The sequence below is a fragment of the Neoarius graeffei genome, chromosome 1, assembly GCF_027579695.1.
Source record: "Neoarius graeffei isolate fNeoGra1 chromosome 1, fNeoGra1.pri, whole genome shotgun sequence".
NCBI classification, from domain to species: Eukaryota; Metazoa; Chordata; class Actinopteri; order Siluriformes; family Ariidae; genus Neoarius; species Neoarius graeffei.
In genome coordinates this window covers 48,341,289-48,878,176 of record NC_083569.1, presented here as the reverse complement: position 1 = coordinate 48,878,176, position 536,888 = coordinate 48,341,289, and the positions used below count along the sequence as shown (strand labels likewise).

At 41.6% G+C, this 536,888-nt stretch overlaps 9 protein-coding genes across 17 annotated transcripts; 5 read left to right on the top strand and 4 right to left on the bottom strand.

The window, feature by feature from the left end:
- The first annotated feature begins 58,236 nt into the window (after nt 1-58,236).
- Nucleotides 58,237-63,691, top strand: si:ch211-166e11.5 (sterile alpha motif domain-containing protein 3). The gene is made up of 5 exons (XM_060923284.1): nt 58,237-58,283; nt 61,168-62,225; nt 62,352-62,507; nt 62,642-62,734; nt 62,884-63,691. The coding sequence occupies exons 2-5, from the start codon at nt 61,176-61,178 to the stop codon at nt 63,160-63,162; spliced, it is 1,578 nt and encodes a 525-aa protein (XP_060779267.1). The 5' UTR covers nt 58,237-58,283; nt 61,168-61,175; the 3' UTR covers nt 63,163-63,691.
- Nucleotides 63,692-126,308: 62,617 nt separating this feature from the next.
- Nucleotides 126,309-136,682, top strand: LOC132893894 (delta-type opioid receptor-like). Its single transcript, XM_060933062.1, has 2 exons — nt 126,309-126,666; nt 136,150-136,682. Exons 1-2 carry the CDS (start codon nt 126,324-126,326, stop codon nt 136,680-136,682), a joined length of 876 nt encoding a protein of 291 aa, XP_060789045.1. The 5' UTR covers nt 126,309-126,323.
- Nucleotides 136,683-166,805: 30,123 nt separating this feature from the next.
- Nucleotides 166,806-179,709, top strand: chmp5b (charged multivesicular body protein 5b). Its single transcript, XM_060932993.1, has 8 exons — nt 166,806-166,966; nt 172,633-172,737; nt 174,828-174,874; nt 174,947-175,040; nt 176,890-176,961; nt 177,132-177,240; nt 179,057-179,172; nt 179,279-179,709. Exons 1-8 carry the CDS (start codon nt 166,898-166,900, stop codon nt 179,327-179,329), a joined length of 663 nt encoding a protein of 220 aa, XP_060788976.1. The 5' UTR covers nt 166,806-166,897; the 3' UTR covers nt 179,330-179,709.
- fastkd3 (FAST kinase domains 3) lies at nt 179,195-193,508 on the bottom strand. 2 transcript variants are annotated; one of them, XM_060932980.1, is made up of 7 exons: nt 193,448-193,508; nt 184,301-185,772; nt 182,160-182,242; nt 181,888-182,062; nt 180,820-180,889; nt 180,634-180,748; nt 179,195-180,306 (listed from the first exon to the last, which is right to left on the bottom strand). In XM_060932980.1, exons 2-7 carry the CDS (start codon nt 185,745-185,747, stop codon nt 180,208-180,210), a joined length of 1,989 nt encoding a protein of 662 aa, XP_060788963.1. In that variant the 5' UTR covers nt 185,748-185,772; nt 193,448-193,508; the 3' UTR covers nt 179,195-180,207. The 2 variants fall into 2 exon arrangements, with proteins under 2 accessions (XP_060788963.1, XP_060788956.1); XM_060932973.1 differs by having other exon boundaries at nt 192,939-193,497.
- A 5,208-nt stretch (nt 193,509-198,716) lies between these two features.
- Nucleotides 198,717-208,276, bottom strand: myl12.1 (myosin, light chain 12, genome duplicate 1). The gene is made up of 4 exons (XM_060933040.1): nt 208,175-208,276; nt 200,932-201,139; nt 199,867-200,028; nt 198,717-199,535 (listed from the first exon to the last, which is right to left on the bottom strand). The coding sequence occupies exons 2-4, from the start codon at nt 201,116-201,118 to the stop codon at nt 199,363-199,365; spliced, it is 522 nt and encodes a 173-aa protein (XP_060789023.1). The 5' UTR covers nt 201,119-201,139; nt 208,175-208,276; the 3' UTR covers nt 198,717-199,362.
- Nucleotides 208,277-218,814: 10,538 nt separating this feature from the next.
- On the top strand, nt 218,815-274,156 carry myom1b (myomesin 1b). Of its 2 annotated transcripts, XM_060933020.1 has the most exons (37): nt 218,815-218,903; nt 219,488-219,697; nt 228,312-228,446; nt 228,828-229,002; nt 230,816-230,973; nt 234,196-234,288; nt 235,426-235,514; nt 235,751-235,795; nt 237,806-237,964; nt 239,740-239,901; nt 242,186-242,327; nt 244,395-244,591; nt 244,946-244,999; nt 245,243-245,367; nt 245,507-245,690; nt 247,762-247,936; nt 248,070-248,191; nt 253,328-253,524; nt 253,625-253,751; nt 253,863-254,047; nt 257,125-257,239; nt 257,522-257,678; nt 260,262-260,368; nt 262,665-262,709; nt 262,984-263,120; nt 263,321-263,465; nt 263,573-263,632; nt 267,153-267,220; nt 267,342-267,455; nt 268,178-268,265; nt 268,365-268,403; nt 268,736-268,841; nt 268,994-269,157; nt 269,265-269,301; nt 269,414-269,436; nt 269,557-269,612; nt 272,969-274,156. In XM_060933020.1, exons 2-37 carry the CDS (start codon nt 219,558-219,560, stop codon nt 273,227-273,229), a joined length of 4,386 nt encoding a protein of 1,461 aa, XP_060789003.1. In that variant the 5' UTR covers nt 218,815-218,903; nt 219,488-219,557; the 3' UTR covers nt 273,230-274,156. The 2 variants fall into 2 exon arrangements, with proteins under 2 accessions (XP_060789003.1, XP_060789011.1); XM_060933028.1 differs by lacking the exon at nt 228,312-228,446.
- Nucleotides 274,157-289,851: 15,695 nt separating this feature from the next.
- Nucleotides 289,852-353,912, top strand: LOC132893783 (phosphatidate phosphatase LPIN2-like). 5 transcript variants are annotated; one of them, XM_060932933.1, is made up of 20 exons: nt 289,852-289,990; nt 297,351-297,531; nt 308,879-308,974; nt 310,262-310,455; nt 310,630-310,737; nt 320,180-320,306; nt 320,915-321,455; nt 323,927-324,026; nt 324,177-324,349; nt 331,628-331,721; nt 332,977-333,046; nt 333,152-333,235; nt 338,486-338,550; nt 338,633-338,774; nt 338,865-339,013; nt 346,136-346,222; nt 346,346-346,498; nt 346,582-346,696; nt 347,549-347,652; nt 352,254-353,912. In XM_060932933.1, the coding sequence occupies exons 2-20, from the start codon at nt 297,352-297,354 to the stop codon at nt 352,402-352,404; spliced, it is 2,733 nt and encodes a 910-aa protein (XP_060788916.1). In that variant the 5' UTR covers nt 289,852-289,990; nt 297,351; the 3' UTR covers nt 352,405-353,912. The 5 variants fall into 5 exon arrangements, with proteins under 5 accessions (XP_060788916.1, XP_060788922.1, XP_060788904.1 ...); XM_060932939.1 differs by having other exon boundaries at nt 289,852-290,028; XM_060932921.1 differs by lacking the exon at nt 289,852-289,990 and having other exon boundaries at nt 296,193-297,531.
- A 103-nt stretch (nt 353,913-354,015) lies between these two features.
- On the bottom strand, nt 354,016-391,056 carry emilin2b (elastin microfibril interfacer 2b). 2 transcript variants are annotated; one of them, XM_060932957.1, is made up of 8 exons: nt 390,810-391,056; nt 389,944-390,066; nt 382,309-382,499; nt 380,546-382,060; nt 362,525-362,692; nt 362,352-362,399; nt 355,554-355,685; nt 354,016-355,468 (listed from the first exon to the last, which is right to left on the bottom strand). In XM_060932957.1, the coding sequence occupies exons 1-8, from the start codon at nt 390,950-390,952 to the stop codon at nt 355,152-355,154; spliced, it is 2,637 nt and encodes an 878-aa protein (XP_060788940.1). In that variant the 5' UTR covers nt 390,953-391,056; the 3' UTR covers nt 354,016-355,151. The 2 variants fall into 2 exon arrangements, with proteins under 2 accessions (XP_060788940.1, XP_060788944.1); XM_060932961.1 differs by lacking the exon at nt 362,352-362,399.
- A 2,492-nt stretch (nt 391,057-393,548) lies between these two features.
- On the bottom strand, nt 393,549-520,872 carry smchd1 (structural maintenance of chromosomes flexible hinge domain containing 1). Of its 2 annotated transcripts, none has more exons than XM_060932905.1 (49): nt 520,527-520,872; nt 483,227-483,302; nt 482,732-482,890; nt 482,502-482,584; nt 480,637-480,770; nt 474,072-474,189; nt 470,573-470,692; nt 470,265-470,431; nt 470,075-470,165; nt 469,294-469,510; nt 467,014-467,125; nt 465,222-465,405; nt 461,880-461,951; nt 461,609-461,734; nt 447,225-447,332; nt 445,027-445,133; nt 444,213-444,295; nt 443,437-443,547; nt 443,244-443,321; nt 439,395-439,520; nt 439,005-439,149; nt 438,708-438,807; nt 438,485-438,557; nt 437,532-437,668; nt 435,173-435,307; nt 433,566-433,802; nt 433,336-433,481; nt 433,109-433,194; nt 427,854-427,972; nt 427,163-427,324; nt 423,894-424,022; nt 423,075-423,154; nt 422,774-422,934; nt 422,564-422,679; nt 420,846-420,907; nt 420,524-420,611; nt 418,130-418,261; nt 415,488-415,637; nt 413,159-413,291; nt 409,499-409,618; nt 409,305-409,390; nt 408,639-408,761; nt 408,306-408,487; nt 404,603-404,712; nt 403,398-403,468; nt 399,564-399,738; nt 396,299-396,457; nt 394,977-395,087; nt 393,549-394,440 (listed from the first exon to the last, which is right to left on the bottom strand). In XM_060932905.1, the coding sequence occupies exons 1-49, from the start codon at nt 520,680-520,682 to the stop codon at nt 394,433-394,435; spliced, it is 5,964 nt and encodes a 1,987-aa protein (XP_060788888.1). In that variant the 5' UTR covers nt 520,683-520,872; the 3' UTR covers nt 393,549-394,432. The 2 variants fall into 2 exon arrangements, with proteins under 2 accessions (XP_060788888.1, XP_060788894.1); XM_060932911.1 differs by having other exon boundaries at nt 474,072-474,186.
- Nucleotides 520,873-536,888: the final 16,016 nt, after the last annotated feature.

Below are 536,888 nucleotides of genomic sequence, written 5' to 3'. Positions count from 1 at the left end.
TGCGACCCTGTAGAACAGGATAAAGTGGCTAGAGATAATGGATGGATGCGCAGAATCATTGTTTGCTGGTGGCACCCGCAATAAACTGTCACATCCATCCATTATCCGTAGCCGCTTATCCTGTCCTACAGGGTTGCGGGCAAGCTGGAGCCTATCCCAGCTGACTATGGGTGAGAGGCGGGGTACACCCTGGAGAAGTCACCAGATTATCACAGGGCTGACACATACAGACAAACAACACAGTTAACCTAACCTACATGTCTTTGGACTGTGGGGGAAACCGGAGCACCCAGAGGAAACCCACACAGACATGAGGAGAACATGCAAACTCCACACAGAAAGGCTCTTGCCAACTGCTGGGCTCAAACCCAGGACCTTCTTGCTGTGAGGTGACAGTGCTAACCTAACCACTATGCCACCCACCTGAATAAGACTAAATTATGCAAAATTCTGTATTATTATACATACAGGACACTTTTTCCATGGAATAAAAGCATGTGTTCTATTGCCTTCTAGTGGGTTTGGTTTGATAGCATGCAATATTGTGAGCATATCTCTTATCCTACGTCACTCTACCCAATGGAGATGAGCATTGAATGTGGTTTACGATATTGCATGGTTGTCACGACAACATGATGTCACACGTCAAAGCTGATGCGAATATTCAGTGAGAAAGTTTTCTGCTGTACATGCGCAGAATCATTGTTTGTTGGTGGCACCCGCAGCAGAGGCGTAGCTAGGATTTTTCAAGGGGGGGGGGTCACACACTGACTGGCAGCCTGAGTAGCCTGAGTACATCATCCATCCATCCATTATCTGTAGCCACTTATCCTGTTCTACAGGGTCGCATGCAAGCTGAAGCCTATCCCAGCTGACTATGGGCGCAAGGCGGGGTACACCCTGGACAAGTCACCAGGTCATTGCAGGGCTGACACATAGGTGGGGTTTACATTAGACCGTATCAGCGGATCATCAGATTAACGTTTTTAAAACGATTAGCGTGCACACAGCAACACCAATACACGATTCGCGTGCACACAGCAACACCAATACACGGATACGCTCGGCTCCGCAGGCATCCTGCGCTCCAAATCACTCCGCCCTGAACAGCGAGTGCCCTCTAGAGGGTGCACACTCCGGCCCTGCGCAGCTCACAGAGCGCGCGAGTGGAGTGCACGAGCAGTGATTTGGGACTGAGCCGCTGTGTGTGTGATCCCAGTGCATATCACTTACCACTTGCAAGTGGAAGGATGGCAAGCCTAAAGACAATCATAATTACACAATGGGCAGTATTTGCATCAGTATTTGCAGTATTTTCATACTTTTATACTCTTTAATGAAAGGTGATACAAGGCGGAAGTCCGCGCCGTTTTTCAGCAGTCGTGTCACATGACCAACGCCAGCGAATCAGGAAGGTGGATGTCACAGTGACGTTGTCCAATGACGACGCCAGCTAGAGCTCAGCACAGCGTATCCGCGTATCTGCGTATTCTCAATGTTTACACAGCACATGACCAGACACGATCTAGATTGAATACGTGGACCCTGGTGGATTCCCGTTTCCCGGCGTTTCCAGGCGTTTTAATGTAAATGGACAGTGCATCCGCGAACAAAACGAGACAGATACGGTCTAATGTAAACTTGGCCATAGACACAGACAACCATTCACACTCACATTCACACCTACAGTCAATTTAGAGCCACCAGTTAACCTAACCTGCATGTCTTTGGACTGTGGGGGAAACCGGAGCACCCAGAGGAAACCCACACAGACACGGGAAGAACATGCAAACTCCACACAGAAAGGCCCCCATCGGCCGCTGGGCTCGAACCCAGGACCTGGATAAGACTAAATTATGCAAAATTCTGTATTATTATACATACAGGACACTTTTTTCATGGAATAAAAACATTTATTTTTTTCGCGGTCCGGTTTCCATCAAATCATGTGCTCTGATTGGCTACGATACGGACCCCGGTTATGGACCTTTAGCAACTCACTTGTTCACAACAACAACAAGCATAGTAGCAATTTTTTTGTCAATATTTATTTTCCCATTTCTCAGTATAATAGCATTAATTTTACAGCATGGATAGCGATAATGACAGTGTTCACAGCGAAAGCGAGTTTTACTACCCTGATGAAGACGAAATAAAAGAAAACGTTTCAGGAGAAAGCCGAAAACCTGTAACTGTTGCTAACGCTGAGCAAATCCAGCAGTTTATTGAGGAACAAAGGGCAGAAAATACAACAAAAAAGACGACCTACGACCTCAATGTCTTTGGGAAGTTCTGTTGAAACCTAAATGAAGGTAAAAAGGTGGAAGACATACCTGGCTAAGAACTAAACATGTTGCTGTGCAACTTTTTCATGTCTACAACAAAGGAAAATGGCGATGTGTACGAGCCGTCCTTGCTCACGTCTTTCCAGAGAAGTATCCAGCACTATCTGAATAATTTTCTGTTAGAATTTGGTAAAGAAAAAAATAAATATATTATTTACCAGCTTAACGTCGGTCTGTATCGTGAAATACTGTGACCTCGGCCTTTTGCTGTGTTGTGTGTAGTTGTCAAAGGTGATTTTAAAATAACTAAGTAAATCATACAAGGAAATGAATACTTAAGTCTGAGTGAAAAATGCTGTCGTGAGTGTGCATGTAAAAAGAGTCTTGGGACAGAAATCTTAATTTTTTGGGTGTTAGCCTGTGCTACTGATGAACGCTACAGCGGATGGGTGAATTCATTGCCGCGGTGATGAACACTACAACAGCTGTAGCTGACTTCACTGCCGCGCTAACAGCGCCAACTTGCGGATAAGCTAGCGTTGGCCTTCAAGAATGTTGATATGCTGATATGAAGAGAGTGCGTATGTATAATAATAATATTGGCAGGCTTTTTTTCATGGTATCAGATATATTCCATTCAGCTAACGTGATACTGAACTCGTCTTCGACTCATTCAATATCATGCTAGCTGAATGGAATTTATATGATATACCACTCAAAGCCAGCTAATATTATTTAATTATTATACATACAGGAAACTTTTTCAATGGAATAAAAATATGTATTCTATTCCCTTCTAGCGGATTTCATTCATTTGGTTTGATAGCATGCAATATTGTTAGCATATCGCTTATCCTACATGTATTACGTCACTCTACCCAATGGAGAATGAGCGTTGAATATAGTTTACGATATTGCATGGTTATCAAGACAGCATGACGTTACATGTAGGAACTGATGCGAGTGTCCAATGAGAAAGTTTTCTGCTGCACACGCACAGAAGCATTTCTTTGTTTGCCGGGAAAGAGAAAGACGTGTTGGACACCTGAAAGGCTACCAAACCTTCATTAGATATTCTTCATGCATATTTACAAGCAGTGGCAGACCGTTATTATTCAAGCTGGTACTTCAGCTCAGCCAAAACTTAACCAGACACAGCAAAACAGCAACAGGGCAAAGGATTTTGCAAGGGATTAGCAGCAGGCTGCCAGGTTGCTCCGTTGTGTGTAGTTGCCAATGTTGATTTTAAAAGTAACTAAGTAAATTACATTGGGAAATGAATACTTAAGTATGAGTGAAAAATACTGTGGTGAGTGTGCGTGGAAGAAGAGTCTGGAGACAGAAATCTTAGTTTCTCAGTTGTTAGCCTGTGCTACTTGCTCTTGATAGCACTGGCTTGACTGCTTTATTAGCATTCGCTAACACTACTGATGAATGCTACACTGGCTGGAAGGTGACTTCACTGCTGTGCAGACAGTGTTGACTTGCAAATAAGCTAGCTTTGGCCTTTGAGAATGCTGATATGGAGAAAGTATGTATGTATGTACGTATGTATGTATGTATGTATGTATGTATAATAATAATAATAATAATAATGGCTTTTTTGTGGTATATCAGATATATTCAGTTCAGCTAGCATGATATTAAACTCGTCTTCAACTCATTCAGTATCATGCTAGCTGAATGGAATATATCTAATATACCACTCAACGCCAGCCAATATTATTTAAATCTTGTTGAAGGGAGTTAATAAACAGACAAGGTCCAATATAATTATGTCCATGTAATGTTCAGTTGAAAAGACTTAATAGCCTAAACTTTTAATACACTGTCACTGAATAACAAGAGAAATCCTGACTGAATGATGAAGGCTGAAAGGATTAAAGGGGAACTGAAGTCATTTTTAAACTTGCTTTATTTCTTAATTAACGTGTTATTCAATTACATTTTCCGTTTTATTAACCTTATATCGTGACTCGTATTGGCATATTATATTACACTTATCGGCCTTTTCAGTTTTTAACCATGTTGAATGTAGTTTGTATGCTCCATGGCAGGCGTCGCTTATCCACACAATCTTCACAAGACTTGTGCGAGACTTCAAATGTGAAGTGTCAGCGCCGCCATTTTGAAAACTGTTTACACAGCGGCCAGATCACCATATCATTCCAATTTAGATTAATTTTGAGATTTGCCAGCTTCATCACTGATGGAGATTATTCCATACGACTTCGAACCAACATGGAGTAGAGAAGAGTTGGAAAGACGACAGGATAAGGACTAGTCCGTCACGCTGGTATTTACGTCATTACTGTCGCACAATTAAAACGTGCCGATCAGGCGGCTGGTGGGTTTTCAAAATAATAAATACATGCATGTATTTTTGTGATAAATACATATTATACCGAGCACATTTCCCACATAATCCTCACTAAGGTTTCGGACAGCACTACAAAATGGCGTCCCTACTATATAGTGCCCTATATAGTGAGTAGGGAGTGATTTCGGACACAGGGAAAACTAACGGCTTGATTACGTCAGCATTCGAAAGAGGGCGTGTGCATCTTTTGACAATGTTGGCAGATGTTGGTCACTTTGATTTCTGCTGTACGTTTTACTTCCGTCCTATGAAGTCTTGCACAGGTCTCAGCGAATCTCGTTTACGGCCATTGCTTTGACATATGGACTGATATATTACAGAGCATATTTCAAACACTCATAACTTGCTATAGCGGTGACAAAATAGCTATCAGAAATGCATCCTTGCATTTTATAAAATGAGATATTTTGATAATAAAATTTTGCCTTCAGTTCCCCTTTAAGGACAGTGCTGGGCCAGATCAACACCAGAGGGCACTAGTACTATTTCTACAAAGACAAGAACACAATTACAGAGTAAATCTGAACCTGTGAAATGAAAAACAATCTCTCTCTCTCTCTCTCTCTCTCTCTCTCTCTCTCTCTCCTTTTTTATAGTACAAACTTTGTTATAAAGTTTTATCTAGTCAGTATTAAAACTTTTTTTGGGCGGCACAGTGGTGTAGTGGTTAGCATTGTTGCCTCACAGCAAGAAAGTTCCAGGTTTGAGGCCAGTGGCTGATGGGGGCCTTTCTGTGTGGAGTTTGCATGTTCTCCCTGTGTCTGTGTGGGTTTCCCCTGGTTAGGTTAACATGGCCTTGAGGTGCCTTTGAGTGAGGCACCTACTGCCCAACTGCTCCCTGGGTGCTGTTAGCATGGCTGCCCACTGCTCTGGGTGTATGTGTTCATTACTTCAGTTGGGTTAAATGCAAAGAGGAATTTCAAAAGTGTATGTGTGATGAATAAAGTTGTTGTTGTAGATTCCATACATTAGTTTTCCAGCACAACACTCAATGTTACAGAAAGCAGCGTATTATGTAAGAGACACCTCATCTCATTATCTCTAGCCGCTTTATCCTGTTCTACAGGGTCGCAGGCAAGCTGGAGCCTATCCCAGCTGACTATGGGCGAAAGGCGGGGTACACCCTGGACAAGTCGCCAGGTCATCACAGGGCTGACACATAGACATAGACAACCATTCACACTCACATTCACACCTACGGTCAATTTAGAGTCACCAGTTAACCTAACCTGCATGTCTTTGGACTGTGGGGGAAACCGGAGCACCCGGAGGAAACCTACGTGGACACGGGGAGAACATACAAACTCCACACAGAAAGGCCCTCGTCAGCCACGGGACTCGAACCCGGACCTTCTTGCTGTGAGGCGACAGCGCTAACCACTACAGCACCGTGCCACCCCCGTAAGAGACACCTTTCAGACAAAATACATAATGAAGGCTACTGGGTTTTGCTTCAAAAATAAGAAGCAAGTGTGACAGTCAAAGTATCCAGAAGAACTGTGTCTGGATCTGTAAGATGCTCAGTAAAACGTACAGCTCATTTCCTTATAAAACTGCACATATTGTGCCTGAGGCTACTAGTTGTTTTAAGCAAAGGGTCGTCACACCAAACACTGACTACTTCATTTACGGGGAAGCTGTGGCCTAATGGTTAGAGAACCAGCTTTGGGACCAAAAAATCACTGGTTTGATTTCCTGGACCAGCAGAAATGGCTGAAGTGCCTTTGAGCAAGGCATCTAATCCCCAATTGGGTTACAGTGTACCATGTTTTACAGATGGGATAAGGTTCTTATGCTGGAATGCAGTGTTTTCCTTTCTCCAAATATAACGCTTCTCATTTAAACCAAAAAGTTCTATTTTGGTCTCATCCATCCACAAAACATTTTTCCAATAGCCTTCTGGCTTATCCATGTGATCTTTAGCAAACTGCAGACGAGCAGCAATGTTCTTTTTGGAAAGCAGTGGCTTTCTCTTTGCAACCCTGCCATGCACACCATTGTTGTTCAGTGTTCTCCTGATGGTGGACTCATGAACATTAACATTAGCCAATGTGAGAGAGGCCTTCCGTTGGTTAGAAGTTACCCTGGGGTCCTTTGTGACCTCACCGACTATTACACGCCTTGCTCTTTGAGTGATCTTTGTTGGTTGACCACTCCTGGGGAGGGTAACAATGGTCTTGAATTTCCTCCATTTGTACACAATCTGTCTGACTGTGGATTGGTGGAGTCCAAACTCTTTTAAGATGGTTTTGTAACCTTTTCCAGCCTGATAAGCATCAACAATGCTTTTTCTGAAGTCCTCAGAAATCTCCTTTGTTTGTGCCATGATGCACTTCCACAAACATGTGTTGTGAAGATCAGACTTTGATAGATCCCTGTTCTTTAAATAAAACAGGGTGCCCACTCACACCTGATTGTCATCCCATTGATTGAAAACACCTGACTCGAATTTCACCTTTAAATTAACTGCTAATCCTAGAGGTTCACATACTTTTGCCATTCACAGATATGTAATCTCATCTCATCTCATTATCTCTAGCCACTTTATCCTTCTACAGGGTCGCAGGCAAGCTGGAGCCTATCCCAGCTGACTATGGGCGAAAGGCGGGGTACACCCTGGACAAGTCGCCAGGTCATCACAGGGCTGACACATAGACAACCATTCACACTCACATTCACACCTACGGTCAATTTAGAGTCACCAGTTAACCTAACCTGCATGTCTTTGGACTGTGGGGGAAACCGGAGCACCTGGAGGAAACCCACGCGGACACGGGGAGAACATGCAAACTCCGCACAGAAAGGCCCTCGCCGGCCCCGGGGCTCGAACCCAGGACCTTCTTGCTGTGAGGCGACAGCGCTAACCACTACACCACCGTGCCGCCCCAGATATGTAAGATTGGATAATTTTCCTCAATAAATAAATGACCAAGTATAATATTTTTGTCTCTTTTGTTTAACTGGATTCTCTTTAACTACTTTTAAGACTTGTGTGAAAATCTGATGATGTTTTAGGTCATGCAGAAATACAGAAAATTCTAAAGGGTTCACAAACTTTCAAGCACCACTGTAGAAGAATACAAGACACCAACTCTGAGATTATTAAAACTAGTTCTCGATTGGAACCAACTTATTCCAAGATGCCTTGTCAAGTCAAATTATCTGTCCATGCAGCAAGATAATTTCACTGCTATTAAGTAATTTTCTCCTCAAATTCACTTTTCAGGTTTTTGCAGTGTGTTTTTTCATCTTAATTATTGTTTGTGTCACAATCAAACAACAATTTGTACCTTGAAAGTGGTAGGCATGTTGTGTAAATCAAATGGTGCTAACCCCCCAAAAATTCATTTTAATTCCAGCTTGTAATGCGACAAAACAGGACAAACACCAAGGGGGATGAATACTTTTGCAAGACACTGTATGTATGTATGTATGTATGTATGTATGTATGTATGTAAGGCTTTTGGCATCCTTCATATAAACACTATCATCAGATCCATGGAGGTTAAATTTTGATTAATCTGAAAATAAGACAATTATCCACAAGCTGCTGTCTGTCTGTGTATGTTCATTTGCAGATTTCTTATTCTTGAATGGTTTCCACTGTTTGACCTTCCATCTGTAACCGTGCTTGTTGATCCTGTTTTGAATAGTTTGTGCTGTACTTGTATCAGGAAATTCTTACTGTAGTCTGAAGCAATGATTGCTGCTCTTTCTCAAGTGTTCGTCTTCATTTTAATCACAATTATCCTGCCCAGTCTGTTGTTGCACTGTCTGTCTGGGTCTGCCGATACACTGTCTGTTTTCATTCATAAGTCATTCATTTTTTAAATTTTTAATTCAAAGTTTTCCTGTTCTGGCAAATAGAGTGGTCTATTTTGAACAAAAAGATTATGACTGAGCTTTTTTCAACAATTACTTCCCTCTTCTTAGCCATTTTTTTCTATTGCTTTTACTCAGCTGGAAATGTATAATCTATATGTAACCAATTACATTTCATTTCATACAGGTGCCTGAGTAGCAGAGTAACCACATGGTTTAGTTCATTACATTAACTATGAATTAACTGTAACAACCAGAATAATCTGAAGCATCCAATCTGTTTTTTTAGTGATTAATATCACTGAGCACTGATTCTTAAGAAGAAATATCTAAAGCAATCTATTTTGGTTAAAAAAAAGTACTGCTTTGCAAGCTAGTTTTTAATGCGTGTTCAGAAGCAGACTGACTACTTGATCATTAGGGTCATTAGAGAACACCAGATGGCACACTTGAAAATTGTGGAGGTGCTCATGACTTGCAGCCGGATGACACAGAATTGCTATGTATTTGTATCCAAATAACTCAGAAGGGAACAATAGAGACTTTGTACCTCTCAGGGAGCCCTGCTTGCACTTTCTTTGAAGAGCAAAGCAGATACCTTTCTTGAGTTGTCCTCAGGATAGATTTGACAAAGCCACTGGAGAAGTGCATGAAAGAGCAACAGTAAAGTAATCCTAGCTTCCAATGGTAGTTTTCTGGCTTTTTTGCACTCTTAATCACATATTTAACATTGAAATAAATGTGAATCTCATTTCATCTCATTATCTCTAGCCGCTTTATCCTGTTCTACAGGGTCGCAGGCAAGCTGGAGCCTATCCCAGCTGACTATGGGCGAAAGGCGGGGTACACCCTGGACAAGTCGCCAGGTCATCACAGGGCTGACACATAGATACAGACAACTATTCACACTCACATTCACACCTATGGTCAATTTAGAGTCACCAGTTAACCTAACCTGCATCTCTTTGGACTGTGGGGGAAACCGGAGCACCCGGAGGAAACCCACGCGGACACGGGGAGAACATGCAAACTCCACACAGAAAGGCCCTTGTTGGCCACAGGGCTTGAACCTGGACCTTCTTGCTGTGAGGCGACAGCGCTAACCACTACACCACCGTGCCACCCTAAATGTGAATCTATGAATCTAAAAAAAATACAAAAACAAAACATTTCACAATTATTGGCATTCCCATTTATTATCATTTAACTAATACTTTTTAAAGTTCATTTGAGTGTTTAGGAACTACAAAGCAGTCATTCATGACTTCCTGTTTCACTAGGGTATAAATCCATCCATCCATCCATCCATTATCTCTAACCACTTATCTTGTGCAGGGTTGCGGGCAAGCTGGAGCCTATCCCAGCTGACTATGGGTGAGAGGTGGGGTACACCCTGGACAAGTCGCCAGATCATCGCAGGGCTGACACATAGAGACACACAACCATTCACACTCACATTCACACCTACGGTCAATTTAGAGTCACCAGTTAACCTAACCTGCATGTCTTTGGACTGTGGGGGAAACCGGAGCACCCGGAGGAAACCCACACAGACACGGGGAGAACATGCAAACTCCACACAGAAAGGCCCTCGTCGGCCACTGGGCTCAAACTCAGAACCTTCTTGCTATGAGGTGACAGTGCTAACCATTACACCACTGTGCCGCCCAGGTATAAATACACAGAGGTCAAATTTCCTTTGTCATTCCTCAACATTAGCTTAATAAGATTAAACAAAGTGATATAAAGTCTGTTGCCTTTCAGGCAACGGCTATAAATATTCTTTAGCTGTGGGCTTGTAAATAATCATATCCACTGTGAGGGTAATAATTAAGATGTTTAAAACAACCAGAGCATTGATGAACTAGTCTGGAGCAGAATGCATGTGTATTTTGCCCCCAAGATGGGTTGAGGCAAATTTTTCCATGATTGGAGATTTGCAGAAGATGGTAACATTTTGGGGTCACCAAGTCTCCAAATATATGACTTGATGCCACTTCCATGGCAGCAAAACTTTACTTTTCTGTATCTACAAATGTAAGCACATAGAGTTTAATAAATGGTACCAGAACTTGAATGTGAGTTCTATGGTTAGAGAAGACAAAAATATCAGATTTTGGCAACAAACACTCAACTACTATGTATGGTGGAGAATCAGAATGACATGGGCCTGTATTTCCCCCAAATGCCATAAGAACCTTGTCTGGATACATGGTATTGCAGACTCCATGAAGTAGCAGGAGATTTTAAATGAATACCTGGCTGCCTTTGCCAATAGGTTAAAATTAGGTCATGGTTTAATATTTTAGCAGAACATAAACCCAAAGCATACTTACTTACTTTTACTTTACTTTTTCTGTCCACTTCTACTCTGAGGTGTCACAGGGAGATGTAATCTTCTTTCTGCAGCAAGGCAGGAGGCTTGGAGGGCTGATATGCCATGGTCTTGTAGTGTCTCTTTTACCCCATTGAGCCATCTCCTTCTCTGTCTTCTCCAGAGTATCTGGAATTGTAGGCACGGGTAGCTGGCTGATTGGTTGGCATCCTGATGAGATGGCTGAACCACTGGATCCTTTTCTTTTCAATATGGTGCAGGATGTATGTAGTCTCAACAATGCTTCTGATCACCTAATTTCTGACTTTGTCTCGTCTTGTCACATTTGCCGCTTTCCTCAGACACTTCATTTTGCATGTTGTTAGTTTTCTTTCCAGTGATTTTGTTAATGTCTGGCACTGGCATGTGAGTGTCTGGATGAAGATTGTATTTATCAGTTGCCATTTTGTGATCATAGGGATATTAGGGTGTTGCAGGAGAGGAGTGAGTTAGTGACTGACAGCATTTGCCTTTTGGCACCGTGTTTCTATTTCCCTATCCAAGCTCCCATTTTCAGTAAAGAGACTGCCTAGGTATTTAAATTCAGTTGCTTTTTTCAGTTGTACCCCATTGATCTTTATTTCCAGCTTTCCTGGTGTTCTGCTAACTGACATGGTTTCAGTCTTGTCTGTACTAATTTTCATGTCGTAGCTCTCGCAGCACATGTTTAGTCGGCCCGTCTGATCTTGAAGTTGTGGTTCTTCACTATCTAGCATGACCTGATCATCTGTGAATAACAGCTCATTTAGCTTGTTTATGTCACCGCTCAAAGCATACAGTACATCCGAATCCACATGTGAATGGTTTAAAGTCTATCATATGCTCATCTCAGTCCTATGACCTAAACTCCATTGAAAACCTGTGGCTTGAACTGGAGACTTCTGTAATTAGGAGTATCAGGTTGTAACAGTTTCTGATGTGGGTGTAGCACAGAAGCACGGCAGGCGAAAGTTGATGTTTAGATAAACCACTTTATTTAGCTTTTCAGCTTGCTTACTCACTCACACATGCATTGTGGTCGGGGAGAGAGACCCTTTGCTTTGCTCTCTCTCTCTCTCTCTCTCCTTTTATGCTCCCACCCTGTAACACACACACACACACACACATACACACACACACACACACATTAATTGACAGCAGGTGACTTAGCCACTTACCTTCCCCGACCCTGCCCTCCATTCACAGACTGCTGCTTGGCCACGCCCCCGCTGCCACACAGGTATTCTTCAGTTTCATCAAGCATTATAGGAGAACACTCAGTGCTGTTATATTGGCAAAGGGATGTTGCACAACATTCAGTGTTAAATTGTGGGGTATCAGTATTTGTGGAAAAAAATCTGTCTTTTATAACCCCTTCGGACACAAGGAAAAATGCTATGGAACTTCATGTGTACAACTGTACACATTATGTCCGAAAGGGATAATGTCAATGTGGGATGAACCTAATTAACCACAAAGGCATTCTTTCATAACTCCATTTATACCCATCGTTACCAAGAGTGCCAATGATTCTGGAGTGGAATATACATTAGCTTTGTATTCTCATTTGTTGGCCGTCACTCATAGTAGATTCCTTTTCCATGGGTCAGAGCCCTGAATATGATTCATCTCTCTTGCTACATGGTTTCAACTGATGCAGTGAATGACCTGCTCAGCTTATATCCATCTCCTGCTCTTTGGGGTAAACCCAAGTGTCATACAATAAATGCACCGTTAGTTTCAAAGGTTAGTCGGGCATTTAAAGTCTTAGTATCCCATTATAAGCAGAGAAACAAGAAAAAGCAGAGTCATTAGCATTTCGATAGAACAATGAACAACAACACAGAATGACTGAACAGATGCAATCTTTATCATGAAATGTTTTTCTTGTAGAACTACACAAAGGCATCCTTGATGTTTGATTGTTGCACTCAATGTAGTAAACCGCATTAGATTTATGGATGTCTGCCTTTAATGGGTCCTCAGTTGGTAAGTGTAACGTGGCAGTATGCTGAAGACTCTGAAAGCTCATTAATAGCTACTTTACCTAATCAGCTATATAGCACAGGAAGCATGACGAGATCTTTGGGCTCTGCTGTGCTCTCCAGACAGGAACATGCATAGTGTGAGCGAGAACATGGGGAGAAAGACTGAAACTGTACTAATGACCTGTCAGGTCTCTTCTCTCTGTTTTCTCTCTCTGTCACTGTGCTCTTTTTGCCAGTGAAGGAGGGAGATCCAACACCTTGTGATCATAATATCCAGGCTTTCTGGTTGTAGCCAGTTACAAGGCTGCTCTCCAGGGGGAACTGCGATGACAGCCAAAGTATTCCTGCAGAGCTGAGAGTCTTGGATGTTTTTGTCACAACTGGAGGAAGTCATCTATTCAGGCACATTCAATTTTCCTTTTATTTGTAGGTGTTTTTGTTTGGTGACTTATTTATTTATTTAGTTTGTACCTTAGTGAATAGTGCTCTGAATTCACAGTCACTGCATCACCAATATCTTAACAGTTATTCAGAAGATGATGACAGCAGTTGGCCAATTGTTCAGAAAATGGAAAGTAGGAAATGACCACGATACCGTCACAGATTATGATTGTGTTTTCACATAAAAAAGCATAAAACACTGCTGAAAAATAACATTATATATACAGTACATGCAGGCCTAGATTGAGTGGTGATAGATTGGTGGGCTGTCCAGAGTGTACCCTGCCGCTTGTCTGAAGTCAGTTGGAACTGGCTCCAGCTTCCCCCGTGACCCTGATGGATAAGCAGTATAGATGAAAGTGAAAGTCATGTGTTTTTCTGAAGGGGATGTGGTTGAGAAAATGGGTGAGTAAGTGAGCAAGTAAGTTGCAGATTTTGTTGGTGTCTGGTTTTCAGTAACATTTTAATTCACTAATACATTTGTTTGTATTTGCCACCAAGCTTTTCTATCTTTTTTCCAGAAGCCCATTGTCTGTACTGATGCTGACTCTGCCATTTCTACATAATTGATTGATATAGACGTCTCTGCAAAGGGGTGGCACACTGGTTAGCACTGTTGCCTCACAGCAAGAAGGTTCTGGGTTCAAGCCCAGTGGCTGACAAAGGCCTTTCTGTGTGGAGTTTGCATGTTCTCCCTGTGTCTGTGTGGGTTTGCTCCAGTTTCCCCCAAAGACATGCAGGTTAGGTTAATTGGTGGCTCTAAATTGACTGTAGGTGTCAATATGAGAGTGAATGATTATTTGTCTCTATGTGTCAGCCCTGCTATGACCTGGCGACTTGTGCAGGGTGTACCCCGCCTCTCGTCCATAGTCAGCTGGGATAGGCTCCAGCTTGCCTGTGACCCTGCACAGGATAAGTGGCTACAGATAATGGATGGATAGTTACTGTACTGTGAGCTGGCCTTATAGTATAGTAGCATTATATTTTTTGTACTTATAAATTAGTTTGTATTTTGGTTTTATATTTTTATTATTATGGATTTTTCTGCCCTTTTTAGTTTTATATTTTCATTGTAACATAGGATATGTTTTTATCTTATGCAATAAAGACATTATTATTATTATTATTATTATTATTATTATTATTATTATTATTATTATTGGTTAGTGTGCCCGCCTCTCAACCGGGAAATCACGAGTTCTACTTACAGTCAGGTCATACCAAAGACCATAAAATGGTACCTAATGCCATGTCTGTGAAGATTCTCAATCATCCAGGTCATAGTAAACTGTGGGTGGTAGAAATGGGCAACTGGACTTGCTTGAAAATTCTTGAAAACCTTTCACCTCTCGTCCAAAAGGCTTCCTCAGTTCTGTTTGACTAATAGGGAGTATCAGGAGAAGATAAATATCTGATACTCCCTATTAGTCAGACAGAACTGAGGAAGTCTTTTGGACGAGAGGTGAAACATTTTCAAGAATTTTCAAGCAAGTCCAGTTGCCCATTTCTACCACCCACAGTTTACCTAATGCCATCTGTCAAGGCACACCACAAACTCTCATGGTTACCAGAGGACCAGCCCTCCACTGTAACTCTAGCTATATAATAGGCGAGTGGCCGAGGGCTAAAGAAACAGAGATCAGCGCTGCCCAATGCGCCTTCAGGGCCTGGTTAATCCAAGGATGGGAGACTGCCTAGGAAGACCAGGTCCTGGCACGGGAAGGACTTTGACATAGTTAATAGTGTGACAATGTGGAAGATGAAAAAAAAATCAGTTGAAAGTCAACATTGGGTGAAAAGTAAACTATGACCAGAAGACTATAACAGACTAAGGTAAGGGTATCAAAGGCGCCAAGGCCAAGATGATGGAGGCTGATGCTACAGGTTTACTAAATTCCACAATTCAAATAATAGAAGACTTTGCCAGGATATAAAAAATGAATTCATTAAATTTAAGGAAGAACTCAGGAATTAAGTGTAAAAGTAAACAAAGTCAAACAAAAAGAGGACAAAAAAATGCACTGTGCAAAATGTGAACAAACCAAAGAAACAAACAAAGAAACAAACAAACAAACAAACAAAAAACCCTTTGGACATGGAGAAAAGAAGGTGCCTTTCTAGGCAAATTCATATAAAAAAATTCTCTGAAAGGGCGGCATGGTGGTGTAGTGATTAGCACTGTCGCCTGGGAATGCCAATAATTGTGAGATGTTTTGTTTTTGTATTTTTTTTAGATTCATAGATTCACATTTAGGGCGGCACGGTGGTGTAGTGGTTAGCGCTGTCACCTCACAGCAAGAAGGTCCAGGTTCGAGCCCCGTGGCTGGCGAGGGCCTTTCTGTGCGGAGTTTGCATGTTCTCCCCGTGTCCGCGTGGGTTTCCTCCGGGTGCTCCGGTTTCCCCCACAGTCCAAAGACATGCAGGTTAGGTTAACTGGTGACTCTAAATTGACCGTAGGTGTGAATGTGAGTGTGAATGGTTGTCTGTCTCTATGTGTCAGCCCTGTGATGACCTGGTGACTTGTCCAGGGTGTACCCCGCCTCTCGCCCGTAGTCAGCTGGGATAGGCTCCAGCTTGCCCGCGAGCCTGCACAGGATAAGCAGTTAGGGATAATGGATGAAAAGGATTCTGATGCTTTCAACCTGTAAATTATTTAACTTAACACATTATTCTTCTGATAAACTAAAAGCATGAATGGATTTTTATGAAATGCAGTTTAAAATGTACTTAATAAGTAATCATTAAAAAATTATTGAAAATAAATCAGTGAGACAGTAAAATCAGGTGTTAAACAGGTGAAGTCGTGCTCATTGTGGAATAAAAGCTGGTACTGTCAAGCTGTAATTGCAACAACTGACATTACCATCTGATAAGTGGTTTAAAGCTAGACTGCCTTTCAGATTTTTCAAGTGTATGTCATAAAAAAAAATTTCCCTGACACCCAATTATTTTTGCTTAGTGGACCAAAAGCTACTGAATTCAAATCACAGACTTCCAATTTTATTAGGTTTTTTTTTTTACAATATAACAATTAATGAATTTAGGGCCACATGGCCCTAAATTCTCCGCTATTTTTTCCTGCTTCACCATGACCCAATTCAAGATACTATGTCATGCATCATGTGGTGGGCTTTCCTTGTTCAAGCAAGGCATTGTGGGATACAAATTTGAAACAGGAGAGAAAAATGGAGGATGTGAGTGTGCGAATGAAATGTGAAAGACCGACTGCAGTGACAGAAAGTGAGAAGAAAAGATGTTATGTTGCGAAGGAAAGGAAATGCAGGACCAAACAATAAATATCGGCGGTCAGTGAGCACCTCGGTGTGATCAGTTGTTCGTTTAACGACAGAGTGATGTAACTGTCAGTGCACCATCAAAGGTAAACCTGCGTATGCACACACGGACTTCCTATGTCTGCTTGACTGTGTGATGCAAGTGATTCCATGCACATTATTCGCTCGGGAATCTCCTCAAATTAAATAACTTCCCAGCCACAGAATGGCCTGATATTTTGTGAGATATTACAGAAATAAACATATATCACAATGACCACATTTCAGAGGGAACTAAATTTCACCGATTTTATGAAATCGAAAGACAGTCTAGTTTTAAATTTGTCTTAATAACTTGATTGTTTAAAATTCAAATTTCACCAAGCTAAAAAACAACAAACAAACGCCTTGGTTTGCTCTCAAATTCATTTTTTAAAAACTAAAATTAAAATATATTGCATTAAGATGCTACAATAAGGAATAATACATCTGCTGAAATCTGTTTAAAAGCGCCAAGGAGTTTGTACAAGCTCTTGAAGCCAGTTGCTGAGTTGCTGACCTTGTTGCTAAAGCAAAAACAAACAAACAAACAAACAAAAAACCAGACACACACACAGTTACCATATCTTTATCTTATCTTTATTATTTAATCATAAGATAAAATATACATATCTTGTTACAAAATATAATATAACTACAATAAAAAATGAATACAATGTACTATATATCAAACAATAAAATTGAAAGAAAATTAATCTTATAGTGCAAGATCAAATCTAAAAATTACACGATTTATATAAGACTTCTTAAAACAATCAGTGTTAACTTTTGGGCGGCAGCTGATATCACTAATCTACTTTTACTAAAAGTAAAAGACCTCGGAGTGATTATTGACCCCAGTCTTTCATTCAAAACTCATATTGATAACATTACCCGGATAGCTTTCTTTCATCTCAGAAATATTGCTAAGATAAGAAATTTAATGTCACTACACGACATGGAAAAACTAGTTCTTGCTTTTGTTACCTCCAGGTTGGATTATTGTAATGCCTTACTGTCTGGATGTTCCAGTAAGTGCATAAACAAGCTCCAGTTAGTTCAAAATACAGCAGCAAGAGTCCTTAATAGAACTAGAAAATACAGTAAGGTCCATAAATATTTGGACAGAGACAACATTTTTCTAATTTTGGTTCTGTACAGGGCGGCACGGTGGTGTAGTGGTTGTCGCCTCACAGCAAGAAGGTCCTGGGTTCAAGCCCTGTGGCCGGCGAGGGCCTTTCTGTGCGGAGTTTGCATGTTCTCCCCGTGTCTGCGTGGGTTTCCTCCGGGTGCTCCGGTTTCCCCCACAGTCCAAAGACATGCAGGTTAGGTTAACTGGTGACTCTAAATTGACCGTAGGTGTGAATGTGAGTGTGAATGGTTGTCTGTGTCTATGTGTCAGCACTGTGATGACCTGGCGACTTGTCCAGGGTGTACCCCGCCTTTCGCCCGTAGTCAGCTGGGATAGGCTCCAGCTTGCCTGCGACCCTGTAGAAGGATAAAGCGGCTAGAGATAATGAGATGAGATGAGATGGTTCTGTACATTACCACAATGAATTTTGAACAAAACAATTCAGATGCAGTTGAAGTTCAGACTTTCAGCTTTAATTCAGTGGGGTGAACAAAATGATTGCATAAAAATGTGAGGAACTAAAGCATTTTTTAAACACAATCCCTTCATTTCAGGGGTTCAAAAGTAATTGGACAAATTAAATAATTGTAAATAAAATGTTCATTTCTAATACTTGGTTGAAAACCCTTTGTTGGCAATGACTGCCTGAAGTCTTGAACTCATGGACATCACCAGACGCTGTGTTTCCTCCTTTTTAATGCTCTGCCAGGCCTTTACTGCAGTGGTTTTCAGTTGCTGTTTGTTTGTGGGCCTTTCTGTCTGAAGTTTAGTCTTTAACAAGTGAAATGCATGCTCAATTGGGTTGAGATCAGGTGACTGACCTGGCCATTCAAAAATATTCCACTTCTTTGCTTTAATAAACTCCTGGGTTGCTTTGGCTTTATGTTTTGGGTCATTGTCCATCTGTATTATGAAACGCCGACCAATCAGTTTGGCTGCATTTGGCTGGATTTGAGCACACAGTATGTCTCTGAATACCTCAGAATTCATCCGGCTGCTTCTGTCCTGTGTCACATCATCAATAAACACTAGTGACCCAGTGCCACTGGCAGCCATGCATGCCCAAGCCATCACACTGCCTCCGCCGTGTTTTACAGATGATGTGGTATGCTTTGGATCATGAGCTGTACCACGCCTTTGCCATACTTTTTTCTTTCCATCATTCTGGTAGAGGTTGATCTTGGTTTCATATAATAATAATAATAATAATAATAATAATAATAATAAGTTACATTTATATAGCGCCTTTCAAGAAACCCAAGGACGCTTTACAATTATAGACAAGGAAAAAAATTAATAATAATAATAATAATAATAATAATAATAATAAATAAATAATAATAATAAAAAATAAAAAGTCCACCAAGTAGGGGTCAGGATGTAATTCCCATAGTGTAGCAGCCACAGTCCCACCAAAAGGCACACGAAAACGAGTCCCACATCTTCAGCACCGCCGCCGTGACGCCGTCAGCAACATCGCTCGAACACCACGCCATGGATCCACAAAGCGAGCAGAGAAGCTCCGCCATGCAGAGCGCTGGTGTGTCCCAAACCGCCTGCACAGCTGCTGCGACGCCACCAAGCAACATCGCTCGGAACATCACGCCAAGCACTAAAGCACAGAGCGCTGGACAACCACGATGTAAAATGAGCAACAGGCTCACTGCAGTCCATAGCTGGGAGCACAGGCATCACCCACAATGAACCAAGGCCTGGAGGGAACCGACGCCCAAAATTGGGTCTGGAGCTACACCACAACCGGCGGACAAAAACACTCAAACAAACATCAAACTACACAAACACACAGAAAAAAATAAACAAATAAAAATGAAAATAGAAAAAGAAAGAAAATAAAAATAAAATAAAAAAAGAAAAGCTCTGGTGAGAAGCGGCAGCCAGAACACGCACGACGTACTCTCAACCGGAAACGGAAACGAAAAAAAAGAAATTAAAAAACAATCTTGATCTTGGTTTCATCTGTCCAAAGAATGTTCTTCCAGAACTGTGCTGGCTTTTTTAGATGTTTTTTAGCAAAGTCCAATCTAGCTTTTTTATTCTTGAGGCTTATGAGTGGCTTGCACTGTACAGTGAACCCTCTGTATTTACTTTCATGCAGTCTTCTCTTTATGGTAGATTTGGATATTGATACGCCTACCTCCTGGAGAGTGTCGTTCACTTGGTTGGCTGTTGTGAAGGGGTTTCTCTTCACCATGGAAATTATTCTGCGATCATCCACCACTGTTGTCTTCTGTGGGCGTCCAGGTCTTTATGCATTGATGAGTTCACCAGTGCTTTCTTTCTTTCTCAGGATGTCCCAAACTGTAGATTTTGCCACTCCTAATATTGTAGCAATTTCTCGAATGTTTTTTTTCTGTTTTCGCAGCTTAAGGATGGCTTGTTTCACCTGCATGGAGAGCTCCTTTGACCGCATGTTTTTTTCAAAGCAAAATCTTTCAAATGCAAGCACCACACCTCAAATCAACTCCAGGCCTTTTATCTGCTTAATTAAGAATGACATACAGTAATGAAGGAATTTCCCACACCTGCCCATGAAATAGCCTTTGAGTCAACTGTCCAATTACTTTTGGTCCCTTTAAAAACAGGGTGGCACATGTTAAGGAGCTGAAACTCCTAAACCCTTCATCTAATTTTAATGTGGATACCCTCAAATGAAAGCTGAAAGTCTGGACTTTATGTCCATGTCCATTATATAACTATAACCTGAATATGTTTCAGTAAACAGGTAAAAAAACAAAATTTATGTCAGTGTCCAAATATATATGGACCTAACTGTATGACCACATCACCCCTGTCTTATCCACACTGCATTGGCTCCCAGTCAAATTTCATATTGATTATAAAATACTACTATTGACCTTTAAAGCACTGAATGGTCTCGCACCACAGTACCTGAGTGAACTTCTGCTCCTCTATGACCCGCCACGCCTACTTAGATCAAAAGGTGCAGGCTATCTGCTGGTACCTCGTATAGTGAAGGCTACATCAGGGGGTGGAGCCTTTTCTTACAAAGCCCCACAGTTATGGAACAGCCTTCCAAGTAATGTTTGGGAATCAGACACAGTCTCAGTGTTTAAGTCTAGGCTGAAAACACATCTGTTTAGTCAAGCCTTTTGTTAATGGTGTTTATGAGGTAAAGGTGTAGATCTGGAGGGTCCTCAGACAGAGTGTTTTGGTAAACTGGGATGTATGGATGCTGTCAATCCCCCACTTGCTTGCTCACTCGAGTTTGTTGACGGTGTAGTGGCTGGCTGCCTTATGTCCCGGGGCTTCCTCATGCCTGTGTTACCTTCTGGCTCTCTCCTTTTAGTTATGCTGTCATAGTTAGTTGCCGGAGTCCCTGCTTGTACTCAGTGCAATATGTATACTGTTCCTACTTATTCAGGTGACATTGGGCATACCTAACAACCTGTGTCCCCCCAAATCTGTCCCTCTGAGTTACATGTCGGTCCTGGGATCGAGATGCTGACCTCTTCTGCTCCTCAGACCTGCCTGATCCATCCTGGTGCCCTCTGTTTGGTTGGAGTCTCATCGCATCTGTTCTGTGAAGGACAGCCCCATATGGACAGTTGAAAGTCACACTTGGAAGACACTCTGGATACTTACAGTAATGCTTTTATGGCTGAGGACTGTTAGGACTGGGACTGTTTTGGCCTCTAGAGGCCGCTGTTATTTCCTGTTTTTGTCTATGTTTGTTTTGGCCTCTAGAGGTCGCCACTGTGTCCTGTGTTTTGGGTTGGTGTTGATTGCCTGTTTTCATTAGTGTCACCTGTTTCCAATTTATTTTGTGTATTTATACCCCCTGAGTTCAGTCCTCTTGTCACGGAGTCTTTGTGCTGTTATGTTTAAGCTCCAGTTACCTCTGTTCCGATTTCCTCATCCATGTCCTTGTGTTCTTTGTATTTTTGCTTTCTTTTGGACTTTGTGGATTTTGTTTTTTGACTTTGTGAATCTTCTGGGCATTTGGTATTTTTGCCTTTTCTTTTCTAGTTTTTTTTTTTTGGCTTTTGTATTGACTTTGAACTTTTGGATTTTTTTATTTTTTCCCTTAAGATCTTCTGAGCGTTTTGGATTATACTTTTTTTGTAAATATTGTAAATAAACCTTTTGATACTTTTTTCTACTCCGCCTCACGCCTCTGCATTTGAGTCATCCCCCTGGTGGCCTGGTGGGGGTTTGCTGGATTATCACACCAGTGAACCAGGTTTGAATCCCAGCAAAACCCTAACAGAGGACTACAGTTGACTTGCTAACTTTAGGACTGCAGTTGTCATGAACAGTTTTGCACTCAAGTTTCCATCAATGAAGAGTTTAGAACATCAACGAAACTGACTTCATGTTAAAACTGTTAATGTTAGTCATGTTGTCTGTTGTTGCCCAAATGATGATGGGTTCCCTTTTGAGTCTGGTTCCTCTCGAGGTTTCTTCCTCATGTCGTCTGAGGGAATTTTTCCTTGCCACCGTTGCCACAGGCTTGCTCATTGGGGATAGATTAGGGATAAAATTAGCTCATGTTTTAAGTCATTCAAATTCTGTAAAGCTGTTTTGCGACAATGTTTATTGTTAAAAGTGCTATACAAATAAACTTGACTTGACTTAATCTTGCCTGCATTCAAAGCTATTGTGAGCACCATCTTAGGTACAGATGCTAAAAAAGACTTAGTAAAAGTACCTCTTTCAGAAAATGCAATTGCTAGAAAATATTGGTGCTCTGTCATTACCTTGCCTTACTTTCATCACCTAGATACCAAATGAGTTGATAAAACTGTTCTTTATGTTTTGCGTTGTAGTTGACCCCATCGATACCATTAGCTGGTTTTCTTATGTTTTCCCATATTTCCTGTAGTTTCTCTGCTATGACTCTGACCCATTTCTGTACAATAAGCTGTACTAGATGGGTTACCTGCCCTATTTAAAGAGTCAAGCACATGCATTCAGCTTTTCAGTCTGATTCATTACGGAGGATTTCACTGTCAGCCAGCCAGAGAACTGAAAGGTCAGTTGTGGACATTTGCATCCCACAGAATTTTTAGAGTAAATCAAATTGGTCATAGGTTAGAAAATTAATTGAAAGCTGGTATAAACCTGGATGCAACTCAGCTGCTAAGCTTTAAGCCCCAACATACAACTGTGAAAATATTCACAGTTGATGTTATTGTTATGATGAGTCATTTCTCATTGAGAACGGAATGAATGCTACATTAGAGGGCAAAATGCCCCTTCAATACATCACATGGTGTTAAATATGCATTTCTGTTCCATTTGTGAGACATGTTTTGGATTCTTCGTGTCAAGAAACCGTGAGAGAAAATGAAGCGTGCTACTTAATTTGACAGAATCAAGATTTAACACCAAATTATCATATCCAATTTACACCCAAGATGTATGTCACAGTGCTGAGCATCATAAATCAGCTCAACATAAGACTCAGCTCAACAACACTGTGTAGCATCAGCACCACAATCTGTCTTACTTTTTCCTTTTGTTGACACTGCTGAATTCCATTATCTGCTAATAGTTAAAATTGCCAGCCTTGATCTGTTTTCCTATGCCACTTGAAACATGAGAACACTACATCAACTTGGTTACAACCTGTTATATTGCTCTTGCATGCACTGAATGCAGTTTAGTAACTGGCTCTTTCATTGATCAGGGGTTACAAATGCCATGTGCCAGGTTTGTGTTTGTGTAACATGAGTGAGAATAAATAGAAATAAAAAACAAATATATTTTTGTGGTCATTGTATGTCTGTTAGATAGTATTGATAAAATAAGCAAGGTATCTTGTTGGATTTTTTTTTTTAATGAATGTCTTCATCAAATAATGCACTGTTTTGGAGACCAGTTTTGTGATAAAATTGGTGCTAGTATTTCAATCCAATGTCACTCTAATAAGATTAAATGAAAAATTTACTCTAGTGTACTGATGGAAAGGCTTAAACTCAAAGTTAAACATGGAAAAATATTTTCATTGTAACTCTTCCCAAATCCACGAGCGCCGATCAAAAATCGCGTCACACATGTAACATCCTTTGTTCATCTAAGTTACGATCATTCAGATAGTGTTTAAAAGGCTATTTTTAAAATTAAAAGAAGACAGGCGTATGTGTGTTAAATAGATATAAATCTGACTGCTATCAAATTTTTTGGCCAAAAATTCTGATACATTTGTCTTTTATTTGGATTTAAATATCCGGTTGTAACCCCCCCAACCAAGTGTTACGCGCGAAACAGGTGCCCGCTAATTCCTACTCAGAAGTGTTAAGACTGAGCTAACTAGGTCCTGGGGATCTCCAGACACACTCATGTGATGTCATCCGGGATGCATGTAATGGCAGCAAGGTGGGTGAAAGTCGTAGTCTGTCCAACAAAATTATGACCATGTTACACGCGTTACACACCAGTGACTCCTTTTAGTTTCAATTCATAAATATTTTATGAATAAAGTTCTATTTTTATTTCTCAGGTTAAATAACAACCTTACAAGACACATTTTAGTGTGTTATCGCTACTCGGGCTACAATAGTTTTTCCTGGGTAAAATTTACATGAAATTTTGTTAAAATGGTTGGAGCCAATTTATGCATTTTAAATTTTGTTTTTCTGCATGATATTTGAAATTCTTTTCTTTCTCTATTAAGAATGGTTCCTATATTATTATTTCCCTATGAGAAATCATGACTATGACTATTTTTGTAAAGCTTTCGGCTCAAAAATTAGTGTCCAGGTCACACGCGTGATGCCAGATTTTCACGGTTTGCAATGTGGTCTCTTGCACAGCACAGTGGAAGAGTTTTCTCATACCAGGGTACTATAACTAAATTATGATTCATATTTAAAGCTCTGCTTGCCGTTTTAAATTCTGAGTGGCAAGTCACAAAGTAGTAACCCCTTATCATAGAAAGAGCCAGCTGTCAATTTATGTTGATTACCACTTGGATTAAACCCATTCACATTTTGTTTCTTGGTATTTGTTTTAAGCTACCTTTTCCTTTTCTTTATAATCTCAATATGTGCCAACTAACTATTTGAACTAACTATTATAGTGTTGGAAAGAATATGTCTTGATTTCTAATAATTGTAACAAACAAGAGCTGATTCTTTAAATGCTTCAGTATTTCTACCACACTCATAATCAAGTACAAGATGGATATAGAATGAACAGAGAGAGACAGAGGAGTTGAAGTGAGTATGTGGCAGCGGGGGCGTGGTCAAGCGTCGGTCTGTGACCGGAGGGCGGAGTCAGGGAAGGTAAGTGGCAGAATCACTGCACCTGAGGTCAGTTAACATGTGTTTGTTTGTCTTCCCCAGTGACCACGCCCTATATAAGGAGAGAGAGAGAGCAGAGGAAGAGAGCTCTCTCCCCAACCAGACAACTTGTGTGTGTGCGCGTGCGTGCGTGGCTAGGAGAGTGAATACTACACTGAAAAGTGCAAAATAAAGAGTTTTTGGGGAACTCAGTTCTGGTCTGCCATCCTTCTGTGCTCCACCCACCCGTCCGAATTTCAACAGTGGTGCCGAAACCTGGGATTGGAGCACAGAGAAGAACAGCCCTATGGAGTCCTCCCCCTTCGCGGACCTGGTCCACGCCCTCGCCATGGCCCAGCAGAGCCAGCACCAGGTGCTAGTGCCCTCTGGAAGGAGCAGGAGCAAAGGTTCGAGGCCCTGGTGCTGGCGCAGCAGGAAGATGGTCAGGCGTTCCGGTACCTCCTTGCGTCGGCGGGGTCCACCACCTCCACCACCGTGGGCCCTCCCCACCTCACCCTAACAAAGATGGGCCCGCACAATGACCCCGAGGCCTTCCTCATGCTCTTTGAGCAGGCAGCAGAGGCCTTGGGGTGGCCGGTGGAACAGCGCGTGGCGCGCCTCCTCCCCCTGCTAACGGGCAAGGCGCAGCTGGCCGTGCTACAGCTCCCCACTGACAGCTGGCTGGTCTACGCAGACCTCCGCTGGGCCGTCCTCCAGCATGTGGGGTGCACCCCTGAACAACACCGACAGCGCTTCCGCGCTCTGCGCTTGGAGGAAATCGGCCGGCCGTTCGCATTTGGCCAGCAACTCCGGGACGCCTGCTGGCGGTGGCTGAGGGCTGACAACCGCAACACCGCGGGAATCGTCGATCTGGTGGTACTGGAACAGTTCATCTCCCGATTACCCGAAGGGACCACGGAGTGGGTCCAGTGCCATCGCCCGGTGTTGCTGGATCAGGCCATCGAGCTGGCGGAGGACCATTTGGCAGCTGTTCCGATGGCAGGACAGCAGATCTCCTCTTCTCCCCTCTCTCTCTCTCTCTCTCCCCCTCCCCTTCTGTGTCCCGTCCTCGCCCCGTTCCCCCACTGCGGAGGCGGGGGCCGGCTCCACCCCAGCTGGCCCACCGCACTCACGGTGCCCTCCTGTTTCCCGCTTCTGTGTCTGTCTCTTCCCCCCCACCCAGGTGAGTGAGCCCCAGAGCACCGGTGCAGAGAGAAAGCCTGGCCCGGTTTGCTGGCACTGCGGGGAGCCGGGGCACCTCCAGCAGCAGTGCTTGGCAATGGAGGTGGGCGCAGTGGTCCGGATCCCTGATGCACCAGGAGCCACCCTCGATTGGGCCGGAGCGTATTGCTTACCGGTGAGTGTCCAAGGGGATACATATCAGGCGTTGGTGGACTCTGGCTGTAATCAGACCTCAATCCACCAAAGCCTGGTGCAAGACGAGGCATTGGGGGGAGCACAATTGGTGAAGGTGTTGTGTGTGTGCGCATGCATGGGGATGTTCACAACTACCCTTTAGTGTCGGTCCACATTCTTTTTCGAAGGGAAAAATTTAGTGTAAAGGCGGCAGTTAATCCTCACCTTACCCACTCGATAATTTTGGGGACTGATTGGCCGGGATTTCGGGAGTTAATGAGGCACTTAATGAAGAGTGGGGCCTGCCGTAGTTCAGCAGGGGGAGGTCCCGGTGTGGCATTGGCGGGAGCAGCTGTCACAGAGCCGTCTATGTCATCTCCGCATCAGAGCAAGGAGCTGCAGGCTTCTCCTTCTCTCGGGGAATCCCTCGCGGATTTCCCGTTAGAACAGTCGCGGGACAAGACTCTGCGGCATGCATTTGACCAAGTGAGAGTAATCAATGGTCAAATGCTCCAGCCAAATGCCACCCCGTCCTTCCCCTATTTCTTCATTATGAGAGAGAGATTATACCGAGTGAAGCAGGACACTCAAACTAAGGAGCCGATTAAACAGCTTTTGATGCCAAAGAGCCGCTGGGAATTGGTATTCCAGGCAGCTCACTTTAATCCCATGGCTGGACACTTGGGGCAGGATAAGACACTAGCCCAAATAATGGCCTGGTTCTATTTGCCAGGTATTCGCGGTGATGTCCGTAGGTGGTGTATGGCATTCCGTGAATGCCAGTTAGTAAACCCAGCGGCCATTCCAAAAGTGCCTTTGCGCCCTCTACCATTAATCGAGACCCCGTTCAAAAGAATTGGGATGGATCTCATCGGGCCATTAGATCGGTCAACACGAGGATATCGCTTTATTTTAGTTCTGGTGGACTATGCAACGCGATACCCAGAAGCAGTGCCTCTTCGCAATATCTCAGCATGCACTATTGCAGAGGCACTCTTCCGCATCATCTCCCGAGTCGGAATCCCCAAAGAGATTCTGACTGATCAAGGAAGTATGTTTATGTCACACACACTGAGCGAACTGTATGGATTATTGGGAATTAAGCCGATCTGCACCAGCGTTTATCACCCACAAATGGATGGTTTAGTTGAATGGTTCAATCGCACACTCAAGAATGTAATTAAAAAGTTTGTTTGCGAGGACGCACACAATTGGGATAAATGGCTCGAACCCCTGTTATTTGCAGTCCGAGAGGTCCCACAAGCCTCCACGGGGTTCTCCCCATTCAAATTATTATATGGGCTTAAGCCGCATGGCATCCTAGATGTACTGTGAGAAAATTGGGAGGAGGGACCTTCCCCGAGCAAAAATGAAATTCAATACGTTATTGATCTGCGTGCAAAACTCCACACACACACACCTAACCCAGGAGAATTTGCAGTAGGCCCAAGAACGGCAAACCCACCTGTACGACAGGGGTACGCACCTTAGGGAGTTCGCACCGGGAGATAAAGTACTCGTACTGTTGCCCACATTGAGCTCCAAATTGATCGCCAAGAGGCAAGGACCCTTTGAGGTCACACGGCGAGTCGGGGACGTCAACTACGAGGTGAGGCGAACGGACAGGGGTGGGGCGCTACAGATTTACCACCTCAATCTGCTCAAACTCTGGAATGAGGAGGTCCCCGCGGCGTTGGTGTCGGTGGTTCCGGAGAAGGCGGAGCTGGGGCTGTAGGCTCAAAAGGGAACATTGACATTGCGTACCTCTCCGGTCCCCTGTGGAGACCACCTCTCCCCGACCCAACTCACGGAGGTTGCCCAGTTGCAGACCGAATTTTCAGACATGTTCTCGCCCCTGCCCGGCTGCACTGGCCTCATAGAACACCACATCGAGACGCCCCGGGGGTGGTAGTGCGCAGCCGCCCGTACAGGCTACCCGAACACAAGAAAAAAGTGGTTTGGGAAGAACTCGAGGCCATGCTCAAAATGGGCATCGTCGAGGAGTCCCACAGTGACTGGAGCAGCCTGGTGGTCTTGGTTCCCAAGGCCGATGGGTTGGTCTGGTTCTGTGTAGACTATAGAAAAGTCAACACAGTGTCTAAATTCGATGCATACCCAATGCCTCGTATTGATGAGTTGCTGGATCGACTAGGCACAGCTCGCTTTTACTCGACACTGGATTTGACAAAGGGTTATTGGCAGATCCCCTTGACTCCACTATCCTGAGAAAAAATGGCCTTTTCCACACTGTTTTGCTTACACCAATTTGTTACACTTCCTTTTGGGCTGTTTTGGGTGCCTGCTACGTTCCAGCGGCTTATGGACAGGGTCCTCCGCCCCCACGCCACCTATGCGGCCGCGTACTTAGATGATATCATAATCTATAGTAATGACTGGCCGCGGCATTTAGAACACCTAAGGGCCGTCCTTAGGTCGCTGAGGCGAGCCATCCCGAAGAAGTGTGCAATTGGGCGAGTGGAAGTACGGTATCTGGACTTCCACTTGGGCAATGGGCAGGTGCGTCCCTAAATTAACAAGACAGCAGTGATTGTGGCCTGCCCAAGGCCCAAGACCAAAAAGGAGGTGAGACAGTTCCTGGGACTGGCTGGCTGGCTACTATTGTAGGTTTATACCTAATTATTCGGACGTCACCAGCCCGCTGACTGATCTCACTAAAAAGGGGGCACCAGATCTGGTCCAGTGGACAGAGCAATGCCAGTGGGCTTTCTTGGAGGTGAAGGCTGCACTGTGTGGGGGGCCACTGTTACACTCCCCTGACTTTTCTCTCCCCTTTATGTTGCAGGCGGATGCGTCGGACAGAGGGCTGGGGGCTGTTTTGTCCCAGGAGGTGGAGGGGGAGGACCGTCCAGTGCTGTATATCAGCAGAAAACTGTTGGTGCGTGAGGGGCGCTACAGCACCATCAAGAAAGAGTGCCTAGCCATCAAGTGGGTGGTCCTCGCCCTCCGCTACTACCTGCTGGGACGCCCTTTCACCCTCTGTTCAGACTACACGCCTCTCCAGTGGCTCCACCGCATGAAGGATGCCAACGCACGGATCACCCGTTGGTATCTGGCACTCCAGCCCTTTAACTTCAAGGTGATCCACAGGCCAGGGGTGCAGATGGTTGTGGCGGACTTCCTCTCCCGTCGGGGGGGAGTCAGCTGCAGGCCGGACAGCTGCCCGGCCTGAGTCGGGCGGTGGGGGTATGTGGCAGCGGGGGTGTGGTCAAGCGTCGGTCTGTGACCGGAGGGCGGAGTCAGGGAAGGTAAGTGGCAGAATCACTGCACCTGATGTCAGTTAACGTGTGTTTGTGTGTCTTCCCCAGTGACCGCGCCCTATATAAGGAGAGAGAGAGCAGAGGAAGAGAGCGCTCTCCCCAACCAGACGACTTGTGTGTGTGTGCATGCATGCGTGGCTGGGAGAGTGAATACTACACTGAAAAGTGCAAAATAAAGAGTTTTTGGGGAACTCAGTTCTGGCCTGCCGTCCTTCTGTGCTCCACCCACTCGTCTGAATTGCAACAGAGTACTAATATTAAGAGATAAACACTAATCTAAAAGCACTCAGTCAAAATACCTACATCAGTCACACTGCGTTCATATATATGTTATTTACCAGCTGGCAGGTCCGTATCGTGAAATACCATGACCGAGGTCTTGAAAGTACTGAGTGAGGCCCTCTGGGCCGAGGTCAGTATTCAAGGCCGAGGTCACGGTATTTCACCATATGGACCAACCTTAAGCTGGTAAATAATAAATTAATTTTTTCTTTAACAAATTCTAACAGAAAATGAGAGCGCCCGAAAGGGAAAGCCGAGCCGAGCCACCATTTTGAATCCTCATTCACGGCTGTAATGCAAATGGCTTCCTCCTCGGTATACAAGTGCACTTCCATGACAGGAAAAAAAAATCCTACATTTTGCCGCCTATGTAGTCCCCTATTTATACAAAATTGAGTCATTCAGGATTCGGCCATGTTTTTGCTCGGTGTTAGCAAATTACAGGTTTTAGCTTTCTCCAGAAATGTTTTATTTTATTTCTTCTTCCTCAGGGTAGTAAAACTCGCTTTCGCTGTGAAGACTGTCGTTGTCGCTATCCATGCTGTAAAATTAATGCTATTCTCCTGAGAAATGCTGGCAAAAATTTATAAGGTTTTTGGTTAGCTTGCCTGCGACCCTGTAGAACAGGATAAAGCAGCTAGAGATAATGAGATGCGATAATCTTATAAATAAATCTTATATAAAAAAAAGATAACTGTTGACAAAAAATGCTACTATGTTTGCTGTGAACGAGCGAGTCGCCAGAGGTCTGTAACCGGGGTCCGTACCGTAGGATACGGACCCGCTCGCCAGCCAATCAGCGCACAGGATTTGGACCGCGAAAAAAATAATTAACAATTATTTGCCAAAGGCAAAGTGAATATCAGCAAATATAACCGATATGAAGTCAAGGTTATTATTCACCGATATTCACTGAGCCTGAGGCAGATAATTGTTTTAGTATAAATACACAGGTGATTATTTTAAATAAATAAATAAATAAATAAATAAATAAATATTTTGAAAAAAATAATTGATTTCAAACTTCAAAAGCAGCATGCAAATGTAATAACAGCATGGCGCAGACTTGTGTCACTTATCTATGCCGACTTGCATAAAATACTTTGTATTGAAATCGATAAAATAAATCACAATTCCACCTTACCTTTGAATAGTTTTAGACCAAACTTTGTAGCATCTTTAGTGCTTTTAGGAACAGCATTTTCTTTCATCATTTCTAATTCTTCCTCACTTACGGTGACAAAGCAATTGGCCGCCATTTTGCTGAGTCACTTGAGGTGATTATCGAGAAATAGTCTGAATTTCTCAACCAATCAATGCATGTGATTTCCTATAATCACCTGCATATTTATAGTAATAGATTTTAATTAGTGAATTAAAGACTTGCTCTTTTACTTGCTCTCTCTCTCTCGCCTGTTGAAGTCATTAAAACTCTCATGAGAAGAAAAACACCCATTATTGTATCTCAGAAACAAGATCAGCGTCAGATATGAGTAACACTGGAATAAGGTTTGTTATATGAGCCACACTATCTATCTGTCTGGCTGTACAGACATTAAAGGTGCGATGATGACTGGGAGATTAGTCAGGATTGGTGTTAAAATGAAACCTGAATCTCCTTTCAAATCCCCAGGATGCTCAGCATCAGCTCACTGGCCCCAATTCTGTCACAGTGTTTGTGTCAAGACAAAATCCAAATGTCTAGTGTAATTTGATTAGCTGGTTGTATCACTATTTGGGAAACTACATGCACAAAAGCTTGTGTGTCTCTTTTGTAAGGATGAAATAGTACTGATTCCTGGACAATATGAAGTTTAAAAGCCTTATCACAAATGCACCTTCCTTTGAAACAGCAATGGCATTTTGATTATCAACATGAAGAAAAATTTATCTATTGCCATTTGTCTATAGTATTGTCTACACCAATATCTACAAACGCTAATGAACGGACTTAGACTTGTACAGGTCTTCATCCACTTTAGGGTGGGTCTGCCTGCTTGCTACAGGTCAGGTCATGTTTGACAGTGGAGAGGAGCTGCCTCCATCTTTCCCTGTCCTCTGTGTAATGTCTAGCCAGCTCCAAGCCACACACCTCTTCCAAAAAGAGTACCATGTCTGATGGCTAAGTTTGCATCAGAATTGTCTACAGGCGAATAACACCCCAATGACTGTGGGCAGGCACCCAGTCAAATAGATATCTAGGTAGTCTGTTTTTCTGTGTCTGTGAGAAAAAGCCCCCCAAAACATGCTGTTGGTTACCGGTCCTCCAGGTTGGAGGTTGTACATTGGGGTAGCTTTGCTGCTATATAAAAAATTGACAGTTACAGAAACTCACTACTCTGATGAATCGCCTCCTCATATCAGATGTTATACCGCTGAATTAATGAAATAGGATTGTCATTTGGGTGTCAAAGTTAAGTCATCTAGAGGTAGCTTGATAACAAATACTATAAGTGTGCCGTGCCTGTGGATGGTTTGTGTTATGTTTGCTATTGTACATAATTCTCAATAAAATATTTTTGGTCAGGTTTCAACATTAGTGCTGAAGCTTAATGATGTTGTAAACATGCAAACAAGTTTTTTTTTAAAAAGGTATATGTTGTCGGCTCTCCATCGCTAGCAATGATGACTGCTTCATTAGGATGCACAGAAATGCAAATAGACTGTGAAGCCTTCTTTCTCCTTTCCTAATGAAGCACCTTGCACAGTAAGGTAAGACAAGTCATGTTGTGTCCCCATTGTGTTGTCTCTCTGGACAACACAATGGGGGCACGACCTGATGCCAAGTGGTGCACAAAAATACCACAGACCTGATGAGTATGAAAGTTGCCCTGCAGTAACAACTGTTGAGTGATGCCATCCATTGGCCATTTGAATGGCTCTTCTGCATGCCATCAGGTGGGGTGCCATTGCCCTGTTGGGTTCATCTACCACATTGCATCGAAAAGCACCCTGCTTCCAGCACCTTATTGGTGATCCACTATTTAACCCATAGCTGGAACCCAGGCAGGTGCTACCACTCCAGGTCAGAACGGACCTGGGACCAATGGTAATTAAGGGGTAACTCCACTTTCCCCAATACTCGAGTCATCCTGGACCTGAGACTTGCCACTGGTTGCAGTTTAAAGTCATACCCAGGACTAAGACTGACAGTATAATGCATTATAGATAGAAACAGAGAATAGAATAGGATAGAGTAGGATAACTTAGGAGAGAATAGAATAAAATATGACAAATTTGTATATATTCAGATAGAACATAGAGAATAGAATGCATGTGCACAGAACAGATTATGACAAATAATAATAATAATAATAATAATAGGGCGGCACGGTGGTGTAGTGGTTAGCAGTGCCACCTCACAGCAAGAAGGTCCTGGGCTCGAGCCTAGTGGCCGACGGGGGCATTTCCATGTGGAGTTTGCATGTTCTCCCCGTGTCCGTGTGGGTTTCCTCCAGGTGCTCCGGTTTCCACCACAGTCCAAAGACATGCAGGTTAGGTTAACTGGTGACTCTAAATTGACCGTAGGTGTGAATGTGAGTGTGAATGGTTGTCTGTGTCTATGTGTCAGCCCTGTGATGACCTGGCGACTTGTCCAGGGTGTACCCCGCCTTTCGCCCGTAGTCAGCTGGGATAGGCTCCAGCTTGCCTGCGACCCTGTAGAACAGGATAAGTGGCTACAGATAATGGATGGATGGATAATAATAATAATAATAATAATAATAATAATAATATAGGATAGACATTAGGACAATATAATAGAGTATAAGAGAACACAAGGGAATATGATCGAATAGAAAGCATTTTGAAGACATAGAAAATAATATGACAAAATACTACACATATTCCTTTTAGATTGCAGAAAAGAATAGACAGTCATGACAATCCAACAGAATAGATTAAAAGAAAGAAGAAGGGAATATGACAGAAATAGAAAACATAATGAAGACACAGAACAGAACATGACAGAACAGGAAAGGTGCATGTGCAAGCAATATGAATAGACTTGTGCTATAATGTACAGTAGGTCAACTTACAACTGCTCAACCTTCAACTACACTCTTACAAAATGTAAAATGTAGAACCCTTAAGGGTTTGTTGGTTGCCCTTCAGGGGGAACCTTTCATGGTTCTATGTAGTACCCTGTAAAAGTGTGTTTTCCCTATCACAAATGGTTCTAAGTAAGACCATTTGAGGAATCTAATAACCCTCAATTATCTCCCCAGAGGACCTTTTCCCTCTAGGATTGTAATTACTAGATAGATAGATAGATAGATAGATAGATAGATAGATAGATAGATAGATAGATAGATAGATAGATAGATAGATAGATAGATAGAAACACTAATGAATAGGGCAAGCAGATCACTGGGGGCAGCACAGTGATGTAGTGGTTAGCACTGTCACCTCACAGCAAGAAGGTTCTTGGTTCGAGCCCCGTGGCCTTTCTGTGTGGAGTTTGCATGTTCTCCTCGTGTCCGCGTGGGTTTCCTCCGGGTGCTCCGGTTTCCCCCACAGTCCAAAGACATGCAGGTTAGGTTAACTGGTGACTCTAAATTGACCGTAGGTGTGAATGTGAGTGTGAATGGTTGTCTGTGTCTATGTGTCAGCCTTGTGATGACCTGGCGACTTGTCCAGGGTGTACCCCGCCTCTCACCCATAGTCAGCTGGGATAGGCTCCAGCTTGCCTGCAACCCTGTACAGTATAACTGTTTACGGATGATGGGTGGATGAATGGATCACTGGTGTTCAGGAGCTGGATGGCAGAGCAGTTTTTTCATGCCAGTGTCAGAAAGCAAAGCCAGAATAATTGATGCCAAATTCTGCTCCACATTTCTCACATTTATCTGGCCAACATAACATCATAGAATAGCAGCATGCAACAAAATACATACATTTTCATTGCCTTGATTTAAAGACATTTTGTTTAATCTGCTCTAAATCAGAGACAACAGTGTGAATGAAATGAAAAGCAATATGGTATAAACAAGGTGCATGTAGTTTCATACTGTAGGGTATTGTGTTACATTTTATCCTTTACGTTGGACAAATCAGAATATAAATAATGTTGCCAGACATTTTAGTCTGTCATATATCTTGAATAATTAATAACTGCACTTATATTTAATGAAAGCCCAGCACAAACAAAACAAACTGAATATAAATTTTATTTTATTTTCGTTGAAAGCACACAATTGTATACAATGTTTCTGTATACTGTAGCATTAAAATTTCCCTTCACTGGAACTAAAAGGCCCAAAGCTGTTCCAGCATGACAGTGCCCCTGTGTACAAAGCAAATCTAAATTTGCTTTGCTTTTTATTGCCTCACAGTTCTATGGTTCCCTGCTCACCAGCTCAATCCTGAGCTCACACTACAGTCTGTGTAGAGTTTCTGTGCATGTTCTCCCACTGTCCATGTGGGTTTCCTCCAACTGTCCAAAACATGCCAGTAGGTGCCCTGGCTATGCTTAATTGCCCCAAGGGTGTGTGTGTGTTGCCATGCATTATGGATGAGCTTCCCATTCAAGGCCATGAAGCGGGTTACCATTGATTTTTTTGTGCAAAATTGAAAAAAAAATTTAAAAGGCAGCAAAACACAGTTACGAATGGACTGTATTTCCACTGTTGTGGGCTCTGAATTGTGAGTTATGTTATATTATATTAATAAAACTGGGTTTTCTCCTCTAGCAGTAGTCATTCCAATTAAATATGATGGTGTATCTCCAAGATCTTGTAAGTGTTGGCACAATGATTTCGATTGCATCCACTGCAGCAACTGCAATGTGTTTCCATTTCAATTTTGAGAAATATTTCTCTGTTGACTCATCTAAAAAATAATAATAATAAAAATAAATAAAATAAAAATACATGGGGCAGTCATGATGGCCTAAAGGTTAATGAAGCAGCTCAAACTGGATCACTGGTTTGATTCCCTGGACTAGCAGGAAAAATGTTGGGGAAGTGAATGAACAGCATTTTCCCCTCCCTCTGTGCCCTTGAGCAAGGTACTTAACCCCCAACTGCTCCCTGGGTGCTGTAGCATAACTGCCTACTACTCTGGGTATGTGTGTGTGCTCACTTGTGTGTGTGTTTCACTGCTTCAGATGGGTTGAATGCAGAGGAGGAGTTTTGCTGTGCTTGAATATTTGAGTGCATGTGACAAAATAAAGGCTTCTTCTTCTTCTTCTAAAACCACCTCTTGTGAGCATATAAACATTTTACGATATATGAGAGGTTGTTTTTTTTAATTCACACCTCCATTATCCAGTTTTAGTTCACAGTTTCAACTTGCACTTTAAACAGGTTAATGGAAACCCACCTACACTCAAGATCCACCATACCTTTGGTCAGGATAAAGTGCTTACCGAAGAGGATTGAAAGAATGAATGAAAGTTTAACCATTTTCAGAATTCTTTGTGAATACCTTATTATGTGTGTGGCAGGGGGGCGTGGTCAAGCATCGGTCTGTGACCGGAGGGCGGAGTCAGGGAAGGTAAGTGGCAGAATCACTGCACCTGATGTTGATTAACATGTGTTTGTGTGTCTTCCCCAGTGACCGCGCCCTATTTAAGGAGAGAGCGAGAGCAGAGGAGGGGCGCTCTCCCCAACCAGACACCTGATGTGTGTGCGCGTGTCTGTGTGTGTACGAGAGTGTGCAAGAGACAACTGAAAAGTGTCAAAATAAAAAGAGTTACGAAACTCAGTTCTGGCCTGCCGTCTTCTGTGCTCCTCCCACTCCTACAAACTGCAACAGTGGTGCCAAAACCCGGGACTGGAGCGCAGAAGAAGAACAGCCCCATGGAGTCCTCCCCTTTCGCCGACCTGGTCCACGCTCTCACCACGGCCCAGAAGAGCCAGCACCAGGCACTAGTTGCCCTCCGGAAGGAGCAAGAGCAACGGTTCAAGGCCCTGGTGTTGGCACAGCAGGAAGATCGACAGGCGTTCCGGCACCTCCTCGAGTCAGTGGGGTCCACCACCTCCATCACCGCGGGCCCTTCCCCCCTCACCCTAACGAAGATGGGCCCGCATGATGACCCCGAGGCCTTCCTCACGCTCTTCGAGCAGGTAGCAGAGGCCTCGGGCTGGCCGGTGGAACAGCGCGCGGCGCGCCTCCTCCCCCTGTTAACGGGCGAGGCTACAGCTCCCCGCCGACCGCCAGCTGGTCTACGCGGACCTCCGCCGGGCCATCCTCCAGCGTGTGGGGCGCACCCCTGAACAGCAGCTACAGCGCTTCCGCGCTCTGCGCTTGGAGGAAGTTGGCCGGCTGTTTGCATTTGGCCAGCAACTCCGGGACGCCTGCTGGCGGTGGTTGAGGGCTGACAACAGCAATGCTGAGGGAATCATCGATCAGGTGGTACTGGAGCAGTTCATCGCTTGCCTACCAGCAGGAACCGCAGAGTGGGTCCAGTGCCACCGCCCGGCGTTGCTGGATCAGGCCATCGAGCTAGCGGAGGACCATTTGGCGGCTGTCCCGATGGCAGGACAGCAGACAACCTCTTCTTCCCTCTCCTCTCTCTCTCTCTCTCCCCTCCTGTGTCTCGTCCTCACCCCGTTCCCCCACCGCGGAGGCGGGGGCCGGTGCCACTCCAGCCGGCCCACCGCACCCGTGGTGCCCTCCCATTTCTCCCTTCTGTGTCTGTGTCTCCTCCCCCTCAGGTGAGTGAGCCCCAGAGCACCAGTGCAGAGAGGAAGCCCGGGCCGGTTTGCTGGCGCTGTGGGGAGCCGGGCCACATCCAACAGCAGTGCTTGGCAATGGAGGTGGGCGCGGTGGTTCGTATCCCCAATGCACCAGGAGCCGCCCTCGATCGGGCCAGAGCGTATCGCATACCGGTGAGTGTCCAAGGGGATACATATCAGGCGTTGGTGGACTCTGGCTGTAATCAGACCTCAATCCACCAAAGCCTGGTGCAAAACGAAGTTGGGGAGAGCGCCCCTCCTCTGCTCTCGCTCTCTCCTTAAATAGGGTGTGGTCACTGGAGAAGACACACAAACACACGTTAATCAACATCAGGTGCAGTGATTCTGCCACTTACCTTCCCTGAATCCAAGCTCCGGTCACAGACCGACGCTTGACCACGCCCCCGCTGGCACAATGTGTTATCAAAGTTTGCATGGCTTTCATGGCAAAGAGCATTGCCTTCACTTTTTCCCTGACTCTGAAAACTATATACACTTTGTGCTACAGTAGCTCTTTTGGGGCGGCACAGTGGTGTAGTGGTTAGCACTGTCACCTCACAGCAAGAAGGTTCTGGGTTCAAGCCCAGTAGTCAGTGGGGGCCTTTCTGTGTGGGGTTTGCATGCTCTCCCCGTGTCCGCGTGGATTTCCTCCGGGTGCTCTGGTTTCCCCCACAGTCCAAAGACATGCAGTTAGGTTAACTGGTGACTCTAAATTGACCGTAGGTGTGAATGTGAGTGTGAATGGTTGTTTGTCTCTATGTGTTAGTCCTGCGATGATCTGACAACTTGTCCAGGGTGTACCCCACCTCTCGCCCATAGTCAGCTGGGATAGGCTCCAGCTTGCCCGCAACCCTGTACAGGCTAAGTGGCTACAGATAATGGATGGATGGATGGATGGATGGATGGATGGCTCTTCTGTGGGATTGGACCATATGGGCTAGCCTTTGTGTCCCATGCAAATCAATGAGCCTTCCACACACATGACACTGTCATAATGCTATGGCTAATCGGTATAGATAGATAGATAGATAGATAGATAGATAGATAGATAGATAGATAGATAGATAGAAAACAGTTATTCCATTAAATCAAGTCGTACATGAGCTGATAGCTAACAAGGCGCATAGCTCTGAGTTGGCTAGAAGCCATGTACGAAGAGATTGAGTTGAATAACCGTTTTATTCTATCCACATTCACTGGATTAATAATAAATAATACAAATGGATAAATAATAACTATAGTCATAATCGAGCGGCTTCTGTACACTTTCGACTTTAGCAATGCTTAAACATGGCAACTTGTTTGGAGCAGTAAAATTTTAAATTAAATTGTTATATTCAATAAAGATTCTAAATGTATTAAATATAAAAAATAAATCCAAATGTAAAAATAAATACAAGGGAATACAACCCCGATTCCAAAAAAGTTGGGACAAAATACAAATTATAAATAAAAATGGAATGCAATGATGTGGAAGTTTCAAAATTCCATATTTTATTCAGAATAGAACATAGATGACATATCAAATGTTTAAACTGAGAAAATGTATCATTTAAAGAGAAAAATTAGGTGATTTTAAATTTCATGACAACAACACATCTCAAAAAAGTTGGGACAAGGCCATGTTTACCACTGTGAGACATCCCCTTTTCTCTTTACAACAGTCTGTAAACGTCTGGGGACTGAGGAGACAAGTTGCTCAAGTTTAGGGATAGGAATGTTAACCCATTCTTGTCTAATGTAGGATTCTAGTTGTTCAACTGTCTTAGGTCTTTTTTGTCGTATATTCCATTTTATGATGCTCTAAATGTTTTCTATGGGTGAAAGATCTGGACTGCAGGCTGGCCAGTTCAATACCCGGACCCTTCTTCTACGCAGCCATGATGCTGTAATTGATGCAGTATGTGGTTTGGCATTGTCATGTTGGAAAATGCAAGGTCTTCCCTGAAAAAGACATCATCTGGATGGGAGCATATGTTGCTCTAGAACCTGGATATACCTTTCAGCATTGATGGTGTCTTTCCAGATGTGTAAGCTGCCCATGCCACATGCACTAATGCAACCCCATACCATCAGAGATGCAGGCTTCTGAGCTGAGCGCTGATAACAACTTGGGTGGTCCTTCTCCTCTTTAGTCTGAATGACACGGCGTCCCTGATTTCCATAAAGAACTTCAAATTTTGATTCGTCTGACCACAGAACAGTTTTCCACTTTGCCACAGTCCATTTTAAATGAGCCTTGGCCCAGAGAAGACGTCTGCGCTTCTGGATCATGTTTAGATACGGCTTCTTCTTTGAACTATAGAGTTTTAGCTGGCAACGGCGGATGGCACGGTGAATTGTGTTCACAAATAATGTTCTCTGGAAATATTCCTGAGCCCATTTTGTGATTTCCAATACAGAAACATGCCTGTATGTGATGCAGTGCCGTCTAAGGGCCCGAAGATCACGGGCACCCAGTATGGTTTTCCGGCCTTGACCCTTACACACAGAGATTCTTCCAGATTCTCTGAATCTTTTGATGATATTATGCACTGTAGATGATGATATGTTCAAACTCTTTGCAATTTTACACTGTCGAACTCCTTTCTGATATTGCTCCACTATTTGTCGGCACAGAATTAGGGGGATTGGTGATCCTCTTCCCATCTTTACTTCTGAGAGCCGCTGCCACTCCAAGATGTTCTTTTTATACCCAGTCATGTTAATGACCTATTGCCAATTGACCTAATGAGTTGCAATTTGGTCCTCCAGCTGTTCCTTTTTTGTACCTTTAACTTTTCCAGCCTCTTATTGCCCATGTCCCAACTTTTTTGAGATGTGTTGCTGTCATGAAATTTCAAATAAGCCAATATTTGGCATGAAATTTCAAAATGTCTCACTTTCGACATTTGATATGTTGTCTATGTTCTATTGTGAATACAATGTCAGTTTTTGAGATTTGTAAATTATTGCATTCTGTTTTTATTTACAATTTGTACTTTGTCCCAACTTTTTTGGAATCGGGGTTGTATACAACTCACTGTAAAGGTAAATCATTCCTGAACATGAAGGCAATGTTGTATGTTTATTACCTCGCCCGCTACAGAGTAAGTGGGGCGAAGTATTGTTTTCGATCGGGTTTCTTTGTTTTTTTTTTGTAAACGATATTATGGGAAAACGGCTGGATCAATCTTCATGAAACTTTCAGGATAGATGGGCATTAGTCTCAAACAGAACCTCCAACATTTTGAGTGCCATCTGGTCAAGGTCACCAAAAAGGTCAAAATCATTTTTGTTGTGTCTACTGCCTCATATACAGGCGCTAGCCACTATGTCATTGTGCTGTTAGAATGTAAGAGTGTAACAATTGCACACTGCGCATGTGCATATACGTGTTCTGATTAAAATGACCAGTGAGTGTATACAATTCAGGTCACCATTCGAAATAAATGCACTAGACTAAAGAAATCACTTTCAGATTTGTTTATGCTTATTACAGAGGGAAAGCGCGTTCCACTGAGCTCTAGTGCCGGGCCATTTCCGGGAAATAAGAGTTTGGGTCATGGCGACAGCGTGTGTATGTCGGCCTCGGTTCAGAGGTTTCAGTTTTGAAAACTGTAAGAGGTACGAGAAGAATAATATAAAGTACATACACTTGGTATATTTTACTTCTGTGATTTTTTTTTTAATTGTTCATTTTTGGATTATGCTTCATTTTTGTGGCTACTGCCTCAGAGTAAATATATACGCTATATTTACTGTATGGGCATGGAATCAGAAAACAATTTTATTTATAAGCAGTAGCTGCATGTACCCATAGGTTACCTTTTTTTTCGCGATATCTTCCTTCATCGTAAGTGCTACCGGGTGAGGTTTGTTTTGCCTGGCAACTCTTGTTTTTCTTTTGTTTATGTGCTGTTGTGTTATTATAGTTGTTCTAATTCTCCTTTACTCTGAGCTGCAGGTATTTCATGATTCTTTCTTTCACCATGCATTGCAGGTAGTCTGCAATTATTTCATCACTTATTATTATCGTTCTCTAGGTCTCTGTTCAGTAGCGTGAGATCAGACTGAATGATGCTGTGAGTTAGGAATAGTCTGAATAGAGGAAAGTCCAAATGATGTTGTTAGCAGACATTTTGCACACATTTGACTAAATGTGAAGTTGTTTCTTTATTTTTTATTATGCATTTTCTTTTTGCCATGCAGGACTCATAAAGTGCTTACAACGTGTTTATATATATATATATATATATATATATATATATATATATATATATATATGTGTGTGTGTGTGTGTGTGTGTGTGTGTGTGTGTGTATTATTATTAGCAGATAAACAAATGTAAATTTAAATGAGGTCTTTGTGAAAATGTATATCAAATTTATATTTTAATTAAAACAATGTTGTGATATAAACATGGCTTACTGTTGGTATTTGAATGTAACAACCTCAGTGTTCCTGGATGCTGCTTATAACTGAATCACGGTTTGGATATATTTTATGACTTCAGACCAGACTCTGTACTCGTTAAAGGTACTGACTGCAAAGTCATCTGAAATTTTAATTATTATTATTTTTTAATTGTGCATGGCATTTTCCTATGTCCCGCAAGAACAATATCATGCGGACGAGACGTGATCATTTTGATGTGGGACCGAATATCGTACCTCTTGAGGTAAACAGTATGGCCCTCCGGAAACAGCCGAATGCGAGGAGCTTTAACTAATTATCATAATTATGGAACTGCGTCACACCATGATGGCAATGTGCGGAAAACATCATGACTCTGCATCGATCTCGAGAGTTTTGAGTTGCAGGGATGTAATTTGTCATTGACATTCCTGAATAGATCTGTGAAACAAAAGACGAATATATCTTTTCTCTGTTACTGCTTTCATGTTATCATTTCTTTCTCTGTAAGATCAAAACATTAGGTGTATAACTCCATACTCGCTACTGTGGAGTCGATCCCGTGCATTCTAAAGCTAAGATAGCGAAGTGCTAGCTAGAATGATTTAGTTATCTGTCCAGAACAAGATCAACTGTGAGCTACTGCTCACTTATGTATCCCCCCGCTCTCATTTATATCAGAATGCACGCAATCGAAAGAATAGGACACTTATTATGAATGTTGACTTCAACAAATAATTAACCTGAAACGAGTAAGTAAAGAGCAGTGAAACCCCAGGGATTTCAAATAGCATCCTGGTAAACTGTCATTTTGAAATACAGTGCCTTGAAAAAGTATTCATACCCCTTGAACTTTTTCACATTTTTCCACCTTAGTCAATTTTAGCCTATGGCACTCAGTGGAACTCTACTCCATTAATATAAACAAATTGATCCCGAGCTGTATGCAATGAGGTTTCAATGAATTCAGGCGTACAGGTGTGTCCACATGCAGTGATAAATACAATTTGGCCATTACAATTTGTGCAGATACAGAAATGATGGGATGTTACAGCTGAACAATCTTGTATAATCAAGTTGAACAAGTCTTCTACAGTGCCTTGAAAAAGTATTCATACCCCTTGAACTTTTTCACATTTTTCCACCTTACAACCACACACTTAAAAGTTTTTTATTGAGATTTTATGTGATAGACCAACACAGAGTAGCACATAATTGTGAAGTGAAACGAAAATGATAAATGGTCTTCAAAATTTTAAACAAATAAAAATCTGAAAAATGTGATGTGCATTAGTATTCAGCCCCCTGTACTCTGATACCTCTAAATACAATCCAGTGCAATCAATTGCCTTCAGAAGTCATCTAATTAGTTAATAGAGTCCTACTGTGTGTAATTTACTCTCAGCATAAATACACTTGTTCTGTGAAGGCCTCAGTGGTTTGTTAGAGAACACTGAAGAACAAACAGCATCATGAAGACCAAAGAACTCACCAGACAGGTCAGGGATAAAGTTCTGGAGAAGTTTAAAGCAGGGTTAGGTTATAAAAAAATATCCCAAGCTTTGAACATCTCAAGAAGCACTGTTCAATCCATCATTCAAAAATGGAAAAAGTATGGCACAACTGCAAACCTATCAAGACATGGCCGTCCACCTAAACTGGCAGAGCGAGCAAGGAGAGCACTGGTCAGAGAAGCAGCCAAGAGGCCCATGATCACTCTGGAGGAGCTGCAGAAATCCACAGCTCAGGTGGGAGAATCTGTGCACAGGACAACTATAAGTCGTACACTCCACAAATCTGGCCTTTTTGGAAGAGTGGCAAGAAGAAAGCCATTGTTGAAAGACAGGCATAAGAAGTCCCGTTTGCAGTTTGCCAGAAGCCATGTAGGGGACACAGCAAACATGTGGAAGAAGGTGCTTTGGTCAGATGAGACCAAAGTTGAACTTTTTGGCCTAAATGCAAAGCGCTATGTGTGGCAGGAAACTAACACTGCTCATCACCCTGCACACACCATCCCCACTGTGAAACATGGTGGTGGCAGCATCATGCTATGGGGATGCTTTTCTTCAGCAGGGACAGGGAAGCTAGTCAGAGTTGATGGGAAGAGCGATGGAGCTAAATACAGGGCAATCCTGGAAGAAAGCCTGTTGGAGGCTGCAAAAGACTTGAGACTGGGAAGGAGAGTCACCTTCCAGCAAGACAATGACCCTAAACATACAGCCAGAGCTACAATGGAATGGTTTAGATCAAAGAATATTCATGTGTTAGAATGGCCCAGTCAAAGTCCAGACCTAAATCCCATTGAGCATCTGTGGCAAGACTTGAAAATTGCTGTTCACAGATGCTCTCCATCCAATCTGGCTGAGCTTGAGCAATTTTGCAAAGAAGAATGGGCAAAAATTTCAGTGTCTAGATGTGCAAAGCTGGTAGAGACATACTACAAAAGACTTGCAGCTGTAATTGCAGCAAAAGGTGTCTCTACAAAGTATTGACGCAGGGGGGCTGAATACTAATGCACACCACATTTTTCAGATTTTTATTTGTTTAAAATTTTGCAGACCATTTATTATTTTCGTTTCACTTCACAATTATGTGCTACTCTGTGTTGGTCTATCACATAAAATCTCAATAAAAAACTTTTAAGTTCGTGGTTGTAAGGTGGAAAAATGTGAAAAAGTTCAAGGGGTATGAATACTTTTTCAAGGCACTGTAGCATTTTGCTTCTTGAAATAGCATCAGAATCCAGCCTATATGTTTTATAAATACATTCAGTCGGTAAACAGGAAGTTGATGTGGGACAGACCTGAAAATGGTATACACGGTATAGAACCCCAAGCTGAAGTTTGGTCCCAAGTACCAAGTGGCTATGATTTGTGGTTGCTGAGAAAAAGGGTGTTTCGGATGGACGGCAATACGGATGGATGGACGGATGGACAAAGGTAAATAAACCAGTATATCCCCCCCTCCTTCAGAGTGGGGGTATAATAAAAATGACCTGTCATTTAACCTTGCTCTGTCTTGCAGTTGCACTCACTAGGCAGGCTTTCCTTTTCTTTTCTACTGGCTTTTAGCTGGCGGGAGAGCGGAGTCTGCCATGTTTGCCCATGCTGACTTGTTTTGGTTAAAAGTAGGTCAAACACGCCCCACGGTGGTGATGTGATATTGTTGCTCACTTACTTTGGTAATCTCTGGAATTGTAAAATGCGGGAAGTGTTTTATCTCAGCAAATCATTTACACATAGGATACACGGTGTGTGGCGGCACGGTGGTGTAGTGGTTAGCGCTGTCACCTCACAGCAAGAAGGTCCTGGGTTCGAGCCCCGGGGCCGGCGAGGGCCTTTCTGTGCGGAGTTTGCATGTTCTCCCCGTGTCCGCGTGGGTTTCCTCCGGGTGCTCCGGTTTCCCCCACAGTCCAAAGACATGCAGGTTAGGTTAACTGGTGACTCTAAATTGACCGTGAGTGTGAATGGTTGTCTGTGTCTATGTGTCAGCCCTGTGATGACCTGGCGACTTGTCCAGGGTGTACCCCGCCTTTCGCCCGTAGTCAGCTGGGATAGGCTCCAGCTTGCCTGCGACCCTGTAGAAGGATAAAGCGGCTAGAGATAACGAGATGAGATGAGATACACGGTGTGTGCAGCAGCGAAACATCTTGAAACTCCAACAACAATAGAAATAGAACATTTTTGTCCAGAATTCAACTTTGCAGTCAAAACCTTTAAGGCTACATTGTGACCAGTCAAAGTGACTCCATGCTTTTGATCCTATAACCAGACCTACCCAATGGGCTTTAGTTCGATTTGTTCTGTAATGCTCCCATTGTGAAGCAAAGATAAAATTTCTTTTAAAAATTATGTTAAAGTTAGATGCTGTTTCACAATCAATTTGTGCCTCTAGCCTCAATATTATAAGGTCTATTTTCAGATTTGTTATAGTGGCACATATTCGTCAAAGTTGAACAGAACAGAGTGCAGATTTTAACTCCTGGAATGATGAATTTTGAAGTGAATTTTGTGAAGGAACTTGAAATATGACTCAGAAATGTTGCACGACATTAAAGCTGAACGTTATTTGAAGGCAACTGATTAGCTTCAGCTGTGCAGATGCAAAACAATTTGCACAAATTTGCCCTCATAAACATCTCATACATAAACATTTACATCAAGCACGCTCTAATTTATTTAGATGTTGCAGCAGTGAGCCAATAAAAATGAAAGCAGTCAGCAGACTATAAAATGAATTTAAATGCAGTCAAGTTTTTGATTCTTGTTTCTGAGGTTGAAGCAAATAAAAACATTCTTTTCAGATGCCTCAAAAACATACAAAGCAATCAACAGAGACAAGGGCTGTCCAATAGAATGTCTTTTAATTCTTTTTGTTTTACTGAAATCAGGGGTATTATAATGGATGTTTTTTCCACTCACTAGGATTGATTGGCATGTGGCAGCCATATGGATTACAAATGACAACATATTTTTTGATGTTCAGACTCTACTAGGACCCCAATTTTGTAATAATATGGCAAAAATCATAGGACTAGTTTCAAAAAGGGTGGCACGGTGGTGTAGTGGTTAGCACTGCCGCCTCACAGCAAGAAGGTCCTGGGTTCGAGCCCAGCAGCTGACAAGGGCCTTTCTGTGTGGAGTTTGCATGTTCTCCCCGTGTCTGCGTGGGTTTCCTCTGGGTGCTCTGGTTTCCCCCACAGTCCAAAGACATGCAGGTTAGGCTAATTGGTGGCTCTAATTTGACCGTGAGTGTGTCTATGACCTGCAGTCTTTGCTCCCCAAGAACTTTTAGAGGAATGCTATTCAATGCAAATGATCTCATTGTGCAAGGAATTTTGGCTATATTATTGCGCATGAGATATGGGTCAAAAGAAAAAAATAAAGCAAAACACTGCACTACAATGATACCAGTAGGCCAGTGAGAGTCTCCTTAGTTCACTGAAAAGAATGGAGGATTCTGCACCTTCCTGCCCATCATGTCAGCACTTGTCACCATTAGTTCCGGACTCCTATTCCCAGGATGCACCATGGCCTATAAACATGGCCACCACTGATTACAACATCCATACACCACACTCACCGTCATGTTCACAGTCACCGGACTTTTAACTATGCACACCTGTCTGTCCACAATCACACTACACAATATTTAAAGACTCTCGTTTCCACTCACAAACTGTGAAGTAAATACTCAGTGATATTTGTTGCCTGACTTTACTAAGGCATTCTTGTGTCACGTCTGCACGCAAGACTTCCCAGAGTTCACAGCAGCCTTTAAACATGGCCACCGCGGACAACAACAACCATTCTGCACTTTACCACTCTCAGTCTTTGAAGTACTGATTATAACACACCAGTGTTGTAGTCGAGTCACTAAACCTCGAGTCCGAGTCCAGTCTTGAGTCCCAAGTGTTCAAGTCTGAGTCAAGTCCAAGTCATTAAAGAAAATCTTGAGTCAAGTCTGAGTCGAGTCCGAGAACAAGACTCCAACCGCACCATTTGACAGTGGCTGTTACTGCCTTTATGTGAAACTGTTTACAGCCTGCATGAGAGTCCACTTGGTGTGCGCGCTGTCCGGAGCATGCCCGAGAGTCTATCTGATGCACGTGCCAAGGTGCGCAGGTGTGACACTCTTGCATAAAATTCATACAAAAATTAATGTAGGTATAAATATCTTATGCCAAATTATTATGGCATGTTACAAAACATAAAGAAAAAATCCAAGTCCTCATCTCCAATTTATGATTCCGAATGCAGTTAACGTACAAGTCCGAGTCCAAGTCTGAGTCGTCAGTGCTCAAGTCCAAGTCAAGTTACAAGTCCTTAAAATTAGGGCATGAGTCCCGGACTTGAGTACTACAAGCCTGTCACACACACCTGTTCCAAATCACAGCCTAATCACCGCTGTGTATGTAAGGACTCTCTGTGCACATAACCATTGCAAAGTAAATGCCCAGTGTTCCCGTGCCTGACTTTACCAAGTCTTGTTATTCCATGCTGATTATTTGGTTATTGATCCAGTTTGTACTTTGGTTATTGCTCTTAATCTCTTCCTTTGATATTCTGTCTGTGCCTCGCCTGACCATTGCCTGTTTCTTGACTCTGTCTTTGATTACCGATTTGGATTTGTCTGCTACCTTTTCTGTAATAAATTCTCTACTGTTTTTACATCCATCTGTCACCTGCATTCCTGACCTCTTGTGTTTGACCTAGTTTTGATTCTATCCTTACTCTGGGCCTATTTTTGACCACAATTTTTGAATCACATTTTGGATTTGCCTGCTCTGTTTCTAATAAACACTTTAACTACATTTGCATCTACCTCCAGCAGCTACCTGATATTACCAAATTTAGGGTTTTTATTACTCATAATCTTTGCACTCTGACAGTTTCAGTCAGAACTTAGAGAACCTGCAGACTTTGGCTATCACATTTGCTTGTGCTTCTGCATGTAATGGCAAACAGCTTCGATTATATTTTTTTTTATCTGAAAAATGATTTCTTACCAAATATGTTTCCTTCTTCAGCTAAATCCAAATATAATAATAATTAAAGCTGCTAGCAGCCTTGATGGGCCCTCGCACGTGTGGTTCCGCAACCCAGGACATCCCGCCACCCAACAAAACAGTCACATGTCATATATTCATCAAATGTTCAAAGGTGATGTGCATGTTGCAAATGCCATGACTGCTTGACGGATGAGAGACAGACAGACAAAGACTGTAAGTGTGTGTGTGTGTGTGTGTGTGCGCGTGCGTGTGTGTGTTTCTGTGGTGTGAAAATGTACATTTATATATGTACAAAACTATACATGTGTCTCCTCCTTATCTCTATCTCACGCTGTAATCTTAAGTCATCTTAGCTTTCCTGTGTGTACATGCAGAGTTTTCATATGTCTGCAACAAAATGCACAATGATGACAGGTCACTAATATATAGATTTAGGTACTGCCTAAAAGCGGAGCTCCCATCTGTTTCTGGGTTGTAGAATTTTCTTATATCATAGCCAGTCTCTTTTGTTTTATTTCTTTACTGGCTAGCACTGGCCACTAGGTGGTGTGCATGACTGGTAATTACTAACACTGGCCACTAGGCGGTGTGTATGACTGGTATTGCTAACACTGGCCACTAGGTGGTGTGTATGATTGTAATTACTAACACTGGCCACTAGGTGGTGTGTATGACTGGTAATTACTAACACTGGCCACTAGGCGGTGTGTATGACTGGTAATACTAACACTGGCCACTAGGCGGTGTGTATGACTGGTAATACTAACACTGGCCACTAGGCGGTGTGTATGACTGGTGGTACACGTACACGGACAAACCACAAAAAATCGACTCGATGGGTTTACCATTTTTTCTTAGGTATGGTGCTCCGCTGGAGCTCCGCTATTATTGTGTGTGCGTGTGTCTGTTTGTCAGAGGGAGAGAGAGAAAGTGTGTGTGAAAGAGAGTGTGCTCACAAATGTTGCGTGTGCATGTGAGTGCATACTTGTGAGAGAGTGTATGTGTGTATGCATAAATATGCATATGACTGAGTATGTGTATGAGTGTGCACAGAATTGTATATGTTATATCATCAGACTCATGATATCCAATATTTTGTAACGTTTCAGATCAATCCATCAATGAATTGAACATTTTTCCCCATTTCCTGCTTGGCCAGATGGTGGCGCTGTGCTAGGCATCTGAATTACACGTGAATATCATCACAATCATAATACACAATATTTTGTAAAGTGTCAGATCAATCTGTTAAGGCATTGCCAATTTCTGGTACATTTCCTGCTTGGCCAGATGGTGGTGCTGTGCTAGGCATCTGAATTGCACATGTGGATATCATCACAATCATCTCATCTCATTATCTCTAGCTGCTTTATCCTTCTACAGGGTCGCAGGCAAGCTGGAGCCTATCCCAGCTGACTACGGGCGAAAGGCAGGGTACACCCTGGACAAGTCGCCAGGTCATCACAGGGCTGACACATAGACACAGACAACCATTCACACTCACACCTACGGTCAATTTAGAGTCACCAGTTAACCTAACCTGCATGTCTTTGGACTGTGGGGGAAACCGGAGCACCCGGAGGAAACCCACGCGGACACGGGGAGAACATGCAAACTCCACACAGAAAGGCCCTCGCTGGCCCCGGGGCTCGAACCCAGGACCTTCTTGCTGTGAGGCGACAGCGCTAACCACTACACCACCGTGCCACCCCATCACAATCATAATACACAATATTTTGTAAAGTGTCAGATCAATCAGTTAAGGCATTGCCAATTTCTGGTACATTTCCTGCTTGGCCAGGTGGTGGCGCTATAACAGGCAGGCCCATTGGGCATCAGGTTATCATAATAATCATAATATCTATTGAAGTAAGAAGTGTCCGACCATACAGTCAATGCACTGTGGCTTTCTGACACGTTTCCTGTTCATGTGGCAAGATATTAAAATCATAAGGCCATTTCAACATATTACAAGGTATCAAAATCCCTTTGCAATTTAATATCAGCTACATCTTGGCATCACATATAACAAATTTCATATGAATCTCATGAACCGTCTAGGAGGAGCATGTTAAAATTCATCATGTGTCAAAACACACATAAAACCCTATTCTTTCCTTGGCCAGTTGGTGGCGCTATACCAGACAGGCCCATAACGGCTAAAGAGTATCAGAATCAGAATCATATTACAAGATATCAAGTTCAACATTCAGCAATATCTTGGCATATTATATGTTATAATATTTCAACATATTACAACATATCAAAAATCCCTTAGCAATTCAACTTCAGCAATATCTTGGCATCATGTTTGCCAAGTTTGACATGAATTTGATGAACCGTCTAGGAGGAGTACATTAGAAATGACCTTTCACTCCAAATGGCCTTATGACATCATCATTCCAAAGTTCTACCCATTCATTTCGATGGTAAATGGAAAAAGGGGCGCTATGAAGTCCCTGGGCCATGCCCGGGACCAAAAGTCTGTGGCTGATGAAGGCCTCTGCATGCTCTTGCGACAAGGCTTTCGCAGATAGCTTTTCGCAGACAGTTGTAATTTATTGTTGAGCGGGGGAATAAGCGTGCGCGATGTTATTCACCGGCACAACGCAAGGGGGGCACGAAGTCGCTAGGAGTAGTTGGTGGGTGTGGTTAGTGGAGTGTTTATCCTCCGGTTACTTATAATGACTAGAACTGGAGTCGTATAGATGTACGTACTTCCTCACTTCCTCAATCAACCGCTCTTCATGCTGCTCCATCTTCGCTCATGTTTTTAAAAATGCCGGTCGTGAAAACAAAACAAACCGGGAAAGTAGGGAAGCGGAAGTGCGTGTACAGCGGGTAGAGTGGACCAATCAGAGCCCTCTTGTCTGCGAGGCTTCTGCGGTGGTCACAATTTTTGGGAGGTGCGCGCAGAGCGTCTGCGAAGGTGGGGGGGCTACGCAGACACTGTCTGCGACACCGTCTGCGAGGACTGGGTTGTCAGCATAAATTGGCCTTGAGTAGCGATGACAATGACTGATGTGTGTATCGAATTTCATGAGTTTTCGTGCATGTGAAATGCCTCAAATAAGGCCAAACGCGGCAGAATAATAATAATAATAATAATAATAATCCTTCGAAAAACAATGGGGTCTTCACACCGTTCGGTGCTCGGGCCCTAATAATCCTTCGAAAAAAAATAGGGTCTCGCACCGAATGGTGCTTGACCCTATTGTTTTCCTTTGAAAAACAATAGGGTCTTCACACCGTTCGGTGCTCGGGCCCTAATAATAATAATAATAATAATAATAATAATAATAATAATAGGGGTGGCACAGTAATGTAGTGGAACTGTGTTCCTCACAGCAAGAAGGTTCTGGGTTTGAACCCAGTGGCCAGCAAGGGCCTTTCTGTGTAGAGTTTGCATGTTCTCCCCATGTCTGCATGGGTTTCCTCCGGGTGCTCTGGTTTCCCCCACAGTCCAAAGACATGCAGGTTTGGTTAATTGGTGGCTTTAAATTGACAGTAGGTGTGAATGTGAGTGTGAATGGTTGTTTGTCTCTGTGTCGGCCTTGCGATGACCTGGTGACTTGTCCAGGGTGTACCCCACCTCTCGCCCATAGTCAGCTGGGATAGGCTCCAGCTTGCCTACGACCCTGTAGGCAAGGATAAACAGCTACAGACAATGGATGGATGGATAATAATAAAAATAATAATAATATGCTCTAGCCCTGTGATGACCTGGCAACTTGTCCAGGGTGTACCCCGCCTTTCGCCCATAGTCAGCTGGGATAGGCTCCAGCTTGCCTGCGACCCTGTAGAACAGGATAAAGTGGCTAGAGATAATGAGATGAGATGAGATGAGATGAGATAATATGCTCTAAGTTCTATGTATGTCATATGTATGTCTCTATAAAAGAGACTATCTCTGAGCTCTGGGCTTGCTTCTTATAATTAGAATTAAATCCTGTCTGAGAAACACTTCTTGTCAGGCTTCTTTTTCTTCTGTGGAGCTTCTTATTCTTCTCACTGTGTGTCAGAGGTGGTTCTATATAAACAGCATGATTTATTGCTTGATGCTATCTGCTAGCTAATCACCATGTAAGATGAGCACGAGATGATCACAACATAGGCAGCCTTCACCAATCAATCTCCATGTTCTATTTACAGTATGAAAAAAAACAGATTTGAAGCTTGAGTATGGCAAACCAAGAGGAGAATGTACTGTTAATTGTACAGTGGTGCTTGAAAGTTTGTGAACCCTTTAGAATTTTCTATATTTCTGCATAAATATGACCTAAAACATCATCAGATTTTCACACAAGTCCTAAAAGTAGATAAACAGAACCCAGTTAAACAAATGAGACAAAAATATTATACTTGGTCATTTATTTATTGAGGGAAATGATCCAATATTACATATCTGTGAGTGGCAAAAGTATGTGAACCTTTGCTTTCAGTATCTGGTGTGACCCCCTTGTGCAGCAATAACTGCAACTAAACGTTTGCGGTAACTGTTGATCAGTCCTGCACACCGGCTTGGAGGAACTTTAGCCCATTCCTCTGTACAGAACAGCTTCAACTCTGGGATGTTGGTGGGTTTCCTCACATGAACTGCTCGCTTCAGGTCCTTCCACAACATTTCGATTGGATTAAGGTCAGGACTTTGACTTGGCCATTCCAAAACATTAACTTTATTCTTCTTTAACCATTCTTTGGTAGAACGACTTGTGTGCTTAGGGTCATTGTCTTGCTGCATGACCCACCTTCTCTTGAGATTCAGTTCATGGACAGATGTCCTGACATTTTCCTTTAGAATTTGCTGGTATAATTCAGAATTCGGGGCAGCACGGTGGTGTAGTGGTTAGCGCTGTCGCCTCACAGCAAGAAGGTCCAGGGTTCGAGCCCCGTGGCCGACGAGGGCCTTTCTGTGCCGAGTTAGCATGTTGTCCGCGTGGGTTTCCTCTGAGTGCTCTGGTTTCCCCCACAGTCCAAAGACATGCAGGTTAGGTTAACTGGTGACTCTAAATTGACCGTAGGTGTGAGTGTGAATGGTTGTCTGTGTCTATGTGTCAGCCCTGTGATGACCTGGCGACTTGTCCAGGGTGTACCCTGCCTTTCGCCTGTAGTCAGCTGGGATAGGCTCCAGCTTGCCTGCGACCCTGTAGAACAGGATAAAGCGGCTAGAGATGATGAGATAAATGACCAAGTATAATATTTTTGTCTCATTTGTTTAACTGGGTTCTCTTTGTCTACGTTTAGGACTTGTGTGAAAATCTGATGATGTTTTAGGTCATATTTATGCAGAAATATAGAAAATTCTAAAGGGTTCACAAACTTTCAAGCACCACTGTAGATGCTCTACAAGTGCTTGATTAGAGTAATAAAAATGATTAGAAAAAGTATTCTTAAAAAGGTTTTAATTAAATTTTATGATTAACTTGTTAAGGAGCCTGTGAAGCTTTTAAAAAAGTTGGATTATTATTTTTTGTATTATGATGTATTTTAGATAATAGAAAATACACTTATTACCTAACATTGATGAGCATATGTGATGTGGTCATAGGCTCATAAAGTATCTTTCTCTGCTGAGTTTATTGCCACTTATTAGTTATTAAATGAGATTAAGAGATTACTTAAAAAGAAACAGACAGACACTTATAAAACCAAGCAGTAATTCTTCTAAAACAATATTAATGTTCTAATGTTAAAAAAAATACTTTCTTATTGCCTCAGAATTTTTTATGTAAATTTGATGTCACCTTAAAGTGTAAATTTCAGGATTGTAGACTATTATGAGCTGGAATATTAAAACTTTGATGTCCCACGTCACCCAAATAGAACCTTATAATATCAAGGTCACTATATGTCTCTGTTTTCACACAAATCCTTTACAAAAGCAAATAAAACTATCAATGAAAAAAAAAACCTTCGAAGTTATAGTTTCAGTGCCGTTTTGTGTTTCACCAGTGTATGTTTAAGCAAGGCTTAAAGATAAAAGACCATTATACTCTCAGGCTTGGATAGTTACACGTGCTTAATAAAGTGGTTATTAATTAGCAACCCTTATTTCATTGGAAGTATTTTAGAGAGACTATTCATTAAATGTGACAAAAAAATTGGAAAGAAGATACGGGAAAGTGGATACTGCTGGCTGAAAGAGAGAGAGAGAAAAGTAGGTAGTGTTTCATTCTGTCTAAGTCAAATGAGAGGACACGTTTCATCCAGACATTCTAGCAGTTCTCCCTTGCTGCTACACACACACACACACACACACACACACACAAACCAAGTGGGCCAGAGGGGAAAAACACACAGAAAAAAAAACTAACACAACAACAGCCAAAGTAAAATTTAATTTTTCTCTCCAACACATACAGCACCAGTGGATTGTGATACTTTCACACTTCACACCCACTTGTGGTGGTTGTGGATGCCACGGACTGTTACTTTAGGGTTTATCTTCACAGCTCCGTTTCTGTTATCAGCTGCTGTTGTTTTCCTTTACCAAACTGTTCAATGTCTGGTTGTTAGTATGTATACATACAGCACCAGTCAAAAGTTTGGACACGCCTTCTAATTTGATGCTCTTTCTTTATTTTTATGAATTAAAAGTCACTTCATGTCTTAAAGTAATGATGGATATCGTTCCTCTTTACTTAGTTGAGCACTTCTTGACATAATATGGATGACTACAGTTGTGGAATAGGGCTATTTACTGTATTTTTGTTATTTACTATTTACTGTTTGATCTCAAACGCATTAAGAAGGCAAGAAATTGCACTAATTAACTTTTGACAAGGCACAGCTTTTAATTGAAAAGCATTCCAGGTGACTACCTCATGAAGCTGGTTAAGATTGGCACAGTGAGGATCCTCTTCTTGGACTTCTCGAGTGCCTTCAACACCATCCAGCCCCTATTGCTTCAGGACAAACTGAACAGGATGCGAGTGGACCCCTGCCTGGTCACCTGGATCTCCAGCTACCTCGCTAACAGGCCGCAGTACGTCAGGCTGAAGGACATCACGTCTGACACTGTGATTAGCAGCACCGGAGCACCCCAGGGCACGGTGCTGGCCCCTCTTCTCTTCACCCTGTACACCGCGGACTTTTGCTACAACGCAGAGCTGTGTCACATTCAGAAGTTTGCCGATGACACAGCCATCATTGGGTGTATCAGTGACGACAGAGTGGAGGAGTATAGGAGCCTGGTGAGGGACTTTGCTGTGTGGTGCAACAGGAACCATCTGCAGCTCAACACCTCGAAGACCAAGGAGCTGGTCATTGACTTTGGGAGGTCCAGACCAAGGTCACGACCAGTTCTGATCGAGGGAGTCGAGGTGGAGGCTGTGGATTCCTACAAGTACCTCGGGCTGTGGCTAGACAGCAAGCGGGACTGGACTTGCAACACCAAACACTTATACAGGAAGGGACAGAGCAGGCTATACTTCCTTAGGAGGCTGCGGTCCTTTAACATCTGCAGGAAACTCCTGTGGATGTTCTATCAGTCTGTGGTCGCCAGTGTCCTGTTTTACACCGTGGTGTGCTGGGGGGCAGCACATCCAAGAAGGACACATCCAGGCTGGACAAACTGATCAGGCGAGCCGGTTCTGTGGTCGGCATGAAGTTGGACTCTCTGGTGACGGTGGCAGAGAAGAGGTCTATGGACAAACTATTGAACATCATGGACGGTGCCAGTCACCCTCTGCACACCGTCATCAGCAACCAGAGGAGCCTGTTCAGTGACAGAATGCTCCTTCCCAAGTGCAGGACGAACAGACTCAAAAACTCCTTTGTCCCTCACGCCATCAGACTGTACAACTCCTCTCTGTGTGTGTGGGGGGGGGGTAACAGGAGGACAGAGGACGGGAAGAAGCAGTAGCCTAGCCTAACAATAAGCAATACCGGACAATGTGCAATATAATGTGCAATATAAAGTGCAATATCTCTCCTGCCACCCCCCTTCTCCCCTTTTTTTTTCCTCCTTCCCCCCCTCTCCCCCTTCCTCTCTTCCCCATATCTTATTCTTTTTATATTGGCTACTTTGAAGAATCTAAAATATGAAACAGATTTTGTTTTTAGAGGACCTTTAGCCAATACTTAAATAAATGTGTTGTGAGAAAAAAAAAAAGTTCCATGATATTGTCAGACGTTTTGTTCCTAACTGTTATTTTATTGAGTCCTACTGACACAAAAAGTAGAACTGTTGCTTCAACACACTATCATGACTTAACTGAACTGAAAATCTACCATTCAACAATAACGGACAAAATTCAAGTCGCGGTAACTTAATTACATTTGTTTGCAACTTAATTTCTTTACACTTGGCTTGAATTTCTCCGAACACTTCACATGCCTGGACAAGTTCGAATGGCTGCAGACTGAGGAAAAAGCCAAGCAACACAAAGCATGTTTTTTCTCAAACAAGGTGAGCATTATATGGTTACAAACACATTTTCTTTGTGACTCCAATGATGTTATGTGGGTAGTTTTTGCTCTTTACGGTGATGTGATTAGCAACACACTGCCTGTTTTGTGACTGTGTTGAATGTCGGTAGACACATAAGTTAGACACTGTGTGCCAGTTAGCTTTTTGTAAACCTGCTATTGTCCAACAAACAAACAGGTGCTCTTAATCTAACATTCAGTGAAAGGGGGTAATTTTATGCTTAAAACAGTTCTGCAGTTCTGTTGTTTATTTGTGGTTCTGGCATGTGTACTTTGCAATGTTCCTCTAGCAAAATGGGAACAAGACATCTACTAACATCAAGCTAAATAACGTTAGCTAGGTAGCTAGGGAGCGGGGGGGGGGGGGGGGGGGGGGGGGTGCGTGCCGTGATATACAATCTCCCGTTTTTTATTTTGTTGGGGGAGGGAGGGGGGGGTGGCGCCGCGATATACAATCTCCCGTTTTTATTTTGTTGAATAATGTTACTGTTTGGGGCATAGGCTGTACTTTGATGCCACAGCAAGGATCAGTGTATCACGTATAGCTCTGCACCATCCTGCTTTCAGGTAATTGTTATCTGACATATTTACATTAACATTAGGCTAATCCACACCATACATATCTTGACATACAGTACTTTATAATATGTGAAAAATTTGTTAACTTAACTCTGAGATACAAATTGTCAACACTGAATGGTTAAATTTGGCAGCATGTTCTGAAGCAGTATGGTCTTTCTTGTTTAAAATAACACCACTCTTGTTTCATTCTGACCATTTCATTTCTAGTTCATAATAGGTTCAGCTGCATAAAACTTTGTGTCAGACAAACCTACTTAGCTACCACTTCATTGTAATTGCATTGCAAATACATTGTTTTTTGATGCATTTTATGAAGTTCGTTACACATATTTAACAAAATATTTGGTGTTTTTTCAATATCTAACACAATGCATTGGGCTTGCAAAATTTGTACATTTGAGATCTCCACCAAAGCAGAGCTGCTAAAACATTACAGGTTACGTCACAGTCATGGTGGGCAACCTCTGCCATGTCCTCATCTAGACTGTTTTTGTTCATTTAAAACATGGGGTAGCCTCAGATCACATCTGTCAAGAAAACACTCAACTCAAGAAAGAGTCAGATCCTCTGAAATACTCAGTTTCTGTTGCCAGTGCTGCAGTGTAGGCACAATCTCCACTGAAAGAGAGTATTTTGAGCATCTTGGTCAACATCTGAAAAAGCAAGAAATGATCACCTGTGTTTTCAAAAACTGCAATTTCAAAACTAACATCTATGGAACTTTTGCTTCCCACAGAAGCTGGAAGCATACTCCTCACTCATTGGATGAGTTCAAAGAAGACCTGCTAAAGAAGTAAGTAAACCCTTCAAACACAGACAATTACAGTAATCCAGTTAATCATGAGAGTGATCAGTCTGATATTGATGATCTTGGAGGGGATGATAGTGATGTGAGAGAATTGCCAGTGTTGATTGAAAAAAGCTTGGCTCACTTGTTGTTAAAACTGGAGAGCATCTTCAATGTACCCAACAGATGCATTGATGAGGTTGTGGAGGAGTTGCATTTTATCTCTCATTCAGCGTCAGCTCCCATCATGAGAGACATTTTGCAGTCTTGCTTGAGGAGGCACAACTGTGAAATTGAGGAGGCTGTTGTGTCAGAAATGGTGAAGGAACTTTGTGGTGCCAACCCTATTAGCTCTGCCCTGGGTAGTGGTGGTCGCCTTTGCTCTGCCTACAAAAGAAGAGAGTACTTTAAAGAGCACTTTTCTGTGGTGGAACCCATTGAGTATGTTCTCAGTAGGGAGAAGAACAGCTTCCAGTATGTCCCCATTCTTAAGTCATTACTCCAGGTTTTGAGCAGGAAAGATATCCAGGATTTGATCTTGCGTGAGGAAGAAGATCAGAGTACCCAGTACAAGTCATTTCATGATGGCACTCACTACAAAACCAATGAGTTGTTTTCAGGGGATGAGCTTACCATTGCTCTCATTCTCTATGTGGATGACTTTGAGATATGCAATCCTCTTGGTACATCCAGGAAAAAAACACAAAATTACAGCTGTGTATTGGGTGTTAGCTGATGTCCCCTCACTGCTCCGATCTGAACTAACCTCTATCTTCTTAGCAATTCTGTGCAAGGCTGGGGATATGAAGAAATGTGGTTACAATACTGTACTGGAGCCACTGCTCAAAGATCTTGTGGTCTTAGAGAGGGAAGGACTGTATGTTCCAGCATTGGGCAGAAGAGTCAAAGGCACAGTGTTTTCTGTTGTTGCAGACAATCTCGGGGCCCATTCTATGGGGGGATTTGTTGAGAGTTTTTCCTGTTCTTATGTCTGTAGATTTTGTCTAGGTGAGCAATCACAGTTTCAAACAGGAGAAGTGAGAGCAGGGACATTCCCACACAGAACTAAAGAACAGCACACACTGCATATTCAGACTGTACAGGAGAATGTTGGTTTGACTCATGTCTGTGGAGTGAAGAGGCAGTGTGCACTGACAGGAAAACTGAAATATTTTGATGTTTTGACTGGCTATCCACCTGATGTGTTGCATGATCTCTTTGAAGGTATAGTGCCCCTAGAAATGGCACTGTGCCTCAGGGTGTTCATTCAGAGTAAGTACTTCACCCTTGAAGAGCTAAAAACGCATCAAAGAGTTCCCCTATAAATGGTCAGACAAGACAAATGCACCACAGCTTGTCCCTCTGAACTTTGCTGCACGGAAAAGTGTTGGAGGGAATGCCCATGAGAATTGGAATTTGCTGCGTCTCCTGCCACTGATGGTTGGATCAAAAATCCCAGAGGGTGACCAAGCATGGGAAGTGCTTCTTGTGCTCAAAGACATTGTTGAGCTTGTTGTATGTCAAGTCCACACAGAGGAGACTATTTGCTACTTAGATAGTAAGATATCTGAGCACAAGTACAGGTTTCTCCAGGTTTTCCCACAGGAAAAGCTCATCCCAAAACATCATTTTCTGGAACACTATCCAGAACTGATCAAAGCCTATGGCCCACTGGTGTCACTGTGGACTATGCGGTTTGAGGCGAAACACAGCTTTTTTAAGCGTGTTGTCAGGCATACTCACAGCTTTCGAAATATTCTGCTGTCACTGTCCATGAAGCATCAATTGATGGTTGCTTATAACCTACATGATTCCAGTGTTGTCAGACCTTTACTACAGGCCACAACACTGTCTACAGTGGATGTTTCTGTGCTGAGAGAGGATATCCAGGAAGCACTGCAGGCGAAGTTTCCTGGTGAGACTCGTGTCCAAATAGCTAATAGTGTGTGTTACAGTGGCACCAAGTACACAAGTGGAATGATCTTGGCTAATGGTTCCACGGGTGGTCTGCCAGATTTTGGGGAGCTGATCCAGATTGTAGTTGTGAAGGGTGCTGTTGGATTCTTGGTGAAATGCTTAAGTGCTTGGTCAGTTGAGCATCTGAGGAGCTATGTGCTTGAGAAAACACAAACTGTGAAAGTCCTAGAGCCAGCCGAGCTATTAGACATGTTTCCTTTAACATCTTACATGCTTGGTGGAAAAAGCATTATGACTCTAAAGCGCTACATTTATGTTCCATAGATGGCTACCAAATTTGTGTTACATACGTATAAGAGTCATTGTAGTGTAAATTTGCACTTTGTGATCTCAGAACCTTTTAACAATCCTGAAACAAATGTGCGCTTTGTAAAGACTGGCATGGAGCAGCCATGCTGCTTTTTTTTCAGCCCTTTTCTACTCCTCACCAAAGTTTGATGCTAAAATCTGTGCCAGACTCAAGCTCCTCCCTCTGCGTCACCCATCGCCTATTTTTTTTTTTTTAAGAATTGGTTCCTCTTCCATTTCTGGCAATACTTAATAGCAAAATTCATAAAGAGAGCATGACAACCAAGACAAGTGGTGTCACTGAGCCAAAAAGGACATGTTCTGAGTAAGAGAGAGACTAAATAAAACACAATTTGTTTTAGTTTAATCGTTAGCCTTCAGATACAGAGCGTAGAAAAGTTTGTCTTAGGCTTGCCTCCATACTGCTGTGATTTGCACTTGTGGAGGGGGGTCAGATAGGGAGGGAGGGAGAGAGGAGCAGCTTTGCCAAGATACATGTAAGCTTGATGCTGCTCTCCATAGTGGTCAGATAAAATAACATATAGCACCCATTTAACATTATTCACTGAACCATTTCACTGACACTAAAAGTTACTGAAACATGTGTAACATAAGTCTCTTACAGACTGCCTAATGTCACAACCAGCCCAACTCCGAGTGGTTCTTACGGATCATGATGTCCGTAAACTGGCACTACCATCTGGTATCCCTGGGACAGTGGATGAACTTCACTCAGTCATTCGTGATACATTTGGGATTGCTGGAGACTTCAATCTGCACTATAAAGATGTTGATTTTGGCAATGAGTATTTCTCCCTGTGTTCAACGACTGACATCAAAGATAAGGACACAGTCAAGATTGTGTATATCCTGGAGCCCCCTACAGTAACTTTGAACTTAACTGATGTCACAAACATAATTGATGGTGCCCAGTCTTTTGATCAGCCTTCGTATCAGTCTCCTGACGACACCTCTTCATCCGTGTTATCTAGTGACACACTGCCTGTCTCATCAGCTGAGGATAGCCCAGGCCACCGTTCACAGCGTTGGCCCTCTAAATTCATAATTCCCCGCTTTGCCTCCAATACAGAGATTCAACTTCAGTCAGCCAATGAAAGCTTCACTAAGGATGGGACTATCCTCAGTGCTAAAGACCTCATCTCACTACTCCCAGACATTCTTGGAAAGCTAGCAGAGGCTATTTACGAGTACACTGCTTATCCTTCAAGTCTGCAGATATGTCAAGCTGCAGAGGCCCTTGTTCAAAAGCATCCCTGCCTCAAAGAACCAGGGTCCTTTAATGGGTGTTATGGATGGATGCAGCACCTGAAATACAAGATGAATAACTTCAGATCCAAACTTCGAGGTCTCGGCTGTCCTGAACTTGAAGTTAATTCACTCAAGAGGAAAGCAGGACATGAGCGGACTCCTGCAAAGAATGTGAAAAAAACAAAGAAGGCTGAAGTAAATTACCTACCTCCTCATGCTCCAGGTGAAACTACTGCAAGTTTGGAAAAAGAGAGAGTGGAGCTTCTAAGTGAAGTGATGAAAAGGGATAACTCCAAGGTGGTAGCTGAGATGATGTTGAAGACGTTCTCTCTTCGTAGACAGGAAATAGTTAATGAAGCCCCTGCCATCAGTGAGTTCATGAAGCGATGGCCCGCTCTTTTTGATGAAACACAGGTGAGACTGTACTCTTACATTTGATAAGTTTTCTTAAACTAGTATTTTTGCTCTATGGATTGATACTGTATAGATAAATGTCCACTAGAGTTCTCTCAAATCATTTCTCTTTTGTGTTCCCCACAGATAAATGACGAATTCAAGAGGGTGACAACAGTTAGCCTTGAATCGACATTTATGGCCAGTCTTGACCAGTGCACCCCGAAGCTGATGACCTTAGTCCAGTCAAAGGGAGGAGCTGCAGGACTGAAGATCAGGCAGATTAAGGACAGGCTTCTTGAGGTATATTTGTGAACTAGACTTACTTTTTGAATTGCAGGTTATTAACAGTAATTTCTTCAGATAAATCTCTATCATTCAGGTATTTGTGGATCTGATTTTTATTGAACCCCTCATATAATTTTTTCATTAATCAGAACAACACAGTTGAGCGACGGAGAGAAGCTGCCATTCGCTGCCTTGTGGTATATCTTGGAGAGAAGGAGGAGGACCTTTTCAAAATGTACAGTGTAAGTATTTGGAAGCAGAATTCCATTCCTTCTTAAAATGTAAAGACTTGCTTTGCATTATACATTGTCATAGCTAACGCTTCTCCCTGCTGGACTGAAATGCAGTGAACCAACACTCCAACACTCTAATACCTGTTATTTCTTCTAAGGACATGGAGGAGCTTGAGGCAGACCTTGTGATGCAGGTGATGAAGATTGCCATCATCAGTGATGGGTGTGCAACCATTGTCATCGAGGGAACCAAAGTCCTGGAAGGGTTTGATGTGGCCAGATCCTGTGCTTTGCTGATGGGCATAATATATGCTCTGAACCTCAGCTATCCCAAGCAGTTGAAGTTCACCTTTGAGGTATTTCAGAAGCTATTCCTGGAACTTGATGGACAAAAAGCCAGCTCAAAAGTAATGAGTCTCAAGTACAGTATTTTCTGACTGTGCTCTAAAACCCCAGCACTCTCAACGAGTTGGAAGTTTTGACTGATTTGTCTGAGGTCTTCTGTACATTATGGACAGTGTTATCCGATAATATTGGTGTTACCATTACCGTTATCAAAGGTTGAGGTTTTATCTGGTTATGATATGGATATGTTGCACTTAGGAATTGGCTTTAAATGCTGTCTTGTATAATCATAAGCATACTCCATTCATTTAAAATTCCAGGCTGTTCTGAGCAATATCCAATTGTCTGAGTAGAAATCATCACTTAGTGCTCTTAGTAGTTTTTTGAAACTCTAGTGTGCAATATTTTATTTGTGCACAAATTACTGCAGTTCTTTGGAGAAATTTGAGAGTTAATATTTCATTGTCTTTGTAATATTTAGAGCTGCCTTCTCCTAGTCCACTAAGCTGTTGGTAAAGTTATAGCCAACTAGGAGTGTACACATTTTGTATGACTGTTTTATAGTGAATCAGCTGTTAATCATCCAGTCCTGTAATGATTCATGTTCTGTTAACATACTTGTATAGGTAGATGTATTGTTGTTTAAGTTTTTTAACACTGTTATTCAAACAGAGTCATAATTTTGTAACGTCGAACAGTAGGCTAAATAGTTAATTTCTGAAGGCCACAGTCACTGTAGATATTTGTAGTAAATACTTGTTTATGCTGTGAGTGTAATGTGGTGATGTTTTGAAATCACAGTGCAAAATAAAGTTAGCCTAATTGTCTAATATTCGCTTTGTTTGACTTCATTCAGAAAGGTAGGCGTTAATGAGAAAAGAAAATAAACATGTTTGGATAAGAAAAGATTTTTAGTTGGAACAATACAATACTAGAAGTTGGCCAACATAAAAATTGTAATTAATCTAGAGAAATATTAAGTTACACGTATATTAATAATGCTTTCAAATATTGAAAAAAACAAATTTGGACAGCTTGATTTTTAGAAATACAGGCAACTTAAAAACTTGTGTTCATTTTGACGGATATTAAGTTCATGTTACTTAGAAATGCTTATGATAATGATAGGAAAGGTAATTCACCATACATAAAATATTGTGTTGGAGCAACGTAATTCCACCAGCAATTGGCATAACTCAAAAAACTGAATGCAAAACGTTGCCTTGATTTTTTTTGTTGGCCCACAAAACGTCTGACAAAATCACTTCTGCTTAGAATGTAAAAAAACCGGCAAAATGACAGTAGCAATTTGTGAAAAATGCTATAATAATAATTTTGGAAAATTAAAAAAAAGATATATTCTTACCATCAAATAATATTATTCCATATTTTGTTGTTTTTTTGTATTTTGGGTTTTTTTCTTCTTCTTTAGGTTTTTTTTTGTGATTGGCAAACAATTTAAAGGTGCATTACCACCACCGACTGTGCTGCAGTGTGGAACAGGAGATTTTTTTTTTTTTTTTTTGGGGGGGGGGGGGGGGGTGCTATATTCTTTTAGCTATTTCTGTTTCTTTTAAATACTTGAAAACAAAGTGATATATCTGACTTGATTCACTCCGCCATTTTGTTTTCTCTCTTCATGGTATATGAGCTGATATCCTAGTAGTAGAGTAGCCAATCAGAGCACGTGATTGCTCATATCCAGTGAATGTGGATAGAATAAATGCTATTTCATAATCGTGATGTCTTCAGTATTGTTCTACAATGTAGAAAATACAAAATACAGAAAACCTATGAATAAGAAGGTGTGTCCAAACTTTTGACTGGTACTGTATCTTATGATTAAAAGATTAAAAAATATTAAGATAATGTTATTTTAAACTTTTGTGGAATCAAATGAAACAGCATTACCAATTTTCATAAGAAAAATACACAAAATGGTATGACAACTGAGGCTTATTTCTTTCTAGTCCAGACTGTAGCGTGATGCAGTCTGTCAGTCACAGTGATTAGACACTTGGTGAAACACCCCTAGATTTTCTCCATTTGTCCTGATATTTTTAAGCACAAAAAGGTGTAGTGTGTTGCTCAAACCTAATAGTTTCATTGTCAAGCTATTGATAGAGATTAGATTTTAGCCCTCCCATCTAATATCACATTTCCAGACCTGAAAAAGCAGCGTTAGTGTTCCACACAATTATCTAATTATAGTGTTGCTCCAAAGAAAATCCTTTTTAAGGATCCAGATTAAGATGAGCTCTGAGACGTATCTCTTACAGCAACATGCCTATGATTAACATAAACTTGTCTGGCTCTGACAGCCATTATATTGAACTGAAAAATAAATCATTTGACAGTGTCAGACATGCTGAATTAATAGCAACTCGTAAGGAAGTTTATCTTTCACTGTCTCACAAGCAGTGCTATCATGTTGCATATTTTGTGAGGGATGATGAATCTTCTTCTAAGGAATAAAAATTTTCTAAACAATGTCTTCTTAGATTCTTGTGTTTCATGGCTTGTCCAGGTAAAAACCTTCCATCCATCCGTTCATCAATCCATTATCTGTAGCCGTTTATCCTGTTCTACAGGGTCATAGGTAAGCTGGACTCCCAGCTGACTACGGGCAAGAGGCGGGGTACACCCTGGACAAGTCACCAGATCATCACAGGGCTGACACATACAACCATTCACGCTCATATTCACACCTACGGCCAATTTAGAGCCACCAATTAACCTAACCTGCATGTCTTTGGAGGAAACCCACGCAGACACGGGGAGAACATGCAAACTCCACACAGAAAGGCCCTCACTGGCTGCTGGGCTCGAACCCAGGACCTTCTTGCTGTGAGGCGACAGTGCTAACCACTACACCACCGTGCCGTCCCCAGGTAAAAACCTGTGACAAAATATTCCTTCAAACGTTTCAGGTGGTGTGTGTGTTTGTGTGTGTGTGTGATTTGTCCTTTTTGTTAAACAAGGATGCTAGATAGACTGGCCTGCAAAATAACACCTGACATGACCCCTGTTACTTAGTTTCTTCAAAGATACAATATATGTGTGTTTTGTTTCTGTCTGACAGAGTTTATTAGGAAGACAAATGCCTGTTCTCATGGTTTTGACCCATGACTGAAGAACTGTCTACGTGGATTTTAAATGAACACCAAAGCACAGTAAACAAATATTCAGTCTGGCTCAGCACTGAAAAGGAGATTCATATACTCAGGGTTTAAAAATGTGCTCTCTTTAAATGCATTAGGAGCCCTATTGTGAAAACTGGTTTCCTGTTGTATGTCTGTGCATCTCTCTCTCTCTCCATCTCTCTCTATGTGCACTTTGCAATTTTGTAAGACATTATACGGATTGGCAGCAAAATTGAGGAAATATGAAATCTGTAGTGTATCTATAGGTATCCATTTAAATCACTTTCTGCAATTGGGCCATGGCTGAAGTTAACATACAACTCAACCATGAAACAGGTTTTGATTAACCTTTTACTTTTAATAAATGGAGTGATTATTTAAAAGCTGCATTTTGTGTTTACTTGCATCGTCTTTATCTTATATTAGATGTAGTTGGATGACAAATAAGCAAAAATGGACAAAAAATCAGTGGGGGGGATACTTTTTCACAGCACTGTATTTTATATAGGAGAGTACTTTACTATATACAGTGATGCTTGAAAGTTTGTGAACCCTTTAGAATTTTCTATATTTCTGCATAAATATGACCTAAAACATCATCAGATTTTCACACAAGTCCTAAAAGTAGATAAAGAGAACCCAGTTAAACAAATGAGACAAAAATATTATACTTAGTCATTTATTATTGAGGAAAATGATCCAATATTACATATCTGTGAGTGGCAAAAGTATGTGAACCTTTGTGTTCAGTATCTGATGTGACCCCCTTGTGCAGCAATAACTGCAACTAAACGTTTCCAGTAACTGTTGATCAGTCCTGCACACCGACTTGGAGGAATTTTAGCCCATTCCTCCGTACAGAACAGCTTCAACTCTGGGATGTTGGTGGGTTTCCTCACATGAACTGCTCACTTCAGGTCCTTCCACAACATTTCAATTTGATTAAGGTCAGGACTTTGACTTGGCCATTCCAAAACATTAACTTTATTGGTGGATTGGATTGGTGGAGTCCAAACTCTTTAGAGATGGTTTTGTAACCTTTTCCAGCCTGGTGAGCATCAACAACCTTTTTTTCTGAGGTCCTCAGAAATCTCCTTTGTTCGTGCCATGATACACTTCCACAAACATGTGTTGTGAAGATCAGACTTTGATAGATCCCTGTTCTTTAAATAAAACAGGGTGCCCACTCACACCTGATTGTCATCCCATTGATTGAAAACACCTGACTCGAATTTCACCTTCAAATTAACTGCTAATCCTAGAGGTTCACATACTTTTGCCACTCACAGATATGTAATATTGGATCATTTTCCTCAAGAAATAAATGACCAAGTATAATATTTTTGTCTCATTTGTTTAACTGGGTTCTCTTTATCTACTTTTAGGACTTGTGTGAAAAGCTGATGATGTTTTAGGTCATATTTATGCAGAAATATAGAAAATTCTACAGGGTTCACAAACTTTCAAGCGCCACTGTAAAATATGAGTTGTTACTATTTTCACATTCTATTTAGTGCACTAGTATACGATTTGTAAGAGTAGGCACAGCTGTCTAGTTAACTTAAAATGAGGAATGAAAAGAACATGGAGAAATTAGCCATTATTTTCTCATTTATTTTCTTTGCACAAAACCGCTTTTAGGACAGCATTAAAAATACACGCCGGCATGACTGCCAGTTTTCACTTATCTCACAATTTCATGACATTGAATAAAGTATCAGCATTATTACTGCTTCAAACAGCAATGGATTACAAAAAGCTTATTTTATTTAAAAGAAGGTGTCTGGATGTATTGGTGTTTAAAATGCTCCTCCCGAAGAAGGCTATTAACATGCTGCTGAACAATAAAAAATAAAAAAAGACTATAAATCTTTTGCGATACAGATAAGACCGTGTCATAGGCACTGAGAAATAATATAGTATGTCTGTAAAGAATAATTATAAGATTTAGTATAACGTCTTTTTTCACCATGACACACAGTATCCTAGATAAAGTGTATATGAACGTATACATGACATATACTATATTGTAATACATACAAATTAGCTTGCGAAAACTATTATACACAAGAAAAGCTTGTCTGTGACCTATATAGATATAATTTTTTCTGACTCTCATTTCAGCCTTTTGCCATGGGGGGGGCATCCAAATGCCAGACAAAATTGTGTTTTCCACAACTGACTTTCACACAAGCATCATTTTTGTGGTTGTTTGTGGGAATGTATACTATATATTGCACCCACAAAAGCATTGCTGCTTGAAGGCTTGGCTCAAGAAAAATCTCATGAATGAGGATGGAATATATAGGCCATGATGTATTTTAGAGAGTTTCCTCATTTTAGCAGAGAAAATGAAAAATATACGCTAATACAGGACAAGCTCAGAGAAATGGGTTAGACGATGCAGCTGAAAAGGATATACAGTGGTGTTTGAAAGCTTGTGAACCCTTTAGAATTTTCTATATTCCTGCATAAATATGACCTAAAACATCATCAGATTTTCACACAAGTCCTAAAAGTAGATAAAGAGAACCCAGTTAAACAAATGAGACAAAAATATTATACTTGGTCATTTATTTATTGAGGAAAATGATCCAATATTACATATCTGTGAGTGGCAAAAGTATGTGAACCTCTAGGATTAGCAGTTAATTTGAAGGTGAAATTAGAGTCAGGTGTTTTCAATCAATGGGATGACAATCAGGTGTGAGTGGGCACCCTGTTTTATTTAAAGAACAGGGATCTATCAAAGTCTGATCTTCACAACACATGTTTGTGGAAGTGTATCATGGCACAAACAAAGGAGATTTCTGAGGACCTCAGAAAAAGCGTTGTTGATGCTCATCAGGCTGGAAAAGGTTACAAAACCATCTCTAAAAAGTTTGGACTGCACCAATCCACAGTCAGACAGATTGTGTACAAATGGAGGAAATTCAAGACCATTATTGTCTTCCCCAGGAGTGGTGGACCAACAAAGAACACTCCAAGAGCAAAGCGTGTAATAGTCAGCGAGGTCACAAAGGACCCCAGGGTAACTTCTAAGCAACTGAAGGCCTCTCTCACATTGGCTAATGTTAATGTTCATGAGTCCACTATCAGGAGAACACTGAACAACAATGGTGTGCATGGCAGGGTTACAAGGAGAAAGTCACTGCTTTTCAAAAAGAACATTGCTGCTCATCTGCAGTTTGCTAAAGATCACGTGGACAAGCCAGAAGGCTATTGGAAAAATGTTTTGTGGACAGATGAGACCAAAATAGAACTTTTTGGTTTAAATGAAAAGCGCTATGTTTGGAGAAAGGAAAACATTGCATTCCAGCATAAGAACCTTATCCCATCTGTGAAACATGGTGGTGGTAGTATCATGGTTTGGGCCTGTTTTGCTGCATCTGGGCCAGGATGGCTTGCAATCATTGATGGAACAATGAATTCTGAATTATACCAGTGAATTCTAAAGGAAAATGTCAGGACATCTATCCATGAACTGAATCTCAAGAGAAGGTGGGTCATACAGCAAGACAACGACCCTAAGCACACAAGTCGTTCTACCAAAGAATGGTTAAAGAAGAATAAAGTTAATGTTTTGGAATGGCCAAGTCAAAGTCCTGACCTTAATCCAATCAAATGTGGGATGCTTTCCCAATTCACATCCAGTGTTCCTAGGATAAGGCACAGATCCACCACAATCCTGATCAGGATAATCGCTTTATCCTGGTCAGGATCGTGGTAAATGAATGATAAATGAATGAGATAAATGAATGAATGACACTCATGAACAAGTAGCCATGTCTCTGATAAATCGTTTATCCATCTATTATCTGTAACCGCTTATCCTGTGCAGGATCTCAGGCAAACTGGAGCCTATCCCAGCTGACGATGGGTGAGAGGTGGGGTACACCCTGGACAAGTTGCCAGATCATCGCAGGGCTGACACATAGAGACAAACAACCATTCACACTCACATTCAAACCTATGGTCAATTTAGAGCTACCAATTAGCCTAACCTGCATGTCTTTGGACTGTGGGGGAAACTGGAGCACCTGGAGGAAACCCACGCAGACACGGGGAGAACATGCAAACTTCACACAGAAAGGCCCTCGTTGGCCCCTGGGCTCGAACCCCGAACCTTCTTGCTGTGACGCAACAGTGCTAACCACAACACCACCATGCCACCCTGATAAATTGTTTATGACATCACTTTATTTAAGCAATATCACATGAGAAAGAGTGCACAACATCATGGTTGTGAGTGTGATATTGGTTTTATACAACAATTCTAAACAAGAAATTAATATTAAATAACTGACATTTCAGACACAATACAGTATGACCAAATGCTTTGTCCTATTTTATTTTTGCTCTGTCAACAAAAATAGCTCCCAAAGAAGCCACAGCTTAAGTGTGTTGCATGTTGCCATGGGAATGCACAGACTGACTTAGAGCCCATAGTATCATGGTTTTGGTGTAACAAACTAATGTTTGTTACACTTCCTCCTCCTCCTCCTACTACTACGACTAAATATCAGCAGCAATCTTGGAACGCCACCTGTCCATTCAAATTGGTGAACCAGAAGTAACTATTGTACAAGATGTTTTTATAATCCATCTATTTGACTGATTTTGAGGTATGAATAACTATTAGCCCTAAACACATACATAAACAATACCAGTCAAAAGTTTGAACACACCTACTCATTGATAGGTTTTTCTGTATTTTAACTACTTTCTATATTGTAGCTGTACAATACTGAAGACATCCAACCTATGAAATAACATGAAACATATATGGAATTATGTGATAAACCAGAATGTTTAAAAATAAACAAAATATGTTTCGTATTTGGGCGGCATGGTGGTGGAGTGGTTAGCGCTGTTGCCTCACAGCAAGAAGGTCCGGGTTTGAGCCCCTGTGTGGAGTTTGCATGTTGTCCCCGTGTCCGCGTGGGTTTCCTCTGGGTGCTCCGGTTTCCCCCACAGTCCAAAGACATGCAGGTTAGGTTAACTGGTGACTATAAATTGACCGTAGGTGTGAATGTGAGTGTGAATGGTTGTCTGTGTCTATGTGTCAGCCCTGTGATGACCTGGCAACTTGTCCAGGGTGTACCCTGCCTTTCGCCCATAGTCAGCTGGGATAGGCTCCAGCTTGCCTGCGACCCTGTAGAACAGGATAAAGCGGCTAGAGATAATGAGATGAGATGTTTCATATTTTAGATTCTTCAAAGTAGCCAGCGTTTACCTTGATGACGCTCTCCGCACTATTAGCATTATCTTACCCAGCTTCATGAGGTGGTCACCTGGAATGCTTTTCAATTAACAGGTGTACCTTATCAAACATTAATTAGTGCAATTTATTGCGTTCTTAATGTGTTTGAGATCAAACTGTCTGTTGCCATCATCATAGTTGAGGGTCAGCAATCCAGGAAACTATCAACTAGCTTCCCTGAATTCTCTTGGGTGATTGTAGCACACCAGAGGGACCCAAACCCTCATTTGGTGTCAGGTACACAGACACACCTATGGGCAGTTTAGAGTAGCCAAACAACCTAATCCACGTCTTTGGACTTTGGACTGTAGGGGAAACTGGAGCACCCAGAGGAAACCCACACAGACACAGGGAGAACATGCAAACTCCACACAGAAAGGCCCCCATCGACCACTGGGCTTGAACCCAGAACCTTCTTGCTGTGAGGCGACAGTGCTAACCACTACACCACCATGCCGCCCAATGAGATCAAACAGTAAATAATAAAAATACAGTAAATAGCCCTATTCCACAACTGTAGTAATCCATATTAAGTAAAGAGAAACGATATCCATCATTACTTTAAGACATGAAGTAACTTTTAATTAATAAAAATAAAGAAAAAACATTGAATTAGAAGGCGTGAGCAAACTTTTGACTGGTACTGTGTGTATGTGAGGGGTTTGAAGACTCAAAACATAATTCTATACAACTATAAAGAGTATAAAAGGATGGTGAACAATTTATTTAAAAAAAACTTGAATGTAAGCATTATGATGAATTATTTAATTAAAATGTTAATAACTTGAAAAAGCCATGGGCTATTATTAAAGAAATAATTAATAAGAAATGATCTCAATTGCTACCTGATAGATTTGCCTTAAATGGGTAGGTAGTCTCTGATAAGAAACAAATTTGTAATGGATTTAACAACTTTTTAAATTAATATTGGACCAAGTCTTGCAAAAAAATATCCCGAATGATTCTAAATCCCCTATTTCTTATATTATAGAATCAAATCAATCGTCCATGTTTGTTGATCAAGTTACATCGGATGAAATACTAAACATCATTAAATCTCTTAAATTTTCTAGTCCAGGGTGGGATGGCATTCATGTCATCAAGTCTACAGTTAATGTACATCTTCCTGTCTTATGTCATTTATTTAATCTATCATTATTGCAAGGAGTTTTTCCTGATGAACTTAAAATAGCTTGAGTAAAACCTTTGTTTAAAAGTGGTACCAGTATGCTTGTAAATAATTATTGCCCTGTATCTATTTTACCATTGTTTTCTAAGATGCTCGAGTGTTTAATGTATAATTGCTTGTTATTATTTTTAAATAAGCATAAGTTGTTATGTGACTATCAGTTTGGTTTTCATAAAAAGCATGGAACAAATATAGCATTAATTGTCCTTGAAGATAAAATTATGTCAGCAATGAATGTGTTAGGGTTTTGCTGGGATTCGAACCCATGTCACTAGTGTGATAATCCAGCAAACCCCCACTAGGCCACCAGGGGGATGACTCAAGTGCAGAGGCATGAGGTGAAAGTAGAGTATCAAAAACAGTTTATTTACAATATATACAATCCAAGGGAAAAACAAAAAGAATAATCCAAAAGCTCAGAAGATATACAAAAATAAAAATATCCCAAGGTCCAATGTCCAAAATCCAACTCAGAAAAGAAGAGGCAAAAACTCAAACGCTCAGAAGATCCAAAGGTCAAAACAAAATCCACAAAGTCCAAAAGAAAGCAACAAAAACCAAGAATACTAAGACACAGGCAAGGTACATGGGACAGAGGGAACTAGCACTAACAGCATAGCATAAAGACTCCGTGACTAGGGACCACACAGAGGGAGTATAAATACACAAAATAAATGGGAAACAGGTAACACTAATGAAGACAAACAAGCAATCAACACAAACACAAAACACAGGAACAGTGGCGGCCTCTAGAGGCCAAAACAAACATGACTAGATAAGGAAATAACAGCGGCCTCTAGAGGCCAAAACAGTCCCAGTCCTAACAGGACCCCCCCCCCCCCCCCCCCCCCTTCTAAGAGTGTCTCTTGACGTTCCCAGGGCGATCCGGATGGGCCGAATGGAAGTCCCGACAAAGTTCCTTATCTAATATGTCCCGAGCTGGGACCCAGCAGCACTCCTCAGGGCCATAGCCCTCCCAGTACACTAAATATTGGAGCCCACCGCGGACCCGGCGGGAGTCAAGCAGGCGATGCACAGTGAACACAGTCTGACCCTGGAAGATGCGGGGGGGCAGGGGATTCCTAGGGGCAGGGGCATACATGGATGACAATATGGACCGCAAAAGGGAAACATGGAATGTGGGGTTGATTCTTAGCGTTCGTGGTAACTGGAGCTGGTAGGAGACAGGGTTCACCCTGCGCACAACTTTGAAGGGGCCAATGTAGCAAGGAGCAAGCTTGCGGTTCTCCACCCATAGCGGAAGGTCCTTGGCGGACAGCCAAACCTGCTGCCCAGGGCGGAAAACGTGGGCAGGCCTTCTATGGCGGTTGGCCTGAGTCTGGTTGGTTCTGGAGGTCTGGATGAGGGTCCTCCTGACCTTGCTCCAGGTCTTGCGACACCGTCTCACATATTGGTTGACTGAGGGCACCCCAGTGTCCTCCTCCTGGTCCGGGAACAGAGGTGGCTGGAACCCGAATTGGCACTGGAACGGCGACAGCTTGGTGGCCGATGACTGCAGGGTGTTGTGGGCGTACTCTGCCCATGGCAGCCAGGTGCTCCACGATGTCGGGTTATCCATAGCCAGGCCTCGCAGGGTGGTTTCCAGGTCCTGGTTGAGCCTCTCCGTCTGGCCATTGGACTGGGGGTGGAACCCAGAGGAGAGGCTGGCAGTGGCTCCGATGAGCTTGCAAAACCCGTGCCACACTCGGGAGGAGAACTGGGGCCCCCGGTCTGAGACGATGTCCTGTGGGAGACCAAAGACTCAGAAGACATGATTAAATATTAATTTAGCTGTTTGGAAGGGAGTTTACACAGTGGTATGAAGCGGCAGGCCTTCAAGAATCTGTCGACTATAACCAAAATGACAGTGTTACCTTGAGAGTCTGGCAGGCCTGTAATGAAGTCGACCGCCACATGGGACCAGGGATGCCGGGGAATAGGCAGAGGATGCAGGAGACCCTGGGGATGCTGTCGTGGGTTCTTGGTTCTGGTGCAGATATCACAGGACAGGACGAATGACCTCACTTCCTTCTCCATGTTAGGCCACCAGAAGCGTCTCTTCAAGAGGTCCAGGGTCCTCCAAGCTCCCGGGTGGGCGGTGAGAGGGGAAGAGTGACCCCACTGGAGAACCTTGGCCCAGGCTTGACGAGGGACGTACAGGAGGCCCGGTGGCCCTGTCCCAGGACCAGGGTCCTGGCGTTGAGCTTGTCGAACAGTCTCCTCAATACCCCAGCGGACAGGGGCCACAATCCGGGACACAGGGATAATAGGCCCAACCTCACTCTCCCTGTTGTTGGGCGAGAACAGCCTGGAGAGCCCGTCCGGTTTGGTGTTCTTAGAGCCCAGGCGGTATGATAGGGTGAAATTAAACCGGCTGAAAAACAAGGCCCACCTAGCCTGTCATGGGTTCAGCCTCTTGGCTTGTTGGAGGTACTCCAGGTTCTTGTGGTCCGTCCGAACCAGGAATGGATGTTGCGCTCCTTCCAGCCAGTGCCTCCACTCCTCAAGGGCCAGTTTCACTGCAAGCAGTTCCCGATCCCCCACATCATACTGGGACTCCACAGGGCTCAGGCAGTGGGAGAAGTATGCGCAGGGGTGCAGCTTACCCTCCGAGCGTTGGGATAGAACCGTGCCGACACCGCTGTCCGAGGCATCCACCTCGACAATGAATGATTGAGAATTGTCCGGGAGGACCAGGATGGGTGCCGTGCAGAAGTGGCACTTGAGGTCTTTAAACGCCTTTTCTGCCTGAGGAGACCAGACATAAGATCCACCAGTCCTTTTGGTGAGATCTGACATGGGTGCTGCTATGGAACTGAAGTTCCTGACGAACTTGCGGTAAAAGTTAGCTAAACCTAAGAACTGCTGTACCTCCTTGACGGACTTGGGAGTGGGCCAGTCCCGGATGGCCAGGGTCTTGGCTGGGTCCATTTGGAGTTGTCCCGTTCATACGATAAATCCCAGGAAGGAGACCTCAGGGACATGAAACTCGCACTTCTGGGCCTTCGCAAACAGATTGTTCCGTAGCAGCCTCTGGAGAACCTGGCGGACATGGTGGTGGTGCTCCTGCAAGGTCTTAGAGAATATTAAGATGTCGTCAAGGTAGACGAAAACATGTTGATTGATCATGTCCCTCAAGACGTCGTTGATAAGGGCCTGAAAAACAGCTGGTGCGTTGGTGAGTCTGAAGGGCATCACCTGGTACTCATAGTGCCCTGACGGGGTGTTAAAGGCAGTCTTCCACTCGTCTCCCTGTCGGATACGGATGAGGTGGTATGCGTTCCATAAGTCCAACTTGGTGAAGACGGTGGCGCCTTGGAGCAGGTCGAAAGCTGTAGACATCAGCGGAAGGGGATAGCGGGTGCACACAGTGATCTTGTTCAAGGCCCTGTAGTCAATACATGGTCGGAGCCCCCCATCCTTCTTGCCGACAAAGAAGAAGCTGGCACCAGCAGGTGAAGTGGAGGGTCGAATAAACCCAGAGACCAGGGCGTCCTTGAGGTATTCCTCCATGGCCTTGCGTTCTGGCTGAGAGAGGGAGAACAGTCTGCCACGAGGAGGGGTAGTCCCAGGAAGCAAGTCGATGGCACAGTCGTAGGCCCGGTGCGGAGGAAGAACGGCGGCCCTGCTTTTGCTAAATACCTCCTTCAAATCCCAGTACTCTGTGGGAACTTGAGATAGCTTGGTGAGATCAGGGGGCTCGGCAGGAGACACAGGAGAGCTAGAGAGCAGACAAGAGGCATGGCACACAGGGCCCCATTCCACAACCTGGCTTGTTACCCAGTCTATGCGAGGGTTGTGGTGGGTAAGCCAAGGAAGGCCTAGAATCACTGGGAACTCTGGTGAATGAATAAGATGCAGGGATATCTCTTCCTTGTGACCTTGAGACTGGAGAAAGACTGGAGAAGTAACTTGGGTGACTCTTCCATCACCTAATGCTTGGCCATCGAGGGCAGACACAGACAGTGGGATTTCAAGAGGAGCAGTAGGAACATTGATACTTTGGGCGAAGTGAACATCCATAAAGTTTCCAGCTGCCCCGGAGTCTAACAAGGCATGACAAGAGTGGATGGACTCACCCCAGGAGATGGAGACCGGGATGTAAACTCCTTGGCCAGGAAGTTCAGGAGAGAGGTTAGGCCCCGTCACAACCCTCCCTCGGCTGGACTGGGCGGTCCTTTTCCCGAGAGCTCGGGACATGATGCTTGGAAGTGGCCAGGCTTGCCACAGTAGATGCAGCACTTGTCCCTCCTTCTGCACTCCCTCTCAGATGCGGAGAGGCAAGTACAGCCCACTTGCATGGGTTCTGGACAGTCACTGGAGGAGATAGACAGGCTCCATGGAGTGAGGCTGGGGAGGCTCAGGACTTGGCGGCGTTCTCTAATCCTGTTGTCAAGACGAATAGCATGTGAGATCAGAGTTTCGAGGTCACTTGGGCATCCGATAGAGGCCAGGCCGTCTTTGATGGGGTCAGACAAACCATGGTGAAAGGCTGAAACCAGGGCAGCCTCGTTCCATCCGCTGACTGCTGCAAGCGTCCGAAACGATATGGCGTAGTCTGCGACGCTTCCTCCTTGCCAGATAGACATGAGCTTTCTGGCTGCGTTTGTACTGATGTTCGCCTGATCGAAGACCCGAAGCATCTCTTCAGTAAACAGTTCGAAATCAGAGCACTCGGGTCCCCGTCTCTGCCAGATAGCTGTTGCCCATGCTCGTGCCTTACCAGCTAACAAGGTTATCACAAAGGCAATCTTGCGGCGATCCATAGTGTAGGTGGTAGGCTGGAGCTCAAAGGTGAGTTGGCACTGGGTAAGGAACTCCTGGCACTCACCATGCTTGCCATCATACCTCTATGGTGCAGGAAGGGTGGGTTCGCGAGGTGAAGGAGACAGTGTGGCGGGAGGCACTGGAGCAGGAGCCAGATCAGGAGATGGGGGCAGAGGAGTCAGCTGTGCCAGGGTTTTCCCAATTTGCTGAAGCAGTACCTCATGGCGAGCAAGGGCCTCACATTGGCTTGCAAGCATTCATCCATGAGCGTCCATGGTTGCTCCGAAGCGTGTCGAAGCTGCCATAATTCCCTGAAGGTTGGCCGGGTAGACAGTTGAAGCAGCCTCTGCTGAGTCGGTCATGACGGAGCCTTTCTGTTAGGGTTTTGCTGGGATTCAAACCCAGGTGGTGTGATAATCCAGCAAACCCCCACTAGGCCACCAGGGGGATGACTCAAGTGCAGAGGCGTGAGGCGAAAGTAGAGTATCAAAAACAGTTTATTTACAATATAGTCCAGGGTGGGATGGCATTCATGTCATCAAGTCTACAGTTAATGTACATCTTCCTGTCTTATGTCATTTATTTAATCTATCATTATTGCAAGGAGTTTTTCCTGACAAACTTAAAATAGCTTGAGTAAAACCTTTGTTTAAAAGTGGTACCAGTATGCTTGTAAATAATTATCGCCCTGTATCTATTTTACCATTGTTTTCTAAGATGCTCGAGTGTTTAATGTATAATTGCTTGTTATTATTTTTTAATAAGCATAAGTTGTTATATGACTATCAGTTTGGTTTTCATAAAAAGCATGGAACAAATATAGCATTAATTGTCCTTGAAGATAAAATTATGTCAGCAATGAATGTGTTAGGGTTTTGCTGGGATTCAAACCCGTGTTGCTAGTGTAATAATCCAGCAAACCCCCACTAGGCCACCAGGGGGATAACTCAAGTGCACAGGCGTGAGGCGAAAGTAGAGTATCAAAAACAGTTTATTTACAATATATACAATCCAAGGGGAAAACAAAAAGAATAATCCAAAAGCTCAGAAGATATACAAAAATAAAAATATCCCAAGGTCCAATGTCCAAAATCCAACTCAGAAAAGAAGAAGCAAAAACTCAAACGCTCAGAAGATCCAAAGGTCAAAACAAAATCCACAAAGTCCAAAAGAAAGCAACAAAAACCAAGAATACTAAGACACAGGCAAGGTACATGGGACAGAGGGAACTAGCACTAACAGCATAGCATAAAGACTCCGTGACTAGGGACCACACAGAGGGAGTATAAAATACACAAAATAAATGGGAAACAGGTGACACTAATGAAGACAAACAAGCAATCAACACAAACACAAAACACAGGAACAGTGGCGGCCTCTAGAGGCCAAAACAAACATGACTAAATAAAGAAATAACAGCGGCCTCTAGAGGCCAAAACAGTCCCAGTCCTAACAGAATGAAGGTGAAATCATTTTCAAGATTCAAGATTTTTTATTTGTCATATACACAATAACAGACACAGCGGTTTATTATTGGGTAATGAAATTCTTATTTTGCAACTGCCCGACCAAACTACGCTTACCAAAATAAAAAGAAATATATATATAAAATATCTCATCTCATCTCATTATCTGTAGCCGCTTTATCCTTCTACAGGGTCGCAGGCAAGCTGGAGCCTATCCCAGCTGACTACGGGCGAAAGGCGGGGTACACCCTGGACAAGTCGCCAGGTCATCACAGGGCTGACACATAGACACAGGCAACCATTCACACTCACATTCACACCTATGGTCAATTTAGAGTCACCAGTTAACCTAACCTGCATGTCTTTGGACTGTGGGGGAAACCGGAGCACCCGGAGGAAACCCACGCGGACACGGGGAGAACATGCAAACTCCACACAGAAAGGCCCTCGCCGGCCCCGGGGCTCGAACCCAGGACCTTCTTGCTGTGAGGCGACAGCGCTAACCACTACACCACCGTGCCGCCCCATATATAAAATATGAAATATAAAATATAAAGTGCATATGGAATGCAAAATATAAAGGTAGAGTGAAAAATGAAGATAACATTTTAAAAAATGTGCAAACATAGAGGTAGATATACTGTGCAATGTCTTTATAAAAAAAAGAGGCAAACAAACAATGTGCAAACATAGAGGTAGAAATACTGTGCAATGTCTTGTGCAAAATTGCTAAGATAATCCGTGGCTCAAAGCCTGATGGAAATATAGAGGTAGATGGTGATTATAATCCGTGATTCAAAAGCCTGATGGAAATATAGAGGTAGATGGTGATTATAATCCGTGATTCAAAAGCCTGATGGAAATATAGAGGTAGATGGTAGAAGTTTTAGATGTCTTCTTAGATTTAAGTAAGGCTTTTGACACTATTGATCATGAAATATTAATGATTAAAATGTACAAATATGGAATTAGAGGTATAGCTTATGATTGGTTTAAAAGTTATTTATTTAACAGAAAACAGTATGTTTCTTTTAAGAATTTTGATTCACTTCAAAAAGTTATATTATGTGGGGTCCCTCAGGGGTCAATTTTGAGACCATTATTATTTTTGTTATATGTAAATGATATGATCCATGTTTCCTCTGTATTATTCCCCATCCTTTTTGCAGATGACACAAATATTTTTATTACAGGTAGAAACCTTTCTGAGATGGACAAGGTTATGAATGAAGAAGTAAAGAAAATAATTGATTGGATGCATGTTAATAAACTACCTCTCGATACAAAAAAAAACCCTCAGTGCATGATTTTCAGTTGTAATAAGGTAGTTCTGCCAGAAGAAACAATACAGATAAATAGTGAGAAAATAGAACTGGTTTATTCATTTAAATTTTGGGGTGTTATTCTGGACTCTAAAACAAAATGGAATGATCATATACAGTGGTGCTTGAAAGTTTGTGAACCCTTGAGAATTTTCTATATTTCTGCATAAATATGGCCTAGGCAGCATGGTGGTGTAGTGGTTAGCGCTGTCGCCTCACAGTAAGAAGGTCCAGGTTCGAGCCCCGTGGCCGGCGAGGGCCTTTCTGTGTGGAGTTTGCATGTTCTCCCCGTGTCCGCGTGGGTTTCCTCTGGGTGCTCCAGTTTCCCCCACAGTCCAAAGACATGCAGGTTAGGTTAACTGGTGACTCTAAATTGAATGTGAATGGTTGTCTATGTGTCAGCCCTGTGATGACCTGGCAACTTGTCCAGGGTGTACCCCGCCTCTTGCCTGTAGTCAGCTGGGATAGGCTCCAGCTTGCCTGTGACCCTGCAGAAGGATAAAGTGGCTAGAGATGATGAGATGAGAATATGGCCTAAAACTTCATCAGATTTTCACACAAGTCCTAAAAGTAGATAAAGAGAACCCAGTTAAACAAATGAGACAAAAATATTACACTTGGTCATTTATTTATTGAGGAAAATGATCCAATATTACATATCTGTGAGTGGCAAAAGTATGTGAACCTTTGCTTTCAGTATCTGGTGTAACCCCCTTGTGCAGCAATAACTGCAACTAAACGTTTCCGGTAACTGTTGATCAGTCCTGCACACCGGCTTGGAGGAAATTTAGCCCATTTCTCTCTACAGAACAGCTTCAACTCTGGGATGTTGGTGGGTTTCTTCACATGAACTTCTCGCTTCAGGTCCTTCCACAACATTTTGATTGGATTAAGGTCAGGACATTGACTTGGCCATTCCAAAACATTAACTTTATTCTTCTTTAACCATTCTTTGGTAGAACGACTTGTGTGCTTAGGGTCGTTGTCTTGCTGCATGACCCACCTTCTCTTGAGATTCAGTTCATGGACAGACGTCCTGACATTTTCCTTTAGAATTCGCTGGTATAATTCAGAATTCATTGTTCCATCAATGATGGCAAGCCATCCTGGCCCAGATGCAGCAAAACAGGCCCAAAACATGATACTACCACCACCATGTTTCACAGATGAGATAAGGTTCTTATGCTGGAATGCAGTGTTTTTCTTTCTCCAACAGCTACCCATTGGTGTCGGTCCACATATATTTCCGAGGGGAAAAATCGATAGTGAAGGCGGCGGTTAATCCTCGCCTTACCCACTCTTTGATCTTGGGGACTGATTGGCCGGGATTTCGGGGTTTAATGGCATGCCTAGTAAAGAGTGGGTCCTGCCGGTTGACGGGGGAAGGTCCCGGTGTCGCTTTGGCTGGAGCTGCGGTCGCAGAGCCGTCTACGTCATCTCCGCGACAGAGTGAGGAGTCGCCGGCCCCTCCTCTTTCTATTGGGGAATCCCTCATGGATTTCCCACTGGAACAATCGCGAGACGAGACTCTGCGACACGCGTTTGACCAAGTGAGAGTAATCGATGGTCAAACGCTCCAGCCGAACGCCACCCCGTCCTTCCCCTATTTTTCCATTTTGAAGGATAGGTTATACCGAGTGACGCAGGACACTCAGACGAAAGAGCGAGTCACCCAGTTGTTAATTCCAAAGAGCCGCCGGGAATTGGTATTCCAGGCGGCTCACTTTAATCCCATGGCTGGACACCTTGGGCAGGATAAGACACTCGCCCGGATAATGGCCCGATTCTATTGGCCGGGGATTCACGGCGACGTCCGTAAGTGGTGTACGGCGTGCCGCGAATGCCAGTTAGTAAATCCAGCGGCCATTCCAAAAGCGCCCTTGCACCCCCTACCATTAATCGAGACCCCGTTCGAAAGAATTGGGATGGATCTCGTCGGGCCATTAGATCGGTCAATACGAGGGTACCGCTTTATATTGGTTCTGGTGGACTATGCAACACGATACCCGGAAGCGGTGCCTCTTCGCAATATCTCAGCACGCAGTATTGCAGAGGCCCTCTTCCACGTCATCTCCCGGGTTGGAATCCCGAAAGAGATTCTGACTGACCAAGGCACCTCGTTTATGTCACGAACACTGAGCGAACTGTATGGGCTACTGGGTATTAAGCCGATCCGCACCAGCGTTTGTCACCCACAGATGGACGGTTTAGTTGAACGGTTCAATCGCACCCTCAAGAATATTATCAAAAAATTCGTAAGTGAGGACGCACATAACTGGGATAAGTGGCTCGAACCCTTGTTGTTTGCAGTGCGAGAGGTCCCCCAAGCCTCCACGGGGTTCTCCCCGTTTGAATTATTATATGGGCGTAAGCCGCGCGGCATCTTAGATGTACTGCGGGAAAATTGGGAGGAGGGACCTTCACAGAGCAAAAACGAAATTCAGTACGTTATGGATCTGCACGCAAAACTCCACACACTCACCCACCTAACTCAGGAGAATTTGCGGCAGGCCCAGGAACGGCAAGCCCGCCTGTACAACAAGGGCACGTGCCTTAGAGAGTTCACTCTGGGAGATAAGGTACTCGTCCTGTTGCCCACGTCGAGCTCCAAATTAATCGCCAAGTGGCAAGGACCCTTTGAGGTCACACGGCGAGTCGGGGACGTCGACTATGAGGTTAGGCGAACGGACAGGGAGGGGGCACTACAGATCTACCACCTCAATTTGCTGAAACTCTGTAACGAGGAGGTCCCCGTGGCGTTGGTGTTGGTAGTTCCGGAGAAGGCGGAGCTGGGGCCGGAGGTCCAAAAAGGGTCATTGGCATCACGTACCTCTCCGGTCCCCTGTGGAGACCACCTCTCCCCGACCCAACTCACGGAGGTCGCCCAGTTGCAGGCCGAGTTTTCGGATGTGTTCTCGCCCCTGCCCAGTCGCACTAACCTCATAGAACACCACATAGAGATGCCCCCGGGGGTGGTAGTGCGTAGCCGTCCTTATAGATTACCCGAACACAAAAAAAAAAGGTGGTTCGGGAAGAACTTCAGGCCATGTTCGAAATGGGCATCGTCGAGGAGTCCCACAGTGACTGGAGCAGCCCGGTGGTCTTGGTTCCCAAGGCCGACGGCTCGGTCCGGTTCTGTGTGGACTATAGAAAAGTCAACGCAGTATCTAAATTCGACGCGTACCCAATGCCTCGTATTGATGAGCTGCTCGATCGACTAGGCACGGCTCGCTTTTACTCGACACTGGATTTGAAGAAGGGATATTGGCAGATCCCCTTGACTCCATTATCCCGAGAGAAAACGGCCTTTTCCACACCATTTGGCTTACACCAGTTCATCACACTTCCGTTTGGGCTATTTGGGGCGCCCGCTACGTTTCAGCGGCTGATGGACCGGGTCCTCCGGCCGCACGCCACCTATGCGGCCGCTTACCTAGACGACATCATCATTTATAGTAATGACTGGCAGCGGCACCTGCAACACCTGAGGGCCGTCCTTAGGTCACTGAGGCGGGCGGGACTCACTGCCAACCCGAAGAAGTGTGCGATTGGGCGGGTGGAAGTACGGTATCTGGGCTTCCACTTGGGCAACGGGCAGGTGCGTCCCCAAATTAATAAGACAGCAGCGATTGCGGCCTGCCCGAGGCCCAAGACCAAAAAGGGGGTGAGACAGTTCCTGGGGCTGGCTGGCTACTATCGTAGGTTTATACCTAATTATTCGGACGTCACCAGCCCACTGACTGACCTCACTAAAAAGGGGGCGCCAGATCCGGTCCAGTGGACGGAGCAGTGCCAGCGGGCTTTCTCTGAGGTAAAGGCTGCACTGTGTGGGGGGCCACTCTTACACTCCCCTGACTTCTCTCTCCCTTTTTTGTTACAGACGGATGCGTCGGACAGAGGGCTGGGGGCCGTTTTGTCCCAGCGGGTGGAGGGGGAGGACCGCCCGGTCCTATACATCAGCCGCAAGCTGTCAGTGCGTGAGAGGCGCTACAGCACAATTGAGAAAGAGTGCCTGGCGATCAAGTGGGCGGTCCTCGCCCTCCGTTACTACCTGCTGGGGCGCTCTTTCACCCTCTGTTCGGACCACGCGCCCCTCCAGTGGCTCCACCGCATGAAGGATGCCAATGCACGGATCACCCGTTGGTATCTGGCACTCCAACCCTTCAACTTCAAGGTGGTCCACAGGCCGGGGGCGCAGATGGTCATGGCGGACTTCCTCTCCCGTCAAGGGGGGGGGGGAGTCGGCTGCGGGCCGGACGGGCGCCCGGCCTGAGTCGGGCGGTGGGGGTATGTGGCAGCGGGGGCATGGTCAAGCGCCGGTCTGTGACAGGAGGGTGGAGCCAGGGAAGGTGAGTGGCAGAATCGCTACACCTGACGGTAATTAACCTGTGTTTTGTGTGTGTTTTCCCAGTAAACCGCTCCCTATTTAAGGAGGCTGAGAGAGAGCAGAGGGAGCGCAACCCGGGATTGGAGGCTGAGTGTGTGTCTGTGTGCGTGTGTGCTTACGCCGTAGTATAACTGAAAAGTTGTTTAATAAATACGCTTTCTCTACCTCCAAACGTTGTCCTGCCGTCCTCTGTGCTCCACCCACACATTATCCGCGCTACAATAATATTTTTGTCTCATTTGTTTAACTGGGTTCTCTTTATCTACTTTTAGGACTTGTGTGAAAATCTGATGATGTTTTAGATCATATTTATGCAGAAATGTAGAAAATTCTAAAGGGTTCACAAACTTTCAAGCACCACTGTACAGTTCATTAAAGGCAAAGTTGCAAAAGGTTTGGGGATATTATACAAGGCTGAAAAGGTGCTCCAGCAATCAGCCCTTCTTACATTATATTACAGTTTTATATATATATATATATATATATATCACATATTGTATCGAAGTATGGGAAGATGCATGTGATAAGTATTTCTCCTCATCTCATCATCTCTAGCCGCTTTATCCTGTTCTACAGGGTCGCAGGCAAGCTGGAGCCTATCCCAGCTGACTACAGGCGAAAGGCAGGGTACACCCTGGACAAGTCACCAGGTCATCACAGAGCCGACACACAGACAACCATTCACACTCACACCTACAGTCAATTTTGAGTCACCAGTTAACCTAACCTGCATGTCTTTGGACTGTGGGAGAAACCGGAGCACCCGGAGGAAACCCACACGGACACAGGCAGAACGTGCAAACTCCACACAGAAAGGCCCTTGTCAGCCACGGGGCTCGAACCCGGACCTTCTTGCTGTGAGGCGACAGCGCTAACCACTACACCACCGTGCCGCCCGTATTTCTCCCCATTATTTAAATTACAAAAACGCTCTGTACACCTCAATAAATCTGTCCCTTTTCATACACCAACTACACCACTGTATTTATCTTTAGAAATGCTGACTTTGAAAAAAGTATACATTTATAAATTGGCTTTAATTATGTTTAAAATATCAAACAAAAGTTTGCCTGATTGTGTTGCTAAGTTATTTGTGAGAAATAGTGACATCAATCACCATGTAACACAACAATTCTATAAATTGCATGTTCCATTTACTAAGTTAACCAGTATGAAAAGTCGGTCAGATTTTTTTTTTAAGAAAAAGCCTTTATTTTTGTCACATGTACACTCAAGCACAGCGAAATTCCTCCTCTGCATTTAACCTATCTGAAGCAGTGAATATATGCACACGTGAGTGCACACACATACCTAGAGTAGGGCGCAGCTATACTACAGCACCCAGGAAGCAAGTGGGGGTTAGGTGCCTTGCTCAAAGGCACTTCAGCCATTCCTGCTGGTGCAGGGAATCAAACCGGTGACCTTTTAGTCCCAAAAAATGTCGCTTCTCTAACCTTTAGGCCACAGCTTCCCCCATGGTGTTAAAATGTGGAACATATATTAATTGACAAAATAGATACCAACTGGGGGCGGCACGGTGGTGTAGTGGTTAGCGCTGTCGCCTCACAGCAAGAAGGTCCTGGGGTCGAGCCCCGGGGCCGGCGAGGGCCTTTCTGTGTGGAGTTTGCATGTTCTCCGCGTGGGTTTCCTCTGGGTGCTCCGGTTTCCCCCACAGTCCAAAGACATGCAGGTTAGGTTAACTGGTGACTCGAAATTGACCGTAGGTGTGAATGTGAGTGTGAATGGTTGTCTGTGTCTATGTGTCAGCCCTGTGATGACCTGGCGACTTGTCCAGGGTGTACCCCACCTTTCGCCCGTAGTCAGCTGGGATAGGCTCCAGCTTGCCTGCGACCCTGTAGAAGGATAAAGCGGCTAGAGATAATGAGATGAGATGAGATACCAACTGCTCTATATCATCTTACAAATGTAACCTTAAAAAGTATTTGTTATTTAATGAAGTAATTGACTAATAAGTTAAACAAAATAGCAACTGTTTGTCTAAGGAATATGAATATCTTTATTTGTATTTTCTGGATATATATTTTGTTGTTGTAAAGTTGTATTTTTCTATTGTTTTTTATTTTCTCATTGTTCTTTTTTGCTGTTTTGCTATATTTTCTATATAGATAGCTAAAACTGTGAGTTGGCCTAGTGGTTAGCGTGTTTGCCTCTCAATTTGGAGATTGTGAGTTCTACTCACGGTTGGGTCATACCAAAGACCATCATAAAAATGCTGTCTGGCAAGGCACGCTACAATACAGATGTGAGTGGGGAGGCAAACTCTTGCGGTTACCAGAGGACTAGCCCCCCACTGTAACCCTAGCTATGTAATAGGCGAGAGGCCGAGGGCTATGGAGATTGGCACCGCCACATGGCGTGGGAAGGACTTTGATATATATACACTACGGTTCAAAAGTTTGGGGTCACCCAGACAATTTTGTGTTTTCCATGAAAAGTCACACTTTTATTTACCACCATAAGTTGTAAAATGAATAGAAAATATAGTCAAGACATTTTTCTGGCCATTTTGAGCATTTAATCGACCCCACAAATGTGATGCTCCAGAAACTCAATCTGCTCAAAGGAAGGTCAGTTTTATAGCTTCTCTAAAGAGCTCAACTGTTTTCAGCTGTGCTAACATGATTGTATAAGGGTTTTCTAATCCTCCATTAGCCTTCTGAGGCAATGAGCAAACACATTGTACCATTAGAACACTGGAGTGAGAGTTGCTGGAAATGGGCCTCTATACACCTATGGAGATATTGCACCAAAAACCAGACATTTGCAGCTAGAATAGTCATTTACCACATTAGCAATGTATAGAGTGTATTTCTGATTAGTTTAAAGTGATCTTCATTGAAAAGAACAGTGCTTTTCTTTCAAAAATAAGGACATTTCAAAGTGACCCCAAACTTTTGAACGGAAACGGAAGTGTGTGTGTATATATATATATATATATATATATATATATATATATATATATATATATATATATGTGTGTGTGTGTGTGTATTCTTGACAACAAAATTAAATGATGATAATCCATTTTTTGTTATTATTGTTTGTAATTGTGCATCTCCTCTACCCTCTGTGCCCCATAACAACACATACACACTCAGAGTGAGAGCAAAGCGGTGAGTCAGAGCAGCTCTGTTGTACTGGTGTGTTTTCAGGTTTGTGGGTGATGCTAAATGCCAGCTCTCCATCTGCTACTGTGATTTTTGCCTGAACTATACAAAATGGTGCCTTCTGGCTGCCAGTATGTTGCCACGGCTTACTGATGTCAGTATACACTAATATATTGTACAGTAATAAACATTATTACCTTCCAATATTATCTGCTAACGTCTGCCATGCTAGCATTATGCAAATTTTATGATTCATGCTCACAGCCCTCACAACCAAATGAGCAAACACTGAAAAGAATCAAACCCGAAGAAATTTAAACTCTGTTACTGTTGACATTTCAGGTCTATAAAATGCCTTACTGTGTTCAACTGTAAAAGAAATACTTTCAAGAATTTCTGTTGTGTTAATACTGGATGACATTGGAGCTTGTGCACATAGAGCATATAAAAGGAATAATGTAAACTGTGAGGCTGATGCATTAACAGAGTAGCACAGAAGCACACAATGAACTTTCAGACCTGCACACTAAAAAGACATTGAATTATCGAGATTAGTTGAGAGGTACAAACTTACACATTTTAATTTGCATAATTTTAAAGATTTCAACCATTTACAGACTTATTTTTTAATAGAATACCATAAAAAGCCTATATACAGTTAGGTCCATAAATATTTGGACAGAGACAACATTTTTCTAATTTTGATTCTGTACATTACCACAATGAATTCTGAACAAAACAATTCAGATGCAGTTGAAGTTCAGACTTTCAGCTTTAATTCAGTGGGTTGAACAAAATGATTGCATAAAAATGTGAGGAACTAAAGCATTTTTTAAACACAATCCCTTCATTTCAGGGGCTCAAAAGTAATTGGACAAATTAAATAATTGTAAATAAAATGTTCATTTCTAATACTTGGTTGAAAACCCTTTGTTGGCAATGACTGCCTGAAGTCTTGAACTCATGGACATCACCAGACGCTGTGTTTCCTCCTTTTTAATGCTCTGCCAGGCCTTTACTGCAGCGGTTTTCAGTTGCTGTTTGTTTGTGGGCCTTTCTGTCTGAAGTTTAGTCTTTAACAAGTGAAATGCATGCTCAATTGGGTTGAGATCAGGTGACTGACCTGGCCATTCAAGAATATTCCACTTCTTTGCTTTAATAAACTCCTGGGTTGCTTTGGCTTTATGTTTTGGGTCATTGTCCATCTGTATTATGAAACGCCGACCAATCAGTTTGGCTGCATTTGGCTGGATTTGAGCACACAGTATGTCTCTGAATACCTCAGAATTCATCCGGCTGCTTCTGTCCTGTGTCACATCATCAATAAACACTAGTGACCCAGTGCCACTGGCAGCCATGCATGCCCAAGCCATCACACTGCCTCCGCTGTGTTTTACAGATGATGTGGTATGCTTTGGATCATGAGCTGTACCACGCCTTTGCCATACTTTTTTCTTTCCATCATTCTGGTAGAAGTTGATCTTGGTTTCATCTGTCCAAAGAATGTTCTTCCAGAACTATGCTGGCTTTTTTAGATGTTTTTTAGCAAAGTCCAATTTAGCCTTTTTATTCTTGAGGCTTATGAGTGGCTTGCACCGTGCAGTGAACCCTCTGTATTTACTTTCATGCAGTCTTCTCTTTATGGTAGATTTAGATATTGATACGCCTACCTCCTGGAGAGTGTTGTTCACTTGGTTGGCTGTTGTGAAGGGGTTTCTCTTCACCATGGAAATTATTCTGCGATCATCCACTACTGTTGTCTTCTGTGGGCGTCCAGGTCTTTTTGCATTGATGAGTTCACCAGTGCTTTCTTTCTTTCTCAGGATGTACCAAACTGTAGATTTTGCCACTCCTAATATTGTAGCAATTTCTCAGATGGGTTTTTTCTGTTTTCGCAGCTTAAGGATGGCTTGTTTCATCTGCATGGAGAGCTCCTTTGACCGCATGTTTTCTTCACAGCAAAATCTTCCAAATGTAAGCACCACACCTCAAATCAACTCCAGGCCTTTTATCTGCTTAATTGAGAATGACATAACGAAGGAACTGCCCACACCTGCCCATGAAATAGCCTTTGAGTCAGTTGTCCAATTACTTTTGGTCCCTTTAAAAACAGGGTGGCACATGTTAAGGAGCTGAAACTCCTAAACTCTTCATCCAATTTTAATGTGGATTCCCTCAAATGAAAGCTGAAAGTCTGGACTTTATGTCCATGTCCATTATATAACTATAACTTGAATATGTTTCAGTAAACAGGTAAAAAAACAAAATTTGTGTCAGTGTCCAAATATATATGGACCTAACTGTATTAAGTGCCTGGTAAAAGCTGGCATTGAGTGCTGGATATTGCTCTCATGTTGTTACAATGATTGGAAAAAAAAGTTGGGTTTTTTTGCCTACTTTTTAAAAAATGTTTCCGTGGGGCCTCCATGTAGGCTTTTGTAACACCCAGCTTTTTTCTCTATAGCTCATGGCTAAGGCTGGTGTTCCTCAGGGCTCCATGGTGAGCTCATACCACTTTTTGTCCTCACATTATATTCTGTGCAACGGAATCCAGATTGGGCGGCACGGTGGTGTAGTGGTTAGCGCTGTCGCCTCACAGCAAGAAGATCCGGGTTCGAGCCCCGTGGCTGGCGAGGGCCTTTCTGTGTGGAGTTTGCATGTTCTCCCCGTGTCTGCGTGGGTTTCCTCCGGGTGCTCCGGTTTCCCCCACAGTCCAGAGACATGCAGGTTAGGTTAACTGGTGACTCTAAATTGACCGTAGGTGTGAGTGTGAATGGTTGTCTGTGTCTATGTGTCAGCCCTGTGATGACCTGGCGACTTGTCCAGGGTGTACCCCGCCTTTCGCCCGTAGTCAGCTGGGATAGGCTCCAGCTTGCCTGCGACCCTGTAGAAGGATAAAGCGGCTAGCGATGATGAGATGAGATGAGATGGGAATCCAGATTGACTCCTAAATCACACATCTTCTGCATGACTGTCATTTTTGTAGTTTTTGTAAACCATTCACTGGTTTAGTGCCAGTCAGTTTGAAATACACTACCGTTCAAAAGTTTGGGGTCATGTTGAAATTTCCTTATTTTTGAAAGAAAAGCACTGTTCTTTTCAATGAAGACCACTTTAAACTAATCAGAAATACACTCTATACATTGCTAATGTGGTAAATGACTATTCTAGCTGCAAATGTTTGGTTTTTGGTGCAATATCTACATAGGTGTATAGAGGCCCATTTCCACCAACTATCACTCCAGTGTTCTAATGGTACAATGTGTTTGCTCATTGCCTCAGAAGGCTAATGGATGATTAGAAAACCCTTGTACAATCATGTTAGCACAGCTGAAAACAGTTGAGCTCTTTAGAGAAGCTATAAAACTGACCTTCCTTTGAGCAGATTGAGTTTCTGGAGCATCACATTTGTGGGGTCGATTAAATGCTCAAAATGGCCAGAAAAATGTCTTGACTATATTTTCTATTCATTTTACAACTTATGGTGGTAAATAAAAGTGTGACTTTTCATGGAAAACACAAAATTGTCTGGGTGACCCCAAACTTTTGAACAGTAGTGTATAGAAAACTAAAAACATAGAATATTGATTCAAGTTAAAAGGTTCACATTTACAAAGTCCATATATGTCATTTATTTTTAAAGCATGGTCAGTGTAATTTGTAAGTATAAGCATAAGGGAAAGTCATGGCCTAATGGTTAGAGAATCAGCTTTGGAACCAAAAGGTTGCTGGTTTAAGTCCCTGGACCAGCAGGAATGACTGAAGTGCCCTTGAGCAAGGCACTTAACCCCCAACTGCTCTGGCAAGAGTGGTGGCTCATCTTGTGTCTGATTAGCCAAAGAAAAACCAATGATGTGATTATTAGTTCAGGCTGTAGCCCAGCCCAAACTAAAACAGTATAATTTATTGTACTCAATAACATACACGTATCTTTATAACTCTGCCCAATCAGTGATTAGAGCACTATTACCTTTGCGTGTGTGTGTGTGTGTGTGTGATGTCTTTGTTTGTTGATGTGTGTCGTTGTGATGCCTAAGCTGTTCTGCCCCTCAGCTGAGGACATTTGATCCAAGTCCTCAGGGTCAGTCATCATTCACTCTAGAGGAAGAAGGATCCCTTAGTCTGTTTTCTTCCTTTCCACTGCTTCACATAAATTCCATCGCAGCTCTATAAATCATTTAATAACATAAATCAGCATCCAATGTTCCCATTTTTTTTTTCACTTTTTTTTCTCCTCTCACATGCAAAGTCAACAGGGCATTATACTGAGCTGTTCACATGCAGTCTACAGTCATTCATATGCATAACATTTCTTTATGGAAATGTAAACCAGTTCTCTTTCAACACACATTCAGTAGAATCAAAAGATGTTATCATCACAGTACAGTACACATACTGTATGTATCAGCACAGGAGGTCTCATCACTACACACCACACATGTGACTACCGTATATAAATGTGTGTGGGTCAAATTTATGATTTGCTCAGCTGGTATGAAAGCTGCCCCTACAGAACCATTTTTATTTTTACTGTGGCTACTGCCTCATAGAAGTGAAGCGAGGCAGTAGCCACTATGTCATCGTGTTGTAAGAATGTAAGAATGAGTGCAACAATAGCGCACTGCGCATGTGCATATGCATAAGTTTTACAATCACCAGAACGGCGAATTGTGATCTCACATTATCAAAGGTACAAAGAACGAGTGGTGAAACCACTATGTCATCGTGCCAGGGGCGTAGCTAGGATTTTTCAAAGGGGGGGGAGGGTCACACACCCTCAGGCAGCCTGAGTACATTGTGTAACAAAAAATAATTACCATTGCTAGTTTTAGGTAGCTTAGAAACCAGCTCTTCCATTATTGCTGTTTCTTCCACGTTTTCTTGATGTTGTGTTCTAGAAACGGCACTAAAACTTAGCTTCGAAGCCACAAAATGCAACTTTGATGGAAAAAATTATATATAATAAATTGCTTACCTCTCTTCACGTCAAAAGAAGGAGGAACATTTCGCTTGCTTTGACATAATTAATTATTAACACAAGAAGAAATACTCGTAATTTGCAACTAAAAAGACTGCAGCTACACTGGCAGCTTGACCATGCTTTCTAGTGCGATCGTGTTGCGCTTGCACAGAACTGGGTTTTCGCGCCCAAACCACAGGAAGTCCATACAAGGTTATAGACCCCTTCGCATGTTTGTAAACAAACCGACCGTTGCCAGGATGCGCGCGCAGCCTGGACCCAGAAACAATGGCGCTGCCCATAGACCTGCATTATTAGCTGTCAGATTATGCCAAACAATTGTCGTTACAAGATCGAGAATGCTACATAAATAAGTTAACTCTAACAAGTGGACATCGCCTACCGGATCCGCATTTAATTAAAGAATGGACGGACGATGTTAGTAAGTTCCCTGGTATACAATGGCCAGATATATACTCGTACCTTATTGACAAGACTTCAGTGTACACCCACGAAAAACTTCGTGCCTACAAGTCTTTAGACGCATATGATTATGTTATGTGCGGGCATGTACAACTTGATTAACAATGGGACATTCATATTCATTTTGTTTTAATCAAATTATGCCAGTGATGTGGCTTTAGCTACAACAGCAAATACCAACACTAAACAGCAATTTGCAGGAGGTGATGGCATGAAAGGAATGATAGTGTAAAGAGTGCAGCTAAGAGAAATCAGAGCTGCGTAAAAAGCGAGAGGCAGAGAGCAGAAATGAAACTGAACGGAGCGGGAGCTAGGTTAGAGCAGTCAACGTAAGTTGGCACTTAGAGTGAGGGCACACAATTTTACCTTTCCATCCTTGCTTTAAAATTGTGATTTTCGGCATACACAAATAATGATGGCACAAAATCTGGACTGCTTGAGTCAAGCGAGACCTCTCCTACAAACAAAATTGCATGCAAAGCTAAGTTAACATGCTAACAATATTCATTACATTGTGTAACTATGACCCAGCTAATCAGACAAACGTTACCAAAGTATTTTGCTACATCAATAAACGAAGACTAGAAAGAATAAAAAAGAAAGATTTAATAAATAGCCTGATCTTACCTGTGATGAAGTGGGCGCTGCAAACCCGCGCATTTTTGATGGTGCTTTCATCCCAGTCTACACGTTTGATGGCTTGTAGCCATAGACGTCGGCGATTTTTTTGGAATGGGTGAGATCATGCTGGAATTCTGTATGTTTTAACCCCATCACTGCTATGATTCTGACACCCGAAAACACAACAACTAGGAATTTCTGAGTCTTTTTTGGGTCCAGGCTGCGCGCGCAATTTCCGTTTACGTATGAATGACGTTTACTGCGAAGGGGTCTATAGAAACCCTAATGAGGCTGAGGTGACAATCTAGTTTAAAAAAAAAAGGTTAGAAAAATTACAGTGGGCGCTTTATAATATTCTTATGTGGCTATTGAAAAAATGTATGGTCCGACAAAGGGGGGGTCACGGGCACCCCAGGACCCCCAGCTACACCCCTGCGTGTTGTAAAAAATGTAAGAACGAGTGTAACAATAGCAAAACTTTGTAACCAATCATACGCATAAGCATTACAATCACCAGAACAGCAAATTGTGATCTCGCGTTATCAAAGGCACACAAGAACGAGTGGTGAAACCACTATGTCATTGTGTTGTAAAAATGTAAGAACAAGTGTAACAATAGCAAAACTTTGTAACCAATCAGCACTTATCCTGATCAAGTTTGATTACCCATTCTAGTTCTTGATAAACTTCGGAACAAATCAGAACCAGAAACGAAATAAGAGAAACCTCGTTATAACTTCGTAGTATCGGAAGATAATCAGCAGATAAAAAGATAAACGAAATTCACCTCGTGGTTTGCCAAGGCTACTGATTCGATATCAAGTAAGTGGTGTTTATTTGAAGAAAATTTACCTTTTGCTTTTGTTTGGTCCTTCTGAAAGGTCAAATGAAAGGTTTTGTAAGTTTGTTTGTTTTGGGTTTTTTTTAGCTTTTTGGCAGATATATTGAAAAGCCGATATCAAACTTCTGCTATTCGCTTTAATTAATTTTTTTTTTTAATTTTAGATGCTTTACACTACACTTGTGAAACCAAATGTGCTCATTAGTACTAAATAATGCTTCGAAGACAATTCATGAACAAGTGCTTTCTTACTATTTTGAAAATAGTTCTAGTTCACAGCACTGTATTTTGAACAAAACTGTCAGTAATGGCGTTGAGAGTGAGACCTCTAACCAAACTACAAACATGGCTTCTCAGAACTACAACGGCCAAGAAGCACAGCGCCCCCTGTCACCAGCTTATTTAAGTCAACTGTCTCTCATTTCACACCTAATCGCTACTTAAAAACCCTCTCACACACTCTCACTGCGAAGTATTGTTCTGAGTTTATCCAGTCATACCAAGTCTTATCTGTTCTGCCTGCTTTTCTGTTTCTTTGACCTTCGCTATTGCTATTTCCCACCACGTCTCTAGTCTGCTCTATATTGCTCTGTTTACCGATCGACCGACCCTTGCTTGCCTTTGACTACTCTTCTAGCTTTGCAATTTGGCTACATCTTCAGTTTTCTTCCCCGCTCTCCCCTGCACATACATCCATAAGTGCCTGCACCCTGACAAAAACACATTAAGCAAAATTGGTAACCAAAATACTACAAGCCCTGATGCTGCTCACAGCTTGGTGATGTTTGCAAGAGATAAGGCTAGTATAATTGATAACATGTATATATGCTATATTTACTGTATGGACATAGTATCAGAAAATAATTTTATTTATAAGCAGTAGCCACATGTACCCATAGGGTACCTATTTTTTTTTATGTGTGCATGCACACTCTTGCTTGCAGTTAATCTCTACATATTCCACATGATTGTTACAGTACCTTGCTGTAAGAGCCTGAAGCACATTTAACATTTACAACAAGGCCTTTGGCACATTGCTGTATGCTCTATGCCTATAAATGTTATCATAAATTTACCTTCTGCCGAGGTCAACAGAAATCATGCAAAATGGATGCAAATTCAATCGTACAGAAATGGCAGTGTAATTTCGACAACTACAGCACTACTCTGGAAATGTTGCCATGTAATTGCCTGTGGAAAAGAATAAATCTGGCAACAAGAAGGAGAAATCCAAAGCCTTCTTTTGTACTCATGAAAAAGAAATGGTGTTTCTTCTAGCAGCATGAATGCAGTGCAGCACACAAACACTGAGACAGCATACAGAGTTCATTACGGCATGTGAGGCTAGTCAAGCAGAGAGAGAGATCTGAATAAAAACAATGTCATAAAAACTGTTGAAAGAGAATAAAATTCTTTGAGAATCATTGCATTAGAAATTGCATATCAAACGTGGAACACAGCAAACCATCACTCATACACACACACACACACACCTACTGGCATCACCACGCCTTTCCCTAATTTCCATATAAATTAACAAGTGGGACAAATACACTCACCTTTCACTTTATTAGGTACATCCATACACCTGCTGTTTTATGCAGTTCTCTAATCAGCCAATCCTTTGACAGCAGCACAATGCATAAAATCATGCAGATACAAACCAAGAGCTTCAGTTAATGTTCACTTCAAACATCAAAATAGGAAAAATTGTGATCTCTGTGACTTTCACTGTGGCATGGGTGTTGGTTTGAGCCAGATGGACTGGTCTGAGTACTTCAGAAACTGCTGATCTCCTGGGGTTTTCACACACAACAGTCTCTAGAGTTTACACAGAATGGTGTGAAAAACAAAAAACATTCAGTGAGTGACAGTTTTGTGGGTGGAAATAAACGCCTTGTTGATAAGAGAGGTCAGAGGAAAATGGCCAGATAGGTTCGAGTTGCCAGGAAGGATATAGTAACTGATATAATCACTCTTTACAACCGTGGTGAACAGAAAAGCATCTCAGCATGCAACAGCAGAAGCCCACATTGGGTTCCAGTCCTGCAGCCAAGAACAGAGATCTTAGAATCAAGAACAAGTTCCTATTAAAGTCGCTGGCAAGTGTAAGCATGTATGGGTGTGTGATTGAGGGAATGAAGTGTGATATAGTGAGAGACTGTATGATGCAATTTGGAAGCCATGTTCTGAAAGACACCCCACCCCCCACACACACAACCATGGATATCCAATGCTATTATTAATGCAACCAATTTGGGCGTTCATGAAGAAAAGCCCTTTTCCTCTTTGGGACCAACAAAATGTCCAGCTGTCAGATATTGATATTCTTGTGACATCTGGCCTCCCACCAAGATCTATAAAATGTATATAAAAACATAGATACACACAACTTTGCACTCATTCACTTTATCCACCATGCAAATACAACACACAGTACATGCCATCCAAAGTTTTTGGCATCCTTTATATATATATATATATATATATATATATATATATATATATATATATATATATATATATATATACACACTAAATAGTAGGATAAACTATTTTTCTTTTCAAACTAAAAGCATTCTTCTTATTTTCTCTTAAAATATATACATGCCACAATTAGTGACACCTTTAAGAAATATTTATTAAATAAATGCAAAGAAATTGTCATTCTTGATCAGCTTGTATGTGTTTTTTTTTTTTTTGTTTTTTCGTATTAATTCTTTGCTCATTTTTATGATGGGTGCCATTAATAATGGAGAGCACTGTGACTAATTACTTTCAATAAACCAAACTTCCCAGTAATCCACACTCTGCACAGTGTTAGCTGATTTCCTGATTACCCATAATCTAGCAGTTTGGGGGAGTCATAGAGCCTCCCTGTTCCTGTTTTCCTGAGTTCCTTTTTCAGTTCTGCCTTGTTTAATCTTCCTGATCATTGTTGTTTTGGGATAGTTTTTTGTTTGTCATGCCCCAGTCCAAATGCAATCCACCGTATTAAATTTTGCAGCTGTATTTCCCAGGGTTACCAGTATTTCCTTGCTTCCATGTTTCCCTGTTCTTGGTTGCATTTGTTAATCAGCTTTCCTTAAGGGTTTTGTGCTGGACCTCGCAAATGTGTGTTTGCCAATCATAAAGACTTCCATACTAGAACCCATTTAGGAAGTTAAGAACCCTTATGCAAATAATGCGGTTATGTGTTGACCTTAAGCTGCTTTTTTCAGAGTACTAGTAAATATGGACTTACATATGATCTCCCTGTGGTTTAACTCCAGCTATCCAGTCAGATCCTAAACAAAGAGATTTAGTGAATACTATGAATCTAGCTGCCTCTGCTGTGTTACAGGGGAATTTTGTATATGATATTAATAATGCTAATAAATATCTCAAATACAAGCTACTAATACTAATGTACTGTCATTAAAGGAGATATGCAGAACCTTTATTTTTAAATACATTTCTGAGTGGATAGTATCTCCATCCTTGACTCTTGTATGCTGCATAATTGGGAATAAAAAATATATCTTTTTTTGAGAGTTAAAATCGACCGCAAAGTTGGCATTCGAGCTGCCCTGCTGAGCCAGCCAGCTCTGAGTGTGTGACATCACAGCGGGAACCGGTGCTATAGACCAAAGCCAGACTCGGCAGGCGAGAGTGGTTGCAATGGCCTCTTTGTTTGGATTTATTGGAGATTCTTCAGATTCCTCAGATAGTAATACATCTGACTGTGATAGTCCTGAAATTGGAGTGTGTGTACATGCTACTGCTATACACATAGAAACGTATCAGTTCAAACCATCGGAAAGTGAATCCGATAGTAACATGTCAGCCACGGAGGTCCCCACCTTACGAAATAAAGCCAGAGAACAAAGCCGTCTAGAGAATTGGATGGAATTGAATCAACCGTGAGTGGCACGGTGGTGTAGTGGTTAGCGCTGTTGCCTCACAGCAAGAAGGTCCGGGTTCGATCCCCATGGCCGGCGAGGGCCTTTCTGTGCGGAGTTTGCATGTTGTCCACGTGGGTTTCCTCTGGGTGCTCCGGTTTCCCCCACAGTCCAAAGACATGCAGGTTAGGTTAACTGGTGACTCTAAATTGACCGTAGGTGTGAATGTGAGTGTGAATGGTTGTCTGTGTCTATGTGTCAGCCCTGTGATGACCTGGCGACTTGTCCAGGGTGTACCCCGCCTTTCGCCCGTAGTCAGCTGGGATAGGCTCCAGCTTGCCTGCGACCCTGTAGAAGGATAAAGCAGCTAGAGATAATGAGATGAGATAAGATGAACCAACTGTCTCATGTGACTCACATTAAAACAGGATAGGTGTTATAACTTATGCAATATGCATGTACATGCATGCATTTTCACTGATAAAATGTAAAGGCTAATTAAATAATCAGATGAACTGAGACAATCACATTCTGAAGCAAATTAAATAATCTTATACCAGTAACTTAAATACACAATACAAGTTACATGTATTAATCTAAATGCAGGTAAACAATGAGTGTTGTTGTTTTTGTTATGTATCCAAATGAGAGTCGCATCTTACCCGTCTGTGTTCTCGCTTCTTGAAGGCCGAGTTTGTGACCGATTGTTTTGAAACAATCTGACTTTCAGTTCTTTGTTCATTCACTTCTTCCAAGTAAGGGCGAGATATTGCTGCTGAGGCAAGCATATCCAGTGAAAAAAAAAGCATATCCAGTGGAGAAATCTAATGACTGGTCCACTCATTCTCCATTTTCTCCATACTGAGTCCTCCGCCATTACTGCTCAGCTCACACTCCAGGAGAACTGGTGCAACTGAACTTACTTTCCTTTTCTTGTAGCTTTCTTTTCCTTTAATTGTTGGTACTGCACCCTCTTTCAATATGAACTTATAGCCAACGCTCCTCAACAGATCAGAGGTTTCGTACGAGTCCTCAGTAAAATGTGCAGAGCAGAGGAGAGACCACTTTATAGGTGCCCAATCCGTGAATTTCTCGCAAAACACATCTAAATCTTTGCAGTTTGAACATTCTTGGGCCATAAATACAATGTAAATCCAGCTTCTGTAGTTTTGCTGTACCCGCCAGCAACACATCTACGTGGCATGGCGATAAATTAGCTCAAAATGGAGGATCGGCGTTGCAGTCAGCTCTGTGTTTTAGTATAGCGGAAATGGCGATGAAATCACAGATGTCAAGGTCATTCACTCAGACTGCTACCTATATGAATCACTTTAATCGTAAAAATTACTGTATTAGATTTATTGTTAACGCTTAAAACTATTCTTGTGTCATTCTTGAGGTCTCAAGGCATTTATAAACGAAAGTGAGGCCATGGTTCTGCGTATATGCTTTAAAAAACTTTTACCTATTACAAATATACAAAAATTACATTTGTTACAAATTTGCTTTGTACTCACACCCCATTTTCAACACAGTGACAAGAAGAACATGACAAAATAGTATGCATGGCATCTCAGTTCATCTCATTATCCCTATGTGGTCCTATATGCATCAGTTTGTTAAGGTCCATTTCCCTTTATAGAGGGACAATATGCAAATGTGTAAACACACATGCAAATGTTAGAACACACCACAAGCACTTGGAATAAATGCGCAGCATGGCACCATCTTTCAAAGATATGAATATCACCTTTCATTTTTGGTCTCAACTTGCTACTAACAAGCGTGCTAACAAACATGGATTATTTTGAACTTTGTGGAACCAAGCACAACAGCACCACCACTGGTTGTGAGAAAAATACACAGAATGGGGTGAAGAAGTAGTGCTTGGGCTGATTCTCTCTAGGCCAGACTGTAGATTTGGTGACAGCCATGTCAGATGATTACACAGAATCGCTCCACATCATACTTACTATGTCTTTGATAAGACCTTGGGATAGATTGCATTGAAGAAGAAGAAGAAGAAGAGGAAGAAGAAGAAGAAGAAGAAGAAGCATTTGTCACATGCACACTCAAGCACAGTGAAATTCATCCTCTGCATTTAACCCATCTGAAGCAGTGAGCACACGCACACACGCACGCACGCTCACACACACACACACACACACACACACACACACACACACACACACACACACACACACAAAAGTGAGCACACACACATACCCAGAGCAGTGGGCAGCCATACTACAGCACCCGGGAAGCAGTTAGGGGTGAGGTACCCTGCTCAAGGGCACCTCAGCCCAAGGCCACCCCATGTTAACCCAACTGCATTGCTCAGCCTTTATAGTTTCATTATTGTGCCACTAATGAATATTCAATTTTAGTACTCCCATCGTGATCAGCCATGAATGGAACGCACACACATACCCTGTGTCCGAAATCGCTCCCTACTCACTATATAGGGCACTATATAGTGGGGACGCCATTTTGTAGTGCTGTCCGAAACCTTAGTGAGGATTATTTACACCCTATATAGTGCACTCAAAGTATCCCACAATGCATCGCGAAAAGTAGTGTACAACGATGGTCACTAACCAAAGCAATATATCCCATCATGCATTGCGGTCACACTGAAAGAAATCAAATTAAAAGTCTCAAATTTGATTTAATAAAAGGCAGAGGCAAAGAAGAAAGTATTGAGCCTTGATTTAAAAAGAACTGAAAGATGCATGTACTTTGTATTCATTAATGTGGGAAATGCACTCAGTATAATATGGATTTATCACAAAAATACATGCATGTGTTTATTATTTTGAAAACCCACCAGCCGACTGATCTGGCACGTTTTAATTGTGCGACAGTAATGACATAAATACCAGCATGACAGACTAGTGTCCGAAAGCATTTTTTCATTTTACCAATGAGCTCACTATATAGTCCTCTATATAGTAATTCCCTATATAGGGAGTAGGGAGTAGTGAACAAGTGAGCGATTTCGGGCACAGGGAAAATGTAGAGTGTAATTTTAAATCTTGATATAAAACTAATTTTTTTAAGAACTGCATATTTGAGAAAACTGAGTTAAATAGAGCTAACCCAATTTACACAGAATGAAATATCATGTATTAAGATCACATAACAAGTACATCAAACATCAACTAAAAAGCAGCTCCCCTGGGTTATAGTCATTAAAATAATTAAGGACGTTTGTGTTTTAATGATACTATTTACCTGTCAATCAGAAAACTCCTGAAATACACTGCCCTTTGTGCTACCTAAAGTATAATATGCAAACACAGTCTTTAATGCCATTATACACATGTAACCCCTTTCTCCCTAGTGTCTCTACTACATACACTGGGGTCACACTCAAATAACATACAAACATAAACAGGATCCTAGGTCTCCAGCTAGTGATGATGAAATGACTACACTTCCCATTAACCACCTAGATGAGGGACTTGGTATTTATCAGGTTATACCCAAAAGAATAGAAAATACCCAAATGAGTTGACTTAACTAAATGTATATTTTAATCCATTCAGGGATATAGCCATAAAAAAAATAATAATAATGTAATCTGCTTAATTGTTGACATTCAACCTCATTGGAAAGGAAAAGAAAATGAAATGGGAACACATTCTGTGGTAGTGTACAGATAAAACGTTACACCAAGACATATTGTCTAATGTCAGACTCTTGCTCTTAACACGTTTGCATTGAAACATCAAAGGAAAGTTATGAAAAAAAATTACTACCTGTAACAAATACACACTACGTTTGCCACCATAATGAAAACACATCACATTTTCAGTAAAGTGTACAGTAGTCAAAATTACCATCCTGTCAGCTAATCAAGCGCTTGAACTAATGCATGCACTGGGGCCCATTCGTTGCATTCGTGCACGTTTGTAATATTCCGAACTGTGATGACTGATGTGTGAGCAAAACACACCTAGCACACGCTAACTCTTACTTAGTCCCAGGGTGCTGCCTTGGTTGACGACAACTCAATACTCACGAAACCGGGTGGTTTGTCCTAGCTATCCATAGCACGTTTCAACACCCGTCGTGGAAACAACAAACTGTCCAGGCGAGTCCCGCTGTAGGCTCGTTATCTGAATCGGCTCTCCCACTGGATTCAGCACTCCCACTGGATTAGATGTTGCCGTCTTGCTTCCTCTTTCCCCTCCTCTAATTCAGTCACTTTATATTTTAGGCTAACAGATTATAACTTGAAATCTGTCGAGGAGGGAAAAAAACGCAGCCTCTCCCTCAGCCATCAAGTTCAACTTCGCTTCCGCTTTCCTCCTTGGGCAGTATGGGATACATCCCGTTTGGGAACACAACATACATGTTTTTTTCACAACGTATGCAAATTAAATTCACATTGGCTCTACATATTAACTTTTTTTTTTGTAAATGATGTAACTAACAGGCAGGTTGATCTACACAGTGCCATTTTAAAGAAAACTACAATGTGACAAAGGAAAAAGGAAAACACAGAATTCTGGGAAATTGAGTCCCAGTACATAACACAAGGTGTAAGAAGGCACAATTTTATAAGAGCCCTACACACATACACGTGTTTAGTACAGCAGATTTTTATTCATATCCAGGCTTGGGTGGAAGCTGGCATTAGAGTCTTAGCCATGATATGGTATCTACAGTGAGATTTTAAACTCTCAACCTTAGGATTAGTAGCCCAAAGACGATTGTCCACAGAACCAGAATACCAGAAGGTGTGTATTCTGGTATTCTGAATATACCATTCCCCATATGGACAGTCGAAAGTCACACTTGGAAGACGCTCTGGACACTTACAGTAACGCTTTTATGGCTGAGGACTACAGTTGACTTGCTAACTTTAGGACTGCAGTTCTCATGAACAGTTTTGCACTCAAGTTTCCATCAATGAAGAGTTTATAACATCAACAAAACTGACTTCATGTTAAAACTATTAATGTTATAATCATCTTGTCTGTTGTTGCCCAAATGAGGATTGGTTCCCTTTTGAGTTTGGTTCCTCTCGAGGTTTCTTCCTCATATCGTCTGAGGGAGTTTTTCCTTGCCACCGTCACCACAGGCTTGCTCATTGGGGATAGATTAGGGATCAAATTAGCTCATGTTTAAAGTCATTCAAATTCTGTAAAGCTGCTTTGCGACAATGTCTATTGTTAAAAGCGCTATACAAATAAACTTGACATAAATGGAGCATGAAAGAGTAAATGATACAAGCTGTGGGTGGTAGAAAAGGGCAACTGGACTTGCTTGAAGATTCTTGAAAACGTTTCACCTCTTGTCCAAAAGGCTTCCTCAGTTCTGTCTGACTAATAGGGAGTATCAGATATTTATCCTCTCCTGGCTCAGAATCAGAATCAGAATTCTGATGACCAGCTCATCTAAGGTGTCACTGAGGCATCATGTTGGTGTGGGTCGCTGGAGGCTGGGTGTGAATGGCGAGTCATTAGGGTGATCAAAGGATTGCCCGTTAGGGTGATCAATGGCAATCTGACTCTCTCTGTCCTCCTGTGAGTCCCCGAAAACAGCTGGGTCCTGGCGTACACCCAGCCGTCTGGGAAGAGTGTCCAAGACCACCTTGTAGATGGTTGACAAATGATGTCTTAGACCCCCACCTCTGTTCAGTGATGGCCGTTCCAGGTTTACAAAAATGGCTTCTTTGACTCCTCGCTCATACCAACGATCCTCTCTGGCTAAAATGCGTACGTCACAATCCCGAAATGAGTGTCCTTCATTGTTAAGATGAATGTAGACAGCCGAGTCCTGGCCTGAGGAGCTGGCTCTCCTGTGTTGGGCCAAGCGCCTGTATAGCGGTTGCTTCGTCTCCCCAATATACGAATTTGTGCAATTCTCACTGCACTGAATTGCATACACTACGTTGTCCTGTTTGTGTCTGGGTATTCTGTCCTTAGGGTGGACCAGTTTCTGCTTCAGGGTGTTATTGGGTCTGAAATGTACTGGAATGTTGTGTTTGTAGAAGATCCTCCTGAGTTTCTCAGATAGACCAGAAATGTAGGGAATGACAATGTTCTTGCGTTTGTTCCTGTTATCATCCTTGTCAGTTATGTTCCTTTTTATGCTCTTTAGGAAAGCCCAGTTGGGATAACTGCAATTCTGAAGTGCTTTCTTGATATGGTTCTGCTCCTTCTCTTTTCCCTCTAATGTTGTAGGAATGTTCTGAGCCCTGTGTTGCAAGGTCCTAATGACCCCCAATTTATGTTCCAGTGGGTGGTGAGAGTCGAAAATTAGTCAGACAGAACTAGTGAGTCCCTATTAGTCAGACAGAACTGAGGAAGCCTTTTGGACAAGAGGTGAAACGTTTTCAAGAATCTTCAAGCAAGTCCAGTTGCCCTTTTCTACCACCCACAGTTTACTATGACCTGGATGATTGAGAATCTTCACAGACATAAATGATACAAGCTTGATCATGAGTTAAAGTCTCCATGAAAGTAGCTTAAGACACACATTTACACAACATCCAATAGTCCTCAACAATCTAAACAAACTCAATAGTAGCTTAGCTAACTATCGTAATATGGAGAATAGCAAAGAGGACGATATCCTAGTCAATAAGATGCAGTGTATTATGATGCAATCAAAACTACAAGACTTGAGAAAATACTTATAGTCTAGGACCTGGCTTAGACATGTATGCACATAATTTAGGAGAGGATAACTCAACTGTTATAGGCTAATTTGATCCCAAGGAATAACTTGGGATGTGTGCCAAAATCGCTATCTGGGGCGAACAGCCTGAAAATTACCAATCCAAGATGGCCGCTGGTATTACGGTATTATTATTGTGTTACTCTTCATGTTCCTGACCCTAGTTTATGTGACACATAAACAGTAACAATGTATGTGGTGTGAAAAGTTGTATTGTTGGCTGTTAAACATTAAGGCTCTCAATATATTGCTGCCTACTAAAGTGATAAGTTTTGTTTTGTATTTTTCACTTTAACATTCCATTGATCATAATAGTATGATTGAAAATACAATTTCTTTATATTAATCAAATGCTTGCTTTCTCATACTCTCCTAAATTATGTGCATAGGTCTCTCAATTCCATGATTTCATGTTTGAGGTAGGGTTATTCTGTTTTTCTCATGTTTTATGTGAAACTGCAATTTTGGCCAATTTTTGGTGGTTTTTTTTACCTTGCTCTTGACCATAGCTTGTTCCCTTTTCCTTTAATCATGAAAATGATGTCACTAATGGATTCTCCATTCCCAAAACCCCATAAAATGAGGTACTGCACATACTTCGTGGTGAGTTGTTCAAAAATTTACAATTTCAATATGACTACTGGCGGCCATCTTGGATTGGTAATTTTCAGCCTGTTCACCCTGGATAGTGATTTTGGCACACATGCCAAGTTGTTCCTTGGGTTCAAATTAGCCTATAACAGTTGAGTTATCCTCTCCTAAATTATGTACTGTACATACATGTCTAATCCAGGTCCTCTACTATTAGATCAATAAAGTTTTATCTAATCTAATCTAATCTAATCTAATCTAATCTAATCTAATCTAATCTAATCTAATCCTCCTGCTGATGGAGTTGCAGGCCTATATAGATGGAATTGCAATGTTGATCAGTCTGGGGTAGACACACATGCTGGCATTGAACAGCCCCTATCACATAACTGTAAACTTGTATAAATTCCATTCTCTATGAAATTAATTTACTTCAACCATTTTTTTCTAAGATTCATAGATTCCCAATCCTGACCCTGTCCTACACATTTAGGTTTTCCCTGCTCGATCACACCTGCTTTATCTGAAGGATAACTGTTAATCAACTCATTAGTTGAATCAGGTGTTTTGGGAGCAGGGAAAACACTAAATGTGCATGACAGACGGTATTATAACCAGGAATGGTTAACCTTTATATAACCGTTGAGCTAATGGTTGGAAAAGGGAATAATGTGCAGCATGGCACACTGGCAAGCACACACAGATGAACCATCTTACTTACTTATTTACTTACTCACGGAGCTCTGCTCGTAACACAAAAAGAAATATATATGTACAGTGGTGCTTGAAAGTTTGTGAACCCTTTAGAATTTTCTCTATTTCTGCATAAATATGACCTAACACATCATCAGATTTTCACACAAATCCTAAAAGTAGATAAAGAGAACCCGGTTAAACAAATGAGACAAAAATATTATACTTGGTCATTTATTTATTGAGGAAAATGATCCAATATTACATATCTGTGAGTGACAAAAGTATGTGACCCTTTAGGATTAGCAGTTCATTTGAAGGTGAAATTAGAGTCAGGTGTTTTCAATCACTGAGATGACAATCAGGTGTGAGTGGGCACCCTGTTTTATTTAAAGAACAGGGATCTATCAAAGTCTGATCTTCACAACACATGTTTGTGGAAGTGTATCATGGCACGAACAAAGGAGATTTCTGAGGACCTCAGAAAAAGCGTTGTTGATGCTCATCAGGCTGGAAAAGGTTACAAAACCATCTCTAAAGAGTTTGGACTCCACCAATCCACAGTCAGACAGATTGTGTACAAATGGAGGAAATTCAAGACCATTGTTACCCTCCCCAGGAGTGGTTGACCAACAAAGATCACTCCAAGAGCAAGGCGTGTAATAGTCAGTGAGGTCACAAAGGACCCCAGGGTAACTTCTAAGCAACTGAAGGCTTCTCTCACATTGGCTAATGTTAATGTTCATGAGTCCACCATCAGGAGAACACTGAACAACAATGGTGCGCATGGCAGGGTTGCAAGGAGAAAGCCACTGCTCTCCAAAAAGAACATTACTGCTCGTCTGCAGTTTGCTAAAGATTACGTGGACAAGCCAGAAGGCTACTGGAAAAATGTTTTGTGGACGGATGAGACCAAAATAGAACTTTTTGGTTTAAATGAGAAGCATTATGTTTGGAGAAAGGAAAACACTGCATTCCAGCATAAGAACCTTATCCCATCTGTGAAACATGGTGGTGGTGGTAGTATCATGGTTTGGGCCTGTTTTGCTGCATCTGGGCCAGGATGGCTTGCCATCATTGATGGAGCAATGAATTCTGAATTATACCAGCAAATTCTAAAGGAAAATGTCAGGACATCTGTCCATGAACTGAATCTCAAGAGAAGGTGGGTCATGCAGCAGACAAGTCGTTCTACCAAACAATGGTTAAAGAAGAATAAAGTTAATGTTTTGGAATGGCCAAGCCAAAGTCCTGACCTTAATCCAATTGAAATGTTGTGGAAGGACATGAAGCGAGCAGTTCATGTGAGGAAACCCACCAACATTGTAGTTGAAGCTGTTCTGTACAGAGGAATGGGCTAAAATTCCTCCAAGCCGGTGTGCAGGACTGATCAACAGTTACCAGAAATGTTTAGTTGCAGTTATTGCTGCACAAGGGGGTCACACTAGATACTGAAAGCAAAGGTTCACATACTTTTGCCACTCACAGATATGTAATAAATAATGGATCATTTTCCTCAATAAATAAATAAATAAATAACCAAGTATAATATTTTTGTCTCATTTGTTTAACTGGGTTCTCTTTATCTACATTACTTTTAGGACTTATGTGAAAATCTGATGATGTTTTAGGTCATATTTATGCAGAAATAGAGAAAATTCTAAAGGGTTCACAAACTTTCAAGTACCACTGTACGAATTGAATTAATTTGTTCCCATGATATCTATTAATTGCTTTGTTTCAACAATTTGTGGCCACGTTTTACTAATTTGTTCCCATGTTTTAATTAAACAGTGTCCATATTTTACAAAATCAGAGCAAATAAGTAAAATGTGGCCATGTTTTATTTATTCATTCTGAATAGCACTGCCTGCTCTTTGTTAATGCATCATTCTCATTTACACCACTGAAAACATCTGCATCTGATGGTCAGGGCAGTATGGAGCCTGCCTGGCCACGATTTAACTAAAACAAGTGAACAAGTACAATGTGGCCAGCAATTAATAAAACATGGCCAAGAATTATTCAAATGTGTCCACAAATTAGTATAATAGTCTAATTAGTATACTGTATATATACAGTATATATATATTGAGAGAGAGAGAGAGACAGAAACAGAGAGAGAGAGGATACACAGTCGTGCGAAGACATGAAATTTATCTTTGAGTGGTGAATATATATCATGAGTGAGCAAAGCATGTAATGTTCTTTATGTTATATGGATACATCCACAAAAAAAAAAAAAAACAAGGTAATCAAAAGAATTTTAACTTTGAACCTGTTCATCATTTTGACCATGCGCATCGAGTCAGTGGGAAAACACTGGGAGTGATGCCATTGGAGTGAAATATTGGGAATTATTATAAATACAGTGCCTTGAAAAAGTATTCAAAAAAAGTATGTCACGCGTCGGAGCTCATGTGAATATTCAATGACATAGTTTTCTGCTGTGCATGCGCAGAAGCATTTCTTTGTTCGACTGGAAAGAGCAAGACGCAGTGAACACCTAAAAGGCTACCAAACCTTCATTAGATATTCTTCACAAGAGAAAAACATACCAATGGACATTGAAAAGCTGGAAAAGAGAGTGTATTATAATAATAATAATGATGGCTTTTTTCAGGGCGGCACAATGGTGTAGTGGTTAGCACTGTCATCTCACAGCAAGAAGGTTCTGGGTTTGAGCCCAGTGGCTGGCGAGGGCCTTTCTGTGTGGAGTTTGCATGTTCTCCCTGTGTCTGCATGGGTTTCCTCCGGGTGCTCCGGTTTCCCCCACAGTCCAAAGACATGCAGGTTAGTTTAATTGCTGTCTCTAAATTGACCATAGGTGTGAATGTGAGTGTGAATGGTTGTTTGTCTCTATGTGTCAGCCCTGTGATGATCTGGTGACTTGTCCAGGGTGTACCCCGCCTCTCGCCCATAGTCAGCTGGGATAGGCTCCAGCTTGCCGTGACCCTGCACAGGATAAGCGGTTATGGATAATGGATGGATGGATGGCTTTTTATGGTATATCAGAGATATTTAATTCAGGTGGTGAATGGAATGTCTGAATGGAATATATCTGATATACCACTCAATGCCAGCCAATATTATTTAATTATGTCACTGTTTTGGTTCTCCATGTCCTGGAGAACATGTAGTTTGTATGAAAAACAAGTGGTGCATTTCCCAGTAAAACACTAGTGTCCATACATAAAACTTAGAAGAGAAAATATATATACTGTCGTATTGGTCACGAACAGGTCCAAGAAGCTCTAAAACACCAATTTTGATTTCAGGTTGACTTTAACTGTGTGTCATACAGAATTCATACAGATTTCTAGCAGAGGACGTGAGTGGAGGGATAAGCAGCTACAGATAATGGATGGATGGATGGATGGATGGATATGAGTGGAGTTTCTCACCTGTGTGAAGTGGAGGTAGAGACGGAGGAGCTCGTGCCTGCGAGAACTCTCATGATCTGTGATGTCATGTTTGGAGGAAAGGGTGGATGAGAAGAGAGAGAAATAGAAGAGGAGGGTGGAGGAACAGGAGCACACTGGACCTTCTCCACTCCACTCGGAGCCTACCGACAGTCACAAAGTTTACCTGCGCCTGAGGAGCAGCATCGATCCCTGCTTCTTCCTGCACTGATTACCTTCTGCTTTTCCTCGAGGATCCAGGTAAGTGCACTTACTCTCAGTGACGCGTGTTAGATTGTATTAGCAAGGAATGATAAATTGTGGGTCCCTCCCGGAGCAATTTGAAGCTATAAATTTGCGTAAAATGTAATATGCGGATTAATCTGTAGAGCTATTAAATTGTACCCAGATGTAGTAGGTATTATTTAGTTATTGGCATACAGAGTTAGTGAGGTTGAGGTTGTGATCAGGATTAGGGGAGGGGTTCGAGGATTTCAGACAACTTTTTATTTCCTATAGATCGAATCCTGCGACGGTTCTTAAACGTTTGCGCAGCGCATTATGTGAGTTGATGTGCCATGATTTTGCGCCTTATTAAGTTTGTGTCTCCTCTTTCTGACAGCGCGGAGACATGGACTCAGACCTGGTGGACATGTTGAGGGAACTGAACGCATCTGTGAGCGATGAGGCGGATCCGCGCAATGTGCCGCCTGAGCGCATGTCGCCTCTGCTGCCGGTCATCACCGCCGTTTACTCCGTAGTGTTCGTGGTGGGACTGGTGGGGAACTGCCTCGTTATGTATGTCATTATCAGGTACGCATCACAGTCATTATAGTCAGTGGGGGAATTATATCTAGTCAAAATTTCCCCCCATTATCTAGGTATACAGTATACATATAGGACCAGTCAAAAGTTTGGACCTCGAGCCATCCATTATCTGTAGGCGCTTATCCTGTCCTACAGGAGCCTATCCCAGCTGACTGTGGGTGCACTCTTAAAACGAATGTGTTGGAAATCAACACATCTTTTGTGCAAGTTAATTTCAACAAGAGTTGTGTTATATTTCAGAAATGTTTAACACCAAAATTGCACAAATAACAAATAATGTGTTAAAATGAACAAAAGTTCTGTTGTCCCAATCTGGACATAGAGATGTGTTAAAAAACAACGCAAGTTGTGTTATTTTCAACACGTGTTTTAAGAGTGTGAGAGGCGGAGTACACCCTGGACAAGTCGCCAGGTCATCACAGGGCTGACACATAGACACAGACAACCATTCACACCTACGGTCAATTTAGAGCCACCAATTAGTCTGATTAGTGCATGTGGTATGGGCAGCTTACACATCTGGAAAGACACCATCGATGCTGAAAGGTATATCCAGGTTCTAGAGCAACATATGCTCCCATCCAGATGACGTCTCTTTCAGGGAAGACCTTGCATTTTCCAACATGACAATGCCAAACCACATCCTGCATCAATTACAGCATCATGGCTGCGTAGAAGAAGGGTCCGGGTACTGAACTGGCCAGCCTGCAGTCCAGATCTTTCACCCATAGAAAACATTTGGCGCATCATAAAACAGAATATATGACAAAAAAGACCTAAGACAGTTGAGCAACTAGAATCCTACATTAGACAAGAATGGGTTAACATTCCTATCCCTAAACTTGAGCAACTTGTCTCCTCAGTCCCCAGACGTTTACAGACTGTTGTAAAGAGAAAAGGGGATGTCTCACAGTGGGAAACATGGCCTTGTCCCAACTTTTTTGAGATGTGTTGTTGTCATGAAATTTAAAATCACCTAATTTTTCTCTTTAAATGATACATTTTCTCAGTTTAAACATTTGATATGTCATCTATGTTCTATTCTGAATAAAATATGGAATTTTGAAACTTCCACATCATTGCATTCCGTTTTTATTTGCAATTTGTACTTTGTCCCAACTTTTTTGGAATCGGGGTTGTACATACAGAAACATGCTCCAGAACGTATTAACTATCCAGAGGACTTAGAACAATACATAAGGTATTGAAGAAGTCTGCACCACTTCTCTTCAGACTTCCTTTCTATTAGTAATAAAGAGTGTAGATTATTTCATGTATACTGAAAGAACTGAAAATAAATTCTAGCAATGCTCAGCATGAAATTAATGTCTTTGCCCATTTTTCCTCCAATCCAGTTGCCAAGCTGGCACGGTGGTGTAGTGGTTAGCACTGTTACCTCACAGCAAGAAGGTTCTGTGTTCGAACCCAGTGGCCAATGAGGGCCTTTCTGTATGGGTTTCCCCCCACAGTCCAAAGATATGCAGGTTAGGTTAATTGGTGCCTCTAAATTGACCGTGCGTGTGAATGGTTGTTTGTGTCTCTATGTGTGTGTCAGCACTGTGATAAGCTGGTGACTTGTCCAGCGTGTACCCTGCCTGTCACCCATGGTCAGCTGGGATAGGCTCCAGCTTGCCCTGCATGGGATAAGCGATTACAGATAAAACAAACAACAACAGTTGCCAAGCAAACCACATTTTTCCCTCTTTTTCAGCTCTCAACATAAATTAACCAAGCAATCCATGACTATTTGGTACATTAGTCTTGGACCACAGGGTGTACTCCAGGTCTTCTCTGAAATCATCTGGGATTAGCTCTGGCTTCCCCCATGACCCTGATGTTATAGATAAGTGGTGTAGATACTGGACAGATGGTTTGAAACCTTCTATATTATAAATTCTGATCCTTCCATCAGCATGATGTAAAAGAAACCTTTATTCATATCTACAGTACATCACATTACATTCATGGCATTTAGCAGATGCTCTTATCCAGAGCAACAGACAACATACCCAGAGCAGCCTGGGGGGCAATTGGGGTTAGGTGCCTTGCCCAAGGGCACTTCAGCCAGTCCTGCTGGTCCAGAGAATCGAACCAGTGACCTTTTGGTCAGTACCAGTCAAAGGTTTGGACACACCTTCTAATTCAATGGTTTTTTTTTTTATTTTTATGAATTAAAAGACACTTTGTGTCTTAAAGTAATTATGGACTGTCGTTTCTCGACTTAGCTGAGTGGTTTTTGACATGGTTTAAAGTAAAATATATTTTTATATTATGACTTCTACATTATCAGGTCAGGACAAAAATATTTTCAATTTCCAACCAGTTTTCCAGCAGAAAATTGAATGTTCCAGAAAAATGTTTGCATGCCAGTAAGAAAGCAGTATATTACATCAGAGACCACATTCAGACAAAAAAACATCATGAAGGCTGCTGAATTTCGCTGGAGCAAGTGAAACAGTCAAAGTCTCCAGAAGAACTGTGGTTCTGAAAGATGCTCAGTAAAACCTACCAGCTCATTTCCTTGCACACATTATACCTGAGACTACTACAGTATTTTGTTTAAAGAAAAGGGTCTTCACACCAAATATCGACTTTTCTCATTTATTAATGTAAATATTGCTCTTTACAGCGTTTTTAAAATGTAGAACCATTTAATTTCATTATTTTTGAAGGCGTCTTTGCGCTACATCTTTTTTTTTTTGCATGTGCCTAAGATAGTACTAAGCACAGTACTGTATACTGTTTGTCCTTTTTCATAGACGTGACAGTAAGACAGCTTGTCTTCTATACTTCTATGTCAAACATGCTTCATCTCTTCTGTGCCAAAAGATACAATACACACTCATAGTTACAGAACAGTGTACCCCATGAATACAGTGAATACCTATCAAAGTCGGCATTATCTTGGTTTCTGTCCACTACAGTGCCTTGAAAAAGTATTCATACCCCTTGAACTTTTTCACATTTTTCCACCTTACAACCACAAACTTAAAAGTCTTTTATTGAGATTTTATGTGATAGACCAACACAGAGTAGCACATAATGGTGAAGTGAAACGAAAATGATAAATGGTCTTCAAAATTGTAAACAAATAAAAATCTGAAAAAATGTGATGTGCATTAGTATTCAGCCCCCCTGCGTCAATCCTTTGTAGAGCCACCTTTTGCTGCAATTACAGCTGCAAGTCTTTTGTGGTATGTCTCCACCAGCTTTGCACATCTAGACACTGAAATTTTTGCTCATTCTTCTTTGCAAAATAGCTCAAGCTCAGCCAGATTGGATGGAGAGCATCTGTGAACAGCAATTTTCAAGTCTTGCCACAGATGCTCAATGGGATTTAGGTCTGGACTTTGACTGGGCCATTCTAACACATGAATATTCTTTGATCTAAACCATTCCATTGTAGCTCTGGCTGTATGTTTAGGGTCATTGTCTTGCTGGAAGGTGAATCTCCTATCCAGTCTCAAGTCTTTTGCAGCCTCCAACAGGTTTTCTTCCAGGATTGCCCTGTATTTAGCTCCATCCATCTTCCCATCAACTCTGACCAGCTTCCCTGTCCCTGCTGAAGAAAAGCATCCCCATAACATGATGCTGCCACCACCATGTTTCACAGTGGGGATGGTGTGTGCAGGGTGATGAGCAGTGTTAGTTTTCCGCCACACATAGTGCTTTGCATTTAGGCCAAAAAGTTCAACTTTGGTCTCATCTGACCAAAGCACCTTCTTCCACATGTTTGCTGTGTCCCCTATATGGCTTCTGGCAAACTGCAAACGGGACTTCTTATGCCTGTCTTTCAACAATGGCTTTCTTCTTGCCACTCTTCCAAAAAGGCCAGATTTGTGGAGTGTACGACTTATAGTTGTCCTGTGCACAGATTCTCCCACCTGAGCTGTGGATTTCTGCAGCTCCTCCAGAGTGATCATGGGCCTCTTGGCTGCTTCTCTGACCAGTGCTCTCCTTGCTCGCTCTGTCAGTTTAGGTGGACGGCCATGTCTTGGTAGGTTTGCAGTTGTGCCATACTTTTTCCATTTTTGAATGATGGATTGAACAGTGCTTCTTGAGATGTTCAGAACTTGGGATTTTTTTTTTTATAACCTAACCCTGCTTTAAACTTCTCCAGAACTTTATCCCTGACCTGTCTGGTGAGTTCTTTGGTCTTCATGATGCTGTTTGTTCTTCAGTGTTCTCTAACAAACCACTGAGGCCTTCACAGAACAAATGTATTTATGCTGAGAGTAAATTACACACAGTAGGACTCTATTAACTAATTAGATGACTTCTGAAGGCAATTGATTGCAGTGGATTGTATTTAGAGGTATCAGAGTACAGGGGGCTGAATACTAATGCACACCACATTTTTCAGATTTTTATTTGTTTAAAATTTTGAAGACCATTTATCATTTTCGTTTCACTTCACCATTATGTGCTACTCTGTGTTGGTCTATCACATAAAATCTCAATAAAAAACTTTTAAGTGTGTGGTTGTAAGGTGGAAAAATGTGAAAAAGTTCAAGGGGTATGAATACTTTTTCAAGGCACTGTAGAAGACTTGTTCAACTTGATTATATAAGATTGTTCAGCTGTAACATCCCATCATTTCTGTATCTGCACAATTTGTAATGGCCAAATTGTATTTATCACTGCATGTGGACACACCTGTACGCCTGAATTCATTGAAATCTCATTGCATACGGCTCAGGATCAATTTGTTTATATTAATGGAGTAGAGTTCCACTGAGTGCCATAGGCTAAAATTGACTAAGCCTAGTTTTAATTAATTTTAATGGATTGTTTTCAGCAGGCATACAAGAAGTTTAATTCATAATGGTGTGTGTGTGTGTGTGTGTGTGTGTGTGTGTGTGTGTGTGTGTGTTTTCATATACTACTGGGGACCATATCTCCCCACAAGGATAGTAAAATCTGATAACTTTGACCTTGGGGACATTTGGATGGTCCCCATAGGGAACTTGCTGCTGTGTGTGTGGGTTGTTTTTGTCTTTGTCTTTTTGTTTTAACAAAAATAAAAAAAAAAAGGAAAAAGCCAAAAAGTTTCCTTTTCGTTACTGAGGTTAAGGTTAGGGCGGCACGGTGGTGTAGTGGTTAGCGCTGTCGCCTCACAGCAAGAAGGTCCTGGGTTCAAGCCCCGGGGCCGGCGAGGGCCTTTCTGTGTGGAGTTTGCATGTTCTCCCCGTGTCCGCGTGGGTTTCCTCCGGGTGCTCCGGTTTCCCCCACAGTCCAAAGACATGCAGGTTAGGTTAACTGGTGACTCTAAATTGACCGTAGGTGTGAGTGTGAATGGTTGTCTGTGTCTATGTGTCAGCCCTGTGATGACCTGGCGACTTGTCCAGGGTGTACCCCGCCTTTCGCCCGTAGTCAGCTGGGATAGGCTCCAGCTTGCCTGCGACCCTGTAGAAGGATAAAGCGGCTAGAGATAATGAGAGAGAGAGAGAGGTTAGGGTTAGGTTGAGGTGCAGGCACAGCAATAATAATTGTCAATGGAATGTCCTTACAGGGATAGTGAAACAAACGTGTGTGTGTGAGCATGAATGCGTCTGGGGTTTTTTTTTTTGGGGGGGGGGGGTTTGTTTGTTTGTTTTTTAATTGTGGTGGAGATCAAATGTCCCCACATGGATAGTAATATCTAGTGTATTTTACTTTCTTTAAGGTTAACAATAGATTGAGGTGCATCAAGTTTCATTAAAATGCTATTAAAGCAAGAATAGGGATTTATTTATTTGTTTATTTTAATCCTGGGCTCCTCTTACAGTTATGGAGCATAATTCACTTTTCCAACATCTTCGTCACGCTTTGATCTCCCCTAGACAGCTGTTCATTTGCATTTGGTGACAAGCTGAAGGATACGGAACTGGTACAACACTGAATTCAGTGACCATCATATTCTGTAGGCGCTGTGGCCACTGGGCAGCTTGAACTCACTCACACAGACAAGTTTGTTATGCAAACAACGTAAGGTCTTATTGACCAATATAAAAGACCTCTTATATAAGGTCTTTTATATTGGACATTTGCTGCACATTTTGAAATTCTCTCTTGTATTTCTCAAGAAATTCATAAACACACACACACACACACACACACACACAAAGGACAAAAATGTGTATTTCCTTACTCTGGCCCGGATTTTACACAAACATGGCTGCATAGCTTTATTCATCATCACATCAGAGATGAGCACTAATTTAACAAAGAGAATAAAAAAGAATGACAAAGTTTTAGTTTTGTTGAACTACTGCGATTGCATTTTCAGGAACTATACATTGTTTGCTCATCATTTGAATGTGGAGTACGTGTGTAATCGACTTGATATGGTTTCTGTAGCAGTCTTGTCAGATGTAATGTACGTGCTCACCACAAAAAAACTTGCCAGCGTCATAACACTATGTCTTGAAATCTTATGTCTTGAAGTACGCACACAGGAATCGAAGTTTGCATGAGTATAGAGAATGTAAAGTCAACATCACGCTGTGTTGAATTTTGGCCATACTGGCATGTTTATGTGCCATGTTGAAAGGATCCTGCTGCCTTTCTGTTGCTGAGTTGGAGGCTGTGTTTTGATTTTCTGTCATGATTCTGAAAAACACTGCCATGGTAGATCAGTGTTGCTGCATCAAACTGAGCAATGGAATACGTTTTTTTTTTTTTTTGCCTTTCCAATATGAAAAAAAAACATGATCTGAACTTTTGGGTTAGTAGAGCAATAGACTGCTACAGCTTGCAACATGGAAGGTATATAAACATTTTTATTAATAATAGGGTTACTACTCTGTGTTGGTCTATCACATAAAATCTCAAAAAACTTTTAAGTTCGTGGTTGTAAGGTAGAAAAATGTGAAAAAGTTCAAGGGGTATGAATACTTTTTCAAGGCACTGTACGGCAGCATGTTTTAAATCCCATCTTTTAAACCTACATGAACTATAAGTTTGTGATCAGCTCTGGGGTGGAACAGCTTAAGAGTAAACAGTGTTGGAACTTAAACTTATCTTTTATGTACATAGTGTCCCACAAAGAGACAGATAAACGTTTCTCTTATTTTATTTGCCAACAGATTTGAAAACAATGGTGAGAACATTGTGACAGACTTGAATCATACTGGCTGTCATTATACACCATCACCAAAATACATCTGAATTTTTACAATTTCATCAAAAAACAAGTCAAATTTCATCAAAGGTTTGTTGTTGTTGTTGTTGTTGTTGTTGTTGTTATTTCTACTGAGTGGGATAATTAATTTTTTCCTTCTTTCTTTTTCTTTAGAGCTTGGATGTCAATTTCAGTTGTCATTGCCATGTTTTTATACTTTGGCATTTAATCCAATGTTGCTTTAAATTTTGATTTTTAAAGAAAATGAATATGTTCTTAATCCTGAGTATCTGTTATTTTGTGAATTCTTACCTTTATAACTTCATTGTAACTTAAGGTACAAAACACTTAAGTTGTCTACTGGTAGTGTGCATGAGGTGAGGGTTAGGGCTAGAAAACTAATAGTATCCCTAGAAGGGTAATTGCAGTATACTTCAAAACTAAAAAGTGGACTAGATGGATATAACCAGTAACTAATAGTATATTCCCAATATGCTATAAAGTATACTTTTATAAACTAAAAAGTGGAGTAGAAGTATAAAACAAGTAAACTCACAGTATATTTCCAGTATACTATGAAGTATGCTTTTGTAAACTAAAGAGTGGACTACAAGTATAGAACTAGTAAACTATTAGTATATAAGTTTACTTGTGGTATACTTGCAGTACAAAATAAAAAATACTAGTTGTATACTCAGATTTTACTTCTCTTAGACTTAAAGTATACGTTTTATAAACTAAAAGTGGGCCAATTTAGTCCCAAGAAGTATTAGATTAGTTTACTTACAAGTATACTGTAAGTACATTGATGTCAGTATACTTGGTACACAAAAGCATACTTAAGGAAATATACTTTAACTTTACTTAAGTATACTTAACAGGGTTCTCACCAGGATTTTTTTTTAGCGTAATGGGTTATGGCGAGGGAGCGTAGCGACCGAGCGGGGGGATGGTGCGGAGATTTTGAAAAATCATGCCCAAAATTGGCGATGCCACCAGTCCTCTCTGCAGCCTTGGCAGCGTCAACCCTGGCCTTGGCCTCCCTGTGACCCTGTGAGGTGTCATGCCTGACCAGACTGTGCTTTATGATAGTTGTGCATGGCACGTCCATCCAGACACTTACACCCCTTGTCTTTGGTGGGGGATGTTCTTGGCAGTAGGTGCAAAACATCCCTAACAACAAAGGGAAGTATTATTCAAAATGTTGGTATGTTAGAGCTGAACGTTCAAGAATGTTCAAGTGCAAGATGAGGGTCTTAGCTTTAAAATTTAATTTATGTTATGCTATTATGTGCTTCAGAGACTGAAATATTGATGTTTTTATAAACTGAGAATATCTATTCCCAAATATGGCATTTCATAGGTTTTTTTTTTTTTTTTTTTGTCTGGTACAAAGCCTTAAGGCATATGAATGGGTAAACAATGCGGTGTGATCCAATGTGTTTGTTTAACACCTTATGGGTGACCTTACCGATCTATGCCACTAGGGGGAACGCTAGGTATAGCCTAGAGACCACCCTATACGAACTTCATGGGTCAAGGTTGATCAATGCATGCGAGTTACGTTTGATATGCACAGTGCTGTTTTTCCAGTAGGCTTGTACTCTAGCCGTCGCGTGTTTGAACCACACAACACATGACAGGTAAACATGTGATTTCATCATACAATCGTCAACCCTTGTCCAATCGATTTTATCTAGTAACATGTTGTAGGCTACCTTATAAGGCCCACCTATCACTTTTTAAAGTACCCTTCAAAGGTTTATAAAATAAACTTTAACATACCGGTTCCATCCGACGACACTTCCATCCAGGGAAATTCTTGTTTCCACAACGGGTCGATGCCCGATTTTCTCCTGTTTTGGTTCGCCGTCTTCTGTTAACACCACGGGAGTAACTTTGATTGTAACCACTGTTAATTCTCTGATTTAAAGCCACAAGGGCGATCACGTTTGGCACAATGGAGCTGAATCCCATGACTAAAATCATATCATTAACCTCATTCTCACCTGTGAATTTCCAGCCTCTGCTCGTCTTCCTCCATCTCCTCCTCTATCTCCAACAGCGGGCTCTCCCCCACTAGGCCTACCTCCATCCTCTGCCCGTTTATCTGCTACCTCCTTTCCTCTGCCTCCTATGTCCTTTCCTTCATCTCCTCCAACCTCTCTTGTGCCTGTCTCCTTATAGAAATATAACGATGGATGGCATGCAGGCAGATTACCAGTGTGTTAATGTTAGCCACAGTGGGATCCAGTAAATTAGCGCTAATCATCCGATACGTGCGCCCTGTCATATTGCTAAACCTGCTTACAAAGTAGACGTTTTCATTCATCAAAGGGCTTTGGGTTAAGTTTTCAAGCGTGATGGAAAACCTGTAGAAGTGGTGCACTTACATTTCTAACTGTGAAGAAAGAGCGAATGTCTCTTTTTTTGCGAGGGGGTCCGTCATCCATTGTCATTCACCGAAGTCCAGCTCAAGAGAAAGTTATCGCCAGGATCTCTCTCTCTCTCTCTCTCTCTCTCTCTCTCGGAACTGATTTCCAGGCATGGGTTTCCTAACAAATGTAGGCTGATTTTGACACCTTGAAAACTGCTCAAGTGCGCAGGAAAAAAAAAACTTTTGGCGATGGTGATGAACAACTGAAAACAACCGTTACGCTATATTAAAAATTTAGCGTAGCGGGGGGAAATTACCGTTGCGGTCTGAAATTTTAGCGTAGCGGGCCGCAACCATATAAAGCGCTGGCGAGAACCCTGCTTTATAAAATGAACTTGAAATATACTTCTTTTTGATAAGGGAAGTGCAACAACACAGTACACAGTAAGGCAGCTAATGTAATATTAATTACTAGTTCAACAGAAGGATGCCCAGCTTGACATCTCTCGTACAGCCTTTCATCACTCTTAGCTCTCGGCAATGAGTAAAACCCAGTCTAAGATTTACTCTGATCCAGTCTCTTGCTCGTCCACTCTCTCTTTTGCCATGACAATACTGACCAAGCTTCCTTTTATAGTTATTAATTAGCTGAATACGCCATACTTTTTGGTGTGTTACGTGGTGCCGTAAGCATTACACAGTCCTCGCGGGAGGTCAGTTCTCATGAGAGCTCTCTCTGGGATGCTCACCAGAGTTACATCGTGCTATAGCTGGTGAACTAAGCACGGAGTCGGGATGGAAGACGAGCCGTTCTCCCTATGACAAGTCAGTGTACCATCAAAATGATTTTGAAGCTGAAATTTTAAAGTAAAAATCTTCCCTAATGTTGCTTTAATTTTAAGGTCCTCACAAGGATAGTAAGACAAATGTGTGTGTGTGTGTGTGTGTGTGTGTGTGTGTGTGTGTGTGTGTGTGTGTGTGTGTGTGTGAGAGAGAGAGACAGAGATTTAAAACAGTTGTGGTTCTCTTCTGTAATTCACAGAATGCTGATATAGAAGTTTTTTAATAGTGCTGCTGTAGATGTGTGAAGCTAGACTTCTATTTATGAGTTATAGCTGAGATATATCAACACTCAGACTTGGAGAAAAAGGGGTGGAGATAGATCATTTTCCCGATTTCCCCTGAGTCACTCTAATGTTACTCACTGGCCATCCTTCATAGATCCAACGTCAATATGAAAGTCAAAAGCCATCCACCAGCCCTTTACTGATCTGTCTCTCTGGGAAAGTTGGGTTTATTTTCTGCTTATTCATCCTCAAAATGAAGTCTTATTTGAAGTAGTACACTCTTAACTGGACAGATTAAGAGGATGCTCAATCTCACATGTCCTTGTGGAGTTCTGTGCAAGTGAGCAGAAGGTTTTAGCTTTATGCCCAGCCCTTCCAGTGAGATACAGTCTGGCCCATTATTGAACCAATTATACAGAATGCTTGGCTTGTATACTACCTCATTCCTAGGTTGTGTTGGATAAAAGAATCTGCCAAATGACTAATTACACAGTGCTGGCTCAGGATTTAGGGCTCTGAGCGACTGATTGGAAGGTTGTGAATTCAAATCCTTGTCCTGCCAAACTGTCACTGTTGGGCATCTGCTCAACTCAATTATAAGTCAGATTTGGAAAATCATCTGCCAAATGAGTAAATGTATAAGCATAAATTTACTAAGATGATCAGAGCTCAATATTGTCACTCAAAACCATTTCATTTTAATGTTAAACCTGCAGTAAAAGATAGCAACACTTCAGTTCCAGCTACTTGATGTGAGTGAATATCTACGTTTGTTTCCATGGCTATTCACGTTTAAAGCTAATTTTCCACTCCACACGTTCTTTTATGACAATAATAATAATAATAATAATAATAATAATAATAATAATAATAAAGCCTTGAAAAAAATTACTAGTGGCGCTTGAGTATAACATACAACGACACTCACTCACTCACACAAGTGGCATGTTATTATTTCATGAATTAATTACATTGCTTTGTTTATTTATATAACTTTATTTATATAAAAGAAGAAATTCACTCAGGGTTCTTTGATTTACATCAAGACAGGAACACCAAAATGATACAGCAAATTTTTGTGTGTATGGGAGGTTAATGTCTAACTCTTTGTAAATTCATTATTCTTGACTATAGGATAAGCCAGTTTGCATTAAATCGTTAACATAAATTTGTTAAAAAAACTGACTTGGATGAAAACTCATGAGGTTAAAAGGCCGATTTAGTGGTCAGGTCTTTTCATATACTGGCATTTATATGAAATCGAATGAAAACACTCACAAGATTCTAATTATGTGTGAGACCAAGGATTAAGTTGAATATACTGTAAGTTAAGTTCAAATTAATATTCCAGCAAACACAAATCATTTTATGGTGTGCTCTATAAACAGTTTGATAATCAGAGAGTTTCCAAATAAGCCGTCTTCAGGTACTGAAATAAGTTATAGCAGTGGCCTTACAAAAACAACAAATTTAAACATGACACATCACAAGTTAACTAATTTGGTTTATTGTAACACTGTAAAAAATAATTTGTTGTGTTAACTTAAAAAAGTGATTGACCTGGTTGCCTTAAAATTTCAAGTTTGTTGAAACTCATATAGTAAGTTAGCACAATGTAACTTGATTGCCTCATTATGCTAACTTACTATATGAGTTTTAATGAAGTCAAAATTTTAACGCAACCAGGTTACTCGCTTTTTAATTCAAAACAACAATTTTTTTTTATAGTGAAGGCATATCACATACCCAACAACATGCATGCAACATGACCACCTTTTTAAATAAGCGTAATCTTAATCAGCAATGAAGATCTTTCATTTGATAAAACAATTATCCATCCATTATCCGTAATCGCTTATCTTGTGCCAAGTCGCGGGCAAGCTGGAGCCTATCCCAGCTGACTATGAGCGAGAGGCGGGGTACACCCTGGACAAGTCACCAGATCATCACAGGGCTGACACATAGAGACACACAACCATTCATACTCACATTCACACTACGGTCAATTTAGACTCACCAGTTAACCTAACCTGCATGTCTTTGGACTGTGGGGGAAATCGGAGGAAACCCACGCAGACATGGGGAGAACATGCAAACTCCACACAGAAAGGCCCCTGTCGGCCATTGGGCTCGAACCCAGAGCCTTCTTGCTGTGGTGCTAACCACTGCACTACCATGCTGCCCCTTAAAATAATTTTTATTACAATAAATACAATTATCATAGTGAGAATTTTCAGTAACTTATTAGTAACATCAGTAACAGCATTTTATTGATGTGTTTTTGGCACTTAGTACAGCAAAACAATAAAGTCAAAGTAAACTTTATTATCCCAGAAGGGAAATTCAAGTGGTCAAGGTGCTTACATGTACAGACAAGACGTAAGACAAAGTCGACAAAACTTAAGAACAGATAAATAAATGAAAAATAAAAAGATAGATAAATACCCCCCTCTAATTCTATTCCCCTACATACCACACATACACACACACGCGCACACACACACACTAAATCACAGTATCAAGTCCTCTGCAAGGAACTGTAGCCTTCATTAACAATTCTAATTGCAGAGGGGACAAATGACCTGCTGAACCTAGTTGTTCTTATTTTTCTTTGTAGTAATCTCCCCTTACCACATTATAGTAGTATAATAATTAGGATGAAGCCATCAGCAACTTGGTTTCATCTTCCTGCTTTATTGGGTTTGATAAGCCAAATGAGAAACACAACTAGACTTGGAGAGATGATTTGGCACTTCTCAGCTTGTACATGTGCACTTCATCTCACTGGATCATGTTCCAGCACCTACCAAGACACTATCTTTTACAACCCCGATTCCAAAATAGTTGGGACAAAGTCCAAATTGTAAATAAAAATGGAATGCAATAATTTACAAATCTCAAAAACTGATATTGTATTCACAATAGAACATAGACAACATATCAAATGTCGAAAGTGAGACATTTTGAAATTTCATGTCAAATATTGGCTCATTTGAAATTTCATGACAGCAACACATCTCAAAAAACTTGGGACAGGGGCAATAAGAGGCTGGAAAAGTTAAAGGTACAAAAAAGGAACAGCTGGAGGACCAAATTGCAACTCATTAGGTCAATTGGCAATAGGTCAGTAACATGACTGGGTATAAAAAGAGCATCTTGGAGTGGCAGCGGCTCTCAGAAGTAAAGATGGGAAGAGGATCACCAATCCCCCTAATTCTGCGCCGACAAATAGTGGAGCAATATCAGAAAGGAGTTCGACAGTGTAAAATTGCAAAGAGTTTGAACATATCATCATCTACAGTGCATATCATCATCAAAAGATTCAGAGAATCTGGAAGAATCTCTGTGCGTAAGGGTCAAGGCCGGAAAACCATACTGGGTGCCCGTGATCTTCGGGCCCTTAGACGGCACTGCATCACATACAGGCATGCTTCTGTATTGGAAATCACAAAATGGGCTCAGGAATATTTCCAGAGAACATTATCTGTGAACACAATTCACTGTGCCATCCGCCGTTGCCAGCTAAAACTCTATAGTTCAAAGAAGAAGCCGTATCTAAACATGATCCAGAAGCGCAGACATCTTCTCTGGGCCAAGGCTCATTTAAAATGGACTATGATAAAGTGGAAAACTGTTCTGTGGTCAGACGAATCAAAATTTGAAGTTCTTTATGGAAATCAGGGACGCCGTGCCATTCGGACTAAAGAGGAGAAGGACGACCCAAGTTGTTATCAGCGCTCAGTTCAGAAGCCTGCATCTCTGATGGTATGGGGTTGCATTAGTGCATGTGGTATGGGCAGCTTACACATCTGGAAAGACCCCATTGATGCTGAAAGGTATATCCAGGTTCTAGAGCAACATATGTTCCCATCCAGATGACGTCTCTTTCAGGGAAGACCTTGCATTTTCCAACATGACAATGCCAAACCACATACTGCATCAATTACAGCATCATGGCTGCGTAGAAGAAGGGTCCGGGTACTGAACTGGCCAGCCTGCAGTCCAGATCTTTCACCCATAGAAAACATTTGGCGCATCATAAAACGGAAGATACGACAAAAAAGACCTAAGACAGTTGAGCAACTAGAATCCTACATTAGACAAGAATGGGTTAACATTCCTATCCCTAAACTTGAGCAACTTGTCTCCTCAGTCCCCAGACGTTTACAGACTGTTGTAAAGAGAAAAGGGGATGTCTCACAGTGGTAAACATGGCCTTGTCCCAACTTTTTTGAGATGTGTTGTTGTCATGAAATTTAAAATCACCTAATTTTTCTCTTTAAATGATACATTTTCTCAGTTTAAACATTTGATATGTCATCTATGTTCTATTCTGAATAAAATATGGAATTTTGAAACTTCCACATCATTGCATTCCGTTTTTATTTACAATTTGTACTTTGTCCCAACTTTTTTGGAATCGGGGTTGTAAATTAACTCCTGTTAAATAAGTGAAGTGTTTTGACTGCTACTAAATAATCCAGTCTACCCAGTAGATTACATTTGTGATGCCTTGTAAACATCCTAAAAGCCCTTCCTCTGTCATTGCATGGCATCTTTGTTAGTGATGAGAGAAAATTAATGAGTGGTAAGAAAAAAAGAAGCCACAAACAGATGCATCTGTCACTTGAAGATCTAATCAAGGGCCTTGTTTCTCGCTTAGTCTCTATTTGTTACACTCAAACCCTCCTGTCTCCTAATTGCTGTGATATATTTATCCATTTAGAGACTTCAAATCAATCACTTTGCTCTCTCTGCTTCTTTTAGAAGGTGCTAAAGTATCCGTACGTGAAAAAAAGTGCCAAAGAAATGAGAATATAGAAATAACTTATGTAGAAATGTATAAAATAAAAACTTGATATTTTACTCAGTATTTACAGTGTATAACATGAGTTTTGCAGCATGTTATTGGTTGACACTCAGAATCATTGGAAAGATTGTTTTGAACATTGCATTCAATTAGTGCTGAGAATTTCTGGTAAGCCATTATTTGCCATTATTCCGATTATCGCTTCTTTCTTCTCTTGTTGTGCTTCTCCTTAGATACACCAAAATGAAGACGGCAACCAACATCTACATCTTCAACCTGGCTTTGGCTGATGCTTTGGTTACCACCACAATGCCATTTCAGAGTGCAGACTACTTGTTGAACTCCTGGCCATTTGGTGAAATAGTATGCAAAGTCTTCATCTCCATTGACTACTACAACATGTTTACCAGCATTTTCACACTAACCATGATGAGCGTGGATCGATATGTGGCTGTGTGCCATCCAGTCAAGGCGCTCGATTTCCGTACACCACTCATGGCTAAGACCATCAATGTGGGCATATGGGTACTGTCCTCAGCAGCAGGAGTGCCAGCTATGGTGCTGGGGGGAACACAAACCAGTAATGGTGAGTTGAGCTAAAATGACAGTAGGCCAGGGTTAAGCTTTCAAGTAACTCAACCAAGTAAAATACCAACCAAGTTTAGATTTGGTTCTTTTACTTGGGCCAGATTGATTATTAGTGATGCCACTATGTTCTAACAGAATGGGAGATTAATATTAGGCTTGACAGCGCACCGCTGCGCTGATGAACCTCCGATACGTTTGTATGGGAGAACAGTATGTTTTCGTTTGGCCTTTAAAGACATTTAAAAGTGTTTAATCTACATAAAACTAGTGTCAATTCAAGAAAAAATAACATTTACGGAGTACTGTATATGGTTAATTTTGTGCGGCGTTGTGATGAGCTTTTACTTTAAGTGTTTTTTAACGCTGTGTAATGCAATACACCAAATTCACGGGCGCCGCTATCTTGGGGCTTTTAGTGGTATTCGTCACTGGTCCATGTGTTTTGCACTGAGTTCTATATAAAATCTGGAGAGCTCATAGCCTATTTCCCACTGTAGAGACGAGTGAAGCCATCTGGCCACCATTTTACCACTTGCATCGCGTCTATTTGGCTTATGTGTTAAACCCTCGTATCTGGTCAAATTTGCCCCAAGAAAAGTATCTCCTGATGTTTTTTTTCCTTTCATTACCTCCTCTTATTTTCTCAACTTTACCCACATTTCTCACATATCTTTATAGCGCTCCCCTTCACTGTTATTGTATTTTTTTCCTTTTCTAGTTCAGTCTCTGATCATTTTTTGAACGGCTCTTATACAAGTATAATTATTTCAACAGAGATTATTTCAGTTTTTCTCTTATAGAGTGTATCTTTCTCTCTTGTGTATTTCTTCTTCCTTCCTTCCTTCCTTCCTTCCTATCTATCTATCTATCTATCTATCTATCTATCTATCTATCTATCTATCTATCTATCTATCTATCTATCTATCTATCTATCTATCTATCTATCTATCTACTGTATCATACCAACACAAAGGCTGTACAGTACTTCCTTTTTGTTTAGGACAGTTGTTGAAACAGGATTATTTTCTCATGCTTTTTCATGTCTTAACAGTATTTATTGGTCATATTGGTCGCAAGCTGCATGAATATGTGACAGGCCAATAAATACTGTTAACTGCAAAACATATGCACACCCCTTCTAATGCACAACATGGGTCAAAAATGACCTGCATTCATTTTCCAGGTTATTTCATGCTGACTGAGTTTTTCTTTGCTCTATCTTTTGAAATCAATTTATTTTATGATTGAATATTCGAAGTATTCTTTAAATATCTTGTTTTTAATTACCACAAATAATTAATTTAATTTTTTCTTTCCTACTTTATGAACAAAAATACTTTTTTATATTACTACACATGGATCATCCAAGTGTGATTTAAAATTAAATGTCTTAATACTACAATAATAATTTGTTTCAAGTAATTACTTTAGCAGTGAATGGGGCCAGTTATTTATTTATTAACTATGTAGTTAGCTAAGCCAACTACAATAAAATTAGCTAACTAAAGTAGAATATGTCAACAGCTCGGTAGCTAATAGTAATTACTTGTAACTTTCTGACGAGTAATCTACTCACTCTCAAGGTAACCTAAACATCATCAATTTTTTTCTAAGGTAATGTTAGAACAATTGAAAAACATTACTTGCATGTATGAGATGGGCAAAGGGCGCTGTGCTGTGCTGAGCTGTGAAATGTCTGACACAAGCACAATCCACAGTTCCCACCAAACGCTGTAGTAAATGCATGCGGGTCGGTTCTGACCCATGTGTGTAAACTTGATGTAGAATTACAAAAGCTGTGCTTGTTCATAACTTAAGAAAGGAAAAATAAAAATGATGATTTGTGCTAAACAAAAACAAGATATTTGCTGCATATTTGGAAAAGTAAATGACAAAATTAATTTATTTCAAAAGTATATCATAGAAACACTCAGCCATGCATGAAATAACCTGGAAAATGAATGCAGGTCCTTTTTGACCCATGTTGTGCATTAGAAGGGTAGTGATACAAAAAGGGGTTTTATTCAAAAAGTAAGAAAGGAAAAAATAAAATAAGGATGTATGATGATCAAAAACAAGTTAATTGAGGAATACCTTGAATACTGAATGATGGAATTAATTTATTTCAAAGATATAGAAGATAAAAACTCAGCCGGGTCACTTTTGACCCATGTTTTGCATCAAAGGATTAAGACATGACTGTGAGAATGAAGTGAAAATGGCAAATAACATGAGAAAATAATCCTGTTTCAACAACTGTCCTAAACAGAAAGGACGTATTGTACAGCCTTTATGTTGGATTGATTGATTGATTGATTGATTGATTGATTGATTGATTGATTGATTGATTGATTGATTGATTGATTGATTGATTTTGAGAGAGAGAGAGGAAGGAAGAACTAAATGAAAGAGAAAGATACACTGTATAAGAGAAAAACTGAAATAATCTCCCTAAAAATAATTATAGTCGTAAAAGAGCTGTTCAAAAAATTATCAGAGACTGAACTGGAATCGGGAAAAAAAAAACAGTGAAGGGGAGCACTATAAAGATAGGAAAGGAATGGGGGTAAAGATGAGAAAATAAGAGGCGGTAATGAAAGGAAAAAAAGTCAAGATATACTCTTCTTGGGGCAAGTTTGATAGGATACGAGAGTTTAACACACAAGGGTTTAACAAGTGAAGCCATCTGGCCACCATCTTACCACTCGTATCACGTGTATTTGGCTTATGTGCTAACACGCGATGCGAGTGGTAAGATGGCAGCCAGATGGCTTCACTCTGACGAGCCAATGGACTCTCTAGATTTTATGTAGAGCTCAGTGGTGTTTTGTTGTTGTTGTTTCCAGCTTGCTGATTGTTGATTCAATTAGCTTGAAACTCATGATTCCCACCTACTGGTCGTGTATCTCATGTTGACTTGATTTTCCAATAAAATCAGCTGAACACTTTGCTGTCTAGTGCCCGTGAAAGATCAGATCACTGAGGAAAATTTTGTATCCTTCCTAAAAATCAATGATTTTCCTAATTTTTTTCATTGAGAAAAAATGAGAAGGTGAAATATCAGTAATACTGTTTTAAAGAGAATTAATAAAAGTTTGACCTTGTTATACACAGCACATTCAAGCACCACCATCATTAATCATGCTTGGTGTCCACAATTTAAAGTGAAGATACCCACTAAATTCTGGCTTTTATGTTTAAACACAAAGGATGGACCAATTTCACTGATGTATTACTTTTAAACCTTCTAGGTGCATAATTGTGATCTACAAGAAGAAGCCTTTATCTGTCATTCTTACCCTGATACTCAAAATTCTAAATCTCTCTTTATTTTTGGCTTTTTGGTCTGTTAATTTCTGATTGAGGTTTTATCTCATCTCATCTCATTATCTCTAGCCGTTTTATCCTGTTCTACAGGGTCGCAGGCAAGCTGGAGCCTATCCCAGCTGACTACGGGCGAAAGGCGGGGTACACCCTGGACAAGTCGCCAGGTCATCACAGGGCTGACACATAGACACAGACAACCATTCACACTCACATTCACACCTAGGGTCAATTTAGAGTCACCAGTTAACCTAACCTGCATGTCTTTGGACTGTGGGGGAAAACGGAGCATCCGGAGGAAACCCACGCAGATACGGGGAGAACATGCAAACTCCACACAGAAAGGCCCTCGCCGGCCACGGGGCTCGAACCCGGACCTTCTTGCTGTGAGGCGACAGCGCTAACCATTACACCACTGTGCCGCCCAGTGTTTGAAATATGCTATGTAATATATCAGTCCATATAAACTGTAGCCTGGGCAACACAGTGGTGTAGTGGTTAGCACTGTCGCCTCACAGCAAGAAGGTTCCGGGTTCGAACCTTGCGGCCAATAGGGGCTTTTCTGTGTGGAGTTTGCATGTTCTCCCCATGTCTGCGTGGGTTTCCTCCTGGTGCTCCAGTTTCCCCCACAGTTCAAAGACATGCAGATTGTACAATGGGGCCACTGTAATTGGTGCAAGCTGTAGTGGTTTCCAAGCCATAATATATGTACATATATAGATCTTGCTATTATATGTCAAAGCAATGAGCGTAAATGAGATTCGTTGAGGCCTGTGCGAGACATTGTAGGACGGAAGTAAAACACAGGGGCACCGCTAGGGGGGGAAGTTAGGACGATTCTAAGGGCCTGGCACTGACAGGGGGGCCTGTGAGGGATATTAAAGGAAAAGGCAACTTTTGTACAAAATCACCACAAATAGATAGATAAATATATAAAGTAATCGATCATGGAATTTATAGAGAAAGAACAGACAGCATAACAGATTCTTTTAACTTTTAATAATATGGGCTTGCGCTGAGCTCAGCGAAGATGCGTTCCGCCATATTGATCTACTGCGTGATGTCATGCGGCCCACCACTGAAAAGAACTCTTCAGTGCTTCATGGTAATAAGGTAAAAAACCGGTACAATCGCTTCTTCAAAGTTTCACCAAATGGTTTTATTTATGCAACTTAAAGCTCATAATACTGTATAACTTTGGTTGAGTAAAAACACGGAGCAAAAACATGGCTGAATCCTGAATAACTCCTATTTGGATTTGTCCTACCAAGCCTACTGCGCATGCGTGAAGCGGCTCGGCTCGGTTTTCTGTTAGAATTTGGTAAAGAAAAAAATCTCATCTCATTATCTCTAGCCGCTTTATCCTGTTCTACAGGGTCGCAGGCAAGCTGGAGCCTATCCCAGCTGACTATGGGCGAAAGGCGGGGTACACCCTGGACAAGTCACCAGGTCATCGCAGGGCTGACACATAGACACAGACAACCATTCACACTCACATTCACACCCACGGTCAATTTAGAGTCACCAGTTAACCTAACCTGCATGTCTTTGGACTGTGGGGGAAACCGGAGCACCCAGAGGAAACCCACGCGGACATGGGGAGAACATGCAAACTCCGCACAGAAAGGCCCTCGCCGGCCACGGGGCTCGAACCCGGACCTTCTTGCTGTGAGGCGACAGCGCTAACCACTACACCACCGTGCCGCCAAAGAAAAAAATAAATAAATATTATTTACCAGCTTACCGGGTCCATGAACATAAATCTGACAGCTGACAAGGTCGGGATATAAACGAATCGAATACAAGCCACCCGCCGGGACTCCTAATCACAGTGATCTGCTTGTAAACACTGTTTTCATGGGCCCAGTGATGTCACAGATCAGAGGGAGGCGCATTAACGAAAGATTCTGATTGGTTTATAGTTGCCCACAATCTCAAAATGGCTGCCTCCTCCAACTTCGACTCCTCTGTGTCAATTCATGATTTCAAAGTTAAAAATATTTTTTCATGTTCGATATATAATGGAAATAATTAACGGAATTGATTACGTATATGTTTTTCTCCTATTACACACCTGGTTTTGTACAAAAGTTGCCTTTTCCTTTAATATTATTTTAATAGTATTGCCTTGTGTAAGTTTTTGAAATAAAATATTTCATTTCATCTGTTAAAATATGCAAATTATACATGGTTATGATTTGCTATCGCATTTTCCTTGAATTATTTATGATATTGTCATTTCACCCCTCCTCCCCTTTTAGTAATGGTACAGTGTGATTGTGGGCGGGGACAGTGAACTGTGTAGCTCCGTGTGTGCATAGCGCCGCTATTAGCGCAGCTCACAGCAGCTGGCGGTTTCTCTCCGTGTGCAACAGAAGTGAACGTTCTAGAAGTTGCTAAGTAGGAGCAGGTGTGATGGTGGTGAGATAAATTATGAAGTCCGGATATCAAAAACGGAAGGAGAAGCAGCAGAAAGCTGAAAGGGAAAAAAGGGTCGATAATTGGTGACCCAGTTTTTCCCAGAGAAAGCTAGCTTATAGAGTGCTCCGAGATGATGCTAAAAATAGTAACACTGCGGTTTGCGCGGCCATCTTGGAAGTCACTCGCTCCAGAGTGCTCATAGAGTACACATCATAGAGTACACATTCACCGATTCGTTTCCGCGTTAGAGGGCTTAGAAGCTTGGATTTTTTAAGAATTTAGACATCTGAAGTGATGGAGCACTACTGTGAAAGTTTGGATAAGCAGGCACGGGAGCGTTGTGCTGAGAAGGTACGTTTCATTGGGAATGTAGATCCATACACTGTCAGTGAGAAGGAATGGAAAGCTGACCCCAGCTTGTTGCCGCATGTGACATACATCGATCTTGTGAACTATCTAGTGTTTCACCCAAGTCCATTTTTTTGAACTAAAGCATGTGTACATAAACATTACAAGGCCTAGATCTTAAATGCCATTTGATGCAACAATGCACTGCAGTAGACATAAGCTACCTAATGTGACAAATATATCCATTAATCATTGCTGAAAGTACATAGAAAAGATAATAGTTTGTATCACATTTATTTTAGTAACTATGAAATTCAAGACAATTTAACCTACCTGTCACAAAGTGATCAGAACAAATCCGGATACAGTCAAGTTGTCCTAAATTTGATCGGTTGATGGCAGCCAGCCACTGTCGTCTCCTCCGCTCGCTTTTCTCCTGTGCTGCAATTCCCGGGTTAGTCACGACTTTAGGGAGTCTGTGGAAGCTTTTGCCACCCTTTTCCCCCCGGCTACTACAGCCAACAATGACACACGTATTCGGCATTGTCACCCCTTTTTGCTTCGCTGAACAACAACAATGCACTGACACAGCGACCTTTGACTTCCAATATGGCCACCGCTGGGTTCGCGCTGGCCTCGAAGCACTCTATTATTCACTGACACTCGATGCCATTACAGCATGCTAGCTAATGATAGGCTAGCAGATTTCATTTTAACTGAGTTGGAATATCAAGACAACACTTTTCAATAAGCAGTGCAGTGTCATTTTATTTAAATACTTCACGTTTATTGCTGGCGGCACGGTGGTGTAGTGGTTAGCGCTGTCGCCTCACAGCAAGAAGGTCCTGGGTTCGAGCCCCGGGGCCGGCGAGGGCCTTTCTGTGTGGAGTTTGCATGTTCTCCCCGTGTCCACGTGGGTTTCCTCCGGGTGCTCCGGTTTCCCCCACAGTCCAAAGGCATGCAGGTTAGGTTAACTGGTGACTCTAAATTGACCGTAGGTGTGAGTGTGAATGGTTGTCTGTGTCTATGTGTCAGCCCTGTGATGACCTGGCGACTTGTCCAGGGTGTACCCCGCCTTTCGCCCGTAGTCAGCTGGGATAGGCTCCAGCTTGCCTGCGACCCTGTACAACAGGATAAAGCGGCTAGAGATAATGAGATGAGATGAGATGTTTATTGCCATGGAAGATCAGATGAATGTAATGTAGAAGGTCTGCACGGAACTAGCTAAACTTGTGCAGTAAACTAGCCTACTGGGCTAATACGTGAGGTAAAATATTAGGCTCGCCTACATGATACTGGTGCTAATAACTGGTTTCAAAACTAATGAGGTGCCCTCAACATACACAGAATCAGAATAGGACCCCAGCCCTCAACCCAAATCCTAGGAGAAGGAGGTGAGCAATACAATCCATGAATAAAGGATTTAGGGTTAAAAACTATTTTAATTGCTAGGCTACAGTAAGCAGCATTAGACTATTAAAACTTACATTAAAATGAAAAGACTTACATTAAAATGAAAAGACTTTTTTATGAACAACTATTCTTAGGTAACTTAGTATGGAGTTCATTCAGTCAAAATGTTCATGTGTTAAATCTCGCTGGGGTACACGCTGCAGGATCAAGTGAGGAAGTGTCAGCTTTTTTTGGCTTCATCAATTGTCTTTACAAATTTGTAAGTGCCAGTCCAGAACGATGGGCCATATACAAAGAAACTACCGGCTGCTCTCTCCACAGCTTGTCTGACACTCGCTGGAGTGCAAGAATTGATGCTGTTAAACCAGCAACAGTCTATTCAGTCTAATTCTGACAGTTCTGCATTTAAAATGCTCATATACCAAAAAACTGTATCACCCAAACTTGCGAGGCAGCTGATCACATGGATAGTAAAGTAGAAGTGCCAGCCAAAAACAGACTTCAAATTCAGTTGCTTGCGCTTGAAAATTTTACGGGGGGGCCCTAAATTGTAATCTTCCATAGGGCCCAAGATTTCTAGCGGCGCCCCTGGTAAAACATACAGCGGAAATCAAAGTGACCAACATCTGCCAACGTTGTCAAAAGACGCGCATGCCCTCTTTCGAATGCTGATGTAATCAAGCTGGAAGTTTTGTTTGTTTTGATAGCAGTCAGGAAAGTTTATAATAATAATAATAATAATAATAATAATAAGTTAAATTTATATAGTGCCTTTCAAAAAACCCAAGGACACTTTACAATTATAAACAAAAGAAAAAAAAATAGATAATAAATAAATAAATAAATAAATAAAAAGTAAAAAGTCCACCAAGTAGGGGTCAGGATATAATTCCCGTGGTGTAGCAGCCACAGTCCCACCAAAAGGCGCACTAAAACAAGTCCCACATCTCCAGCACCGCCGCCGTGACGCCGCCAGCAACATCGCTCGAACACCACGCCATGGATCCACAAAGCAAGCAGAGAAGCACCGCCATGCAGAGCGCTGGTGTGTTCCAAACCGCCTGCACAGCCGCCACGACACCACCGAGCAACATCGCTCGGAACATCACGCCGAGCGTTAAAGTGCAGAGCGCTGGACAACCACGATGTAAAATGAGCAACGAGCTCACTGTAGTCCACAGCTGGGAGCGCAGGCATCGCCCATGGCGAACCAAGGCCTGGAGGGAACCGATGCCCAAAACACTCAAACAAACATCAAACTACACAAACACACAGAAAAAAAAATAGAAAAAGAAATAAAATAAAATAAAGAAGCTCCGGTGAGAAGCGGCAGCCAGAACGTGCACGACGTACTCTCAACTGGAAACGGAAACGAAAAAAAAAGTTTGAAAAAAGTAGTTAGTAATCATCATTTAAATTCGTTTATGTGCAATATTTCGTTTGGAAAACAGTTTTCAAAATGGTGGCACTGACACCTGGCTGACGCTTCACGTTTTGAAGTCTCGCACAAGTCTCATGAAGATCGGGCAGATAAGTGACGCCTGCCGTGGACCAAACGAACTAAATTTAACATGGCTAAAAACCGAATAGGCCGATAAGTATAATATTTTATTGCAATTAGTTGCCAATATGAGTCACGATATAAGGTTACTAAAACCAAAAACGTAATTGAATAACATGTAATTTAAGAAATAAAGCAAGTTTAAAAATGACTTCAGTTCTCCTTTAACCATCCAAATGAATCACTGAAGAATATATTTTTTTACAAGGGTATGGTGTTATGCAAGTTTCATGTTGATGATTTTGATGAATGTGTGAACTTTGAACTGGTTACACATTATATGAAGCAAAACTGTTAGCTATGATCATTCCAGGTTGCTGCATATTATGGCAACTATTAATAACCTTCTGATCTAAAAATCTATTTCTGAACCAATTATGTGACCTCTTCAATTTCCTTCCTTTTTTCTTGCAGGCACCACAGAGTGCGCCCTGCAGTTTCCTGACCCTTATGAGTACTGGGACACTCTAATGAAGATCTGTGTGTTTGTCTTTGCTTTTGTTGCCCCTGTCCTCATCATTAGCGTCTGCTACTCTCTCATGCTTCTTCGACTGCGTAGTGTCCGCTTACTTTCTGGTTCTCGAGAGAAAGACCGCAACCTTCGTCGCATCACTCGTTTGGTCCTAGTGGTTGTGGCAGCTTTTATCATTTGCTGGACCCCTATTCATATCTTCATTATTCTCAAAGCTGTAGTGGCCATTCCTGAGACCACACCACTAATGGCTGCTTATTTTCTGTGTGTTGCTCTTGGTTACACCAACAGCAGTCTCAACCCTATTCTCTATGCATATCTAGATGAGAATTTTAAGAGGTGCTTTAAGGACTTCTGTTCGCCAGCAAGGCGAAAGGGAGATAGAGGAGTTGGAGGGAGCAGACTAGGGAGAATTGCATCCAGGCAGTTACCTCAGGCTGCAGAATGTACCCCAAGGACAGCAAAGCCAGCATGACTAGCCGTGGAATTGTCCTTCATCACACAATCTGGAAAGGAGGACTCCAATACAATGGGGCTGACGCAGGTCTCTTCTGCACTCTGATCATAATTTAGGATACAGTTTTGGTGTGAATGTTGGCGTGACTGTGTCACTCGAAGAGAGCACCGTGACAAGACTAGCTATATTACATCCTGAATATACGGTAGTGTGATGATGTGAGAGCCTACTGAAGTCTGCTGAGAATTTTACCATCAACTCCCAGTAATTGCTTTGCTTTGGTGTAATCGATATATACATACAACCCCGATTCCAAAAAAGTTGGGACAACATACAAATTGTAAATAAAAATGGAATGCAATAATTTACAAATCTCAAAAACTGATATTGTATTCACAATAGAACATAGACAACATATCAAATGTCGAAAGTGAGACATTTTGAAATTTTATGCCAAATATTGGCTCATTTGAAATTTCATGACAGCAACACATCTCAAAAAAGTTGGAACAGGGGCAATAAGAGGCTGGAAAAGTTAAAGGTACAAAAAAGGAACAGCTGGAGGACCAAATTGCAACTCATTAGGTCAACTGGCAATAGGTCATTAACATGACTGGGTATAAAAAGAGCATCTTGGAGTGGCAGCGGCTCTCAGAAGTAAAGATGGGAAGAGGATCACCAATCCCCGTAATTCTGCACCGACAAATAGTGGAGCAATATCAGAAAGGAGTTCGACAGTGGAAAATTGCAAAGAGTTTGAACATATCATCATCTACAGTGCATAATATCATCAAAAGATTCAGAGAATCTGGAAGAATCTCTGTGCATAAGGGTCAAGGCCGGAAAACCATACTGGGTGCCCGTGATCTTCGGGCCCTTAGACGGCACTGCATCACATACAGGCATGCTTCTGTATTGGAAATCACAAAATGGGCTCAGGAATATTTCCAGAGAACATTATCTGTGAACACAATTCACCGTGCCATCCGCCGTTGCCAGCTAAAACTCTATAGTTCAAAGAAGAAGCCGTCTCTAAACATGATCCAGAAGCGCAGACGTCTTCTGTGGGCCAAGGCTCATTTAAAATGGACTGTGGCAAAGTGGAAAACTGTTCTGTGGTCAAACAAATCAAAATTTGAAGTTCTTTATGGAAATCAGGGACGCCGTGTCATTCGGACTAAAGAGGAGAAGGACGACCCAAGTTGTTATCAGCGCTCAGTTCAGAAGCCTGCATCTCTGATGGTATGGGGTTGCATTAGTGCGTGCGGCATGGGCAGCTTACACATCTGGAAAGACACCATCAATGCTGAAAGGTATATCCAGGTTCTAGAGCAACATATGTTCCCATCCAGATGACGTCTCTTTCAGGGAAGGCCTTGCATTTTCCAACATGACAATGCCAAACCACATACTGCATCAATTACAGCATCATGGCTGCGTAGAAGAAGGGTCCGGGTACTGAACTGGCCAGTCTGCAGTCCAGATCTTTCACCCATAGAAAACATTTGGCGCATCATAAAACGGAAGATACGACAAAAAAGACCTAAGACAGTTGAGCAACTAGAATCCTACATTAGACAAGAATGGGTTAACATTCCTATCCCTAAACTTGAGCAACTTGTCTCCTCAGTCCCCAGACGTTTACAGACTGTTGTAAAGAGAAAAGGGGATGTCTCACAGTGGTAAACATGGCCCTGTCCCAACTTTTTTGAGACGTGTTGTTGTCATGAAATTTAAAATCACCTAATTTTTCTCTTTAAATGATACATTTTCTCAGTTTAAACATTTGATATGTCATCTATGTTCTATTCTGAATAAAATATGGAATTTTGAAACTTCCACATCATTGCATTCCGTTTTTATTTACAATTTGTACTTTGTCCCAACTTTTTTGGAATCGGGGTTGTATTTACTGTACATGTAAATATGTTTTAGTTTTGCTGACCCTTAAAAAAAAGTGCACCTAACAACGTTTGATTTATGTCTGATATCTCTGCCAATTTTTGGCTGCTTTGATCTCTCAATTAGTTTGATTCAGAGACTCTCACCCAAGCATTCATACACTGATGTTTTGGATGGAGTGCAGTTCATTCATTCATTCATTCATTCATTCATTCGGCTTCATGACCATTTTATCCTGGTCTAGTCTGAGTACTGGGAGCAAAGTGAAAATACACCCTAGAAGGGATGCCAGTCCACCACAGGGCACCATGCACACACGCATTCACACAGTCATTTACACCTTGGGACAATTTAGCATAGCCAGTCCACCTATGGCATGTTTTTGGAAGATGGGTGGAAACTGGATAACCTGGAGGAAACCCACGTAAACACAGAAAAACATGAGCAGAAATTCTAGTGCAAGACAGTTGCCAGAAAATCAAATTACTAGGATATCTTCAGTAATTACTCAGATGTTATTTGCTCACAGAGCCATAGGACGGTGAGCTATTGCCATCACATGGTGTCCGTCGTCTATTCATCCATCAGTCCGTCCGTATTTCTGTCCACAATTCACAAAAATCACTACTCCTTCCTGAGCTTTCAATGGATTTTGATTCTGATTGTTTTGTGTGGAGGATCTAATCAGTCTGCACAAAAGTTACTCCCTGGTTTTGTGATTTCTCATTAACAAGTCACTAATTAAGCCGATTAACAAACTTTCAAGAAATTTGCTACTCCTCCCTGAGTTTTCACTGGATTTTGATTCGGATTGCCTGTGATGACCTGGCGACTTGTCCAGGGTGTACCCCGCCTTTCGCCCGTAGTCAGCTGGGATAGGCTCCAGCTTGCCTGCGACCCTGTAGAAGGATAAAGCGGCTAGAGATAATGAGATGAGATGAGATGAGATGATTCGGATTGTTTTGTTTGGAAGATAAAATTGTTCTAATTGTTCTCATGAAGAGCAGCTTTGCTAATTATAAATGAGTCTGGTTTTTCATGGTATGGCCGTGCGAGCTACTGCATCGCTGACGCTCTGGTTTGTTTGGTCTTCATGCTCTGGTTTGTTTGGTCTTCTTCTAAGTCACAATTCTAAACAAATACACTTAATATAACTAAAACAAATAGTTTCTGTCAGTACTGACTTAAGCCTCACTCAGAACCCGCCTTACGGGCTGCTACGGGCGGTCTATGGTAAAAAAAAAAAATCGGCAAAACCGTGCTTGAGACTTGTGCGACACTTGCATGTGTTCAGCGCTGTAGAAGGTCACAGACTGCCCGTGGAGACTTTTGGTCCTGCACATGCAAATTCTACGGGTCTTGCAACAAATCAAGAGCGCATACACTACGTACGGGACCCGTACTCCTTTTGTACGCCTGAACCAAGTCAGCAGCACGGCTAGTAGGGGCTTTTTGCAATGACAGCAAAACTCACGAGTGACGCATGGTCATTGTATGAGTGACGTGCCTCAGAAATACTACACAAGTATCCACACTTACTATTTGTGCGGCGTGCAAGACAGAAGTGCATCTCACTTTCTACCCCTATGTGTGGTGTGCACGCAGCGCATGCGGCCTGCACGCGACACGAGGGTCAAGACTCTGGGTATATATATCGGGGAGGAACCAAAGAACCGATCATGTAGCGTGTAGCATTGTAGAAAGGAAGAAGACCACCTCATTTGCTGTTTTTATTTGAGTTTAATTTACCATGCAAACGTCAAATAATAAAACATGAGTCTAGGGGAATAACGCATTTTATTACATTGTAAAAAATCCCAACTAAATAGCCCAACAGTTTGAGCACTGAAACACACTTTGACTCTGAGCTGCTGTCCTGTTCCTACTCCTGCTGAGTGGTGGGACAGGGTGTCAGGATGTCCTTGTCCTCATCACTGAGCATAGCACAATGGCCTGACAGCGATGATGGGATTGCAGTGTCCTCACTTCTGGGCGTCGTTAGCTGAAACATACATGAAAATCAGCATATATAATATTAATTACATAACCATATAGATACTGAAATGAATGTTTAAAGCACGTGTATTTACCTGTGAAGATACCTCTGGTGGGGTGCTGTGCCTTCTGCCGGCTTGAAGGCATACTCCTCCCTATCCATGCAGGGCTCGCTGGTACTGCTAACATCATCATCAGATTCTTCCTCCTCCTTCCCCTCTGTTGTTTCAGGCTGGGTTACTTCACTTTTGCTCGCTTCTTCTTGGGTCCCATTTTCTAAACTTTAAACTGAAAATTTTAAAATTTTTCCCACAAAATATCCAAATGTTCTTCAGTCGAAAGACAGATGCAGAATGCTGCAGACACGTTGGTTTTATACACACTCCTGGCTTGCGTCACATGCAAGTTATGAGTGATTGTAACGTGCTAATCACATGCATCACACACGCTTCACAAGTGCGGCCCGTACTCCTAGCGCAGGAAACTGGTAAAATGCAAGTCACACGCACTCCACACTCACTGAACACACACTGATCATGTGCGTCAGATATACCCTTTCCACGGGTGAATGGCGCAATTTTTCCCACGCCTCGAGGAAGTCAGATGTGCAACCTGTACTTGACAAGTACTTTGCCCGGACTCCTCCCCTAAACTTTCCCCCGGGTTCACCGCAACCCTGCGGCACGGCTGCAAGCTACCAAACCCTGCAACCCGTGCATGTCCAAAATACTTACAGTGGGTTATGAGTGAGGCTTCTCATCTCATCTCATTATCTCTAGCCGCTTTATCCTTCTACAGGGTCGCAGGCAAGCTGGAGCCTATCCCAGCTGACTACGGGCGAAAGGCAGGGTACACCCTGGACAAGTCACCAGGTCATCACAGGGCTGACACATAGACACAGACAACCATTCACACTCACACCTACGGTCAATTTAGAGTCACCAGTTAACCTAACCTGCATGTCTTTGGACTGTGGAGGAAACCGGAGCACCCGGAGGAAACCCATGCAGACACGGGGAGAACATGCAAACTCCACACAGAAAGGCCCTCGCCAGCCACGGGGCTCGAACCTGGACCTTCTTGCTGTGAGGCGACAGCGCTAACCACTACACCACCGTGCCACCCTGAGTGAGGCTTTACTTATTTAAATGTTCACAGTGTAGGAATAAAAAAAAAGAACTATTTGAGACTCTGGGCTAACAACTTCTCTGGGCTAACAACTTAATAGGCTTTGCGTGTTCCAAGTAATGAGATAATCAAAAAGACCACCTGAATGTTTTAATGCCAACATACCAGCATACAATATCTTTGGAATAATGTTCTGCAGACAGATTTTTTTTAAAAAGCACCTTTTAGGTCTTGACCATGATGGAGGGTACATCGTGGTTTTTAACTGCTTTGCTGCCTCAGGACCCAAAAAGCTTGCAATCATTGTGGGAACAACAAATTGAAAATTGTACCAAGACATTTTACAGGAGAATATCAAAGTAGCTGTTCATCATCTTAAGCTTAATAAAAGTTGAATGATGCAACAGGACAGTGACACAAATCCAACAACAGAATGCTTTGAAAACAAGAAAATGCATGTTTTGAACTGACTAATTCGGAGTCCAGACCTATGACATGACCTGAAGAGGACTATTTACACAAGAAATCCCAGATATATTGCTGAACTGAAACAGATTTATAAGGAGGAATCTTTCCTTACTGCATGCAGGTCTGACTAACAGCTCCAGAAAATATTTGATGGCGGTTATTGCAAGTAAAGGAGGTTCAACGAGTTATTAAATGCAAGGTTGCACATTCTTTCAGTATGAACAACCAAAAGTATAAATGTGTTATAAGTTGAGGCAGATTGTCTATTCTTATGACTTAGATTAATATCAGACCACATTTTATAAGTAATTAATGCAAGGATCCTTGTGAGTCCAAGGGGTTAATAAAAAAAAATTTTCTTCTAACTACAGTATATCCAGGTGCTGACTAGTTTATGAGGAACATATGCATTAGTGAATCTCAAACAATTAGAATATTGTGAAAAAGTTCAATATTTCCATCAGTTATTTAAGAAAGTGAAAATTTAATATATTCTAGACTCTTTGCATGTAAACTAAAATGTTTCAAGCATTTTTCAATTTTGATAATTATAGCCCACAGTACAAAAACCATATCTCAAAATATTAGAGTATTTCATTTCGAGTTTGAGTAAAACAGCATAACTACCGTGTATCTCTAGGTCTAGTTCAGTACACGCAACTACAATCATGGGGAAGACTGCTGACTTGACAGTTGTCCAGAAGAGAATCATCAACACCCTCTACAAGGAGGGCAAGCCACAGAAGGTTATTGCTGACAAGCCTGGCTTGAAAAGGTGCACAAGCAACAGGGATGACCGCAGCCTTGAAAGGATGGTCAAGAAAAGTCGATTCAAGAACTTGGGAGAGCTTCACAAGGAGTGGACTGAGGCTGGTGTCCATGCATCAAGAACCACCACACACAGACATCTTCAGGAAAACAGCTACAGCTGTTACATTTCTAATATCCAGCCACTCCTGAACCAGAGACAATGTCAAAAGTGTCTTACCTGGGCTAAGGAGAGAAAGAACTGGCTTGAGTTTCCCAAAAACATTGCAACACAAAGATCATCGTTAAATGGTAGAGTGAGCGACACAATGAATGCTCTCTCTCCTAGTTAAGACGCTCTTACCGTTAAGAGGCTTTTGGGAAACCCACCACTGGAATATTGCTTAGTGGTCCAAGTCCTCTTTTCAGATGAAAGTAAATTTTGCATTTCATTTGGAAATCAAGGTCCTGGAATCTGAAGGAAGAGTGGAGAGGGACAGAATCCAAGGTGCTTGAAGTTCAGTGTGAAGTTTCCATGGTCTATGATGATTTGAGGTGCCATGTCATCTGCTGGTGTTGGTCCACTGTATTTTATCAAGTCCAAAGTCAACGCAGCCATCTACCAGGAGATTTTAGAGCACTTCATGCTTCCATCTGCTGACAAGCTTTATGGAGATGCTGATTTCCTTTTCCAGCAGGACTTGGCATCTGCCCACAGTGCCAAAACTGCCACCAAATGGTTTGTTGATCATGATATTACTGTGCTTGATTGGCCAGCCATCTCATCTGACTTGAACCCCATGGAGAATCTGTGGGGTATTGTCAAGAGGAAGATGAGAAACACTCGACTCAAAAATACAGACGAGCTGAAGGCCGCTGTCAAAGCAACCTGGGCTTCAGTAACACCTCAGCAGTGCCACAGGCTGATCGCCTCCATGCCACACCACACTGATGCAGTAATTCATGTTAAAGGAGCCCCAGCCAAGTATTGAGTGTATAAATGAACATTTTTTCAGAAGTTGGACATTTCTGTATTGTAAATCCTTTTCTGATTGATCTTAGGAAAATATTCTAATAATTTGAAATACTGGATTTTTTATTTTCATAAGCTATAAGCCATAATCATGAAAATTAAAACAAAAAAGGCTTGAAATATTTCACTTTATGTGTAATGAATACAGAATATATGAACATTTATATTTTTAAATTAAATTATGAAAAAATTACTTTTTCACGATATTATAATTGTTTGAGATGCACAAGAACACCTGCACATTTAAGCAATTATCCTGTTAGTGTCAGTAAAAGCAGTGAGAATGACAGCGCTAGCCAAACTAAAAACATGGCTACTCAGGATCACAACGCCCAAAGAACACAGTGCCCTCTGTCACTGGCTTATTGAACGCCACTGTCGCTCATTCACAACTTATCAACCACACTCTCACTCCCCCTCATTGTGAAGTATTGTTCTGTGTTTTCCAGTCCATACCAAACCTTTCTATCTCTGCCTGACTCTAGTTATTCTGATTCTCGCTATCTCTCTTTGTCTACGCTTCTTGTCTCTTGTGTATTGCCCTGTTTGCCGATCGGCTGACCCTTGCCTGCCTTCTGACCATGCTTCTCGTTTTGTGATTTGGCTTCGTTACAAGTTTGCTCCCCACTCTCCCCTGTACATACATCCGTAAGTGCCTGCACTCTGAGGCCCACTTTACACGGGGACGGTCTAAAACAAAAACGCAAAAGTCCGTTTTCGTTCTCACTTTTTTCCATGTCTACACGACCGTTTTCAAGGAGGAAATCTGCGTCTATACGGTGACGCATAAATGTGTGGAATTCAATTGGATGTGCATGCCAGGCGGCTAGGTGGTGCTGTGAAAGACCTCCGCTATGTCTGCACGCATGCGCAACGTCTTCCGTCTTGTCTGATCTGCACCACGAAAACTTTGACTACTCCGGCTATGGTAAGTAAGAAAGTAAGTAAAAAAGTAAGAGCATGCTATACCCGCCTCTGTTCATTAACAGTATATGCAGGGCCGGCTGTAGGTCTTTGGCTGCCCTAGGCGAGATTGAGTTTTGGCGCCCCCCCCAAGAAAAAAAACCCTCTTATAACATCTATATAACACTTTAATCTAATCACTCTATTCTATTACTATTAAACAATGTATGGTGCATGGACAATAAACAAGAAGTCATTTTTATCTTTTTCATTATTGTTATCATTATTAACATAAAGTGTCACAAAGTAAAATGACCACACAAATTCAATACATATCTCCATATAATGGGCAAAACTCTTCCGCACCCTGTTCAAAGTATAGTGCATGGACAATAAACAAGAAATTATTTTTAGTTTCTTTTTTGCTATTAAAAGTTAAGTCATCTCTGAAGAATTAACAAATTAAAGGAATAAAAAATTCTACGATTCTAAATTGTGCAAACTTAATCATCCTGTTAGGACATCAATGGGCTGTATTTTCAAACAAAAGTGCTATTATGGGTACTTTGTTATTGAAGTCTATTGCTGTTTGCATCTAGTTAGCTAGGCAGACATTGATTCAGGCGTCTAAAATATTAATTTGCCACTATAATGGTTGATATGAGAGATTAGATCAGACTTACGACTTCACTCTATTTGTTTCTTCCTGTAGCCTTCGTTTGCGCCCTTGCGCACCCGAGAGTTTGGATTTCTTCATTTAAGCACTTGTAGTCTGGGCTACTTTTTGCAGTGGATAGCCATTCTCATTCCCCGATGAACAGCGCTCCCCCCGCCCCCCTTATAACCTATCATTGTGCATTTTTAGTAGGCATAAGGAAATCATCGACCACTACTGCGTAGGCTACACTTGTTTTTCAACCTTTTTGAGCCAGGGCGCACTTTTTTCAATGAAAAAATCTCAAGGCACATCACCAATAGAAAATGTTGACTGAAACTAAAACACTGTTGCCAATATTTACAATATACAGTCATTGTATAATTTTCCACGGTACACTTGGTGATCTCTCACGGCACACTAGTGTTCCGCGGTACTAGAGTTCGGCAGCACAGTGGTTGAAAACACTGTACACCACTGATGCACTTGGTAACATCTCCATTCAATAACTCCATCCCTCCTTTTTGGTGGGGTTTTGGTCACCCTTGGCGCCCCTGGGCACACTTTGCACTTAGGCTATTACATTGCCAAAACAGAGAATAGCCGTGGATGCACACTTGCGCGCCCGAAGACACACTATAGACAGGGCGAACCACTGTTGAGCGCTTATTGTTTCATGATTAACAACCACCACCACACCTCACCCCGCTTTTTTTGACAAATCGCACCCTGACTACATGCTTTGCTGTACAATTAAATTAGGCTAAGACATTATAATGCTGACTCGTTTTCAGAATAGTGATAGTCATAATTTTCTCCCCCCGTTTCTGCGCCCCTGGATGGACGCAGCGCCCTTAGCATTTGCCTATATTGCCTATGCCACAGGCCGGCTCTGGGTACCGTATATGTGCAGATTCGGTATAGATGTTCGCAGGACTCCTGGATGTTTATTAAAGCTGCCAGAGCAGCTTGAAGGTCCGTTGGATCGATGTAATCAAACATGCTCTTACTTTTTTACTTACTTTCTTACTTCCCGGGCTGGCATGTACAGTATATGACATATGTATGACGTAAACGTGTACCCGACGTGAGCAGATCCGAGCAGAGTTTCGCGTATTGGGTAGTTTAGACGGATATGCAACGGGGGCTGTTTTTAACTTATCCACTCTGGAAGGCGTTTTCAATTTTTTCCGTTTTTCAGCCTCAGAAACGCCGTCCCCGTGTAGACGAAAGGCACTTCCGATAAAATATTTAGTCGTTTTTACCCGACAGCGTCCTCGTGTAAACGGGCCCTGACAGTTAGCCAATTATGGAACAGCAGCAAAATGCATAAAATCATGCAAATAGAGGTCAAGAGCTGGTGTCAGATGGGCTGGTTTAATTATTTCAGGAACTGTTGATGTAGGACTGTTTTCATGTTCAACAGTCTACAGAGTTTACACAGAATGGTGTGAAAATAAACATATCATGAGTAGAAATTCTGCAAGTAGGAAAGCCTTGTTGATGAGAGATGTCAGAGGAAAATAGCAGGACTGGTTTGAGTTGACAGGAAGGCTATGGTAAATTAAATACCTACTCTTTACAGCTGTGCTGAGCATTAAAGCATCTTGGAATGCACAATGCGTTGAAAATTTAAATGGACAGGTCCACTCCTGTCAGCCAAGAACAGGAATCTGTGGATACAGTGGCCACAGGGCTGAATGCAACTAGGCGGTTGGTCTGTATCTGTATACGTATGCATTGTACTGCTGACATATAATTGGCTGATTGTATAATTGCAAGAATTAGGAGCAGGTGTTCCTAGCACTGTTGCCTCACATCAAGAAGGTCCTGGGTTCGAGCCCAGCGGCCGGCGAAGGTCTTTCTGTGTGGAGTTTGCATGTTCTCCCTATGTCTACGTGGGTTTCCTCCAGGTGCTCCGGTTTCCCCCACAGTCCAAAGACATGCAGGTTAGGGTAATTGGTGGCTCTAAACTGACCGTAGGTGTGAATGTGAGTGTGAATGGTTGTCTGTGTCTATGTGTTAGCCTTGTGATGACTTGGTGACTTGTCCAGGGTGTACCCCGCCTCTCACCCAGAGTCAGCTGGGATAGGCTCCAGCTTGTCTGCGACCCTGTAGAACAGGATAAGCGGCTACAGATAATGGATGGATGGAGTAGATGTTCCCAATAAAGTGGCTGGTGAGTGTATGACTGCATCTGAATACTCAGTATGTGCTAATGATGGTGAAGTTCCTGCTACACAACCGTAACTGTTGTATGTTCTAAGAATACCCGAGCGTGTAGTATGGACACAATTTGGATGCACTCCGTCACCATCTTACCTGTTCCCTGACCCAGCTGTTCACAAATGATGTATACCCACGTTTGCTGCAAAATTAAAAGCAATTATTTCCACAATGGCAGAAATGTTTAACTAATTCCTGATACATTTCTACACCGCTACAACAACCGGCTTCACTTTGGACGGCCATCTTCTTTCTATTTTTCCCAGGGGAATTTTTCTTCTTTGATTATTCTGAGGCTCCAGTTGAATTATGGGATAGCATAATGTAGTACAATGTGGTATGTTTGCACACTGTGGATGCAATAAAGTTTTGCTTATGGGTTTAAATGTTGATAATGTATCGGCAGCCTGTGCTGGATGCCTCTTACCCATAGATGTTGTTATTATGAATTGATTTGGCTATGATAAGGAGCGCAGGTGGCCAAGTGGTTAGAGCACTTGACTGCTAAGCGAACGGTCCCTGGTTCGAGCCTCGGCTCGACGGGGATCTGGGGCTCGCTCCCTGTCCACCCAGCAGTGAATGGGGACCTGGTGGAAACACTGGGGAAGTTAAAGGCGGCGAGGAAAGGAACTGGCCACCCTACCTCACTATGCCGATGGCCCAGGACAAGTTCGCTCTCTAACAGGCACTCCCCCAATGTACGAATCGTATATGGGACTCCCCTTTGCTTTGGCTATGATATTCATTTCCAAGACGTTTTCTAGATTTTCCAGACAGTTATTCATGTTTAATGTCTTTCTGACATTTTTGCATGTTGGTTCTTCATGCTAATTTGTTTGGGTGATTTATTTTGATCTGATATCGATAACCATGTCATAATACAATATAATAGTGTAATAATGTGGGTTTTTTGTCTTTCCTGCACTTCCTGTCGTTTTCTGTCAGCTACAGACTCTAGTGTACTTTAAATAGCTATATACATGACAACTATCTATAGCCATAAGCACAACTAATGTCAAGCGTGCACTTTTGTCGTCAGTGTATGGGAAAAATAACACAAATCAGTACCATTTATTGAATCATAAATCTCACAAACTCTCAGCTCTCTCAACGTTCTGCATTTCACTGCATTGTTTTACATTTACTTCAGTTTACTCACATGGCCTTTGTTCTTTTTGATACTGATACTCAAGTTGAATTTCTTTATATGCTTACATCCATTTTGCCCTAAACTGTTTTGAAATGATTTATGAATATGTTTAACCCTGGACATTTTGTGTATCAGTAATTCCATGTTTTGTTTTGTTTTGTTTTGTTTTGTTTTTGTGTATTTGCACTTTTTGCTCATTATGCACATATCAAATAAAGATGAAAGACAAATTAAAGTTAAAAAAAAACCTTGTTGCAGTGTGGGGGGCATTTTGCTGGTGTGGTTTTAGTCCACTGGTCTCCTTAGATAGAAGGGTCACTGCAAATGCAATATAAAATTATTTTGACTCATCACTTTTACCCTTTGATGAAATATTTCTATCCTGATGGAAGTGCTTTCTTCCAGGAAAGTGATATTCCCCTCCACAGGGCATAAATGCTCACAGTCTCCTATAGGCATCGCACTGATTTGAGATCAGGTGACTAAAGGCCATAGCATATGATTTACCTCATTTTCATATCATTAATTCATGAATAGTTTGAATATAAAAATGAGGTAAATCATATAATATGGCCTTCAGTCACCAGATCTCAGCTCAATGGGTTGCCTATAGGAGATTTCGGACCAGTGTATTAGACAGTGTCTCTACACCACGATCAAAACACCAATTAACGGGGATATCATTTGGAGGAATGGTGCTCATCCCTGCAGTACAAATCCAGAGACATTTCATCATCTATACCAAGGCACACTGAAACTGTTCTGATGACTTATGGGGACTCGACACCTTACTAAGCCACTTTGTTGGTTTTTTTTTTGTTTTTTTTTTCACTTTAATTTGTCATCCTCAAGATATTAGTAATGGACTTTTTATTTTCTTCTGCAAGACGGGACAACTCAAAAAAGTAGTGATTTGGACTGAAATGTAAACTGTAGTATACAGCAAACACTGAAAAAACCTGACTAATGAACCGACATCCATTTTGGATTCCTGTCCCATCTTTCCTCATATATGAATATGTGCCTGTTTGAAACAAGTCACCATGCATATGTTTACATGACAATAGCTATTATTATTTATATGCAGCTTACCACAGCATATATCTTCTTATCTATTTTTTGTGAGTCCTGACCAGAATTGTTTTAAAATTGGGCAGAGGGCTTAATCTTGACATGCTGGAGATCTCCAGGTCAAGCAACAAACATTATATTGACACTAAAATGTGTGTGAATTTGTACAGATACAATTTTACAATATAATGTGTATTTCTGTCAATTATGTGTAAATAGTACTCTTATCTGTCACTAACCAGTGTTTCAACTGTAATGTGTAATGGTATATGATTGCTATTTTTGCCATTTAATTTACATGAACCTCTCCTTATAGAGTGTAAGCAGAAATATTGTCATCAATTTACGTATGTTGCATAAATAAATATATTGTATTTATATTAACATATATGTTGTATTTATATGATATTAATTTATTTGAATAGACTGCATCTGCATTGTGTGCATTTCTATGTTGCTGAAAAAATTTGTCATCGGACTATGAAGAAGGCATACGGTGACTTGCGCAAACACTAATTCACATGTAAAACCTTGCTTGTACATACAGTATGTAGCTGTTTGCCATAGAAAAAGTCCAAGGAGTGAGTGTGTGTGTGTGTGTGTGTGTGTGTGTGTGTTTGAAACAAGTCACCATTAATGTTTATATGGCGATAGCTATTTATTCTGGAGCTTACCACAGCATATATCTACTTATCTAGTCTGTATGCCAGCTGTTACATATATGCTAAAGTTTACAATTGATTAATTTGAAAACACAAAACACTCATACGGTGTTCTGCAACTGTGAATAGCCACTCAAACTTTTACTGAAGTCATCTGTGTGTGTTCGTATGGTGTCATCTCTTGCCTTAATTAAAAAATAAATAAATAAATACTGTAAATAACATTTTTTTCCTCAGTTTTTGCTCATCAGATCTATACTGCTTCCAATGTGCAGAATTATTTATAACAAAATTAAATGTAACAGGACTGGAACAAATATTTCTCTAACATTTAATGTATGTATGTAGATTTAATTTCTGTTTTTACAAATGCTAATGAGAGGGAATTCAACTGTCATTATATGGCATTGTATAGCATATCAGATATTATAATACTCAAAATATGTGAAAATGCAGAACAGTAAAATTAAATAAATGTTGTACGAAGCTGTGTTGTTTACAAAAGGGATCCTTTCCATGTTGCCAAACACTTAAATAATTTTGGCTGGCTTTGAGTGGTATATCAGATATATTCCATTCAGCTAGCATGATATTGAACGAGTCAAAGATGAGTAGTTGAATGGAATATATCTGATAGACCATGAAAAAAGTCAGCCAATATTATTATTATTATTATAATACATACGGGCGGCACGGTGGTGTAGTGGTTAGCGCTGTCGCCTCACAGCAAGAAGGTCCGGGTTCGAGCCCCGTGGCCGGCGAGGGCCTTTCTGTGTGGAGTTTGCATGTTCTCCCCGTGTCCGCGTGGGTTTCCTCCGGGTGCTCCGGTTTCCCCCACAGTCCAAAGACATGCAGGTTAGGTTAACTGGTGACTCTAAATTGACCGTAGGTGTGAATGTGAGTGTGAATGGTTGTCTGTGTCTATGTGTCAGCCCTGTGATGACCTAGCGACTTGTCCAGGGTGTACCCCGCCTTTCACCCGTAGTCAGCTGGGATAGGCTCCAGCTTGCCTGCGACCCTGTAGAACAGGATAAAGCGGCTAGAGATAATGAGATGAGATTATACATACACATTCAATGGAACAATTATAGATTTTACAAAAAGTTAAGAACAGGGGGGTAACTTACCAATACTGAATTCTGATTGAATGTAATTCAGTGTTCTGTCAATCCAATGTACAAAGTCAAAGTTCTAACAATAAAAATGGCTCGAGTCGAAAAAGCCTGAACAACAACCCAACTTATATACAAGCTATATACAAGTTGACAGTTCAAGTTCACAGTTACTTTTGGTCGTAGTTAATTGTTACATTGCAGTTGTTCAAAACAAAAGGGCTTTGCTGAGTGAAGTCCACGAGTGAAGTCCTCTTGTAAAAGTCTCTGTCACGTTTCCTCACCTCCAAGTAGAACTTTGACAATATTTCCGCTATTGCTCTCTTTTCCAGTTTTTTGATGTCCATTGGTCTGTTTTTCTCTTGTAATTATGCGTGAAGAATATCCAGTGAAGTTTTTGTAGCCTTTTGGGTGTTCAGCACGTTTTTCTCTTTAAATCTTCCTCTTTGAATGAAGCAAACCGCACAGCCATTTTTGTTTACAAATTGTTAGTCTCTCACAAGTGCAGAGGTTTTACATCTCTTTTCCAGTTTTTCCATATATTTAATGCGGAAGATTAAATGCGTGAAGAATATCCAGGGAAGTTTTTGTAGCCTTTTGGGTGTTCAGCGCATCTTTCTCTTTAAATCTTCAGCTTTTAATGAAGCAAACCTGACGGCCATTTTTGTTTACAAACTGTCAGTCACTCACTAGTGTGGAAGTTTTACATCTCCAATGTGTCTCTTTTCCAGTTTTTTTATGTCCGTTAGTATGTTTTTTTTTCTTGTAAATATGTGTGAAGAATATATAATGAAGTTTTGGTAGCCTTTCGAATGTTCAGTGTGTCTTTAGTTTCAGTTTTCAGTTTGTTTGTTTGTTTATTTATTTAGTGCTTAAACCGAGCACTGAATTAACCCCATCTTCTATCTCTTCTGGTCGACAAAAAAATGATTGTGCGCATGCGCAACAGGAAAGTTTTGTCATTGGATTTTTGTGTGTGACGTGTTGTCTTGACAACGTGCAGTATTATAACCATATTGCATGCTCATTCTCCATTGGGGAGAGTGGCATAATACATGGAGGATAAGCAATATAATATTGCATGCCATCAATAAACCCGTTAGAAGGGAATAGAATACATGTTTTTATTCCATGGAAAAAGTGGCCCGTAAGTATAATCATTGATATTGTCAGCTAAATATTTGGGCATTACTTCTGAAATAGACTTCTTCACGTACTCTGCATGATTTCACCTTTTGTAAACATCAGAAAACAGACCACGTGTGATTAATCAACTACATGCACTGAACATGATGCTGCATCAAAGACCGAAAGAAGAGAAAGGTAAAACACTGACTGTAGAAGCAGTCATTTTCTATGGTTTTTAAAATTATTTAGTTATTGAGGTAAACATACACCAATATACCTCTGGAGTTATCCTTTCCATGTTGTTAGATACTTTTAATAACATTATGAACCTGTCAGTGGCAAAAACAAGCAGTTTACATTGCTGTGGATGTTTGCCCCACAGAATTACATTGTACAGCCATTTTGCAGTTGCTGGTTATAGTGTTCTAACTCAATACTGGACCAATTTCAATCGTTTTTGTCCCTAGTAAATATTTGGGCCAAAAGAGACGAGAAAATAGGACTAAGGTTAAAAAATCCTGAAGTTTTCCTTGAAAAATGACAAAACATTAAGAAACATAATTTAATATACATACCAATTGACACTGATTTTTAAGAAAAATTTAAGCACATCTTTGTAGGCCTCCAGATAGTAGAGATTGTATTTCTGCTGACTTATTTAATAAATGCTCTCTGGTTTGGTTGTGTGTTGTGTATGGCAGCTCCATTACATACAGCAGGATTGATAGCATAGCCTATTGAACTCTGTCATGACTCATCACTGATCTATCGTTCTGTTAAAGAGCTTGCAATTCTTCTTCCCATCCTTCACTGTTATCTGTCTTTTCTCATCTTAGATATGTGGACTTCAGTGTAATTTCACTTTGACCACACAATTCTTTTACAGTTTTATATGGCTACGTTAAGTATGAGAAGACTTAATAACCTGTAAATTATTCCAGCTGAAACTCCTCTAGCTAGATCTCTGAGAGACCTACACCCTATGGCTAAAATTATGTAGATACTCATATGTGGTTCTACCCCAAACTGTTAGAAGAACCATATGCGGAAGCACACACAGTTATATTTTGTGGCTCTGTAGGACACAGTTATAGAAGCCAGTTAATTATATACACACTATCTGTGATCAGGTGGCATGGTGGTGCAGTGGTTAGCACTGTCACCTCACAGCAAGAAGGTTCTGGGTTCAAGCCTAGTGGCTGATGGGGGCCTTTCTGTGTGGAGTTTGCATGTTCTCCCCGTGTCTGCATGGGTTTCCTCCGGGTGCTCTGGTTTCCCCAACAGTCCAAAGACATGCAGGTTAGGCTAATTGGTGGCTCTAAATTGACCGTAGGTGAGAATGTGAGTGTGAATAGTTGTTTGTTTCTATGTGTCAGCCCTGCGATGACCTGGCGACTTGTCCAGGGTGTACCCCGCCTCTCGCCCATAGTCAGCTCTGGCTTGCTCGCGACCCTGCACAGGAAAAGCGGTTAGAGATAATGGATGGATATGTTATCACCCAAATGAGGATGGGTTCCCTTCTGAGTCTGGTTCCTCTCAAGGTTTCTTCCTCATGTCGTCTGAAGGAGTTTTTCCTTGCCACCGTCGCCACAGGCTTGCTCATTGGGGATAAATTAGGGATAAAATTAGTTCATGTTTAAAGCCTTTAATTTTCTGTGATGCTTCTTTGCGACAATGTCTATTGTTAAAAGCGCTATACAAATAAACTTGACAACTGTCTCTACAATGGCTTTGTATGCTGTAGTTTTACAATTTCCCTCCACTGAAACTAAAGAACTCAAATATGTCCATGCCACTGCACAAAGCAAGCTTCATGAAGACATGGTGTACCAAGGCTGGAGTGGAAGAAATTGTCCTGCACAGAGCACTGACCTCAAACCCACTGAACACCTTTGGGATGAACTGGAACACTGACTGCACCCCAGGCTTCGTTACCCAACATCAATGCCTGACCTCACAATTGCTTTTTCTAGCTGAATGAGCACAAATCTCCACAACCATGCTCTTAAATCTAGTGGAAAGCCTTCCCAGAAAAGTGGAAGTTACAATAACAGCAAAGTGGAATAGGGCATTCTACATACACATATTGGCATAGTGGTCAGGTGTCCACATACTTTTGGCCATATAGTGTATGTGTTATATTGCTGTGATTTTGTACAGAAATTCAACATGGGACTTCCTGGATTCTCTGGAACATGTTCTTCAATAAGACAGTGACTTTTTAAAATTATTTTATTTAACATGTAAATTAGCATAGAAGCTATGTTCACTGACACTGACTGTATATTGTGAATGCATAGAAAAACAGGTTATCACGATCAAAAAGTTGTCATGCAATAACTAACTGTTTCACTTCCAAAGCCACAGAACAAAACCTAGGACAACTCTTCGGTTTTATTAAGGAGGTTATATCTCCCCCTAGAGGTTGATGTCTATCTCTGCAGGTTAAAATATCTAAATAATACACACACTCACCGGCCACTTTAATAGGAACTTGCTCTTGATTCTAAGATTCCTGTTCTTGGCTGCAGGACTGGAACCCAATATGGACTTCTGCTGTTGCATGCTGAGATGCTTTTCTGCTCACCACGGTTGTAAAGAGTGATTATATGAGTTACTATGTTCTTCCTGGCAGCTCGAACCCATTTGGCCATTTTCCTCTGACCTCTCTTATCAACAAGGCGTTTATTTCCACCCACAGAACTGTCACTCACTCAGTGTTCTTTTGTTTTTCGCACCATTCTGTGTAAACTCTAGAGACTGTTGTGTGTGAAAACCCCAGGAGATCAGCAGTTTCTGAAAAACTCAAACCAGTCCATCTGGTACCAACACCCATGCCACAGTGAAAGTCACAGAAATCACAATTTTTCCCATTCCGATGTTGAAAGTGAAGATTAACTGAAGCTCTTGATTTGTAGCTGCATGATTTTATGCATTGTTCTGCTGTCACATGATTGGCTGATTAGAGAACTGCATCAAACAGCAGGTGTATGGGTGTACCTAATAAAGGGGCCTTTGAGTGTACAGTACCAGTCAAAAGTTTGGACATACTTATTCATTATGCGTGAAAAAATAAACAATTAAAACATTATTATTATTACATTGTCGCACACTATGAAATTGTGGTGACATTAGTGTACTGGAGTTTTCAGCTATCTGTCAAGTTGGAACAAGGACCTCAGACAGACAGCACCTTTCGCAATATGTGGGCAGTTCCAAGGTCATAATGTCATACTTCACATCCAGAATATCTAAGTATGTTTTTAACATCCTTGGAATTGAACCCAAGGTGCCAATAACAATTGGAACGACCCTGAGCTTTGATTCTGGCAGGTCCCATATTTTTGAGATCTCGACTTTTAGTAGTATGTACTTGGTAATCTTATCTGCCTCTTTGGTGACAATGTTATGGTCACCTGGTATTGCCACATCAATTATCAGGCATTCCTTCTGCTCCTTCTTAAAGGCCACCAAGTGAGGTTTTTGAGCTTCGATTACACAGTCACTTTGGAACTCAAAGTCCCAAAGGATCTTGGGCTTCCCCTCCTCATCCAGCACTTTCTCAGGTGTATGTTGGTACCACTTGTCTTCCGTGGCATAGCCATACTTTCTGCACAAAAGCCAGTGGGGATTGAAGCAGACCTTATCATGCCGATGCTTGTATTCTTTCTGTGCACTTACTATATGCATGACATTTTCTACCATAACTCCACACAACTGGCATAGGTTGGTGGTGCTAGTATGATATATGTCACGCTTCACAGAATTGGTGTTAAGTGCTTAATCCTGAGCGGCGATGAGTAAGCTTTGTGTTCTTTTTAAGATCACCTTTACTTAACCATATAGCCATGATGCTTCAAGATCTTTTAGTTCCATAGTATCTTCATGGAACTGCCAATGCAGCGTCTTACCCATCAAGTTATCTTCCTTCTCCCTTTCAATCCTGTTCTTAAAATCCGCTTTGGATTCAACCTCATCCTTCTTTACTCGTTCCACCCTAGCAACATACTTCAACAGTTCTTCCTCACTCTCCACCAAGTAATGTTCCAATTTTTTTTTCTCTCACTCTCAATGCACTCCCTTACACTGATCAATCCACGTCCACCTCTGTTCCTCTTCATGTACTGTATAATCTTTGTACATCTGCCTTCAGATGGAGTGCCCCATTCATCATCATGGTCTTTCTGGTCTTTCTATCGAGCTCATCAATTTCCGCCTTGGTCCACCTCAAGATAGAGGCACTGTAGTGAATGACAGCTACAGCCCAAGCACTGATGGCCTTAATGAGGTTTCTGGAGTGCAACTCGTACCATCTTTACATTAGGTACAACCCTTAAGAGTTAACATTAAATGTTGAACCAAACTGAAATAAATGGATTGTTTCAATCTTGACCATTGCGTTTGTTCAACTCAAATGTCCACTGCTGAAATAGAGCATGCGTCAAGTTGTCTTTTACCAACATACATCTTACAGGATTACCCCAGTAGTACTTAAAATGGCTTTTGACAAAGTTTCTAAGGTTGCGACTAACGATTATTTTCATGATTGATTAATGTCAATTATTTTCTCAAATAATCAATGAATTGTTTGGTCTATAAAATGTTGAAAAATATCGATCAGTGTTTCCCAAAGCCCAAGATGACGTCCTCAAATGTCTTGTTTTGTCCACAGCCCAAAGATATTCAGTTTACTGTCGTAGAGGAGCAAAGAAACCAGAAAATATTCACATTGAAGAAACTGGAATCAGAGAATATTGACTTTTTCTATAAATAAATAAATAAATAAATAAATAACTCAAACCAATTAATTGATTATCAAAATAGTTGATGATTAATTTAGCAATCGATTATTAATCGATTAATCATTGCAGCTCTAAAACTTTCAGACGTCATATTGCATCCCCATTTGAAAAACAGGTTAAAAGTCTTAAAGCTAGACGGCCTTTCGATTTCATAAAATCGGTGAAATTTATGGCCCTTTTCCACTACCCTTTTTCAGCTCACTTCAGCTCGCTTCAGCTCACTTCAGCCCGACACGGCTCGCGTTTCGACTACCTTAGAGCAGCACGACTCAGCTCGCTTCAGCCCTGCTTAGCACCCAAAACTCGCACGGTTTTGGAGTGGGGCTGAAGCGAGCCAAACCGAGCTGAGTGGGGCTAGGGGCATGAGGAGACACTCCCCTGTGCACTGATTGGTGAGGAGGAGTGTCCTCACACGCCCACACACGCCCCGCGAGCACGCTGGGATCTGTAAACACCGTAAACCCGGAAGAAGAAGAATTACGAATTACGAGAATTTCTGAAGCCTTATGCGCCTCGCCTCATCTATACGCTCTTGCCAGTATCTGTTGGCGTTGTCGGTGACAACAAGCCACAGCACCAAGACCAGCAACACTAATGACTCCATGTTTATTGTTTACTATCCGGGTCGTGAGACTACCGCTTAAAAGATCACTGATGTCACTGTTTGCGCCGTCTAACGACATCACGTGACGTCCACCCACTTTCGCTAACTCCACCCAATGTGTCCACCCACTTCCAGCCAGCACGGTTCAGCGCGGTTGTAGTCGAAATGCAACTCCAACAGCCCCACTCAGCTTGACTCAGCCCAACTCAGCACAGCACGGCTCAGCCCTACTCAGCCGCGTTGGTAGTGGAAAAGCGGCATTAGTTCCCTCTGAAATGTGGTCATTGTGATATATGTTTATTTCTGTAATATCTCACAAAAAAAATCAGGCCATTCTGTGGCTGGGAAGTTATTTAATTTGAGGGGATTCCTGAGCAAATAATGTGCATGAAATCGCTTGCTTTGCACAGTCACGCAGACAGAGGAAGTCCGTGTGCGGATGCGCAGGTTTACCTTCTTCTTTTCCTTCTGGGTTTTACGGCAGCTGGCATCCACAGTGTTGCATTACTGCCATCTACAGGTTTACCTTGACCACGCACTGACTTCCATCATTCTGTCACTAAACGAACAGCTGATCACACCGAGGTGCTCGCTGACCGCCGATATTTATTAGTTTGGTCCTGCGTTTCCTTTCCTTTGCAACATAACGTCTTTTCATCTCGCGTTCCGTTACTGTAGTCGGTCTTTCACTTTTCATTCGCACACTCACGTCCTCCATTGTTCCCTCCTGTTTCAAATTTGTATCCCATAGTGCCTTGCACGAACGGGGAAAGCCCACCATGTGATGCATGATGTAGTATCTTGAATTGGGTCATGGTGAAGCAGGAAAAAATAGCAGAGAATTTAGGGCCACATGGCCCTCAGTTCATTACTTGTTCTAATTTCTCATCTCATCTCATTATCTCTAGCCGCTTTATCCTGTTCTACAGGATCGCAGGCAAGCTGGAGCCTATCCCAGCTGACTACGGGCGAAAGGCAGGGTACACCCTGGACAAGTCGCCAGGTCATCACAGGGCTGACACATAGACACAGACAACCATTCACACCTACGGTCAATTTAGAGTCACCAGTTAACCTAACCTGCATGTCTTTGGACTGTGGGGGAAACCGGAGCACCCGGAGGGAACCCACGCGGACACGGGGAGAACATGCAAACTCCGCACAGAAAGGCCCTCGCCGGCCATGGGGCTCGAACCCGGACCTTCTTGCTGTGAGGCGACAGCGCTAACCACTACACCACCGTGCCGCCCTTGTTCTAATTTTTTTTTTTTAATAAAATTGGAAGTCTGTGATTCGAATTCAGTAGCTTTCGGTCCACGAAACAAAAATAATTGGGTGTCAGGGAAAATTTTTTTCATGACTGACACTTGAAAAATTTGAAAGGCAGTCTACCTAGGTTGCCTCTGCTCTGTCTTCAAATCTGGTTCAAAACAAATGCTTTGCTGGGCCAATATCCAATAGGAAGCCTTGCATGTAAGGCCAAGTTTACATTAGACCGTATCTGTCTCATTTTCTTCGCGGATGCACTGTCCGTTTACATTAAACCGCCTGGAAACGCCGGCAAACGGGAATCCGCCAGGGTCCACATATTCAATCCAGATCGTGTCAGCTCCGGTGCTGTGTAAACATTGAGATATGCGGATACGCTGTGCTGAGCTCTAGCTGGCATCGTCATTGGACAACGTCACTGTGACATCCACCTTCCTGATTCGCTGGCGTTGGTCATGTGACGCGACTGCTGAAAAACGGCGCGGACTTCCGCCTTGTATCACCTTTCATTAAAGAGTATAAAAGTATGAAAATACTGATGCAAATACTGATGCAAATACTGCCCATTGTGTAGTTATGATTGTCTTTAGGCTTGCCATCCTTCCACTTGCAAGTGGTAAGTGATATGCGCTGGGATCACACACACACAGCGGCTCAGTCCCGAATCACAGCTTGTGCACTTCACTCGCGTGCTCTGTGAGCTGCGCAAGGCCGGAGTGCGCACCCTCCAGAGGCCACTCGCTGTTCAGGGCGGAGTGATTTGGAGCGCAGGATGCCTGCGGAGCCGAGCGTATCCGTGTATTGGTGTTGCTGTGTGCACGCAAATCATGTATTGGTGTTGCTGTGTGCACACTAATCGGTTTAAAAATGTTAATCTGATGATCCGGTCTAATGTAAACATGGGCATAGACACAAACAACCATTCACACTCACTTTAGAGACACCAATTAGCCTAACCTGCATGCCTTTGGACTGTGGGGGAAACCCACACAGACACAGGGAGAACACACAAACTCCACACAGTCCACTGGGCTCGAACCCAGGACCTTCTTGCTGTGAGGCAATAGTGCTAACCACAACACCACCGTACCACCCAGTCTAGCTCATCTCATCTCATTATCTCTAGCCGCTTTATCCTGTTCTACAGGGTCGCATGCAAGCTGGAGCCTATCAAGTGATGTCAAGTCGCCAGGTCATCATATCAGGGCTGACACATAGGGAGGGAAAGTAATCTCATCGCCCCCTACTGGATGCGTTCCAACCTCTATGGCAAAATGAATGGGAATATCTTTTCAAAAAATTTAATTTCGGGTTACACTTCAAAGTTAAGACAATGGCTTCCATATGTTGTGCATGTCAGGCAGCTCTATCGATCCTGGTGATCATATTTTATTTTTTCCACCGATTTGAATTGTTTTGAATGTTTTTTAATAAGCTGATCAAAGACTACACGGACCCGATGTCGCGTATGTGACGTCACCGCAAGTCTAGCGCCTTTCCAAATCTGTAGCAGGTAGCAGTGGAAAACCGGTCCCTTCGCCTTCCCATCAGGGAAGTGGCAGCTGTATATCCGCGCTGACAAGCTTGGCTCTCTGTCAGCACGTCTGAAATATAAAAGGGACAAATAAATAAGTTCTTCCCAAAAGGGAAATTAATAGATTACAAAAAGATACCCAAGCTCAACAACTAAACAAAATCACAATGCTGTAGTGTAAATTGTGTAAAGTGTAAATTGTCTTTCAAGCAACACATCAAACTACCACTGTAGGTATGTGGATTGTTATGGTAATGTTTTCAAAATGTTTTCCAGCAAACAAGGCTACTATTACCAGCATTCTATGCATACAGGACATTCGCACCACTATTGATCCTGGCCTTTTTAAATCAAAGTTGAAGACCTACTTTTTTAGATTGGCATACAATCCTGACTAGGGGAGTCTTGTTTTTGAGGGTGCTTCGTTTCGTCTGTTTTATTTCATGTACTTCTGAAAGGCTTTTGGTAATCTGCAGCACGGTGGCACCTTCCGCAAAACCTGTGTTTTTATGTGTTTTGGTGTTCTGTTTTATGGCTTTGATGTAAAGCACTTTGGGTACCTTTTGGTTATTGTAAAGGGCTATGTAAATAAAATTTGACTGATTGATTGATTGATTGATTGATTGATGCAGGAGCCTTATGAAAATAAACTGCAGAAAACTGCAGTATCAAAACTGCACTTTGCAGTTCTACTGTATATGTAGTTCTGTACTATTTGTAGTTATTGTCATAGGGGCAATACTAATCCTATATGCAATATAATAATGCACTCCTGCACTTTTCATTCTCTGCTGCTAATTTTTTAATTTATACATTCTACCTTGTGAACTTAACTTATTATAGCCACTGCCATAGTACAAGTCTACTTATGCCCTGTCTTGTGTTGTCTGTCTTGTCCCTTGTCTGTCTTAAAATGCACTACCTTAAGTAGTCACTGCACTTTATGGTTACCTCTTGCGTGCACTAAATATGTTGCCTTGTCTTGAATGTCTTTTTATATAGTTTAAATGTAACACTACTTGATCCATGGTGAAACGGTATTTCGTCTCACTGTATACAGTGTATATGGTTGAAATGACAATAAAAACCACTTGACTTGACTTGACTACAACCCCAATTCCAAAAAAGTTGAGACAAAGTACAAATTGTAAATAAAAACAGAATGCAATAATTTACAAATCTCAAAAACTGATATTGTATTCACAATAGAACATAGACAACATATCAAATGTCGAAAGTGAGACATTTTGAAATTTCATGTCAAATGTTGGCTCATCTGAAATTTCATGATAGCAACACATCTCAAAAAAGTTGGGACAGGGGCAATAAGAGGCTGGAAAAGTTAAAGGTACAAAAAGGAACAGCTGGAGGACCAAATTGCAACTCATTAGGTCAATTGGCAATAGGTCATTAACATGACTGGGTATAAAAAGAGCATCTTGGAGTGGCAGCGGCTCTCAGAAGTAAAGATGGAAAGAGGATCACCAATCCCCCTAATTCTGCGCCGACAAACAGTGGAGCAATATCAGAAAGGAGTTCGACAGTGTAAAATTGCAAAGAGTTTGAACATATCATCATCTACAGTGCATAATATCATCAAAAGATTCAGAGAATCTGGAAGAATCTCTGTGCATAAGGGTCAAGGCCGGAAAACCATACTGGGTGCCCGTGATCTTCAGGCCCTTAGACGGCACTGCATCACATACAGGCATGCTTCTGTTTTGGAAATCACAAAATGGGCTCAGGAATATTTCCAGAGAACATTATCTGTGAACACAATTCACCGTGCCATCCGCCATTGCCAGCTAAAACTCTATAGTTCAAAGAAGAAGCCGTATCTAAACATCATCCAGAAGCACAGACGTCTTCTCTGGGCCAAGGCTCATTTAAAATGGACTGTGGCAAAGTGGAAAACTGTTCTGTGGTCAGACGAATCAAAAATTGAAGTTCTTTATGGAAATCAGGGACGCCATGTCATTCGGACTAAAGAGGAGAAGGACGACTCAAGTTGTCATCAGCGCTCAGTTCAGAAGCCTGCATCTCTGATGGTATGGGGTTGCATTAGTGCGTGTGGCATGGGCAGCTTACACATCTGGAAAGACACCATCGATGCTGAAAGGTATATCCAGGTTCTAGAGCAACATATGCTCCCATCCAGATGACATCTCTTTCAGGGAAGACCTTGCATTTTCCAACATGACAATGCCAAACCACATCCTGCATCAATTACAGCATCATGGCTGCGTAGAAGAAGGGTCCGGGTACTGAACTCGCCAGCCTGCAGTCCAGATCTTTCACCCATAGAAAACATTTGGCGCATCATAAAACGGAAGATACGACAAAAAAGACCTAAGACAGTCGAGCAGCTAGAATCCTACATTAGACAAGAATGGGTTAACATTCCTATCCCTAAACTTGAGCAACTTGTCTCCTCAGTCCCCAGACGTTTACAGACTGTTGTAAAGAGAAAAGGGGATGTCTCACAGTGGTAAACATGGCCTTGTCCCAACTTTTTTGAGATGTGTTGTTGTCATGAAATTTAAAATCACTTAATTTTTCTCTTTAAATGATACATTTTCTCAGTTTAAACATTTGATATGTCATCTATGTTCTATTCTGAATAAAAAATGGAATTTTACATCATTGCATTCCATTTTTATTTACAATTTGTACTTTGTCCCAACTTTTTTTGGAATCAGGGTTGTATAAATCTCTGTTCAACTACAGCTAGCATTAATCACATGTTAGCCTAACGTTCGTCAGAAGCTAACATAGATTGCAAAAAAATCGAACCAAAGGACTGTGTACATGCAACTCACCTGATTATTTCAATCCAAATCCGACGTTGTTCGGGATCCTTTGGAAAGTAAAAAATTTGCAACCATTTGTCTCTGACCGGTGGTTGCAGCCTGGCACAAAACCTAGCAAGATCAAAATACACAGATCTTCCCGGTGTCACGGTCTGATTGTGCGCTGGTATAAATTTACCATGCGCATGCGCAGACCGATTTTTTTTCCCCAGTCAACTTCTGGGAAGTCTAAATTTACCATTTCTTGCTGCGATTTTGTACCGAGCATTTCAACACATTTGTGGACTAATAGAACGTGCGGTTTGGATTGAATTTTATTAGTATATGTGTAAATAAAGTTAATAAAGTTGTTCAAAACACTTTACATTCTGACTTCGTTCTTTCATATATACTTAAACAAATCAATATTCATAAAGATAAAGTTGATCATTGCTGGCTGCTCCTGATCAGCCTACTTAGTGCATAAACTGGAACTAAAACACTGGTCATTCATTCATTCATCAAGATAAAGTAAAAATAATTTATTTGTGGATCAAGTATGAACGTAAATCCCACATCATATTGGGCTGGTAAATTCTGACTAGGCCCAATGACAGCAGTCTGATTATACCAAGTTGGTAAATTTGAGATAATAACTAAATTATTATAATCATGAGGAGTCTTACTTAAACAAGTCAATATTCATCAATATAAAGTGCTAGGCCCAATTATACCAAGTTGGTAAATTTATACTGTGGTAAGGTTAGACCGTGGCTGCTACAGTTTAAATTTACCTGGTAAATTCAGACCGTGACAGGTAGCGAAGCCTACTGCTGACGTACTGTATTACAGTATGGTACGGCAGCTGCACTGCTGTAGACAGGGAGAGGCTCCAGAGGGTAGTTAAGGCAGCACAGAAGATCATTGGCTGCCCTCTCCCCTCCCTGATGGACATTTACACCTCCCGCTGCCTTAGCAGAGCTAAGAACATTATCAAGGACAGCTCCCACCCTGGCTTTGATCTGTTTGGCCTGTTGCCCTCAGGGAGGTGCTACAGGTGCATCAGGACAAAGACTAACCGATTCAAAAACAGCTTCTTTCCAAAAGTCATAACCACCCTGAACTCGGATATGCTCCGACTTTATAGTCTATTTATTTTACTATGTGACTCTCTTCGTGCAATAATTTATAATGTGCAGTACTTTATAAGGTGACTCTCTCTGTGCAATACTTTTATAATCTGCAATACCTCACTACATAATGTGAAACACAACACATTCACCTCACTCACCTCACCTCAGGACTGTGCACCTTACACACAACACATGCACCTCCAGACTGTGCACCTACCTTACCTTACCTTGCAATACTTCATAAATGTGGAATATTTTATTTTGTAATGTGACTCGTGCAATAATTTATAATGTGCAGTACTTTATAAGGTGACTCTCTCTGTGCAGTACTTTTATAATGTGCAATACCTCACTCCATAATGTGAAACGCAACACATTCACCTCAGGACTGTGCACCTTACACACAACACATTCACCTCAGGACTGTGCACCTTACACACAGCACATACACCTCAAGTCTGTGCACCTTACCTTACCTTGCAATACTTCATAATGTTTAAAATTTTATTTTATAATGTGACTCTTGTGCAGCATGGTGGTGTAGTGGTTAGCACTGTCGCCTCACAGCAAGAAGGTCCGGGTTCGAGCCCCGTGGCCAGCGAGGGCCTTTCTGTGTGGAGTTTGCATGTTGTCCCCGTGTCCATGTGGGTTTCCTCCGGGTGCTCCGGTTTCCCCCACAGTCCAAAGACATGCAGGTTAGGTTAACTGGTGACTCTAAATTGACCGTAGGTGTGAATGTGAGTGTGAATGGTTGTCTGTGTATATGTGTCAGCCCTGTGATGACCCGGCGACTTGTCCAGGGTGTACCCCGCCTTTCGCCCGTAGTCAGCTGGGATAGGCTCCAGCTTGCCTGCGACCCTGTAGAACAGGATAAAGCGGCTAGAGATAATGAGATGAGATGAGTACTTTATAAGGTGATTCTCTCTGTGCAATACTTTTATAATGTGCAATACCTCACTCCATAATGTGAAACGCAACACGTACACCTCAGGACTGTGCACCTTACACACAACACATTCACCTCAGGACTGTGCACCTTACACACAGCACATACACCTCAAGTCCGTGCACCTTACCTTACCTTGCAATACTTCATAATGTCTCATCTCATCTCATTATCTCTAGCCGCTTTATCCTTCTACAGGGTCGCAGGCAAGTTGGAGCCTATCCCAGCTGACTACGGGCGAAAGGCGGGGTACACCCTGGACAAGTCGCCAGGTCATCACAGGGCTGACACATAGACACAGACAACCATTCACACTCACACCTACGGTCAATTTAGAGTCACCAGTCAACCTAACCTGCATGTCTTTGGACTGTGGGGGAAACCGGAGCACCCGGAGGAAACCCACGCGGACACGGGGAGAACATGCAAACTCCACACAGAAAGGCCCTCGCCGGCCACGGGGCTCGAACCCGGACCTTCTTGCTGTGAGGCGACAGCGCTAACCACTACACCACTGTGCCGCCCCCCAACATTCTGTATACAACATATTTCTGGGGGTGTACAAGTTCCACGTCATAACTTCGTGGGATTTTTTTTTTTTTAAATAGGGTCTATGGGATTTTCAATAGTCTGGCTCTCGGGTTTGGAACACTACCACTAGCATCGCTGTGCTTCACTTTCCCTCCATTCACACCTAATGGAGGAAACTCCACACAGAAAGGCCCTCGTGGGCTCGAACCCAGAACCTTCTTGCTGTGAAGAATGAAGTTGCCATAAAAGAATGACGTTGTTTGATCTCTGAAGACGTCCTTGATTCGGAACAACTGAATTACGAATACAGAAGACGACTAGATCACGTGTTTGGTCACGTGTTTGAGCTGTGACGTCAGTGTGAGACTATTTCCGGGATTGTGAGGGAGCTGGTATTAGGGAGCAGAGTTTTGACTGTTTGGTGATTTTAAAGAAATTTGTCAAAATGAACCGTATTTTCGGTAGAGGAAAGCCCAAAGGACCAGCTCCCAACCTGACAGACTGTATCGGAAACGTGAGTATTTGTTTATCCGACTTTTAAGACCTGTCTAACGAAATAAACAATGAAAGTGATTTGTAGGCGAGCGAGCTGTTCCACACAATAGAGTCGCTGAAGTTACTGCCTTTTAACTCCGGCTAGTTTAGCACAGAGTCCTGCCTTTAGCTGGCTGGGTTTTATGTGTGTAATAGTTATATCGCTGTGGTTTTGTACTGTAATGTTAGCTTAGCTCGTAAGTAAACAGATGTGCCCTGACAGGTTAGCTCACCAGCTTCACCCTGACAGCTAGCCTGCTTGCTAACTGTTTTTGTCTCGGATCTAGCGACGCGGTTTTTGCTGTGTCATGTAGTGGAGATACAAAGAGACATGGGGGCGATTTTCTCATGGGGGCTTCAAGCTTATAGTCAGGGAGAGAGGGGGTGTCTGGTGCTATCTATTTTGTGCTCTAATTGTTTTGACTACTAGCTGTGCCTCAGTTGTTGTGAGTGTTGTGTACAGACCCCCAGTAGTGACAGTCACTCTTTATTTACTCTTTAAATTGCACTACCGTTCAAAAGTTTGGGGTCACCCAGACAATTTTGTGTTTTCCATGAAAAGTCACACTTTTATTTCCCACCATAAGTTGTAAAATGAATAGAAAATATAGTCAAGCCATTTTTTCTGGCCATTTTGAGCATTTAATCGACCCCACAAATGTGATGCTCCAGAAACTCAATCTGCTCAAAGGAAGGTCAGTTTTATAGCTTCTCTAAAGAGCTCAACTGTTTTCAGCTGCGCTAACATGATTGTACAAGGGTTTTCTAATCCTCCATTAGCCTTCTGAGGCAATGAGCAAACACATTGTACCATTAGAACACTGGAGTGAGAGTTGCTGGAAATGGGCCTCTATACACCTATGGAGATATTGCACCAAAACCACACATTTGCAGCTAGAATAGTCATTTAGCACATTAGCAATGGATAGAGTGCATTTCTGATTAGTTTAAAGTGATCTTCATTGAAAAGAACAGGGCTTTTCTTTCAAAAATAAGGACATTTCAAAAGTTTGGGGTCACTTTGAACGGTAGTGTATCAATAAATAATGCCTGGCCACGACCTAAGGCCTCTGCATGCTCTTGCGACAAGGCTTTCGCAAATAGCTTTTCGCAGACAGTTGTAATTTATCGTTGAGCGGGGAGTAATAGGCGTGCGCGATGTTATTCACCGTCACAACGCAAGGGGGCACGAAGTCGCGAAATCGCTAGGAGTAGTTGGTGGGTGTGGTTAGTGGAGTGTTTATCCTCCGGTTACTTATAATGACTAGAACTGGAGTCGTATAGATGTCTGTACTTCCTCACTTCCTCGATCAACCACTCTTCATGCTGCTCCATCTTCGCTCGTGTTTTTAAAAATGGCGGTCGTGAAAACAAACCAAACCGGGAAAGTAGGGAAGCGGAAGTGCGTGTATACAGCGGATGTAGAGTGGACCAATCGGAGCCCTCTTGTCTGCGAGGCTTCTGCGGTGGTCACAATTTTTGGGAGGTGCGCGCAGAGCATCTGCGAAGGTGGGGGGGCTACGCAGACACTGTCTGCGACGCCATCTGCGAGGACTGGGTTGTCAGCATAAATTGGCCCTTAGTCACTCTGTTTGTTTTTGTAGAAAAATGTATCCTTTGTGGCCACACAGACGAAAACTCCACCCTGAATGACACTCTTTTTTTTTTTTTTTTTTTTTTTTTTTTTTAAACAGTAACCATGTGATCTTGAGTGGCATCCCAGATTTATTACAATTCTGAGTTTCTAGTTTAAATTTGCTTCATGGATATATATTAATCTGTTTCCATCCATCCATTATCTGTAGCTGCTTATCCTTTGCAGGGTTGCGGGGAAGCTGGAACCTATCCCAGCATGGCGGCACGTTGGTGTTGGCTCGGTCGCCTCACAGCAAGAAGGTTCCAGGTTCGAACCCAGCGGCCGGCGAGGGCCTTTCTGTGTGGAGTTCTGTGTGCATGTTCTCCCCGTGTCTGCGTGGGTTTCCCCCACAGTCCAAAGACATGCAGTTAGGTTGACGTGGGGCGGCCTTGGGCTGAGGTGCCCTTGAGCAAGGTACCTGACCACTGGCACTCTGGTGTGGCTGCCCACTGCTTCAGATGGGTTAAATGCAGAGGATGAATTTCACTGTGCTTGAAGTGTGCATGTGACACATAAAGGTTTCTTCTTCTGACTATGAGTGAGAGGCGGGGTACATCCTGGACAAGTCGCCAGATCATCGCAGGGCCGACACACACAGAGACAAATAACCATTCACATTCACACCTATGGTCAATTTGGAGCCACCAATTAGCCTAACCTGCATGTCTTTGGACTGTGAGGGAAACCCATGGGGAGAACATGCAAACTCCACACAGAAAGGCTCCCGTCAGCTGCTGAGCTCGAACTCAGAACCTTCTTAAGGCCTCTGCATGCTCTTGCGACAAGGCTTTCGCAGATAGCTTTTCGCAGACAGTTGTAATTTATTGTTGAGCGGGGAGTTATAGGCGTGCGCGATGTTATTCACCGGCACAACGCAAGGGGGCGCGAAGTCGCTAGGAGTAGTTGGTGGGTGTGGTTAGTGGAGTGTTTATCCTCCGGTTACTTATAATGACTAGAACTTTTTTTTTATAATGACTAGAACTGGAGTCGTATAGATGTATGTACTTCCTCAATCAACCGCTCTTCATGCTGCTCCATCTTCACTCGTGTTTTTAAAAATGCCGGTCGTGAAAACAAAACAAACCGGGAAAGTAGGGAAGCGGAAGTGCGTGTACAGCGGATGTAGAGTGGACCAATCAGAGCCCTCTTGTCTGCGAGGCTTCTGCGGTGGTCACAATTTTTGGGAGGTGCGCGCAGAGCGTCTGCGAAGGTGGGGGGGGCTACGCAGACACTATCTGCGACACCGTCTGCGAGGACTGGGTTGTCAGCATAAATTGGCCTTTACTGTGAGGTGACGGTGCTAACCACTACACCACTGTGCTGCCCTAGAAGATTAGATTAGATTAGATAAGATAGAACTTTATTGATCCCTTTGGGTGGGTTCCCTCAGGGAAATTAAAATTCCACCAGCGTCATTACAGGATAAACAGAGGATAGAAAACAGAGAAAAACTTCTAGATAAATTACATTATTTACATATACAAATATAAAAAAGAATAAGATATGGGGGGAAAAAAGAAAAAGAAAGCCAGCAGGAGAGGTATTGCACATTGTCCAGTATTGCTTATTGTCAAGCTACTTCTCCTTCCTGTCCTTCCTGTTACTCCTCCTCCCCAGAGAGGAGTTGTACAGTCTGATGGCATGAGGGACAAAGGAGTTTTTGAGTCTGTTCGTCCTGCACTTGGGAAGGAGCATTCTGTCACTGAACAGGCTCCTCTGGTTGCTCATGATGGTGTGCAGAGGGTGACTGGCATCATCCATGACGTTCAGTAGTTTGTCCATAAACCTCTTCTCTGCCACCATCTCCAGAGAGTCCAGCTTCATGCCGACCACAGAGCCGGCCCGCCTGATCAGTTTGTCAGCCTGGATGTGTCCTTCTTGGACGTGCTGCACACCATGGTGTAAAACAGGACACTGGCGACCACAGACTGATAGAACATCCGCAGGAGTTTCCTGCAGATGTTAAAGGACCGCAGCCTCCTAAGGAAGTATAGCCTGCTCTGTCCCTTCCTGTACAAGTGGTTGGTGTTACAGGTCCAGTCCAGCTTGCTGTCTAGCCACAGCCCGAGGTACTTGTAGGAATCCACAGCCTCCACCTTGACCAGAACTGGTCGTGACCTTGGTCTGGACCTCCCAAAGTCAATGACCAGCTCCTTGATCTTCAAGGTGTTGAGCTGCAGATGGTTCCTGTTGCACCAAACAGCAAAGTCCCTCACCAGGCTCCTATACTCCTCCTCTCTGTCGTCCCTGATACACCCCACGATGGCTGTGTCATCGGCGAACTTGCAACATGATTTATTAAGGTTTTCAGTGGTCAATTTACTGCTAATCGAGCCATTATTTAACACTGGAAGAAGAAACCTTTATTTGTCACATGCACACTCAAGCACAGTGAGATTCATCCTCTACATTTAACCCATCTGAAGCAGTGAACACACATGCGCACGCGCGCACACACCCAGAGCAGTGGGCAGCCATACTACAGCGCCCGGGGAGCAGTTAGTGGTCAGGGGTCTTGATCAAGGGCACTTTAGCCCAAGACCATCCTATGTTAACCTAACCTGCATGTCTTTGGACTGTGGGGGAAACCGGAGCACCCAGAGGAAACCCATGCAGACATGGGGAGAACATGCAAACTCCACACAGAAAGGCCCCGGTCAGCCGCTGAGCTCGAACCCAGAACCTTCTTGCTGTGAGGTGACAGTGCTAACCACTACGCCACCGTGCCGCTGGTCTGTTTTCACTTTGGTTAATAGTTCCCGATATTGCCCATTTGACTACCATGTGTACCTAAAGAGACTGCTGCTGCAGTAGTGCTTTAATCCTTGAGTCTATCCAGCTCTCTCACCTCTTGCCCTGTCCATCTGTGTCTTCTGCTCAACGTGATAGTCACAGCTCTTCAACTTTCATTCCAATTACCTTGTCTAGTTAGTCACCTCCGAGATCTCTAACTAGACAAGCCAAGTCTCGGCTGTAACTCGGCTGTCGTATACCTGCATTGCGTTTTGTAACTTTGACTCCAGTGTTTGCGATTTCCACTGCAACATTGGGTCTCAAATTAATATCATGTTGAATGTGACCTGGTGAAATGCTCTTTTGTATTTAGGAGCTGAATATGAAACCTAATTATACACCTGTATGTTTGAGAGTGCTGATCCCCCCCCCCCATGTGAAGTTGGTGTGACGCACAATTGCTAACTTCTCACAGGGATAACAAAAAATACAGCACCAGTCAAGAAACTGGCACCAGAATCGCTAAGCACAACTGCAGTATTTCAATATCAAAACATTTAATGCTTCAGTGTGGAGTTTTCTTTTAATTATTTTGCTCCCACCCCTTTCTAAGTTGAGGTCATGTATCAGGAACCTGTTCCTACGTGTCATGGCCAAGAAGCTCTATTTTTATGAAGCAGGAATGTCCTCGGCAGAGCTGCGTAGTTAATAAAGGATGGACTGTGGTTAAATAGTTCCTTCAGGGAAAAGGGTGTGTAACTGGTGAGTGACCAAACCAGTCTCGCATGTTTTTGCATATGACTGAATCACAGTGCCACATATCAAGATGTTTTGGTATTTCATAAAGTCAAGGGTGCATCGTTGGTAGGATGGCTAGTAACATTCCTTCCTAGCATTCAGAGAACGCGTAATGGAATGGTCTAGCGAGTGAGCAGGTGTGTGCCATTGAAAAGGTCCCGCCTTGTGCTATAGATGCGGATAGGATTGTTGGTGCTTTAAGAACGTCTGTGATGCACACAGTCATCTTTGAAAATTCTCTGAAGGAAGGACTTGGCTCTTGGTAGGATTCGAAGGATCCTAGACATCAGTACAGTCCTTCAGTGGAATTGGATGACGTGGCATCCTTGAAATGCAGCTGTTAAGGATCCTACCTTGACACTGAGAAGCATCTGTTATGTGCATCCTATACCATGTGATTTCTTGACCTTGCACCACATGATTGATTATATTGAATGTTATTTTTTAACTGCACTTTCTCCATTTTCCTCTAATCCTAGGTTGATTCTCGAGCTGAGTCCATTGATAAGAAGATATCCAGACTTGATGCTGAATTGATGAAATACAAAGATCAGATGAAGAAAATGAGAGATGGACCATCAAAGGTAAGGGTAATATACTGTAGAAGTTATGTATTGTCAATCACAAATACCTGATAAGCAAGGGGTGCAGCAAAGTACATCAAAATTATAATCATTCATTCATTCATTGGGTGTTTGTCAAAATCTTAAATGGCAGTTAAAATAGGAAGTCTAGGGAGTCAGAATTATACCGGAGTGCAAATTTGCATCCACGTTTAATATATAGAGTATATTACATGGTGGCGCGCAGATATGAATTTTGTCTTCAAGTGAACATACTGAAAATATTTTTCTACACGAGATGAAATTTCATATCTTTGCGCCACCGTGTAATGTTCTATATATTCCATAGACACATCTACAAAAAAAATACGCAAGTTGATCAAAATAATTTTAATTTTGAACCAGTTTGCCATTTTGATAAGTCAGTGGGAAAACACTGGGAGTGATGTCATCAGAGTGAAATATTTGGAAATGTTATCCATACAGGACACTTTTTTTCAGTGGAATAAAAACATGTATTCTGTTCCCTTTTAGCGGGTTCCATTCATTTGGTTTGAGACCGTGCAATAATGTTAGCATATCGTTTATCCTACGTGTATTATGCTTATTACTACATACATCAATGGAGAATAAGCTTTGAATATGGTTTACGATATTGCACGTTGTCAAGACAACACGACGTCACACGTCGGAGCTGAAGCAAATATACAATGAGACACTTTTTTGCTGCGCATGCGCACAATCATTTCTGTGTTCGCTGGGAAAGAGAGACACATTGAAGACCTGAAAGGCTACCAGAACTTCTTTAGATGTTCTTCGCACACATTTACAAGAGAGAAACATGTCAATGGATGTTAAAAAACTGGAAAAGAGACACATCAGAGATGTAAAACTTCCGCGCTAGTGATCAACTGAGACAATTTGGAAACAAACATGGCCGCCAGGTTTGCTTCGTAAAATATGGAAGATTTTGAGAGAATTTTGGCTGCCAGGTCGCTCTGCTGTGTATAGTTGATTTTAAAAGTAACTAAGTAAATTACACAGGGAAATGAGTACTTGAGTGAAAAATACTGAGGCGAGCAAGCATGGAAGAAGAGTCTGGAGACAGAAATGTTAGTTTCTCGGTTGTTAGCCTGTGCTACTTGCTCTCGATAGCACTGGCTTGATGGCTATTATCAGAATTCGCTAACAGTGCTGATGAACGCTACACCAGCTGGAAGGTGACTTCACTGCCACACTAACAGTGCCAACTTGTGGGTAAACGAGCGTTGGCCTTTGAGAATGCTGATAGGAAGTGTGTGTGTGTGTGTGTGTGTGTGTGTGTGTGTGTGTAATAATTTATAATAATCTTGGCTGGATTTTTTGTGTTATCAGAGATATATTCCATTCTGAATGGAATATATGATATACCACTCAAAGCCAACCAATATTATTTAAATACGTATGTCACTCAGATCCAAGATGTATTTTTATATGAAAAATGCGGGTTTTTCAACACGAGAAGATAAACTTCATACCTTAAAGCCAACGTGTGATTTTCTTATTATATCAACACATTCACAAACAAAGTACCCAAATTTATCAAAACAATTCATCGATTTCCTCATGAGTGACACACAGAGATCTGTGTCACGGTTTTGGTTCTCCATGTTCTACATGTCCATGGTTGTTACAGCCATGCAATTTTTGAATGGATTTTGTGTTTTAATAATAAATACATTTAAAAACCTTAATGAACAAACTGGTAGCTGGGCAAAATAAAAGTAAATTAATCATTTGTATTGGGACATTGTAAAGCTAGATAAAAGTATAAGGAGTCAGAAGTATGTTTGTTTTTTCACGGAAATGTAATTAATTTTCAATTAAACAAATCCCAGTTTAAAAAAAAAAATTACTAGCAGCAAAGTATAATTACTTAAATACATTCCATCTCTCTTGCGTACTTGTCTGCAATATGCATGTTTAATCCTTCAAAGTACCGCTGTAATATTGGATTTATTGACATAATGGTGAATGGAGTGTGATTATATTAATGTTTCCATGTTGATATAAATTGGATTTTGATTTAGTAATAGTGTTGATCATTGTCTCTGCACTGTGGTCTTTTTCAGAACATGGTAAAGCAGAAAGCCATGCGGGTCCTTAAACAGAAGAGAATGTGAGTATAACTTGTTGTAAACACAACTTTTCTGCCATTGTGACTAGATTTTAATATTCTTTGTGTGTGTAGGTATGAAGGACAGAGAGATCAGCTGATGCAGCAGTCGTTTAACATGGAGCAGGCCAACTACACCATTCAGACACTTAAAGACACCAAAACAACTGTAAGAACACATTTCTCTTACTCCAAACCACAGCAGTTATACTTTGACTGTCGTACAACAAAGGTGTAAGGTACAACCCCGATTCCAAAAAAGTTGGGACAAAGTACAAATTGTAAATAAAAACGGAATGCAATGATGTGGAAGTTTCAAAATTCCATATTTTATTCAGAATAGAACATAGATGACATATCAAATGTTTAAACTGAGAAAACGTATCATTTAAAGAGAAAAATTAGGTGATTTTTAAATTTCATGACAACAACACATCTCAAAAAAGTTGGGACAAGGCCATGTTTCCCACTGTGAGACATCCCCTTTTCTCTTTACAACAGTCTGTAAACGTCTGGGGACTGAGGAGACAAGTTGCTCAAGTTTAGGGATAGGAATGTTAACCCATTCTTGTCTAATGTAGGATTCTAGTTGCTCAACTGTCTTAGGTCTTTTTTGTCGTATCTTCCGTTTTATGATGCGCCAAATGTTTTCTATGGGTGAAAGATCTGGACTGCAGGCTGGCCAGTTCAGTACCCGGACCCTTCTTCTACGCAGCCATGATGCTGTAATTGATGCAGTATGTGGTTTGGCATTGTCATGTTGGAAAATGCAAGGTCTTCCCTGAAAGAGACGTCGTCTGGATGGGAGCATATGTTGCTCTAGAACCTGGATATACCTTTCAGCATTGATGGTGTCTTTCCAGATGTGTAAGCTGCCCATGCCGCACGCACTAATGCAACCCCATACCATCAGAGATGCAGGCTTCTGAACTGAGCGCTGATAACAACTTGGATCGTCCTTCTCCTCTTTAGTCCGAATGACACGGCGTCCCTGATTTCCATAAAGAACTTCAAATTTTGATTCGTCTGACCACAGAACAGTTTTCCACTTTGCCACAGTCCATTTTAAATGAGCCTTGGCCCAGAGAAGACGTCTGCGCTTCTGGATCATGTTTAGATACAGCTTCTTTGAACTATAGAGTTTTAGCTGGCAACGGCGGATGGCACGGTGAATTGTGTTCACAGATAATGTTCTCTGGAAATATTCCTGAGCCCATTTTGTGATTTCCAATACAGAAGCATGCCTGTATGTGATGCAGTGCCGTCTAAGGGCCCGAAGATCACGGGCACCCAGTATGGTTTTCCGGCCTTGACCCTTACGCACAGAGATTCTTCCAGATTCTCCGAATCTTTTGATGATATTATGCACTGTAGATGATGATGATATGTTCAAACTCTTTGCAGTTTTACACTGTCGAACTCCTTTCTGATATTGCTCCACTATTTGTCAGTGCAGAATTAGGGGGATTGGTGATCCTCTTCCCATCTTTACTTCTGAGAGCCGCTGCCACTCCAAGATGCTCTTTTTATACCCAGTCATGTTAATGACCTATTGCCAATTGACCTAATGAGTTGCAATTTGGTCCTCCAGCTGTTCCTTTTTTGTACCTTTAACTTTTCCAGCCTCTTATTGCCCCGTCCCAACTTTTTTGAGATGTGTTGCTGTCATGAAATTTCAAATGAGCCAATATTTGGCATGAAATTTCAAAATGTCTCACTTTCGACATTTGATATGTTTTCTATGTTCTATTGTGAATACAATATCAGTTTTTGAGATTTGTAAATTATTGCATTCCGTTTTTATTTACAATTTGTACTTTGTCCCAACTTTTTTGGAATCAGGGTTATACACCAGAATTACTATGCCACATAAAACGCACACGACTACTGCTGATGGCTTCTTTAAAACATAATTAGCCTTACATTAGTAATGTTAATTTGTTTTGTTGAAGTAAAGGCTTCAGCATGTAAACCCCCCCCGTGAGGGAACTCAGTGATTTTGGTTTTATGTTTGACAGGTGGACGCTATGAAGGTTGGAGCCAAAGAAATGAAGAAGGCTTACAAGAACGTGAAAATTGATCAGATTGAAGTAAACACAAAGTCTTTTCTATTTTCCATACAACATTACCCATCTGCAGAAAACTCTCTTCCTTTTACTTTGTACTGATGCATCCTTAAACTCAAGTATATAAAATTGACCAATGATGTGCTCTAAATATGTTTGTGAGAGACATGGCTAAAGCTTAATGTGGGTTGTAGGATCTTCAAGACCAGTTGGAAGACATGATGGAGGATGCTAATGAAGTACAGGAGGCTCTGAGCCGCAGCTATGGAACGCCAGATATCGATGAAGATGATCTAGAAGCAGGTTAGTACATGAAGTATAGAGTCGTACCACCTAGACATGACTAATCTTTTATGCCTCTGCTACTGAGTGGTGTAGGCATTATGGTTTCAAGTTTTCAGTCTGTCCGAGAGTTGTTAGCTATCAATGAGTGGTTGTAGGCTTTATATGGAATTCTCATGTTTCTATACACAGAATATTCCAGTTTTTGCCCTTATTCCGAAAGACAATATTCCTACTAAGCTGTTTGCATGGGCAATGAAAATGAATATTCCACTAAATTTCCTGTTTAAAGGCTGAGATTTTTTTTTTTTTTTTTGGTGCTAAAACAGAATAGCAGTTAAACTCGGCGAGGTTTATTTGAGTCCCTGGACAGAGGCAACTATTCTCTAAACCATATGGTAGCGGATATATTCGCAGACAAAAGCTGAGTAAATTTAGCCCTTTTAGAACCGCAAGTAGCAGACGGGAGCCGCGTGACGTCACAGGTGTGCATCAGCCACGAACAACAACATGGGCGACCAAAGCAAGCAGGAATTTAGTGAGGGAGAAACTTCAAGTTTTAGTAGTTTTTCGTCAGGTCAAGTTAATGACAACGTACTGACAGAAGAAGTGGCCAGCGATAGGGAAGAAGACACACGTATCGAACCATACCAATTCGAGACAGAATTGTCATGATGAACCCGAGGACGATCATGAAGACCGACTTGCAAATATAGAATGGTAAGCTTTCCAAAACGTTCTTAGAACTAGAAGAGACTTTAAAAAAAAAAGACTAAGATGATATGCTAGCCTAGTACAGCTACAGCTGATGGTCTTCAATTCAACTTTTCCGTGGCCGTGCACAGCCTTTCGCTGGCAGTAGACCGCCCAGTAAATGTGCAAGGGGGGGTTGATGACTGGAAGTTGAAGATTCATTCCTCAAGTTAGTGGTATTACAGTATATTTGAAACAAAATGCTTTGCAGTTCATTGTAGCAAAGTCTTGACTAATTAGTGATTTCCTTTCCCTGAAAGATACAGGGCCACTCTCTCCACGGCATTTGTGCTGCTGCACCTGGCAGCAATACATTTGCTTTCTGGGTGCTTTCCCTTTATTTTCTCTCCCCCTTCTTCTCAATCACAGTCGTAGATTGTAGTTTAAAGATTTGTCTCTCTTTCTATGTCGTTTTCCGTCAAAATGAACATAATCTAGCAGAGTCGGACAGAAGCTACGTTGTATGGATTCAAGTGGAAAAACCACCAGTAAAATCACTCACTCCTGACGTCACACAAAAGCCAGCTAATAATGACAACGTTGGTACCAGGATTCCCTTGACGGGAAATTTAAACTCGACAAATTTTGAATATTTACGACGTGGGTTTCAATGATAAGTTTTCATTGTCGGGACTTGTACTATTATTATCCAAGGGGGAAAGGGGTACATTTCTCTCGGCCTTTAAATGCAGCCATGCACACTCTGATTAATGTAAAGTACCCCATCTTGGTTTGTGTACAACACACAGCTGAACATGGACAAGAGGCTGTGTGTCTCAAACTGCCGTAAAAACCCCACTTGAGACGCAAAATTCGAATGTGCTATATACAGCTCCGAAAACCTGAATAATATCCGCGTATCCTACATGTCTTAATCAGAAAATGCTAAATTTGGAATAAAGTTGCCACCTGATTGGCGAACTGCATAAATGAGTAGGTGTACAGGTTTTCCAAAGACAGTAAATGGTGTGTTTTTGGATATTACTACCATGTAAGCTACTAACACAAAGGACTAGACTTGGTGCATCCTCATTGAGTCCCTTTTAACCATTATCCATTGATGGATATGTGGGATGTTTGTTAGAGCTGGATGCACTTGGCGATGAGCTGCTTTTGGACGACGACAGCTCTTACCTTGACGAGGCGTCCTCAGCACCAGCTATACCAGAAGGCACTCCAGGAGAGAGGAGCACCAACCGGGTAATAACAAACACCAGATGTATTTGATGTTCATTACTTTTAATTTACCTTGCCAAGAAAATCAGTTGAATCAATTTGACATGTATTCATTTTTCCCCTGACACAGGATGGTGTTCTGGTTGATGAATTTGGACTTCCTCAGATTCCAGCATCATAAAAAACAAAACGAAGAACCTCTTATCTCCCTTAAACTTATGCATCGGACATGTAAAAAGACTCTGATTCTTGCATTTACAATTTTTTTAAGAAACATTCATATAAGATCAAGTGCTCTGGGGTTAAAGACGAAGTATTCATAATTGCAAACACAGCCAATCTTTATCTATCACCCTGCTTATTTTCTTGTTTCATAAGGAATGTAGTCACTAACTAAATGTCAGGAATAATCATTAAGGTCTGTAGTTACAATAACTTGATTTACCTTTAATTATCATATACAGTTCTTTGTATTTTGTTTCTAAGAAAGTACCTCATTGACTTTGTACAGCAACAATGGGTTGCCATCTTTCAACAAATAAATTATTCTATATTTGACAATGTGGGTACAAGCTTGGATTGCCTTGAAAAGGTGCTGCGTTTTCTTCATCATGAACAGAGCTGTACAATCTGAGGATGACCAGCCAATGCATATTTGATTACCTGAAACGGGCCATTTACTGTTCTTTTAAAGGAATTAAATGTCATTGAAGCAAATAATTCCACAAGTCTGTGTGAAATTAACATTCCCAATTTGATAAATGACATTTTTAAAAGCATTGGTCGTTTTCCTTTATTTGAACAAATAATTTTATACAGTACTTGTCATTCAAGTTAAAAAAAAATACATGAGACTATAAACTAGGGCATCATTTAAAAATGAACAGCAGTATAAGGCATTATGTTCCTCAATGTGTAATGCTGGCCTATCTGTTTCTCTGTCAAATACATTTAGAAGATAGTGAACAGAGGCTATTTTGTGAGTAGTATCACAGAATGCTGCATATATTAGAGGGAGTGACGCTGATGTGAAACCTGCTGCACGTAGAAAACAAGTGATCACCAGCTGAGTCGGTATGTGTGAGGGAAAATCTTCTTGTGCAGGTACTCGACTGTGTTTACCTTGTCCTTCAGGTTTTCAAACTCGTAATAGGGAATCTAAAGAGAAATATTTTTAGACCTTTAGCACAGGTAAGGTTTGCTCTATGCACAAATTATTCTATTTTGGCTTTAAACAAGAACCATCTTCCCTATATTATTCTGTTTTCTTATTATTCTAGCCAACAAGAATTAGAAAATCTCGGAGTTGACTATTAGAATAAACAGAATATTGAAAAAAAAACAGTATGGAAAATGAGGGAACAAACCCAACCACTGCTATTTTACATATTAATACAAACTGGAATAAATGAATGGGCAAAAAGCAAGCATTATACCTTATTCTAAAACTATATGCTTAGAACAGAGCACAGTGAGGACACTCACCCGAACAACTTCATATCCCAGAATCTTTAGATGTCGCTGCTTGATGGCCTCCTTTCCCAGAAGGTGTCTGGCATTAGCAGCAAAGCGCTTGGGCCCGTCAATACAAACAGCAATTCTGAGTGTGAACGCAGAGATGTGCTTATTAACAGTCCCAAACACTAGTATACTCAAATATACTCTTATTACCTTTTATATACTTCCTCAACATGACTGGCAGGTAAGACACAGCCATCTTCATCTAGTTTTATCTCCACATCTGAAGAAAACCAGTTGGACAGTTATAATCTGTTTGCTTCTGTAATCCAGCACATTTGGGATTGAAACAAAACACTGGCTGTATGAGGTAATGTTGAACCACTGATTTTAAAAACTCAGTTTACATTTTCCACTTTTGCCTTTATTCTATTTTATATGAATCCAGTGTGCTGGAATACATAGCTAATACAACAACAAATTATCCTCACTGTACATTTTAACAATTTTTCCATGAAATCAAGTCGTGCCGAGTTGGCTATAAGCCATGTATGACGAGATTGCATGGAGTAATTGTTTTATCATATCCACATTCACTGGCTTTTGAGAAACAGCATTTTTATTTCTTGTGAATTTGATAATTTTATGCAAAATGTCTAACAAAATAATTTCTGCTTAGGCAGACTTCTTAACCTATGGATGGCTGCACAAATTGGCTTGCGTTTTGTTTTTTTGTAGAAAGTGCTGTCATTCAAAGGTATAGAATAGCTTTCGAGATTTACTTAACTCTTCCTTGGACATTGCAGTTATGTAATTTTTCAAACTACTTTGAGCTTTTAAGCTAGTCTTAAAAAAAATCAACAAGTTTTAATGCTTAAAGATGAATATAAACAACCCATTGAAATGATAGCAATTTGTGGAAAAATACAATAATGCTTGAAAAAAAATGTTCTTACCAACAAATACCTTTTTATTCCATAATGGTTTTTTTTTTTGGGGGGGGGGTTCGAGTAGAGTTTTCATTTCGTCCTTGGTTGGTTCAGCAACAGGCACCGCCATTTTGTTTTTCTCTGCTCACGGTATATGAGCTAGTAGTAGAGAAGCCAATCAGAGCGTGCAATTGCTCATATCCAGTGAATGTGAATAGAATAAATAAGCATATTTATTGTGTAAGATACCATAAGGACTAGAATGAGCTGGTTTAATTACAGTGCAACTGCATATTCTACCACACGCATATGTGGTTAAGGTTTTTTTTTGGTGGATGTCTGCATACCCTACCAAGTGTGTAACAGTATGGTGTAAAGACCCTGGAGGCAAAGTAAGTTCGAGCCCCCAGCAAATTCACTAATCCATTCTTCACCCCATTATAGAGATGAGGATCCACCGGACTCTCCAAAGAACATCCAGGAAACAGAAATGACTTTACTCGCAGCTTGGGTAAAAACTGTGGACCCTAAACATAATCATGCAAAAGGAAGACTTAGTATTGAAGGCATTTTTTTTTAAACTTTGAATATTGGTTTAAATGTGCAGGATGCATAAATACACACCCGATAGAACGGACATTCCAGTTTCATTGTCATGTAGAGCTGTGTAAGCTGAGCCAGTACCCCCTGATCCATTACACTGCCCTCTGACAATACAGGACAGGGTACTCCAATTTATTAATAATAATATTAATAATAATGTACATGCACACATCACTCAGTTTCTATTTTAAGTGCACCTCACTTGTAGCTACACTCACTCGCCATTTTATCAAGAACACATCCTGTACATGTGCTGTGTAGGTATACACTTCACTGTTCCATGTTAGTATAAAGCAACTGTGAATGGATGACTGGATATGGTGGAGGAAATGGGGTTGTGGTTTGTGTGATGGTGGGAGGAATGATATGGTATGCTTTTATATACTATTCAAGGTTACGAGCTAGCAAATTTTTAGCTCCTTCTAGCTTGTTCATCAGTGGAAAGGAAACATCACAGGACCCCTGCTGATTACATGACTGTGTATGTCTGCATATACAAAAGTGCTCCAAGAGCACAATATCCCCCGCTAGCAAGTCTGCCATAATTCTGGTAAAATGCGACTGAATTGAATGAAATTACAATATGCGTATTCGACATATAACAAAGAATCCTGTCAAGTTTTGTGAAATTCCTCCAAAAATTGTCAGAAGAGTCAATTTCAGAAGGTGAGCACCCTTCCTGGGATGGACGGACGGACGGACATCGCCACGACATAATCCCCCTTCGAGCCTTTCAGCCAGCGGGGGTAAAAATTATGAGGGAAGTTGATTTCAGAAAGCAAGCACACCTTGATGAAATTGACAAAGTTTGTTAATAATCAAGGGCATAACTCTGGTAAAATTTGCCCAAATTAAATGAAATTTCAATATGCGTATAACTGCCATATAACAAAGCCTTTTGCCAAGTTTGGTGAAATTCCTCCACAAATTGTGAGAGGAGCTGATTTCAGAAGAATGTACACCCTCATGAAATTGTCAAAGTACAAGTTATTTAATCAAGGGTCAAATCTCTGGGAAAATTTTCACAAACGAAATTAAATCGGGGGCGGCACGGTGGTGTAGTGGTTAGCGCTGTCGCCTCACAGCGAGAAGGTCCGGGTTTGAGCCCCGTGGCCGGCGAGGGCCTTTCTGTGTGGAGTTTGCATGTTCTCCCCGTGTCCGCGTGGGTTTCCTCCGGGTGCTCCGTTTTCCCCCACAGTCCAAAGACATGCAGGTTAGGTTAACTGGTGACTCTAAATTGAGCGTAGGTGTGAATGTGAGTGTGAATGGTTGTCTGTGTTTATGTGTCAGCCCTGTGATGACCTGGCGACTTGTCCAGGGTGTACCCCGCCTTTCGCCCGTAGTCAGCTGGCATAGGCTCCAGCTTACCTGCGACCCTGTAGAACAGGATAAAGCGGCTACAGATAATGAGATGAGATGAGATTAAATCGCAATATGCGTATTACCGACATATAACAAGGCCTTTTGCCAAGCTTCGAGAAATTCCTCCAAAAATTGTGAGAGGAGTTGATGTCAGAAGGCAAGCACACCTTCATGAAATTGTAAAAGTACAAGCTTGTTAATCAAGGGCCACAACTCTGGTAAAATGCGACTGAATTGAACAAAATATGTGTACTACCACCAACATATAACAATGCCTCTTGTCAAGTTTCATGAAATTCCTCCACAAACTGTGAGAGTTGATTTCAGAAGGAAAACACACACTCATGAAATTGTCAAATTATAATTTTGTTAATCAAGGGCTGTAACTCCGGTAAAATGTGACCCAATTTCACGAAATTACAATATGCGTATTACCGACATATAACAAAGAATCCTGCCAAGTTTCCTGAAATTCCTCCACAAATTGTGACAGGAGTTGATTTCAGAAGGTGAGCACCCTTCCCGAGACGGACAGATGGAAATCACCACGACATACTGTAATCCCCCTTCGGGCCTTTAGGCCAGCGGGGGATAAAAACACTGGATTTTTAAATCTAGTGTACACTTCCTAGCCACTTCATTATACTCCTGTACCTAGTTTGCAGGTGTACCTCCACTGTTGGATAGATATTTTTGGTTAGTGGACTCAACCCAGTAGAGACACTGTGGTGTTTATAAGTGCACCTATATTGTATTTTTTTTTAAAAATGGCCAAACTGGTACAAGATAGACCCTCTTACCCTGAAGTTGCTGTAGGAAGAATGGGCTGAAGACCTTTGAGACAAAGTTGAGTGGAAATCTCTGTAGAAGAGTACAAGCATGTAGCAACTCAAGCAGAGATCGAGGCTGGAAGTGCGAAAAACGTGCATTCAGGACAGACTCCACCTTCCGGAAAAGTTGACCAGCCTCCTGAGGTACATATCCCACTACTCCCAGTGCCACTATCTGCTGAGATACCTGTTCCGTGGTGTACTCATCTGCTCTGTACACAAAGCTTTCAGCCACCGCGTCAAAAACAGGAGGAGAAAAAATTCGGCGGCGCCCAAAATATTGCATTACTCTTGTTACTGTCTCAGGATGAGCCGTAAAGGCTATTTTGGGTACGTGGCGTTCCAGAGCTTCAATGAGAAAGTGATCACTGTGTCCATAGTGCATAAGCGCAGACAATACAGTCGACAGTTCTGTATCTGCAAAGTTTGGCACATGACGCACAGCCTGTTTGCACAAAGCAATCACCAGTGGGAGTGCCTGTGTTTGGCCCAGCATCATAAGAGCTCCTAATGTTTCGCTGACTGTTACAGGATCCATTCTTGAGGCAAGTCTGAGGGCTCGAGTGTTCATTTCATTCAGCAATTCCTGGTAACGTCCACCCTCACCCAACCCTGCAGCTAGCATTTTATAGACAGAGACCAGCTCACTTGGACTCCAATGAGCTGGATCTTTGTTCTGGATCTGCCGCATAGCCTCCTCTAGGTTACCACAGTCAGGCCCGTCTACTGTGAAAAGCGCTTGCACTAACTCGCACAGAATCTCAATGCTCAAGCGGCCTGCGTTTAGCCGTACCTGGCTCTCGGACATCAATCTCATCACCAAGCAACTCTGTGGGTCTAGATAGAGGCGCGTACAGCCCAGCAGAGCTCTTACCACCAACTCATCTTCTAGCTCACCAGCAGCTTCTTGTAATCTCAGACACATCTTGTTTAAAGTCGGATCAGACAGCAGCACCTCTGGCTCCCTAAGTCCTCTGGCTCCGTCCTGTTCCAGATCAGCCAGTCGGTGGAGAACAGCAACAGCACCTGCATTTGAGAGATGTCGCGTGGAGTGCACAAGGTGCAGCACTTGCTGAGAAGTCATGTAGGAGTAAAGGCGCTCTTTAAAGGCACGTTCCTCATCAGAGCTCAGGCCATGCAACAGAGATTTGAGAGCTCCTCCTGTAGAGGGGTCACGGGGAAGACGGATAGATCCGGCTACGAGAAAGAGAGGCTCACGGGTCGTGATGCACAATTGCCTTTTTCTCACGTTTCCCTCTTTCCCAGAGAGAGAATGACAGCAGCCTTGAAACAAGGTGAGAATACCAGGAGCCCACACATGTTGTCTGGCACACACATTCAGAGTAGTGGGAGAGTGCAGATGGGAAAGAGTCACTTGCCTCAGCATGTGCAGCCTCCGCACCACTTTCAGAGCCATGAAAGTGTGTTATGACATCCTTCACCTACAGTGATAAAAAAAAAAAAAGGAACCAATCAGAAGTAGACATCACCTTCATTTTCAAGTGCAGCGTTTCCCAACCCAGACCTTGTGAACCATTAGAGGTTCCATATCTAAAAACATTCCCAGCTCTTCCGCACTACCAACCCTGTTCAGTGTTCCCGATGGCTTCATTCAAGCATATACAGAAAGATAATGCTGAGATGGTGCTTGGGGACTGGCTTGAAAAACACTGTCCGACTGTACATTACATGCTAATGCTCGAGGGAATTAAATCCCTTAAACTCACATTCTTACTCTTGTATCTATACCCTGTTTTTATATAGTGAGTGAATAATGGAAGTCATGACAGGCAACCAAAAATAATCTGCGTTTACTGTGTTCATTATGATATGATGATAATTTACACCTTGAGAGTAGCAGTAGACAGTATTGCTACTGACCTCTTTGCGCATCACACATCACGTGATAATTCCACCTGGTGGTCAAAGAGACACCATCTTTCGTGTAAGCAAGGCTTAATCTGTCTTCAATATGGTTCATTTTTGCGCTATTTTTGGCTGTTCAAATGGAGAAAAAGGCTACGTTCACACTGCAGGCTGAAGTGACTCAAATCCGATCTTTTCGCCCATATGTGACCTGTATCCGATCTTTTATTGACAATATGAACGACACAGATCCGATTTTTTCAAATCCGACCCAGGCCGTTTGGATATGTGGTGCTAATTCCGATTCCTATCCGCTCTTTTCATATGCGACTTCAGTCTGAACCGCCAGGTCGCATTCATCCGACTTACACGTCATCAACAAGCCACAAACGTCACTATTCTGCGCTGAAGTAGGCAGCGGGTCTCTCAAAAAAAGTTACAACAACATGGCGCATAATCACGGGCACAGATAGAGGGTGGGACTCGTCCCACCCAGATTTAAATTCACCTCGTTCGGTCCCCCCCACTTATAGGGAGGAAAAAACGTCTATGCTGTCTTTCTTTGCATAAGGCAAACCTCACGGAAAAATCAAAAGACTAATTACCATTCGGTTTATTGAGGTGCACAGCAGTACATACATAGTTGCAACAACTCACATAAAACAAAACAAAGACTGATATTCGGTTGGTTGAGCTGCGCAGACTGCACAGGTTGCGAGCTCGAGCTTGGTTGCTATGGTTACTAACAACAAGTTTGACAGGCATATCGGGGTTGGGGTTGGTTTGCTGGCAGCTTTGTCCCCCCCAGTTTTTTGTCCCTCCCAGTTCAAAAAATGTATCTGCACCCCTGCGCATGACATCAATGCGAGGGACGCTTCGGGCTGTGAAGGTTCTGAATCTTCTCAATGGAAGGACGCAGAGGTTAGGGAGCTAATTTCCATTTGGGGGATGCAGCTATTCAAGCTAGATTGGATGGGTCATACCGCAACCGGGCGGTTTTACTTCCGTAAACACTGGCCATGCTCACTGCGTGTGACGTCGTCGTATCCTGCAATGCGCATGCGGAACACTTTTAGGTCGCTTTTCGTTCATACTGAGGATCACATACAAGTCGCATATATTTGTTAATGTGAACGACCTCACAAAAAAATCGGAATTGAGCATTAAGCCTTGCAGTGTGAACGTAGCGAAAATGTATTTTTAAAAAAACAGAAAGTCGGAAGCGAGTATGGAAGAGTTTGCTTAAGAATCTCATTTTTTTCTGCTCGTATTCGAGTTAGCTTTTTCATGAAAGTGTTTGATTTTCTTACAGGTGAAGCCGCTTCCTTATTTGACATGGAAAACCCAGATTGGTTTCAGACATAACTTGGTAAAAAACCCAACGAGAAACAACATGCGCGATATATCCTGAAAGAACAAAAAAAGATTAAGAGCAAAGAGCGCTGGAGCTTTGTTTCTGTTATCAGAGGAACACAGTCCTGTGCAAAAAGTCAGAGTGTAGTAATGAACCTCCAGTTCGAGAGAGTTCTACACAAACACACTGAACTTTACAACAGCTGCATGCATGTGAAACGGAAATAAATCGACTAAGGCAGGAAAAACTATTTTGGATAAAATTGTTACTGTCCGTTACACACTGATCAACCTGTGAGACTCAGCTGTGCCTTTTGAATCGAGAATAAATGAAGAGGGAACTGAACATTAACCGTTTACTGAAATTATTATTGCAAGGGTGGTTATAGTTACTATAGGACTATAACTACAACTGGAATGTGCCGATTCTGTTAGCGTTTGTAATTATTGTACCGTCCACTATTAGATCAAATTAAAATATCCCTGTCTGTGCGGAGTTTGCATGTTCTCCCCATGTCTGTGTGGGTTTCCTCTGGGTGCTCCAGTTTCCCCCACAGTCCAAAGACATGCAGGTTAGGTTAACTGGTCGCTCTAAATTGACCGTAGGTGTGAATGTGAATGGTTGTTTGTCTCTATGTGTCAGCCCTTCACGCACTTTTCTCCCCCATGAGAATTTTGAAAAGTTGGTAAGTATGAAATATTATTATTAATAATAATAATAATAATAAAAATAAGGGCGGCACGGTGGTGTAGTGGTTAGCACTGTCGCCTCACAGCAAGAAGGTCCGGGTTCGAGCCCCGTGGCCGGCGAGGGCCTTTCTGTGCGGAGTTTGCATGTTCTCCCCGTGTCCGCGTGGGTTTCCTCCGGGTGCTCCGGTTTCCCCCACAGTCCAAAGACATGCAGGTTAGGTTAACTGGTGACTCTAAATTGACCGTAGGTGTGAATGTGAGTGTGAATGGTTGTCTGTGTCTATGTGTCAGCCCTGTGATGACCTGGCGACTTGTCCAGGGTGTACCCCGCCTTTCGCCCGTAGTCAGCTGGGATAGGCTCCAGCTTGCCTGCGACCCTGTAGAACAGGATAAAGCGGCTACAGATAATGAGATGAGAATTAAAGCCGCTAGCAGCCTTGACAGGCCCTCGCACGCGTGGTTCTGCAACCCAGGACACCCCGCCACCCAACGAAACAGTCACATGTCATATATTCATCAAATGTTCGAAGGTAATGTGCATGTTGCAAATGCCATGACTGCTCGACGGATGAGAGATAGACAGACAAAGACTGTAAGTGCGTGTGTGTGTTTCTGTGGTGTGAAAATGTACATTTATGTACAAAACTATACGTGTTTCCTCCTTATCTCTATCTCGCGCTATAATCTTAAGTCATCTTAGCTTTCCTGTGTCTGCAGTGTGTGTGTGTGTGTACATGCAGAGTTTTCATATGTCTGCAACAAAATGCACAATGATAGCAGGTCACTATTATTGTGTGTGTGTGTTACTAGGACAACTATCATGATTCATGTCATTTTTGTACTGATCTAAGAGTTCTGAGTAAGGGTCTAGCCATAAGTTCTAAAGCAGGGCTTTTCAAAGTGTGGGGCACGCCTCCCCTAGGGAGCGCCAGAGTTCTTCAGGGGGGGCACAACGTGAGGAAAAATAAACCAGAATAAGTTACTATTGCGGACATTTAGCGAACTTCAGCTAGCGTTTGCCAGAGACAAAATGGATCGATTTTTAGTACCTAAAGCTACAGTGAGTGAGGAGACAGAGTCTGGGCCAAACAAAAAAAAGAAGGAAGTATGACCACGATTATTTAAAGTTTGGATTTTCATGGACTGGATCTGAAGATGCTCCACTGCCACAGTGTGTTGTCTACCAAGAGGTGCTAGCTAACGATGCTATGTCATCTTAACCAACTGGTCTTTCCTCAAGAGCAGAAAAAGGAACAGAACGGACAAGGAGGATAATAGGAACAAACGCAAGAACATTGTCATTCCCTACATTTCTGGTCTGTCTGAGAAACTCAGGAGGATCTTCTACAAACACAACATTCCGGTACATTTCAGACCCAGTAACGCTCTGAAGCAGAAATTGGTCCACCCTAAGGACAGAATAGCCAGACACAAACAGGACAGCATAGTGTATGCCATTCAGTGCAGTGAGGAATGCACGGACTCGTATATCGGGGAAACAAAACAACCGCTCCACAGGCGCATGGCTCAACACAGGAGAGCCAGTTCCTCAGGCCAGGACTCTGCTGTCTATCTTCATCTTAACAACACAGGACACTCATTTCAGGATTGCAACGTGCGCATTTTAGCCAGAGAGGATCGTTGGTATGAGCGAGGAGTTAAAGAAGCCATTTTTGTCAACCTGGAACGGCCATCACTGAACAGAGGTGGGGGTCTAAGACATCATTTATCAGCCACCTACAATGCAGTCCTTGGCACACTTCCCAGACAACTGAATGCACACCAAAACCCAGCTGTTTTCAGTGACTCACAGGAGGACAGAGAGAACCAGCAATCCATTGATCACCCCGACTCGTGAGGCCGTTCACACCCAGCCCCCAGTGACCCACACCAACAGGATGACTCAACGACACCTTAGGATTGCTTTTCATCCATGAGAGGATAAATACCTGATACGCCCTATTAGTCAGACAGAACTGAAGAAGCCTTTCGGATGAGAGGTGAAACGTCTTCAAGAATCTTCAAGCAAGTCCAGTTGCTCTCTTTTACCACCCACAGTTTACCATGACCTGGATGACTGAGAACCTTCACAGACACACTTTTACCCCTTTTCCACAAAATCAGTTCCAGGGCTGGTTCGGGGCCAGTGCTGGTGCTGGTTCACAACTCGTTCAACTTGCGAGCCAGCTGAGAACCAGTTTGCTTTTCCATCGCTCGCAGTGCCACATCATTACGTCGCTGTATACGTCATTATGTCGCTGTATATGTCAGTTACATCGCTACGTTTGCTTAAACCTTGGTGCGAATATCGAAGCAAAAACAACACGGAAGAAGCAGCAGCAGCAACAACAACAATAATAACAATGGATGACTTCACGTTTGTACAGCTGCTGCTGCTTCTCGTCGCTTAAAAATGGCGATCTTTCGCGGTCTTGTTATTGGTCTTAACAACTCCGCCCCCGCTGACGTAAGCGGTTCTTTCCTCTGGCCCAGCAGAGAGTTGGTGCTACCCTGGAACCGGTTTTTCTGGCCCCAGAGCCAGTTCTTTGTCAGTGGAAACAGAAAACCTGGTTCCTAACTAAGCACTGGCCCCGAACCAGCCCTGGAACTGCTTTGGTGGAAAAGGGGCATAAGACACCATTTATCAGCCACCTACAATGCAGTCCTTGGCACACTTCCCAGACAACTGAATGCACACCAAACCCCAGCTGTTTTCAGTGCGTTTACATGCACATAGAGAAAATCGAATTTCTGCCGTTGCTCGACTGAAATCGAAGTTCTAAATGCCATGGAAACACCTTAGCTAGGCTGAAATTGAACCGAACTGGATTTCTCGTAATCGAGCTACGCGACCTAGATTATGCGATTTTAGCTGAGCTACTTAGTGCATGTAAACCCTATCGAGCTACGTAGTCGAGCTACTTACTTCAGCACTGCCCCTTCCGGAAGTGACGAGTGCACAAGCGGGAAACACAACAGCCTCGGTCGGCATGACACGTCACCTTAGCTGCCACTTTATTAGGAACACTTGTGTCTGGGCATGTACGCACCCATTTCCAATTAGTTGGTAAGTTATTAGCATGTTAGCAGGCTAACAGTTAATATGTTCACCATTACAGATCAACTTCAACTTAGTGGCTATTTTATTAGGAACACTTCTGTTCGTGCATACAAACACTCTTCTTGTGAACACGGAACTGATAACTTTGTTTATACTCTTGAATAGCTCTTCTTCATGACGACAACCGGAAGTGTACCAACACGATGGGGCGTGTAGCGCCACCTGTGGCTCGGGTGCACAATGTACCTCACACAATAGCTCGATTTCCTTGTGTGCATGTAGGATTGGATTTCTCTGGCACCCCTGCTGGGACCCTTAGCTCGATTACCGACAGTAGCTCAATTTGGATGTGCATGTAAACGCACTGAGTGACTCACAGGAGGACAGAGAGAATCAGCATTCCATTCACACTCACATTCACACCTACGGTCAATTTAGAGTCACCAGTTAACCTAACCTGCATGTCTTTGGACTGTGGGGGAAACCGGAGCACCCGGAGGAAACCCACGCGGACACGGGGAGAACATGCACACAGAACTCCACACAGAAAGGCCCCGGTCAGCCGCTGGGCTCGAACCCAGAACCTTCTTGCTGTGAGGTGATATCACTGTATCTTAATTGAATCAACAGATGAACTACATCACAAAACAAGTTAATTTTGGGCAATTCCATGTAAATGTCAACCTCACCATGCAAAAATAAAGCAACATGTAATACATCAAAACCACTCCCAGAGATATCACCTAGGCCTGTATTTTACAGATGTGAATAAGTTGAACCAATTTGTAACCAACCTAATATGTCACTGTCAGTCTTTCTTTCTTATAATGTAAACCCCAAGCTAAAATCAACTTTGATCATGTACAATTCTATATTATTCCCACAAGCCACAGAAATGTATGCTAAAATCCACAAAACAATAGCCATCCTAAATATTATTTAAGAACTTTGATAGTTTTAGCTGATATTTAGAGAGTTTTTCAAAGGGTTATGGTGGTTAAATTGCTGATTTTCTAAACTTATGCCATGTCTATTTCAGATGCGTCACATCCATAACGGAATTTCGTCACATCCATAACGCTGACTTTTCCTTCCGAAACTCTGCATGAAATACAAAATATTTTAAACAAAGATTTTTTAATATTCACCTTGGACCCCTCTATCAAACGGATATCTCCATTTCGACATTAGGCTTACAATTTCACAGAGTTTGATAAAAATGTACAGTCACCCAAGAAAAGTGATACTTTTTCTGTCACATCCATAACGCATCTTTTATTGGCGTTTTCTGGCATGCCCTAGATGTACTATGGGAATTGTTCTTGTTCTATCACTTCTCCAGTATGGTACAGCCTTAAAATACGCAACACCTGTTTAAATACTGGGAGACAATAAAACATGCACTGGGTCATTTGTTGCCATTTTGAGTTCAAGTGTCACGTCCATAACGCTGGAATTGCTCTTTTGTAAATATTAAGAAGCAAACAAGCTGTGAAAAACATTTATTTCCTAACGGGCAGTCCATTGATCACCCCAATGACTCTCGAGGCCATTCACATCCAGCCCCCAGTGACCCACTCCAACAGGGTGACTCAATGACACCTTAGATGAGCTTTTCATCCATGAGAGGATAAATACCTGATGCTCCCTATTAGTCAGACAGAACTGAAGAAGCCTTTCGGATGAGAGGTGAAACATCTTCACGAATCTTCAAGCAAGTCCAGTTGCTCTCTTTTACCACCCACAGTTTACCATGACCTGGATGACTGAGAACCTTCACAGACACACTTTGAAAACCCCTGTTCTGAAGAGTTTTGTTTCAATTATGGGGCGCTATGAAGTCCCTGGACTACTTTTGTTGGTTAAAAGTCCCATTACAGTTTTGTCAAGACAAGACAGGAGGTGGACTGATATTCTGCAAACTGACAGGCACAAAAACAATGTGTCATATGATCTGTAATGGAGCCGAGCCGCTGTGGAAAGTGAAAGCGCTCCTCCGGTCACAGTGCAGCAGGTTCATCCGCCCCTGTGCCACCGAACTGACTCGAGGCTGGTGGACGCGGAAGCTACAGCAGTTACAAACGAGACACCCAAAATACATCTCAGCTACATTTACACTGATCCGACACTCTGAAAATGTACTTTACCGGAACGATTAGCAGCCGTTGTAGCTCTGCGAGTCAACGTGCTACCTGGACGTGCTGTGCAAAGTACGCATGTGCAGTATGGTGAATTCCTATTGGTTGAGCTGTGCTGTGGTAGGCGGGGCTTAATCAAGTGTTTGGCTGAAGTGATGAGGAAATTCACCAACATGGTAAAGTATTCAGTAATGATAATTTCCACCTAAAATGAGTTCGTTCTGCAGGAAATAAATGTTTTTCACAGCTTGCTTGCTTCTTAATATTTACAAAATCAACTTGTTTTGTAGGGGCGGCACGGTGGTGTAGTGGTTAGCTACAAGAAGTTCGAGCCCCGGGGCCGGCGAGGGCCTTTCTGTGTGGAGTTTGCATGTTCTCCCCGTGTCCGCGTGGGTTTCCTCCGGGTGCTCCGGTTTCCCCCACAGTCCAAAGACATGCAGGTTAGGTTAACTGGTGACTCTAAATTGACCGTAGGTGTGAATGTGAGTGTGAATGGTTGTCTGTGTCTATGTGTCAGCCCTGTGATGACCTGGCGACTTGTCCAGGGTGTACCCCGCCTTTCGCCCGTAGTCAGCTGGGATAGGCTCCAGCTTGCCTGCGACCCTGTAGAACAGGATAAAGCGGCTACAGATAATGGATGGATGGATATGACATGGTGGTGTAGTGGTTAGCGCTGCCGCCTCTCAGCAAGAAGGTCCTGGGTTCGAGCCCAGCGGCTGACGAGGGACCTTCTGTGCGGAGTTTGCATGTTCTCCCCGTGTCCGCGTGGGTTTCCTCTGGGTGCTCCGGTTTCCCCCACAGTCCAAAGACATGCAGGTTAGGTTAATTGGTGACTCTAAATTGACCGTAGGTGTGAATGTGAGTGTGAATGGTTATTTGTCTCTGTTTCAGCCCTGCGATAACCTGGTGACTTGTCCAGGGTGTACCCCGCCTTTCGCCTGTAGTCAGCTGGGATAGGCTCCAGCCCACCTGCGACCCTGTAGAACAGGATAAGCAGCTACAGATGGATGGATGGATAGATGTTCAACATGATACAGTATTTAGTGATGATAATTTCCAGCTAAAATAAGTTAAAAGGCTGAAATTAGTTCTGCAGGGAATAAATGTTTTTCACAACTGTAGTATTTATTTATTTATTGCCTCTTAATATTTACAAAATCAACTTGTTTTGTTATGTAGTTCATCGGTTTATTAAATTAAGATACAATGATATGACACGGTGGTGTAGTGGTTAGCATTGCCACCTCACAGCAAGAAGGTTCTGGGTTCGAGCCCAGTGGCCGGCGAGGGCCTTTCTGTGTGGAGTTTGCATGTTCTCCCCGTGTCCGCGTGGGTTTCCTCCGGGTGCTCCGGTTTCCCCCACAGTCCAAAGACATGCAGGTTAGGTTAACTGGTGACTCTAAATTGACTGTAGGTGTGAATGTGAATGGTTGTTTGTCTCTGTGTGTCAGCCCTGTGATGACCTGGCGACTTGTCCAAGATGTACCCTGCCTTTCGCCGGTAGTCAGCTGGGATAGGCTCCAGCTTGCCTGCAACCCTGCACAGGCTACAGACAATGGATGGATGATATGACAATAAAACACAGCTTTTATTCAAAGACATTCAAGTACGCTCCAGCTGCCTGTTCACACTAACCCGGGAACCCTCCAGAGGTGAAGGGTGGAGTCTTTGGAGAGAGCAGGGCATTTACAGAAATTATTTACCAGCAGTGTTATCAGGAGAAATTTGACCTCTTTTGAACCACTGTTGCAGGTTAGGATTTTGGCACCTTCTGTCATTCACTCATGTTCAGTAACCTCCTTATTCTAGTCAGGGTCATGGTGGATCTGGAGCCTATCCCAGGAAGGGGTACCATACTCCTTTTCGACCAACAGGGAATGGGTTCTTGAACCAGTTCAAGGTGCCAGGATCTTTGAACCTTGGTGCCAGCTAGTGAACCGGCCCACGTTTTCACTAATTTTGAAGGGAAATGGCTGCATCATGAATGGAGGGCATTGTACAATGCCCAGTGTAAATAAACATTCAGAGCAAGATGGCAAAGTGCACAAATTACCTGTGAGTTTTCGGTCCATTTTTTTTCCTGAAAATGTATCCTTTTCTATTGCGTTTTGCATCGCTGCACTTCACTTCCTCTCCAAACTAATAATACGTCCACTGATGTCACCATGGTTCGCACTGAAAAAAACAACTATATTTTGGTTCCAGCTGGGAACCAAGTTTTCAGATTCTGAACCAATTTATTTTTGGTCAAAATATCCTGAACGGTTCAAAATTTGGTGTGCAAACAAGAACAGAACCCGTTGGTGGAAAAGGGGTAGGACTGTCAGGTGGGAATGCACCCTAAATGGGATACCAGTCCATTTCAGGGCACCCTGCATCCATACACCCACACACACTGTTCTGCATTCATCACATATCATACTTTTACATTATATGGTCAAAAGTTTGTGGACTTCTGACCATCGCACCCATATATGAGCCTTCCTGAAATAGTAATAATTTGTATATTGTACCTTTTATGTAAAAAGCAGTTCAGAGTGCTTTACAAAATATATTTACAGCAAAAAAAAAAAAATTACAAATGTTATAGCATTTAGTTCAGGTACATTTAAATATGATGAATTAAAAACTCAATTAAAACGGAAAAAAAAGTGAAAATAGAGAAAGGGAGAAACCTGTTCCAGCATAACAATACCCCTGTGCATAAAGTGAGGTCAGATTGAGAGAAGATTTGATAAGTTTGAAGTGGAAGGACTTGAGCGATCTGTACAGAGCCACTGAACACCTTTGGGATGAACTGGAATGCAGACTATGTGCCAGGCTTCCTCTCCCACTATCAGTACCTAACTAATAAAGGCTTTTATGGCTGAATGGGCAAGTCCCTACAGCCATGCTCCAAAATGTAGTGGAAAACCTTCTCAGAAGAGTGGAGTTTATTATAACAAAGGGGAACCAAGTCAGGAATCTGTTTGACAAAACACATGGGTGTGATGGTCAGGGAGACAAGCTTTTGGTCATAGTTTTCAAAACACACTACACTGTACCCTACTGTATGGATGTTTTATGGTGCATCACTGAATGTCTACTCATTCCCATAGCTTTTTTAAAAAAAATTAAAGTTTAAAATAAGACAATACTTTTTAAATACTGATTACAGAAGACCATTGTAATTGTACTTCATTAAAAACGTGACCTTACTTTTGCATTTTGCAGTGACAATCATGTAGGATCCAGCTGCGTTTAGGGTTTTGATCTAGTTTTTGCTGGACCACAGACTTGGTAACCCTTCTAATGAAATTTAAGCAGTCTAGCAGCCAAAAAATATTTCTGAATTCTTGAACACAGTAATCACCGTTCTTGCTCCTTTATTTGGAAAGCACATACATACAGTTGTGGTCAGAAGTTTACATACATATCTTGGATATGAATGTCATGGCAATATTTGGGCTTTCAGTAATTTCTCTGAACTGTTCTTTTTCTGTAGCAGCGTACATCTTTAATAAAAAAAAACCCACTAGAATTTGGTGCACAAGTTTTAATTTTCTTTGGGTTTTCTGAAATCAACAGAGGGTCAAAATTATACATACAGGGTGAAAAATATACATACAGCACACCTAATATTTGGGTAAAATGTCTCTTCGCAAGATTCACCTTGACCAAACATTTTTGTTTACCATGAACAAGCTTCTGGCAGAATTCTGGTTGGATATTTCATGACTCTTCATGGTAGAGTTCAATACAAATTTTTTTTTTCTTGGCATGGACTCGACTTATAAGCACTGTCCATATATTTTCAATAGGGTTGAAGTCAGGACTTGTTTTAAGCTTAATGTTAGCCTGCTTGGGTTCATTGTCCTGTTCTAACTCCCAAGTCGTGTTTCTGATGGTTTATGCTGAAGAATTCTGAGGTCGTCCTTCTTCATTATTCCATCCACTTTGTGGAATGAACCAGTTCCACTGGCAGCAAAACAGCTCCAGAGCATGATGATCCTACCACCACCACCAGCTGGTACAGTGTCCCTCTGTACATGGTGGTCATTCTGGCCAAACAACTCAATCTTTGTCTCATCTGACCATACAGCTTTCCTCCAGAAGGCTTTTTCTTTGTCCGTGTGGTCAGTTGCAAACTTTAAGCTTGAAGGTGTCAATTCTGGAGCCGGAGATTATTTCTTGGACAGCAGCCTCTTGGTCCATGGTGATCTGAACTGTAGAGGGTGATCCATCAGCTTCCAGTTCATGGCAGGGCTGTGCCATGATAGTTCCCAGGTTGTTCCTGACCATCCAAACCAATTTCCTTTCAGCTGAGGGTGACCGTTTGGGTTTTCTTCAAGCACAGTGGCTTGGCAAAGTGACTGCACCTCACAATAACTTGCTGCATACAATTGTTTAAACTGATCTTGGAATTTGCAGTTGTTTAGAAATGGCTCCAAGAGACATTCTGGAATTGCGTACATCTGCGATCCTCTTTCTCAGATCTGCACTGAGCTCTTTGGACTTTCCCATTTTACTGTGTGTTGGTCAATCCAATGAGTGCTGTAAACAAACCCTTTTTATGAAGGCACAGAGAAGCTACCAACTGTAGTCAATCATGATCTCTAACAGGAAGTTAAGAGACCTCAGCCGTTTCAGCACCTCTGAATTAATAATCTGAGTGTGTGTGTGTGTATTTTTGACCCCGTGTTGATTTCAGAAAACCCAAAGAAAATTAAAACTTGTGCACCAAATTCGTGTTTTTTTTTTAATTAAAGATGTATGCTGTCCAATGATTCTGCCACACAAAAAGAACAGTTCAGAGAAATTATTGAAAGCCCAAATATTGCCATGACATTCATATCCAAGATGACATTTGTCAGTGTATGTAAACTCCTGACCACGAGTGTACGTCGTATGTTGGAAGTGCAAATCAAATTCAACAAACTTGTCACTGATTTGTAAATCATATTTAAAAACCCCTAAAACTGCTAAGACACTAATTTCTGTGGCTGAGCTCAAGCAAGCTAGAACATGCTGACTGGTATGAAGGAAAGTTTTGGTATGTTTAAAGGGGGAGGGGAGGAAAAAAAAAAAAAACACCCCCGTGCACAGCACTCATGTGCAGTGAGTCCATACTGCACAGAGGGTTACCCGAGCACAACCACATAATTTGAAATATTGGAATGGTTAGTTTTATGCAATTTAGATGTGCGTCACTGACCAAACACCAAAAGGGTTTCAGAAACTTCATGTACCTCCCCAGCAAAAGAAATCCAGTTAAATGAATAGAGAAAGACCGCGGATGTTACAATTTAAGTAATTTATTCAAAAAGTCCATATTATAAAATGTAAAAATTCAGCTGGATCAGGACATAACAGCAAACATGCTTGTCGACCCCACCACCACTTCACATTTGACCACATTTAAAGCACTGAGAAACTGGACCTCCAGGAGGTCTAAGACTTGTGTGCAGTTCTGCTGCATCTAAATTAAGTGTCTGTTGAGTTTACTTGAAGGTACACTTTAATGGGATTTAGAAAAAAGAGGCCCAAGATATAATCAAATAATCATAATTAATAATGCATATACATACCCTAATTACATGTATGGATTCAAAAGAGTCTGAAATAACCCACCGTTAAACCAATCACAACGTGACTCACTCGCACTCCTAATCAACTGTGCCGTGTCCAATATTGGACTCATTCAATACAAAACTTCAACAAAAGGGTGATACTTATCCCAACACGTTCAGTGATTTGGTCTTAATCTAGACACGTTTTCTCCTTTAAGTTTACCTTTAAATAAACCACAAACAAACAGAGCAGCCAGGCAGATTTTTGAGGTTGGCATTTATCTCAGAATATTTCCAGAAACGTTACATAAAGCTCCTTTAACTGAGAATGAAGATTAAAGAGGAAGGGTTGATGATGCATGGAGGTTTCTGAATTTAGTCATCCTTGTCTTTGGCTCCGTGTTTGAGGATACGTGTGAACTCCACATAATTAAAGTTGTTCTTCTTGTCAATTGGGGCCTCTCTGAAGAGCTCGTCAACCTCCTCATCTGTGAAGCGGTCACCCATCGTGGTCAGAAGTTCCCGCAGGTAGTCCTCCTGGATGAACCCTGAGCAGACAAGAGAGGAAAGTCTGGTGAACAGATGAACGAATATACAGGAGAGCAGATAAAGCGAAATCCAAGAGGTTTCTCAATCCAATCACAGGTTATAACCAAACAGGCTTATTAATAAATAAGAGATTAATTATATGCCCTTGCTAAAATTCCAGGATATTTATGCGACTTAAACATCTCCAGACCCTCAGAGCACCTTTACTTCATGATGGCGCAACACCATTATTACAATCTTGTTTTTTAGGGTGTATTACAAGCGTATTTTATGCATTATGATTGAACTAATTTAATGGTTTGTAAGATTCCCCAGGCTAAAGGTGCTTACCGGTTCCTTCTTCGTCAAAGCAGGCAAAGGCGTTGCGGATGACATCTTCTGGGTCAGTACCATTCAGCTTCTCTCCAAACATGGTGAGGAACATTGTGAAGTTAATTGGCCCAGGAGCTTCATTCATCATCGCCTCCAAATATGCATCAGTCGGGTTTTTACCTGAAGATTAGTTGAGGTAAATCTGAGTGAGGTGTAGAACAGCATGGAAAACTCTAGTATAACAGTACAACCCAACAATCACACTACCTGCTTACAAAGATTTATACATTTTCATAGTCAAAAAAGTTCAAAATTTCAAACGCACAATCATCTGGCAGCCAACAGACTAAATTGCACGATGGGTGATCAGAGAAGTGACGCTCCATGCTTCTCCTACATGACGCCACATAAGCCATTCCTGGTGTGAACTGAAACTCGTTCTAGAGTGGCAAGGGCATGGTGTCTCCATCTCTTTTGGTGTTCAATTAGTTAAGGCTAAAGTTCATTTATCAAAACTATGTAGATCGAGGCCTACTGTTTTCAGATTTTCATCACACGTTTGCTTTTTAAATACCCACATTAAAACTCTTAAACAGGTTTTAGTGGACACAACACCTAGAAATCATGTTTTCCTAGAACATCTTTGTTACCAACAGGGTAACACTTAGCGGTTAACTATTCCAGATATGCTGTTATAACAATATTCAGTCACCAGATAATCAAAGTGACCAAGCAGAAAAGGCTCCACCCTCTTCAGAGACATCCATAACTTCAGAGCTACTCTACCTATTCCTGTTAAAAAGTCAGCCTAAAGGCAAAAGCCTCATGACATCTGGTATGAAATAAACCCTAAAGAGCACCTGGCTACCACAACACAAGTTTTAGAAATAATTTTGGAAGTCAGTTTCGGTTGCTGATCAGACAAAAGGCTTAGTGTGGGATGTGACGGTGCCGATACAGTCAACAAGAGATCTTTTGCCAAATGCAAAATAAAATGATACAATAGTACCCAACTTTGTTATATGTATATTGCATACACAAACAATTTGCGTGTTACTGTGAGCGAGAGGAGGCGGAAATTACCCAGTGAGGCCAGCATGTCATGCAGATCTTCCTTGTCCACAAAGCCGTCACGGTTCTGATCGATCATGTTGAAGGCTTCCTTGAACTCCTGAATCTGTGACTGGTCGAACATAGCAAAGACATTGGAGGTCGCGCGCTGAGGGCGCTTCCTGGCAGTCTTGGCCTTCACGCGACTTTTGCTGGACATGTTGCCTCTGGTGTGATTTACCTAATACATATATAAAATAAAATAAATAAATATTTAAAAAAAAAAAAAACACCTGCATGACAGTCATAAAAGAAACTTTTTTTGGTTGCAAATGTAAAATGTAGCTGTTGCATCAGTCTGTAACTGTCCTGTTTAAAGTTGTGCAAACCATCATTACAAGGGGAAAAAAAAAAAAGGATGTGTCCAGTCTTGTCTGGAAAAGCAAGTCTAGAGAAATTTAATAGGACAATGTTCATTCCCAAGCAGCTCTTCAAAAGTAAACATACAAAGTGGCTAATAATCAGCCCCAAAGGTTTCTTTTTCACAGACAAAAGAACAATGTTTGAGGAAATCATTTCAAAATAATTAAAGCCATATACAACAGTCACAACAGGAAAGCTCATTTCCTTTTTGCATGTAATGCATCTTTACATTAATTAAGCATAAAAAAACCCCACTACATTACAGGACCTCCAGGACATTGTGAGGATGAGGAGATGATTAACACAAACCATTTTTACTGGACCAGCTGCTGCACTCATATGGCAGAAATCTGCTTGCTAGATCCCTGTTGTTCTAAACCACTCTGTTTACTCAGCATGCTGGAATTCGCTCTTTGTAATACCAAACAGTCACACTTTCAGAAAACAAAAAGCAATTACACGATATTAAAAGCAAAGAATCATCAGGAACACTTAAGATTTCAGAGGAGGATAGCTAGTTGTAAAAGCATTACTGAACCTGGCCTATATTTTCTCCCTTGAGCCTGCTTTACATAGACACACTCCAAGCTTCCCCATTTAACACGGGAGCTTTTCTATTTCACGGATGTTTACAACGCATTTAACAGAATGAATCACTTCTGACACATTTTATCCCGTGTTGGATTAAATTACCTATTTTACCAACTCTTAAAAAAAAATAATAATAATTCTACTTTATGAGCTCATTAAAAAGCTATCATGCTTAAGAGTCACATTTAAATCCATCCATTATCCGTAGCCACTTATCCTGTCCTACAGGGTCACATGCAAGCTGGAGCCTATAGAGATCTTGCAGTCACGTGACCGGAAAGTACACAGCCGCCATCTTGTCGGTAAAAAACACCGCTGAATACTGCTGCACTCGTGTACAGAATGGATCAATTTCAACCGACGGACTACACGGCTCATTTTTCTAATGAACAGATAACTAGATACATGTCTAAAATAAACGATCTACAGATTAGTGACCCTTATGGCTTACCGGACGGAGTTTTCACAACCGTGTCAGTGGATATTGAACTGCCAGCGGAATACCCAGACGTGTATAATTACCTCATTAACTTTCCCTCGCTGTTCAGTGGTGAAGCACTGCGTGCTTATAAATCTCTGAACAGTTATCTTTACAGAAATTCAGGATTTGTCAGCGACTCAGATGTGGCATCTTGTAAACAAGAAAACAATCATTGGACGGGTAAGTCACTTAAGTATTGAGTATAGCACTGACCAGCCGATTATAGAATAGAATAAGGTAATTCCAGCTGTAATTCCAAATCGTCTGTCTTGTTTACCATGGATCTGGCGTTGAAGAGGTAAAGGCTTAGCAGTGGAGGTTTGAGTGGCTGTTTTCCGAGCTTAGTCAACAGGCCGGCTCTGCAGCCTCACTTTTGCTTCCGCTCCCGACGCCGCCTCCTTCGCTTTGCTTCTGATAACAATTCACGGAGACCCCGCTGGTCTCGCTATCTCGTCCGGAATGTTGTGCATGCGATGGAAATCGCTACAAACCGTCATTTTCTGTTGGAAACCAATGTCCAGTAAGTCCATACGGTTGTAGTGGAAATTGAAGTCCGGTACAGACGAACAACACGCAAAAATACACACAAAAAACGTGCACAGGTAGGGAGAGCTTGTAGCCGCAGCCGTTGTAGTAGAATTGTATATAGTAGGGTTTTCCAGAAGAAAAGGTAGAAGTAGAACTAGAAGGCGGAAATATGGCGTTTGACCGACAAGATGGCGTCTGTCACAATCTGGATCGGCTGTGACGTCACATGCAAGTGCTCCATCCCAGCTGACTATGGGTGAGAGGCGGGGTTCACCCTGGACAAGTCGGCAGGTTATTGCAGGGCTGACACGGGGGGGGCAATTCACACTGTCAATTTAGAGCCACCAATTCACCTAACCTATGCGTTTTGACTGTGGGGAAAACCGGAGGAAACCCACGCAAACACGAGGAGAACATGCAAACTCCACACAGAAAGGCCCTTGCCAGCCACCAGGCTTGAACCCAGGACCTTCTTGCTGTGAGGCGACAGTGCTAACCACTACACCACCGTGCCGCCCTATTCATATTTAAATAGCTGAAGTAAGACATGAACCAATATTGGATACATTCACTCAATGCAAAACAATTTTGGGGGGGAGAGAGATTGGTTATGGGATTCATTGCCATCTAGTATTAAACTAAGCGTATTGGTTGCTTTAAGACCAACCTAATTAATATTTATGCATCGAAGTGAAGCATGTACAGTCCTCCAGGCTAGAAAGTAGACATCATATGGATACCATATAGCATATAATTTTTCTAAGTACAACACCGAGAACATGTAACCTACTGCAGGTGCTAACCTTCTTGTAGCGGTTAGCACGGTTGCCTCACAGCAAGAAGATTCTGGGTTCGAGCCCAGCAGCCGCCTTTCTGTGTGGAGTTTGCATGTTCTCCCCATGTCTGCGTGGGTTTCCTCCGGTTTCCCCCACAGTCCAAAGACATAATATGGTTAGGTTAATATGGGACGGCCTTGGGCTGAGGTGCCCTTGAGCAAGGCACCTAACTCCCAACTGCTCCCCGGGCACTGTAGTATGGCTGCCCACTGCTCTGGGTATGTGCATGTTCACTGCTTCAGATGGGTTAAATGCAGAGAGGAATTTCACAAGTGTGTGATGAATAAAAGTTGTGCTTTCTTCTTACATTTTCTCAGTGTGGTAACTTAACTTAATTAGTTATGAATATCTTCACCTTGTTAAAATAACGTACATGTTTTCCTATCCAATAGTACTTCTGTAGGTTTTAGATAATGCATCACATCCTTTTAATAAGTAGGGGTTAGATCGCAGTTGGGACGAAAGTTCTGTTCACACCTCTATTTAGTTTTTCTTTGTTAGGAGGTACATGACTATTTTTGGTATCTCAGTCTTTTTATTGTACATTTGTGACAAAGCCATTAAACTAAGATATATCCTCCTGAGAACCAAGCCATAGACTTGTGTCCTCTATAGTTGACATTTGCTTTAGATGCACACCCTCTTACTCTTTCAATCTATTCACTTGAATCCTGGTGTCTTGTAAAGAATACATCCTGGGCTTTCCAATGATCTATAGATCAGGCAGCTCCTCAGACCTGCCTGATCCATCCTGGTGCCCTGTGTCTGGTTGGAGTCTCATCGTATCACTCCTGTGGAGGACAGCCCCATGTGGACAGTTAGGGGTCGCGCCTGGAGGATGCTCTGGACTCTTGTAGTGGTGCTTTTGTGGCTGGGGACTGCAGTTGACTTGCTGATTTTAGGGCTGCGGTTGTAGTGAACGGTTTTGTGCTCGGGTTTCCATCAGTGAGGGGTTTATAGCATCAACGAAGCTGACTTTATGTTAGGACTGTTAATGTTATAGTCATGTTGTTGGCCAAATGAGGATGGGTTCCCTTTTGAGTCTGGCTCCTCTCGAGGCTTCCTCCTCATGTTGCCTGAGGGAGTTTTTCCTTGCCACTGTCGCGCTCATTGGGGATAGATTAGGGATAAAATTAGCTCATTTTAAAGTCGTTCAAATTGTGTAAAGCTGCTTTGCGAGAATGTTTATTGTTAAAATCGCTATACAAATAAACTTGACTTGATACATCATTGAAGTGGTTCGAGAGACTAGTTCTTCAGCACATCAAGGACCACCTCCCCCCAGACTTCGACCCCTACCAGTTCGCATATCGCACAAACATATCCACAGAGGACGCCATCGCCGTAGCTCTCCACTCTGCGCTAAACCACCTGGAGCAGCAGCAGAGCTACATCTGCATACTCTTTGTGGATTACAGTTCAGCTTTTAATACAATAATCCCGGACATCCTTATTAGAAAACTGGACACTCTCGGCCTCCCCCCCTCACGTGTGCCTGGTTAAAGGACTTTCTTACTAACCGGCCCCAGACTGTGAGACTTGGCCCCCACTTCTCCTCCACCTGCACGTTGAGCACCGGCTCTCCACAGGGCTGTGTGCTGAGCTCCCTCCTGTACTGCCTCTACACCCACGACTGTAGTTCGACCCACAACAACAACCTCATCGTCAAGTTTGCTGACGACACCACAGTGGTCGGACTCATCTCAAAAGGGAGACGAGGTAGCCTACAGAGAGGAGGTCCTGAAGTTGGCAGCCTGGTGTTCAGAAAATAACCTCGCTCTGAACACCAAGAAAACCAAAGAGCTCATTGTTGACTTCAGGAAGCACAGCACCGACCTAGCCCCCCTCTACATCAACAACGTGTATGTGGAGAGGGTCCACACCTTCCGGTTTCTCAGCGTCCTCATCTCCACCGTCATTTCCTGGGCAGTAAACATTACAGCAGTCATTAAGAAGGCTCAGCAGCGGCTACACTTCTTGAGAGTCCTCAGGAAGTACAACCTAAACTCCAACCTGCTGCTGACCTTCTACTGCTCATCCATCGAGAGCCTGCTGACATACTGTATTACAGTATGGTGCTGCACTGCTGTAGACAGGGAGAGGCTCCAGAGGGTAGTTAAGGCAGCACAGAAGATCAGTGGCTGCCCTCTCCCCTCCCTGATGGACATTTACACCTCCCGCTGCCTTAGCAGAGCTAAGAATATCATCAAGGACAGCTCCCACCCTGGCTTTGATCTGTTTGGCCTGTTGCCCTCAGGGAGGCGCTACAGGTGCATCAGGACAAAGAAATCTATTCAAAAACAGCTTCTTTCCAAAATCCATAACCACCCTGAACTCGGATATGCTCTGACTTTATAGTCTATTTATTTTACTATGTGACTCTCTTCGTGCAATAATTTATAATGTGTAGTACTTTATAAGGTGACTCTCTCTGTGCAATAGACCTCTTACAGTCACGTGACCGGAATGTAAACAGCCGCCATCTTGTCGGTAAAAAACACAGCTGAATATTGCTGCACTTGTGTACAAAATGGATCAATTTCAACCGACGGACTACACGGCTCATTTTTCTAATGAACAGATAACTAGATATATGTCTAAAATAAATGACCTACAGATTAGTGACCCTTATCGATTACCGGACGTAGTTTTCACGACCGTGTCAGGGGATATTGAACTGCCAGCGGAATACCCAGATGTGTATAATTACCTCATTAACTTTCCCTCACTGTTCAGTGGTGAAGCACTGCGTGCTTATAAATCTCTGGACAGTTATCTTTACAGAAATTCAGGATTTGTCAGCCCCCCTCAGATGTGGCATCTTGTAAACAAGAAAATAATCCTCATTGGACGGGTAAGTCACTTAAGTATTGAGACCCCGCTGGTCTCGCTATCTCGTCCGGAATGTTGTGCAGGCGATGGAAATCGCTACAAACCGTCATTTTCTGCTGGAAACCAATGTCCAGTAAGTCCATACAGTTGTAGTGGATATTGAAGTCCGGTACAAATGAACAACATGCAAAAATACACACAAAAAACAAACGTGCACAGGTAGGAAGAGCTTGTAGTCTATCACTATTACTGTATATATGGTATACCTGATAGCAGCAATCCATTTTGCACACCTGTCAGGGTCCCGTGGCAGCCTACTGTCAAGTGTATGTGAGCATCATGGGTTTCCCACACTTGAAAGGGAAGGACTCGGACACAGGATTCCACTCGTCTTATGTTTTATTGATTTTCAGTGGAGTTGACGTTGTAGTAGAATTGTATATAGTAGGGTTTTCCAGAAGAAAAAGTAGAAGCAGAAGTAGAAGGCGGAAATATGGCGTTTGACCAACAAGGTGGCGTCTGTTTACAATCTGGATCGGATGTGATGTCACATAGAAGTGCTCCATACCTCACTCCATAATGTGAAACAACACATTCACCTCAGGACTGTGCACCTTACACATAGCACATACACCAAGTCTGTGCACCTACCTTACCTTGCAATACTTCATAAAATGTGTAATATTTTATTTTATAATGTGACTCTGTGCAATACCTCGCTCCATAATGTGTAACACCTCAGGACTGTGCACCTTACCCCCCCCCCACATACTCTCCCCCACTTCTTTCTTTCTTTCTCTCTCTCTCCCCCCCCTCTCCACGCTGTTTGCACTGTTATTGGAAATGCTTTAATCTCATTGTCACTATACACATGTACAATAAAGGCATTCTATTCTATTCCTGGGAAATTCCTAGTAAGGAAATCACAACAAAAGAGAACTCGAGAGACATTTTTTTTTCTTGGTTCCCAGGAGGATATGAACATGTTCAGTGATGTGGTATCTGGTCTTTCTACTCCCACCTGCAGTGCCATTCAGGAAAAAAAGATGAATCATCGGATATCTTAACATTAATGCGACAACTACACTCAATTTCTAAACTGGGACATAAAATAACAATGATAGGTAATGACCCTAACACATGGGTTAATGATTAAATTAAAGCACTGTACAGTGAATGTATTAGATGGAAGGCAGCAGGACTCGGGTTGAAAAATACAGTGTTATGGTGATTACAGGATCTCAGAGACATTACTAACGACAAGCGACTCTTTACTACATGCTATTCAAAAATATTTTTATATAAAATCAGAAACTAAGTGGTGAAAAGCCAAGTTAACCCAAGTATTTATCTGTCTAACTTCAAATATTAACACAGTTTGAGTCTCATCCTACCTAACCGGCTCGTAGCTAATGCAGCTAGCAAACCGTGCTAACTAGAGCTATCGTTATATACGACTTCAAAAACAACAACAACATTTTATTACCGAATACTGCAGAAATAACTATCCAGGTTTTATACGCACCTTTCAACACGAAAGTATTTTAGACCATAATTTAAAAAAAAAATAAAACAAAACACATACCTGAAACCCAATAAACTGACGGCCTGTTCAACCACCGCCCAAACTTCCTGATATTCAGAACGGCTACTTCCGGACAGGATATGTGGATCAGCTCAACGACGGTTATAGGGGTGTTCAATCTATTATGGGCTTTGAAAATAATACACAAGAGTAAGAAATGTGTTTAAACCAAAATCCATAACAAAAAAAATGTTTTTATGTACATTTATAAATATTTTCACGACTTCCCCTCATGGTAATAAAACGTATCTAAACACACTCATTATGAACACCCCTGTGTGCTGTGACTTAGTTCATCCAAACCCACCCAGAGTGTGAACTACGTAGACTCTTCAACATGTCCATATAGGGTGCTGTGACTCTAAAGTCAGAAGCAACAGAATGGGTGTTGAGAAAAACAGCTGGTTACCTCTGGCACCTTTGTTTCACAGACTCTGGATCAGCCCTTGCTTATTATTAACATTTTGCCTATTTCTGTTAGAAAACTCTGTTTAAAAAAAGACCAGGATAATTAAATCTATCGAAATATTAACCAAATTTACCATATTATTATTATTATTAGGGGAGAGCGGGGTAAGATGAGCCACTTTTTACATTTTTCATCATAACTATATGTTAAAGCCATTTTTGCTTCCAGTCTACACACCATACCAAATTTCAAAGTGTACTGTTACTATCTGAGCAAAAAATAATTGATAAGCTCTTATGGTTAGAGTGATATTACCTCTTGAAAAAAAAATGTCAAGTGGCTCAACTTACCCCATGCACGGGGTAAGATGAGCCACTGTGTGGGGTAAATTGAGCCAACACAAAACATGTTAGGTTAACAAAGTAAACAACTTTTATTATTAGAAATGCAATCAGTGAATCAAGTCAAGTCAATCAAGTGGGGGATAGGGCCGTTGCATAGAGAAGGGGAGATGAAGAGAGAGGTGATAGAATGAGATGGGATAGGGAGGGATAGATAGATGGATAGAGAGAGAGATATGCATAGATAGATAGAAGGAGGGATGGTTAGAGAGGGAATGAGAGATGTACTATATTATAGAAATTACTAAAACAGTAGAACAGTGCCAAAAAATCTTATTTCTTTCAGTAGGTTAAAACATGCAGCAATCATTCCATCCATAATAATTTCATCATTATTCAATGTTCCAAGCGTTCAAATTGCAAGGGAACACCATTTGCCTCTCCCTCCGTGCTGTCCCCCCAACAGTAAAGGGGCGGGGCAATTTTTTCACAATATCCTGTCTTGACAGGACAGCCTCATCTTTCTCTTTGAAGACAAAGGTTGGCTTTCTTGCAGAGCCATGGCATGACCGGCTTCTTTTGAGAAATCTTGCCTCTATTTCGAAGACATCCAATTTGATTATCTGGCCAATGAAGAAATGCACTTTCTTCTTCCCTGTGAATTTTGCCACAACATAATCCCCCACATCTAACAACTGGTCTTCCTCATCTGATGTCATATATATATATATATATATATATATATATATATATATATATATATATATATATATATATATGTTGTTGTCATATATGACCAGTAAATGTGAAAACTTAAGTGTCATCCATATTGGGTAAGCTCAGCCACCAATGGGGTAAGTTGAGCCAGTGGCTCAACTTGCCCCACATCTAATGGCTCATCTTACCCCGTGGCCACCATTTTGTAGAAAAATGCTAATAAAGGGGATTAGGCTAATCAAAATTATTTTTATTAGCATTCATATCATAGCTTAGAAAGCCACTAACTTAACCCTAATGTGTCTAAATATTATTCTACTTTTGTCTTCTCTAAATCATCTTCACTGTGGACAAACATGGAATTGACTTAGAAAGCACAAAAACACATTTTTATAAATATCTCCCTCACCTAGTTTGACATGTGGTGCTCCTCTCCACAAGTGTAAGTAAATGGTCCCGCCCCCCTTTGAATGTGGTCACATGGTCACATTTGTGTACTGTTTCTTAGAAACAGGGGGTGGCTCATCTTACCCCCTGGCTCATCTTACCCCGCTCTCCCCTATTTGTGGGCGGCATGGTGGTGTAGTGGTTAGCACTGTCGCCTCACAGCAAGAAGGTCCGGGTTCGAGCCCCGTGGCCGGTGAGGGCCTTTCTGTGCGGAGTTTGCATGTTCTCCCCGTGTCCGCGTGGGTTTCCTCCGGGTGCTCCGGTTTCCCCCACAGTCCAAAGACATGCAGGTTAGGTTAACTGGTGGCTCTAAATTGACTGTAGGTGTGAATGTGAGTGTGAATGGTTGTCTGTGTCTATGTGTCAGCCCTGTGATGACCTGGCGACTTGTCCAGGGTGTACCCCGCCTTTCACCCATAGTCAGCCGGGATAGGCTCCAGCTTGCCTGCGACCCTGTAGAACAGGATAAAGCGGCTAGAGATAATGAGATGAGATGAGAACAACCGAAGTGAATAACATTGATTCACATTCACTGAATATGAGCAATCGCGCGCTCTGATTGGCTACTCTATGACAAGGATATCAGTTCATATACTGTGAATAGAGAAAAACAAAATGGCAGAACGTTTTGCTGAACCAACTGAGGATGAAATAAAAACTCTACTCGAAAACAAGACCCCCTCAAAATACAAAAAGCAACAAAATATGGAATAAAAGTACAGTGGTGCTTGAAAGTTTGTGAACTGCATATGACCTAAAACAGCATCAGATTTTCACACAAGTCCTAAAAGCAGATAAAGAGAACCCAGTTAAACAACTGAGAAAAAAATATTATACTTGGTCATTTATTTATTTATTGGGGAAAATGATCCAATATTACATATCTGTGAGTGGCAAAAGTATGTGACCGTCTAGGATTAGCAGTTAATTTGAAGGTGAAATTAGAGTCAGGTGTTTTCAATCAATGGGATGACAATCAGGTGTGAGTGGGCACCCTGTTTTATTTAAAGAACAGGGATCTATCAAAGTCTGATCTTCACAACACATGTTTGTGGAAGTGTGTCATGGCACGAACAAAGGAGATTTCTGAGGCCCTCAGAAAAAGTGTTGTTGATGCTCATCAGGCCGGAAAAGGTTACAAAACCATCTCTAAAGAGTTTGGACTCCATCAATCCACAGTCAGACAGATTGTGTACAAATGGAGGAAATTCAAGATCATTGTTACCCTCCCCAGGAGTGGTTGACCAACAAAGATCACTCCAAGAGCAAGGCGTGTAATAGTCGACGAGGTCACAAAGGACCCCAGGGTAACTTCTAACCAACTGAAGGCCTCTCTCACATTGGCTAATGTTCATGAGTCAGGAGAACACTGAACAACAATGGTGTGCATGGCAGGATTGCAAGGAGAAAGCAACTGCTCTCCAAAAAGAACATTGCTGCTCGTCTGCAGTTTGCTAAAGATCACGTGGACAAGCCAGAAGGCTATTGGAAAAATGTTTTGTCAAGTCATGTTTATTTATAAAGCACTTTAAAACCAACAACAACAGCTGACCAAAGTGCTGGACAGGCAAAGTAGTACGACTTGATAGACAACAGAAAAGACAACAAAAAGTAAGCATAACAATATACACATATGTACAGATAAATAATTCATGCTGTATTGAATGCCAGCATCTGGACCGTTTTGTGGATGGATGAGAGCAAAATAGAACTTTTTGGTTTAAATGAGAAGCGTTATGTTTGGAGAAAGGAAAACCCTGCATTCCAGCATAAGAACCTTATCCCATCTGTGAAACATGGTGATGGTAGTATCATGGTTTGGGCCTGTTTTGCTGCATCTGGGCCAGGATGGCTTGCCATCATTGATGGAACAATGAATTCTGAATTATACCAGTGAATTCTAAAGGAAAATATCAGGACATCTGTCCATGAACTGAATCTCAAGAGAAGGTGGGTCATGCAGCAAAACAACGACCCTAAGCACACAAGTCGTTCTACCAAAGAATGGTTAAAGAAGAATAAAGTTAATGTTTTGGAATGGCCAAGTCAAAGTCCTGACCTTAATCCAATCGAAATGTTGTGGAAAGACCTGAAGCGAGCAGTTCATGTGAGGAAACCCACCAACATCCCAGAGTTGAAGCTGTTCTGTACGGAGGAATGGGCTAAAATTCCTCCAAACTGGTGTGCAGGACTGATCAACAGTTACCGGAAATGTTTAGTTGCAGTTATTGCTGCACAAGGGGGTCACACCAGATACTGAAAGCAAAGGTTCACATACTTTTGCCACTCTTCCTCTCTTTCCCATATCTTATTCTTTTATATTTGTATATGTAAATACTTAATTTATTTTAATTTATCTAGAAGTTTTTCTCTATTTCCTTTCTCTGTTAATCTGTAATGATGCTGCTGGAATCTTAATTTCCCTGAGGGGACCCATCCAAAGGGATCAGTAAAGTTTTATCTAATCTATCTAATCTAATCTAGAGCTAATGCATGACTGGTAGAGTGGATGTAGGCCAAGTTCAGTAGATGCAGGTGGCTGCATGTTAGGAAGGATGCAATGAAAATCCACATCTATATATCCTTTTCTTTTTGGCTTAGTACATCAATTTATTCTAAGCTAGTGTACTTCAAAGATGTTGACTTTTTTTTCCAGTGCTATTTTATCAAATTTCTTCAAATTCCTAGGTATTTCTTACAAAAAATGACATTATACTCTCTCTCTCTCTCTCTCTCTCTCTCTATATATATATATATATATATATATATATATATATATATATATATATATATAAATGTGTGTGTGTATATATATATATATATATATATATATATATATATATATATATATATATATACACACACACATTTATTAATTTATGCAATATTTATTCACTTAAAGTATTAAATCTGTCCTCTCTGACTGTATTCTCTTCTCTACAACTCACTTAATTAGCATACAAACACCCCTCACTGCATGTGATGGCACAACAATACAAAAGGTCACAAGCACAGTTCCACACATTACAATACAGAGGGTGGCGCTCAAAAGCGCTATGTATTACATGTTTCTAATCAAATGTAACTTCTTCAAAACAATATTATTAACATCTCTGAACCTTCTCTTTTTTTTCTCTATCCCCCAGAAGCTACAATTTTTATTGTTTTCCAGAGAAGGATACACATCTGTTGACTGTGACTAGAACTTCCGCTGTCTCTGGCTGGCTTCCAGTTTGATCAAAATTACTGCAAAAAGGCCCACCAGGGTCATCATTGTTCCTGACCTCTGGTATTGATTTCAGCCAGTGTTGACCAATAAAACGCGAGCTAGAGTCACAGGGGTGGCATGTCATCGGCTTTCGACCAAAATCCAACATGGCCACGCCCAGCAGTTTCACCGTCAACATTTAGAAAAAAGGTCGCCGTGTCAAAAGTAAGAAGTATCATGCAAATCTGAGTGCATATTCTGAAAATTCAGGGGGTGGGGTGGGGTTCTATAAAATACCCAACTCTTGTGAAGTAGAACATATTTTTTATGTTGGTACATGGCAATCGAAAATTTGCAATTTACTACAGTGGCAGTGGCGGCGACAGCGGGGGGCAGGGTGCGATCACCCCCCCCCAAAAAAAAAGTTATAATGGATGTCTTTTAACTATTTACAAGGAAGAAAATGAGAGAGTAGTGTGAATAAACAGCAAGCTGTGCGCCTTTGTTTTCACTTATAAAATCCTGCTGTGTCCCTTCATCCCGGTGCCCCAGCGGCATCCTTTTTGACTGTTGGTTGGTAGCACCCATTCACACCAAAACTGATGCAAATTAGCCTGGCCCTGACATCACCAATTGCCTCCACTTTCCGGGATTTTCCTTATTTGGCTTATGCAGAACTGCAAAACCCATCACTTTTCGTAGACAAGCTGATTTATGAATATTCTGGGGACTAATTGACTCATTGTCGCGGCGACCTGCCGCAAGGAGTGTCTGAACGCAGGCTCACATGATTGACAGCTGCCTCCACCACTCCCTGCTACGCTGAATCGCAGTGCTGCGCTACCAGCGCACGGCTTGAGAGCACGCTGCGCTGAACAGGCAGCCAATCACAACGCTAATTAGCAGGGCAGCGGTCATTCTAGAACGATAGGCAGAATTGACATTCAGTTTGTAACGGAGCAGCAGCACAGCAGTTGCAAAGAGAATTCGCTACTAACACAAACTTTACAGCACATCGGGGAAAAAAGGACGAAAAAGGCTACCGGTTTTTCACCTTACTTCTACTTCTGCTTCTACTTCTGATTCTACTTCTACTTCTGGTTCTACTTCTACCTTTTCTTCTGGAAAAACCCTACTATATCTTACTACTACCACAATTCTACTATAACGTCAGTTCCACTGAAAACCAATAAAATACAAGACGAGTGGAATCCTGTGTCCGAGTCCTTCCCTTTCAAGTGTGGGAAACCCTGATGCTCACATACACTTGACAGTGAAAAACCGATGCACCAGTGGAAACTGACGACTGCCAGACGACTGCCAGTGAATCACCGCTGCACCAGTGAGCCGCCTGCCAGTGGACCACCGCCTAACCAGTGCATCATACCGCTGACCAGTGACCAAGAAGCAAGACTCCACTCGTGCCACAACCCAACAGAGAGGGAAGACACTTCACCTGGGGGCCTGGAGGATAAAGCTTGAAGTCACCTGAAAAAAAAGAAACGAAATGGCGAAGTCATTAGAAGAACTGAAAACAGAGTGAACCACAGCCAAAAGACTTTTCTCCCGTCTTGCTAACTGCATTGCAAGAACACACTCAGGGATGACTGTGAAGGAGCTAAAGCAAAACTTCAACAAGCTTACAGCAGAAAGCTCGAGACTCATGGAGGCGAACAAAGAGATTGAGGCCGCCTACATGGCAGAAGCAGACGCAGCCACTGTAGAGGACCTGGGCGCCAAGAAGAAAGCCGACCTGGAGAAGATAGAGGCATACTGTAAGCAGAGGACTAAAGAAGCAAAGCTCCTAATTCAACAAACACTCTGGGAATCATATGGGGAGAAAGAGCTGCTCCTTGCCCTACACATCGCTGAAGCTGACTGCAAGAACGTCTCCCCTGCCCAGCTCGACGTGATTCTGGAGGCATATGAATTCATGCTGAAGCACTTCGAGACGTTGGTGCTGAAGGCAAAAGAAGCGCACCATGACTGGAACCGCTGGGCTCCCGCTGCAGAGCAAAGAGACTTTGATCACTGCATGACAGAGCTCGAAGTGCAACTTCCCCAGCTGGTGTCGCGCAAGGCCGCCTTCATCAAAGCTGCAAAAATCAAGACAGACTCTGAAGAGCCCACTGTCCACCGTACAGCCCCATTGCCAGAAATAAAGCTGAAAAACCCTACTATATTTTACTACTACCACAATTCTACTATAACGTCAGCTCCACTGAAAACCAATAAAATCCAAGATGAGTGGAATCCTGTGTCCGAGTCCTTCCCTTTCAAGTGTGGGATACCCTGATGCTCACATACACTTGACACTCATTGCTGTGGAAACTGTCTAGACATGTCTGGTCTCCGCCAAAGCGGGAACCCTGTGACAGCAAGGCTATCATTGTTGCATTTATATCTGACTGATAACTAGCCCTTTAATTCAACAAGGACATTGAGGACAAATTTTCTCGCATTTTGTTTGTGTGTGTGTGTGGGGGGGGGGGGAGAGCAGATCCATGACAAAATTAAGGGAATGTAGATTTTCCAGTTTACCGATACAACCCCATATGTCATTCACACATGCTTCAATATTTGAAAACTATGCAACAAACAGAAAAAAACCTCATTCGCACCCGATCTGGGGTCATGTCCGGTCATTACCAGTCAGTTGGATTTCCCGGAAGCTGACAGCAGTCCTTAAAGGATCGGGAATATTACTTTCACGGGCTTATTCCTCGGTCAAAACAGGATTGCCAAGAGATGTGATTGGTTTTTAGGTATTATTACATGTTTATTAAAATTTTCCAAGGCTATTTGACCTAATCATTGAAATATTTGACTAGCACTGTGTGGAGTTTCATCATGGATGAAATGTACTCTAATAGAGACATTAAACTTAGCTTTACTCCACCAAAATTTGCCTCTTAAATGAGGGAAATAGCGTTTTAGAGGGTTAAAAGTTCCAAAATTTATTGGGGGGGAATGCCTCTGGACCCCCCTAGATTTGGTGTGCCTTTGGCATGCGACACGTCTCCCCCCCCCCCCCCCCCCCCCATCCAAAATTTCCTGCTGCTGCCTCTGTACTATGTAAATGGATAGGCGTTTCCTACAAGGCAAGCGCTGCTGGCATTGCAACCTAACTCGGCACTACACGCCTTGTCGGCTGTCGGCTCATGTATGACTCACTTTCATGGAATAATTATTAATTATCTCTTTACAATGACACCTGTCAAAGGGTGGCATACATTAGGCAGCAAGTGAATGGTCAGCAGGAAAATAGGCAAGTATCAGGATCTGAGTGACTTTGGCAAGAACTAAATTGTGATGGCTAGAAAACTGTTCCAGAGCCTCTCCAAAATGGCAGGTCTTGTATGCAGTGCCTAGTCTATCTATTCTCACCTGTCATCCTCTTACAAAGCTGTCTGCATCTATTATGAGCATGCTTCATTTAGCACTGGTTTGCTAGGCCTGTCACAGCTACAACAGACAAGCAACCATTCACATAATGTTTTTGGACTGCAGGGGGAAACCAGAGCAAACCCACACAGAAAAGCCCCTGTCAGCCACTGGGCTCAAACCCAGAACCTTCTTGCTGTGAGGAGACAGCACTAACCACTGCACCACCATATGTGTGTGTATATACATATATAAAATTTCATATCCATTACATGACTTGTGCAGACCGCGTGCTTTTATAAAAAAAAAAAAAGTACCTACAAACCCTACCACTATGTCCCAGGAAACACTGGACAAAACCCAGAGGTAGAAAAGCGTTGCAATATGGTCTGTTAAGTCAGCTCTTACAGTTCCTTATATTCAACACTCAAATTTTAAATTTGTCTTGAGTAGAAATGTAGTAAGTGGGAATGGTTTGTTGTTGTTGGTCCCTGTGGGATCCCATCTCTAGACTTAACCCTTGTAATGGAAACTTCTAATAAACACTTCAGAACGCTTAGCAGTTGTCTTTTCAGTTATTTATTATAGTAGATCATATAAAACAGACATATAAAATAGGAAAGGAAAAAGAAGAAGAAAAGAAGAGAAGACACCACTTCTGATGATGCCGAGAGTACGCGCACTCTGAGTTGTGTTTTAGTGGCTGTTATCTATTATACTTTAAAGGCATTCGCTTACTGCTTGCATCTTCACGTGATTGGCTCAAGATTTTCTATGAAGCTTTGTTAAAGCGTGCACCTGGAATGCTCTGGTATGTGCAGGTGGATGCGTAGTTATGGAGAACTCAGACACCCTGCTTATCACCACCAAGGCCACAGAAAGGCGATTACAACATGGGAAAAATATCTTTCTCAGTACACTAGTCCACTTGAGCTCAACACACAGAAACACAGAGAATAGGAATGTTCATCCACTAAATTTCCCTCACACCCTGTGAACCTTTCTGGAAAGCTTTCTATTCAAACAAACAAACAAACAAACAAACAAACAAAAAACCCTTTTCTGTGCACCTACTATTCATATTTGATATCCCGAATATATTTATATCACAGAGAAACAGGCCTTGGCCAAAAGCTACAACAGGTTCTGGGGTCCGAGCATCATTTAGGAGAAATATGAGCATTTTGGACCTGTCCTGGTGGAAATTATGTCATGATTTGTCAAGTCTCCATCACTCCTCTTTAGTAAATGATTTTATATTTGGAGGCCTTACAGCTTGGCAAACAAATTATGTGTATTTGATGGCAGGTTTACATTCAGATGGCTTATAGTTAAGCTGTGTTTTATATGCATGATACCGGTAGAGAAGAGTAAAATTGGTGAAGGATTTTAGATTTGGTTGTTCATACACACACATAGTTTATCAACAAGCCAATTTATGTGAGTTTTCAAACAAAATAATAGATGCTTGTGGAACTCAAAGTTGTCTCATCTTTATTAAAGGGAAATGCAGAAAATACAATCAAGTAGACTTGACAGCAAACCAACCCCCACCTTCCCCCTAAACACACACACTTTTACATGGCATCTTTGGTATGTGACAGAGGTAACAATAGCATGGCTATTGTTAGTGTGTAACAAAACTCTATTGGCCAGTATGTCCTACCAGTTCCACCAGAGGGCTTTTCAGTTTATAATTATGGTCATGGGAAAAAAAAAAACAGTTATGGTATTGGAAAAAAGAAGTATTTCGGGAAAATAACTGTGTGTCGCAGGTATGAAAGAGAGATAGTGAGAGATTTGTTGGTGATGTGTGTAGGAGAAAATGATTCTTTCCATCAGATTTAATGTAGAGACTGACAAATTGTCAGATTAATCCCATACATCTGGTCATAAATATTATAAACGCTTTTAATTGACCTCATGAAGTGATTCCAAATGATTACCTTATCAACCTATACCTTGATAATTAGTAGCCTATCTGTGTGACTGGGATAACTGAGCTAGGGCTATATTTAACGCCTCTCTGGCCATAAAAGGTCTCGCACGGGGCTGAGGCATGTCGGCCCGCCTCAGTATTATTTTGGTTGTTGGAGATTGCGACTCCACTGCGCAGTACTTTGCATGAATTTTGAGCCTTGTTGATCCTCCCTCGGACCTGGAGCCTTGTTTGAACCTCTGTGCTGCCTGACTTGATTTCCAGCCCACAGAGCTTTGGATAAGGTATGAATGATTCAATATGTGGTGTTAGCTTTGTAGTGGAAAGTGTTATTGCAGTGTTATATCTAAGGTTAAAATGTTTGTTGTGTCAGATGCTCAGAAAATTATATTACAATTCTTATGATGCATGATTTTGCCAAAACGTCCTTTGGATTTTGTCAGTGCATCATGGTCCTTTTGCATGTGCTTCCTGAACTTTGAATTTTTATACCAAAGGTTTGGATTCACAGGCTCTCTGGATGATGAAATGAATAGCCAAATAAATTCTGATTTAAAACACTGATAATTAAGCAATACTTATCCCCCAGACACAACTACTTGTCTGAGTAACTTCAACCTTTCACACTGTAGAATGTCATAAATTTATCTATTATAGCATTCTGATAGCTGTATAAATCCAATATTGATAACACGTAACCCAATATGACATTTGTAACATTTTAGAAAGATAACTATGTTATGACTAAAATCTATAAGGCAGTGCATCATAAGGAATAACAAATCAGCACTTGTTCCTTACCGTTAAATAAAATAAAACAGTATTCTTCCTATTCAGATATAATCAAACTCACTGAACTTGTGTGTAGAAACTTTTAAGCCATCAGTGTAAGAGAACTTCAGAGCAGAAGCTAGGCACTGAGCTATAAGGAGAGAGCGATGTCTGGATCGATCCCATTCTACCAGAAGCACCACCGTCACTATGACCGTGCTTACCGTAGCCGGGAGGCGGAGTCTACAATCAGCCAATATCAGCAGAGCTCCAGCACTTACTCTGCCCACAGAACCAAGACGAAAGGGTAAGAGACCAAGGAGAGAAATCCACCAACTTAATCATATCCCATCCTTAAACTCTTGTTTAACATCTCCTTGGTCCAGTTTATCACTGACCCAATAATTCATTTTAACTGATCATTCTCTGCTTCCTTGCATTTCCCTGCATTTTATACTAAATATTCCTCTAAATTCGTTTAAAAATAAGCAGCTTGTCTGTGAATCCTGCATGCTTTACAAATTTCTGTTTTACCTTTGGTGGTGCCTGATGAGACTGCAAGAATGTTTGTCTACAGATTTATTCCAGTGCCATGGTCATGGCTCAAGTCTGGCTTGGGATGAATTTGTGAATGAGTGCAGGTTTAAGTTGTTGCGTTTGTAGAGTGACAGTTTAGGTTTAAGTTTGATTTTATAGTGTGGGTCAATGGGGAATTTTTTATGATGGCTAAACACTGCGTTTGCTCAAACCTACACATTTGCGTTGTTTTGAATGAGTATGGTTAAGACTGGCAGATTTTTGTTATAGACCTTGGATCCTAGTGTAGTTCAGCATTAGGAAGTCTTGACTAACATACTGTACATTTATTGAGTATTTTGTACTAATTTATTCTTTCTACTTTGGATTATGATGTCATCTATAAATGGTTTATGGATAACTTTCGATGAATGATAAAGATATATAATACTTTATGGTGTAGGGCCTACATACCAAAAAAAAAAAAATAAATAAATAAAAAAATATATATATATATATATATATATACCGTATATATTAGTGCTGTCAAAAATGTCGTGTTATTAACGCGTTAACTTGACTCAATTTTAACGGCGATAATTTTTTTATCGCGAGATTAACGCTCTGTGACATGATGCCACGCCCCGCACAGCCAGAGTCCTCTGCCCTCCCCCGAAGAGCCACGGTGCTCGGCTTAGGTTTCGTTTTCCCATTGGCGGCTCCAGCCCCACTTTGCAGTGGCTGTGACAAGACGTGTTATGCTCTGCAAGAAAAAAAAAACATTGGTACAACCAGTGTTCGAACTATGCCGATATTTTCGGGGGGTCCCTTTATTCCCTTGGGGGGGTGCTTGCGCTTGTCTCAGAGTGCGGCTCTCCATCGCGCGCTCACTTCGGATATGCAAATGCTTCCCGTTACACATAATTGCTATGTCAATAAACATCATTTTGCCAATATTTTAGAGACCCCCCAACATTTCCCAAGTCATGTTTTCAAGGGATCTCATGTCTGTTTCAGGGGATCTCGGATCCCCCGAGTACCCCCGTAGTTCGAACGGTGAGCAAGCCCATTCACTTTTTTATGCTGATAAGAGAATTACAATGGTTTTTCATGTGACAAAAATGTGCGATTAAATTGCGATTAATTGCGAGTTAACTATGACAGTCGCGACATTAATCGCGATTAAATATTTTAATCGCTTGACAGCACTAATATATATATATATATATATATATATATATATATATATATATATCAAAGTCCCTCTCGCGCCAGGATCTGGTCTTCCCAGGCAGTCTCCTGTCCCAGTACTACCAACTCCTTGAGGCGCATGGGTGCAAGGCTGATCTCCGTTTCGGTAGCCCTCGGCTTCTCGCATATTACATAGCTAGGGTTACAGTGGGGGGCTAGTCCTCTGGTAACCGCGAGAGTTTGACTTCCCCACTCACGTCTGTATTGCAGCGTGCTTTGCCAGATGACAGTCGGTACCATTTTTGATGGTCTTTGGTATGACTCGATCACGAGTAGAACTCATGATCTCCCGGTCAAGAGGCGGACACGCTAACCACTAGGCCAGCTCACGGTGGCCTACATGCACATAACACATAACATATATATCTTTACTGTATTGATAGACATATGAAGGGTCTGTTTGTTTTTACATTGATAGCATTAATATTGGTTTGCTAAAAGGTTTTGTTTGAGGACTTTAGTTTTTAATTTTTTGCACATATAAAGTTTGGATTGTATATCAAAATGATTTGATTACAATTTGATTGTAATTGTTTGAAATTATTTGGTGGTCTTTTGAATAAATTTTGTATTCAGGGACTCTGTTTTACTGAAATTACAACCCCGTTTCCAAAAAAAGTTGGGACACTGTGTAAAACGTAAATAAAAGCAGAATGCAATGATTTGTAAATCCTTTTCGATCTATATTCTACTGAATATAATACAAAAACTAGATATTTAATGTGCAGACTGATAAACATTTTTATAAATATACACTGTTAGGTTTTATTCCTTTGTAAGGATAAATAATTGTAAGTATTTATTCTTGACCAAGAAGGCAGTAATTTATTTTGTGACAAAATTGTAAGGATTTATTTTTAATATTGTTCTGTTCTGTTCTATTTTACTATTTCAGCTAGAAGGCATTGAATTCTGTGTAACTTGACCAAGTTACTGTGTGACCTTCTGTCTAAGCTAGACACATTGCTCGAGACGTAATACTGATATCTTTTGGAACATTCTATCTCTGACCTAAGGTTGTGCGTAAATGTTGATATCTGTTAGAACATCTGCTAATATGAAATATATTGCTTATTAAGATGTGTTTTGCTCAGTCCAAGGTTTACTGACCTAGTCACTGTTGTCATAGTCTGACATCCTACGACGCACACACATAACACACACACACACACACACACACACATTCACATACACACATAGCATAGCTGCATATCCACACAGACACACACACACATAGACAGATATCAAACAGTGATGTCATTTCATCCACACAGATAAGACACATATAAAATTCCTGTATTCTCTCGTTGTATTGGGGGACTTGCAAATAAAGATTGCGAACTGGATTGTGGGGTTCCTTTCTTTTTTCTGCGACTCACCCCCAGACGTCTGGGTGGCACGAGGGGACTGATCTCGAGATGGTGAGGGCCAGAGGAGAAAAAAACACTAACATACACTCATTCTGTATGTGATAGCTGCAACACATTGCAAAAAAACTTGGGACAGGGACCTCTTCACTACTGTGTTAAATCACCTTTTATTTTAACAACACTCAGTAAGCGTTTGGGAACTGAGGACACTAATTGTTGAAGTTTTGAACGTGAAATTCTTTTTCATTCTTGCTTGATATACAGTACCAGTGAAAAGTTTGGACACACCGACTCGTTGATAGGTTTTTCTATATTTTGACTATTTTCTACATTGTAGAACAATACTGAAGACATCAAAACTATGAAATAACACATGGAACATATGTGGAATTATGTGGTAAACAAAAAGTGTTTAAAAAAACAAAATATGTTTCATATTTTAGGTTCTTCAAAGCAGCCAGCATTTACCTTGATGATGCTTTACACACTTAGCATTATCTTAACCAGCCTCATGAGGGAGTCACCTGGAATGCGTTTCAGTTTACAGTTATGCCTCGTCAAAAGTTAATTAGTGCAATTTCTTGCCTTCTTAATGTGTTTGAGATCAAACAGTAAACAATAAAAAATACAGTAAATAGCCCTATTCCACAACTGTAGTAATCCATATTATGTCAAGAACCACTCAACTAAGTAAAGAGAAACGACATCCATCATTACTTTAAAACATGAAGTGTGTTTTAATTAATAAAAATAAAGAAAAAACACTGAGTGTGTCCAAACTTTTGACTGGTACTGTAAAACTTCAGTTGCTTAGTAGTCTAGAGTCACCGTTGTTATATTTTATAGTTCATAATGCATTTTCACACATTTTCAATGGGAAGCAGGCAGGCCAGTTTAGCGCCCAAAATCTTTTACTATGAAGCCACGCTGTTGTAACATGTGCAGAATGTGACTTGGCATTGTTTTACTAGATTAAGCAGGAAAGTCCCTGAAAAAGATATTGTCTTGTCTAGATGGCAGCATATATTGCTCCAAAATCTGTATGCACCTTTCAGCATTAATGGAGCCTTCACAGGTGTGCAAGTTACCTTATGGACACGACACCCTATACCATCACAGTTGCTGGCTTTTGAACTTTGTGCTGATAACAAACTGAAATTTCCTTTTCCTTTTTAGCCTGGAGAACACAATGTCCATGATTTCCATAAACAATTTTAAACGTGGACTTGTCAGACCACAGCACACTTTTCCACTTTGCATCAGTCATTGCCGATAGATGAGCTCAGGTCCCGAGAATTCAGTGGTGTTTCTGCATGTTGTTAATATATGGCTGTTGCTTCGCATGGTAGATGCAGCAATGACCTGTGTTTACCGACCACAGTTTTCTAAAGTGTTCTTGAGCCCATGTAGTAAGGTCCATTATACAATTATGTCAGTTTTTAATGCAGTGCTGTGTGAGAGATCAAAGGTCATGGGCGTTCAATGTTGGTTTTCCTTATGTGCAGAGATTTCTCTAGATTCTGTGAACCTTTTGATGATATTATGGATAGTCAATGGTGAAATCCCTAAATTCCTTTCAATTGTACATTGAGAAACATTGTTCTTAAACTGTTGGACTATTTGCCCATGCAATTTTTTCACAAAGTGGTGAACCTTACCCCATCCTTGCTTGAGCCTTTCCAGTTATTAGTTATCCTGTTTCTTAAGCATTGCACAATTTTCCCAGTCTTTTGTTGCCCCTGTTCCAACCAGTTATTAGTTATCCTGTTTCTTAAGCATTACACAATTTTCCCAGTCTTTTGTTGCCCCTGTTCCAACTTGTTTGGAACATGGTACAGGCATCAAATTCAGAATGAGTGCATATTAAGTAAATAAATAAATAAATAAATAAATAAATTTTAAAAACCCAATAAAGTTTATCAGTTTAAACATTAGATGTCTTACTTTTCTATTTTATTCAATTTGAATATAGGTCAAAAAGGATTAGTAAATCATTGCACTCTGTTGTTTTTATGCTTTACACAGCATAACTTTTTTATAATTGGGTTGTAAGGACATGTCTAGCAATCATTAGACTTGATTAGGCATTTCACCTTTACTTCCATTCGTTTTCATGAAAGACATGGTTGGCACACACTGATGGCTCTTGATTTTGGTTTTGACTGGTTTGTAAGCAGACTGACATGTACATAAAATTTTGTTCCCAGGACAAATAAAATAAATCAACTTAAAGCTCATCTAGAGTGCTTATCTGTTCCTTGTCTGCAAATGAATGCTTATTATGAATAGTTGGGTCTTTAGGAAAATATAAGAACTCATTCACTGATGCAGAGATGCAAATAGTATATGGAAGAAGGTGCATATGTCTTGTTGGAAGGGAAATTGAAATAACAAGTCAAAGACAAAAAAAAAATGTCAGCTGGGTACAAGCTGACAATTTGTTTTCACAGCCAGATGAGGCCAATCAGAAGTTAACATTTATTGCAATATAAACCTATCAGCTTATTATTCAGCTGTTGATTGTAAAGCATATTATGACGCCAAAGGCCCTCCCATGCTAGGACCTGGTCTTCCTATGCAGTCTCCCATCCTAGTACTAACCAGGCCTTTAAGGCACGTTGGGTGGCACCAGTGTCTGTTTCTATAGCCTTCAGCCTCTCACCTATTTAGCTAGGGTTACAGTGGGGGCCAGTCCTCTGGTAATATTATTCAGTAACTAGCTTGAATTCTTTAGTAACTTCAGTGAAACTAATAAGAAAGATACATAGTTATAAGAGTGAGGAATGTACATCTGGATCTCCTGACAGGTCCTGGAAGTTTAAAGGAGTAAATTAATAAACCGTAGGTGCTAAAGAAGGCAACTGGACTTGCTTGAAATTCTTGAAGTCGTTTCACTTCTCATTTGAAAAGCTTCTTCAGTTCTGTCTGACTAGTGGGGAGTTTCAGGTATTTATCCTCTAGTGGACCAAAAGCAAATGGACAAGGAAAAAAACAGCAACAAATGCAAGAGCATTGTCATTCCCTACATTTCTGGACTATCTGAGAAACTCAGGAGGATCTCCTCCAAACACAACATCCCTGTACACTTCAGACCCAGTAACACTCTGAGGGCCCATCCACACGAGTACGCGGCCTCACCCAATACGCTGTCGTTTTGAAAAAAATCTCCGTAAACACGGTGTCGTTTCCAGAAATATCTGCGTCCACACGGATTCACTGGAAACGACCCAAAACGCTGTAGTACATATGCCAGGCCTGTATGTGGCGCTGTGACACCGCCACACCAATACACTAAAACCAGAAGAGAAGCCATGGAGCATGCGTATAAAGGTCACGCGCTGTTTACAAACAAGCTCATAACACGAGAAGAAGACGATCATGGCCAGCACAACTCTGAGAGGAAGAGGAGAGTCTTTTGTGTGGACCGACAATGAAGTGGAACTTCTACTTCGTGTCACATTGGAGGTTTCTGCAGTACGAGCACAAGCCTGTAGTCCGCCATTGTTGTTGTTATGACGCGTCTAGCGGCGGCGGCTGAGATTAAAGGTTAGAGAGGCGGGGCTTATACATCATCATTTCTGAAAAAAATCCGCATTCGCCGTCCAGACGACTCCGGGCTATCCGGCGTTTTAGGATTTTCCCACTCTGGGACCTATTTTCAAAAAATACTGGTTTCACACCTCGAAAAAGCCAGATCCGTCTGGACACAAGGCCGAAACGATAAAGTATTTATGCGGATTCGACAAAAACATACTCGTGTGGACAGGCCCTGAGGCAGAAATTGGTCCACCCTAAGGACAGAATACACAAACACAAACAGGATAACATAGTGTACACAATTAAATGCAGTGAGGAATGCACAGACCTGTATATTGGAGAAATGAAACAACTGCTTCACAAGTGCATGGCTCAGCACAGGAGAGCCAGTTCCTCAGGCCAGGACTCTGTAGTTTATCTTCATCTCAATAACAAAGGACACTCATTTCAGGACTGCAAAGTATGCATTTTAGAACCTTCACAGATTAAATTAATACCCAATTCATATAAATGTGTTATTGCAGAGTGGGAGCTCAGTGGTCAAGGGTCTGTGCTTAGTGGCTAAAGTGTTGTGATTTCAAATCCTAGAGCTACCAGAGAGCCAATGTTCTTGGGTTCTTGTGGAAATGTACTGAGTACTGTGCAAAGATAAGCTTTTACACACAACTTATGTATTCAGTAAATATCTGATCAATGCAAGCATCATAGTGCACAGCAACCACATAATTAATTAAAACAGAATTTTAATGGCAGTATGTGGGACTGGATATGTTACCACTTCTCACATCACAATTTATGCACATTCTTCATAAAGCTATTGTGGATTTAAAAAAATAATAATCTGTAGTGTGGTTTTCTCAGGGTCATAAGTTTACAACCAAGGAAAAGAGAAATGTTGCTAAATCTGGGATTTTGTTGGATATGTGCATTTGTATTCTCTTACTGATTTGTATACATTTTTCCTTCTGTGAACTGTGTTGGAAGAGGTTCTGGTTTTGCCTCCATTTATTTGTTTGTTTGTTGGTCTGTTCCCAACATAATTTAAAAAGTAGTGAACAGATTTTGATGAAATTTTGAGGAAAAAAATGGGCCATGTACCGAGGAACAATTGATTAGATTTTGATGCAAATCTGGATATGTATGAATGTATGGATATGTATGTCTGGATATGTATGTCAGGATATTTTTGTCTTTTCTCAATGTAACTCAAAAAGTAGTGAATGAATTTTGATGAAATTTGATGTACAGCTTTAGTATTATCCTAGGTTCAAGTGATTTGATTTTGATGTTGATAATTTGTGCCTTGTCAGAGGTATACACCCTACCAAGTGCCCTTCTAGTTCAAGCTGTTTCGGGGAGGTATAGTCCGAGCTAGGTAGTAAATAATATGGCACCAAATTTTTCATCATAACATTGGAACCATTTGGTATTTTAAATCTTTAATACTGCAGGAAAAAATGTACTCTTTGCTCTATTTGTGCCGTTCTAAGATACTTCTTTATTTATATTAAGCAAACTCACTTGTTTTACAAGTGACTATACAACTTAATAGAACAATGCAACAGATTTAAAACATAGGATTTTCTAAACAGTATATAATTAGACATCAGATGACATAAAGCCATTCAATATGAAATCGAGGCACGGATATCTCTTACCCTGCCTACCATTTTAAGACGCTTTGTGCTAAATTTGCAAGCACAGACTGTGTTAAGGTCTGAGCAGATAGTCTTACTTCTCTCCACCTCCCTCTTTACAGTCTGTAAATATACCTGCCTCGATGAGAACTACACTATCACTCAATCCATATGCCAAGGTCATAGTGCGCTCTGGGACAGGCGCTGTGTGTGCTTGTGTAACTTTTCTATTGTGGACCTCTCTCAAATGTGCTGGCTGGTTTGTGTTTTCATGTGTACAATACAGTATATTCACTTGAAACCAAGTGTCCAAGTTGGTTGGTGTATCAACTCCAGAGTGCGCACTGTAAAAACAAATATTTTCCTACCTTTATTTTCCGACTTTAAATGCTTGGATTCCAGCATCCTGGTTAGGATACTGCTTTCTTATAGAGATGTGTCTATTGCTTTTAGTCAGTAGTACTAAAGGGCATTAACTTACTTCCCTCCCTCACCCATCTAATCCCTAATTCTGCATTTCTCTCTCCAACATTCCTTATTTATTCCCTTACTGTGTTTTTACATGCCAGACATGTGCTTATGTATGATATTTTTGGTGTGGGCATTTTAGCATCAGAGATGCCACCTTTACCTCTCTGGGTGAGATGGAGGTGAGTCCTCAGCCAAAGAGAGCCAAGCCCACCTACCTGGCTATGGACAAAGAGAACCAGATTATAGGCTATGTGGTGCCCATCTTCAGGGGAAGGTATGAGCCAGGACTCATGAAACCATGCCTAGTCTTAATGAAGTGGGAAACAAATGAGTATTTATTGGACTTCAGGAATCAAGGGTATCTGTTGATACTGGTTTTCCAGGCACAGATACGATAATGATTACAGTGTATTTTGGAATGTGTTGTCCCCTTTTCCTTGAATATTACCAATTATTCATACCTGGAATACCAGCATCACTTGTATGTGTAAGTTTGAAAAGGGTTTTCCGATGTAAATATGTTATGTATGTATGTATGTATGTATGTATGTATGTATGTATGTATGTATGTATGTATGTGAGTATATATGCTTCGGTCATGATACTGATTTCCCAATCCACACCTACTCCTCCACCCTCACCTTCTCCACCCAAGTCAGGAGTTTGCAAGTGGTCTGTCAGACACTGAAGAGGCTCGGGTTAAACAGAGTGCTGGTTACCTGGCACGCAGGGACCTCTTCACCAGTGGGGTGGAGATGGAACGCAAGGAACACAAGTCTCGCAGAACCATCATGAGGGAAACTGCAGAACACATTTCCCTCACCAAGAGGGTCAGTGCAGATCAGGAATGTGTTCATGGTCACAATCGTTCTTTTTATATCTGTTATACATTAATTAATAACTAAGTGGGATGTAGATAGAAGGAACATAACAATAATCATAAAGGTCTGGATTGTGACTAAAACAAAATGACACTGATACCTGAAACAACATATTTAGGTATTCTGTTTAATGCCTAACAAACTTATGGGGGTCTTATTGACTCGGGTCATGCCCTTTGATTCTATGTAAGTAGCGTATACTTACATAGTATATATATGGGTATATGTGCATAAAGTATAGGTGGCAGCTTTGCATACATGCAGCTGATTCATTATTTGTTCTCAAATCACTGCTCATTTTGATGCCAAAGGTCAGCTTCATGAAATAGATTCAGTGATACAACTTTGGTCGTATGTTGTTTCATGCGCTCAAATCTGCATTTGTTTCTACTTAAATTTGATAAGAACTAATCTCTCTGAAATGAATGTGATGTATACAACTTGCCATGCTAATTATAATTAGCCTGCTAATTATAATTAGCATGCCAATTATATTACCTAATTATATTATAGCATGCCAATTATATATTTAAGTTATTCGACAAATTGGAAGTGGAATAACTGTTTTATTATTTTATACGATTGAGTGGAATAACTGTTTTATTATATCCACATTCACTGAATTTTGAGAAACAGAGCATTTTTATTTTTTGCAAATTCGATAAATAAAAACTTTATACAAAACGTCCGACAAATCATTTCCGCTTAGAATGTAAACAAACCATTGAAATGACAATAGCAATTTGTGAAAATTGCTATAATAATAATTATTGAAAAATTAAAAAACGATATATTCTTTCCATCAAATACTTCTATTCCATATTTTGTTGCTTTTTTTGTATTTTGGGGGTTTTCTTTTTGAGTATAGTAGAGTTTTTATTTCGTCCTTGGTTGGTTCAGCAACACACTCCGCCATTTTGTTTTTCTCTACTCATGGTATATGAGCTGATATCCTAGTAGTAGAGTAGCCAATCAGAGCATGCGATTGCTCATATCCAGTGAATGTGGATAGAAAAATACATTATATTATTATATATTATATTATAATATTATAGCTAATTGTATTAGAGGATGACAATTATATTAGTTAATTATATGAGTATACTGTATTACCACAGCACTGAGTCAAGCACATAATGGTAGTTTCATGTGAAAAGAATAGAACGCAATGATCGGTTAATTGTTTTAGTTGAAGTTGTGCATCACTGCACTAGAACGTTCCTCAGTATCTCCACTCAGTGAACACTTTTAAGCTCAGCCTGTGACAAGATATATGAGAGAGAGAGAGAGAGAGAGAGAGAGAGAGAGAGAGGACCAATCATTACTGCATACCACAACTCATTCAAATTATCAGAGTCAATAATCCGTACCACCCTTGTGCCAGATGCCTGAGGTTTCTTAAGACACAGCAGCAGTGTATTGATGTCTCTAGCATGTGTGCTACTTTTATGAATGATGTTATAAGCTGAGGGAAGCTCAAATGAGAATCATGTTTCATGTAATGATGAAAATTGCTGTGTTCACATGAAAGCAAAGCCTAGTTATATTAGAAAATGAAACATACCGTAGATAGAGAAACATTAAACAAGCATGATGATTGTCAAACTTTTTGTGCTTACATGTTTGTGGAATGTTAAACATGAATGGTGCATGCTGAATAGCACTGGGAATAAGAGTATAAAGTGCATGATATAAATGTTGACTTTTTTATAAACACTGCTTTAGCTGTATATGAAGCCTGTGTGTGACCGCATGCCTATAGATCCATGACAACGAAGAGTACCACAAGCGTCTGAACGAGGACAGCCTGATGCATTCACCGGAGTTCGTGATCAAGCCCCGCTCACACACTGTGTGGGAAAAACAGTGTGTGCGGCTGCACTGCACGGTTACGGGATGGCCTGAGCCCCGGATTGTGTGGTGAGTACACACGCTCACACACACACACACATTGGCACCATTGTGTTACTGATATTCGGGAAACAGAAGAAAAACTTATTTTGCATCTTTTAACCAGTAGCATGTTCTGACAAAAAACATTTCCATATAATTAGGTTATTGATGAATACATAAATAATTAATTAATGCTAAGTTTAATATTTACATTAGTGGTATGACAAAGTTAGATGACTGTACCAAATACCTACCAATCATACAATTGTATTAAAATTGACAAATTTAGACTGGTAAATTAACCATACATAGTCTAGTTTTATCATCCATTACAATGGCTCTACAAGACACTCAGTTCAGTTACTTAGACTGAACAACTTTCATAAGGAGCTGACTATACAGTGTCTTGCAAAAGTATTCACCCCTTTGAGTTTTTCCAAATTATTAAAAATGGAAAGAATGTGGCACAGGCAATTCAAGAGAAGGCATTCCTTCTAAAATCAATGACCAGATAAAGAGGGTGTTAGTCAGCAAAATAATCAAGAGGTAATCACCAACTTTTTTCCAGAAAAGTTGGGATATTTTTCAAAATGCAATAAAAACAAAAATCTGTGATTTTTTTTAAATTCACGTGAACTTTATTTAACTGACAAAAGTACAAAGAAAGGATTTTCAACAGTTTTACTGAACAACTTACTTGTATTTTGGAAATATCAATGAAGTTTGAATTTGATGCCTGTAACACACACACAAAGTTGGGACAGAGGCAAAATAAAACTGAAAAGTTTATAGGATATTCAAGTCACACCATTTTGGAAGATTCCACAATAAGTATAGGTAATCGTATGGGGCCGAGTAAAATTAAGGATTAATTTTACGAGTGATTTCGAAGTTTTGAAAATTGCCCGAGTCGCGAAGCGACAAGGGCAATTTCAAAACTTTGAAATCACGAGTGAAATTGATTCTTAATTTTACGAGGAACCATACAATTACTTGTTTATAATATATAGGGCCAAATTCATACTTCGGAAGCCATTCAAGTTCACAACATTTTTCATTCACGTTTTCTGAACCAATCAGGGCACAAGACTATCTTGCGCATTTGAATCAGTTTCTAGAGCGTCTTTCATCATGGCAGGGCGACACGACATGAGGATTTTGAAAGTGGTTTTCCCCATTTTCTTTCCTCACTTATGCATAAAACTGTGATAGCACCTTGTCTAACTCACAGCATTCATATGCCACTAGATAGTCGTTTATTTGTCTTTCTGCGGCCCATTTTTTAAACACGGAAAGCCAAAAATTCGTACTTATTTTGGTATTTTCATTTTCCCTTGCTGCTTTCAATTGGTTTATCATTTCTTCGTCAAATACTGTATAGCGAAACACGGCATTGCTGAGTCAGCAGAGTCAGCCATTTTGTTGACAAAATTTGCTAATTTTTGTAATAGTAACCAAGCGACGAACTAGCCAATAGCATTTCAGAAATACGGCCCCGTGTTAAGGAAAAAAGCCCTCCTTGATTGACCAATCAGAATTGAGTAATTTGGCCCGATGTATTATAAGCAGGTTAATTGGTAACATGACTGTGTATAAAGGAGCACCAACGGCTCAGTCTTTGCAAGCAAAAACAGGTCATGGCTTACCCCTTTGTGCCAAAATCTGTGAGAAAATTGTCAGTTCAAAAAGAACATTTCTTTTAGGTCTTTCAAAATCTACAGTACATAATATTGTGAAAAGATTCAGGGAATTTGGAAACATCTCAGTGCATAAAGGGCAAGTTCAGAAACCACTGTTGAATGTGCGTGACCTTCGAGCCCTCAAGTGGCACTGCCTGAGAAACCATCGTGCTAATGTGACAAATACAGCCACATGGGCTCGGGAGTACTTCATAAAACCGTTGCCACTTAACAGAATCCGCTGCTGCATCCAGAAAAGCAACCTGAAACTGTATTACACAAGGAGGAAGCCATTCATCAATTCTATGCAGAAACACTGCCAATTTCTCTGGGCCTGAACTCATCTCATATGGACTGAAAGACAGTGGAAATGTGTGCTGTGGTCAGATGAGTCCACATTTCAGCTTGTTTTCAGGAAAAACGGACGTCAGGCTCTACGTGCCAAAGGTAAACACAACCATCCAGTTTGTTATCAGAGAAAGGTGCAAAAGCCAGCATCTGTGATGGTATGGGGTGCATCAGTGCCTAGAGCATGAATGAGTTGCATGTGTGTAAAGGTACCACTGATATATTGGGCCATATATTGGGATTTTAGAGAGACATATTCATCAAGGCAATGTCTCTTCCCAGGAAGTCCATGCTTATTTCAGCAGGACAATGCCAGGTCTCATTCTGCACGGGCTACAACAGTATGGCTTCGTAGACACAGAGTGCGTGTGCTTGACTGGCCTGCTGCCAGTCCAGATCTGTCTCCTCTTGAGAATGTATGGCGCATCATGAAAAGGAGACTCAGGCAACAGCGACCACGGACTGTTGAGCAGCAGAAGTCTTGTATCAAGCAAAAATGGACAAAAATTCCAATTGCAAAACTGCAACAATTAGTATCCTCAGATCCCATACGATTAAAAAGTGTTATTAAAGGAAAGTGGATGCAATACAATGGTACTAATGCCTCTGTCCCAACTTTTTTTGAGTGTGTTGCAGGCATCAAATTCTAACTTCGTTTATATTTACAAAATACAATTAAGTTGGTCAGTAAAACTGTTGAAAATATTTTCTTTGTACTTTCATCAGTTAAACAAAAGTTCACATGTATTAACAAATCACAGATTTTTGTTTTTATTGCATTTAGAAAAATATCCCAACTTTTCTGGAAATGGGGTTATTTATTTATAATCACAAAAGCCGATACTTTTACATAAGTTTGTCCCGGATTTATTTTGATAGCGCCTTGAACTTCATGATGTTGTTTGTTTCAGTACATCCTGGAACAAACTTTAGAACCTACTGGGAACAGATGTATTTATGTATATACTGTATAATGAGATAATGTGACAGAGCTTCAGGGAAGTACAGTAATGAAGCTGTGGTATGAATGAACACAATATTTTTCATCATTATGACACACATATATGACTCATGACCATAATCAGTAATAGATGCACTCATAAGAATATGTTCAATAAAGAGAACAGCTTTAATTTGTACTCATCTTTCCATCCCTCTCTGACACTTCTCTATCTCTTCTCTCCATTGTGATTTTTTTGTCCATGCCACCCCTGTCAACCAGGTACAAGAACAATGTTAGCATTGACCCAATGGCTCATCCAGGGAAGTACAAAATAGTGAGCAGCTACAATGTCCACTCTCTGGAGATTAACAGGTAATCACACCCACAAACCCACAGACATATACTAGATAATCTACACCTGTTGTTTTTCCAGTCATGTAAGTATGTCAAAGCCTCCTAAATATTTCCAGATCTCAGTGAGGTATGGCATCCAACAACAACATAAAACTGCAAACACACAAGAATCTCACAGCTTGAAACTGGAGCTCACACTGACAGAAACAAATCAACTGAGCTCATCTCATCTCATTATCTCTAGCTGCTTTATCCTGTTCTACAGGGTTGCAGGCAAGCTGGAGCCTATCCCAGCTGACTACGGGCGAAAGGCGGGGTACACCCTGGACAAGTCGCCAGGTCATCACAGGGCTGACACATAGACACAGACAACCATTCACACTCACATTCACACCTACGGTCAATTTAGAGTCACCAGTTAACCTAACCTGCATGTCTTTGGACTGTGGGGGAAACCGGAGCACCCGGAGGAAACCCACGCGGACACGGGGAGAACATGCAAACTCCACACAGAAAGGCCCTCGCTGGCCATGGGGCTCGAACCCCGGCCACGGGGCTGTGAGGCGACAGCGCTAACCACTACACCACCGTGCCGCCCATCAGCTGAGCTATAGTTGTAAATTACTATTGTTCAAACTGTAACCACAATCCTGCATAGTTTGTAGTTCATGCAAATGCTGACATATGATTCAACCCTTCCTCTGCCAGTTGGCCAAATCCTAAAGGGACACCTAAAATAAGTCATGCATCACTGGCATTCCTTCCCTCTTAGCCTATCTGTCTCTTTGTCTCATGTACAAGTCTACACACTCGTACACACAGTATGCAAATACACAATTAATAATGAGGATAGAAATTTACTTACATTGTGATTAAATATTCAGCTTTCATACCTCACATTCTAGATAAATTGGAGTCATACAGTAGTTCATGGGCTACATGATAGATTACAGTGCTGGTAAAATGATCTGGCCCTGGTGCGGTGATATCACTGCTTGCAGTCTATTTTTGTCCTTGAACATTAACTTGGGAGCTTCTGAACTTTGTAGAGAGACATAGCAGGCACACAGTAATTTGCAGTGCATTAATTCATGCGAGTGTGAGTGTGACAGCGCTGTGTGTATGTAAATGTCATATGTCTTTCTGTCATTTTAGATGTGACTTTGATGACACTGCCCAGTACCGTGTGTCTGCCATGAACAGCAAGGGAGAGCTTTCAGCTTTTGCCTCTGTCGTGGTCAAAAGTATGTAAAAAAAAAAAAAAAAGATACCTTCTCGAAATGTATTAATGATTCTTGTAACTGTAGCTTTATCAAACTTTTCAAAGTCCTGAGATAAATGTGTAAATGAATGTAAAAAGTCAATTAGCCCAATTTTACACAAAACACTTCTATTTTATTTTTTATGTACAGCATTTAATTGATAAAAATATTTTGGGGAAAAAAACCCCTGATTTCTTGTAAATGGTTTGATATTTTAGGATTCAAAGGTGAAATTGATGAGTCTCTCCCAGCTCCCAGACTCTGTAAGTTGCCAACAGTTGAATGTCAAATTTGTCCAAACTTAATACGTTTAGTTTGAAAGATAATGTGCTCTGTTTATGTGAAGGAGCAGTACATCAGTCAAAGGCTAATGTTACTAATCCTAACAGCTGTTTTGTTTCCCGTGTACTGGGTGCAGATAAGAAATGGTCCGGCTCTAAAGGTAACCGGGTTAAAGGTTTTTGTATTCTGTTCTTTAAGCACTGCATGATGTCCTCACTGGTCAATATTGCATGGTCACTCTGTCTCAGTCCAAGTTTTGTTTCAAACTTGGAGTTGTGCGAAACTCCAAAAGCTACAGATGCTGATAGCTTTGGTTCTGTGTTTTCAGAGATATTGATGTTTGTTTTTTTTTAGATTCTTTTAAAGCTACAGTATGTATGAATTTGGAATTGTATTCTCTCTGGTAGGAAAATGCTACAAGTTCCATGCTAAAGAAAATTCCATAATGTTGGTTGTGCGGCACTGTTCTTTACTACACAGATTAATTTCAAGGCAGGGAGTGCACACACTTGGATAGAATTCAAGGCACAAACCATGTAATGCACGCTAAGTAGTAGTGTTGTAGTCAAGACCACCTAAACCGAGACCAAGTCATGACCAAGACCAGAGTGTATCGAGCCTAAGACAAGACCAAAACTTTGAGGAGTTGAGACCAAGACCAAGGCAGGGCGAGACCGAGTCAAGACCAGGACCAGACCAGTGTGTGTGAAGGGGGGCGGGGAGGGGTGATGGCCATTAACAGCAACAAAAATTTCAAATTTGCAATGAGTTACATTACTGGTTGCATTTGATGCAGGAAGTTTTACATCCAATCACAGTAATGATGTTAACAAATAAATCAGACAATACACAGACAATTTAGTGAAATCCCCGCAGTTGTAGTCTTGACTGGTCTTGAAATAAAATCCCGAGTCCTCTATGTCTGAGACCAAGAAAAGACCAAGTAAAAACGCGGTCAATTCCAAGACGAGACCGAGATCTTCAAAAAGTGGTCTTGAGACCGGTCTCAATTACTACAACTCTACTAAGTAGTATGCCTAAATAGTAATACTGCAATAATGAGCAGTTTGTGATGCAGCCAAAGTGTTTGTGAGTTTTAGTTCAATATAACAGAAGTGTTATGAGAATAAAATAACTTTAGAGTCCATCATTGAGCAACAGATGAAAGAGAAAAACCTCTTGTCTTTTAGCTGCCATCAACTGGTTTGCTCTTACTGTGACTGCCTAATCACACAGCAATTTAGTGTAGGATATCTTCCTACCTAGATGTTTTTCAGAGGTAAAAGGAAACTGGAGAACCAGGAGGAAACCCATGCAGACACAGGGAGCATATAAAGTAATCCAAGCTTAGGACAGAACCAGGGACCTTGGCGCTGTGAAGCAGCAATACTTCTTGCTGCCTCACCATGATGCCTACCACTGTATTTAATTCAATAGGTTTATTTTTCATAGTTTTTCATATACTTTCCCCCCCAGTTTCTTAGTTATTCTTAATTTTATTATTCTTATTTTTTTTCTTCTATGGAAATACTGTTCTTTAGCTAATTTTATCCAACAGTTGCAGGGTAATTATTTAAAATTACATTAAATTATCCTCAGATTAAATAAAGTGATGTTTATTTCACTGCAAAAAAATTAAATGAGTTTAAATTTTGTAAAATTAACATAATTCTTAAAAACACAATCCAATAAATATTCCATTGCCCTATAATACAAGAATTATTCCAGTAAAAAAAATTACATAGAGCATTGCTATTGGTGCCAATAAAGTCTGGATTCATGTAAATATCTTCATTTTAACTTTTACTTGCTGCTGTTACTAATATAACCATCATTTTGCAATGTTTAACATAATATAAATGTCATTTTTGCATAGGTAACATTCACCAAGTCTGATGTGGAGCACTCTCTCACCTATCAATCAGTGTTTTCGTGCTTTTCAGTACTATAGATCTACCTGCACTGACTTCTTCTTAATGTGTGTGTCTTAGTGCCCTGCCTGGAGTATGGAGTGACCTTTGAAACACATATTGTAGAGAAGTTTGGTGTGTCTTTTGGACGTGAGGGTGAGACGATGAGTCTGGGCTGCTCTGTTATCATCTACCCATCACTGCAACGCTTTCAACCTGAGATTGAATGGTACAGAGATGGTGAGTAAACCCACTTTATGATAATATAACCCTGATTCCAAAAAAGTTGGGACAAAGTACAAATTGTAAATAAAAACGGAATGCAATGATGTGGAAGTTTCAAAATTCCATATTTTATTCAGAATAGAACATAGATGACATATCAAATGTTTAAACTGAGAAAATGTATCATTTAAAGAGAAAACTTAGGTGATTTTAAATTTCATGACAACAATACATCTCAAAAAAGTTGGGACAAGGCCATGTTTACCACTGTGAGACATCCCCTTTTCTCTTTACAACAGTCTGTAAACATGTGGGGACTGAGGAGACAAGTTGCTCAAGTTTAGGGATAGGAATGTTAACCCATTCTTGTCTAATGTAGGATTCTAGTTGTTCAACTGTCTTAGGTCTTTTTTGTCGTATCTTCCGCTTTATGATGCGCCAAATGTTTTCTATGGGTGAAAGATCTGGACTGCAGGCTGGCCAGTTCAGTACCCGGACCCTTCTTCTACGCAGCCATGATGGTGTAATTGATGCAGTATGTGGTTTGGCATTGTCATGTTGGAAAATGCAAGGTCTTCCCTGAAAGAGACGTCGTCTGGATGGGAGCATATGTTGCTCTAGAATTTGGATATACCTTTCAGCATTGATGGTGTCTTTCCAGATGTGTAAGCTGCCCATGCCACACGCACTAATGCAACCCCATACCATCAGAGATGCAGGCTTCTGAACTAAGCACTGATAACAACTTGGGTCGTCCTTCTCCTCTTTAGTCCGAATGACATGGCGTCCCTGATTTCCATAAAGAACTTCAAATTTTGATTCATCTGACCACAGAACAGTTTTCCACTTTGCCACAGTCCATTTTAAATGAGCCTTGGCCCAGAGAAGACATCTGCGCTTCTGGATCGTGTTTAGATACGGCTTCTTCTTTGAACTATAGAGTTTTAGCTGGCAACGGCGTATGGCACGGTGAATTGTGTTCACAGATAATGTTCTCAGGAAATATTCCTGAGCCCATTTTGTGATTTCCAATACAGAAGCATGCCTGTATGTGATGCAGTGCCGTCTAAGGGCCCGAAGATCACGGGCACCCAGTATGGTTTTCCGGCCTTGACCCTTACGCACAGAGATTCTTCCAGATTCTCTGAATCTTTTGATGATATTATGCACTGTAGATGATGATATGTTCAAACTCTTTGCAATTTTACACTGTCGAACTCCTTTCTGATATTGCTCCACTATTTGTCAGTGCAGAATTAGAGGGATTGGTGATCCTCTTCCCATCTTTACTTCTGAGAGCCGCTGCCACTCCAAGATGCTCTTTTTATACCCAGTCATGTTAATGACCTATTGCCAGTTGACCTAATGAGTTGCAATTTGGTCCTCCAGCTGTTCCTTTTTTGTACCTTTAACTTTTCCAGCCTCTTATTGCCCCTGTCCCAACTTTTTTGAGATGTGTTGCTGTCATGAAATTTCAAATGAGCCAATATTTGGCATGAAATTTCAAAATGTCTCACTTTCGACATTTGATATGTTGTCTATGTTCTACTGTGAATACAATATCAGCTTTTGAGATTTGTAAATTATTGCATTCCATTTTTATTTACAATTTGTACTTTGTCCCAACTTTTTTGGAATCGGGGTTGTACAGATATAGCTGCATTAAGTGTCTATTTCAATTGTCAGGTTTTTACTTTCTATTTTAAGATTACAGATTGATTGAATGCTTTACTCTAGTCAAACCTGTTCACTATTCATTGGTGGTTTATGTATTTGTGTGCATGTGTTAGATAAGTTGCTGGTGCCATCAAAGTGGGTTCAGATGTACTGGAGTGGAGACAGAGCTACTCTTACACTCACACACCTCAATAAAGAAGATGAGGGGCTTTACACTCTTCGTGTCATCACAAAGTCTGGTTATGAGACACATTCAGCCTACGTCTTTGTCCGAGGTAAGATTTGGCCTTATACTGGAGAACAGGGATGATTAACATAAAACAAAACAGTTTTCCATATGTAGTTAATCAGCCAATGTTTGGTGTCTGAAGTTTGTATCTTTAGTTGTATTCTGGTAAATTTGCTAAATGCTGTAATGTGTTGCTCCCTGAGATGTTACAGTTCACAGTTGCAGTATAGCTGCTGAGGATGTTCTCTATGGTTCTAGTGTAGAAAGTAGTGAGGATTGTTGAGATGCAGTTGGGACTTTTTCAGCTAGGTACTTGGCATTAGAAGTTCACATGAGTTAAAATGCAATAGATAGTGATCACTACAGTCAACAATCATCTCACAAGATGAACCCCATTAGTCCACAGCCATTGAGTCATCAACATATTTAATGACAAGGTCTGAACTGTTTATTCAGTTGTCAAGTAGTGGTCTTAGTACACATTCTTGAGGGTCACCAGTGTTCAGTGTGGTGGTACTAGAAATTTGAGGTCAGAAAGTCCAGTATACAGTTACAGCAAAAGCTCCAGATCTTCAGGCTCTTGATCAAATCTGGTGGAATGAGTATGTAGAATTCTGTACTAAAGACAATGAACACATACATTTTTATTGAGGTGGGTAAGGGTCAGTTGAAGATGGCGATATCCATAATGATGGTATTATTCATATCAATAGTTAAAGTTAAATATCCATAGTTTGGGTGATAACAAACCTGGCATTTGTGTGTAATGTTTCATTACTGGCCTCTTGATATGAGGTCTATGGTATAAAAGTCATTGAGACAGCATATAGCTAAGTTCTTTGAGACTGGGATGCTGGTGGTCTTGAAAGTTGAAGGGAGGACAACTACATTAAAGCAGGCTGTTGGATCATTCAAAAGCTGATTGGCATATTCTCTAAGCATCTAGACAGGTTTTTTGAGAGGATGGGTGGCCTTCCCTGCTGGTGGTGGGCAAATATACAATACATTGATCAGTCATAAAATTAAAAACACTCACAGTTAAAGTAAATTACATTGATTATGTTGTGACAGTGGCACCTGTCAAGAGGTGGGATATATTAGGTAGCAAGAGAGCAGTCAGTTTCTGAAGTTGATGCGCTGGAAGCAGGAAAAATGGGCAAGCGTAAAGATCTGAGCAACTTTGACAAGGGCCAGATTGTGATGGCTAGATGACTGGGTCTGAGCATCTCCAAAATGGCACATCTTGTGGGGCGTTCCTGGTATGCAGTGGTTAGTACCTACCAAAAGTGGTCCAAGGAAGGACAACCAGTGAACAGGGTAATGGGCGGCCAAGGCTCACTGATTCGCATGAGGCATAAAGGCTAGCCCATATGGTCCAATCCCACAGAAGAACTACTGTAGCACAAACTGCTGAAAAAGTTAATGCTGACACCTTTTTGTTTTATTGTTATTCACGTCACCTGTCAGTGGTCATAATGTTATGGCTGATCAGTGTATATGTGATGGTATGTGTTATAACCCATCTGCTCTCAATGGACATCTCAAATTTAGATTATACAACCATAACCACCCCACACCCCAACACACACACACACACACACACACACACACACACACACACACACAATGGATCATGCAGCTGTTGAAAAACTGATGGCAGGCTTTTTGTTGTTGGCTGAGTCCCATTATGCAGCATGACCTAACATTAATCTAAAGTTCCACACAAAATGCAGACTTGTTCAGTCTTTGCATTGTGCTGCTGTAGGTGTCAAAGTTTTGGTTCAACTTTTAAGCACAGACCATTAAACATAAAGATAACCATGAACACGTGATTCATGGAAAGCTGCTTAGAATCTGGGCATGCAAAACTCATAAAGCAATGAATTAAATAATGTGTGGCGTGTTAGACCATGTGTTTATGAGTGTGGGCTTGAGGTTCTCTTAGGTCTCAAGTTTTGTTCTAATTTTATACCTATCTGTGTGCAACAGCTTAAGTTCAGTAGCAATCAGAACCTCTGAGAGGAATGTCCTTTTAATACCTTGTTAATTTTACAGTACAAGGGTTTCAGTAACACATAATATTGTGTGATTTTAATATTATACTATGTATCCCACAATAATATTCAGGAATATCATATTGCTACACAGTAAAATAATCAGTGTTAACATCTAGAGTGATAATTCACTGTCTAAAATTTCAACCAAGATTGAGACAAACTATTTTTCTAGCAAAAGGGAATTTATACAACTGGGATGAATTTTGCAGAATCATATGAATTTATGAAATTGTTTAAATTGATAATTGACCTGTGTGACTTTGTGTGTTATAGATACCGATTCAGAGGTTGCAGGGGCTCCTGGTGCTCCTCTGGATGTGTTTTGTCAAGAAGCTAATAAGGATTATGTCATTGTTACATGGAAACAGCCTGCAGTGGATGGAGGCAGCTCCATTCTGGGCTACTTTGTAGACAGGTGCATATATATAAATCTTTTATATATATATATATATATATATATATATATATATATATATATATATATATATATATATATATATATATAAACCCCTATGAAAATATCTTTAAACAGACACAAGACCATTCTTGACAAGTACAGTGTCTTGCAAAAGTATTCATCCCCCTTGGTGTTTGTCCTGTTTTGTCGCATTGCAAGCTGGAATTAAAATAGATTTTTGGAGGGTTAGCACCGTTTGATTTACACAACATGCCTACCACTTTAAAGGTGAAAATTGTTGTTTTATTGTGACACAAACAATAATTAAGATGAAAAAACAGAAATCTGGAGTGTACATAGGTATTCACCCCCTTTCGTATGAAACCCCTAAATAAGAGCTGCTCCAACCAATTCACTTCATAAGTCACATAATTAGTCGACTAAGATCCACCTGTGTGCAATCAATGTGTCACATGATCTGTCACATGATGTCTGTATAAATCAACCTGTTCTGGAAGGACCCTGACTCTGCAACACTACTAAGCAAGCAACATGAAAACCAAGGAGTCTCCAAACAGGTCAGAGACAAAGTTGTGTCAAAGTATGGATCAGGGCTGGGTTATAAAAAATATCCCAAACTTTGAATATCTCATGGAGCACCATTAAACCCATTATAGCAAAATGGAAAGAACATGGCACCACTACAAACCTGACAAGAGAAGGCCGCCCACCAAAACTCACAGACCGGGCAAGGAGGGCATTAATCAGAGATGCAACAAAGACACCAAAGGTGACACTGAAGGAACTGCAGAGATCCACAGTGGAGATGGGAGTATCTGTCCATAGGACCACTTTAAGCCATACACTGCACAGAGTGGGGATTTATGGAAGAGTGGCCAGAAAAAAGTCTTTGCTTAAGAAAACATGTTTGGAGTTTGCCCAACAGCATGTGGCAGACTCCCCAAACACATGGAAGAAGGTTCTCTGGTCAAATGAGACCAAAATTGATCTTTTTGGCCATCATGGGAAATGCCATGTGTGGCGCAAACCCAACACCCTGAGAACACCATTCCTACAGTGAAGCATGGTGGCGGCAGCATCATGCTGTGGGGATGTTTTTCATCTGCAGGGACAGAAAAGCTGGTCAGGACTGAAGGAAAGATGGATGGCACTAAATACAGGGCAATTCTGGAGGAAAACCTGTTTGAGTCAGTCAGAGGTTTGAGACTGGGATGAAGGCTCACAGTCCAGCAGGAGAATGACCCTAAACATGCTGCTAAAGCTGCACTCGAGTGGTTTAAAGGGAAACATTTAAATGTATTGGAATGGGCTAATCAAAGCCCAGACCTCAATCCAATTGAGAATCTGTGGCATAACTTAAAGATCGCTGTACACCAACGCAACCCATCTAACTTGAAGGAGTTGGAGCAGTTTTGTTTTGAGGAATGGGCAAAAATCCCAGTGGCTAGAGACATACCCCAAGAGCAGCTGTAATTTTAGCAAAAGGTGGCTCTATGAAGCATTGACTTTATTATTATTATTATTATTATTATTATTATTATTATTATTATTATTATTATTATTATGTATTAATTAACTAATTAACTAATTATTTTTTTTTTTGGGGGGGGGGGGGGGTTGAATACCTATGTACACTCCAGATTTCTGGGTTTTGTTTTTTTTTTAATCTTAATTATTGTATGTGTCACAATAAAAAAACCAACAATTTTCACCTTTAAAGTGGTAGGCATGTTGTGTAAATCAAATTCCAGCTTGTAATGCGACAAAACAGGACAAACACCAAGGGGGATAAATACTTTTGCAAGACACTGTATGTTATGATAACTTCAGGAGTTAGAGAATTCAAGAGTGTTTATAGTCATTCTAGCCATATACAAGTACACAGTAAAATGAAATATCATTCTCTAAAGCCTTGGTGCAAACCTGGTGTGAAACTGATTGCAAGTTTTAAATAATGCAGAAAGGTTTTGGATTATGTGTAATATCAAAATGACCTCTGCTGCTAACACTTTCCCTTGTCCACCTGTTTCTCTCTCTCACCTTCTCCCTGCTCTGTCTCGCAAGGTGCGAAGTTGGCACATCTCACTGGATTCAATGCAATGATACTCCAGTCAAGTTTGCCCGTTTTCCGGTTACTGGTCTAGTTGAAGGCCGTAGCTATATTTTCCGTGTGCGTGCAGTGAATAAGTGTGGCATGAGTCATCCTTCTCGAGTGTCTGAACCCGTGGCGGCCATGGACCCTGCTGACCGTGCTCGCAAAGGTGTGGATATACTAGCATGTATCATTTAGAACTGAGCTTTTGACTATAAATTTGATGGTACTGTAAACCACAGTGTGGCACAATGATAATGATAAAAATGATGTTCATTGAATGGAGCTTCACAATGCATTTTACAGAAATGCTTTAATTTCAAAATTAATTCTATTGCTAAATAATATACATGATAATGCATAAATTGAAACCCCTGGATATCAGTATTAAAATAACATCAATAAAAGAGAAGACATATTTTATACTGTATACTTGAATATGAAGATATTAATACTTTTTTCTCTCTGTAACTGTATTTTCCCCTCTCTCTCTCTCTCTCTCTCGCTCTCTCTCTTTCGGAAGGGGCCTCTGCACCTTGGACTGGCCAGATCATCGTTACTGAGGAAGAGCCTGTAGGTATGCAGAACCTTGCTAGCATTTTTTTTAAAGAGACACTTATGAGGACAGATCAGTGTGATAGTGCCAGTATTACACATAAGGCTTAGCATGTCATAGGAATATTCCTTCTGAATATGACACATACTGTAATTCTATCATATAGATTACAGTATAATATACTGTATAGTATATAATAGACTATTTAAACTAAACACGTCAGTAAGACTGAGTGACATTTCTTGACCTTTCTGGCTCTTCTAGAAGGTGTGGTTCCTGGCAAACCTTGTGAGCTCACAGTTATTGAGGCCACCAAGAACTATGTGGTGCTGAGCTGGAAGCCCCCAGGCGACAAGGGATATGAGGGTGTCATGTACTATGTTGAGAAGGTTCAAAATCTCTATAACTATATACAGTAATTACATTTAAGAAACACTATAGTATATGAATATGTAAATATGAAGTGTAGGAAAACGTGAAAATTGTTGACCTGAAGTAACTAAAATAGTAAATGTGTCCATTTTATAGTGTGTGTCTGGCACAGACAGCTGGCAGCGTGTGAACACAGAACTTCCAGTGAAGTCTCCGCGCTTTGCTCTATTTGACTTATCCGAGGGGAAATCTTACTGCTTCCGTGTCCGCTGCTGCAACTCTACTGGCGTTGGTGAACCTTCAGACCCCACAGAGGCCATTCAAGTGGGAGATAAACTGGGTGAAAAAAGCTATCACTTCTCACATTAAGTTCTACTGTAACATTGTTCTGAACTTTACCACAAGAATGCATGCAGATGAATGGATCTATACGGTACCATGGATGTATGGATGAATATCAAGTAGTGAATGAAGATGCAAGACGAGTTTTACATTTCAACTAAATAAACTGTTGCAAAATACATTACATGCATATTACATTACAGGCGTTTAGCAGATGCTCTTATTTAGAGCAACGTGCAACAAGACCCTGTCATACCCACAGCAGTGGGCAACCCAGGGAGCAGTTAGGGGTTAGATGCCTTGCTCAAGGAAACTTCAGCCATTCCTGCTGGGCCAGGGAATCAAACCAGCAACCTTTTGGTCCCAAAGCTGCTTTTTTAAACTTTAGGCCATGGCTTCACCATAAATGTATTCTACATAGCATATACTCTATTCACTGACCCTAAATTGTTGGTAATCTTAAGTTTTAAATCGCATGTTAAGCCTGAAAATGAGTTTTATTATTTATTTCTTTATTTTTTTCTTCTTCTTTTCTTCTTTTTCTTCTTCCTTTCTTTAAAATGGGCTTACAGTTGTGCTCATAAGTTTACATACCCTGGCAGAATCTATGATTCTTTGACCATTTATCAGAGAATATGAATGATAACACAAAAACATCTTTTCCACTCATGCTTAGTGGTTGGGTGAAACCATTTATTGTCAAATGACTGTGTTTTCTCTTTTTAAATCATAATGACAACAGAAACTACCCAAATGACCCTGATCAAAAGTTCACATACCCTGGTGATTTTGGCCTGATAACATGCACAGAAGTTGACACAAATGGGTTTGAATGGCTACTAAAGGTAACATCCTCACCTGTGATCTGTTTGCTTGTAATCAGTGTGTGTGCATAAAAGCTGAGTGAGTTTCTGGGATCCAGACAGACTCTTGCATCTTTCATCCAGCCGCTGACGTTTCTGGATTCTGAGTCATGGGGAAAGCAAAAGAATTGTCAACGGATCTACGGGAAAAGGTAGTTGAACTGTATAAAACAGGAAAGGGATACAAAAAGATATCCACGGAATTGATAATGCCAGTCAGCAGTGTTCAAACTGTGATTAACAAATAGAAAATCAGGGGTTCTGTTAAAACCAAACCACGGTCAAGTAGACCAACAAAAATTTACGCCAAACAGCACAGAGACAAGTCTCAAAACTTCTGGAACAAGGTAATTTGGAGTGATGAGACCAAAATTGAACTTTTTGGCCACAACCATAAACGTTACATTTGGAGAGGTGTCAACAAGGCCTATGATGAAAGGAACACCATTCCTACTGTAAAGCACGGAGGTGGATCGCTGATGTTTTGGGGATGTGTGAGCTCCAAAGGCACAGGAAACTTGGTCAAAGTTGAAGGAAAGATGAATGCAGCACGTTATCAACAAATACTGGAGGCAAATTTGCACTCATCAGCCCGGAAGCTGCACATGGGATGTACTTGGACATTCCAACATGACAATGATCCAAAACACAAGGCCAAGTCGACCTGTCACTGGCTACAGCAGAACAAAGTGAAGGTTCTGGAGTGGCCATTTCAGTCTCCTGACCACAATATCATTGAGCCACTCTGGGGAGATCTCAAGCATGCAGTTCATGCAAGACAGCCCAGGAATTTAAAGGAACTGGAGGCTTTTTGCCAAGAAGAATGGGCAGTTTTACCATCTGAGAAAATAAAGCGCCTCATCCACAACTACCACAAAAGACTTCAGGCTGTTATTGATATTAGAGGGGGCAATACACGGTATTAAGAACTGGGGTATGTAAACTTTTGATCAGGGTCATTTGGATGTTTTTTGTTGTCATTATGATTTAAAAATAGAAAACACAGTTGTTTATCAATAAATGGCTTCACCCAACCACTAACCATGAGTGGGGAAAAAAGTTTTTGTGTTATTATTCATATTCTCTGAAAAAAGGCCAAGAAAGCAAAAATTCTGCCAGGGTATGTAAACGTATGAGCACAACTGTAAATATAAGCTTTAATATAGTAGATCATAGTTTAACAATTCCATATCCTCCACTCTCCAGATATTCCATCTGCCCCAGGCCATGTAGTGCCCACCCGAAACACAGACACATCTGTCGTTGTGTCATGGGAGGCATCACGGAATGCTAAAGAGCTGGTGGGCTACTACATTGAGACCAGTGTTGCTGGAAGCAATGCTTGGGAGCCCTGCAACAATAAGCCTGTCAAAGCCACCAGGTACATTTTCCAGATTCAGAAACACACACACACACACACACACACACCTGATCATGTAAGAACACAATTCTAACAACATATATTATATTACATACAGAATTGTGTTATACAATGCCCTCTTTTTTGTGTATAGATTTGTGTGTCATGGCTTGACAACAGGCGAAAAGTATGTTTTCCATGTGAGGGCAGTGAATGCAGCTGGAATCAGTGATTTCTCACAGGAGTCTGAGGCTATCGAAGTTAAAGCTGCTATTGGTGAGTAAACACTGCTTACAGTTTAGCTTTAACAAATGTGTTAATTTTGCTACTTCCTCTATCATAGAGTATTTTGTATTATCTAAAATATAAAGTCTTTTTGTTTGTTTGTTTTTTGGAGATCAATATGGCATCACAACTCTCCAGTGAGGTTGCTTGTGAACATCTTTTCATGAACATGTTTTAAGCTCTGTGCACTCAGAAAATCTATTCCTTTAGTGCTCCACACCATTGTTCCACTCTTTAACTTCTCACTTTTTCAACTGCACTGTGAGGCCACATCCACATACCCTCCAGCTCTGGCCATGACTGCACCAGAAGATGGGGTTAGGACTTGTAGATTTCCTCTAGATTGGGTCCTAAGTGATCCAAAGTAGTGGTGACTACAAAACCAGTTCACCCGCTCTCACACACACCCTCAGTTCAACCTTTCCTCTCAGCATCCTCATCCTTTTGCTCCATTATAGCACATCTCTTCCTCTCTTCTTTTACCCATAATGCCTCTCTGAGCTAAGCCACTCAGCAACTTGGCAACTGTGTTTGGCATTGTGCTGAGCTGCATGATCAGTATACCCTCGCAAAACACACATGGCAACATGATTTCTGTTATTTTATTTATTCTTTTGTTCAATATCAATCAATAGGTCTAACTCTACATACAGATATTGAACATCTCATCTCATTATCTCTAGCCGCTTTATCCTGTTCTACAGGGTCGCAGGCAAGCTGGAGCCTATCCCAGCTGACTATGGGCGAAAGGCGGGGTACACCCTGGACAAGTGGCCAGGTCATCACAGGGCTGACACACAGACACAGACAACCATTCACACTCACATTCACACCTACGGTCAATTTAGAGTCACCAGTTAACCTAACCTGCATGTCTTTGGACTGTGGAGGAAACCGGAGCACCCGGAGGAAACCCACGCGGACACGGGGAGAACATGCAAACTCCACACAGAAAGGCCCTCGCCGGCCATGAGGCTCGAACCCGGACCTTCTTGCTGTGAGGTGACAGCGCTAACCACTACACCACCGTGCCGCCTGATATTGAACATCATAACATTTATAATGTATCAGCTAGCTCACAGAAGATTGTTCATTTCCAAAAAAATCCATTATTATTCTTATTAACTTACATCCCATTTAATTTATTAAAGTAAACGCCATGTACTGTAGTCAAAATAAGTTTCTCAAAGGAAATCATTCAGTTTTGTTGCCAAACAACTGTGTGCTTTTTCATCAAGGGTTATCACAATGCATCGTACTTACCTGCATGAACTCAGTTCCTTTCACCCCACTTTTCTCTGCCAGTACCTCTGCTCAATCTACCATAATTCATGCTCTTCACTCATTCTCCACTCCTTTTATTTTCCTCTTTTTCTTTATTTCCAACTGCTTTCTGCTATTCTCTATTGGCATGTCCACTTTCAGATGTCTCTCCTCAGCCATCTTGTCTTCATTTTCTTTCTGACAGATGAAGACTTCAAGTTGTTTTGCCTTTCTTTAGATTAACTCTTTTTCTTCCAAGTTGTAATTGATTGTTAAATAGCAGTATTGACAATATGCAATGCATGCATGCTGAAAATTGAAAGAATATTAAAAACAAAATTAAATGAAAATGAAAACACTACATATTAATGTGTGTGCAGAACTACTATTTGTATAAAGCAGCTTGAGTTAATGTGTTCATTTGTGTGACTTTTTTGTTTGTTTTTTTCTCTTGCTGTTCTTGGCTAACTACTTTAGGGGGCGGTATTCCTCATGGTGTGTTTCTGGAGTCAGGGGGTAACACAGTTGGACTAACCCAGCACAAGCCAGGCGAGGAGGGCAGGCATGTGCCCCCTTGCTCCCCTGCTACCACGCCGCTAACTACCCTAGCTAGTGTTAGCGAGAGGGCCAATAGTGCAGGTCCTGAAGGTCCTCCAAGTGCACGAAGTAAAGGCAAAGGGGGGAAGAGAGGCAGTGTAACCTGGGCCCCTGAACATAGTTTTGAGTCTGATCCTCAATCTGGTACCAATTCAGACCCCAAAATGGCCACTGAACTTGGTATCAATTTGAACATCAAAATGCCCAATGAATCTTGCAGTGATTTAAATAACAAAATAGGCTCTAAACCTGACACAAATTCAATCACCAAATTAGGACTTGAACCTAGCACCAATTTAGATACTACAATGGACATTGTACTTGGAACCAATTCAGACACCAAATCAAATGCTGAACCTGGTACCAATTCAAATGCTAACACAAACACTTCTAGGCCCATGGCTGAGCGGGTTCCCCATCCCTCTGCTGATAGAGTAATGGAACCCATAACTAAACTGGCAACTGAAGTGCTGGAAAAACGTAAGTCCTCAATAGAGTCTTCTTCGGCGCAAGAGAGAAAACAAGAAAATGGAAATGAGCGCAGAGGTTCAGGTGAGGAGATGGAGTGAGAGTCAGCTTCTTTTACTCAGTACTGATTCTGGATGGTTGCATGTTTTCAAGTTTCCTCAGAGCTGAAATGTCTTTTTTCTTTGTTCTGCTTGTTTTAGCCCTTCAACTCTGTTCATTTGTTTGAAAATTTTAAATAGATTTTTCCAGTAATTCTGGTATGTTGGACTACTATGAATATTGGTATTGCTGATTTTGCTTTGAACATCTTCCTTAATGGTCATAGGGATATACTATGATACGAAAATGAGCACTACATGACAATTGTAATAAACAATTTTAAAGGCTTATTCCAACAAAAAAGGTGTCATAAAACCTTTTAATGTAAAGTTCATTTTATTTATATATACACGTGTATATATATAAAATTGGCACCCCTTGTAAAAATTAGCAAAAAGGATTAAAAAAAAATCCACCTTTTGGTGAATTAGCTTCATCGCACACTGAAAAAAATGAGAAACATCCAACATTTATTTGAAATAAATTTATTCAGAGAAAAACTAATCCCTCATCAAGAAATAATTATTTTCTACAAAAAAAGTGCCACTATTATTGGCACCCCAGCATTTAATACTTTGGAAAACTTCTGTTTGCCAGTAAAACAGTACTGAGTCTCTCCTATAACATTTTATAAGGTTGGAGATACAGAGCAGGGCATCTGAGACCATTCCTCTTTACATAGTCTCTCCACAGCATCCAGGGTCCAAGGCGCTCTCTTGTGCTCTCTCCTCTTCAGCTTACCCCACAGGTTTTCAATGGAGTTCAGGTCAGGGGACAGAGATGGCCATGGCTGAAGCTTGATTCTGTGGTCAGATAACCATTTTTGTGTTGATTTGGACATATGCTTCAGATCATATGTCTTGTTCGAAGAGCTAGTGATGACCCAGTTTTAGTTTCCTGGCAGAAGCAGCCAGATTTTGAGTTAAAATGTCCTGGTATTTCATGATGCCATGTACCCTAACAAGGTTTCCAGGACATTTGGAGGAAAAACAGCCCCAAAACATCACAGAACTTCCACCATATTTTATAGCTGGGATTGGGTGAGTTTGCATGTTCTCCCTGTGTCTGCGTGGGTTTCCTCCGGGTGCTCCGGTTTCCCCCACAATCCAAAGACATGCAGTTAGGTTGACGTGGGGTGGCCTTGGGCTGAGGTGCCCTTGAGCAAGGTACCTGACCCCTGACTGCTACCCACTGCTCTGTGTGTGCGTGTGTTCACTGCTTCAGATGGGTTAAATGCAGAGGATGAATTTCACTGTGCTTGAAGTGTGCATGTGACAAATAAAGGTTTCTTCTTTTTTCATTATAGCCATCCTTCTTTTTATGCCAGACCCACCTTGAGTGTTTATTGCAAAAAAGCCCCATGGGAACAGATTGGACCCAATGAGCAACTACTAGAAATGAACTGAGGCGTATCTGATGAGTAGGCTCGTGAGAAGAATAGGCAGAAAGTAGGCACATCAGCACAGTCTGAAAATCTCTTCGCAAAATCACAGGAAGACAGAGTGAAGGCAGAGTAACAGGTGACAATAATCCCAGGAGAAATCAGAGCTAGAAAAAACAGAGTCCTGAGTCAAAGTCCCAGTCAAAAATCCCAAAAATTGGCAGGCAAAAATCTTAGTCCAAAAAACGGAATCCAAGTTGGGAAACTGAACATCAATGTGAACTTGACAAATCTTTACAAGGGGAGCCAGTAATCATGGAGGGCACTGTGCATTATGTATAAGTTGACAGACTTTTGCTGACCTACGATAATGCTATAACATGTTCCAGACTTGTCATGTTAGAATAGCATTGCTCACCTTTGTCAAATTTTCCCATTAATATTATTTATCAATACGTGCCACAGACATTATGTGGCTGATGTACCAGAAATACAATGAGTTGCAAAATACATTGTCATAATGTTCCAAAGTATCTCAGCCCAAAATGTGTCATGAATCAATATCTGTCATTTACTGAATAATTCACAAGCATTACCATATACTTTGCTTTACAGTTAATAACGGCCAAGTTATGGGTTAAATAATGTTTACTGAAAATTTTCAGACTTCATCATATTGACTCACTGAGACCAAACACTTTACATGAATCACTGTCTTTTATAACTGTTACTATATGGATTGGTGCATTTTTTTTCCCCCTCAGCATTTAGTCAACAAGTTAGGCATGTTGTAAAGGAGCGGATAATTAAATACTTTTCAAAGGTAAGTTTGACTGTGTAGCTTTTTAAATAATAATTAATAATTTTTTTTCACTAAACCCCTGATTATAACACACTTAGTGAGGTTTTCTTTCCACCTCCAGCTCGCAGTGCACTGGCCACCTTTACTACTTCATGAAAAGGGTCCTGATGTTTTTCTGAAAAACACCAATCATCCCATTGTACTCTATTAAGTATTGCTATGAATGGGCTGAGACATTTACTGCCCTTTAAAAAAGGTAGCGTTGTGTTGGTTACTTAGCCAAATTGGACTATAGGTACTGGAATAAAGAGTTTGGAAAAAGAATAAAATATTTCTTATTGTCCTAGAACTACCATATGATACAAGTAATAAAACCTCCACACTGTCTATATGACTGACTAAAACATTTCCCCAAGAGAACCTTACTTTCATCTGCTCAGAATGAGTTGTCAGTCTTTTTATTGAACAAATCTTGATCATCCTCTCAAATCCTAACTGTAGTCCTTCATTAACCCAGCCTCCCCTGCTCCACCCTATGGCATTTCTGTGTTGGAGAGTGTGAGGGATTCTATGGTGTTAGCCTGGAAGCAGCCGACATTCATTGGTGGCGCTGACATCATCGGGTACTTTGTGGATTACCGTGAAGTCATCAGTGGAGTACCTGGAAAATGGCATGAGGCTAACATTAAGTCAGTCAGCGAAAGAGCCTACAGGGTAAGTCTACTGATGTTGTCTTGCATTTAAGACCAAGGATTAAAATATTTGAATCCTACCATTTATGTCATTCAGGAGTTCTCCCTTTTTTTCTTCACAGGTCTCTGAGCTGAAGGAGAACATGTTCTATCAATTCCAGGTTCGTGCTGCAAACATGGCTGGTGTTGGCATCCCATCTCTGCCCAGTCAGACCTTTAAATGTGAAGAGTGGACTATTGCTGTACCAGGTAAGTGAGTGTGTCTTGTATGATGAAGAATTTGATGACATTTATGGTTTAATAATCATTCATTATCCTGAACTAGAGTGTATTTATTCAATTAAATATACTTATACACAGGACCCCCATATGACCTCCAAGTGTTGGAAGTGCGTAAAGACTCTTTGGTGTTACTCTGGAAACCACCAGTGTACCAGGGTCGCAGTGAGGTCAATGGCTATTACATTGACATCAAGGAGGCTGATGCAGATATTGAGAAATGGAGGGGAGTCAATGAGAAAGCTACAAGCAAGAAATACATGAAGGTCTGTCTGTGTGTGCTAGATGTTTGAGACATCAGTATTAATTAACTAGTTAAATACAGTCTGTGTTTAATGAGCATGAGCCAGGAATTCCCAAAATGTTTTTGACAAATGACCCCAAATGAACATTATGTATTTTCAACCCCAAGTATTTTAAATGCCAGACTTCTAATATCGGACTACTGTAATATTTGAAAATTTATTCTGTCAGTAACATACCATCTGTACATGTAAGGTAAATGACTAAAAAAAACAAAGGGATATTCCTTCCACATACTTACCAGTCTAGTGGAAAGTGTTTTGTTGTTATAAGAAAATACTCCAGGGCAGAGTGGTGTCATATGGTCCAACACGAAGCGTAGGAACCTGGTTTATACTTGGCACATTGCTTTGTGTGTGCAGAAGCAGTGGCAGTGTGAGGGGCATTGCTCACATGCTCCCACTTGATTGCATGTCATGAGCCAAAAACATCTAGTTTTTCCACTCAGTACAGCTGTCAACTGTGAAATGTTCAGCACAGGTCAACATTGTTGTTCATCCACAATAATTTTAAACACACTGACAAGTTGTAGCTCTCTTTAAAACTTTCCGCCATCGTGATTTTCATGGACTTCATCTCAAATCAAAAACTCTATATTTACTTTAAAGTAGTTACAGAAACCTGGTATGCAAAACAGACCTTTTAGTATAGACTGGTACCAAAATCCAGAATTGTGACACGCAAAGGCATTTTTGAGACAAAGTCGGCAAACAGTCTTATTTTGTCAATTTGGGTGTGCCGAATTCAAATCTGCAATATGCCGAGCTCTATCTGACCTCTGTTGACCTCTAGAGGTCATTGAACTTTGGGCCTGTAAACGTCTCAGCTGAACCCAGTTTCTCAGCTTTCTAAGGAATGAAATGTACTAAAATGATTAATGAAGTTAGCAAATGGCCTTGTTTGTTAAATGTTTGGGTGCTGAATTAATTTTTCATTTGTAAAACGACATATGACCTCTGATAACCTCAAGGTCATTAAACTTGGCCTATAGGCCTATGCGTTTAACGGCATTTTTAAACTGACTTTACTCCCCCAAAAAGAATATGAACAGACAAAAAACAAATAGAAAGGACCAAATACAACATTAAATGCCAGTCCATGTACATGTGACTTACTTTTCACAATGAGAATGCCTAGGCGATCACCTTACATAACATTGCATTACATTTAGCGGTTATTGTTTATACAAAGCTACTGAAAAAAGGACAGATTCAGCAGCATACAAAATGTGGGGGCATACAGGGTATACAGCTTAATCAGGGTTAGTATATATATGAGAGTTTTTTTCTTTGTTTGTTTTTTGTAAAGGCTTTACCCCGTTTAAAACAAAACAAAAAACAAACAACAAAGAAAAAAACTCTCCTATATACTAACCCTGATTAACCTGTATACCCTGTATGCCCCCACATTTTGTATGCTGCTGAATCTGTCCTTTTTTCAGTAGCTTTGTATAAACAATAACCGCTAAATGTAATGCAATGTTATGTAAGGTGATCGCCTAGGCATTCTCATTGTGAAAAGTAAGTCACATGTACATGGACTGGCATTTAATGTTGTATTTGTTCCTTTCTATTTGTTTTTTGTCTGTTCATATTCTTTTTGGGGGAGTAAAGTCAGTTTAAAAATGCCGTTAAATGCATAGGCCTATAGGCCAAGTTTAATGACCTTGAGGTTATCAGAGGTCATATGTCGTTTTACAAATGAAAAATGAATTCAGCACCCAAACATTTAACAAACAAGGCCATTTGCTAACTTCATTAATCATTTTAGTACATTTCATTCCTTAGAAAGCTGAGAAACTGGGTTCAGCTGAGACGTTTACAGGCCCAAAGTTCAATGACCTCTAGAGGTCAACAGAGGTCAGATAGAGCTCGGCATATTGCAGATTTGAATTCGGCACACCCAAATTGACAAAATAAAACTGTTTGCCGACTTTGTCTCAAAAATGCCTTTAACTCCTTAAATAAGCACTTTTTTGAATTTTGGTACCAGTCTAGTAGGTTTGAAGGCAACATGTGAGGTTTTTAAATTTCAAACACTAACTGTAATAGGAAAGCAAGTTAGTGGTAAGGCCAATTCACACCAAAGATTCATGACACGATGAAACCATTGCAGAATGTCGCAGAGAGAAGTGACAGTGGTGTGTACAGTATAAAGTGTTGCAAGTCATGGCAAGTTCTCTGATGCAGCTGCAAAAGATTCACCGTGTCAAATCACAGCTGTAGAACTCGCAGCTATGGTGATGTGTTGCCACTGCTGCTGTAAGCTAATGGAAGCTCTCTGGCTCTGATACATCAGCCACTTGGGATTTATAAAAACAAACAAACAAAAAAATACAGTTAATGCTGTAACGAATCTCTAATTGAATGTGTTGTTATTTGTTGAGTTTATTTTTTGTTATATGTCTTTGCTGCCTGTTTATAACAGTAGTGGCTATGTTTGTATCCATCTTGAAGTAGGCTAATAATAAGTTAATAAGTAAACAAAACTAACAAATGGTGTATAAAAAAGGCATTGTTATGGAAACATTGGTGCTGTTGTATGCAGTCTCAGGGGTATAAACCCCTGGTTTTAGAACATTTTGTTGCAACAAGTTGCTGGTTTCAAGTATTTGCAGCTCATCTCATCACAAATCTTTGGTGTGAACCTGCCGTTACTCAATGAAGATCTCGAATAGTATATAAGAATGCAATTTGAGACACAACCATTTTTTGCTTCGCAGAGGACAATGAACATGGAAATGTGTCCACTTGTATTGCTGAACTATGCTAGTGCTGTGTGTCAGGAAAGTGATACAAGTATATCAAAGATAGATTTTGTATGCTAATATTTTGAAATGTGACTCCCATATTAGTGCACAAAATCCATCTTTGATATTTCTAATATTAATTTGTGAAATAAATGAGCAAAACAAGAGGAAATGGTGAGTTTCTCTCAAGACCCCATTTGTAAATCAAGCCTCTAGTTTGGGGAACCCTTGGTGTAATGAGTGTGTATAATATCAAATTGACTGACTGATTTTTTCATTTCCTGTTTCCAGATTAAGGATCTGAAAGAGGGCGTGTCATATGTTTTCCGTGTACGGGCTCAGAACAAAGCTGGTGTGGGCAAAGCTTCTGAAGAAACAGAGCCAGTGTTGGCTGAGACTAAACCAGGTACAAAAGGAAGGATCTTTGTTTGGGCCTTAAAATGATCTGTGTACATGTAAACCTCAGGTGTGAGACAAAACATGATTATTGGTATAACGTAACAAGAAAGTCACGCAACACGCAAGGAGTTAAACTTTGTCATGGCCTGTTTGTGTTTTACTACTGAAGAAATGCTAAGTAGGAGGAAAACTGCAGTATATCATTGCAAACAAGATAAACAAGAAACCACATGAAAATAAAAATGCACAATCAAACACACAGCAAAACAGGTTGCTTTCTGATTCTTAGGCACTATGGAGCTGGTTGTGGATGTTGATGATGAAGGTGTGATTTCACTGAACTTTGAATGTCATAATCTGACTGCCGAATCCAAGTTCATCTGGTCCAAGAACTATGAAGAGATGCAAGACTCGAACCGTTTGACCATGGAGACTAAGGGCAGCAAGTAAGTGTGTGTGCAGGTATTTTAGTCTTTCCTTGCTGAAATATTGTTATATTATTATGCAATGAATATATAATGCATTTTTATTAGAAATTGGGACTAAATTATGTACAACCCCGATTCCAAAAAAGTTGGGACAAAGTACAAATTGTAAATAAAAATGGAATGCAATGATGTGGAAGTTTCAAAATTCCATATTTTATTCAGAATAGAACATAGATGACATATCAAATGTTTAAACTGAGAAAATGTATCATTTAAAGAGAAAAATTAGGTGATTTTAAATTTCATGACAACAACACATCTCAAAAAAGTTGGGACAAGGCCATGTTTACCACTGTGAGACATCCCCTTTTTTCTTTACAACAGTCTGTAAACGTCTGGAGACTGAGGAGACAAGTTGCTGAAGTTTAGGGATAGGAATGTTAACCCATTCTTGTATAATGTAGGATTCTAGTTGCTCAACTGTCTTAGGTCTTTTTTGTCGTATCTTCCGTTTTATGATGCGGCAAATGTTTTCTATGGGTGAAAGATCTGGACTGCAGGCTGGCCAGTTCAGTACCCGGACCCTTCTTCTACGCAGCCATGATGCTGTAATTGATGCAGTATGTGGTTTGGCATTGTCATGTTGGAAAATGCAAGGTCTTCCCTGAAAGAGACGTCGTCTGGATGGGAGCATATGTTGCTCTAGAACCTGGATATACCTTTCAGCATTGATGGGGTCTTTCCAGATGTGTAAGCTGCCCATGCCACATGCACTAATGCAACCCCATACCATCAGAGATGCAGGCTTCTGAACTGAGCGCTGATAACAACTTGGGTCGTCCTTCTCCTCTTTAGTCCGAATGACACGGCGTCCCTGATTTCCATAAAGAACTTCACATTTTGATTCGTCTGACCACAGAACAGTTTTCCACTTTGCCACAGTCCATTTTAAATGAGCCTTGGCCCAGAGAAGACGTCTGCGCTTCTGGATCATGTTTAGATACGGCTTCTTCTTTGAACTATAGAGTTTTAGCTGGCAACGGTGGATGGCACGGTGAATTGTGTTCACAGATAATGTTCTCTGGAAATATTCCTGAGCCCATTTTGTGATTTCCAATACAGAAGCATGCCTGTATGTGATGCAGTGCCGTCTAAGGGCCCGAAGATCACGGGCACCCAGTATGGTTTTCCAGCCTTGACCCTTACGCACAGAGATTCTTCCAGATTCTCTGAATCTTTTGATGATATTATGCACTGTAGATGATGATATGTTCAAACTCTTTGCAATTTTACACTGTCGAACTCCTTTCTGATATTGCTACACTATTTGGCGCAGAATTAGGGGGATTGGTGATCCTCTTCCTATCTTTATTTCTGAGAGCCGCTGCCACTCCAAGATGCTCTTTTTATACCCAGTCATGTTAATGACCTATTGCCAATTGACCTAATGAGTTGCAATTTGCTCCTCCAGCTGTTCCTTTTTTGTACCTTTAACTTTTCCAGCCTCTTATTGCCCCTGTCCCAACTTTTTTGAGATGTGTTGCTGTCATGAAATTTCAAATGAGCCAATATTTGGCATGAAATTTCAAAATGTCTCACTTTCGACATTTGATATGTTGTCTGTTCTATTGAGAATACAATATCAGTTTTTGAGATTTGTAAATTATTGCATTCCGTTTTTATTTACAATTTGTAGTTTGTCCCAACTTTTTTGGAATCGGGGTTGTATCTTTAAAGTACTTCAGGTCTTTTTTACATACCTCAGAATATTTGCCTTTGTATAAAAAGATTCTAAATTTAATCAAAGTCATTTAAAATCACTGTTTGAAACCATCTTACTCTTTGCGTAAAACAAAATGAATAAAAAAACATCACAATCGTTCCATTCGCCTTATCAAAACCTTAATTATTTGTATTGATTGCAAGTTATTTTTTAACCTTTTAACCAAGGAACAAAAGATATACAAATAATTATAAATCTTTTAAAAAAATCAAACTTATAAACATTTTAAAATGGATACAATGAAATAGAAGGGGTGTTGAAACCACCCCAGAAACAAGTATATCTCTTTAAATCTGCTTAAGGTGTGTAAACCAGCCTGTAACTTTATGTTCTTATCTTTACCTAATTCTCAGTTTAAAAAATAAATAAAAATAATACCTACCTACCACTTGTCCAGGGTGTACCCCGCCTTTCGCCCGTAGTCAGCTGGGATAGGCTCCAGCTTGCCTGTGACCCTGTAGAACAGGATAAAGCGGCTAGAGATAATGAGATGAGATGAGATGAGACCTACCTACCAAAGCAAGCCTGATCATTGACTAGCTGCCTCCATGAATTCCTATCTTCCATCGCTTTCATCAGGTTTCTCCTGTTCATATTTGTATCTTCTCGAAGCTGGTTAATGTAGTTTTTTCTTGGTCTGCCACGACTTCTCCTTCCATGAGTAGGCTCCCAGAGCACCAGTTTGTGAACTACTTCATCCTTTTTTCTCCAGCAGTGACCTGTAGATCTCAATCTATGCTTGCAGATGGTTTCACTAAGCAGTGGTATATATAAGAGGTGGTAAAAATAATAACAATAATCTAAATCTGATTCTGCAGGTCCAAAGCCATCTTTAACTGTCCTTCTGAGGATGACCTGGGTATCTACTCCTGTGCTGTTACACACACTGATGGAGCTGCTGCCAGCTACACCCTAACTGAGGAGGGTATGTTAATCTGTTGTACTGTATTCTCTCACTCCAAAGGAGGGGGGTATACTGATTTACGTCTGTCTGTCCGTTCATCCGTATCTCTGTCCATCCGAAACACCCTTTTTCTCAGTAACCACAAATCATAGCCACTTGGTACTTGGTACCAAACTTCAGCTTGGGGTTCTATACCATGTGTACCATTTTCAGATCTGTTGCACATCAACTTCTTGTTTACCAACTGAATGTATTTACGAAACATATAGCGTGGATTTACAAAATTTTCGTAACACTTTTCTCAGCAACTACAAATCACAACTACTTAATATTTGGTGCCAAGCTTCAGCTTGGGGTTCTATACCATGTATACCGTTTTCAGGTCTGTTGCACATCGACTTCCTGTTTACCGACTGAATGTATTTACGAAACATAAAGCGTGGATTTACAACATTTTCGTAACACTTTTCTCAGCAACTACAAATCACAGCTGCTTGATATTTGGTGCCACGCTTCAGCTTGGGGTTCTATACCATGTAACCCGTTTTCAGGACTGTCACACATCAACTTCCTGTTTACTGACTGAATGTATTTACAAAACGTATAGGGTGGATTTTGACGCTATTTCAAGAAGCAAAATGCTCTTTCAAAATGACAGTTTATGAATGAATGAATGAATGAATTTATTTATTTCAAACATGTATAAAAAATGTATGTAACTATTTGTACATACAAAAGAAAGAAAACGAGAAATTAAAAAAATAAAATAACATAAAGAGCTAAGACATTACAAAACACCGCACATTGTTCGAAAAAGGAGTGGGAAGAAGTACAATACTTTTTTAATTTCCCACCCCTTTTTAACTACCCCGAAATCCTAACTACATTAATACACCTATATAAATATATACCATATATACACTTCATGAATATCTATATAAATATATAATTACAAAAATAAATATATACTACATACCATATATACACTTCATAAATATCTATATAAATATATAATTACAAAAATAAATATATACTCCATACCATATATACACTTCATAAATATCTATATAAATATATAACTACAAAAATATATATATATACTATATACCATATATACACTTCATAAATATCTATATAAATATATAATTACAAAATAAATATATACTACATACATATCCCTGTAAATATAAATATATAAACTATCCCCATAAATAAATATATACCATATATGCCATATACTAAGTTATTTCTAATATAACAATCAATCCTATTCTATTTATAGATTTATCCTTTATCATCCTCCGTTAACATACTTCCTCTTCCATATACTTGTTTAAAAATATATATATTTTTTGTACCTTTTTTAAAACAGATTTATATTTACACTTTGTTTTATTTCTGTCTCCAGTCTGTCCCCAGGATGCTATTTGAAATCCCTGGGGAGAACACTGCTCTTTACTTACTTGTTTCAGGGTTAATTATTTGTTGAAGTTAACATTCATAATAAGCATCCTATTCTCTCGATTACTTGCATTCTGATATAAGCGAGAGCGGGGGGATACGTAAGTGAGCAGTAGCTCACATTTGATCTTGTTAAACCTGCAATCTTGTGTTTTGAATAAACTGATCAAATGAGTATCCAAACTGCATCAAAAAATTTTCAGCCAAGAAACAGAATTTGATGTCCATTTTTATGTTATGCAATTGTGCCATAAAGCTGAAAATGTTAATATCAAGAAGATATATAAATCATTTTCACAATCAGTTCAAACTGTTTGTAGAAAAGCTTGGACTATGTGGTTTCTGACACTGCCACACTCTGTTGTTTATAGAATTAACAAAAAAAAAAAGTACATCTAGGATACCTGAAAACAATGATCAATAACCATTTGAACCCATATCACTCATACCATTTATTTTGCAACTATTAAATTTGTCCAAAAGGTATTGTTTGGTCAAATATTTGGTAGCTCAGTGGTTAAGATATTGGACTACTGACTGGAAGGTCATTAATACAAAATCTCAGCACTGCTAAGCTGCCACTGTTGGGCCCTCTAGGCCCTTAACTCTCAACTGCTCAGTTGTATAAATGAGATAATGTAAGTTGCTCTGGATGAGGGCATCTGCCAAAGCCCATAATTGTAAATGTAAACATTTCAGCATGTTGTGACTTATTAATTACATCTGAGGTAAGTTTGAAATTTAGAATTTTGAATATTTTGGTCCCTAACTGTTCGTTTAACCTGTTGTAATATTATTTCTTCCATTGTTATGGGGATTGAGTTGGAACTGAGATTGTGCTCATATATTATGACAGGACTGAAGGAGCTGCTGAAGATCAGTCATGACCACAAATTCCCCAGTGAGTACTGGACTTCATTCTGTAGATTCCTCTTACAACACAACATAACTGCCTATTTTTCAGAAGAATATGTTATCCAGGGACCTCGCTAAAATTTCCTTCAGGACAAATCTACATTAGATTTAAATCTTTATGTACAGTATAGCTGTCTGGTCATTTCACAGTGAAATTATATGCATAATTATTGATATGATCTAAATTGCAAAATCCAACTGACTTCTTAGTTTCTCACTTTTTTTTATCTGTGCACTTTATCTTTCCATTTTCTCTGTAGTTATTCCTCTGAAATCAGAGCTAGCTGTGCAGTTGTTGGAGAAGGGTAGGGTTCGCTTCTGGCTGCAGGCTGAGAAGATTTCTACTAACGGCAAAGTTGAATATGTTTTCAATGACAACATGATCTCTCAGGGAGAGGTGAGCAGATATTCATGCACACACAGTTTCATTCAGTGGAGGTGTCTGTATTTATTTATTTATTTATTTATTTATTTATTTTTCATATGAAGGTCATCAGACTGATTTATTGGGTTGAAGTAATCAGACTGATTTTTTTTAAATCAGTGCTATGGAGGCACTATTGTTTGTATTCAAGAGTATCTAATTGTCTGTTTCAGAAATATAAGATGAACTTTGATAAGAATACTGGCATCATTGAGATGTTTATGGAGTCACTTGGGAAAGAGGATGAAGGAACGTACACTTTCCAACTCCAAGATGGCAAAGCCACCAACCAGTCCAGCCTGGTACTGATAGGAGATGGTAAACATACTCTAAACCCATATTCTACACACACACACACACCACAACTTTTAGCATATAAAACAAACAAACAAACATGATTCATATTTGTGTCTCTGTTTTTGCAGTTTTCAAAGAATTGCAGAAAGAATCTGAGTTCCAGAAGAAAGAATGGCATAGAAAACAAGGTAAGTATTCACTAGAGAAACAGGGAAAAAAATATAATCTTGTGGATTAGCACAGAACAGGAACTTTTTGTTCAATCAAGTTAGAAAGAATGGGCAAGAACACAATTTATTGTAAACAAGTCAAGATTAAAATCGGAATAAATTGAACATAGAATTGATGGAATGTAAGGTCGACACAGTGGTTAGCACTGTCGCTTTACAGCAAGAAGGTCTGGGGTTCAAATCTGCTGGTTGACAGGGGCCTTTCTGTGTGGAGTTTGCATGTTGTCCTCATACCTATGCGGGTTTCCTCCCACAGTCCAAAGACATGCGGATTAGGTCAACTGGCTACTCTAGATTGCCCATAGGTGTGAATGTGTTCGTCTTCGTGTTAGACCTGTGACAGACAGGTGACCTGTTCAGGGTGTGCCCTGCCTTTCGCCCAAAATCAGCTGGAATTGGCTCCAGCCCACCCATGACCCTGATAGATAAGTGATATAGAACATGCATGAATGAATGATGGTATATATAATAGTAGGAAACAGGAAAGTATGTAGCATTGTTGTTGCACAATAATTTTTTTAGCTTGAATACAAGTAGCAGTGGAGAACATGCAAGAAATATGTCACGAAAATTACCCTGATCAATTTGATATTATCTAAAAATCACAAAGTAATATTTGATAAGTTAAATGTCAAGAGCAATGACTGTTAAAAAAAAACCCTCGACAGCATAAAGTCTCTAAAAAGTAAGGCAACCACAGGTCTAGTGCCCCAGCTGGCTGCAGTATAATGTGTAGCGCTACCCATCCACATGTGTTTCAATGATAAAATAGCCCATTTTACATGTCATTCCATCGACAGTGTCTAATTCCAATAGTTAGCTTTCCCTATGCTGATATCTACATGTTTTATTTTCCCCCAGAAATTAGTTTTGAAAACATTATTCTTCTATAAAGTAAGAAGGCATAAGAATTGATTGACAACCTTGGCAACACACTGGATCTTAATATTGGGAGAAGGGGGTGGGCCTCCCAAATGAATAGGTGTACCTGACTTCGAATCTCATCCCTACGGTGCAAATTCTGACTCCAAATTTGACAACATGGAGGAATTTTAGCTTAATTTCTATTGAATTGAAGGGCATGGAGCCATGCCATCCATGGTTTGTTTGTTTTATAGTCGAGAGCCTTACATTAGAAAAATATGAAAGAAAAAAGGTGTTAGACTCTCAATACACATTCTTAAAAAAGTGTCAGTGATAGGTTGGGAGTAGACGGATGCAAGTGCAGAAGTACGTTTTATTAATAATAGAGCATCAGCTACAATTATCGACAGTCCATAATTATCAACACCTTTTCAGATTTAACAATAAAAAATGTTTTACAAAGGTGAGTTTCAGTTACAACAGTTATTATTGGTTAATTAATCAACCGGAAGACACACACACACACACACACACACACACACCCTTGCCCTTTGATCTTGTCATCTGATGACACAGCTTGTTACCCGAGATGGAATTTTTTTTAAGCATGATCAACAAATTGAGGAAAACCCGGACATTATCATCGCAGGTAAGCATGGTGGAAAGATCATGGACATGTTTTTACTTCTCATATTCACTGATATTTCATGATCTCCTTGTTGAAACTTACTTTCTTTGTTACACTTTCATTTGACAGTCGCCATTTTGTATCTAAACACGTGTTTGAGAATCACGTGAGGTGTCGATAATAGTGATCACTTTCACCGTGTCCACCATTATCGACACCCTGTGGAATTAAGGGACATTTACAACTGTTATGGATCGATCTTTGTGTAACATTGTTGAAGTAGATGAAGTATTTTTTAAAAATGTAAGTGCTGTGATTTATAATTTTTTGTGATTCATAACAGAATGGAATGTTTATAGAGTATTTGGAATCCTATTGCAATAAATAGAATTAGACCAGAATTAAATTCCTAGCATATTAAACATTACATGCTTGAAATATTCAGATTTTTCTATTTCATTCAGAAATTTTTTTTTTGCAGTTTGTTGTAAATATCTACCACATATTACAATATCAGTAGACATTTTATATTTTTAGATGTGAATTTAAAATCTCAATTTAAAAAAAAATCACTTGTTTGAAAATACTGAAGCTTCACCAATCTGAATCTAATTGCAACAAATTAGAGCACTGTTGGAAATAGAAATCATTTTATTGGTCGTGACTGATCCTTTGTCATTTTGAAAACACTTGTAATAAGGTTGAAATGAAATAAATTTTAGTTATTATTGAACTGAATATTTAGAGGATATTTATATTTTAATAGAATAGTAATAGTTTGATATTTACGCAAGCACCGACATCTATATATTTATATAAAATATATTTTTGGACTAAACAGTCTATGTAAAACAAATTTTTAAATAAAAACTGTTTTGTTAACTTAATACCACATACTGCTTATTTATTTATTTATTTATTTATTATATAATCATCTGGTGTCGATAATTGTGGAACGGTGTCACGTGATCTGATACGCCAAGTAATCGGGAATCAACTCCTTTTTTCCCCCCCAGTGGAAGTTTGAGTAACTATTTATGCACAGTTTATGCACTGAAAGTCTTTTCTACTTTTGCAATGGCCAAAAGATCATTAAGGTGTCGATAATTGTAGCTGCCGCTCTAGTAACAAACAAGCAAACAATCCAAATTGGCAGGCAAGATCATAAACTGAAGATGAGCAAATGGTCAGGTGAGGCACAAACAGGATATTACAGGTACAGAGAAAAACGGAAATGAGGAGCAGGTAAGGAATATAAGAAATCAGCCACGGAAATATAAGGCCCAGTAATGTGTACTAACGTAGGGTAACACCTCGCACTGAGTGTGCGTTTTCTGAGTCTTTATATAAGTGCGCTGATGCGCCTTAATCCCATGCAGGTGTGCATGATTAACAGCGCACGTGTGCCGAGCAGTCCAGGGCACGCCCAAGAGTTCCACTGGTGCACACGCCAAGGTGCGCAGGCCTGACAAAAATATCTTCAAGGTTTATTGAAGGGTTTTTTGTTTGTTTGTTTGTTTTTCTTTGTTTATATAGTTGAAGGTTCAATAGCTTCCCAAAAGGATGATAATTTGAAACTTTTTTGACAGGGAAACACTCTGTTTTAGGCTCCTAGAAGCTTTAAGGGTTCTTTCACACAGACAACAGAAGAACCCTTGAGAGTGTACAGTACAGTCGACAAAAGTCTGGACACACCTTCTAATTCAATGTTTTTTCTTAATTTTTATTAATTAAAAGACTTCCTGTCTTAAAGTAATGATGGATGTCGTTTCTCTACTTAGTTGAGCGCTTCTTGACATAATATGGATGACTACGGTTGTGGAATAGGGCTATTTACTGTATTTTTATTATTTACTATTTACTGTTTGATCTCAAACGCATTAAGAAGGCAAGAAATTGCACTAATTAACTTTTGACGAGGCACACTCTGGCATTCACATTGTGCGTGTTTATATGTGTCGTTAATCACTCGTGTTTCCCTTGCAGGTCCTCATTTTGTTGAGTATCTAAGTTATGAGGTCACACCTGAGTGCATTGTGAGACTGAAGTGCAAGGTGAGTGTTTAGTTCTGTTCTGTTCTGTTCAGTTCAGCACATTTCTATGTATGAAACTATGCTGACTCTGTGTGTGTGTGTGTGTGTGTGTGTGTGTGTGTGTGTGTGTGTGTGTGTGAAGGTGGGTAACATGAAGAAGGACACTGTAGCATTGTGGTATAAGGATGGAAGGGAGATAAAGGCCAGTGAGAAACTGGACTTCTCAGAGGGAGTGCTGACACTGGAAATTACTACGGTGAGACACTTTTAGAAATTCTATTTGTTGATTTATTCCATATTTTCTGACAAATGGTCTTAACTGAATTAGGAATCCTGAATAGATTATTTAAGTTGGAGATTCTTGAAATCAATTTCATTTTTATCTCTGTATAGTCTTTTACTAAGGGAGAAACATAATAATAATAATAATAATAATAATAATAATAATAATACAGAGCTTTTATTATAGATGGTTATCAGCATTCTGCTAAATCTGCTGTCGTTTGGTTGTTTATCTTGTTTGTCATTGTGATTATAAATGTGTGTATATTATACAGTATATGATGCACAGCAATAACAAATCTTTGAAACATGTTATTGTCTGGAGAAACTCAATGTATAGCACAATGATAAATATTAAGTATTCCAGTGTTACAAAGTTCCTGTGTTCCAACTTGTTTGTTTATCATATTTCAGTTTCTTATTTCAGTGTTAGATGATTATCAAACTACACATTTCCACATTCAGTATCTTATTTTCTTCTCTAACAGTATTACTCAATGAACAATTCAGTTTATTGTTTCCTGCCATTATGTCTCTGTCTCCCTCTCAGTCACTCAGACTTTCTTTATTGCCTGCATTTTCATTGTCTTTCTGCACTTTTTTTCTTTACCTAGATCTATATTTCTTGTGAAGTGATCACATGTTTCAGTCTGAAAAGTTAGCGTGTGTGTGTGTGTGTGTGTGTGTGTGTTCTAGATCTCTAAGAAGGATGCGGGTGTGTACGAGGTGACTGTAAAGGATGACAGAGGCCAAGACAAATCCACACTTAACCTGACTGACCAAGGTCTTTCTTTTTGACTATATGCATCTCTTACTCTCACTGTGCCTCTGTCACTGTGATATAAAGAATGTAACCAGATAATTTCTTGACTCTGTTCTCCAGGATTCAAGGACCTGATGAACCAAGTGTTCAGCGTTATTGGTGAGATTGTTTGAATGTAAATAATGAAATTAAGTGTCTTTATAATGTACTTGGATTGAGGGTTAGACCAGCTGAAACAACAGAAAATAACTAATGAATTATTGTGATGTGTACAGTATATCTAAAAGTCAGATATGTTTCATAAATGGTATGAACATGAAAGTCAAATATTTATTATATTTCCAGAATAAGTAATGAACTCTAAAAATTTAGCACCACTGGCTTCGTTTCAACACAACTACACAATATTCACAAAAATCCTCACACACTTCTGTTTTGCTCATAACTCCATAACTGAGTTCAAATAAACCGTATGGCTTGTGTTTGTGCAGCAAACTCTTCCACTCCACTGAAGATCCAGAGCACTGAAGAGGGCATACGCCTCTACACGTTTGTCAGTTATTACAATGATGAACTACTCGTCACCTGGCAACACAAGTATGTGTGTGACTGGTGTTTTGTGTGTTTGTGTGTGTGTGTGTGGTTATGAACAATAGAAAAGGACAGAAGTAATGGTTTCTGTGTGTTTGCTGACGTACTATTGTCTGTACATTGTCTAAATGTGGGTATTAACACACTGTCTCATTTAGAGATTCTGCCATTGCCTTTACTGACCGAATTAAGAGCGGAGTGGTGGGTGAGCAGCTGTGGCTGCAGATCAGTGAACCCACAGAGAAAGACAAGGGAAAGTATGCCATTGAGTTCTTTGATGGGAAAGGAGGACTGAAAAGGACAATAGAGCTGGCAGGACAAGGTATCTATACACACACACACACAATTTTACTATACTGTTGGATTTTTGTTGAACCACAATACACTTATTTCACAATGTAATTCCCCCCCCCCTTTTCATAATTACAGCATATGATGATGCGTTTGCAGAATTCCAGAGACTGAAGTAAGTCACTCAATATGTCCTGTAAATGTTTAATTTACTATAATATGGATATGTATTTAATTCACTTATTTCACCTTATTTTTTCTCCTGTAACTGTTTTGTATGCTTACAGAGCTGCTGCCATTGCAGAAAGAAGTAAGTAGATGTATATGTGTATTTTAGTGCACACCACTCACGCAGAGAGAAAGACAGAAAGAGAGAGAGAGAGATCTGCTGAGCTGTGAACATATCTAATGTATTTCTTGTCTTCTTCAGATCGGGCTCGTGTAGCAGGAGGTCTGCCTGATGTGGTAACCATCCAGGAGGGCAAGGTACAAACTCAATGCAATTCAGGCTGAACTGAGAAGAAAAAAAACCCTAAAATCAGTCTTTATTCTCAAGATAAACCTTTATTCTAAAGTCAGTGATTATTATAAAATCAGCAGTTAGTAAAATCAATTATTAGATTAGATTAGACAGGATTAGACAGCCTTTATTGTCATTCAGTATGCAACAAGTGTACACAGAACAAAATTTCATTGCAATTTGGCTCAGCACAGAATTAAATATGAAAGTGTATTAAATTATGCAGCAGCAAAAATATTATAAAGTGCAATAGTATAAAGTGACCTGTGGAATTAGGAATTGTTCAAATATAAATAAAAGTTTAGAGTTTGGATTTGGAGTTCAGCAGTCTAGTGGCCTGGGGGGAAAGCTCTTTACAGAGCCTGGTGGTCCTGCACCGAATGCTGCGGAACCTCTTTCCAGAGGCCAGGAGGGAAAACAGTCCATAATGAGGGTGTGAGGGGTCACTGATGATGTTTTTGGCTCAGGACATGCAGCGCCAAGGTGCAATGTCCTGAATGGATGGAAGAGAAGTCCCAATGATTTTCTCATATTAGTCATTATTCTAACATTTAGTCTAAAATATTATTCTTATATTCTTAGATTATTCTGATTTTATTCTAAAACGAGCCTTTTTTATAGAATCACTGATTATTATATAATCAGCACTTAGTAAATTCAGTCATTATCAGTCATTTTTCTAAAATTTAATTTAAAATATTATTCTTAGATTCTTATATACTAGAGCAACTCAAAAAATTTGAATATTGTGAAAAAGTTCAATTTTTTAATTCAAAAAGGTAAACTTCCATGTATTCTGTATTCATTACACATAAAGTTAAATATTTCAAGCCTTTATTGTTTTAATTTTGATGATTATGGCTTATAGCTCATTAAAATCAGAAATCCAGTATCTCAAATTATTAGAATATTTCATTTCGAATTTGAGTAAAACAGTATAAATACCATGTATGTCTTGATCTAGTTCAGTACACACAATCACAATCATGGGGAAGACTGCTGACTTGACAGTTGTCCAGAAGACGATCATCGACACCCTCCACAAGGAGAATAAGCCATAGAAGGCCATTGCTGAAAAGGCTGGCTGGAAAAGGTGCACAAGCAACAGGGATGACTGCAGCCCTGAGAAGATTGTCAAGAAAAGTCGATTCAAGAACTTGAGAGAGCTTCACACGGAGTGGACTGAGGCTGGTGTCCATGCATCAAGCACCACCACGCACAGACATCTTCAGGAAAGGGGCCATAACTGTTGCATTCCAAATATCAAACCACTCTTGAACCAGAGACAACATCAGAAGCATCTTACCTGGGCTAAGGAGAGAAAAAACTGCACTGTTGCTCAGTGATCCAAAGTCCTCTTTTCAGATTAAACTAAATTTTGCATTTCATTTGGAAATCAAGGTCCTAGAATCTGGAGGAAGAGTGGGGAGGCACAGAATCCAAGGTGTTTGAAGTCCAGTATGAAGTTTCTGCAGTCTGTGATGATTTGGTGTGCCATGTCATCTGCTGGTGTTGGTCCACTGTATTTTATCAAGTCCAAAGTCAACACAGCCATCTACCAGGAGATTTTAGAGCACTTCATGCTTCCATATGTTGACAAGCTTTATGGAGATGCTAATTTCCTTTCCCAGCAGGACTTGGCACCTGCCCACAGTGCCAAAACTACCAAATGGTTTGTTGACCATGACATTACTGTGCATGATTGGCCAGCCAACTAGCCTGACCTGAACTCCATAGAGAATCTTTGGAGTATGGGTAAGCTGAAGATGAGAAACATCCGGCCCAAAAATACAGGTGAGCTGAAGGCCACTATCAAAGCAACCTGGGCTTCAGTATCACCTCAGCAGTGCCACAGGCTGATCACCTCTATGCCATGGTGCACTGATGCAGTAATTCTTGGTAAAGGAGACCCAACCAAGTATTAAGGGTATAAATGAACATACTTTTCAGAAGTTTGACATTTCTGTCTTGTTCTTAAAATCAGTCATTATTCTATAAGGTGTTATTGTAAAATTAGCCACCCTCCGCAGCAGAACACATTATCAATTTATTTAGCTCAAGTTATCCATTGTACACACTTATGCTTCTTTGAAGATTCATTGCTGGTTAATAGATGTAGATTTCTCAAAAGCTTTTACTTGGAACCTTTTCTGAAACCCTCTATTGTAAAGTTAAGAGACCATAGCAGTATAACAGTAAGAAATGAAAGCCAAATAAAACACGTTTTTAACATGTTTAATGTGTTTTATAATTGCTAATGTGTCCAGTCTTGGAACATGCTATTTTGGGCATTTCTACTTTTGTCCACTAGGTGGAGATATGCGTCTTTTCAGTCTTTTCATCTCTAGACAGAAAGGGAGAAGACTTCCACAAATGTTATAAAAAGAGTTTACCAGTTAGACACCTATCTTAAAAATGGTCCCAAATGTGAGGAGGAGATTGCAGTGGAAAAAGCACACACCTCCACAATTTGGAATTGTTTTGGTGTTCTTTTAGCCTGAGACATTTTGCTGAAAAATTTCTATTATGTTGAGAGTGGTCTCTTCCAGGATAGTCCCATTGTCAAAGCATGAGAGCTCGCTGAATGGTTCAGTGAGTTTGAAAAATCATGTAAAATATATGCTATGGCCTTCACAGTCACCAGATCTCGACCTAATTAAGCACCAATAGCAGATTTTGGAACAACATGCTAACACGCACTCTCCACCCTTTGAAAAAATGAGGGATTTTTTTTTTTTGGACGAGTGTTCATCCTTGCAGTCCACTTCTTCCAGAGACTTGTAGAATATGTGCCAAGATGTATTGAATCTTTTCTGGTGTCTTGTAACTCATGAGAGACCTTGCTCAGACTCGTTTACATTGCAGGCATTTAGCAAACGCTCTTATCCAGAGCGACGTACAATGTACCCAGAGCAGTCTGGGGAACAGTTGGGGGTTAGGTGCCTTGCTCAAGGACTCTTAAGCCATTCCTGCTGGTCCAAGGAATCAAACCAATTACCTTTTGGTCCCAAAGCTGCTTCTCTAACCTTTAGGCTATGGTTTCCTCCAATAAATAATTCCATTGTGATTTATCACCTGTCCGTATATTGGAATCAGATTGATGCCTATATTATCCAGCCCTGGTTCTACAGACATTGTTTGTTTCTCTAAGGAAGCTGAAGACGGATCCACAGTGTGTAGCTACAGCTACATGTTCATATATTCTAGTACTTTCTATGATTTGATTTTCTCTGGGTAAATTCTAAAAATGTAAACTTTACCATAGTTTTCCCTCACAAATATAAAAAAAAATAACAATGTCATCTTGATATCTTTCCTCCAGGCCCTGAATCTGACATGCAATATCTCAGGAAACCCTGCGCCTGAGGTGACCTGGCTGAAAAACGACAGAGAAATGGTGTCTGACGATCACTTTGTCCTCAAGTTCGAGTCTGGCAAGTTTGCCAGCTTCACCATCACCAGCGTAAACACAAGTGACTCGGGAAAATACAGCATCTTGGTGAAGAACAAGTACGGCACAGAGAGCGGCGACTTCACCGTAAGTGTCTTCATCCCTGATGAGATGCCTGTCAAGAAAAAGTAGAAAACAACAAACACAACTGGGATTACAATAAAGAGCAAGTAAATATGTACAAATGTTGAGACAAACAGAACCGGTTAATAAATGCCTTCTTAAAAGTGAGCTAAAATATTTTAACTACTATTCTACCAAGCATTCAGAAAGCCTCATTACAGTCAGGTGGTCAACTTTTTAGGGGTATTTTCACTTTGGAAAGTGTTACAGAATGGTGCTAAAATATATTAAAGGTTGAAAATGGAAAAAAACTCTTGGTCCAATTGCTTCCCCAAACCACCAAGTTACCCCAGAATAACATGTAGAAAAACTGTAATCAGTGCTTTATTATATGTATAGGGTTAGTAGTGCTTAGTAACATCATGCTTTATGGCTGAGGTTCCCTTAATCAGTAATCAGTATTCAGCGGTTCCTATAGTCAAGATTCTACAGCTAATTAGCACAAAGTGTCCTCATTGACCGAATCTGGAAATGTCCTCATGGCATCACTGAACTTCTGTCTCAAAACTGTTATCTATAGTGTGATCTAACTCAGGACTAGGAGCAGCACTTTAGTTTTAGTCAATAATTATGTTGTGTCTGAATTGCTTTATTGTAAAAGACCTGCAACACTGATGTAAGCATGAAAGCTTTGGTATGAAGAGATAGTGAGCTCTCTGAATATCTGATATGTTTCATTTAGTTAGGAATATTTCTATTATAAGCCACTGATGTGTCTTGTCATTAATAAATCACTGCATGTTAATTATGGCTACACATCCTGTCACGTTTGAGTGGATATAACATCTCACAAACTGCACCTCTTCCTGGACACTGCATAGAAATTGTGATATCACATTTCACTGTGTTAATGTTTTGGCACCACTTCCTGTGTCACTCCAAGATGATGATGATGTCACTCTCCTGTTTCCAATAAACAGAGTACATATTCCTTCACGCCCCTCTCTGTGTCTCTGTCACTTTGCTCTCCTCCACTTCTCTACTCCTCCACCTCACTCTCATCCCTCACTCATGTTCCTGCTGTGGATGAAGTTCCCATAGATACCTGAGCAGAGCTTTATCAATGCCATACAGTTGTTTTCTTACACACACACACACACACACACACACACAGAATAAGAAACAATTTGCTTCAATATTGTAATGAATTGTGATTAGGGTAAAAGTTTTTTCTGTCTTTTCTTTTGTCTAATGATTAATTTTTGGAACCACCATATCAAGACATTTTTCCCTGTAAGAAAAAAATATATCGCAACCTTCAAAATACACTCACCGGCCACTTTATTAGGTACACCATGCTAGTAATGGGTTGGACCCCCTTTTGCCTTCAGAACTGCCTCAATTCTTCGTGGCATAGATTCAACAAGGTGCTGGAAGCATTCCTCAGAGAGTTTGGTCCATATTGACATGATGGCATCACACAGTTGGCGCAGATTTGTCGGCTGCACATCCATGATGCGAATCTCCCGTTCCACCACATCCCAAAGATGCTCTATTGGATTGAGATCTGGTGACTGTGGAGGCCATTTGAGTACAGTGAACTCATTGTCATGTTCAAGAAACCAGTCTGAGATGATTCCAGCTTTATGACATGGCGCATTATCCTGCTGAAAGTAGCCATCAGAAGTTGGGTACATTGTGGTCATAAAGGGATGGACATGGTCAGCAACAATACTCAGGTAGGCTGTGGCGTTGCAACGATGCTCAATTGGTACCAAGGGGCCCAAAGAGTGCCAAGAAAATATTCCCCACACCATTACACCACCACCACCAGCCTGAACCGTTGATACAAGGCAGGATGGATCCATGCTTTCATGTTGTTGACGCCAAATTCTGACCCTACCATTCGAATGTCGCAGCAGAAATCGAGACTCATCAGACCAGGCAACGTTTTTCCAATCTTCTATTGTCCAATTTCGATGAGCTTGTGCAAATTGTAGCCTCAGTTTCCTGTTCTTAGCTGAAAGGAGTGGCACCCGGCGTGGTCTTCTGCTGCTGTAGCCCATCTGCCTCAAAGTTCGACGTACTGTGCGTTCAGAGATGCTCTTCTGCCTACCTTGGTTGTAACGGGTGGTTATTTGAGTCACTGTTGCCTTTCTATCAGCTCGAACCAGTCTGGCCATTCTCCTCTGACCTCTGGCATCAACAAGGCATTTCCGCCCACAGAACTGCCGCTCACTGGATATTTTTTCTTTTTCGGACCATTCTCTGTAAACCCTAGAGATGGTTGTGCGTGAAAATCCCAGTAGATCAGCAGTTTCTGAAATACTCAGACCAGCCCTTCTGGCACCAACAACCATGCCACGTTCAAAGTCACTCAAATCACCTTTCTTCCCCATACTGATGCTCGGTTTGAACTGCAGGAGATTGTCTTGACCATGTCTACATGCCTAAATGCACGGAGTTGCCGCCATGTGATTGGCTGATTAGAAATTAAGTGTTAACGAGCAGTTGGACAGGTGTACCTAATAAAGTGGCCGGTGAGTGTATGTTACAGATGACTTTCACATTCTAACACCTCTCAACATTGTACATAATAATATACTACAGAAAATACAGGTGATGAGTATTATCAATACATTTAAATAAGGTCAATCCATGTTATTTAAAACTTGCCACCAAGTGTGGAAATCTACAGAGCAACTGTACTTGATTAAAAGTATGGGTAGTCTACTCAATTACTAATAGAAACATTGAGACAAAAATCTACTTGAGTGAAAGTTAAAAAAAAACATTAAAATATTCAAGAGTAACAGTAAATATTTTTGACACCAAAATTTCACAACGCAAATGTGACTTTTTTTTTTTTAAAACTGATCAACATTCCAATGCTGTTGAAATGAATGCTATGTTGGCATTAACAACAAAACAAAACTAGTGAGCAAATTTACAAAACCTTAAGCTGACTTACAGTACCTTGACATGCTTCTTTAGATTTGATGGCATATGGTCTTTCCTAAATTAGCACAGCTATGCATGGTTTCATTTGACATTGACGTGGATTTGATTTTAAACAAAATTTAAAAAGTGATAGCAGCTGGGGGGCGGCACAGTGGTGTAGTGGTTAGCGCTGTCGCCTCACAGCAAGAAGGTCCTGGGTTCGAGCCCCGGGGCCGGCGAGGGCCTTTCTGTGTGGAGTTTGCATGTTCTCCCCGCGTCCGCGTGGGTTTTCTCCGGGTGCTCCGGTTTCCCCCACAGTCCAAAGACATGCAGGTTAGGTTAACTGGTGACTCTAAATTGACTGTAGGTGTGAGTGTGAATGGTTGTCTGTGTCTATGTGTCAGCCCTGTGATGACCTGGTGACTTGTCCAGGGTGTACCCCGCCTTTCGCCCGTAGTCAGCTGGATAGGCTCCAGCTTGCCTGCGACCCTGTAGAAGGATAAAGCGGCTAGAGATGATGAGATAGCAGCTGGGCAAAAAAAAAAATTAAGATTTTTAACATTTAAGATTTTTAACATTTAAGATTTTTAAAGCTGTACTACCTTTCAGATTTTTCAAGTTTAGGTCATAAAAAGAATTTTCCATGACACCCAATTATTTTTTGTTTAGTGGACCGAAAGCTCCTGAATTCAAATCACAGACTTCCAATTTTATTAGTTTTTTTTTTTTAAATAGAACAATTAATGAATTTAGGGCCATGTGGCCCTAAATTCTCCGCTATTCTTTCCTGCTTCACCATGACCCAATTCAAGATACAGTGTCATGCATCACATGGTGGGCTTTCCCCGTTCGCGCAAGGCATTGTGGGATACAAATTTGAAACAGGAGAGAAAAATGGAGCATGCAAATGAAACGTGAAAGACCGACTACAGTAACAGATAGCGAGAAGAAAAGACGTTATGTTGTGAAGGAAATGAAACGCGGGTCCAAACTAATAAATATCGGTGGTCAGCGAGCACCTCGGTGTGATCAGCTGTTCGTTTAGCATAACATACAGTAGCAGTCAAAAGTTTGGACACATCTACTCATTCATAGGTTTTTCTGTTTGATTATTTTCTTCACTGTAGAACAATACTGAAGACATCAAAACTATAAAGTAACATATGGAACAGATATAGAATTATGTGGTAAACAAAAAAGTGTTAAAAATACCAAAATATGTTTCATATTTTAGATTTTTCAGTGTAACCAGTGTTTACTTTGATGACGCTTTACACACTATTAGCATTATCTTAACCAGTTTCATGAGGGAGTCACCTGGAATGCTTTTCAATTAACAGTTATGCCTTGTCAAAAGTTAATTAGTGCAATTTCTTGCCTTCTTAATGCATTTGAGATCAAACAGTAAATAGTAAATAAAAATACAGTAAATAGCTCTATTCCACAACTGTAGTAATCCATATTATGTCAAGAACCGCTCGACTAAGTAAAGAGAAACAATATCCATCATTACTTTAAGGCATGAAATGTATTTTAATTAATAAAAATAAAAAAACCACAGAATTAGAAGATGCATCCAAAATTTTGATTGGTACTGCATTCAAGCCACTCAGTTTACATAACGTGCAAATGACTGCAAATATGAGGCAATATACTTTCAGCAACATGCAAATTATCCAGATATGCAAAAACAGACCAATAACCACAAATCAGAAACATCTCATCTCATTATCTGTAGCCGCTTTATCCTTCTACAGGGTCGCAGGCAAGCTGGAGCCTATCCCAGCTGACTACGGGCGAAAGGCGGGGTACACCCTGGACAAGTCGCCAGGTCATCACAGGGCTGACACATAGACACAGACAACCATTCACACTCACATTCACACCTACGGTCAATTTAGAGTCACCAGTTAACCTAACCTGCATGTCTTTGGACTGTGGGGGAAACCGGAGCACCCGGAGGAAACCCACGCGGACACGGGGAGAACATGCAAACTCCGCACAGAAAGGCCCTCGCCGGCCCCGGGGCTCGAACCCAGGACCTTCTTGCTGTGAGGCGACAGCGCTAACCACTACACCACCGTGCCGCCCCAAATCAGAAACAATGTGATGTAATATTTTACTGCAAAAATAACTATAGTAGTGCAAGTAGAAAAGGATAGCACATCCGGACATGGAATTGTGTCTGTTTAAATAGACTCCATGGGGTGCTGGGGTTGAGACCCTATGTGAGTTTGTTAAGAAGCTGGAGGGCTACAGGAAGGAAGGTGTGGCAATTGCGTATAGTGCAGGTGGTGATAGCAGTTTGGTGAAAAGGTGATAACCTGGGTGGGTGGAATCAGGAGTAATCTTTCCAGCTCTCTTCTTTGCCCTATTGGTGAACAGGTCTCTTATTGATAGGAGCTGACAGCTGATCTGGGGGATGCCATTGGAAATCAGCCCCCATAAAGTTCCAGGTTATTCCTGGCACACCAAGTGGAGAGATGACCCACATTTTTGTGATAGGACAGCTCATTGTTATTGGAGATGAGTCCCACTACTGTTGTGTCATCTGCAAACTTTAAGATTTTGATGGAACTGTCGACAGAGATACAGTCACTTGTGTAGAGTGAAATCAGGAGAGGTGAGAGGACATACACCTGTGGTGATCCTATACTAATGAACATAAATTCAGACAGGTGGAGCCCAGCCTCACGTATTGCATCCTATTTGACAGGAAGTTGGAAATCCACTGGCAGGTGTTGTGGGGTACAGCTGGCTAAATTAGATTGCTGTGAAGCAGCAATCTAATTTTCAAGTCTTAAAAACCACCATCAGACCCCACCCTCATGCCAACAAATTATTTGGAAGGTTCCAGAAAAAAAAGCCTTTTCTTTCAGTTAACCACAAACATTAGCACCTGAAGTTTGCGAAATGTTACTATAACTTTGAGTGGAACCGTGTTCTATGGTTTGATGAAACAACAATGGAGCTTTTTGGAAATAAACACTCAAGGTGGGTTTGGTGTAAAAAAAAAAGGATGGCTATACTAAAAAGAACCCGATCCCAGCTGCAAAATATGGTGGAAGTTCTGTGATGTTTTGGGGCTGTTTTTCCTCCAAACACCCTGGAAACCTTGTTAGGGTACATGGCATCATGGGCTCCATGAAATACGAAGACATTTTAAATCAAAATCTGGCTGCTTTTGCCAGGAAACTAAAACTGGGTAATTGTTGGATCTTCCAGCTGGATAATGATCCAAATAAACACAAAAATGGTTAACTGACCACAGAATAAAACTTCAGCCATGGCCATCTCAGTCCCCTGACCTGAACCCCATTGAAAACCTGTGGGGTGAGCTGAAGAGGAGAGTGCACAAGAGAGGGCCAAGGACTCTTGATGATCTGGAGAGATTGTGTAAAGAGGAATGGTCTTTATAATAATTGTGGAAGGTACTGTATGTTCAGCTTAGATATGAACATCAATCAGTGTATGTGTATGTCAGAATAAACTGGGTGTTTCTGTATGTACAGACATCAGTCAGATATCTGATTCCATTTAAACACACCAAAGAAATACCCAGCTCAAATCTGAGCTTTTCAATTAAGACTTACATTTTTGTCACACAAATCTAGAAAATTTAGTGTGTGGTTAGCAGGTATGAAGTAAATATTAAACCAAACATTGAGCCTCATTTATCAAGCTGGATACAGACAAGTTTATTCATAAATTGTTCATGCGAGTGTTTACACAAGAAATTTGGTATTCATAAAAATCTCATAATCTCAAAAGTATTTATATCCAACTTCTGCTCCTGAGAGTGTATAAATTTACAGTATGAGAAGCCTTACTGTGTTTACAGCATAAGAAGACTAAATAATGTAAATCTCATATTGATCAACTTAAAATCTTGTAAATTTGATGGATTACTGCACCTTTATAGTTATATGGATTATACTATTGAGTTTAAATTGCTTATTTTTATAATGTTTGCATCATTTAGCAGACCTCTTGATCCAGAGTGACTTACAGAAAAGTTTTAGAGTCTCTATCAGAAACACATCATGCTGTTTCACTAGGTCAGGGGAAAAGATACCATCAAAAACAGTTTGTGAAATCCAGTCATCTTGTATTATTGGAATTAATGAAAGTTTACAAAAAATAAAGAAAGAGGCAACACAAGCCCATGAATTAAGACAAGTGAAATTAATCATTAAATTATGACAAAATAAATGCTACCATATAAAAAGACGACAGGCTGCTCTGTCTGCCATAAGCCATAAGATAACCAAATGCCTCAGCTCATGGAAGTGTTTGCTTATTATAGTAATATTATTTATTACAAGTCAAAATAGGGCAGCACGGTGGTGTAGTGGTTAGCACTGTCGCCTCACAGCAAGAAGGTCCTGGGTTCAAGCCCAGCAGCCAGTGAGGGCCTTTCTGTGTGGAGTTTGCATGTTCTCCACGCATCTGCATGGGTTTCCTCTGGGTGCTCCGTTTCCCCCCCCCCAGTCCAAAGACATGCGGGTTAGGCTAATTGGTGGCTCTAAATTGACCGTAGGTGTGAATGGTTGTTTATCTCTGTGTCAGCCCTGTGATAACCTGGTGACTTGTCCAGGGTGTACTCTGCCTCTCACCCATTGTCAGCTGGGATAGGCTCTAGCCTGCCTGTGACCCTGTAGAATCAAATCAAATCAAGTTTATTTGTATAGCGCTTTTAACAATAAACATTGTTGCAAAGCAGCTTTACAGAATTTGAACGACTTAAAACATGAGCTAATTTTATCCCTAATCTATCCCCAGAACAGGATAAGCAGCTACAGATAATGGACAAGTCAAAATAATTTCCATTTTTGCCTTTTAGTCTTTGCCCTCATCAGATGCGCAGCTTGTGAACAGGCAAGGCAGACAACTGCTTGGGGCCCCCCGAGAGTCGGGGCCCGAGGGCTTATTTATTTTGTTTTTTATTGTTCTTTACCATTGTATTTTCACATTTGGAATTTAAAAAACTTTGGTTTCATACAATTTTCGTTGGTGTCAGATTATTTATAACATATTGGTGATGAACACTAGTCAGAAGGGCCCCCTGGAAATTTTTGCTTGGGGCCACAACAGACTCTATAATTGCCTCTGGCCCTCATTGTTCATTTCGTGCTCCCAGCTGCCTGTACGCTTGAACTTTTATGGACATTTGTGGGCATCACTACAAGTAAATGAGCTGTGTCACCCATAAAGTATGAGTGCTCAACGTACCCATGCGAGTATGAAGAAAATCAGTTTTTCTGAAACTTTTGTAAATCTGGTCTAATTTTATTTCGGTTTGGCTTATGCAAACATTTACACACAACTTTACAAAAAGGTTGAAAAGCAAACTGAATATATTTCTAATGCTTGTGTCCTCACTTCACCAGTTGGAAGTCATAGAGAACATGGGTGACCTGGGTGTAGTTTCATATCTGACTGATGAACATGGCAATGTGGTGATTGGACCAACAGATTGTTTATCTAAGCCTCTAACACCAAACAAATCAAAACCAGCTACACCTACTACACCAACTCTAAAGCCTGCTTCCACAACATCTCTCTCTCCAACATCATCTCCCCCATCAGAGGAGAAATACAAGAAGAAGGCAACAGATGAGAAAAAGAGAGAGAAAAAGAAAGTGATGAAGAGGAAAGGTAAGATGTCAAAGATGTTAATTATTTCCGCTGTTCATATGTGCAGCATAATCTATATAGGTTATATAGTAAATGAGCAGTGAAAACGTATTAATCTGTCACAGTGCAGAGTTCTAACCAGTGCTGTTTTACCCAGACTCTGTTATTCTGAAACTCCCTACTGAAGAGGCGGAGTCACATGAGCCCACTCCCACAATGACACCTGCTACACCTGGAACAGAAACCACACCTCTCCCTGATCCAGAACCTGAGGCATTAGTGGATGCATGAGGGCTAGTGAAAGAGGAAGTTGATTAGAGTAAAATGTCACCTATTTAGTTACTAATGGCGAGGAATTTGTCTCAGATTGCATCAGTGATAACTAACAAGTTTAATCAGATTGAAAGAAAAGGAACTTTAATATTTATCTGGAGACGGATTTTCTTTGTGCCTGTGCATGTGCGCTTAAATGGTATGAGGTGTTAAAGCGCACTGTTATAAGTCTCTGCTAAGTACATTTCACTACAGTAGAGGAGAATCCCAGATTGTAGTAGATTTATAAATGCATGAGTGAAACACTTTCTTTTGAGTCATTGATTCATACATTATTAAATAAACATTATGACTGATGGAGAAAAGTCTTTATGTTGAGTGAATGTGAATATAAAGTTGATTGAATTCATTCTGTTTTAAAATGAATGTGAAAAACAGATGTGACAAATTTCCTGACATTTGTACATAGGTAAAATGAAATAGGTACTGTATATCACATGAGTGTATGTGTCTGAATGACTGTCTCGCTCAGTTATGGTATCCTTATAACAATAGACTGGATAAGTAGTCTCAGTTAAGTGGTAAAGAAGATTGTTCACCCCTTTGTGCCAAAATTTGTGAGTGAATTGCTACTCAATTCAAAAAGAACATTTTTCAACGCAAGATTGCAGATAATTTAGGTCTTTCAAAATCTACAGTACATAATGTTGTGAAAAGATTCAGGGAATTCAGAGATATCTCAGTGCGTAAAGGGTAAGGTCGGAAACCACTGTTGAATATGCGTGACCTTCAAGCCCTTAGGTGGCACTGCTTGAGGAACCGTCATGCTAATGTGACAAATACAGACACATGGACTTACTTCATAAAACTGTTGTCACTTAACACAGTCCACCTCTGCATCCAGAAAAGCAACCTGAAACTGTATCACACAATGAAGAAACCATTCATTAGTTGTATGCAGAAACACTGCCAATTTCTCTGGGCCTGAATTCATCTCAGATGGACTGAAAGACAGTGGAAACATTTGTTGTGGTCAGATGGGTCCACATTCCAGCTTATTTTCAGGAAAATTGGATGTCGAGTTCTCAGTGCCAAAGGTGAACATGACCATCCAGTTTGTTATCAAAAAAAGGTGCAAAAGCCAGCATCTGTGATGGTATGGAATGCATCACTGCCCATGGCATGGGTGAGTTGCATGTATGTGAAGGTACCATTGACACAGAGGCATATTTTGGGATTTTAGAGAGACATACTGTCATCAAAGTAACATCCCTTCCAGGGAAGTCCATCCTTGTGTCCGAAATCGCTCCCTACTCACTATACAGTGGACGATACAGTGGTGCTTGAAAGTTTGTGAACCCTTTAGAATTTTCTATATTTCTGCCTAAATATGACCTAAAACATCATCAGATTTTCACACAAGCCCTAAAGTAGATAAAGAGAACCCAGTTAAACAAATGAGACAAAAATATACTCTGTCATTTATTTATTGAGGAAAATGATCCAAAATTACATATCTGTGAGTGGCAAAAGTATGTGAACCTCTAGGATTAGCAGTTAATTTGAAGGTGAAATTAGAGTCAGGTGTTTTCAATCAATGGGATGACAATCAGGTGTGAGTGGGCACCCTGTTTTAGTTAAAGAGCAGGGATCTATCAAAGTCTGATCTTCACAACACGTTTGTGGAAGTGTATCATGACACGAACAAAGGAGATTTCTGAGGACCTCAGATAAAGCGTTGTTGACACTCATCAGGCTGGAAAAGGTTACAAAACCATCTCTAAAGAGTTTGGACTCCACCAATCCACAGTCAGACAGATTGTGTACAAATGGAAGAAATTCAAGACCATTGTTACCCTCCCCAGGAGTGGTCAACCAACAAAGATCGCTCCAAGAGCAAGGCATGTAATAGTCGGTGAGGTCACAAAGGACCCCAGGGTAACTTCTAAGCAACTGAAAGCCTCTCTCACATTGGCTAATGTTAATGTTCATGAATCCACCATCAGGAGAACAGTGAACAACAAATGGTGTGCATGGCAGGGTTGCAAGGAGAAAGCCACTGCTCTCCAAAAAAAACATTGCTGCTCGTTTGCAGTTTGATCACGTGGACAAGCCAGAAGCCTATTGGAAAAATGTTTTGTGGATGGATGAGACCACAAAAATAGAACTTTTTGGTTTAAATGAGAAGCATTATGTTTGGAGAAAGGAAAACACTGCATTCCAGCATAAGAACCTTATCCCATCTGTGAAACATGGTGGTGGTGGTGGTATCATGATTTGGGCCTGTTTTGCTGCATCTGGGCCAGGATGGCTTGCCATCATTGATGAAACAATGAATTCTGAATTATACCAGCAAATTCTAAAGGAAAATGTCAGGACATCTGTCCATGAACTGAATCTCAAGAGAAGGTGGGTCATACAGCAAGACAACGACCCTAAGCACACAAGTCGTTCTACCAAAGAATGGTTAATGAAGAATAAAGTTCATGTTTTGGAATGGCCAAGTCAAAGTCCTGACCTTAATCCAATCAAAATGTTGTGGAAGGACCTGAAGCGAGCAGTTCATGTGAGGAAACCCACCAACATCCCAGAGTTGAAGCTGTTCTGTACAGAGGAATGGGCTAAAATTCCTCCAAGCCGGTGTGCAGGACTGATCAACAGTTACTGCAAACATTTAGTTGCAGTTATTGCTGCACAAGGGGGTCACACCAGATACTGAAAGCAAAGGTTCACATACTTTTGCCACTCACAGATATGTAATATTGGATCATTTTCCTCAATAAATAAATGAGCAAGTATAATATTTTTGTCTCATTTGTTTAACTGGGTTCTCTTTATCTACTTTTAGGACTTGTGTGAAAATCTGATGATGTTTTAGGTCATATTTAGGCAGAAATATAGAAAATTCTAAAGGGCTCACAAAGTTTCAAGTACCACTGTATAGTGAGGATGCTATTTTGTAGTGCTGTCCGAAACGATAGTGATGATTATTACACCCTATATAGTGCACCGGTACATTTCCAAGCAATATGAAAATAGCAAAAGTAATTCCATTGTATAAATCTGGGGACAAACACAACTTCACAAATTACAGACCTGTTTCTTTACTTCCTCAATTATCCAAAATTCTTGAAAAACTATTCAATAACAGATTAGATAAATTCATTGAAAAATACAAACTACTCAGTGATAGTCAATATGGATTTAGAGCAAATAGATCAACAGAGATGGCACTAATAGAATCAGTTGAAGAAATCAGTAACTCTATAGATGATATGTCGCTGGGATATTTATTGATCTTCAAAAAGCTTTTGATACTATTAATCATGATATATTAATTAATAAGATGGAACAATATGGGATAAGGGGAGTTGTATTAAATCGGATAAAAAGTTATTTGAGCAACAGGACACAATTTGTGAAGTTGGGTGACTGTCTCAACTCGTTTGAATATTGATTGTGGTGTCCCTCAGGGGTCAGTATTGGGTCCTAAACTGTTTATTCTTTATATAAATGATATGTGCAATGTATCAAAGATATTTAAGATGGTATTATTTGCAAATGACACAAATATGTTTTGTTCTGGAACAAATTTACATGAGTTAGAAAACAATCTCTTCAGAATTGTCTAGGTTAAAAAGTTGGTTTGATCGAAATAAATTATCATTAAATCTGTTGAAAACAAAAATCATGTTATTTAATAATTATAAAATAAATCGGGCAATAAATGTACAGGTAGATGGTGTTGATATTGAAAAAGTTTCTAATAATAAATTTCTTGGGGTAATAATAGATGATAGAATTAATTGGAAATCACATATAAAATACATACTAATGAATCTATCAAGAAGCATATCTGTGTTGAGTAAAGCTAAGCACGTCCTGGACTATAATTCACTCCGCATTCTTTACTGTTCCCTGGTTTTACCGTACTTAAATTACTGTTCAGTGGTGTGGGGAAATACATATAAATGTTCACTTCATGCAATAACTATACTTCAAAAAAAAGCTATAAGAATAATTCATAGTGCTGGTTACCGAGATCATACTAATTCACTATTCTTAAATTCAAAATGTTTAAAATTCAGGGATATTATAGAATATAAAACTGCCTTAGTAATGTACAAAGTAAGGAATTATAAAGTACCAATGAATATCCAAATAATGTTCTCGGATAGAGAGGGGGGCTATAATTTTAGGGGGAAATTGAAATTTAAAATTCGCAGTGCTAGGACAACATTAAAAATGTTCAGTATCTCTATTTGTGGAGTAAAGCTATGGAACAGTTTGAATGTGGAGCTCATGAAATGTACAACTATAAACCAATTCAAAAAAAGGTATAAGGAACAGATCTTTATGAGGTATAGGGAGGAGGAATTACAATAACATGCTATTGATAATATAAGTGTATATATGTGGGTATGGGTACATACGGATAAAAAGTGAGTATTTGTGTGTGTGTGTGTGTGTGTGTGTGTGTGTGTGTGTGTGTAATTGTATATAATATATAAGCATAATATGCATAATTATGATATGGGTGTCTGTATATGTATGGATGTGTATAGTTATAGGTATGTGTATATGTATGTACTGTATATATGTATTGTATGTGTGTATATATGCATAAGTATTTGTATATATGATTTGGTCGATATTATACCATGTTGGTATGTCTTGGTATGTTGGTATGTTTTTTTGTTGATTTTGCTTTCTTTTGTGTATATATAGTTTATTATGGTGGAAAGTGACGTTTGATTAACGGTGGTATAGAGGGTTAGGATTTGATAAGTTATTTACTTCTTCCTAATCCTTTCCAAACATTATTATGTTATTGCCTTGTAGCTACGCTATTCTGTTTATGACGATGTTTTGATGATTGCATTTTTTATTTGTATTTTTTGTTGTTTTTTTGTTTGTTTTTATATCTTTTTTTACTGTTCAGAATCAATCAATCAATCAAAGTACCCCACAATGCATCACGAAAAGTAGTGTACAACCGATGGTCACTAACCAAGCAATATATCCCATCATGCATTGAAGTCACACTGAAAGAAATCAAATTAAAAGTCTCAAATTTGATTTAATAAAAGGCAGCAGCAAAGAAGAAAGTATTCAGCCTTGATTTAAAAGAACTGAAAGATGCAGGTACTTTGTATTGATTAATGTGGGAAATGTGCTCAGTATAAGATGTATTTATCACAAAAATACATGCATGTATTTATTATTTTGAAAACCCACCAGCCGGCTGATATGGCATGTTTTAATCGTGCGACAGTAATGATGTAAATACCAGCATGATGGACTAGTGTCCAAAAGCGTTTTTTCATTTTACCAATGAGCTCACTATATAGTCCTCTATATAGTAATTCCCTATGTAGGGAGTAGGGAGTAGTGAACGAGTGAGCGATTTCGGACACAGGGCATGCTTATTTCAGTAGAACAATGGCAAGTCTCATTCTGCATGGGCTAAAACAGTATGACTTCATAGACACAGAGTGCATGTGCTTGACTGGTCTGCTGCCAGTCCAGATCTGTCTCCTCTTGAGAATGCATGGCACATCATGAAGAAGAGAATCAGACAATGGCAAACACGATCTGTGGAGCAGCAGAAGTCTTGTATCAAGCAAGAATGGACAAAAATTCCAAATGCAAAACTGCAACAATTAGCATCCTCAGATCCCATAAGATTAAAAAGTGTTATTAAAGGAAAGGTGATGTAACACAATGGTACTAATGCCTCTGTCCCAACTTTTGTTTTTGTTTTTTTGAGTGTGTTGCAGGCATCAAATTCTAACTTCATTTATATTTACAAAATACAATTAAGTTGGTCAGTAAAACTATTGCCCTGTGATGACCTGGCGACTAGTCCAGGGTGTGCCCCGCCTCTCGCCCGTAGTCAGCTGGGATAGGCTCCAGCTTGCCTGCGACCCTGTAGAACAGGATAAAGTGGCTAGAGATAATGAGATGAGATGAGTAAAACTATTGAAAATCTTTTCTTTGTACTTTTGTCAGTTAAACAAAGGTTCACGTGAATTATCCCAACTTTTCTGGAAATGATGTTTGTAAAATCAAGTCTGAAAATGTATACATATTTAATTAAATGAAGCCTCATTTTCATGAGACCAGGGAGTTTTCAGCTTTTGTAGATTGTGTGAAATTCTTTGCAGGTAGTTTCACATTCGTATTGCATGAGAGAGTATTTACTAGCCCCTCTTACCACAACATTAGTTTCTCAGCTTGTCACATATACTGGCCTTCAGGCTTCAGTTTTTCTGTCATTATTTTTTGTGGGGAGACATGAGATATTGAGGAGAGATATGCAATGTTATGTTGGGAGACTTGGGACATAGTGGGGAGACATGGAACAAAAATAAAATACCTAGGCCTACATGTTTAATTTTGATTTATTATCAAAACTTGTAACATGAACTGTATGAACACACAATGCTGGTACAGCAATAGAAGAGAGTCAGTTTACCCAAAACCTGACTTGACAAAACAGCTCCATTCTCAAGAAGAAATGAAATGAGTTTAGTTCTCATGCAGGTACATGCCTCATTTTTAACAAACATTTTAAACAATTTTATATTTGTTAACCACAAGAAATAAACCTGTAACCTGACGAACTGTCCCAACTCTCCCCATCTGGCCATTTTGAAAAAAATCCTTAAATGTGTTTTTCCCCAGAATTTAAGTTTAATAAATAATACTTGATATGGTAACTCTAGGCTACATACTTTAATTCCTAACAAATCCCGAATTCACCAGCCTACTGGCTATGATAATGAGAACACATATCCTAATGATGACTTTGTATCACATGAGATGAGATGAGATGAGATGAGATGAGATGAGATACGAGATGAGATGAGATATGTGAGCTTTTATTATCCCACAAGGGGAAATTTACATTGTTACAGCAGCAAAATATATAAAGAGAAAAAGATAAGGCAGTGAAGGAGTAGTGCAAAAGTACCAAGTATACAAACAAGGATATATTATATATATATATATATATATAAAAGAAATAAACTACAAATTTAGAGATTAAAAAAATTAAATTTGCATAAATGAGATTGAGATAATGTGTCATAATAATGATGCATCCTTGTATTTCATAATAATGAGAACATTTTCTCAGAATTGTGAATTATTGTTTCTGAGATACTAAGTCGTTAGTATGAAATAGGCTCTCAATATTATGAAATTAAAAATCATAATTATGAGATATGACGGCGGCACGGTGGTGTAGTGGTTAGCGCTGTCGCCTCACAGCAAGAAGGTCCTGGGTTCGAGCCCCGGGGCCGGCGAGGGCCTTTCTGTGTGGAGTTTGCATGTTCTCCCCGTGTCCGCGTGGGTTTCCTCCGGGTGCTCCGGTTTCCCCCACAGTCCAAAGACATGCAGGTTAGGTTAACTGGTGACTCTAAATTGACCGTAGGTGTGAATGTGAGTGTGAATGGTTGTCTGTGTCTATGTGTCAGCCCTGTGATGACCTGGCGACTTGTCCAGGGTGTACCCCGCCTTTCGCCCGTAGTCAGCTGGGATAGGCTCCAGCTTGCCTGCGACCCTGTAGAAGGATAAAGCGGCTAGAGATAATGAGATGAGATGAGATGAGATATGACGTCGTTGTTATGACTTCTCGTTTTTATTATAGTGGAAACGTGTTTCCAAAGTTTGTACAGCTGATTAGAATAGCCCAGAGCCACACAGTACAGTAGTAAACAGAATAGTGCAAGCACCTCTTGTGTACTATTTCGCACACTAAGTAGGATGTGGTTTGGTACTTCGTCTCAAAGTTGAGTCACATGGTTTACAGTCAGTCTGCAGGAGAGCAGAGTAAAAGCTCTGACATGGCAGACAGGAGCTGAACACATTCTCACCAAGCTCCAAAAATAGGTTTTCACTTGGTGTGATCAATCTTTATCCTTAAAAAGGAGAATGTAACGGAAAGGATCCTGAGGCTCGGGCTACAGGAGGAAGGTGAGCATCTGTGTGAAACAACTTGGAAACCTGTTCAGGTGAGATGAGACTCGAAATTGTGATATGCAGTCTCTTGGGTAGAGTTCAGTAGCTTGTGAGATAATAAACTATTTATTATTGTTTTAATTTTTGTAGTCAGTTCAGAATCTGTAGGACTATGTTATTATAAACCTCTCTCTTTTGAAATGACAACAGAGAGAGAGAGAGAATTGTTACTGGTTAATCTGGATAAAAGGCTTAGTGCTCATGAGAAGAACAAGAAGATCAAGGGAATGTGTCCACTCACTCACCTGATGCTCCTGAAGGGCTTATAGACTTGAGGTCACTTGTTTAAGGATCTGTAACTTGAATTAATCATGTTGTCCATTTCATCTGTATTGTGAATTTTGATTGCTGTTAGGTCTGAAATGCCCCCTGAGTGTTTACACAATACATACTACAGTGTTGTTTGCCACATAAATGAGAAACTTCAAATTCATTCCAGAATGCAGACAGAGACAGGATGTGGTTACTTCATAAGCCTTTTCTGTGTCTGTGTGAATATGTCTTTGAGAATTTCTGCAGGTAACTCCTGCATGAGGATACCACACATGCTTTTCACCAGCAGAAGTGTGTATTTAAAGGTGGGGTCAAAGTGTTGTGAACCACCAAAATCTAATGAGTCAAAATCATGAGAGGTCTCTTCTGGCCAGTCAGTCATACTGCCTGCCTCTTGCATGATTATACATGTTTTAAAGGGAATGGCTTGAAAAGGATTTCGAAACAGCTAGGTTTAGCTTGTGCCAATATCACTGACGACAACTTTAGGCAGAGTTAGCATTTATGGCTGATACATAACATTTACTATTTAAATAATATTAGCAGGCGTTGAGCGGTATCTCATCTCATTATCTCTAGCCGCTTTATCCTTCTACAGGGTCGCAGGCAAGCTGGAGCCTATCCCAGCTGACTACGGGCGAAAGGCGGGGTACACCCTGGACAAGTCGCCAGGTCATCACAGGGCTGACACATAGACACAGACAACCATTCACACTCACATTCACACCTACAGTCAATTTAGAGTCACCAGTTAACCTAACCTGCATGTCTTTGGACTGTGGGGGAAACCGGAGCACCCGGAGGAAACCCACGCGGACACGGGGAGAACATGCAAACTCCACACAGAAAGGCCCTCGCCGGCCCCGGGGCTCGAACCCAGGACCTTCTTGCTGTGAGGCGACAGCGCTAACCACTACACCACCGTGCCGCCGCGCGTTGAGCGGTATATCAGATAATATTCCATTCAGCTAGCATGATATTGAACGAGTCAAAGACGAGTTCAATATCATGCTGGCTGAATGGAATATATCTGATATACCATGAAAAACAGTTAGCCAATATTATTATTATTATTATTATAAAAACACATCCCTTTCAGGTGTTCAACGCAGCTTACTCTTTCAAAATTCTCTCAAAATCTTCCGTATTTAACAAAGCAAACCTGGCGGCCATGTTTGTTTACAAATTGTCACAGTTGTTTGCTAGCACAGAAGTTTTACATCTCTGACGTAGCTCTTTTCCAGTTTTTCAGTGTCCGTTGGTATGTTTTCTCCTCTAAATATGTGTGAAGAATATCTAATGAAGCTTTCCATTAGCAAAAAGTAGTATACTTAAAGTTCATTTTATTAAGTATGCTTCAGTACAAGTATAGCAAGTATACTACAGACCATGTACTTTTAGTGTACTAGAAAGTATACAAATTTAATACTTTTTCGGACTAAATTGGAACATTTCAAGTTTATAAAAGTATACTTTAAAGTTCATTTTAAGTTTGCAAAAGTACACTTTAAAGTATACAACAAGTACACTCATCTATATACTATCAATGTACTTGGTATATCCCTCTCGTATGCTTAAAGTATGCCACAAGTACACTTATCGATATACTGCCATTGTACTAGTTATATACTTTGAGTCCCTTTTTTTAGTTTATTATTGTATACTTTAAGTATACTGTTATAAACGTTGGTTATTTCACTAGTTTACTTGTTATACTTTAAGTTTGCTTGGCATATTACTTGTACTGTAGCTTACTATTTATATACTGGAAATATACTCCTTAAAGTATTCTTAAAGTTTACTCATACTGTATGTACCCAAGAGTGTGATGCATTTACAAAATCACAAGACAGAATGTTGAAAACAAGTTTGATATATTTTCAAACATTTCAAAAACAAAGACCTATGAAATCAAGTCCTTCCTTATTGGAGAAAATGAAAGGAAAAAGTGCACATTTGCATGTAAAAATGTAAACATAATCTCTTGATCAGTAAAGTCAAGTCAAAAGTTTTTCTGTTTTTGTGTATGATTTTAAGGTACATAAAGATAATGCAATTGAGCACACATACTATATACTGTAAAGTTTTAAACTTCAGCATTATATTATATTAATATATAAATTAAATGTTAAGCATGAGTCAATGACTTGACCTTATTATGCACTTGGAGCAAGATATGCTAAGTATTAGTACTTTGTGGCAGAAAAACGTAAAAAGTATACTAAAGTATAAGTTTTAGTATTAAAGTATAAGTGCAAGTCTTAGTATTAATGTACTTAGTCTTAGACTTTTTATACTTTTCAGTATAAGCCAAGTATGCTTCACTATACTATTCTTAAGTATATAAAATATAGTTTATGAAAAGTAAACTTCAAGTATACTTCCTCAGTTTTAGTAAAAAATAAGTATACTCATAGTACACTTGAATAAACTTCTTTTTGCTAAGGGTTGGTAGCAGTGGTGGCTGGTAGTCTTTCAAACAGGGGAGGCTGGTCGGTTATGATATTTCCAGATTTTATAAGAAAAAAGAAAAAACACATCAATTTTGCCCATACTCTTGCCTCTGATCTGGCTGATTGTTGGCAGGGTCACAAACTGAAATAACAGGTTCTTTTGGCCCATTAGCCTACTGTCCAATATACATGATGGTGGTGTTGGGGGGGCATATTTTAACATTTTATATTTTAAAATTGTGGCATGTTGTTTAAAAAGTGATCATTATTGAAAGCAGCTCTTTGTCAGGAACCTCAGCATTCAATGACACTTTCCCTATATTTTACTTATTTTGACTGAGAAATGTTTTATTGACAATTTTGATAACCCTTCACTTTTAATCCAGGTCTGTAGTGTGAAATGTTCTCGGCTGTGTTTTTGTTTAAAAATGTTTTCCAAATTGTAGCAGTGTTTAATTCATATCCAGAGAAATATATATTCCAATATAATATACTCAGCATAAACATTTTAAATAGAGTCTATATTTTTGGTCCATCCATGACATATTACTAAAGTAGCCTATTTACTGTTGTTGATGTGGGTCACTTGCTGTTAGCCAATTCACTTTCTCGTACCAGGAGAGCTGAAAGGAACGAGTATTATTCCCTACCTTTTTCACCAAGTCAATTTGAGGCGTTGGTCTACCCTGCTCTTTAATTTTAATTTTTTCCTCGAAAGGAAGACTGGCAAATGGCTTCGCCAAAATTAAATCAGCAATGCTTGGCATCCGTGCGCAGCTTTCTTGCTAGCTGACTAGCCCCCTCAAGTTCAAGTTCAGTCACTCAAACGAAATTTCTGGAACTAAGATAGCAAACTTGACAACACTATATTTACACTTTATTTACAATGAAAATATATACAAACTAAAAAAGCTGGTAGAAACTGTATGTAATGAATGAAATCAAAATGTAAGCTGATCTCTTACAATACACCACACCACTTCCGATTCCGCATGGGACTGAACTGAAATTCACCGCTGCCTGTCTATATTTGAAACGAGCTGTCAATCAAAGAAAATATCCGACTGCTTTCACCAATCACCAGTCTCCTCGCGGAAACTGCCATGTCCCTCCCATGTGAGGCTGGGAGTCCGTAGGCGGGCATTTTCGCAGTATTTCTCCAATAACCGTCTTGCATTTTGAGATTGAAAAGCGCATAGCTCCCAAATGCCGTTGAAGTCCACTGAGGCTGGGAGTCCGTGAGACTCCGTGGGTGGGTGTTTTCGCAGTATTTGTCCAATAACCGTCTTGCCTTTTGAGATTGAAAGCGCATAGCTCCCAATGCCATTGAAGTCCACTGAGGCTGGGCTGCATCGTGCTGTCATGAGGGGGAAAAACTCACACACACATTAGGCGAACTGGGGAAAGTTATAACGGAATGATTTCGCACTGTAGTTGGGTTGAGCACATATATTTCTATGATTCGATGTTCGTCATTTTTAGACGAGGCTGAGCCTCCCTTGTTGTCTTAGAGCAATCGCCCGCGGTTGGTAGCCTTTCAGGTGTTCAACGCATCTTTCTCTTACCCAGCGAACACAGAAATGCTTCTGTGCATGCGCACCAGAAAATTTGCTCATTGAATATTCGCATCAGCTCCGACGTGTGACATCATGTTGTCTTGACAACCATGTAATATCGTAAACCATATTCAACACTCATTCTCCATTGGGTAGAGTGATGTAATACATGTAGGAGAAGAGATATACTAACAATATTACATGCTATCAAACCAAATTAATGAAACCCGCTAGAAGGGAATAGAATACATGTTTTTATTCCATCGAAAAAGTGTCCTGAACAGTGGCATGCAAAAGTTTGGGCACCCTTGCTGAAAATGTCTGTTACTGTGAATAGTTAAGTGAGCAGATGAATTGATCACCAAAAGGCATAAGGGTAAAGATGACACATTTCTTTAATATTTTCCACAATATTACATTTTTATTTCCATGATTTATAGGCATAAAATACCAAATAATGAAAAGGACCTGAAGCAAAAGTTTGGGCACCCTGCATGGTCAGTACTTAGTAACACCCTCTTTGGCAAGTATCACAGCTTGTAAACACTTTTTGTAGCCAGCTAATAATCTTTCAGTTCTTACTTGGGGGATTTTCGAGCATTCGTCCTTGCAAAAGGCTTCCAGTTCTACAAGTTTCTTGGGCTGTCTTGCATGCACTGCTCTTTTGAGATCTATCCACAGATTTTCAATGATGTTTAGGTCAGGGGACTGTGAGGGCCAGGGCAAAACCTTCAGCTTGTGCCTCTTGAGGTATTCCATTATAGATTTTGAGGTGTGTTCTGGATCATTGTCTTACTGTAGGACCCATCCTCTTTTTAACTTCAACTTTTTTACAGATGGTATGATGTTTGCTTCCAGAGTTTGCTGGTATTTATTCGAATCCATGCTTCCCTCGACCAATGAAATGTGCCCTGTGCCACTGGCTGCAACACAACCCCAAAGCACGATCAATCCACACCCATGCTTCAGAGTTGGAGAGGTGTTCTTTTCCTGGAATTTGGCACCCTTTTTTCTCCAGACATACCTTTGCACATTGTGGCCAAAAAGTTATATTTTGAGTTCATCAGTCCACAGGACTTGTTTCCAAAATGCATCAGGCTTGCTTAGATGTTCATTTGCAAACTTCAGACACTGAATTTTGTGGCTCGGACACAGGAAAGGTTTTCTTCTGATGACTCCCTCATGAACGTCATATTTGTTCAGGTGTCGCTGCATAGTAGAACAGTGCACCACCGCTCCAGGGTCTGCTAAATCTTTCTGAAGGTCTTTTGCAGTCAAACAGGGATTTTTATTTGCCTTTCTAGCAATCCAACGAGCAGTTCTTTCAGAAAATTTTCTTCATCTTTCAGACCCCACCTTGATCTCCACTGTTTCTGTTAACTGCCATTTCTTAATAACATTACAATCTGAGGAAACAGCTACCTGAAAACACTTTGCTACGTTCTTGTAGCCTTCTCCTGCTTTGTGAGCATCAATTATTTTATTATTCAGAATGCGAGGGAGTTGCTTAGAGGAGCCCATGGCTGTTGATTTTAGGGACAAATTTGAGGAGTCAGAGAATTTATACAGCTTTGAAATCTGCATCATCTGACCTTTCCTAATGAAGAATTTGAACAAGCCACAGCTCAATAAGCTAGTTAAGGTTTGGAACCTTGGTAAAAGTTACCTGAGAACTCAAATGCATTAGGGTCCCCAAACTTTCGCATGGTGTTCCTTTTCTTTTTTCACTCTCCAATTGTACAAAACAAAAATAATACACAAATCTTGCATAAAACGCTGAAAAGAAATGTCTCATCTTTACTTTTATGCCTTTTGGTGATCAGTTCATCTTCTGCTCACTTAACTATTTCACAATAACAGACATTTTCAGCAAGGGTGCCCAAACTTTTGCATGCCACTGTATGTATAATAATTGCCATTATTGTCCCCTTGCTACTTTAATAGGGGCAACATCTGTGACCCATCTTTCTATTTTCTCAGCTAAGAAATTCAGCTATTAGTCCAAACGCAACTACAATTCAGCCACCGAAAAGGCAGTTCACTGAAGGGGAAAGGATGTGGGGCATGAAAGACATGCAGTTAGTTTTGGTATTGGTTATTTTCACTTCACATCTATCTATGCGCTATGCTTTGCTTATCTACAAAGCAAAGCATAGCGCACAGTGAACTTTGACCTGTAAATTCACAAACCTTGGTTCTTTTGAATCAATAGAAAACCAGTGGCTGGGATGATGGTCTCTCCTCGGTAAAATTGCAGGGAATTTTTCATCATTTTAGAAATAGTAATAGTAACAGTTTTTGTGGTAAAATTGATTTCCTTGTTTGCAGTGCTGGCACCTCTGGCGCAATAATGTCTGTCCACAAAAAATTTGCAGTGTATAAGCCTGAGAGAATGAGTATTGAGTAGAACTTGTGGAGAAGTCAACTGTACTGTGTGACATGTTTGTGAAATATATGACAAGTGCTGACACGGGAAATACTACAGCACAAAAATGTCCATATTTTATCTTTCATGTGAACAGTAATACCCTGGTAACAGTCCATTCGTGACTTACTGAATTACTGACATTTGGGCAATGAATGAAATAGAAATATTGCTCTCAACCTTTTTCTGACGTATTTTCACATTTTTCTACATTTTACTTGACCTTAACCTACAGTTCACCAGCTTTGAAATAGCCCACAAGCTACTCAAAAAGTCGGCCTACTATTAAAAACATTTGAACATACAATATATCTCCATCAGAAAAAACACATTTTAAAACAGGTCAACAACCAACATGATGTATAAAGTACGTAAAAGAATACAACACTGGTTTGCTTATAAGGGATAGACTGATGTGTTTTAGTTAATTTGTACTTTATAAAAATTATTTTGTGTGGGGTTTTTTGTGCGTGTGTTTCTGGATCTCTCATGACTTGCAGGGCAAACAAATAGTGAGCAGAGATTTGCATTGAGAAGCTTCTACTCTACCAGTTCCCATGTTTAAAAGTCTCTCTAACTGTTTCTGTCTCTGTTTCTCAAATGGTGAGGATGAACTATGTGGGCCAGTTGCTGGGGACATTCAGGGAGCTGTATAAAGGCCTAAATCAGGCTACTCTTTCTGGCTGTATTGATGTGGTGGTGGTGAAACAGCCCGATGGATCTTTCCAGTGCACACCATTCCATGTCCGCTTTGGGAAGCTGGGAGTGCTGCGCTCCAGAGAGAAAGTGGTGAGTGAATAACAACAGCATTATAACACAACATCCATGGATGAATTATCAAATATCCAGGCAGCATGGTGGTGTAGTGGTGAACACTGTCACCTCACAGCAAGAAGGTTCTGGGTTAGAGCCCATTGGCCGACAGGGGCCTTTCTGTGTGGAGTTTGCACATTCTCCCCATGTCTGCGTGGGTTTCCTCTGGGTGCTCCGGTTTCCCCCACAGTCCAAAGACATGTGGTTAGGTTAATTGGCTACTCTAAATAGCCCCCAAGCATAACTACATCATCACTTGTTTACCGCAATGCATTGTGGGGGATAGCTGGGGTGGTAGTTGAGCGATATGACAGATGTCAGATTAATTTTATGTGGGAGGAGCGATTTTACTGTGCTCTGTCATGGAAGACAATGAAATTGCTGATTTAAAGAGGTGGATATCATGTCGAGGGTTTACAGCAGGAAATTTGGAATCCAAATCAAGCTCGGTGAGAAGGTAAGAGTCTAGACCGAGTCTACCACATTGTACAACATCAACATCAAATCTCAGAATGTGTTATTTCTGAGGATGTATACTGGATCACGAAGCAATCTTGGACTTAAGTCTAAATTTGTTTCTTTTAATCTTCAGTTATTCCTTACCATTTTCTAAGAATTTTTGTTCTAACGAAATCTTAGCCTTGTACTTAATCTTGATCCAGCACAATGAAAGTTAAAGATGCAGTAAGGGAAACTATTATGAAAAATCAACTGTTGAAACTTTTATGAAAAATCAAAGTTTAAGATTGTTTCATGATCCTGGGCCCAGATGAAAGCATCAAAACCTTTATAAATGAGTGATTAGTTAAATAAAACTTGATATCAGGAAACGTTACAAAAAAAATCTTTGGAAACCTGCTGATCTGCCATGTCATGTTCAGTATAAATGCATTTGGTCCAATACTGTAAATGCCACTAGTGAGGTACACTGAACATTATACATACCTGAAAGAGAATTCGTGGTTTGGGAGTTTAATTGGTCTGACAGGCTCATTCGGCTGCCAAGTGCTTCGGTATGTTGGGAGGCAAAGGCCGAAGAATGCTTCTTTGTTTTACAGGTTTTGGAATATCGCTAGTTTCAGATGATGAACAGTGTCAATTGTTATAATCCTCTATAACCAAATACCATTCCGCAGACCATGGAAACATTGCTGGGTCACAGTTTAAGTAGGCTTCTTCCCACCAGAGAAATGTAAGCTACAAACACTTGTCCATTTCGATTCAGATCGAAGGTTTTCATTGCGGATTAAACTTATCCATTTCTTTCTTCTTTTCTTCTCAACTGGCAGCTGATAAAAGCTCAAATTAGGTGTTCTTTTTGTTGTGGAAACACAGTTAGGCACACAGCAATTCACTTTAGGCATGGTTAAAACCGGTTAGACAGAACAATGCAGTGTTTAACAAAGGCAAAAGTAAACAATACAGCAGAGCTGATCTCGGGTATCGCTCATAATGCATTGCAGTAAACAAGCAATGACGTAGTTATGGGTTAGGTCTATTGCCCATAGTTGTGAATGGTTGTGTCTGGGGAAGCTGCAACAGGCCTAGCAAGCCAGTGGTAGATGAAGTGTGTTGGTGATAGATGCAGACAGCCTCATAAGAGGCTGCCAACTGATAGTCCAATTGGCCTACAGGGTGAAGAAAACAAAGTTAATTCACCAGTTTATTTAACAGCAAATATACAAAAGGCATTTTTACACTCATAATAATTAAATAATATTGGCTGGCTTTTTTCATGGTATATCAGATATATTTCATTCAGCTAGCATGATATTGAATGAGTCGAAGACAAATAGCTGAACAGAATATATCTGATATACCATGAAAAAAGCCAGCCAATATTATTATTATACATACACATTCAATGGAACATTATAGATTTTATAAAAAGTTAAGAACAGAGGGGTAACTTACCAATACTGAATGCTGATTCTGATCGAATATAATTCAGTGTTCTGTCAATCCAATGTACAAAGTCAAAGTTCTAACAATAAAAATGGTACAAGTCCAAAAAGCCTGAACAATAACCCAACTTATATACAAGCTATATACAGGTTGACAGTTCAAGTTCAAAGTTACTTTTGGTAGTAGTTAATTGTTCCATTGCAGTTGTTCAAAACAAAAGGGCTTTGCTGAGTGTAGTCCTCTTGTAAAAGTCTCTGTCACTTTTCCTCACCTCCAAGTAGAACTTTATATTTCCGGTATTGCTCTCTTTTCCAGTTTTTCGATGTCCGTTGGTCTGTTTTTCTCTTCTAAATATGCATAAAGAATATCCAGTGAAGTTTTGGTAGCCTTTCAGGTGTTCAGCGCATCATTCTCTTTAAATCTTCCACTTTGAGTGAAGCAAACCATGCAGCCATTTTTGTTTACAAACTGTTAGTCACTCATGAGTGCAGACGTTTTACATCTCCGATGTGTGTCTTTTCCAGTTTTTCCATATATTTAATGCGTGAAGAATATCCAGGGAAGTTTTGGTAGCCTTTCGAGCATTCAATGCATCTGTCTCCTTAAATCTTTGGCTTTTAATGAAGCAAACCTGGTAGCCATGTTTGTTTACAAATTGTCACAGTCACTCACTAGCCTGGAAGTTTTACCTCTCCAACGTTTTTTATGTCCGTTGGTCTGTTTTTCTCTTGTAAATATGCATGAAGAATATATAATGAAGTTTTGGTAGCCTTTCGGGTGTTCCGCGCATCTTTAGTTTCAGTTTATTTATTCAGTGCTTAAACCGAGCACTGAATTAACCCCGTCTTCTCTCTCTCCCAGCTGACAAAGAAATGATTGTACGCATGCACAGCAGAAAATTTTGTCATTGGATCTTCGCATGTGACATCATGTTATCTTGACAGCGTGCAATATTGTAACAATATTGCATGCTCATTCTCCATTGGGGAGAGTGGTGTAATATATGGAGGATAAGCGATATAATATTGCATGGCATCAATAAACCCGCTAGAAGGGGATAGAATGCATATTTTTATTCCATGGAAAAAGTTGCCCATATGTATAATAATTAATATTATTGATTGAGGAACTTTCTGTACTTAGGGACCAGGCTTAGATTGGTCTCAACCAAAACACCGTTTTTCATAGATCTTTAACGTATCCATAACATAGTTCTTTTATCTTTATTTTCACTGATATTGACTATGTTCTTATTTAGTTCATTTTATGGGATATACGCCAATAGATTTGAGAGGTCAGTTCTACAGTAAAGCATCTGATTATATTGTAATCATAGTAAACTGTTCTTCCATTTAGCATCGTGTACACATTGTACAAACATCTCCAAACTTTACTGACATGCTTTTTTTTTTGGTGAAAATTTGGATCGTATGGCAGCACTGTGGCACAGCAGACAGTGTTGCTACCTCACAGCTCCAGGGTTCCCAGTTTAGTAGGTTTCCTCTGGGTTCTCTGGTTTCCTTGCAACTGTCAAAAACATGCTATGTGGATTCAGTGGTGTAGGGGAAGCCTACGCAAGACACTCAGCTCTGTCCTCAATGTGCGTTCAGCAGCTCATTTTACCTCATTGTATGCTTTAGATCACAGTTAAAGTTTATGTATAAAGAGTATTTAGTGTACATTTTCCACACTTACAGTGGGGAAAATAATTATTTGATCCCCTGCTGATTTTGTACGTTTGCCTGGTTACAAAGAAATGAGCGGTCTATAATTTTTATGGCACTTTTATTTTAACAAATAGACAGCATATCAACAAAAAAGTCCAGGAAAAAAACCACAAAGGTTATAAATTCATTTGTATTTGATCGAGTGAAATAAGTATTTGGTCCCTAAGCAAAACATGACTTAGTACTTGGTGGAGAAACCCTTGTTGGCAAGCACAGAAGTCGGACGTTTCTTGTAGTTGGTCACCAGGTTTGCACACATCTCAGGAGGGATTTTGGTCCACTCCTCTTTACAGATCCTCTCCAAATTCTGAAGGTTTCGAGGCTCTCGCTTGGCCACACAAAGTTTCAGCTCCCTCCACAAATTTTCTATAGGATTAAGGTCTGCAGACTGGCTAGGCCACTCCATGACTTTAATGTGCTTCTTCTTGAGCCACTCCTTTGTTGCCTTGGCTGTATGTTTTGGGTCTGTAGCGAGAATCGCGTGTGGGTGGAGCACAGAGGACGGCAGGACAGAGATCAGGTTTGACTAACGGCTTTATTGCCACACTTTTCAGGGTTACAATAATTTCAAATAGTGAGAGAGACACACACACAGCGTCTCGTCCGGGGATGATCTCCTCTGCTCTCGCTCTCCCTCCTTAAATAGGGCAGTTTACTGGGGAGAACACACAAAACACAGGTTAATGACACTCAGGTGAAGCGATTCTGCCACTTACCTTCCCCAACTCCGCCCTCCTGTCACAGACCGGTGCTTGACCACGCCCCCACTGCCACATACCCCCACCGCCCGACTCAGGCCGGGCGCCCGTCCGGCCCGCAGCCGACTCCCCCCCCCCCCCTTGACGGGAGAGGAAGTCCGCCACGACCATCTGCGCCCCCGGCCTGTGGACCACCTTGAAGTTGAAAGGTTGGAGCGCCAGATACCAATGGGTGATCCGCGCGTTGGCATCCTTCATGCGGTGGAGCCACTGGAGGGGCGCGTGGTCCGAACAGAGGGTGAAAGAGCGCCCCAGCAGGTAGTAACGGAGGGCGAGGACCGCCCACTTGATGGCCAGGCACTCCTTCTCGATAGTGCTGTAGCGCCCCTCATGCACTGACAGCTTCCGGCTGATGTACAACACTGGGCGGTCCTCTCCCCCCACCTGCTGGGACAAAACGGCCCCCAGCCCTCTGTCCGACGCATCCGTCTGCAACAAAAAGGGGAGAGAGAAGTCAGGGGAGTGCAAAAGTGGCCCCCCACACAGTGCAGCCTTTACCTCAGAGAAAGCCCGCTGGCACTGCTCCGTCCACTGGACCGGATCTGGCGCCCCCTTTTTAGTGAGGTCAGTCAGCGGGCTGGTGACGTCCGAATAATTAGGTATAAACCTACGATAATAGCCAGCCAGCCCCAGGAACTGTCTCACCCCCTTTTTGGTCTTGGGTCTCGGGCAGGCCGCAATCGCTGCTGTCTTATTAATTTGGGGACGCACCTGCCCGTTACCCAAGTGGAAGCCCAGATACCGTACTTCCACCCGCCCAATCGCACACTTCTTCGGGTTGGCAGTGAGCCCCGCCCGCCTCAGCGACCTAAGGACGGCCCTCAGGTGTTGCAGGTGCCGCTGCCAGTCATTACTATAAATGATGATGTCGTCTAAGTAAGCGGCCGCATAGGTGGCGTGGGGCCGGAGGATCCGGTCCATCAGCCGCTGAAACGTAGCGGGCGCCCCAAACAGCCCAAACGGAAGTGTGACGAACTGGTGTAAGCCGAACGGTGTGGAAAAGGCCGTTTTTTCCCGGGATAATGGAGTCAAGGGGATCTGCCAATATCCCTTCGTCAAATCCAGTGTCGAGTAAAAGCGAGCCGTGCCTAGTCGATCGAGCAGCTCATCAATACGAGGCATTGGGTACGCGTCGAATTTAGACACCGCATTGACTTTTCTATAGTCCACACAGAACCGGACCGAGCCGTCGGCCTTGGGAACCAAGACCACCGGGCTGCTCCAGTCACTGTGGGACTCCTCGACGATGCCCATTTCGAGCATGGCCTGAAGTTCTTCCCGAACCACCTTTTTTTTGTGTTCGGGTAATCTATAAGGACGGCTACGCACTACCACCCCCGGGGGTGTCTCTATGTGGTGTTCTATGAGGTTGGTGCGTCCGGGCCGGGGCGAGAACACATCCGAAAACTCGGCCTGCAACTGGGCGACCTCCGTGAGTTGGGTCGGGGAGAGGTGGTCTCCACAGGGGACCGGAGAGGTGCGAGATGCCAATGACCCTTTTTGGATCTCCGGCCCCAGCTCCGCCTTCTCCGGAACTACCGACACCAACGCCACGGGGACCTCCTCATTCCAGAGCTTCAGCAGATTGAGGTGGTAGATCTGTAGCGCCCCCTCCCTGTCCGTTCGCCTAACCTCATAGTCGACGTCCCCGACTCGCCGTGTGACCTCGAAGGGCCCTTGCCACTTGGCGATTAATTTGGAGCTCGACGTGGGCAACAGGACGAGTACCTTATCTCCCGGAGTGAACTCTCTAAGGCGCGTGCCCTTGTTGTACAGGCGGGTTTGCCGTTCCTGGGCCTGCCGCAAATTCTCCTGAGTTAAGTGGGTGAGCGTGTGGAGTTTTGCGCGCAGATCCATAACGTATTGAATTTCATTTTTGCTCTGCGAAGGTCCCTCCTCCCAATTTTCCCGCAGTACATCTAAGATGCCGCGCGGCTTACGCCCATACAGTAATTCAAATGGGGAGAACCCCGTGGAGGCTTGGGGGACCTCTCGCACTGCAAACAACAAGGGTTCGAGCCACTTATCCCAGTTACGTGCGTCCTCACTTACGAATTTTTTGATAATATTCTTGAGGGTGCGGTTGAACCGTTCGACTAAACCGTCCTTTTGTGGGTGATACACGCTGGTGCGGATCGGCTTAATACCCAGTAGCCCATACAGTTCGGCCAGTGTTCGTGACATAAACGAGGTGCCTTGATCAGTCAGAATCTCTTTCGGGATTCCGACCCGGGAGATGACGTGGAAGAGGGCCTCTGCAATACTACGTGCGGAGATATTGCGAAGAGGCACCGCTTCCGGGTATCGCGTTGCATAGTCCACCAGAACCAATATAAAGCGGTACCCTCGTGTTGACCGATCTAATGGCCCGACGAGATCCATCCCAATTCGTTCAAACGGGGTCTCGATTAATGGTAGGGGGCGCAAGGGCGCTTTTGGAATGGCAGCTGGATTTACTAACTGGCATTCGCGGCACGCCGTACACCACTTACGGACGTCGCCGCGAATCCCCGGCCAATAGAATCGGGCCATTATCCGGGCGAGTGTTTTATCCTGCCCGAGGTGTCCCGCCATGGGATTAAAGTGAGCCGCCTGGAATACCAATTCCCGGCGGCTCTTTGGAATTAACAACTGGGTGACACGCTCCTTCGTCTGAGTGTCCTGCGTCACTCGGTATAACCTATCCTTTAAAATGGAAAAATAGGGGAAGGTCGGGGTGGCATTCGGCTGGAGCGTTTGACCATCGATTACTCTCACTTGGTCAAACGCGTGTCGCAGAGTTTCGTCTCGCGATTGTTCCAGTGGGAAATCCGCGAGGGATTCCCCAATAGAAAGAGGAGGAGCCGGGGGCTCCTCACTCTGTCGCGGAAATGACGTAGACGGCTCTGCGACCGCAGCTCCAGCCAAAACGACACCGGGACCCCCCCCGGCTAACCGGCAGGACCCACTCTTTACTAGGTGTGCCATCAACCCCCGGAATCCCGGCCAATCAGTCCCCAAGATTAAAGAGTGGGTAAGGCGAGGATTAACCGCCGCCTTTACTATAGATTTGTCCCCTCTGAAATGTATGTGGACCGACACCAACGGGTAGCAGTGAACATCCCCGTGCACACACAACACCTTCACCCCTTGTGCTCCCCCCAATGCCTCGTCTTGCACCAGGCTTTGGCGGATCGAGGTCTGGTTGCAACCCGAATCCACCAACGCCTGATAGGTCGCCCCTTGTACACTTACCGGTATGCGATATGCTCCGGCCTGATCGAGGGCAGCCTCTGGTGCGTCGGGGATCCGCACCACCGCCCCCACCTCCATCGCGGCACACTGTTGCTGCAGGTGGCCCGGTTCCCCGCAGCGCCAGCAAACCGGCCCGGGCCTCCCCTCTGCAGCTGTGGATTGAGGGTCACTCACCTGAGGGGGGGGAGAGACAGACACAGAAGGGAGAAACGGGAGGGCACCACGGGTGCGGCGGGCCGGCTGGGGTGGGGCCGGCCCCCGCCTCCGTGGTGGGGGAATGGGGCGAGGACGGGACACGGGAGGAGGGGGAAGAGAGAGAGAGAGAGAGAGGAGAGAGAAGATGACATCCGTTGTCCTGCCGCCGGGACAGCCGCCAGATGATCCTCCGCCAGTCCTACGGCCTGATCCAGCGACGCCGGGCGGTGGCACTGGACCCACTCCGCGGTTCCGGCGGGTAGGCGGGCGATGAACTGCTCCAGCGCCACCTGGTCGATGATCCCCTCGGCGTCGCGATCTTCGGCCCTCAGCCACCGCCAGCAGGCGTCCCGGAGCTGCTGGCCGAACGCGAACGGGCTGCCGACTTCCTCCATTCGCAGCGCGCGGAAGCGCTGGCGCTGCTGCTCCGGCGTGCGCCCCACGCGCTGGAGGACAGCCCGGCGAAGGTCAGCGTAGGCCAGCCGGTGGTCGGCGGGGAGCTGTAGTGCGGCTAACTGCGCCTCTCCCGTCAGGAGGGGGAGGAGGCGCGCCGCGCGCTGTTCCATCGGCCACCCCGAGGCTTCGGCGACCTGTTCGAACAACGCGATGAACGCCTCGGGGTTGTCCTGCGGGCCCATCTTAGTCAAGGTGATGGGAGATGGGCCCGCGGCCGGGGCGCTGGTGGACCCCGCCGACGCGAGGAGGCGCCGGAACGCCTCACGGTCTTCCTGTTGAGCCAGCACCAGGGCTTCGAAGCGGCGCTCCTGCTCCTTCCGGAGCGTGACGAGCGCCTGGTGCTGGCTCTGCTGAGCCGTGGCGAGGGCGTGGACCAAGTCCGCGAACGGGGAGGATTCCATGGGGCTGCAGGACAGGTGCTCCACGATCCCGGGTTTCGGCACCACTGTAGCGAGAATCGCGTGTGGGTGGAGCACAGAGGACGGCAGGACAGAGATCAGGTTTGACTAACGGCTTTATTGCCACACTTTTCAGGGTTACAATAATTTCAAATAGCGAGAGAGACACACACACACACACACAGCGTCTCGTCCGGGGATGATCTCCTCTGCTCTCGCTCTCCCTCCTTAAATAGGGCAGTTTACTGGGGAGAACACACAAAACACAGGTTAATGACACTCAGGTGAAGCGATTCTGCCACTTACCTTCCCCAACTCCGCCCTCCTGTCACAGACCGGTGCTTGACCACGCCCCCGCTGCCACAGGGTCGTTGTCATGCTGGAAGCCCCATCCACAACCCATCTTCAGTGCTCTGACTGAGGGAAGGAGGTTCTCTTCCAAGATCTTACGGTACATGGCCCCATCCATCGGCCCCTTAATGCAGTGAAGTTGTCCTGTACCCTTAGCAGAGAAACAGCCCCAAAACATAATGTTTCCACTTCCGTGCTTGATGGTGGGGATGGTGTTCTTGGGATTGTATTCAGCATTTCTCTCCCTCCAAACATGACGAGTTGAGTTGATGCCAAAGAGTTCAATTTTGGTCTCATCTGACCACATCACCTTCTCCCAAGCCTTCTCTGAATCATTTAGGTGCTCGCTGGCAAAATTCAGACGGGCCTGTACATGTGCCTTCTTGAGCAGAGGGACCTTCTGGGCACTGCAGGATTTCAATCCATTACAGCATAGTATGTTACCAATGGTTTTCTTGGTGAATATGGTCCCAGCTGCCTTGAGATCATTAACAAGCTCCTCCCGTGTAGTTCTAGGCTGATCCCTCACCCTTCTCATGATCATCCTTACCCCACGAGGCGAGATCTTGCATGGAGCTCCAGGTCGAGGGCAATTGATGGTCATTTTGTATTTCTTCCATTTTCTAATAATTGCACTAACAGTTGTCTCCTTCTCACCAAGGTTCTTGCTGATGGTCTTGTAGGCCATTCCAGCCTTGTGCAGGTCTACAATCTTGTCCCTGGTGTCCTTTGAAAGTTCTTTGGTCTTGCCCATGGTGGTGGAGAGGTTGAAAGAGGTTGATTCTGTTGACAGGTGTCTTTTATAACCATAATGAGTAGAAATTAGAAGTACTTTCTTAAAGTGACAGACTAATCTGTGTGCCTCGGGCACATACAGTAACCAGTCAGTGGGAGCCAGAATTCTTGCTGGTTTGTAGGGGATCAAATACTTATTTCATTCAATCAAATGCAAATGAGTTTATAACCTTTATATAATGTGTTTTTTCTGGACTTTTTTTGTTGATATTCTGTCTCTATCTGCTAAAATAAAAGTACCATAAAAATTATCGACTGCTCATTTCTTTGTAACCAGGCAAACACACAAAATCAGCAGGGGATCAAATAATTATTTCCCCCACTGTACTTGTTTACAAATGCAGAAGCCCAAATAGTAGTATTCCAAAGTTTCCCAGCAATGTGCTTGCGAGAATAAAATGGCTTTGTGCTGTTCCCCAGGATGAGGCTGAGCATTTTAAGAGGTAGCTTAAAACTACTGACTGTTGACATTGAAAATATGGGACCTTTTGATTGTCCGTTGTAATGTTTTTGACAAGCTTAGAAAAGTCAACCAGGTTCCTCATTCTTCATAGCAACATCAGTCAATGCACATCAATGATATTTTTGTAAGATACAGTAGCAGTCAAAAGTTTGGACACCCCTACTCATTCATAGGTTCTTCTGTATTTTGACTATTTTCTACATTGTAAAACAATACTGAAGACATCAAAACTATGAAATAACAACTGGAACGTATATGGAGTTATGTGGTAAACAAAACAAGTGTTTAAAACAAAATGTCTGATATTTTAGATTCTTCAAAGTAGCCAGTGTTTACCCTGATGATGCTTTCCACACTATTGGCATTATCTGCAGCTTCATGAGGTAGTCAGCTGGAATGCTTTTCAATTAACAGTTGTGCCTCGTCAAAAGTTAATTAGTGCAATTTTTTGCCTTCTTAATGTGTTTGAGATCAAACAGTGAATAGTAAATAATAAATATACAGTAAATAGCCCTATTCCACAACTGTAGTAATCTATATCATGTCAAGAATCGCTCAGCTAAGTAAAGAGAAATGACATCCATCATTACTTTAAGACATGAAGTGTCTTTTAATTAATAAAAATAAAGAAAAAAACATTGCAGTAGAAGGTGTGTCAAAACTTTTGACCGGTACTGTAGTCTCAACCTTATTAACAATGTTAAACATGCTACAAAGATGTTATAATTGAAAATTTACAGTGGTTACTATTTTTATAAAAAAGAGAAATTATGTAAATTAAAATTAATGTGACATTCCTCTAATAAAATTAGATTATTTGAGAAAGTCTTTTTACATAACATAGATAACGTGAATTATTTTCATAACTTTTAAGGGTTAATAATATTTTAATATAAGACTGCACAGCCAGAGAGTTCCACCTCTTCTGGTTTCGCATACATAATATTAGATTTGATGTTCGATGTAATGATTTAGGATATAGAAGGTATTTTCTTGTTGGTGTATCTCCCAGTAGACTGTTCTTTTTCTCTCAATCTGCAGATTGACATTGAGGTTAATGGGTCACCAGTAGACCTGCAAATGAAGCTGGGTGATAATGGAGAGGCTTTCTTCGTCCAGGAGACCCAACGTTCTGATGTGAGTCAACTTTCAAAGTCTACATATTGCAACAGAACCAAGTAAATACTTTCAAACTGTAGCATATCAAAGTTTAAAGGGTGTGAGGTAGCGTGCTTATAGAGCAGTATGCATCTATATAGTTTTATAGCCACAGTTGGTAGAAGTTTTACTGGGGTACGATCGATCGATCGATCGATAGATAGATTGATTGATTGATTCCAAGCTGGGAAACTGTTTTGTTATAACTGTCACCTCACAGCAAAAAGGTTCTGGGTTCGAGCCCAGCAGCCAGCGAGGGCCTTTCTGTGTGGAGTTTGCATGTTCTCGCCATGTCTGCATGGGTTTCCTCTGGGTGCTCCAGTTTCCCCCACAGTTCAAAGACATGCAGTTAGGTTAACATGGGGTGGCCATGGCCTGAGGTTGGGCTGAAGTGCCCTTGAGCGAGGCACCTAACCCCCAACTGCTCCCCAGGCATTGTAGCATAGCTGCCTACTGCTCTGGGTATGTGTGTGCTCATTGCTCACCTGTGTGTGCATGTGTGTGTTCATTGCTTCAGATGGGTTAAATGCAGAGGACGAATTTCACTGTGTGCATAAGTCTGTGCTTGAGTGTATGTGTGACAAATAAAGGCTTCTTCTTCATCATCATCTTCTAAAAACAAGAATTGTGATAAAGATAAAAACTGTGCAAAAGTGGCAGTAATGAACAGAAGATAAATAATAATAATAATAATAATAATAATAATGCAACCCTGTAGAACAGGATAAAGCGGCTAGAGATAATGAGATGAGATGAGATAATAATAATAATAATAATAATAATAATAATAATAATAAAATTTAAAAAATAATCTAATGGTGCAAAGTGACAAATGACAAACAAATAGCTCTGGCAGTGCAAAAGTTATAGCAGGACCAGGGTTATGAACAGAACTATACAGCAGAGAGGTCAGAGTTCTCTCTGTCAGACAGAGGTGAGTTGTTGTACAGTGTGATGGCTTGGGGTAGGAAAGATTTTCTGTATCAGTCTCTTTGACAGCGAAGCTGTAACTGAATAGTTTTACTTACTGAACAGTTAGTAAAAATTGTACAGTAGATAGTATGAATGAACAATACTATTTTCAGGGCACACAAAGTAATAAGTGTAGGGTGGTCTGTACTTAGTGCAACAGTCGTATGGCTTAAGATATTATATATAATTTTTTCTAAACTGCATGCACCTTATAAAAATGATCATTTTTTTCAGAAAGAAAAATTTAAAAAAGTTTTAACAAATTAAAATAGTTTTTGTGCTTTGTTATTACAGGAATTGGTCCCTGCTCATCTGGTCACTTCACCGATCCCAACTGAAGAACCAGAGCTGTGGGTCCCTGACTCTCACGTGTGTGACTCATCAAATGAGAATGGAGTAACAGAGGATGGAGGGAGTATCATGATGAAAAAGAAGAAAAGAAGAAAAAGAAAACACAAAACAACTGAGCAGAGGAGAGAAGAGTCAGAGTTGAGGAGTTATTATTATTATTATTTACATGCTTAGTATTGTATTCAGTCAGACAGACACACATGGACTACATGCACTCAAGACATGTTTTACCTAACAATATGATGTATTACATTATCTTGTTATAGTTAATAGCATTATACAAGAACTTGTCTGTGCTTTTATGCACACAGGATGCCATCGGTTTGTGCACAGAGGGATTCTGCTGAACTCAGACAGCATCTGCCTTCTTGCTACATCGATAACTACCCACTGTCTGATGGAGACTGGACTCCAGACAGGTATGCACACACACACACGTACATGCACACACACACTTATAGTGAAGTATCTAATTTACAAGACTTGTAACTAACTAACTAACTAACTAACTAACTAACTAACTAACTTCCTTACACACACACACACACACACACTCTCCCCCTCATTCTTTATTTCACTCTATTTATTTCTACTCTTACTTTTTTCCCTCACTCACTCCCTTACTCTCTCATGTCATCACTTGCTCCCTTGCCCACACATTGAGCAGACAGAAGAGTCTCCACAAGGGGGCGATCTAACCTAAGCAGCTTGTATGGGTATTATTCTGCCAGGTTTGACAAAGCCAAATTAAGTCAAGTTTATTTGTATAGCGCTTTTAACAATAAACATTTAGGCAAAGCAGCTTTACAAAATTTGAACGACTTAAAATATGAGCTAACTTTATCCCTAATCTATCCCCAATGAGCAAGCCTGTGGTGACGGTGGCAAGGAAAAACTACCTCAGATGACATGAGGAAGAAACCTCCAGAGGAACCAAACTCAAAAGGGAACCCATCCTCATTTGGGCAACAACAGACAACATGACTAACATTAATAGTCCTAACATAAAGTCAGCTTCGTCGATGCTATAAACCCCCCACCGACGGAAACCCGAGTGCAAAACCGTTCATGACAACCACAGTCCCAAAGTCAGCAAGTCAAATGCAGTCCTAAAGTCAGCAAGTCAACTGCAGTCCTAAAGTCAGCAAGTCAACTGCAGTCCCCAGCCACAAAAGCACCACCACAAGAGTCCAGAGCGTCCTCCAGGCGCGACCCCCAACTGTCCACATGGGGCCGCCCTCCACAGGAGCGATGCGATGAGACTCCAACCAGACACAGGGCACCAGGATGGCTCAGGCAGGTCTGAGGGGCAGAAGAGGTCAGCATCTCGATCCCAGGACCGACATGTAACTCAGAGGGACAGATTTGTGTGTGTGTGTGGGGGGGGGGGGGGGGGGGGAAACACAGGTTGTTAGGTATGCCCAATGTCACCTGAATAAGTAGGAACAGTATACATATTGCACTGAGTACAAGCAGGGACTCCGGCAACTAACTATGACAGCATAACTAAAAGGGGAGAGGCAGAAGGTAACACAGGCATGAGGGAGCCCTGGGACATAAAGCAGCAGCCACTACACCGTCAACAAACTCGAGTGAGCAAGTGAGTGGGGACTGACAGCATCCATACATCCCAGTTTACCAAAACACTCTATGTCTGAGGACCCTCCAGATCTACACCGTTACCTCATAAACACCATTAACAAAAGGCTTGACTAAACAGATGTGTTTTCAGCCTAGACTTAAACACTGAGACTGTGTCTGATTCCCAAACACTACTTGGAAGGCTGTTCCATAACTGTGGGGCTTTGTAAGAAAAGGCTCTGCCCCCTGATGTAGCCTTCACTATACAAGGTACCAGCAGATAGCCTGCACCTTTTGATCCAAGTAGCTGTGGCAGGTCATAGAGGACCAGAAGTTCACTCAGGTACTGTGGTGCGAGACCATTCAGTGCTTTAAAGGTCAATAGTAGTACTTTATAATCAATACAAAATTTGATTGGGGGCCAATGCAGTGTGGCTAAGACAGGGGTGATGTGGTCATATTTTCTAGTTCTAGTAAGGACTCTTGCTGCTGCATTTTGAACTAACTGGAGCTTGTTTATGCACTTATTGGAACATCCAGACAGTAAGGCATTACAATAATCCAACCTGGAGGTAACGAAAGCATGAATTAGTTTTTCCGTGTCATGTAGTAACATTAAATATCTTATCTTAGCAATATTTCTGAGATGAAAGAAAGCTATCCGGGTAATGTTATCAATGTGAGTTTCGAATGAAAGACTGGGGTCAATAATGACTCCGAGGTCTTTTACTGCTGCATGTGAAGAAACAGAAAGGCCATCAAGAGTTACGGTGGAATCAGAAAACTTGTTCTAGCTGCATGTGGTCCTAGTACAAGTACTTCAGTCTTGTCAGAGTTAAGCAGAAGGAAATTAATAAGCATCCAGTGTCTAATGTCCTTTACACATTCCTCAGTTTTATTAAGCTGGTGTCTCTCATCAGGTTTTGCAGAAAAATGCAACTGTGTGTCATCAGCATAACAGTAGACACTAATACAATGTTTACAAATAATATCACCCAGAGGTAACATATATAAAGAAGAAAGCAGTGGACCCAAGACAGAACCTTGTGGAACACCAAACTTTACCTCAGTACATCTAGAAATATCATCATTTATATCAACATACTGATAGCGATCAGTTAAATAAGACCTGAGCCAGGAGAGGGCTGTTCCCTTAACTCCCACAACATTTTCTAGTCTATCCAGAAGAATGGAATGATCAATGGTATCAAATGCTGCACTAAGGTCAAGCAACACAAGCAGCGAGAGACAGCCCTGATCAGACGCCAACAGTAGGTCATTTACTACTTTAACCAGAGCTGTCTCTGTGCTATGATGAGGTCTAAATCCTGACTGATACATTTCATGGATGTTATTCCTATGTAGGAAAGCAAATGTTACATTTGCATACAGTCCCCTCTGAATGGATTGAAACAGCAAGGTCAATCCTTTTGTTTTTGCTATACACTGAAGAAGGTTTTGAGATCAAATGATGAATGAATAGGAGAGGATAGTTCAGAATATCAGCATTTATTTCCTGATATTTAAAACTAGATGTGTTACACAACTCAGAACATGGCACCATTTGTTAGCCTAGTAAACTAGACCCACCCGCCTAGCGGCCAAAAATATTTTTGCCTACGAGTGGGTCTAGCCTCGGACCATATCAACAACACACCCCGGGCATCAAATCGTGCCCGCCAATCACAACACAAGGTTTTTGTTTGGATTCTTTGGGCGGGCTTTTGCAGGAGTGACGACAAGGCTGCGCAATGCTGGAGAAAGCACAACAGGAAAGATGGCTACGGCTATTGAACAGCGCTCGTTTGACTCCGCTTTGGAATCAGTTTTAGAAGAATTAGACTTGGAGTTTTCGTTGAAACATGAGCAGGAAGAGGCTCTCCGCTCATTCCTTTTCAAGAAGGACGTTTTTGCTGTTTTGCCGACCGGCTATGGTAAAAGTCTGATCTACCAGCTGGTTCCGCTGGTAGCCAAAAGGATGGGGCTAAGTGAAAACCCTATGGTGGTAATTGTCTCGCTCTGACTACGTCACAGTCACTGTTGCACTGATTGGTCAGAGCGTTGGCCTATACGCACAGAGACAGTTTGAAAGACAACGGGTTGTTCCTACCCACACCCTTCAGAAATGTCTACGACCGAGACCAGACTAAATATTCACATTTAGTCTGGCTTGCCAGGCTAACCATTTGTTTGAAAACACCTACATTTCAACTTATCAGAAATACTAGAACATGTGATTGACAGGTGTTTTTTGTTGCCCATGTGTGCCCTGTTAGATTGATTAAGTAAAAATAATTGTTTACGGAAAGATGCATTTTACTTAGCTGATACCTATTGCTAATTTTTTTAAAGCCTGACCTGCCAATACCGATTCTGTCCGAGTCTAAATTTCTTGGTTTAATAATAATAGCAGACTACAATTTTATAATAGCTCTTTAATGGACTCAGTTTCCTGCAATCAAAATAAAATGTTTGTAAAAACAAAGTTAGAAGAAGAAGCCTTTATTTGTCACATGTACTCAAGTACAGTGAAATTCGTCCTCTGCACTTAACCCATCTGAAGCAGTGAAGACACATATGCACACACACAAGTGAGCAATGAGCACACACGTACCCAGAGCAGTGGGCAGCTATGCTACAGCACCCAGGGAGCAGTTGGGGGTTAGGTGCCTTGCTCAAGAACACTTCAGCCCAAGGCCACCCCATGTTAACCTAACGTGCATGTCTTTGGGGGAAACCAGAGCACCCAGAGGAAACCCACACAGACAAGGGGAGAACATGCAAACTCTACACAGAAAGGCCCCTGTCGGCCACTGGGCTCAAATCCAGAACCTTTTTGCTGTGAGGCGACAGTGTTAACCACTACGCCACCGTGCCGCCCTGACAGGACCTTATTAGACCTCCTTCAAATGAAAAAATAGAACACTATTTATCTTTCAATTAAAAAATGAAAAATTGCATGAGGTTAAAAGACCATGAAGCTTTCTGTCCACAATTTTATGAAACCAAATCTAAATAAAAATGAAGTAAAGGCCTGTGTCTGGTCTCCCTTTCCAGCATATTCAAAAGCTTTTTTTTTTATTAAACTTTTAATGTCATTCAAGAAATTATAATCTTTGTACCTTTTACACAAAGAGAAAAGACTAGTATAAATGTGCACAAAAAACAACACCAGTATGCTTGTATTTCCAACAGGTATGTTATACATCACACTAGACGCCCACGCTGTTGTGTTAAATGTCACTTTGATTCTGGAACACCAGCATGCTATCTTAAATCACACACAGCATTATGCAAATTTTACTTCTTCCTCCAACACAGTAAAATATCTCTAACAACAGACATTTTTCCCTTGAGTGTGTAACTCATGTAGCTTCACACAACAATCACCACAGGCAGGTGAGAAGGTATCAAAATCACAATCATTCAAAGAAGAGAGTAGCAATGTAGAGGCCATGCTACAAGATGCAAAGCACTCATCAGCAGTAAGAATCAGAAGGCCAGTTAACCTCTACCAAAGTGATGGAAAAGCCAGAATGTGGAGAAAGAAAGGATCTGATCATGATCCAAAACATACAAGCTCATCGGTCAAGCCTGAAGGGAGTGTCATGGCTTGGGCTTGCATGGCTGCTTCTGGAATTAACTCACTAATCTTTATTGATGATGGAACTCAGGATGGTGGCAGCAGAAGAAATTCAGAAACCTTCTGTCTGCCAGTTTACAGAGAAATGCATCTGATCTAATTGGGAGGAAGGTAACCTTACAGCAAGACAATGACCCAAAACACACGGCCAACTCAAAAAAGGACTCATAAGGAGTTTTAGACTGGCCAAGTCAATCACCGGACCTTTACCAAATTGAATGTGCATTTCACCTCCTGAAGAGGAGACTGAAGGGAGAAACCCCCACAAAACAAACAACAACTGAAAGAAGTTGCGATACAAGCCCAGAAAAGCATCACAAAAGAAGAATGCAACAGTCTGGTGATATCAGTGGGTCATCTTTTTACTAGAAACAAAATGGAGCAGGGACTCTGTTGGGATGTTTCTATGCCTTCTTAGTACAGTTAGCAAAAAAGAAAAACAAATAGCAGAACTAGCCTGGCAAATTGAAAGGCTTGAAGTAAAAATTTGTAATAGCTGAACATCAATCTTTTTATTTTGAGCAATTTTACCTCATTTTTGACTGCGAGTTGGCCTAGTGGTTAGCGTGTCGATCAGGAGATTGCGTGTTCTACTCATGGTTGGGTCATACCAAAGACCATTGTAAAAATGGTACCTACTGCCATCTGGCAAGGCACACTGCAATACAGATGCGAGTGGGGAGTCAAACTCTCACGGTTACCAGAGGACTAGCCCCCCACTGTAACCCTAGCTATGCAATAGGCGAGAGGCTGAGGGCTACAGAAACGGAGATCGGTGCCACCCTATGGGCCACATGGTGTGGGAAGGACTTTGAGTTTTGACTTGACCAGCTTGATGCAGTTACTGCAAGCAAGGGATATCCAACCAAACATGAAGGGTTATTTACTTTAATTTACTATAAGACTATTTGTTCCTATACTTTCGCTCACCTAAAAGCTGGGTAGTCCGCCACGAAAGTTTTGTGCCACATGTAGATGTACAGTGGTGCTTGAAAGTTTGTAAACCCTTTAGAATTGTCTATATTTCTGCATAAATATGACCTAAAACAACATCAGATTTTCACACAAGTCCTAAAAGTAGACAGAGAGAATCCAGTTAAACAAATGAGACAAAAATATTATACTTGGTCATTTATTTATTAAGGAAAATGATCCAATATTACATATCTGTGAGTGGCAAAAGTATGTGAACCTCTAGGATTCGCAGTTCATTTGAAGATGAAATTAGAGTCAGGGGTTTTCAATCAATGGGATGACAATCAGGTGTGAGTGGGCACCCTGTTTTATTTAAAGAACAGGGATCTATCAAAATCTGAACTTCACAACACGTTTGTGGAAGTGTATCATGACACGAACAAAGGAGATTTCTGAGGACCTCAGAAAAAGCGTTGTTGATGCTCATCAGGCTAGAAAAGGTTACAAAACCATCTCTAAAGAGTTTGGACTCCACCAATCCACAGTCAGACAGATTGTGCACAAATGAAGGAAATTCAAGACCATTGTTACCCTCCCCAGGAGTGGTTGACCAACAAAGATCACTCCAAAAGCAAGGCGTGTAATAGTCTGCGAGGTCACAAAGGACCCCAGGGTAACTTCTAAGCAACTGAAGGCCTCTCTCATATTGGCTAATATTAATGTTCATGAGTCCACCATCAGGAGAACAGTGAACAACAATGGTGTGCATGGCAGGGTTGCAAGGAGAAAGCCACTGCTCTCCAAAAAGAACATTGCTGCTCGTTTTCAATTTGATCACGTGGACAAGCCAGAAGCCTATTGGAAAAATGTTTTGTGGATGGATGAGACCACAAAAATAGAACTTTTTGGTTTAAATGAGAAGCATTATGTCTGGAGAAAGGAAAACACTGCATTCCAGCACAAGAACCTTATCCCATCTGTGAAACATGATGGTGGTAGTATCATGGTTTGGGCCTGTTTTGCTGCATCAGGGCCAGGACAGCTTGCCATCATTGATGGAACAATGAATTCTGAATTGTACCAGCGAATTCTAAAGGAAAATGTCAGGACATCTGTCCATGAACTGAATCTCAAGAGAAGGTGGGTCATGCAGCAAGACAACAACCCTAAGCACACAAGTCGTTCTACCAAAGAATGGTTAAAGAAGAATAAAGTTCATGTTTTGGAATGGCCAAGTCAAAGTCCTGACCTTAATCCAATCGAAATGTTGTGGAAGGACCTGAAGCTAACAGTTCATGTGAGGAAACCCACCAACATTCCAGAGTTGAAGCTGTTCTGTACGGAGGAATGGGCTAAAATTCCTCCAAGCCAGTGTGCAGGACTGATCAACAGTTACCGGAAACATTTAGTTGCAGTTATTGCTGCACAAGGGGGTCACACCAGATACTGAAAGCAAAGGTTCACATACTTTTGCCACTCACAGATATGTAATATTGGATCATTTTCCTCAATAAATAAATGACCAAGTATAATATTTTTGTCTCATTTGTTTAACTGGGTTCTCTTTATCTACTTTTTGGACTTGTGTGAAAATCTGATGATGTTTTAGGCCATATTTATGCAGAAATATACAAAATTCTAAAGGGTTCACAAACTTTCAAGCACCACTGTAAATATCAGGAAATGAAAGCTGAAATTCTGATCCATTGTCTCAAATTCATTGTTTGAGCTCAAACTTGAATATCTTTAGTGTATAGCAAAAACAAAAGAATATAGTAAAAGTGAAACAGGCGTGGAATTAATTCAAGTTACATTCTGTCATTCTGATGCAGTACAACAATAACTTTTACTGCACATAATACCTCAGAATCTGGAGATGGTTTTCCTGGATATTTCATGACCCATATATGATGAAATCTATATTGGGTACTCTCTAATCACGGCATTGTAAAAAGAAAAAAAAATCTCCAAATATGCTCCAGATTCTTGCAAAAATGAAATTAAAAAAAGATATCTCCAGATTCTTGGGGTTTTGGTGCAATGCTTTTTCAGTTATATGTGCAATGTTCTCATGGTCAGTCATCTGTAACCATCTAATATGCATTTTCCAACTTTCTTTATCATAATTTTAGTGGAACTCCATTACAACTTTTAAACATTGCTGTAAACCCAGAACAAGTTCTAAATTTGAGCAATCTTTTTTGTTCATATCTAAGCATATTGTTTTAAAGCATTTGTAATGCAGTATCTATAAAAACAAGTAAGTATAGTGAAAGTAATAAGAAATGCTATGTAGGTCTAAGAGTTCTCTGTCGGTTGCCTCATTCTTGGGCGAACGACAGCAAGCAGCCTTGGTGAATCTTCTCCAACCATCACGGTCTTGGGCAGCATTCCTGCTCTCTTCTGAGCTTATCTCATGTTCATTACACAGCAGTGTTGTAGTCGAGTCACTAAACCTTGAGTCCGAGTCCAGTCTTGAGTCCCCAGTGTTCAAGTCCAAGTTATTAAAGAAAATTTCAAATCGAATCCGAGTTAAGTCCACTGTTGATCCGAATCGAGTCTGAGAACAAGATTCCACCCGCACCATTTGACGGTGGCTGTTGCTGCCTTTATGTGAAACCGTCTCTGCTACTGTGTTCGACTAACATTATTGCTTGACTGCCCCATTTTAGTTAATAGGCTCCAGGTAAAAAGCTTGTTCATCGCTCAGCAAGCCCCGCTATCAACAGGGCAAATAACATGAGAGAGGGTTAACACTAGCAAGTTCACTGGTTAGCAAGCAAACCTCGCTATCAACAGAACAATGAACATAGCGTATCCCTTACTTCTCTGGGTGGAGTCTTGCCAAGTGACGATTGAAGTTCGAGGTTGTTCCCATTGTCTCCTCAATATTTCTTCTTCATATGGAACACATAGCAGCGCATTTTTTCCCACTGCATGAGAAGTCTTTATAAGCAAAGCGGACAATCCTAGGGGCTTCTCTCTAGGCATTTTAGCACCATCAACGTTAGTTTGTTCCTGAACATGACGTATGAACAGGTGAATGTGCATTCTCTTGCACGAAATTAGTGCAAAAATTTATGTAGATATAAATATCTGATACCAAATTATTATGGCATGTTACAAAAAAAATAAAGAAAAAATCCAAGCCTTTGAATATACGGTAAAGCATACTCTGACACCAGATCTTTTGTGGGTCTCTGTAGGGAATGGCCAAGAAGCATAGTTGACCATTGATGATGATGACAGAGAGAGACTTTGACTGTTCTCTTGTAAACTTCTTCACTGGACACATGGTCTCCATTCTTTATTTCAAGGGTGATTCTTAAGCATGTGGTTTGGAATGAGTTGATCTGGTTTTCAAGCTTTTTAATGATAATCCAGGACTCACTTCCAAAGAGAAAGACACTCAGGATGGCTGCCCTAAACAGGCTGATTTTCATCTTGAGTTCAGTGCTTGAAGACCAAAATTTCTGAAGCTTCCAAATGCACCCCATGCTTTCCCTTTGTGATGCTTGATGTAATTTTCTGTTGAAACAATGTAAGAACCCAAGTACTGAAAATCCTGCACCATCTCAAGCTGTGAAGTTCACAAGTGTAAAGAATGTAAATCTCTGCATTTAAATGTTACTATGTCCCAGATTCCAATCCAGCAGAAACATTCATGGACACACTCATTCAAAATACATACATACAAACAAATCTACTGCACGTTGTTTCAGTAGGAGGGTGTCAGAGCCCAGCTCTCCTAAGAGTGACTCAGAACTGGTAATGAGGTCATCCGAAAAGGTCATCCTCCATCACAACCATATGCAGTGGACATGGGGAGAACTTCCAGAAGCCACCAAGGTATAGACTCAGTGAATCCAGTCAGTCATTTAGGCACCAATCATTAATTTAGGCTGTCTAGAGAAAATAGACTTGGCTACTTATTTTATTTTTTAACTTATAGTGTGAAGGCACATCATTTCAGTAGGTCCTACGCTCAAAGTAACAATTAAATGGATACTTTTATTATACATCTGGGTGTAACTCTGATTCCACATGAGATCACTGGGTGTAACATTGCATGCTGTCTATTTTAGATGTAGTTAAAAGTATCTGACTAAATAAGAACAATTAATGCATAAAATATGGAAACGCCCCTTTCTCGTACACCATCACACTCTTGAACAATTGAACATACTGTAGGTATTGCACAAAAATCCCCATCGTCTGTACCGAACGTTTTTCTTTTATCCTCATTTTTATTGCACTGTATCTACTGTGTAACTAAGAACAAATTCCCAATGTGTAAGCATACTTTGCCATTAAATCCTGATTCTGTTTAGTGTGAAGTTTTAGTGTAGTACAGTAATTAATGGAAATGGTTTAAGTATTTTAATATATTTACATTTTTTAAGTTGGTGAGTTTAAGTCATTAATTTTATTTCTCTTTTTCTTTCACAACTACTCAGTTAAGTTGTAGAGAATGGGTGGAGCCTTTGAAGACGGTCAGCATTACACCAACAGACCGTACTCACTTTCGGGTCATTGACAGCATAAAATCCATGGCAACAAGGATAGAGCAGAGAAAGGAATCTGTTCAAGCAATCATCAAACCCCAGCCTCAGCCTCCCACCTCCAAACAAGAACATCAGCTACAGCCACAATCCACAACAAACCAAGGAGTCATTAAAATAAACAAACTAATATATTTTCCACATGGATCAGAACATTATAGTACTGGACCTGACTCTGATCCTCAAACACAAGCAAACGAATTGGAGTCTTATATCTACAAATCACAAACTCATGTGCATCACATCGAGGGTCAGACATGCAGACTGGACCAACACACATCCAAAGCTGAACAGTATACCTCAAAGTCAGATTCTTCAGTGTCAAACCCTGATTTTACTGGTTCAATGGAGGGAGGCCAGTTTCCTGTGTGTGTGCCTCAGACTGCTGACGCTTGTCTGGCGGGGGACAAACCAGATGCAACCTGCAAACAGAAAGGTAAAACAATAAGACATACAGACCAAATAGCAAGGTTTTTATCGAATAAATGTTCTCCAATACTGGTCCCAGCAAGCACTGATCATCTCTACAGTTGACTAATGACTACTGGTCCATTTCAAACACAGAGGCTTATTCAACAAAAATATAACATTTTATAGTTACCAACACTATATGGCCAAAATTTTGTGGACACCTGATCATTACACATATCCATGTTCTTATAACATCCCAATCCAAATGTAGTCCCCTCCTTGCTGTTATAATAACCTCCACTCTTCTGGCAAGGCTTTCCACTAGATTTTGGAACATGACTCCAGGGATTTGCTGAATTCAGCTATAAGAGCATGAGTGAGATCCGGCACAGATGTGGGGTGAAGAGGCCTGGAGTGCAGTCGTCATTACAGTTCATCCCAAAGGCATTGAGTGAGGTTAAGGTCAGGGTTCTGTGCAGGACATTCAAGCTCTTTGACGCCAACCTTGACATACCCTGTCTTCAGTAAGCTCACTTTGAGTATAGGGGCATTGTCATGCTGGAACAGGTTCAGGTCCTCTTGTTCCAGTGAAGGGAAATCTTATTGCTACAGCATGCAAATACAGCTGTAGTCAGAAGTTTACATACAGTGACGTGAATGTCCTCTTGGATATGAATGTCATGGCAATATTTGAGCTTTCAGTAATTTCTTTGAACTGTTCTTTTTCTGTGGTAGAATGATTGTACAGCATACATCTTTAATTAAAAAAAAACACTAGAATTTGGTGCACAAGTTTTAATTTTCTTTGGGTTTTCTGATATCAACCAGGGTCTAAGTTATACATACAATGTCAAAAATTTACACACACTCACTTAGATTATTAATTCAGAGGTGCTGAAACTTCCAAAATGTCTCTTAACTTGCCAAGGCCTCTTAACTTCCTGTTAGTGATCATGATTGACTACAGCTGGTAGCTTCTCTGTGCCTTCATAAAAAGGGTTTGTTTACAGCACTCATTAGATTGACCAACACACAGTAAAATGGGAAAGTCCAAGGAGCTCAGTGCAGATCTGAGAAAGAGGATTGCAGATATACACAACTCCAAAATGTCTCTTGGAGCCATTGCTAAACCGCTGCAAATTCCAAGATCAGGTCAAACAATTGTATCCAAGTTATTGTGAGGTGCAGTCACTTTGCCAAGCCACTTTGCTTCAAGAAAACCCAAACTGTCACCCTCAGCTGAAAGGAAATTGGTTTGGATGGTCAGGAACAACCTGGGAACCATCATGGCACAGCCCTGCCATGAACTGAAAGCTGATGGATCACCCTTTACAGTTCAGATCACCATGGACTAAGAGGCTGCTATCCAAGAAATAACCCCCTGCTCCAAAATTGACACCTTCAAGCTTAACTAAAGTTTGAAACTGACCACATGGACAAAGAAAAAAGCCTTCTGGAGGATAGCTGTATGGTCAGATGAGACAAAGATTGAGTTGTTTGGCCAGAATGACCACCATGTACAGAGGGACACTGTACCAGCTGGTGGTGGTAGGATCATTATGCTCTGGGGCTGTTTTACTGCCAGTGGAACTGGTTCATTGTACAAAGTGGATGGAATAATGAAGAAGGAGGACTACCTCAGAATTCTTCAGCATAAACCATCAGAAACTTGAACATGACTTGGGACTTACAACAAGACAATGGAATCCAAACACGCATCAGAGCTGGTGGTGGAGGATAAAGCAGGCTAACATTAAGCTTAACACAAGTCCTGACTTCAGCTCTATTGAACATATATGAACACACATGAACATACATACAGGACCAAAAATATACATCCAGCACATCTAATATTTGGGTAAAATGTCTCTTTGCAAGATTCACCTTGACCAAACATTTTTGTTTACCATGAACAAGCTTCTGGCAAACAAAAATGTTTGGTCAAGGTAAATCTTGCAAAGAGACATTTTACCCAAATATTAGATGTGCTGGATGTATGTTTTTGGTCCTGTATGCATAATTTTGATCAGGTGTCCACAATCGTTTGCCAAAATAGTGTAGATACATCCATGTGGGTGACAGCACAATGGTGTAGCACTGTTGCCTCACAGCAAGAAGGTCCTGGGTGGCCCAGGCCCAGTGGCTGACAAGGGCCTTTCTGTGTGGAGTTTGCATGTTCTCCCCGCGTCTGCGTGGGTTTCCTCTGAGTGCTCCGGTTTTCCCCACAGTCCAAAGGCATGCAGGTTAGGCTAATTGGTGGCTCTAAATTGACCGTAGGTGTGACTGTGAGTGTGAATGGTTGTTTGTTTCTATGTGTCAGCCCTACAATGACCTGGTGACTTGTCCAGGGTGTACCCCGCCTCTCGCCCATATTCAGCTGGGATAAGCTCCAGCTTGCCTGCGACCCTGTAGGATAAGCAGTTACAGCTGATGGATGGATGGATCCATGCGGGTTTGTTTGTTTGTATGTCTAATATGTGTCTGTGTGCAATTAAGGAGTGAGGAAAAGGAGTCAGCATCAGGGTCCAGAGGATATCTACCTGGATGACCTCACTGCTTTAGAGCCACATGTTGCAGCTCGCTACTTCCCTAAAAGGTACACGCATTTCAGCATTGCTGTGGAAACGTATTCCCTATTCTCTATTCATTTATGAGTACTTTGATTATTCTATGAGTATGCTGTTTACATTAAAAAATTGGCTATATTTATAGGCATGTAGAAATGGATCTGTATATGTGTTTTTAGTGGGTCAGTGGAGCAGTGGGAGGAAGGGTGTGTTCGATCTGGTTCTCCTCAGTCAGTGGGCAGTACAGCCACAGACAGTGGGACAGAATGTCTGTCTGACTCCACACTGGACCTGCCAAGCATATCCCTGTCACTCTGCGGAGGCCTTGGAGACAATGCTCATGTTAATAAGGGTACGCACGCATATATGCACATACACACACATGCACGCAAATGTAAATATGCATGTAAAATATGCAAAAGTATTTAATTAATGATAAGCATTTACTACAACCCCGATTCCAAAAAAGTTAGGACAAAGTACAAATTGTAAATAAAAACAGAATGCAATAAATTTACAAATCTCAAAAACTGACATTGTATTCACAATAGAACATAGACAACATATCAAATGTCGAAAGTGAGACATTTTGAAATTTCATGCCAAATATTGGCTCATTTGAAATTTCATGACAGCAACACATCTCAAAAAAGTTGGGACAGGGGCAATAAGAGGCTGGAAAAGTTAAAGGTACAAAAAAGGAACAGCTGGAGGACCAAATTGCAACTCATTAGGTCAATTGGCAATAGGTCATTAACATGACTGGGTATAAAAAGAGCATCTTGGAGTGGCAGTGGCTCTCAGAAGTAAAGATGGGAAGAGGATCACTAATCCCCCTAATTCTGCGCCGACAAATAGGGGAGCAATATCAGAAAGGAGTTTGACAGTGTAAAATTGCAAAGAGTTTGAACATATCATCATCTACAGTGCATAATATCATCAAAAGATTCAGAGAATCTGGAAGAATCTCTGTGCGTAAGGGTCAAGGCCAGAAAACCATACTGGGTGCCTGTGATCTTCGGGCCCTTAGACGGCACTGCATCACATACAGGCATGCTTCTGTATTGGAAATCACAAAATGGGCTCAGGAATATTTCCAGAGAACATCATCTGTGAACACAATTCACCGTGCCATCCGCCGTTGCCAGCTAAAACTCTATAGTTCAAAGAAGCAGCCGTATCTAAAAATGATCCAGAAGCGCAGACGTCTTCTCTGGGCCAAGGCTCATTTAAAATGGACTGGGGCAAAGTGGAAAACTGTTCTGTGGTCAGACAAATCAAAATTTGAAGTTCTTTATGGAAAACAGGGACACCGTGTCATTCGGACTAAAGAGGAGAAGGACAACCTAAGTTGTTATCAGCACTCAGTTCAGAAGCCTGCATCTCTGATGGTATGGGGTTGCATTAGTGCGTGTGGCATGGGCAGCTTACACATCTGGAAAGACACCATCAATGCTGAAAGGTAGATCCAGGTTCTAGAGCAACATATGCTCCCATCCAGATGACGTCTCTTTCAGGGAAGACCTTGCATTTTCCAACATGACAATGCCAAACCACATACTGCATCAATTACAGCATCATGGCTGCATAGAAGAAGGGTCCGGGTACTGAACTGGCCAGCCTGCAGTCCAGATCTTTCACCCATAGAAAACATTTGACGCATCATAAAACGGAAGATACGACAAAAAAAGACCTAAGACAGTTGAGCAAGTAGAATCCTACATTAGACAAGAATGGGTTAACATTCCTATCCCTAAACTTGAGCAACTTGTCTCCTCAGTCCCCAGACGTTTACAGACTGTTGTAAAGAGAAAAGGGGATGTCTCACAGTGGTAAACATGGCCTTGTCCCAACTTTTTTGAGATGTGTTGTCATGAAATTTAAAATCACCTAATTTTTCTCTTTAAATGATACATTTTCTCAGTTTAAACATTTGATATATCATCTATGTTCTATTCTGAATAAAATATGGAAATTTTGAAACTTCCACATCATTGCATTCCGTTTTTATTTACAATTTGTACTTTGTCCCAACTTTTTTGGAATCGGGGTTGTACACTGATTAAAATGTTACCACAGTTTAACTTAACTGCAAAGAAAATCTGAACAAATCTTGCATACAGTGGGGCAAAAAAGTATTTAGTCAGTCACCAATTGTGCAAGTTCTCCCACTTAAAAAGATGAGAAAGACCTGTAAATTAATCATCATAGGTATACCTCAACTATGAGAGACAAAATGAAAAAAAAAAAAAAAATCCAGAAAATCACATTGTCTGATTTTTAAAGAATTTATTTGCAAATTATGGTGGAAAATAAGTATTTGGTCAATAACAAAAGTTCATCTCAATACTTTGTTATATACCCTTTGTTGGCAATGACAGAGGTCAAACATTTTCTGTAAGTCTTCACAAGGTTTTCACACACTGTTGCTGGTATTTTGGCCCATTCCTCCATGCAGATCTCCTCTAGAGCAGTGATGTTTTGGGGCTGTCGCTGGGCAACACGGACTTTCAACTCCTTCCAAAGATTTTCTATGGAGTTGAGACCTGGAGACTGGCTAGGCCACTCCAGGACCTTGAAATGCTTCTTACGAAGCCACTCCTTCGTTGCCTGGGCGGTGTGTTTGGGATCATTGTCATGCTGAAAGACCCAGCCACGTTTCATCTTCAATGCCCTTGCTGATGGAAGGAGGTTTTCACTCAAAATCTCACGATACATGGCCCCATTCATTCTTTCCTTTACACGGATCAGTCGTCCTGGTCCCTTTGCAGAAAAACAGCCCCAAAGCATGATGTTTCCACCCCCATGCTTCACAGTAGGTATGGTGTTCTTTGGATGCAACTCAGCATTCTTTCTCCTCCAAACACGACAAGTTGAGTTTTTACTAAAAAGTTCTATTTTGGTTTCATGTGACCATATGACATTCTCCCAGTCCTCTTCTGGATCATCCAAATGCTCTCTAGCAAACTTCAGATGGGTCTGGACACGTCTGGCACTGCAGGACTTGAGTCCCCGGCGGCGTAGTGTGTTACTGATGGTAGCCTTTGTTACTTTGGTCCCAGCTCTCTGCAGGTCATTCACTAGGTCCCCCCGTGTGGTTCTGGGATTTTTGCTCACCGTTCTTGTGATCATTTTGACCCCACGGGGTAAGATCTTGTGTGGAGCCCCAGATCGAGGGAGATTATCAGTGGTCTTGTATGTCTTCCATTTTCTAATAATTGCTCCCACAGTTGATTTCTTCACACCAAGCTGCTTACCTATTGCAGATTCAGTCTTCCCAGCCTGGTGCAAGTCTACAATTTTGTTTCTGGTGTCCTTTGATAGCTCTTTGGTCTTGGCCATAGTGGAGTTTGGAGTGTGACTGCTTGAGGTTGTGGACAGGTGTCTTTTATACTGATAACGAGTTCAAACAGGTGCCATTAATACAGGTAACGAGTGGAGGACAGAGGAGCCTCTTAAAGAAGTTGTTACAGGTCTGTGAGAGCCAGAAATCTTGCTTGTTTGTAGGTGACCAAATACTTATTTTACTGAGGAATTTACCAATTAATTCATCAAAAATCCTACAATGTGATTTCCTGGATTCTTTCCCCCCATTCTGTCTCTCATAGTTGAAGTGTATCTATGATGAAAATTACAGGCCTCTCTCATCTTTTTAAGTGGGAGAACTTGCACAATTGGTGGCTGACTAAACACTTTTTTGCCCCACTGTAAAAGGAGAAACCTTTTAAAAATGTCTTTGACTAAATGTACCTAGTGTGTTGTATTTAGGTGAAAACTCATTGGATATTGATGTGGCTAAATTCTAGAAAACAGCCAAAAATGACCAAAAAAGGTCATCAGGTTGAGAGGGTTTACTCTGCCAATAACTGTATAAACCCTACCTTAGCTGTTTGTCTGCAAAGATCATGCTGGGTAAGGAGCCAGCTTCACAAACACGATGGCAAAAACACTGTCTAAAACCTTGCCAGCTCCATGTGCATTTCTCATTCAATGATTGTCATGCTTTGATCTACTAACCCCATTTCCAGAAAAGTTGGAAAATATTCCAAAATGCAATCAAAACGAAAATCTGTGAGCCATCCTTGCTGGCAAAGACTGAGTCTTTGGTGCTGCTCCTTTTATACTCAATCATGTTACCAATTAACCTGCTTATTGTGGAATCTTCCAAAATGGTGTTACTTTAATATCCCATAAACCTTTCAGTCTTATTTTGCCTCTGTTCCAACTTTTTTTTGAGTGTGCTGCAGGCATCAACTTCTAACTTTGTTTATATTTACAAAATACAATTAAGTTAGTCAGTAAAACTACTGAAAATCTTTTCTTTGTACTTTTGTCAGCTAAATAAAGTTTCACATGCATTAACAAATCACAGATTTTTTTTTTATTGCATTCAGGAAAATATCCTAACTTTTCTCAAAATGGGGTTGTAGTTGTTGGATAGTAATAACAAAATATATCATCAGCATCATAGGTTTTAAATGTAGAGGTAATTGGGGTATCTTTCACTGGAGTTAGAATTGAATATCCATCCATCCATTATCCGTAACCGCTTATCCTGCGCAGGGTCGCAGGCAAGCTGGAGCTTATCCCAGCTGACTATGGGCGAGAAGCAGGGTACACCATGGACAAGTTGCCAGATCATCGCAGGGCTGACACACAGAGACAAACAACCATTCACACTCACATTCACACCTACAGTTAATTTAGAGCCACCAATTAACCTAACCTGCATGTCTCTGGACTGTGGGGGAAACCAGAGCACCCGGAGGAAACCCACACAGACACGGGGAGAACATGCAAATTCCATGCAGAAAGGCCCCCATTGGCCACTGGGCTTGAACCCAGAACCTTCTTGCTGTGAGGCGACAGTGCTAACCACTACACCACCGTGCTGCCCTAGAACTGAATATTTAAATGCAATTCTCTCTCTGTCTCTGTACACACACACACACACACACACAAAAAAAATGTACTTTTGGGGACAGCCAGGCTTAAAAATGCTATAACATACTGTATTTCAAATCAGGAAAGCATGTAGTTTTCAGAATGACATATCGTAGAACATGTCAAAATTTGATAATGCCACCACACCATTAAGGAAGGGCAAGTTAGAATAACTATTCCATGTTTTATCTATTCTTAAAACATTAGCTGCATTCATGTAAATTAGTGCCTTATTGTACTATTTCAATCAGCTGCACAAAGGGTGCACTTATGTAACATTATAATAATTGTATAATACAACTCCAGATAAAAAAACAAAAAAAACAAAAAAAACAGTTGAGGCACTGTGTTGAAATTGAAATTAAAACTGAAATCAATGATTTGTAAATAATCTTTGACCTGTATTGCACTCAAAACTACAGCAAAACAGCAGATTATTTCATGTTTTCCTTCATGAATTTTATTGTTTTGTTTTTTTATTTCAAAATAAATACATTCAAGTTTGATTCTTGCAACACATTTCAAAAACGTTGGGATGGTAAAGCATTTATCACTTTGCAATGTTGCCATTCCTTCTAAAAATGCTTAAAAGATGTTTAGCACTGAAGACACCAAGTGATCAAGTGTTTCAGGTGTTATTTTTCCCCCGTTTTTCCTGCAAACAGGTCTTCAGGTATGTAGCAGTATGGGGTCGTCGTTATCATTTTTTTTTGTTTCAAAATTCCCATACATTCTCTATGGGGCACAGGGGACAGGCACCCTCTTCTTCCACAGCTGTGCCTTTGTAATGTGTGCAGAATGTGGTTTTGCATTGTTTCGTTCAAATATGCATGGGCGCCCCTGGAAAAGATGTCGTCTTGAAGGTAACATGTGTTGCTCCAAATCCTCAAATGTACTTTTATGCATTAATGCTGCCATCACAGAAGTGCAAGTTACTTTTGCCAAGGGCACTGACACAACCCCATACGATGACAGACCCTGGATTTTGGACTTTTGCTGATAATAGTCTGGATGGTTATTTTAATCTTCCGTCCAGAGCACATGGCATCCATTTCATACAAAAAAGACGAATACTGATTTATTTGACCACAGTATACATTTCCACTGTGTGATGGTCCAGCCCAGATGTCTTCAAGCCCAGAGAAGTTGATGGCGCTTCTGGACACAGTTAACATAAGGCTTCCTTTTTGCACAGTAAAGTTTTAACTGGCATTTGTGGATGTAACTCTGTATTGTAGTGCTTGACAAAGGTTTGCCAAACTAATCCTGAGCCCATGTGGTTATATCAGCTATAGATGAATGACAGTTCTTGATGCCGTCTGAGGGATCGAAGATCATGAGTGTTCAGCTTAGGCTTGTGTCCTTGCCCTTTATGTACCCAGATTCCTCGAATTGTTGAATGATATTATACAAATTATTCATGGTTTTAAACATTACAATAATTTTCTTGTGCATTTGTTGACAAACTGGATATCCTTGTCCCATCTTTGCTTCTCAAAGACCAGGCCTTTCCTGGATACCAATTTTGTACCAAATCATGATTACAGTCACCTGTTGCCATCACCTGTTTCAAATCACATCATTATTTAATTTTTTACCTCATTGCTAGCCCTAAATCACCCATGTCTCAACTTTTTTTGGGAGTGTGTTGCAGGCCTGAAACACGGGAATGAATGTATATTAACAAACAAAATGACATTGACCAGACAAAACATGACATATCTTGGGTTCGTACTGTCTGCAATGAAATGCAAGTCAAAGTAAATTCAGAAATCACTACTTTCCTTTTAATTTGCACTAACAGCATGATCGCACATCGTTACTCTCACTCAGGATCTTTCTTCTTCTTTTATTATTATTATCCTCCTAATGTTTTTTAGAACACTTTCACCCACAGTTTTCAACCAATCATCACCAAATTTCACATGAAGAATACCTCTGGGCTGAATTACATTGCTATGACTTTTGGTGGTGATCTGGATCACTGATCTGGAATGATCTATGAAAAACAGGATTTTTTTTTTCAATCAATTATAACTCAATTTTCATGATTTTTTAAATTATTTTTTATTTTGTTCAGGGCAGCAGGCCACAACTTTTCTTTGACCACCAACTGACAAAGGTCAGCTAGCGCAAATTACTGTGATTTTAGTCACAGTCTCTAGTTTTTATCTGCATTTTCCATATCATCCCAACTTTCTGATTTGGGGTTGTATGATCTCATCTCATCTCATTATCTCTAGCTGCTTTATCCTTCTACAGGGTCGCAGGCAAGCTGGAGCCTATCCCAGCTGACTACGGGCGAAAGGCGGGGTACACCCTGGACAAGTCGCCAGGTCATCACAGGGCTGACACATAGACACAGACAACCATTCACACTCACATTCACACCTACGGTCAATTTAGAGTCACCAGTTAACCTAACCTGCATGTCTTTGGACTGTGGGGGAAACCGGAGCACCCGGAGGAAACCCACGCGGACACGGGGAGAACATGCAAACTCCGCACAGAAAGGCCCTCGCCGGCCCCGGGGCTCGAACCCAGGACCTTCTTGCTGTGAGGCGACAGCGCTAACCACTACACCGCCGGGTTGTATGATCCCACTCTAATATTGTGTTATGCCATGTTTGTTGCAGTCCTGTTACATTTTTGCAGACAGTACTAAAACTATTTTATTATATTACAGAGAAGTTCTTGGAACATATCGTCACCTATCAGCAGTTTGTTGACAACCCAGACATCATCAACAACCCAAATTTGGTTGTAAGAATTGACAACAGGTCAGTTAACACCGATATTTATAGTTTCTCATTATGCGTGCACACACACACACACACACACACACACACACACACACAGTGGTGCTTGAAAGTTTGTGAACCCTTTAGAATTTTCTAGATTTCTGCATAAATATGACCTAAAACAACATCAGATTTTCACACAAGTCCTAAAAGTAGATAAAAAGAACCCAATTAAACAAATGAGACAAAAATATTATACTTGGTCATTTATTTATTGAGGAAAATGACCCAATATTACATAACTGTGAGTGGCAAAAGTATGTGAACCTTTGCTTTCAGTATCTGGTGTGACCCCCTCATGCAGTAATAACTGCAACTAAACGTTTGCGGTAACTGTTGATCAGTCCTGCACACCAGCTTGGAGGAATTTGAGCCCATTCCTCCATACAGAACAGCTTCAACTCTGGGATGTTGGTGGGTTTCCTCACATGAACTGCTCGCTTCAGGTTCTTCCACAACATTTCGATTGGATTAAGGTCAGGACTTTGACTTGGCCATTCCAAAACATTAATTTTATTCTTCTTTAACCATTCTTTGGTAGAACGACTTGTGTGCTTAGGGTCGTTATCTTGCTGCATGACCCACCTTCTCTTGAGATTCAGTTCATGGACAGACGTCCTGACATTTTCCTTGAGAATTCACTGGTATAATTCAGAATTCATTGTTCCATCAATGATGGCAAGCCGTCCTGGCCCTGATGCAGCAAAACAGGCCCAAACCATGATACTGCCACCACCATGTTTTCCAGCCTGATGAGCATCAACAACGCTTTTTCTGAGGTCCTCAGAAATCTCCTTTGTTCGTGCCACGATACACTTCCACAAACATATGTTGTGAAGATCAGACTTTGATCCCTGTTCTTTAAATAAAACAGGGTGCCCACTCACACCTGATTTCAATCAATGGGATGACAAACACCTGACTCTAATTTCACCTTCAAATTAACTGCTAATCCTAGAGGTTCACATACTTTTGCCACTCACAGATATGTAATATTGGATCATTTTCCTCAATAAATAAATGAGCAAGTATAATATTTTTGTCTCATTTGTTTAACTGGGTTCTCTTTATCTACTTTTAGGACTTGTGTGAAAATCTGATGATGTTTTAGGTCATATTTATGCAGAAATCTAGAACATTCTAAAGGGTTCACAAACTTTCAAGCACCACTGAATATAAGATTGTAATTTTACCTGTGGCCTCCTTCACTAAACCTTTATAGTTATTCCCTCAGATACTACAACTGGACTCTGGCTGCTCCACTCATTCTCTGTATGCAGGCCTTTCAGAAAACTCTGCCCAAGGTTTATTTTCAGCGCTCATTATGTAAAAGATTTTAGAACCCAGAAACTAAATAGGAGTTTACCATGACATTTCACACGTGATTGTTGTGTTTGTGTATGATGCAGGCAGCTGAGGACACCTGGGTGAAACAGAAAATGCCAAAGAAGACGAACCGCTGGTGGTTCTGGAGGAAGAACAGTGTACAGCAGGTATTTATGTATTTACAGTTGGGGTCAGAAGTGTACATACAGTGACATGAATGTCATCTTGGATATGAATGTCATGGGAATATTTGGGCTTTCAGTAATTTCTCTGAACTGTTCTTTTTCTGTGGCAGAATGATTGTATACAGCATATATCTTTAATAAAAAAAACACTAGAATTTGATGCACAAGTTTTAATTTTCTTTGGGTTTTCTGAAATCAACACAGGGTCAAAAATTTACAAACACTCACTTAGATTATTAATTCAGAGGTGCTGAAACAGCCGAGGTCTCTTAACTTCCTGTTCATGATCATGATTGACTACAGCTGGTAGCTTCTTTGTGCCTTTATAAAAAGGGTTTGTTTACAGTACTCATTGGATTGACCAACACACAGTAAAATGGGAAAGTCCAAGGAGCTCAGTGCAGATCTGAGAAAGAGGATCGCAGATATACACAACTCTGGAATATCTCTTGGAGCCATTTCTAAACAACTGCAAATTCCAAGATCAATTCAAACAATTATATCCACGTTACTGTGAGGTGCAGTCACTTTGCCAAGCCAGTTTGCTTCAAGAAAACCCAAACTGTCACCCTCAGCTGAAAGGAAATTGGTTTGGATGGTCAGGAACAACCTGGGAACACCATGGTACAGCCCTGCCATGAACTGGAAGCTGATGGATCACTGTCTACAATTCAGATCACCATGGACTAAGAGGCTGCTATCCAAGAAATAACCCCCTGCTCCAAAATTGACACCTTCAAGCCAGGGGCGCAGATAGGATTTTTGAACTGGGGGGGACTGAGCTGTCAGCAAATGATTCCATTTTGTGTATATATATGTGTGTGTGTGTGTGTGTGTGTGTGTGTGTACACTACCGTTCAAAAGTTTGGGGTCACTTTGAAATGTCCTTATTTTTGAAAGAAAAGCACTGTTCTTTTCAGTGAAGATCACTTTAAACTAATCAGAAATCCACTCTATACATTGCTAATGTGGTAAATGACTATTCTAGCTGCAAATGTGTGGTTTTTGGTGCAATATCTCCATAGGTGTATAGAGGCCCATTTCCAGCAACTCTCACTCCAGTGTTCTAATGGTACAATGTGTTTGCTCATTGCCTCAGAAGGCTAATGGAGGATTAGAAAACCCTTGTACAATCATGTTAGCACAGCTGAAAACAGTTGAGCTCTTTAGAGAAGCTATAAAACTGACCTTCCTTTGAGCAGATTGAGTTTCTGGAGCATCACATTTGTGGGGTCGATTAAATGCTCAAAATGGACAGAAAAATGTCTTGACTAGATTTTCTATTCATTTTACAACTTATGGTGGGAAATAAAAGTGTGACTTTTCATGGAAAACACAAAATTGTCTGGGTGACCCCAAACTTTTGAACGGTAGTGTGTATACATGTTATTTCACCTCCCTCACTGCCATCACCAGGAACTACCTGCAGGCCAGGACAATGATAACATTTTAACATAGCCTATGGAAATCCAAAGTTTACACATTATCATCACGCACAGAAATTGCAAAACTAGTTTTAAAACCGCTAAGTTCCAACTGTTAATCATAGCGAGAGGCTGGGCTACGTGTGTGTGTGTAAAGTGTAAACCAGTGCATCCTGACTTTCTAACTATGCCTGTTAACCATAGCGAGAGGCTGGGCTACGTGTGTGTGTGTAAAGTGTAAACCAGTGCATCCTGACTTTCTAACTCTGCCTGTTAAACATAGCGAGAGGCTGGGCTACGTGTGTGTGTGTAAAGTGTAAACCAGTGCATCCTGACTTTCTAACTCTGCCTGTTAAACATAGCGAGAGGCTGGGCTACGCGTGTGTGTGTAAAGTGTAAACCAGTGCATCCTGACTTTCTAACTCTGCCTGTTAAACATAGCGAGAGGCTGGGCTACGCGTGTGTGTGTAAAGTGTAAACCAGTGCATCCTGACTTTCTAACTCTGCCTGTGTGTTGCGTGAGCGGCAGTCAGTCAACAACTCTTCGCAAAGTTTCCTTATGAAACAATATGCTCGCTGAAATTATGGCAGGGAACGCCAGATTAAACATTAAAACTGCCTTCTGAGCACTGTATCTACAGGCTGCCACCGAAAGAAGGCGGCTACCAGAAAGGCATCTCTACTCCGTACGATTTTACTTTCACTACGACATTACTTTGAACAGACTATCAAAAAATTGCAAGGTGATATGATAAAGTAAGGCACAGTTTACTTACAGTCGTTGTTTTTTTTTAAAAACGATGCAATCGTTTTCTGCCTTTTGGCACCCTTCATCATGCCGTGTTGGGGTCCTGAACTAGGAGGCGCTGTCCCCGATATGCCTGTCAAACTTGTTGTCGGTAACCATAGCAACCAAGCTCGAGCTCGCAACCTATGCAGTCTGCGCAGTTGCAACTATGTATGTATTTCGAGGACCACAATGGAAATAAGTATTTTTACTTTTTGTGTTATCCTCCGCAATATTTATATTTATATTATATGTTCACATGTTATGTATATGTTTCTATTGCGAAATCAATCAATCAAAAAAAAAAAAAATGTACTGCTGTGCACAGCAATAAACCGAATGGTAATTAGTTTGATTTTTCCGTGAGGTTTGCCTTATGCAAAGAAAGACAGCATAGACGTTTTTTCCTCCCTATAAGTGGGGGGGACCGAACGAGGTGAATTTAAATCTGGGTGGGACGAATCCCCCCCGTCCCCCCCTCTATCTGCGCCCGTGCTTCAAGCTTAACTAAAGTTTGAAGCTGGCCACATGGACAAAGAAAAAAGCCTTCTGGAGGATAGATGTATGGTTAGATGAGACAGAGTTGTTTGGCCAGAATGACCACCATGTACAGAGGGACTCTGTACCAGCTGGTGGTGGTGGTAGGATCATCATGCTCTGGGGCTGTTTTGCTGCCAATGGAACCCATTGCACAAAGTGGATGGAATGATGAAGGAGGACGACCTCAGAATTCTTCAGCATAAACCATCAGAAACTTGAACATGACTTGGGACTTGCAACAGGACAATGAACCCAAACACACATCAGAGCTGGTTGTGGAGGATAAAGCAGGCTAACATTAAGCTTAAAACAAGTCCTGAGTTCAACCCTATTGAAAATATATGGACCGTGTTTGTAAGTCGAGTCCATACCAAAAAAAAAAAAAATTTAATTGAATTCTATGAATTCTACTATGAAGAGTCATGAAATATCCAACCAGAATTCTGCCAGAAGCTTGTTCATGGTAAACAAAAATGTTTGGTCAAGGTGAATATTGCGAAGAGACATTTTACCCAAATATTAGACGTGCTGTATTTAAATGTTTGACCTTGTATGTATAATTTTGACCTTGTGTTGATTTCAGAAAACCCAAAGAAAATTAAAACTTGTGCACCAAATTCTAGTGTTTTTTTCATTAAAGATATATGCTGTACAACATGGGCGATTGCTCTAAGACAACGAGGGAGGCTCAGCCTCCTCTAAAAATGACGAACATCGTGTAGAATGAATTGCGCTAGGCTTATGTTATAGCCGACCTTATAACATTGCTATTTCAGATCCAGAATCGTAGAAATATATGTGCTCAACCCAACTACAGTGCGAAATCATTCCCTTATAACTTTAATGTGTGCGTGAGTTTTTCCCCCTCGTGACAGCGCGATGCAGAGCAGCCTCAGCGGACTTCAATGGCATTTGGGAGCTCTGCGCTTTTCAATCTCAAAATGCAAGACGATTATTGGACAAATACTGCGAAAACGCCCGCCCACGGAGTCTCACGGACTCCCAGCCTCGGTGGACTTCAATGGCATTTGGGAGCTCTGCGCTTTTCAATCTCAAAATGCAAGACGGTTATTGGACAAATACTGCGAAAATGCCCGCCTACGGACTCCCAGCCTCACATGGGAGGGACATGGCAGTTTCCGCGAGGAGACTGGTGATTGGTGAAAGCGGCCGGATTGACAGCTCGTTTCAAATATAGACAGGCAGCGGTGAATTTCAGTTCAGTCCCATGCGGATTCGCAAGTGCTGTGGTGTATTGTAAGAGATCAGCTTACATTTCGATTTCATTCATTACATACGGTTTCTACCAGCTTTTTTAGTTTGTATATATTTTCATTGTAAATAAAGTGTAAATATAGTGTTGTCAAGTTTGCTATCTTAGTTCCAGAAATTTCGTTTATTTGAGTGACTGAACTTGAGAGGGCTAGTCAGCTAGCAAGAAAGCTGCGCATGGATGCCAAGCATTGCTGATTTAATTTTGGGGAAGCCATTTGCCCGTCTTCCTTTCGAGGAAAAAATTAAAATTAAAGAGCAGGGTAGAGCAACGCCTCAAATTGACTTGGTGAAAAAGGTAGGGAATAATACTCATTCCTTTCAGCTCTCCTGGTACGAGAAAGTGAATTGGCTAACAGCAAGTGACCCACATCAACAACAGTAAATAGGCTACTTTAGTAATATGTCATGGATGGACCAAAAATATAGAATCTATTTAAAATGTTTATGCTGAGTATATTATATTGGAATATATATTTTTCTGGATATGAATTAAACACAGCTACAATTTGGAAAACATTTTTAAACAAAAACACAGCCGAGAACATTTCACACTACAGACCTGGATTAAAAGTGAAGGGTTATCAAAATTGTCAATAAAACATTTCTCAGTCAAAATAAGTAAAATATAGGGAAAGTGTCATTGAATGAAATGTGTGGCACCCAGCTCTATGTTTGGCTCCCCAAGGTCAGTGCTTGTGCCTATTCCAGAACACTCTGCTGTTACTGCTGAGGTTCCTGACAAAGAGCTGCTTTCAATAATGATCAATTTTTAAAAAACATGCCACAATTTTAAAATATAAAATGTTAAAATATACCCCCCCCCAACACCACCATCATGTATATTGGACAGTAGGCTAATGGGCCAAAAGAACCTGTTATTTCACAGTTTGTGACCCTGCCAACAATCAGCCAGATCAGAGGCAAGAGTATGGGCAAAATTGATGTTTTTTCTTTTAAAATCTGGAAATATCGTAACTGACCAGCCTCCCCTGTTTGAAAGACTACCAGCCGCCACTGCTGTACAATCATTCTGCCACAGAAAAAGAACAGTTCAAAGAAATTACTGAAGGCCCAAATATTGCCACGACATTCATATCCAAGATGACATTCATGTCACTCTATGTAAACTTCTGACCAAAACTGTATGTGCAAACAGTACCTGGGTAGTTTATATAATTTTTTAAATATTTGGCTCATTTTCTGCAGTCAGAGACCCAACACCTGGCATTCAGTGGAAACCTGCACCATTATCAGGACAGCCCTGATCCACAGTAAGCACAGTTTTATTGATGTAAGCCATAAAATGCTTCTGCATAGTTCCCTGTGTCATTTGAATGTTTGATGTTTTTCCAGGCAAATGGCAGCAGCAGACTCGTCCACTGATGAAGACTCTAAGGAGGTGAACACAGCCGAATGTGTTGAGCGCATACAAGCAGCAGGCCATAAACACACACACTCCTACAAGAAATCATTACGGCTCTCATCAGATCAGATTGTAAGAGGCAAATTAGATATTCTTTTTTTTTTAAAAAGATGTATGAAGTAATTGAGAAAGTGATTCTGCCTATTTTTATGTCTGTAAAAGGCAAGTCTGGGCCTTAAGGAGGGGCCGAATGATGTGGTGTTTAGTATCACAACACAGTACCAGGGCACATGTCGATGTGAGGGCAGCATCTATCTATGGCATTGGAATGACAAGATTGTCATCTCTGACATTGATGGCACCATCACTAAGTATGTTATCATATCAATATTGATACAGATATCAAGTGATATTCCACGTATCGTTGTTTACATAGTCTTCTACTGATAGGAGACACTTTAAAAATGTATTTTATTATTTTTGTTGCAATATTTTCGAACAAATTTTGTTGGTACAGTTTCCTAAAGTACACTATATGGCCAAATGTGGACACCTGACCAGTAATACCCATATGTGTTTGTTGAACACATTCCAGAGTTACAACCCTGATTCCAAAAAAGTTGGGACAAAGTACAAATTGTAAATAAAAACGGAATGCAATAATTAACAAATCTCAAAAACTGATATTGTATTCACAATAGAACATAGACAACATATCAAATGTCAAAAGTGAGACATTTTGAAATTTCATGCCAAATATTGGTTCATTTGAAATTTCATGACAGCAACACATCTCAAAAAAGTTGGGACAGGGGCAAAAAGAGGCTGGAAAAGTTAAAGGTACAAAAAAGGAACAGCTGGAGGACCAAATTGCAACTCATTCGGTCAATTGGCAATAGGTCATTAACATGACTGGGTATAAAAAGAGCATCTTGGAGTGGCAGCGGCTCTCAGAAGTAAAGATGGGAAGAGGATCACCAATCCCCCTAATTCTGCGCCGACAAATAGTGGAGCAATATCAAAAAGGAGTTCGACAGTGTAAAATTGCAAAGAGTTTGAACTTATCATCATCTACAGTGTATAATTTCTTCCAGATTCTCTGAATCTTTTGACGATTCTCTGTGCGTAAGGGTCAAGGCCGGAAAACCATACTGGGTGCCCGTGCTCTTCGGGCCCTTAGACGGCACTACATCACATACAGGCATGCTTCTGTATTGGAAATCACAAAATGGGTTCAGGAATATTTCCAGAGAACATTATCTGTGAACACAATTCACTGTGCCAGCCGCCGTTGCCAGCTAAAACTCTAGTTCAAAGAAGAAGCCATATCTAAACATGATCCAGAAGCGCAGACGTCTTCTCTGGGCCAAGGCTCATTTAAAATGGACTGTGGCAAAGTGGAAAACTGTTCTGTGGTCAGACGAATCAAAATTTGAAGTTCTTTATGGAAATCAGGGACGCCATGTCATTCGGACTAAAGAGGAGAAGGACAACCCAAGTTGTTATCAGCGCTCAGTTCAGAAGCCTGCATCTCTGATGGTATGGGGTTGCATTAGTGCGTGTGACGTGGGCAGCTTACACATCTGGAAAGACACCATCAATGCTGAAAGGTATATCCAGGTTCTAGAGCAACATATGCTCCCATCCAGATGACGTCTCTTTCAGGGAAGACCTTGCATTTTCCAACATGACAATGCCAAACCACATACTGCATCAATTACAGCATCATGGCTGCATAGAAGAAGGGTCCGGGTACTGAACTGGCCAGCCTGCAGTCCAGATCTTTCACCCATAGAAAACATTTGGCGCATCATAAAACGGAAGATGCGACAAAAAAGACCCAAGACAGTTGAGCAACTAGAATCCTACATTAGACAAGAATGGGTTAACATTCCTATCCCTAAACTTGAGCAACTTGTCTCCTGTGGTATGTTGAGCGGGTGGGTGGAGCACAGAAGTACGGCAGGCCAGAACTGAGTTTCACAAAACTCTTTATTTGCAGCTTTTCAGCCTTTTTAACAAACTCCCAGTCACACAGACACGTACACATTCATCAGTCGTCTGGTTGGGGAGTGAGCCTCTTCTCTTTTCTCCCCCTCCCTTTATACTCCATCCCTGCAACACACACACACCCACACAAATTAACATCAGGTGTAATGAACTAGCCACTTACCTTCCCCGACCCCGCCCTCCATTCAGAGACTGCTGCTTGGCCACGCCCCCGCTGCCACATACCCCCACCACCCGACTCAGGCCGGGGAGCTGTCCGGCCTGAAGCTGACTCCCCCCCCGATGGGACAGGAAGTCCGCCACCACCATCTGCACCCCCGGCCTGTGGATCACCTCGAACTTAAATGGCTGGAGCGCGAGATACCAACGGGTGATCCGCGCATTGGCATCCTTCATGCGGTGGAGCCACTGGAGGGGCGCGTGGGCCGAACAGAGAGTGAAAGGGCGCCCCAGCAGGTAGTATCGGAGGGCGAGGACCGCCCACTTGATGGCGAGACACTCCTTTTCAATTGTGCTGTACTTGCTCTCACGCATCGACAGCTTCCGGATGATGTACAGCACCGGGCGCTCCTCACCCTCCACCTCCTGGGACAAAACGGCCCCCAGCCCCCTGTCCGATGCATCAGTCTGTAAAATAAAGGGGAGAGAGAAGTCAGGGGAGTGTAAAAGTGGCCCCCCACACAGTGCAGCTTTTACCTCCGAGAAGGCCTGTTGGCACTGCTCCATCCACTGGACCGGATCTGGAGCCCCCTTTTTAGTGAGGTTGGTTAGCGGGCTGGTGACGTCCGAATAGTTAGGTATAAACCTACGATAATCGCCAGCCAGCCCCAAGAACCGCCTCACCTCCTTTTTGGTCTTGGGCCTCGGGCAGGCCACAATCGCTGCAGTCTTGTTAATTTGGGGACGCACCTGCCCATGACCCAAGTGGAACCCCAGATACCGTACTTCCACCCGCCCAATCGCACACTTTTTTGGGTTAGCTGTGAGGTCCGCTCGCCTCAGCGACTTTAGAACAGCCCTCAGGTGTTCCAAGTGCCACGGCCAATCATGACTATATATTATTATGTCATCTAGGTAGGCGGCCACGTAGGCAGCATGAGGGCGGAGGACCCTGTCCATAAGCCGCTGGAACGTAGCGGGCGCCCCAAACAACCCAAAGGGGAACGTGACGAATTCGTGTAAACCAAACGGTGTGGAAAAGGCCGTTTTCTCTCGGGATAGAGGAGTCAAGGGGATCTGCCAATATCCCTTGGTTAGATCCAGTGTCGAATAAAAGCGAGCAGCGCCTAACCGATCAAGCAACTCATCAATGTGAGGCATTGGGTACGCGTCAAATTTAGACACCGCATTGACCTTCCTATAGTCCACACAGAACCGGACCGACCCATCAGTCTTGGGAACCAGGACCACTGGGCTGCTCCAGTCGCTGTGGGACTCCTCGATTATGCCCATTTCGAGCATGGCCTTGAGTTCATCCCGAACCACCTTTTTCTTGTGTTCGGGCAAGCGGTAAGGGCAGCTACGCACTACCACCCCGGGGGTGTTTCAATGTGGTGTTCTATGAGGTGGGTACGACCTGGAAGGGGCGAGAACACGTCGGAAAATTCCTTCTGCAACCTGGCTACCTCCGTGAGTTGGGTCGGCGAGAGGTGGTCTCCACAAGGGACCGGAGTGGTCCGCGATGTTATCTTTTTTACCTCCGGCCCCAGCTCCGCCTTCTCCGGGACGACCAACAGCAACGCCACGGGGACCCCCTCATTCCAGCGTTTTAAAAGGTTGAGGTGGTATACTTGCAGTGCCCCGCCCCTATCCGTTCGCTTTACCTCATAGTCGACATCCCCGACTCGCCGTGTGACCTCGAAGGGCCCTTGCCACTTGGCGACTAATTTAGAACTCGACGTGGGCAATAATACGAGTACTTTTTCTCCCGGCATGAATTCTCTAAGGCGCGTGCCCCTGTCGTACAGCCGGCTTTGACGTTCTTGTGCCTGCCGTAAATTCTCCTGTGTTAATTGCGTGAGGGTGTGGAGTTTTGCGCGCAGGTCAAGAACATACTGGATTTCATTTTTACTCGGTGAAGGTCCTTCCTCCCAATTTTCCCGCAGCACATCCAGAATGCCACGCGGCTTACGCCCATATAATAATTCGAAGGGAGAAAACCCTGTGGAGGCTTGTGGGACCTCTCGTACTGCGAACAACAGGGGTTCGAGCCACTTATCCCAATTACGCGCATCTTCACTAACGAATTTCCGGATTATGTTTTTGAGTGTCTGGTTGAATCACTCTACTAATCCATCCGTTTGTGGGTGATAGACACTGGTGCGGATGGACTTAATCCCCAGTAACCCATACAGCTCGCGCAGTGTGCGTGACAAACGAGGTGCCTTGGTCTGTCAGGATTTCTTTCGGAATCCCAACCCGGGAGATAACGCGGAAGAGCGCTTCCGCAATACTGCGTGCTGAGATATTGCGGAGAGGCATTGCCTCTGGATATCGCGTTGCATAGTCCACCAGAACTAAAATAAAGCGATATCCCCGTGCTGACCGATCTAATGGCCCGACGAGATCCATCCCAATTCGCTCAAACGGGGTTTCAATTAGAGGAAGAGAGTGCAACGGCGCTTTTGGTGTGGCCACGGGATTTACTAATTGGCATTCACGGCACGCCACAAACCACCGACGGACATCCCTGCGAATCCCAGGCCAATAGAACCGGGCCATTATTCGGGCTAGTGTTTTGTCTTGCCCCAAGTGTCCAGCCATGGGATTAAAGTGAGCCGCATGGAATACGAGTTCCCTACGGCTCTTTGGGATTAACAACTGGGTTACTTGTTCCTTGGTTTGAGTGTCCTGCGTCACTCGGTACAATCTATCTTTCATAATAGCAAAATAGGGGAAGGTTGGCGCCGCGCTCGGCTGAAGAGTTTGACCATCGATTACTCTCACTTGGTCAAACGCATGCCGCAGAGTCTCGTCTCGCGACTGCTGTAACGGGAAATCCCCAAGGGAATCTCAGAGAGGGAGGAGGAGCGGAGGGCTCCTCACTCCGACGCGGTGTTGACGCAGAAGGCTCTGTGACAGCTTCTCCAGCCAATGCCACACCAGGATCTTCCCGTGACCTACTAGGGCAGGACCCACTGTGTGTTAAATATTCCATTAATTCTTTAAATCCCAGCCAATCAGTACCCAAGATCAACGAGTGGGTAAGACTAGGATTAACCGCCGCCTTCATTTTATGCGTTTGGCCCCAGAATAGAATATGGACAGACACTAGAGGGTAATGGTGAACATCCCCGTGCACACACAACACTTTCACTGCTTGTGCACCCCCCAATGCCTCACCTTGCACCAGGCGTTGGTGAATTGAGGTCTGATTGCAACCGGAATCCACCAAAGCGTGATATGTATCCCCTTGAATACTCACCGGTACGCGATACGCTCCGGCTCGATCGGGGGTGGTTTCTGGCGCGTCGGGGATCCGGATGACAGCCCCCACCTCCCTTGCGGGGCTCTGATTCGGGAGACGCTCCGATTCCCCGCCACGCCAGCACACCGGCCCAGGCTTTCCCTCTGCACTGGTGTTATGGGTGTCACTCACCTGAGGGGGAGACAACACAGACACAGAAGAGGGAGATAGGAGGACACCACGGGTGCGACGGGCCGGCTGGGGAGGAGCCAGCCGCCACCTTCATGGCAGGGGAACGGGGTGGGGAGGGGGACAAGAGACAGGAGAGAGAGAGGGGGAAGAGAAGCGAGGGGAGGCGCCTCGTCTGCCTGCCGTCAGCGCCGCCTCCAGATGGTCCTACGCCAGCTCGATGGCTCGTTCCAGCGACGCCGGGCGGTGACACTGGACCCATTCCGCCGTTCCTTCCAGAAGTTGAGAGATAAACTGCTCCAGTGCCACCAGATCGATGATCTCCTCAGCGTCGCGGTGTTCCGCTCTCAGCCACCACAGGCAAGCGTCCCGGAGTTGCTGGCTGAATGTAAACGGCTGGCCGACCTCCTCCAGTGTCAGCGTCCGGAAGTGCTGACGGTGTTGTTCCGGGGAGCGGCCAAGCCGCTGCAGGATGGCTTTCCTCAGGTCGGGAAAGACCAGCCGGCTGTCAGCAGGGAGCTGCTACGCTGCGAGCTGCGCCTCGCCAGTTAGGAGCAGGAGGAGGCGCGCCACGCGCTGCTCCAGCGGCCACCCCCACGCCTCGGCTGTTTGCTCAAAGAGAGCGAGGAACGCTTCCGGATCGTCCTGCGGTCCCATCTTCGTGAGGGTGGCGGCGGCCGGCGGCCCTGCTGACGTGAGCCGGTGCCGGAACGCCTGGCGATCTTCCCGCTGGGCCAGCATCAAGGCTTCGAAGCGCTGCTGCTGCTCCTTCCGGAGGGTGGTCAGCTCTTGATGCAGGTTCTGCTGGGCGGTAGCGAGGGTCAGGATGAGCTCCTTGAACGGGGAGGACTCCATGGGGCGGTTCCCTTCTGTGCGTCCCAGGTTTCGGCACCACTGTGGTATGTTGAGCGGGTGGGTGGAGCACAGAAGTGCGGCAGGCCAGAACTGAGTTTCACAAAACTCTTTATTTGCAGCTTTTCAGCCTTTTTAACAAACTCCCAGTCACACAGACACGCACACACATCAGTCGTCTGGTTGGGGAGCAAGCCTCTTCTCTCCTCTCCCCCTCCCTTTATACTCCATCCCTGCAACACACACACACGCAAATTAACATCAGGTGCAATGAACTAGCCACTTACCTTCCCCGACCCCGCCCTCCATTCACAGACTGCTGCTTGGCCATGCCCCCGCTGCCACATCTCCTCAGTCCCCAGACGTTTACAGACTGTTGTAAAGAGAAAAGGGGATGTCTCACAGTGGTAAACATGGCCTTGTCCCAACTTTTTTGAGATGTGTTGTCATGAAATTTAAAATCACCTAATTTTTCTCTTTAAATGATACATTTTCTCAGTTTAAACATTTGATATGTCATCTATGTTTTATTCTAAATAAAATATGGAATTTTGAAACTTCCACATCATTGCATTCCGTTTTTATTTACAATTTGTACTTTGTCCCAACTTTTTTGGAATTGGGGTTGTAGTTCCCCATTGCTGTTTTAACCTCCATTCTTCTGGGAAGGCTTTCCACTAGATTTTGATGTGTTGCTGTTGTGCTTAATTGTGCACATATGGCTATGATGGTCAAGTGTCCACAAATTTTTGGCCATAAAGTGCAAATTTAAAGCCTGGTTAGAATAAGGTTGAAAACTCTTGGACAAGTTCCTGTTTAACACAAGAGTTGGGCATATCTTCTGATTTATAGTCTTTTCTTGTTACAGTGCTGTTTCAAGTTTCTTCATAAAAGTGATTATATAAATGTATTAAATACAACATACTAAAAGTATCAGGTGTTTTAAAGCTTGGTCATCAAGTTTCTTAACTGGTTAATTTAAGAGTTGGTATAATCATGTGAACACCATCTCACTACCTGGAATTGCCTTTATTAGGTCTGACGTTTTAGGACATTTCCTTCCACAGTTTGGAAAAGACTGGACACATCAGGGCATTGCTAAGCTCTACCACACTATTCATGAGTAAGCTACAACACCAGCCATGATTATCAAATTATTTAACCCATTTACATTCTAATGCCTTTAGAGGCACAATATAGAGGAGCCACACAATTCATTCATTATTGTGTGTGTTTTATTTTACAGGAATGGCTACAAGTTCTTATACTGCTCAGCACGTGCGATTGGGATGGCTGATATTACTAGAGGATATTTACAAGGGGTTAATGACAGTGGTGTCATTTTACCACCAGGGCCTCTCATGCTCTCACCGAGCAGCCTGCTTTCGGCTTTCCACAGGTACACACAGTTTTATCTAGCGGTTACAATATGAAGCCTAAATACAGCACAGCTTTTTGATTGGTTTTGTGCTTTGTTTCCAGGGAGCTGATTGAGAAGAAACCAGAGAAGTTCAAGATTGAGTGCTTAACTGACATCAGAAATTTGTTCCTTTCAAACTCTCAACCTTTCTACGCAGCCTTTGGCAACCGCAGCAATGTGAGCTTTTATGCAATTTTCATTTTCTTACAATTCTTAGATTTGCGTGGTTATTTACAAACCACATACTGTATTATAGCTATTGTTACACAAGTGGTTTCAAGCTCTTGATTGCAATTTTAATACAACTCTGGAGTCAAGCTAATGTTGCAATTTATGCATTGTAATGAAGGTGCAGCCACAGGGAGGTCTTCAGCAAACTACTGTTACTTAGCACTCTACTGCTTGCCTGTGGTATTCACCCTATGAAGGCTACTTGAGTGTTTATAGGTTTTCCATAACAGAAATCTGTCTGTTGTTGAGTGACTTAGTTACAAAGCCAAGCCAGGTTCAGGTGCTACATATCTGAAAATATTGCCCGTGGTTAGTTCTATTCAACAACTTCTTAGACATTTCCCATTTAAGGCAAGATGATCAGATGATACATCAGTACTGTAATAAACTATGGCCCTTTTGTGTAATATTACTGGTGTCCTCTGTACTTTTTTTTTTTTTAACACTAACAGTCTCCACTGTTACTCATAGCAGCAAATAGGTGATTAGAAGGTAAAACTATTTTTGTACCAAAGGCTTCATTCTCCTTTTTTGTGTTGATTTAATTTCTACAGAAATCAATTAAGTCTTTCATGCATTATTTGAATGACACACTACTGTTTTGCTTGCAGTCTTCACAAATAACATTGGTATACATATCCTATTACATATTGTGGAAATATCTTTACATATCTTGATATGTTTGTCATAGGCCTATTTACCCACCTCATGAAAGAATGTTAAAAAAAGAACTTGTGATTTTAAGTGCATATTTGTTTGCAAAGCATATAATAAAAGCTCAAATTTGTGTGCTTCCAGGATGTGTTTGCCTACAAGCAGGTGCAAGTTCCTACAAGTCACATATTCACAGTAAACCCTAAAGGAGAGGTCATTCAGGAGCTGACCAAAGGCAACAAGACATCGTAAGTTTATGACTTTACATAAACTGTCTTCAAAGTTGTCTTCTGCACTAGGACCAGAGTCAATGCAGAGTTAATGAATAAATAATTTAAATTGTATAGCACCGCTTCTGAACATGACTACTCCAAAATATACATATATACTCTCCTGAATCAAGCTGGATATAAAGCTGTGAAGCTGTATAAAATACTTTACTATATAAATTACCATCCTGGAGGACTTCTCTGGGGAGAATAGCAATATCCATCCATCCGTCCATTTTCTGCCACTTATCCAGACCAAGGTCATGGGGCAGAAGTTTCAGCAGAGATCCTCCCTCTCCCCGCCATCTCCTCCAGCTCTTACAGGAGGACACTAAAGCATTCCCAAGCCAGCCAAGAGATATAATCTCTCCAGTGTGTCCTGGGTCTGCTGCAGGGTCTCCTCCTGTTTGGACATGCCTGGAACACCTCAGCTAGGAGGCATCTGGGAGGCATCCTAAACAGATGCCCAGACCACCTCAGCTGGCTCCATTTAATGCAGAGGAGCAGAGTCTCTACTCTGAGCCCCTCCCAAAAGTCAGAACTCCTCACCCTGTCTCTAAGGGTGAGCCCAGACACCTTTTGGACAAACCCATTTCCACCACTTGTATCAGCAATCACTGTGCGATTACTATTCAAAGCTTGTGGCCATAGGTGTGGGTAGGAACCTAGTTTGACCAGTAAATAGATAGCTTTGCCTTTTGGCTCAGCAGTCTCTTCATGACAACAGACAAAAAAGCTGCACCAATCCATCTGTCAATCTCTCACTCCATTCTTCCCTCACTCAAGAACAAGAACCTAAGATACCTGAACTATATCACTTGAGGCAAGGACTCATCCTGAACCCAGAGCAGGCAATTAACTCCTTTTCAGCTTAGAACCATAGCCTCAGACTTGGATGTGCCGATTCTCATCCCAGCCGCTTCACACTCAGCTGCAACCTCCCCAGTGCAAGCTGAATGTCACGGCTCGATTAAGCCAACAGGACCACATCTGCAAAAAGACACCATGTGATCCTGAGCCCTCCAAATCTGACACCCATTGGCAATGTCTAGAAATTCTGTCCATAAAAGTTGACAAAGTTGAATTCGGTGACAAAGCACAGCCCTGTTGAAGACAAATACACAATGAGAACGAGTCTGACTTATTGCTGGCAAGGTAAACCAAGCTCTCGCTCCAGTTTTACAGGGCCCATAGCAGCCAGCCTGGGACCCCACAGGATTAGATTAGATTAGATAAAACTTTATTGATCCCTCTGGGAGAGTTCCCTCAGGGAAATTAAGATTCCAGCAGCATCATTACAGATAAACAGAGAAAAGAAATGGAGAAAAACTTCTAGATAAATTAAAATAAATTAAGTATTTACATATACAAATATAAAATAATAAGATATGGGGAAGAGAGTAAGGGGGGAAGGAGGGGGGAAAGGTGGGGAGTGGGGGGGCGGCGGTAGGAGAGATATTGCACTTTATATTGCACATTGTCCGGTATTGCTTATTGTTATGCTAGGCTACTGCTCCTTCCCATCCTCTGTCCTCCTGTTACCCCTCCTCCCCCCCCAGAGAGGAGTTGTACAGTCTGATGGCATGAGGGACAAAGGAGTTTTTGAGTCTGTTCATCCTGCACTTGGTAAGGAGCATTCTGTCACTGAACAGGCTCCTCTGGTTGCTGATGACGGTGTGCAGAGGGTGACTGGCATCATCCATGATGTTCAATAGTTTGTCCATAGTCCTCTTCTCTGCCACCGTCACCAGAGAGTCCAGCTTCATGCCGACCACAGAGCCGGCCTGCCTGATCAGTTTGTCCATCCTGGATGTGTCCTTCTTGGATGTGCTGCCCCCCAGCACACCATGGTGTAAAACAGGACACTGGCGACCACAGACTGATAGAACATCCACAGGAGTTTCCTGCAGATGTTGAAGGACCGCAGCCTCCTAGGGAAGTATAGCCTGCTCTGTCCCTTCCTGTATAAGTGTTTGGTGTTGCAAGTCCAGCTTGCTGTCTAGCCACAGCCCAAGGTACTTGTAGGAATCCACAGCCTCCACCTCGACTCCCTCGATCAGAACTGGTCGTGACCTTGGTCTGGACCTCCCAAAGTCAATGACCAGCTCCTTGGTCTTCGAGGTGTTGAGCTGCAGATGGTTCCTGTTGCACCACACAGCAAAGTCCCTCACCAGGCTCCTATACTCCTCCTCTCTGTCATCACTGATACACCCAATGATGGCTGTGTCATCGGCAAACTTCTGAATGTGACACAGCTCCGAGTTGTAGCAGAAGTCTGTGGTGTACAGGGTGAAGAGAAGAGGGGCCAGCACCATGCCCTGGGGTGCTCCAGTGCTGCTAATTACAGTGTCAGACGTGATGTCCTTCAGCCTGATGTACTGCAGCCTGTCAGTGAGGTAGCTGGAGATCCAGGTGACCAGGCAGGGGTCCACTTGCATCCTGTTCAGTTTGTCCTGAAGCAATAGGGGCTGTATGGTGTTGAAGGCACTCGAGAAGTCCATGAAGAGGATCCTCACTGTGCCATTTCCCTTATCCAGATGCGAGTGGGCTCGGTGTAGCAGGTAGAGGATGGGGTCTTCCACACCAACACCTGCCCAGTACGCAAACTGCAGACAGTCCTGGGCATGTTGTACCTGGGGTCTGAGGAGGCTGAGGCAGAGCCGCTCAAATGTCTTCATCAGATGTGAAGTGAGTGCCACCGGTCGGAAGTCGTTCAGCTCGCTGGGCCGATTCTTTTTGGGAACTGGAACGATACATGATGCCTTCCAGAGGGTGGGCACTCTCCCCAGCTGCAGGCTGAGGTTGAAGATGCGTTGGAGTGGTTCACCCAGTTCAGCAGCACAGGTCTTCAGTAGTCAGGGACACACCTTGTCCGGGCCTGCTGCTTTCCTGGGGTGAAGCTTCCTCAGTTGACCTCTGACCTGGTCTGCAGTAATGCATAGAGGAGTCTGCTTACTCAATGGAAGGTGTGTCAGTGGGATTCATGAGATCCTCAAAGTATTCCTAACACCGCCTGACTATATCTTATGAGGTCAGCAGCACTCCATCCCCACTGTATATAGTAAGGGCAAAGCACTGCTTTCCCCTTCTTAGTCGTTGAACATTTTGCCAGAATCTCTTCAAGGCCAACCGAAAGTCATGCTCCATGGCTACACTGGAGTTTTGCTTCCGCAACTGCCAAAGTTGTACTCCACTTGGCCAGTTGCTATCTGTCAGCTACCTCCAGAGTTCTACAAGCTAAACAAGCTTGAAAGGACTCCTCCTTCAGCTTGATGGCTCCCTTTACCACTGGTCCCACCACCGGGTTCAGGACTTTCCACCAGGACAGGAACCAACAACCTTATGGCTGCAGCTCTGTACAGCTGCCTCGGCAACGGAAGTGTGGAACATGGCCCATTTGGAATCAATGTCCCCGATCTCCCTCAGAATGCAGCAGAATTTCTGCCAAAGGGAGTTGAAGATCTTCTGCCAAAACTTCCCAGCCCACCATCACTGTATGTTTTGATGTACCGGATCTGTTCTGCATCCTCCCCCTTGAACTGTTGTTCTTGCTCCTTTCGGAGGGTGACCAGCACTTGGTGCTAGTTCTGCTGGGCTGTGGCAGGTGGTGATCAGTTGACAGCTCAGCTCTTGTCTTCACCCAAGTGTCATACAGTTGCACAACTGATGACATGACTACAAAATTGATCATCAACCTATGGCCAAGGGTGTCCTGGTGCCAAGTACACTTATGAACACCCCATGCTCAAACATGGTGCTTATTATGGACAAACTGTGATTAGCACAGAAGTCCAATAACAAAACACCATTCAGTTTCATGTCAGGCAGGCTGTTCCTCCAGGTTTCACTTTTGTTGCCCCGTGAATGTTGAAGTCCTCCAGTAAAACAATATAATTCTATAAGTGCAAGCAAATATCAAAGCCCATTCCCGATCTTGGAGGTGCAAGGAAGAAACCTGAACATTGTTCACCAGGGAAAACCTCCAACAAATAAATGCCAAACTGGGGGGCTATAAGTATATATGTACACACCTGTCCGTAACTTCTAACCAAGGCTAACTTCTAACCTTTAGCCACTGCCCGATTCACAATGCACCGGACCCCTGTGGCTCCCCCTGCAGATGGTGGGCCCACAGGAAGGAGGATCCATATGGCTCTTTTGGGCTGAGCCCAGCTGGGCCCTGTAGGTAAAGGCCCAACCACCAGGTGCTCACCAACAAGCCCCCTTCCCAGGCCTGACTCCAGGACAGGGTCCCAGTATCCCTGTTCCAGGCAATATTTCGTGCTTCCTTGCTGCCCTCCTCCACAAATGGCACCTGACAACATGGCTCCTAGGATCACTCAGGCACTCAAACCCCTCCACCATGATAAGGTGGAGATTCATGGAGGGGAGGATGGTAATCTAAACAGTAAAATTACTTCTATGAAATGCTCAGTCTTTAAATTTAAATGTCCTTTCAATTTATTGTCTTCATCACAAAACTGAAGTTCACAACCCTGTCATTTTATTACATAATTCTAAATATAGTCGGATTTGTGACCTTGGTGAAGAACTGTTTTCTTTCTGTGTATGTTTTGCAGATATAATCACCTCAGTGAGCTAGTGGACCACATTTTCCCTTTGGTTGGCAAAGAGCAAAGTGCTGCTCTGAATTATCCAAAATTCAGTTCCTTCTGCTACTGGAGGCAGCCTGTTGCTGAGATTAGTCAGGAAGACATCCTGTTACTCTGATTGGTGGAGACCTGAATTAATTTTAGCTAAATCACAGTTACTGTTTATAATTATTCAAACATTTTAAGCATAAAATTGCTGAACAGAAAAACGATCAATATTTAGAATTTATTCAAATATATTGAAGATTTCTTATGAGATTACAACAAAATTACAACAAGACTCCACATGTTCATCAAGACTCCCACTGTCAAGCCCAGTGGCCATCAGCTGGATCATAAGGCCTGGGCGCAACTGAATTGTATACACACTGGCTGTTGCAGGACTCGCGCATTCCTTAAATCCATTGGTGCGTGCGATAACCATACCTGCAAATGTGGTTTGCCACAGACATTGCAGCACTTAATCCATGCCTGCCCAACCTTGCGACCCCCAAACAGCCTGGAAGGTCTAATAGAACTTGACACCGATACAGCCAAATGGCTCAAGAGCATCCCCGTTTGACAAGAGGTTAAACAAACGATGACGACACAAAATCTACAATTATTAAACCTATTTCTAGACACGAGTATTAAGTTTAAGCCTGAAATTGCTTTAAGCTCACATTCACACCAATGGGCAATTTAGAGTAGCCAGTTGACCTAATCCTCATATTTTTGGACTGTGGGAGGAAACCGGAGTGCCCGGAGGAAAAACCACGCAGGCACAGGGAGAACATGCAAACTGCAAACAGAAAAGCCACGAGGTTCAAACCCAGAACCTTCCTGCTATGAGGTAACAGGGCTAACCACTACACCACCCTATACAGAATTTACTTTAGACAAACTGACCTATATAAAAGTAACTTTATTTGATATTTTTTGTAGCATGTATAGTAGGTCTCAGCTAAAAGCCTCATGTCTGCAAGTGTGGAGCAGCCTCATGGCTCCAGGGCCTCCAGTTTGAGCCTAAGCTCAGGTTATGGTCTGTGTTGAGTTTTGCATGTCCACTCCATGTTGGTGCGAGTTGACTCCAGGTTCTCTTGATTCCTCCCTCCTCACAATAAATAAATAAATAAACAAACATATGCCAGTTAGTTGACTTACCATCACAATCAGTGTGTTATTGTGTTTTGTCTGTAATTTTCCATATTTCTATCCCATTTAACTGGCCTGTCTGTGTAATGCTGCTGATTAAACTGATTATGTTGTGAAAGTGGAGAGATGAATTATGTTAATAAGTCAGTTATAAATAATACTAGCTGCCCCACTGTAAGACAAATTTTGATAATGTACATATATTTTTATTTCACTTTAGACCAAGTCTTAAAAAAAAAAAAGTCACAGGAGACTATAAAAGGCTTTATATGAAACTGGAAGCTTGTTTACACATTGGTTTGTAGAATAGTCTGTAGTCGGATATTTAAAAAAAAATTGCTCCAATTTAAAGTTTGCTCAAGCTATAAGCTTTATTAGAAAGAAATGTAATCCATCACATTTTAAAATGATGTACAGCAGGGTTTTTTTTAAATGTCTTTACTTTTTGTATTTGGCTTTCATACTGAGATTGCCGGAAAAAAATTTATTTATATTGAATAAGCTGTTTGGAAATTTGTATTGTAGTTCCACTGAAATTACAGTGAGGATGGTTACAGATTGTTATATTTTACATAAATTATATTACACAGTTTTAAAAATTCTATTACACTTCCACACACCCACACACAATTATCATCTATAAATGAAAATGTATTAATGTATAAATGAATTGTACTGATGTTTACAATCTATTGTTTGAGTAATTAAAAAAAAGGAAAAAAAAAAAACTTTGGAAACACAGGATTTTATAGAACAAGTTTTCTCCACACACAAATATTGCCTGGCTTATTTCTATAAATAAAATCCAGGTGCCATCACTGTGAAAAATTACTGTATCTTCAAAACTAGCATGTTCAAGCCTCGGTCCTTCATGGAACACATATTTGAAGAATTAAAAAAAAAAAAATCTAGTGGCAATTATTTAAACAAGAACAAACCTAATATTTTATTTGCACATATTTAGTGAAGCAAGATATCAATACATTTAATGAACAGCTTAAAAAAAAAAAAGGGCACTTGGATACCCGAAAACAAAACCCCATGGGAATGTACAACATTCCATTGCTATGAGGTCCTGCTTTGTGCTGATGATAACAGTTTCATTTGATAACATAAGCTTTGATAATCATCCATCTATCCATCCATTATCTGTAGCCACTTATCCTGTGCACGGTCGCAGGCAAGCTGGAGCCTATCCCAGCTGACTATGGGCGAGAGGCGGGGTACACCCTGGACAAGTCGCCAGGTCATCGCAGGGCTGACACACAGAGACAAACAACTTTGATAATCATGGTTTCCAAATAACAGTAGACATTTGGTCTGTGAAACCAATAACGCACATTTGTATTTGGCAAGACTGATTCAGTTTAATCTCAACCCTGTTCTTGTGTACAAATTTGTCATTGTTTTTGTTTCCACTTTTGGAAGATTCTTGACACCATCTGATTGGATTATCCTCATCCATATTTTTATTTAAATGTCTTATCTTTTTTTGTTAGAAGCTTAAGAATTGTGGTGTTAAATGTATACCAAAACTGAAAACATAGTGGTATAGTACATTTAACATTTACATTAAAGGTTAACATATTGACATTGAACCTCTTTAAAACATACCCCTAAAACCTGATCACTACCTTGATGCATTGTTATTGGCATCGCTACTTGCATTCTACATTGCTATGGCACTCCAAGAATGAAGTCATACTAACGATGCATTCTCTTAGCTTTGTGTTATCTTTTAGCTGGCATGGGATAAAGCAGAACTCCACTAAATGTGGAAAGAACCTCAGTGGATGCTGAAATTGCCAGAGTTCCTGATGTCTTTACGACCCCCACCTTCTGACCTTGTCCAAGATCAAGGACGAGGTTGGCAGAGGCAGAGCCTCCACAGAGACACTCTGTAGAGGCCACACCCTCTGCTCCAGCTGTGTCGAGCTTCTGGATGCTACGATTGGCCACTGACAGGACTGCTTCCACTCGCTCTCCTTTCAGGGCCATTATCACAACACTCAACAGGTACCGGCCATCAGTTGGCACAGTGAACACACCTAGAGAGCATAAACTGAAGTTTATTCACTTCTGACTGGTCTGCAAATATGCCTACTGTATACTGCACTGTGCATGGATATGCACCTGTATGTGGATCATAGTGGCCTCCATCATTCAGCAGCACTCTGTTGAAGCGGATGATGCCAACCTCTTCAGAGAATGGGAAGATGGTCAGACCAGCCGAAAAGGACACAGGAACACTTACACTCATAGGGCCTGGAACACAACCAACATAAATAGAAGATACATCTTCACTGTTAAATCTCATCTCATCTCATTATCTCTAGCCGCTTTATCCTGTTCTACAGGGTCGCAGGCAAGCTGGAGCCTATCCCAGCTGACTACGGGCGAAAGGCGGGGTACACCCTGGACAAGTCGCCAGGTCATCACAGGGCTGACACAGACACAGACAACCATTCACACTCACATTCACACCTACGGTCAATTTAGAGTCACCAGTTAACCTAACCTGCATGTCTTTGGATTGTGGGGGAAACCGGAGCACCCGGAGGAAACCCACGCGGACACGGGGAGAACATGCAAACTCCGCACAGAAAGGCCCTCGCTGGCCATGGGGCTCGAACCTGGACCTTCTTGCTGTGAGGCGACAGCGCTAACCACTACACCACCGTGCTGCCCTCACTGTTAAATGTATAGCATAATAGATCAGTTAATATTGGTGCCCATACCATACCAATATACACTACTGTTCACCATTAGTAGTGTAAGCACAATGTAGGTACAGATACACATACAAAATGGTTCTAATATGATTCTAACAACTACCACATCATTAGTAAAATCTAATTTAAAAAAAAAGATGTCACAATATGGTACACTTAACATTCTTATGTTCATATACATTTTTAGATACATTTGTTCAGTAGGGTTGTATGGAAATATGGTTTCACAGTTAGTCATGGTGTATCCCTGAACAATTACCTCACTGTCAACTTTTTCCAAACATCACTTTTTTTTTTTTTAAACCCAATCAACTTCTTTACTCCAGTGGTTTTCATTCATTGTGTGCGCTGTGACTTCCCAAACCTTTTGCAACCATATCCCTCTGGACTCTGAACCTGATATCACACTACAAGCAACCGCTGTTTCTCTGCACAGGGGATGTGAACTCCACTGAAAACTATTTGGCTGCGTAATCCTCTACACTTATGAACACATTATGTTGACAGACCATTCCAAGCACATTCCGAACTTGATCATACACAACAGCTATCAAATGCACAGAACAACATCGTACTTTTGGCTAAGCAGAATCGTACTACTACACTAGGTAGATTTTTTTTTTTAAACTCCGTGCACTGCCTTTCCTTGCAATCACTCTCTCTAATAAACTCATTAATAAAAACACTGGCAATGTACAACTTTATTTTTTGACAAAGTCGTTCTCAAAAATATCTTTCTAAGAAGGAACTGTTAGGGTTTTGCTGGGATTCGAACCTGGTTCGTTGGTGTGATAATCCAGCAAACCCCCACTAGGCCACCAGGGGGATGACTCAAATGCAGAGGCGTGAGGCGGAAGTAGAAAAAGAATCAAAAGGTTTATTTAAACTATATACACTATATACAGGGCAAAACAAAAGACAAAAAAAAACCAAAGAGTATAATCCAAAAGAAAAGCAAAGTGCAAAAATTCAAAAGCTAAGAAGATCAAAAAACACAGTACAAAGGAAACTGGAGATAAACATAACAGCACAAAACACAGGAACAGTGGCGGCCTCTAGAGGCCAAAATAAACACGACATGAAAAGGAAATAACAGCGGCCTCTAGAGGCCAAAACAGTCCTAGTCCTAACAGGACCCCCCCCCTAGGAGCGTCTCCTGACGTTCCCAGGGCGATCCGGATGGGCCGAATGGAAGTCCCGACATAGTTCTTTATCAAGGACATCCCGAGCAGGAACCCAGCAGCGCTCCTCAGGACCATAGCCCTCCCAGTCCACCAGATATTGCAACCCGCCGCGGACCCAGCGGGAGTCAAGCAGGCGATTCACAGTGAACACAGTCTGCCCCTGGAAGATGCGGGGGGGTGGGGGGTTCCTAGGGGCAGGGGCATACGTAGACGTCAGTACGGGCCGTAACAGGGAAACATGGAAAGTGGGGTTGATCCTCAGAGTCCGGGGCAACTGGAGCCGGTAGGAGACAGGGTTCACCCTGCGCACCACCTTGAAGGGGCCAATGTAGCGAGGAGCAAGCTTGCGGTTCTCCACCCGCAGTGGAAGGTCCTTAGTGGACAGCCAAACACGCTGCCCAGGGCGGAAAGCGTGTGCAGGTCTTCTATGGCGGTTGGCCTGAGTCTGGTTGGTTCTGGAGGTCTGTATGAGGGTCTTCCTGACCTTGCTCCAGGTCTTGCGACACCGTCTCACATATTGGTTGACCGAGGGCACCCCCGCGTCCTCCTCCTGGTCCGGGAACAGAGGTGGCTGGAACCCGAATTGGCACTGGAATGGCGACAGCTTGGTGGCCGATGACTGCAGGGTGTTGTGGGCGTACTCCGCCCATGGCAGCCAGGTGCTCCACGATGTCGGGTTATCCATAGCCAGGCCTCGCAGGGTGGTTTCCAGGTCCTGGTTGAGCCTCTCCGTCTGACCATTGGACTGTGGGTGAAACCCAGAGGAGAGGCTGGCAGTGGCTCCGATGACCTTGCAGAACCCGTGCCACACTCGGGAGGAGAACTGGGGCCCTCGGTCTGAGACGATGTCCTGTGGAAGACCAAAGACTCGGAAGACATGATTAAACAAAAGTTTCGCAGTTTCAAGAGCAGAGGGGAGTTTGCACAGTGGTATGAAGCGGCAGGCCTTGGAGAATCTGTCAACTAAGACCAAAATGACCGTGTTACCTTGTGACTCAGGGAGACCCGTGATAAAGTCGACTGCCACGTGGGACCAGGGACGCCGGGGAATGGTCAGAGGATGCAGGAGACCCTGGGGACGCTGTCGTGGGTTCTTGGTTCTGGTGCAAACCTCACAGGACAGGACAAATGACCTTACTTCCTTCTCCATGTTAGGCCACCAGAAGCGTCTTTTCAGGAAGTCCAGGGTCCTCCGAGCTCCCGGGTGGGCGGTGAGAGGGGAAGAGTGACCCCACTGGAGAACCTTGGCCCGGGCTTGATGTGGGACGTACAAGAGGCCTGGTGGCCCCGTCCCAGGACCGGGGTCCTGGCGTTGGGCTCGTCGGACAGCCTCCTCAATACCCCAGCGGACAGGGGCCACAATCCGGGACACAGGGATAATAGGCCCGACTTCATTCTCCCTGTTAGTGGCAGAGAACAGTCTGGACAGTGCGTCAGGTTTGGTGTTCTTGGAGCCGGGGCGGTATGAGAGGGTGAAGTCAAACCGACTGAAAAACAGGGCCCACCTAGCCTGTCGAGGGTTCAGTCTCTTGGCTTGCTGGAGGTACTCCAGGTTCTTGTGGTCAGTCCAAACCAGGAATGGATGTTGTGCTCCCTCCAGCCAGTGCCTCCACTCCTCAAGGGCCAGTTTGACCGCTAGCAGTTCTCGATCCCCCACATCGTACCGGGACTCAGCAGGACTCAGGCGGTGGGAGAAGTAAGCGCAGGGGTGCAGCTTTCCTTCCGAACGTTGAGAGAGCACCGCGCCGACACCACTGTCCGAGGCGTCCACCTCCACGATGAATGGTTGGGAGGTGTCCGGGAGAACCAGAATGGGTGCCGTGCAGAAGCGGTCCTTGAGGTCTTTGAACGCCTTTTCTGCCTGAGGAGACCAGCCATAAGATCCACCTGTCCCTTTGGTGAGGTCTGACATGGGTGCTGCCACAGAACTGAAGTTCCTGATGAACTTGCGGTAGAAGTTAGCGAATCCTAAGAACCGCTGAACCTCCTTAACGGACTTGGGAGTAGGCCAATCCCGGACGGCCAGGGTCTTGGCAGGGTCCATTTGGAGTTGGCCTGTCCGTACAATAAATCCCAGAAAGGAGACCTCGGGAACATGAAATTCGCATTTCTGGGCCTTGGCGAACAGATTGTTCTGTAGCAGCCTCTGGAGAACCTGGCGGACATGGTGGCGGTGCTCCTGCACGGTCTTGGAAAAGATAAGGATGTCGTCGAGGTAGACAAAAACGTATAGGTTAATCATGTCCCTTAAGACGTCGTTGATTAGGGCCTGAAAAACAGCTGGTGCGTTGGTGAGTCCGAAGGGCATCACCTGGTATTCGTAGTGCCCAGACGGGGTGTTAAAGGCAGTCTTCCACTCGTCTCCCTGTCGGATACGGATGAGGTGGTATGCATTCCGTAGGTCCAACTTGGTGAAGACGGTGGCGCCTTGGAGCAGGTCGAAAGCTGTGGACATCAGCAGAAGGGGATATCGGTTGCGCACAGTGATCTTATTCAGGCCCCTGTAATCAATACATGGTCGGAGCCCCCCATCCTTCTTGCCGACAAAGAAGAAGCCGGCTCCAGCAGGTGAAGTGGAGGGTCGAATAAACCCAGAGACCAGGGCATCTTTGAGGTATTCCTCCATGGCCTTGCGTTCTGGCTGAGAGAGGGAAAACAGTCTGCCACGAGGAGGGGTAGTCCCAGGGAGCAAGTCGATGGCACAGTCGTAGGCCCGGTGCGGAGGAAGAACGGCGGCCCTGCTCTTGCTGAATACCTCCTTGAGATCCCAGTACTCTGTGGGAACTTGAGATAACTCGGTGAGATCAGGGGGCTCGGCAGGAGACACAGGAGAGCTAGAGAGCAGACAAGAGGCATGGCATGCAGGGCCCCATTCCACAACCTGGCTTGTTACCCAGTCTATGCGAGGGTTGTGGCGAGTAAGCCAAGGAAGGCCTAGAATAACTGGGAACTCAGGTGAAGGAATCAGGTGCAGGGATATTTCTTCCTTGTGACCTTGAGACTGGAGGAAAACTGGAGAAGTAACTTGGGTGACTCTTCCATCACCTAACGCTTGGCCATCGAGGGCAGACACAGACAGTGGGACTTCAAGAGGTGCAGTCGGAATATTGATGCTTTGGGCGAAGTGAATATCCATAAAGTTCCCAGCCGCCCCTGAGTCTATCAAAGCTTGACAAGAGTGGACAGACTCACCCCAGGAGATGGAGACCAGGATGTAGATTCCTTGGCCAGGGAGTCCGGGAGAGAGGGTAGGCCCCGTCACAACCCTCCCTCGGCTGGACGGGGCAGTCCTTTTCCCAAGAGTTCGGGACATGATGCTCGGAAGTGACCAGGCTTGCCACAGTAGATGCAGCACTTGTCCCTCCTTCTGCGCTCCCTCTCAGATGCGGAGAGGCGAGTACGACCCACTTGCATGGGTTCTGGACAGTCACTGAAGGAGGTAGACGGTCTCCAGGTAGAGGTAGGGAGGCTGGGGGGGCTCAAGGCTTGGTGGCGTTCTCTCATCCTGTTGTCCAGACGAATAGCATGTGAGATGAGGGTTTCAAGGTCACTTGGGCATCCAATAGAGGCCAGACCGTCCTTGATGGGGTCAGACAGACCATGGTGGAAGGCTGACACCAGGGCAGTCTCGTTCCATCCACTTACTGCTGCGAGTGTTCGGAACGAGATGGCGTAATCTGCGACGCTTCCTCCTTGCCGGATGGACATGAGCTTTCGGGCTGCGTCGGTACTGATGTCTGCCTGATCGAAGACCCGAAGCATCTCTTCAGAAAACAGCTGGAAATCAAAGCACTCAGGTCCCTGTCTTTGCCAGATAGCAGTAGCCCAGGCTCGCGCCTTACCAGCTAATAAGGTGATCACAAAGGCAATCTTGCGGCGATCCGTAGTGTAGGTGGTAGGCTGAAGCTCAAAGGTGAGTTGACACTGGGTAAGGAACTCTCGGCACTCACTGTGCTTGCCGTCATACCTCTGTGGTGCAGGAAGGCTGGGTTCGCGAGGTGAAGAAGGCAGCATTGCAGGAGGCACTGGAGCAGGAGTGGGAGCTGGATCAGGAGCAGGAACTGGATCAGGAGCAGGAACTGGATCAGGAGCAGGAACTGGATCAGGAGCAGGAGATGCAGGCAGAGATGTCAGCTGTGCCAGGGTTTTCCCAATTTGCTGAAGCAGTTCCTCGTGGCGAGCGAGGGCCTCACGTTGGCTGGTGAGCGTACGTCCATGAGCGTCCATGGTCGCTCCGAAGCGTGTCAAAGCTGCCATAATTCCCTGAAGGTTGGCCGGGTAGACAGTTGAAGCAGCCTCTGCTGAGTCGGTCATGACGGAGTCTTTCTGTTAGGGTTTTGCTGGGATTCGAACCTGGTTCGTTGGTGTGATAATCCAGCAAACCCCCACTAGGCCACCAGGGGGATGACTCAAATGCAGAGGCGTGAGGCGGAAGTAGAAAAAGAATCAAAAGGTTTATTTAAACTATATACACTATATACAGGGCAAAACAAAAGACAAAAAAAAACCAAAGAGTATAATCCAAAAGAAAAGCAAAGTGCAAAAATTCAAAAGCTAAGAAGATCAAAAAACACAGTACAAAGGAAACTGGAGATAAACATAACAGCACAAAACACAGGAACAGTGGCGGCCTCTAGAGGCCAAAATAAACACGACATGAAAAGGAAATAACAGCGGCCTCTAGAGGCCAAAACAGTCCTAGTCCTAACAGGAACAATTAGGAGATTTTATCTTTTTTGTTTCCTTTTGGTTTTTGTTAGATATACACAAGGAAGACACTTTTGTACCGTGATTTCACAAAGAACAAAAAAATCTTTCCTTTTCACAATCGGCTTGTTTTTAAAAATTTTGATTAGCACCATTATATCATGCAAGTTATTTTTAGACTAGGTTATCAAATGATGAAAATTTCAAACTTATTACGCAGTTTAGCTGATTATGCTTATATAACTACATTGCTCTGTATGCTGCTGCTTGGCCATGGGCACCTTGCAAAAGGCATAAACGAAAAGTACCTGGAAGAATATGAGCAGTAACAGAGACCGGGGACAATGGAGAAAAGCCTGAAGCACACACAGGAAACATGTAATCAACACTGTTAAGGAACTGTAGCAAGTTATAATACTGTTAAGACAAACAGCAGTTACACATTACGATAACCACAGTAAGGAAAGTAAAAGCAACTTACCTGGAGCTGAAGCATAGCCCTTAACAGGTGTCTTACTGCCATTGCTGCCCTGAGGTGGATGTGATGAAAGTTTGGTTCCAGGTGGCCCTGCTTCTCCAGACTCTAAAACTGGAGTAGCTTTCCCCATGAGAACACTAGAGTCCTCCATACCAGAACGAGCACCTGGACCTAGAATGAAGAGAGACACAAGGAGTGCTAAAATTAGGAGAAAACAAGCAGTGAAATGCAATGGCAGTAATGGTATTTCACAGGTGTAACCAGGCTTAATTTTACAGACGTCAAATCTGTTTATTTCCAACAGATCCAAATCATAAAAGCACACTGTTCACTGGGTGTATAAGGGGTGTTTCTGCAGCATGTGAGAAAGTTTCTACCATTTTGGCAAAATGTCTACATAATAAATGCATTGATCCAGTGACAGTTTCTATCAAAAAGAGTTCACATATTAAAGAAAGAAACAGACTAACGTTACTATCCATGAAATTTCTTGGGTCTTATTCTAAATTCACTCTTTTTTTGTGTGACTTTATCCATTTTAATAATATAGAAATTGGAAGAAAGTATGGATTGTCAAGATCCATTTAGATGTAATGTAAGTGCCGTAGCGATTTTTCTTCCCTTACCAAAATTTGAAATGATTTTGTGAAGTTTGTTTTTCTTTTCAGTAAAACCCGTGCATTGCTTTATTGATTTACCTTGCATATTTCCCTGTTATTTCCCATTACAAATATACATAAAACAGAAAGCATGTATTTGTTTCGATGGAAAAGCAATTCAGGAAAGTGTGTGTTCCATTCTATGTTTCAAAACAGTCACATAGCTCATCATGGTTGTGAAATGTTGGAAGAGATCTGTCGTTTTTAAAATAAGTGAATCAGTTAAAGAGGCCCAATTTTAAAAATGCTCTCATTTCCAAAACTGTGTATATGACAGACTGTAAAATGATTGGCATTGGTGTCTCAATGTAAATAGTTAAAACAATGCACACTGTATTTTGTCAAAATTGTATCAGTTCCGACACCTATAATTTCAGACTTACTAACCACGTTTCCAAAAAGTTGCAATATTTTTCAAAATGCAATAAAAACAAAAATCTGATTTGTTAATTCACATGAACCTTTATTTAACTGACAAAAGTAAAAGATGATATTTTCAATAGCTTCACTGACCAGCTTAATTGTATTTTGTAAATATAAACAATAGAATTTGACGACTACAACACACTATTTAAAAAAAAAACCACCCTGGGACAGAGGCATTTGTACCATTGTGTTACATCACTTTTCCTTTTAATGAAAACTATAAAATTGTATGGTAACAGAGAATACTAATTGCTGCAGTTTTGCCATTGTAATTTTTGTCCATTCTTGCTTGATACAAGACTTCTGCTGCTCAACAGTCTGTGGTCGCCATTGTCTGATTTTCCTCTTCAGGATGCCATATACGTTCTCATTAGAAGACAGATATGGACTGGCAGCAGGCCAGTCAAGCACATGCACTCTGGGACTATGAAGCCACACTGTTGTAGCCAGTGCAGAATGAGGCCTGGCATTGTCCTGCTAAAATAAGCATGGACTTCCCAGGAAAGGACCTCACCTTCACGTCTCTCTAAAATCCCAATATATCAAATGGTACCTTCTCACACATGCCGTGGGCAGCGATGCACCCCATACAATCACAGATGCTGGCTTTTGCACCTTTCTCTGATAACAAACTGGATGGTCATGTTCACCTTTAGCACCAAGAACTCGACATCTGGTTTACCTGAAAACAAGTTGAAATGTGGACTCATCTAACCATAGCACACATTTTCACTATCTTTCGGTCCATATGAAACGAGTTCAGGCCCAGAGAAATCTGCAGAATTTCTGCCTAAAATTGATGAATGGCTTCCTCCTTGTGTAATACAGTTTCAGGTTGCATTTCTGGATGCAGCAGCAGCAGACTGTGTTAAGTCACAACAGTTTTCTGAAGTACCCCTGAGCCCATGTGACTGCATTTGTCACATTAGCATGACGGTTTCTCAGGCAGGGCCGTCTGAGGGCTCGGAGGTCACGCACATTCAACAGTGGTTTCTGGCCTTGCCCTGAGATGTCTCCAAATTCCTGGAATCTTTTCACAATATTATGTACTGTAGATTTTGAAAGACTGAAAATCTTACATTGAGAAACATTCTTTTTGAATTGATCAACAATTCTCACATGAATTTCAGCACAAAGGAATGAGCCATGACCCATCCTTGCTTGCAAAGACTGAGCCTTTGGTGCTGCTCCTTTTATACTCAATCACGATACCAATTAATCTGCTTATTGTGGAATCTTCCAGAATGGTGTTACTTGAATATCCCATAAACCTTTCAGTTTTATTTTGCCTCTGTCCCAGCTTTTTGTGTGTGTTGCAGGCATCAAATTCTAACTTTGTTTATATTTACAAAAAACAATTAAGTTGGTTAATAAAACTATTGAAAAATCTTTTCTTTGTACTTTTGTCAGTTAAATAAAGGTTCACATGCATTAACAAATCACAGATTTGTTTTTACTGCATTTAGGAAAATATTCCAACTTTCCTGGAAATAGGATTAGTTTATACTGTATATATTAATGTTTTATACACAGGTGTATTAAACTGTAAACTCATTTCATCATTCTGCCTTAAGTCCTACATAAACACCTTCACAAATTAGAAACACACATACACTATATGGCCTAAAGTATGTTGACACATGACCAAATCATACACATGCTTGAACATCCCATACCAGATGTGTTCCCTCTTTGCTCTTAATAATAACCTCCACTCTTCTGGGAAGGCTTTCCACTAGATTTTGGATTTACTCATTCAGACACGAGTATTAATGAGGTCAGGCACAGATGTTGGCAAGAAGGCCTGGCACATAGTTGGCATTACAGTTTATCCCAGAGGTGTTCAGTGGGGTTGAGGTCAGGGCTCTGTCCAGGTCACTAGTGTTCTTCCAAATCAGCCTTGGCAAATCATGTCTTCATGGACCTTGCTTTATGTACAGGGTGTATTTCTGGGCCCTTTGGTTCCAGTATAGGGAAACTATAAATGCTAGAGAATACAATTGTATTCTTCTAATTTTGTGGCAACAGTTTGGTGAAGACATTATATGGCTGTGATGGTCAGGCGTCCACAAGCATTTAGCCATATAATGTATTCGCCAAGCTTTCTCATAATCACAAATAATTGCTTCTCTGAAGATGCACAGTATCCTGGCATTTTCACACACAAAAATTTTTTTTATAAAAAGTCATGCAAATTTAATTCAACTCAATCTGGGCAATTTATACACTCACATCTTACCAAGAACCAGATCAAGATACATCTACAACCCCAATTCCAAAAAAGTTGGGAAAAAGTACAAATTGTAAATAAAAACAGAATGCAATAATTTACAAATCTCAAAAACTGATATTGCATTCACAATAGAACAGACAACATATCAAATGTTGAAAGTGAGACATTTTGAAATTTCATGCCAAATATTGGCTCATTTGAAATTTCATGACAGCAACACATCTCAAAAAAGTTGGGACAGAGGCAATAAGAGGCTGGAAAAGTTAAAGGTACAAAAAAGGAACAGCTGGAGGACCAAACTGCAACTCATTCGGTCAATTGGCAATAGGTCATTAACATGACTGGGTATAAAAAGAGCATCTTGGAGTGGCAGCTGCTCTCAGAAGTAAAGACGGGAAGAGGATCACCAATCCCCCTAATTCTGCGCCGACAAATAGTGGAGCAATATCAGAAAGGAGTTCAACAGTATAAAATTGCAAAGAGTTTCAACATATCATCTACAGTGCATAATATCATCAAAAGATTCAGAGAATCTGGAAGAATCTCTGTGCGTAAGGGTCAAGGCCGGAAAACCATACTGGGTGCCCGTGATCTTCGGGCCCTTAGGCGGCACTGCATCACATACAGGCATGCTTCTGTATTGGAAATCACAAAATGGGCTCAGGAATATTTCCAGAGAACATTATCTGTGAACACAATTCACCATGCCATCCGCCGTTGCCAGCTAAAACTCTATAGTTCAAAGAAGCCGCCGTATCTAAACATGATCCAGAAGCGCAGACGTCTTCTCTGGGCCAAGGCTCATTTAAAATGGGCTGTGGCAAAGTGGAAAACTGTTCTGTGGTCAGACGAATCAAAATGTGAAGTTCTTTATGGAAATCAGGGACGCCGTGTCATTCGGACTAAAGAGGAGAAGGACGACCCAAGTTGTTATCAGCGCTCAGTTCAGAAGCCTGGATCTCTGATGGTATGGGGTTGCAGTAGTGTGTGTGGCATGGGCAGCTTACACATCTGGAAAGACACCATCAATGCTGAAAGGTATATCCAGGTTCTAGAGCAACATGTGCTCACATCCAGACGACGGCTCTTTCAGGGAAGACCTTGCATTTTCCAACACGACAACGCCAAACCACATACTGCATCAATTACAGCATCATGGCTGCGTAGAAGGGTCCGGGTACTGAACTGGCCAGCCTGCAGTCCAGATCTTTCACCCATAGAAAACATTTGGCGCATCATAAAACAGAAGATACGACAAAAAAGACCCAAGACAGTTGAGCAACTAGAATCCTACATTAGACAAGAATGGGTTAACATTCCTATCCCTAAACTTGAGCAACTTGTCTCCTCAGTCCCCAGACGTTTACAGACTGTTGTAAAGAGAAAAGGGGATGTCTCACAGTGGTAAACATGGCCTTGTCCCAACTTTTTTGAGATGTGTTGTTGTCATGAAATTTAAAAAATCACCTAATTTTTCTCTTTAAATGATACATTTTCTCAGTTTAAACATTTGATATGTCATCTATGTTCTATTCTGAATAAAATAGGGAATTTTGAAACTTCCACATCATTGCATTCCGTTTTTATTTACAATTTGTACTTTGTCCCAACTTTTTTGGAACTGGGGTTGTATCTTAGCATCTAGGTTTCTTTTATCTATGTAAATCAGGTAGCTGATGTAGGCATATTGCCAATTCTGATTTGTACATGTAATGGTCCAACACTAAAAGATATGATACATTATCTGTTGTTTGTTTCCAGTTCACAGCAAGTCTGCTACATAAGCTGTAGACTAATCATAAAAATGTATCACTCTGGGACTTAAGTATTACAACATACTTCATCATTATTTCTGTTACGGTTTACTGCTCTGGTTGACAACATTAAAAAAATACTAATGATGGAGAAATCTACAGTTTCAAGAAATCAACATATTGGACTCCACAGGATTAGATTAGATTAGATAAAACTTTATTGATCCCTTTGGGAGGGTTCCCTCAGGGAAATTAAGATTCCAGGAGCATCATTACAGATAAACAGAGAAAAGAAATAGAGAAAACTTCTAGATAAATTAAAATAAATTAAGTATTTACATATACAAATATAAAAAGAATAAGATATGGGGAAGAGAGGAAGGGGGGAAGGAGGGGGGAAAGGTGGGGAGTGGGGGGGGCGGCGGTAGGAGAGATATTGCACTTTATATTGCACATTGTCCGGTATTGCTTATTGTTACGCTAGGCTACTGCTCCTTCCCATCCTCTGTCCTCCTGTTACCCCCCCCCCCCCCCCCAGAGAGGAGTTGTACAGTCTGATGGCGTGAGGGACAAAGGAGTTTTTGAGTCTGTTCTTCCTGCACTTGGTAAGGAGCATTCTGTCACTGAACAGGCTCCTCTGGTTGCTGATGACAGTGTGCAGAGGGTAACTGGCATCGTCCATGATGTTCAATAGTTTGTCCATAGACCTTTTCTCTGCCACCGTCACCAGAGAGCCCAGCTTCATGCCGACCACAGAGCCAGCTCGCTTGATCAGTTTGTCCATCCTGGATGTGTCCTTCTTGGATGTGCTGCCCCCCCAGCACACCACGGTGTAAAACAGGACACTGGCGACAACAGACTGATAGAACATCCACAGGAGTTTCCTGCAGATGTTGAAGGACTGCAGCCTCCTAAGGAAGTATAGCCTGTTCTGTCCCTTCCTGTATAAGTGTTTGGTGTTGCAAGTCCAGTCCAGCTTGCTGTCTAGCCACAGCCCGAGGTACTTGTAGGAATCCACAGCCTCCACCTCGACTCCCTCGATCAGAACTGGTCATGACCTTGGTCTGGACCTCCCAAAGTCAATGACCAGCTCCTTGGTCTTCGAGGTGTTGAGCTGCAGATGGTTCCTGTTGCACCACACAGCAAAGTCCCTCACCAGGCTCCTATACTCCTCCTCTCTGTTGTCACTGATACACCCAACGATGGCTGTGTCATCGGCAAACTTCTGAATGTGACACAGCTCTGAGTTGTAGCAGAAGTCTGCGGTGTACAGGGTGAAGAGAAGAGGGGCCAGCACCGTGCCCTCGGGTGCTCCAGTGCTGCTAATTACAGTGTCAGACGTGATGTCCTTCAGCCTGACGTACTGCGGCCTGTCAGTGAGGTAGCTGGAGATCCAGGTGACCAGGCAGGGGTCCACTCGCATCCTGTTCAGTTTGTCCTGAAGCAATAGGGGCTGGATGGTGTTGAAGGACTCGAGAAGTCCAAGAAGAGGATCCTCACTGTGCCATTTCCCTTATCCAGATGCGAGTGGGCTCAGTGTAGCAGGTAGAGGATGGATGGCGTCTTCCACACTGACACCTGCCCGGTACGCAAACTGCAGACAGTCCTGGGCATGTTGTACCTGGGGTTTGAGGAGGCTGAGGCAGAGCCGCTCCAATGTCTTCATCAGATGTGAAGTGAGTGCCACCGGTCGGAAGTCGTTCAGCTCGCTGGGCCGATTCTTTTTGGGAACTGGAACGATACATGATGTCTTCCAGAGGGTGGGCACTCTCCCCAGCTGCAGGCTGAGGTTGAAGATGCGTTGGAGTGGTTCACCCAGTTCAGCAGCACAGGTCTTCAGTAGTCGGGGACACACCTTGTCCGGGCCTGCTGTTTTCCTGGGGTGAAGCTTCCTCAGTTGGCCTCTGACCTGGTCTGCAGTAATGCATGGAGGAGTCTGTGTTGAGGTGGGGGAGGAGGGGGCTGCTGTGATGACTGGGGGGAGGTGTGTTGAGGGAAGGAGAGATGGCTGCAATGAGGGAGAGGGTGGGGGGGATGTGGGCTGGTTGAACCGATTGAAAAAGTCATTCAACTCATTCGCCCTCTCCACTCTCCCCTCAACGACTCTGCCATAAGCCATAAAAAAGCAAGGGGACCCTGCTCTTTCTGAATACAAGAAGTCCAAAACACACTTTGTTTTTCCCCGTTTCCTCCCGTTTCCATGTTTTTAATAACGCAGCTAATTAACACCATGTCTACACAAACCTTAAATACACAAACTGACCTTAACCTCAGAAACCAAAAGGAAACCTTTTGGCATGTTTAGTTATTTTATTTGCTTGTATGTTTGTTTAATAAATAAAATTAAAATAAATTAATTCAACTTTTTTTTTTTTTAATTATTATTTTTTTAATTGGGACCAGCCAAAGGTCCAAAAAAGTCAAAATTGTCAGATATTCCTATTCTTCTGGGCACATTTAGTCCCCACCAAAATTTAAAAACACATGCCCACACATATGAGGCTGGGTGTTTTCTAACTGCACCCTATCCAGTAATGAACACGCCATTCTCCACAGCAGTTAACAATGTGATGATCTACACTGCTGCTTGCATTTCAGGCAACACTTACTATGATATGAGACTGAGTCAAACAAATGACCACATTACTGCTCATTTATGGTTTCTTAATCTATTCTCTAGAGGCTATGAGTATGCACTTGGCATGAACATGAGGTAAAAAGAAGGATAGGCTCAGAGAAATTAAGTGTTTCAAGGAGTAACTTTGCCTTTTTGTTCCTCTATTATCACAGTATTGGGCACTCAGCTGGGCTGAATTTTGTTGTTTTTCAGACAATTCTGTGTAAATTCTAGAAACTGGTGTGTGTGAAAATCCCAGGAGCTCAGCAGTTTCTGAAATACTCAAGCCAATCTGGAACCAACAACTATGCCATGGTTAAAGTCACAGAGAATACAATCCCCTCCCCCATAGTAGCCAATAACACAAGTGTGAAAAGCTCCCGACTTAAATTTGTTTGACTCTATATAAGGCATTTATTAATGTCATCCTACATCCTTCCTCACCAAAATCTATGGTTATGCTGTTGGTCTGGATAAGCAACCAACATGACTGAATGACAAGCACAGTTAGCTTTTAAAGCTTAAAAATTAGTGATTATTTCATCACACACACAAACCTTTTATATATAAAGAATTTGAAAGGATCATGTTTTGTTTCACACTGGCACCTCACATTACCACTGTAGACTTGAGTGGACATGTAAAGGTGGTGTCCATTGTCCCACTCAAGCCAGCTCCCAGAGAAAGTTTGATCAATTCTGCCCTACAGGTTCCAGTATACAGAGGATATTATACAGTTGCATAAAGATATGAAATTTATCTTCGAGTGATGAATGTATACATCATGAGTGAGCAAAGTGAACGAGTGAAAATATTTTCAACACCAGAAGATAAGCTTCATATATTCGCACCACCATGTAATGTTCTTTATATTATATGGATACACCCACAAAAAAAAAAATACCCAAATTAATCAAAATAATTTTTCATTTTGAACCGGTTCACCATTTTGACAACTCGCATCACATCAGCAGGAAAACACAGAGTGAGGTCATCAGAGTGAAATACCAGGAAATGTGTCACTCAGATCCACTCAGGAAATTATAAAAGAGAAGAGGTTAGCAAAGAAGAACTGGGATGATCAGAGAGATGAGGAAAGCAGGCAGTTATACAGAGAGACGAGACAGAAGGCAAAAAGAGCAGTAGTGAAGGCGAAAGCAGATGCATACCAGGAGTTGTACGAAAAACTGGAGACCAAAGAAGGAGAGAAAGACCTGTACAGACTAGCTAGGCAGAGAAACAGGGAAGCGAGGGATGTACAGCAGCTAAGAGTGATGAAAGATGTAAATGGAAATGTGCTGACAAACAAAGAGTGTATTAAGAAGGTGGAAAGAGTACTTTGAGGATTTATAAATGAGGAGAATCCAAGAGAGAAAAGGTCAGATTCATTGGTGACAGCAAATCAGGAAGCAGAGTCAGTTAGTAAGGATGAGGTGAGGGCAGCCATGAAAAGAATGAAGACTGGGAAAGCAGTCGGACCAGACGGTATCCCGATTGAGGCTTGGAGATGTTTGGGTGAGACGGCTGTGGAGTTCCTCACGAGATTGTTTAATAAGATCCTAGACAATGAGAAAATGCCAAATGAATGGAGAGTGTGCTAGTCCCAATATACAAGAATAAGGGAGATGTACAGAGCTGCAGTAATTACAGAGGAATAAAATTGATGAGCCACACCATGAAGCTATGGGAAAGGGTATTGGATGCGAGATTGAGAAGAGAGGTAGCAATCTGTGAACAGCAGTACGGGTTTATGCCAAGGAAGAGCATGTCGGATGCAATTTTTGCTTTAAGAATGTTAATGGAGAAGTACAGTGAATGCCAGAGAAAGCTACATTGTGTGTTTGTAGACCTGGAGAAGGCATACGATAGAGTGCCGAGAGATGAGTTATAGTATTGTATGAGAAAGTGTGGAGTGAATGAGAAGTATATTAGAGTGGTACAAGACATGTATGAGAACAGTGAAACAGCAGTGAGGTGTGCAGTTGGAACGACTGAATGGTTCAAGGTGAAGGTGGGACTCCATCAAGCATCTGCTTTGAGTCCTTTCTTGTTTGCCATAGTGATGGATAGCTTGACGGACGAAGTGAGGCAAGAGTCACCATGGAACATGATGTTTGCAGATGATATTGTGATATGTGGTGAGAGTAGAAAGGAGGTTGAGCTGGGTTTGGAGAGATGGAGGTATGCATTGGAACAAAGAGGGATAGCGAGCCATAACAAAAGGCGAGCCATAGCAAAACAGAATACATGTGCATCAATGAGAATGGGGATGAGAATGTGGTGAAGACTGTTTCTCTCCGTGCTTCCATGGAAGGCGGTCGCATTTTATGCTCTCCCTCTCCCTCCTTTTTTTTCCCTGCTTGTGCTTCTGTGTCTTGTCTCGTCTGCTGTACTTTTTGAAGAGACTCTCCCTGCATTACTTTCTAAACTAATAAAAAGCATGGAATTGATAAACTGGCCTCCTAACGAAATTGACAGTTTTCTCGACGAGAATTCTGGGTTCGGGGGAACCCGTCTGTCCTGCCGGAACGTTTGCGGCTGGTTACACGATGGACGCGTGGGAGCGGTGGCGGGTCGTGTGCCTGGTGATTCTTTCTGTGGAGGACATTGAAGATATCTACCTATTCGGAACCATGATTACAGGACTTTTGCTGATTGGATTAGGCATTGCCCTGGTATATCGAGGAAATCAGACAACGGTGACAGCTGTTCAAAGCCCCACAAAGCTGCCCGATATGATTGGAGTGGTGGGCAAAGCTGTTGGCACTCGGACTGTGGACATTCAGAACTTTAACCACAAAATGGTTGTTATCTCGGAGCAGCTTTCAGCTTTGCAAGGAATACGTTGTTCGGAGATCAATGTGAATAGAATGGACGGAATGGACCGATATGGACGAGCGGTGTGGACGTGCAAAGACTGCGTCTGGAAAGACCAAACAATTTATATCTTATTGACATTCGGCGCCCTGAGACAGCACCGGCTTTGGTTCAGGCCGTTGCTGAAGTAACATTTCCCCCTGAAGGTCACTGCCGGGAGACACTCTCGCATTCCTCCTCTAACTTTCCGCGGTCACCATTTTTACCCCCAGTGTGACAAGCGGGTGTGTGACCAGCGCCTTCATGGCTGCAGGAGCAGACGGCTGCTTGCTTGCGCTGGATTATCTCCTCCCCTCCTCCCCCCGATTCCCCCCCTCAAGTCCCGTGTTTAAAGTGTACTTGTGTTGCTGTGTGCTTATGTGCAAAGGTTTTTTAAATGTTCCCACACTGTACTCCTGACAGGAGCATAGTTGGGGGGGGTTCTTTTTTTCCTTATCTCTCCTCATGTTGTGTTTCCTTTTTATCTTTATCCCTGTCCTGTCTACCCTATGTCAATTGTATGTTGGATATGTATGGACAGGTTGACGGCTAATTTCGCTGGTACATGTGACTAGTGACAATAAAGGGCATCATCATCAACAAGATGCAAGGAGTAGACATAAAGAAAGTTGGTGAATTCAAGTACCTGGGGTCAACTGGACCTGCAGGGATTCACTGCTGTGAGAGCCGACAGAGACACGAACACATGCGGGAAAAGCAAAGGTGGGGGACTCATCATTTATGTTAACAATCGCTGGTGTAACCCGGGACATCTCTGTAAAGACAGTTTTATGTTGCCCGGACTTGGAGCTGCTAGCCGTTAGCCTGCGGCCATATTATCTGCCGAGGGAGTTCAGACACGTGATCACCATCTGTGTTTACATTCCTCTGAGGGCAGATGCAGCCGCTGCACGTGAGAGGATTCATTCTGTCACAGCAAGGCTGCAGACACAGCACCCTGAAGCATTTATCATCATTTCTGGGGACTTTAATCATGCTACTTTGGACTCTACTTTGGCTGCTTTTTACCAGCCTGTGGATTGTCCAACAAGGAACAGGACAATTGACTTGCTGTATGCTAAATGTGAGGATGCATACAGTGTCACACCCCTCCCCCCACTAGGGAAGTCTGACCACAACCTGGTTCTTCTACAGCCGAAGTACACCCACCTGATTCAAAGGCAGCCTGCAACAACTAGCTCCATCAGGAGGTGGTCCCCTGAAATGGAAGATGCCCTCAGGGACTGTTATGACATCACGGACTGGGATGTGCTGCTTAGCCCACACTGTGAGGACATAGAGGGGCCGACACACTGTCTCACGGATTACCTTAACTTCTGTGCAGACGTGGTCTCCCCTGCTAAAACTGTACGGTGTTACCCTAATAACAAGCCATGGGTAATACAGGAAGTCGAAGGTGTGTCCCCGACTACTGAAGACCTGTGCTGCTGAACTGGGTGAACCACTCCAACGCATCTTCAACCTCAGCCTGCAGCTGGGGAGAGTGCCCACCCTCTGGAAGACATCATGTATCGTTCCAGTTCCCAAAAAGAATCGGCCCAGCGAGCTGAACGACTTCCAACCGGTGGCATTCGCTTCACATCTGAAGAAGACGTTGGCGCAGCTCTGCCTCAGCCTCCTCAGACCCCAGGTACAACATGCCCAGGACTGTCTGCAGTTTGCGTACCGGGCAGGTGTCAGTGTGGAAGACGCCATCCATCCTCTACCTGCTACACTGAGCCCACTCGCATCTGGATAAGGGAAATGGCACAGTGAGGATCCTCTTCTTGGACTTCTCGAGTGCCTTCAACACCATACAGCCCCTATTGCTTCAGGACAAACTGAACAGGATGCGAGTGGACCCCTGCCTGGTCACCTGGATCTCCAGCTACCTCACTGACAGGCCGCAGTACGTCAGGCTGAAGGACATCACTTCTGACACTGTAATTAGCAGCACTGGAGCACCCGAGGGCACGGTGCTGGCCCCTCTTCTCTTCACCCTATACACCGCAGACTTCTGCTACAACTCAGAGCTGTGTCACATTCAGAAGTTTGCCGATGACACAGCCATCGTTGGGTGCATCAGTGACGACAGAGAGGAGGAGTATAGGAGCCTGGTGAGGGACTTTGTTGTGTGGTGCAACAGGAACCATCTGCAGCTCAACACCTCGAAGACCAAGGAGCTGGTCATTGACTTTGGGAGGTCCAGACCAAGGTCACGACTAGTTCTGATCGAGGGAGTCGAGGTGGAGGCTGTGAATTCCTACAAGTACCTCAGGCTGTGGCTAGACAGCAAGCTGGACTGGACTTGCAACACCAAACACGTACAGGAAGGGACAGAGCAGGGTATACTTCCTTAGGAGGCTGCGGTCCTTTAACATCTGCAGGAAACTCCTGTGGATGTTCTATCAGTCTGTGGTCGCCAGTGTCCTGTTTTACACCGTGGTGTGCTGGGGGGGCAGCACATCCAAGAAGGACATATCCAGGATGGACAAACTGATCAAGCGAGCTGGCTCTGTGGTCGGCATGAAGCTGGGCTCTCTGGTGATGGTGGCAGAGAAGAGGACTATGGACAAACTATTGAACATCATGGACGATGTCAGTCACCCTCTGCACACCGTCATCAGCAACCAGAGGAGCCTGTTCAGTGACAGAATGCTCCTTCCCAAGTGCAGGATGAACAGACTCAAAAACTCCTTTGTCCCTCATGCCATCAGACTGTACAACTCCTCTCTGGGGGGGAGGAGGGGTAACAGGAGGACAGAGGATGGAAAGGAGCAGTAGCCTAGCCTAACAATAAGCAATACCAGACAATTTGCAATATAAAGTGCAATATCTCTCCTACTACGGCCCCCCCTTCTCCCCCCCTTTTTCCCCCTCCTTCCCCCTTCCCCATATCTTATTCCTTTTATATTTGTATATGTAAATACTTAATTTATTTTAATTTATCTAGAAGTTTTCTCCATTTCTTTTCTCTGTTTACCTGTAATGATGATGCTGGAATCTTAATTTCCCTGAGGGAACCCGCCCAAAGGGATCAATAAAGTTTTATCTAATCTAATCTAATGTAACTGTGCAGGAAAATGGGGGCTGCGATAATGAGGTGAGCAAGAGAGTGCAGGCAGGGTCGAGCAGTTGGAGAAGGAGTTCGGGAGTCATTTGTGATAGGAAAGTCCCAGCAAAAGTGAAAGGTAAGATGTATAAGACAGTAGTGAGACCAGCTGTGATGTATGGATTGGAGACCGTACCCTTAACAAAGAGACAGAAGGCAAAGTTGGAGGTGGCGGAGTTGAAAATGTTAAGGTTTGCGATGGGAGTGACAAGGTTGGACAGGATGAGGAATGAGCACATCAGAGGGACAGCACATGTGGAGAGCTTTGGAATTAAGCTAAGAGAGATGAGACTGAGATGGTCTGGGTACATCCTGAGAAGAGATGCAGAGCATGTTGGAAGGAGAATGTTGAGGATGGAGCTGCCAGGCACACGAAAATGAGGAAGGCCAAAGAGGAGATACATGGATGTGGTGAGAGAGGACATGAAAAAGTGGCAGGTATGGTAGAGAAGGATGCGGAAGACAGGGAGCAATGGAGACAAAAGATCCGCTGTGGTGACCCCTAATCGGGAGCAGCCAGATGATGTTGTCACTCAGATCCACGATGTATTTCATATGAAAAATGCAAGTTTTTCAACACAAGAAGATAAACTTTATATCTTCAAGCCAACATGTGATTTTCTTTTTATGATAGACACATTCACAAACAAAAAGTTCCCAAATTTATCAAAACAATTCATTAATTTGCTCAGGAGTGACAGAGATTTATGCCATGGCTTTGGTTCTCCATTTCCTGGATGTAGCTCATAGGAAAAATACAAGTGGTGTATTTCCTAGTAAAACACTCATGTCCATATCATATTTTTATTGTACCTGCCTGCAATATTTTCTAACCAAAGTTGGTGACTCTGACCTGGGTAAAAGTATTTACTACCAATGAATGCATGAATGAATGAATGAACACATTAAATGTGTGATGCAGAGCAGCATCAGCAACCTCCACATTCCCACGTTAACAAACATGGCTTTTGTTTGTCCTACATTTTAATATCTGACGTCCTCTATTAATGTTAAATCTGCCTGCGCCTTCAAATTTTTGTCCTCTGGAAAAAAAAAAGACATCTGTTTTAAACTTGCCATGGATGGAGGGATAAACACGTACTTCTCTGTCCATCCATCATTACACAATCCGTTTTCATCACTGACTTGTTAAAAATTCATGTCATCAGTTCACTAAATCAAACCAGAAAAGGTAAATGAAATGTAAAAAAAAAAAAATAAATAAAAACTTTCACATCTTGTCTTCTATAAAGCACACTCTAGCACTTGCATCACAAAAAGAATCTGAAGAATTAACCTTAACCCTTGGTCATTTGGCTCTTTAAGGAGCCACCTTACATATCTGACTACCATAGATATGCACTGTGTATGCAAACACAGCAGTATCAGGCTGGATAGAGGGATTCAAAATGAGAAAAGAATGAGATGCATCTTAAATTTTCACCAAGTAGCTACTGTGTCAAGCTTTATCTTTCTCGCAAGCTCCTATCAGGGCAAAGCTGATAAGCCGACTATCATTTACTTTAAAATGGAGTCCATTAATCAGGTGACTCCAGTACTTTAGATATCATGTCTATATATGTGCAGCTGAGAGTGGACAAAGCAGACGGGACAGACGAAACAGTCAGAGTTCAAAGGTCAGTAAAGATCCTGGAGAGAACACAGTACCTCAAAAACATTCAGCCGATTACAGCGTATAATGGAGAAACTACACACACATGGCTAACATTCAGCAATTGGGCACTTCCAGTTATGTACAAGATGTACCGTGTAAGTGCCAGCACTTCATTTGTTACACAGCCTGCTGCAGTTGCAGGCGAAACTATAAATGGTTTCTTTACACTCTTAAGCCCTATTCGCACGGGATAAGTATTACCTGTGGACCTCTGGTAATTCGGAATAATTACAGAGAATGTCTGAGTTCTTAGTCCCGTGCGAATGCGCCATGTCCGTAATTTGCCAAGTAATAATTCCGCCGCGAATTACCTACTGTGTTTCGGCAAAACACAGACGTCCAGTGGTAATACAAGTCCCGTGTGAATGCGCATGTCTGTGTTTGTAATTATTAAACGCGCGTCTCTTGTACTTTTCTGGAGTGAATAATGGAGGATACGGGCGAAATTTTGATAAACAGCATTTCAGGGGCAAGTGGTAGTAGGCCTATCCCGTATTTGAACCAGATAAGCATTTTGAACTCCTGTCTACTAGTGTTGTGACGTTCGCGAACGAACCGATTCTTTTGAACGGCTCCTAGGCATGAACGATGAGAACCGAGTCTCGAGCTGGGAGAGCCGTTCTTTCTGTCGTTCTTTTTCTGTACTGTGTTTCAGATGAAAAAGCTTTTGCCCAAGGACAAGAAGTAGGCTAAACAGCATTTGCCTTTTATTTATTCAAGTTTTATCTGTTTGCCTAATAGTTCAAATTGTTTTGTATATAGTTTATAATGTTGTTGTGTGATATTAATGATAATATTGTGGGAAAACTACTTTGCACGGACGTTCATTTAATTTATTCTATCGTCATTTTGTTTGTTCTATTTTTGTGTATTTTATTTATTTATCTGTTTGTCTAGTTGTATCTATTTTTCTAATAATAATAATAATAATAATGTATTTTTTGCATTAATAGTTTGTTTTTTCCTATTAAAATAATCGTGTTCTTGCCAGTCTTTTGAACGGCTCTTTTCAAAGAACGGATCACAAAAGATGCGGATCCCATCAAAGAGCCATAAATCCCATCTCTACTGTCTACAAGACGAAACAGGATGCTGTGAACTTACGACACATCCGGTTACAATGTCTGTAAATTCAGTGAATTACAGACTTTTGCTTATCCCGTCCGAATGGGCCACACAATAACACAGAGGTGCGGGGGTAATTGCGAATTACCAGAGGTCCATAGGTAATACTTATCCCGTGCGAATCGTACTTTAGTGTTTACTAACTGTGGAGTTATAAAAATTATATCAATAATAATAGTGATGTGTTCTTGAAGCATCTGACAGGTATTACAGTCAACAGCTAATTTATATTTGCTGCAACTAAGAGTGAAATAATTATCTCTAAATGGTAAGAAAACCACAAATAATCCCTAATGCTTTAATTGCTGGTGTGTTGCCAAGAGATCAATAGTTTTTAAATGCCTGCTGGCTAATCTTTACTGTTTTTATAATACAGGTCAGAGGAGGAGAATTCTCTCACTCTTTAAAAAAAAAAAAAGGCCATGTTTGGCTCAATTCTGGGCCTCATCTTGTTAAAGTCGGTGACATGTGTCCCCAATCAGAGTACAGAGAAAGTGAACTACAATGCCTATGTTATGAGCGCACACGTACTCCCATTAATTTGACCAACTTTCCAAGGTACTTCCAATGACTGTAGCTAAATGATGCCAAAAGAAAATCTTATTGCTAAATTTTTATTAGTAAAAAATGTCCTCACAAATCAGTATAAGAATATTTGGTCCTCACAAAAGGTTAAATACCTTCTCACAAACACACAGAAACCCAAGTAAAATCCTTTTCCAAACAGTAACCAATAGGGGAGATTCCAAAACAATATCTAAGCATTACTTCCAGGTGTTGCACAGCTGCTGTTCAGGGTTCCACATGAAGAGTGAGAGCTATACAGTCTGAATAAATGCTATTCTGAATAAAGGTGCAATAAAAATACGGACACTGAACAATACAAATTTAGAAATGTAGAAGATTATATCTGGAAATGTAGATTATGACGTGTAATATAATAAATTTAGTATCAGTGACCGTGCAATTCAAATTACACTTATATTAATGTGCTTGTTCTATTTTCTTTTTCCATTTGATATGGTTACTTTTTTGTAAGGATATGTTTATTTAATATTTATGGAAAGAATGTTGGGTGTCAGCTTTGTAATGGTCAATAAGGTTCACACTACAGGAAAATCCTCAGGATGAGAATTTCAGGTTTTATCTCCAACACAAGCTGTTTTTTTTTTTTTTTGCATTAATTTAAGACAGAAAGGCGGGGGGGGGGGGGGGAGAGATGTGAGAGAACAACTGTTTATAGCTGTTTTACGTAAGTAACAATAATAACTAGTCTTGCAGACATTCCATAACATTAAATGTAACTATAAATGGTTAAAAAAACATGATGTGCCATTCAATAATATTTAAAATTTATAAATAATGGCAAATTGCTGTGGTATAACAGGAATAAAGCACCCCAAGTGTATGCAGTTATAGGTAAATAATCAACTTTGGAGTGGTATAACGGGCCTACACCATCATACTACTCCATCATCGATTATTTTCCTATAACCTCACACACTGTAGTGTTTTTTTCTCTTTTATTTTATTAATTTCCCCCAAGCACCACTTGTTTCATGCATACCTGTATATTGTGACATGTTGGCGGTTCCATGCTGTTTGCCCACTGTGGTGTGTGTATTTTCCCTCAGTGTGCTGATGTCTGCAGAATGAGTGAGGACAGTGCTGTTGAGCTTTTTGACACAGTTCCAGAGGCCATTGACATGCTTGTTGAGTCCATCTTTAATTCTCTTCAGACTATCCGACATTGGCTCCAATCTGCCACAGACCCTTTCAACATTTGCCACCCGGTCATCCATTCCAGACAATATCTCCTCCACTTTGTTCGCTGATTCTTGGTTCCTCCCACAAGCTTCCTCCACTTCACCCAGTTTGTTATACAAACCATCCATATGACTTTGATGGCTTATGGACTCATTGAGAATTCGGACTAAGCTCTCCAACTGCGCAACCTGCTGCATAAGAGAGCCCACCTCACCTTTCAGACTCTGTGTCCGTTTTCCCATCTCTAATATATTTTGGCTATCTGTTGATATGGTGTGTAATTGCACATCTCCCAAAACCTGTAAAACTTCACTAACCTTGCTCTCCAGAGTTTTATTCTGTGCCTCCTGTTCCTTTGCCCACTCATTTCTTAACTTTTCCTCAAGTTTGAGGCAGTGGTTTTCTGCAGTCTTTTCTGCTAGGCTACACCTTGTGTTCAGTGCCTCCTCGAAAGCCTTCTGTTGCTTGTTTGCTGCATTTACAGCATTAGACAAGCTCTGATGCGCATTCTTCAGGTTCTGGATCTCAACTTGAAACTGTGCATCTGCCAATCCTTTAGAAGTGCTGTTTGAAACAAGGCGCATCAGGTTCTGGATTTCCTGGTGCAGGTCAGCCTCTTTGGATTCAATGAGTTCAGTAAGACTTAGGTAGGTGGTTTCCTGTTCCTCACACTGCTCTTTGATTGACTCCACTTTGTAGTCACAGGACTTCTTCAAATCAGCCATCTTAATGTCCATTCCTTCCATCAGCTCCACACGGAGGGCTTGAATTTTTTCATCAATGTAAGCCTGGCATGGACACTCAATGGCCAAGGTAGAGGAAGGAAGTGGAACCGGGGTACCACTAGCTGCCTCTTTTAGCTGGTTCACCTGGACTTCAATCTGCTTGAGCTTAGCCTCCAGACCCTGAATGGTGTTGGTGTTGGTGTCGATTGTATTGGAAAGGTGGGTGACCTGGTTCTGAAGCTCCTCAGGAACTGGAGAAATTAAAGTGTCTGAGGGCAGTGTAATGCTTTCAGTGTCTCCAGTCAGAGCATCTTGTGGTTGTCCCAGATGGCTAAGTAGGTTCAGGATTATCTTGCTTGCATCTTCTTGCAGATCTAGACGCAAGTTAGCATTGGCAGTAGTCATGGCAGCCTGCATGTCAAGGACTTTTTGAGAAAGACGATGCACTTCCTCTTCTAACTCTTGAACTCGATGACCATCATATTGACTCCCCTGTCTTCCAGACTCTCTATCCTCATTCCAAGGGTGCCTGGTTTGTCCACTTTGTCCAGGTTGTGTCCAAACATGAGCACCAGAGGAAACATCTGGTCCTATGAGAGGAAATGGAATTAGCATGACCTTGATTTTAAATTTGATTATTAAACATTGCTTTTCTCCATTTCTGAGTAAGTGTATACTCAGAGATCAGAATGAAAAAAAAAAACCCACTAAAACCACAAAATCTAAGTGCTTATAGAGGTAGCATCAAAATTAAAATTAACAAAGGTCTCCATAGCTTCTTGGTGTCCTACTTTCCCCTAAGGCTTCTCAAACTTCTATAGTTCAGGAAAAGTCCTACCAAGGACACTCGGTTTTGGTTTGTTGGCAGATGGTAGATCTGGTTGTGGTTCCTGGAGAATATGAGAAGGTGATGGAGCATCCTTGAGCTGCATGCAGTCATAACCATGGTAACCTGGGCAACACCTCCATTCCAGCTCAGTCACCTGCTTGTAGCCCACCTTGTATGTTGGTCTTGCGTGAACGCGGTATCTAAATACACAAATAAGAAATTATCAATTAAGTAAAATAGATGTCAAAATATATGTACAGGATATAGTACAACACAAACTATAGTTATAGATCGTCATGTGATTCAAATATAGATGCTAAAGTGACCATGTTTTCTAAATTCTAACATTCCAATACCCCATGGAGGATAATTAAGAGAGTTAGCCTTTGGAGGGTTATAAGCTGCACCTGATCTGCTGTGGATGATCATTTTGTCTGCATAGATATTCATGAGTCCTTATGCATACCATACACAAAAAAAATATTCAAGAAGAAATGGTGCATAACCGCAGTATATGGTACATAATTCATTTGGATGTAACTGAAATCTGACAAAAAGCTGCTCTCCAGATGTGCAAAGCAGGGGGCAGTGCTTTTTTTTTTGTGTGCGCGCGTGCGTGTGTGTGTGAGTGAGAGAGAATGAGCTCACACACAGCACTTGCAAAATGAATGCCAAAAGTCAACTGTAAAACTCAGAGGACAAGTCATTTTTGGATGCCTTACATAAGTGCTTCCTATAATTTTCCATCTCCAGGACTATTTATCCAATCAGTTTTGACTGTGAACCCCACCCAGAAAAAAATTATCACAGTGATTTGAAACATATATCATCAGTTCACATAACTAGATTTAGCTGTTAGCTGGACGCAATCCATGACAATTACAACCCCGGTTCCAAAAAAGTTGGGACAAAGTACAAATTGTAAATAAAAACGGAATGCAATAATTTACAAAGTCTCAAAAACTGATATTGTATTCACAATAGAACATAGACAACATATCAAATGTCAAAAGTGAGACATTTTGAAATTTCATGCCAAATATTGGCTCATTTGAAATTTCATGACAGCAACACGTCTCAAAAAAGTTGGGACAGGGGCAATAAGAGGCTGGAAAAGTTAAAGGTACAAAAAAAGGAACAGCTGGAGGACCAAATTGCAACTCATTAGGTCAATTGGCAATAGGTCATTAACATGACTGGGTATAAAAAGAGCATCTTGGAGTGGCAGCGGCTCTCAGAAGTAAAGACGGGAAGAGGATCACCAATCCCCCTAATTCTGCGCCGACAAATAGTGGAGCAATATCAGAAAGGAGTTCGACAGTGTAAAATTGCAAAGAGTTTGAACATATCATCTACAGTGCATAATATCATCAAAAGATTCAGAGAATCTGGAAGAATCTCTGTGCGTAAGGGTCAAGGCCGGAAAACCATACTGGGTGCCCGTGATCTTTGGGCCCTTAGACGGCACTGCATCACATACAGGCATGCTTCTGTATTGGAAATCACAAAATGGGCTCAGGAATATTTCCAGAGAACATTATCTGTGAACACAATTCACCGTGCCATCCGCCGTTGCCAGCTAAAACTCTATAGTTCAAAGAAGCCGCCGTATCTAAACATGAGCCAGAAGTGCAGACGTCTTCTCTGGGCCAAGGCTCATTTAAAATGGACCGTGGCAAAGTGGAAAACTGTTCTGTGGTCAGACGAATCAAAATGTGAAGTTCTTTATGGAAATCAGGGACGCCGTGACATCCGGACTAAAGAGGAGAAGGATGACTCAAGTTGTTATCACCGCTCAGTTCAGAAGCCTGCATCTTTGATGGTATGGGGTTGCATTAGTGTGTGTGGCATGGGCAGCTTAGACATCTGGAAAGACACCATCAATGCTGAAAGGTATATCCAGGTTCTAGAGCAACATATGCTCCCATCCAGATGACGTCTCTTTCAGGGAAGACCTTGCATTTTCCAACATGACAATGCCAAACCACATACTGCATCAATTACAGCATCATGGCTGCATAGAAGAAGGGTCCGGGTACTGAACTGGCCAGCCTGCAGTCCAGATCTTTCACCCATAGAAAACATTTGGCGCATCATAAAACGGAAGATACGACAAAAAAGACTTGAGACAGTTGAGCGTCTAGAATCCTACATTAGACAAGAATGGGTTAACATTCCTATCCCTAAACTTGAGCAACTTGTCTCCTCAGTCCCCAGATGTTTACAGACTGTTGTAAAGAGAAAAGGGGATGTCTCACAGTGGTAAACATGGCCTTGTCCCAACTTTTTTGAGCTGTGTTGTCATGAAATTTAAAATCACCTAATTTTTTCTCTTTAAATGATACATTTTCTCAGTTTAAACATTTGATACAGTGGGGCAAAAAAGTATTTAGTCAGCCACCAACTGTGCAAGTTCTCCCACTTAAAAAGATGAGAGAGGCCTGTAATTTTCATCATAGGTACACTTCAACTATGAGAGACAGAATGGGGGGAAAGAATCCAGGAAATCACATTGTAGGATTTTTGATGAATTAATTGGTAAATTCCTCAGTAAAATAAGTATTTGGTCACCTACAAACAAGAAAGATTTCTGGCTCTCACAGACCTGTAACAACTTCTTTAAGAGGCTCCTCTGTCCTCCACTCGTTACCTGTATTAATGGCACCTGTTTGAACTCATTATCAGTATAAAAGACACCTGTCCACAACCTCAAACAGTCACACTCCAAACTCCACTATGGCCAACACCAAAGAGCTGTCAAAGGACACCAGAAACAAAATTGTAGACCTGCAGCAGGCTGGGAAGACTGAATCTGCAATAGGTAAGCAGCTTGGTGTGAAGAAATCAACTGTGGGAGCAATTATTAGAAAATGGAAGACATACAAGACCACTGATAATCTCCCTCGATCTGGGGCTCTATGCAAGATCTCACCCCGTGGGGTCAAAATGAGCACAAGAACGGTGAGCAAAAATCCCAGAACCACACGGGGGGACCTAGTGAATGACCTGCAGAGAGCTGGGACCAAAGTAACAAAGGCTACCATCAGTAACACACTACGCCGCCAGGGACTCAAATCCTGCAGTGCCAGACGTATCCCCCTGCTTAAGCCAGTACATGTCCAGGCCCGTCTGAAGTTTGCTAGAGAGCATTTGGATGATCCAGAAGAGGATTGGGAGAATGTCATATGGTCAGATGAAACCAAAATAGAACTTTTTAGTAAAAACTCAACTTGTCGTGTTTGGAGGAGAAAGAATGCTGAGTTGCATCCAAAGAACACCATACCTACTGTGAAGCATGGGGGTGGAAACATCATGCTTTGGGGCTGTTTTTCTGCAAAGGGACCAGGACGACTGATCCGTGTAAAGGAAAGAATGAATGGGGCCATGTATCATGAGATTTTGAGTGAAAACCTCCTTCCATCAGCAAGGGCATTGAAGATGAAACGTGGCTGGGTCTTTCAGCATGACAATGATCCCAAACACACCGCCTGGGCAATGAAGGAGTGGCTTCGTAAGAAGCATTTCAAGGTCCTGGAGTGGCCTAGCCAGTCTCCAGATCTCAACCCCAAAGAACATCTTTGGAGGGAGTTGAAAGTCTGTGTTGCCCAGAGACAGCTCCAAAACATCACTGCTCTAGAGGAGATCTGCGTGGAGGAATGGGCCAATATACCAGCAACAGTGTGTGGAAACCTTGTGAAGAATTACAGAAAACATTTGACCTCTGTCATTGCCAACAAAGGGTATATAACAAAGTATTGAGATGAACTTTTGTTATTGACCAAATACTTATTTTCCACCATAATTTGCAAATAAATTCTTTAAAAATCAGACAATGTGATTTTCTGGATTTTTTTTTCTCATTTTGTCTCTCATAGTTGAGGTATACCTATGATGAAAATTACAGGCCTCTCTCATCTTTTTAAGTGGGAGAACTTGCACAATTGGTGACTGACTAAATACTTTTTTGCCCCACTGTATGTCATCCATGTTCTATTCTGAATAAAATACGGAATTTTGAAACTTCCGCATCATTGCATTCCATTTTTATTTACAATTTGTACTTTGTCCCAACTTTTTTGGAATCGGGTTGTATTACTGTAATCTTTTTTTGAGATATTAACATTACAATAAGATTATATCCCCCCCCCCATTTTAATCCACCATCATAGTAAAATTCCTGGCAGATCCCTTGACTTCAGAATAAGAATAACTGCCTTAACTGATGTTTTTGCCATATTCTTCATATCTACAGTGCCCTCTTAATATTGTCAAAGTTACAGTAGATGGCTTCTAAAAGACATAAGCAATCCACTACTTAAGCGAGTAATCAATATGTCTGATCTGGCTATGCTGTGTTGGCTATTCCTAAAGGAATGTCCTGATTATCTACCCTGACCTTATCTCAGGTCATCTCATGCAATATGCAGCCACACACATGTATTGGGTGAAAAGTCTGTTTCTGTCTTTTGTCAGCTAGTGTGTGGTTGCAAGAAGTGTGTGTGTGTAAGGAAAACATGGACAACATTTAGCAGGATGAATAAAAAAGTAATAATTTGGTTACTCAAAATTGCAAAATTTTAGTCAGCCAAAAGTCTGATGCACTAGATTTGCCAAAGGCTAGTTAAAAAGAAATTTAAGTCTACTGCACCAAAAAAAGCTTTTTTTCTAAATATGTGCATGAAACTGCATATAATTCTGAAACAATGTCATGCAGACTTAATGGTGATATGGTTTCGGATCATGGTTAATAAAGTAGGGTCTTTTTAGCATAGCCAGGGGTCCATTTATTTTATTCACTTGTTTGCTGCAGTTACGGAAAAACCAGAAAACCCACCATTATCCAAGTTATTGGATTTAATATTATACTTCTTATATTATAATATTATACACACGGGCCACTTTTTCTATGGAATAAAAACATGTATTCTATTCCCTTCTAGTGGGTTTATTGATAGCATGTAATATTATCGCTTATCCTCCATGTATTACGCCACTCTCCCCAATGGAGAGTGAGCATGCAATACTGTTATAATATTGCACATTGTCAAGACAACACGACGTCACACGCGAAGATCCAATGACAAAACTTTATTGTGCACATGTGCAGCAGCAATTTCTTTGTCAGCTGGGAGAAAGAGAAGATGGAGTTAATTCAGTGCTCGGTTTAAGCACTAAATAAATAAACTGAAACTCAAGACGTGCTGAACACCAGAAAGGCTATCAAAACTTCATTATATATTCTTCACACATAGTTACAAGAGAAAAACAGACCAATGGACATAAAAAAAACTGGAAAAGAGACATGTCATAGACGTAAAACTTCTGCACGAGAGAGTGACTGACAGTTTGTAAACAAACATGGCCACGAGGTTTGCTTCATTAAAAGCGGAAGACTTAAAAAGAAAGACACGCTGAACACCCAAAAGTCTACCAAAATTTCACTGGATATTCTTCACACATATTTACAAGAGAAAAACAGACCAACGGACATAAACTGGAAAAGAGAGCAATAGCGGAAATATTGTCAAAGTTCTACTTGGAGGTGAGGAAAAAAGTGACGAAGACTTACAAGAGGACTTAACACGTGGACTTCACTCAACAAAGCCCTTTTGTTTTGAACAACTGCAATGTAACAATTAACTCTGACCAAAAGTAAGTGAACTTGAACCGTCAACTTGTATATAGCTTGTATACAAGTTGGGTTGTTGTTCAGGCTTTTTGGACTTGTACCATTTTTATTGTTAGAACTTTGACTTTGTACATTGGATTGACAGAACACTGAATTAAATTTGATCAGAATCAGCATTGGCAAGTTACCCCCCTGTTCTTAACTTCTTGTAAAATCTATAATTGTTCCATTGAATGTGCATGTGTAATAATAATAATAATAATCATCATCATCATCGGCTGGCTTTTTCATGGTATATCAGATGTATTCCATTCAGCTACTCGTCTTCGACTCATTCAGCATCATGCTAGCTGAATGGAATACATCTGATATACCACGAAAAAGCCAGCCAATATTATTTAATTAGCCAGTGTGACTGGTGGGTCACTTCAGTCATTCATTTATTTTCTATGCCAAGTAGCCATTGCAGGTGAGCTGGAGCCAATCCCAGCTGACATTGGGCAAGTGGCGGGGCACACTCTGAACAGGTCACCAATCTATCACAGGACTAACACAGAGAGACAGCCAGACAGCCATTCACACTCACATTCATACCTATGGGTAATTTAGAGTAGCCAGTTGACCTAATCTGCATGTCTCTGGACTGTGGGAAGAAACCAGAGCACCCCAAGAAAGTTCACGCAGGCCCGCAGGGAACATGCAAACGCCACATAGTATTGCCTGGCAGGCTTGAACCCAGAACCTGCTTGCTGTGAGGCGACAGTGATGACCACTGCACCACCAGTGGGTCACTTGAAAGAGTTTAATCCAAACCTCAACACCATGCAAAAAAGCATTCCTGTAATTAACGTCTAATTCTAAACATAATTTTAATAAAATATTCTGTTAGTAGAAAGCTTAAAAATTAAAGCTCTACACCTCCAATAAATAGCCAAACATATTACACAACAATTAAAAGGGTCCCTGCCTGCAAAACTTTGAGAACCCTTGGTTTAGGACACAGTATGAGTATAATCTACAAAAATGGACTGGAACTGAATGCCTTCCATAGTTTAAATAGATTTGTACCAGAAAGCCACACGTTTCTTGGATTATTCGTGAGTGGGAACAGGGCAAATCAGTTTGAGCAATCCTCCACTTTATAATTCCCACTCGGAAAATCAATTTCTCAAGAGGTCAAACTTTTCCAAATTGCTGTTCCAAAGGTTCAACAAAGCTGAAGTCACAGTGAAAAGTGAAAACAATAGTGGGCTTTATGCTGACTTCTAGATTGATTGATTGAATAAATAAATGATAATGTTTTTCTGTTGTGCAATTACATACATTATAATATAATATAATGTAGATTAATTAAGAAATAACGTCCTGCTTTTCTACGCTTCTTTAATATTTGTGCATGAAGTCCAAAAACTGGTTGAAAACTTGAGTATTCATAGAGCAGCATAAACTGATTTTTCGATGGATCCATTTCCAACCTCAAACAGTTGAGGTTGTGTGAATGCTCTGAGGTGGATAGTTCTGAGGCAAGAGAGTTAAAAAGAATAGAGGACTCAGTATTATCATGAATGCAGCTTGAAGTGCCTGATATTTGGACAAAATCAGTTGAAAATTGAGAACTAACAATTTGATGCATAACGATTTGGGCATGCAGGTTATTTTTGATCATACAAACTTGCATAGCCTCACCGTTCTAGAGCAAAATAAAAAGTAGTCACACATCAAACATGACTTGGCTGATCAAATGTATTTTTGGCAAGTGGAAAATAGTGTTAATTTGACTTATTACCACACTACTCGTTTCAGGATTCATGTGATTTAACAAGATTTATCCTTTGTCGTAGACCGAGCTATATCTAACAGTTTAGAGAACAAGTAAGAACAGGACTACTACTGCTAATGCTGCCTAAATTCAGAGTCAAGTACCAGCCAGCATGAATCTCTGGTCTCTTCATTACTTGAGAACCAAGGTGATCAATAAAACCGTGTACCCATGTATCTGTTCTAGTCGAACTTACATTCCAGTTTGAAAACAATGGGGCTGATGTTCAGGACAGGGTGCATGGTCAGACTCCACATGTTCCGTCACTCCCAGCACAGCACACGTCACGTTCTTGTGCACTATGAAGGCACACCAGTTTCTGTGCCACAACATGTAAAAAGAACCAGCAAGAAATAATGCAATAATCACATCATGTGCTCATCCGAGCATTGAGGCTATATAATAAGACAGTATAAACTACTTAAAAACATAGCCAAAGGCACCTCACATTAAACTGACTATATGATTCTGTATGCTCAGAGATTTGTTTGATTTGAACCAAGCTGAACTGAGTAGGTAATGAGATAATCCAATAGTAGCACCTATTCAGCAAAATTAAAACTATTGTTATATCACAGCTAAATGTAATAAAAACAGTTACCACTATATTATGGTTTATACATGGTTAGCATGAAATATTGTAAAACAATGTGCTTGTATGGGTATAAATGTGTTAAAGCAGTGTTTCATACACTCTCAGAAATAAAAGGTACTTAATTGTACTTCCCCCCCCTTGTCGCTTTGGTTAGTAACATCTTTAATGCCTTTAGTATCTGGGAAGGTGTATGTGGTGTACCTTTAATTAGCGTTTAAAGCTTTGAAAGATACTTTAGTGATCCTTGAGATCCAGTTATGTAGGTATAAACACATTAAAAGGTACAAGGTATGGTATCATCTATTCGATGAAGAAAAGCAAAGCTTATTTATTTCTGAGAGTATAGAAAAAAGGATAAACAAATCATCTTAGGGTAACATTAACTTGTGCATTAAACTGCGTAAAGCACTTCTTTATAGCCAAGATTTAAACTTCCAGCACTCTCTAAAGAAAAGACAGACACTTACTTGCCGCGTTGTTTAGGGACCGAGCTGGAATACGAGGCACCTTGGAATAAACTGTATATGGACGGAGTGCCGAAGGTGAATGAAAAAGTGAGCATAAGAACCGCTGCAGACGGCAGCATGGAGCAAACACACGCATACCTCATCTTCAAACAGCTCGCCAGTGAATAAGAGAGAAAAGTGCAAGTTGATGGGTGTGTGAGACCGACTGTTGCGCTGTGTGTGTGTGTGTGGGGGGTGTTTAAGCTCTCCACCCCCGTCAGTTTTACTGCAGTTTATTAACACACACACACCCCTTCTGTCCAGCTCCAATGATTCCCGATTCTACCTGTACAATCCACCCAAGCACTGTGTGCGCGCGTGCGCAGTTCCAATGTTCCATCTGAGTTTTACATTAAATCATGATTTCATTCATCAGATTCATTCATCAGTCTGTAACCACTGTGGATTCATTTCTCTGTGCGCGTGCAAGAAAGCCCTCACATCCTTTATGTCAACATCGGATAATAAACTCCAACAGTTCATCCAAAATCAAGTGACAAACCGGAGTTTTGCAGGTGATATTCCTCCAGAAAGACAAGTGTCCCCAGTTCATTAAAGCATGGCAACGTGATCTTTAAGCCCTAGGTCTTTAGGATCTGTTGAGTTACATGTCAATCCTGGGATCGAGATGCTGACCTCTTCTGCTCCTCAGACCTGCCTGATCCATCCTGATGCCCTATGTCTGGTCAGAGTCTCATCACATCGCTCCTGTGGAGGACGGCCCCATATGGACAGTTGAAAGTCACACTTGGAAGACGCTCTGGACACTTACAGTAATGCTTTTATGGCTGAGGACTACAGTTGACTTGCTAACTTTAGGACTGCAGTTGTCATGAACAGTTTTGCACTCAAGTTTCCATCAATGAAGAGTTTATAACATCAACGAAACTGACTTCATGTTAAAACTGTTAATGTTACAATCATGTTGTCTGTTGTTGCCCAAATGAGGATGGGTTCCCTTTTGAGTCTGGTTCCTCTCGAGGTTTCTTCCTCATGTCGTCTGAGGGAGTTTTTCCTTGCCACTGTTGCCACAGTTTTGATCATTGGGGATAGATTAGGGATAAAATTGGCTCGTGTTTAAAGTCATTCAAATTCTGTAAAGCTGCTTTGCGACAATGTCTATTGTTAAAAGCGCTATACAAATAAACTTGACTTGTGCCCACAAGGAGACTGAGGATACGCTTTTCTACAAAAACTGAAATTAACTTATTTTTGTTTTACTTTAGGAATGAATTCTGTTGAATATCAGACTCATTTATTACTCATCTTACATTACTAAACTGGGCTGGGTTTTCCAAAAGCATCAGCAGCACAAAGATCATCGTTAAATGGTACAGCGAGCAGCACAATGAACACACACACTCTCTCTCGCTCTCTCCTAGTTAAGACGCTCTTAGCATTAAGAAGCTTAACACAACCCTGTAAATCATCTCGTTCCTCGCGTCACCGAAGCATGGCCAATCATTAGGATCCTATTCCCACGCTTAATAATAATAATAATAATAATAATAATAATAATTATTATTATTATTATTATTTAAGAAAGGAAGTTACGAGCAGGGCTCCATCATGAACACTCCAGTATATCACTGAATAGGTCTACTGAGCAAATATGCACAGGCAATGAGCAAAGACTTTTCTGCTAATCTGTGCCGAGTTTCCCAAAAGCATCGTAGCAAAAAGATCATCGTTAAATGGTAGAGCGAGCAGCACAATGAGCACCCTCTCTCCTAGTTAAGATGCTCTTAGCATTAAGAGGCTTTTGGGATACCCACCCCTGTGCAGTAATTTAAACCAAAATACCCACCAGAAAGGTATGGAGTCTCTAAGGCTACGTTTACATTACGTCGAATCAGCGGATCATCAGATTAATGTTCTTAAAACGATTCGCGTTTACACTAAAACCGTTAGCCGTGCACACAGCAACGCCAATACATGGATACGCTCGGCTCCGCAGGCATCCTGCGCTCCAAATCACTCCGTCCTGAACAGCGAGTGCCCTCTGGAGGGTGCGCACTCCGGCCCTGCGCAGCTCACACAGCGCGCGAGTGAAGTGCACGAGCCACGATTCGGGACTGAGCCGCTGTGTGTGTGATCCCAGCGCATATCACTTACTACTTGCAAGTGGAAGGATGGCAAGCCTAAAGACAATCATAACTACACAATGGGCAGTATTTGCATCAGTATTTGCAGTATTTTCATACTTTTATACTCATTAATGAAAGGTGATACAAGGCAGAAGTCCGCGCCGTTTTTCAGCAGTCGCGTCACATGACCAACGCCAGCGAATCAGGAAGGTGGATGTCACAGTGACGTTGTCCAATGAGACGCCAGCTAGAGCTCAGCACAGCATATCCGTGTATTTTGAATGTTTACACAGCACCGGAGCTGACACGATCTGGATTGAATACGTGGACGCTGGCGGATTCCCGTTTCCAGGTGGTTTAATGTAAACGGACAGTGCATCCGCGAAGAAAACGAGACAGATACGGTCTAGTGTAAACGTAGCCTAAATGTGCCCTAGCACACCAATCAAGCAGTTGAAGACAGAGTGGAAAGAATTTAACTAACTAACCAATTTATTTATTTGTTTAATTACCTGAACAAAGATTTGATCAGTTAAGGCTAATTTTGAAAATATAACAGGAAGTAAATCATATACTGTTAAATTATTATTTTCAGTAATTAAAGGAGACTGTATTAAGTAAAAACATATATTTTCCTTCTTTCTTGACATACAAAAAAAACATACAAAGATCAGCATGGACATGGTCCATAACTTAAGTTCCCTTTCCATTTAAATCAAAGAAAATCAGTTTGACATATAAAATATGTAACAATAATTACTTTTACATATAGTACCAGTCAAATGTTTAGACACCCCTACTCATTCATAGATTTTTCTGTATTTTGACTATTTCCTACATTATAGAACAATACTAAAAGACATCAAACTATGAAATAACACATGGAACATACATGGAATTATGTGGTTTAAAAAAATGTACGAAACCATATCTGTTTCATATTTTAGATTCTTCAGAGTAGCCAGCGTTTACCTTGATGATGCTTTCCACACTATCGGCATTATCTTAACCAGCTTCATGAGGTAGTCACCTGGAATGCTTTTCAATTAACAGCTGTGCCTCGTCAAAAGTTAATTAGGGGAATTCCTTAATGCGTTTGAGATCAAACAGTAAACAGGAAATAATAAAAATACAGTAAATAGCCCTATTCCACAACTGTAATAATCCATATTATGTCAAGAACCGCTCAACTAAGTAAAGAGAAACGACATCCATCATTACTTTAAGACATGAAGTATCTAATAAAAATAATGAATCCCCCCCCAAACAAACAAAAAACAAAACAGTGAATTAGAGCGTGTCCAATCCTTTGACTGGTACTAATACACGTACACACAAAATGCTCCAACTAAAAACAGGTACTAAAGACGGGAAACAGAAATACTTCACTCTTTGATAGAAAATTATAAAACAACATCTTTTTCTAAAATGTTGCAGCAGTTAATATAAACAGTTTATTTTGTGATTATTTTGCTTGTTGGTCTGAGATGATGCCGTTTAAAAATCTGTAAGAGAAACAAAAGATAAAAGTGAAAATGCTGACAAGTATTCAAAATTAGTGATATCATTTTTGACAGTTCTGAGGTTACAATAGTTGAGACACTCTCAAATCTCCATAAATGGAAAATTCAGAGTTTTAGTTTAGTCCAAAACAGCAAAATTTATGCACAAATTCAAAACCTGAGAGTGTCAATACAATCTGGCTAAACAAAGAATCTTAGAAATCTGATTACTGGTACAACGACTCATTTAATTGGACACATGAATCACAGTCCAGTAATTTGGTTCCCATAAGGAAAAGAATTTGCTCGAGGCACCATTAGCTTTTCCTTTGTTGGTATCAACAACATGGGCTGTTTATCTCTTTTACCATCTCACTTTCAACCACTGGGCTATGTGATTAAATCCAGCTCAACTGCATAGCTTACTTAGTACTAGGAAAAACATGGAGTAGCTAATGCTGAACAGTGGTCTACTGTTGAAGCTTCCATACACGTTGTCAGAATTTTTATGGACTAACTTAAATAAAAAAAAATCATACCCAGTAGTTTTCGAGTTTTACGTCGAACCCTTTTTGCCGGAAGGGACGCATCAACATCATCTTGAAGGTTTCTTTTTAAGGAACCAGGAGAAGTGCGCACAGGAGTGCTGGCTGTAAAGAAAGCATAAGTTTGAGCATGCGAGCACACAATCAACTCATCTAAATACTTTACTGCTTTTTATCTGTCCATCAACTATTTTACTGCATGACCAAACATGCATGGTAATTATTGAAGGGCTACTTAAAAACTTAAAACAGAGACGAAATTATTGGGGGGGGGCAATTTTTTATATATACACACACATTATATATATATATATATATATATATATATATATATATATATATATATATATATATACATACACACACACACACACACATACATACACACACATACACAGCAAAAATAAAAACTTGACACTCATTATTTTTCAAATAGTGTTTAGAAACTTTTCTTGAAAGAGTTCTTGTTGTGATTATGGTTAAATGCATTGTCAAGGGCATTACGTCACACATTCATTCTACTGGTCGGGCCTACGTAGCACGTGCGAGAGCACTGCACGCTAAAAATCACGTTTCCACGTGACACAAGTGACGTGACCTATTGATACATGTGCAATTGATCTCACGGTAGCAGAGTAGTGTGTCATCTCAGAAAAACAAGCGTTATGGTTAATTATTCGTTAATTTGCAATGCCACGACTGTCAAACATTCAGCGTGAACGTGCCATTGGCATGCTGAATACGGGAACATCCGTCACTGACGTTGCGAGGGTTATGGGATGCAGTCGACAGACCATCCATAATCTCCAGACACGTCTCCATCAAACTGGCACCACAGGAACCACTGGAACCCTCCACAGAGCTTGCAGGAGCTTGGTGCCATGCTGGTACAAATATGGCGGCGCATTCCCCAAGCTGTGTTCAGACGCATCATCCAATCCATGAGGAGACGTTGTATCGCAGTTGTGAACGCCCATGGAGGACACACCCGATATTGACATGATTTCATTAAGTTGTGACTCACAGTTTTTGATCATGGACATTGTCATCGCATTTCCGGTGGAACCGATTCCATGACAAACATGATCTGTATGCTATAGCATCTTTAATGACAAGATAATTAAATACAATCGTTATTTCAAACCTATTTTCCAAAATGTTCAAATTATTGACTTTGAAACGAGTGTAAAGTTTTTATTTTTGTTGAGTTTATATATATCACATACAGACTCTCAAGGACACATACACTTACTACACAAACACTATACATAAAGACCACACTCCAAAAATTCACATATAACTCCTCATCCACCCACCAAGTTTTTGCTCGATGTCATGGAGCTCCTTCTCTTGCTGTTGGAGCTCCTGCTGCGTCTGTTTCATCTTAGGACTTTGTAGATACTCTATGTGGTGCTCATAATCAACCTTGACCTGTACTGCCTTCTGTATAGCTAGAGAGTACTGTTGCAGCAGCTCTACACACACACACACACACACACACACACACACACACACTTTAGTCAGTTCTGCTGACTTCTTGTTATTAATGTTTTTTTTATTTGGTCATTTAAAAAAAAACATTTTAAAACTTTTGTACAGAGAGTATAAGTACTCTTTTCTATTTTGATGATGTGATGGTCCATTTGCATCTGGGCCATTTTGGCAGCTGGTATCAGATCATAAATTCAATCAATTCGTCTTAATTCCATTTTACTATGGTACATAGTTATCTGTGATCAAAGTAAGACATTTGGGGGTGGGGAGATAATAATCACACATAGTAGTTAGTGAGGTTTTGGACTTCTTGAAGATTGACTGTACAGTATGCATCTGCTTCTGAGATTCAACAATGCCTACCGGAATGCATTTCTGAAGTACAGGGTGTTTGCAAAAATTTGACATTATTTTGATATTAAATATCCCAGAAACTACACAGTCTAGGTAAATGAAACTGAACAGGCTTAATGTTGAGCAATATAAGATTTATTCCTCAAAATCTGAATTGAGAAATTCAAAAAGTACGTGGATTCCATGAACGATTTCACAAATTTTCAATACGCGCACCGCCTGAGACACAAACACACAGACAGCCTTCCTCTTTGAACTTTTTGTGCCATGTCCAAATCTGCATTGCAGTTGGTACATTTTTAGAGAATTCTCTCATAAATGCAAGCTGCACAGTCTTGCTCGACTGTGTTCAAGCGTACTCTAACACACAAAACGCCTTTTCTTTTCCAGTGAATGGCATTTCTATACCTAAAAAGATAAAAAAAAAAAAAAAAAATTCAACAAAATTTTGACCTGTTTCCACACATGCTGTTAAAATTTGAGGTCAACTGAACGAGAACTGGCAACGTTATTAGATTGTGAAATATCACATTTTTTGAAAACACCCTGTATCATACTATGAGGACAAGTTTAGGTCAGTAAACCTCGACAACTTCAAGCTAGGTAAATCCTTTACATAATAAAATGCTGCCTTGTTCATTGACACCACCGAGATACCAGTTTATTAAGTACTCAACAGGTGCACCGAATAAACTGTTACCTCAGTATATATATATATGAGATTAAAACAAAAAGATTTCATACACACTATAATCAAATGCAAGTGTAAATTTACAAAAAGCAACATTTCACCAGGGCACAACAATGGCAGAGTGGGTAGTGTTGCCACGTCACAGCCCGAGGGTCCCCATAATCGGTCCTGAGCTCAGGTTACTGTCTGTGTAGAGTAGGCATGTAACGATTCACCCAAATTACAATTCGATTTGATTCACGATATTGGGTTCACGATTCAATCTTCCCACGATATGTTGGAAAAAATATTAAAAATGAAGAAAAATTTTATTCCCAAAAAATTGCAACATTTAATCAACATTTGAAGAACATTTTCTTAATAACCAACAATAAATATTTGCCCACATTTGTAAAGGTTGGAGTAAAATATATACGTTATTTACCAGCTGGGAGGTCCGTATCGTGAAATACTGTGACCAAGGTCTTGAAAGTACTGACCAAGGCCCTCTAAGCCGAGGTCAGTATTCAAGGCCGAGGTCACGGTATTTCACCATACGGACCGACCTTAAGCTGGTAAATAATATATTTATTTTTTTCTTTACCAAATTCTAACAGAAAACGAGCGCGCCCGAAAGGGAAAACCGAGCCGAACCGCCATTTTGAATCCTCATTCACGGCTAAAATGCAAATGGCTTCCTCCTCAGTATACAAGTGCACTTCCATGGCAGGAAAAAAAAAACAACAACAACTACATTTTGCCACCCATGTAGTCCCCTATTTATACAAAATTGAGTCATTCAGGATTCAGCCATGTTTTTGCTCGCCGTTAGCAACAGTTCCAGGTTTTTAGCTTTCTCCTGAAATGTTTTATTTTATTTCTTTTTCCTCAGGGTAGTAAAACTCGCTTTCGCTGTGAACACTGTCGTTATCGCTATCCATGCTGTAAAATTAATGCTATTCTCCTGAGAAATACTGGCAAAAATGTCAAGACATTTTTCTGGCCATTTTGAGCATTTAATCGACCCCACAAATGTGATGCTCCAGAAACTCAATCTGCTCAAAGGAAGGTCAGTTTTATAGCTTCTCTAAAGAGCTCAACTGTTTTCAGCTGTGCTAACATGATTGTACAAGGGTTTTCTAATCATCCATTAGCCTTCTGAGGCAATGAGCAAACACATTGTACCATTAGAACACTGGAGTGAGAGTTGCTGGAAATGGGCCTCTATACACCTATGGAGATATTGCACCAAAAACCACACATTTGCAGCTAGAATAGTCATTTACCACATTAGCAATGTATAGAGTGGATTTCTGATTAGTTTAAAGTGAGCTTCATTGAAAAGAACAGGGCTTTTCTTTCAAAAATAAGGACATTTCAAAGTGACCCCCAAACTTTTGAACAATGACCCCCATTAACTAGGCTACTTAATATGCAGCACCCCTGACCTAAAATGTGTTCCCGCGCACCTGAATAAATCACATTTCGTCGATTCAAATTGTCATAAAGTTGTATCACAATTGATTGATGCATGATACATCATCATTACATGCCAAGTGCAGGGTTTTCTAAATTCTGCCCTTGTACATGTGGGTTTCCTCTGGGTTCTCTGGTTATCCCGAAACTCACAAAAACTGATGGGTGGACTGGCTGTGCTATCCCTCTACGTGCGAATGTATACAATTGACTGGTCCAGGGTGTATTCCTGTCTCATGTTCAATGTTCCTGGGATAGACTTCAATTTCACCACAAACCTCACCAGGATCAAGTGGTTACTGAAGAGTGATGAATGAACATTTCACCATGTGAAATGGTTTCCTACATCACCATATTTTGGGCCTATATCTAAACAGGACTGAAATACAGCATGAAAATAAATAAACAAACAAACAAGATGTTGGGTAATCAGACACATTTGGAAACAAGTTTGAATTGAGCAGCACACAGCCAATACAATAAAGCCACAAAAGAATGTGATCCACAGAGCTGAGCAGACAACAAAATGACAACACAAGTACAAGCCAGTGACTAAACAAGAGAGACATATGAGCAGTTATTGTTACCCTTCTTCTGGCATATGGTGTGATATTCTTGAGACACTGGTGCTCCAAACACGTGTCCTCTCAGCTTCTCTATTGGTGGAGCCTTGTTTTGTAAACCACCAAACTTCCCATTACTACGGATACGCTCACCTTTCCGCGTCAGCAGGGTAGGGCATTGTATCTTACTCTGGACAACCTGTCAATCACACACATACCGCATTTAAACCTGTGTCAGTAATAGAATCATCTTATTTAGGTAACAGTGTGGAAAGTAACTGCGGTAAGTGGTTAAGCCAGGTAGGGCTATAGAGATCTTGCAGTCACGTGACCGGAAAGTACACAGCCGCCATCTTGTCAGTAAAAAGCACAACTGAATACTGCTGCACTCGTGTACAGAATGGATCAATTTCAACCGACGGACTACACGGCTCATTTTTCTAATGAACAGATAACTAGATATATGTCTAAAATAAACGATCTACAGATTAGTGACCCTTATGGCTTTCCGGACGGAGTTTTCACGACCGTGTCAGTGGATATTGAACTGCCAGCGGAATACCCAGACGTGTATAATTACCTCATTAACTTTCCCTCGCTGTTCAGTGGTGAAGCACTGCGTGCTTATAAATCTCTGCACAGTTATCTTTACAGAAATTCAGGATTTGTCAGCGACTCAGATGTGGCATCTTGTAAACAAGAAAATAACAAGCCTCATTGGACGGGTAAGTCACTTAAGTATTGAGTATAGCACTGACCAGCCGATTATAGAATAGAATAGAATAAGGTAATTCCAAATCGTCCGTCTTGTTTACCATGGATCTGGCGTTGGAGAGGTAGAGGCTTAGCAGTGGAGGTTTGAGTGGCTGTTTTCTGAGCTTAGTCAACAGGCCGGCTCTGCAGCCTCGCTTTTGCTTCCGCTCCCGACGCCACCTCCTTCGCTTTGCTTCCGATAACAATTCACGGAGACCCCGCTGGTCTCGCCATCTCGTCCGGAATGTTGTGCATGCGATGGAAATCGCTACAAACCATCATTTTCTGCTGGAAACCAATGTCCAGTAAGTCCATACAGTTGTAGTGGATATTGAAGTCCGGTACAGATGAACAACACGCAAAAATACACACAAAAAACAAACGTGCACAGGTAGGGAGAGCTTGTAGCCGCAGCCGTTGTAGTAGAATTGTATATAGTAGGGTTTTCCAGAAGAAAAGGTAGAAGTAAAAGCAGAAGTAGAACCAGAAGTAGAAGTAGAAGGCGGAAATATGGCATTTGACCGACAAGATGGCGTCTGTCACAATCTGGATCGGCTGTGACGTCACATGCAAGTGCTCCATTGATGGGGTCCTCAGTCATGCTGAAACCCATGATCATCTTTTTACTTCACTTGACACAGTGTTTTATACATAGCACTGATAATGCGAAAAAGTAATAGCAATAATAATAGCCAATTGCCCTCAATGGGGACCTTGCAAAAAACATGCATTTTCAATTTATTTTATTTTTTACTTAAAAAATAAATGGTCAGAATACAAATTCAACCCCAAATCAAAGAAGTTGGGATAGGATGGAAAATGCAAAACAAACAAAAAAAGTAGTGATTTGTAAATTTACTCTGACTTGTATTTCATTGCAGACAGTATGAACCCAAGATATTTCATATTCTTTTGTCTGGTCAACTTCATTTGCATTTGTGAATATACAGTACATCCATTCCTGTGTTTCAGGCCTGGAACACGTTCCAAAAAAAGTTGGGACGGGGAAATTAGGGCTAGTAGTGAGGCAAAACAATTAAATAAGTATGTGATTTGAAAAAAGGTGATGGTAATCATGATTTGTCACAAAATGTGAGAAAATTATTAAAACGTTTAAAAACAAATGCTCTTCAAAGTAAGATAGGAAGGGACTTGGATATTTCACCCTCTACGGTGAACATTAAACGATTCAAGGAATCTGGAGTAATTTCAGTGTGTACAGAGCAAGGGCACAAGCCTAAGCTGAACACCCATGATCTCTTATCCCTCAGACGGCACTGCATCAAGAACCGTCATTCATCTATAGCTGATATAACCACAGGGGCTTGGGATTACTTTGGCAATCTTTTGTCAAGCTCAATACAGTTACAGCCACAAATACCAGTTAAAACTTTACTATGCAAAAAGGAAGCCTTTTTTTATGTTAACTCTGTCCAGAAGTGTTGCTGATGTATCTGGGCTGAACCATCACACAGTGGAAATGTGAATTGAGGTATTTCACCTGACGTCACAGGGTCACGTGACGCCCCGGTGTCCGCCATTTTGAACGTCAAGCTACATACTAACGCTGCAGACAGAGAGGGAGAACCAGCTTGAAAAAAAATGTGTTACAGACACCTAGAATAGACTAATTTGTCAGTAAGCACTCTATAAATAACCATGGTGTTTGCTTGTTGTGCTGTGGGCTGCCACAACAGACAGGGACAGCGTGCAGGACGCTCCTTTTACCGGTTTCTAGTGATGGGAATTTCGGCTCTTTTTCGGGAGCCGGCTCTTTTGGCTCTTCTTACTATAAGGAGCCGGCTCTTTCGGCTCCCAAACGGCTCCTGAGATTTTATTTTTGATTTAATTGCTGCAATTAACTAGTTAATTAATTACATTATTATTTATATTTTATCAATAGGATGTTTTCCATTTTATTTTTTAGTTTTTGTAGCCATTGTAAAGCTTTGTAAAGTACAGCAGTGTAACAATGTTCTAGCTACAGAAATAAAACTTACTTACCAATTAATAAATTATTTTCTCACAAACATAATGCAAAACTGTGTTATATTACCAATATAAAATACACAGCTGATTTTCCCCTCCTCAGGTGCCTCACAGACTCCTCTCCCCTGCGCTCCACAGCTTTAAGCATTACACCAATTTTCGTATTTTCGCAGCTGTGAATGACATCAACCCCCCCAACCAAAAAAAGTAGGCGTACACCATGCTACTGTTTTCCTTTGAATGGTAATAGACAACACAAAGACGCAACCGGACAGCAACTTTTTTTGTGAAAGTCTCTCTCTCTCTCTCTCTCTCTCTCTGAGGCACCTAAGGACAAAAAAACTAATTCGGCTCCCACCGAAGAGCCGGCTCCCGTCGTTCACGTCAAAGAGCCGGCTCTTTGAACCGGATCGTTCGCAACCGACACATCACTACCGGTTTCCTACTGACCCAGACAAGAGGGCCAAATGGATTGCAGCTGTGAAGAGACAGGATTGGGAGCCAACAGAGTACTCCAGACTTTGCAGTGATCATTTCATTTCAGGTTAGTTTATCAGTTAATGCAATTTTGATAAAATATATAGCAAAAAGTAAATGGGTCAGTGTTTGTTAACCCATCTGAGCAGTGAAACAAGGCAGTGTTAATTTGTCTAGGGTTGTATGTAGCAGACATCAGACATAAAACGCAATAACAGAGGCTAGAAAGAAACGGGACACAGAAATAAATAAACAGGGCTCCATACCAAGGCTGGGTACAGTGTTTGTGATAAAAGACAGATCCAATTTAACACGAATCACAGCTTACTTTCTTGTTAAAATGTGCAAAGGTCTCCACCATCTCATACCGCCTTGCACTGAAGGACTTAAGCGTGCCGTCCAAAATGGCTGCGTCACGTGACTTGGTCACGTGGGTGAAATACCTCAATTGTGGTCAGATGAATCAGTTTTCCAGGTCTTTTTTGCATGAAATGGATGCCGTTAAGAGAGTTTTAACTGTTACTGGGGTCAGTTAAAAATGGCTGTACTTTAATTATTCTATGAAGCAAAAATTGTATCTTGTTTGTGGTGTGACATTTAAGGGCAGAAATCTTTTCTTACACACAAATATATACTTACCCCCTTGCGGTAATGGTTAGCGGAATCCAAATCATCCACTAATATGGTGTCGCCAAGAACATTGGAGAAAACTGTTCAAACAAACAAATTGTTACCACAATCATACAATATTCTCTCGCTCTCATATACACACACACACACGAACTCCAAAACACTTTAAACCTAGAATCACTTCCATCTTTCAATACTTTTAAAAACCTTTTCATGTCAACTCTGACTGAACAGTGTAATTGTTTTTAACTAGGTGCCCTTTAAGTTGTGTGTCTGTATTAGCTTGTTATTTGTCATATTAAGTGTAATGTCTTGTTTGTGTTTTAGTATGTATAGTATGGGATTTGTGGTGTAGTATGTAACTTTGTCTTGTTGTTTTATGTATTTTGAAACTTTTTTTTTGCCACCAGTCTTGGCCAGGACTCCCTGGGAGAAGAGTTATTGTAACTCAATGGGACTTTTCCTGGTTAAATAAAGGTTAAATAAATAAAATATTATATTGATCCTCTATGCCAAAATTTGGAATTTGAAGGCAGTTTATGTAATGATTATTGTGCACACCCATGGGATTACCTTTTTGTTACCATTGTATTTATTACGTCTTTCAGAAGATAAAAGTAGCATGGCACCCTTCAGACAAAAGTAGTGTGGTTTTACTCCATTCTTTGGCAAAGATTTCTACATACATGTGAAACCCAGTAAATACCAAACATAAGCATCTGTAACTACTGAAATCTAATGCCAAAAGAGTGGCACACACACCCCCCCTCAATTTACAAAGCGCACATTGTATTGTGTGCAGAATCCAGACTCCAGGGGCTCCTTCAGAGTAACACTTACATACATGCAGCATTTTCTTGTTACAAAAGTTATCCCTGCACTCCCCAAAACACAATTACCACCAGCCACGGAAGCAAATCATGGCAGCCCCCATGCTGGAGCAGTCATCTGGAAACAATCTGGGAGGGGAAGTGAGTCTACTCACACAGCAGCGCATCATGCTGCATAACATCACACAACAGAAAGGGCAACTGCTATGAAAACCGAACACAGTGGGAATTCTACAGCTACTAAGCCATTCAAACCCAGCACCACCCTACATGACTCAAATGGGAATTAATCATTCAGCTCGGATTTAAATCTGTCCATCATTTATGGGTTTGAGGGGGCTAAAGAATGCATGAGCCTAGCCTAGTGTTGCTCTGAGAACTCACCCTTTTTGCAGCTTTCTGCATGCTCAGGAAAAATGAGCAGATCTCTGACAAACACGGGGTTTCCTAATGGAGGGAACAAAAGTTGACCACTCCTGATGTGGGGCAGAGGCCTAACACAAAAACACATAAAATCAGTCACAAATAACATGAGGAAAAACTAGATACTGAAAGCCAAGCGTGCCATCTAAACACCTAAATCTCATTCACAGGGATTTATACAATAGATGCGTCATATAATCTAAGATTACTAATAAACAGATTTTTTTTAAAGTACTTTAAATAAATGAAAAATATTAATTATTTGATAGGGTGAAGTTTTCTGTTAGATGTATTGAACATTTACATTTACTCAGGTGTCAGCACTTTGTAACAGTAAGTTTTCTGACCGTCTTCAGGACAGAATTTGCACTTTCTAGTTTCTCTTTAAAATAATAATAATAAAAAAAAAACTTTTTATTTCATTTTAAAAAAATAGAGGGTTTGGCAAAAATAGATGTTTCATTGTTAACAGGAGCATAAACTCAAGTATACAGACATACAGTCTCCATAGACAAACAATGGCAGTAGAATGTGCAATACTGAAAAATTCAGTGGCTGGCACCGTCATGGGATGCCAGGTTTCCAAATCAGTTCATCAAATTTCCACTGCTTGAGCAGGCCAACTGTATGTCCTGTTACTGTGAAGTAGAAAGGTCTAGCAAAAAAGGAGAACTGCATCACCACCACCACTTCGTTTGTATGTCTCAAAGTGTTTTATTATATCACAACAAATTATTAAAGAGCATCACAATCCTACACTTCATAGTCCCATTTACTTTTATGGAATGTCTAAGGAACATGTTCGCTCCTTTATATTATAGCTAAGGAACATGTTCGCTCCTTTATATTATAGCTAAGGAACGTTAGCCCTTGTTATCATTTATATTACAGCAGCAATAAACTGTTCTTCCAGAAAGTTTCACCATAATTATTCAAGTTTAAAAATCAGTTCTTTTTTTTTTATTTCATCCATCGATGGTCGCAGGGGAGCTTATTTGTTGACTGCCATTAGTCACTTTGCACCTTTAGAGTTTATTTGCTTTTATTTATTTACTTATCTATCTTCTGTTCAATACTGCCACTTTTGCAGTTTTTATTTTCATTTATCAATTCTTGCTTTTAGCACTATTAATGCACATTCACCTATACAAAGCACATACATTATTGTTACATTTTTATCTGTATGTAGTACAGTCGGCTTGTTCTTGGTGTTTTTTTAATTCTATGTTGTACAGTGTGTCTTTTTTTCTCATGTCTGATAACTTCCTGCTGTAACAATTTCCCAGCTTGGGATCAAGAAAGAAAGAAAGAAAGAAAGAAAGTAAGTAAGTAAGTAAAATCAATCAATCTATCGCTGGAGCCAATCCCAGCCAACTTTGGGGAAAGACAGTGTACACCCTGGAGAGCTCACCAGTCTATCATAGGGCTAACACAAAGAAAACCAACCATTCACACACATGAGCAATTCAGAGCAGCCAGGTGACCTAAACTGCGTGTCTTTGGACTGTGGGAGAAAACCCATTAAGGCACAGGGAGAACATGCAAACTCCACACAGAAAGGCCTCGGTCAAATGGTGGGTTCGAACCCAGAACCTCTTTGCTGTGAGGTAAGAGTGTCACTCAAGGCTTTTCCCTTGCATTATGTAACGAACAGCACAAAACTCAATGCTCTGTTATAAAAGAAAATATTAAACGTTTGAAATGGTGTGATGCTTTAGATTTCATATCATAAGAGACGTGAATATTTCTGTGAGGTAACCACTTATGCCAATACAAGATAAAGTAATGGTACAGTGGTGCTTGAAAGTTTGTGAACCCTTTAGAACTGTCTATAATTCTGCATAAATACCACCTAAAACGTCATCAGATTTTCACACAAGTCCTAAAAGTAGATAAAGAGAACCCAGTTAAACAAATGAGACAAAAATATTATACTTGGTCATTTATTTATTGAGGAAAATGATCCAATATTACACATCTGAGAGTGGTAAAAGTATGTGAACCTTTGCTTTCAGTATCTGGTGTGACCCCCTTGTGCAGCAATAACTGCAACTAAACGTTTGCGGTAACTGTTGATCAGTCCTGCACACCAGCTTGGAGGAATTTTAGCCCATTCCTCCGTACAGAACAGCTTCAACTCTGGGATGTTGGTGGGTTTCCTCACATGAACTGCTCGCTTCAGGTCCTTCCACAACATTTCGATTGGATTAAGGTCAGGACTTTGACTTGGCCATTCCAAAACATTAACTTTATTCTTCTTTAATCATTCTTTGGTAGAACAACTTGTGTGCTTAGGGTCATTGTCTTGCTGCATGACCCACCTTCTCTTGAGATTCAGTTCATGGACAGATGTCCTGACATTTTCCTTTAGAATTCACTGGTATAATTCAGAATTCATTGTTCCATCAATGATGGCAAGCCGTCCTGGCCCAGATGCAGCAAAACAGGCCCAAACCATGATACTACCACCACCATGTTTCACAGATGGGATAAGGTTCTTATGCTGGAATGCAATGTTTTCCTTTCTCCAAACATAACACTTCTCATTTAAACCAAAAAGTTCTATTTTGGTCCCATCCGTCCACAAAACATTTTTCCAACAGCCTTCTGGCTTGTCCATGTGATCTTTAGCAAACTGCAAACGAGCAGCAATGTTCTTTTTGGAGAGCAGTGGCTTTCTCCTTGCAACCCTGTCATGCACAACACTGTTGTTCACTGTTCTCCTGATGGTGGACTCATGAACATTAGCCAATGTGAGAGAGGCCTTCAGTTGCTTAGAAGTTACCCTGGGGTCCTTTGTGACCTCACTCACTATTACACACCTTGCTCTTGGAGTGATCTTTGTTGGTCGACCACTCCTGAGGAGGGTAACAATGGTCTTGAATTTCCTCCATTTGTACACAATCTGTCTGACTGTGGATTGGTGGAGTCCAAACTCTTTAGAGATGGTTTTGTAACCTTTTCCAGCCTGATGAGCATCAACAGCGCTTTTTCTGAGATCCTCAGAAATCTCCTTTGTTCGTGCCATGATACACTTCCACAAACGTGTGTTGTGAAGATCAGACTTTGATAGATCCCTGTTCTTTAACTAAAACAGGGTGCCCACTCACACCTGATTGTCATCCCATTGATTGAAAACACCTGACTCGAATTTCACCTTCAAATTAACTGCTAATCCTAGAGGTTCACATACTTTTGCCATTCACAGATATGTAATATTGGATCATTTTCCTCAATAAATAAATTACCAAGTATAATATTTGTGTCTCATTTGTTTAACTGGCTTCTCTTTATCTACTTTTAAGACTTGTGTGAAAATCTGATGACGTTTTAGGTCATACTATTTATGCAGAAATAGAGAAAATTCTAAAGGGTTCACAAACTTTCAAGCACCACTGTATACTGTTACTACAGATTTTCGTGTTATGTTACGCCATCACACTGTTCTAGTCCCCCGAAGTCAGCTGGGATTGACTCCAGCTTCCCCTGTGACCCTGATGGACAAGCAGTACAGATGATGGCTGGAGGAGTGCTGAGTGTTTCACTTCACTCATTTTCTTCCACTGCCGGCTGCTTTTATTCACTGCTGGAATTTATTTTGCAACAAATTACCTGAAGGACAATACACTGTCCATTACATACACAGATATTTTTGTGGACATACCTGTTATTTGGTTTCCAAAAAATTGTCTCTAGGGGCATGACTTGTTGCTGTCCCTGTGTTTCATCATAGATTTTTTTTGCGGCAGCTGTAGTCACAGTAACCACACAGTCCATGTCACCAAGAAGATGCCAGGAAATGACTTTGGCTACATCGTCATCCTTCACCAGTGCTAGGTGTGCTATCTATAAACCAAAAGAAATAGTTCTAATTCATTTTTAAATCTCGGGTGGCAACATTAACAATTTAATTATAGATGGTCATGAGTGAACCACCCCATCACACAAAGCATTTTCATTCTAGTCTCTAAGAAACTGATTCAAAACACACACACACCTTTCCTAGGACATCTTGGCTTCCTCTGAATGGATCAGGCATGGTACATTTTCGACGGGGCAGTTTCTGTAGCCTGTCCAAATCTGCAGTCATCTGCGTAATTAAACCTTCAACTGACTTCATCTAAACACAAACACACAATGACAATGTGCTTCCAGCTCAAAATGTGGTTACCCAAGTCATTTTGAGGTTTAAGAAACATACTGGAAACTCCGTTCTGTCTTTAGAAATCAGTCTCTCTCTAAACCCTGCCACATTTAAACATTTTTTTGTGAAGAACTACAAGAAAAACTGGCTCATGTTTAATATTTAGGAAAAGACAAGGTCGGTTATTTTTAGAATGATCTACAACTTTTGATTCATTACCATGAAATATGCTGTCAGTGTAAAATATTAAAATAAACTGATTTTCATTTGGGATCTTTTGATGATGGGGTTAATGCGTTTCAGTTTTTGGAGGCAGGTCATATACTTTTGACTAGCAAACAGCTTAACTCATTCTGAAAATGCATTTAAACTTTAAAAGAAAAGAAAAACCGAACTTACATTCTTCCTGAACTCATAGCTAGATTACTTATCTTGAATAATTTCCCATATTATTACAAAGGAATACAAATATATTTTACACTTGTGTAAATAAAGCATGAGAAATCTCTCTTTACGCACATCAGTTAATTTTGAAACATCTACGCCATTTTTCTTGAGCTCCAATTTCAGCTGGGTCTCTTTACTAGATGCATCTTGCACTTGACCTAAAAATAAAAACAAAACAAAACAAACTGAGAATAGTTCAAGACACTGGGACGACTCCACAAATCGTACATAAAATGACGCACATGAACATGCACTTTAGTGCATACCCTTCAGTTCAGTTGTGAGTTGTTTGTTGGTCTCCAAAACCTCTTTGTAGACTTCAATAGACCGAGACAGATGGTCTTTCTTCTTACTCATAGCAGCCATAACTTTCTGGTTCTCTGCATCTAAATACACAAAAGCTTATATTTGCATTTATGCCACTAATATGCACATATTTACAGAAATACAAATAAATGATTAATTAGTTGATCTCCTGTTAAATGATAAAAATTAAAAAAGCGTACATGATCCTTTTTAATTCAAAAGTCAAAGTTCCATCCCATGCCACAGGACCTGACCTTCCAAGGCAGTCTCCTGTCCCAGTCCTAGCCAGGCCCTTAAGGCACATTGGGTGGCGCTGATCTCCGTTTCAGTTAGCCCTCGGTCACTCATCTATCCTTGACTTGCAAGTGACGTCAAAGCAAAATAGAAACCCGGATGTCGGCCATGTTGGTGGCTATACAAATACGGTGGATATACAAGTGACATTCCATCCAAAACAGTCACGTGCGCGCAACTCTGTTTTCCCACTGCTTTAAGCGTTCTTTTAGCTGTGCCATATCTTTGTGCTGTATATGGCTGTGGTCACAACAGTACTCATGACCGTGGCACGTTCCAATTTTTTTAAATTCCATCCGTCATTCAAAAAGAGGGCGAGGAAACTCTGAGACTTAGTACGGAGAGGAGACGAGCACGGCTGAACAACATCGGCAGGGCTGATCTAACAGAGGCTAAAACCAAAACAGCTCGTGTTTGCAGTAATCATTTTATCTCAGGTGAGATTCAAAAGCTCTCTCCGTAATATCATGGAATAATTTTATTTCGTGTTGCTAGAATCTTGCTATAAAATGAGCGTTCTCTTGTTGTAGTTCACTTGGTCGTTGTTAGAAGTTTATAATTATAAAATTATCATTTTAGAATGGTTGCCCTGAAATACGACGCGAGCCATAAAGCTAGAGCCTTGTCAAAATTTCACACTTCATCTGTTGTTTACACATAGAAGTAAACTAAATGCAAAAGAAGCCCTAACTTACCCTTGCAAGTACAACTGCTTTGTCATCGTTGACTGGTTTAATTAATAAGGTATTTACCAACCAGAGACAAAGTCGTCATAGGCTTCCATGGACTTACAGTTAGGTCCATAAATATTTGGACAGAGACAACATTTTTCTAATTTTGATTCTGTACATTACCACAATGAATTCTGAACAAAGCAATTCAGATACAGTTGAAGTTCAGACTTTCAGCTTTAATTCAGTGGGTTGAACAAAATGATTGCATAAAAATATGAGGAACTAAAGCATTTTTTAAACACAATCCCTTCATTTCAGGGGCTCAAAAGTAATTGGACAAATTAAATAACTGTAAATAAAATGTTCATTTCTAATACTTGGTTGAAAACCCTTTGTTGGCAATGACTGCCTGAAGTCTTGAACTCATGGACATCACCAGACGCTGTGTTTCCTCCTTTTTAATGCTCTGCCAGGCCTTTACTGCAGCGCTTTTCAGTTGCTGTTTGTTTGTGGGCCTTTCTGTCTGAAGTTTAGTCTTTAACAAGTGAAATGCATGCTCAATTGGGTTGAGATCAGGTGACTGACTTGGCCATTCAAGAATATTCCACTTCTTTGCTTTAATAAACTCCTGGGTTGCTTTGGCTTTATGTTTTGGGTCATTGTCCATCTGTATTATGAAACGCCGACCAATCAGTTTGGCTGGATTTGAGCACACAGTATGTCTCTGAATACCTCAGAATTCATCCGGCTGCTTCTGTCCTGTGTCACATCATCAATAAACACTAGTGACCCAGTGCCACTGGCAGCCATGCATGCCCAAGCCATCACACTGCCTCCGCCGTGTTTTACAGATGATGTGGTATGCTTTGGATCATGAGCTGTACCACGCCTTCGCCATACTTTTTTCTTTCCATCATTCTGGTAGAGGTTGATCTTGGTTTCATCTGTCCAAAGAATGTTCTTCCAGAACTGTGCTGGCTTTTTTAGATGTTTTTTAGCAAAGTCCAATCTAGCCTTTTTATTCTTGAGGCTTATGAGTGGCTTGCACCGTGCAGTGAACCCTCTGTATTTACTTTCATGCAGTCTTCTCTTTATGGTAGATTTGGATATTGATACGCCTACCTCCTGGAGAGTGTTGTTCACTTGGTTGGCTGTTGTGAAGGGGTTTCTCTTCACCATGGAAATTATTCTGCGATCATCCACCACTGTTGTCTTCTGTGGGCATCCAGGTCTTTTTGCATTGATGAGTTCACCAGTGCTTTCTTTCTTTCTCAGGATGTACCAAACTGTAGATTTTGCCACTCCTAATATTGTAGCAATTTCTCGGATGTTTTTTTTCTGTTTTTGCAGCTTAAGGATGGCTTGTTTCACCTGCATGGAGAGCTCCTTTGACCGCATGTTTTCTTCACAGCAAAATCTTCCAAATGCAAGCACCACACCTCAAATCAACTCCAGGCCTTTTATCTGCTTAATTGAGAATGACATAACGAAGGAATTTCCCACACCTGCCCATGAAATAGCCTTTGAGTCAATTGTCCAATTACTTTTGGTCCCTTTAAAAACGGGGTGGCACATGTTAAGGAGCTGAAACTCCTAAACCCTTCATCCAATTTTAATGTGGATTCCCTCAAATGAAAGCTGAAAGTCTGGACTTTATGTCCATGTCCATTATATAACTATAACTTGAATATGTTTCAGTAAACAGGTAAAAAAAACAATTTGTGTCAGTGTCCAAATATATATATGGACCTAACTGTATAAGCCTTCATTTGAGATTTGTCGGCCCATGAAGTCCGCCAAACCAGATAGAACGCGATATCTGGGTACTCGATGGTTGGTAGAAGCATCTTATCCTCAGAAAAATCTGACTTTTTTTTTTTTAAATAATATGGGTCAAAACCACACATCTATCTTCGCTCGACCGTTCAAATCGTGGTAATACTGAGAAAATTCAGCATTGTTTACAGACACGCTTTCAGCAGCTGCCATCCTAGTTGCTTTGTATATCCACCATCATGGCGGACGCTCATGATGGAGCACATTTTGATCACGTGGTTGCAAGTCATCTATTACATGGCTAGGGTTACAGTGGGAACTAGTCCTCTGGCAACTGCAAGAGTTTGACTCCCTACTCACACCTGTATTATGGTGTGCCTCGCCAGATGGCAGTAGGTACCATTTTGATAATGCTCTTTGGTATGACCCGAGTCTGACCACGAGGAGAACTTGTGATCACCCGGTCGAGAGGCGGACACGCTAATGACTAGGCCAGCTCGCTATCCTTTTTAATTATATAACCGTTACTTAAACAAACTGGGTAAAATAAAAAAAAGATACAATGTCAATGTTCATTTGATTTCATATGGAATTAAACTGCTTGTTCTCCCCCCCGATTGAGTAATTGGTCAAATAGCCTAAATGTTCACCTGTGACAATAACGTTTGCTTGTGGCAATCATAAAATTGTATAAATATTCTCTCCATTTTCTTTCAGTTTAGTGGAGAGCCCAAGATACTTTGCATTTCCAGTCTCTGAGAAATCTGATATTTATAGTGAATAATCCATAAAGCTGGAGACGCAGTTTCAAAATATTCATTCATTTGGATAACAAACTGCTTCAGTAAATGTGAGGTTTTGACTCCGCACACTCACCATTGTAGAACCTGAAGGGCAAATTAAAAGGAGGGATGGTGGCCTCAGGTTTAGGGCCTTCAAGCACTGGACAGAACTGGAGTGTGTACACTGCGCCATCAGTCCCTGGACTATTCTCCATAAGTGCCAAGTCCTAGACACACACACAAGCACTTACTCTGACAAACATAATTTAATGGTAATTTGTATGTTAACAAATAAATCCATTGCCCTAAAAATCGACCCTGAATAACTTCAATATTTAATAAGGTGTCCAAGACTTATGCTATAATGAAACTGAGTTGACCATTTTTGTTCTTCATTGACACATTGATCTGTTTTCACTTGTGCCGGGATCAGACTACACAATACTTTTGTTTTTCATGATGGTCACAATGTCAGCTTAGGCAATCACGGTGCCATAAATTCTTGCTATGTCTTGGTTGGAAAACTGGCAACACTACAAGTCTGACCCTGACCAATAATTGCTTACGTCCTTGTGTGTCATCAGGAATGAGTGTCAAGAAATTTCTCTTCACCCTGTTTGTATATGCCCCCAGAGAGGGACGGTGTTGTTTTTGTGCCTCACTCCTTGTATGCGGTGGGATTTTCGCAGGCACATAGATTATATTTTAGGGAGAGAAAATGATGGTCTGGATGGATGAGAGCACACTCCACCTGCATGCTCGGTCGGTTTCTGTTCTGTGCACACTCACCTCTGATTGCACACTAAAAGCTAATCAGGATTACTTTCTTCAAGTCTGTGACTGGCTGGTTTTGTGGCATACTTGTAATGCTGTGCCAAGTTTAGCAAACATGTAGGCAGGGTTGAGTGTGTACAGAGAGGAGATGTTGAGCAGGTGTGCAGGAGGAGTTGGTTAAGTGCAGAGCAGAAACGGAGTGAGTGCGCATGAGGGTTGGATGCACATGTTTGTTCAGATTGATATTTTCTCTTTAGAATGTAGTCTGTGTGCTTGTGAGGGTCCTACTGCGCACTCAGGAATGAGACAAAAATAATACCAGAGCGCTCTCATCCTATTGGTCAACGTCAAGGAACAGGTTGCAGGAGTTGTCAAACTAGGTGAGAAAACAAAAACCAGAGCGTCAGTGACGCAGTAGCTTACACAGCCTTACCATGAGAAACCAGACTCGTTTATAACTAGCCAAGTTGCTCTTCATGAGAAGAATTAGAACAAATTTGATCTTCAAAACAAAACAATCCGAATCGAAATCCATTGAAAACTCAGGGAGGAGTAGCGATTTTCTTGAAAGTTCATTTATCGGCCTAATTAGCAACTTGTTAATGAGAAATCATAAAACCAGGGAATACATTTTGTGCAGACTGATTAGATCTTCCAAACAAAGCAATCAGAATCAAAATCCATTGAAAATTCAGGGAGCAGTAGCAATTTTTGCGAATTGTGGATGGACGACGGATGCCGAATGATGGCAATAGCTCATCGCCCTAAGGCTGGTTAGCTAAAAAAGTCTGACATGCGAGACTTGTTGGGGTGTTGCGGGGCGTCCCAGATTGTGTTCTTCAATTATGTCACACTTCAAAGCCAATTCGTCGTTCCCGATGCTCATATTCAGGCGCAATGCTGGAAATTTGTTGGCCATGACAAAATTGGGCCAAATTTGTTGAATCCTGGTATTTGTTTTTAATGGTTTCCTATATTACCCACTAGGACATTTGACAACCTACTGATAGTGCTGCCAGAGCCCTTGCTTCAGCTCTACCTAGCTGCTTCTCTGTTCAACTCTCTCTCTCTCGCCTCCTCATCTGTACACTCTGCTCAAACAAATATCGTACTTGATGCATCAGAGCGCTAAACAGCTGAGCACACTTTGTGCTGATCATGTCACCTAACTCAGCACAACTGCTCCATACAGCGGCTTTAAATTCTGGAACTTGGAGTCCAACTTTTGTCATCTTCCTCACTGTTGCTGACATATGGTGGCAAGTGATGAAAGAAGCTCCTGCTTTTGTGTTTTTCTGTGCCAACAGCAAAACCTGAGTGTTCTCCCTTATGCTTGAGATCCTTGACCATTTCTCTCCTAATAACATGTATTGTAACAGCACTAACAGTGTTCTACTGTGACTTATCTGCATCACACTACCCTCTAACTTATAATGAAAATACAGCATCAACCAACAAATTAGCGCCAGGTTCTTTAAGCTCATCACTAATCTTTCAACAAATATAATGCTTCTCAGGATGGATATTTCCTTTTAAGACAACCATGACATGGGTTCCAATATATTAGCAGAGCCTTCAAAATTTGTTGAATTTAAGTGTTATTACTCACTGAATCAAAGTAACATCATTATAACCACCCACACACTCACAGTGATAAGAGTCTCCCCATTAATAAGCTCATATGTTAGACTCTTGGCCTTGTTCTCAAACATAGGAAGATCTTCTGCATCAGCAAGAGTCGTCACAGTCAGAATCACCTTTCCATTAATCCCCATACCAGCTGGATTATTGTACTCATCCTATGAGGAAAGAACAACACCACACAAAACACTTATTAGTTTTTATCATATTTTCTCCTGCTGCCAGATTATGTTAAATTCTACTAAGTGACATGAAGACAAAGTTAGATAAAGAACAAGCTACTTCCTAACCTTTACTGTCTGGCTTCTAAGGCCATATTGTGTTTAACAAAGGCAGTGTTTACTACACGACACAGAAAAACTAGTTCATGCTTTCGTTACCTCCAGGTTGGATTATTGTAATGCCTTATTGTCTGGATGTTCCAGTAAGTGCATAAACAAGCTCCAGTTAGTTCAAAATGCAGCAGCAAGAGTCCGTACTAGAACTAGAAAATATCACCACATCACCCCTGTCTTATCCACACTGCATTGGCTCCCAATCAAATTTCGTATTGATTATAAAGTACTACTATTGACCTTTAAAGCACTGAATGGTCTCACCACAGTACCTGAGTGAACTTCTGCTCCTCTATGACCCGCCACGCCTACTTAGATCAAAAGGTGCAGGCTATCTGCTGGTACCTCGTATAGTGAAGGCTACATCAGGGGGTGGAGCCTTTTCTTACAAAGCCCCACAGTTATGGAACAGCCTTCCAAGTAATGTTTGGGAATCAGACACAGTCTCAGCGTTTAAGTCTAGGCTGAAAACATATCTGTTTAGTCAAGCCTTGTGTTAATGGTGTTTATGAGGTAAAGGTGTAGATCTGGAGGGTCCTCAGACAGAGTGTTTTGGTAAACTGGGATGTATGGATGCCGTCAGTCCCCCACTCGCTTGCTCACTCGAGTTTGTTGATGGTGTAGTGCCTGCTGCTTTATGTCCTGGGGCTCCCTCATGCCTGTGTTACCTTCTGCCTCTCCCCTTTTAGTTATGCTGTCATAGTTAGTTGCCGGAGTCCCTGCTTGAACTCAGCGCAAAATGTATACTGTTTCTACTTATTCAGGTGACACTGAGCATACCTAACAACCGGTGTTTTCTCTCTCTCTCTCTCTCTCTCTCTCTCTCTCTTCCCCCCGCTACTTGGACCTGCCTGATCCATCCTGGTGCCCTGTGTCTGGCTGGAGTCTCATCGCATCGCTCCTGTAGAGGACGGCCCCATATGGACAGTTGAAAGTCCCACTTGGAGGATGCTCTGGACACTTACAGTAATGCTTTTATGGCTGAGGACTACAGTTGACTTGCTAACTTTAGGACTGCAGTTGTCATGAACAGTTTTGTACTCAAGTTTCCATTAATGAAGAGTTTATAACATCAACAAAACTGACTTCATGTTAAAACTGTTAATGTTATAGTCATGTTGTTGCCCAAATGAGGATGGGTTCCCTTTTGAGTCTGGTTCCTCTCGAGGTTTCTTCCTCATGTCGTCTGAGGGAGTTTTTCCTTGCCACCGTCGCCACAGGCTTGCTCATTGGGGATAGATTAGGGATAAAATTAGCTCATGTTTAAAGTCATTCAAATTCTGTAAAGCTGCTTTGCGACAATGTCTATTGTTAAAGGCGCTATACAAATAAACTTGACTTGGCAGTGCTAAATACCTAAAAGGTCATTAAAACCTTGTTAGTCGAGCACAATTTTCTCACGTACTGAATGTCCGGCTTTGATCAAGTTGCTGAATAGCTGCACGTAGCAACACAGATATAAACCTAATCTCCAGGACAGATTCCAAGACATTAAAATGTCTGCTATGCATATTCACACCATTAAAACTGGGGGTGGGGTGGGGTATATATATCCTGTGATGATAAAGAAAGGTTGAAAATGTTTCAATGGCTTAATAGAAAGACATTTATAAAATTCAATTTAACCAGCAGAGCAGAACTAACTGAACTAATTACATGAAGTGAAAAGATGATGTTTGTGTTTAAATGCAGCAAGTGATTTTTACTTCGGGTGATGAGTCAGAAATTGATGTGGATAATGCTGATAATCAAAGTGATAATGCATTTCTAATTGTAAACATACAATTTCAATAAACGTGTCAGTAATTAGGTTTTGCCGCACGTAGATTAGGTTATAGATGTAGATTCAGTGCCAGTGGATTCAGAAGTGAATCTTTAAATGCAATTTTCACCCTCCCTTTGGGGGCAACCAGACTATAAAAATTCTATAACTTTACTTCTGGTTGGAATTCATGCAAATAAGACACTTCGCATTAGTGAGACAGGTATAACGAAGGCAGTGATCTGCAATGTGGAAGAAGCAACAGGAACACTGGGGCACGTTCATAAAAAGTACCCAATTTCTCCATCAGGTCTGAACTTCTCACTCAGTCAATCCCACATTAATTTAGTGAACGCAATATTTCTGTCTGAAACAAAATAACATGTAAAACAATGAAGCAAGTAAGAGAGTTAGACATACAGAGAAAATTAATTAATCAACCTCAACAATACATGCAATAAAAATGAAATGACACTTTCAGGTCAGAATGATTTTAATGGAGGTGTGCTGGAGGTATTAATCCCTTTTATTAAATCAACCTCAAGCAACTCACCATAATCTTCAAGCATAGCCTTTCAAGAAGAGTGCGATCAGCTACAGTGCTGCTGTTGGAGACCACAGGAGTTCCAGGGGGTGTGTCTGGGACGAGTTTGACTGGCTTATTGGGAAGAATATTCAGAGCAATCTGATATGACGGAGAAAAAAAACAAATTCTATCCGTTACCCTTAAAGTGCCACGTGTGTCACAAAATTTGCTGACCAAGACAATAAACACAAGAGATGCACACAATATACACAACACAATTTAAGTCAAAGAACAGCAATAGATGCAGAATATACATATAAACATGCAGTACCAGCCAAAAGTTTGGATATCCCTACTCATTCATAGGTTGTTCTACATTTTGACTATTTTCTACATTGTAGAACATTACTGAAGATATCAAAACTATGAAATGACACATATGGAATTATGCGGTAAACAAAAAAACAACAAACAAAAAGTGTTAAACATGTTTTATATTTTAGATTCTTCAAAGTAGCCAACCTTGATGACGCTTTCCACACTATTGGCGTTATCTTAACCAGCTTCATGAGGTAGTCACCTGGAATGCTTTTCAATTAACAGGTGCTTCATCAAAAGTTAATTAGTGCAATTTCTTGCCTTATTAATGTGTTTGAGATAAGACAGTAAATAATAATAAAAATACAGTAAATAGCCCTGGTCCACAACTGTAGTAATCCATATTATGTCAAGAAGCGCTCAACTAAGTAAAGAGAAACGACATCCATCACTACTTTAAAGTGCATATTCTGGACCAATTTCGTTTTTTTTTTTATATGAAAGCATGTCCCTTTACACACTCATCCAGAAGGGTAATTTTGCACAAGGCCATCTGTCTACAGCAGAAAAAAATAAAATAAAATGCGTCTGGAAAAATCCCAAGGGAGTCTGGAGCCAGATTCGTGACGTTACCTGTAGAAGCGCCAGCAGGCTGCGCGAGCTCTGCACAGTTTCAGTGCACAGCCTGTGTAGCCAATTTTTCCAGGTGCCTCGCACGAAGCGCTCCCATTTCTCTCTCATTGTCCGGTCTTTTGGAAAACGATGAGTACTAATCCCATCAAGATTGGTGTTGCTACACCCTCCTACGATACATCTGTTAACCATTTTAATAATTACGCGATAACGTTGAAGAAATTTGCAGAAAACCACCAGGTCGTTTTCTCATAAACAAACCAGCGCTGACGTAGGATTCAGAAGGAGGCGTTCCGCACGCGACGTCACGAAAATCATTGTTTGCCTGGAAATCCAAATGCCAAGGTTTTTTTTTTTTTTAGAGGCGGACCAATTCGCCTCAAATGGCTTGATTTCAACTGAATTTTTCTGGTATTGCGCAAGGTAAAAAAATTGCAGAGAATGCAAAATGCGACAGATATTTGACCAAAGTTTAATATAAAATAGGAGAATTACATTGATCTTGCTCCTGAATTTACCCGTGATGTGCACTTTAAGACATGAAGTGTGTTTTAATGAATAAAACGAAAGAAAAAAAACACCACTGAATTAGAAGGTGTGTCCAAATGTTTGACTGGTACTGTACAGTCCAAATCATGCTGAGACACTGGTGGCATGTTAAAATGCACAATTTCATGTTAAGACCAAAAACAAGAAAACTTACTAGACTCACTTCCATTTTTAATGCAAAATAAGCATCTGTCTACTTTTAAGTGATTGTACCCTAAATGACAAAATGCCTTAAAATCTACAAGTAAAAAATAATAATAATAATAATAATTTTTAAAATCTCATCTCATCTCATTATCTCTAGCCGCTTTATCCTTCTACAGGGTCGCAGGCAAGCTGGAGCCTATCCCAGCTGACTACGGGCGAAAGGCAGGGTACACCCTGGACAAGTCGCCAGGTCATCACAGGGCTGACACATAGACTAATTAAAAAAATAATTAAAAAAAATAAATATAATAATAATAATGTCAAATCCCTTCCATGCCAGGATCTGGTCTTTCCAGGCAGTCTCCTGTCCCAGTACTAACCAGCTCTTTAAGGCGCGGCGCTGATCTCCATTTCGGTAGCCCTCGGCCTCTCACCTATTATATAGCTAGGGTTACAGTGGGGGGCTAGTCCTCTGGTAACCATGAAAGTTTGACTCCCCACTCATCTGTATTGCAGCGTGCCATGCCAGATAGCAGTAGGTACCATTTTTATGATGGTCTTTGGTATGACCCGACCGCAAGTAGAACTCGCAATCTCCCGGTCGATAGGCGGACGCACTAACCACAAGGCCACTCGCGGTCAAAATCTACAAATAGGACTATGAATATTCATGATGTATATTTTTTATTTACAGGAAATACTACTATGTGCATTTTGGATACTGGGGAGAGCTGGAAGCCAATAATGAGAACGAGGAATGTGTCAGTGGCTCACCTGACTGCTCCAGAGGGACTTGCTTTTTTCTGCCGCCAAGATAAACTGCACCACATACTTTCCGACGCGGGGAGGAATCTGTTTATCTCTGTGAGAATGGACAATAAAATAATTTTAATTTACAAAAAACAAATCAAAAACACAAAAACCACAAGTCAAATCATCATATAAGGGCATCTATTCAAATAAAATTTGTTGGTAATAATAATAAAGTTATAAGAACATTGTGAGATGCTTTTTAAAACTAGAAAAAAGCATCTAGTAAGCCATACTAATACTCTTCATACTAAATCTGTAATACTGGTTTTGCAAAACTTGTTACCTGAAGTAAAAGTGGTCGTCATTTTTCTTGTCCTTGGGTTTACTACATTTAAGTGCCATTACCTGAAATCATCAATATGCACGTCAGCTGTAAATCATTATATGTGACTACAGGAGCAATACAGTTCTTAAAGCATATACGCAGAGCCATGGCCTCACTTTCGTTTATAAATGCCTTGTGGCTTCAATGTGTGCGACAATATTTATTGTTAAATTGGCTATACAAATAAACTTGACCTTGAGACCTCAAGAATGGCACAGGAATAGTTTTAAGCGTTAACAATAAATCTAATACAGTAATTTTTACGATTAAAGTGATTCATATAGGTAGCGGTCTGAGTGAATGACCTTGACGTCCGTAACGTCACAGCAGGAAGTCTATCAATCTCATCGCCATTTCCGCTATACTAAAACTCACAGCTGACTGCAACTCCGATCCTCCATTCTGAGCTAATTTATCGCCATGCCATGTAGATGTGTTGCTGGCGGGTGCAGCAACACAACTGAAGGTGGATTTGCGTTGCATTCATGGCCCAAGAATGTTCAAACTGCAAAGATTTGGACGCGTTTTGTGAGAAGTTCACGGGCACATTGGGCAGCTATGAAGTGGTCTCTCCTCTGCTCTGCACATTTTACTGAAGACTCGTACGAGACCTCTGATCTGTTGAGGAGCGTTGGCTATAAGCCCGTACTGAAAGAGGGTGCAGTACCAACAATTAAAGGAAAAGAAAACTACAAGAAAAGGAAAGTATTTATTTTATTATTTATTTTTAACAAGAAAAGTGAGTTCAGTTGCACCAGCTGTCCCAGAGTGAGCTGAGACATATCGCTCGGGCAGTGACCTCCCTGTGGTTGTTGCCAAAACCAGTGACGTCTTGCTCCGTCCCGGGTTTTAGTAATTGCCTGAGAACAGCACTAATGGCGGAACGCACAGTATGAAGAAAAGTGAATGACTGGAGCAGCCGTCTTATTTCTAAACTGGATATCGCTGCCATCTCGCCCTTACGTGGAAGAAGCGAATGAATGGAGAACTGAACGAACAACTGAAAGTTAGATTGTTTCAAAATAATCGGCCACAAGATCGGCCTTCAAGAAGCGAGAACACAGATGGGTAAGCTATGACTCTCATTTGGATAAAAAAAACAACACGTTGTTTTCCTGCATTTAGATTAATCCATGTAACTTGTTACAATACACATGGAGTTGTGTATTGTGTGTTTAAGTTACCGGCATAAGATTATTTAATTTGCTTCAGAATGTGATTGTCTCAGTTCATCTGATTATTTAATCAGCCTTTTACGTTTTATCAGTGAAAATGCATGCATGTACATGTATGCTGCATAAGTTAACACACCTATCCTGTTTTAATGAGAGTCAACCCACAATCAATGAAGTCAAATCAGTCTTAGTTGAGTGAGTCGGTAATGGGATTTTTTACTTTCACCATAAATTTTTATTTATATGACTTTGGTCTATAGCTGTTAAAAGCCTCGGCCTTAAAACCGGTTACAGCCGTGACGTCACGCGCTCAGGGCTGGCTGGCTCAGCGGGGCAGCTCCAATCCCAACTTTGCGGTCGATTTTACTCTCAAAAATATATATTTTTATTCCCATTTATGCAGCATACAAGAGTCAAGGATGGAGATACTATCCACTCAGAAATGTATTTAAAAATAAAGGTTCTGCGTATCTGCTTTAAGGTTTTGTTTGTGTAACTCACTCCAGGTGGAGGACGAGATCCTGAAGCCAAGCCTTGCCAAAGTAGCATAGACAGATTGGATGGACTTACATTCTTCACAGGCCCACCCTCTTCAGAGAGTACAGTTACTATGAACACTGCACATGCAGAAAAAGTCAATAACAAGATCAGCGTGTGCATTTTAAATACTCAACACGGAAATATCTTCTTCTGCAGAGAACAAACACATACCAGGGAAAATAGCTCCTGCTCTTAAGATGGCTTCACGGTCATATTCTACACGAAGCTTAACAGGGTTGTTGGGATCAGGCATCACACAGAGCTTCACAACTGGGCCAGAAATAGTACTGTTTCTACTAAAGGATCCTCGGAACTCCAGCTCATGCTCTCCTCTGCAGATAGACAATCAAAATGTTTTTAAGAAAAAAAAAAAAAAAGTGTGCATAAATATAGTCGTTAATTAGGCACAATGGTCATAATTGCTATGTGAAAATAAAAGAAACTGCTTTAACTGATGCTGGTTTCTACTCACGCTGTCGCTGTTATGGTCTCCAGTATAAAGCTGGCCTTTCCTTCTGCATCCACAGGCTGGGACATCACCGAAGATTTAACCTACAGCACCCAAACATACACCAACTGATATTTAGGATAGACTCAAATTTAATTAGCCAAAAATGACAAATTTGCTTGTACATGAATAAAAATTTAACAATTTTATTTAAAAATGCTTTGCTATTTTGATCTTTTGAATTAACTACCAGAATTCTTCAAAAACATGCAAGTCATGATAACTCTAAGTAAGGAATAAAACATGACAGAACATGCTGTTACAGGAAAATAATCAATTCTGGGTTGGTAACAGACTGCACACACCATCTTATCGATTATTTTCCTGTAGCAGTACATCCAAAATTATTATATTCCTCTTATACCACAGTAATTTGCCAGCAATTACAATGATTTAACAGAATAGGATGACGTCATACTTTAAAAAAAAAATTAGTTCCCTCTTGAAATTAATAAGACAAAAAAAAAATGCAGTTTGTTGTTTAAAAAAAAAAAGAAAAAACCCATACAAAGCATCAAGCCCTCTGATCCAAAGACTTCCCTGTTGCTTGTTTAAGTTATTACAGAAATGATAACATTAGAATGAGCACAGTAATATAAACCCTGCAGCCAAGACTACTGTCTGAGCAATGTGACAGTCACTGTGCGTAACTGTGATCATTGGATCTTTTATTATTAGCATTGAATAAATTTGCTATTCGATTTTCAGGGGGAAAATAGCTTTTGAATTTGGAAGGATTTCACCAAGAACATTTATTTCAGTGCATCAATATTTCGGAGCTACCTTGAGTTGTGGTGAGAGAGTTTTAATTGCTATGACAACACGCTGATCTGGAACAGGATTTCCCCACTCGTCACATAACTGTAGCAGGAATGGCGTGTCCAAACCTTGTCCATTTATCACATGTAAGGGCTACAAACAGACAAAAACACACACAAAACAAAGTGTGATTTCAAGTGTGCTTACTGTTATGGTAATTATGACTGGGGGGGGGCTGGCTAAGGCTACATCCACACGACAACGAGATTTTTTTTTAGCAGGTAAAAAAATATATATATATATCGCGTCCACATGGGCAACGGATCAGTAAAATATCAGGTACATGTGGCAACGCAACGCTTGCTGAAAACGATGCAATACACATGCCACACCTCTACGTGCGCTGTAAGACGGTCCCATCGGAGACACCAGAACAATAGAAGAAGTAGGACGCATGCGCATAAACCCCTTCTTCTACCCGGCGTGAATGAGTGAGTGCTGCTTGTTCTAGTCATGTGGTTGTGACGTCATCGTAAACAAATCCGTTCTACTCATCCAGACGACTTTGCAACGGCGCCATTGCCAGATTTTTCCACTCTGGAAACCGTTCTCAAAAAAAATCGTTTTGGGGCACCCAAAACGCCGGTGCCGTGTGGACGCCAAGCCGAAACGATAAATTTTATCGGATTCACCTGAACCTGTTGCCGTGTGGACAGGGCCTAAAAGTGAACTACTCATGGTGACAGCTTATTAATACTTTAATCTCCAAAACAATTCATATCTTAACACACAATTCGGCCACTGATTGCATTGTAAACAAATGTGCACAGCCTGAGACTCCTCACAAACTGGACTCATAGAATAAAACCTATCACACAAGTTGTTATCCTCTTCGCTCCCACATAAGGTCTCCACAAGATCCCTCCATCCGGCACGGTTTTTTGCCTTGGTCTCAACCTCACTCCAGGTGATCTCAATTTGCTCAAGTTCTGCTTCAACGGTCCTTCGCCAGGTGTTCCTTGGCCTGCCCCTTGGTCTCTTGCCTTGCGGGGTCCATCGCAGTGCAACCCTCGCAATACTTGTCTGTGGCATCCTCAGCACATGTCCTAGCCATTGAAGTCATCTGTGCTGTATTTCACTGGCGATGTATGTGGTCTGGCTAAGCTGGAGGAGGTCTTTGTTGGACATCTTGTTGGGCCAAAATATTCTGTTTATCCTCCTGAGACACCCATGGTGGAAACTGGACAATGTTTCCATGTTGGACTTGCTGACTCTCCAGCATTCACTCCCACATAGAAGGATGGCCTTGACACTGCTGTTATAAATGCGGATCTTGGTCTTGCGGCTATAAAGCTTGGACTTCCAAATGAACTTGAGCTGATGAAATGCTGCTCTTGCCTTTGCCAGTCTATTCTTGATAGCTTTCTTTGTTGTATCTTCTGTGCTGATTACTGACCCCAAGTATGTAAAATCACAGACTCGTTTGATGGTAGTCCCTTCTATGCTAATGCTACTGGCATTGGTGGTACTGAAACGCATTTCTTGGGTCTTGGCTGTATTTATCTGTAGCCCAATTTGCCTTGCATAGTGGTTCAGTCTGTTTGTCTTGTCTTACATATGGTCATACTTGGAGGAAAGGAGGGCAATGTCATCAGCAAAGTCCAGATCTTCAAGTGATGAGAACAGAGTCCACTTGATACCTCTGGTCTGGTCTTTGTCATCACCCAGTCGATGACAAGGAACCACATTGGTGAGAAGATGAAACCTTGTCTTACTCCAGATTCCACTGCAAACCAAGTTGTTATTGAGGATGACGGGGCATTCAAAGTCTTTGTAGAAGCTACTGAGAAGAGTCACCATCTTTGGTGGTATTCCATAGGACTTGAGAATCTTCCACAAGGTGTCTCTATGCACACTGTCGAAAGCCTTCTTGAAGTCAATAAAGTTGATGTATAATGATGGCTTCCATTCAAAGCTTTGCTCGATGATGTTTCTCAGGTGTGAAAATATGATCAATGCATCCTCTTCCTTTCCTGAATCCTGCCTGTTCAGGTCTGAGTATGGGGTCCAGATCACTGTCAATCCTATTTAGAAGGCTCTTGCAGAAAACCTTGCTTGGTAGGGATAGTAAGGTAATACCTCTTCAGTTGTCACAATCCCCAAGGTCTCCTTTCTTTGGGATTTTGACAAGAGCTTTGCACCAGTCTTTAGGGATTTTTCTTCTTTCCAGTTATTGTCAAAAAGGTTGACAAGGACATCTGCTGCTATTTCAACATCAGCCAGGAGTAGTTCTGCTTGGATGCGATCAATGCCAGGAGCTTTTCTTGTCTTCATGGACTTGATCTGAAAGGTCTGTAAAGCTGCTTTGGGACAATGTCTATTGTTAAAAGTCCTATACAAACAAACTTGACTTGATTGCCTTGATCACTTCTGTCCTTGTTGGAGAGTTGATGTTGATATTTAGCCCGTTTCTGTGGGTGTCTCTTCAAACTGGACTGAAGGGTCTGGGCTGTTGAGAACTGATCTGAAGTGCTCTACCCAGCAGGATGCTTGCTCCCTCTCTGTAGAAATTATTTTCCCCGTCTTGTCTTTTACTGGGGGTGATTGAGTTTTCTTTCCACTTAGCTCTTTGGTGATCTTGTACACTGTGCTAAGGTTACCATGAGCAGCTTCTGTTTCAGCTTCTTGTGTCTTCTCTTCTAGGAAGGATCTTTTGTCTCTTCTGGCACTCCTTTTGGCCTCTTTGTCCTCGCTGTTGTACCCCCTCTCGAGTTGTTCTTTCAGTCTTGAAGATTTCGTGCTGAGGAGCTTTTCTTTGATCTTGGCTCTTTCGTCAACTGTTTTCCATGTGCTCTCCGTTATCCAAACTTCTGTTTTGATATCCAATGAGCTTTTCGCCTGTCTCACAATACACCTTCGTGATGTTTTGCCATTTCTGTTCTATAAGATTCTCTGTCTCAGGAACTTCTTCCAGTATTTATCACACACAAGTAAGAATTTCAATTACAAAAACACTGTGAAAGGAATTTACAAGGGAACAAAGATTAACCATTAAATGTTGCTCTTAAAAGGAACATTTTCTGAAAATTTAATTTTGCTAAACTTCACTAGACTTATTAACAGTCAATTAACAGTCACTCGAGCCATCAAAAAAAAAAAAGTCAAGCACAAGTGAAAATATGGATTTCTTTTTTGTCTGCATGTGTTTCAAGATAAATGAGAAAGTGCAAGAGGAAGACAATATTTGTAGCTTTACTGATGTTTCTACGAGGGCATGTGTATGTGCTATTTACCACTTCGGGAGCCTTCAGCAGAGTGATTTTTGCCGGCAGTCCAGCACTGACTTTTACTCTGGCAAACTCCTCAAAATTTTGGTACTTAAAACACAACTCCTTTGGACCAGGGAAGCCTTCTGTAAAGCGAATGCCAGTCACCACCATTGTCCCTGTACTGGCCTACATGTAGACACAGGCGCATGCACACACAGACAGAACACAACTCCCTTGAACCATGTTAAAGATAAGTTTAACATACATGTTGATTTAAGAGTTCCTGGATGGGTCCAAAAGTACACTGCTGCCAGGTTTCATTTTTCTGCTTCACCATTATGGTCTCATTACAAGAAACGCTTTAAAAATTATTTCTTAAACAACATAAAAACATCATCAAATCAATCTAGTTGTTATAAGAAAGCAACTTGTTACTGTCAGATATGCCTTTACAAGTTATTATGTGCAGGTAGCATTACCAGATTTTTAGCTTTCATCAGGACTCAAGAGATACTCAACAGAACTGATCTAATTATTTCTGATGGACACAAATTACTGCTAGGTTTCAATAAATTTAATTTTAAAAATCCTCAGCAGTAGATACATTAATAAACAAATTCTCAACTCTCTTATTCCAACAAACTTTTTTTTTTTCTTATTGTGGCAGCAGTAAGATTCCTTAAGAAAGGATATTGCACTGTTTCGATCTGTCTACCTGCCAGTCGAAATTCAGGGCTGATTCATCAAGGTTATCTGCAGACACACTGACTGCCTTCATGCTCTCAGCACTTAGAGCATCTGTCTTATTGCCATACTGATCAATCACCTCAACACCTACAAAGGAAGAGAAAACTAAGGTTAAATAACTAAAGCGGATGACTTTGGGACAGGGAGGTGAATTCTGCCGATGGTAAAACACCATTTCTATGAATGATTATTTATAATATAAAGCATGTAACAATCGTTAGTTTCAAAATGGCTTTAGAAAACAAAAATCCATTAATTAATTAAACAGGGGCTTCAAACTCTTAGGTAACAGGCCACATTATACTCGGTCCAATACCATGTGGACCAGAACAAAAATCTGTTTCATAGTCCAACATCATCTTAAAAATTCCTTTTAAATATATGTTAATTTGTTTGCACTGATCTGAAAGGTATGCTACACAAGCAGATGTACATACAGTAAAGACAGTTGGATTCTGAAGATAGATGTGGCCTTACTAATGAAGAATTTGGTTAATATTTTGTCAACAGCTGGTTGTTTGTCAGCAACCCTGGATTTATTACTCTATTTTGCCCCCTATTGGTATAACAGTAGACTACCTCTTTTTACACTTTAAAGGAACAGTCCACCGTATTTCCATAATGAAATATGCTCTTACCTGAATTGAGACGAGCTGCTCTGTACCTCTCCGAGCTTTGCGCGACCTCCCAGTCAGTCAGACGCAGTCAGACGCGCTGTCACTCCTGTTAGCAATGTAGCTAGGCTCAGCATGGCCAACGGTGTTTTTGGGGGCTGTAGTTAGATGTGACCAAACTCTTCCACGTTTTTCCTGTTTACATAGGTTTATATGACCAGTGATATGAAACAAGTTCAGTTACACAAATTGAAACGTAGCGATTTTCTATGCTATGGAAAGTCCGCACTATAATGACAGGCGTACTAACACCTTCTGCGCGCTTCGGCAGCGCATTGATATCTGAGCTCCATATCAATGCGCTGCCGAAGCGCGCAGAAGGTGTTAGTACGCCTGTCATTATAGTGCAGACTTTCCATAGCATAGAAAATCGCTACGTTTCAACTTGTGTAACTGAACTTGTTTCATGTCACTGGTCATATAAACCTATGTAAACAGGAAAAACGCGGAAGAGTTTGGTCGCATCTAACTACAGTCCCAAAAAATACCGTTGGCCATGCTGAGCCTAGCTACATTGCTAACAGGAGTGATAGCGCGTCTGACTGCGTCTGACTGACTGGGAGGTCGCGCAAAGCTCGGAGAGGTACGGAGCAGCTCGTCTCAATTCATACAAGAGCATATTTCATTATAGAAGTACGGTGGACTGTTCCTTTAAAATTGTCTTGTAGAACATGGATTATACATTTATTGAAAAGGGCAGCATTGGAAACTATCGGTCCTGGCCAACAGGCCATAAGTTTGACACCCCTAAAATAGAACATCTGGGGATCACCAGATAAAATGAGCCTATAATACTCTTGGTGTTAAGCCATTGTGTGTGGGGGGCAGTCTGGGAAAACCTGTCAGATGTTGCAATCATGAATTCTAGTAAACAGCCAAAAGCATTCCATAACAGAGGAGCAGTCAAAAAGGTTTGGACACCCCTACTCGTTCATAGGTTTCATTTCTGTATTTGGATTACTTTCTCCATTATAGAACAATACTGAAGACATCAAAACTATGAAATAACAGATGGAACATATATGGAATTGTGTGCTAAACAAAACGTGTTAAAAAAAAGTTTCATATATTCATTAGATTCTTCAAAGTAGCCAGCTTTTACCTTGACACTTTGCACACTATTGGCGTTATCTTAACCAGCTTCATGAGGGAGTCACCTGGAATGCTTTTCAATTAACAGGTGCCTCGTCAAAAGTTAATCAGTGCAATTTCTTGCCTTCTTAATGTGTTTGAGCTCAAACAGTAAATAGTAGAGTGGCAGCTACAATTATCGACAGCCCATAATTATCAACATGTTTTCAGATTTACCAATAAAAAAAAAAGTTTACAAAAGGTGAATTTCAGTTCCAACAGTTATTATTGGTTAATTAAAATCAACCGGAAGACCCGCTTCGCCCTTTGATCTCGTCATCTGATGACACAGCTCGTTACCTGAGATGGAATTTTTTTCAGCACGATCAGCAATTTGAGGAAAACCCGGACGTTATCGTCGCAGGTAAGCATGGTGGAAAGATCATGGACATATTTTTACTTATCAAATTCACCAATATTTCATGATCTCCTTGTCGAAACCTACTTCATTTCTTACTCTTTCATTTGACAGTCGCCATTTTGTATCTAAATGTGCTTTGAGAAATCACGTAAGGTGTCGATTATAGTGATCACTTTCACCAGTGTCCACCATTATCGACACCCTGTGGAATTAAGAGACATTTACAACTGTTATGGATCGATCTTTGTGTAACATTGTTGAAGTAGATGAAGTACTTTACAAAAATAAAAAAAGATGTTTTGAGTATTTGGAATCCTATTGCAGTAAATAGAATTAAACCATAATTAAATTCCTAGCATATAAAAAACAAAATTACACGCTTCAGATTTTTCTGTTCCGTTCAGAATTTTTTTTGCAGTTTGTTGTAAATATCTACCACATATTACAATATCAGTAGATACTTTATATTTTTAGATGTGAATTTAAAATCAATTTAAAAAAATCACTTGTTTGAAAATACTGAAGCTTCACCAATCTGAATCTAATTGCAACAAAATTCACTGTTTAAATCATTGGTAAACTACAAAACTAGAAATTAACACAAACAACAACGAATGATTTACAAGATGTGATCTATGAAAATACTTAGAAAGTGGGTAGAAAGTGGAACAAAGATTTTCTGACACAGGATAAACATCAGTTCATTTGTTTACAAACATCAGAATTACTTCCTCATTTAAATAAGCACCAACATCGATATATTTATATAAAAGATTTTGTACTCAATATAAGTCTATATAAAACAAATTTTAAACAAAAACTGTTTTATTAACTTAATACCACATTCTGATTATAAAAAAAAAAAATCAAATCATCTGGATGTCGATAACTGTGGACAAAGGTGCCCATAATTGTGGAACGGTGTCACGTGATCTGATACGCGAAGTAATCAGGAATCAACTCTTGTTTTTTTTTTTCCCCCAGTGGAAGTTTGAGTAATTATTCATGCACAATTTACATACTGAAAGTCTTTTCTACTTTTGCAACAGCCAAAAGGCAATATTTCTATACTTTTTCACGGTAGATAATGCAAATAGCCCTCTGTATTTAATCTTTCATTTGTCTAATTTTATTTCAGTTTTATTTTGTTATCTGTATGACATTTTCTTGCTACTGTAACATGTGAATTTCCCCGATGTGGGATCAATAAAGTGAATCTAATCTAATCTAAAAGATGGTTAAGGTGTCGATAATTGTAGCCGCCGCTCTAAATAACACAGTAAATAGTAAAAACGTCCATCATTACTTTAAGACAAAGTGTCTTTTAATTAATAAAGAGAAGACATTGAAGTAGAAGGTGTGGCAAAACTTTTGACTGGTACGGTACAGCTCTAAGAAACTCACTCTCTATGGTAAGCAGGCCTTTGGCTTGCTTCCAACTCAAGATTTTTCAAAACGGGTTAAGACTGTTCAAACTAGATATTCTAGGGCTACGTTCACACTGCAGGCTGAAGTGACTCAAATCCGATCTTTTCGCCCATATGTGACCTGTATCCGATCTTTTATTGACAATATGAACGACACAGATCCGATTTTTTCAAATCCGACCCAGGCCGTTTGGATATGTGGTCCTAATTCCGATTCCTATCCGCTCTTTTCATATGCGACTTCAGTCTGAACCGCCAGGTCGCATTCATCCGACTTACACGTCATCAACAAGCCACAAACGTCACTATTCTGCGCTGAAGTAGGCGGCGGGTCTCTCAAAAAAAGTTACAACAACATGGCTCATGACCACGGGCGCAGATAGAGGGTGGGACGGGTGGGATTCGTCCCACCCAGATTTAAATTCACCTCGTTCGGTCCCCCCCACTTACAGGGAGGAAAAAACGTCTATGCTGTCTTTCTTTGCATAAGGCAAACCTCACGGAAAAATCAAAAGACTAATTACCATTCGGTTTATTGAGGTGCACGGCAGTGTATACATAGTTGCAACAACTCACATAAAACAAAACAAAGACTGATATTCGATTGGTTGAGCTGCGCAGACTGCACAGGTTGCGAGCTCGAGCTTGGTTGCTATGGTTACTAACAAGTTTGACAGGCATATCGGGGTTGGGGTTGGTTTGCTGGCAGCTTTGTCCCCCCCAGTTTTTTGTCCCTCCCAGTTCAAAAAAACGTATCTGCGCCCCTGCGCATGACATCAATGCGAGGGACGCTTCGGGCTGTGAAGGTTCTGAATCTTCTCAATGGAAGGACGCAGAGGTTAGGGAGCTGATTTCCATTTGGGGGGATGCAGCTATTCAAGCTAGATTGGATGGGTCATACCACAACTGGGCGGTTTTACTTCCGTAAACAGTGGCCATGCTCACTGCGTGTGACGTCGTCGTATCCTGCAGTGCGCATGTGGAACACTTTTAGGTCGCTTTTCGTTCATACTGAGGATCGCATACAAGTCGCATATATTTGTTAATGTGAACGACCTCACAAAAAAATCGGATTTCACAAAAAAATCGGAATTGAGCATTAAGCCTTGCAGTGTGAACGTAGCGTAAGATAATACAGAAACAGAGCTACGGAGGATTCTTACCTTAGTTTAAGTAATATCTACATTATATCAATAAATATTGTTTTTTATTCATGTAAAATAAATCATTGTTATTAAACATATAATGACTTTTCAACTGGCTAGACATCTGAATAGCCTGTAGGCCAGGAATAAAGGCTGCTATACAGATGTTTTCACCTCTGGGGGTACCACGCATTTCAACAACATATACAGTTAGACCATTTTAAAGAGAAAGCTCTAGTTTTTAGAATGACATAGTAAAAAACTTGTCACACTGTAAATAAGTGATCCTACATTAATACTAGAATACCATTTAATACTAGGATTGCTTAAAAAGACTGCATCCGAGACTAAACAATGAGCAATAGTATACCCAACAATGATTTCAACAAAATTTTGGTACTATAGTTGGTGTACGACCGCATAAATACTTAAATATTTTGAAATAAACATTTATAAGTTAGGCCACTACTTAGAAAAGATCTTACAAATATTTCCAGGCAGAGTTTCTCCCATCTTGACAGTTGTCTCACTCAGAGTAACCCTCAACCGTTTAGGCTCATCCGGCCGTGGGCTATAAACACAAAATACACGTACACACAAAATTTGCTTTTAGAAATATCCTGCATCTGTATGAACTATGTATAACAGCAAACGGAAGACTGAAGCTATTGGAGGGAGGGATTTGATTTCAGTTTGCATGTGGGTGTCTTACATAATGGTAAAGGATGTGTCAACCGTGTACTGATCCTGAAATGCCACCTGATAAAATTGTTCTCCATGTGCTTTTGTGGGGACACACACACACGGTAGTTTTCCCTTTGCCAATTCTGTAGCTTTAATATTTGCGGCCCAGTTCACCTAAAACACAAATGCATATCCTTAACTCCTTTTATCTTTTTGATATATGTGGACAGAAAAATGAAGAAACACAAAAACAACTACCTTTATGTTCTGGGCAAGTTTCGGTGTTAAAGCCACCTGCCTGCCCCCCTCATCGTACAGTCTAAACCGCAGGCTCCCGAGCGTGTCACCTGCCGTCCACTTAATACACTCCTTATTCTGAAGAACCAGGACATCATCCGAATCATCCTCCTCCTGCCTGTAGATCTCGATACGGAAGACACGGGTGCTTGGCAAAATGCGAATTGTTCTCTCCACACAAGCCACAGCCTTTTGATTCTACGCACATACACACAGAAAAATGAATGGATATCTACAGAGATTTAAGCAATTTCAGAATTAACAGCATATGTAGATCGCCACAAGCTGCCATTTTCTAACCCGCACAATTTTCTACAGCACATGATTTATTTATATAGGTGGAACACAGTTCGAAAATGAATTATTTAACACATTTCCTCATTTTGGGCGGCACGGTGGTGTAGTGGTTAGCGCTGTCGCCTCACAGCAAGAAGGCGACGAGGGCCTTTCTGTGTGGAGTTTGCATGTTCTCCCCGTGTCCACGTGGGTTTCCTCCGGGTGCTCCGGTTTCCCCCACAGTCCAAAGACATGCAGGTTAGGTTAACTGGTGACTCTAAATTGAGCGTAGGTGTGAGTGTGAGTGTGAATGGTTGTCTGTGTCTATGTGTCAGCCCTGTGATGACCTGGCGACTTGTCCAGGGTGTACCCCGCCTTTTGCCCGTAGTCAGCTGGGATAGGCTCCAGCTTGCCTGCGACCCTGTAGAACAGGATAAAGCAGCTACAGATAATGGATGGATGGATATTCTATCCACATTCACTGGATATGAGCAATCACGTGCTCTGACTGGCTACTCTACTACTAGGATATCAGCTTATATACCATGAGTAGAGAAAAAGAAAATGGCAGCACGTTTTGCTGAACCAAATGTGGATGAAAAATTTTTTTTTAAATACTCGAAAACACCCCCCCCCCCCCCCCAAAAAAAAAAAAACTGCAACAAAATATGGAATAAAAGTATTTGATAGTGAGAACTTTTTTTTTCAAGAATTATTATTAAAGCATTTTTCAAATATTGCTACTGTCATTTTGCCAGTTTGTTTACATTCATCATCTTTAAGCATTAAAATCTGTTGATTTTTTTTTTTTTTTTTAAGACTGGTTCAAAAGCTCAAAGATGTTTGAAAATTACATAACTGAAATGTCCAAGGAAGAATTAAATAAATGGCTAAAGGTAATCTATACCTCGGCACCACAGCAAGATGGCACTTTCTACAAAAAAAAAAAAAAATCTCCACTGAAGTCAATTCATTTGTATAAAGTTATTTATCAAATTTGCAAAAAATAAAGTGCTCCGTTTTTCAAAATCCAGTGAATGTGTATATATAAAACAATTATTCCACTAAATCTTGTCGCGCCTCGTCATCCATCAGTTCATGTGCGACTCGATTTTGTGGCATGACTTAAATATACGAGTCAAATTTCACACCAGCAACCTGCCTTATTATTTATTTATCCATGTTACTTATTTAGATATGCATCTTAGACAATATAAAACTGGAATGAAAAGAAATATGACTTTTAAAACAGACTGCAATGGATCTGTATAGTTGTTAAAATAAAGTCTTACAGGAATTCCAAATTTTGCAGTAAGGGTATGCTCTTTGGTGACGTTCTTCAGTTGTATTGGTTTTCCTAGCAGTAAACCACAACCAGTATTACTGCAGTCAACAGTGTCAGCTGGCAAACCAGGGGATCCAAATAACTACACACACACACACACACACACACGAGAGAGAGAGGATGAATGAGATATCTGGGTGGATTGTACAGGGAGAATGGGGGATCATGGGAACTGGATAGAAGCAGAGCGTGTGTTAATAAGCTGCAGTAAAACTGGCGGGGGTGGAGAGCTCAACATCTGCACCACAAGCAAAGAAGGGTAGAGGTAGACCAGTAATAAACTAATGAAAGAAAAAAGTCAGGCAGATCTGGTAAGTCCTAAGGTAATATTTTATTTATAAGCTAAGATAATAAATAAAAGCTAGTCTTTGCTTAAAGGAACAGTCCACCGTACTTCCATAATGAAATATGCTCTTATCTGAATTGAGACAAGCTGCTCCGTACCTCTCCGAGCTTTGCGCGACCTCCCAGTCAGTCAGACGCAGTCAGACGCGCGGTCACTCCTGTTAGCAATGTAGCTAGGCTCAGCATGGCCAATGGTATTTTTTGGGGCTGTAGTTAGATGCGACCAAACTCTTCCACGTTTTTCCTGTTTACATAGGTTTATATGACCAGTGATATGAAACAAGTTCAGTTACACAAGTTGAAACGTAGCGATTTTCTATGCTATGGAAAGTCCGCACTATAATGACAGGCGTACTAACACCTTCTGCACGCTTCGGCAGCGCATTGATACGGAGCTCAGATATCAATGCGCTGTCGAAGCGCGCAGAAGGTGTTAGTACGCCTGTCATTATAGTGCCGACTTTCCATAGCATAGAAAATCGCTACGTTTCAATTTGTGTAACTGAACTTGTTTCATGTCACTGGTCATATAAACCTATGTAAACAGGAAAAACGTGGAAGAGCTTGGTCGCATCTAACTACAGCCCCAAAAAATACCATTGGCCATACTGAGCCTAGCTACATTGCTAACAGGAGTGACAGCGCGTCTGACTGCGTCTGACTGACTGGGAGGTCGCGCAAAGCTCGGACAGGTACGGAGCAGCTCGTCTCAATTCAGATAAGAGCATATTTCATTATGGAAGTACGGTGGACTGTTCCTTTAAGGTACAGATAATATTTACCTTCCTTGGCTTATGTGCTACAAGCACACAGCATTTGGCTACTACTAAAAGTCTCAGTTTACCACAGAAACATGCACTACCGAAATAACACTTGGTTGGTTAATTTTTTTTTTCTGAGCTGACTGGTTTCTCTCACTTATCCTGCAAATGAAACCATTATGTTTCATTATAAAATTGAATAATTAATTTCATGAAGGTGTCATGCACGTGTATATTTTAAACTCCAAGGAACTGATAACTTTTTTTTTAAACATGATCAAGTACAAAATTGGCGATCAACAACAAAATTGTTGAAAACCCCCATCAACAGTACAAGTAGGTTAACAAGAAGACAGAGTCCTCTATTTCCCGCGCCCTATATACCAACTATATACCAAGTTCTGCTGCAGGAAACCAACCCTAACTCTTTACACTGACCTCAGCAGCCCATGGCATAAACCCACCGGACCTTTGGTCCAGGTGAGCTAAAAATTCTCACATTTCTTAGTATCAAAAGGCACATATGCATTACTTCATCAACACATGTACCAACTTTCCAGACCATACCACTCATAGTTTTCAAGTTCTGCTCCAGAAACAAAACCTACCCCTAAGACTAACCTGAGATACTAAGTCTGAAATTGTTTCCAGGGAAACATGAAAAATTAAAATTTCTCAAATTTCTTAGGATGAAAAGGCACATCTGCATCACCTTGTTAACATCTATACCAAGTTTCAAATCCATATCATGAATAGTTTTGGATATATGCTCCGGAAACGAACGTTGCTCTTAAAAACTAAGTCAAAATTTTTTTTTTTTTTTTTAAATGTAAAAATTTGAAAAATACTTTCCAAAAATCGCAATAATATAAAACCATCCTGCCACAAGAGGGTGTGCCTTAGTGATTTTATCACTGACATGACAAAATCCAGTGTTCAATAAATAATTTAATAAGTAATAATATTCACTACAATTCTTCTGCTAGGCAATAAAGTCTGGTAACAGTAAGCTTTGGTTGTAAAGTCGTCCCCCCCCAAAAAAAAACCCCTCACAGACAAAGGTATTGGTATCTCTGGACAGAACAATGCCTTAAGTGCAACAGATTTATTAATCTTAAGCCTGGCATAATACAGAATTTAACTGATGCAGTTACAGGCATGTGTTGGGGGTGGGGATGTTATGGTTAGTGGAAATGTTACCTGGCAGCGGACAATAAGTTTGGAATGCGTCGTGATGTTATGGAACTCATCCTGAACTTCTACTTTGAAGTCTGCTGGTGTACCATTCTCTATGCAAACTTCATCTTTAGGCATCACAACCAGGTGATGCGGAGGGCCTTGTAAGGACAAAAGAAAAGACTGTCACAAGATTTTATTTTAATAACTTTTCAAGAAAGGAAGATCCTTGCACTCGTGAACAACTTTTAAAAGATAAATAAAGCAGCATCCTAAATCATAGCTTAAAACTGTGTGGGTCAACGTGTGATGATTTTAAAATGTAAATGGTAAAGCATGTGATATTTAAAATACAGATATAACATTCCCATTTGTAAGAAAGAAAGAGAGAGAGAGAGAACCCACAGCCTTGGGCACTGCCAGCAATACAGCGTTTATTTTCCCCAAAATAAGTGTCATAACTGAAAAATGATATCAAGAAGTAGTCCCGGGGTGGCACGGTGGTGTAGTGGTTAGCGCTGTCGCCTCACAGCAAGAAGGTCCGGGTTCGAGCCCCGTGGCCGACGAGGGCCTTTCTGTGTGGAGTTTGCATGTTCTCCCCGTGTCCACGTGGGTTTCCTCCGGGTGCTCCGGTTTCCCCCACAGTCCAAAGACATGCAGGTTAGGTTAACTGGTGACTCTAAATTGACCGTAGGTGTGAATGCGAGTGTGAATGGTTGTCTGTGTCTATGTGTCAGCCCTGTGATGACCTGGCGACTTGTCCAGGGTGTACCCCGCCTTTCACCCGTAGTCAGCTGGGATAGGCTCCAGCTTGCCTGCGACCCTGTAGAACAGGATAAAGCGGCTACAGATAATGAGATGAGAATGAGAAGTAGTCCCAAATTATTTAGCTACATCTACAAGCATATACGAGACATTATCCATGGTTTAATTGTTTTATTTAGTATTTTACTGTGTGTGTGTGTGTACACACTTACCCGGACAGACAATAATCTGGAAAGACTGAGAGTCTGGTCTGAGGCCTGGAATCGTTACCTTTACATTGTGTATCTGTCAATCGCACACAGGTTAAATATCAACACAAAACTCAATGAAGCTGTACGCTTATGATACTCTAGGTTTAGATTAGTAAAGCCATAGCAATGTAAACAATGTCTAATAAGTATTTGTAATAACTCAAACAGGAAACCACTCACTGACCTTGTCCTGATTGTTGGTTACTTGACCAATGACTCTCAGGTCTTGGATGATGAAATTAGTTTCACTTGAATTTGTCTGTTCGTAGTTCAATTTCATTGACCTCAAGTGTGTATTTATTAGTGAGAAAGAGGAGGATCGTTTAGAAAACAGATCATTAAGGTCACCTAATGCAACATGTGGATTCTGTACTTTTAACCACTAAATGAATTAGTCGGTTGCAAATGGTCTGTCCCTGGGATAATAAAAATATGACTTCAATAAAATTATACATTTGTTCGTATATTTTCTGCACCCTACCTGCACTCTAGCTGGGGTTTGATGTCAGAAGGTGGCCGAGTTGGATGATTAAATGCATCTGTAAAATGTAGCGGCAACGCAAAGGGTACCCCCACCTGAACAGGAGAAGGAACACTCCCCACTGCGAAAGCTGCTGCATTGCTTTCTGAGGAAGTAGAATGAAGAGAACAGACATGGACACAGAGGTGGGGATTTTTTTTTTTTTTTTTATTGGCCTCAGTCCTCTTGTGTCAGACTGACAGACATATTCTGGGATTGGCTCTTCAAAATTTGCTTGTCTGAGATATCCTCTGGTTTTAATAAATTAATAATATTCAATATTTAAAAAGTAGTAAAGCACATAAAACAATTAATATTCACAGAAATTCTCAAAATAATTACGCAAGTTACCTTTAATACTGAAGTTAAGTGTATAATAAGGCAGTCGTCTTCCAGCCCACTCATTCATTTGGGAATCACCGTCACTCAGTATAGTTTGTAGATGAAGTGTGTACGTCCCAAGCTTATTTAAATTTTCTGAATAAACAAAAACACAAATTACATCAAGCAAGATATCTTGAAGACCATTATAAAAGATGAGAATATATCTGATGAGAAGTACAAAAGGACTCAAAATGACAAAGCGTCACATACAGTTCCATCCAAAAGTATTGGAATGGCAAGGCTTTTGTTTTTGCGATACACTGAAGACATTCGGGTTTGAACTCAAAAAGATAAAAATGAATATATAACCCCAATTCAAAAAAAAAACCTAAAATGTAAATAAAAACAAAATGCTATGAGTAGCAAATCATGGAAACAATATTTCATTGAAAATTGCACAAAGACAACATATCAATGTTGAATCTGAGAAATCTTATTGGGTTGTTTTTGAAAAAATATATGGATTTCGAATTTATTGCGAGCAACATGTTTCAAAAAAAGTTGGGACAGGGGCCACAAAAGACTGGAAAAGTTGTATAGTGCTAATAAAAAAAATGAATTAGGCTAACTGACAATATGCAAATTAAAATGCAAGTTAAAACCATATACAAACAATATCCAGAAACACCGCTGCCTTTTCTGGGCCTGAGCTCATTTAAGATGGACTGAGGTGAAGGGAAAACTGTCCTGTGGTCTGACAAATCAAAATTTGAAATTCTTTTTGGAAATCAGACACCATGTTCTCCAGACTAAAGAGGAGAGGGACCATCTGGCTTGTTAGCGCACAATTCAAAAGCCAGCATCTGTGATGGTATGAGGGTGCATTAGTGCACATGGCATGGGTAGCTTGTACATCTAGGAAGACATCAGTAATGCTGAAAGATGTATACAGGTTTTAGAGCAGACCTGGGCATTTTACGGCCCGCAAGCCGCATCCGGCCCTTTGGTTCATTCTGACCGGCCCGCGTAAGGTTAATTAGAAATTACAAAATAAACGTATTTTCTAATTTTACCTCATGCATGAACTGAATATGCATTGCTTTTATTTTGAAGTTGTGTTCAACAAAAACGCAATGCGCGTGACATGAACATGACATGAAATCCCACGAAACCTAATCCCGCGATAACTACTTCCGTAATTTGTCCAGACCAACCACAAACTTGTACGTCATCCTTCAAACGGTCCAGCCAATCACATAGTGTGACGTCACCAGCAGGCGCCGGAGCCCGAGCCGATCTGTAGATCTGATTCCTACACCGAATCGACGTTGTTGCGAGCAGGTCACAGGAAGACTTTAGCCCCCAAAATGTCCGCAAAAAGAAGAAAAGGTAGATGCTGAATGCAGGGCTTTCAACAAAACACGGACTGCTAAGTATGTTTATGTGAACAAACATTTTCAGTGATGAAGTTTAACAAATCCAGGTATAGATCCTCTCTCACTGATGATCATGTCAGCTGTGCTTCGCATCTCCACCTCAGACATTCAACCTGACTCTGATGCACTCGTTAAAGACCAACAGAGACTAGATTTCTCTCACTGAACAAATAAAAAACTGAAAAACACCAAATGAGGTGATTAGACTACAAATGTGGGCATCATTATTATAATATGATGTATCTTGCTTGATATTTGGAGTAGAAAGACAATATTGTGGAGTCTTTATTGTGTTTTGGGGTGAATGTGACTGAAAAAAAAAGGTACAAACGTTCACATTTTGTTAACCATTGTTTTGGGAAATTTGATTGAATAAATTAATTTTTTTGTAAGGCAACCTCGTTTTTTCCATACTCTTACCAGTCTTAGCAGCTTGTAAAAACAATGTTATTTACTGCTTTATATAAAGAAATACAATTAATATTATGCAGAATTTAGTTCAGCCTTTTGGTCCGGCCCTCCACAAAATTTTCTGTTTCTCATGTGGCCCCATGGAAAAAATAATTGCCCAACCCTGTTTTAGAGCAACATGCTGCCATTCAGACGACATCATTTTCAGGGAAGGCCTTCCTTCCTTCAGTAAGACAATGCCAAACCGCATTCTGCTTGCATTACAATTGCATGGCTAAGTAGTAAGAGAGTCCAGGTGCTAAACTGGCTTGCCTGCAGTCCAGACTTGTCTCCCATTTAAAACATTTGGTGCATTATGAAGCACAAAATACAACAAAGGAGACCCCGAACTGTTGAGCAACTGAAACTGTGTAGACAAGAACAGGACAACATTTCACTTTCAAAACTACAGCAATTGGTCTCTTCAGTTCCCAAATGTTGTGTTGTTAAAAGTAGAGGTGATTCAACACCGTGGATAGACTGTACAGACATATCCTTGTCCGACCTTTTTTGAAACGCGTTTCTCGCACTAAATTCAAAATAAACAAACATTTTTCAAAAAAACAATAAAAATGTCAGTTTCACCATAAGCTGTCTTTATACTATTTTCAATGAAATATACGGTTTCCATGATTTGCAAATCACATTGTTTTTATGTTTTACACAGTTTCCCAACTTTTTGTAATTAGAGTTGTATTTATATCTAAAATGTGTTAATTTAAAAAAAAAAAAAAAAAACTTAGAACATCACCCGTTTGGTGGCAGACAACCCAATCTTCAGGCAAGCAAAAGTAACGGAACAAAGTCTGAAAGGGAATTCAAATAAATAACACAAAATTCCTACTTACTAATGTCTTCAATAATGAGCCTGTTCCAGAAATGCCATGCAAGCCCAAGCCATGACACTACCTCCACCATGCTTGAATGATGAGCTCCTATGTTGTGGCTCATGAACATATCCTTTCTTTCTCTACACTTTGGCCTTTCCATCACTATGGTAGGAGATTAATCTTGGTTCCAGAACTTTTGTGGCCCATCTCTGCATTTCTGTACTGACCACATCTTTTCAAACTGCTGCTTATGCAACATTAGGGGTGGTGTAACCCACTCGGAAGAAGGCAATATCCGCCCACTTCCATATGCATGAGCTCACAGACGCCCACGATTGGCTAGCGTCACTGTAACTGACAGGGGTGAGAGTGAGTACGTCACCCCTCCGTCTCTGACAGCACAGGCCAATTTTGCTCTCTTGGGCTCCCAGCCACAAACAGATGTGGAATTATCAGGATTCGACCTACTGATCTTGGGGTTTATCTTTTTAATGCAGTCTTCACAGGTGAAACTCAGAGCTCAAACCATGAGTAGACATTCAGAGCTATTAATCATTAAAACAAATCAAACTGGGAAACGAGAAACACCCATCAGTCAGGTGTTCCACTATTTTTGAACTTGAAAAATGGGTTCAAATAAAAGATGGCATGTTTCAAGTTGTTTAAAACATGTAGATACAAATATCAAGAAATAAAAGCTGAAATTCTAATCCCTCGTTGGTGGACTGTATGCCTCACTTCATGCCTTTATGCATTTTAGAATTCTAGATTTATCTGAGAACAAATATTTGTGTTTAAAATAAAGGAAGCGACATTCATGATGTTGCACACAATGCCTTATGTTTGTTTGAATGGTGTAAAAATTCTAAAGAAAAAAAAATATGACCGTATAATTCTACATGTGTAAAAATTCTAGGGGTACAATTCTATGACAGTAAGCACAGGCTATTATCAGTATTTCTGAGAAAAATTATATTTTATAAATAAATAAAAATCTGGTAACTAAATCTTATCCAGAAACTGTGGATCCAGGACTGTGTGGGTGCAAATTTTCATTCCAGCCAAGCAGGAGATTGGACACCCCTGAACTAAACAAACATTCAACATATTACATCAGGTGGGAATGTGCATATATTCGGCTTATGTAATTAGGTCTTTACCCATTTTTTTGAACCAGTACTCCCACTTGGATGAGTGCACGCCAGTCAGAGAGTTGGTTTTGATATCCTCTTTTGGAGCTGAGAGCAAAGAACAGAATAAAAGAATGGACCAAAACACACCAACACAGAAAACTAAAAGGTAGGATATGATCACTATTATTATTATCATCATCATCAACAAAAAAACACTCACAGTGCCAGACCACCTTGAGGTCAATCTGGAACTTCTTAGAAGCAACACTGGATACAGGCAACCGTGACATTGTCTCCCCTTTTTTATTCAAAATCTCAACTTGGATTGGACCTGAAGTTCGGGAAGTGGAACATGTTAGAGAAAACAACATTATCTTTCCCCTGTTCAGCTTCCAGCTAAGGATAATAAATGTTGTTCACTACATGGTCTAAAGTTTGTGGACACCCGACCATTACACCCAACGTGTGCTTGTTGAACATCCCATTCCATATTTAGTGCCTCTTTTGCTGCCTCCATTCATCTGGGTAGGTTTTCCACTAGATTTTTGAACGTGGTTATAAGGATTTGCCAATTCAGCCACAAGAGCATTAGTGAGGTCATGCAATGACATCAGATGTGGAGGGCTAGGGCACAGTATGTGTTCCAGTTCGTCCCAAAGGTGTTCAGTAGGATTGAGGTTAGGGCTTTAGCAGGCCACTCGAGTTTTTCCACACCTTGGCAAGTCTTCATGGATCTTGCATTGTCATGCTGGAAGAGGTTCAGGGCTCTTCGCTCTAGTGAAAGGAAATTGTAATGCTACAGCATACAAAAGCATTCTGGGCAATTGTGTGCTTCCATCCCTGTGGCAACAGTTTGGGAAAGATCCACATATGGGTGGGATTATCATGTGTCCACAAACTTTTGGACAGTGTATTTGAGAATATTGGTTTGCACGTGAATGTAAAGGTCTTAAAATGTGGAATACTGTGTTTGAAGATGTGTGTGCATGTGTCTACCCATGGGAGTCCCAGCTGGTAGAACAGCTTTCTCAGGCCATGGGTTTCCCTCTGGCCATGTGACTCTCAACTTTTCAGGAAGTCTATGACAAAGACAAAATGACTGGCATAATTACAAGTTGTGATTTCCAAGAGTACAAACTAGACTTTATTCACACGATTTAATACATCTATGCTTTTACTGCTGTATTTATGCATGACAAATCATCGCCACATTGGGTAATGGATATTTAAAAAATGATTGAAAAAAACTCTTCATAACCTTTCACTACAGGAGGACACTGAAGATTAAAATCAATAAGCTTGTATGCACTGACATACAGTGAATAAACTCATTGCTCACTTTCAAAGGAATATCTGTAGACCTGCTCATTTATGCAGTTATACAATCAGCTAACCATCTGGCAGCAACACAATGCATAAAATGTTTGATTTTTGTGCACGCCGAGATACTTTTCTGCTCACCTGGTTGGAAAGAGTGCTTATTTGAGTTACTGTAGACTTCATGTCAGCTCAAACTATGTTTTTTTTTAATTGCACTGCTACCGCATAATCGGACGCTTAGATAACTGCTTTAACGTGCAGGTATTCCTAGCAAAGTGGACAGTGACTGTATACTGAAGAATTCTCACTACCTTTCCACCACTCTGTAAATTCTGGCACTATCTGTGACATGATCTCGACAAGTGCTACTGAATGTCAGTTACACACTCCCAGGACTAATAAACAAGCATGAATTTTATCAATATCCAAAAGATAACATATTAAGAGAGGGAACAATAAAGTAAGTGGAGAAAAAATTAGAGTTACTTACTTGTCCAGTTCACTCTCGATGCTTCTCTTGATCTCAGCATCCACAGCCTGTCTGTCGATCTTAGAAATGGGGATGATCCTAACTTCATCGTACAACTCCTTCGGTTCCTGCGGATACAGGTTCAGTGTCATGCACATATATTTCCAGGTGACTTTTTTTATGCTGTACCCAAGTATATTGACACTGCCCAAGTACATTTTCCCTGCATTTAAAAAAAAAAAAAAAAAAAAAAAAAACTTATTTATTAATCCATCCTGACAAATAACACTGTTTCTAATTGGGCTATGGCATGAACACAGCTCATGGTCAAGAAAGTGGACAGAGAGCGCAATCTGAGAAGGGTAGATGTAGACCAGTAATAAACTAAATGAGAGAGGGAAAAAAAAAAATCACGATACACGTATATAGTCTTTCAGAGGAACTAATATTAGCATGCTCTCATTTTCTGTTCACTATACAACAGTAGGAGCACATGACGAAACATTTGACAGACACACAGACAGGCAGAGACAGCATATGGAGTTAATTAATTAATGTGTTAATTCATTTACCAATAAAATATTTCAGGCTAGTATTTACTGAACACAATACATTATATGTCTAAGACAGATCATAAAACAAACATTTAGAATATTTACACCAAATCAATTTATTGATACTGATCTACTACTAGTACATCTCAAAAAATTTGAATGTTGAAGTTTTTCATAATTTAATTCAAAAAGGTAAACTTACCAATTATATATTCATTACATTAAATGCAATGTAAAATATTTCAAGCCTTTTTTGTTTTAATTTTGATTACTATGGCTTATAAGTCATGAAAATCAGAAATCCAGTATCTCAGATTATTAGAATATTTAATTTCAAGTTTGAGTAAAGCAGTATAAATAGCGTGCACCTCTCGGGCTAGTTCAGTACACGCAATCGCAATCATGGGGAAGACTGCTGACTTGACAGTTGTCCAGAAGACGATCATCATCAACACCCTCCACAAGGAGGGTAACCCACAGGAGGTCATTGCTGAAAAGGTGCACAAGCAACAGGGATGACTGCAACTTTGAGAGGATTGTCAAGAAAAGTCGATTCAAGAACTTGGGAGAGCTTCACAAGGAGTGGACTGAGGCTGGTGTCGGTGCATCAAGAGCCACCACGCATAGGCGTCTTCAGGAAAGGGGCTACAACTGTCACATTCCTAACATCAAGCCACTCCTGAGCCAGAGACAATGTCAAAAGCGTCGTACCTGGGCTAAGGAGAGAAAGAACTGGACTATTGCTCAGTGGTCCAAAGTCCTCTTTTGAGATGAAAGTAAATTTTGCATTTCATTTAAAAATCAAGGTCCTAGAGTCTGGAGGAAGAGTGAAGAGGCACAGAATCCAAGGGGTTTGAAGTCCAGTGTGATGTTTCTGCCATCTGTGATGATTTGGTGTGCCATGTCATCTGCTGGTATTGGTCCCCACTGTGCTTTATCAAGTCCAAAGTCAATGCAGCCGTCTACCAGGAGATTTTAGAGCACTTCATGCTTCCATCTGCTGACAAGCTTCATGAAGATGCTGATTTCCTTTTCCAGCAGGACTTAGCATCTGCCCACAGTGCCAAAACTACTACTGACCATATTACTGTGCTTGATTGGCCACCCAACTCACTTGACTTGAACCCCATGGAGAACCTGTGGGGTATTGTCAAGCTGAAGATGAGAAAACACCTGACCCAAAAATACAGATGAGCTGAAGGCTGCCATCAAAGCAACCATCTCAGCAATACCATCTCAGCAGTGTCACAGGCTGATCACCTCCATGTCACGCCACACTGATGCAGTAATTCATGGTAAAGGAGCCCCAACCAAGTATTGAGTGTATAAATGAACATACTTTTCAGAAGTTGGACATTTCTGTATTGAAAATACTTTTTTGATTGAGCTTAGGAAATAGTCTAATAATTTGAGACACTGAATTTCTGATTTTCATGAGCTATAAGTCATAATCAAAATTAAAACAAACAAAAAAAGGCTTGAAATCTTTCACTTTACATGTAATGAATATGAAAGTTTACCTTTTTGAATTAAAAAAAAAAAAAACCCGAACATTTTCACGATATTCAAATTTTTTGAGACGCACAAGTATATAGAAGATCTTGATTGGCCAGAACACAACCGAAATACAGCAACCCACAATCACACAAAAATATGTTCTCTTACCAGTGCAATTTGGACAAACCCCCCGGTGGCAAAGACATCTTTTTCGTGGTCCCCATAGAGCAAAAACTGCTTTATTGTGCCATAAAGAATAGTTTTCAATGTCTTCACCTGAAAGAGGGACACAGACTTTTGTAAGATAAATATCCTCAGTGCTTGTGGTGCAATAGTTTGCAATGTTGCCCCATAGCCAGAAGGTTCACAGTTCAAACCTCGTGGCTGACAGATACATACATACATACATACAGTTGCACTCAGACAGGAATGTTATGACAATACTAGACTTTCAAATGATTTCTCTGAACTGTTATTTTACTGTTGCAAAAATGATTTATTTCTTTAATAGAAATAAAACTGAAGAATTTGGTGCACAAGTTTTCATTTATTTTGGGTTTTATGAAATCAACACAGGATGAAAATTATACATACAGGATCAAAAATATACATACACCCACTTATGGTGATGATACACGGGGCAACTTTTTGGGCAATGTTGCCGAGCAATGTTGCTGGGCAATTGCGTTTTGACTCTTTTCTATTGAGATTGGGCAACATTGCTTCTTTCTGAATGGTTTTGATAATCTCTGGCAACTTTTTGAGATAAGCCAATCAGAACGCGAGTATCGAGTCATGTGACCTCCGGTGAGGTTCGGATCAGAAATTTCAAACAAATATGGCGGCCGCTCAGTGTCAGTGGAGTGAAGAGATGGAGAGACTCCTCATCTGTTTTTACGCCGGTAAGTTGTTATTTTAATATTCTATATGGAGGAATTTACCTCACCAAAGCTCTAAAAAACAACAGACAGCTTGATTAAATGGTCACAGCAAAAATTAAGACATCGATTTTTTTTTAGCTAACTGTAAACTGCCGTTGCTAACTGTTGTTGCCCTGAAAAGTTGCCCTGTGTCTCACCTAGTTGCCCGTTGCCAGCAACTTTGCTCGGCAACATTGCCCAAAAAGTTGCCCCGTGTATCATCACCATTAGATGCACATGTATGCAGTAATCAGTCAATTATGTGACAGCAGCAAAGCGCTATACAAATAAACTTGACTTGACTTGACAAAATCATGCAAAATCATGGGGCGCAGTCACATGCAGTTTTGGCGAATCGGTGTCCATGATGGCCTCAGACAGCCTCCAACAGGAGTGGAACCTATTGTGGATTTTTGCTCTTGCAGTCCATTCATCTCAATGTTTGATGTGCATTCTGTTGGATTGTGAAGTAGTTTAATAAAGATACAAGCGGGCACAAACTTTGAGGAGAGAAGGTGGTTTTATTGAAGCTTCAGGTTCATACCCAGGTGTTGGCCCCATGAGTGCTTGTTCAGTGCTCACACTCTCCCTACTTTCAGGCTTCTTCCTTACAGCTTTCTCCCTTACAAAATGCTTACATGCAAAACTTTTATACTGAAAAGTTCTTCACCCCAAAGTTGTAACAAAAATAAAGATGTTCCTGTGAGCCTTTGAAGCCTCAAACATACACACACACCATATTTTACAACATATATCATCCTGCCTGTTCTAGCCTAGAGGTTACCCCCATTATCTGTGACCTGAGCTCGTACATAGCTGTTTTGGGGCTCTGGTTTTAACACAAATCAAATCAATGGTCCAGAAACACACTTTCTATCAGGCAAAGAATTATACCAGGCCTAAAATAAGGCAGCTCTAGGAAAACCCTCGTATACATTCTTCAATTCTGAGATGCCTTTCTGCTCACCACAGTTGTAAAGAGTAACTGAGTTACTATGGAGCACTTGCATGTGACGTCACAGCCGATCCAGATTGTGACAGACGCCATCTTGTAGGTCAAACGCCATATTCCGCCTTCTACTTCTGCCTTTTCTTCTGGAAAACCCTACTATATACAATTCTACTACAACGGCTGCGGCTACAAGCTCTCCCTACCTGTGCACGTTTTTTATGTTTTTTGTGTGTATTTTTGCGTGTTGTTCGTCTGTACCGGACTTCAATATCCACTACAACCGTATGGACTTACTGGACATTGGTTTCCAGCAGAAAATGACGGTTTGTAGCGATTTCCATCGCATGCATAACATTCCGGACGAGATAGCGAGACCAGCGGGGTCTCCGTGGATTGTTATCGGAAGCAAAGCGAAGGAGGCTGCGCCGGGAGCGGAAGCAAAAGCGAGGCTGCAGAGCCGGCCTGTTGACTAAGCTCAGAAAACAGCCACTCAAACCTCCACTGCCAAGCCTCTATCTCTCCAACGCCAGATCCATGTAAACAAGACGGACAATTTGGAATTACAGCTGGAATTACCTTATTCTATTCTATAATCGGCTGGTCAGTGCTATACTAGATACTTAAGTGACTTACAAAAAAAAAAACCTTAAGTGACTTACCCATCCAATGAGGATTCTTGTTTACAAGATGCCACATCTGAGTCGCTGACAAATCCTGAATTTCTGTAGAGATAACTGTCCAGAGATTTATAGGCATGCAGTGCTTCACCACTGAACAGCGAGGGAAAGTTAATGAGGTAATTATACACGTCCGGGTATTCCGCTGGCAGTTCAAAATCCGGTCGTGAAAACTCCGTCCGGTAAGCCATAAGGGTCACAAATCTGTAGCTCGTTTATTTTAGACATATATCTAGTTATCTGTTCATTAGAAAAATGAGCCGTGTAGTCCGTCGGTTGAAATTGATCCATTCTGTACACGAGTGCAGCAGTATTCAGCGGTGTTTTTGACCGACAAGATGGCGGTTGTGTACTTTCCGGTCACGTGACTGCAAGATCTCTATAGACTCCCTGTCAGCTCAGACCAGTCTGGTCATTCTTCTCTGATCTCGCTCATCAACAAGGTGTTTCAACCTGCAGACCCTCTACTCAGGATGTTTTTGTAGCACTATCCTCACGACAAAAAAACTAAAAACTGAATTTGAGGAGAAAATGACTTAATACTAGGGAAATTATCTTGCTGCATGGACAGATATTTTTACTTAACAAGACATCTTAGAATAAGTTGGTTACAACCTAGAACTAGGTTTAATAATCTCAGAATTGGTGTTTTGTATTCTTCTAATAGGAAATGCTAGATCGTTTCAACTATTTTCAAGATATTTTCACTTGCCAAGATATCATTTTTTTACAATGCTGAGTAAACTCCAGAGATTGTTGTATGTGAAAAATCCCAGGAGACCAGCAGTTTCTGAAATATTCGAATAAGCCCATCCGGTGCCAACAACCATGCAATGGTTAAAGTCACAGAGATCATACTCCCCCACCCCCCATTCTGATTTGAACTTTAACTGAAGCTCTTGACCGGTGTCTGTGTGAATATTTTATGCCATTGTACATGCATGCATAATTTATATATCTCCACATTCACTGGATATGAGCAATCGCACTGGATATATCTCTCTCTCACACCCCCTATACACAGTGCCCTCCACAGTTATTGGCACCCCTTGTAAAGATAATAAAATCATGTTTTGGGGCTGTTTTTCCTCCAAAAGCCCTGGAAAACTTGTTAGGGTACATGGCATCAAGGACTCCATGAAATACGAGGACATTTAAAACCAAAATCTGGCTACCTCTGCCAGGAAACTAAAACTGGGTCATCACTGGATCTTCCAGCAGGACAATGATCCAAAGCATATGCCCAAATAAACAAAAATGGTTAACTGACCACAGAATACAACTTCTGCCATGGCCATCTCAGTCCCCTGACCTGAACTCCATTGAAAACCTGTGGGCTGAGCTGAAGAGGAGCGTGCACAAGAGAGGGCCAAGGACCCTGGATGATGTGGAGAAATTGTGTAAAGAGGAATGGGCTCAGATGCCCTGCTCTCCAACCTTATAAAAATGTCATAGGAGAAGACGCAGTGCTATGTTATTGGCAAAGTGAAGTTTTGCAAAAAGTATTAAACCCTGAAGTGCCAATAATAGTGGCGCCTGTGTTTTTGTTGAAAATAATTATTTCTTGATGAGGGATTTGTTTTTCTCTGAATAAATTTATTTCAATTAAAGGTTGGGTTTTTCTCATTTTTTTCAGTGTGAGATGAAGCGACTTCACCAAAACGTGGATTTTTCTAACCCTTTTTACTAATCTTTACAAGGGGTGCCAATAAACACTGAGGGCACTGCATACTTTATATTATACAAGTGTGTAAAAATTTAATTTATTTATTTATTTTACTTATACACACACACACACACACACACACACACACAGAGAGAGCCTGGTCAAAAAAAAAGGGTCACTGTTTGAATTTAAATAAGCACATACTTAAGAGCCTTTGATTGGATAATTACTGCAGCAATTGATGTTTCAGCTGGCAACAATTCTTTTAACCCTAACTGATGCAGTGAGTAGATTCTCATTTCTTAAACATCAATGTCAGAAGACATGCCCTGTGGTTGTGGAAAAGATGTTACTGTGTGTCAGAAGGGTCAAACCAGAGCATCAAGGACGTAGCAGCTCAATTAGCCTGCCATCAAAACAACCATGACTACCAAACCATCAAACAGAACAGAAATGTGAAAGAGGACCCAACCTTCACAACAAACTGTTTACAGCAGGGAAAAAAAAAAGGACTAAATTTTGTTCCCCAAGGGAAGATCTATCCAAAACATTGGTCAGAACTGAAATGAATCAATCTATGCTCCAGTGCATAGTTACAACACCAAGCATGCATGCTGTATAGAATCTGTAATGTGTAGTATCCATCTTTAAATGTGACCAACACTACACACACACACACACACACACACACACACACCAAACTGTAGCCAAAAAGCATGAAAACACTAGAACTGTGAAACTAGCCTATGATGGTGGCGAATAGTATAATCCAATTCAGGAAACAATCATGAATTTGAATTTACTATTTGGCAGATACAATTATGTACATGCCACTGTGCCAGTAATGTTACACAGTCTACAGACTGAAAGGAGTGTTTTATAACAGAACTGGACCCGCAGTGCGAGTCACCAGCAAGAGTTTCAAGTTTGAAGATCCCCCCACTGGACAGAAGTTGTAGTGAGCAGGCTCTGTGTACTGGTCTTTTTGGTGACCTCGGTAGCAGATTTGTGAGAGTGGGGGTTTGAGCCCCACTTCAGACCATTTACATAAATAATTCTAGTGCGATACAGTGGTCCCTCTGTTATATGACCCCTCTGATGAGCAACTCCCCCGCTTATCCAGACACCTGAGCTTAGCAACAAGTCCATTGAAAATGTACATTATTATGTTAAATGTCCCTCTGATGAGAGACCACCCCTCTTATGTGACCACTTTTCTTTGGTGCTGGGGTGGTCACAGAGAGAGACCACCGTGTTTCAATTTCCATTCGGAGTCTAGAGGGTTAATGAAATGAACTCCACTGAGAATTGAGGGATGAGATATGATTTAACTGAAAATAAAAGTTGTTTACTACAACAGGAAAATCGAACAAACAACCAAGTTTTGTTCCTCAAGGGACGATCTACCCAAAACATCAATCAGAACTGGAATCGGATGAGAAATGAGAGAGGAGATAAAATTCTAGTGAGAGGCCTGGGAAATTTGTTCATTTGGCCTAATTACTAACTTGTCAGCACAAAAATTGACAAAACAACAACAACCAAGTTTTGTGCAGAGTGAGGAGTTCTTTCAAACAAAAAACAATTGGAACGGAAATCCAGTGAGAACTGACGAAGGATATACGATTTAACTGAACTGTGGACAATGGACGGACGACAGACACCACGCCATGGCAATAGCTCATCGATGAGCTAATTATTGGCCCGCATCAAGCGAAGAAAACAACTAAAGGGATTGCGGAAATTACTGGAACTGGGTTAAGAACTGTCCAACACAAAATTAAAACCTGGAAGTATCGTGGTGAACCATCAACTTCACGGAAGAAATGTGGTCAGAAAAAAAAAAAAAGAAAAAAAAATCTTGACTGAGTCAGTGCGTTTACATGCACATCCAAATCGAGCTACTGTCGGTAATCGAGCTAAGGGTCCCAGCAGGGGTGCCAGAGAAATCCAATCCTACATGCACACAAGGAAATCGAGCTATTGTGTGAGGTACATTGTGCACCCGAGCCACAGGTGGCGCTACACGCCCCATCGTGTTGGTACACTTCCGGTTGTCGTCATGAAGAAGAGGAGTGATTTCCACTTTACATTCACACCACGTCATTGCCACCTGTTGGCTACAAACTGTCCTGCGCAGACCACAGTTTTGTAAGACAACTTATTTTGCACAATTGAATATTTTTCTAAAGTCCATTTTTTGCTTACAATTTAACTTGTCTTAATAAACACACAAAAAGTTCAATTGTTTTTGTTTTTTGTCTCCTTGTTCCTCCTGACCTCTTCTGCTGCTCGCTACTACTACTGTTGTCATGCCGACCGAGGCTGTTGTGTTTCCCGCTTGTGGTCTCGTCACTCGTCACTTCCGGAAAGGAAGTAAGTAGCTCAACTACGTAGCTCGATAGGGTTTACATGCACTAAGTAGCTCGGCTACAATCGCATAATCTAGGTCGCATAGCTCGATTACGAGAAATCCAGTTCGTTTCGATTTCAGCCGAGCTAAGGTGTTTCCATGGCATTTAGAACTTCAATTTCAGTCGAGCTACAGCAGAAATTCGATTTTCTCTATGTGCATGTAAACGCACTCAATGTGATCAGAGACCACTTAAACACTTCAAGTCAAATCGTAAAACATCAACAGCAGAACTCATGGCGATATTTAATATCATAATTCCAGTGTTATGACCTGGGGTTGCTTCAACTGGCCATGTCTAGGCCCAGCAATATTATGGGTCAATAAAATGAAGTCAGCTGATTACCTGAATGTACTGACTGACCAGATTATTCCATCAATGGATTTTTTTTTTTCCCTGTTGGCAGGGGCATATTCCAGGACAACAATGTCAGGATTCACATTGTGAAGGAGTGGTTCAGGGAGCCATGAGAAATCACGTGTGCGCGCGTGCAAAGAGATCGTGGAGCTTCTCTCACACAGAGCTTAGCCCCATGCTTAAGAGCAGTGTTGGGAGTAACGTGTTACAAAAGTAACGAATTACTGTAATGCATTGCTTTTTGCAGTAACACGGTAATGTAAGGCATTACAGAAAAAAATTTGGTAATATATGTTACTCGGTACAAATGTCAGTAATGCGCGTTACAATGCATTTTTAACCTGGAATGAAGGTGTTTTTTTTTTTTTTCTCCTTCATACAAATTCGCCAAAATCACCATGAGATCAGCAGAGGTGAAACATCCGCGCAAAATGTTTCACTTCCTTTTCCTTTAGGCTAGTCAGACAGGAGAGAGAGATGAGTGAACCTGCAGCTGATCTAACGTCGGATAGCACATTCTCCAGATGGGCACACGCCCATTACTTTAAGTTTGTGAAAAATAAGGATGTGAAGAACATCGTAGTCAAATGCACTTTGTGTGCTAAACCTGAAGAACTGTCCACTTCCCGAAATAGCACCAGTAATTTAACTAAGCATTTACAGAGGTGCCATAGTAACATGAAGTTAGCAAGGAAGCAAGCGGAGGATGAGAGTGGCGATAAAATCACCAAGCAGCCAAAATGAACGTTCTGCCGCTCTGAGACGCTCCTTCAGCCTCAGGAGGTTAGGAGACTTGTGGCGGAGTATGTTGTTGAAGATATGCTGACAGTTTGTTTACATTTTTGTCCTGTACAACTGAGTTTTTTTTCTGGTCGGAAGTCAGACTAAAGTGATTGAGCTGTCTTTCCTTCGAGGGCTAATAGGCCTAAGCACTTCAATATCATTAAAAGCACTTTGATTGTTATTTCTAATTCTGTTTTTCGAAATGTGACTGGGTAGCCTCATACAGCTAATAGCCATTGTCTAGCTGTGATTTAAAAGGCTTGTGGTTTCTTTTCAGGCCAGTTTTATTGTAGGCTACAATTTGCCATAATATGTTCATTTTTGTTAAATTTCTGAAATGGAGTCATATCCCTTAGGGCTAATTTTTTTTTTTTTTTTATGAAGCATAAACTATGCTTAATGCTGTAAACTTGAAAGCAATAAAGGCATAGAAATGCTAATTTTGTATCTTATCATACCTTTAGACATTACAATACAGTTCAATTAATGTTAATATGAATAGGCCTAAAGTTACAGTATTTCTACAACCCCGATTCCAAAAAAGTTGGGACAAAGTACAAACTGTAAATTAAAAACGGAATGCAATGATGTGGAAGTTTCAAAATTCCATATTTTATTCAGAATAGAACATAGATGACATATCAAATGTTTAAATTGAGAAAATGTATCATTTAAAGAGAAAAATTAGGTGATTTTAAATTTCATGACAACAACACATCTCAAAAAAGTTGGGACAAGGCCATGTTTACCACTGTGAGACATCCCCTTTTCTCTTTACAACAGTCTGTAAACGTCTGGGGACTGAGGAGACAAGTTGCTCAAGTTTAGGGATAGGAATGTTAACCCATTCTTGTCTAATGTAGGATTCTAGTTGCTCAACTGTCTTAGGTCTTTTTTATCGTATCTTCCGTTTTATGATGCGCCAAATGTTTTCTATGGGTGAAAGATCTGGACTGCAGGCTGGCCAGTTCAGTACCCGGACCCTTCTTCTACGCAGCCATGATGCTGTAACTGATGCAGTATGTGGTTTGGCATTGTCATGTTGGAAAATGCAAGGTCTTCCCTGAAAGAGACGTCGTCTGGATGGGAGCATATGTTGCTCTAGAACCTGGATATACCTTTCAGCATTGATGGTGTCTTTCCAGATGTGTAAGCTGCCCATGCCACACACACTAATGCAACCCCATACCATCAGAGATGCAGGCTTCTGAACTGAGCGCTGATGACAACTTGGGTCGTCCTTCTCCTCTTTAGTCCGAATGACACGGCGTCCCTGATTTCCATAAAGAACTTTATATTTTGATTCGTCTGACCACAGAACAGTTTTCCACTTTGCCACAGTCCATTTTAAATGAGCCTTGGCCCAGAGAAGACGTCTGCGCGTCTGGATCATGTTTAGATACGGCTTCTTCTTTGAACTATAGAGTTTTAGCTGGCAACGGCGGATGGCACGGTGAATTGTGTTCACAGATAATGTTCTCTGGAAATATTCCTGAGCCCATTTTGTGATTTCCTATACAGAAGCATGCCTGTATGTGATGCAGTGCCGTCTAAGGGCCCGAAGATCACGGGCACCCGGTATGGTTTTCTGGCCTTGACCCTTACGCACAGAGATTCTTCCAGATTCTCTGAATCTTTTGATGATATTATGCACTGTAGATGATGATATGTTCAAACTCTTTGCAATGTTACACTGTCGAACTCCTTTCTGATATTGCGCCACTATTTGTCGGCACAGAATTAGGGGGATTGGTGATCCTCTTCCCATCTTTACTTCTGAGAGCCGCTGCCACTCCAAGATGCTCTTTTTATACCCAGTCATGTTAATGACCTATTGCCAATTGACCTAATGAGTTGCAATTTGGTCCTCCAGCTGTTCCTTTTTTGTACCTTTAACTTTTCCAGCCTCTTATTGCCCTGTCCCAACTTTTTTGAGACGTGTTGCTGTCATGAAATTTCAAATGAGCCAATATTTGGCATGAAATTTCAAAATGTCTTACTTTCGACATTTGATTTGTTGTCTATGTTCTATTGTGAATACAATATCAGTTTTTGAGATTTGTAAATTATTGCATTCCATTTTTATTTACAATTTGTACTTTGTCCCAACTTTTTTGGAATCGGGGTTGTATCACAATTTGCCAGACTTTCACCTTTTGTCTGTTCTTGCGATGATTGTTCCTTGTATTGTGCCATGAGCCATCACTGTGGCTATTATATTCTAGTGTTTTTAACCAGAAGCCTAGCTCAGTCAGATACCACATGACCTTCCACTGGATGTGTGATGAGCTAATTGAGTGTCTTGAGCTACATTTAGATTGCCAAATCCATACTTCCAGTTATTTTGGTGAGAGTAACTTAAAGGATATGGGACATGGATTTTTTTCTGGGTATAATTATGTATAAAGGACATAAGAAATGCCATCTAAATCACTGCAGGGCGTCAAAAATGTGAAAATCATCACATTATTCAACTTTTTTATACATCAGCGTAAAACAATGATTCGTGAATTAGCTCGGTGGTCACGTGACCCATGACGTCACAAAAACTTTCCAAGGAGCCAGCGCTTGGGAATCTAATGTAAACAGGTTACCGAAATGGACACCATCGACAGTGACATTCCCGATGTTTCACAGAGATGTGAAGTTAGACCCCATCAATTCGAACCGATAGCTGGAAATTCACATGAACATGGATCTTGTCTTTACTCTGACGGGTCAGATGATTCTGAGAGTGAGAGTTCATTCAATCCCCATGAAACTGAAAGCGGTCGGCTCGATAACACTTCCTGTTAAGTTAAAAACAATTCTGCTCAAAGGCTAATGATCTGTTGAAAGAAGTATTATTTTTATATCATACATTGAAAGTTCATCATAGATCTAGCTAAAGTCCGTTGCAAGCTAGTTTTTTTTTTTGCTGATATTTTTCGAGATTGATTGAGATACAATGCTTCCAGAGTCCGAGATGAAAACATTCAAAATGGCGAAACGCCATCACACAGCCAACAACACTACACCATTTGGCGAAAGAGATGAAAATTAAGAAAAGTTAAACAAACTTACCAACATAACATTTATTTAAATGTCCATTAATGTTACAGGATTTCTTGACTGTCTCTACAGTTGTAGGAATGTTAGGCCCTGTATATTATGGCGCTATCACTGCCTCCATGAACCCGGCTATACGGCCTCTTAAATTTGGCTTGGCAATTAATATCGCTCAGTACCTGAGTATTAATGTTGAAAGAATCCTCAGTGAAATGGTCCGAACACAGTTTGTGGGAAACAGTAGGTGCAAAGTTTTTTCTACGGCAGTAGTGAGCCCACACTTTCCTCAGCTTCGGGTCCTTAGGGAATGCAAAAAAACTTACTCCAGGGCATTTCCCATTGGAATTATTGCAACCATAAGCAGCACAATACACCATGATGTTCAATGTACGTTAAAGACTATAAAAACAATTTTCTTGTCATTCACTTCTCCATTCATCCACCCGCTTGTGCTGTGCCCGAAAGTTTTTGTGACGTATGATCACGTGACAGCGGCTCTTCCGGTTGTAAAATATGCATATCGGAGCTCGAGCAGAAATGCCATATAATCACGAATATAACGATTTTGCTGAATTTAATAGATGATTTTGTATTTGTTGATGCAATTAATTCATATTTTTAATGGAAAGAAACTGATATAGCGTGCATTTATGTTTCATGTCCCATGTCCTTTAAAAGTAATGCAATAGTAGTGTAATGCCTTACATTTTAAATACAGTAATATTGTAATGTAACTAATTACTTTAAAATGACAGTAACAAGTAATAAATAATGCAAAACAGTTTTGAAGTAACTTGCCCAACACTGCATAAGAGAATACGTCGACCTGATTTTTGATGGCTTGACCGTACATACGTGTACCACCACCGGGAACCAGATCGTAAGTGCAAGGCAACATACCGTATCTCAAACACTTGCCCATCGGACAATGAAAATTGTATCTTTATTTACACAACACAGAGGAGTTATCATCATCAAGCGCTTATTTTTAATTTGTTTTTTTTTAAATAAATAAAATAACGTGGGACTATTTACTAACATTTTATGGAAAATATTCACAACAGTTTCATATAAAACTAGTCAAAAGAGTTTTATTGGTCCACTAGCTTGTTGAACAACTGACAGTTTCTGTCATGTCAGGGCAAAAGATGGATGTAAGTGCAGGAAGAGTTTTATTGAAAAACACTGTTGCAAGACAATGCAGCAATTTATTGATGCGAAATACACTACACTAAATTTGATAGTTCATATACTATAATATGATTCTATTCAGGTTGATTTTGTGCCCTTGCAAATATTTTGCTCATACACTCATCAGCAGCTCCACTTTTAGGCACCGGATAAATATCCATCTTAAAGCTTGATCACCAGTCATGAGCTGCACATTCTAGCCTTGACAAAGTACTAATCACCAGCCTCACCCAACAATTTAAATCATGTGTTTCCATTTTACATAAGCTGTAAAACACTTGATCCATACTTTCTTGGTCATGCATAGTAAACAGGGCTCGACATTAACCACTGCCCGATTGCCCAGGGCAAGTGAAACATGCATTCGGGCAAGTGTGATATGTTCCTGACATGCCCAACCGGGGAAGTTGGAATGAACATATATTACCAAACCAGCACCACAAAAATGAGGCTTTTTGATCTTTTATTTCAGTTCCTAAAAGTGTCCGTCACTACACATCCAACATTATGCCTTGGCTGTTTTCTTAGTCTCGGTTTCATTTACTGCTTTGCAAGTTATTTTCTATCCCCCCGCTGTTGTAGTATGGCACGCGTACTGTTTACAGACCCCTTGTGCATGACGTCATGCATCACATGATAATTACAGCTGGGGTCAGACAGACACCGTCTTTCATTCAGGCAAGGCTTAATCTGTCTTCAACATGGTTAATTTTTGCGCTGTTTTCGCTTCTTCAAACAAAGAAATAGATAGAAGGCATTACCATCTCCCCGCTATCCAGAAAAATGTTAACAAATCGAAGCAAATGCTTCAAGAACAACAGGGAAATGAGTGGTTAAAGAACACGAGGAGAGGAGCTCAGCCTGAAAACTCCAGAGAAATTCACGATTGTATTTAAAATGTATTTTACAAAAACAAAGTCGGAAGTGAGGATGGAAGCGTTTGCTTAAGAATCTCGTTTTATTTTTTTCTGCTCATATTCAAGTTAGTTCCTTCATGAAAGTGTTTGGTTTTCGTAAAGGTGAAGCCGCTTCCTTATTCAACACAGAAAACCCAGATTGGTTTCAAACAACTCGGGCATTAAAAAAAAAAAATCAGCAAAGGGCGACGTGTGCGATAAATCCTGAAAGAACAGAAAAGATTAAGAGCAGAGAGAGCTGGAGCTTTGTTTCTGTTATCAGAGGAACACAGTCCTGTGCAAAACACACACATATATATATATATATATATATATATATATATATATATATATATATATATTTTTTTTTTTTTTATCATCCACCTCTAGGTTCATTTAAAAAAAAACAAAAAACAACCCACCACCTGTGCTGTGTCCAGACAAACCAGCTGTGCTGATTCAGTTACAGGTTGCCAGGTCTGTATAAAACACTCACAACCTACACACTAAACAATTTTAAACTCAAACATTATCCTGTCTGTCATGACGCAGCACGTTTTTGTTTTTTTAAGCCTAGAGGTGGATAGATCACAAAAACAATATATAAATACTCTCAAACACAGTACTGTTCAAAAGTCTTGGCACCCTATTGTTTTCTTCATACAAACTTTGTCATACATTTCTATTTTATGATTTCTACATTATCGAATAATGAACCTACAGTCAGAGTTCCACACAGACACACTGAACTTTACAACAGCTGCATGCATGTGAAATGGAAATAAATTGACTAAGGCAGGAAAAACTATTTTGGATAAAACTGTTACTGTCCATTATAAGTAAAGGCCTCTGCATGCTCTTGCGACAAGGCTTTCGCAGATAGCTTTTCGCAGACAGTTGTAATTTATTGTTGAGCGGGGGAATAGGCGTGCGCGATGTTATTCACCGGCACAACGCAAGGGGGCGCGAAGTCGCTAGGAGTAGTTGGTGGGTGTGGTTAGTGGAGTGTTTATCCTCCAGTTACTTATAATGACTAGAACTTTTTTTTTTTATAATGACTAGAACTGGAGTCGTATAGATGTACGTACTTCCTCAATCAACCGCTCTTCATGCTGCTCCATCTTCGCTCGTGTTTTTAAAAATGCCGGTCGTGAAAACAAAACAAACCGGGAAAGTAGGGAAGCGGAAGTGCATGTACAGCGGATGTAGAGTGGACCAATCAGAGCCCTCTTGTCTGCGGCGCTGTCTGCGAGGCTTCTGCGGTGGTCACAATTTTTGGGAGGTGCGCGCAGAGCGTCTGCGAAGGTGGGGGGGCTACGCAGACACTGTCTGCGAGGACTGCGTTGTCAGCATAAATTGGCCTTAAGAAGTAACCAATAACCAAACTTAATAATAATCAATAACCAAACTTCAGCTCAATGTGTGATCTTCATTTTATGTTGCAATTCACAACTATTCTATGGTTTTCCTAAAAAATAATAAACACTCGCAAAATAGGGGGCAAGTGGAAATTTGCCCCCACTTGCCCCCCAGGACAAGTGGGTTTAAAAGTTAATGTCGAGCCCTGGTAAAGACTTGTCAGTGTCTCTGTGCATATTACCAAGCCCTTTGTGGGCAGCACATGTTGGTGTTCGCTTTAACGCCTTACCTTCTGTCCAGTTTTGTAGGTTTTACCATCCCACAAAATTTCTTTGTACTGAGCCCATGGTGACTGCAAGCGTTTAGGTTGCACGTCTGTGCGAGTCATTACACCTTGGAAACCAACGAACTTCACCTGTAATAAACCAATCAATTGGAACACACCGGACATACCCAAGCAACACAAAAACATACCAAAGGGGTCAAATGTGTCATCTGGTGCTAGCATTCATTCAGTGTCTTTACTGAATATAAATAGATGATTGAGAACAGCTACGTACCTGTTTGTCATATTTTTCATGGCATTCTTTTAACCAATTTGTGAACTCTCGGTTGATCGTGACTCTTTGCTCCTGAAAGAAAGACAATTATTTATAAATTTATTAACTAAATTAATCTAATACTAAATAACAGGGCAATGATTTTTTTCACTGATTTATAGTACAATAGATAGATAATTGTCAGTGCACATTACTATACAACGAAACACTGTTTGAGGGCTCAAATCACAGCAGCACATCAATAAAATAAAAATAAATAAAATAGTATATATAACCGTTTAAAAAGCAGCATATTGGCATACAAGCAGCAGTATGTAATTATAAAATGTAGCCAACAGTGTTCTTTATGCTTTTTTACTACCCTGACTGAAACAACACACACACACACACACACACACTATATACAGTGGCGCTTGAAAGTTTGTGAACCCTTTAGAATTTTCTCTATTTCTGCATAAATATGACCTAAAACATCATCAGATTTTCACATAAGTCCTAAAAGTAGACAAAGAGAACCCAGTTAAACAAATGAGACAAAAATATTATACTTGCTCATTTATTTATTGAAGAAAATGATCCAATATTACATATCTGTGAGTGGCAAAAGTATGTGAACCTCTCGGATTAGCAGTTAATTTGAAGGTGAAATTAGAGTCAGGTGTTTTCAATCAATGGGATGACAATCAGGTGTGAGTGGGCACCCTGTTTTATTTAAAGAACAGGGATCTATCAAAGTCTGATCTTCACAACACATGTTTGTGGAAGTGTATCATGGCACGAACAAAGGAGATTTCTGAGGACCTCAGAAAAAGCGTTGTTGATGCTCATCAGGCTGGAAAAGGTTACAAAACCATCTCTAAAGAGTTTGGACTCCACCAATCCACAGTCAGACAGATTGTGTACAAATGGAGGAAATTCAAGACCATTGTTACCCTCCCCAGGAGTGGTCGACCAACAAAGATCAGTCCAAGAGCAAGGCGTGTAACAGTCTGTGAGGTCACAAAGGACCCCAGGGTAACTTCTAAGCAACTGAAGGCCTCTCTCACATTGGCTAATGTTAATGTTCATGAGTCCACCATCAGGAGAACACTGAACAACAATGGTATGCATGGCAGGGTTGCAAGGAGAAAGCCACTGCTCTCCAAAAAGAACATTGCTGCTCGTCTGCAGTTTGCTAAAGATCACGTGGACAAGCCAGAAGGCTATTGGAAAAATGTTTTGTGGACAGATGAGATCAAAATAGAACTTTTTGGTTGAAATGAGAAGCGTTATGTTTGGAGAAAGGAAAACACTGCATTCCAGCATAAGAACCTTATCCCATCTGTGAAACGTGGGGATGGTAGTATCATGGTTTGGGCCTGTTTTGCTGCATCTGGGCCAGGACGGCTTGCCATCATTGATGGAACGATGAATTCTGAATTATACCAGCGAATTCTAAAGGAAAATGTCAGGACATCTGTCCATGAACTGAATCTCAAGAGAAGGTGGGTCATGCAGCAAGACAACGACCCTAAGCACACAAGTCGTTCTACCAAAGAATGGTTAAAGAAGAATAAAAAGTTAATGTTTTGGAAAGGCCAAGTCAAAGTCCTGACCTTAATCCAATCGAAATGTTGTGGAAGGACCTGAAGCGAGCAGTTCATGTGAGGAAACCCACCAACATCCCAGAGTTGAAGCTGTTCTGTACGGAGGAATGGGCTAAAATTCCTCCAAGCCGGTGTGCAGGACTGATCAACAGTTACTGCAAACATTTAGTTGCAGTTATTGCTGCACAAGGGGGTCACACCAGATACTGAAAGCAAAGGTTCACATACTTTTGCCACTCACAGATATGTAATATTGGATCATTTTCCTCAATAAATAAATGAGCAAGTATAATATTTTGGTCTCGTTTGTTTAACTGGGTTCTCTTTATCTACTTTTAGGACTTGTGTGAAAATCTGATGTTTTAGGTCATATTTATGCAGAAATATAGAAAATTCTAAAGGGTTCACAAACTTTCAACCACCACTGTGTATGTGTGTGTATAAAGAGTGGTATAGTCCACAAAGTGTACTTGTATTGTGTGTGTGTGGTGGGTTGATATACATCACACACACCCCAGTGAAAAATTTGGACACACCTAATTCAATGTTTTTTTTCTTTATTTTGATTAATTAAAAAGATGCTAATGATGAACTGTCATTTCTCTTTATGGAAATATGAATGTGACAACAGAGGTATGGTCAAGCGCCAGCTGTGGCGGCGAGGAGTCAGTTAGAACCGGCGAGTAACGCGTGATGAGATGCACCTCTGTGACAACTTGTGTCTTTTGTTTTCTTTCAGAGAGAAGCCAGTAATCAGAGAGAGTGAGAGACAGAGAGCTGCGCCACGCATGCATGTGTATGAAAAGTCGAGAGAGGAAAAAAAAAAATTTCACTGAAAAGTGATCTCCAAGTTAAAAATAAAGTGTGCATTGAGGTGTCAAGCCTGTCTTCCAGTTCCTCATTCCCTGAGCTGTAAGAGTCAGGGCTCCCCTCAGAGCCACCCACACTGAGAGTTTGGCTCAGGTGGAGTGAGCAGGTGTAGGAAAGCACCCACCAACACTTGGAGCAAGTGGCCAGGAAGAAAACGCAGTTTGCTGTGTGACTGTCCACCATGGACATATGTAATATGCAAGGGCGTAAAAAAGCTGAATGCCAGGTATATAGGCCCATACAACATCCTCTGCTCCATGAATGAGGTAACTCGCAGACTAGACCTACCACGCCAGAGTTGCATCACACCGTTTCCATGTGACATATATATTATTACAGTTGTAAATAGCCCTTATTTGACTGTATTTTTTATTATTTACTGTTCCATGGTCTCTAATGCATTAAGAAAAGACATGAAGAGTAACAAAGTCCACTAATCAACTTTTGACGAGGTACATCAATTAACTGAAACGCCTTCCAGGTGACTACCTCATAAAGCTGGTTAAGATAATGCCAATAGTGTGAAAAGTGTCATCAAGGTAAACACTGGCTACTGTGAAGAATCTAAAATATGAAAATATGTACCACATAATTCCACATCTGTGCCATAGGTTATTTTGTATATTTTTGTTGTCTTCAGTATTGTTCTACAATGTAGAAAATAGTAAAAAAACAGAAAAACCTATGAATGACGAGAGGTGTACAAACTTTGGACTGGTATCTATATCCATCGATATGGATATCGAGACACACACACCCAGTGGTAGTTGCTCAAATTTGTTCTACAGTGTGTTGCAAAAAGAGCTAATATGGTGTTTTCAAAGACGAGATGCAAACAAGCAGCTCAGTCCATTGAACTCAAGCAATGTGTAAAGATGCACTTTACCTGGCCATTGAGAACTCTTGTAAAGATAGTATCTTTGTCACGTAGCTGTAATTCCAGATCCATAAAAGTGAGTTTGTTGGTGCTGACTTGAAAACGGTCATTCGTGAAGAGAACGCCTGAGATCCTATTATAACATTCTAATGGGACTGAAGTGGCTTTCTTGGATCTTGCACACCACCCAAACCTAAAACAATAGTATACATTACCTCATTCTGTATTCATCAAGAAGAAAGGTATACAATCTCATCATGCAAGAGTTGAGCAACATTTTGACAGCTGAATAAGTAATATTTATTTACATATAAATATTTAGATTTCCAGACCTACCAAATCCAAAGAAGAATAATGCAAAAGGCGTAGAGTTCAAAACACAGATACAACTGTCAGTCATGCCAGATTCATATAGTATTTCAACAGGCCATTCCCCCCCCCATGTATTTATTTATTTATTTATTTTTGGGGGGGGGGTCTTTCTATCCACATTCACTGGATATGAGCAATCCTGCACTCTGATTGGCTACTCTACTACTAGGCTATCAGCTCATATACTGTGAGTAGAGAAAAACAAAATGGCGGAGCATGTTGCTGAACCAACTGAGAACAAAAAAACTTCACTTGAAAACAAAACCCCAAAACTTAAAGTATTTAAAATAAACCAAATCAGCTAAAAGAATATACAGTAGGGTTTTTTTTTTGTCCCCCCCCAGTATCTCCTGTTCTACACGCCAGTGCAGTCGGTGGCAGTAATGCACCTTTAAGTTGGTTTGCCAACAGCCAAAAAACCCTAAAGAAGGACCCCCAAAAACCCCCCCCACAAAATATGAAATAAAAGTATTTGATGGTAAGAATGCTTCTTTTTTATTTTTGAAGAATTATAGCATTTTTCACAAATTGCTACCATCATTTTGCTAGTTTGTTTACATTCGAAGCGGAAATGATTTTGTCGGACGTTTTGTATAAAGTTTTTATTTATCGGATTTGCAAAAAATAAAAATGTTCCAGTGAATGTAGATAGAATAACTCCGTTATTCCATTCAATCTTGTCGTACATGGCTTATAACCAAGTCAGCGCTATGCACCTCATCAGCCATCAACTCATGTATGACGCAATTTCGTGGAATAACTTAAGAAAAAATAAATCAGGTACACACACTTATGCCTTTATTTCAGCGTCATCACTCAAGAAATATGCAAAAAGAGCATATGCAAAAAGAGCATATATTTCTTGAGTGATAACGGCATAATTTTTGGGCGGCACGGTGGTGTAGTGGTTAGCGCTGTCGCCTCACAGCAAGAAGGTCCTGGGTTCGAGCCCCGGGGCCGGCGAGGGCCTTTCTGTGTGGAGTTTGCATGTTCTCCCCGTGTCCGCGTGGGTTTCCTCCGGGTGCTCCGGTTTCCCCCACAGTCCAAAGACATGCAGGTTAGGTTAACTGGTGACTCTAAATTGACCGTAGGTGTGAATGTGAGTGTGAATGGTTGTCTGTGTCTATGTGTCAGCCCTGTGATGACCTGGCGACTTGTCCAGGGTGTACCCCGCCTTTCGCCCGTAGTCAGCTGGGATAGGCTCCAGCTTGCCTGCGACCCTGTAGAAGGATAAAGCGGCTAGAGATAATGAGATGAGATGAGAAATTATGAAGCCAGTATTGTGAATCAAATCATGACTGGAGTGTATCGTTACACCACCAATACCAGGGTCCGCCAATGCTGAAATGCATTCTTACTCAAAACAAATGAAGGATTACAGGTCTACATTTATTTAACTAGCATTAAATAAACGTGGTAATATCATTACTCATCAACAGAAGAATAAGGAATTAATCGCCCATTCCAAAAGCATTCAAAGATAGGTCTTTTCCCTCTGCCATCAGCATGTGAAACAAAACCGTCTTCGTCACTCTCTGGAGCTGTAAGAGATGTGAAATCAGAAACAGTTCATTTGCATGTCAAATCAGAAAGAGAAAGTCTTCACACCACTAGCTGCACAGCTTTAAAATGGAAATTACAATCAATTTACTTCACTTTGTATGTTTTGTACAACCAGTGGCTGTAGTGACTGATGGAAAAGCCCAAGGACTTAAAGCTCATAGGCAACGGTTTTAATTTTATGCACATTTGAAATTTTATATGTTAAAATACCCTCCGTAATTTTCTTCTGGTCCCAAGAAGTATTGTTAATAAGTAATAATTAAAATAAGTTAGCGCGGATCGCGGCAAATTTCTGTTCGGCTATTTTCATGACCACTCGGCGCATGACGTCATTTAAGCCAAACAAACCGCTTGAGTTGAGTCCACTTATGTTTACTTACATTACCGTTCGGCTTGAATGCAGACATGCGTTCAGGAATTTAAAAAAATAATAAAAAAATAAAAAGCCTTATTGTCCTGTTCTACAGGGTCCCAGGCAAGCTGGAGCCTATCCCAGCTGACTATGGGCGAAAGTGGCTAGAGAAAATGAGATGAGATGCCTTATTGTTGTGCAGTGAACTGTAACAACGGGACCGGTTCAGGAAGAAGTTTTTACCTTTTTCCAAAAAAGGAGAAGAGGCAGAGCGAGTGGGCTGGCTTTTTCCGAAAAAGGAGAAGAGGCAGAGCGAGAGGGTTGGCTTTTTCCGAAAAAGGAGAAGAGGCAGAACAAGAGGGTTGGCTTTTTCCAAAAAAGGAGAAGAGGCAGAGCGAGTGGGTTGGATTTTTCCGAAAAAGGAGAAGAGGCAGAGCAAGTGGGTTGGCTTTTTCCAAAAAAGGAGAAGAGGCGGAGCGAGATGGTTGGCTTTTTCTGGAAGAAGAGAAGAGGCGGAGCGAGATGATTGGCTTTTTCTGAAAAAGGAGAAGAGGCAGAGCGAGAGGGTTGGATTTTTCTGAAAAAGGAGAAGAGGCAGAGCGAGTGGGTTGGCTTTTTCCGAAAAAGGAGAAGAGGCAGAGCGAGTGGGTTGGCTTTTTCCGAAAAAGGAGAAGAGACGGAGAGAGTGGATTGTGCACGTGAAGCCAGAGGGTGTTTTTTTTCCCAGAAGAGGGGACGAGGCAGAGAGAGTGGATTGTGTGCGTGAAACAAAATCAAGCAGTCAAAGAAGAAACTGAGCAGCAACGCTCAAGCAAAAAGAAGATTGGAGGTAAACATTTTTACTTTTGCTTGCAACTGACAAGTCAAGACTCCTGAGGGATCCTGTACAATCATTGTGGAAATAAGACAAAGGGATATTTCCTCACTTAGAGTCAGCTATAAATAGTATAATGCCGCGGATGGCAGGCTAATGTGGCCTACCGGCACACTGTCAAGTAATCGTTCCCTATATCCACTAAGGAAGGCGGTTTAATTATTCTTCAAAAGGGCTCTTATTTAGCATTACGATGAAAGTAGGAATTTATCACAATTACCAGGATAAATCGTTTGGGCGCGAGTCTTGTTGAGGTCCGGGGTCACCGCGATCAGAGTCGGCCGAGTCGCTGTCCGATTCCGAGGCTGCACGGTCAAACCAGTGAGCCACATTCACCGATTGCTTGGCAATGGCCATAGGTTCATACATATATGGTTTCACCTCTCGATATTTAATTTGGAGAGTTCCTACTTCAAAATTGCTCTCGCTTTCAGACATTTTACACAATCTCACACAACCAAAGTCTGTACACGTGTGCTCGGTTCACAGGTAAACACAGAGCTGCTCCCAGTCTCTTTGGCTTAAATGACGTCACGACGACGGTCCCCTGGCGGTGAAAGTGCGCATAAGTGAGATTTAAAGCAAACCTTCGGAAATTGGGCAAAACAGTATATTTTAACCGTTTTATTCAATTTTAGGGTGCAAATTAAACACTAGGAAAATTGAATTTGCTTTTTGGGTCGTTCTTCTAGACAATAAAGTTGATATTCTACGTTTCACCTCGGGCCATTGCCTACGACCTTTAACACTGAAAATGACTCATTTATGCACCAACTGTTTAAATCTTAAAGCTGTTGATTGAGGCAGCCCTTTGTCAATGAGGTTTTGAGGTAGACTTGAGACAGTGGGTCTCTGCATATTCCACACAAAAATACTGCACTGACAGAATTTAGAGGCATGTTTATAACTTCGAAATATACCTGATGTATGTGCATATGGGTCCTCTGGATAGGTTTCTCGATCATACAGGAAAGGATGATATCTTAGCAGTCCCTCTACTTTGGCATCTCCTTTTCTGCTGGCTTTAAACTCAAACTCTGCCACACTGGAGTTTATATATAGAGTCTGCATGTCCTTTTTTATCTCTTTTAGATTGCGTTGCCTTGACAAACGACTGTTCCGATCAATTAAACATATCTGGAAAAGAGGAAGAACAGTTATTATTATGTACAATTATTTAGTTAAGTGTCTATAAGCTGCAGCATTGATGTATAAGAGTACTAAAATTCAATTCAATGAACTTTATTGGCATGACTGCTACAGCAGGTACAGTATTGCCAATAGATTAAAATGACATTTTCATAGAACTATAATCATGAAGGAAAAACTATACGCCACAAAAAGGAGCAAAAAACAGGCCTAGAAGCAAATAACGTGAAATGAAACACAGTGTATAATATGCATTTGCTTCCCAAAAATTGACAATTAACAGGTTTTATTTTGTTATTCACTTTTAATATGTATTTAATTCTGAAATTCAAATTTAGGTAATAAGGGTCTGTACATTTTAATGTACTATTCACAATCATTTATTTTTAAATATGGTAATGAAGAGGATAAAAGGGAAGCATGTTTTCAGTACAAAATAAGATGTGCTTATTCTCCAAGTGCCTACATCCATATTATTATTTCATAAACGTCCACAATGACGGTCTTTGTCTAAATAAAATTTTCTGTGCATATAATCAAATATTTACATACCTGAATGTCTATGTTTGACATGGTTTTGGGGGCTTGTCCTTCTCTCATGTCATTTCCATGTATACCATGAACATAGTAATGATAGATGTGCCTTAAATAATAATTAAAATTAATTAAAAAAAGAAAAACAGAATTAATATGATGACAATGTGCATCAGTAGTGTGTAGGTATGTATGCTTTGAAACTCACGCCAGCTCTCTGGTCCAGGAGTCGAAATCCTGTTTTAGGTAAGCAACATGCTCTGGCTGGACTGCAGTTATGACTATAGTGGTAAAACTTTCCTTGCCTTCCTCTTCCAGAACCAGAGGCTGCAAGAAACGATCTTCATCCTCTCTCAAATGAGCGGCATATCCTGGCTGTGCATTAATTTGCAAGGAGTGGTATTAGGTATTTAATAAAACTACAAGTGCACAGAAGGTGAGAAAAACACAAATATACTTTACAAATTCAATTTGGAGATTATGTAATATTAAAAATACTTGACCATTCCCATTTACCTTCCTGTTCCGGATGAAACCGGAATAAATTTCTTTGTTGTTTTTCTCCTTCTGCTCAAAGTCTTCTTTAGACATGACAAACTCATGTACATCTGGAGAGCCAACTGGCTTACTTATGATCTATAGTGAGTATTTAAAATAAATAAATAAATAAATAAATAGAAATCTCTCTCTCTCACTCACACACACGTGCATCTCAAACAATTAGAATATCACAAAGTTTTTTTTATTTAATTCAAAAAGGTAAACTTTTATATATTGTATATTCATGTAAAGTGAAACATTTCAAGCCGGTTTTTAATTTTGATTATGGCTTATAGCTCATGAAAATCAGAAATCCAGTGTCTCAAGTTATAAGAATATTTCCTAAGCTCAATCAAAAATGGATTTAAAATACAGAAATGTCCAACTTCTGAAAAGTATGTTTATTCATACACGCAATATTTGTTCGGGGCTCCTTTACCCTGCTTTGATAACAGTTTTCAGCTTGTCTGTATTTTTGGGTCGGGTGTTTCTCAATATTCTCTTGACAATACCCCATAGATTCTCTGTGGAGTTCAGGTCAGGGGAGTTGACTGGCCAATCAAGCAACATGATATCATGGTCAGCAAACCATTTGGTAGTAGTTTTGGCACTGTAGGTAGGTGCCAAATCCTGCTGGAAAAGGAAATTGGCATCTCCATAAAGCTTGTCAGCAGATGGAAGCATGAAGTGCTCTATAATCTTGTGGTAGACGGCTGCGCTGACTTTGGACTTGATAGAACATAGTGAACCAACACCAGCAAATGACATGGCATCCTAAATCATCACAGACTGCGGAAACTTCATAGTGGACTTCAAACACCTTAGATTCTGTGTCTCTCCACTCTTCCTCTAGACCCTGGGACCTTGATTTTCCAAACGAAATGCAAAATTTACTTTCATCTCAAAAGATGATTTTGGATCACTGAGTAACAGTCAAGTTCTTTCTTTCCTTAGCCCAGCCTCAGTCCACTCTTTGTGAAGCTCTCCCAAGTTCTTGAATCAATTTTATTTGACAATCCTCTTAAGGCTATGGTCATCCCTGTTGCTTGTGCACCTTTTCCAGCCAGCCTTTTCAGCTATGACCTTCTGTGGCTTACCCTCCTTGTGGAGGGCATTGATGCCTCCACACCATTTTCTGGACAACTGTCAAGTCAGCAGTCTTCCCCATGATTGTGGTTGCGTGTACTGAACTAGACTAAGAGATACACGGTATTTATACTGTTTTACTCAAACTCAAAATGAAAATTTCCTAATATTTTGAGATGCTTTTTTTGTGCTGTAGGCCATACTTATCAAAATTAACATAGAAAAGTGCCTGAATATAGAAAAATATTACAACCCCAATTCCAAAAAAGTTGGGACAAAGTACAAATTGTAAATAAAAACGGAATGCAATAATTTACAAATCTCAAAAACTGATATTGTATTCTCAATAGAACAGACAACATATCAAATGTCGAAAGTGAGACATTTTGAAATTTCATGCCAAATATTGGCTCATTTGAAATTTCACGACAGCAACACATCTCAAAAAAGTTGGGACAGGGGCAATAAGAGGCTGGAAAAGTTAAAGGTACAAAAAAGGAACAGCTGGAGGACCAAATTGCAACTCATTAGGTCAATTGGCAATAGGTCATTAACATGACTGGGTATAAAAAGAGCATCTTGGAGTGGCAGCGGCTCTCAGAAGTAAAGATGGGAAGAGGATCACCAATCCCCCTAATTCTGTGCCGACAAATAGTGGAGCAATATCAGAAAGGAGTTCGACAGTGTAAAATTGGAAAGAGTTTGAACATATCATCATCTACAGTGCATGATATCATCAAAAGATTCAGAGAATCTGGAAGAATCTCTGTGCATAAGGGTCAAGGCCGGAAAACCATACTGGGTGCCCGTGATCTTCGGGCCCTTAGACGGCACTGCATCACATACAGGCATGCTTCTGTATTGGAAATCACAAAATGGGCTCAGGAAAATTTCCAGAGAACATTATCTGTGAACACAATTCACCGTGCCATCCGCCGTTGCCAGCTAAAACTCTATAGTTCAAAGAAGAAGCCGTATCTAAACATGATCCAGAAGACGTCTTCTCTGGGCCAAGGCTCATTTAAAATGGACTGTGGCAAAGTGGAAAACTGTTCTGTGGTCAGACGAATCAAAATTTGAAGTTCTTTATGGAAATCAGGGACGCCGTGTCATTCGGACTAAAGAGGAGAAGGACGACCCAAGTTGTTATCAGCGCTCAGTTCAGAAGCCTGCATCTCTGATGGTATGGGGTTGCATTAGTGCGTGTGGCATGGGCAGCTTACACATCTGGAAAGACACCATCAATGCTGAAAGGTATATCCAGGTTCTAGAGCAACATATGCTCCCATCCAGACGACGTCTCTTTCAGGGAAGACCTTGCATTTTCCAACATGAAAATGCCAAACCGCATACTGCATCAATTACAGCATCATGGCTGCGTAGAAGAAGGGTCCGGGTACTGAACTGGCCAGCCTGCAGTCCAGATCTTTCACCCATAGAAAACATTTGGCGCATCATAAAACGGAAGATACGACAAAAAAGACCTAAGACAGTTGAGCAACTAGAATCCTACATTAGACAAGAATGGGTTAACATTCCTATCCCTAAACTTGAGCAACTTGTCTCCTCAGTCCCCAGACGTTTACAGACTGTTGTAAAGAGAAAAGGGGATGTCTCACAGTGGGAAACATGGCCTTGTCCCAACTTTTTTGAGACGTGTTGTTGTCATGAAATTTAAAATCACCCAATTTTTCTCTTTAAATGATACATTTTCTCAGTTTAAACATTTGATATGTCATCTATGTTCTATTCTGAATAAAATATGGAATTTTGAAACTTCCACATCATTGCATTCCGTTTTTATTTACAATTTGTACTTTGTCCCAACTTTTTTGGAATCGGGGTTGTAGAATATAAAGAATAATTTCATAATTATATATTAAATTTTCACTTTCTTAAATAACTCATGGAAAATATTGAACTTTTTCATGATATTCTAATTGTTTGAGATGCACTAGTGTGTGTCTATAAAAATAAACAGTCACACAGTCTACATGTTTCGAGAGCATTAAATGGCATTATAGTCTATCAGAAAGTATCTGGTAGCCACAGTGGGGATTTACAATCTTTCGCAATCAGATTTTTCAGTTTTTTAAAAAGTTGACACAAATGAAAGTATACTATTTAGCAATGTTTAAAAACATTAAATGCAAAGCAAATTGATAGGTGTGAAGTTTCATAAATGTAGGCTAAATTCTAGTGCTTTGTATTTCATTACATAGTCAGGCTACAATTAAGCTGCAAGAAGTTTAGCCTCCCAAGTGTAGCATGTGTTACAAATAGTAAGAGAGTAGAAATTAACAATTTTTACAACTATTGAGCTTCCTGTTGCACCATGCTAACTATTAAAGTTCTAAAACAGTGCAAATGGATGGGGTGCAGCACCTACCCGTACAGACTGGCCTATATAAAACACAGCCTGCTTGCCTCCAACGCCAAAGTAGGAGATGTCACTGTTCAGACTGCGAGGGACTGCACTGGGACGCACATATCCTGACTCATCACTGCTGAAAAACATTAAATGTTGCAAGCCATCAAGAAAATTATCAGTTATATCCAAGAAACACCACAATATTGTCATTTTGATCGTAAACTCCTATGACTGGTAATTGAAAGGTCAATCAGGTAAGCATCATTCAGTGCGTTTACATGCACATAGAGAAAATCAAATTTCTGCCGTTGCTCGACTGAAATCGAAGTTCTAAATGCCATGGAAACACCTTAGCTAGGCTGAAATCGAGCCGAACTGGATTTCTCATAATCGAGCTACACGACCTAGATTATGCGATTTTTGCCGAGCTACTTAGTGCATGTAAACCCTATCGAGCTACGTAGTCGAGCTACTTACTTCAGCACTGCCCCTTCCGGAAGTGACGAGTGACGAGACCACAAGCGGGAAACACAACAGCCTCGGTCGGCATAACAACGAATCATGACAACGGCATGAATCTTTTCTTTTTGTGGCATTGTTTGCACTGTTAAAATTTAGCTCACTTACTGTATCACCAAATACATCTGTACAGCTGTTGCATAGCTGTGAATTGTGTACATAAACAAGTCATTGCATTTGTGTGTGTGTGTGTGTGTGTGTGTGTGTGTGTGTGTGTGTGTATGTATAGATGTCCAACATCTGAAGAATGTCAATAAAAACAAAACAATTGAACTTTTTGTGTGTTTAAGACAAGTTAAATTGTAAGCAAAAAATGGACTTTAGAAAAATATACAATTGTGCAAAATAAGTTGTCTTACAAAAAACAGTGGTCTGCGCAGGACAATTTGTAGCCATACAGTCTGTTAGAGCAAGCCTAACAGCTTGAGCACGGAACTTGTGAACACGGAACTGCCAGTGTTGCCAGATTGGGCGGTTTTAAGTGCATTTTGGCGGATTTGAACATGTTTTGGGCTGGAAAACGTCAGCAGTATCTGGCAACACTGCTGATAACTTTGTTTATACACTTGAATAGCTCTTCTTCATGACGACAACCGGAAGTGTACCAACACGATGGGGCGTGTAGCGCCACCTGTGGCTCGGGTGCACAATGTACCTCACACAATAGCTCGATTTCCTTGTGTGCATGTAGGACTGGATTTCTCTGGCACCCCTGCTGGGACCCTTAGCTCGATTACCGACAGTAGCTCGATTTGGATGTGCATGTAAACGCACTGATTGTGTGAAGGAATTCATTTTGAGAAATATATTTTTACCCATTTACACTAGATCACCACCACTTGTTCATAACAACTCTCACTGATTATTACACATCATGTAGAAAAGTGTTTCTCAACCAGTGTGCCATGCCACACTGTACCAAGGCATTTTGAGGAACTCCATGTGTTTTTAATACAGGCTCATGAAATAGTACACCAAGGTCACTGGTTTTTAATTAAAACATTTGTACGTATTCACTTATATAAAACTTTTGCAATTATTTTGTTCTAAAGAGGCTTTAGTCCCATTCTCAGTTTGATTTTGAAAATAAATTTAGGTCAGAGGCGGAGGATTAAATGTGACTGGTAAAAACGATTGTTCCAATTGTTCACACTTTTCTACATGATGTAATAATCAGTGAGAGTTGTTATGAACAAGTGGTGGTGATCTAGTGTAAATGGGTAAAAATATAGGATTAGTGACTGGTAAAAGCGATTGTTCCAATTGTTGTCAGTTCCATGTTGCAAGTGCAACGTGTGTGTATTTATACCCTGTCACTAGTCATGTTTATGAGGCCAGCAGTGGTAGGAAAGAAACTGTTTCTGTGGCATGAGGTTTTGGTCTTGATGGACCGCAGCCTCCTGCCAGAGGGGAGAAGTGTCTCAAAGGAGTTTATGTCCGGGGTGGGAGGGATCAGCCACAATCTTTCCTGCCCGCCTCAGTGTCCTGTAGGTGAACAGGTCCTCAAGTGAAGGCAGGCTGCAGCTGATCACCTTCTCTGCCGAGCGAATGACACCCTACAATCTACCCTTGTTCCTGACAGAGGTAGCAGCGCACTAGATGGTGATAGAGGAGGTGATGGATTCAACGATGGCTGCGTAGAAGTGCACCATCATTGTCTTTGGCAGGTTGAACAACTTTAACTGTTGCAGGAAGTGCATCCTCTGCTGTCCTTTTGACATGAGGGAGCTGATGTTCAGTAACCACTTCAGGTCCTGGGCGATTATGGTGCCCAGGAAGCAGAAGCACTCCACAGTGTCCACTGGTGAGCCACGCAGGGTGATGGGGAGAGGAGGGGCTGGGTTCTTCCTGAAGTCCACAATCATTTCCATTGTTTTTGCAGCATTTAGCTCCAGTTTGTTTTGGCTGCACCACGTCACCAGATGGTCGATTTCCTACCTGTAGGCGGACTCGTCCTCACCAGAGAGGAGTCCAATGAGGGTGGCGTCATCCATGAACTTCAGGAGCAGCTGTTCGTATACAGGGAGAAGAGCAGAGGAGAAAGAACTCAGCCTTGGGGGGGGGGGGGGGGGGGGGGGACGATATCCAGTGCTGATTGTCCGAGTGTTGGAGACATGCTTCCCCAACCTCACTTGCTGCTTCCTGTCAGTCAGGAAGTCAGTGATCCACCTGCAGGTGGGGTCGGGCACATTTAGCTGTGACCATTTGTCCTGTAGCAGAGCTGGAATGGTGGTGTTGAACGCAGAGCTGAAGTCCACACACAAGATCTTGGCATGGGTTCCTGGGGAATCCAAGTGCTGGAGGATAAAGTGGAGGGCCGTGTTGACGGCATCGTCCACAGACCTGCTGGCTCTGTAGGCGAACAGTAGGGGGTCCAGAAGGGGGTCTGTAATGGTTTTGAGGTGGGAGAGGACAAGATGCTCAAAGGATTTCATCACCACGGAGGTGAGGGCGATGGGTCTGTAGTTATTGAGTCCTGTAGTCCTTGCTTTTTTGGGGATGGCTATGATGGTGGAGGACTTGAAACAGGCTGGCACGTGGCATGTCTCCAGTGAGGTGTTGAAAATGTCTGAACACTGGAGACAACTGGTCGGCACAGTTTCTCAAAGTGGATGAAGAGACAGTCAGGTCCAGCTGATTTACGGGGGTTCTGGCTCTTGAACAGTCTATTAAGTCAAGTCAACTTTATTGTCAAATATGCTATACATGCTCGACATACAGCACAGATGAAATATCAGTCCTCTCTGACCCACGGTGCAAACAGGCAATGCAATAAATAAAAATAGAATAACTGAAAAAAAAAAAAAAACAATATAAACAGTATAAACACTCTAGATAGGAACTAGACATAGACTAAACACTCAGACAATATAAACAGTGTAAATAAACAATATAAACACTAATAAGAACAAGACAGACTAAACACTCAGACAATATAAACAGTGTAAACACTAGACAAGAACTACACACAGACTAAACACTCAAACAGACAACAGTATAAACACTCGAGATATGAACTAGACGTAGACTAAACACTCATACACACACACACACACACACACACACACACACATTGGTTCAAATAACCAAACAGTCAAGGGCACTTGAGGTATAGCAGGTAAACATGAAATAAGCAGTATAAACAAAGTAGCAGCTGTTAAGATGAGGTAGTGCGGAATAGTGCAAATGAGCGCAGTAAAGTGAGATGTGCGGTAAAGTGAGATGTGCGGTCCCCGAGTTCCGTGTGTTAATGAACGATGAGATGTATGTATATAATGTGTGTGTGTGTGTGTTGGGGGGGGAAACTGTGAGGGTGACATGTCAGATGCTGAAGGGGGGGCAGGGGGGTGTGCGGGCAGAATCTGTGGCAGGGGGCAGAGGGGGGAGGAGGGGCAGAACAGGGAGGGAGTTGAGCCTCCTGACCACCTGGTGAAAGAAACTGTCCTTGAGCCTGCTGGTTTTGGCCTGGAGACTCCGCAGTCTCCTCCCCGACGGCAGCAGGCTGAAGAGGTTGTGAGATGGGTGGGTGGGGTCACCTGCAATCCTGATGGCTTTGCGGGTGAGGCGGGAGTTATAAATATCCATTAGAGAAGGGAGACAGACACCAATGATCCTCTCAGCTGCTCTCACGATGCGCTGCAGAGACTTGCAGCAGGACACGGTGCAGGCGCCGTACCACACGGTGATGCAGCTGGTCAGGATGTTCTCGATGGTGCCTCTTAACATCCCTCTCCTGAATAGCGAGAAGTGCAGTGGGGGAGGAGGTGGAGGGGGCCTCTGGTGTGGACAGAGATGAGAAGTGGGCTCCTGAACAGAGAGTACGTGGGGGTGTTGGGGTGAAGGTGGTGATTGTGGAGGGAGCCATCAGGGCTGTCCCATTGCTTTTCAAAACAGCAGAAGAAGGTGTTAAGGTCATTTGCAAGGTGAAAGTTGTTGACAGAGTGAGGGGGTTTGAGTTTGTAGTTTGTGATTTGCCTTAGCCCTCTCCAGACAGATACAGAGTCATTAGTCGAGAACTGGTGTTATAGTTTCTCAGAATACAACCTTTTAGCATCTCTCACCACCTTGCTAAACCTGTACTTGGACTCTTTAAACCCGTCCCTGTCCCCACTTTTGAACGCCTCCTCCTTCTGCCATCTCAGCTGTCTGAGTCTAGCTGTGAACCAGGGCTTGTCATTATAACTCACCCCGGTGAGAGTTGGTATACAGTTGTCCTCACAGAAGCTGACAAATGAAGTCATTGCCTCTGTGGTGGGTCTCATCTAAACTGTTGGTGACAGTCCTGAAACATCCCAGTCTGCTGAGTCCAGACATGCCCGAAGGTCCTCCACAGCCTCCTTGCTCCACTTCCTTGATGTCCTCACAACAGATTTGCTAAGCTTTAGCTTCTGTTTGTATGAAGGAATTAGGTGGACCATGACATGGTCGGAGTGGCCCAGTGCAGCGCAAGGGACGGCGTGATAAGCATCGTTAACTGTTGCATAACAGTGATTCAAAACATTCTCCTCTCTGGTTGGACACTGAATAAACTGTTCACATTTGGGGAGTTCATGGGAGAGATAACCTTTGAAAGTCGCCAAGGACAATAACTAGAGTCCGGGTTGTCCCGCTCCACACGCAGTATCTGGTCGGAGAGTAAGCGCTGTGCCTCCTGCACGTTAGCTTGTGGTGGAATGTAAGACCAGAATGAATGATGCAAACTCGAAAGGGGAGTAAAAGGGTTTGCAGTTAATGAAAAAAAGATTCCAGATCAGGAGAGCAGTGTTGATGGATCATAGTCACATCATTACACCAGCCACTATTTGTATAAAAACAGATTCCTACACCTTTAGTTTTGCCAGAGAGTTCTAAAGCAGTGAACACACACAAGTGAGTAATAAGCGCACACACATACCCAGAGCAGTGGGCAGCTATGATACAGCACCCAGGGAACAGTTGGGGGTTAGGTGCCTTGCCCAAAAGCACTTCAGCCCAATCTTCAGGCCATGGCTGCCCCATATTAACCTAACCGCATGTCTCTGGACTGTGGGGAAACTGGAGCACCCAGAGGAAACCCACGCAGACACAGGAGAAACATACTAACTCCACACAGAAAGGCTCCTGTCAGCTGTTGGGCTCGAACCCAGAACCTTCTTGCCGTGAGGCAACAGTGCTAACCACTACACCACCGTGTCATGTATAGCGGATAGAACCATATAGGCTCAGGATTACTTTGGCAAACCTTTGTCAAGCACCACATTATGGAATTACATCCACAAATGCCAATTAAAACTTTACTATGCAAAAAGAAAGCCTTATGTTAATTGTGTCCAGAAGAGCCATCAACTTCTCTGGCTCAGAGGCATCTGAGACACACAATCACACAGTGGAAATGTGTATTGTGGTCAGATGAAACAGTATTCCAGGTTTTTTTTTTTTGGAAGAAATTGACACCATGTGCGCCGGACCAAAGAGAAAAAGGAACACATTTTTGAAATGTGTTGCAAGAATCAAAATTGAAAGCATGTTTTTACTTTGGAAAAAACAAACAATAAAATTCAAAAGATAAAACATCAAATAACGTGCTGTTCTATTGTTTTGAATGGAATACATGTCAAAACTTATTTACAAGTCACTGTTTTTGGTTTCAATTTCAAGACACCATCCCTACTTTTTTCTGATCTGGGGTTGTAAATTATACGATTGCCTACCTGACTTAATTATAAGTTTGACAATTATGACAGTCTGCTGTAGTAAAACGTGGGTCAAATCTCACGAATGACATTGCACACAATGTGTGTGACATTCTTCAAAACTGATAACTTCAAATGGGTGTGCCTTGATATTCTGGGTTAACCTTCGATGTTCCTTAACCACAAAAAGGTTGTATAATGCTGGCATATAATACTGTAGTATCTAGCTGTGTTAATAACATTGTATTAAAAATAAATAAATAAAACCTAGACAAAATCAGTCTACTTCCAGTAAAACTTGGCTGGAATCCATTCATCATTAATCATTCACATAATTAACAGAATGTATTTAAAACAAACAATAAGACTTTTCCAGAGTGCTGTTAGTTTACCTCCTAAAAGCGCGGTCATCTCGGTTGAATTTGGAAAGGCGATAAACAGCCCAGTTATTTAACTCTTTTGAGGTCATTCCACGACCATTATCCATCACTACTACTGCCGGTCCACCTTGAGACTCATCAAAAAACTGACATACAGAGACATTCACACAGACAAACAGAAAACAAAATGGTCAGAGTCCAATGAAGATGTAAAGATTAGCTCAGGGGTTTTCAAAGTGTGGGAGAGTCAGCCCCCCCCCAGAGAGCAAATAAACAACAGCGCCCCCCCCAATTTTTGTTGTTGCTATACTTAATGTTCCAAAACTTTCGTATTTAAAAAAAAAAAAAAGGTTGTTGTACACATTTTTTTCTTTTACACATTTTAAACATCTGTGCTTTTTAAAACATTTTTTTTTTTTTACAGATTTTAAACATCTGTGCTTTTCTTTTTAAAACATCTTGTTTTACAAATTTTAAACATCTCATAGCATCGTTAGCTAGCATCTCTTGGCAGACAACACACTGTGGCAGTGGAGCATCTTCAGATCCAGTCCATGAAAATCCAAACTTTAAATAATCGTGGTCATACTTCCTTCTTTTTTCAGTCCCCCCAGGATTCCGCGGGCCTTTTTTGTGATTGTTGCGGGCTAAAATGTCTGATGTTGCGGGGGGTTTTCCAAAAAATTGCGGTGTTTTTTAGGTTTTTGTTGCGATTACATTGCGGGAGGAAGTGAAAGTTGCGAGGAATTGTTGCGATTTTCTCTTTTTGTGATTAAAATTGAGTGATAAGTTATTACTGAAAAACTATTGATTAAAAAAACAGACACTGAGAAATGGTCCTATAAACAACTTTACCAATATAAAAGATTACCAGGACTACAAAAATGCAGAAAAATAGGCTTTACTTATCCAAATGCACCTGTTGGTTCAAAAGTTAAAGTGCAGAGAACCTCACAGCACAACATGAAGTTACCTTAAAATATAATATAAATGCCTCAGCTTTCATGTAAGAAAAAAAACTATTAATACTAGTACTGTGTGCAGGCAGTCTCTCCTGAAGACTAAATTAAACAATAATTATAAACTAATAAAATAAATGGCTCAGGCTTCATAGAATTAAAAAAAAAAACAATTTGAACAGAATCTCACAGTATGATGCTGAAGCTGCCTAAACAATGGAAAATAAAATACCATTTTGGCAAAAATGTTGGCATCCATTAATTTCTTGTATTAAGTAAAAAAAATAAAGTGCACACAGTCCTTCACTGTAAACATAACACACTTTCAGTAACAGAATTTAAGCCTATATAAACACTGACTCGCACATGCAGTGTTGCCAGATACTGCTGACGTTTTCCAGTCCAAAATATGTCCAAAATCTGCCAAAATGCACTTAAAACCGCCCAATCTGGCAACATTGCGCGCATGCTGCTTCTCTTGAACGTATACACGGAAGTAAGGCGGAAGGTAGTTTGTCGACGTCACCTCAAGACGACGCCAACAATTGGTCAAATTTGCGGGAAAGTTGCGGTGATTGGATACAATTTCAACACCGCCCTGAATTCACGGGGATTGGTTGAATTTGCGCTGAAGTTGCAAATCGCAACATTGCGAAATCCTGGAGGGTCTGGTTTTTTGCTTGGCCCAGACTCTGTCTCCTCACTCACTGTAGCTTTAGGTACTAAAAATTGATCCATTTTGTCTCTGGCAAAGGCTAGCTGAAGTTCGCTAAATGTCCGCAATAGTAACTTATTCTGGTTTATGTTTCCTCACGTTGCGCCCCCCCTGAAGAACTCTGGCGCCCCCCAGGGGAGGCGCGCCCCACACTTTGAAAAGCCCTGGATTAGCTTATTTTAATAATTCAATTAAACCATTACCAATCTTATGTCGATGCTCCTGATTCCAGGATTATGTGCGGTTGCAGAAAGTGCATTATCAATAAGCTCAGCAAAGGCATAGGCTAAAAGTATTGAAAGCACACACACACACACAAACAAACAAACAGATTTGAGTACAGAACAAAAAAAAAGTGCAAAACAGAATTTCAAATCACTGTAAAAGACAAATTAAAATTCATGGGCAAGAGAGAGAATAACCATGTACTTACGCAGTGCTTTCTGTCCTTCGCTGGCATAGTACTCATACTGGCCACTCTGCACAATGGTGTGGAAATGGGGAACGTACTTGATTTGTTCTTCAGTTGCCACAGCCAACTCCTGATCCACAGACTGTAGCAGGTGTAAAGTTTTGCCATCTGATAATTCATCTACAAAGTCACAAGAAATGCTGCACTTATTAAATCTGAAGTTATTTTGCTTAATAAGCACATTACCAGATCAGAGATTAGCAATACGGTTTTAATTCATTTGGTCTGGAATAGGTGGATATATGACTGAATCCTCTGTTCAGTAATTTGCATTGGTGCTTTTTATAAAGCCCATCAGTGACGTACTTATAGACTTGTTTATATGGCAAACCATTACATACTCATGAAGGTGACCATACTCAGATGGCACCCAGTTTCAGCAAATATCCAGTCTATGCTATTCAATGGTGATGATTTGAATGGTGATGTTTTTGTGTCGACAGAATTGTTACTTACTGTAAATATCTGAATCGATCTCCCTGCGATCTGTCGTTGTGATCACAATGTTTTCATTTACAGAGATAGAAAACGCCTGAAATGAAAATGACACTAGGGTCAATAAAATCTGTTACTCAAACAGTTCACTTACATTTATATTCTGAAAAAAAGTATAATATTCTTCACTCAATCATGTCCAGATTGTTTCAACAGACGTTACCATTTCTCATCCTTAAAACAGATCTTAAATGAAAAAAAAAAAAAAAAAAAAGAGAGAGCTGCTGGGTGTTTGGTTGTACATGTAATATATTTAAGAAAAATCAGAGCTCTCTTTTTACAGACTGCTGAAAGCTAAAGAAAAGAAAAATGAAGGTAGTAGAAATGTTCATAAAAGTTTATGAAGAAAAAGCCTATTTGTTATAAACATTTTTCATTTTTAATAAAAAGGAATATTTTAACAGGCTATTATATTTTACTCCAACCTTTACAAATGTGGATAATTATTGTTAAGAAAATGAAGCAAAAGTTTTGTTTTGAACAGAAATATTTAAGTTGGTAAAGAATTTTTCATAAAAAAAATGTATTTAAAAGCAAAAAAAAAAAAAAAACAATGACATCACTAATTCTCCACTCTACTTAACAGTGGGTTCATTATTTAATGAAAGTTGTACACCTCCTCCTGAGAAACATACATTGGTAAGTTTTCAGCTTTTTTAATGGTCATGCCAAACCTATAATGAATTTCCTGGTTACACAAACGCACTTTTTGACCGTACAGGACACACTTCCAGAAGAGAATTATTTATTACACTCTCTTAGGCCCTGATCACACAACAGCTCACGATGGGTTTGTGAATACTTGGCAATGAAAAAGTAGTAACATCGTGTGATGCACAGCGAATGTTCTCCGAGCTTCACGAGTTGTTTTTTGTTGTGTCTCCACCTTATGAGTGAGTGGCCAAAAATGTCATGAAAATTTTCAAATGCACGTATTGAAAACATAGTCACCAAATTTCATCGGCAAATTAAGCAGCGAATACTCGCAGATGGGTTTGAGAATATTTCCCAAAGCTCAGGGAACCTTCTTCGAGCCTCTTGAGATGTATTTGTTTTGAATCCATGTCCCCAGTGCTCGCAGGAGTCTCATACACAGTGGCTCGACATAGCCTAACCTTCACGGACACTTGAAAAGTGGATTTACATTCAGGGATCCTTCGGAGCTCGTTGTGCGTGTACTTGGGACCCAGTCATTATGGGAAAACACCTGCATAATGACACCTTTCACAGAGACATTGCAAGCACTCTGTCAGGTATATGGCAGGAGATGGATCTGAGTGCAGGAAGCGTGTTTATTAGCAGGCATGATATTTACAAAAAACACAAACGAAACCAAAACAATCATAAAGCCGTGAATTTAACCAGTCATAAACATGGCTAGAAACAAACGTGACAGTGATAATGCTACTTGGCAAAGCCTCTGTGAAAACAGCGTCCTTATATGCGTGTGCTGATCGCACTCAAATTAGCATCATAAGGTGTTTCCCATACTGGGGCAGGGCTCAACATTAGCACTTGCCCGATGGTTCGGCGGTGTTTTTTACGTCTTTCGGGCCAGTTCGGGCCACTAAATTTGGCCAAACAGTGGCCTGGGCGGGCCAGTACGTTTTCGATACAAATTAAATTTTATTATTCATATTTTACCCAGAATTGTGAAGAAATTGTTCGTAAAATGCAACTTTTTGATACGAAGTCCGCCATCTTTGTTTTCGTCACGCTCTGCTCCGCGGCAGGAGTGTGTCATCTTCATGCATCTTCAGAGATGTTCGGTGCTGTTCGGAAGCATCATTTTGGCGGGAAAATAGCATCTTGTAGACGAAGACGGTTGCGGCAAGGAGACCATCAGAACGGTGAAACTCAAATAGAAATATGTTCAAACTCCACGATCCCCAACCTGGCCAAAGGCCAGGTAAACAGTTTAAATATGATCGTGCATAAATTAACTAATCGGGTGTTAACGAACGGCTTCATTTTGAACTCGGCAGCCAATCAGAGCGCGCGACGTCACGCTCGGTTTACAACTCGCCAAATCGTAAAACAGCATTTCAACACATGCGCTTTAGCTTCAGATGGTGTAAAATCGTTCAGACTTTGTATATTAATATCAAAATTTCAGGATACACTGCCAAGAAATATGGCTACACGTGTATCAACTTTTAGTGATTAAAGAATGAAGTATAAATGTTGGTTGCTATGACTGAAATAGGAGAACAGATAAAATAAATGTGGTAAATTAGATCTGATCCCATATGTTATATTATTCAAATATCCAAAGATGATGAACTCTATCAAAATAGCCAAACTAGGTCTACATTAGTTCATTACAACAAAAATAACTATTCTGACCCTCTCTGGTACAACCAGACCATACTAAACCCAGTATACCCCCAGTTGCTAGGGTATCTGCTGTTGCCATGGCAACAGTTTATGCAAATGAGCTGAATTTGCAAAAATGTACTACTAGTTCCCCCAAGGGCATATCCTGAAAATTTGGTGTTTATATCTTGTCTTATTTAAAAAAATACAACATTTCACCCCTTTTTGGTTCACCTGAGCATACCTGTTAATTAGCTAATTAACAGGTAATTAGGGTTATAAATCACCCCCGAGTAGGTAAGACTTTGCAAAAATCTCACTAGATTATTCCCCAAAGTCCACCCTTTCAGGAAATGTATGGTTTGTCAATGATTCTCATGATATTTTATTAATTAAGAAATAAAGCTTCGTCATGGGCAATAAAAATGCCCATTTAAATCCAGCATGATAAGGGTTAGTACCGTATGCCACCCTCACCTTTCATCCAGACTTGGGACTGGCCTGTGTGTGTCTTGTGGCTATTATATAAAGGTGTATTTAAAAAGTTCATTGTACTTCTACACTGAGTGCAGAATTATTAGGAAGTTGTATTTTTGAGGATTAGTTTTATTACTGAACAACAACTATGTTCTCAATCAACCAAAAAGACTCATAAATATCAAAGCTGAATATGTATGGAAGTTAGAGTGGGGCGTTTTTAGTTTTGGCCATTTTAGGAGAATATGTATGTGTTCAGGTAACTTTCACTGTGCAGAATTATTAGGCAACTTAATAAAAACCAAATGTGTAGCCATTTCACTTATTTATTTTCACCAGGTACACTGATATGACAACTCCAGATTTGCACATAAACATATCTGACATTCAAACACAAAACAAAAACAAATCAGTGACCAATATAGCCACCCTTCTTCATGAGGACACTCAAAAGCCTTCCATCCATAGATTCTGTCAATTTCTTTATCTGTTCACGACCAACATTGTGTGCAGCAGCAACCACGGCCTCCCAGACGCTGTTCAGAGAGGTGTACTGTTTTCCCTCTTTGTAGACCTCACGTTTTATAATGGACCACAGGTTCTCTATGGGGTTTAGGTCAGGTGAACAAGGGGGCCATGTCATTATTTTTTCACCTTTCAGACCTTTACTGGCTAGCCACGCAGTGGAGTATTTGGACGCATGAGATGGAGCGTTATCCTGCATGAAAATCATGTTCTTCTTGAAAGATGCTGACTTTTTCCTATACCACTGCTTGAAGGTTTCTTCCAGGAACTGGCAGTAGGTCTGGGAGTTGAGTTTGAGTCCATCCTCAACTCGAAAAGGTCCAACAAGCTCGTCTTTGATGATACCAGCCCATAGCAGTACTCCACCTCCACCTTGCTGGCGTCTGAGTCGGAGTGGAGCTCTGTGCCCATTACTGATCCAGCCACAGGCCCATCCATCTGGCCCATCAAGAGTCACTCTCATCTCATCAGACCACAGCACCTTAGAAAAATCAGTCTTAAGATATTTCTTGGCCCAGTCTTGACGTTTTATCTTGTGTGCCTTACTCAGTGGTGGTCGTTTTTCAGCCTTCCTTACCTTGGCCATGTCCCTCAGTATTGCACACCTTGTACTCTTTGACACTCCAGGAATGTTGCAACTCTGGAATATGGCAGAACTGGATGCTAATGGCTGCTTATTAGCGTCACGCTTGATTTTCCGCAGATCATGTGCAGTTATTTTGCGCCTTTTTTTTCCCCACACGCTTCTTTCGACCCTGTTGACTATTTGCAATGAAACGCTTGATTGTTCGGTGATCACGTTTCAACATCTTCGCAATTTCAAGAGTGCTGCATCCGTCTGCAAGACATCTCACAATTTTAGACTTTTCAAAGTCTGTCAGATCTCTCTTCTGACCCGTTTTGCCAGAGGAAAAGAGGTTGCCTAATAATTATGCACGCCTGATATAGGGTGTTGATGTCATTAGACCACACCCCCTCTCATTACACAGATGCACAGCACCTGATATACTTAATTGGTAGTAGGCTTTCAAGCCTAAACAGCTTGGAGTGGGACAACATGCATTAAAAGGATGTTGTGGTCAAAATACTCACTTGCCTAATAATTCTGCACTCAGAGTATTTCTATTAGAATATCTACAGTGGTGAGAATTCAATATCTACAATGTTGAGAATATATAAGCCAAAGTTGAAACCATGACAAAAAAGGAAAATATGTCTGCATCACACAGGGTGGGTTACAGGCAAAGCTTATTCTATAAACAAGTTAGTTGCATGGTGAGGCAAAACTTAGCTTATTATAAAACTTATACAAACAATTGTTAATGTAAAACAGTAATCAACAGCATGTGTTAAACGAACAGAGAACAAGAACAAAGGAAATTTTTAAATGTAACGAAGAAATTGATAGAACAAGAAATGCAAACAATAAAATAATGTGAACAAACAAAGATATAATAATGTTAGCAAAATATGAATAATCTTATTTTCATTAATTTCACCTTAAAGGGCTGAGGACATGAACATGACTATGCAATTTCTTAAATAAAACTATACAACATGGCAAACATGTTAGATTTCTGTTATAATTACGTGAAAAGAAGCTGTTGTTACGCAAATATCCAACTTTTAATTGCACAGCGCAAGAAAACTGGGTCCGTGGCTCGTGGCCATGTTGTGACGTCAGCGGAAGAACACGCTGCGGTTCACTGGCTGTTCTACTCTGGTTCTACTCAATGGAAATGGCGCATGAAAACGCCGGTGAACTCTCTAGTGCTAGCTCTTCCTCTTCTGGGAGTCTAGAATTGTGTTGATCTCTTCCGAATAGAATCTATGATAGCCTACCCTCTTTACCCTTTGCCTCTCGTTGCTAGGCAGCAGTTACATGAAAGCCGCAAGCTTTCACAAGCAAATACATGACTGATATCACACCGACTTTATGATTACATTTATGATTATCATGTAGAATCTATAGCTCTACGTACCTTTTATCTTATGTCGTTTCACAACACATGTTCTGACAGGAGGACTGTCTTTGGATCCGGCATAGCTACTAGTAGACCCCCTCCGGAATACTGGCAGTGTTGCCAGATTGGGATTTTTCCCGCCCAGTTGAGCGGTTTCAAGTGCATTTTGGTGGGTTTTGAACATATTTTGGGCTGGAAAACGTCAGCAGTAACAGATACTGCTGACGTTTTCCAGCCCAAAATATGTTCAAAACCCACCAAAATGCACTTGAAACCGCTCAACTGGGCGGGAAAAATCCCAATCTGGCAACACTGTTAGGCACTGCTGATGGTAGTAACACACGTTTGTGCTGAACCGAACACCCAAGAGATTCTTTTAAGCTGGGAAGGGTGTCAAAACAATCCAAATCGAAGTGTTCAGAGCACAGGACGGATGTTGGTGAGGGCTCCCACTTGTCACGAGTGCGCCTGACTTGCTTCACCCACTTCGCATGCAGCTCGGGATCTCTGGGAAACTTGAATAAACTTACCCCATCCTTGTAGGTTTTGGAGCAAAAGCCGGCAACACAACGCGAAGGCATAATAACTAATATATATATATATATATATATATATATATATATATATATATATATATAAAATAAACTGAACACCTGTCGCATCAACAATAAACTGGTAAGTTAGGAGGAAGGTTCTTTCGCTGACGTCATATAGCTCCTCCTCTGTCTCCTGGGTGCTGCAGCCCTGTCAAATTTGCCCAAATAGCCGCGTTTTTTATCATAACTTGTAAAATAGGCGCCTTCGTGAATTAATATATGGATCATCGGGAATTACTTATGTTATAAAACATCACCAAAGATGTCAAAAACGTGTCATCAGCACTTTAAAAATATACAAACTTTTCTTCCAGTGAAGCATACCCCTGTAACCCCTTACAGGGTCCGACCAAGGTCCACCCACCACAGTCCAACAAAATCCTATGGGAAGCACTGCTCTGGATCACAACCCTGAACAAAATGTTACTGGAGAAGAATGAAATACTCAGTGTTCTTGTTTGCATGCATATCAGTGCTTAGCACTGAAGAACTGAAAGTGATGAGCAATTGAAGAAGGTGGGCTTCAAAAAAATAATAATGATACTGAATTGCTGTTACTACCCATTACTTTTGGCCCTACAGAAAGGGTCACAGGAATTCTCGTTGTGGAAGATGATGTTGTCTTTGGAAGGAATAGGATCATCACTTCAGAATGGACTGCTACTTATATTACATCTCATAAACTAGAAGGGCACACTGATACCCCTTTTCCACCAAATCAGTTCCAGGGCTGGTTCGGAGCCAGTGCTGGTGCTGGTTCACAACTCGTTCAACTTGCGAGCCAGCTGAGAACCAGTTTGCTTTTCCATAGCTCGGGGTGCTAAGGGGAGCCACATCATTACGTCGCTGTATGCGTCAGTTACGTCGCTGCGTTTGCATAAACCTTGGCACAAACATCGAAGCAACAACACGGAGAAGAAGAAGCAGCAACAACAACAACAATAATGGATGACTTCGCATTTGTACAGCTGCTGCTTCTCGTCGCTTAAAAATGGCAACCTTTCGCGGTCTTGCTATTGTTGTTGGTCTTAACAACTCCGCCCCCGCTGACGTAAGTGGTTCTTTCCTCTGGCCCAGCAAAGAGCTGGTGCTAGCCTGGAACCGGTTTTTCTGGCCCCAGAGCCAGTTCTTTGTCAGTGGAAACAGAAAGCCTGGTTCCAAACTAAAGCACTGGCCCCAAACCAGCCCTGGAACTGCTTTGGTGGAAAAGGGGCATGAGAGCACAGACTTCCACCAAGGACAGTAGTCAACTCTTCTAGGATATGCAAATCTGCAACTGAAACCACTAACTGCGTCTCCCCTACTGAGTCATACTTACGAGCAATGATTCCGCAGCCTGTTTCACATTAAGACACGTGTTGAAACCACTCTTCCTGCTTGCTTGATGATGACTGCTTCCTGCATTACGTCTGAGCAACTAGTCTACATGTGTATCAACAGAGTGCTCACACCTGTGAACATGGCTTGTGATATTGACAGTGTTGGGCAAGCTACTTAGAAAGACTAGTGAGCTAAGCTCCCAGCAACTGTATAATAAATGGTGAAACAGGAGTGGATTTGGGCGGCACGGTGGTGTAGTGGTTAGTGCTGTCGCCTCACAGCAAGAAGGTCCTGGGTTCGAGCCCCGTGGCCGGCGAGGGCCTTTCTGTGTGGAGTTTGCATGTTCTCCCCGTGTCCGCGTGGGTTTCCTCCGGGTGCTCTGGTTTCCCCCCCCACAGTCCAAAGACATGCAGGTTAGGTTAAATGGTGAGTCTAAGGCCGTGTTCACACGGCAACGGATTCAGGTGAACCCAATACAATTGTTTATCGTTTCGGCCTGGCGTCCACAGGGCACCAGCGTTTTGGGTGCCCCAAAACAAAATCTTTTTGAGAACGGGTTCCAGAGTGGAAAGATCTGGCAACGTTGCCGTTGCGAAGTCGTCTGGATGAGTAGAACGGGTTTGTTTACGATGACGTCACAACCACATGACTGTCAGTGCTTCACGGCGGGTAGAAGTGTAACGAACTCGATGCGAGTTGTCAACAAATCCTATAACTTGGTTCATGAAACGCGCTTACAAAATATTTTTTGTGAATATTTATTGTGTAATGGTGCAAAGTGAGAGAGAGAGAGAGAAAGAGAGAGAGACTCTGCCCTTAGGGCAGAGTCAATCCCGCCAGCAAAAATAGGGAAAAAAAGGAGCGATCTCACCTCTTCAGATGTTGGTTTAAGTCCTACAATACATTCCTCAAAAAGGGCATAGAAGAACAAATTAATCCATCAACGTGTAGCATTCAATTTATTCCGGACCATTAAAGACGCCGCCTTCCGTGTAGAATCATACGTCATCCTCGCCGCCATATTGGATGGGTCAAAGCGGAGAATAAAGATGCCTCATTCATGTGCTGCGTTTAACTGTACCAACAGGTTTGCCGTCCAAACGAGATCACATGGGATTACCTTTCACAGGTGAGACTGGAAAAATACTTTTCATTGTATTTGGTCATTATAATGTAATTTTACGAACAGATTTTCCTGACTTTGTGGCTAATATGAAGTCTCGCCTATAATAGTTTATGCGCATGCATCCTTACTTCTTCTATTGTTCTGGTGTCTCCGAAGGGACCGTCTTACAGCGCCCCTAGAGGTGTGGCATGTGTATTGCATCGTTTTCAGCAAGCGTTGCGTTGCCGTATGGACCTGATATTTTACTGATCGTTGCCCATGTGGACGCGATATTTTTTTAAATAACATCTCATTGCCGTTGTGTGGATGTAGCCTAAATTGACCGTAGGTGCGAGTGTGAATGGTTGTCTGTGTCTATGTGTCAGCCCTGTGATGACCTGGTGACTTGTCCAGGGTGTACCCCACCTTTCGCCCGTAGTCAGCTGGGATAGGCTCCAGCTTGCCTGCGACCCTGTAGAACAGGATAAAGCGGCTAGAGATGATGAGATGAGGAGTGGATTTCACTCGTTACAGCTCACACCCACTCCTGTTCCAATCCCATGATAGAATTAAAACAAATTCCTGTCCTGTCCCATCTGCAGAAGAATGAACCCCATTCCTGTGTTGCACTGACTAGCAGTAGGTTCAAAATAAAGAAAACGCTATTTATTGTAGGGCTGCTACTTACAGCTATTTTGAGAATCAATTAATGTAAATTTTCCACTTTTTCAATGAGTTGTAAATTTTTAATGTACTGAATACAAAATGTTTAAAACTATTTATCAATCAAGTGCTCACACCCACCAAATGAGATACTCAAACTAATGCAAGGTGACTATTATTTACAGCATATCTATTACTGCTCTCATTGCTTGTCTTTAAAAAAAAAAAAAACTTTTTTGCAGCTGTCTCTCTTATGAGCAATTCCAGCGTGACACTTGAACTCAAAATGGCAACAAATGACCCAGTGCATGTTTTATTGTCTCCCAGTATTTAAACAGGTGTTGCATATTTTAAGGCTGTACCATACTGGAGAAGTGATAGAACAAGAACAATTCCCATAGTACATCTAGGGCATGCCAGAAAACGCCAATAAAAGATGCGTTATGGATGTGACAGAAAAAGTATCACTTTTCTTGGGTGACTGTACATTTTTATCAAACTCTGTGAAATTGTAAACCTAATGTCGAAATGGAGATATCCATTTGATAGAGGGGTCCAAGGTGAATATTAAAAAAATCTTTGTTTAAAATATTTTGTATTTCATGCAGAGTTTCGGAAGGAAAAGTCAGCGTTATGGATGTGACGAAATTCCGTTATGGATGTGACGCGTCTGAAATAGACATGGCATATGTTTAGAAAATCAGCAATTTAACCACCATAACCCTTTGAAAAACTCTCTAAATATCAGCTAAAACTATCAAAGTTCTTAAATAATATTTAGGATGGCTATTGTTTTGCTGTTTTGTGGATTTTAGCATACATTTCTGTGGCTTGTGGCAATAATACAGAATTGTACATGATAAGTTGATTTTAGCTTGGGTTTACATTATGAGAAAGAAAGACTGACAGTGACATATTAGGTTGGTTACAAATTGGTTCAACTTATTCACATCTGTAAAATACAGGCCTAGGTGATATCTCTGGGAGTGGTTTTGATGTATTACATGTTGCTTTATTTTTGCATGGTGAGGTTGACATTTACATGGAATTGCCCTTATCCATATTTCAAGTTCAGATTTGTTTAAATGCTGAACAAATTCAGAATAATAGCAAAATATACAGTGGCATGCAAAAGTTTGGGCACTTTTACTGAAAATGTCTGTTACTGGGAATAGTTAAGTGAGCAGAAGATGAACTGATCACCAAAAGGCATAAAAGTAAAGATGAGACATTTCTTTTCAGCGTTTTCTGCAAGATTTGTGTATTATTTTAGCTTTGTACAATTGGAGAGTGAAAAAAGAAAAAGGAACACCATGCAAAAAAGTTTGGGCACCCCAATACATTTGAGTTCTCAGGTAACTTTTACCAAGGTTCCAGACCTTATTTAGCTTATTGAGCTGTGGCTTGTTCAAATTCTTCGTTAGGAAAGGTCAGATGATGCAGATTTCAAAGTTGTATAAATTCTCTGACTCCTCAAACTTGTCCCTAAAATCAACAGCCATGGGCTCCTCTAAGCAACTCCCTCGCATTCTGAATAATAAAATAATTGATGCTCACAAAGCAGGAGAAGGCTACAAGAACATAGCAAAGTGTTTTCAGGTAGCTGTTTCCTCAGATTGTAATGTTCTTAAGAAATGGCAGTTAACAGAAACAGTGGAGATCAAGATGAGGACTGGAAGATGAAGAAAACTTTCTGAAAGAACTGCTCATTGGATTGCTAGAAAGGCAAATAAAAAACCCTGTTTGACTGCAAAAGACCTTCAGAAAGATTTAGCAGACCCTGGAGTGGTGGTGCGCTGTTCTACTATGCAGCGACACCTGAACAAATATGACCTTCATGGGAGAGTCATCAGAAGAAAATCTTTCCTGTGTCCTAGCCACAAAATTCAGCGTCTGAAGTTTGCAAATGAACATCTAAGCAAGCCTGATGCATTTTGGAAACAAGTCCTGTGGACTGATGAAATCAAAATAGAACTTTTTGGCCACAATGTGGAAAGGTATGTTTGGAGAAAAAAGGGTGCCAAATTCCAGGAAAAGAACCCCTCTCCAACTCTGAAGCATGGGTGTGGATCGATCATGCTTTGGGGTTGTGTTGCAGCCAGTGGCACAGGGCACATTTCATTGGTCGAGGGAAGCATGGATTTGAATAAATACCAGCAAACTCTGGAAGCAAAAATCACACCATCTGTAAAAAAGCTGAAGTTAAAAAGAGGATGGGTCCTACAATAAGACAATGATCCAAAAACACACCTCAAAATCTACAATGGAATACCTCAAGAGGCCCAAGCTGAAGGTTTTGCCCTGGCCCTCACAGTCCCCTGACCTAAACATCATTGAAAATCTGTGGATAGATCTCAAAAGAGCAGTGCATGCAAGACAGCCCAAGAAACTTGTAGAACTGGAAGCCTTTTGCAAAGACGAATGTGTGAAAATCCCCCAGGTAAGAACTGAAAGATTATTAGCTGGCTACAAAAAGTGTTTACAAGCTGTGATACTTGCCAAAGGGGGTGTTAATAGGTACTAACCATGCAGGGTGCCCAAACTTTTGCTTCAAGCCCTTTTCCTTTGTCATTTTGAAAATATAAAAGATGAAAATTTTTTTAAAAATTGTGTTTGCTTAAAATATAAAGGGAATGAGTCATCTTTAACTTTACACCTTTTGGAGATCATTTCATCTTCAACTTGCTTAACTGCTCACAGTAACAGCAATTTTGACCAGGGGTGCCCAAACTTTTGCATACAGCAGATATACTTTTGTATATCTGCTGCCTGTTTAGCTCACTGAACATTTCATGCTTCAAGCATGAACAGTTCAAAACTAATGACATGGAGCCTTTTCTGTACCACGTTTTTACAGTAAAAATTATGCCATGTACACACGTAGACGGGTATTTTTAAAACCGAACATTCCCCCCCCTCCGTTTATAAAAATGTTTTATCCACACCACCTCGTCTTCGAAAAAAATCCCTTCCACACATAACCGAACATCTGCGTTTTCAATCACATTCATAAGCATTCCAAACCTGTAGATGGCTATTTCCCCAAATCCTACCCCCTAATCACATCGCCTGTGCTCTTAGAGCAGTAGTTGGGCTTCTAAAATTAAACATGTAAATAGCACCTGCACAATAATTAACGCTTTCAAGGCACTCCTCCGATCCATTACTCTTTAGCTAGCCGCACACTACGCCGATTTTCAGCGTACCGAGCCAACTGAAGTCGCGAGTCAGGCGTAAAGACTAGTTTTCGATGGTACCGACTCATCTCACAGCCGATTCGAAAAACTAATCGGGAGCCAGACTGATCGGCGAGAGTCGCTAGCAATAGCCAATCATATCTTTCGCATATAACACGTGACATCATTAAACACAATTTCTAGCGCGAGAAATACGTGTTGGTAGCACCTAATGCAGGTATACACTGTAATTCCATAGACTGAAGCTTTATCCATAGACACAGTGGGCTGGAAAGCCACTCTGCTCAAGTTGTGTGGCTGAATTCCAAATCGCTTTAACTCCCCTATATAAGTGCACTATTTAAGGTTGGAAATAATAGCTCATGCAGCCTAGATAGTGCGCTACATATTCCATGTTGTGTCATTTGTAATTCAGCCTGTAGCATCTTCAAGTGTTGGATTTAACAGTAACTATATCCAATAGCCAATCACAAAGCTATTAAGTTGTCACGTGTCGCTTCAATCGCGACTGCACTCGTCAACAGTCGGGGGATATGTGCGTGCCCTGTCAGGAGTCGGCTCTGAAATGGGTCGGTTCGGTACCGCGTGGATCGCTGTAGTGTGCGGCTAGCTTAAGTCCATGCTTAATCTGGCTTCTGCAGTAAACAAAGGTCGCACGTTTGACGTCAGGGCAGATTTGTTGTCATTTTTTTGGCGCAGATTGTGACGTTCTAAAACGCAAACCTCCGGTTATCTCTGTCTACACGAAAAGGCATACACGGAGTTTTCAAAAATCTTCACTTTGCCCGGAGTTTTTTTAAATATTCGTTTTTGATGTGTTTTCATGTGGATGACAGGCCAAAACGTAGAAAAATATCTTCGATTTAGCAGATACCCGGCTACGTGTGGACGGGGTCTATGTCTCACTCCTTCTTTACAGTGGGGCAAAAAAGTATTGTCAGTCACCAATTGTGCAAGTTCTCCCACTTAAAAAGATGAGAGAGGCCTGTAATTTTCATCATAGGTATACCTCAACTATGAGAGACAAAATGAGAAAAAAAAAATCCAGAAAATCACATTGTCTGATTTTTAAAGAATTTATTTGCAAATTATGGTGGAAAATAAGTATTTGGTCAATAACAAAAGTTCATCTCAATACTTTGTTGGCAATGACAGAGGTCAAACGTTTTCTCTAAGTCTTCACAAGGTTTTCACACACTGTTGCTGGTATTTTGGCCCATTCCTCCATGCAGATCTCCTCTAGAGCAGTGATGTTTTGGGGCTGTCGCTGGGCAACACGGACTTTCAACTCCCTCCAAAGATTTTCTATGGGGTTGAGATCTGGAGACTGGCTAGGCCACTCCAGGACCTTGAAATGCTTCTTACGAAGCCACTCCTTCGTTGCCCGGGCGGTGTATTTGGGATCATTGTCATGCTGAAAGACCCAGCCACGGTTCATCTTCAATGCCCTTGCTGATGGAAGGAGGTTCACTCAAAATCTCACGATACATGGCCCCAGTCATTCTTTCCTTTACACAGATCAGTCGTCCTGGTCCCTTTGCAGAAAAACAGCCCCAAAGCATGATGTTTCCACCCCCATGCTTCACAGTAGGTATGGTGTTCTTTGGATGCAACTCAGCATTCTTTCTCCTCCAAACACGACGAGTTTTTACCAAAAAGTTCTATTTTGGTTTCATCTGACCATATGACATTCTCCCAATCCTCTTCTGGATCATCCAAATGCTCTCTAGCAAACTTCAGACGGGCCTGGACATGTACTGGCTTAAGCAGGGGGACACGTCTGGCACTGCAGGATTTGAGTCCCTGGCAGCGTAGTGTGTTACTGATGGTAGCCTTTGTTACTTTGGTCCCAGCTCTCTGCAGGTCATTCGCTAGGTTCCCCCGTGTGGTTCTGGGATTTTTGCTCACCGTTCTTGTGATCATTTTGACCCCACGGGGTGAGATCTTGCGTGGAGCCCCAGATCGAGGGAGATTATCAGTGGTCTTGTATGTCTTCCATTTTCTAATAATTGCTCCCACAGTTGATTTCTTCACACCAAGCTGCTTACCTATTGCAGATTCAGTCTTCCCAGCCTGGTGCAGGTCTACAATTTTGTTTCTGGTGTCCTTTGACAGCTCTTTGGTCTTGGCCATAGTGGAGTTTGGAGTGTGACTGTTTGAGGTTGTGGACAGGTGTCTTTTATACTGATAACGAGTTCAAACAGGTGCCATTAATACAGGTAACGAGTGGAGGACAGAGGAGCCTCTTAAAGAAGTTGTTACAGGTCTGTGAGAGCCAGAAATCTTGCTTGTTTGTAGGTGACCAAATACTTATTTTACTGAGGAATTTACCAATTAATTCGTTAAAAATCCTACAATGTGATTTCCTGGATTCTTTCCCCCAATTCTGTCTCTCATAGTTAAAGTGTACCTATGATGAAAATTACAGGCCTCTCATCTTTTTAAGTGGGAGAACTTGCACAATTGGTGGCTGACTAAATACTTTTTTGCCCCACTGTATATCTCAACTTAATGCAGATACAAGCCTGAAATTTTGCACAATACTTACTAGGAATAGGGACAGGATTTCCAAAAACTATGAAGCAAATCTAAGGTAGTGAGCTGGGAGGCTTTCAGTGATTTGACATGGATTAACCCTTAATCTATTCATTTTTGCGAGGGCCAAACTGTCTCGGGCCATCAGAGCAGCAAAGCGTGCACACGCCTAGAGAATCCACAGCTACTTCTGGGACAGCGGCAACATGGCGCATGTGGCAGGACATCCAGGCCATCACCACCTGCTTGTGACAATGATGCCTCCCTTCCAGATGCGCTGAACAGCTTCTATGCACGGTTTTAAGGCACAGAACATTGTGGCAGCAAGGAAGACCATCCCTCCTCCCAACAACCAGGTGCGGTGTCTGACCACAGCCGATGTGAGGAAAACTCGACGCTAGAGATGCGCGGATGGCGGTTGCAGCCGCGGAGTCCGCAGATAATCCACGGATCGGGTGGGTGAACTAGCAAAAAATAAAAATTTAATTAAATTCGGGCGGGTGGCGGTTGAAGCACTGAAATAAATAACAAAAAACATTTTAAAATATTGTTCCGAACGAAAACAAACGATTGAAAACCAAACGAATACACCTTTTCTATCAGGCAGTTGGGCCCTGTTGTTTGCATGCTGCTTTGTTTTGGCCAGAACAAATATGGCAGTGGCAGCGAAGTCGGACTTGGTACGTGAGAAACTGAAAGGAGGTGAACTGAAAACAAAGGAAAAACAAGGGCGAAAAAGTGCTGTCTGGGAAAGATTTCTTGAGGTGGTGAATCAAGATGACACCAGTGCAGGTTATGTCATGTGCAAAACTTGTGAAGCTGTTTATGTTCACGATAGTCATAAGACGGGCACGTCTAACATGGTTCATCACAGGTGCCCCAAACACCTTAGCAAGTTTCGTCCGTCGAGATCCAAATAGAGTACCACAGGATGTCAAATCAAAATTGACAGATGCATGTGTGGACCTATGCTGTCTTGATATGCGCCCATTTGACACAGTATCTGGTGAAGGATTCCATCAAGTGGCCCAGACATTGATTGACATAGGTGCCAAATTCGGTACAGTTGACGCTGCTGCCATCTTGCCACATAGGCAAACTGTATGTGATCGGGCAAAGCAGCAGGCATCCATTGATAAACAGAAACTTTCAGACGACATCCAGAGAGCTCCAAGTACCAACGGCGGTATTGTCATAACCACAGATATGTGGACGGATGAGTTTAAAAAGAGGGCATACACTGTCCTTACGTGCCACTACATCTGCGAATGGAAGCTGGTAAACCGTGTTTTGGCAACGGTGGAATTTGACCCTATGCTGAAAAAACCAGCGAAAACCTTCACGAGCAAATTACCAGTGTCTTGGCTTCCTACAGAATACAGCCCGACAAAACAGTTTTTGTCAGTGATCAGGGGTCCAATATAAAGGCCGCGCTCCAATGCTACCATTGGATTCCGTGCTCCGCACACATCCTTAACACGGTGCTGAGACATACGTTCGGTACAAAGGATGCTGATGTCGATGGCATTCAAAATGTTCTGGACATGATCGACTACTGCAAGGAGCTTGTTGCTTACCTGAAGAGAACCGGTGCAGTGGCCAGCCTCAAGCACACTGTGCACCAAGATTGTGATGTACGATGGAACAGCAAAATCACCATGTTGGAATCTATACGCACACAATACCAGGGCATACGAGAGCTGCTGGAGAGCAAGGACCAAGAACATCGCCTTGATGGGATCCACCAAGACCAACTCACACAGGTGATAGACTTTCTCTCCCCTTTCAAGTTAGCAATCGGTGAGCTTGAAGGGGAACATTACCCAACCATCCACATGGTGTTACTCTGGTTTTCTAAACTTAAAAAAAAACATTGCGAGCCCAAGTTTGGAGACGTGCCTTTCATGAGAAGTCTCCGCTCCCGTGCGTCTGCCCTTCTTGATGAGAAGATGCTCCCCACAGCTACTCATAAAATCGCCACTTTTCTTCACGCAAAATTTAAGTCCCTGAAAATGCTGACCGACAATGACAGACAAGAAGTCACCAAGCAAGTTCGCAAACTTCTACCTGAGGGAGGCGTCCATGTGAGACATGAGGGAGATGAAAGCAACCCAGAGCCCATGACGGACACAGAGCAAGGTGGGTATTGCTGCTTTTCCACTACAAACGCGGCTGAGTCGGGCTGAGCCGTGCCGTGCTGAGTCGGGCTGAGTGGGGCTGTTGGAGTTGCATTTCGACTACAACCGCGCTGAACCGTGCTGGCTGGAAGTGGGTGGACACATTGGGTGGAGTTAGCGAAAGTGGGTGGACGTCACGTGATGTCGTTAAGCAGCGCAAACAGTGACATCAGTGAGCTTTTAAGCGGTAGTCTCACGACCCGAATAGTAAACAATAAACATGGAGGACATGGAGTCGTTAGTGTTGCTGGTCTTGGTGCTGTGGCTTGTTGTCACCGACAACGCAGACAGATACTGGCAAGAGCGTATAGATGAGGCGAGGCGCATAAGGCTTCATAATTCTCGTAATTCGTAATTCTTCTTCTTCCGGGTTTGCGGTGTTTACAGATCCCAGCGTGCTCGCGGGGCGTGTGTGGGCATGTGAGGACACTCCTCCTCACCAATCAGTGCACAGGGGAGTGTCTCCTCACGCCCCCAGCCTCACTCGGCTCGCTTCAGCCCCACTCCAAAACGGTGCGAGTTTTAGGGGCTAAGCAGGGCTGAAGCGAGCTGAGTCGTGCTGGTTTTTGGTAGTCGAAACGCGAGCCGTGTCGGGCTGAAGTGAGCTGAAGCGAGCTGAAAAAGGGTAGTGGAAAAGGGCCATAAGATGTGGCATAGGTTATTCTGTTTAATTACACTATCCCAATTATGCATCTTTGCATTGTAGAGTATTTATGACATTTTATTTCATCTGTCTTTTGTATAGCTGGTGGTGCACAATCGAAAAAGTCAAGGACTGACTTCTCGGAATGGGAGGAGGATGCAGGAGGTGAATTTGTGGATGAAGTAGGGGAGCATTCCTCCACAAAATTCCATATCGATGGATCAGCAGAGGAAAATCTACTTTCCTTTTGGGAGAAACACGGGCAGGCATTTCAACGACTACAGCACCTCGCCAAGAGAATTTTATGCATCCCAGCAACAAGTGCTGCGAGTGAGCGCTCCCAGCACAGCAGGGCGCGTTATAGAGGCCAGGCGCTCTCGCCGAAAACCCGACACAGTAGATGCCATTTTATTCTTGCATAGTGCAAAGAAAAAAATCTAGACACACCTTTTGTTGTTTGTTCTTTAGACACATTGTGTGGTATTTGATGTCGTTTATGTTCTGAAGATTGTGTCGGGTGATTGATAACGGTTTATAAGCTACTGTAGGCACATGCCGTTTATTTTATTAACATATTTTTAAAAATAATTTCAACAACTTACCAAACCACAAGTGGCAATGTGCAGATATTTTGTTTGTTAGCCGATGCTATGCCGTTTATTTTTTGTATAGGCATAGGCCCACTATTATTTTTATTTAGCCTAAACTGTTCAACTACATACGTGGCTATAGGGCAAGTGACATATTTTCTTTTGTTAGGCCTATTTATTTTCATGTTTTTCTTGCACGTCATCCCTATTTGACAGATTTGGCATTGCTCGATATCAATAAAGGTTCATCAGTCTTGTTGCGCATTTGGTCTTTTCCGATATTAAACGGAGCATCCCCCCCCACGCCCCCTTCTTCACACACACACACACACACACACACACACACAAGCCCAAACAATTTGCAAGTTGCTGTATGTCGCGTCTCGTCTATCAGACAAACATGCAGGCTCGTGGTCGTGGATGACTCTTGTTTCGATTGGCTGTTTTCAACTGATAGGCTGACACTGTACTAGTGCCTACTTGGGGAATAAGCATTTGAATTGCTATAGTTCGAGTACGGACGTTCGTTGGTTGTTATAAACAATTAGGGAACATTCACGTTGTCCAGTGGAGCAAAATTTGAAATAAATGAGCTACGTTTTTTTTTTTTCATCGAGGCTCCAATTGGCGGATGGCGGGCAGGCTCAGTTTTGAAAATTGGTGAAAAAACGTTTGTGCAAATGGATAGCAGGCGGATAGTGGTTTTGTGAGGCGATTGCGGATGAAAAAATAACCCATCCGCGCATCTCTACTCTACGCAGAGTCAACCCACGAAAGGCTGCTGGACCAGACAACATCCTTGGTAAACTGCTCAGAGGATGTGTGGACCAGCTGGCAGATGTTCTCACTGACATCTTCAACATCTCCCTGGGCAATGCCATTGTTCCTAAGTGCTTCAAGGCTACTACCATTGTCCCCGTGCCAAAGAAGTCTTCAGTGTCCTGCCTCAATGACCATCGGCCCATTGCACTCACACCCATCATGATGAAATGCTTTAAGAGGCTTGTCATGAGGCACATAAAGTTTCAAGTTTCAAAGTGTTTGTCATATGCACAGCAAGGAACATGTCCTCTTACTAGGGCTGTGCGATGTCCCCTTAATTGGCATCGACGATGTTTACAGTGCAAACATCGTGATGGATGATCATATCGTGGGCGGGGGGGGGATTTTAATACCACGTTAAATATATTATTATTATTAAATGTATTAGATACTCATCCGAGGCTTTGGCACGTAAAGAAAAAAAAAGCGCTAGGTGATGTGGAATATTTGGCCTTGATAACGGATATGTGGTCCAGCTGCAACATGATGCCCTATATGTCAGCTACCGTACATTATGTGGACCGAGAGTGGGCAATGCAGTCCAAATGCCTGCTGATGAGTTTCATGCCAGAGACACATTCAGCGGACAATTTAGAAGATGCATTGCGCGAGACACTTGCCAAATGGAAAATAGAGGAGAAAGAGATCGCCTGCATAACAACGGGGCGAATATTGTCACAGCTATCAGGCAATTGAAATGGCCGTGGTTAAGTTGTTTTGGGCACAATTTGAACCTGGCCATAACCAACTCGCTTGTGCAACAGAGGGCCAGTACAGACCGAGCGTTTGGAGTTTGCCGAGCAGTCAACACTGCGTTTGCGCACAGCTGGCTTCGGAGAAATGAGCTGCGCAAAGCGCAGGTGGAAACGAACCTCCCCGAGCACTCACTGATCACGGCAAGATATTAATCTGCTCTAACAATGAAAGACTAGTATTCAAATTATGAGAAGAAACTACACTTAAGCTATTACTCATTGTTTATTTACACCATATCAATTGAAGATGCGTTTCGGCCTTTAGTGCGCACTTGAACGCGCTAATTTTTCCAATTTATTAGTGTTTGAATTATTGCACCAGCTTTTAAAATCATGATTTAATATTGTTTTTTGTTTACTGTCTTTACATTTGTCAGAATCACCTTCATTCTTCCATTTGGTTTGACATTATGGCTTAGAGTGGACCATTTTGTGTCTGAAAGTAGGCCTATTTACCAGATTAAAGTTATTTGACTTCTGCCGAAGTCTGCGCTTCACTACCGTTTGATAAGGTGAAATATTTCCCGACTGAAGTCGTTAATAGTGGCTATTTGTTTGAACAACATGACAAATTTTACATTAAAAGTATATTGTAGGCTAAAAAATGAAGTCAAAATTTATTATTAGTAGCATACTGTATTTGTGTAACCACGTTATGTTCACTAGCACGTCTCTGCACCATAGCCTACGTGAACAAGCGGTAATAGGATATTACTTTATAATGATTTATATAATTATGTATTTATATATAATTATATATGTGTTATATAATATATTTATATATTAAACAAAACTAACTAACTAAACTAACAAAAAACTAACTTTTTAGGTTAAATAGGCCCAGATGATACCGTATATGCATGTTTATGACAGGAGGGGGCGTGGTATCACGATGGAGGCTCTCCATCGTGATGGATGACCACCATCGTCAATGGACGATGGCATCATCTATCGGCACAGCCCTACCCCTTACACAATGAAATTCTTAGTTTGCTGTCCACCATGAATGTCAAATTACAACAATAAAATAGGTGGAAGAAATAATACAAAAGTAAAGGCAATATAGTGCAAAATAAAAGAAAAAAACAGCATAGTACAAAAAAGTAATATACTGCAAAATAGGCAGCATAATACAAAAATAAGGCAATGATGGAACGTAGCAGCGAAAAAGGGCAGTAGTGTGCAAACAAATGTAAACAGTCAAGGACCGTTTACAGGGAGGTAGTCCATGGTTACAGACTCCTGTCAGATGTTCAGGAGTCTGATGGCGGTGGGAAAGAAAGCGTTCTTTAGTCTGACAATCCTGCAAGTCACACTTCTGTTCCTCCGGCCTGAGGGTAGAAGTGTGAATAGTCCATACTGGGGGTGGGTGGGGTCTTTGAGGATGGAGGCAGCTTTCCTGTGGACTCTGCAGTGGTAGATGCTCTGCAGAGAGGGCAGTGGAGTTCTGGTGATCCTCTCAGCAGTCTTCACCACTCTCTGCAGGCGTTTGCGGTCCATAGACGTAGTGCTGCCATACCACACAGTGATGCAGTTGGTCAGGATGCTGTCAATCATGCAGCTGTAGAAGTTGCTGAGGATCTTGGGCGATATACCAAACTTCCTCAGCCTCCTCAGAAAGTACAACTGCTGTTGAGCCTTCCTCACCAGCTGCGTGGTGTTAGGTGTCCACGTGAGGTCCTCACTGATGTGAACACCGAGGTATTTGAAGCTGCTCACCCTCTCCACCTCAAGCTCCCGGATGAACAGTGGCCAATGAGGTCTCCTCTCCTTCCTCGTGTCCACCATCATCTCCTTTGTCTTGTCCGTGTTGAGGGTGAGGTTGTTGTCCTCACATCATGATACCAGACTGGCCACCTCCCTCCTGTAGGTCGCTTCATCTCCGCCAGTGACGCGTCCCATCACTGCGGTGTTGTCCGCAAACTTCAGGATGACGTTGTCCTTGCGGGAGGCAACACAGTCATTGGTAAACAGGGTGTAGAGGATGGGGCTGAGGACGCATCCCTGTGGGGTGCCAACGTTTGTGATCATGCTGGCTGAAGCCCTCTTACCAGTCCTGACAGTCCGGGGCCTGCCAGTCAGGAAGTAAAGACCCTGCTACCTCCCTCACTAGATCCCTGCAGTTCACGTACTGTCGTAACACAGATAATGCCATAGCCACCACCCTTCATCTGGCCTTTTGCCACCTGGACAAGAAAGGACACGTACATTCGAATGCTGTTCATAGACTTCAGTTCAGCACTCAAAACAATCATCCCTCTGCAACTGGACCCTAGATTTCCTGACTGAGAGACCTCAGGTCAGTCCGGATTGGGAGCAGAACTTCCAGCACCACCATACTGAGCACTGGGGCCCCCCCAAGGTTGTGTGCGCTCAGGCCACTGCTGTTCGCTCTGCTGACTCATGACTGGGCAGCAACTCACAGCTCAAACTACATCAAGTTTGCTGATGACATGACTGTGGTTGATCTCGTCAGTAAGAACGAAGAGTCAGCATACAGAGAGGAGGTGCAACAGCTATTGGACTGGTGCAGAGTCAACAATCCGTCTCTGAACGAGGACAAAACAAAAGAGATGGCTGTTGACTTCAGAAGAACACAGAGAGTGATCACTCTCCACTGTACATCAATGGGTCATTCATGGAGAATGTCAAGAGCACCAAATTCCTTTGTGTTCATCTGGCAGAGAACTTCACCTGGTCCCTCAACACCAGCTCCATAGACAAGAAAGCCCAGCAGCGCCCCTACTTCCTATGGAAGCTGAGAAAGACCCATCTCCCATCCTCACAATATTCGACAGAGGGACTACTGAGAGCATTCTGAGCAGCTGCATCATGGTCTGGTTTGGGAACTGCACCGTCTTGGATCGCAAGACCCTACAGCGGATAGAGAGGACAGCTTAGATTGTCATCGGAGTCTCTCTTCCCTCCATTACAGATATTTACACCACACGCTGCATCCGGAAAGCCACCAGCATTGTGGCTGATCCCACACACCCAATCTCTTCACCCTCCTGCCATCTGGAAAAAGGTACCAAAGCATTCGGGCCTTCACAGCCAGACTCTGTAACAGTTTCTTCCCACATGCTATCAGTTGACTTCAGGTGAGAAGTGGTGTACATCAGTGGCGGCTCCTGAATTTTTTTTCGGGGGGGGGGGCAATTTTCCCCCGTTATGTCTACATGGACCGTAAATGTCCACAGGACTGAAGTAAATTGACCTAGGTAGCAAATCAATTGGCCGAACTTGTTTTTGCCTGGTAAATTCAGATATCAATATAGACAATATCTCTTCTCTCCACTAGGTGGCAACACTAAACAAGTTAAAGGTGGCAAACTAAGGTAGCCTAGTAAACTAGACCCACCCACCTCATCTCATCTCATTATCTCTGGCCGCTTTATCCTGTTCTACAGGGTCGCAGGCAAGCTGGAGCCTATCCCAGCTGACTACGGGCGAAAGGCGGGGTACACCCTGGACAAGTCGCCAGGTCATCACAGGGCTGACACATAGACACAGACAACCATTCACACTCACATTCACACCTACGGTCAATTTAGAGTCACCAGTTAACCTAACCTGCATGTCTTTGGACTGTGGGGGAAACCGGAGCACCCGGAGGAAACCCACGCGGACACAGGGAGAACATGCAAACTCCGCACAGAAAGGCCCTCGCCGACCACGGGGCTCGAACCCGGACCTTCTTGCTGTGAGGCGACAGCGCTAACCACTACACCACCGTGCCGCCCATACCCACCCGCCTAGCGGCCAAAAATATTTTTGCCTACGAGTGGCAAATATTCACATTTAGTCTGGCTTGCCAGGCTAAAACTAAGGAAGATTCATTGTGAAGCCTTCAAAGCAAAACATCTGGCATCACAATCAATTAATATTACATTACTCATTTATTTTCTCATATTATTCCAGTATTCTATAAGAAGTAGACACAAATTCTTAATTATAAACATATTCTAATTTCTTCAATTCTAAAGAATGCAATTAAAGTGGCAGGATATAAATCCAAAACAAGTGTTTAAGTTTTGAAAAAGATGAAGAAAAGCAGAACCATCAAACAAACATGTGCAGCTTAATTATGTGGGGTTTTTTTTAATATGGAATTGCACCATTTTAACACCAAATAATAATTCTAAATAAATTCTGCAGTTTTTTTTCCCAAGAATTCCTCCAGAAAGCCATGCCTTAAAAGGAAATTTAAAAGTATTACAAGCATGTCAATGAACACAAAAGGCTTTAGTTATTTAGCTATACACACACAAGGTTACACAAGGTTTTGTAGTCAGTGCAACTTGGCTTAACAAGTTGGAAAAAAGGTAAGGTGCTGCTGGCTCCAATGAACACATACTGTACAATAGGGTTGGGCGGTATTACGGTAAGAAGGTATCCCGAGGTATCCAAAAGTACCAATGGTATCGGTCTCATTACCGTCATTTTCATGGCTCAGATGGCTAAGGCACCGCACCATAAATCCGGGGACCCGGGTTCGATTCCGATCCGAGGTTATTTCCCGATCCCGTCTATCTCTCCCCCGCTCATTTCCTGTCTCTCTATACTGTCCTATCTAAAAAAAAAAAAAAAAAAGAGAGACTGAGACCGCGGTTGAAAGATGGCAAGTCAAGATAACGAGTTAGTGGCAAAAAAATAAAAAATACAACATCGGCAGTGTGGCAGCATTTTGGTTTCAAACCAAACGAAAAGGAAGAGCCAGCAATAATGTAAATGACCGCGCAAAATCAAAAAAAATTTAATATGTCCCCTAAGGCACACCATAGCCTGGGGTACTCCACTTCCACGAGATCTCTCCAATGAGTTGTGTTTTGAGTAGGTTACATGAGTAACAACAAGGTAAAATAATATAACGTATGACATTTGGGATGTGGGTAATAACCATTTGAAATGTCATCTACTGAAGAAACGGAAGAAAACATCGTAGCGTAAACCGTTAGGTTTCTGGTGGGAATTAGCAATGCGCTTGCTATCTTTGTTGGGTGTGTTAAACCGTATGGATTTAAGTGGAATAATTGTAAGGAGTTATGTGATCAAGACAACGTTTTAAGCAAGGTAAGGCCATTTGATTATTAATTTCCCCGCCATGGCATGACGTGGGCCCATATGATTTTGCCTTGTGCAGCTATCACGCGAATTAGGTTCGCCTCATTTGCGCTGAAGAATATGGTTTATCGCGCAGTCTAAACGGACTTGGGTGTTGGTTGATTCTTTTTCTTTTTTTTATTTCCCATGCTTGAAAGGGTATGATCCTGCTCATCGTGTACTTTTTTTTGATGGAGTAGGTGAAATAGTGCTGCAAATGGCGTTTCAACGCAGACATGTGTAAACGACAGTTGAATGCTATTTTCAAGATGAAGGAAGAGTTGCGTGATGCTTTGAAATATCTCTTAATCCATTCATCAATGCACAAAATTCGCTTTGCTGCTTAATCCATACCACAATGCACACAATTCGCTATGCTGCTTTTAAATAGTACATTTGAGGCATAGGCGCACGTTACACAGTAGGCCGAAACAAAATATTATTTTTTTCTCGGTAATACCGTATACCCCGGGAAAACACAGAGACGGTTTAAAGGTATCAAAATTTGGATACCGCCCAACCCTACTGTACAATATATAAAAACTGAAAATATGCTTAATTTACACCAAGTCAGAGAGAACTTGAGGCTACTGAAATATTCCAAGCATGGCAATGTTAAACTGCCATTGGTAAAACAAAAACATGGCAATGTTAAACTGCCACTGGTAACACACACACACACACACACACACACAAAAACTTTAGCCTAGTAAATTCAAATATCAGATATCACTGTACCGTCTGCTGTGCTACTTCCAGGGTGGAAGAGAACGCAAGGGTAGCAAAAACGAGCATTGACTACATCACAGCCAGCTAGCCAAGTTTTCCGGTGGTACCAGTTCTTGTTAAAACCTCGAGTAGGTCTTCTCCCCCTTCGTAGACACTTGCTTGATGTTTAAATTCGGTCTAGGAGGTCCTAGCTGTTTGATTGCCGTTTTCTCCTCATTGGTACAACGACTAAAGGGAACTTCTTTCAGAGACGCTACCGTATTGTTGCACTCAACACTCGCCGCCATCTTCATAGAATGTTCACACATTTCCCGCGCAAGTTGCGTTTTCCAGCCCAAAATTATGTTCAAAATGCCCAATCTGGCAACACTTGCGCGGCGCAACAGGCGTATGACGTAAGCACGCTGCTTGTGCGAGCACATAAAACCTAATAGAAAATGCATTGGGAGCAGGATTTTCGAAAAAAACGTACGTACCATTAGTGTCAATGGGAGATTTTGGGGCAAATCTGAACCTGACAGAAATCGCCCCAAAAGGGCGTGGCTACACCAGGCGCGACCTTAGCCTGATTGGACAATGACATTACTGTTGCCGTGGTAGTAGGAGTAGATAATAAAAAAAAAAATCTCCCTCCCTGTTTGGGAGTGCGTCGCCCAAATCGCCCCTATTAACGAGCCGCCAGTGGTGTACATCCTGGACAGGTCATATGTCTATCATAGGGTTAACACAGAGACAAACAACCACTCCAACACATTATTACCAAGTTCCTATTTGACTGGCCCCTTGAATTGAATGGTGTTTAATAGGCAGCACGGTGGTGTCATGATTAGCGCTGTCACCTCACAGCAAGAAGGGTCTGGGTTCGAGCCCAGCAGTCTTTCTGTGTGGAGTTTGCATGTCCTCCCCATGTCTGCGTGGGTTTCCTCCAGGTGCTCCGGTTTCCCCCCCACAGTCCAAAGACATGCAGGTTAGGCTAATACGGGGGCAGCCTTGGGCTGAAGTGCCCTTAAAGCATATACGCAGAGCCATAGCCTCACTTTCATTTATAAAATGCCTTGAGACCTTAAGAATGGCACAGTTTTAAACGTTAACAATAAATCTAATATAGTAATTTTTACGATTAAAGTGATTCATACAGGTAGCGGTCTGAATGAATGACCTTGATGTCCGTAACATCACAGCAGGAAGTCTATCGGTCTCATCACCATCTGCTATACTAAAAACACAGAGCTGACTGCAACTCTGAGCCTCCATTTTGAGCTAATTTATCGCCATGCCACATAGATGTGTTTTTGGCCGGTGCAGCAACACAACATAGGGTGGATTTACGTTGCATTCATGGCTCAAGAATGTTCAAACTGCAAAGATTCTCTAAAGAGCCAAACTGTTTTCAGCTGTGCTAACATGATTGTACAAGGGTTTTCTAATCATCCATTAGCCTTCTGAGGCAATGAGCAAACACACTGTACCATTAGAACACTGGAGTGTTATGGCCCTTTTCCACTACCCTTTTTCAGCTCACTTCAGCTCGCTTCAGCTCACTTCAGCCCGACACGGCTCGCGTTTCGACTACCTCAGAACAGCACGACTCAGCTCGCTTCAGCCCTACTCAGCCCCCAAAACTCGCACGGTTTTGGAGTGGGGCTGAAGCGAGCCAAACCGAGCCGAGTGGGGCTAGGGGCGTGAGGAGACACTCCCCTGTGCACTGATTGGTGAGGAGGAGTGTCCTCACATGCCCACACACGCCCCGCGAGCACGCTGGGATCTGTAAACACCGTAAACCCGGAAGAAGAAGAATTACGAATTACGAGAATTTCTGAAGCCTTATGCGCCTCGCCTCATCTATACGCTCTTGCCAGTATCTGTTGGCGTTGTCGGTGACAACAAGCCACAGCACCAAGACCAGCAACACTAACGACTCCATGTTTATTGTTTACTATCCGGGTCGTGAGACTACCGCTTAAAAGGTCACTGATGTCACTGTTTGCGCCGCCTAACGACATCACGTGACGTCCACCCACTTTCGCTAACTCCACCCAATGTGTCCACCCACTTCCAGCCAGCACGGTTCAGCGCGGTTGTAGTCGAAATGCAACTCCAACAGCCCCACTCAGCTCGACTCAGCCCAACTCAGCACGGCACGGCTCAGCCCGACTCAGCCGCGTTGGTAGTTGAAAAGCGGCAATAGTTGCTGGAAATGGGCCTCTATACACCTATGGAGATATTGCACCAAAAACCAGACATTTGCAGCTAGAATAGTCATTTAGCACATTAGCAATGTATAGAGTGGATTTCTGATTAGTTTAAAGTGATCTTCATTGAAAAGAACAGTGCTTTTCTTTCAAAAATAAGGACATTTCAAAGTGACCCCAAACTTTTGAATGGTAGTGTATATCATAGAAACACTCAGCCATACATGAAATAACCTGGAAAATGAATGCAGGTCGTTTTTGACCCGTGTTGTGCATTAGAAGGGTAGTGATACAAAAAGGGTTTTTATTCAAAAAGTAAGAAAGGAAAAAATAAAAATAAGGATGTATGACGATCAAAAACAAGTTAATTGAGGAATACCTTGAATACTGAATGATGGAATTAATTTATTTCAAAGATATAGAAGATAAAAACTCAGCCGGGTCACTTTTGACCCATGTTTTGCATCAAAGGGTTAAGGTGTTTACTCAGAGATATATTAGTGCATCTCAAAAAATTAGAATATTGTGAAAAAGTTCAATATTTTCCATCAGTTATTTAAGAAAGTGAAAATGTTATATATTAGAGACTCATTACACATAAACTAAAATGTTTCAAGCATTTTTCTATTTTAATTTTAATCAGTATGGCATACAGTACAAAAACATAAAAAAAAAATCTCAAAATATTAGAATATTTCATTTCGAGTTTGAGTAAAACAGAATGAACACAGTGTATCTCTCAGTCTAGTTCAGTACACACAACCACAATCATGGGGAAGACTGCTGACTTGACTGTTGTCCAGAAGATGATCACTGATGCCCTGCACAAGGATGGTAAGCCATAGGAGGTCACTGCTGAAAAGGGTGGCTGGAAAAGGTGCACAAGCAACAGGGATGGCCGCAGTCTTGAGAGGATTGTCAAGAAAAGTTGATTTCAAGAACTTGGGTGAGCTTCACAAGGAGTGGACTGAGGCTGGTGTCAGTGTATCAAGACCCATCACGAACAGACATCTTCAAGAAAGGGGATACAACTTTCGCATTCCTAATATCAAGCTACTCCTGAGCCAGAGACAATGTCAGAAGTGTCGTATCTGGGCTAAGGAGAGAAAGAAATTGACTGTTGCTCAGTGGTCCAAAGTCCTCTTTTCAGATGAAAGTACATTTTGCATTTAATTTGGAAATCACAGTTCTAGAGTCTGGAGGAAGAGTGGAGAGGCACAGAATCCAAGGTGTTTGAAGCCCAGTGTGAAGTTTCCACAGTCTGATGATTTGGGGTGCCATGTCATCTGCTGGTGTTGGTCCACTGTATTTTATCAAGTCCAAAGTCAACACAGCCATCTACCAGGAGATTTTAGAGCACTTCATGCTTCCATCTGCTGACAAGCTTTATGGAGATGCTGATTTCCTTTTCCAGCAGGACTTAGCGCCTGCCCACAGTGCCAAAACTACTACCAAATGGTTTGTTGACCATGATATTACTGTGTTTGACTGGCCAGCCAACTTGCCTGACCTGAACCCCACAGAGAATCTATGGGGTATTGTCAAGAGGAGGATGAGAAACACCCGACCCAAAAATAGATATGCTGAAGGCCACTATCAAAGCAACCTGGGCTTCAATAACACCTCAGCAGTGCCACAGACTGATCACCTCCATGCCACACCGCATTGATACAGTAATTCATGGTAAAGGAGCCCCAACCAAGTATAGAGTGCTCCGAGATGATGCTAAAAATAGTAACCATGCGGTCGGCGCGGCCATCTTGGAAGTCATTCGCTCCAGAGCGCTCATAGAGTACACATCATAGAGTACACATTCACCGATTCGTTTCCGCGTTAGAGGGCTTAGAAGCTTTGATTTTTTAAGAATTTAGACATCTGAAGTGATGGAGCACTACTGTGAAAGTTTAGATAAGCAGGCACGGGAGCGTTGTGCTGAGAAGGTACGTTTCATTGGGAATGTAGATCCATACACTGTAAGGCTGGGCAGACACTGTGCGATTTTTGGCCCGATTTTGACACGATTTTCACTCGTGCGACTATTTTGGAGATCGGGCCGATTTTTGGCTCAATCGTGCATCTCGGATCGTGTAGTATACATGGGGTAACGACAAGCGATTAACACCTCACGACCTCCTCCCGATCGATCGGATGAAAATCAAACATGTTTGAAATCCTGGTCGCCCTTCGTGAGGCTATCGCACTGTTGAAGCAGTGTCACGAGCCGATTTACCTCAACCTGTCACACTGCACATGCGCGAACACAGATACGGAAGAGAAAACAAACACTGAGCAGCACTTCCGGTCTCCTCTTCTTCTTCACGTAGATGGGATTTATGGCTCTTTGATGGGATCCGCATCTTTGTGATCCGTTCTTTGAAAAGAGCCGTTCAAAAGACTGGCTCATTTGGCTCTTTTTTTAAATATTTATTCAGTTTTAAGAAGACAGTGTCTAAAGAAGCCAGATCCCTCTGCTTAGACAGTGACATCAATATTTCTGGACATACCTTTTATATAAAGGAACCTCGACTTACATTATTGTAACCCCTAAATGCTCATAAATAACCATTAAAAACAATGAGGGCTTCAATGAATGTCCATGCAGAACGGCTTTTCTGTAAAAAAAAAAAAGAACCCACTCAAGAACATAGTTATCAAGAACGCAAGAATATTTTATAGAAAAAACACTTGTTTTACAAAAATATTTAAGTCTGAGATACAAAACAGATAAATAAATAAAATACACAAAAATGGAACAAACAAAATGACGATAGAATAAATTAAATGAACGTCCGTGCAAAGTAGTTTTCCCACAATATTATCATTAATATCACACAACATTATAAACCATCTGAAACACAGTACAGAAAAAGAACGACTAAAAGAACGGCTCCCCCAGCTCGAGACTCGGTTCTCATCGTTCATTCCTAGGAGCCGTTCAAAAGAATCGGTTCGTTCGCGAACATCACAACACTATCACGTTGCAGTTCCGGATACAAGAATCCGGAAGTATGGAAGTACAGTGTGAGCAGTCAGATCGCATCCGAGCATCGGATCGTATAGTGTGAGAACAGGAATCGTAAGCTGCGTGCTGTTTACCCCTGCGATTCACTCGTACAGTGTGAGCAGCAGCTAAATACCGCGATTGAAAAAAAAAAAATCGCACAGTGTCTGCCCAGCCTTAGTGAGAAGGAATGGAAAGCTGACCCCAGCTTGTTACCGCATAATTATCAATTATTTTAGTCAGTGAATAAAATGTAGGCCTAGTATGTAACTTGTACTAACAGCATGTGTACATAAACATTACTAGGCCTAGATCTTAAATGCCATTTGATGCAACAATGCACTGCAGTAGACATAAGCTACCTAATGTGACAAATATATCCATTAATCATTGCTGAAAGCACATAGAAAAGATAATAGTTTGTATCACATTTATTTTAGTAACTATGAAATTCAAGACAATTTAACCTACCTGTCACAAAGTGATCAGAACAAATCCGGATACAGTCAAGTTGTCCTAAATTTGGGGACTCCCTAAAGTGGATGACGCATGAAATGGAATGACGAATGACAGCTAGTGATTTGAACAATAAATGGTCCCTTGTCATTCAGATTCTTATAAATGGAATAACGATGAAATGTAGGTGGAATGACATGCTTTCAGCTCATGAAATGGAATGACTGTTTCTGAAGGCCTCTGCATGCTCTTGCGACAAGGCTTTCGCAGATAGCTTTTCGCAGACAGTTGTAATTTATTGTTGAGCGGGGAGTATAGGCGTGCGTGATGTTATTCACCGTCACAACGCAAGGGGGCGCGAAGTCGCTAGGAGTAGTTGGTGGGTGTGGTTAGTGGAGTGTTTATCCTCCGGTTACTTATAATGACTAGAACTTTTTTTTTTTTTTTTTATAATGACTAGAACTGGAGTCGTATAGATGTACGTACTTCCTCAATCAACTGCTCTTCATGCTGCTCCATCTTCGCTCGTGTTTTTAAAAATGCCGGTCGTGAAAACAAAACAAACCGGGAAAGTAGGGAAGCGGAAGTGCGTGTACAGCGGATGTAGAGTGGACCAATCAGAGCCCTCTTGTCTGCGACGCTGTCTGCGAGGCTTCTGTGATGGTCAAAATTTTTGGGAGGTGCGCGCAGAGCGTCTGCGAAGGTGGGGGGGCTACGCAGACACTATCTGTGACACTGTCTGCGAGGACTGGGTTGTCAGCATAAATTGGCCTTAAGTGGAATGACATACTTTAAGCTAATGTTATCAGTGATATCCCCTTTTACAAATGGAATGACAGTGTTTTTAGGTGGAATGACATACTTTGAGGCAATGTTATCAGTAAGATCACCTATAACCTAACCCTAGAAACAATGTCATTCCATTTGTTAATTTGATATCACTGATAACATTGCCTCAAAGTATGTCATTCCACCTAGAAACCTTATCATTCCATTTGTAAAAGGTGATATCACTGACAACATTAGCTCAAAGTAAGTCAATACATATAGAAACCCTGTCATTCCATTTGTAAAAGCTGATATCCCACCAAGCACCCACTTATCTTATCCTAGGGAGGTCTAAAACTAAAGATTTCAATCGTTATTCCATTTGTAAGAATCTGAATGACAAGGGACCATTTATTGTTCAAATTTACTACCGGTCATTCATCATTCCATTTCATGCGTCATTCACTTTAGGGAGTCCTTAAATTTGATCGGTTGATGGCAGCCAGCCACTGTCGTCTCCTCCGCTCGCTTTTCTCCTGTGCTGCAATTCCCGGGTTAGTCACGACTTTAGGGAGTCTGTGGAAGCTTTTGCCACCCTTTTCCCCCCGGCTACTACAGCCAACACTCACTACGTTTACATGCACATCCAAATGGAGCTACTGTCAGTAATCGAGCAAAGGGTCCCAGCAGGGGTGCCAGAGAAATCCAATCCTACATGCACACTTGTTTAAATCGAGCTATTGTTATGAGGTGCATTGTGCACCCGAGTCACAGGTGGCGCTACACGCCCCATCGTGTTGGTACACTTCCGGTTGTCGTCATGAAGAAGAGCTATTCAAGAGTATAAACAAAGGGACTACAGGCGGAAATTAGCATGCACTGCTATAACCTGGTACAGACATCTGTCCTTACCACAAGGATAATGTTTAATTTGTGCACTGTCCCTTTTAAAAATAAAATAAACTCTAAGGCTACGTTCACACTGCAGGCTGAAGTGACTCAAATCCGATCTTTTATTGACAATATGAACGACACAGATCCGATTTTTTCAAATCCGACCCAGGCCGTTTGGATATGTGGTCCTAATTCCGATTCCTATCCGCTCTTTTCATATGCGACTTCAGTCTGAACCGCCAGGTCGCATTCATCCGACTTACACGTCATCAACAAGCCACAAACGTCACTATTCTGCGCTGAAGTAGGCGGCGGGTCTCTCAAAAAAAGTTACAACAACATGGCGCATGACCACGGGCGCAGATAGAGGGGGGGACTCGTCCCACCCAGATTTAAATTCACCTCGTTCGGTCCGCCCCACTTATAGGGAGGAAAAAACGTCTATGCTGTCTTTCTTTGCATAAGGCAAACCTCACGGAAAAATCAAAAGACTAATTACCATTCGGTTTATTGAGGTGCACAGCAGTGTATACATAGTTGCAACAACTCACATAAAACAAAACAAAGACTGATATTCGGTTGGTTGAGCTGCGCAGACTGCACAGGTTGCGAGCTCGAGCTTGGTTGCTATGGTAACCCACAAGAAGTTTGACAGGCATATCGGGGTTGGGGTTGGTTTGCTGGCAGCTTTGTCCCCCCCAGTTTTTTGTCCCCCCCAGTTCAAAAAAACGTATCTGCGCCCCTGCGCATGACATCAATGCGAGGGACGCTTCGGGCTGTGAAGGTTCTGAATCTTCTCAATGGAAGGACGCAGAGGTTAGGGAGCTGATTTCCATTTGGGGGGATGCAGCTATTCAAGCTAGATTGGATGGGTCATACCGCAACCGGGCGGTTTTACTTCCGTAAACACTGGCCATGCTCACTGCGTGTGACGTCGTCGTATCCTGCAATGCGCATGCGGAACACTTTTAGGTCGCTTTTTGTTCATACTGAGGATCACATACAAGTCGCATATATTTGTTAATGTGAACGACCTCACAAAAAAATCGGAATTGAGCATTAAGCCTTGCAGTGTGAACGTAGCGTAAGAAGAGTGTTTGTAGTTTGTATGTACGAACAGAAGTGTTCCTAATAAAGTGGGCGGCTAAGGTGAAGTGTCATGCCGACCGAGGCTGTTTTTTTTTCGACACAATTCACAGCTATGCAACAGCTGTACAGATGTATTTGGTGATACAGTAAGTGAGCTAAATTTTAACAGTGCAAACAATGCCACAAAAAGAAAAGATTCATGCCGTTGTCATGATTCGTCGTCATGCCGACCGAGGCTGTTGTGTTTCCCTTGTGGTCTTGTCACTTCCGGAAGGGGCAGTGCTGAAGTAAGTAGCTCGAATACGTAGTATTGGTGGGACATGGCGATTCATTTCCGCCAGTTCGTTCATGTCGGTCAGTTCAGCAAAGAAATTCGTTCGTTCACGCGTTCATTTTGATGACGTCACACCAAAGCGGCACAACAATGGCTGTCGTCCGAAGTTTAGTTCATCTTGAGTGAACGAGAGGCGGCAGAGGTGCCATCCACAATAGATTTTCATACATTACAATGTGCTTGAGAAAAAGATGGAAGAAAAACATCATCCTAGCATTATCTGAAAAAGACTACATAAACAAAGCTCTGAAAGTTAATTAAATGTACAACCCCGATTCCAAAAAAGTTGGGACAAAGTACAAATTGTAAATAAAAATGGAATGCAATAATTTACAAATCTCAAAAACTGATATTGTATTCACAATAGAACATAGACAACATATCAAATGTCGAAAGTGAGACATTTTGAAATTTCATGCCAAATATTGGCTCATTTGAAATTTCATGACAGCAACACATCTCAAAAAAGTTGGGACAGGGGCAATAAGAGGCTGGAAAAGTTAAAGGTACAAAAAAGGAACAGCTGGAGGAGCAAATTCCAACTCATTAGGTCAATTGGCAATAGGTCATTAACATGACTGGGTATAAAAAGAGCATCTTGGAGTGGCAGCGGCTCTCAGAAGTAAAGATGGGAAGAGGATCACCAATCCCCCTAATTCTGCGCCGACAAATAGTGGAGCAATATCAGAAAGGAGTTCGACAGTGTAAAATTGCAAAGAGTTTGAACATATCATCATCTACAGTGCATGATATCATCAAAAGATTCAGAGAATCTGGAAGAATCTCTGTGCGTAAGGGTCAAGGCCGGAAAACCATACCGGGTGCCCGTGATCTTCGGGCCCTTAGACGGCACTGCATCACATACAGGCATGCTTCTGTATTGGAAATCACAAAATGGGCTCAGCAATATTTCCAGAGAACATTATCTGTGAACACAATTCACCGTGCCATCTGCCATTGCCAGCTAAAACTCTATAGTTCAAAGAAGAAGCCGTATCTAAACATGATCCAGAAGCGCAGACGTCTTCTCTGGGCCAAGGCTCATTTAAAATGGACTGTGGCAAAGTGGAAAACTGTTCTGTGGTCAGACGAATCAAAATTTGAAGTTCTTTATGGAAATCAGGGACGCCGTGTCATTCGGACTAAAGAGGAGAAGGACCACCCAAGTTGTTATCAGCGCTCAGTTCAGAAGCCTGCATCTCTGATGGTATGGGGTTGCATTAGTGCGTGTGGCATGGGCAGCTTACACATCTGGAAAGACACCATCAATGCTGAAAGGTATATCCAGGTTCTAGAGCAACATATGCTCCCATCCAGACGACGTCTCTTTCAGGGAAGACCTTGCATTTTCCAACATGACAATGCCAAACCACATACTGCATCAATTACAGCATCATGGCTGCGTAGAAGAAGGGTCCGGGTACTGAACTGGCCAGCCTGCAGTCCAGATCTTTCACCCATAGAAAACATTTGGCGCATCATAAAACGGAAGATACGACAAAAACGACCTAAGACAGTTGAGCAACTAGAATCCTACATTAGACAAGAATGGGTTAACATTCCTATCCCTAAACTTGAGCAACTTGTCTCCTCAGTCCCCAGACGTTTACAGACTGTTGTAAAGAGAAAAGGGGATGTCTCACAGTGGTAAACATGGCCTTGTCCCAACTTTTTTGAGATGTGTTGTCATGAAATTTAAAATCACCTAAGTTTTCTCTTTAAATGATACATTTTCTCAGTTTAAACATTTGATATGTCATCTATGTTCTATTCTGAATAAAATATGGAATTTTGAAACTTCCACATCATTGCATTCCGTTTTTATTTACAATTTGTACTTTGTCCCAACTTTTTTGGAATCGGGGTTGTAGATGAGAATAAAGCTGTTTTTATATTTATTATATTTATTTTAGTAGAGCCATGGTCTGCCGGCTATGCAGTTGTTCTCTCAAACCCATTAAGCAAAAAAAAATTGCTTATTTAACAGCAACACTCATTTCAGAGAATAAACAACTTTACAAGTCATCGTATTCAGCGAACAGCAGGCAGGCAGGCTACTGGCTGTTCGTTCGTTCGTTGGCTGTGAACTGAAATGTATTGCTGAGTGAGAGCTCTAAATTGTAAACTAAAGACCTGGCATGTGTCAGCGCTCTGATAATAGGGCTCAGATAGCCCTTAAAGAAGTAAAGTGGCGCTGCTCTGCACAGATCAAAATGCAAGTTGGACGCCCTTCTGCTACTGAACAGATCCTGCTGATTCGCGAACTAGTTCTAGTCGTTCACTTCGAAGACTCGTTCAAAAAGAACGGTTCGTTCGTGAACGACACACCACTACTAGCTCGATAGGGTTTATATGCACTAAGTAGCTCGGCAGAAATCGCATAATCTAGGTCGTGTAGCTCGATTCCGAGAAATCAAGTTCGGTTCAATTTCAGCCGAATTAAGGTGTATACATGGCATTTTGAACTTCGATTTCAGTCGAGCAACAGCAGAAATTCGATTCTCTCTATGTGCATGTAAACGTAGTGATAGACACACGTATTCGGCATTTTGCTTCGCTGAGCAACAACAACGCACTGTGACTTCCAATATGGCCGCCGCCGGGTTCGCGCTAATCTCGAAGTGTATAAATGAATATACTTTTCAGAAGTTGGACATTTCTGTATTGTAAATCCTTTTTTTTTTATTGCTCTTAGGGGATATTCTAATAATTTGAGATACTGGATTTCTAATTTCCATGCGCTATAAGCCATAATCATCAAAATTAAAACAAAGGCTTTATTAAATATTTCACTTTACATGTAATGAATATAGAATATATGAAAGTTTACCTTTTTGAATTAAATTATGAAAAAAGGAACTTTTTCATGGTATTCTAATTTTTTGAGATGCACTAGTACATTGGTGTCATGTGAACTGAACAGACAAGCAACGAGCTGAGAAACCGCAGGTAACAGCTAGCCAGCTCGGTAAATTAGGTGTGATTTGGGGAAGAGCAGAAACCCACCCACCTTGCGCACAGCACACAGGAACTGCTTGTAGCTCACGCCGCTGAGATCCAGCAGCTTTCGAGAAGCTTCTTTATTTTGGGGGCGACAGTCAAACACACAAACCGCCCGGCTGCCATGAGAAGCCTCTGCTGCCTGGGAAACTCTGGTTTCCGCCATGTTTCTACTTCACTGTGGTTTCACTTCTCTCAAAACTGCTCAAAATACCTTTATATATACATATTATTCCAAATCCAAAATGTTTGCCTCACTGTTACTTGTTACTGTCGTTCCCGTTTCATGAAGCTCAGAGTCCCGAAAGCTTTCCCGCACCTCTCACTACTTTCACGTTTTGCACCCGTAGAGCCAGATCTCTGTCTGCTGACTGGGTTGCCAAATCCTTACATACAACCCATGAAACAAAGTACATTTTTACACTAATGTACTGTTTACAAGCATTTATTTCACGAACCAATACCAGTACTAAATACAATACTAAATTGACAAGCTAAGACAGTATGGTCTAAACTTGCATTAATAGTTTAAGTAATAATTACAACTGGCAACCTTTGAAACAAAGTTTGGCGCCATTCATTCTTGCATAGTCTTCAAACATGCTGTATCATCTCTAGCCGCTTTATCCTGTTCTACAGGCGGGGTACACCCTGGACAAGTTGCCAAGTCATCGCAGGCCTGACACATAGAGACAAACAACCATTCACACTCACGGTCAATTTAGAGCCACCAATTAGCCTAACCTGCATGTCTTTGGACTGTAGGGGAAACCGGAGCACCCGGAGGAAACCCACGCGGAGAACATGCAAACTCCACACAGAAAGGTCCTCGCCGGCTGCTGGGTTCGAACCCAGGACCTTCTTGCTGTGAGGCAACAGTGCTAACCACTACACCACCCATAACAACAACTAATAATAATCCATCCATCCATTATCTCTAGCCGCTTATCCTGTTCGACAGGGTCGCAGGCAAGCTGGAGCCTATCCCAGCTGACTATGGGCGAAAGGCGGGGTACACCCTGGACAAGTCGCCAAGTCATCGCAGGCCTGACACATAGAGACAAACAACCATTCACACTCACGGTCAATTTAGAGCCACCAGTTAACCTAACCTGCATGTCTTTGGACTGTAGGGGAAACCGGAGCACCCGGAGGAAACCCACGCGGAGAACATGCAAACTCCACACAGAAAGGTCCTCGCCGGCTGCTGGGTTCGAACCCAGAACCTTCTTGCTGTGAGGCAACAGTGCTAACCACTACACCACCCATAACAACAACTAATAATAATCCATCCATCCATCCATTATCTCTAGCCACTTTATCCTGTCCTACAGGGTCGCAGGCAAGCTGGAGCCTATCCCAGGTGACTACGGGCGAAAGGCGGGGTACACCCTGGACAAGTCGCCAGGTCATCGCAGGCCTGACACATAGAGACAAACAACCATTCACACTCACGGTCAATTTAGAGCCACCAATTAGCCTAACCTGCATGTCTTTGGACTGTAGGGGAAACCGGAGCACCCGGAGGAAACCCACGCGGAGAACATGCAAACTCCACACAGAAAGGTCCTCACCGGCTGCTGGGTTCGAACCCAGAACCTTCTTGCTGTGAGGCAACAGTGCTAACCACTACACCACCCATAACAACAACTAATAATAATCCATCCATCCATCCATTATCTCTAGCCGCTTTATCCTGTCCTACAGGGTCGCAGGCAAGCTGGAGCCTATCCCAGCTGACTATGGGCGAGAGGCGGGGTACACCCTGGACAAGTCGCCAGGTCATCGCAGGCCTGACACATAGAGACAAACAACCATTCACACTCACGGTCAATTTAGAGCCACCAATTAGCCTAACCTGCATGTCTTTGGACTGTAGGGGAAACCGGAGCACCCGGAGGAAACCCACGCGGCCACGGGGGGGAAATACAAACTCCACACAGAAAGGTCCTCGCCAGCCGCTGGGTTTGAACCCAGGATCTTCTTGCTGTGAGGCAACAGTGCTAACCACTACACCACCCATAACAACAACTAATAATAATCCATCCATCATCTGTAGCCGCTTATCCTGTTTTACAGGGTCACAGGCAAGCTGGAGCCTATCCCAGCTGACTATGGGTGAGAGGCAGGGTATACCCTGGACAAGTTGCCACATAGATACAAACAACCATTCACACCCACGGTCAATTTAGAACCACCAGTCAACCTAACCTGCATGTCTTTGGAGCACCCGGAGAAAACCCACGCTGACAACATGCAAATTCCACACAGAAAGGTCCTCACCGAGCTCGAACCCACGACCTTCTTGCTGTGAGGCGACAGTGCTAACCACTACACCACCGTGCCGCTGATGTATCATCTTCCCAAATGCAAACGTTAACTATGCTTAGTAATTATAGCTACTCTAGTTCTGTGATTAAACCAAAATGACTCAATATTTGATAAGTAATACACTATAAAAGGTTTGAAAGTAACTATTTCAGCCTTGTTAAATTAGAGCTGTGACTCAAACCAGAAACTTATGTACATTTCGAGAAAAGTTTCAATCTTCTTCTTGCATGTCAGCCATAGTTGACTGACTGTCTAGGGCAGATTTGTTAGCTGGCTCAGGAAGGAGAGCTACCCTGGGTGGACATCAAGGACGTAGAGCAGTTCCCATCCAACCATTCACAGCCATGGGCCATTTAGAGTAGCCTGTTAACCTAACTGCATGTCTTTGGACAATGGATGAAACCAGAGCACAGAGGAAACCCACACAGATATAGGGAGAACATGCAAACTCTACCCAGAAATGTGCCCGTTAGCCATGAGGTTCAAATGCGGAGCCTTCTCACTGTAAGGTGACAGTGCTAACCACTGCGCTGCCCCAAAGTTTCAATGTTTTCAGTATTTTCACACTGAGTCCAGCTGAGCAAACCATTTCCAAAACGTATTGTAAGCTTTATATATATCGTTTTGCTGCGATAACCTGGCAACTTGTCCAGGGTGTACCCCACCTCTCGCCCATAGTCAGCTGGGATAGGCTCCAGCTTGCCTGCGACCCTGTAGGACAGGATAAGCGGCTACAGATAATGGATGGATGGATAGATGGAAGTAGGGGGAAAGCAGTAATAGGGTGTGGTGGGCTGCACGGTGGTGCAGTGGTTGGCACTGTTTCTTCTCAGCAAGCAGGTTCTGGGTTCAAACCTACTGGTTGACTGGGGCCTTTCTGTGTGGAGTTTACATGAGCCCCTTTCACACAGCCTATATTCGACCTCACGTTTTGTATAAAACATCCAAATACGGAATAGGAGAATCTGTATTGTTCTGCCTCTGAGCCAGAATGATTGGTAGTAACAGAGCCAGAATCAACATCTGTGTAAAAGGGACAGCCGGCATGGCGGGACAGGGGTGTGATGTTTTTGACTTGAACATTCTTCTTTCCAAGATCAGCGCGAATTCAAACATCTCCATCTATGGTATCTAAGGTCCACAGACCATTCTGCCTCAAAACATTTCCTACTTCTCTTCACTTTCTCCTCCAACATCATTCTGATTGCGAAAACGTTGTTTGCACGAGTGTCTTCACCGTTACCTCCCTCTCTGTTTGTGAGTGCAGTTTTCTGTGACAGACTTTTGTCCCCAAAAAGCTGGCTTGGCTAAAAGACACAAACGTAATATATATTGAGGCTATTACTTCCCTTTAACATGAATTATTTAATGGAAGTGATTACATGTTGCATACATGCTCAGCAACTTTGCTTGTGTTTGAAGGGTGGTATAAATGTGTACGGCTAACAAAAGCATCTCAACACTCAGTTCACCTGCCATTGTTTTTAAAGCAAGGCTGGTATGTTCAGGGTATTCATATTAACGACGTAGATACGTCACCCTAGACACTGACGCTCCATTGTGACATGTCACACTTCAGATTGCGGAACGCCAACCCACAATATAAAAACACACAGTGGTGAAGCTTCATGCTGACTTTTTATTTAATTCAGTGTGAACAATCAAAGCCGGAATACTGAGGTGTCTTCTTTACGCCAGTATTGTATAAAGAAAGGCAACGCTGCTGTTGGAAAATTAATCAACGCCATCTGATCAATCAGATTTAAGAATTAAACAGCAATAGAGTAGCTTTGAAAATAAATAGACCAATTTAATTAGACACTACATAGTCATAGATTTGCGGAGTACATACGTATAATTAATCTAATGAATGCGAAATCCTTAACCCAAGGACCAAAGACAACCAATAACCAACAGTTTCAAAATTACTCAATTTTCCGTGGGAAAACTGCGCATCTGGCAACACGAGCAAAGTTGCAATGAGCAAGAGAAGTATCTGTGCAGGTTTCCGCAGTCGGAAGTTGTGAACTCTGTCTTCCCACCAAAAGTCAAAATAAAAGGCCTCACCCAAGTTTGTTTTGAACGTTCGTTCATTCAAATCAGTCACTCGAAGTAATCTCTTAGCTTTTGGATCCCAAGTCTACTACGAGTTCAAAAGCACATTATTAATTTTGTAATAAATAATGATAAATATATTAAATTAAATCTATTTTTGCACACATTCTATTTAGACAGGTCTCTTAAAGTCAAACAAAACTCAAAAATAAACACTGTTTGATGTGCCGGCACGGTGGTGTAGTGGTTAGCGCTGTCGCCTCACAGCAAGAAGGTCCTGGGTTCGAGCCCCGGGGCCGGCGAGGGCCTTTCTGTGTGGAGTTTGCATGTTCTCCCCGTGTCCGCGTGGGTTTCCTCCGGGTGCTCCGGTTTCCCCCACAGTCCAAAGACATGCAGGTTAGGTTAACCGGTGACTCTAAATTGACCGTAGGTGTGAATGTGAATGGTTGTCTGTGTCTATGTGTCAGCCCTGTGATGACCTGGCGACTTGTCCAGGGTGTACCCCGCCTTTCACCCGTAGTCAGCTGGGATAGGCTCCAGCTTGCCTGCGACCCTGTAGAACAGGATAAAGTGGCTAGAGATAATGAGATGATGTGCCCCCCCCCCCCCATCCATCCATTATCTGTAACCCCTTATCCTGTTCTACAGGGTCACAGGCAAGCTGGAGCCTATCCTAGCTGACTATGGGTGAGAGGCGGGGTACACCCTGGACAAGTCACCAGGTCATCACAGGGCTGACACAGAGACAAACAACCATTCACACTCATGGTCAATTTAGAGCCACCAATTAACCTAACCTGCATGTCTTTAGACTGTGGAGCACCCAGAGGAAACCCATGCAAACACGGGGAGAGAACATGCAAACTCCACAAAGAAAGGCACTCACCAGCCACTGGGCTCGAACCCAGAACCTTCTTGCTGTGAGGCGACAGTGCTAACCACTACACCACCATGCCACCCCTGCCCCCCATGTTTAAATTAATAATAAAACTTTATAACAACATCCATTATCTGTAGCCACTTATCCTGTCCTACAGGATCGCAGGCAAGCTGGAGCCTATCCCAGCGGACCATTGGCGAGAGGCGGGGTACACCCTGGACAAGTAACCAGGTTATCGCAGGGCTGATACAGAGACAAACAACCATTCACACTCACACCTACAGTCAATTTAGAGCCACCAATTAGCCTAACCTGCATGTCTTTGGACTGTGGAGGAAACCCACACAGACATGGGGAGAACATGCAAACTCCGCACAGAAAGGCCCTTGCTGGCCGCTGGGCTCGAACCCAGGACCTTCTTGCTGTGAGGCAACAGTGCTAACCACTACACCACCATGCCACTCCCCCACATTTAAATTAATAATAAAACTTAACAATTTATCCATTTTAAAAAAGTTATGATATTGCTCAAAATAGGTTTACCTGGACGCAACCATTTACACTAAAACCGAATATCCGTTTGTGACATAACCGGTTCACTATTATGCCGTTTCCCTTAGTAACACAGAGCCATCAAATAAAGGCTTCTAATTATTTAAAAAAATCACCAGGCACCACTGTGCTCTCGCTCTCTCTCTCTGTGCATGAAATCACTCACTTCGCACAGTCAAGCAGACAGAGGAAGTCCATGTGCGCATGTGCAGGTTTACCTTCTTCTTTTTCTTTTGAATTTTATGGCAGTTGTCATCCACAGTGTTGCATTACTGCCATCTACAGGTTTACCTTGACCATGCACTGACAGTTATATCATTCTGTCGCTAAATGAACAGCTGATCACACCGAGGTGCTCGCTGACCGCCGACACTTATTAGTTTGGTCCTGCATTTCCTTTCCTTCGCCACATAATGTCTTTTCTTCTTGCTTTCTGTTACTGTAGTCGGTCTTTCATGTTTCATTTGTACACTCTCACGTCCTCCATTTTTCTCTCCTGTTTCAAATTTGTATCCCACAATACCTTGCGCAAACGGAGAAAACCCACCACGTGATGCATGATGTAGTTTCTTGAATTGGGTCATGGTGAAGCAGGAAAAAATAGCGGGGAATTTAGGGCCACGTGGCCCTAAAGTCATTAATTGTTCTATTAGGAAAAAAACCCTAATAAAATTGGAAGTCGAATTCAGTAGCTTTTGGTCTACTAAACAAAAATAATTGGGTGTCAGGGAAAATTATTTTTATGACCTACACTTGAAAAATCTGAAAGGCAGTCTACCTTTAAATCTCACATGGCGAGATAATGCATACAGAGTACTGACACAGATACTAGTAAACAATAGCCATTGTCATAACAACGTGAATCTTGCCATTTAAAAAGATTACTTTTCTCAGGGAATAAAAACAAACAAAATCATGTCGCATAAAAATGCAAAGAAAAATGTAATATTTTGGGGGGAAAACCATTGTGAGTAGCTGGTGATGAAGTTTATAGGCAGCAAAATTCTCCTAAAGGCTGGGTCTGTGTGTGCTCACGCTCACTGTTTACGTGTGTGTGTGTGTGTGTGTGTGTGTGTGTGTGTGTGTGTGTGTTTCACTGCTTCATTGATCAGGTTTATTTTTACACCCAAATGCTTGACACTCGGGCATCTTTAGGGCTCTTAACAACAATTTAGAAGTGATGTATCCACTAAAGTTCAGCCTCAGTAAGTCATGTAGCGTGTAAGTGATGTCACAATCTCAGATTCTTGTCTGTGAAGATTCTCAATCATCCAGGTCATAGTAAACTGTGGGTGGTAGAAATGGGCAACTGGACTTGCTTGAAGATTCTTGAAAACGTTTCACCTCTCGTCCAAAAGGCTTCCTCAGTTCTGTCTGACTAATAGGGAGTATCAGATATTTATCTTCTCCTGGATCAGAATCAGAATCAGAATTCTGATGACCAGCTCATCTAAGGTGTCATTGAGGCATCATGTTGGTGTGGGTCACTGGAGGCTGGGTGTGAACGGCGAGTCATTAAGGTGATCAAAGGATTGCCCATTAGGGTGATCAATGGCAATCTGACTCTCTCTGTCCTCCTGTGAGTCACCGAAAACAGCTGGGTCCTGGCGTACACCCAGCCGTCTGGGAAGAGTGTCCAAGACCGCCTTGTAGATGGTTGACAACCATCTACATCCAACCATTTCAGGCTACGTTTACATTAGACCGTATCTGTCTCGTTTTCTTCGCGGATGCACTGTCCGTTTACATTAAACTGCCTGGAAACGCCGGGATACGGGAATCCGCCAGCGTCCACGTATTCAATCCAGATCGTGTCAGCTCCGGTGCTGTGTAAACATTCAGAATGCAGATACACTGTGCTGAGCTCTAGCTGGCGTCTCATTGGACAACATCACTGTGACATCCACCTTCCTGATTCGCTGGCGTTGGTCATGTGACGCAACTGCTGAAAAACGACGCGGACTTCCGCCTTGTATCACCTTTCATTAAAGAGTATAAAAGTATGAAAATACTGATGCAAATACTGATGCAAATACTGCCCATTGTGTAGTTATGATTGTCTTTAGGCTTGCCATCCTTCCACTTGCAAGTAGTAAGTGATATGCGCTGGGATCACACACACAGCGGCTCAGTCCCGAATCGTGGTTTGTGCACTTCATTTGCGCGCTGTGTGAGCTGCGCAGGGCCGGAGTGCGCACCCTCCAGAGGGCACTCGCTGTTCAGGGCGGAGTGATTTGGAGCGCAGGATGCCTGCGGAGCCGAGCGTATCCGTGTATTGGCGTTGCTATGTGCACGCAAATCGTGTATTGGTGTTGCTGTGTGCACACTAATCGTTTTAAAAACGTTAATCTGATGATCCGCTGATACGGTCTAATGTAAACATGGGCTCAGGCTACATCCACACGACAACGGCAACGAGATGTTATTTAAAAATATATCGCGTCCAAATGGGCAACAATCAGTAAAATATCAGGTCCATATGGCAACGCAACGCTTGCTGAAAATGATGCAATACACATGCCACACCTCTAGGGGCGCTGTAAGACAGTCTCTTTGGAGACACCAGAACAATAGAAGTAAGGACGCATGCGCATAAACTATTATGCGCGAGACTTCATATTAGCCACAAAGTCAGGAAAATCTGTTTGTAAAATTACATTATAATGACCAAATACAATGAAAAGTATTTTTCCAGTCTCACCTGTGAAAGGTAATCCCATGTGATCTCGTTTGGACAGCAAACCTGTTGGTACAGTTAAACGCAGCTAATCTTTATTCTCCACTTTGACCTATCCAATATGGCGGTGAGGATGACGTATGATTCTACGCGGAAGGCGGCGTCTTTAATGGTCCGGAATAAATTGAATGCTACACGTTGATGGATTAATTTGATGTTTCTCACCTGTGAAAGGTAATCCCATGTGATCTCGTTTGGACGGTAAACCTGTTGGTAGTTAAACGCAGCTAATCTTTATTCTCCGCTTTGACCTATCCAATATGGCGGCGAGGATGACGTATGATTCTACACGGAAGGCGGCGTCTTTAATGGTCCGGAATAAATTGAATGCTACACGTTGATGGATTAATTTGATGTTTCTCACCTGTGAAAGGTAATCCCATGTGATCTCGTTTGGACGGTAAACCTGTTGGTAGTTAAACGCAGCTAATCTTTATTCTCCGCTTTGACCTATCCAATATGGCGGTGAGGATGACGTATGATTCTACCCGGAAGGCGGCGTCTTTAATGGTCCGGAATAAATTGAATGCTACACGTTGATGGATTAATTTGATGTTTCTCACCTGTGAAAGGTAATCCCATGTGATCTCGTTTGGACGGTAAACCTGTTGGTAGTTAAACGCAGCTAATCTTTATTCTCCGCTTTGACCTATCCAATATGGCGGCGAGGATGACGTATGATTCTACACGGAAGGCGGCGTCTTTAATGGTCCGGAATAAATTGAATGCTACACATTGATGGATTAATTTGCTCTTCTACGCCCTTTTTGAGGAATGTATTGTCGGACTTAAACCAACATCTGAAGAGGTGAGATCGCTCCTTTTTTTCCCTATTTTTGCTGGCGGGATTGACTCTGCCCTAAGGGCAGAGTCTCTCTCTCTCTCTCTCTCTCTCTCTCTCACTTTGCACCATTACACAATAAATATTCACAAAAAATATTTTGTAAGCGCGTTTCATGAACCAAGTTATAGGATTTGTTGACAACTCGCATCGAGTTCGTTACACTTCTACCCGGCATGAAGCACTCACAGTCATGTGGTTGTGACGTCATCGTAAACAAATCCGTTCTACTCATCCAGACGACTTCACAACGGCAACATTGCCAGATCTTTCCACTCTGGAACCCGTTCTCAAAAAGATTGCGTTTTGGGCACCCAAAACGCCGGTGCCGTGTGGACGCCAGGCCTAAACGATAAGCAATTGTATCGGAGTCACCTGAATCCGTTGCCGTGTGGACAGGGCCTAAGACATCATTTGTCAACCATCTACAAGGCGGTCTTGGACACTCTTCCCAGACGGCTGGGTGTACGCCAGGACCCAGCTGTTTTCGGTGACTCACAGGAGGACAGAGAGAGTCAGATTGCCATTGATCACCCTAACAGGCAATCCTTTGATCACCTTAATGACTTGCCGTTCACACCCAGCCTCCAGTGACCCACACCAACATGATGCCTCAATGACACTTTAGATGAGCTGGTCATCAGAATTCTGATTCTGATCCAGGAGACTCCCCATTAGTCAGACAGAACTGAGGAAGCCTTTTGGACGAGAGGTGAAACGTTTTCAAGAATCTTCAAGCAAGTCCAGTTGCCCATTTCTACCACCCACAATCTCAGATTCTCTCATGAAATTTGTACTCAGAGCACAATATTTGAACCTTGGAGAGAGTAAGATGGCAGTGCCCACGGACATTGTTTTTCTTTTAAAATAAAATCTGTACACAATATACAGGTACAAATATGAACAAATGAACACTCAAACATGTCTTGAATGGAGATTATCTGTCAGTATAAAGGAGTTTATTTTTGAGGTTTTGTTTCGCTTTAAAGCTGAAGCCTTTCTGAGCTTATTTGGTCTCAGTCATCACAGAAACAAGTAGATTAAGGCAGAAGTTCAAATAGTTTCAGTTTGATTTGTATGTTTAATTTTCTTTATACAAATTTCTGCTATTTTAATAAAGAATCTATGTACAGATCAGGCTATGTTCCTTAGTCAAGCAAATCCACCATGGTCTGACAAGCTCTCAGCTACGATAATACAGACCAATCTAGTCACGCTGGTAGACCATCTTTGCCAGATGGCAAGTTATTTTCCAGCTTCCTTATTTACTTTTCTAAATTCATCAATAAAGATTGAGTGTTGAAAGCAGGGCTCGAAATTCGCGGTGGTCCGGTCACCCGAGGCGACTTAATTTGTCATTTGGCGGGTAATTCCTGTCACTAGGCAGCCCGGCTGGCTAGTTGAAAATAAAAAATATATATGAAGCGAAGATTCAGACTAGGGCTGTGCGATATATCGAATATACTCGATATATCTCCGAAAATTCTGTGTGAGATACATAAAATTATTATATCGTAACTATCAAGTATTTTATGGTCATCTGCCGACTTGCGTTTGTTTCGTGTTTGTTGCGTTTGTTTAAAACATTTTCCGGTGGTTTTCTCCCTGTCCCTCAGGCAGTAACGTGAGAGGCTGCCTATGGGTAAAAAAACCAATAAGGTCACACACTTGCCAACCAATCCCAGGCGACATCTAGGTGCTGAAAGGAACTTGCAGGAAGATTTTTTCGGTCAGTGTTGCCGGGAGGTTTCGAATTCTACTTTGCGGGCAAAAAATGGCTTGGGCTGGTTGACAAAAATTGGGCGGGTTTGACGTTAGTTCGGCGGGTTTTTATCAGATGTTTATATAGTTTCACTACCACTAGAAAGCAGAGATTGGACAGGATGTAAACACCTAAGCTGAATGATGTTCTTGAATATGCGAAGGAAATCAGGAAAAACAGCTATCTTTGGTCAACTGAGGAAAGTCATAGACGTAGTTTACCCAGCACCCCTTAGGTATTTTAAACAACCAAAATCGAGCATTGGCCTAAATTAATCTCATCTCAATTCATCATCTCTAGCTGCTTTATCCTTCTACAGGGTCGCAGGCAAGCTGGAGCCTATCCCAGCTGACTACGGGCGAAAGGCGGGGTACACCCTGGACAAGTCGCCAGGTCATCACAGGGCTGACACATAGACACAGACAACCATTCACACTCACAGTCAATTTAGAGTCACCAGTTAACCTAACCTGCATGTCTTTGGAAACCGGAGCACCCGGAGGAAACCCACGCGGACATGGGGAGAACATGCAAACTCCGCACAGAAAGGCCCTCGCCGGCCCCGGGGCTCGAACCCAGGACCTTTTTGCTGTGAGGCGACAGCGCTAACCACTACACCACCGTGCCGCCCCGGCCTAAATTAATCATTAACAATAAACATTAATCTCATTAAGTATTATTTAAACAAAAAAAATGCCGATGTAACTGTAAGACTAATATGAATGTGTGTAATGTAGTGCAGAAACTGAACTCATAAACTAGTAAATAAGAATGACGCAATCCATTCTCCATTTTCTCTTCTCATGTTACATTCAGCCATGCATCATAGCCTAACTTTTTTTTTAAATTGAAGTATATGAAACAGGTACAATCTAACAAATCCACAAAAATCAGAATAACAGATGAAGAAAATACATGGATGTAGACAAAAATAAATTAAGCAGAATAACTAGGCATATAAAATTAATAAAACAAACAGGATAAATAAAAAGATAAATAAATATAAAACTGGGACAGTGTCTTTATTAACATCAAGAAAAAGAATAAATTGTATTGCGATTTACATCTGATAAAACATCAACTTAAAACCTTATATACAAACACAAAAGATAAATAAATAAAAGACAAATAAAAAATAAATAACCTCAGCAATGCAGATGTTAGATATGCATCGTAGCCTAACATAGCCTACATAATATTATGCATGTGCGTCACCTACTGGTGCATGTAGGATACAGAACACAGCAGATGATTGCAAAGTTATAATCTGATTCAGCCATACGTAGCCTAATACCAGACAGCAGATTTTTCACCTCCAGCACTGACGGTCTAATGTTGCCATTTAGAAGTTGTTTGCATTGTTGTTTGATTTACAAATAGTATACTGGACTTTAGCTGCATATTTTTACTTTACAAGATAGGCATCAAGTACATTTTACGTTTTGGGCGGTTTTAAGTGCATTTTGGCGGGTTTTGAACATTTTGGGCTGGAAAACATCAGCAGTATCTGGCAACACTGGTTTTGGTTTACAGCGCTGACTCAGTTCCTGCAGTTGCTGGTGTTGCATAGGCTACCGTGTAAGGTCAGTCAATTTCAGCGACAAATTAAAAATGGAAGCTGACGAATTGGTTCCTAAAAGAACTAGTAAGGGGTCAGTCATCTGGCATTTTTTTTGGATATTGCGAGGAGGACATGGAACAGCAAATGCCAGTTTGTAAAGTGTGCAAAAAAAAACGGTATCAAAATACTCAGGTCTTGAAATAAATGCACATTAGTCATGAACAATGGTAACTACTCTCTTTTGTAATCTGTGGTTGGTAGAAGAGAGCAACTGGACTTGCTTGAAGATTCTTGAAAACGTTTCGCCTCTCATCTGAAAGGCTTCCTCAGTTCTGTCTGACTAATAGGGAGCATCAAGTATTTATCCTCTCATGGATCATCATAGAATCCGAATCGGAATGCTGATGGCTGCTGTGGCAGCGGGGGCGTGGCCAAGCATCAGTCTGTGACAGGAGGGCGGAGTCAGGGAAGGTAAGTGGCAAAATCACTACACCTGATGTCAATTAACCTGTGTTTGTGTGTCTTCCCAGTGACCGCGCCCTATATAAAGAGAGAGAGAGAGCAGAGGAAGGCAGCTCTCTCTGGAACCAGTCAACTGGTGTGTGTGGTGTGACTGGAGAGATTTGTGTCTGAAAAGAACGAATAAAAGAGCATTATGGAACTTTATTCTGGCCTGCCGTCTTTCTGTGCTCCTCCCCCTCCTACGAACTGCCACAGTGGTGCCGAAACCCAGGACGGAGCACAGGAAAAGAACAGCCCCATGGAGCCCTCCACCTTTGCGGACCTGGTCCATGCCCTCGCCACGGCCCAGCAGAGCCAGCACCAGGCGCTAATCACCCTCCGGAAGGAGCAAGAGCGCCGGTTCGAGGCCCTGGTGCTGGCGCAGCAGGAAGATCGTCAGGCGTTCCGGCACCTCCTCGCGTCGGCGGGGTCCACCAGCGCTCCCACCGCGGGCCCGTCCCCCCCCATCCTAACCAAGATGGGCCCGCAAGACGACCCCGAGGCATTCATCACGCTCTTCGAGCAAGTCGCGGAGACCTCGGGGTGGCCGATGGAGCAGCGCGCGGCGCGCCTTCTCCCCCTGCTAACAGGAGAGGCGCAGCTGGCCGCACTACAGCTCCCCGCTGACCGCCGGCTGGCCTACGCGGACCTTCGCCGGGCCGTCCTCCAGCGGGTGGGGCGCACCCCCGAACAACAACGACGGCGCTTCCGCGCTCTGCGGCTGGAGGAAGTCGGCCGGCCGTTCGCGTTTGGCCAGCAGCTCCGGGACGCCTGCTGGTGGTGGTTGAGGGCCAACAACTGCGACGCCGAGGGAATTCTCGATCAGGTGGTGCTGGAGCAGTTCATCGGCCGCCTGCCAGAGGGAACCGCGGAGTGGGTCCAGTGCCACCGCCCGGCGTCGCTGGATCAGGCCATCGAGTTGGCGGAGGACCATTTGGCGGCTGTTCCGACGGCAGGACAGCGAACATCCTCTTCTCTCCTCTCCTCTCTCCCCCTCTCTCCTCCTGTGTCTCGTCCTCACCCCGTTCCCCCACCGCGGAGGCGGGGGCTGGCCCCACCCCAGCTGGCCCGTTGCACCCGCAGTGTCCTCCCGTTTTTCCCTTCCGTGTCTGTCTCTTCCCCCCCTCAGGTGAGTGAGCCCCGGGGCGCCAGTGCAGAGAGGAAGCCCGGGCCGGTTTTCTGGCGCTGCGGGGAGCCGGGCCACCTCCAACAGCAGTGTTCGGCAATGGAAGTGGGCGTGGTGGTTCGGATCCCCGACGCGCCAGGAGCTGCCCTCGATCGGGCCGGAGCGTATCGCATACCGGTGAGTATCCAAGGGGATACATATCAGGCATTGGTGGATTCCGGTTGTAATCAGACCTCAATCCACCAAAGCCTGGTGCAAGACGAGGCATTGGGGGGAGCACAGGGGGTGAAGGTGTTGTGTGTGCACGGGGATGTTCACAGCTACCCGTTGGTGTCGGTCCACATTTTGTTCCGAGGGGAAAAATTTATAGTAAAGGCGGCGGTTAATCCTCGCCTCACCCACTCGATAATTTTGGGGACGGATTGGCCGGGATTCGGGGAGTTGATGAGTCATCTAGTGAAGAGTGGGTCCTGCCATAGGTCAGCAGGGGGAGGTCCCGGTGTCGCTTTGGCGGGGGCAGCTGTCGCAGAGCCGTCCACGTCATCTTTGCGTCAGAGTGAGGAGCCGCAGGCTCCTCCTCCCTCTCTCGGGGAATCCCTTGCGGATTTCCCGTTAGAGCAGTCGCGAGACGAGACTCTGCGGCATGCGTTTGACCAAGTGAGAGTAATCGATGGTCAAACGCTCCCGCCGAACGCCACCCCGTCCTTCCCCTATTTTTCTATTATGAGAGATAGATTATACCGAGTGACGCAGGACACTCAGACGAAAGAGCAAATCACCCAGCTTTTGATTCCAAAAAGCCGCCGGGAATTGGTATTCCAGGCGGCTCACTTTAATCCCATGGCTGGACACTTAGGGCAGGATAAGACACTAGCCCGAATAATGGCCCGATTCTATTGGCCGGGGATTCGCGGCGATGTCCGTAGGTGGTGTACGGCGTGCCGCGAATGCCAGTTAGTAAATCCAGCGGCCATTCCAAAAGCGCCTTTGCGCCCCCTACCATTAATCGAGACCCCGTTCGAAAGGGTTGGGATGGATCTCGTCGGGCCATTAGATCGGTCAACACGAGGGTACCGCTTTATATTAGTTCTGGTGGACTATGCAACGCGATACCCGGAAGCGGTGCCTCTTCGCAATATCTCAGCACGCAGTATTGCGGAGGCACTCTTCCACATCATCTCCCGAGTTGGAATCCCGAAAGAGATTCTGACTGACCAAGGCACCTCGTTTATGTCACGAACACTGAGCGAACTGTATAGACTATTAGGTATTAAGCCGATCCGCACCAGCGTGTATCACCCACAAACGGACGGTTTAGTTGAACGGTTCAATCGCACCCTCAAGAATATAATTTAAAAATTCGTAAGTGAGGACGCACGTAACTGGGATAAATGGCTCGAACCCTTGTTATTTGCAGTGCGAGAGGTCCCCCAAGCCTCCACGGGGTTCTCCCCGTTTGAATTGTTATACGGGCGTAAGCCGCGCGGCATTTTAGACGTGCTGCGAGAAAATTGGGAGGAGGGACCTTCACCCAGTAAAAATGAAATTCAATACGTTATTGACCTGCGCGCAAAACTCCACACGCTCACACACCTAACCCAGGAGAATTTGCGGCAGGCCCAAGAACGGCAAACCCGCCTGTATGACAGGGGTACGCGCCTTAGGGAGTTCGCACCGGGAGATAAAGTACTCGTACTGTTGCCCACATCGAGCTCCAAATTGATCGCCAGGTGGCAAGGACCCTTTGAGGTCACACGGCGAGTCGGGGACGTCGACTATGAGGTGAGGCGAACGGACAGAGGTGGGGCACTACAGATTTACCACCTCAATCTACTCAAACTCTGGAACGAGGAGGTCCCCGTAGCGTTGGTGTCGGTGGTTCCGGAGAAGGCGGAGCTGGGGCCGGAGGTTCAAAAGGGCACATTGGCATCGCATACCTCTCCGGTCCCCTGTGGAGACCACCTCTCCCCGACCCAACTCGCGGAGGTCGCCCAGTTGCAGACCGAGTTTTCGGACGTGTTCTCGC

Coding starts and splice junctions, on each gene's coding strand:
- si:ch211-166e11.5 (XM_060923284.1), top strand. CDS start 61,176: ATGTCACAACCAGCCCAACTCCGAGTGGTTCTTACGGATCATGATGTC. Junction 62,226..62,351: donor CTCTTTTTGATGAAACACAG/GTGAGACTGTAC, acceptor TGTTCCCCACAG/ATAAATGACGAATTCAAGAG. Junction 62,508..62,641: donor TTAAGGACAGGCTTCTTGAG/GTATATTTGTGA, acceptor TTCATTAATCAG/AACAACACAGTTGAGCGACG.
- LOC132893894 (XM_060933062.1), top strand. CDS start 126,324: ATGAAGACGGCAACCAACATCTACATCTTCAACCTGGCTTTGGCTGAT. Junction 126,667..136,149: donor GGGAACACAAACCAGTAATG/GTGAGTTGAGCT, acceptor TTTTTCTTGCAG/GCACCACAGAGTGCGCCCTG.
- chmp5b (XM_060932993.1), top strand. CDS start 166,898: ATGAACCGTATTTTCGGTAGAGGAAAGCCCAAAGGACCAGCTCCCAAC. Junction 172,738..174,827: donor TGAGAGATGGACCATCAAAG/GTAAGGGTAATA, acceptor GGTCTTTTTCAG/AACATGGTAAAGCAGAAAGC. Junction 176,962..177,131: donor TGAAAATTGATCAGATTGAA/GTAAACACAAAG, acceptor TGTGGGTTGTAG/GATCTTCAAGACCAGTTGGA.
- fastkd3 (XM_060932980.1), bottom strand. CDS start 185,747: ATGGCTCTGAAAGTGGTGCGGAGGCTGCACATGCTGAGGCAAGTGACT. Junction 182,063..182,159: donor TGGAATGTCCGTTCTATCGG/GTGTGTATTTAT, acceptor GATTATGTTTAG/GGTCCACAGTTTTTACCCAA. Junction 180,749..180,819: donor GTTGAGGAAGTATATAAAAG/GTAATAAGAGTA, acceptor GTTCACACTCAG/AATTGCTGTTTGTATTGACG.
- myl12.1 (XM_060933040.1), bottom strand. CDS start 201,118: ATGTCCAGCAAAAGTCGCGTGAAGGCCAAGACTGCCAGGAAGCGCCCT. Junction 200,029..200,931: donor TGACATGCTGGCCTCACTGG/GTAATTTCCGCC, acceptor ACTAATCTTCAG/GTAAAAACCCGACTGATGCA. Junction 199,536..199,866: donor CTTTGACGAAGAAGGAACCG/GTAAGCACCTTT, acceptor TTGTCTGCTCAG/GGTTCATCCAGGAGGACTAC.
- myom1b (XM_060933020.1), top strand. CDS start 219,558: ATGTCTGGATCGATCCCATTCTACCAGAAGCACCACCGTCACTATGAC. Junction 237,965..239,739: donor GATTGAATGGTACAGAGATG/GTGAGTAAACCC, acceptor TGCATGTGTTAG/ATAAGTTGCTGGTGCCATCA. Junction 245,368..245,506: donor TCATGTACTATGTTGAGAAG/GTTCAAAATCTC, acceptor TCCATTTTATAG/TGTGTGTCTGGCACAGACAG.
- LOC132893783 (XM_060932921.1), top strand. CDS start 297,343: ATGGTGAGGATGAACTATGTGGGCCAGTTGCTGGGGACATTCAGGGAG. Junction 310,738..320,179: donor GGAGACTGGACTCCAGACAG/GTATGCACACAC, acceptor ACGTTGTTTCAG/TAGGAGGGTGTCAGAGCCCA. Junction 331,722..332,976: donor GTTGTAAGAATTGACAACAG/GTCAGTTAACAC, acceptor TTATTCCCTCAG/ATACTACAACTGGACTCTGG.
- emilin2b (XM_060932957.1), bottom strand. CDS start 390,952: ATGAGGTATGCGTGTGTTTGCTCCATGCTGCCGTCTGCAGCGGTTCTT. Junction 382,061..382,308: donor ACCAAAACCGAGTGTCCTTG/GTAGGACTTTTC, acceptor TTCCTCTCATAG/GACCAGATGTTTCCTCTGGT. Junction 355,686..362,351: donor TACTGCTCATATTCTTCCAG/GTACTTTTCGTT, acceptor GTTGTGTTCCAG/GCCCTATGAGTGTAAGTGTT.
- smchd1 (XM_060932905.1), bottom strand. CDS start 520,682: ATGGCGGAAACCAGAGTTTCCCAGGCAGCAGAGGCTTCTCATGGCAGC. Junction 413,292..415,487: donor ATGGGGAGACTCTTATCACT/GTGAGTGTGTGG, acceptor GTGTGTGTCTAG/GACTTGGCACTTATGGAGAA. Junction 396,458..399,563: donor CACCATATGCCAGAAGAAGG/GTAACAATAACT, acceptor GTGTGTGTGTAG/AGCTGCTGCAACAGTACTCT.